Source organism: Aotus nancymaae, unplaced genomic scaffold (genome assembly GCF_030222135.1).
Source record: "Aotus nancymaae isolate 86718 unplaced genomic scaffold, 86718_ANA_hifiasm-v0.15.2.pri h1tg000065l, whole genome shotgun sequence".
NCBI lineage: Eukaryota > Metazoa > Chordata > Mammalia > Primates > Aotidae > Aotus > Aotus nancymaae.
Genome location: NW_026988480.1, coordinates 7351146 through 7927861, shown reverse-complemented (window position 1 = coordinate 7927861; position 576716 = coordinate 7351146). Strand labels below are relative to the sequence as shown.

At 46.8% G+C, this 576716-nt stretch overlaps 2 protein-coding genes, 1 long non-coding RNA gene, 1 other non-coding gene and 1 pseudogene across 8 annotated transcripts; 1 reads left to right on the top strand and 4 right to left on the bottom strand.

Annotated features, from left to right (window-relative positions):
• Positions 1–53802: 53802 nt before the first annotated feature.
• On the bottom strand, positions 53803–55241 carry LOC105721927 (prohibitin-2-like; annotated as a pseudogene).
• Positions 55242–102041: 46800 nt separating this feature from the next.
• LOC105722075 (uncharacterized) lies at positions 102042–129886 on the bottom strand. Its single transcript, XR_001108489.1, has 3 exons — positions 129804–129886; positions 106372–106498; positions 102042–102241 (listed from the first exon to the last, which is right to left on the bottom strand). It is a non-coding gene; the product is annotated as an uncharacterized LOC105722075 (long non-coding RNA).
• Positions 129887–160043: 30157 nt separating this feature from the next.
• Positions 160044–479354, bottom strand: TNS3 (tensin 3). 5 transcript variants are annotated; one of them, XM_064366692.1, is made up of 31 exons: positions 479204–479354; positions 418112–418226; positions 397174–397211; positions 368170–368208; positions 327256–327308; positions 324184–324355; positions 322404–322454; positions 320185–320307; positions 314046–314110; positions 309538–309621; positions 299418–299530; positions 298164–298224; positions 296255–296330; positions 283852–283981; positions 283475–283540; positions 279852–279956; positions 248297–249553; positions 229530–229699; positions 228295–228409; positions 228128–228211; positions 189688–189859; positions 187863–188497; positions 187097–187183; positions 182338–182469; positions 178871–178966; positions 177971–178048; positions 176798–176875; positions 168198–168366; positions 165202–165270; positions 165077–165103; positions 160044–163141 (listed from the first exon to the last, which is right to left on the bottom strand). In XM_064366692.1, exons 1-31 carry the CDS (start codon positions 479246–479248, stop codon positions 162997–162999), a joined length of 4650 nt encoding a protein of 1549 aa, XP_064222762.1. In that variant the 5' UTR covers positions 479249–479354; the 3' UTR covers positions 160044–162996. The 5 variants fall into 5 exon arrangements, with proteins under 5 accessions (XP_064222762.1, XP_064222765.1, XP_064222764.1 ...); XM_064366695.1 differs by lacking the exon at positions 479204–479354 and adding an exon at positions 478814–478836; XM_064366694.1 differs by lacking the exons at positions 228128–228211; positions 479204–479354.
• Positions 319615–319999, bottom strand: LOC110567959 (mitochondrial import inner membrane translocase subunit Tim10-like). Its single transcript, XM_064366644.1, has one exon. It carries the CDS (start codon positions 319905–319907, stop codon positions 319635–319637), a length of 273 nt encoding a protein of 90 aa, XP_064222714.1. The 5' UTR covers positions 319908–319999; the 3' UTR covers positions 319615–319634.
• Positions 471643–471746, top strand: LOC135270751 (U6 spliceosomal RNA). The gene has a single exon (XR_010338884.1). It is a non-coding gene; the product is annotated as a U6 spliceosomal RNA (small nuclear RNA).
• Positions 479355–576716: the final 97362 nt, after the last annotated feature.

The window sequence follows — 576716 nt, the reverse complement described above, 5'->3', positions numbered from 1 at the left end:
ATCTGATGCGGCCCAGGTCTATGACAAAAGGGAGGATATGAGGAGCACACTGGCCCGAACTCAGAGGCTGCCTCTAAGCTCTCAGGTCCATTGGGAGTGTTGTGGTGAGCCCCAGGCTGGGGAAGGATGCTCCCTAGAGCCAGTGCTGGGCTGCCACGTGCATAGGAGGACAAGCAGTCCTTAGCAAGGACATTCCTCAGCACCAGGAACCAGGTCTGTGGGCTCTTAGCACTTGAGGAGAGGAGGAAGTACAAAGGGGTTCTGGTTCTCCTGGTTCACACAGATGCAGGCCAGGTGAGGTGGAGCCCACAGAAGCAGGTAGTGAGCTGGCACAGGGTAGAGTTGGGGCACACCAAAGGAGGGCTGCTGGGGCTATGTGCCATGGGCGCATGTGTTATCAATCACATCGAATATGACTGTGGTGGTGACATTCACAGCAGGGCATAAACGTTCCACATAAGAGAAGTGCAACCCATTGTGTTACATATCACAATGTGCCACTGTTACATGGCAGGCAAAATATATTCTAGCAAATATTTTATAATAATACGAAAAGTTAATAATACCATATATTTGTAGAAAATTAGAATACAGATTATATATGTGATAAAACATATATAAATGTGTTCTACATAATTTTAACTAACTATATTATTCACATTTGTAGATATATGCAGAATAAAACTATATAGACATATACATAACTATTCCAAAATATTCATAGCAGAGATACTAGAAGGTTCGCCAAAAAATTCCTTATTTATGAGTTACCACTACAGTAATTTTTAGCTACGTGTTTTTTAAAAAGAAGAAGAAAGTGATAAATAATCAGCTTGCAAATTCCTCTTTTCCTTGGTAGAAATTAAGCCAGCAGCATTAAACACAAGCATTTTTTTTTTTTTTTTTTTTTTTTGAGACAGAGTTTTGCTCTTGTCACCCAGACTGGAGTCCAATAGCACAATCTCAGCTCACTGCAATTTCTGCCTCCTGAGTTCAAGCGATTCCCCTGCCTCAGCCTCCAGAGTAGCTGGGATTACAGGCGCGCGCCACCACACCTAGCTAATTTTTGTATTATTAGTAGAGACAGGATTTCACCATGTTGGCCAGGTTCGTCTCGAACTCCCAACCTCAGGTGATCCACCCACCTCAGCCTCCCAAAGTGCTGGGATTATAGGCGTGAGCCACCGAGCCTGGCAAACACAAGCAAATTTTTTTTTTTTTTTGAAACGGAGTTTCGCTCTTGTTACCCAGGCTGGAGTGCAATGGCGCGATCTCGGCTCACCGCAACCTCCGCCTCCTGGGTTCAGGCAATTCTCCTGCCTCAGCCTCCTATGTAGCTGGGATTACAGGCACTCGCCACCGTGCTCAGCTAATTTTTTGTATTAGTAGAGACGGGGTTTCACCATGTTGACCAGGATGGTTTCGATCTCTTGACCTCGTGATCCACCCGCCTCGGCCTTCCAAAGTGCTGGGATTACAGGCTTGAGCCACCGCGCCCGGCCACAAGCAAATTTTTAAAACCTCACCTGGCTCCACTCCAGCACTTGGCTCCTGTCCCATCTCCCACGGCTCCACGGCCTGGCTAGACCCACCTCAGCGGCCATTGGCTGCTCTTTTGCTCACGGTCTCTGTGCCCAGGCTCAGCTCTGTGTCCCATGCCTGACACCTCTTGGGCGCGAACCTGGCAGTCCCGAGTCTCTAGACAGGTCACTCACCTGCCTCCAACAACTCAGGTATGAGCCTCCTCCGGACTAACGAGTGTGTCTCTTATGAATAAAATTACCTATTTCTGGCTGGGTGCAGTGGCTTATGTCTGTAATCCCAGCACTTTGGGAAGCTGAGGCAGGTGGATTACCTGAGGTCAGGAGTTTGAAACCAGCTTGGCCAACATGGTGAAATCCCCCATCTCCACTAAAAATACAAAAATTAGCCAGGCATGGTGCTGCACACCTGTAGACCCAGCTATTTGGGAGGCTCAGGCAGGACAATCACTTGAACCTGGGAGGCAGAGACTGCAGTGAGCCAAGATTGCACCACTGCACTCCAGCCTGGGCAACAAAGCGAGACTCCATCTCAAAAAAAAAAAAAAGTTACCTATTTCTGCAGCATATAAATATAGGTATGTAATTCAAATTTTGGTGAGATACATTCTCACCAAATATTTAACAGATGTTAACCCTATTATATATTCTGAAGCAATTATAAAAATAATATTGTAAACTTACCATTTTAAAATTCAGCACATATTTTACATCCATTAAAATGCACAAGTATTGATAACAGCAATAACTACTGACGTGAACTGAGTACCTCACCTGTGCCCATACCAAGGGTTAGGGCAGGAATTTCCTCATCCTCATGCTCCCCATGGACTGCGCGCTGCCCACGACTGAGGCTCGGGGCTGCCGGCTTGGGTGCATTCACTCACACAACCTCCATGCAACCCCAGCAACTCGTGTCACGTCGCTGAGATGCAGGAGTGCTGGTCTTACATGGGTCACACCTCTGATGAGGGAGGACTAGGACTAAACACAAGCAGTCTGCCTCCCGAGCTTCACCAATGGGCCACACCACTCCGCAGAGCCCTCCAAGAAAGGAGTTTCTGCTCTTCTGCCTGCAGGGGTGTATGGTGGGTGGAGCGAGTGTCCATCTTTCTGATCTTGGTCACGCCCTTAGAGGAAGCAGATTGATGAGCCCGTGACACCCACAAGCCATGACCGCTGACTCACTGGACAGTGTCAGTCAGAGGCCGCTCCTTGACTGGGGTGCCCTGGCAATCAGGGTGTGCTTTCTCACCCTTGTCTCCCCACGTGGAGGGGCAGAGGGCAGCAGAAGGAAGCCTACCCTCTCCTCCATCTGCCCACAGCCGAGACCCTGCATCTAGGGGAAGGAGATGTAGGACTTTACTCTGCCTCTTGCTCACACCTCTGGTTGGAGGAGGGAGGCAGCCTAGATCCCTGGGACCCCACCCACAGCAGTAAGGAGCTCTGTCTCCCTCCCCGGCACTCTGCCGTGTGAACACTGCCAGCTCCACTGCCAGGATGAAGCAGTGGAGCCTGAGTGAAAAATCGTGCTGAGCACATGGCAGGTGAAATCTGGGTCCTCATGACTCCAATGCCTTTGATACACATTTACCCTCTGGAATAACAGAATTTTAAAACCTAACACAATTTACTATAAAAATATTAATTCCTCCCCTTTCCCCTGAAAGATAAGACTATTAATAATAAGTAATTTTTAAAACTAATAAAACTTTTTCTATCCTTAAAATGCATTCTAAAAATTGGATTTTTCTTAAAGATTCTAAAACAAATCTTTAAGAAAAATCAATCTTTTCTTTGCTGGAATCTACTGGCTACCCCCACATAGCACTTCCAATTGCACACACAGACTGTCTTTTTTTTTTTTTTTTTTTGAACCGGAGTCTCACCTCTATAGCCCAAGCTGGAGTGCAGTGGCATAATCATGACTCACTGTGGTCTCCGTTTCCTGGTCTCAGGTGATTCTCCCACCTCAGCCTCCTGAGTAGCTGGGACCACAGACACACACCAACACAGCCTGCTAATTTTTTTTTTTTTTTTTTTTTTTTTTTTGTAGACACAGGGTCCACTATGTTGCCCAGACTGGCCTTGAACTCCTGGTCTCAAGTGAACCACCCACATTGACCTCCAAAAATGCTAGGATTACAGGCCTGAGCCACAGCTTTTGGCCTCAGATTAATTTACGTGAAGCTCAGCTCAGAGACCTAAGGTAGAGCATATACTCCAGGAGCCCCACAGAACACATCCTCTTTCAATTTCAAACTAAGACTGTGCAGTTCACATTCGCCTGAACGGTTTACTTCACAGTGCTAAATTTCTATCTGGGTTACAAAACCTTGCAATTATTAAATCTCCTAATCTACTTTTGTTGAAGTAAAACAAATCCACATCATTTTTAGCCTGTGCTAGACTTTCAGTTGTTTTAAAATCCTGCATTTAAACTTTCATTTCTACTTTTCTCTAAAAGAAAACCATTGCAAATGTTTCTTTTATGAAGAATTAGGATCAATGTTTCAAGTAAAAATGTAATGTCTCCCCATTGAATTATTTTAGAAAGTGCATTGTGATAAAATAGCTAATGATTTGGGAAGAGATTTTAAAATTATAAGTAATGTTTATGCATGAATAGTGATGTGTGGTTTAAAAAATTATAAATCTAACAAGAAACATTTAACTTTGAAAATGCCTCATTTTCTCTTCTCATTCATATTCACTTACCAAACACATGCATTGAACACCTCCTACGTCGAGAGCAAATAAAAATGAACAAGACTTACTTCTAGACTCCAGAACATTCACTAACTAGTTCATCCTTTCTTAGGAGAATGTAGGAGCCTCATTCTACCAGGAGAAGGAGAGAGATGCTTGCATTGAAATAGAGAAATTTGCTGAGTCTTACAAACTGAATGAGGAAGCATTCCCGGCAGTTGTGTACAACGATGTGTGAGCATTGCTGGTCTGGAAACGTGAGTGTGCCACTTCTGCATAGTGGGTGGGTGCAGTGTGGCTGAAGTTGGAGCAAGGTGGAAAGGTGGTGGCTAAGGCTGTGAATCTCCTACGTAGGATGCGGCCAGACTATCAGCTCCCTCCCTCCAGCTCTCCTGCAAGGACCCTGGATGTTTTAGCACCCTGTGGCTGATGAGCAGTGCTCACACAGCTGGTACTGTGACTGCTGCCGAGTTTGCTCTTTGGCTCCCTGATCCATTTCCGTTGATACACAGCATCTCTTTGCTGAGGCTACTCTTCCAGGTTTACTGAATTCTAAGAAGTCTAAGAAGTGTTCTCATTCCAGAAATGCCCTACGAACTCATGACGCTCTAGTAGACATCAGTTGGTTACAACTCTATGACCTGATCTCCCTCCATGCTTCATGGTTCACCAACCACGAACCCTGTGGTTCATGCCTCCCATGAACCAGACACAGGCTCTTATGGACAGCCTCGTGGCTCCACCACTCCGATGGTAGGCGTTAGCAAGTTGCCTTGTGGTGTGTGAACCTTGCATGACTGAGTCATTTAAAGAATGGCCAGAGGAATATGAAAGTTCTCAGGGAAATTTCAGATCACATGAAGTACCGTGCTGCTCTTAGGGCCCTAAATATGGACCTATCTTTTTAGCCTATTAATTTAATTTAAATGTTTTGAAGAAAGTCATCTTTTTCTTCTTTATTGAAATATAACATGTAACAGAAAACAATAGACTTTCTAGACTATCAGCAGCACCCCAAAAGGCCTCTTCGCAGCCCCTCCCTGTCATTATCTCCACTTTCCCAAAGAGAACACCCATACTGATGTCTAGCACCACACATGGCCTTACTGGTTTTTTGAGCTTTCTACAAAATGAATCCGTATGTTTTCTTTGATGTCTGACTTATTTTCTCAGCATGACATGAGGTTCAATCATGTGGTTCAACCTTACGAGTAGACCAGAAGTTACTCATTCATCCTCCTTATCAAGATGGCTTGTTTCCAATTTTTGACTATAAACATTCTATCCATGTCTTTTGTTGAACATATGCGCTCATCTCTGCTGCATATATACCTGGCAGTGGAACTGCTGGCCCTTAGGTACACAAATGCCCCGTTTAAGTAGACGTTTCCAAGCAGTTTTCCAGTGTGTTCATGCTGGTTCACTCCCAGGAGCCACGCAGGAGAGTCCCAGGTGCTCCACGTCTCCATCAATGCTTAGGTTTTTTTCATCTTTTTTAATTTTGGGATTCTGGTTTCGTGAGTGGCTTCCAGGTTACACTTTAGTTATTAATTTTTTGATGAATTATAAAGGATGTATGTCATGTGCTTATTGAATATTTGAATATCCTCATGTCAAATGTATGCTTATCTATTCTTGTTTTCTAAATATTTATGTCTTCCTTACTAATTTGCAGATATACTTTATGTATTTTGAATATAAACCATTTATTGTATTTCTTCACTTATTTATAAATGTATTTTGGTACACAGACATTCTTGATTTTAGTCTACTCAATTTCTCTATTTTTATAATTTATGCTTAGCAAAATGTATTTATTAAGAAATTTTTCCTTGCCCAAAGAACATGAAGATACTTTGCTGTATTGCCTTCTGGAAGCCTTCATTTTTAAGCACTCATATAGAACTGCAGTCCATCTGGAATTTATTTTATTATAGAGTTTCTTTATTTTCCGTGTGGATATAAAACTGAATCTAGTTTAAAAAAAACAAACAGATGTTTCCTCCACTGCTCTTTAGGCTCACTTTTGGTTATAAACAACAAAAAGCATATGCAAAACAAAACACACACGCACATTCTTATGTGTGTGCATTTTGTCTTTTGTTCTTTCAGGAATGCAGCACTGCTGAAACTACTAGAACTGTATGTTGTAAATCTGCATGTTTATGAAGTGAATTCTCCCGATGCGCTGGCTCTTTTTAATATTCTCTTGACAGCTCTAGGCCTTGTGTATTTCTATTCAAATCATTCTGTCAGTTTATACCCCAAAAAGACCTACTGAGATATTGAGTCTGCATATCAACTTGTGGATAACTTCAAAATATTCCAATATTTCAATCTTCAGAATAATCCAGTTCATAAATATAGACCATCTCTATTTTATTTAGTATGCATTAGTTAATAGCAATGACATTTTACAGTTTTCTGTGTAAAGATATTTATATCACCGATTAGATTTCTTTCCTGGAAAAGTGGTATTTTATGGTATTATGTAGATTGTCTAAATTTTAATTTGTCTTTTTGTAGTTGATTTTCTTATATTGACTTCTATCCAGCGATACGAAGCAAATATTTCTAAATTCACTTATTAATCCTCATAATTTACTTGAAGATTCCTCTAGATTCTCTATATCTGTAATTGTGTTATCTCAGAATAAGAATTGCTTTGTTTCTTCCTTTTCAATGCCTGCACCTGTTCTTTCTTTTACTTGCCTTACTATAGTTGCTAGAGGCCCCAGTAAAATGTTGACAAGCTTAGTGCTAGAAGGCAGCCTTCTCTCCCTCCCAGAATCCAAGGGAAAGCTTTGAACATTTCACCAGTAACTATGATGGTTGCTGTAAAATTTTTGCAAGTTTCTTCTATCAAATAAAGTTTGCTTCTTTATCTAGTTTCTAAGATTTTTATCATAAACAATTATTGAATTTTATCAAAGTTTTTTCTCCATTGATCAAAATGGTGATACATAATTCCTCTTTTATTATGTTAATATGATGAATCTCTGATTTTCTTTTATTGTAATGAATCAAACTGGTATGGCATATTAACTACATCAGTAGTTATCAATGTTTTCTTTATGAAAACCTCCTCAAATTACCTAATTTGAACCTACAATCCATTTCCAAGTATTCAACAATACTGTAGCTTGTTTCATCTTTCTACTTTCAATCTGAGAAGAAAGCAGCATTTAGTTAGGTTTCATCTAAGCATAGATCAATATTTTAAAGATTTAGTGTCTTTATAATTATTGTGTTTGCTGATGTGGTTGATTTTCCATCTGCCATCTTACTATTTGCTCTATATTACTATATACCATCTGCTCTGTTTTACTTTCAGTTTCTCTTCTTGCCTTATTTTGAATTGATGGAGTGGTTTTTAATCCCATTTTCACCTCTACTATGTTTGTAATTAGATATTCTTTTCTATCTTTTTAGTCGTTACCCTAGAGATTGTAGCAGGTATTCTTGGCTTGGTAAAAATCTCATGGGAAATTATACTTTCACCACTTTCCAGACAGTGCAAGAGACTTTTGCACAATTTAAGGACATTTATCATCTCCTAGCATCTTTATTTTCCATAGGTTTTTGGGGAACAGGTGGTGTTTGATTCCATGAGTAAGTATTTTAGTGATGATGTGTGAGATTTTGGTGTGCCCATCACCGGAGCAGTATACACTACCCAGTTTGTAGCCTTTTATCCCTCACCACCCCCTACGCTTTCCCCCAAGTCAACAAAGTCCATTGTATCATTCTTATGCCTTTTCGTCCTCATAACTTAGCTCCCACTTATGAGTGACCACGGAATACTATTCAGCCACAAAAATGAACGCATTTGCAGCAACCTCTCCTGACTTCTATGTCATTGTAGAAGAGAAATTAACTTACTGTCTGTAACTTTTTAACTTTAAAAATAATTTTAAATTTACTAAAATGCTGCATACTAGTACAGAGAAATATTATATTCTTTTTACTTTAAATATTTTGCCACATTAGCTTTATCATTCTTCTCCTTGTCTTTGTAGATTCTTTTTTGCAAACAATTTAAAACTACTTGCATTCATTATGCCCCTTAACTCATCAATACCTCAGTATATATTTTTAATGAGAATGTTTTCTTACATAACTAAAATAAAGTTTCACAGATATACAATTTTAAATAATCTACATTTAATATTTTAATTTTGACAATTATCCTTTATAGCATATTTTCCCCCACTATGGTATTCAGTCTGCAATAGCATTTTCCATTTATCTTTTGTCTTTGACCTGCTTTAAACTAGAATAGTTTCTTGTCATAAGATTGACATTTTGAACAATACAGATATTTCATATCTTCTCAGGGCATCCTGACTCAAAGACGCATGACATCTGTCTGCCCTTGGCCAATTTTGACCAATTTGTAATGAGAACTCTGACTCTCAACAATATCAACACTTGTAATTGTTTGCTCTAATCTACATTAAAATAGTTTCAGAATTGCTATACACATGTCATGCAAAACACACCTGCTGCTGAGAGTGCCAGATTTGATTAAAGGTTTTATTCTGAAGAATACAGTTTTATAATCAAACTACCGTTTGTGATTGAGCTACTTCCCATAAATCTTACAAGTAGGTTGGGTAAAACTTGGAGAGAAACTGTAGAGCATGCTACATCTCAGCTGTTCTCCCAGCAGGTACAGCATGTAAGCTTGTGTTTTTTAAGGGAAAGTCTGTGATTACAGAGGTGGGCCAACATTACGGAAGCAGCTCTAACTACACCCATATAAACAGGACTGCAGGGAAGTTCACACGGCAGCTGGGTGGAGCCCACAGCAGCTTAGCGAAGCCTCTGCAGGTTGAGAGTGACTAGGCTGCCTCCTTGTGGGCAGGGCAGCCCTGAAGAAAAAAAAAGGCAGCAGCAAAGCGAAAACTCATAAAGCCCTAACTCCCTGGGACAGAACACCTAGCGAAAAAATAAAGGGGGTTTATGAGTTCTGCTGCTGCAGACTTAAATTTACTAGCCCAGCAGCACTGAATGAACAATGGGGCTCACAGCTCAGCACCTGAGCTAATATAAAGGACTGTTTCCTCAAGCAGCTCCCAACCCCTGTATATCCAAAGAGTCACCTCATAAAGGAGAGCTCAGACTGACATTTGGCAGGTATCCTTCTAGGACAAAGCAGAAGAAGAAACTGGTAGCAACCTTTACTGTTCGGCAGCTGCTGCAAGTGATCCCCAGGCAAGCAGGGCCTGGAGTGGACCTCAGCAGTCCTACAGCAGAGAGGCCAGACAGATAAAAGGAAAACTAAGAAACAGAAATAACTTCAGCAACAACAAACAGAACGTCCACTCAGAGACCCAATCAGAAAGTCAACAACTACAAAGCCGACAGGTGGATAAATCCATAAAGATGGGAAGAAACCAGTGCAAAAAGGATGAAAACACCCAAAACCAGAACACCTCTCCTCCTACAAGGGATCACAACTCCTCACCAGCAAGGGAACAAGACTGGATGGAGAATGAGTGTGATGAAATGACAGAATCAGCCTTCAGAAAGTGGATAATAAGATACTTCCATGAGCTAAAAGAACATGTTCTAACCCAATGCAAAGAAACTAAGAGCCTTGAAAAAGGATTTGATGAAATGCTAATGAGAATAGACAACTTAGAGAGGAATATAAGTGAATTAATGGAGCTGAAAAACACAACAGGAGAACTTCGTGAAGCATGAACAAGTTATCAGAGGTAGAAGATCAACTCAATGAAATAAAATGAGAAGGCAAGATTAGAGAAAACAGGGTAAAAAGGAATGAACAAAGTCAACAAGAAATATGGGACTATGTGAAAAGACCTAATCTATGTTTGATAGATGTACCTGAATGTGACGAAGAGAATGAATCCAAACTGGAAAATACTCTTCAGGATATTATCCAGGAAAACTTCCCCAACCTAGCAAAGCAGGCCAATATTCAAGTCCAGGAAATACAGAGAACACCACAAAGATATTCCTCTAGAAGAGCAACCCCAAGGCACATAATTGTCAGATTCACCAGGGTTGAAATGAAGGAGAAAATGCTAAGGGCAGCCAGAGAGAAAGGTCGAGTTACCCACAAAGGAAAGCCCATCAGACTCACAGCAGATCTCTCAGCAGAAACCCTACAAGCCAGAAGAGAGTGGGGGCCGATATTCAACATCCTTAAAGAAAAGAACTTTCAACCCAGAATTTCATATCCAGCCAAACTAAGCTTCATAAGTGAAGGAAAAATAAAATCCTTTGTGAACAAGCAAGTACTCGGAGATATCATCACCACCAGAGCAGCTTTGCAAGAGCTCCTGAAAGAGGCACTACACATAGAAAAGAACAACCAGTACCAGCCACTCCAAAAACACACGAAATGGTAAAGAGCATCAACACAATGAAGAATCTCATCAACCAACAGGCAAAACAGCTGGCTAGCATCAAAATGGCAGGATCAAATTCACACATAACAATATTAACCCTAAACGTAAATGGACTAAATGCCCCAATCAAAAGACACAGACTGGCAAATTGGATAAAAAGCCAAAACCCATCAGTGTTCTGTATCCAGGAAACCCATCTCACATGCAAGGATACACAAAGGCTCAAAATAAAGGGATGGAGGAAGATTTACCAAGCAAATGGAGAGCAAAAAAAAAAAAAAAACAGGAGTTGCAATTCTCAACTCTGATAAAATAGACTTTAAAGCAACAAAGATCAAAAGAGACAAAGAAGGACATTACATAATGGTAAAAGGATCAATGCAACAAGAAGAGCTAACGATCCTAAATATATATGCACCTAATACAGGAGCACCCAGATACATAATGAAAGTTCTTAATGACTTACAAAGAGACTTAGACTCCCACACAATAACAGTGGGAGACTTCAACAAACCATTGTCAATATTAGATCAATGAGACAGAAAATTAACAAGGATATCCAGGACTTGAACTCAGACCTGGACCAAGCAAACCTAATAGACATTTACAGAACTCTCCACTCCATATCCACAGAATATACATTCTTCTCAGCACCACATCACACCTACTCTAAAATTGACCACATAATTGGAAGTAAATCCCTCCTCAGCAAATGCAAAAGAACGGAAACCATAACAAACAGTCTCTCAGACCACAGTGCAATCAAGTTAGAACTCAGAATTCAGAAACCAACCCAGAACTGCACAGCCTCATGGAAACTGAACAACTTTCTCTTGAATGTTGACTGGATAAACAATGAAATGAAGGCAGAAATAAAGATGGTCTTTGAAACCAACGAGAACGAAGACACCACATACCAGAATCTCTGGGACACATTTAAAGCAGTCTCTAGGGGAAAATATATAGCAATAAGTGCCCACATGAGAAGCAAGGAGAGATCTAAAATTGACACCCTATCGTCAAAATTGAAAGAGCTAGAGGAGCAAGATCAAAAAAACTCAAAATCTAGCAGAAGACAAGAAATAACTAAGATCAAAGCAGAATTGAAGGAGATAGAAACACGAAAAACCCTTCAAAAAAATCAATAAATCCAGGAGCTGGTTTTTTGAAAAGATCAACAAAATAGACAGACCACTAGCCAGATTAATAAAAAAGAAAAGAGAGAATAACCAAATAGATGCAATAAAAAATGATAGAGGGGATATCACCACAGATTCCACAGAAATTCAAACCATCATCAGAGATTATTACAAACAACTCTATGCACATAAACTAGAAAACCTGGAAGAAATGGATAAATTCCTGGACAGTTGCCTCCTCCCAAGCCTAAACCAGGAAGAAGTCAAAACCCTGAACAGACCAATAACAAGGTCTGAAGTCGAGGCAGCAATTAAGAGCCTACTGCCCAAAAAAAGCCCAGGTCCAGATGGGTTCACAGCTGAATTCTACCAGTCATACAAAGAGGAGCTGGTACCATTCCTTCTGAAACTATTCCAAATAATCCAAAAAGAGGGAATCCTTCCCAAATCATTTTATGAGACCAACATAATCCTGATGCCAAAACCCGGCAGAGACTCAACAAAAAAAGAAAACTACAGGCCAATATCCATGATGAACATAGATGCAAAAATCTTCAATAAAATACTGGCAAGCCAATTACAACAGCACATCAAAAAGCTTATCCACCATGATTTATTGTACTTTAGGTTTTGGGGTACATGTGCAGACTATGGCATTTATCCCCATGTTATCTGTCCCCGACTTTGGCCCCCTCAACAGACCCCAGTGTGTGATGCTCCCCTCCCTGTGTCCATGTGTTGGCTGGGTATTAATTTCAATAACTAATGATAAGTGAAAAAAGACGGACAAGGAATTGAAGAATACTTTCTTCACTTTATGTTTTCATAGATCCAAGGCATGCCCTAGCCAAGACAGCAAATAAAGCAGGACATTGAGAATTTTGGTGCTCATGAGTGTTCCTGCATTCTGCTCTGTGGCCTGGTGGCTGGCAGGAGACTAGGAACTGCCTTTTCTGCCCCGAATAGCACACATACATCTATGGTGCATTTAGGAGGACAAGAGACAGGAGGAAGCTATAAGAGAGATAATCATAATGGAAGCTGTGAAGATCCAAAATAAACAGGAGAGAAATGGAGACTTCATTCTACAGGAAGGATCAGACTAAGACCATCCTTCAGCACAGCTGTCCCAGAAACCATGGGCTTGTGAAGCTAAACCCATCTGTCCTCACATTTGGTAATGACACCTGATCTGTGGTCAGATGAGTGAGATAGCAGGTGATAACCCAGGTTCTGTACAAAGTCCGATCAGTCATACAGAATGATGAACATTGCACTAAAGGTCAATAATATGTTAATTAATAATATACCTGTAGCATTTATTTATTGCATTCTTTTATATAAGAAGCACTTTCAGGCCAGGCACAGTGGCTCGCGCTTGTAATCCAAGCACTTTGGGAGGCTGAGGAGGGTGGATCATGAGGTCAGGAGTTCAAGGCAAGTGTGGACAAGATGATGAAACCCCATCTCTACTAAAAAATACAAAAAATTAGCTCAGCATGGTAGCAGACATGTGTAATCCTAGCTACTTGGGAAGCTGCAGCAGGAGAATTGCTTGAGCCCAGGAGGTGGAGATTGCACTGAGCCAAGATCATGCCACTGCACTTCAGCCTGGGCAACAGAGTGAGACTCTGTCTCAAAAAAATAAGGCACTTTATTGGTTCATTTAAAACATTTAATCACACTAAAAGTATTCTTAAATAATTTCACAGGTGAGAATTGTGAGTTTCAGATTGGGGAATCATTTGTCCATAGTCACAGTTAATAAGATGCATGACATGATTGCTCACATGTGGTTAGTTCACAGATTTAATTAAAATACCTGGGATTAGAGGTTATTAATAAATTTTTAAGTATTTTAGAATCATCAGTGAGTAGTCACATTTAGCATCTGATGGTAGAATGGTCAGGATATTTGCATCACACCTGTGTCATGTCCTCATGGTAAGGTTTATCATGTATTTAGAGTGTATGCATCTGTGTGGATAAGTCATATGTCAAGTCAGCCTGGAGAATATTTGACTGGGCCCCAAACAGATCTTGAACATTTAATATACAGAGCTACCTTTTCCCAGTGGAAAGAAAGATAGTCATTGACCATTGCCTGTGGGCATTGCCAGAGATGGTGCAGGCTAGACAAGAATGCCCACCGTATATCCAAGAACCAGTGTCCTTCAAGGGTGTTTCTGTGGACTTCAGGGAGAGTGTGTCCTGCAGAGGAAGTGGCACAGAGATATGATGCCAGAGAACCACAGTCATCTCTGTGTGGGGTGTCTGTGGGTGACACTTTCCACACTCACATATCTAATACAAAGTCATCTAGAACACTTTCTCCTTATTCCACCCTGCCTATACCCTGATTCCTAGACTTCCATGGCACTACTTATGTGTGAATGAAGGAAATTTGTTTATTCATGTGTTCACTTACTCATTCACTGACTGTGCAATGATGAGGGAGCACTGACTCTGGGAAAAAATCTTGGAGAAGGAGGGAGAATGTAGTTTGGGGTTAAGGCTCAGGAATGAAGAGAGACTGGGAAGTTGAGGACCAGGAGAAAGGAAAAGCTCTGCTCAGCCTCCCCTGGTGATGCTATACACAGCAGGGGCTGGCAGGACCTGTAGGTTTGTGACTGAAGGGGAGGGTTACTCCAGCCACATATGGAAGGCTGGCACCTAATGTGTGGGCTTCACCAGGATGGAGGGTGTCTGAGGGCAGCAATAGAAGCAGCACACCTGTTGTCTCACATTGGAGTTTCTTGTTCCCAAATTCTTCTGTCCCAGTGAACAGAATAGGACCACCCTTCTCACATGCTGAATTCCTCCCTCTTTGTAGGGAGGGCTCTTCTTGCAAATTGGTTCTTCTCCAGTTAACCACACAAGCCCCACTCTGGGCATAGAGTGTGTGAAACCTGCCCCTGGATCTGGTGCTAGGAAAGAGACCCCAGGAAAGAGTGTGACATGGACACTCAGAGACTCTGGGAGGGACAACAGCTGAGAGGGTGAGTGCCAGAAGATAGAGGACAGTGACCATGGTTGTCATGTGACCATCAGGGACAGGCAGAGGCTCTCTGTGACTCCAGGGCCCAGATCTTCCCAGGTCATCTTCTTGTCACTGATCTATGCCCTGGGTCTCCTCCTAGAGCCACAAAGGACAATCTCCTCTTACAGCTGTGTACTCATTATCACACCTGGCCCCATGCCTCTTCTTCAGACCAGGAGTGCCAGGGCTGAATCTTGGGGACCCAGCCACTTACTGCCCAGGTATAGGGCCAGCTTTTCAACATTGCTGCTGCCTTGACTTGCTCCCATGAGACCTGCATATCCTCATCATCACAAGACCCTTCTCTGCCTGCTCTGGGGTCCCCAAACCAAAGCCAGCAGAACCAGGCAATGGCTCACATGATCACCCCCTTTGTAAGAGCATTCCACTTGACCCTAATGGAGGATACCTTTAAAAATGACACATCTGTGAACTGGGATCGCCATTACAGAAATCTAGTTTGTGAACAAGTTTTTGGGGATAAAACATGTTACACCATAAGCTGCTTCCAACATGTGTGGCAGAGACGAGGTTCCCTGGACCCACATGCCCCAGAGAAAGGCCCAGGCACTCCCCCAACAGGTCTCACTCAGCAGCTGCCTGGTAGCTGGCCTGGGTCTCTGAGGAGGGGCCCCGAGGCTCAGTCCAGGGCCTTCTATATGACTTTGGGGTTTCTCCTGTGGGACTCGTGCACATCTGAGACCTTCTCAACAAAGAAGGTTGAGCCTTGCAAGGGGAGACAGAGTCATTCTTTAAGGGAGGGGTGCAAGATGGAGCTTGTTTGCTTGATGCTCCTCTCCTACTCACTGCAAAGGCTGGTTTTTCTCTTCAGGGGCCCTAAGGCACCCACTGAAGGCTTCCCAAAGGACCAGAGGTGCCTGTGCTTCTTGCTCATCCAGAAGATCCAGGAAAGGGTCCTGCTTCTGCCCTTCCTGTGGTAGGCAGATTCTGAAGAGTGGATGAGCAGCTGCAGCCAGGTGGGGAACCAGCAGGCATCCCCACCAGTGGCCTGAAGTGGCTGCCACAGGCACACAGCTGAGCACCTTAGAGTTTAGGCAAGGCTGAGCACAGGGGTCCTTCAGGATGTTTTCAACAGGTGCCAAGGTATCTGAGTTCCTCAGAGTTCATCCTGTCTGCATGTAGCCATGGGCCTTGAAGCTGCTGGAAAGCAGAAAAGAGGCTTTCTAGTTCTAAAGGGGAAACTAAGGCAGGACCCCAGACAACCCCCACACTGTCAAGATGAGAATTATGCTAGTCCAAGGCTGGAAGGGCATGTGTGACTCAGAGTCCAGCCTCTGAAGCACCTGGAGGGAGGGATGACCACCAAGACCTGCCTATACTCCTCCCAGGATGGAGCACTGCCCGCTTTGTCCACCCCATGGGCTGCTGGTGCTAAGGTTTCTACAGACCCTGTTCTTCCACTTACTGTCGATCACCCCAAGGGGTTTCTGTGTTTGCATGAGCCTGTATTTCATGCCCTCATTTCACTGTAGATGCGGAGTGTAAGGTTAAGTCATCAATGTACCCATTTATTTCTGATGGTCAAAGCTGCAGCCCACGGATGCCAAGGCAAACCACAGACATGTCATAATGGGGGAGTCACATGCCAGGGAGGAAGCCCAGCCTCCAACACCCCAGGCTGCAGGGAGAGGGATGATGGGGCAGAGTTTGAGGACACACCTGGGGCATGCTGTGTGCAGGTTGCAGGGAGAAGCAGTAACTGGCTCCTGTGGCAGAGAGCATGGCACAGCCTCATGTTCCCGGCCTGTGCGGCCCCTGTCTATTGCTGATGTGATATCAGAGTGTGGAAGTGCCACTGCAGGGAACCTTGAGGGGCCTCAGGGGTTGTCTATGGTCGGAACCAAAACTTGTCTCTGCTTTGCCATCTCAACCACAGTTTTCTACAATGTTCATAGATGCTGCTCAGAGGGTTGCTCCCGGCCCATGTTGAGCTGCAGCCCAAAGAAGAAAGAAAATAAGAATAGTTAGGAAGGAGAGGAGGGAATGAAAAGGAGAGAACTAAGAGCAAATCCAACAGCAGAGGGCAGTGTCCTGTAATCGAGGCTCTGGCTTCAGTGGTAAGGGCCATTCACTCCCTTGGAGCTCCACAGCATCTGGGGTCTGGGGGTTTTGGGAGGGATAGTCTGTGTCCTCTGTTAGCACTATGGCATTTGGGTGTCTGAGTATTTGAGGGGAATACTCAGAACGCCCCCCTTCAGCTTATTCCAGGGACAAGCCCCATATAATCTGTGAGCCTTGAGATGTTTGTACAGCATCTGGATGTCTGAGTCTTTAGGAGGTAGAGGGTCCCCAGGCATAAACTTCGGGTGTCCCAGTCTTTCCTCTGCCATCAGAGTCCTATCAGGCTGCAGCTTTCTCTTGTAGCACCCGGATCCTGGGCCATGTTTTGGGGCTTGTGAGACCCTGGGACTCTGGCCCTCAACTCTCCCTCAGCACACACACCACTGCCTGAGGAATGTCCAATATAACCATGGCCAGTCAGGCGCTAAGAGCGCCCCCTTCAGCTTCTTGCAGGGACAATCCCCAGAAAACCTACCCTTGCTCTCTCTCTCTCTCCATGAGCTTAGGAGAGAAGCTGGAGAAATGGCTTCCAAGAGTTGCCTGTTTTTCCTATCAACAACCTACATCTCTTCCCCGCCCCCCTCTCTCTCCCTCTCTCTCTCTCTCCCTCTTTACTCCAACCCTCTCATCCTTTTTCCTTTCCTCTCCTTTTCCCACCTCCCTCTCAACCTAAGCAGGTGGGCAACATGCCTGCTGTGTGCCTGGCAGTGGTCCCATACCATCAGGCACATTTCTAGTTAGCACTGGGTCACATCACCACCAGTCACATCATGACCATCAGGATGGGGGATTGATGAGCTCATCCAGGCTCTTGCCCCAGGCCAAGGTATTTCCAGAATGCCTCTCCCTCACCTCCTTCCATCACAAGAAGGACTTTCTGTTTTGACTTTTCATAGATGCTATAAATTATAACCAATGTGTGTGCATGTGTGTGTTTGTGTGTGCGTGCATGCGTTTGTGTGTGCGTGCATGTATCCATGGACATGGCTTCACAGCTGGGCCTTCTTGCTCTGAATCACCTCATGGATCCTTAAAGAAAGGCGTTAGGGTGGCTCTTCCCATGGCTCACCCTAGCTCCTTGCTATAAGAGGTGGACACCACACGGTGAGCTTCTTGGGAGCTGCATGGCAGTAGCAGGACACAGAACCAAGGGGGAAGTCTCCCAAGGCTCTACTCCTTCCTGCATGCTCAGAATCCATTAGGTGAACTGACATAGATGGCTCAGTGTTCCTGTCTGCAAACACACCCTGCACGGGGCTGGTGGCCACCATGCCCACTAAAGGGAGAGTACAAGGCCAGCAGAAGGCCCACAAATTACAAGTTCAGAAAACCTCAAATGATGTGCAAAAAAAAAATTGTCGAGGTTAAGAGAATTTTTCTATCACTTTCCTTCACGACTCAGGATTGATGGGGGTGATTTATGAGCTGAGGGAGCTGGCAGAGGGCTTGGGGGAGAGTGGGCAGGAGGGCAGTATGCTTTGGAGGTTCTAGAATTCCTGAGGCTCAGCACCAAACAGCCTCAGAACCAGGCTATCAAGCGGCAATCAGGCAGGGAGCCAAAGTTTAAATTTGGAGAGAGATGCATCCCTGAGGACACAGTGGCTTCCACGCAGAGACACCATGGCTGGACCATCTCCTTCTCTCTCTGGCTCTCTCCTGCATTCGCTAATTGTGTATGAATAGAAGTGAGCAATGCAGCCTGGGTCAGGCACTCTGCATTCATCCATGCATCTGTCTACCCACTTCTCATCTGTATTGGCCTCCTGTGTCACAGAGACCACACCAGGCCTCAGGCCCTGCCCCAAGAGGCTCAGATGGCCCCGACTGTGTCAGGGCTAAAAGACTTCACACCAGAGCAAGCCCAACTCCCAGATGTGGCTGGATGTAGCATGTACCAAGGTTAGAAAGGCCAGGTTTGCACCCTAGGAAAGGCAGAGACATTGCCTTTGGCATCAGATCCTGGGTGCTGGCCCCACCTGGCACAGCAAGAAGCACATGTTCAGCTGAATGTTGCTGTGATCTTTGACAACTCCCTCCCTATGAGGATTCTTCTTCTATGATTTCCTGATCTCCAGGAGCACCCAGAACCCAAGAGGGCCCCAGTCAGATGCAACTTGGGCAGCCTGAGGTCTACCAACCTGGGGAGGGGTGGCCTCTCTCTGTCTTTGTAGGTGTTACAGCATCTTTAGGGTACCATTTTTTTGGCCAGAAACCTCTGCAGCTGGTGGCACCTTTGCCCAAGTTCTTGTCCTGTGTCCATGAAGAATGAGATACACAGAGAAGTGGAAGGTGAGCAAAATGAAGATAAACTTTACTGAGTGTTAGGATAGCTCGGAGGAGGTCCCCAGGGGACCTTCCCAACCAAGGCCACTGAAGCTCGGTCACCGCTCTGCTTTCGTGTTTGGGGCCCGGACCCCGCCCTCTGAGCACAATCGCGGCACTGTTCTGGACCCAGCTCCACACTGGGGCCCCTCTGTGGCGGACCTTGCAGTTCCCCCGTTAGCCGGTGGCTGGGCCCTGCCAGGCCCCACACGGTAGTGGCTCTCAGGGCGGCAGGCCCCGGGAATGTTTGCCTCAGCGTCCGCAGCAGAGAACCCACAGCCCTCGCCGCCCTGCACTGCAGCAGGAGCCACGGCAGCTGCCGCTTTGGACAACTCGCCACCTACCTTCATGGATGCTGGCAAGTCTCACTCCAAAGGAATCACGGACAGACCAGGGCATGTCACTTCCCAGGCCTGCTTTGTGGAGTCCACAGCATGGGAAATCCTGTGGCTCCCAGAAAAGGGCACGAGCACCCTCCCTCCTGTCCTTGAGTCAGCTCCAGAGAGCAGGCATGGCAGCCCTGATGGCACAGCTCTGGAGTTCATGGCCTGGGCTGGTAGCTGATCCTGCTCCTGGGGCAGCTGTGTATCCAGGGGCTTCCACCTCTTCTGCAAAATAGGCAACACAGCACCCAGCGAATGAGGGTCCTTAATTGCACCCAGCATGTCCCTGAGTGCACAGAGACCCCGGGAAGGAAGGAGGCAGGAGGAAGCAGTGGTCTGTGCAGCCATCTGCCTTTTGTGGAATCAGAGACAGCACAGGCGAAAGAAGTGAGGCCTGCAGCCTCCCATCCACACAACCAGAACCACAGGGCCAGGGTCACATCAAGAGCATTTCTCTGGACTGAGACAGAAAAGCAGCAGCTTCTGAAGCTTTCTCCAAGCTCTGGGGCCAGCAGCCTAACTGTGCTAACAGGAGCAGGCCCTGCCCACTCCCAGCCCTTTCTGAGCACACTGCTCCCAATGCACCCCTCCCAGCGCACCACCTCCCAGACCCCTCCTAAAGAACCCCCAGCACAGTGCCTCCCAGCACAGTGCCTCCCAACTCACCCTTTAAGACCACCCCTCCCAGACCCCTTCCATCTCACTCCTCCTAACAAACCCCAACCAACCCCCTCCTGGCATGTCCCAGCTCACCCCTCACAGCACACCTCTCTCAACCCATCACTCCCAGCACATGCCACCCAGCCGTCTCCCAACATGGTCCCACACAGCACAACCCTTCCAGTACACCCCACCCAGCCACCTCCCAGCATGCCCCCTCCCAGTGCTCCCTTGCTGATTCAGGGCCCTGAGACCAGGGCTTCTCCTGGCTTTCCTGGAGGAAGTGTCACTGCTCACTGGGCTCCCCTCACAGGCTCCACTCTGTGGAAGGAAAGAGTTAACCAAGACCACTCAGTCACCCCAAGTGGACTACCGGGGAGAAGGGAAGCTTCTCACTTTAGGATCTACCAGGTGTAACTCTCAGCCTATCACCATCCAATTTGTCAAGGGTTGGGGACAAGCCTCTTCTGGGGATGAGGAGAAGTGGCCTAGGACACAGGAGTGACAAGGAAGGAGAGGCTGTCAGGCCAGAGAGGGGACCCCACCTGCAGGGCAGGGAAACATGGGCAGGTACTCCAGACCAGGACCCCTGGGGGATTTGTTGCCTCTGGTCTCTAAGCCTCTGCACCCCCAGAGGGATAGGGACACACCAGGGCTCCAGAACACTGTCCCATGAGGGTGAGAACCCAGCCATGTCCTTGTTCAGACACACTTGAGGGAGCTGCAGTATTTACCCCAGCAAGTAGAGGGCTAGGATTCAGGCTACATGCAGATACCTTCTGGGCTGTCACGTGCAAAAGAGAAGCTTATTCTGGAAGGTGGCAGGGGTTTTATGGGAATGGAGGGACTGTCCACCCAAAAACAATTCCCAAGGATGTGAGCAAGGTAGAAAGAGAGAGGGAGAGCACGCTGGGATATTTGGGCCCCCACCAACACAGGTGCCGTGAGTCCTCCACCCCATAGCAAGCTCCAGCCCCCACCAGTGGTGGAGTGGGCCAGGGACCCCTGGGTCTTGGCCAGCTCAACACCTCTCTTGGTCTTAGCCAGCTCAGCCTCTTTCCCTCCCTGTGGCAGAGAAAGACAGCCAGGACTGCCTCAAAACGTGGAGGGCTGCAGACTGCAACTCTGGCTTGGTGGGTCTTTTGAGAGGTTTCCTGCAACACATCAGCAGTTGGGGTGGCATCAGCAGTTGGGGTGGCAAGTGTGGGTGGCCCTAATAGGTCTTTGTGCTTGGGGAGGGTTATCACCCACATGGATCTGGTGGCCTTGGGTCTGCTCCCTTGAAGATGAGAGAAACTGCCTCCCCCAACAATGAATAGTCCCTGTGGCCTCCTTCCTCCCAGGCCATGCCCTGGCCACCCCTGTCTTGGCAAGAAGTGGGATGCAGTGGATCAGGCTTCCAGGTGTGTGCTTCTTGGGTTGGGCTGGCCCTGGATTTCAGCAGGGCAGGCAGTGACCTCCCTGGATGGTGTGAGGACCCTTCATACAACCCTTTTAGGGACCAGGACCTAGAATGTCATGGGGGATTTGCTGTCCTGCCTAGGGCAGAGCTGCCTCTGCATAAGTTGGTAACACAAAGGAGATCTCCCTAGGACACCTGACCTGAGCCCTAAGCACCAGGATAGTCACCAACCTCCAACAAGATGAGGCTCGAACCAGCCTGGTTATGCTTCTCAGACTCACCTCCCCTCTGGACCACAGGCCTATACACAGTTCCAAGTGGACAGGACTCAATGGCCACCTTGGGTGAAGAAGGGACCTGGCCATTCAATCACAGTATGTGACTTAGAGCACAGGGACCCCAGCAGTCCACTCCACTGCTCTGATCACCTCCCACTTTACACCCCAATCTCCTTTGCCCAGAACCTTTGGGCCCTCATTGCTCACCCTTATGAAAGATAGCATAAAGGTGCAATCTCATCCGCTTGATGGCAGATGGCAGCAAAGAGACTGACAGTAAGCTGAATGAAAAAGTCCCAAGACCCTCTCCCTGTCTCCACTGTGCTCAGGGTCCGGCTTTCCCCTGAAGCCTCAGAAGAGGAAACACCATGCATACAGCAGCACATGTGGACCGCGTGCTTCCCTATTGCTTGGTGTTGACATTGAAATTTTTAAAAGAACTCTTACATTAGCCCTGAGATGGCTAAGAACCCAGGAAAGTATATGCCGAGTGCTGAGGGTCAGGCACTAGGGTCATGGAGGCTTGTGCACATGGGCGTGGATGCCCTTGGCCTCAGCCTCCCGAGGTTCTGGATGCTGGCAGCTGAGGGCAGAGGCTGGACAAGAGCACACTCTTGTGCCCTGCCAGGCTCCTTCAGCCATCTCTCCCTGTCTCCCCACCCATGCCTCTCTCCATCTCTGTCTTACCCAGGCTCTACCCGGCTCTCTCTGGTCCATCTCCTCTCTTTCAGAATTAGACATTTTGTTTTGCACTTGGCACGAATAGCAAAGTCCCCAAACAGCAAAGAAATCTCATAATTGAGGCTCCTTGGTTCACAGACTCTTTCCAGATTAGCCCTTTGAGTTGTCTGGCAGAGCTGGGCCCTCAGACTTGTCACTTGTAGGATGGAGCTGCTGCAGCAGCTCCCCATGGGCTCCAAGAGGGGTGTAGTTTTGAAGGCGATGGGCACAGATGCACAGGTGAACGTCACAGCAGCTTCTGTGCATCCCTGAGCTAAGCAGCTGCTCCTGAAACCTCTGTTTCCTCATGGACTCTCAGGCCAGGTGGGCCCTTGGTCATTTAGAAAGCATCTGAGGATGTCTAGGGAACACCTGAACTGTTTACAAAGCACCTGACTCTCTATCCAGAAGTGGGCAGCTCCAGACCTCAGGTGGAAGGCTCTTTCCCCTCTGCCAGGTCCTATTGTTCACAACAGGAGAACTCCAGGGAATAAGAGGCCCATGGTGCTCGGAGTCAGCCTCCGCTATTTTTGCTTGGACACATAATCGCCCCCCATCCTGACATCACTGAGTCCTTCTGGCTCCCTGCTCCATCACCCCTGCCCACCCAGACACACCTGCACAAGGGCACAAGGACACATCTGCCCAACTGACTACAGCTGCTCAAGAACACACCTGCCCACCAGGACACACCCACCCACCCAGAAACACTTGCCCAAGGACACACCTGCCCACCCAGACACACCTGCACAATGACACACATGCCCAACTGACTACAGTCACTCAAGAACACACCTGCCCACCAGGACACACCCACCCACCCAGACACACCTGCCCAAGGACACACCTGTCCACCAGGACACATCTACCCACCCAGAAACACCTGCCCAAGGACACACATGCCCACCAGGACACATCCACTCACCCGGAAACAGCTGCCCAAGGACACACATGCCCACCAGGACACACCCACCCACCCGGAAACAGCTGCCCAAGGACACACATGCCCCCAGGACACACCCACCCACCCAGAAACACCTGCCCAAGGACACACATGCCCACTGGGACACACCCACTCACCAGAACATACCTATCCACCAGATCATATGTGATTAGGAACACACCTATCCAAGGTAACCCCTGCTCACCCAGACACACCTGCCCCAAAACACACCTGCCCACCTTGACATATCTGCTCACCAGGACACACCAGCCCACCAAGGGATACCTGCCCACCAGAACACATTTGCACACAGACACACCTGTCCACCCAGACATACCTGTCCAGCAGCACACCTGCCCACATGGACACATCTGTCCACCAGGGCACAGCCTTTCTACTTTCAGAACCTGAGTGTGGTGTGACTTCAGCAGCTGCCACCTGCCCTCCCTTCTGCCTCATCTGGGCAGTGCTGAGCTGCCCAGGAAGCTCACCCATGACACTGCTGGTTTGGATTCAGAACCAAGAATAGGCACTGGGCAGAGTGGAGAAGGCTGGGGACTGGGCTCCACCTGCAGCCATAACTCGTGGTCAGGCTGGTCTAGGGGATGCCCTCTCTCCACAGTGGGCAGCCAGGCAGGTAGTCTCCTAAATGGTCTTCTCGGAGGAGTGGGGTGATGGCAAATATGAAAAACAAGCCCTAGAAGCTGCTGCTCTGCCCATTCAGAAGCAACAGTTACAACAATGTAAAGCCAAGTCAGCATAACTACTGGGAAGAAAGAAAAGCAGGAGTCAGAGGTGTTCTGTGTGGCCTTTGGCACATTGCTCGGTGTCAAACTGAAACTCTCCAGCTTTAAAAAAGTGAAATACTTTCCTGACTCTCAGGGTGAAATGTAGGCTGCCATGAGCATGCACATGTGTGCGCACACACACACACACAGCAACACCTTTACCTTCAGACATTTTTTTCTCTGGCCTGGAGCCCCAGCTCCATAGCAGAGGGCTCTACTGCCAGGCACAGTGGCCCTGCCTTATCACATGTGAGGCAGCTTTACTGAGGGAGGTCGGGGTTGCAACCCTGGAGACTCCTTTTATCACCAGACCAGGGAAGTGATCTACTTCGCAAGAAAAGAAAAGGCCATCTCCTGCCTCCTGGGCATAGGTGAGCTGGGTGGGCCAGGAGCCTTGCTGATGCCCAGATGGTGGGCTGAGATCTGCAGATCTGGACGCTGACTTGCCTTTCCACTTGAGCCCAAACAGCCAGGTTTCTGGCTGGGTAGATGCCGTGTGCAGACTGTAGCACACAAGATACCTCTGTCTCCTGCTTTTCTTTCTTCCCAGCAGATCTCAGAAGACATGCACAGTGAGAAGTTCTGCACAGAGGCAATTCAGGCAGGGTCCAGCAGCTGACTCAAGTCCATCTTCATGGCATGCTCCTGTGATGATCAGAACCTCACCATATATCAGATTAGTGAGTGGATACGTCCAGGTTCATAAAAGGGGCTTCTGCCCCTCAGAATTATCTCCAAAGATGTGGCACTAATGTCGGTAAGGGTGCTGAGGTGAGGGCTGGCTGAGCTTCTTTGAGGACATCTGCTGTGTCACCCACAAGGATGGCCATATCCCCTTCATCCCCGGGAGCTTTTCCCTTTATGAGTCTAGATCAGTCCTGTTTTCTTGGAAAAGCCTCAGCCCCAGGTCTTGGAGAGGCAGGTGGATTTCCTGAGGCCTCTCTCCAGTCTAGCAGCCAGTTCACTCACCAGGTCTGCAAGGCCCCTGGAAACTACACAGTTAATGTCATCAGAAGAGAGTCTCAAGCACCCATCCACCCAGGGGTAGGCAGTGAATCCCCTGAGAGAAAGGCATCTTCAGACATTCCTAGATTGAAGATGCAGAATTCCTGGTGCTGGCTGCACTGCCCATTCCCTGGGCTCCACCTCAGATGGCCTGACCTCCCCTTTCTGAACTGCTAGATTTCTCCCACACCCCAAAGACAAGTTTCTCTTTTCAGGAGTCCCCTTGACAAGCTACAGTTGAAAGGGTTTCGAGCAGTGCTGCTGAGAGCTAGCATTCCAAATGGGGATCCCCTCAAACCCAGGGCTTGATCCAGGCTGCAGAACCTACATGAGCCCATTTCATTCTTAAGGGTAGACTTCATTGCACAGACTCCTTCCCAAGGGATCAGCCACAGGGTGTGAAGCTTACAGCAGAAACACAATTCTGTCCCACCACCACTCAGCCTTCCCAGCTCACAGACCAGTGCTCCTGGGACAACTGCAGCCCCATATCCTGACCCACTGGCCAGAGCTCAGCTCATGGCCACTTTCAGAAACAACCCAAATCACGCTGTCCCCCACCCCCACCAGCAAAGGGTTTTTCACTTACATACAGAAACTTGAACAACAGAAACTCGAGAATTGACCAGGTGGGCTCTTGATGGAAGAGTGGCTCTGCCATTTCCCCAGAACACCCCCGGAGGGGAATTTTGATGGAGATCCTGACCTATTTAGTTCACCACCCCCGGTATCAATATCCTAAAGCTGAATAAAGGAAATTAAAAAGGAACTCAATTCCTTCAGAGCATATTCTGCAAAAGTTCCAGAGGGGACTGTCTTGGTGGTAGTTAGAGGAAAGTCTAACACAAGGTCAGCTGTGTCCATGGTGTGAGGCCTCAGTGTGCACTGAGAGATTTTCCAGACACCAACAAACAGCATTCACCCTTTCTCACTGGTCTCTCCATCCTGGATTTACTATAAAGTCATTAAGGACATTGAGGCAGGTGAGGAACTGCTGGTGCATGTAAAGGAAGTCATCAATCCTGTGGGCACAGTGCCACCTGGTCAGGACAGGAAGACCCCTCCATACACTGTGCTGTGACACCTGGAAGCCCCCAGTCTGCCCAAAAGAAAAGCAGACACATTGGAGGACCCATGGCCTCTCGTCACCTCATGTCACCCAATGAGAGCCAGGCAACCTCCAGCAGATGGCCTCCTCAAGTTTCTGCAGACCCCAGGACAGCAGAAATTACCTCCCTGCACACAAAGTCTCAACTTAAAGGCTTCCTTGCTCCTTCACTGGAGCATAGGAGCTGCACCCAGAATTTTAAAAGGACTTTGGACAAGGGGTGAATTGGTACCAGGTGGATTATATCTTTGCAGTGTTAGACTGGCAGGTAAGTTTTTAACTGTTATTATTGTTGCTATTATTCTTATGTAGCAGCAGCAATGGCAGCCTTTACTTTCCTCAGTCCTTAAACAAAAACAAACACCAAGCCAGTTTTGTGGTTTCAACGCGTTTCTGGCTGCCCAGCGCTCTCTGTGATGTGAGATATTTTTATTTCACTTAAGAGAGCAGATGATGGCATATGTATCTTTAAAAGCAATGTGCATCTGTAGCTAAAAATCCAAGAGAAATATTAAGGGAAGTTACATTTGGCAAGAGGGAAAGCTGAGGATCTGAGGCAGTCTCCCAGTGGTGCAGTCACCCAGCTCTTCTGGACAGGGCTGTGGGAAGCCTTCTGAATTTCCCTTTCTCTCGATGTGTCAGTTCCTATCTGTCAAGTAGGGATGTGACAAGTGGTGTCTCATTTACCTTCCCCATACCCAAGTTCAGCTGAGGGGATTCTTGAGAAAACTCCAGTGCCACACAGAGGAAGTTTTCTGAAATACAGCCTTATTTTCCTGCCTCCTTATTTTTCTTTCTCATGAAGCAATGTTTCCATTCCCCTGTGGCTTCCTGGAATGGCTGACCAGAAATGGCTTTGTGGGCAGCAAGGCACTGATCTAAGTCCGTGCCTGTCCTTCTGTGCAAAGGGCTATAGTGTTCTCATCTAACTGCTTTTCTTTGGGTGAGAACCCACAAGTGAACAGGAAAGCAAGCTCCCCTTCTTGCCATTTCTGGAGCTGATGATTCCTGCTCATGCTGGAGCCTGGAGGGAGGTTGGGCTTTTCCTTCTTGCTTCTTTGACCTCATCTTCATAAACACCAAGGCTTAATAATTAATGCCATTCCCTGCAAGTTTCTCTAAGGAACCACTCTGATTTCACAGTGAAGGAATGGCCCTGGAATTAGTGAACTCCACCTTAATGTACCCTTACAGTCACTGAGCATGGCCCAGCTAACAGAGTCTTTCCTTGATGCAGTATCAGTTTATGTCCCTGAGTCGTCCAAAAGGAAATGACCACAGAAGGACAATTTCATAAGCCAGATTCTCTCTGCATACTCCTCTAAAGTATAATTTTAATTAGGCCATTCAGAAAAGAAAAATACATTGTGGAGATCTGTGTGGCACTGGAGTTCTCATTTTCCGTAAAACAATTGTTGAAAAGACCTATGAATCTTAGATAGCACACAATTTTCTACTGTGTACTGGAAGTTCTAGCCAGAGCAATCAGGCAAGAAAAAGAAATAAAGCGCATTCAATTAGGAAAAGAGGAAGTCAAATTGTCTCTATTTGCAGACGACATGATTGTATATCTAGAAGACCCTATCACCTCAGCCCAAAATCTCCTGAAACTGATAAGCAACTTCAGCAAAGTCTCAGGATACAAAATCAATGTGCAAAAATCACAAGCATTCCTATACACCAATAACAGACTTAAAGAGAGCCAAATTAAGAACGAACTGCCATTCACAATTGCTACAAAGAGAATAAAATACCTAGGAATACAACTAACAAGGAACGTAAAGGACCTCTTCAAGGAGAACTACAAACCACTGCTCAACAAAATAAGAGAGGACACAAACAGATGGAGAAACATTCCATGTTCATGGTTAGGAAGAATCAATATCGTGAAAATGGCCATACTGCCCAAAGTAATTTACAGATTCAACACTATCCCCAATCAAGCTACCAATGACCTTCTTCACAGAACTGGAAAAAACCACCTTAAACTTCATATGGAACCAAAAGAGAGCCCGCATAGCCAAGTCAATTCTAAGCAAAAAGAACAAAGCGGGAGGCATCACACTACTGGACATCAAACTATACTACAAGGCTACAGTAATCAAAACAGCATGGTACTGGTACCAAAACAGAGATATAGACCAATGGAACAGAACAGAGGCCTCGGAGGCAACACAACATATCTACAACTATCCGATCTTCGACAAACCTGACAAAAACAAGCAATGGGGAAAGGATTCCTGTTTAATAAGTGGTGTTGGGAAAATTGGCTAGCCATATGCAGAAAGCAGAAACTGGACCCCTTCCTGACACCTTACACTAAAATTAACTCCAGATGGATTAAAGACTTAAACATAAGACCTAACACCATAAAAAACCCTAGAAGAAAACCTAGGCAAAACCATTCAGGACATAGGCGTAGGCAAGGACTTCATGACCAAAACACCAAAAGCATTGGCAACAAAAGCCAAAATAGACAAATGGGACCTAATCAAACTCCACAGCTTCTGCACAGTGAAAGAAACAGTCAATAGAGTGAATTGGCAACCAATAGAATGGGAAAAAATTTTTGCAGCCTACCCATCTGACAAAGGGCTGATATCCAGAATTTACAATGAACTAAAACAGATTTACAAGAAAAAAAAAACAAGCCCATTCAAAAATGGGCGAAGGATATGAACAGATACTTTACAAAAGAAGACATACATGAGGCCAACAAGCATATGAAAAAATGCTCATCATCACTGGTCATTAGAGAAATGCAAATCAAAACTACATTGAGATACCATCTCACGCCAGTTAGAATGGCGATCATTAAAAAATCTGGAGACAACAGATGCTGGAGAGGATGTGGAGAAATAGGAACACTTTTACTCTGTTGGTGGGAGTGTAAATTAGTTCAACCATTGTGGAAGACAGTGTGGCAATTCCTCAAGGACCTAGAAATAGAAATTCCATTTGACCTAGCAATCCCATTACTGGGTATATATTCAAAGGATTATAAATCATTCTACTATAAGGACACATGCACACGAATGTCCATTGCAGCACAGTTTACAATAGCAAAGACCTGGAACCAACCCAAATGCCCATCGACGATAGACTGGACAGGAAAAATGTGGCACATATACACCATGGACTATTATGCAGCCATCAAAAACGATGAGTTTGCGTCCTTTGTAGGGACATGGATGAACCTGGAAATCATCATTCTCAGCAAACTGACACAAGAACACAAAATCAAACATCGCATGTTCTCACTCATAGACGGGTGTTGAACAAGGAGAACACATGGACACAGAGAGGGGAGTACTACACACTGGGGTCTGTTGAGGGGAGGAGGGACATCAGGGGGTGGGGAGTTGGGGAGAGATAACATGGGGAGAAATGCCACATATAGGTGAAGGGGAGGAAGGCAGCAAATCACACTGCCATGTATGCACCTATGCAACAATCTTGCATGTTTTTCACATGTACCCCAAAACCTAAAATGCAATTTAAACAAATGAATTCTTAATTAGTTAGTTGGTACCCCACTTGGTTATAACAACATGGAATAACTTTAGAATTTAGTTATTTGTGCAATGGTGAAAAATGTTGAATAGTTTGCTTTAATAGTAGAGATAATTTCTCATTCTTTTATGGTTAGACCTGGAAGACTTATGGTTTCTGTATGGGACCTGTTAAAAGAGTAGATAAAGCTTGGAAACAGTACTGTGTTGGAGGAGCTCTAGGCTGTACTCTAGGGAAGTACCCAAGGACTGACTATGTTGGAAGAACATTTATTTCAAGTTGTAAGCGTGAGGGTAGGGGACCCCAACTAGCGTTGTCCTGAGGAGTAAGATCATAGCTCATCATGAACCTCAGAATAAAGTCAAACTCCTTAATATGAAAAAAAAAAATCTTACAAGTAACCTCTTGGTATGCCTAATTTTATAGCAATAAATGCCATGTTACAGCCACTCTTCTCTGGAAATTATCTATTTGAGGATTAGAAAATATGTATTCAATTTAAAGGAGCCAAATTTTATTATACTCCCAAATCTGCTACCTAAATTTCTATTAAATGATTTTTAAGAGTGATAAAGAGAGAATGATTGTCATGACTGGCTTGTACACAACTTTGGCCTTGGAAAATCCCTAAAAGTCCCTAAAATAAGCAAACTGCAGTTTTTAACCCAAAATCCAAAGGAACAAAACAATTGTAGTGTTTATACACATTGTGACCCCACTAGCCAATTAAATTCCTGATCGCCAGTAAATCTGTTTGTTTTTCTTTCTGTATTTGAGTAGAATGTAAACTGTGAAATGGCTTTGCTTTTTCATCTGCATGAAAAAGGTAAAATGTCCCTTGAAGCACATGGCATGTGGTGGTTCACCCTTGATCCATCCTTGCCACATACGCCTATCAGAACCACCCACCCCATGTTAACTGAGGAATTGGGATCACCTCCCCAACTCCTGCCCACATTCTAGGGGAATTCAGTATCTGTGCTGGTGACAACAGCCAAGATCCCCAGGACATGTTCCTGGATTTTCTCACTTACAATGATCTTCATTCCCCTCCGTTAAGACTTTAGAAATCCCCATGCCTCAGGGCACAAATTACAATTTAAAGTATCCACAGCCCAAACAGATTGATTAGTCCCTCCCATTGGGTGAGGAGCACCATGCAGTTTGAACACAGTGCAGGAGGCAGAAACCGTGCCCTCCGGGGAGGGAACAGTTGGGAGCAAGGACCCGTCTGCGAACTGCTGTCCCATGGGAAGGAGCCCAACAGGACTGATCTTCTGGCTTACTAAAGTAGAGATATACAGACTTTTTTGTCCACAAAATCTGTTTATTTAAGGTTGGTTCCGTTAAAAGGCAAAACAACCTAGACATTAGCAAAAGTGTGCTGTGGTCCAAGCTAAATGGATGGTTCCTGATTCTCAATGTCCATCCTCTGCTTTTAGCTTCTTCCCATCTCAGGGCTGCCCCATTCATGAAATTCAGAACTCTGCCTTCCTTCTCGGGTGGACACTGCCTGTCCTTCTTGCCCCATTGCTCTGTTCTTGAACCTCATCCAGACCGCGAGGCTTTGGTTCTGCCCTCCTTCCCAGTCTCTCTGCCACCTGTCTCCACCTGCCCCATGCGCCCCACCCACCCCACCCCCACCGCCCAGGTCTTACACTGCAGGCATCACTTCAGTAGCTCCTGGGCCCTCCCTCTCTCCCAGATCTGTCCTAACCCGTGCACCTGTCCACTGACAGCAGCCTTCCAGGGGCCTTACTCTACTGTGCTCCTTGGCTGGAGCTCTCTCAAGAATAGATATGTTTGCCTGAGTGTCTGCTAGGTCCTGTAGAAGGAATGTGCTCTGTTCTAGATGTCTGTGTCTCCCAAGAATTCATATATTAACATCCCTACTCCCAAGGTGATAGTATTAGGAAGTAGGGCCTCTGGGGGATGATTAAGTCATGAGGATGGAGCCTCATGAATGGGTCAACATCCTTGTAAAAGAGACCCCAGAGAGCTTCCTCACACCTTCCACCATTTGAGAACACAGTGGGAAGGCACTGTCTATGAACCAGGAGTCCTCAATGGACACTAAATCTGCTGGTGTCTTGATCTTGAACTTCCCAGTCTTCAGAACCATCAGAAATATATTTCTGTTGTTTATAATCCATCCCATTTATGGTAATTTGTTATAGCAGCCTGAATGAACTAAAGGCATGAAGGAAGATATTTTTCGATTATTTTTAAAAATAAGATTTATGATCAGACCAACCACTCACTAACCTGTTAACCAATGACAAGTTACCTAATCTCTAAGCCTTAGTTTTCTCATCTATAAATGAGAGCAATATGAAATAACACAGAGTTGCTATGAAGAGCAAATGATCTATGGCAGGCCCTAGGCACAGCACATAAAGCATGGAAACATCCAGCCACATTTCACTATTATTACCATTGTTGTTGTTATCCTAAATTTAATCGATGAGGGACGTCTTGCTTTCCCACCCTGCGATTTCACATTGGCAACCTTCGGTTTGCTACGATCTCTTCTCTCAGTAATGGGCTGTGGATGTGGCAGCAGCAATACCAGCAGGAAGCAGCTTCCCTAGGGCTCTGCTATAAGGTTGGCACCAAGGGCACAGCTGGGATGTGGTACTCTTCCTCCCTCTGGTTTTCAGGCCAGTGGGGACCAGCTATCTCACACACAGCCAGTCAGAAAGATGCACAAAGTGGCCTGCCGGCCCATTCTCTTGCTGATCCTGCAAACAAGAGGCTGGAGAACCACTCAGAGAAGATTGGGAGTGGTTCTCTTGGCCCACACCATAAACTGAGAAGTCCTCACTGCGTGGACGTCAAAGCACACAGAGGCCAGAGGCTTCTCAAATGCACGATTCTCTGCGCTTCTCCATGTTTGAAAGAGGTACAGGAGTGAATCCAAGGATAGATCACCAGGGTCTTTATGAGAGAGATGAGGGGATGTGGATGCAAAGATGGGGAAGGCCTGAACCCGCCTTGGGTGCTGGGAGCACAGAGTCCTGGGAGCAGGCAGGATGGCAGGGAAGCATCGCACCTGTAGAGCCAGACTGCCTGGGTTTGTTTATTTTTCCCAGCCCGATTGACATGCAATTAACAGACGGAAACAGTATATATTGAAGGCATGCATATGATTATTTGATACATGTACACACTGTGAAATGATCACCACAATCAAGCTACTTAATATATCTGTCACCTCACACAGTTGTCTCTGTGTGGAGTGGGGGTTGGCAGGAACACTTCAGATCTACTCTGTTAGCAAATTCCAAGCATACAATACATTATTATTAACCATAGTCACCATGCTGTACACTAGCTCTTCAGAACTTAGTCATCTTATAACTGCAACTTGATACCCTTTGACCAAATCTCCCCAGCCCCAGCCCCAGTGCATGGCAACTACCATTCCACTCTCTGTCTGTGAGTTCCATTTATTTCCACTTCAAATATAAGTGACATCATTGACTGCTTGGGTTTAAATTCTGGCTCTGACCTTTTCGTATGTGTGACTCTTGGCAAGTGCGTACCTAGCTGTCAGTTCCTCCTCTGTCAAGCGGTGATCATGTGGAGAGCACTGCCTGAAAATATCGTTGTAAGAATTAGGTAAAACAGTACAAACAACATGCTTAGCACTGCGCCTGGTACATAGCAAGTTGATCGATGTTCTCTACTTTTATTAATAAAAATGTACATGAATGCAGAATTAGAGCACAAATGATGATGACCATGGGACTGCACCAAACTTTGTATTAATAGACTAAAAAGGGAGCAAGTGCATTGAGGATGAGGTGACTCAGTTGGAGATGCAGATGGCAGTGCATAAGAATGAGAATTTGTCAAGTGGCAAATAACAGAGAACGTTCCAGGGAGAGCAGGGAGCACACACAAAGTACAGAAATATGAACGGTTGTTCTTCTCCACCTCACCCTGTGAGTTTTACCAAAGAAAACAATCTGTTGACAGCTTGGCAGATGGAAAGCAGCAACTATCAGTCAAGATTAGGCAGGAATTGGTTACGAGGCCTCTATAAGACGTTAAGAGAGTGGTCCAAGCCTTGGCACTTGCACAGTTGAGCTATTTAAAAAAATAGCTGCTTTCACAATACGACATGTGGTGAGGTCACTTCCATTTTTCACTAGCTGAGTTAATGTGCTGTTGCTGGATGTTAGGCCCTGTCCTCCCCAGAGTCCCACAGAAAGGAAGGCTGAGTCCACACTCAGTCCACCCTCAAGGGGCCACTGGGTGGCTGTGAACACAGTCTGAGGCACAGCAGTCTCTCCTATGAGAGTCTATGTTGGCTCTGTCCAGTTGTGCCCCTGACTGATCAGGGTACATTCAGCTTCCTTGAAAACACCAGGACACAGAACAAAGCTTTGAGAAAACATATGACTTTTTAATTACCTTTCTTTTATTCTTAACTGAATTTAAACTCCATGTACCCTAATATTATTTTTGTCTTTTTTCTTTCCCTATTATTATGATTTCATAACCCATACTTATTAAACCAAACTATCCATTTCACATCAAACTAGATATGTTTTTTCTTTCCCAGAAGTTTTGTAATGAGTTACTGGAAAGTGCACCATTGTCAGGTGACATGGAAGGTGTGGGCGGGTGTAACCACAGACTCACACATGTGCCTGCCATGGGGGACGTCAGGCTCAGATGCTCTTCTCCCTGGGAGTCCTGGGCACACAGGAGTTGAGAATTTTTTCTCTCCAATGGTGAGACTGCAACATACCAACATTCAGTCCATGCCTAGGCAGGAGATGGGGAGCAGCAAATTTAAAGGTCTGAACACTGTATCCTTTGGCAATGTCCTCTGCATTCCTAATTCCTCCCAGCAGGTTTTCATCAAGGGTAGAGCCATTTCAGCCAACCAGTCAGGCCAGATGGACAGAAGTTTCCAGGGACTGTATCATAACTGCTCAACCCAAAGCTACTCTCTTATGACCAGGCTGCTCCTCTGTTCAGGCCACCTGCAGGTGTCTCTGACCTCTGTTGGGATTCAGGCAGGGTGGGGCAGCCCTCAGCAAAAGGTTTGAATTCACATTCCACCAATTCTTGGCTATGATTCCTAGAGACAGTTCATCACTTCTTCACTTGAAAGGGGAAATTTTCTGCGTCACAGGGTTTCTGTAAAACGCATGGGAAAATACACACCGAGTAAGTGGTACATTTTTATGATTTACAAAGTTTATCCAACTACCATATTCAATTAAACTGTGATTCTAGCGGTGTCTTAGTCAGCTCAGGTTGCTATAACAAAATACCACAGACTGAGTAACTTTAACGACAGAAATAAATTCCTTACAGTTCAGGAGGCTGAAAGTTCAAGATCGAGGTATTGGCCAACTTGGTTCCTAGTGAGGGCTCTCTGCCCAGTTTACAGAGGGCCACATTTTCATTGAGCCTTCACACAGGGGAGAGAGAGATCATGTATCTTGTGTATCTTTTTGTAAGGGCACTAATCTCATTCATGAGAACTCCACCTTCAAGAAATAATTACTTCCTGAAAGCCTCACCTCCTGATATCATCATATTGGTGGATAAGGCTTCAAATGTGAATTTTAGAAAGACATGAACATTTGGTCCATAGCAGTGGCCAGAAAGTAGAAGCAGTTGGAAGAGAAGGAGCCTCAAAAAGAAGCCAGACTCCTGCAAATCTATTCTTGACATTACTTCCTTCTCTCTTTTGGCAGTATTATACAACCCCACGACTTCTAAATTATTTGCCAGTCCAGATTTTCCTCCCAGTGATGAAAATCACATGCTAAAGGGACCCTCAAGCCTCTGGTGAGTGAAAACAGAAGCACAGACTATGCTTGGCACTGTTTCCATATGGCCAGCATGACCGTGACCAGAGCCCCCATCCCCTGGCAGTGAAACAAGTCAGGCAGACAAAGGACACCGCACGGCATGGGCAGGTTTCCTTTCATATGAGCACCTCAGGGTCAAGGTTAAGGCCTGCTTCACATGCACACTGTACACGGATCTGGGATATATTTGGTGCTCAGTATACTCAGATTTCCTATGTGAACAATTTAAATGAGTCCCTGCTGCAAGAGCGCACTGTTTACATGCTTGCTGGTCTTTTGGATGTTTACTTTCATATCTTTCTGGGTTGTCATTGTCTTAGGAGGCCTGCACTGGTCCCTGGCATAGAGAGACTCTCACTGTTAGGGTCCTGGAGCACTGGAACCTTCCTCTCGTAGGACCCATCATACTCTAGTGAAATGGCATGGGACCTTCATTTCCACCAGGACAGGAACACCATGGCAAGCTTCCCTTGCAGGATGATGGAGCTGTAGGCTGACAGAGTATTATACGAGGGAAGAAACGACTGATTCTGTTTGAGCTGATCAGGGAAATGTTTGTGGACATGTGCCTGAGGGGCTTATAGAATCAGAATGAGTTTTCCAAACAGACCAGAAAGAAAGGAAAGTCCCATGGAAGAAAGGGCAGGGGTAAAGAGCCAGCAGTGTGCCATGGTGCCTGCAGTTGTAGACCAGCCGGAAGTTTAATGTGGCTGGAGTAGCAGGCAAGTGTGCCAGAGCAGTTGTGCACAGGAGGCAGTACAGGACCAGTCACATTTGTCATGCCTAATGTGACTCTCACCCAGGGCCAATCCCAGCAGACACCTGGCAATGACCAGAGACATTCTTGGTCATCACAACTGCAGAAGTGCTACTGGCATCTAGGGGGTGTTTCTCAGGGATGCTGTTAACACCCTACTATGCACAGGGCAGCCTCTAACAACATAATTATCCTGCCCCAAATATCCATGGTGCTGAGGCTGAGAAACCCTCTACTGCCAGGGGGTATTAACACAGGACTGACATTGCCATGGCCACTGGAGGCCTTCATGACCCCAGCTGTGAGGGCCAGAGGAGAGGAGAAAAAATGCAATGTGAACCAGTAGAGCCAAAATGAAGCTAGTGCTTTCTGGGATCTGGCCCAGTGTTGAGCCACTGCATCCTCTGCCTCACTTGAAGGGGCTGCGCCAGGGGCAGAAAGCCTGGCCACAGCCTTCTGGTCAGGTCTTGGCTGTGGTTGCAGTCCATTTAAAATGTTTTGTGACCCTCAGTGATACTGACCTTCCTGTACCCCCCATGAAGCATAAACTCTGTGTCTGTGCTCTGCTGAGTTCAGTGATGGCCCTGCAGGCACAGGAGGGCCTATTATGGAGGCCCTGGGGGACAGGCACAGTGGGGAGGAGAGATGTGAGTGCAGGGCCCAGCTCACTCAGGGTGCTGACAGCTAACAGACTCTCCTGCAACCTAAGAGGCATCCATTCCCATTCAGAAGCTGAGGGCTTGACCGCACCAAAAGCTGGTTGAGAGTCCCACCTATGGTAGCAGATGAAGCCCGGAGTCTCAAACACCAGCACCAATTCAAAGGTGGTCTTTGAATCACCCAGGGCCATTCATGATGTTCTATAACAATATGAGCAAACTCATTCTTCATCTGGTTTGTGGAAAAGGATTCTGAACTGTAGAAGGAAAGAGAATCAGTCTCACACTTGATTAAAATACAATTGCTAGCTGAAATCTGCAGTAGTGTTTTCAAACTCTTATATGGACATGAGAAGAGAAAGAAAGGGCAACGGGATAGTAAAAAGACTCTGGGATGCATGGAAACAAGTTATAAACAGATTTAATTTTTATTAAATTTGATAAGCAATCCTCTAATTCTCGGAACTTTAGAAAATCGCTCCTAGGAGCAATCGTGTTTGCAGAATAGGGAGTAACTCACCTTTAGTTATTATTTCTTCTGACAACAAATCACATTTTTGAGTCACAAACCAATATGTGTTTCTATCTCATTAGTGTGTGTTATTTTGTCTTTAAAAGACCCAGAGATCTTCCCTGCATACCCAGCTGGAGTGTCTGCTCATTGATGAGAACATTGGTAATGACTTGGAGGAGTTCATTTTACCTTTGAAGGACTGGCCAATAGAAGCAAATTAAATGTGAGTCATTCTCATTCCATTTAGTTAACACTTGTTTCCTAAGGACTAAGATTACAAAGCTGACATTTATTTTATGTCAGATAACCACAGGAACCTATGCACTAATAGCTGCCTTCATGCTGCTACAGTTGAATGGTGGTGAAGAATGCCAGCAAAAAAATCTTTCTCAGAGATCATGTAGGGATGTAATCAATGCAAGAATAGGCCCCTGAAAAATAGAATAATTAAGTGTGTGGCTATTTATTGTGTTTTCATTCTGATTGTGGCCTGCACCAATGTCAAAAAATTACGGATGAGCATAATGCCTCGTACATAAAAGGTGTTTAATAAATACCTATGAATAAAGTATAAATCCGTGGGGTATTGCAAGTCATGCTTTTGGAGGTCCTGGATTTTTGACCTACCTAGCCCTGGGACTGGCTGACTAAGTCATTTTAGGGGACCTACTTCACTGTTCTGAGTCTCACTTGTGCAGATGTGTACCAAGGACTTCAGACTGGGTTAGACCACCATCGAGTTTATTGAGAGCCTCCTACGTGTATGGGCCTATGGTATCCCCTTTAAATACATATGAATATATCCACTTTAAATATATATAGGTCTCTTCACCTTTTCTAATTGTTTGCTACAAATATAAAAAATGTCTTGCTTCTTCCAATACAGTTATGAGTCTCAATGAAAGTAGAGATCAAGATACAGCTACTAACTGTGCCCAATGGAAAAATGTATTCAACATAAAATTTGGCCATAAGGGTTTTGTATCTTCACCTGAAGATGCAAAAATACAAAACTAGAAATAGTGGCATTTTAGCTGAGAAGTGAATGAACTGAAAGAATCAATAAATTAATCCCACCCTTCTACACACAGACACACACACACACACACACACACACACACACACCTCTGCAGGGGAAGTATAGTTGTCTCCACTCTCTTCCCACTGTTTTATGCCCTAGCCACTTTGCCATAGTAGTCTTTCTAAAATTATTTTTTTTAAACTGTAAAATTATTCCCTAACCACCCCCTAGCAAGAGGCTACGCTTTGCCTCTGCATTTTGGGGAGAGAGTTTTTTCCTCTTCTTGCCACCTATCAAAACCCCATTGGAAACTTTTTCTGCCCCTATGACTCCCTCTCTCATACTCCCATACACACAATTTCTGCTGCTCTTTATGAGAAAGCAGTCATTGCTTTGTAGGAGAGATTTGAGGAGATCTCAGTGGGAAGACTGCCACTATTCAGCTTTGTATTCCTTGAACCAAGCAGGAAGCTGGGCTCATGGCAAGTGCTCATGGAATGTACCCATTAAATAAAGTGTGTGGCAGTCCGCACTCATATTTCCCATGCCCTGTGATAGTTACAAGGTGATTGAAAGGTCTTAGGATTGCCTGTGTGTTCAGTGAGAGTCTGAGCCATTTCACAGAACAAAGAAAATATCCATTGTCTGTCCTCCCACCTTCCTCTCCGCAAGATTTTGGAAGGAGGACAGAGGTATAAAGAACGTAAATGTTTTAAAATGATGACTTTGAACAGGACAGTGAGAAGAGAGGCTTTTTAAGTCAGAAGCTTGTTAAATCATAGCCGCTAGTTCTCAGTACTGAGCTTTGGATTTCATTCATTCATTCAGCCATTTAGAAAGTTTATTAAGCACAATCTGGAACAGGGCTTATATTAGTTGTTGGGGTGAAGGGCTGACTAAAATATGGTTCGTCATCAACATATCTACCAGGAGACGATAAATGAGAATGACACAAATGTGCTGAGATTGAGCATGATTCCAGCATGAGAGGAAACAGTCAGCGCTGTAAGCAGAGCAACACAATGGACACATGACAACAAAGACCTAGCCTACCTGTGTTGTTTTTAAACTGTATGAATAGATTATTCTAACATTATCAGTTTACATCGCATTATTATCTAATATTAAGCAAATTAATTGGCTAAATCAAAAAAGAAAGCTTGGCATCATTGAAATTCAAAAATTGGTTAAAAGCTAATCAAGTCTATGTATTTATACATATGAATGACATGTTTCAGGCAACCCAGTTTAGACTAAGTTATGGTTCTCTCTCAGTATTCATGACTCCAGTCAGGCTCATGTTGAATGTGCCCCAGTTCAGTTTGATTGAAAGTAGCATGAATAGAAAGAATACAATTAGGGAGGGGGAGTGTTGAGTCTGGATTTTCTATTACAATTTGAAAAGTAAAAATTTGATTGTCTAGGATGCTTCTGAAAACTTCCCACCAAAATATATCTAAATAGAACTGGAGCGTGAATTTGTAACACAAAGTGTTACAAATTCATGTTTGTCCAAGTGCAAAATCTCCTTGAAGACCTTATTTTGAAATTCACCTTTTACACTCTATAACACATGCTTGGTTGAATGTGAAAACACTGTTATAGCACAAATACCGGTTAAAGCAATTTCTGTCTCATCCAGTCATTTAGAACAACCAACACTCAAGACTTGAGCCCCGGAACAGGAGAGAGGATGAGCTCCTGGATTGAACTACGTTTAAGAAAGAGGATTAGAGGCTGGTGAAAGGCAGTCAGAGATGTAAGGGGCAAAATTGAGAATGAATTACAAGAAGACAAGAGAAGAGACCAGTCAACAATATCAGATGAGTCAGAGAAAGTGAGGAAGGCGTGGACATGAGCTGACAGGAGGCCACTGAACTTGATGATGGAGATATCATTAGGGCTTGTAGAGACAAACAGCTGTTTCTGAAGAGTAATTTGGGAGAGAGAAATGTCAGTGGGTTACAGAGACTAGTGGGCCCCTTTCTAGTGAGGTTTGAAGATGAGAAGGAGGCACAGAGGAGTGAAAGAAGGAGAGATACAGCCAAGATAGGAGTGTTTAGCCAATTGTTCGCATTTTTATATTTGTAGCAAACAATTAGAAAAGGTGGGGCCGGGTGCGGTGGCTCATGCCTGTAATCCCAGCACTTTGGGAGGCCAAGGCAGGTGGATTTCGAGGTCCTGGTCGACAGCATCCTGGTCAACATGGTGAAACCCCATCTCTACTAAAAATACAAAAATTAGCTGGGCATGGTGGTGTGCGCCTGTAGTCCCAGCTACTCGGGAGGCTGAGGCAGGAGAATTGCTTGAACCCAGGAGGCAGAGGTTGCAGTGAGCCGAGATCGCGCCATTGCACTCCAGCCTGGGTAACAAGAGCAAAACTCTGTCTCAAAAAAAAGAAAAGGTGAAGATAAGTCATCACTGATAATAGTCTTGTATCATATCAAATACCAGGAAAACATCCAGCAAAAATATGCAGGATACTTACCAATATATCTCTGGGGAGATTCGTGTATCAGTATTCTTAGTGTTCTTTATTTAAATTGATAAGGTGATTCTAAAATTTATATAGAAGTTATATTCATAACGAATATAAAATAATGAGGAAAAGGAAGGCAAGACATTCTTTAATTACTTTAGTTTCTCCATAGAGAAAATGGCCATGTCACTGTTGAGAAGGTGGGGAGAGAATTTCCTATCGTTTCCCACCTGCAGTAGTAACCCACCTCCCTTACTGATATGTGTCAAGGACATCTTGAGACAATCCTCCAACTCTTCAGGTAGTTTCTCCAATGAATATAGTCACCACAAGACAGTGCACCAAAATAAATGAGAGGATAGTCTTGGGAGCCTGTTTCCTTGAGAAGGTGAGCCAGGAAGCTCCCAGTTCAGAAGACCTCCCGGGGAGAAGGCCCAGTATAATCCAGGGTCAATAGTCTCAGCTACTTGGGAATCACTGTCTGACGTGGCCAAGTGAGGCTTTTAGATAAAAGGGTAGTCATAAGTATTGAGAAAAATGCTTTAGAGCTTCATATGAAAAAAAACCCTTTCTCTAGTGTGGTTTGGATTTGGCAGCATAGTTATTAGAAATTCTGTCTGGGACTTCCATTCTTTCCTGCTCTAGGCCCTTCAGCATATGAAGCCAGCACACCAGATGACCACGTATGATCCAGTATCATCAAAGGAGAAGCTGAAGAGGCATTAGACTTCTTGGTTGCAAGTGGAGGCTGGAGTCCGCTACTATTGGAAGTGCTGAGTGCGGTTCAACACCATCTGCTGGTGTCATGATGATTCGGGAGGTGGGCAGGGAAGTGCTGGGACGAGAAGGGTGGGTCCCTGGTGAGGACTCCAGCTCCGGGCTTGTGCCCAATGATATAGGTAAGGACAGGCACTCCTGCCTTAGCGCCCAAATATTGCATTTCTCAAGACCACCCTGGCCCACATGCCCCATCCTGTGCCTATAAAAACCCTAAGGACTTAGCTGGCACAGACACAAGGAACTGGACACTGAGAGGAACACACCAGCGGAAGAAGACACAAGGGGCTGGATGTCGAGAGGAACGCACCGGCGTAAGAGCACACCGATGACCCAGCAGGTTGGCAGGACACCGACGACCCAGCAGGTTGGCAGGCCACCGACTGGTGGAATCTCACTAAGTTTGGCCAAGGTGGTCGGAGGCCTGACTGCAGGGGAAACCCATCTTCCCAATTCATCTCCTTTCTGGTTCTCCCATCTGCTGAAAGCTACTTCCACTGAATAAAACCACGCACTGATTCTCCAAGCCCATGTGTGATCTAATTCTTCCGGTACACCTACGCCAGAACTCCGGGATGCAGAAAGCTCTCTGTCCTTGCGATAAGGCAGAGGGTCTAATTGAGCTGGTTAACACAAGCCACCTACAGACAGAAAAACTAAAAGAGCACCCTGTAACACACACCCACTGGGGCTTCAGGAGTTGTAAACATCCGCCCCTAGACACTGCCATGGGATTGGAGCTCTGCAACCTGCCAGTCTGCATGCCCCCACTAAAGGTTTGAGCAAGGGGCACTGAAGAAGCGAGTCACTCCCCCTGTCGCACGCCCTGTGAGGGGAACAGGTAACCTTTCTCATTAAACTAAATGAAATGTCAAACAGCAAGGTCTTGCTATGAACTCTCATGGGGTGAAATAAGCATGAGGGAATCAAGCTAGGATAGAATTGGAGAGACACATTCAGTTAATTTTTAAATGGTTTCATTTGCCTATTATCCTCGTAAATAACATATTTAAACTCAGAATGCTTATGAGGAAAACTTGCCTCCTAATTAATAACTCACATTGGGATAATATTCATGCTTGGAATTTAAGATTTTCTCTTTTGGACTATTACCAAACATAAGAAATTGTATTCCAAGAGATAATTTTTACATAATGATGTATTTCAAAAGAAATACATGATACTCATTACATCTCTTCCAGATGCAATATGCCAGCACCAGCACTGTCATTTCAGAGTGTTACTGTCACATGCACACTCAAACAAAATAAAATTTCCATCTGGGCAGATAATTTGAGTAAAATAAGAACTTTACTGATGAGTGCTTGCTTTCTGTCTGCAAACTCTTTCCAGAAATCTGCAAAGGAGAATATTACGTTTTAGTGCTTATAAATAGAGAGAAACCATCATCTTTGATTTGTTGTCTGTTTTCAATGTTGTTATGTTTACTTGTTAGAAATGACAGGATTTACTGGACATGCAGGTAGTGCCTGTGCCAGCAATTTCACATCCATTAGTCAGGGCTAAAGAAACTATGAGATATATGGGAATGTCTTAATTGAATTCCAACACAATCATTATATTGCTGTTTCCATTTTAAGTTTTCCCTTACTCAAAAATATACTAGTGTTATAATTTATTACAAACAGATATGTTTCCATTTTATCTGTGATGAGGTCATAAAGGTTGGCTAGCTCTAATCTCATTTTCAACTGCAAATTCAATAATATTTTAGAAATTCTAAATTTTTAATTATTGAACTATAATTGAACCTTTAAAATATTTTCAACTTTTAAAATTTTAAACAATTTTCAGTAAATCGAAAGTCAAAAAAAATTGGCAGTGTGAGTTGCCAAAGCTGGAATTCCATCCAAACTGGCATAAACTAAAGTAACTAATGAACTTGAATCAGAACAGAACTGAAAAATGCACTGGTTCAACTCCATGGCACATCGCTTTTATTTTGTTTTGGGTTCTCTGTTATAAAATATAATAAAACGCTGCATTTGACTTCAGGGATGATCTTTATTTAGTATTTCACAACCTTACACACACACACACACACACACACTCTCTGTCTCTCTCTCTCGGGCTAGAAATAAAATCCTGCTCTGGTTTGATTTCATGTTGAGAAATCCTTACCCATTTATCCCCTAGTCTTTCCTTTATCAATCTGAAAGAGATATTTTCTCTGTCTCTGTCTCTTTCCCCACCTACTTCCGTCAGAATAATCAACACTCCAACCCCATGTTTATCAATTTTTGTCATTTTTATATTATTTTAATTTTATTTATATATTTCATATTATGTATAGAGTATATATTCCTAATTTATCATAATTTTTGAATTTCATAAAAATATAATTCATATTTAATATTTTAGCTTCTTTAACTTTCTATGATTTACCCATACTGTATATAGCTTAGTTTATCTTTTTCCTTTTTAAGATTCCATTGTGTGACTATACTACAGTTTATTCATTCATTCTTCTAGAAGAATATTTGAGTTATGCCCAACACTTCTCTATGAACTTTCTCATACATTGTATTGTGTTCAAGGCTTTCTCTTGGGTAGATGTGGAATTCCTGTGTGGTAGGATATGTGGATGTCCAGCCTTAGGAAGTGATGTTAACCTGTTTTCTAGAAAGTCTCCACGATGTACAAACCTAACAGCAGTGAATAATAGGTCCTCCCCATCCTTGATAAAGAAACACTTTCCAGCTTTGCCAGTCTAATGAATGTGAAATAAGGTCACATTGTACGTTTGACTTGCATTTTCTTTATCAACAACTATGTTGATTTTTTCTCGGATATCTACTAGAAATTGGTACATTCTCTTCTGTGTGTTGAATACTAATGGCTTTTTTGTGTGTGATTTGTACTTTCTCTAGTGATGTTCAGAACTTTTAAAATTTATTTTCAATACTGGCTTTTCACTAGTTGTATTTGCTGAGAACATCTTCTCCCAGCTTTTAATGTGTCTTCTCGTATTTTTTAATTTTAAAAAATTTTATTTTGAGACAGGTTATCACTATGTTGCCCAGGCTGGCCTTGAACTCCTGGGCTCAAGCATTCCTCCTGCCTCAGCCCCCATTGTAGCCAAGATTACAGAAATATAATGCCATGTCCAGCAGTCTTTTCATGTTTCGGGAGTGGCTCATGAAAGTTTTCATTTTCAGTACAGTCAGTTTTATTATGTATTATATAGCCTATATTTAAGTATTTTGTCTAAAATGACTTTTGCTACCTAAGGACTAAAATATGTATCCATATTTTCTTTATAAGAGTATGCACACATAAAAAATTGAAAAATTTAAGAGAAAATGATTCCATGTGATGTGACCATTTCTCATAATATTTTTGTCTGGTTTTGATATTAGGGTTCATTGACCTTAGAGGATTAGGTAGGTTTTCCGTCTTTTCCAGTTGTCTATAAAAATCTGTACAAAATTGAACTCTACCTTGAAAGCTTTGCAGGCCATACAATCTAATTTATGGAAAGGCTATTACTTCATAGTCTTAAATAGTTATATAAATATTCAAGTCTTTGATACTTCTCCAATAAATTCTGCTAAGTTACGTTATTTTAGAACTTCTTCCATTGCCTCGAAGTTTTTGACACTGGTAGCATATATTTCTTGTTGAATTGTTCTTATATGACCTTTAAAATCACTAAAGGTTCTGTAGTTCTGTGCCCCTGTTTCTTCATCTTTCCTTTTCTTCCCTTGGTCTACCTTGTCATAGGTGTTCTGTTTTACAAGTCTTTTTAAATAATCAACTTGTGGCTTCTTTCTCTGTTATAATCTTGGTTTCTATTTTAATGATTTTACTGTTTTATGATTGTCTTGTTCCTTCAAATTTTCTAAAGTTTTTTGTTCTTTCTTCTCTTAAGTTCAATTGCTTATTTATTTTTAGCTGCTATTTTTATATGTAAATATTATTTATGAATATAAATCACCTCAAAGTGCCATTTTTGCTTTCCCTAAAATATTTGGTTTGCAGTAACTATATTATTCAGTTATAGGTATCTTTAAATTTCTGATATGATTTGTTGTTTAATCCAAGCAGTTTTAGAAGATTTTTATTTAAATTTGTAAATGTAACTGCATTTTTTCACTCATAGAGTTAAATTCTTTTTTTTTTTTTTTTTTTTTGAGACGGAGTTTCGCTCTTGATACCCAGGCTGGAGTGCAATGGCGCGATCTCGGCTCACCGCAACCTCCGCCTCCTGGGTTCAGGCAATTCTCCTGCCTCAGCCTCCTGAGAAGCTGGGATTACAGGCACGCGCCACCGTGCCCAGCTAATTTTTTGTATTAGTAGAGACGGGGTTTCACCATGTTGACCAGGATGGTCTCGATCTCTTGACCTCGTGATCCACCCGCCTCGGCCTCCCAAAGTGCTGGGATTACAGGCGTGAGCCACCGCGCCCGGCCTAAATTCTTATTTAATTATGATTTGAAGACAGAGTGCAGGCAGTATAATCCTTTTTGTTTTTAAACTGAGACGTTTCTGTAATTATATCTGATGAACTTTCCAAATTATCTATATGCCCTACAGAAAAATTAGACATTTTGTAATTTTTGAATTTTTTACTTTAACTATAAAGCTATATTAATTCCTATGTTTTTATACATGCCAGTAATTTTTTTCAAATTGATGAACTTACCATCTATGAATAAAGAACACTTTTCTTTCTTCTTTTCCAATGTAAATACCTTTTATTTATTTTTCTTGCCTATTGCACTGGCTAGATCTCTCAATATGATGTTGAAGTGGTAAGAGATATTTATCTTGTTGCTAATCTTCTGATCATTGACCTGTAGTCTATAATGTTAGTGGCAGATTGTTTATAAATACGCTTTATCAAGTTGAGAAAGATTCACTTTATATTTATATTGATGAGAACTATTGTAAGGAACAGATGTTGCATTTCATAAAAGGCCTTTATAACAACTATTAAGATAATTGTGTTTTTCTTTTTTAGTGTGTTAGTATGCTAAATTATATTGATTTGCCTATGTCAATCCAATCTTCCAGTCCTTAGATAAATCCCACTTAGTTTACATACTATATATCATTGTATTCAATTTCCTAACATTTTTATTAAAATTTTTGCATCTATATTCATAAGAGATATTAATCTGCAATTTTTTTCTACAATGTCTTTGTTGGTCTTATTATCAGATTACTGCTGGACCTATAAACTGAGTTGTGACATTATCTTTTCTTTTTAATTTTCTGGAAGAATTTACATAAAATTTTTATTTTTTCTTCATTAAAATTTTGGTACAGTTCACCAGTAAAACCATATGGACCTGGTGTTGTATTTATGAGAAGATTTTTAACTATAAATGTAATGTCTTTAATAGACATGGCTTTCTAGAGTATCTGTTTATTCTCGAGTAAACTGAATCGTTAGTGTCTTTCAAGGGATTTGTTCATTTCATCAAAGCTGTTGAGTATATCTGCATAAAGTTGTTGATAATATTCCTTTGTTGTGCTTGTAGTATCTTTTGACTTTGTGTGATGCTGCCACTCTCATTCCTCACATTTTTATTTTGTGTCTTCTTTATTGCCTTCTTCATCAGCCTGGCTGCTTATTTATAAATGTGCTGGTCGTCTCATAGAACAAGATTTGTTGCATTGATTGTGTCTATTGTTTTCCTGTTTTCTATTTTGTTGATATCTATCCTTAGCCCCACTTTTTCTTTTCTTCTATTTATTTTAATGCCATTTTTCTTCTTTTTCTAGTTTTCTAAAATAAAAATTGAGAGCAATGATTTGAGGTATATTCTGCTTGCTTATAAAGGTGCTTAGTTTTACAAATTTTCCATTAAGTGCTGCTTTAGCAGCACTCTCCAAATTTTGATATATTGATTTTTCATTTTTATTTAATTGAAAATACATTCTGCTTTCACCTATGAATTATTTGTCAATGTGTTTTTCATTTCAAATACTTAGAGGATTTCCAGAGATCTTTTTTTTTCGATTTCCAAATTTATTCTATTTTAATTAGAAAAATATACCTTAAATGACGAATTATTTCAAAGTCATGAAGATTTATGTCACAGCCCAGAATATGGCCTATCTTTGAAAGCATTTTATGTGTTTGGGAAAAATGTGTATTACATTGTTTTAGGGTAAAATGTTTTATGAATGTCAAATAGATCAAGTTGATTGATGGTAAATTGTGATGATAAATTAAATTATCTCTATCCTCTCTTATTTTCTGTCTATTTGCTTCATCAGTTACTGAAAGGGTATATTGAAATATTCAAGTATGATTGTGGATATGTTTATTTCTCCTTTAAAATTTTTTTGCCTCGAGCATTTTGAAGCATTTTTCATCAATTTAAACTTGCTATATTCTCTTGACAAATCCACTCTTTCATTATTAAAAATGGCCTTCTTTGTTCCTGGCAATGTTCTTTGCTCTGAAATCTATTTAGTCATTTCAGTTTTCTCTTAATTAGTGTTACTTTAACTTTTTTGTATCTTTATATCGCAAGCATATTTTCTCTGTGCAGCATATGGTTAAGTCTAGCTTTTCACAACTAACCCAACAATCTCCATGTTTTAATTGAGGCTTACACAATTTACATTTGGTGTAATATTACCAAGGGTTAGGCTTAAGTCTATTGTCATTTCTTATCCCCTTTCTTGTTTTGCCTTCTTTGGGGTTAATTGAATACTTTTATGATTTTATTGTATCTTCTTTACTGAATTATTGGCTAAAGATCTTTGTTGTATATTTCAGTGGTTTCTTTAAGGCTTGTAGTATACATCTTTGACTACCACAGTCTATCATCATATATTATACCACATTGTGTATAGTATATAACTTTCCAGCAATATACTATTCTCCACTCTCAATCTTTGTGTTTTTAATACCAAACATTTTATTTTTATATATGTTATGAATCCCTCACTAAATTTTAGCTACTAATTCTGTTTAGACAATTATATATTTAATTATTTCTTTTTAATTGGAAAATAATAATTATGTGCATTTATGGAGTACAATGTGATATTTTGATCTATGTGTGCACTGTAGAAATATTAAGTCAAGTTCATTGACATATTCATCATATCACAAACACTTTTTGTGGCGAGAGTGTTAAAAATTAATTCTTTTAACTTTTTTGAAATACAAAATATATTATTATTAATTGGGGTCACCATGCAACACAATAGATCACTAAAACATATTCTTCCAGTCTAACTGAGTTTGTACCCTTTGATTAATATCTTCCCTTTTCCCATCCTCCTCCTCCTCTAGTGTCTGCTAGCCATCATTCTGTTCTGTTTCCATGAGATAAACTTTTTTAGATTCCACATGTAAGTGAGATCATATTTCTCTTTTTGTACCTGTCTTATTTCACTTAGCATGATGTTCTTCATTTTCACCAATGTTGCTGCAAATGACAGAATCTCCTCCTTTTTTTAATACTATAGAGTATTCCATTGAATATAAATACCATATTTTCTTTATACATTTATTCATTAACAAACACTTAGATTGCCTTTATATCTTGGCTATTGTAAGTAATGCTGAAATGAACATGAGCATGAAGATATCTCTTGGACACACTAATTTCAATTCCTTTGATTATATCTTTATATACTAAACAAACTATCTGAAACAAATTAAGATACCTATCTCATTATGATAGCATCAAGGAATAAAATAAAATACTTAAAAGTAAACTTAATCAAGAACTGCTTTTATTCTACAATAAAAATTATAAAACATTGATGAAAGAATTGAAGAAGACAGAAATACATGAAAGCATATTCCATGTTCATGGGTTGAAAACATTAATATTGTTAAAATGTCCATACTGTCCATAGCAAGCTACAGATTCAACACAATTCCTGTCAAAATTTCAAGGTTATTTTTACAGAAATAGATTTCAAATAGCCAAAGCAATCTTGAGCAAAATAAACAAACCTAAAGGTATCATACTCCCTGATTTCAAAGTATAAAGCTATTGTAATCAAAACAGCATAGTACTGCATAAAAACAGACACATCAACCAATAGAATAGAATAGAAAGAACAGAAGTATTTACAATCAATTGATTTTTTTGCATGGGTACCAAGAACACACAATGGAGAAAGAACAGCATTTTAACAAATTATGTTGGGAAACTGAGTATTCACAGTAGAAGAACAAAATTATCTCACACCATATACAAAAATCAATTCAAAATGGATAAAAGACTTAAACATAAGACCTGAAACTCTAAAACTACTAGAGGAAAACAGGAAAAAATCTCCGCAGCAATGATATTGGCAATAATTTCTTGGAAAGGACTGCAAAAGCACGGACAACAAAAGCAAAAGTAGAAAAATCAGATTGCATAAAACTAAAAAGCTGTTTCACAGCAAAGGAAACAACAGATTGAAGAGACAGGCCATGGAATGACAGAAAATATTTGTAAATCATACATCTAACAAGGGGCTAATATCCAAAATATGTGAGGAACTCAGCTCAGTGGCAAGAAAACAAAACCTCTTTTTAAAAAACAGACAAAGGATCTAAACAAACTCTTCTCAAAAGAAGAGATACAAATGACCAAAAGATTTATGAAAGAAACTCAACATCTCTAATCACCAGGGAAGTGCAAATTAAAACCACAAGGAAAAATCGCCCCATAGAATGGCTAGTATAATAAAGATACAAGATAAGAAGTGGTGATCAGGATGTGAGAAAAAGGAAGCTTGCACACTGTTTGTGGAAATATAAATTAGCCATTTTGGAAAATAGTATGGAAGTACTTCAAAAAAATAGAATTTCTCTAAAAATATAACTACTATATAACTCAGCAACTTTACTTCTGGAAAAATGTCTATTACATGTCAGAGAGACTTAAGTAATAAGTGGAAAATTCTATGTATTTATTCATGTAATTCCAATTTCAATAGTAGATCCATATTTCCATATAGTAGAATATTCCTCCTGCCTGAAGGACTTTCTTTAACATTTCTTATAGTATATGTCTGTTGGTAACGGATACTATCTGCTTTTGTATGTCTAAAAAAGTCTTTATTTAGCTTCCTTTTTGACATATTTTCACTGAGTATAAAATTCTCACTTGACAGGTTGGACTTTTGTTGTTGTCATACTTAAAAAATGTTACCATGCCATCTTCTTACTTACATGGTTTCCAATAAGAAATCTGCTGTCATCCTTATCACTGCTGGTCTGAACATAACGCAGCTTTTTTCCAAGTCGCTTTTCCTAGCTTTTACTAGCAGCTAGTGAAAAAGGGACATCATGTGTGTATTACTTTTCCTTTATCACTGGTTTTGAGCAGATTGGTTATGATATATTTTAGTTTTGTTTTCTTCATTTTTCTTATACTTGAAGTTATTTAGTTTCTTAAATATGTAGATTTATAGTTTCTATCAAACTTGGAAAATTTTTTTGACTATTCAATATTTTTAAGCTCCTCCTCTCTGCACTTTCTTTCAGGCACTCCAATCAAACAAATATGTGGCTTCCTGCAGCTGTCCAACAGTTCTGAGGCTCTGTTTATTTCCTCTCTACAGGTCATATGTTCTCCCTTATTTGCATCCCTCGTAATTTTTACTGAATTTCATACATGGTGAATTTTGCTTTGTTGGAAGCTGGATATTTCTGTATTCCTATAAATATTCTTGAGCTTTGATCAGTTAAATCATGTGGAAACAGTTTGAAACTCTGGGGTTTAATATTCATTAGTTGTGACCAGAATAGTGCCCAATCTAGGGCTAAATATTTCCCTGTACTGAGGCAAAGCCTTCTGGTGTACTCTACCTAACTCCTAATGAATCTCACGCCTTTCCAGGCTGTCTGATGGAATACATATTCTTTGCAGCCAAGTGTGAGTATTGGGTACTGTTGCTTTCATCCTTCCAGATGCTTCTTTCCTTGACCTTGGGTAGTTTTATGCAATCAGGGATTTATGTGAACACATTGTATACCATCTGCAAATTGCCAGAGTTCTTTCTGTGTGCCCCTTTCTCCTCTCAAGCACCCAGTTGTGCAAATTCTAGCCACCTTGTTACCATGGACTCTCAGCTTCATCTCTTCAACTCAGAACTCCACCAGGCCCTGTCTGGGTTCCCTCTTCCTGCCCTGATCCTGGAAACCCTCTCAAGGCAGTAAGCTAAAGAACTGATAGGGCTCACCTTGTTCTATTCCTGTCTCTCAGAGATGATGGTCCTTTACTGCCTGATATTCCGTGTCTTAAAACACATTGTTTTATATGTTTTGCTAATTTGTTTTGTTTCAAGCAAGAAGCAAACACACATTCTATTACTTTGCCCAGCCCCAAAACAAAATTCAATACATCCTCACTACCTTTTTAATCTTTTATTTTTAATAAGATTTAAAATATATATTAAATGCACTTTGCTTGTTGCCCTTTGTAAGAAAGTTATTTCCCAAAAATGTGATTGATTTTATCCACCATGTCAAATAATTGCTTTCAGTTCTACGTATAAAAGGTTAAAGAATCTCATTGGATTCAAACAAATTCCATAGCAGAACATACTTTATTGTATATCTTTTCTGCTAGATACTATTTCAAATATATAATAAGATATATATTACTAAATATAAGAAAAAGATATACATATGCACCAAAATGACATGGAAAACATAAACATAAAATATAACAAAGATGCAGAAAAAGAAAATTAAGGAGACAATAAGCAGTGATCGTGATGAGACCGGCAGAAATTTAAGGAAATATTGCTTAATAACATGAAGAACAATATCTTGTTTTGATAAAAGTATGACACAGATATACCAGCCATGAACTAGGTGCTTGGAATGAGAAGAACCAAAAATCTTGTTGAGCATCAGGAAAGCTCTAAAATTAGGAATCTGACAAAGTGGAATGAGGTTGTCATTACTAGACATTATAATGAGTCCAGATCAATCATGATGCATTGCCTGGGGGCTGGGCACATTTCTGTCCCTCACAGAATCAAGGTTCTTTAGTAAAGAATAGTGAGAAAATTAGAAGGCAACGAGCAGTGCCACAGGAGCTAAGCCCTCAGTGTCCAAACTGCATGGTGGATAGTGATAAGGAGGACTCCTCCCACCCTATGAAACACTGAGTTAGTGTTGTCATAAAAATACTTTTTGCCTCGAATGCACTACACAGATTTTTATTTATTTATTTATTTATTTATTTATTTATTTATTTATTTATTTTGAGACGGAGTTTCGCTCTTGTTACCCAGGCTGGAGTGCAATGGCGCGATCTCGGCTCGCCGCAACCTCTGCCTCCTGGGTTCAGGCAATTCTCCTGCCTCAGCCTCCCGAGTAGCTGGGATTACAGGCACGTGCCACCATGCCCAGCTAATTTTTTGTATGTTTAGTAGAGACGGGGTTTCACCGTGTTGACCAGGATGGTCTCGATCTCTTGACCTCGTGATCCACCCGCCTCGGCCTCCCAAAATGCTGGGATTACAGGCGTGAGCCACCGCGCCCGGCCCACGCTACACATTTTTTAAGTTAAAGTTTTTTGATGTTGTTCTTGTTTTTTTGTTTGTTTGTTTGTTTTTCTTTTTTGAGCTTATAAATTGAAATAACAATTTATTGGGAATTCCCGGGTTGGTGGTTATCCCCTCCCAGCCTTGAGGGAGTGAACAATACTGTAGGAAATCACTGAGAAATCACACACTGTCCCAACAGCCCCGGCCGACACAGGGAGGTGGAAAGTAATTTCCCAGAAAAGGAGCTGGTCTTTAGTCTTCCTTAATCCAAGAGGGGTTCCAGGTACTGGTGCAGGGGACCATCGCATGATACTGGGGCCAGGTAGGGCTGTGCTGGACCCCAAGCTGGCTCCTCAGAAACTGGAGAAGCAGATCCATTTCCTCTGGAGGTGGAGTTCTTGGTGACAAAGCTAAATTCTTACCCTTGATGAGGCTGTCACTTCCTCGGGTGAAACTTGCATCCTGTAGATTCAGCACAGGGTTGTCGGCAGTGAGATAGACAGGATTCTGTGATGTGACGATCGTCTTGGAGATATTCTGGGCTGCCCAAACCATGCGAAGTTTGATGCAGCCAGGGTTCTTGCTCAGTGCTTCTCCAAGCATCTTGGCAGCCTGGCCTCACCCTCAACCTGCACAGTCTTCTGCTGCTGTTCCTGCTTCACTTTTTCTGCCAAGAACTGCGCCTGCTGGGCCTCCTGCTGAGTCACTTGTTTCATCACTGTTAGTTCCATCACATAAAACTAAGATAAGATCTATCCTTTAGAAATGCCCGATACACAGGGGAAAAATGGGTAAGTGTTGGCCACGATTGTTAGAAAAATATCCTCTGGACTGCAGTGCCGGGGTTCTATCCACAACCTGCATTGTGCATCTTAAATTTTATAATGTTTGTTTCAGAACATAATCAAATTAGATGTTCTTTTAAGTATATGTATTTTGCCACAGAATGGGAGTGGAGAAGGCAAATAAAATTTTGAATAACATGAATAGAAAAAATTTGTCAAGAACTATTTCAAAATAATGGAATCACAATGTCTTTATAAAAAATTCGGTCAAAATAGCCAGCAGCTATGTACTCTTCTACAGCAACTGTGTACTCTTCTACAGCAACTGTGTACTGTCAGCTAAAACTCAGCTCTGTGATGGCTACGTCATCCAGGATGAGGCTGAAGTCCTTGGCCCTCTCTGTCAGCTCCTGGAGGATCAACAGGGCTACCTGGGCGTGCTGGGTGATCAGCTGTGAGGCGCTGAACTTGGCCACCACACTCTTCAGCACCTCCTTGACGATGGATGGCAACACTCGTTCTTCATAGTCTAGCCTCAGGCGCTGGCGCATGCTAGGAAGTTCCTGAGCATTGGGTCAAGACAGCACTCACAGGGAGATATTCACCATCTGCAGGTCTTTGGAGCCTGTGGGGGAGGAGATTTTTCGAGGTCTGGCCCGAACGTCATAGATAACAGGATACTGGAACCAGGGGATCCTGAAGTGAAGGCCCTCGGCCAGGATAGTGTCCTGCTGCAGTCCACCGATCCGACTGAAGAAGATGGCACTGTGCCCACCTTCCACAGTGATCACGGATTTCAGATATGGTAGGCCATGGCGCCGACCCCCAGCAACAGCTTCAGCGCAGTGCCCACACCCCAGGCCCAGCGGGCAGCCGTCCCGCCAAGTCCTTCAAGTTCTGGGCCATGTCCGATCTTCAGGCTGGCGGCATCAGCGGTGAGAAGGGGATGCCGGCCCGCCTCTACCCAACTCTAGCTTAGGTACTGCACCCTTCACACCAAGTTAAAGTGTTCTTATTACAGGTTTTTCTCATGTTGCTCCTCCCTGCACTCCACAGCACTCGAGTCGTGGAGTGTCACATGGCCGATCTGGCAGCTAGTCCTGCACTCATAATCACCTTCTCTCCAGAGACCAGTGCTACTTTATGCAGGACTGTGCTCATTTCAAAGCTTATTTTTCCTTCCAGAAGCTTCTAAGCCCCTCACACAGTTACTTCTAATCTACTAAGTGAATGTCAAGCTAGTTTAAGGAACATCAACCTCAGATTTAGCAAACTGGGTTTGAACCTTGCTTACATAATCTTCCAGCTGGTGAACTGGCACAAATAACCAATCAGACCATTAGTTTCATCACATAAAACTAAGATAATAAGATCTATCCTTTAGAAATGCCTGATACACAGGGGAAAAGTGGATGTGTTGGCCATGATTGTTAGAAAAATATCCTCTGGCTGCAGTGCCGGGGTTCTATCCACAACCTGCATTGTGCATCTTAAATTTCATAATGATTTGTTTCAGAACATAATCAAATCAGATGTTCTCTTAAGTATATGTGTTTTGCCACAGAATAGGAGTGGAGAAGGCAAATAAAATTTTGAATAATATGAACAGAAAAATTTGTCAAGAAGTATTTCAAAATAATGGAATCGTAATGTCTTCATAAAAAATTCAGTCAAAATAGCCAGTGGTAAGAATTAGAGTTGAAAAGCACCTACCGCTTACACACAGGAGTAGAACGCTCACTCGAGGAGGCAATGCAGAGACAAGTGGAATAAATGAATGCCAGTTATCACAGTCTCTAGAGTTTTTTAAAATCCTTCTTTTTTTCCAAATTGAAATGTTGTTTATTTCCTTGGTTATGAGTCAAACACACAACGCTGAGACAAGTATGAAGAATTCAGTGTTTTTTTCCCCACTGGTATGTGCTGAGTCGTTACTGGTGGTAAATGACCCTTTTGCATCAATTATCCATAAAAGATGTAGGAAAATTAAGGACTGACAAGGTTTCAATTACCAATCGTTAAATCAAGAAAAATTTTTCTGTTATTCCATTTCTTCTTCATTAACTCTATCATATCTGACTTAATGGTTCTCAACTATGTGCCTTCAAGATAACAAATAAGGGGATACTCTGTGCTCCTGATGAAGCTAAATGTTATTCTGTATACCCTAGTATTTTGTTCCTACTGATTTCTGAGATGTTATATTTAGAATTCATAAATGTCTGGTGTTAGAATTATTACTCCCGTATTACAAAGAACAAACTAAAGGTCTCCAATCTCAGCAGCATCACGGGACACATAGCTAACACGTGGAGAGTGGCATATGTATCCAGGTGGGCTTAATTACTCCACCTCACTATTCACAAGGTAGTGGTTCCCCTTATTATGAACAAAACATGAGTCTATTGCTTATTAGACTAGATGCTATGGGTTAAATTATGCTCCACGCCAAAAAAAGCATAAGTTAAATTTATATCAGCAGTACCTCAGTATACAATCTTATTTCGATATAGGCTTTTCCAAGAGGCAGTCAAGTTAAAATGAGGTCATTAGGCTTCACCTTAATATGACTAGTATGTTTATTAAAATAAGACTTTTAGGCACATTTGCATAGAGAGAAAAAGTGAAAAGAACTGGAAGATGGCCATCTACAAACCAAGGACAGAGGCTTTACAAGGAACCAACCCTGCCTGCTCCTTGATCATGAGCTTTCAGCCTCCAGAATTCCAGAATCAAAAGAGAATAAATTTCTGTTGCTGAAGTCACCCAGGCATGGTACTTTGTTAAGCACCTGGAAGGTTAATATAGTTCCTTCATATTTACTACAAGCTAATACACTTCCATCATATTTACTACAGCATCTTGATATGCATTTATTGAAGTCATTGATTTAAAAAACTGCATGCCACAGGTCCCAGGAGAGCCCCAAATCTCAGCACTAGAGACTCGGTAAGTAGACTGCTATGGGTGTACAAAGAGATGTCCTCTGAAAATGGCTCATTTCTCATCCTTGCTCTGCCATCTCAGCTGGCTCCTTTCTGGGTTTGTGTGTACCTAGTATATCACCAACCACAGTCTACCCTCTGTGAGGAAATATAGCATGTATGTACCATTCTCCCTCACTACAGGGTGGTTACTTGAAGGTAAAGGGCCCAAGATTCATTTATCTGTAAATCTCAGGTGGATATTAGTCCTGAGTGCATCTGTTACTAGAGACACAACTGCATTGAATTAATACTCGTGGTATGTTAAAGCTGAAATAGTCCTTAGAGATCTTCTAGTTTTGGGATAGCAAAACTGGGTCTGAGTGGGCTGAAACAGTGTATTTCTTTAGTAATTGACCAAGATAAATGTGACCCTCAGAATATCTGCTTCCAGTTTCCTCTTACTCTCTACATGCCTCTCTCTCAAACTTAGCATACTATGTTGCATTTAGGTTTAATTGACTTGTTACTACAAATTTGTTGGTTTTTACATTTGTTTATGGATTATAAACTTCTCCCTTTTCCCCTTTGCATGTTTCTATGAGTTATTTTTAAACCTGGATTATAGTAATGGAAATTCCTTGGGAAATAACTCTTAGGAAACCTGGCTCTAATTATTTCATTTAGAATTCTATTGACAACAGCAATCCCCATGACTGCTGAAAGATGCATTGTATAACAAAAGATACTCCATTTCACAGGGTCATGTTAAGGAACATTGGTTTTGTCATTATCTATAATTTTCCCTTCATTTTCACATCATTCAGTAGCGTTCCTTGCTCTCCCCCACTGAAACAGCTAACAAATATTATGAGATAGTTTTAATTAAGAAAGCAGTTTGCAATTCCAGGAATCGCTTAATGTCCTGAATCAGCATATTAAATACACTCAGACCTCATTCCCTGAGTGCCAGTATTTCTTTGGTCCCCAGTTGACTGCCTTAGGTCAAGAAGGATTGAATTAGATTAGAAGAAGCAGGAAAAGGAGGTAAAAGGAAATGGCATTTTAAGTAGAGGGAAGAACATGAGCAATGGGCTGACAAAGTTGCACAAAAGTGAAGGAGCAACACCGGAGGGTGGGGGGGCACCAGCATGAAGGGCTCCGAAGAAGGGCCCAGCTAGAGTTTATGCTATATATTACAGGTTACAGGGAGCCAGAAAGGTGCCTGGGAAGAGTGACATGATTGGGCCTTGTGTAAGAAATACATTGGAGGAATTGCACTTCTCATTTGAGGAGGGAGTACAGGGTAGGCAGAAAGATGAAACCAAAGGCTTTAGTAGTAATCCAGATGAAAACAGATAATGGTTAGAAATAGGGATTGGTAGTGAGCAAAGAAGCAGATCTTATCAGAAGTAAAATGAACCACAGTTACTGAAAAGATGGGGTTGTAAGAGGGAAGGCTGTGGGATGTTTTCAGCAGGAGGGATGCCTCAGGGTGAGGGTGCCATCGGCTGAGGTAGTGACTGCAGGCAAAGCAACACATTTCTAGGGAGGGTGACAGATCCATTCTGAGCTGTGGTGGAATGTCCTGGTAGAAATGTCATGCAGGCAGATGAAAGTTTTCACCTGGTGTCACAAGAAAGCTTGGGTGACAGGTGTATACTTGTCACTTATGAGATGAAGATGGAAGTTGAAGTCAAGAGAGAGGCCGAGCTAACCTGGAGAGACATACAATGCAGGAAGGAAAGAAGCTAGAGTCAGAAATCTAAGGACAGTGCCATTTAAAGGTGTATTGAAAGGAAGGACGGCGAAAGGGTAGAGGAGAAGAACTGAAAAAAATAAAACCAGAGTTTTATACATCAAAGTAAAGAGGGTTTCGTGAAGGAAAGTATGATCAGAGTTGTAAGCTGATATGGGAAAGCTGAATGTGAGAAAGAATGAAAAGAAGTGAAGTAATCAGAAAGTCATTAGTTACCTTCGAGGGAGCATTTTTAGTGCCATGGTTGTGTGAGAGGGTGTAGAGATCAGCCTCAGTTTTGTTGAGAATTTGAGAGGAAATCAGCAGAGGCAGCACATGTAGGGGATTCTTTCAGAAGTTTTGTATAAATTGAGATAAAAGCAAATTGCAACGAAATGCATTCAATGCAGGGAGATCAAAGCAAATGCAGAGGTCACCATACAAAGGAGTGAATGGCAGCACCACATGATGTACCTGCGTCAAACTTGGGAGAACTTTCTTCCTCTTCTTCTGTCTTTCAAACAAATCTTCAAAGATTATTACACTACTAAGTTTTGCTACGATCTTCCGGGATTCTTCAGCTAATCCATGGCATTTTCCTTTACCAGTCACGTGTTGGAAACTGTATGCTTTGTTAACACAAGTAATATTCTTCACTCGGGGATTACTTACTCTAGCTCCTCTCACTTGTCCCTTTGCCATCCCCAGAAATATCCAGTGATGAGTCTCTTTTTGCTCACCTGGTACTCCTGATAGGTTCAAGAGATTTTTCTACGTGACGTGGCTCTATGTATTGAGAGCCTGTGGCCAAATCTGCCTTTTCCTTACACATGACCAGCTCTAAATCGGAGCACCTGGTGTCTGTAGCAGGGCCCCAGGGGTGGGGGTGGGGCGGTGGCAGCAAGTGAGGACGAAGTCTGGCAAAGGCTAGCAGTAAACAGCCAACAGGTCCTACTATCTGAGTTCCTATGGCAAGTTCCCCACCTACACGATGAGGTGTTTTAGAGCTGTGGTCAAACGTCTTATATAAACAAGAGCTGAGACCACAAACTATTAAGTGCAACATGTCAGTTAATAATTATTTAGTGTCCAGTGTCAAGAAAGTGCTTCTCACACCAGATGTCCCTGAAAAGAGAACTATGATATTTACAATGCCAAGAGGACTTTTGCAAAACAAGGCTATGTGTGAAGCAAGTGTGCATGTGCAGACTGGGCTAGGCCAAGGTTGGCTCTGTTTAGAATGAAAACTTTGTCTTTCTCTGCTTCCACTACATGCAACAACTTTTATTTGGTTGTTTCATTAGCAAGTAAGTGGAGCTGCAGAAAGAGTAATGCCTTTTTTATGACTTTGTTTGATTGCAATTATTAAGAACAATTATTTTCTCATCTTTAGTGGTATTTGTATTTTTATATTACTTTTTTTATTTCAAAACTAAATAAATACATTAAGATTACTTAAAATGCCACCACTGGAGGAAAACACTTTTAACATTGTGTTCCAGTATTAATACATAGGAAAAACATCTAAAAATATAAACCAAAGAGATTTCCATGGAAATTATTTAGTGGCTACACAGCATTTCATTGTTTGGATGTGCCATATTTTATTTTAACAACTCTCTGTTGTTGGATATTTATTCTGAATTCAACTTATTACTATTTTTAGCAGTATTGAGAAAAATTTTACACATACATATTCATATATTGCACAAAAATTCCCTTGACATACCTTTGATAAATGAGATTGCTCAAATACATTAGCAATATTTCAAATCAGTTAATAAATGGTGTTTGTACACAAAATCAAACACCACATGTTCTCACTCATAGGCGGGTGTTGAACAAGGAGAACACATGGACACAGGGAGGGGAGCACTATACACGGGGGTCTGTTGGGGGGGAGGGGAGACAGTGGGGGGGTGGGGAGTTGGGGAGAGATAACATGGGGAGAAATGCCAGATATAGGTGAAGGGGAGGGAGGCAGCAAATCACACTGCCATGTATGCACCTATGCAACAACCTTGCATGTTTTTCACATGTACCCCAAAACCTAAAATGCAATAAAAAAATAAATAAATAAATAAATAAAATGGTGTTTGTAAAGCATTTACTGATAACATACAATTCCTAAATTGTATTTTCTTTTTTAATTTAAAAAAATGTTTAATGTTTTACCGATCATATTGAAGCACACACTGTGATCAAATACAAATATGTTTATTTTCTCTGCAAATGTTATTTTATCAATATTAATTGGTGAAGGTAACATTTAGTGAGAGATATTTGAACAACTTTTTAAAAGATACTTTCCTTTTTTGTTTGTTTTATTTATTTTTTAAAATAAAATACATATGCAGATCATGGATGAAGCTGGAAACCATCATTCTCAGCAAACTGACACAAGAACAGAAAACCGAACACCACATGTTCTCACTCATAAGTAGTGTTGAACAATGAGAACACATGGACACAGAGAGGGAAACATCACACACCGGGGCCTGGGCAGTGGGGGGACTAAGGGAGAAATAGCAAGGGGTGGGGTATTGGGGAGGGATAGCATTAGGAGAAATACCTAAGGTAGATGACAGAGCAATGGAGGCAGCAAACCACCACCATGGCACACGTATACCTATGTAACAATTCTAAATTGTATTTTCAGTCTCAAGGTAGAGATATATTTAACTAACCTCCATCTATGAAACAAAACAGAAAACGGAGTGGAAAATCCTGATAGGATTAAACATATTTCTTATTTATTGCCTTACCTAATTTGGTCAGTCACGCCTAGTTACCTTCAACAGTCTGGAGCCTGTGAGAGAGGCCTTTGACTTATGGTTCTTTCTTTAATGAAATGATTTCTTTCCCTTTTTAAATTGTAAGCCTTGTTTGATGATAGAGCCCAGATTTTTCTAGAGGAAGACATCTGCTCACCCACTCTCACTGAGCCTGGTTCTGTTTCCTAGCACGAGGGGCAGTTATCACAGAGAATTCACCAAAAAGAGTCTATTTTTCATATTAATTCACTTCCACAGGGTGGGGAAATAAAGATAAACTAAGGAAGAATCTATAAATTATTTGCATTTTTCTTCTTTATTAGGACAAAATCCATGACCAAATCATCTTGGAATCCGGCAGAGTTCCTGGTGCTTAACCCCATTTGGACCTTAATCACTTCATTTATCATTGCAGTCACCCTGTACTATTGGAAAAGGCAGATATCATTTTTCCCATTTCACCAATGAAAATGAAAGACTGACAGGGCAGAAATGCAATGAGCCTGGCCAGGCTAAGAAGGGAGGCACATTTTTCTGTAAGAAAGACAGAATTCTCTCAGGCCAGAAAAGAAGAGATGTATAAGTAAGAGCCAGGAAACTTGCTTATCAGATCTGCAAAGCCCAGAGGATTCGATTCAGGCCAGTGCTACTATTGCAGGTCAGATTACAAGGAAGAGTGTTAAGAGGGAAAAGATGTTGAGGTCTTTGCCCTAGCTATTTGCATAATGTCCACGTAAAGATGTGATTAAGCACTGTACGTGTGGCCCTAGCTGTTACTGTACAATCAAAACTTCAATCAGAGTTGTCATGAAGCATCTCTCTTGATGGTATAACTTTTAAGTCTAGGAGTAATGAGGTTGGAATAATCTATGGCAGGGGTTCCCAACCCCGATGCCACAATACTGGTCTATGGGCTGTTAGGATCCAGTCCATAAAACAGGAGGTGAGCAGAGGTGAGTGAGCATTACCGCCTGAGCTCCGCCACCTGTCAGACCAGCGCTGGCATCAGATTCTCATAGGAGCTGGAACCCTATTGTGAACTGCACATGGAAGGGATCTAGGCTGAGCCTTGCTTATGAGAATCTAACTAATGCCTGATGATCTAAGGTGGAACAGTTTCATCCCAAAACCAACCCCCCATCCCTGGTGCCAAGAAGGTTGGGGACCACTGCTCTATAGTGTCTGCTGTCACACACCTGGTGTGGTGGGCAGTATAGTGGGGTGTAGGGGACAGAAACCAAACCTGAGAAGTTCATGTTTATTTCAGTTAATATTTATTTCAGATGACACATTCTAGATGTAGCTTCCTCTTCCTCTTCCTCTGCCTTTTTTATTTTTTGTCTCTCACTCATCTTTCTCATTCTTTTCAGAGAGAACTTAAAAGGGCAATCACTTCAAACACATAGGCTGTGACCAGTTGACAAATATGGGTGCTATGGGAGCTGCACTCAAGTTTATCTTATTTCCTCCATGTTTTCTCATCCACCCTACCACTCTTTTAGTGGGCCCACATGAGCACCCATACCGCCTTCCCTGAGAGCACCATGGGACCCTTCTCCTGGGCTTCTCCTTTTCTGCTGTCTGCAGCCCGGGAGCAGGCACCACCAGTCAAGAGGCCAATGACTTACCTAAAACCACACAGTTAATGGCTAATTATTGTGCAACACAGATGTGTAACAACTAGATTACCCTAGCAGCATACAACAAGCCCTTCATTTCACTAGCTACCTGTGGCCCAGCTGGGCAGTTATGGTCTCAGCTCAGCAGTTCTCCTGGTCTTAGCTGGGATCACAGGATTCGCTTATGTGTTGTAAGGTTTTTTAAATAATAAAATGGAATTCCAAATAAAATTATATTTATGGAAAATATCATATTTACTCCAAACAAATTGATGCACACATGTTTTGGCAATAAGGCAAGATGTTACATTTGTTGTTTATGATAAAATTAAGAATATTATTTATTTTTTAAAGGTACACAAACCCATCACCCTTCTGCAGTTATTTCCATGTTTGTGTATTCTCTTGTATAAAAAACAAAAGGTTACTATAATATATATACCATTTTATATTCTGCTTTTTCATATTTTCAAATCTCCCTATTATCAGTCGTGAGTTGGCTAGAGATTGGCTGTGTGGCTTTGCTGGGCTGGGCTGGGCTGGGCTCTCACACATGTCCGGGCCCAGCGAAGACAGCTGGTGACAGCAGAGAAGCAAGGGATACCACAAACACGTGCACAGCCTCTTAATGCCTAGGGCTCAAGGGTTGCACAGCCTCATTTCCTCACATTCTATTTTCAGACTTTGAAAGCGAAGAAATTTGTTCAATCTCTTTATTAAAGGGCATCCGCAGTCACATTGCAAACAATTTGGATACAGGAAAGGCTGGAGAAAATAACCCATTTTTGCAATCAATCCATCACTCCATGAAACATACATGGTGTAGCTTGCTGGAGGAAGAGCCAATTGTCTACAATGGGGCCATATTAAATAAGCCAGTACTCAGCCAGCCACCAGGCATGCCTGAGAGTCACAAGAGCAGAAGAACCTCCCTGACAAGCCCAGCCCAGACTGCCACAACAGAGACATCGGACCTGTGAGGAATGTGTCAATCACTAATACACACAGCAAGTTATTTGATTCAGGGCAGAATTCTAAGTCTTTTGCCTGCCAATTAAATGTTTCTACCCTGAGCTATGTTATCCTTTGTAATATTTGTTGAATCAGTAAAGAAATGAAAAAACACATGAATCAGTGTGAATAGTCTAAAGTTAAGTTTCTAAAACAGTCTAAATTTAGTTGTCTAATGTGCCATCATTTTTATTAAGATGTAAGCTCTATATGGTCAGGGATTTTATTATTTTCTGCCTTCAACTCCTAGAACAGTGAAAGCCATCAGTAAATATTTGTGTTTATATTATAGGTTTCCAGCTGTCATGAATGAACTTCTCTCAAAACATATTTGCTTTAATTATTTTATTCAAAACAGATTCACATTAAGTTACTCTCTCATATAGATCATAGTGGAAGAGCATAGTGAGCTGTGCAGGGAACACACCCCAAGACCCTCCTGAATTCCCAGACCCGCCAGCACCATGCACCTCACAGGATCACCCCAAAAGTGAGCATGAGGTATGGAGACCAGGCCAGATAGAACTGACTTATTCCTAAAAACCCTTTTCAGAGAGAAAAACATGAATTTAGGGGCTTACCTACAAATGCTAACTGTGATTATGAAAAATACAGCAGCTACTACCTCTGTATAATAAATGATGAACTTATTTATTCCAACTTTTATGTACTAAGAAATGTTCCTTGAACCCATGTATTAAAAAGAAAAAAAAATCAGAAAGATATTTCAGGTATTCAGTACTATGACTCTATACTTTGTATTTATTTAAAGCTCATAAACATTTGATAAACGAAAACCCTATTATGGCATATGGACCATCTTAAAAATTAGCATCACATTACCCTTATTAATCTTGAGAGAGTAGGAACTCTTCATCAGTCTTACTTATTAGTCACACAGGGAAAAAAAAAGATCCATTTTTAGATGCCGAGAGTTTTACCAGATTCCGGTTTTAAGTAGAGCAATAAAAATTGTTTTGGACCCATGCCACAAAAATGTCCAATTTCTTTCATTGCCAAATACACACTCACACATGCATGCACACGCTCACACATACACCTGAGTATGCGTGAGTTAAAACACAGAGTTAAAATGTGTCGAATTATAGGAACTCAAATACTTAAAATTACGTGAACTACTAAAAGGAATAGTGTCATTCTTGTGTAAGAGACTCACATGATTGATGTAGAGTTTAAAATGAACAGGAGTTTACAGAAATACAAACAATATTATTAAGTAATAAACAGTAATTAATAAAATCAAAATTTAATAATAAACATTAATATTATAATTAAATCCCATGTCTCAAAAGTATTCCCTAATAAGAAATTCCATATCTGAGAAAAAGAAATGGTATATCCATAGAAGAATAGTATAGTTTTAGAATTTTAGCATCTAAAGGGTGCTCAACCCCTGCCCACTTTACTCTGCCACTTCCTTAATGTACTTTGAGGGCAGTCAAGTATATACCTCATCCAAAGCTACCCAGCCCAGAGATAAGAGGCCTGGTGCTCAAACCCAGGAGTCAAGCCTTTTCTACTTTCTCCCATTGTATTCCTTTACAGAAAATTGTAAGTCTCAAAACTAGGAGTTGATTATAGGTTGTCTAGTTAATCTTCATTTTTTAACTGAAAAGAGAATTAAAATGTCCAAAATGAAGACTGCATGGCTAGGCATTGACAGATCTTGAATCCAGGAACCCCGATGTTAAACCATTGTTTTTCCCACTTTACTAAACTCTCTCTTTTTAATTTTATTAGATTCTGGGTATAATTTTGCTTCGCATGCTCTGATATGTTTCCATTTTTAAAAAGCTTCAGGCCAGGCATGGTGGCTCACGCCTGTAATCCCAGCACTTTGGGAAGCCGAGGTGGGCAGATCACGTGGTCAAGAGATTGAGACCATCCTGGCCAACACGGTGAAACTCCATCTCTACTAAAAATACAAAAATTAGCTGGGCATGGTGGCATGTGCCTGTAGTCCCAGCGACTCGGGAGGCTGAGGCAGGAGAATCACTTGAACCCAGGAGGTGGAGGTTGCAGGGAGCTGACATTGCACCACTACACTCCAGCCTCATGACAGAGCGAGACTACATCACAAAAAAAAAAAAAATTATAATGTTCTAAGAATAAAAAGAAGGGAAAACATCTTTAAGCTTAGTAACAAAGTTATGAAAACATAAATTTGTTAACAATAGTATGACATTGACTTCAGCATCCGCAGATCTCATTCTTTACATGCGAACATCTATGAGCAAATGCACTTAGTATTTGGACATAGAAACCACATAACAGCTCTTAAAAGCAAGTGAAAAATATTTCAGACACTATCACCCCCACTCACATTTGAGTAGCAGTTAGTTCTTGGAACTCTGCCATTTTGATCTATCACATAACAGCTCATTGTAAACAGGAGGAAATACGGAAGTCAAAAGACTAATGGTCAGTGAAATCTACAACAGGAATGGAAAGAATTTTCCCCTTAAAAATCTAGAAATCCTTGCTCAGATTTCGTCAAATTATCAATTAAAAACAAAACTCACAAGGTCAAAGTGTAAAAACAGCCAATTTGCTCTCCTCTGGAGAACACATATCACAGGATGCTTTACTCAGCCCCATATTGTCTAAACATAGTTTTATAGTCTCTGCTGCCTGAAAACCCAGATATGCTCTTTGCAGATATGTTAAAACCCCACATACAGGTAAGCACGTGCCACATGAGAGGTAGCTCTGTTCCTGCACACAGGTCCCACATACAGGATAGCTCATCTGCATCACCATGACAACAGCCAGGAACGCAGCTCACGGGGCATTGCTACAGGCCTGGGAGCCAGGCAGACCTGTGGCTGAAGCCAGCTGCACCAGCTACCTGTGCTGTTTGGTTATTCATTTTACCTCTCTCAGGCTGTGAAAATATATAAATTAACCCACATGAAGCATTCAGCCAAGTGGCTGGCACATAGGAAAGGGGCAGCATGTGTTATTTTTGTAATAATTATATGAACAGCCAGCTCTAGCACCAGAAATGGAATCCACTATTATTTTAACGATTTTCCTGCTAGTTGCTAGTCCACATTACTTACAATTCAGAGTGAGTGGTTTTCCCTTGGTCTAAGCTTTCAGCTTCATTTTTATGGTTGTTTCATCATTTCTCAGAATTTCTGTTGCCCTCAATTTACAACTTTCAACACATGCTCACCCCATCTCAGGAATAAAAACAGTGATCCATTAAAAAAATTCGAAAACATCATTTCAATCTAAGTCGCCTTCTTCATGCATGGCTGCTTTGAACCTTCTATGTGCTTTGTTCTCATAATTGTATGTCACGCTGGGCATTTTAATGTTCTAATTATCCACAGGTCAAAACAGCAGCCACTAGTTTAGAGTTGTAGCAATCCACTTGACAAATCTGGAGGAATAATATTTTTCATTTTAACCAAAGCATATTTCTTTCCTGATATTTCCTTATTACCCTCTTTTGACATTCCAGTTTGAAGGTGATTGCCAAGAAAAGATTTTGATGGTAGAACACTGAACATAAAAGAGCCAGTTCTTGATTTTTGAATTTCAAAAGTCAACAAGTATGTGATAACTTTCCTCACACTTCAGAATAGAAAAATATCCCCCAAATCATGGGAGGAAGAAAGAAGTGCAGGAGGACAGGAAGCTTGAATATTCAGCAGCATCTCTGACTTGAAGTCTGAGCCCCAGGTCCACTCCAAGGCAGGTCTAGTGTGAGAAGAAAGCATTCTAGACAGGCCTGGGAACCTGAAGGCATAGTAGACCTTCACATGTCCCTCTTGTTGAAGCCCCAGGAAGCAGCGCAGCCTCAGGCCCAGCAGGGGAGCAGCAGGCTAGAACAGTATGGGACAACCTCCAACGATTTCCTATAGCCCAGATTGCTGCAGAAACATCAGTTTCCCATCTCCCCCAAATAGCATGAAAGCATAAAGAAGATTAGTCAGATGCAGAAATAATCAAAACTGAGGATGAGATCACTGAAGAACGTAGTTGTGAAGATGCATGCCAACGACTGAAGAATCGGCAGAATTAAGGATGTTTCAGTGGCTACACGCCCAGAGAAGCACTGCAAAAACCAAAAGTTATTAGACCTAGGGCATCCTCTGAGAAATAAAGGATAGAATGAGGACATCTTGAGTTGTCAAGCATTAGGTTTCAGAAATTAAGGAACTCAGCATAGAAATTGTGTTCAGGTACCAAAAAGTAAAGTTACATGTCTCGCACACCTAAATTCATAAATATGTCAATTCGTATATACAACATAAACAGACACTTTTTTAAAATATCAGGATATTTGAGTAGTTCTCTCAACTCACACTTATTTTATTATTTGAGTTCAGGAGTATGTCCCTTAGAAAAATCAAAGGGCAAAGCATAGCATTAGGACAGGAGGTACTGGGCAGATTTTGGCTCCCGATCCCCCATACAGACACTTGCCTGGTGCATCTTCATTTTTCCATTCAACATCACCATGCAGAGCTGGTCTTCTCTTTCTTATCTTCAGTTGCCATGGTTTTATCAAATTTAAAATGCCAGGGGCACATCTTAACACCACGCCAGAAAGGCTCTAGCAACATAACGGTGGGATTCAGCCTGTTGACCTCACTTCTGAGGACCTTCTGACAACAAAAATGACAAAGCATGAAAAAGGCAAGAAAAAAACACTCTTAGGAAACAAAGCAAACATTAGAACTAGACTTAAATAATACACAGCGTATTCGTCAGGGTTCTCTAGGGGAACAGAACTCATAGTATAGATGTGTATAGAAAGGGGAGTTTATTAAGGAGTATTGACTCATGTGATCACAAAATGAAGTCCCATAATAGGCCGTCTGCAAGCTTAGGAGTAAAGAAACCAGGCAGAGTTCCGAAACCCCAGAAGTAAGGAAGCCGACAGTGCAGCCTTCAGTCTGTGGGTGAAGGCCCAGGAGCCCCTGGCAAACCACTGGTGTAAGTCCAAGAGTCCAAAAGCTGAGGAAATTGGAGTCAGATGTTCGAGGGCAAGAAGCGTCCAGCATGGGAGAGAGGTGAAGGCTGGAAGACTCAGCAAGTTCATTCCTTCCATCTTCATCTGCCTGCTTTATTCTAGCCATGCTGGCAGCTTATTAGACAGTGCCCACCCAGATTGAGGGTGGGTCTGCCTCTCCCAGCCCACTGACTCAAACGTTAATCTCCTTTGGCAACACCCTCACAGACACACCCAGGAACGATACTTTGCCTCCTTCAATCTAATCAAGTTGATAATATTAACCATCACACATAGATTTAAAAACTATCAGACAGCGTATTTAAAATAACTATAACTAACATGTTAAGAACTCGTATGGACAAAGGAGACAATATGTAACGGATAACTAATGGAAGCAGAGATGGAAACTTGAAGAAAGAACTAGAAGGAAATGCTTCTTGTCACCAAAAGAGCACTACTGTATGATTTCATTTATGTGAGGTATCTAAAGTAGTCGAATTCATAAAAGCACCAAGTGGAGCAGCGGTCACCAGGGACTGGAGGAAAAGGAGAATGGCGTGCTGTTGTTTCGTGGGCACAGCATTTCAGTTTGGAATGATGAATAAGTTCTGGATACCCGTTGCACAACAATGTAAATATAATTAACGTTACCGAATTGTACACTTAAAAATGGTCAAGATGGAAATTTTACATGGAGTTTTTTTTCTAATCACAATTTTTTAAAATGTTGAGGCTGCAGAAAATCAAGACTCATCTGACATCCAACAGGTTGGGGTGGAAATTGGCATCCCCATGCTAGAATGAACTTAATAGTGTCTAGTCTAATTGAATTTTGTATGTGCATAACTCAACAAATCTACTTCTGTGTATGTACCCTAGAAAAACTCCTTTTTTTGCACAAGAGACTCAAAGCTGCTCATTAAAGCACTGTTTTTAATGAAGAAAATTTTTAAAAGAAAAATGTTTTTTGTGTTGGCAATGGATATGTAAAATGTTATAAGTTCATATGGCAGAACAGTATATATTGCAATGAAATATATTATTAAAATATTTAGCAGCTAGTCATTGAGCAGTTACTATATGTCAGATAGTGTGTGTCAATAAATCTTTTCTTATTTAATTAAAAGAAAAGAATCAGTGATTTTAAAGACAGCCAAATAGAAACTTCCTAAGCTGAAATGCAAAGAGAAAAAAAAAGAATTAAAAAACCCAGAATACTCAAGAATTGTAGGACAATTTCTACAGGTATAAATATGCATAACTGAAATACCAGAAGGAAAGATAAAAGAAAATGGATCAGAAGAAAATTTAAAGTAACAATAGCTGAGAATTTCCCAAAATTAATGACAGGGACCAAACTGCTGATCTAGGAAGCTCAGGAAACAATGAGCAAGGTAAATATCAAAAATCTTACATCTAAGCATCCCATATTTAAACTGTAGAAAACCAAAGACTAAGGAAAATCTTGAAATAAACTTGGGCGGGTGGCACAGAACACTTTACTTTTAGAGGAATAAACATTAGAATTCCAGAGGACTTCTTAGGAGCCATGAAAAGAAAAAGATGAAGTGAAACATTTAAAATGCAGAAAAGGGCTGGGCACAGTGACTCACGCCTGTAATCCTAGCACTTTGGGAGGCCGAGGTGGGTGGATCACCTGAGGTCAGGAGTTCAAGACCAACCTGGCCATCATGGTGAAACCCCATCTTAAAAATAATAATAATAAATAAATAAATAAATCACAGAAAAGGGCTGGGCACAGTGGCTCACGCCTGTAATCTCAGCACTTGGAAGGCTGAGGCAGGAAGAACACCTGAAGTCAGGAGTTCGAGACCAGCCTGACCAACATGGTGAAACCCCATCTCTACTAAAAATCCAAAAATTAGCCAGGCACAGTGGCACACGCTTGTAATCCCAGTTACTTGGGAGACTGAGACAGGAGAATCACTTGAACCCAGGAGGCAGAGGTTGCAGTGAGCCAAGATCACACCATTGCACTCCAGCCTAGGTGACAAGAGCAAAACTCCATCTCAAAACACAATATAATAAAATAAAATAAAATGATGAAAAAAATACCACCCTATAGAATTTTATGTTGGTGAAATTATCCTTCAAAAATGAAGGATAAATAAAGACTTTCTTAGACAAACCAGAACTGAGATAATTCACAGCCAGTAGACCTACCCTGCAAGAAGTGTTAAAAGAGGTTCTTTAGGCAGTGAGACAATGACACAGGCCAGAAACTAGAATCTGCCTAAGAAAGAAAGTTCATCATAGAAGGAATAAATGAGGAAAAAACAAAATACTTTATTTTTCTCATTCTTAATTGATCTAAAAAATAACTGTTTGTTACTGCATGTTCTCACTCATAAATGGGAGTTGAACGATGAGAACACATGGACCCAGGGAGGGGAACATCACACACCGGGGCCTGTAAGGGGTGGAGGGCAAGAGGGAGGGAGAGCATTAGGACAAATACCTAATGCATGCAGGGCTTAAAACCTAGATAACAGGTTGATGGGTGCAGCCAACCACCATGGCAGATATGTACCTGTGTAACAAACCTGCACATTCTGCACATATATCCCAGAACTCAAAGAAAAATAAATAAATAATAACTGTTTGTTTAAAGTAATCGTATTAACAATGTACTGGATTCTTAGAGTATATGGAAAAAATGAAATGCATGACAACAATGTTATAAGGAACAGGAGGGAGAAATTGGAAGAATTCTGTTACAAGACACCTGTGCTATGCCTGAATCAGTATGGTGTTATTTGAAGGGAGATTTAGGTTATGAAAAATGTGTATTATACACTTTTGAGCAACAACAACACAAAAATTTAAGTGTAATTGATATCCTAGTAGAGGAGATGGAGATAAAATGGAGTCATAGAAAATGTGCAATTAAAACCAGAGAAGGCAGAAAAAGAGAGTTTTTAAAAAGCACAATAAATAGAAAATAGTAACGAACGTGGTAGATATACTGTATCAATAATCACTTGATTGAGAATGATTTTAATACACCAATTAAAAGACTGAGATTTTCAGAGTGGATTGAAAACAAACCTAACTCCATATTGTTTACAATAAAACCCCCACACTTTAAATATAATCAGAAAGGTGAAAAGAAAAGGCAAGAGGAAAAATAAACCATGCTTACTCTAAGCAAAATGAATTTGAAGTGGCTATATTAGCTTCAGACAAATCAGACTTCAGACAAGGAAAATTCTCATGGGTCAAGAATGGTGTTACATGATGATAAAGAGGTCTATTCTCCAAGAAGACATAAAAAAATCCTAAACATCTATCCACTGAAAAACAAGCCATCAGAATCCATAAGGTACAACTGATGGAACTGAAAGGAGAAATGGGCAACTCTACCTATACAGTTGTGTACCTTAACACCCCTCATTCAGTAATTAGTAGGTCAAGCAGGCAGAATACCAGTAAAGACACAATTTACTGGCAAAGAAGTATCATCAACTTGATCTAACTGACATTCTAGACTACTCCATCCAACGACAGAAAACACATTCTTTTTAAGTTGTTATGGAACATTTACCATGATTAACCACATACTGGATTATAAAACACAATTTAGGAAATTAAAAAGAACAGACATTATACAAAGGGTATTTCCAGGCAACAATGAATTAAGCTAGAAAGATAAAAACACTCAGATATTTGGATACAAGACAGCATATTTCTAAATAACACAAGGGTCAAAAGAACTCAAGGGAAATTAAAAATATTTTGAACTAATTGCAAATGAAAATATAATTTATCAAAATGTTTGGGAAACAACAAAGTAATGCTTAGATGGAAATTTATAGCACGAAATGTGTACGTTAGAAAGTAAGAAAATCACTTTCACATTAAGAAACTAAAGAGAGAACAATATAAGTCTAAAGCAAGTAGAAGAAAACAACAACATTTAGAGTGGATGTAATTGAAATAAAAAGCAGAAAAAACAATCGAGAAAATCAATGAAACACAAAGCTGGTTCTTTGAAAAGATCGTTAAAATTTATAAAATTTTAGCCAGCCTAACCAAAAGAGAGGAAGAGGGAAAACACAAATTATCCCTATCAGAAATCCAGAAGAGGTCATCATTACTGATCTCGTGAGTATTAAAAGAATAATAAAGGAATATTATGAACAACTCTATTTTTCACTTGATAATGTTGATGAAATAGGCCAGTTCCCTGAAAGAAACAAACTACCAAAATTTGACAATATTCATCTAAATAGGCTTATATCTATTAAAGAAATTGAATTAATAATTAATAACCTTCCAAAAGAAAGCAAAGCAAATCAGGCCAAGATAATTTCAAGGGTAAATGTTACCAAGCATTTAGAGAAAAACACCCTACCAATTCTCTGCAATCACACCTGGAAAATTAGAAGCAGAGAAATTACTTCCTAACTTATTACATGATGCTAGCATTACCCTAATGCCAAAACCAGGTTAAGACATTCTAAGGAAGGGAATCTATAGACCCATATGTTTCATGTACATAGATGCAAATACATTTTAAACTATTAGCTTCAAAATATTAGTGAATTGAATCCAATAATGTACAGAAACAATTACATCCCACGACCAAGTGAAATTTTTTTTTAGATGTGGAATGCTCGTTTAACATTTGAAAATCAGTCAGTGTAATCCGCCACATTATTAGGTCATAGATGAAAATTGATATGATCCTATCAACTGTACAGAAAAAGCATTGGAAAAATTCAATTCCCAATCATGATAAAAATTCTTATCAAGGAACAGAAGGGAACTTTCTCAACTTGAGTTAAAGAAATTTAAAAAAAAAAACAACCCTACAGCTAATATTATGTGTAACAGTGAGAAACTAGACAATTTCCCCCTAGAATCAGGAGCAAAGCAAGGATATCCCCCGTTCCCCCTTCTATTCAACATCTTACTTAGTATGTCCTACATAACACAAATTAGATGAGAAAAGGAAATAAAAGTTCATAAATAAATAAAAGGTTATCAAAAACAAAAAAGTCTAAGAACTGTCACAGCCTATGGAAACATGATAACTAAATGTAATGTGGTATTCTGGATAATACCCTAGAATAGAAAAACTAAGGAAATCTGAATAAATTATGGGCTCTAGTTAATAATGCAACAATATTGGTTTACTAATTGTAACAGATGGACCATACTAATGTAAGGTGTTCCTACCGAGGAAGACCAGGTGTGGGATACATGTGAGCTCTCTGTACTATCTTCACATCTTTTCCGTAAAACTGTTCTAAAACACAAAGTTTATTTTCAAAATCCTAGAGGCAAAGGTCAGAAAGTTTTGAATAGAAGGCATCCATTCCCCACTGGCTCACATGATATTTTCCTGACGGAGAAGCCGAAGCTCAGCACTGGGAAGGAAGATCTAGAATACAGGTCTCCCAACTCCAGATCCAGTTCTTTTCCGAGATGCTCTCATAACCCTTCTGACTTTGCTTTACTCTTCTCCTGTTCACACTCATGTTTCTTACTGCTTTGTTTATATTTACATGTGTTTGTCATAAGACTTCTCCAACTCACTCAGAAGGAGTGTTTTGCACCATGTCCAGACCAGGTGTCAAAATGTCTTTGCCCACTAACTGCAGCCTGGTTCCCTGGGAGGCATAACCAAGACCGTATCTGAAGCAGGAAATGTACAAGATGAGCCTGGAACGCATTCTTCCTCTAGGTGGCAAGAGAGCTATCACAGCTACTGGGACTATGGCAGAAGTCAACTGGCAAAGGATAGGACAATTTAAGCATCAGATGAGTAATAACTTCAAAAATAGAGCAAATATATGAAAATCCATGCATTCATAATCAAACACACATACTTGCACACTCCACTGTTACCCCCCAGAGCTGGAGAAAGAAACACAATCTCATGATCTCAAAAACTGGTTGAAAAATAATAATAATCACACTTTAATCTTGCTGTCTTAAGAACTGTACCTCAATTGAAAAATTCAAACCAAGATGTACCAAAAAAGAATATAATTATAAATATAACTGCCTTGCAATTCCTGATGTAGCTAGGACAATCGTTGCTAGTGGCTGCTAAATCTTTTAGGCAAACAGCTGATGGGGAATTTTATAATGAGCAGATCAGATTGACCTTACCTACACCACTGATCCAACTTAACATTAGAAGACAATTCCATTCCTCCCCATGTGGTGCAAAAGGCAGAACATAATGACACCTTTTCCCAAAAATTCTTGCCTACTGAGAATGCCAACCTGACCAGGCCTTTCGGTAGAACTACCAGGTTACAGGAAACAGACAGGACACAGGAGCATATCAAACTTCACCACGGAAATAAAATCAGCAAGATTCCATATTCAGGAAAGACTGTAGAACAAATAATCTGGTTTCTTCAGTGAATAAGTCACAAGGCGAACATGCTAAGAAAACACTGAGTGCACTCCAAACAGGTGCACAGTATGGGTGTGTGAGTTGCATCTCAATACATTGACATAGAAAAAAGATTAGCATGTGACAAGTAGATTTCCTTCCATGCTTGTGAGGATAATTTGGTTAAGTGTCCCCAACTTTAATCCTTATGACAAATAACAAATGGAAAGCTATTTTATAGAGGAAACTACGTAAGTATAAGTATCCCTCTTATGCCAAGTATTCAGGGCATAATCTGAAATGCAAATGTTTTTCTCTTTGGCCATCAGAGATTATAAATGCCTGCTGTGCAAAGTTGAACATAGTGTCTGTGCTAAAAGTGTCTACTGACATTTTTCTTCCAGCATCACTTTGCAGCTCCAGTGAGCATGGCACAGGAGTGGAGTCGGAACTGGATGTGAGGGAGCAACGATGGTGCTGTTTCATTAAATAATTTACTAATTTTTAGCCATTGATGCAGAACCACCAAGTCAAGCACAGCAGCTGTTAGTGGCCTCGGTGTCTATGTGAATGGCCTCCACTCCAGGTGGTAGGTCTAGTGTGGGGTCTGCGTCCAGCATCTGAGACTGAAGACCTCACGCCAGAGATTGGGCTGACAAGGACATTCTTCCCAGTATGGTTAGGTGGGTCTTCATTAGAATCCAGGCCAGTGAGATAATGTGCTTTCCTCTTGCTTTGCTTAGAACTTGTAGTCTCTCACAGCTAAAAATCCAGAGGGCTTTGCTTCACTACAGAAGTGATAACAGTATTAAGCGTTAATGTCGGACAGGTAGGCTACCTGCCTGCACGAGGCATCCTCCTATCCATTTGCCTCCCCTGTGGGCATATGGAGGGTGTGGGCTTACCCCAGACACAAACCCCTGGCAGGTGTGATGACCGGACCTGGCTTTGGTCTCCTCTGAAGGTGTCCTTATTCATCTCTTCCCTCTTAAGAGTGATGACCTAATAGGTATAATTTTTCTTTTTTTTTTACTTTTTAGAATCCCACTTAAAGCATAAATGCAAGTATGCATGGAAACTTACCTGTAATTATGCCTATGTATCTAAGATATTTACAATATAAATAAGTAGGAATACTTAAGTGTCCATGAGAAAGGACAGTTTAAAACTGTGAGATAATAAAAATGGATTCATAAAACCACTTAAAGTTAACTTCCAAAGGAATACTTGATAACCTGGGAAACGTTGGCATCCCCGGACGGTGCAAGAAGTGCATCAGCCTATTCCACGTCCCAGGCATTTAACCACGAGGCTAGTGTTTTTCCAGTGCTTTTTCCAGTGTTCTTACAGCTGCCTCTTGGCAGACTCCTCCTGGCAGACTCCAACATCTCACTCAAGTCTTGGAGCCTTCCTAAATGTTCCTAGAAGATTTAGGCCACACTGTTTCTGTGCACCCAGATCTTTACAGGAAGCATCCTCGCAGTACTGACCAGCGTGAGCCGTGTTTGTATGTTCGTGCGTCTGTATTCCTCACAAACTATGGATTTCTCAAGGATGGAGGCAATCAACTGGAAGCATCTTTGCACCCCTATAGGCGATCAGTGCTGGGGAGAGAGAGGAAAAGAGACAGAAGACAGAGAATAAAGATGAAAGGAAGCAGCAAAGGAAGGTCCATGAGGATCAGAAGAAATAAAACGGAATGGTTTTCACCACCTTTAAGTCTCTGAGTGAGACTGAGCTATAACAAACACATATTATTAAAATACACAACATAGTTGCCTCCTCCCTGAACCATATTCTACACACGGAAATTCATGCCCCCTCTAAGGCAGAGGAAAGGTTAGCTATGATACCTGGAGCTGGAGGCAGCTCCATCATCCCAGCCTGACAACAGGTCATTTTCCCTACCCTACAGGGAGCCTTCCCAGGGCAAGCCCTCCCTGAAGCCAGCTTCCCATTGCATACAGAGATGGCCAGTCAGAAATAATAGGGCATATTCATTTTCTAGGGCTGCCTTGACAAAGGAACACAATTTATTGTCTCACCATTCTGGAAAGACCTGCCAAAATCTTTTTGCTAGGATCTTAAGAGGGGATGTGGCCCTGCCTCAATTTCAGACTTGAAATTTCCCTCTTGGACTTGAAATTGAGGCAGGGCCACACTCCCTCTTAAGATCCTAGCAAAAAAATTCACTCCTGGCTTCTCTCCTTGGTCTGCAGATGGTCGTATTCTCCCTGTCTCTTCACGTCTTCTTCCTCTTTTTAGAAGGATGCAGTCCTACTGGTAGGGCCCATCCAAATAACCTCATCTTAACTTGATCTTCTGCAAAGATCCTGCTTACAAATAAAGTCCTGTTCCCAGGTACTGTGGGTTAGGTCCTTTTTCAGGGACACAATTCAACATATAACATATAGCAAATGCCTGAAAGAAATAACTTTTAAAAAGTAATATAGGCCAAGGAATTAAAAGTAGGCATCATAAAATTGAACATCAAAAAAGGAAACTCGAAAAGTTTAACCTAAACTGAACACTTGTCAAAATCACAAGCCCCTGATACTTCTGCAAGTCCCAGAAAATCCAGAAACCAATACTTTTGACTTTGTCTCTGAAAGTCCCTTCCTCTTCAACACCTTTCAGTCATCCTGCTGCCAGGCGACATATTCCACTGGTTTGTGCACGCAGTTCCTAAGAAGGAAGCTGCGTGATGTGTTGGTATGGGAGCATCTCTGTACAAGGCTTAGACACCCCATTTTAATCCATTCTCAACTTTGTGAAATGAAAACCATTCTATTCATTTTACCTGGGGTCTGCCAGAGGAAGCAACTTTCCCAGAGCAGCATCCCAGGGGAGCCCAGGTGAGAAGCCCAGCTCTGTGTGCCAGCTGTGCAGACTTCCAGGTCCTGGTGGAAAGGATCATGGTCAGGTCTAGTCAGCTGGGACTTTGTAAGGACACAGCCTCGGCCTTTGTCTCAATTTGACTCTCTTGTTGTATCAGTTGGGGTTCTCTAGAGAAGCAGAACCGAGAGAATGGATATCTACTGAAACGTCTCATGAGGGACTCGCTCATGCAATTACGGAGTGATATGGTTTTGTGGTGTCCTCACCCAAATCTCATCCTGAATCCCCACGTGTTGTAGGAGGTACCTGGTGAGAGGTAATTAAATCATGGGGGTGGGTCCTTCCTGTGCTGTTCTTGTGATAGTGAATAAGTGTCATGAGATTCGATGGTTTTAAAAAGGGGAGTCTCCCTGCACAAGCTCTCTTCTTTTGTCTGCTGACATGTGAGATGTGCCTTTCACCTTCCAACGTGATTGTGAGGGCTCCCCAGCCATGTGGAACTGTAAGTTCATTAAACCTTTTTCTTTTGTAAGTTGCCCAGGCTGGGGTATGTCTTTATCAGCAGCATGAAAACAGATTAATACAGTAAATTGGTACTGCTGAAAAGATACTGGAAAATGTGGAAGCAACTTTGAAGCTGGGGAAAGGCAGAGGCTGGAACAGTGTGGGGGGCTCAGAAGAAGACAGGAAAATATGGGAAAGTTTGGAACTCCCTAGAGACTTGTTGAATGGCTTTGACCAAAATGCTGATAGCGATACAGACAATGAAGTCCAGGCTGAGGTGGTGTCAGATGGAGATGAGGAACTTTTTGGGAACTGGAATTAAAGGTGACTCTTGTTATGTTTTAGCAAAGAGACTGGTGGCATTTTGCGCCTGCCCTAGAGATTTGTGAAACTTTGAACCTCAGAGAGATGATTTAGGGTATCTGGTGGAGGAAATTTCTAAACATCAAACCACTCAAGCCGTGACTTGGATGCTGTTAAAGGCATTCACTTTTAAAAAGGAAATGGAGCATAAAAGTTTGGAAAATTTGCAGCCTGACAATGCAATAAAAAAGAAAATCCCATTTTCTAAGGAGAAATTCAAGCTGGCTACAGAAATTTGCATAAGTAACAAGGAGCTGAATGTTAATCACCAAGACAGTGGGGAAAATGTCTCCAGGGCATGTCAGAGACCTTTGCAGCAGTCCTTCCCATCACAGGCCTGGATGTTTAGGAGGAAAAAATTGTTTCATAGGCTGGGCCCAGGGTTCCTTGGCTGTGTGCAGTCTAGGGATTCGGTGCCCTGCATCCCAGCTGTGACTGAAAGTGGCCAAGGTACAGCTTGGGCTGTTGCTTCAGAGGGTGGGAGCCCCACATCTCGGCAGCTTCCACGTGATGTGGAGTCTGTGGGTGCACAGAGTCAAGAATTGAGGTTTGGGAATCTTCACCTAGATTTCAGAGAACATATGGAAATGCCTGGATGCCCAGGCAGAAGTTTGCTGCAGGGGTGAGGCCCTCATGGAGAACCTCTGCTAGGACAGTGCAGAAGGGAAATTTAGGGTCAGAGCTCTGACACAGAGTCCCTACTGGAGCACCACCTCATGGAGCTGTGAGAAGAGGGCCACCATTTTCCAGATCCCAGAATGGTTGATTTACCATGAGCTGGCATCATGCACCTGGAAAAGCCACAGACACTCAATGCCAGCCCATGAAAGCAGCCAGGAGAGGGGCTATACCCTGCAAAGCCACAGAGACAAAGCTGTCAAAGGCCATGGGAGCTTATCTCTTGCATCAGCATGACCTGGATGCGAGACATGGAGTCAAAAGAGATGATTTGGGAGCTTCAAGATTTGACTGCACTGCTAGATTTTAGACTTGCGTTGGGCCCGTAGCCCCTTTGTTTTGGCCAATTTCTCCCATTTGGAATGACCGTATTTACCCGATGTTTGTACCCCCATTGTATCTAGGAAGTAACTAACTTGCTTTTGATTTTACATGCTCATAGGTGGAAGGGATTTGCCCCGTCTTAGATAAGACTTTAGACTGTGGACTTTTGTGTTAATGCCGAAATGAGTTAAGACTCTGGGGGACTGTTGAGAAGGCATGATTGGTTTTGAAATGTGAAGACCTGAGATTTGGGAGGTTCTGGGGCAGAATGATATGGTTTGGTTGCATCCCTCCCAAATCTCATCTTCAATTCCCACGTGATGTGGGAGGACCTGTGGGAGGTAATTGAATCATGGTGGTAGGTCTTTCCTGTGCCGTTCTCACGATAGTGAATAAGTCTCATGAAATCTGATGGTTTTAAAAAGGGGACTTTCCCTGCACAAGCTCTCTTCTCATGTCTGCTGCCATGTGAAACATGCCTTTCACCTTCCAACATGATTGTGAGGCCTTCCTAGCTATATGGAACTCTAAGTCCATTAAATCTCTTTCTTTAAAAGAGTTGCCCAGTCTCAGGTATGTCTTAATCAGTAGCATGAAAACTGACTAATACATGAAGGCTGAGAAATCCCATATCTGCCATCTGCAAGCTGGAGACCCAGAAAAGCCAATGGAGTCACTCAGTCTGAGTACCAAGGCCTGAGAACCAGGGGAGCTGATGATGGAAATTCCAGTTCAAGTGCAGGAGCAGATGAGATGTCCCAGCTCAGCAATGAGGCAGAAAAAAGGGAGGCAGAATTCCTTTCTTCCACCTTTTGTTCTTCTCAGGCCCTCAATAGATTATATGACACCACGCTATATTGGGGAGGACAATTTACTCTCCTGAATCCAACAATTCAAACGCCAATCTCATTCACAAACACCTTCACAGACACACTCAGAAACAAAGGGCAACTTGGGCACGCCATGGGCAATCGAATTAACACATACAGTTTATCATTAGTATTATCTGGTGCTCACCCAAGCCCCAGAATCAGAGGACCCTAATGAATTCAGGGAGTGGGAAAGTCAGAGCTCACAGGACACCGATAAAGTGGAAAACAAAAAGACTTTGTTCTCATTTCCTTTTTCTAATTAAATCTTTCTCTACAGGGCTTTGTTTGGTGGAGAAAGCCTATGTGTTTTGCCGGTTTTCACTCACCAACTAGTGACAGAGAAGAAACATGAGAAAGAACTCTGACTGGAAGGACAGCCCTGTGGTCTCCCCTCTGCAGGAACCAAAGCACAGGTCCCGAGTTCTGCCATTCCCGTGCTGGGCACTGGGTGTGTCCAGCACGAGGCCTCTCTGCTCTGAGATTACAGATTATAATTATTCCTGCAGTGAGGAAGAATTTAATCTTGGTAGGAAAGTCATCTCAACGGCACATAACAAAGCACAAGCATGTGAGAGACAGGGAAGGCCGAGAATGTGAAGCATGAAGGTGGCTGGGAGGGCAGGAAGCTCCAAGACTCACCCAAGGGAAAGAGGGAAATGGGCAAGGCCAGAGCAGGAACTCAGTGGCTGCATCCTTGCAGGAGAAGCAAAAGGCAAGGGAGAAAATATCTGCATGTCTTGAAGCTGGATCAGAGATGCTTGGGCCTGTTGGGTGAAGACCACCTCTAAATATATTTCCCACGTGCTGTATAGGAAACACAAAAAAGAGAATGGATGAGTGAGTTAGGAGTAACTGCTAGCGAGTTCGTGCATTGCTTGGATTTAGACCATTTTAGTTAAGGGTGTGGAATTGGCATGAATGGCTAGGACCCAAGATGAGGTGTCTTGCTGTCTGTAGAGAATATTTGCTATTTCTTGAGTATGTGTTGTGGGTGGAGGCCTGCAGAGCTTCTTCACCTCTTTCTGGGGTTTGAGGAATCCCCATTAAACACACACACACATACACACACACACACACACACACACACCCCAGGAGTCCATCTCTCAGTGTGAAGCTAGACAAGCCCCTTGCAGGTTGGGATGTAAGCAGGCTACATGTGTACATTTCCTTCTGCCAGGCATGTGCCAGAAGCACCTGGCAAACCACCATCTGAAGGGTATCCCTCACTCTGCATAAACCACAGAGCATGTCACTTCCAACTGTGGGGGAAACAGATGATGTAACTGAGCATTCTATGCCTCAAAATCTTATTTCCCTCTAGATATTAGTTACAAATTTTGCCCGGACAAGGAAGCACTTGGCTGGCTACCCTTGCATTTGGATAGAAAGAGTGAAATACAGAATACACATGTGTGAGTGCAGAGGGAGAAAGAGAAGGGGACTGGAGGGTGAGGAGAGAAGGGGTTGAGTCCTGCACGTTCCTCTCAGCTTCAGCCTCTGTGTGAGCCAGCAGAATGCCTCACACCCCCACCCCAGCCCAGATTTTCCATAGCGGCTGAGGGAAGGTTCATCAGCACGTCAGCACCAGATGTTTTTTGTTTTATCTGTGGAAAGTAACCCAACCCATTTCCCACCTGGCGACCCCAATCACAGCTGTCTCAGTAACCAAAAACACAGTGCCTTTTTTGTTTGCTTGCTTTTCTAAGCAAATAGCAAAATGAAAATGAAGAAGAACAAGGGGAAGCCATCGCCTAGCTGTCATGGATCTCTTAGCGCATAGGTGTGCCTTGTAACCTGGCAATGCACCAGGAAAACAAAGTGTGCGACCTCAAGGGTTATCACCTGCATTTTGCAGAAACCTAAGAGAAATCCACATCAGCTGCTTGAGAGAAAGCGTTTCCTCTTCATTACACAAGTTCTCCGTAGAAAATAATATATAACATTTTTTTATTTGGGTTTTCTTGGGCAAATCCTCTCTAGGGCAGCAGTTTCCCATGGCAGCTATGCCAAGAGATTCCTGGTCAGAGACTGCCCCCTGCTGGATGAAGCGGGTATTTTGTTTTGTTCTTTTTGTTTTGAATTCTAAGGAACAAATTTCAGGGCAGGTGGTGTCTGATTAATACAGAAGGGAGTGGTCTTGGCTTTGACCACTCCCTTCGCAAGGATTGACAAGGAAATTGGCCACTCCCTTCACAAGGACTGACAAGGAAATTTGCTTTCCTGGTGCGACCATGATGGATTAGCCATGGTTCTGGCTTTCCCCTGAGTTAGCCCTCAGTAGGGTTATGTCTACCCGATTTGGCAGAAAGTTAAGCCTCAGCGAGGCTAAACCACAAATACAGAGTTTCCCAGGTAATAAACAGTAGAATTGGGACTGGGACCTTGGACTGTTAGATCCCAAAGATGCTTGATCATCCCAGAATGAGTCAGAGGCAGTTAAGAGGATGAGAACAGGCAGATTCTTAGGCAAGGAAGGAAGTGAGATGCTAGAAGTGGGGTCCTGGGGAAGAAAAGAGAGAGAAGGAAAGGGAGGGAGGTTGGCAGTAGGACCTAAGCTCAGAACACTCTTCGTCCTCACCAGGATGGCTCAGGATGAACCCAGAGCTCTCACACAGATAGACACACTCACAATGCCCAGGAAGGAAAAAAGAGGATGAAGACCACAAGTAGGGATAACCATGCACTTGCAGAGAAGCGGGGGCACATTGGGCTGTGAGATCATACAGCCATTGCATCAACGGGCACCGGATCAGTGGCAACGCTTCCTGAGTTGCAGTATAAAGGTTCGCTGGCCGCCTAAGGGGAAACACAGCAAGTCAAACAGAGGTCAGAGATTTCTCCCTGAGGTCTTCATAAAGAGATCATGGTGTAACATAGTCAAGGACAGCCTCATGGATGTCCTCATGGCGAGTAAAGTCATGCATTTTACAGGGCTCTGCAACGCACATCACATTTTAGGAGCAATCAGGAAACGTACTGCAAGAAAAGAAAGCCATGTGGTCCCCAGAGCACTCTGATGATGTTGCTTAAGGCTGGGACCAGATGAACAGTATTGAACACTAGCAAATGGAAGGAAGCATGCCCAGGTGTTTGTCGCCATGAGTTTTCTTTGTGACACATTTTGACAAGCGTGAGATAGCTCTGAGTTTGACGTTTTATCTTCTGAGAAGCTGGAGAGGAGCCAGTCCAGGCATCCCATGCTGCAGTGGCATTCAGGGGAGCTGAGGACAGCAGCCTTCCTGTGTCCAGGCCCCCCTACCAACCTCCTCCATGATGGGCAGAAGGATCTCGGTGAACTGAATTAAAATTGGACTTTACCCCTGAAAGATGGTGGTGGTACAGAAAGAGAACAAAGGGCCAAGCCTCAGTCTCCCCATCATCAAATTAGAAGGGTTGCCTAGATCCATGATTTCAAACTTCCCTCAATCCAGCTCCCTGCTCAGCCCTGTCCCCGTCAGACCCCAGAGTCCTTCTCTGAATGCTGCAGCTGCAGCGGGGCTGATAATTCCCACCCTGTGTGCTACAGCTGCTTCCCAAGTGTGGTATGCAGCTGAACATATGAATTTTCCCGCCAACTTGCTCACATATCTGACCTGACAGTGCACCTGTACCTGACCTCCTCCTGTATGCAGTCCTCCTAGGGCCCTCCCTGCTCCACTGAAGAGAAGCATTACCTGTCCTAGGAATAGCACACTGTTCCCTGCTCTCCCCCCACCACACCCCAGCAGCTTCCCAAGCTTGGTGTTCCTACTGATTCATGTGAGCCAATCCCAAAGGACCCTATTTATAGCTTTCAAATATTGGCACATGAGCTGCTTCCAGCTTGCCAGGTACTTTCTGAGAGGGAACACAGTACACTTCTCTCTTACTCGCTCTGCCTCTCTCCCTCCTCCCTCGCTCCTTCTGTCTCTCTCTCTCTCCCCAAATGCTGCTTCTAAGTCTATCAGCCCCTTCACCAAGGACTGTGACCCCAAAACCAATGCAAAACACACCTTCAACCAAAGCCATTCTAAATTGGAAGGGAGCCACCATCCATGGAGAGTCTGAGATGGTTTGGAAGAAAGCATTTTGCTATTGCCAAAGTTCTAACTCAGCATCCTTTAAAACCTTACATTCAAGAAATCGTCCTTATATAACACACATTTGGTGAGAACATTCCACTGCTCATTATTCAGGTATCAGGAAATGATCCAAAGAACAGAAAACTTAGAACTTAAATGAGTCCTTATTTTGTTTCCACTGGGGCACATATGGCATTCACATGTAAGACACACTGGTAAATGTGTGCCCAGTGTTACCCACGACTCACGGGAACCCCAGCCCAGGGGAGGGAGACCACAGATGCTGAGTGCTGGTACAGGAAGAGGCAAGGGATAGGCCTTGCCCACTGGGCAATGGTTTACTTCTGTGACAACAGGGGCCCCATAGCACAGCATGGTGCCCATCATGATGACGGGGTCCCCAGAACTGTTTGGGGTTCCATTGATGGGATGCAAGCAGAAATACGGAACAAAAGCTGGAGTGAGCTGAGGCTGCCTACACTGCCCCAAGGCAGGCATCAAAGGTTTCTTCCTGCCCAGGCTGGGTTGGAGCAGGGAAGCCCCTAAGCCTTTCCAGCACCTACCATATCGGCGGATCTGGGAATGGGAGTCCTCAGAGAGCATAACTTTGAACCCCATCACCGGATGCTGACATTAGACACAAGCAGAGAGCATTCCCTTCTCCGCGCCTTGGCCCACACCTGGGATTGGTGGAGCGTGCACATCTCTGTGAGCTCCAGCCTTCACCGTCACTCCAGCTGCCTGGCTTCTTCTGGTGCCAGAACACACAGAGCTCATGGCCATGGAGCATTTACAGGTATTCCTGCCTCTGCCTGGAAGACTCTCTCTCCTCTCCTTTTCATTGTGCTGCCTGGCTTGACTCTCCCTGTTGGAAGTGTCACTATCTGAAGTTATCTTATGTCTTCATATGTTTCATCTGTGCAGTTGTCTCCCCTGGTAGAGTGTAAGCTTCAGGGGACAAGGGACTGTTTTCATCACCACAGCCCCTGCATTTAGGATGTTAATTAGTCATAAGTATTTGCTCAATTAGACCTGGCTAATTGAGACTAGGTACTCTTTATTGAGTACCTCTCATGTTGTCAGAGAGCTCACATGCCTTCTGGGAAGTTCCCAGAACAATACCATGAGACATGAACCTCACAGCCAGCTTTAGTCAAGCTGGAATGCTATCATTAATATATGCAAATTCAGTAAAGGTGGCTTTATAAGAGGATAAGGTACCATTCCCTGAATCTTTTAGTGGGCCATCTGACCAGGGGAGCAGTGGGAGTAGAAAGAAGTGGGTGAGTCCCAGGGTCAGAGTGGAGGGCGAAGCAGGTTCACACATCTGTGCTCCTAGGAATGTGCACCTGCATCTGGGGTGATGCCTCAGTCTCACCCACAGACGCAGTGCCCTACACACCTCTCATGCACCATTTACTGGACTAGGTTGTTAGGAGAATGTTCTGCAGAGTTACAGGGTTTAACCTTCATCCTGTCGAAAAATCACAGCCCTTAAGCTTCAAAGATTCTTGCAGCAATTTTCTGGAATATAGAGATCGCTAGAATTACAAGTCAGAATTGATGTGATTCTTCTGAGACTGAACTTGGAACCAACACAGATGAGAAAAAAGCAGAAACAGTGTCTGCCCCCCCTCCACACACACACACACAACTGCAGCCTTCTCCTCCTCCCCGCCCTGTCCTACAGAATCCAGTTCTGACCACTGCTCTCACTCCGCGTCTCTCCAGTTATCCCCAAGGGGCTCATCAGTACCCAAGAAATGTAAACTAGAAATGTAAACTAGTGCTCTTTTGAACCGCCAAACTGGCAAAATATAAAAAATCTGAGGACACCAAGTGTTGGTGAGGATGTGGAGCAATGGAAACCCCCCTACACTGCCAACTGGAGGGTTACATGGTCCAACCACCTAGAAAATCAATTTGACAAAATCTAGTAAAACAGAGCACATACAGACTCTATAACGCAGTCATTCCACCCAAAAAAGACAAGTGCCCATGTGCTCAGGAGACTGCCAACCGTGAAGAATAGCTCTCTGCCCACTGGAAACCAAGGAAGGAAGGCAACAGCCCACACCCCCTCAGGAGTACAATTAATAAACAGGCTGTGGTGTCTTCTTTGCACATGAAATATCATAGAGCAATACCAGTAAATGAACTCACCGCATCCACAAGCTTAGGACAAATCATAAGACCAGATCAGAAAAATTAATAAACTACAGTTACATCAACAAGTTACAATGTATCAAACACATACTATTGCCTGAATACAAAGTCAGTTTCAGAATCGTGGACACATTGTAATTCCATGTACATAAAATTCACAGTAGGCTACACTTAGCAACTAAGCAATGCATCGTTTTGAGATTGGAAGTATGAGATTAGGCTACAAAGCAAAGGAATACGATTAACATGAAATCCCAAGCAGGAGTCCTCTGAGGTGGGAGAGGAGGAGGCATCAAGAATACCTGGGGAAAAGTGTGCAGAGATCTTTAAGGGTATTGTGTGGGGAATTCCATAGGAATTATTTGTGTTCATTATTATTATTAGTGTTCTTTAAAATGTATAATACGTTTATATAGTATTTACTATTTAGATGACATTTCACAATTTAAGGTATTAAAAACACAGAAGTAATGAGTCCTTCATGTTATAACTTTCTTGACATAAGCATAACACACTATAAATCGATCTGTAAGACTCAATGACTAATTTTCCTCTTCCACAAGAAGGAAATTAAGAATAAAGACTAAATGACAGGGATGGAAATTATACATGCTTATATATCTCTAATCCCAATCTTGCTCTGTTACACAGAGAGTATTTTATCTTTGAGCCCCATTTGCCATTTGTACTTAGTATTTGTGTTACTCTGTTCATGTTCATATTCTTGGCACTCAGATTGTTTTCTGGCATGAAATTAGGGGAAACTTGGGTAACCTTTCAGAGAGTCTCCTGAGCTTGACATACCAAACTTGACTGCCAGGATTTTTAAATTATCTGCTGTGATTTATGGAAGTCAGCTCCTATGGCTCACCACTGCCCATTTCATTGACGATTTACTCCTCTGGGCCAGGCTCTGGGAGGATGCTTGCTCCAGGAGAGGAGGGAAGCCCAGGACACAAAGCTTTTAAAAGCCAGTGTCGCTGGCCTGGCTGAGAGGAGTTCTGGGGTCTGAGGGGTCCAAGAGGCATGGCCACAGGCTCCTGGAGAAGGGGACATCTCCCCTTGTGGACTCCACTGAAAGTGGGCTTTGGAAGGTCCCGGGCTCTTACTGGTGGAAGCACATTCCAGTCTAAGAGAATCCCATCAGGACACACTTATCTCAACTTTTAAACAATGCACATTTTATTCCTACTCTATTGCATTATGAGGTGCATATAAAATTCCTCTTTTTTATGGACAGAATGGCCCATCTCAGGGCCTGCAGGGGGCTCAGAAGCTGGTGCTCTGCTGGAACCCACTATTCCTTGCTCTCTGTCACCATCAGCTCCTCACTCCAGGTAGGGTTCTCCTCATAACACCAGGTTTCAAGAGGCCACAGATCCACTTCCACCATCAGCCCCTTCCCTTCTCAGGGTCTCATCTGGCAGGTTCCTTGTCAGCCTGTGTGCACTGGGCATCTACTGTATAGTTCATTGCTGGAAGGTGCCCCTGAAGCACGGACATCACTTATAAAATGACCAGGCTTTCTGAGAGCCTGTCATAAACACAGAACTCGCAAAGAATTCTGAGGGGGCGATGAGTAAGGCATTTTGTCAGGGGCAATGCCTGGACCTGGAGGCGACAATGTGCAGACTCCCATTTACCTTCCTCCTTTTCTGCACCGTCCTCAGCCTGCTGCTTCCCTCAGGAGTCATCCACGAAGATGCACTACTCAGACCCATGAACAGAAGGACCTGTGGCCCAGCCAGCCGCAGGACTGTGGCCACCTGGCAGCCTCCTCTGCTGATCTTCTAAACTTCCCCTCTGTATTCAAGCCGTAAGCATGCTCTTCCTGAGCAGCCGCTGGCCTAGGACTGAGATACTCAGGGGCCCATGGCCTGACCCTCCTCACCCTCAGAGGCAGCTGAGATGGGCTAGCAGACAGGCTGGCAGTGAGGTCCAAGAGCTGCCTGGCAGCTCCTTTCGCCCAGTTTCACTTCCTCCCTTCCTCCATTCACTGAGGTTCCTCCCCGGTATGCCTTCTGCACTCTTAGCTCAGTGCCTGTGTCTACTTTTGGCAGGATGCCACCCACAATACTTCAGCTCCACTTAACCCTAAACCCATCAAATATTGCTTCAAAATAGGATCCCAGGGATGCATTATTCCAGAGATGTAAATGTGTGCATACCACATTCTTGATGTACTTGAACACAGGAAACAGCTTCAAACCAAAGGAATAAAAATCCAGCTGTGGACCTTCAAGCATCACCGTATACATGTGCATTTCCTGTCTTACCGCCGTCACGCTCCCTGACCTTCCATTGCTCCAGCCCCAGGGAATCACTTCCTGTCTCCACAAACCATCTCGAGAAATGTCTGAACTTTTAGCCAGGCTCTCTCTTCTCTTCCACAGCTTTCCTATCCAGCAAACCTCACGACTTCTTGTGAAAATCACGTCCAAATCATTGAAAGTGTGAGTTGCCTCTTCTCTATAAAACCTTAAGATTTCTTCCACAATCTACCTTAGACTGTCTCTCTCTCTGTTCTCCTTGGCCAGTTACATCTCCACTTGTTCCATTAGAGCCAGAGCCCTGCCTAAGGAATCACATTATATTCCATTCACCTTTGCATCCCCAGTATCTAGCACATAGAGGGTGTTGACAGTGAGATTTTGCACAGTGAATGAATGAATAAATGAACAAGTGAATAAACAAATGATACAGCATGGTGACTCTCCCAGCATCCCTTAAGCCATATAAACCATTAGCTACTCTTCCCACACACTATGTTCCCCTGGGTTTGAAAAACAAACCTGATAATGTGGGTAAAAAATTCCTAGATGAGAAATCAGAAGGCATAATTTATGGTTCAACCGCCTATACAAAGTATTTGACTTTGGGTGAACGAGTTTCCCTCTCTGGCCTTAGCTCTCCCACTTTCTGATCAAATTATGTGTCTGCCACACGCCAGGGCCCCTTACAGCAGTGTCCCCTGTGACTCTGTGAAGTCTTTCTGCCGTTTCAGGTACGTTTGCTTTCCTTCTCAATCTGCACCCGCCGTCCCTCCGCCAGCAAGCAGTGTCTGCAGGTACAGCATTCCGGGTGGGTGGGTTTATCTCCTGGGAAACCATCTGCTATTTGTTTGTCATTCGTTTCTCTACTGACTCCAGAAAAGGAATCATAAAAAGCTCATAAAGGGATTGGCAGAACTAGCAGAAAATTTAAACCAAAACATCTGTGAGTATATTGTAAAGTCCAATACTTTAAAATCCCTGAACCTTCTCTTCCAGCAGCAAGAAGAGCTGCCCAGTCTAAGACTGGGGTATAATCTACAAGAACCACATGGTCCAATAAAAATCTCCATAGCTTACAGTTAGAGGTAGGGACAGAGCTAGAAGAAAAGGTGGCTGTAAAGATAAAGATGACAGAACAGGAGAGAGACAGATGGAGTTGGGTGCAGAGCGCAGGAGGTCAACAAGGCGAAGGGATCATGTTTTAAAATGAAAATCCGTACAAATTCTTCTGTTCACTCAATCAAATTTCACTCTTTTGATTTGAAGCAGAAATGCAAATCAAAAGGGTGAGATCCCACACGGAGAGAGAGGTTGCCACTCTGGTAAACTGTACAACTCTCCACTCTTCCTCCCCCTCCTCCCAGGAATGGGCCAGAAGGGACGAGATGGTGCCGCCCGATGTGGTTTTGTGCTGTGCACTCATCATTATGAATTCCACCCTAGCCCAGTGATTGGGTTTTAATGGTTGACTAGGATCTAAGCTCATTTTTCAACCCCAGGGCTTCTGTTCTCCCCTCCCTCCCTGTGTGTACTCCAGGGCCTCAGTCCCATCTCTTCTGAATCCCTTAGGGAACCTGCCTGGTGATGAGCAGACCCCATGATCCGAGCCACTGGCCCCTGGGCTGCTGGCTGTCAGAATGCTGCAGCCATCACTCATAGGGAGGACACATCACTTCTATCGGGCACTGTCCCAAGTTTTACTCTCAGCAGAAGGTTTGTCTCCTAAATTTTAACACTGTGGGTCTAAATTATATCTTCTATGTTACATCCTGCACACAGAAGCAGCACAAATGTCTTTCATACCATGTATCTTAATCTTCAGTTCAGAGAGTATCATATGCACCATAGATATAAAGAAGCAGAAATTTATCTATCTATCTATCTATCTATCTATCTATCTATCTATCTATCTATCTTTCAGACAGAGTTTCACTCTTTTTGCTCAGGCTGGAGTGCAGTGTGATCTCAGCTCACTGCAACCTCCACCTCCTGGGCTCAAGCAATTCTCCCACCTCAGCCTCCCAAGTAGCAGGGATTATAGGCACCTGCCACCACCCCCAGCTAATTTTTTGTATTTTTAGTAGAGACAGGCTTTCACCATGTTGGCCAGGCTGGTCTCAAACTCCTGACCTCAGGTGATCCACGCGCCTCGGCCTCCTGAAGTGCTGGGATTACAGGCATGAGACATCACGTCCGGCCTTGGAAGCAGAAATTTAGTACTACTAAATTGAACTTGGTCTTTAAATCATCATCACTTTAATACTACTGCTATTAAATTTGGCAAGCAGGTTTTATATTGACCTCGCACAAAATCTTTTCTGGAATTTGGTACATTGCATATTGCTTGAGTCTGGGCTCAATAGCCAACAGATAAATCCTACCCTCCTGCGCTGTGAAACCTTGACCAGAAAAGCTCACTAGGGTTGTTAATAGTGTTTCTGTTATTATGACTATCATCTTACCATTATTTTAAAAATTTAAACTAGACTACAACGTCTTTGCATGGAATTCATCAGCAGGCTTCCAGAAGATTCTCCTACTTATAGATATGTGTCCCCTCAATTTTTGCAGGGGTCCTTGAAGCAAATTTAGTGACTACTAGGTTTAACAGACACTCACCCATTGCCCGCAACCCCCTCCAGCCTCTTAGCTTGGCTTCTCAGTGTGGTAGCCACTGGTAGCCGCCTCACAGGGTTTCAGCTTGGAACACAACCTCAACCCAGGTGGACACATCTGTAACTGATCCCTGGGTCACTCACACTCTTCCCAGAATAATTGGAAATGTAGCATTACATTAGCCACAAAAGCCATGAGCTGAAGGATTAGCTATACCATAACAGGTGCAAGTCACCAGCCCCAGCACAGCAGAGCCTCCCCAAACCTCTTCCCACCTAGACGTGAGGTGGGGGCGGTGTGGAAAGCAAAAGAAAAGAAGAAGAAAGAAAGGATCTAGGGTTTTGGTGGACAGAGACAACTGGCCCACCCCACAACATGACAGTCCAAGTGCTCTCTCAGCTCTGCTGGAACAGGTGTGCTCAAATGTTCCTTTGTCACATAGCGGGTCCCACTAATCCCATCATGGTGTCCCCACTCTCCACCTCTGTGCTGCTCTCAGGGCTTCTAGGTTCCAGGTGGAGTTGGCTTCCCATTGTCAGACTTAAGACCCTCTCCTTCCCTCCCTGCCTCCTCTCCTTATCTGATGTGACCCTGATCACACTGTTCCTCTATGCAGCCAACTCCCTACCACTGCCACAGCCATCTGCCATCTGCATCAGCAGCTTTGCCTCTTGCCAGAGTGGATATCTGGCTGTGTGAGCTGTCACCGTTAGGTGGCACAGCAAATGTGAGCTGCATGCTGGTCGAGGGGACATTTCACAGCGGGGAGGGCACCCCATTAAAAGCCTCTTGGAGACTGGATGGAGAAAGTGCCTCTGCCCCAAAAAAGTGGCCCGCTATGACCCAGTGACCTCTGTTCTGCAGCTCATCATAGCTGACAAAGGGCTGGACAGAGAGCCCGGGGCCCCGAGGTCTGTAACAGGCACCATGTCACCAAGCAAAGCCCTTGTCCTTGTCCTCTTCCACATAAAGGCAGGCTGGCCTAGAAGGTCAGTGTGGGGAGCAGTTCTCACTCTTGGACTGACTCATATGGTTAGGTGCTTGCTCCCTTGAGTGCTCGGCTTGTGAGAATTCTGAAGCCAGGTAAGTAGACTAAATCCCAAAGGTGCTCAGCCCTCAGAGGCACTGCCTAGACCCTATCCTCATGCCAGGGAGGCTGGTGCAGCAGAAGGCCAGAGACAAGAAGTTACTTGGTCCTTTTCTCCTCCACCAGCATCCTGCCCTCTCTCAAGTTGGAAAACTGCAGAGAATTAGATTATTTCTTATTCCAAAAAGCAACATTATGTAGAGTAGAGAAAAAAAATTTCTTCAACCAAAGTTTCAGGGTCAGTGGATTGCATTTAAACTTATACTCTAAGACTTTGTAGCCATGTATTTTTGGAAAAGGCTATGACCTGATTTCCTCTTCAGTGAAAGAGGGGTGATAAGTCCTGTTTTGGAGTTTGCGACAGGATTAAATGACACAACACATGTCAAACCCATAGCAGGCAGCTGGAGACCTGGATCGATGATTTTAAGTTACTGTTATTATTAAAAGCTCACACCGTGAGTGCATGTAACGCCACTGAATTTGTTCATGTTAAAATATCTGATTGTATGTAATCTGAATTTCAACTCCATACTTTTTTTAAATTTGAAAGAGCCCAAAATCTAGAAAATGCTGTTATTTTTTCTTCTTCCATATATGGAGCACTGGGTGCACAGGGAATTTTAGCCAGAGGGACATCGAAGAAGAAAGGCTACAGGGACTGGGAGAACAAACAGGCTGGAGGTCAGCTCCACCTCCAGGAGCCTCCAGCCGACCTGGAATAAATCCAGCTGATGTGCAGCACTTAGGCTGGACCGAACCCTAAGCATCTCTGTGTGCCATCTCCAATGGCCATTCCAGGGATTTCCTCAGCTGGTAGATCCTCTGACAGCTCAGAATGGCCCATTAGCCACAAGGCTCCCCCTACATGGTGGCCAAACCAGGCATGCTTCCTCCCAATGAGGGTGGCAGGAGAGCAGAGGAACCGAAATGCAGGCAGGCCCCTTTGCCACCATGTCCCTCTGCCTGGTGAGGGTGGGGCAGGGCTACGAGTCTGAGGAGCCGGCTGAGCCTCTGGTCACCTGCTGGGGCATTGCTGGACCTTCAGCAAATATTGTGTGATTTTCCTAGCTTGCTCTGAGCTATTCTGTGGGAAATGAAGGGAAGGGCCGTTTCCATGCCCAGCCGAAAGCCTTAAAATAGTTGCAAACATGCAGATATTTGTAATGGCTCCCAGTGGGCTCCTGAGAGAGGCTGAAGTCAGGAACCAGGGTCCACAGATCCAGGCCCACTCTCTTCCATGGAGAGTCTCCCATCCTGCCTCGCTGGACCTTGGGAGGAAGAGCACAGAGGCAGTTCCTTCTGATGGCTGTCAGGGTGGTCATTAGAAAGACCTCCTGCTTTGGTCCTCTTACCCACCCCTTGCTGACTGGTCCTAGATCTCCAATCTTAACCCCTTCATTTATTTACTATGTACTACAATATCTGACCCCTCAGACCCCAGACCTGGCACACAGTGCGGTCCCAACAGTAGCTGTAATGAAGCTGCTTCCAGTGGGGTGAAGAAATCCCTGGTCTGACCCACCCAAAACAGGTCAGTAGGCTCCAGTCTCCCTAACCCTGGGTCTAGGCTCTCTATAGTGGGACCTATCAGAAAGGGCCCCAGTGGGGAAGGGTCTCTTTATCAAAGAGGCTGGGCCAGTTACAGGAACCTCTAGGGCATATAGCTAGAGGGCTAGACACCAAGCCCTGTGGCTGGATTGTGTGAGGCTGCCCCAGACAAGCACAGTGGGGAGGGAAGGGTATGCAGAGACAAGTAGTGGGGGTCCTGGGAGCAGATCAGAAAGAAAAGAAGCAGGATGTGTGATCGCAGGTGTTGACTGCTGCTGCTCACCTGGGTTTAAACTCTGGGAGGAGGAGCTCGTATGCTGGGGTCTGACACCGTGTTGGATGTCTCAGCCCCACTCCCTGCTCCAGACCATGCCGTGCATGCTGCCTGGGAAGGAAGAATGCAGAGAAGCCACATGACAGGCAGAGAGTGCCAACACTCCACAGCTTTCCCAGGTTAACAGGTAAGGCAGACAACCTGAAATTAGCATAGAAAATAGGACAGAAGCAACATTTCTGACAGACAGCCACTTTTTCAATTATAACACTGAAGCTGTGCTTCTAATGGGTAAGAAAACACCAGGACTTAATTATAATGACCTTAAATCAGGAAATTCTAGTACCAAAGAACCTAAGGTGCACAGCAGATGCACGTGGAAAATAAGCCTCTGGTCTGCCATTCTGCTCTCTCCAGCCCAGTGGTCACAGGCCATTTTCAGGTCCTCGGTGATGGCTTGATCCTGGGACGCGTGATCACATTCTTGCCTTCAGTGTAGTTTGAATTAACACTTCCCAATATGTGCCATTATAAATAAAGACAGTTTTATTTCTTAGAAGTGTACTTTAGAGAATGCTATTCGAGCCAGACTCCATCTTTATGGGTCTGCTCCATGTTACGATAGCACTTATTACTCTGCATTGTAATCACTTGTTATCAAGAGTCTTTTCCTCACTTATAAAGGTAAGCACCACTCTATAATTCATTGCTGAGTTCCTAGTGGTCAAAAAAGGGCTTAACTTTGAACCCAGATGGGCACTGCCTAGCATGCACCCCACCACACCCTTCCCTACCCTGCTCCTTGGCACCTAAGGAGACATCACCCATCCCTCACAGAACTCCCAACCACTGAGTCTGGTTGGGACTTGGGTCTTTCTTGGGACAGGGATCCAGGCAGTAACTCCCATGAGATTAGACAAATGTGTCACCTCCACGTCAGGCTCCCACCCAAATGGTTCTGTCAAAAAATATACATTAAATGAAGTCTATCAGATGAAGCTAAACTTGTTTTTGAGTTACCAAGACATTTTGAATTACTGAAACTTGTTTTTGAGTTACCAAAAAGAAGCTATTTTAACTGGAATTGAAGTTTTCTTAATGGAAAAGTGAATGGCCACAAACAGAGGTGTTATAAGGTAATACCTGGAGCCATAAGAAAGGACAGGAGTTAAAACACAAAAAATACCAAAATAGGGGGAAATGCTTGGAAAATGAAAGACCAAAGGAGATATAGAAGGTGTTATGGGTTTTATCGTATCTTCCCAAAAGATATTGAAGTCTTAACCCCTACCACCTCAGAATGTGGCCTTATTTGGAAATAGGGGTTTTGGTGATGGTAAAGTTAAAATGAGGTCATTGGGGTGAGGCCCTAACCAGATAGAACTGATGTCCTTATATAAAGGAAACGTTTACATGCAGAGCCACACACAGTGGTAGGTGATGTGAAGGCATAACAGTAAGACGGTCCTCTGCAAGCCAAGAAGCACCCGGGGCTACCAGAAGATGGAAGAGCAAGGATGGACCTTTCCCCTACAGATTTCAAAGAGAGCTTGGTCCTGTCGAGACCTTGATCTAGTCTCCAGAACTGTGATACAATACACTTCTGTTGTTCCAAACCAACTGGTTTGGCAGTACTTTGTTCCTGCAGTCTTGGGAAATGAATACAGATGGTGGAGCACAGGACAGAGGCTGCAGACTCAGAATGCAGCTGCTGAGAGGTACGTGGCCAAGACCCTCAGTCTCAGCACTTGGGTGACAGAGGAGGGACAAACTGTCACTGTAGGGCCACGAAGGGGCTGAATGGGCAGTCACTGCTCAGGTAACATCAGCCAACAGTTGCTATTTGGCTATTTGGGAAGGAGCCTAAAAATGCATATTTCTATATGATATGATTCTTGTTAAAAAGTAGTAATAAATTCAAAAATTGTAAATCACAGAATGACATGGTTCAAGCCAGAAAGGAACGTATCTGTGGGTTTGGAGCAGTTTATGGTTTGGACTTTATCTTAAGGGTGAAAATACTTTCCATTTGGTTAGACACTGCATTCAGGTTTCTTTTATGTGCAGCCAAACCTAATCCTAACTGATGCTATCTGTTGGTCACAATGTGACTTACAAAGAGAATTAGACACCATTATCCTATTGGCTGGCTCTGATGTGGGAAAGAGCTCGTGGTTTTGAATCAGAAAGATGTGGCCTTCCTCATCTGACACATGGAAAAAATCACATTTCCATGAAGGTGGACAACATAAGAAAGAAATCTAAAACTCATTGGCACAGCATGTCGGGTGTGTACAAGGGTTTGCTAGTCTCTCAGGATGTATCCAGTATCCTTTCCCACACGTGCATTTCTAACATCAAAATGATACTTTCCTTTCCACGTATTTAAAACATTATTAGCTAGGGTGGTAAAGTGCTGTGCAAAACAGAGGTGAACTCTTGGACTTTACAAAGTCACAAAATTGACTGTCAAGGCATGTTACACTCAGAGTGGCTGAGCAGCCTAGAAGACTTTGCAAGTTCCAGCTAAACCAGAGGCTATGTCCCCTTTCTATAAGCATTACTGTCCTCAAAAGCTAACCTTCAATGTGTAGTTTCATTTTACTCATGTGCACAGAAAAATGGAAGCTGTGTTGGCAGACAGGGTCTCAGCTGTTGGATGAACAGACATAGCATGTCCCCGTAATCCTCACTTTGACCACTGGGGGAGCCTGGAAGCTTCCTGGGAAGGATGGGTGCAAGCAGATGTCCCATTGTGTCTAAAGGATTTCAGGCACTCAGCTGAGCAGCCCCAACAGCAGTGGCCATGCCTTCCATAGGCCTCGGACCAGTTCTGAGTTGACACAGGTCCAAGGACTCCCAGACCCCAGACCCCTTGCTGTCAGTGATGCCCAGGGGTCCTGACAGAAGAGCCCGCTTAATGTCAACTGTAGGAATTCACATTCTCCTTGCAATAGGAAGGGTTCACACTGAGCTGAAAGCAGAGATTTGGATTTAACCAGAACCCTACCATGAATGGCAACAAAACCAGAAAGGAGCTATTTAAAATGGCACCTGAGGTTCCCCTCACCTTAGCACTAAAGGAACCTTCCTCAAGCAAAGCTCTGGTGGTGGGGCAGAAATGAGATCTCAGAAAAAGGGTTGCATGAACACTCACTGTAGTACACTCACTGGGGAACAACTCAACTTAGCCACTGCTATCTAAGTTGGCCATCCCTCTTGCAAACAAGCAAGATGTATGGACACTTGGAAATATGCTGTTACATATGCCTAGATACTACCAAATTTCTTTCCCATTTTTCCAGTCATAAGCCTTCTACAATAAGATGCCCCCATGTTCTAAGTTGCACTTTTCCTGATATCTGAGAGGTTTGTGACTTCCATGACTGAACACCTGCCGCCTGTCAAGCCTCGAGTTAGAGATGTGTTACTTCTCATATTCACAACAGCTTTGAAAGAGGGTATTTAATTTTCTTGTTTTAGAGATGAGATATAACAGACTCAAATGTTAAGTAACATCCTTTGTCAGGGGTGTCTTGGGAAGAGGAATGAGCATCTTCAATCATAGAGAACCAAGAACACCACACCTCGGTTTCTGATTGCCATAGAGATGGGAAAGAATGAACCCACGCTTTCACTCATTCATTGATTTATCCACTCATTCATTCATTTATTATCCAAATAGTTGCTGTCATTTCCGGGGATGGGAAGACAAGTGAGACATGGTACCTGCCCCTGAAGAACTCAGAGTCAAGAGGGTGAAGAATCACAGGCTACTGTTAGAGAACAGCAGCTCTGGGATGGGGACCACTTTAGAGAAAACTTTATGTGATTAATTTTACAGACATGATTCTATGATCATCAATTATTTCTTGTTTCTTCATTTATCTTTTTAAGTCCTGATTTTTAAAAATGGTATTGTTAAGAAAAAGAAACTTAAAAAACAGGTCCCAGTTTATTTTAATTGATTGAGCCAAGCTGTCGTGGGCACACCAATTATAAAGAAACTTCAGAATAGGTGAATTCCTGAGTTGGCACTGGTCCAAGGACTCCTAGACCCCAGACCCCTTGCTGTCAGTGTCAATATTCCATAACATTTCAGTATGCCTCATAGGAATTTTATCACAGCAATGGACCTCAGGAAATGTAGTCCCATTTTTGCTGAGGTCAAGGTGCCAGAGAACATTTGACTTTAGATCTCAGCCTTAGTAAGGTACTCATGCTTCAAGACACAGTTGAAACGCACCCTTCCCTGGCAGTCTGCCATGCTTACCACCTTGTGTTCAGAGATCTCAGTCCCCCATGCCTCAGAATCCGTGATCATTGGGTGTGCTGGGCACCTTAAAATAAGCTTTCATGATCTTCAGAAATCTCACTAGCAGATGAAAGCCAAAAGCCTCTGTGAATTCAACAAGGCCCCTGAAATAAGTCTAATTTAAACTCTAAAGCTTTCCTGGAAGTTCTATGAGTTGCATCACTCCAGTTTCCACACAGGCATAAATGGTCAAACAGGAGGGAGAGGCAGTCTGAAAAGCTTTCTTTGTTTATTAGACCACATGTGTTAGACTTTGAACAACTATTTATAATAGTTCTCAAAGCATGCCTATATTACAGGGCCAGTTGCACCACACAATAATTTATTTTGCATGTCTAAGCCCCCTTTCAAAGAATCAGTGAAACTGTAACGGGAAGAAACCATGTCTGAGGCACATGTTCCTCCCCAAGCTTCAGTCACAGAACTTGGCATAAAATAGACCTTTCCAGTATAAATGATCTACTTCAATGGATGGATGAAAATAGAGCTGTGGAAAGAAAGCAAACTCAATTTTTAGGCAATTAATTTTTTAAAAGTCATGGAGCAGAGGAAGTCATTTGCGAGGTGTGCATCTGAGGGTCACTCCACATGAAAGCCCCTCACATCCCCTTCTGGCTGTTCTCATTCTTTGTCCCTGCTCTCATTCATGTTTTCTCTTCCCTCCTGTCTTGGGGAGTTCAGGACCTTTATGTTCAAGGTGAGTGTTTATGTCCCACTCACCTCTGCAGTTGATATTTCCTCCTATATCCCTTGGACAGTTCTTTTCACAAATCACTTGGTGAGACCATCTGCAAAAACTGAGTGAGCTGGGTGGTATTATGGACTACATTGTGTTCCCCCAAAATTCCTATGGTAAGGCCCTAACCCCATTGTGATTATATTTGGAGATAGGGTCTTTATAGAGGTAAATAAGGTTAAATGGGGTCCTAAGAGCGGGTCCCTAACCTGCTAGGACTGGTGGCCTTATAAGAATAGGAAGAAAGAAAAAGACCAGGGTGCTTCCCCCACCCCTACTGCATGCACAGAGAAGAGGTCACGTCAGGACACAGCAAGAAGGCAGCCGTCTACAAGCCAGGAAGAGAGCCCTCACCAGAAACCAACCATGACAACTTTATCTTGGTGTCTGAACTCCAGAACTGTGAAAAGGTAAATTTCTGTTGCTTAAGCCACCCAGCCCGTGATGCTATGTTATGGCAGCCCGAGCCAGCTAAGATGGATGGGGAGTGTGGGAAGTAAGTTAAGTGTCTGGAATACCTCCAGTGGAGGTCAAGAAGGAAATTCTATATCCACTGGAGAGAAGGTTTGCTTTGCAGCTCTTGAGAGCCCTGTTGGCCAGCATCACACACATCCTTCTGATTTCTCCCAAGTCCGTGACCACTTCCTTCAGTATCCTTAGCAAGCAACTCTCCTTCTGCTGTGAAATGTTATGCTTCCCCGTGTCCTTCCTGTCTCCCTTTACATAGTCTACACATGCTCCCGTAGTTGCCTTGTCACCTCCCTAGCATCAGCCACTACCACATGTTAATGACCAGCACCCTGTGCCTTACATACAACCTTCCTTCCCCAGCTTCCAAATAGTGTTTCCAATTCCTTACTAAGAGTCTCCCAGATATTGAAAATTCAACATGTCTAAAACAAAACAAATCATCTCTAACCCCTTAGACTGATTGCCCACTCAGCCCTCAGAACCTCCATGCCACTGGTTCACCAGGCAAAAAGCACTACATCAATCCCTGGGCATCCCCACCTTTGTCTATCATGTTTCTTTAACATCTTTGGTCCTGCCCGATTCACTCTCCTGATGTATCACAGTGACTGTATCACAGTCATCCTTTGTAGTCATATTCTTGGCTTCAATTCATTCCCCACATGACAGGGGCAATGCTCTTCTGATTACACTGCCCCACTGCTTGGTGCAGTTTAAGATCCCAGGTGAAGGTCCAAACTGCTGGCCAGGCCCTTCAGATCTGTCTGATTCACCTGCAGCCTCATCCCTCACCATTCCCCATTGCTCACCTCCCAGTGTGTGGCATAAACTCACTTTGCTCATGGCTTCTCATATTCTGCTCCTCTGCCTAACTGGTCCCCACCTTGACCCCACTTTCTATCGAACCAACCCATGTGGCCTTTCAAAAATCTCCTCCCGGGAACTTTTATCTAATTCTCTAGTCGCCTAAGTCATTTTAGCTGTCTAAGGTCAGCTCACTCTCAGTAAGACAGGGACACTGTTCCACCCTATAGAGAGAGCAGTGTGGTGGGATGGTGAAATTTACCTACTTACATAGGTAAATCCACAACAAAGTGTTCTTTCTAATGCCTAGTACCCACGTGGTCAACAAATGCTCATTGCTGATGTTTTTATTTTCATTTGTATTGTTACAATCATCTGTCTCTTTCAACTGGGGCTGCAATGACAGAATACTGTAGACTAAGCATCTAAAATAACAGACATTTATTTTCTCACATTTCCGGAGACTAGAGTCTGAGATCAGAAGCCAGCATGGTTGGGTTCTGGTGAAGGCCTTCTTCCTGACTTGCAAATGGTCACCTTCTCTCTGTGTCAGGGAAAGGGGAAGAGTGAGAGAAAAAGAGAGAGAGATGAAGACAAAAAATGAATGAACTCTGGTCTCTCTTGCCTCTTCTCACAAGGACATCTAATCCCATCATGGGCCCACCCATCACTTCATCTAAATCCAATCACCCCCAAAGACCCCACTTCCTAAAATCACCGCATTGGGGGTTAGGGCTTCAACATATGAATTCAAAGGGAAACATTTTGTCCATAACGTTGTCATTATGTGCTGCCTTTTAGAGTTTGCCATAATTACTGACTGTCTTAGTCTGTCTGTGCTGCTTTAAAAAAAATACCTGAAACTGGGTAATTTATAAAGAACAGAAATGTATTTCTCACAGTTATGGAGACAGGGAAGTCCAAAATCAACATGTCAGCAGCTTCAGGCTTCTGGTGGGGGTCAAGTCTCTACTTCCAAGAGGGAGCATTGAATGCTGCATCCTCCAGAGTGAAGAGACAATGTCCTCACATGGCAGAGACCTCAGAAGGGCAAAAAGGGATAAACTCGTTCCATCAAGTTTTTCATAAGGGCACCTAATCCTATCATGAGGACAGAGTCCTCATGACCCAGTCACCTCCTAAGGGCCTCACTTCCCAATATGGTTGCAGTGGGCATTAAGTTTCAACATAAATTTTGGAGGGACATGAACTTTCAAACAATACCACTTTGCTCCTGGCCCCCAAAATTCACTTCCTTCTCACATAGAAAATTGTAGTCATTCCATCCCACTAGCCCCAGTAGCCCCAAAGTCTTAATTTTTCTCAGCATTAGTTTTAAAGTTTAAATCCAAAGTCTCATGTAAACATCATGTGGGTGAGACTCGAGGAACTATTCATCCTAAGGCTGATTCCCTCCCAGCTGTGAATCTATAAAATCAAATCTGATATGTACTTCCAAAATAAAATAGTGGGACAGGCATAGAACAGACATTCCCATCCCAAAACAGAGAACTAAAAGAAGTAAGAAGCCCAAAACATTACAGAGCAAACATTCCATCTTAAGGCTAGAGAATCCTCTTCTTTGACTCCATGTCTCACCTCCCAGACATACTGGGGCAGAGATTGGCCCTCAAGATTCCTGGCAGCCCCACCCTCACGACTCTACTGGAGATTTTTGTTTTTGTTCACACCACAGTTCTGTCAGGTGGGAGTCCAGGTGGCTGCAGCCCTCCCAGGCTGGCGCTGCACACTGGTGTTTCTATAGCCTTGAGGTCTCTGGGGTGGCCCTGTCCCCACAACTTCACTAAGCATTGCCATAGTGTGGGCTCTCTGTAGCAGCCCCACCCCTGTGGCAGATCTGCCTTGGCCTCAAGGCATTCTTGAAAATCTAGGTGGAGGTAGCTATGCCTCCACAGCTCTTGCATTCTGCATGCCTGAAAACTCAGTCACGTGAATGACGTTAAATCTCACTCCCTGTGTCCTCTGCAGCACGTAGATCTTCCCTAAGCAGGGAAGGAGCAGCCGAGGAGCATTGCAACAGAATATGGAGAACAAAGACTTGGGACAGCCCTGGGCAGCAAACCCTGAGGTCCCATGGACATCCCGGTCCCTCCCCGGAAACTGTTCCTCTCTCAAGGCCCTAGAACTCTGGGCCTGAAATGGGTATGGCAGCCCCAAATATATCCAAAATGGCTTTGGGGACATCTTCCATTGTCTTGATGAATAGCACCTGGTTCCTTCTATCCATGTTAATTTCCTTATCAAATGTTCATTTGGCCATATCCCTGGTTTTCTCTTCTAAGCATACATTTTTATTCCTTCTTTTTTTACTTTTTTTTTTTTTTTGAGACAAAGTCTTGCCCAGGCTGGAGTGCAGTGGCACCATCTCAGCTCACTGCAACCTCTGCCTCCCAGGTTCAAGGGATTCTCCTGCCTCGGCCTCCTGTGGGATTACAGGCACACACCATCATGTCTGGCTAATTTTTGCATTTTTTTAGTAGAGATGGGGTTTCACCATGTTAGCCAGGCTGGTCTTGAACTCCTGACCTCATGATCTGCCTGACTTGGTCTCCCAAAGTGCTGGGATTACAGGCATGAGCCACCATACCTGACCACATTTTTACTCTTTGCATAGACAAGCTTAGAATTTTCAAAATCTTTATGTTGTGTTTTGTTTTTTAATTAAAAGTTCCATTTTTAAATCGTTTCTCTCTTCTTTCATTTTACTATAAGCAGTTAAGAAAAGTCGTACAGTATCCTGGACATTTAGCTTGAAGAAATTTCTTCCACCAACTATCCTAGTTTATCTCTTGTAAGTTCTTCATTCCACAAAGTCCCAGAACAAGGACAGAATTCAGCCAAGTTCTTTGTAACAAGAATAGCCTTTCCTCCAGTTTCTCATACCTGTTTCTCACTTCCATCTGAGACGTCAGCAGAATAGTCTTCACTATCCACGTTTCTATCAGCATTCTGGCCAAGCACTTAAGTAATCTCTAAGAAGCATGAAATTTGTCTACAGCTCTTTTATTCTGAGCCCTCACCACAATCACTGTGAATGCACCATTCCTGGCAATGGGCTTTTCCCAACTTTCCCTTCAAAACTGTTCCAGCTTCAACCAGTCCCAAAGCCATTTCCAAAGTTTTGGGTATTTATTATAGCAACATCCTAATTCCCTGATACCAATTTTTGTTTTAGTGAGTTTGTGCTGCTATAACAGAATACCTGAGAACAGGCAATTTATAAAGAACAGAAATTTATTTCTCACATTTCTAGTAGCTGGACAGTCCAAGATCAAGGTGCCAGCAGGTTTCTTATCTGCTCAAGATCCAGTCACTGCTTCCAACAGTTTTGGAGTGGATAAAAATATTTAAACCATAGCAGTGATCTATCAAATAATACTATCTAGCTAACTAACCAGCTACTTACCTACCCGAGGAGACTCTCCAGATGGTGAGGCAGGACCAAGGGGAAGGATGGCTAGAGTGTTAATTACTAGGCAGTGGTGATTTGATGCAAACGAGATCGTACTGATGCTTTGAGTTCCTATGGCAGACGCACAATTACAATCTCCCCGTAGTCACAGACCATCTTTAAAATTCATCTGTTTGGATCATTCCCCTCTCTCTTCTGCACCCTTTGGCTGGTTTGTTAGATGCTGCACATACATCCTTTGCTAAAGAGGATGGCACACTTTGATGCACTGGACTATGAAGAGAGGGATTCGTTATTTCCACACCTTTAGGAGGCATGTTTTTTCTCTTTGCTGTCTTGAGTTTGCCTTTTCATCAAAGTCACAGTGTTACTATCTAGAGTCCTAATATTGGGCAGTAGTCACAGCTCAGTGTGAATGCTCAGAAGGGCTGGCTTCAGCCGTGGAGGCTGCAGACCTCACTGTTGCCTGGCTTCGGGAGTGCCCACAGCTCCAGTGGTCCACAGAGTTAAAGCCAGATGGTTGTACGAGGATTTGAGACCAAGAACTAGTGAATAATGCCAGAGAATATTCGTGCCTGATCTTGTCTCCGTGGTGAGCATTGGCTTTGGAAAATGGAGTGGCAGTAGGTGGGAATTAAAAACACAAAGCCATCTCGAGTCACGACACAAAAATCTGGATGACTTTGGCTTGGAGGGTTGTAAATCAGCAAGATCAACAGCTCATCATCTGGCAGGGTTCAGGATGAGATTCCAGTGGTGGCTGCCACGTACCTGGAGCTGGCTGTGACACAGACAGCACACTCACAGGCCAGCAGCCTGCTGCTGCCACATCGCCCAGCTCTGTCCATGTGCTGTGGCGAGAGCTCTCAGAGTCCTCCGAGCTCTGCTGCTCAGTGCCATTAAGTGAGTTTTTCCATTTCCCTGCTTTTCGCTCAACCTATTCTGTTCTCATGGAACTGCTCTCTCTTTTCATTATGTTCAATGAACTCTTTTTGTTTCGGTGAGGGGACACATATTTCACATTTCATTCGGCCAAATAAAAAGTGACCAGGGGCAAAGCAAAATATTGCACTTACCTTGAAAACATTATTGAATTATTTTCACTGTGTAGTAAATTAATTTGTCTTGTGACTGACACTTTCTTAACTGTGCAGCAGGTGGGTCATCTGTGTGAGACGCCTGGCAAGTGAGCTTCATTCAGGCTAGAGTCTGGGGACTGGTGAGGACACAGGAGTGCCTACCTGGAAGTGCACCTGGTCATGCCCAAGCTGGCTCCGGGTCTGAACAGGTCATATCATATGACAGAAGGGATGCCAATATATGGAGAAATGGAAAACAGGAGTCCTGAGATCATTACTTCCTGGGTCCCTGTGAAAATACAGAATAAACGCTTCATGGAGCACAGTGTAAAGTGATTAGCAGTGAGGAACATCTCTACCCCACTCGGTGTTTCCATACATGAACTTGTCAAGTCCCCATTTTGTCTGGCATTTGCCATGGGAATGAGATAATTTGTCTAGATTCTTTCATTTAATATTGCTATTATTATTATTTTTGAGATGGATCTTGCTCTGTTACAAGGCTGGAGTGTGCAGTGGTGCGATCTTGGCTCACTGCAACCTCCGCCTCCCGGGTTCAAATAATTCTCCTGACTCAGCCTCCCAAGTAGCTAGGACGACAGGCACCCGCTACCATGCCCAGCTAATTTTTGTATTTTTAGTAGAGACAGGGTTTCACCATGTTGGCAGGATAGTCTCGCTTTCCTGACCTCGTGATCCACCGCCTCGGCCTTCCAGTGCTGGGATTACAGGCATGAGCTACCTTGCCCAGCTTCATTTAGTATTATTTTTAATATAGAAAAAATAGATAATAATGAAAAGGAAAAAACCATTATTCTTTTACTCTCATTTTTCTCTTCCCATTCTCTCTCCCTCCCTCCCTCCTTCCCCTTCCCTCTCACTTTCTCCCTCTCTCTCTACTTCTTTCACTCATCTTACTTTTTATGGAGATTTAGCACAATGTACATAAAGCAAACTAATTTTAGTAAAACTCAGTAAATTTCTACATATGTATGTGATTGTGTATATATCCACAAGATGAAAATTTAGATGGCACCCTAAAGGATTTTCACATGCCTCTTCCTAGTCAATAACCAATCCTTTCCAAGAGTAAGCAATATTGTGAAATTGATCATCATCAATTAGTTTTGCTTTTGTGAACTTCATATCAACAGAATCACACAGTATGAACATTTTTCTGTCATTTTCTTTTTGCCAACATAAAGACTGTAAGAGTCATCCACGTTGTTACATAGATAAAAAGTGCTTACCACAAGTATACCACAATTTACTTATTCATTCTCCTAGTGATAGACATTTGGGCTGTTTCCAGTTTGGGGCTATTATAAAAAAATGCATCTATGAACATTTTCATACAAAAGTTTTATAAGAAATATTTACTAATTTTTCTTAGTTATATACATAGGCATGAAATTTCTAACCCCTTCTAAAATAATAAATTGAAAATGATACCAGCAGAAGGCATTTCACCTCTCTGGGGATACCGTAGAGTTCATTACTAGACAGTGGTGATGTCACTATAAAATACTTCAAAGAAACAAGGGCAGGGATACCTATGACGCTGTCATTTAACTCACCAATTAGACCTGTGCAGAAGTCATATAGCATGACTGTTGATTATTATAAACTTAATCAGGTAGTGCTCCAATTGCAGCTACCCAGATGTATTATAGCTCTCTGCTATAACGTGATCTGCAGAGATCTTGATCTTCTTGACTTTCCACAAAACAACACACAGTTCCACCTTCAAGATGAAATGCAACTCATTGCCCCATACCCCCTACCACAAAAAAAGGCACTTTCTTAGGAAGTCATTTGGATTTGGAGTGGCCACACAAGTCATGTTTGAATATGATGCTTTGATTTCTCTACACACTTGTCCAAAAGGCTGTTAGCTTTCAGCAGGACTAGAAAATAAGAAGCATGTGTCACAGGCTCAGCCTATAGTACATGCTGTTTTGTAAGCCTTGTGACTGAGCAGATCCAAAGATAAATTATGTGTTTGTGGCTAAAAGAAACCAAAAGAACTATCAACCAGCTTGAGCTCAATACCGTTCATAGTGGGATACATACAACAATAGCAGAACATTTTTCCCAAATGTACATGGAACATTTACCAATATACGCTACAGCTTGGACAACGTAGGCTGTCCTCCTGTCCATGGAAAGCGTCCGACTCTGTAAAATAGTTAAAGAGGCTTATTCTGAGACAAATGGGAGTGACTATGGCCTGAGGCACAGTCTCAAGAGGTTTTGAGAGCACGCCCAGTGTGTCTGGGTTACAGCTTGGTTTTATATATTTTAGGGAGACATAAGACATCAATTAATATAATATATGTAAGGTCTACATCTAAAATAGGTCTCAGCATTTTTAAGTTGATTGAAATTATATAAAATATATTCTCTGGCTGCCATGAAATTAAGCTAGAAATGAATAAAAGAAAGAAATCTAGAATACTGGAAAATATTTGGCAATTCAGCAACAACCAACAGACTTTAAAAAAATTGTATCATCATTTCAGTAAATGCACTTGACAAAATTTAATACCAACACATGAGAGAAACTCCAGGTAAACTGAGAATAAAAGGAAGCTTCTAAATTTAGAAAATGGATGTACAAAAAACCTAGAGTTAACATCATACTAATAGACAACTGACTATGTCCCCTTAAGACAGGGAAGAAGCCACAGATTTCTACTTTTACCGTGTATTCAATGTTGCACAGAAGAACTTAGCCAGAACAACAGAGGGGAAAGTTACTAAGGTCAGTCAAATATTCACAAGGTGAATATACAAAAAAAAAAAAAAAAAAATCCACTATATTTCTATACACTAACAAAAACACTGGAAATGAAATTTAGCAAACAATATAATTTATAATAATATCAGAGAAATATTTACTCTTTAAAGATAAATGGAATAAAATATGTGCAGGACCTGTACACTGAAAATTACAAACACTGATGAAATTAAAGAAGTCCTGAATAAAGCAAGAGGCTGGTGCCGTGGCTCATGCCTGTAATCCCAGAACTTTGGGAGGCTGAGGCAGAAGGATCACTTAAGCCCAAGAGTTTGAGACCAGCCTGGGCAACACAGCAAACACCTGTCTCTACAAAAAATACAAAAAATTAGCTGGCTGTAGTGGCACACACCTGTAGTACCTGCTACTGGGAGGCTGAGGTGGTAGGATCACCTGAGCCCAGGAAGGTCAAGGCTGCAGTGAGCCATGATCATGCCACTGCACTCCAGCCTGGAAGACAAAGTGAGACCCTGTCTCAAGAAAATAAAATAAAATAAATCAAGATACTGGAAGACTATGTGTTGTTGATGTAAATTCTTCCAAATTGATCTCTAAATTTAAAGTAATCCCAAGAAATGAGGTAGTGTTTTAGAAATTACCAAGCTAATTCTAAAACATATACAGAAATACAAAAAACTCGAAATAGCCCAAGCAGATTTACTGAAAGAAGGATAAAGTTGAAGGATTCACACTCTCTGATTTTAAGACAATATAAAAGTAGAAGAATCAAAAAGTGTGACAATGGTAAAGTTGAATATAAAGATCAGTGGAGCCATGGCTACAAGGAATCAACTCGGCTTCCCCTGAGTTAAAGGCTGGTGGTGGAGTGGTGTTCACCTGAAAGGAATTGTGAAGCTGCTAATAGGGGCAAAACATAAACACTTGCTGGACAGGCAAACTGTCATGTTCCGGCCGCATGGGATAGCAGGAAATGACGACTTTTTTATGAAAAAATATATTGTGGGAAGGAAGCAGCAAATAGTGGCTATAAGACAAGGCATAAGGCAGAGAGGGTGTGTTAGGCAGGGAAAGGAGGTCTAAAACTAATGATAACAACCATGACTGTCATTTTTCTACAGCTTACCAAAAATTTAAGAAAAGAAAATCTTTAAACCTAACCTTCATTAAATGCTTCATGGGTCAGGTACAGGCTACACTTATTAGCATCCCTATTTTATTTACAATGAGCACTGTAGATTGAAAAAGAGAAATAGACCATTAACCAACTACCATGGAGTATGATCAATCCCAGAATGGGCTTATAACTCAACAGCTTGGAGAGCACTGAGAGTTGGGGACCCAATTCTGGGAGTGGTGGAGGTCTTCAAAGAAGAACAGATACTCAAACTTGGCTTTGAAGGTGAAATATTTTTTCTGTAAACAGTGTAGAGAATGTAGCGTGTACACACATTATAAAAACCAGGCACAGCAAGAGCAAAGGCATGGAGGGAAGGAAAAAAGCAGAGATGGTATCCAAAGAATGACAGGTAGAATGCATACATAGAGAGGAGGTGCATGGCGGAGTCAGTTAGGGAGTGTTAGTATTGGGAGTGACAAAACGTAAGTAGGTTGGGAACAAAGTGCAAAGTGCCCTGAATGTCTTGCTAAGGAGTCTATTCAATAAAGAAGAGGCAGCACATAAGGAATACAAACAGAATGACTTTCAATTAAGTAGTTAATGGTGGTGATGACACACACCCCTGACATTTCATCAAACTGCATTAGTCAGGGTACACTAATTTGTGCTTGATAACAAAGAAGCCCCAATATCCCTGTGGTTTGGACAACAGAAATTCACTTATCCACTTTCAATTGAAGCACAGGATTGTACTGATGGCACAGTGCTACCACTGTTCAAGCAGTACCTGGAAGACCCAGGCAACTTCCAAAGTATGTATCTTATCACCTTGTCCATGGAAAGAGTCCAACTCTGTAAGATAGTTAAAGAGGCTTATTCTGAGCCAAACAGGAGTGACTATGGCCTGAGGCACAGTCTCAAGACGTTTTGAGAGCACGCCCAGTGTGGCTGGGTTACAGCTTGGTTTTATATGTTTTAGGGAGGCATAAGACATCAGTTAATATATTTAAGGTATACATATATTATGTATATGTCTGACCACCCTTCCTATCATGGCCTGAACTAGTTTTTCAGGTTTATTTGAAAGTTATCCATTGGTTCAGTCTGGAAAGGCAGGAAAGCTCAAAGCAGAGACTTACAGGTCACAGGTGGATTCAAAGATTTTCTGATTGACAATTGGTTGAAAGAGTTAAGTTATTATCTAGAGATCCAGAACCAATAGAATGGGCCACCTGAGTTAAGATAAAGCCTGTGGAGACCAAGGTTCTTATTATGAAGATGAAGCTCCATAGGTGGCTGCCCTCAGAGACAGAGATGGCAAATGTTTTTTTTTTCAGACCCTTAAAGATGCTGGACTCTCAGCTAATCTCTTCAGGATCATAAAATGTAAATTTCCCCCACAAGACATAGCTTTGCAGGGCCATTTAAAAATATGTTGAAGAAACGTATTTTGGGATAAAATATTTTTATTTCTCTCAGGTCCTGCTATCTGTCATGTTGGTATCTTATAGCTACAAAGAGTCCCCTTTGTCAGTCTTAAGATCTCTGTTTCAATGTTCATGTTGGTCAGTTGTGTCTGAATTCCAAAAAGAGGAGAGTATAATGAGGCATGTCTGACTACCCTTCCTGTCATGGCCGGAACTAGTTTGTCAGGTTTATGTGAAATCCCCTTGGCCTAGAGAAGTGTGTCATTCTGTTGATTGGGGGACTTAGAATTCACTTTTGGTTTTCAATCCTAACATGCAGGCTCCAGGGCTGCCACAGCAGATAAGAGTCAGAAGCAACATCTGAGAACTCCACTCACAGCCTGGTGGCTGGAGGAGACTCTTCCATGTCTCAGCAAGGAGTGGAGAAGAGAACAAGTGAGGACGAGAGCTCTACCACAAACATGAGCGACTTACATTTTTATTTGGCTCAGTTACTGCTGACATGAGCATGCTGAGTGTCAAACATTTCTCTGACACTTCTTTTCTTATCGTTTGAATTTATGACTTTGGTTTCAGGACAAATTCTGCTTTTCATATGCTTTGCAACTTTATTTGGATTATAGAGTAACCTTCATGAAGTATTCCCTTGCAAGAAAAGGAATATTTTTATATAGCAATTCTACTGATTTAGTAACGGCACTGTAGCATGAAAAAAAAAGTTCTGAAAAAGATCTTGCCACATGGTTAGGGATTGCAGATTCCAGTCTCCTAAGTTCCAGTTGACATTGCACAGAGAACTTCAACTCAGATAATCCGATTTTTGCATTTCCAGCCTCCACCTTTAACTCTGCCTGACACACTCCTGACCACACTCTCACCTGTCCACAAGGGTGACCTGTAATCTCCCCTGTGCTTCCTTCTTCCTCCAGATGTCTTCACTGTTGTCTGGTGCCCAGCCCTTCTGGTGCTTTCTGTTTAGCTTGCTGCTGTAGAGTCCAGTCCAGTGTCTACGGCTGCCTCTCCAGGCATCTGGCTTGGGTTTACCTTCCCTACTCTCCTGCATTTTGTAAAGACTTGACAGTCACCCAAGATTCTACACCTAGCCTGGTCTCCTGATCTTCAAAGTGATAAATGCATTTAGAAGCCACTTCTACCCACATCCATTGACAAGCGTGAGGTCAGTGTGGGTGTTTATACTGACAATCACCACTACTGGGAAACTAGGGTAGGAGAACTTAAAGTCCAAGTTCAGTATCCAGGGTCAAAAGATGTCCACTCAGGTATGCCTCATCTCTGTTATTTGAAAAGAATCCAGTTCTGAGCTCCTCTTTTTCAAGGTTAGCAAGAGTACTCCATCACTCGTTAGGTCTCTCTTGTGATTTCCATGGGTGGCACGAATACTCCAGGGCTCACATGCTCCTGGATGGGTGTGGGGCTCTCTCTCATGATCACGGCACTTCTAGAGGCCAAGTGTCCTTGTTCAAGTGTCCTCCTCCATCCTAGGTCAAACACAGTTGCCCTGGGTAGACTGAGGGAAGACCCACTGGTCTCTTTCCAAATTGGATGCATTCCTTCTGCTCCCAAAGTCCCTCTGCTTGCGATAGACACCACAGGCATTCTCTGGGACCTACCCAGGAGTGTGAGGGCACCTTCTAGAAGGTGTGGAGCCCAACACCCCATTTCCTATCCTATCCCAGGGAACCCAACATCCACAAAGTGTCTGGCTACACCACATCTTACTTGAAAACCACCAAAGTTTCCCCTAAGTCCATTTTTCTTGACTCCACAAAGGGTCCTATAACCCTGGAAAATGGAGAGCTCCCCAATGGGATTATTCCTGAGGGCAAGAAATGCGATAGTAGGTCTCATATGTCACCAAGAATGGCCAATGGGCTTCTTTTCAAGGAACACACAATTAATATATACCTTGAGTTGGTGTGCCCTGCTACTTGAACTTTCTGTGATTTCATCTCATTCAATTGTAGTTGTAGCAGAAGAACCTACAACTACAAGGCACAGCACCTTCCATCGAGTGCCTTTTAGGCATCCAGCACATGTATCAGGCATAGTCTTGATCATCTTGACAAATTCCCTGGAAGCCAGGAATGCTGGCTTCCCCATTTTACAGATGAGAAAAAAGGGCAGCTCAGACAAGGAGCATTCTTAAGCTTGTAGGTTCTAAATCAGGACATATACTCAAGCCTCCATACTGGTCAGGAAGTGCTGGCCAGCACAGAGTCTCACTGCCTGGGACCGCAGACTCACCACCCAGCTGCACCCACCAGGAGTGATGGGGCCTGGGTACCTAAAGCTCTATGGCCACATTTCCAGATAAGACAGAGACAGACAGACAGACAGACACACACACACATACACACACACACACACACACACACACACACACACAGAGAGAGAGAGAGAGAGAGAGAGAGACAGAGACAGAGAGAAGTACACTTTAAAGAATTGGCTTACACAGTTTTGGCAGCCGGCAAGTCTGAAATCCTTAGGGCAGGCCAGCAGGTTAAAAATTCAGGCAAAAGCCTTGAGTTTGAAATCTGCAGAGGAGACCCAGCAAGCAGGGGTTTTATCTTGTAGCCTTGAAACCGAATTGCTTCTTCTTCGGAAAACCTCAGTTTTTGTTCTTCTCAAGGTCTTCATCTGATTGGATAAGACCCACCCACATTACAAAGGGTCACCTTCTTTACTCAAAGTCTACTGATGTAAATTTAATCAAAGAAAATCTGCATAGCAATATCTAGACTAGTACTTGAGCAAACAGCTGGGCACCATGACCTAGACAAGTTGGTTCAAAATTAACCATCATAGTCCCTAAGCTAAGAGGACAGAGAAAAACGAGATTGCAAGTTTTTCTATTCAAGGTTCCCTCTGACAGTCGCAGGCATGACTGGGAAGCCATCTAGTCTGCAGGTGACAGGTGGGGCTCGGAGCCCAGGCTGGCTCGGGCTCTGTCCTGGCTTGAGGATCCAGTTGAGGACACCTTCTAGTTGCAGGTTTTCAACATGGGGGCTTTTTCTTTCAATTTGTTTGTTTTTGTTTCCAGATCTTTGAGGACATATTTATTCTGCTTTAAAAACACTCAAACCATTGCAACACTGCCATGCTTTCGTGTATTCTGGGGCTCTGACTTAGGCTGTCTTTAATTGCTTTCCCTGTTTCCATCCTTCTTGCTAATCTCCAAGTTTACTGCTTTTATCTTTTTCATTTTTTAAACTATCTATTCATGACAAGCAGTATCTTCATAGTTATCAGCCTTTGTTTATAAGCCTTATATTCATTTAGCTCTTTCTCAGCTCCATGGATATTTTTCTCCTTCCTCTGCCCTAAAATTCTGTTTCTTTCATGATTTGTTTCTAGGCCAATTTTCTGTCTCACTGGCTTGAGTCATCTTTCCCTGCTTTTGTGGAAACATTTATTTAGTGCATTTGTTTTTAAATTTTGTATTTTAACTAATCCTCCTTTTCATCATTTGTTTTAGTCTTTCTGTTTTTTCTACTCAATTCTGATAGCACTTATGCTTTAATGATTACTTCCTTTATCATTTCTGTTAATGATTATTTCTCGTATTACTTTTTCAACATTTATTTTTATTATTTATTTTCATGTGTCTGTTGGTCTCTTTCATGTGAAAGCTATGGCGTGAATGTGGCTGGAGCCAAGGCAGGACAAGAATTTTGGCACATGCGCTAACACAAACTGTATTCTTATTCTCTTCTGTATTTTCTGATTTAAATTCAGTGTCTATTTCATACATGGTACCCTCTTTAAATCACAGAGATGTATCCTCAGCCAAAAAGGCAAAGAGTGGTTATGAAGCCCCTGCCTAGAGAATAGATTGTGCAAAAGAGGACTGGCTGAGGCAGTGTTTCTCAGGGGGGGTCCCCTAGGGAGGCTGCTAGACAGTGTTATTCCTGCGCCCACCGAGCCTCCTGCCCCAGGATCTTGAAATGTCCCCAGATGGCTCATGTGCACAGAAGGTCCGAAACCCCCCGTTATAAGCCTCTCTTGCCTCCCACTGGCCTCCCATCCCCTCCTTTTGTGTATCCCCACAAAAGACCCCCACCCGCACTGGGCACTGAATCTCCCAGAGCTCCTCGAGGTAGGCTTCTTTCCCATGACATTCCAGTTCTTTGCCAAGTGGAGGGAGCTGGTTCTGAGCCACTGAAACCATGTTGTTACTGACTAAGATGCCATGGGTCTGATCTTTGTACTCCCTGGAAGGAGCAGGGCACCCAAACACCCAACCACCCTTGCTTGCAGTCTGGGCTGCAGTCTGACCAGGAGCAGGACAGACGGCTGCAGTCTCGGACCGGGAGCATGAGAGAGATGCTTAGTCCCCAGTTACTCCCTAGGAACAGCACCGTGGTACCAAGCCCAGAGCGGGCAAGGTGGGAGAGTGAAGACATGCAGTCAAGAAGGGCCCAGAACTCCCTGAGACTGTGGACAGCTGAGGCCTGAGGAGTTTCTAGAACCTCAGCAGCTGCAGAGGCATCTGGATCGATTCCGCAGCCTGTCCCTGGAGCTTCCAAGCCCATGCTAGAATTAGGTCTAGAGAGGGATCCTCGTGAGAAGCTGAATGACATGAAGCATGCCAAGAGTGTACTATTTGATTAAAGGAGAGAGGAGTTAAGAAAATATCCAGGAAGTGAACTCTCTTACCCAGCTTCTCATCGCAATAAAAAACGTGAGATGAGGATTAACCCTCGATTACCTGGTTACCATTTCCCAGGCCCAGTCAAAGTTGATGGCTCTCAAGGATAATAAATGAATGTATATCATTGTCTTAGTCTGCCAGGGCTGCCATACATACACCACAGACTGGGAGCTTAAACCACAGACATTTATTCTTTCCCTGGGCAGACAGGGAGTTTTCTGCCAAGGCCTTGCTCCTAGGTTTGTAGATGCCGTCCTCTCCCTGTGTCCTCATGTGGTCTTCCCTCGTGCATTCCCGCGTCCTCATCTCTTCTTACAAGGGCACAGCCACAGGGGATTAGGGCCTGACATGTGACCTCATTTTCACTTAATCACCCATTTAAAGGCCCCATCTACAAACACACAGTCACATTCTGAGGTCCTGAGGGGTTGGGACTCCAACATATGAATTTGGCTTGGCAGGGAGACATAATTCAGCCCCTCACAAGTGTAAAATACAAAGTCATAGGATTTTTTCTCTTCCAACTCAGTCTGATCCCTATCCTCAAACTCATTGAGCAGGTCTGCTGAGCGTCACCATACTCAGTCTGTTCTGGGAGGTGAAACTCCGTCCCATCTCCCCCTCCCACAAGCACTTCCTGGTTCTTTGCCTCCTCCTGCGTCTCGGCCTTAGCCAGTTCCAAACTGCCAGCTTCCCCCGCGGGACTGGCCTCACCCCCGCTTTTTATCTCCTTCAGAATGATCTTTTAGAAGTGTCTGTTTTCTGTTTTCATTAGTATTCTATTATAAAACTCCAAGCTAAGAAAAAACGATCCCAAACCACAAACTCCAGCCAAAAGTCACCCATTGATAAAGCACCAGACGATAAAGCACCCATTACATCAAAGATGGTCTGCCAAGCGAAACTTCTCAATTTGAGCTTCTCAACAGTTGAACATCAACAGAAATAAAACAAAAATTACAAAGTCCTTTTTTCTCAAGTTGAGTATATTAACTTTGCCTCTGGAAAAGTCCTGGGGGAAGACTTTGAACACATGTTGACTGAAATTCACAGCCGTCTGGAAGACCAACATCAGGCCACAGAAGTTGCAGCCAGAAGTGTCCCATTCAGCCCATTATCCTAAGACATTTTTGCATACAGTATTTGGACATTTATTTCCTCTAGACTTTTCCTAAAGAGACCAAGAATAGTGTTGCCATTTTAAAAATTCAGCATCAGAGGTCCTTTCCAGAAGTTTTTCACTTCGGGACAGAGAGGCCAATGTCTTCCACTCTGTCCCTTTGCGACCTCATCCCACTGTGGCTCTGAAGAAGCCCCTGTGATTTCACAGATCTTCCATGCTTGTCCTAACCCATGAGCAAGTGTAGCCATGGGGTATCCCAATGGGCCCAATGGCCAGTAGGGGAGGGGAGGGCTTGGCCCTAGCAAGAGGGTTGAGGGTGCACCTTCCCTCAGGTTTTAGAGCCAGGCACCATTGCCTGGTTGACCCCTTCAGATCTGATTAGTGTCATCAAGAATAGCAAGAGCAGCAATGAGGATGCCTCCTGCTTAGAGACTCACACTTAGGGGTCACTCATTATGCTAACCCCTTCGGCTAGTCATTTCATCCTGACAATAAGTCTGCAAGGAATTGAGGTGTCTGTGGCAAAGAGAAGTGTTACCTGCTAAGATCGAACAGTAAAAGTAAGCATGGGTGGGGAAGAAGTAGAGGAGCATCTGGGATTGGAGAGGAGCCACACCTACCGAGGAGCCCACTGGTAAGGCGGCTTTCCAGCCCTGGAGACAGGCAGGATCGGCCTTCACTTCCCTCCCTCCTGTTGGCCTAGGTAGCTAACTTCTCTGAGCCTCAGTTTCCTCAACCATGATCTGTGCATTGTGACCCATGCCTCATGGGTGGAGGGAGGGGGTAAAGGGTGTGGGCAGTGTCCCGCTCAGGATCTTGCACACTGCAGTTGCTCAGTAATCCTCTTGTCCCACTCCTAAGTTCCAAAGAGAGACTGTTGTGTGTCTCCAAGCTCTGGGTTCACTTCACCCAGGGCTCACTCTCCAAAGACGTCAGACTCTTTCCTCTTTCCAGTTCCAGTCCTTCCTCCTTGGGTGTTGCCAGTGCCCTAGCAGACTTAATGACATGCCTGTCCTGATTACAGAATGCAAGCCACCAGGGTGAGAGCAAAGGAAACTTAACCCCTACTGTTCTCAGAGCCTTCCTTCACTCCCACAGCTTACCTAGAGGGAGCAGCCAGGCTTGGTCCCAGCCCTTCATCCCCTTTTGTGACAGCGTGAAGCTACTGCTCCTCTGTGCCCCTCACCCTATACCTGCCTCTCCACTCTAACATCCATGAGGCAACTGGGCCACAGGCAGCTGGAACCCATTACAGTTATTTGGAGCAAGAAAGAAGCCTGTCCCAAACCACTGATTTCTAGGAACCTCAGTCTTGATTCCAGGAATGCTGTTTGTGGTAGAAGCATGACAGTGCCATATCACTGGAGGCTGCATGTCCTTGCACAGGCTCCCAGCTCTAAACACAGCCCCAACGCCTCTGCGTGCTGTCTCTAATTTGATTCAGCCCCTTCTCACATTTAGTAGTAACTTATTTTTAGGGTAAGCATCAAAGCTAGATGTCTCTGGAAAGATGCTCCTTCTCTAATTTTGGCTTTCAGCATAAGCCTGGAGCTGGGGACGAGAGCTGAGCTGAGGACCTCTGGCCTCACCCTTCTTCTACAAACTACCTTAAGAAGAATGGATTGTGCAAGGGTAGAAAATTGAGACTGCATCTGTCAGTGCTGTGGTCATTTGCACAGGACTGGAGGGAAAGAGCGGCTCACGCAGCTCTCATACACAGGGTTTTTTTTAGAATCAGAGGGCAAGTTCCATTGTTTCAGCCTTCCTTGCGAAAAGGATTTAAAAGTAAACAAGAGGAAAGTCACGATGGCTCACACCTGCAATCCCAGCACTTTCGGAGGTCAAGGCAGGAGGGTCAACTGAGGTCAGGAGTTCGAGACCAGCCTGACCAACAATGGTGAAACCTCATCTCTACTAAAAATACAAAAATGAGCTGAGCATGGTGATGCATGCCTGTTATCTCAGCTACTCCGGAGGCAGAGGCAGGAGAATCGCTTGAACACAGAAGACAGAGGTTGCAGTGAACCGAGATCACACCGTTGCACTCCAGCCTGGGTGACAAGAGTGGACAAGAGTGAAACTTTGTCTCAAAAAAAAAAAAGGTAAACAAAAGAGAAGCCTCAGACCCTTCCTTCATTCTAGCAGAGTTTGAAAGAACAGGGTAATGGGCAGAGAGAACACCTAACTATATACATAAATTAATATACACTATAATATTATTGCATGTATTATGATATATTCTATACAATAAATGATTTATTAGAAAAAATGAGGCCTAGGACAAATTATGTTAAGAAAATGACTTGTAAGTTGTAACAACAAAAAAGGTAGTTTTATATATGATTTTCAAAGATAAATTTTCAGTAGGTTCAAGAATTCAATCTAGAATTTGCTATAGAAGTGACCATTTTCTGGCGGGTGAAGGACATGCTAAGTACAAAATAATAAAATTAACCAAAATTGGAACAAAATGACAGAGTGGATGTCATGAGAATTTTAAGCATCTTTTAATTACAAATAAAATACCAAAAAAATTTCAAAAAGACATTTGCTACTCAGATCACAAAAAAGAGCTAATTATGTAGCGAAATCTCAAACAAAATTTATTACACCTTAATATCTAAAAGAAACACACACACATGTGCACATACACAGATTAAATATGAACGGACAGTCAACAGAGGAGAAATTATGAAGGGTAATAAAAATATGGGGAAATTTGTATCATGGCTATCCCCTCCTCATGGGACATTATTCTCTCCTTACTCCATTTAACTTATCTTCAACTACAATGACTTTATGGAAGTTGTCTTTTCTGTGAGATACCTCAGTTTTCCATCTGGGCCGCCACAGATTCATACAGACTATTACTACTTTTTGTTACTTTGTTATGAGCAGAGTTTCATCTTGATGTCTTGTCCTTCCTGAATGATGCGAGAAGAACATGCAACTTATAGGGCTTGGGTAAAAGCTGTATTTCCCTCCACAGAAGTTGGGACAGGTCACAACCTCGGATGCTAACACATCTCTGGTGAAGATGTATAAATCTAGAGTCACTGCGACTCCAGCCTGTTCTCCAGCTGAGCCCACTGGTAGAATTTGTCTTCTAAGCTGATCCTTGACCCTGCAGCTTGACTTCCCTCTCCCCATTGAAGACTTAGAATTCATCCTCTCTCTTACAATTTGGCAGATGCCTATCTCAGCCCCCGGTGCGGGTGGCAGTGGAGGGACAGCTTTGTTCCTGTATCTGCTGGGTGGTTTTTTGCTGCATTCAGACTTTCCAGGGCCAACAACACCACAGATCATAGTAGAACTTGGGCTCTAACCCACTCATTCTCATGTCAAGAACCAAGCCCCCTCACTACGTCACTTCCTCTTGCGCTAGGCTATGTCCTCAGAACAGGAAGCCCAGCCTTCCTGGAGCCACCTGAGAACTAGACAGAGCAAATATCATGTGGGAAGGGGAAGTTGAAAGGGAAATTCCAAAGTTTAGAAAATATTTCCAGGATAATAGTGTAGAGGAAAGGACAAAGGATCCAAACACTGTTCAATATTTCTTTAGAGCAAGGTGATTTGATTTGTCATAGCTTTTCTCATTTAGTTAATACCAGGGAGGCACAGTTATATCCCTTTCATAGGCAAAGAAACTGAGACTGCTAAGTTGCTTGTTTGTCGTTATTTGTTTTTTAAGAGATGGGATCTCGCTCTGTCACCCAGGCTGGAGTGCAGTGGCACAGTCATAGCTCACTGCAGCCTGGAACTCCTGGGCTCAAATCACCCTCCTGCTTCGTTATCCCAAGTAGCTGGCACTACAGGTGCATGTCATTATGTCTGGCTCGAGATTGATAGTTTTTAAATAATGCTCAAAATCATAGATCTGGATTTAAAACTAAATTCTATTCCTATATTCACTTGATTCTAGAACCGAGGCTTCTCCCCACTGCACCCCAAGAAGTAACTTGCCCAAGTTAAGTAATAGCAACAAATGCATTTAAAAACATTAATTAGCAAGCTGCATAAAACAATAAAACAGAGAGCTAAGTAAAGTGCGTTTAGTATATCAAGGTGTTCCCTATTAAGTTTCATCCCTAACCTCTAGCCAAGGAATCAAATTGTGATATTCAGTTAACTGAGAATTGGGCCACCCCTTTCAGGTACCTACCAGTACACCTAATAAACACAAACAGGCTCTACTGAGTAGAACAACATGAACTCAGAGTGAACAGCTGTGAAGGCAAGCCCTAGCTCTGCCTCTGACCAGCCATGCACATCTGGGCAAGTCACGTCCCCTAGATTCCATTTCCCCATCTGCAAAGTGGGCATTGCAAGACCTACTTCACTGATTTGCTGAGAGAATAACGCAAGTTTCCCAGACCTCCATCCTGGGGATATTAAACAGGGCTACACCAGCAGCATTACCCGTACGTCCGTAACTCTTTGGGGAAACCATAGCCGCCACCTCCTCCAGGCACACCCACATCACAATACCCCTGGTAGGGTGTTTCAGTATTCTTCCTTACAAATTCACTAGCCACCAAACACCATCTCCCTTTTCTGCTTCTCTTGTGCTGGGACCTTTGGATGAAATTCACTGTAGGTACCCCACACCCTGTAATGGAACCCATAAATGAGTCCTCCCAATCTGTCCACAGCTGCTACTGGGCTGCCGCCTGCCACTGCTGCCCTGGTCCTGCTGGGCCTTCCCACCTCCTAGGGCATCTTCATGGGACACAGGGACCCACTGAAGCTGATGCCTGTGCCAAAATGGTGCTGGGGGACTCCACCCTACGCCCTAATCCCTGCAGAAGGGAGAACAAATACCCTCCTCCACAAAAGGTTGCATGTGGGTGCATGGTCCCCCACATCTTTCAAAGTGTTTATGAACACAGCATTCCCAGTTTCTCCTCATGACCCTCCCACTCCCACGATCCTGGCAGATGTCCTCAGGACCTCAGCTGGGGGCTCAATTCTAGAGAGATTCAGAATTGCCCTAGCTCCAGGCCAGTCCAGTCCTCCAGCTTCCTCTTTCCTTGCAGGGGAGGCTCCCCACTGTTGATGCTTCCACAGGGAGATGGAGGCACCTAGAAAAAGATGAGCTCTGCCCTCATCATCCTGAGAAGCCCTTCCCTGCCGCCCCACTGCAACTCAGAGTCCCATACCAACAAGGGCAGAAAGTTGGCAAGGCCATGGAGCCTCTGGCCTTCGCTAGCCAGGGGATGTCTCCTGGAGAATACACAGCCGCTACTCAACTGTCATGGCAATAAATAACCCAACCACAACTGTCCCCTGGCCTGCCTCCTGGTGACAGACACTCATTCCTGGCAGGGACACTCTGAGAGAGGCTCTGTCTCCCAGGAGACTGCTGAGGACGGTGTTTCCAGGGTCCTGAGGGTGGGTGACTCATCATCCACAGAGCTCCAGAGGCCAGCTGTTTGCAGCTGGAACTGGGTCTCCTGAGATCAGAGCAGTGGAGGGCAGCCCCCTCCGCCCTGTGTTAGTTCACAAAGGAGTCCTGGAGCCGGGAGGAGGTGATGGCTGCACGACAGTGGGAACGTCCTTAATACCACTGAACCGCACACTCAAAACGGGCTACCATGGTAACATTATGTGTCTGTTATCGCAATTATTTAACGTATTTGAATTCAGAGAGAAAAATACATAGTATATAAGAAATATTTATATACAATGTATATACACCAATATTAGTAAATAATCTCTGACTAGTAATTTTAAGAGATCTTTTTACTTTTCTATATTTTCTGAGTTATTCTTTTAGTTTACATGTAGCACCTTTGTAATAAAAGCAATTATAAGAATGGTTCATTAGAATTAACAGTTACAACAATAAGCCTTTTCAAAGAAGCACTTTCAGAAATCCTTCCTATGCATTTGTCCTGTCAATCACTTACTCAGCGGTTGGAACACAGACATGTCTGAGGGGCTCACTGCCCTCTCTAACCAACCATGGCTACCAGAGTGACCAATAAAGGGGCCTGGGCGACGGTTCTCTCAGGCCATCCTTCCCTGCTCTGAACCTTTCACCACCCTGCCCAGCGCCAAGATGTCTCCACCTGCAGCCTCGCCTCCCTCCACCTCCAACCCCACCTCCCTCAATCTCGCGCACCTCCACTTCCAGCTCCGCCTCCCTCCACCTGCTGCCCCGCCTCCCTTCAAACCCTCCTCCCTCCTCCTCCGGCCCCGCCTCCCTTTTCCTCCAGCCCCGCCTCCCTCCTCCTCAACTCATTAACTCATGATGAATCGGAAGCCTAAATGGAAAGTGCAAAGTGTAAAACCTTTAGAATCAAACACAAAAAAATATTTTGTGAACTTAGATTAGGCCAAGAGTCATCAGATATGACTCCAAAAGCAAGACCCACAAAAGAAAAATTAATAAATTGGACTTTATCAAAAATTTTACTTTTTATGCTTGAAAAGACGCTGTCAAGAACATAAAAATAATAAGCCAGAGACTTAAAGAAAATATTTGCAAGTCATATATCTGACAAAGGACTAGAATATAAAAAGAATATTCAAAGCTCTACAATATGAAAACAAACATTCCAATATTTTTTTAAAAAAGGGCAAAGGATTTGAACAGATATTTCACCAAAGACACAAAAAAGATCGTAAAACATTAAGAAAATGAAAACTAAAACCACAGTGATATAGAACTGCACATCTGTTAGAACTAGGGGAAAAGGCTGACAACACCACATGCTAGAGAGACTGCAGCAAAACAGGAGCTTGACTGGGCGCAGTGGCTCACACCTGCAATCCCAGCACTTTAGGAGGTCGAAGAGGGCGGGTCACCTAAGGTCAGGAGTTCAAGACCAGCCTGGCCAGTATGGTGAAACCCTGTCTCTACTAAAAATACAAAAGTTAGCCGGGTGTGGTTGTGGGCGCCTGTATTCTCAGCTACTTGGGAGGCCGAGGCAGAATCACTTGAACCCGGGAAGCGGAGGTTGAAGTGAGCTGAATTCGCACCACTGCACTCCAGGCAGGGTGACAGCGTGAGACTCCATCTCAAAAAAAAAAAAAAAAGAACGAAAAAGAAAAACGGGAGCCCTCATTCATAGCTGAAGGGAAAGCAAAATGGTGCAGCCACTTTGGCAAGTAGTTTCACACTTCATTACATTTTCCAGGCTCTTAGACGGAGCCTTGAATGGCCAGAGCAGGTGAGGTTTGAGAGGGCAGCTTCACAGTCTTCAGCATGTGCCTTCCATCCCTAGGTTTGCATATCTCTACTTCCCAGCCAATAGGAAGAAGGGAAAACAGAAAGTGAGGTAAAAACAGCTTCCTTAAAAAAACGAAAAGGTAAAAAGAAAAAGTCAAAAATGTCAATATTTGAAGACAATATGATCAAAACAGAAAACACAAGAGGAGCAATAAACTGTGGCAAATAACAAGATAACTTAGCAAGGTTTATGGAAATAAGAGCAAATTCAAAATTCACAGCATTTCTCCACACCTTCATTTTCTTTTTAAACTGAGAAAATAGAATAAAAAATAGACTACACATTTAAAATGCCAGATGTGGTGACTCACACCTGTAATACCAGCAGTTTGGGAAGCCAAGGCAGGAGGATCGCTTGAGCCCAGCAGTTTGAGACCAGCCTGGGCAACATAGTGGGACCTCATCTCCATTTTTTTAAAAGGAAGATAGAAAGAAAGAAAGAAAAAAGAAAGAAAGAAAGGAAGAAAGAAAGAAAGAAGGAAGAAAAGAAAAAGGCTGGTTGCAGTGGCTCACGCCTGCAATCCCAGCACTTTGGGAGGCCAACGTGGGTAAATCACCTGAGGTCAGGAGTTCGAGACCAGCCTGGCCAACATGGTGAAACCCCGTCTCTACTAAAAATACAAAAATTAGCCGTTTCTGGTTGTGCATGCCTGAAATCCCAGCTACATGGGTGGCTGAAAAAGGAGAATTGCTTGAACCTGGGAAGCAGAGGTTGCAGTGAGCCAAGATCTTACCATTGCACTCCAGCCTGAGCAACAGAGGGAGACACTGTCTCAAAAAAATAAATCGATAAATGAATAAGTAAAATAAAAATAAATAAATAAGTAAAATAAAATTTAAAAAAAGGAAAAAGAAAAGAACCTTAAAAATTTTAAAAACTACAATACCAACCAAAACTATAGAGAACCTCAGAATCCACTTAAAAATACGCAAGATAGTTACCAATGTATCCAACTACATTAAAGTTGAAAACATCTTTTCAAAAGCAAATTTAAAAATCAAATGGTCTCCTGGGTGATGGGTATTTTTAATGCCTACAGCAAACAGTATCTAGGTTCTGGGCATCCAGAACCTAGATTTTTACATACCTAAAATGCACAGATAATTCTTACAAATCAAAAAAGAGAGAGAAGAAATATATTAGAAAAGTGAACAGAAAATAAAAATGGACAATTGAGAGAAGAAGCAACCTGAATAACTAACAAGTTTATGAAGAGGACCCTGATTCATTAGTAATAACAAAAGCACACATTTAAATAATGACAACATGCTACTTGGTGTGAGTACCGCGAAGACATGAGTAGGCAGGGTCCCCGTGCTCTGCTGGTGTGAGTGTGGAGCGGCATGCCACTCTGCACCACAGTGGGGCTGCACGTGGTAGGTTTAGGGAGGCATCTGCCCCACAACTACCATCCCACTGCTGATTATAGGTCACACAGAAGCCCTCACACACACCCATGACAGCATGCATTGCAGCCCTCTGTGGTGACAAGGAACTGAGGGCCCCTTAGGCTGCCAGTGCAGCAAGGAGGAGGGAGAAAGGAGGGGCCATCAGTATGTCCCAAGATGGCTACATGGCCCTGGAAACACCGAGTCTGGGATGATGGGGCGGGGGATAAATAGGAGGAGGGTGATGGGTGGAGCCCATTCTCCCACACTCCCTTCAGATCACACTGATTTGGGAGCACCATGGAATAAGAACAATGTCAAATGATGAGTGAGGAAGGAGATTCACATAGGAAGAATATTTGCAGTCTTATGACCACAGCAGTTTAAATTTGTCTCACAGCCAAAAGGCTAGAGACAATTAACCGGGATAAGCGATTTTAAAGGAGACATACTACCATAAAGAAATATAAAGTCGTTTTATTATTTCTGTCTCTGCACACAGTAACAGTGAGGTATGGAGATGTATGTTTTAGCTCAGTATCAGAATGTGTTGTCTAAAATCAGCAACATCAAATGGACAAAGGAAAATCCAGCAGATCTCAGCAGGTTGCCAGAAACAGGCCATGCCATGAGGCCTGGGCAGAATCCTGAGACATAAAGAGATCACAGTCATGTCCATGGCAGCAGCAGCAGCACCTCTTGCATCGGTGAATGTCTGCTTGGACTCAAAATGGTGCTAGTCGCTTTATACATAGTAATCTCAGTCTACGAGTTGCTACACCTGCAAAACCCATTTTGCAGATGAGTAAACTGAGAGTTAGAAAATGCACTTGCAGACCTGGGATTTCACGTCACTCCTCAGACTGCAGTCTCCCTTCTTCCTGTATGGAAGACCTATCCAGATAGGTCTTAGCTTCAGCATCTCAAAGGCATTCAGAAAACAGCTCTCCAGGATCTCATGCAAGGAACAGGGGTTAAGGGGCAAAGTTTTAAGAGTACCAGCCAGGATCTGTATGACCCTGGCTGGATGGTGACAGACTTGAACATCAGCAGAGACAGGAGTGGCATACCCCTCACCCCTCCCTACTCCCGGAACTGGCATGGCAGATACAAGCTAAATGGAGGGCCAGGGAGTGGTCAGCTCTCTGGAAATCACAGACCAACCCTCCTTCAGATATAGATGTCTTGGCTGGGAGGAAGCAGGGAGGCGCATGGGGCCTGCATACCCACTGTTTACCCAGGTGGACAACATGATGAGCTCCAAATCACCCTAGGACTTCGGGAAGGGCCACCCCCAAATGCCAGAGAACACACAGAAAACCAATAGGAAGGGCTGGGGAGGAGCCAAAGTGGAAGGATGGGCTTCATCCCCCTAAAGCAGTGCTCCCATAGTAATGGATTACAGGGCAATTATTTATTTCATAATGATGAATGAAAAGAACAAAGGAGGAATGGGTGTTTAGGAGCAAACAGATGAGGCCATGGAGCCACCCGTATTAGGAACTGTTACCTTCCCTCACCTCAGGCAAAGACTCAGAACAGACACCTAAAGGGTCCATGAATAAATGGCTGCAGGAAACTATTGAAATGTAGTTGCTTAGTATGATTTTTAGTATAAAATGTAGATTTTACACACAATAATAAGAGTTAGGGGCTGAATTGCAGTCCTCCCCATGGATGTTGAAGTCCTAACACTAGTACCTGTAAATGTGACCTCATTTGAAAATGGGGTTTTTGCAGGTGATCAAGTTCAAAGGAGGTCCTCATGGTGGTCCTTAGCCCACCCTAATGGGCCTCAATCCAATATGACCAAGTTCTTATAAAAAGGAGAAATTTGGAAACACAGATAGAGACAAGAAAAATACCATATGAAGATCAGTTATGCCACCACAAGCCAAGAAATGCCAGAGATTGCCAGCAAACCACAGAAGCTAGGGCAGAGGCACAGAACTGATCCTCCCTCACGGTCTCAGAAGGAATCAGTGCTACTGCCAGGTTGACTTTAGACTTCTATTGGCCAGGATCCTAAGAAAATACATTTCTGCTGCTCTGTTAAGGCAGTCTCAGCAAACTAATACAAGTATGTGTTGAAATTCTGAAATGCAATATATGATACAATGTAAATTTAAAGCTTAATTAATAAATGTGGTGCCCAGACCAGTGTCTCATGTTCATATATTATCTTCCCTTCATGGGACACTACTGACATCTCCTGGTGCATGTCCTCCCACTGAAAATGGTTTGAAAAACATCCATGGCTCTACCCCAATAAACTCAGAAATGTGTCCATACAATACCCAGAAAAGACTTCCTTGTATTCTAGCGTACATACTTGAGGTTTGAAACCAGAAAAACTTGGTTTGAATTTTGCCTTTGCCACATACTATTTAGATAACTTTGGGCTGGGTCATACCCTCTGCCTGTCTGCTCACTTGTAAAATGGGGCTAATAACAACCACTCAACAGAACTCTTCCAAGAAACAATTACACGATCTACGTAAAGACTCTACACAACAATGGAGGCATTTGGAAAAGAGCTGCCACTCTTACGTGGCCTTCAGATTCTCTTGCTTTTTCTCAAATGTTTCTACTTAGAACCGGGTTCAGTAAACCTTTTTTGTAAAGTATCAGAGCTTTGCGGACCATACAGTCTCTGTGGTAACTATTTAACCCTGCCACTAAGGTGCAAAAGCAGTCACAGACAAGGTGTAAGTGAATGGGCGTGACTGTGCCCAGAAAACCTTATTTAACAAAATAGTCAGTGAACTGGATTTGGCCTGTTGCTGATACCTGAGTTAGAAGACATATTAAACATGTTTGGCTATGAAGACTTTAAATTCAACCAGGAATATAGATTATGCGTATTTTACTGAGACCTAGCAACAGCTACATTGATACTCTTGTGTGCTCGTTTTCAAGCACTTTCATTGTGGAACAGAAAGTTGAGTAGATTTAAAACACCAATTGGAGAAATCAAAGAAATATTCAAAATACAGCAAAGAATGCATCTTGATTTGAAAAGTAAAATAGGCTTACATGAGAAGTGAACAATTTAAAACATTCAAGTTCCCATTAACACAAATAATATTAGACCAGAAAATTCCCACCTTTCCATCTACCCTTGTAAACCAGCTTTGAATGGCTTCTGATCAGGGGATGTTGTGTTCAGCAAACTGAACCGGCCTTGCAAATGAAAAATATTGAAATGAATCACAGCATGAGCCCATTTTGTGCCAAAATAAGCCACAATTTAGATGATGTTTGTTTTTAACAATTTTTCTGTCCAGTTTCCTTTCTGTATTGAGTGCATTGATATTTAGTACTCTTTGTTACTTGGAGTCAAAGTGTTGACTATTTTCACTTGTTTATATATTTTTAATAAAGTAAAACAGACTAATATGGAAATACATTGGGAGGAAAGATTTGGGGGAATATTTTTGGAAATTTGTATGCTGACAAATATAATGAGAATTATGTGATAGAATTGGAGGGTAAAACGGAGAAGAAATGACGGCTGTATCTGCTAGAGTCAACTGAAATGCAATCTTTTTCCTCTAAGAACCATAGTGTGCAAAGGCAATGCGCTTCGAACTGTGCTACTTACTAGTGTATGGCTTTGTCCTCAGTTTCCTCATCAATACGCTAAAGAGAGAAGAAGATCTACCTCAAAAATACTCCAGCTGTGTTAGACCTAACTGCCTCTTATCTAAGTAATAGTGAAAGCTGCTCAAGTTCTGATGGCCTCTCAACTCCCCTCTTCCATTCTCATAGCCCTCCTTGCTAGACTATAAATCCATGTGTTTGTTAGTTTGGGCTACCGTAACAAAATACCAAGACTGGGCATCCTGAGCAACAGAAACATTTTTCTTACAGTTCTGAAGTCTGGAAGTCCAAGGTTTGAAGGCCAGTGCAGTCGGGTTCTGGTGAGAGCTCTCTTCCTGGCTTCCAAATCCTGCCTTTATCCTGTGTCCTCACATGACATTTCCTCTGTGCTCGTGTGGAGAGAGGAAGAGAGATGGAAAGCATTCTGGCATCTCTTTTTATAATGATATGAAACCTATCAGATCAGGGCCCCACCCTTAGGGCCTCATTTAACCTGGATTTCTTCCTTGGAGACCCCATATCCAAATACAATTAGTCCCTGAGCAAAATGGGTTTGACCTGTGTGAGTCCACTTACACGTGGGTTTTCTTTCATCTCTTCTGCCCTTAAGACAGCAAGACCAACCCTTCCTCTTCTTCTTCTTCTTCCTCCTCAGCCTACTCAACATGAAGATGATAGGGATGATGACTTTATAATGATCCAGTTCCATTTAATGAGTATATTTTCTCTTCCTTATGGTTTTCATAAGATTTTCTTTCATCTAGATAACTTTATTGTAAGAATGCAGTATGCAATGCATACAACCATACAAAAAGTGTCTTAACTCAACTATGTTGTCAGTAAGGCTTCTGGTCAGCAGTAAGCTTTTTGTAGTTATATTTTGAGGGAGTTAAAAGTTATATGCAAATTTTCAACTGCACAGTGGTTAGTATGCCTAACCCCATATTGTTCAAAGGTCAACTGTGCAGCCATGCTGCGGGTTAGGGCTTCAAGACATGAATTAGGGGTATGCAGGGAGGGACACAAACATTCAGCTCATAAGAGTCTATGAGGGTGTAAATAGTGTCTTGTCTTCTTTTGCTCACCATTTTGTCCCTAGTGCCTAGCAGAAAATACAGCACCAGATAATTAGTAAGCACGTTGAATAAATAAATGAAATAAGCAATAATTTTCTTTTATGACCTGCAGATACATAAATTTGATATTTGTCTGATCTGCTAAAACTGATATGGGAAGAAAACCTAAGAAATACCTTTTATGTTTAAAACTACTCTGAATTTAAAGCAAACTCTTAATGGCAGATTTGCAACTTCCTATAATACCTCTATGTTCTGTTATGAGCAAAGACATTGTATAGTCTTCAGTGGGAAAAGGGATTTTTCTCTTATAAAAGGCTTAGTCAAATACATCCTTTTGAGCTACTCTTATGACACACATAGTTTGCTCCAACTGTGCCAGCATACATTAGTCTATGAATAAAATTTCCCAAATTTTTTTCAAGAGGCAAATAAATCCCGCACTTACCTATATTATTACAATTACTACTACAATGACTACTGATTACTAGAGGCTTCAGAAGGCCAGAGGGCAGGCAGAATTGCTCCAATGGCAGTAAAGGTAAAAAATACCTAAAAATTTGAACCACATCCATGAAAAGCAAACTGTGTAACTTTGTGTAAGACACTTCACCTCTCCACTCAGCTTCAATATTGTATTAATGTTTTATTTTGTTTATAGTATTTGTATTGATGCATCACATCATTACATTTACTCTTCTAAGAAAGCTCCATATAGTGACACAATGACATTGCAAAGAGCAAGACCATCAAGATGATGAGAAATTACTAAAAATCATGCTCTAAGATGAGTGATGATTGAATTGCAGTAATTAAACTCTATCTCCTAACTTTGCTCAACCTATCCAATGAAATCAGAGGTCAGCTGTACCAGAGGAAATACTGAGAAGTCAAGACAAGATCAGTATGATCATTTGACTTTTGTTCTCAGCTTAAGGGATAAGCTCATCTGGGAGCCCAAAGAACAAAGTAAGAGGTATCAGGGGAGTTGAAGAAGTTTATTTTTCCACAAACCAAGTAATTACTGTATCCTGAAGTGTTGAAATTTCATAAGAGGCTATAATTGCAATATTTCCCTCCAGAATAACACGAGCCAGAACTCCAGAAAGAGAGAAGTCTGAACTGATTCCCAGCCTATTTCAATATATTCAAAGTTTGAATTATCTTCAGTAAATGAGAACTATTCTAGGTACAACATTCTTTTGTGGTCAGGCAGCTATTCATGCAATTTCTATCATAACATGTGGACAGAAATTTTCCTGGAAGGCTTTTGGTCATATCTCCAGATGGATTTATATCCAGGAGTCAATGACCTAAAAACAAGAACTGCATGTACTCATTACAACAGTGGGTCTACTTACTAGAAACAAATGAGGCTGTCAAATGCCTTGAAGAAAATGGCATTACATATATTTTTTTAAGCCTATATAATGTACCAAGCAAATGCCAGCTGCATCCACCATGTTATCTAATTCATGGGAAGACACACCGGGTCAGAGGACATCTCATTAGCTTAAATGTCACTTTCAATATTTACCCCACTGCACATGTGTGCCTTTAAACTCCAAGAAACTTTGATGAGATCAACTCAATCACAGTATTTGGACCTTCTATGGTACTTCTGCTATTCTACATTCCTAACAGTATATACGATGTTGAAAGATGACTCTGTAAAGTAAATAATAAAAGATGGATTCTAGAGGGAAGTCAAAACTTGAAGAATGATCAATATTGTAATGGTTTTCCTTTTAAATATTTTCCCTTTTGTGCCTCCCACACTGAACTTGATAATGGATTCAGCAGGAAACTATATAATGGGTGCAGTTAGTTAAAATTCCAAAAGTAGATCATCTTTCTGGCCAGAGGTCTAAGACAAAAAGTTCCTAAATTCCTGCAAGCTGGGAAGTATGGGGGAGAGTCCTTATTTCTCTCTCTCCACCACCCTCCTTTCTTTCTGCTGTGCCCCAAGACCAGCAGACTGTGAATCTGCACTCTCACTGGTAGCAACATCAAAATCATGTAAAGCTCTGATAGAAAAGCTCATGTCTCTGGATAGGGGAACAGAGAGAAGAGGACCTTGGTATATAAAGAATTGTGGGGTATCTCCATTTTTACTCTCTTTAATCTCTCCATTCAAGTATGAGCCTAATTGGGCAGAACTGAAAACAAAATAGAAACTAAAACTAAAATAAACCCATCTATCTGGAGTTCTTTCAGAGGAATGGGACAAGGGGCCACCTGGAAACCAGAGAGTGTAATGGAAACACCCAAGAACAGAGAGCTGGAAAACAGGAATCCTAATTCTGTGTATGAACCAACACAAACACCAGGTTCACCCTCACATGTGCAAAAGATACCCAAAGAAGCTGAGCAAAGGCTTTGGGAGCTGAACTGTGGTATAAACCATCACCCAAGTTCCAGACCAATCACTGAGTGGTGCATGAGACTGATAGTTCCAAACAATACAGAAGAGACTGAAATCTGAACTGCCATTGGAACCACCACTCACAGAGGCTGAGATAGAAGTGGCAGTCTGGACCTTATTAAGTTGATTTCCTGCTCAAACCAGAAACATCTGCATTCTCCAGAGGAATCTAACAGGACAAGTCCAATAACAATTCAATATATTAAGGGTACAATCCAAAATCACTTGATGTACCAAATTTGTGAAAATTTGGCCAACTTTCTAAGGCCAACTTTCTAGATCTAACTCCTAGATGACCTAGATATTGGAATTATCAGCCACTATATTCACACCATGAGATTAAAGGTAAACATTCTTGAGACAACCAGATAAATACAAACATGCAGCAGAGAATGTAAACTATATAAAAAGAACCAAGTGAAAATTTTAGAAATGAAAAACACAATATCTAAAATAAAATCTTCACTGAATGGTCAATTGCAGAATGAAGATAGCAGAGAAAAGAGCCAATAAAATAATCTAGAACAATAAAAATTAATTGATGTTAAGAACATAGAGGAATAAGATTAAAAAATATGTATATTTGAGGGCCAATAAGAAAATGTCAAGACATGTAGCATTCATGTCATTAGAGTCCCTGAAGGAGAGGGCAAAGAGATTAGGGTAGAAAAATCAATGAAAGAAATAATGACTGAAAACTTCACAAACTTGATGAAAGACATAAATGTACAGATTCAATATGTTCGGAAAGCTCCAAGGAGGATAAACTCCAAGAAAACCATCCCTAGCCTAGACATATGATCAAACTGACAGAAAATCAAAGATAAGAAGCATTTCTTGAAAGTAGTCAGAGGAAAAACTAGGCACATTATACGTAGGGTGACAACAATTGAGGTGACGATTCAGGTGACTACAGATTTCTCATCAGAAACTAAAGGGGCTGGAAGTCAGTGGAACACCATCTGGAAAGTACTGTCAGCAAAAGAAATGCCAACTCAAAATTCCTCATGCAGTAGAAATATCCTTCAGGAATGAAGGGAAAATAGACATTCTCCGATATGGAAGCGCTAAGAGAATTTGTTACCAGAGATCTGTTCAAATGAAATGCTAAAGAAAGCTCTTCATGCTGAATGGCAATGATACTAGAGGGAAACTTTTATAATTTTAGGATTTAAGAAAAAAATGCAAATCAAAATATCTGTGTATATGTCTTCTTAGACTCTTTAAAATGTATATAATCATTGACAGCAAGAATTGTAACATTTTATATGACAACTATAACATTAAGTGGGGAGGATAAAGGGACCTATATGGTTGTGAGACTTCTGAATGTGTTACTTTAAATGGTAAGTATTAACTCTAAGTAGACAGTGAGAAGTTAGGTATGTGTTGTATCTTTGGAGTAAACACTTTTTACAAAAAGGAAAAAAAGATAGCCCAAAAGTCAATAGATAAATTTAAAACGCATGCTAAAAATATTCAAATAACCTGCAAGACCAGCATGCAGAGCCTGCCTGGGCAGTGGCAGCATCATGAGATGCTGGGCATGATAGACAGCAGCGAATGCTCCTCTCTCTGTAAAATACTAGGTTAAATGTTGTAATTTGGCATACGTACACAGGGAAAATTGTGTGATTGCATTATTATATTTATTCATTCTTCACTTTTTTTTTTTTTTTGAGAAGGAGTTTCGCTCTTGTTACCCAGGCTGGAGTGCAATGGCGCGATCTCGGCTCACCACAACCTCCGCCTCCTGGGTTCAGGCAATTCTCCTGCCTCAGCCTCCCGAGTAGCTGGGACTACAGGCGTGCGCCACCACGCCCAGCTAATTTTTGTATCTTTAGTAGAGATGGGGTTTCACCATGTTGACCAGGATGGTCTCGATCTCTTGACCTCGTGATCCACCCACCTTGGCCTCCCAAAGTGCTGGGATTACAGGCGTGAGCCACTGCGCCCGGCCCATCCTTCACTTTTTTTAAAAAAATGATACTACTACAGATTATTGTATCCTCCTATCCATCAGCTCCAGATGTTTTTCTTTGTTTGGTTTCTAATGGTTATTCTGAAATTGTTATTACAATTGACCTCTTTTTGTTGATTTTCAGAGGATCCTTATTTAAAAAAAAAAAAAAGAAAAGAAAATCTAGGAAAGTTGGAGGTGTCCCAAACTAAGATACTCTGTTATTTCCAAATTTATTATTTGTAAATGTGTTTTCCCTCCCTAAGCTTTTCTCAAGGGGCTACATTGTTCCAGATCTTTCCAGCATTTGGAATAAAGCTGAGTTGCACACTTAACATTCTTCTTTAATTATGAAGTTGAAACAAACATTAGTAGATGCCAGATCTAATTGTTGACGGGGACAAAAGTGCATTGGACAATAGAGAAAGAAGTGTGGGTCTTTCTGTGATCGCTCACCACATGAAATAAAAATGATGGATACTCCACATTATCATTCTTTGAAAAAAGGGTAAGGGAGAGAGTTTCCACTTTGGCAATTTCTTTGTTTACAGAAGAGGAAAGGTGGGAGAGGCTGTGTTCCCACAAGCATACTTAGTGTTTTGCAACTTCTTTGAAAAGCTGCTAGGGAACCAAGGCCTTTGCTCCCAACTGAGGATTTCCAAGGATCAGAGTCCTGGTGCTGCAAAAAGGGTCAGAGCTGAGGTGGGGGTTTTTTTTTGCCAAGCTTGCAGCTGGCTCTGGGCCTATTGTAGGCTTGTGCTGAGGCGTTGCCTGGCAGAAGCTACCCAGAGAACACTCAGATGCATCCATACAGCCATCAGACTAATCATTTCCATTCATCTCTGGTTACTACACTCTGGGGCATCCCCATGCTCCACAGGTAGCATTCCAGGCCCTCCCAATTCCCCATTTTCACCCCATCTCAGCCATTCCCCTGCAGCCCAGCCTCCTTCCTTTGACTTTAGCACCCAAGCCTCCCCTGCTGAAATGATCTCCCTTCCTTTCCACTGGGAAGACACTGACCTTCCGTAGGTCACCCTCCCCTAGGCTCAGGGAAGCCCTGCACTCCCACCAACACAGCAGGTATCATATTGCTTGCTAACTGCTAGGGACAAAACTGTGTGCTCCCCAGAATTCACAGGCGGAAGCCCTAACCCCTAGTGTGACTATATCTGCAGATAGAATGTTTAAAGAGATAATTATGGTTACATGAGATCATAAGGGTAGAGTCCTAATCCAATAAGACTGGTGGCCTTAGAGGAAAAGAGAAAGACACCAGGGATGTGTGCACAGGAAAAAGACTACATGAGGACACAGGGAGAAGTTGGCATCTACAATCCAAGGACAGAGCCCTCAGGAGAAACCAACCCTGCTGATGTTGGACTTCCAGCCCCAAGGATGTGAGAAATGTCTATTGTTTGAGCTGCCCAGTCCACGGTACTTTATCAAGCAGCCCCAACCGACTAATACAGTAACTGCCTGCCCCTCTCCTCCACAGTGGCCTCCCCTTACAACCTGAAGAGACCATCATTTCAAGTCACTTTGCTAGCATTGGATCCTCAGTAAGTGCATCACCAACAGGAGCGGTATTGACAGAGCTGCAGCTGAAGCAGCTGTACTTGCTATCTTTCTTGTTATTGCCTTCAAGCAGAAAAATAAAATCTTCCTTATCTCTGTTAAGAAATGTGCTTCCTAAGACTCCCTTCCCACACTCCAGGCAGTTGCCTGGAAGTCTCCACTCAATGCAGCACGAGAAAAAAAGCAGCTCCAGGGGCACAGATGGGTCACAGGGAGCAGGGTTGTTATGAAGGCTAAAAAGCCATAATGATGTGTGCATCAGCCCTCTGATGCCTGCCATGGGCCAGGGATCACACAGGGCAGTGGACGAAGATGAACAGGTGAACTGGCCTCTCTCAGAGCAATGGCCATGGCGAAATAGGAAATCCCTGTTTTGTCTTGTCTTGTTTTGTCTTGTTTTGTCTTGCTTTGTCTTGTTTTGTTTTGTTTTGTTTTGTTTTCTGAGATGTGTTTCGCTCTTGTTGCCCAGGCTAGAGTGCAATGGCACAACTCAGCTCACTGCAACTTCCGCCTTCTGGGTTCAAATGATTCTCCTGCCTCAGACCCCTAAATAGCTGGCATGCACCACCATGCCTGGCTAATTTTTAGTAGAAATGGGATTTCACCATATTGGCCAGGCTGGTCTTGAACTCATGACCTCAGATGATCCACTCGCCTTGACCTCCCAAAGTGCTGGGATTACAGGCGTGAGACACTGTGCCTGGCCCGGAAATCCCTGTTCACCTGTTTTCCTTTCCAGAAATTCTGGACATGCCCACATACAAAGCTCTATCTAAGATTCATCTTGGTACTCACAAACTTTGGTTAAACTGACCACAATTTTGCATTCGATTATTTAAAATTTTTCCTTTCCCCTTTCTTCCTCCACAATTAAATGTTTTATTTATTTATTTACTGTTTCTTTTTTGAGACTGAGGCTCACTCTATTGCCCAGGCTGGAGTGCAATGATGCAATTTCGGCTCACTGCAATCTCTACCTCTCAGGTTCAAGCAATTCTCTGCCTCAGCTTCTCAGGTAGTTGGGATTACAGGCACCTGCCACCACACCAGGCTAATTTTTGTTTTTTTAGTAGAGACAGGGTTTCACCATGTTGGCCAGGTTAGTCTTGAACTCCTGACCTCAAATGATCCGCCCACTTCAGCTTCCCAAAGTGCTAGGATTACAGGCGCGAGCCACTGCACCCAGCCCACAATTAAATATTTTAAATTGAATGTCTTCATACCCCTGTTCTCCTCTGACAATATTCATAATGGAATATTCTGGAGAAGCAGAGACATGGAAGAAACCTCAATTTCGCCATGAGTTTTCAAAAGCAGGGAAATTAGATGTCCAACAAAGAATTCTATACACCCTAGCAGACATTTCTCTCTCTTTTATCTCTCCCTTAATTGTAGGGTTCAGAACTAACTCAAGAAAATGTTTCTTATTATGATCGAATTAAAAAAAGTAAGCATTTCAAAAGTGTTACCTCCCCTGCTGGCCTTTTGCCCCTTTGCCCATCTCTACCTGTAAGGAGGGTGTGATACCTGGAGGAACTCTGGTCTGAGACAGCTTTTCAGTCTTTTCTCGTTTTTCAGATGTTGACAGTCTGAGGTATACTGGTCAGATATTTTGTAGAATGTCTGCCAATCTGAATTTGTCTGATGTTTTTCTCATGATTAATATGGGGGTATGGATTCCAGTTTTCTTATAATTAGTGTCATTTATATCGTTGCATTTAAAATGGGTCTTACCAGGTTTATTAAGACATAATCCCAGCACTTTGGAAGGCCGAGGTAAAGTCCTGTCTCTACTAAAAATGTAAAAATTAGTTGGGTGTGGTGGCAGGCACCCATAATCCTGGCTACTCAGGAGGCTGAGATGGGAGGATTGCTTGAACCTGGGATGTAGAGGTTGCAGTGAGCCAAGATTGCACCACTGCACTCTAGCCTGGGTGACAGAGCGAGACTCTGTCTCAAAAAAAAAAATAAATATTTTTAAAAATGAAATAAAGCATGTAAGGAAATTGGACATCATCTCAAGTCTCCAAGTTTTTCATGATAGTTTTTCCTGGTTTTCTTTCTGAGCACTGCATAAAGTAGGCTACATACTTGCTTCCAAACAGAGAATGTCCTCAAGACATGCACACTCATCTGATAATAATGGTAACCATCTAGTGAGCAGAACCACCCCTGTGGAAATAGCTAGGAAAGCAGAACTGCTTACAAGCCACGGAAGAGGCTCTTGACCTAGGATGAAACAGCTGACCTGCTACAGGAGGGTGTCCAGAGGGTGTTCTGATCCCTGAACATCCGGGGCCACACCAGCACAGTCCTCTTCCTGAGTGATCTCTTCGATCTTGTCACTCCTCTGCTGCCTGCCTCCCACGGCTCCCCTTCCCTGCTGGCTTCAGGCTTCTAGCTTCCAAGGAAGACTGTGCACATTCCCAAATCCCCTCCTTCAAAATGAACCCCACTGTAAATTCATAGAAATGTGGGAGGAAGACTCTTTTTTGATATTAAAAGTACTACCTTAGTTTAGAATCAAGAAAGGGCAAACTGTGAGATAAACAAGAGAAAACCCCAACAGCTGGTGTAGCCAGTGCCTCCCAGCCCTTGGGGAGTGGGACAAGCCGGGATTCATGATGCAGGGATGAGTGCCCCAGCATAGGTATTGATGCACCCATCCTAAAGACATCCTCCCCAAGACCGAACTCATAGCCAGCTGGTACCTGGTGCAGGGCCCAGACTCTCACCTTTGCCATGGTGTATGAATACCAGAACACTAGGTAAAAACTGATTTGAAGCCAATGAGCATCACACCACCCGGATTGAGGGGCCCATGAAACTGTCCCACAGGGAGACCATCAAGGCCAGGCACATCTGGTAAGGAAGCCCACCAGGAGACAGACCCCCACACAAGTATGAGACAAAGGCTAAGGTCCTGGCATCTGGGCGAGACCGCACCTGCGGAGGTAGGTGACAGAGCAATGTGAAGGGAGAATGAAACAAGTGTATCCAACATTGGATTTATTAAAAAAAAAAAAAATTGTTCACCATCCCAGAAGCCATCATCACTTTGACATGCATGTTCCTTCCCTTTCTTCTTTATTATTGAAGAAGATCAGGCCAGGAACTGACATAGGCTTACATAATAATTCTAGCACTTTGTGGGCAGTATCTTGTTTATCATAACAATCTTAGAGTTAAGACAATGAAGTCTCACAGAAATTAAGTAACTTGTCCAAAGTAACACAGCTAGAGATGGAGATGATGGAGCGAGGCACGGCTGGACCAGATTCAAGTTGGCCACCAAGTCCTGTAATCACTGAGAACTCATGTCTTGCTGTTCGTATTCTACCACATGTATCGTGAAGCAGGTCCATTATTATTGGTTTCCAGCCTGAGTCCGATGAGACAGAACACCCATCTATGCACAAGTTACATCTAATGGATTTATCACTTACAGCTAGGCAGTAAGGGACAACAGAAACCTAGGATTCATTGCAAGCTACCCCCAGAGCTCAGGAAAGGTGCCCAGGGCAGTTGGAGTCTCTTTTGCTTGTGCCCCACTTGCAACAGAGCTGAGGGACTCCGGAAATCTGTGCTGGGCTAAAGCACTGAAGGGCATCTTGTTTCTAGGAAATTTCAGACTGGACAGAGCCTGGGCTAGTCCAGTCAATCCCCAGCATCTCAGAATGTTGCACTCTCAGCACAAGCTATACTCACTCTTGAAATCTACAAGCAAGAAAGTGGAAAGCACTGGGTCAGTCCAAGGTCACCCAAAGAACTGTCCTGCATTTTTGGCCCTTTTTTCTTTCTTCTCCAACTCAGATGACTACCCTTGGCCTCTTGAAATGTGCCAAGCATCTGTGCTGACACTTCGGTTATATATAGCCTGTCATTTAATCCTTGAAGTAACACCAATTGACCATGTGTTCCAGATACAGAATCCAGTTCCAAGAGGTTTTCTCAAGGTCACAGAGTGAGAAAACAGAAAATCAAATCTTACCACATCTGTAATCCATGGTATTTTCACTAAACTGTACCACCTCTCAAAAGACTTTATTTAAAACCTACCCATTTATGGTTTTATCACAGTAAAATATACCCAACACAAAATTAAGTTTTCACCATTTTTAGGTATTGTAATTAAGTTGCATTTAGTACATTCAGAATGTTGCTCAATCATCATCTCTGTCTCTAGTTTCAGAACTATTTCACTCAGACCTATCAAACAGTCACTCCCTATTTCCCCCTTCCTCCAGCCTTTAAAAGCCACTAGTCTCCTTTCAATCTCTGTGGATTTATGTATTCTGCATGTTTTATATAAATGAAATTATACAGTATGTAATCTTTTGGTGTCTGGCTTCATTTGCTAACATAATATGTTTGAGGATCGTCCACATTGTACCGTGTGTCAGTACCTTTTCCTTTTTATGGCTAAATAATGTTCCACTATATGGATGTAACGTGTTCTTTGTTTATTCATCAGTTGGTGAAACTTTGGGTTGTTTCCACCTTTTGGTGATTATAAATACTGCTGCTCAGGACGTTTATGTACACATTTTTATTTGAGCACCTGTTTTCAGTTCTCTGGGGGTGTGTATTTATGAGTGAAATTTATGAATCATTCAGTCACTCTGTTTAACTTTCTGAGGAGCCACCACACTGTTTTCCATAGGGGCTGCAACATGTTACACTCCCACCAGTGGTGTACAACCTTGTCAACACTTGTTATTCTCTGTTTACTTTTTTAGTAATAGCTGCTATCCCAACAGGTTTGAAGCAGTTTCTAATGGTGTTTTTGATTTACATTTCCCCAATGACTAAATGGCATTCAGCAACTTTCCATGTGGTTTTTGTCCATTTGTATATATTCTTTGGAGAAAAGCCTGTTCAAGTTTGTTGCCCATTTTGTTGCTGAGCTGTAGTCGTTCCTTATATATTTTGGATACTAGTCCCTTATCGGATACATGATGTGTAAAAATTGCCTTACATATTTCATTACATTGTCTTATGCATCTACAAAAAAATACAAATATTAGCCAGGTGTGGTGGTGCATACCTGTAATCCCAGCTACTCTGGAGGCTGAGGCAGGAGAATTGCTTGAAACCGGAAAACCGAAGTTGCAGTGAACCGGGATCGTGCCACTGCACTGCAGCCTGGCGATGGAGCGAGACGCTGTCTCAAAAAAAAAAAAGAAAGAAAAGAAAAGAAAAAGAAATAACATGTGAAAAGGTCTCAATCCATGAAGTAGGCGTGGGGTATGTGACTTAGGTGGGGGTCTGATCGTGTTTAAGCAAAAAACAATGCCTTCCGGAAAGATTCCTCCGGTATACCATGCCCGATTATCTATAGGGGTTCGATTAAGGATGGTGCCTGGTCTGCTAGGTTTTACCTCTCCTATTGAAATGCAATGCAGAAGGCTAGGGGAAGTGGTATTAGAAGCTTAAGAGGATTAGGGTGATTAAGGGTCTCCTTCCTCACTAGGAGCTGAAGAGGATGAAGCAAAAGTCCTCATAGGGAAGTGTCAGATCACACAGGTGTCCACGGTGGACTGGGACCTGGGCAGCACTGGGTCCCCTCACTGCGCCATCCAAGAGCTGAGCTTGCCTTCTGGGGAAGGAGGGGCATCTCCAGGAAGGGCAGCCAGGCCAGGTCAGAAGGCCTCCCTCCTGTGTCTCCGGGGCAGTGTGGCCTTCGTTCAGGAGACTGAGTCGTCACTGAAGGACAACAGAGAGAAGGCTGCGCAGTCAGCAGCTCTGGGCCCAAGCTGTCACCCCTTCCTGGCCCTGCCACGCTAAGATAGGATCATCTTCCTCGTGCATACAACAAACAACACGCAGCTGATGTGTGCTTGAGCACACGCGTGCCAGGCAACTGGCCAGCACCGGCTGCCTCTGCAACATGGAATTTACAAATGCCCTTCTCGTAAGGAAGGAAGAGAAATCCGACTGATCTCCGCTACCAAGTCACCACTTTACAGTGCAGTAACTGGTTACAATGACTCCCCTTCTCGGGAGTCGCTTTTCTAGCTCTTCCCTCTGCAGTCCGGGAGCTGAGCCCCCAGAAGCCAGCAGTCGCACTAGCGGGTCAGGGCAGAGCCCGCCCGGCCGCTTCCTTGGGAGGGGGCCCAGCGCCCGGGCGCGTTTTCTGCAGCGCTGGGATCCCGCTCACGCTTGCAGGACGCGGAGGAGCTGTGGAATAAGCGAGTGCACGCGGGAGACCCGCACCGCGCGCCTGGTAAGCGCCGTGGAGGCGCCCGCCCCGTCCTAACTCGCCCCTGGAGCCGGTGGCCCGCGGGGCAGCGGGGGCGGGACGACTGAGGGGTGGCGGCGACCCGGGAGGAGGCCTGCGGGGCACCCTGCGGGGTCTCGACAGTTCCTGTCTATTCCACTCTCCGTCCCCGGCTCCCTCAGCCCCGGCCCTGGGTCCCTGGCCGGAGCCGCCCACTCCCTCCCCGGCAGGCTTTGTGCCGGGCCCGCGGCGACTTCCCCAGAACGTCCGGCCACCCTGAGGGCAAGCACGCCTGGTGGAGGTGCTGGGCCAGGCTCAGGCCGCGGAGCAGGGCCGCTCCCCACCTACGGAACGCCGCGGCCTCGGCTCGGCCTCGGAAGCGGCCCAGCCTCGCCCCGCCCCGCTCCGGAATGGCGCGCGCGCGCCCCCTGCCGGCCACGCCTGGACCAGCGGGCCCGCGGAGGACGCGCGGGCAGGGCGTGGGGCTGCAGGCCCCTCTCTTCCTCCCGACCCTCGCAGGCTAAGAGCATCACAGGGGGGCTTCCTTATAGGTGTTTTCGTTGCAATTCAGCATTATGGCCAGTCTTGAAAGTTAAAAAAAAAAAAGGGCAAATGTGCTGCACCACTTTAACACAACTTCAGCGACCTGTGGTCTTCTCTCTGATCTTCGGTCTGCTGTATCTGCATTTCCGCATAACGCCAACAGTAATGAAAGCGTGACCCAGGAACCTGCTTTTTTTCTGGAAAAGGCCTGATAGTAAATGTTTCTGGCTTTGTGAGCCAGGTGGGAAATCGCCCACAGAAAATACGCTGGCCCGACTGAGCCTGTGCCAGTCTCTGGGAGTGGATGCGAACTGGAAACGGCCATGCCAGTTGTACAAAAGGCATTGCCCATTTGTTCATGAAATCGAGGCAGGTGTGACTTCAAGGTTACCACCTTCTGGTCCTTGTCAGGTGCAGGCTCTGTTAGCTGTTCCTGCCACATCTCTGCCCAGGCCACAGGGCTGTCCCTGGGTCCCCAAGTGTCCTTCCAGCCATAACCCCGCCTGGGCCCTGCCAGGTGGCTCGGGAGTCAGGAGGCCCCTGAAGGTCAGTGGCCCCTGCTGCTCTGGGCCCACAACCTGTCACTAGCCTGTTGGGGTTTAAGGGTGAAACGAAAGACCTCAGACACACATATGTGCACATGCATGCACAAACACACGCATGCACACATGAGCACACACGCACATGCACCAGCATGCAGACCCACTAACCCAGAACCACTGGGTTTCCGTGGCAGTGAGAGTAGAAGAAAGGCCTAGGGTGCAGCTTGCAGTGGATTCTTACAATTCCGTGTTGAGGGGAGGGGAGGGGAAGGGAGGAAAGAGGAGGGGGAGAGAAGAGAGGATGTCTCAAGCCACTCTGCTTTCAGCCCCACAGGCCCCGTGATATGGGAAGCACAGAGGATCTCTCCAAGAACAGAGAACAAAACAGGAGTTATCCTCTAGTTCTCCTTCCACAGCCTTACCCTAGGACACTTTTTTTTTTTTTTTTAGTTCTGTGAAATGGGGCAAATTATTTAACTTCTTTTACAGTTTCTTCATCTGAAAGAGGGTAAAAATAGGGCATAAATACAGTGTTGTCATGAGTATAAAATGAGATAAATCATATAAACTCATGGTAGAGTGCCTGGTATTTTAACACTGCTTTGGTTTTGATTGGCAGGAAAGCCAAGCTGAAGACAAGGACTTGGGGACAAATGGTTTATTTGGGAGGTGATCCCAGGAAGCAGGAGGAATGACACAGGGAAGGAAGAAAAGCCAGGATTTGGGAGCACTGTTTTTCCTTTTCTTTCTTTTTTTTTTTTTTACTTATTCCTCTTGAGCAAATAAAAGTATGTCATACTTGGCTTATGAATATTTCAGAATGAAAGCAATTGTCAGTGATTTTTTACAGAGGTTTTATCACTGTCACCAAGGTATATACCAAAAGTGAGAGAACATATATATCTTGAAAATGAAATAATCATTTACCCTTTTTTAAATGAATTTTTCTTAGTTCAAAATTGGTTTTTGCTACAAATAATATTTAAAATAATTTTTAATTAACAGTGGTGTGGGATTTTTTTTTTTTTCAACTGAGAAACATTTGTTTAATAGGTTTAAGGAGAAGAAGATAAAGCAAACTTCACTTGGAAACCTGAAAACTTGGAAGATACAATGACTCATGGAAAAGGATGTTAGGAAAAATACTACAAATGACAGACATTTTAGCATGCTTTCTATCTTGAGTAGGATCTCGCCTTCTTTGTTTTGTTTTGTTTTGTTTTTTTAGGAAAAAAGAAAAAAAAGAATGAAGGAGAGAAAGAAAAAGGAAGAGAAAGAGGGAGAGAGAATGGGAGTCTTGCTTTATTGCCCAGGCTAGAATGCAGTCTAAAAATGGGTATTGAAAACCTCTTTTATGCCAATAATTGTGCTTAACAATGGAGACAGGAAGGAATAAGGGAAGAAAATAGCAAACAAGCAGCCAACCAATATTTCATTTAAACCTATGAAATGCTATACAATTACTGAGGAGTGATTTACTTCCAATTATGTAGTCACTTTTGGAATACTTGTGATATGGTACTGATAAGAATGTATGTTTTGTGTATTTGAAGTGGAGAGTTCTATAAATGTTTATTAAGTTTACTTGTTTTGGGTCTGAGTTCAAGTCCTGGATATCCTTGTTAATTTTCTATCTTGTTGATCAGTCTAATATTGACAATGTGATGTTACAGTCTCCCACTATTATTTTGTGGGAGACTAAGTCTCTTTATAAGTCATTAAGAACTTGTCTTATGTGTCTGGGTACTCCTGTATTGGATGTGTATATATTTAGGATCGTTAGCTCTTCTTGTTGCATTGATCCTTTTACCATTATGTAATGTCCTTCTTTACCTCTTTTGATCTTTGTTGCTTTAAAGACTATTTTATCAGAGGCAAGAATTGCAACTCTTGCTTTTTATTTATTTATTTATTTATTTATTTATTTATTTATTTTTGGTCTCCGGTTGGTTGGTAAATCTTCCTCCATCCCTTTGTTTTGAGTCTTTGTGTATCGTTTCATGTGAGATGGGTCTGGATGCAGCATACCGATGGGTTTTGACTTTTTATCCGATTTGCCTGTCTGTATCTTTTGATTGGAGGATGTAGTCGATTTAAATTTAGGATTAATAATAATATATGTGAGTTTAATACTGCCATTTGATGCTAGCTGGCTGTTTTGCCCATTAGTTGATGTAAATTCTTCATTATGTTGATGCTCTTTACTTTTTGGTATCTTTTCAGAAAGGCTGATACTGGTTGTTCCTTTATATGTATAGTGCTTCTTTCAGAAGCTCTTGTAAAGCAGGCCTGGTGGTGGTGAAATCTCTAAGTACTTGCTTGTTCACAAAAGATTTTATTTTTCCTTCGCTTGTGAAGCTTAGTTTGGCTGGATATGAAATTCTGGGTTGAAAGTTCTTTTCTTTAAGGATGTTGAATATTTGACCCCACTCTTTCCTGGCTTGTAGGGTTTCTGCTGAGAAATCTGCTGTAAGTCTGATAGGCTTTCCTTTGTGGGTAACCTGACCTTTCTCTCTGGCTGCCCTTAGTATTTTCTCCTTCATTTCAACCCTAATGAATCTGAGGATTATGTGCCTTGGGGTTGGTCTTCTTGAGGAATATCTTTGTGGTGTTCTCTGTATTACCTGGAGTTGAATATTGTCCTGCCTTACTAGGTTGGAAAAGTTTTCCTGGATAATATCCTGAAGAGTATTTTCCAACTTGGATTCATTCTCTTCGTCACATTCAGGTATACCTATCAAACGTAGATTAGGTCTTTTCACATAGTCCCATACTTCTTGGCTACTTTGCTCATTCCTTTTTATCTTTTTTTATCTAATCTTGTCTTCTTGTTTTATTTCATTAAGTTGGTCTTCGACCTCTGATATCCTTTCTTCTGTTTGACCAATTCGACTGTTAAAACTTGTGCATACTTCACAAAGTTCTCGTGTTGTGTTTTTCAGCTCCATTAATTCACTTATATTCTTCTCTAAATTGTCTATTCTCATTAGCATTTCATCAAACCTTTTTTCAAAGTTCTTAGTTTCTTTGCATTGGGTTAGAAGAAGTTCTTTTAATTCACAGAAGTTTCTTATCATCCACCTTCTGAAGCCTACTTCTGTTAATGGAATACACTCGTTCTCCATCAGGCCTTGTTCCATTGCTGATGAGGAACTGTGATCCCCTGTAGAGAGAGAGGCGTTCTGATTTTGGGTATTCTCTGACTTTTTAGGCTGGTTTCTTCCCTTCATTATAAATTTATCCATCTGTCGTCTTTGTAATTACCGACTTTCTAATTAGGTCTCTCAGTGGACGTCCAACTTATTGATTCCCAGCGCCGAAATCTAAGCAATCCACTGCACTGACCAAAACAGCGGTGTTAAGATTGATGGTGCTTTTCTGCCCGGGAATCTCTGGTCTGGCTCCCTTCTTGAGTTCGTCCTTCAATCAGCTGAATAGGTGACTCTGCCTGCCCGGAGCTCCAAACGTCAACTGAAAGGGGACCCAGTCCCATTTACTCTGCACCAAGAACTGCCACGCCAAGGCACTGGCAAAACCGCCGCGCTGGCCACAAGAGTCACGCTGGCAACCCGTGGGGCTCCTCCGCTGGGAATCTCCTGATCCATGAGCAACAAAAATTCGTCTGAGAGTGTGGCGTCCTCTCGTTCTCTGCACTTTCACTGGGAGCTACAATCCCAAGCTGCTCGTGATCAGCCATCTTGGATCCCTCTCAACACTTTTGTTTATGCAGAGTGCACACTCCTTGTCTTGTACCTCACCTTCACTGCTTCCGTAGGTGAGGGTGCCTCCTAACATGCTGGCTTGTGGGTGTTTTCCTGGGTCGTCCCCAGCAGGTGCCTGAGCCTGGGCTCTGCAACCTGCTGCCTCCTCCTTGTAGGAGCCCCCTCTCCCAGCCGTAGGTCTCTTCCTCTCAAGGACTCAGCATCAGCCTCATGCAAGAAATGTCCCTGGGAGACAGTGGCCTGACAGGAAGGGTAAGGATGAAGGAAAGGCTAAGAATTGGGCAGCCAGGAGATGGCTGGAATTAGCTAAGAACTGAAATAGGCTAAGAATTGGGACGGACAGTGAGGGAGGAGGGCAAGGAGAAGTGGACCCACTTTGCTGATAAAGGAGCTTAGGTCAGAACAGCCTCCAGACACAGAGAGGAGCGGTCTCCAGATATGAGGGCAGCAGAGGGGCTCAAAATGGGAGAGCACAGGGTGTGGGGGAAGAAGGGGCAGCCACATCACGGTGCAGGAGACTCTCAGCATCCAAGGTGTGACATCATCTGGTTGCAAATTGATTTCAGGTGAGGAACAGAAATTTGATCAAAAGTCAGAAATACTTTCATGCCCTTGCCCAATCATCCTACTTACTCACTGGAATGTACATCAAAGTGATGTGAGTGAAAAAGGCTTTTCTGGAAAGAATGGGAGGGGCCAGGATTGGGAGGTCCTGGAAGGGGAAGCTTCCGGAACGAAAGAAAAGGGGAGGAGAGTGCAGCCTGCAGCCCCAGGGAGCCTTGCACAGGCCCTGCAGCCTCGCCCACCTGGGGCTGAGCTGGGCTCTGCTGGCAATCGCCTCTCTGAGCCTCCTTCATTTCTCTCTTGAGCTCTACCTCATAATATCCACCCCAGTGGCTAGTTTTGAAGACTTCACTTCAGTTGAAGACGTGCAGGTGCCTTTAAGAATTCTAGGGCTGGCCGGGCGAGGCGGCTGACGCCTGTAATCCCAGCACTTTGGGAGGCCGAGGCGGGTGGATCACGAGGTCAAGAGATCGAGACCGTCCTGGTCAACACGGTGAAACCCCGTCTCTACTAAAAATACAAAAATTAGCTGGGCGTGGTGGCGCATGCCTGTAATTCCAGCTACTCGGGAGGCTGAGGCAGGAGAATTGCCTGAACCCAGGAGGCAGAGGTTGTGGTGAGCCGAGATTGCGCCATTGCACTCCAGCCTGGGTAACAAGAGCGAAACTCCGTCTCAAAAAAAAAAAAAAAAGAATTCTAGGGTCCAGGCCAGGAGCAGTGGCTTACACCTGTAATCCCAGCACTTTGGTTGGCTGAGGTGGGGGGATGACAAGGTCAGGAGTTCAAGACCAGTCTGGCCAACATCGTGAAACTCCGTCTCTACTGAAAATATAAATACACACACACACACACACACACACACACACACACACACACACACACACACACATATATATATATATATATATATATATATATATATATATATATATTTTATCCAGGTGTGGTGGTGTGCGCCTGTAATCCCAGCTACTTGGGAAGCTGAGGCAGGAGAATCGCATGAACCCAGGAGACAAAGTTTGCAGAAAGCCAAGATTGCGCCACTGCACTCCAGCTTGGGTGATACTGCGAGACTCCATCTCAAAAAAAAAAAAAAAGATTTCTAGGGTCCAACTTGACTCAGAGCTGTGCACATCCCCTGTCCAGCTAGCTGCAATCCTGGGTTTTTAAGAGAAGCCTTGGAAAGGGAAAGGAAGAGGAGTAGAAAGGTGCTCAGACCTGCAGCTGTGAGCTCACCTGGCCTGTGGCGAAGAGGAACTTCTCTGGGTGCTTCCATTAGGTCTTCAGAGACTGCACCGCATTATTTTGCACCTCCTTGGACCAGGGAGAGGGTTTTGTCTTTTGGAAATCATTGTGCACCTCTTTAGCCCCTAAACATCCTGGCCCCCTATAGCTTCTCCTTGCTCAGACCTGTTTATCCTGCTGAGTGGCCATACAGGATAGCATCGAAGATTTAAGACATCCCCATCCGACTCTCCCTGTTTGGGGCACACGGCTATAGGTCTTCTCCTGCAAACCACACCCATAGCATGGGCCACATGGAGTTGATATTATTTATTTACAGGTTTGTCTTCCCCATAAGACTTTTGAGGGTGAGAAACAGAAAACATTTCTTTTTGTAACTCTCTCAGCATTTTCCATGATGCATGGCACTTCATAAAGTCTAGATGACTGGCTGAGAAAGTAATTAATAAATGAGTAAATGTGCACCACAGCACTAAAAGAAGTTTAAGTCCCAGACCAGCCCTGTAAGAAACTCAACCATTGTGGGATAAACCAGCCATGGGGCCCACAGGGCCGCGGGGATCCTTCTTTGCCCATGTCCTGGTGTCTCCACCAAGCAGCTCTCTACTGAGGCTGCAGTGCAGGCGTGAGCCCCACCTAACCATTTGGTCAAGCTCCAAGTCTATGCCAAGTTCTCAACAGTCCCCTCTTCTATGATCAAATTCTGTTGCTCCCCAGTTCCCAGACGATGACAGAATGACGACCAAAAATACTCTGTTCTTCTCCCTGACTGGCCTGGAGCAGCAATGCCCGTCACTGTGCATTCCTACCTGGTGGGTTAAATTTCTTAATCTAAGGTGAATTTGGAAAGCTAAGCCCAGATCTTTTGGAAAACTGGCCACTTTACTTAGAGCCCCCCATTGTGCCTGGGAAGTTTGCCTGTCCCCAAATTCTCCTCCTGTCTCTCAGTTCTCCTACGCCTACCACTCAGTTCTTTTTTGCATACTTTGCTGCTAAGGCTGCCAAGTAATACCATGTCACAGATGAAGGGATTGAGATGGGGCCATCACACAAACTCATCCACTGCAGGGTGTTTGTAGTTCTTGAAACCAGCACCAGCCAGAAGACTGTCTGATGGATAAAGTTTACTTTCTTTTTTGTTTTATTGTTTGTTTTTGTTTTGAGATGAAGTCTTGCTCTGCCGCCCAGGCTGCAGTGCAATGGTGCCCTCTCGGCTCACTGCAACTTCCACCTCCCAGGTTCAAACCATTTTCCTGCCTCAGCTTTCCAAGTAGCTGGAATTACAGGACACGCCACCACTCCAGGCTAATTGTGTGTGTGTGTGTGTGTGTGTGTGTGTGTGTGTATTTTTAGTAGTGATGGATTTTCACCATGTTGGCCAGGCTGGCCTCGAACTCCAGACCTCAGGTGATTTCCCCCCCCCCACCTCAGCCTCCCAAAGTGCTGGAATTACAGGCGTGAGCCACTGAGCCCAACCGATAAAGTTTATTTTCACATTGAATCCCAAGTCTGGGTTTCAAAAGTGGCATGTCTCAAGACCATAGCCATTTTGTCACTGTAAGACCACCATTCCCCCAGCAATCTGTGTGCAGAGATCTAAGGATGATGGCCCACATGCTGAGGACTCTTGAGTTTGTCTTTATAAAAACTTTTTACTTTTACTTTTATAAAAACTTTATTGAGACGTAATGCAATACCATATGATTCACACATTTGAAGTGTAAGAGTCAATGGTTTTTAGTATGTCCACCATCACCACAATCAATTTTAGAAGATGTTCATCGCCTCATCAAGGGAATTTCTTTTATCTCCTGGCACTTTTTTAAAATTTTATTGCGTTTTAGGTTTTGGGGTACATGTGAAGAAGAGTCAGATGGAAAAGATGACTGAACCGTGGGTGGGGAGCAGAAGGCGGGGTGAGGAAGTGGCACAGTAGGAAAGGGAGAATGGTCTGCTCTCTCCTGCCTGCGGGAACTTACCATACTGACGATGTCAGCTGCTATGTGTGCTGAGACCGGGAGACCCCCCGACCGATGCGCCAGTCACCTGAAGACGGGGACTGCCTTAGCCCCAGCAGAGTGAGGGGTTCATCTTCGCCCTGCCTGTCTAGTCTAAGCCAGCCCAGCACCCCCACCCTTAGAAAAGCTTACCAACCCCTGTCCTATGTGGTCACTATTGCAGAGGATAACTAGTCATGTGTGAATGGGTCTCAACGTTTCACAGTTTGAGATGCTGAACATCCACGAATCCTGTCAAATGACTTAATGGGGATTGTAGGAAATCCTATTCAATAATGTTAAAAGATAACTCCGTCTAGATATTATTAAGTAAGGAGTTCTTGCCAGGCATCATTTGAATCAACGTAGACTAACGCATCTGATTCTCGCCACCATCTCGGCATGTAAGTCTGATTACTTTTCCTATTTGACAAATGGGAGAAGCTAAATAACTTGTCATTGTACTAGAGTGAATACAGGGCAGAGCCAAGATTTGAAGCCAGGCAACGTGGCTTCAGCATTCACATTTCTGACCACTAAATTTTCCATTTCACTAGCTTTCCATTTTGAACGTAGCCAGTAACATATGCAGCCCTGATCTTTGCAAATAACGTTTTAAAATAAGGCCTGCTGTAGTAAGCGGTGCTGTCCACCAGGGGGCAGGACAGCACCACAATGCTCTCAGTCACTCCCTGGGAGGAATTTGCTACGGTCCCTAGTCCATTGAGAATGTAAACTGAGTTCAAATCTTTCTGTCAAAATGGAGGGCAAAGGGCAGAAAGAAAGAAACACAGGGGAAATGGGTCACTGGGTGTGTGTGTGTGCACAGAAGGCCTCTCCGTGCCATAGCAGAGGACACAGGCTCTGGAATCCCGTGGGCTGAGTTTTCGCAGCGTTCTGTGCTAGTTGGCTGGGTGCCTCTATACAAAGAAATTAAAGCAAAGAGAAAAGCAGGGCGTAAAGGGGACCACAGGAGAACAAACTCTTCATATTTTTCTATGCCTGTCTCCCGACCATAGCCAAATCACTAAACTTTTCCCACCCTGAGCTTCATGATCTGTGAAATAGGGATGGGCCAGCTGCCGTGTGAGCACTGGAGAAGAAACGTCCCCATCAGCAGGGCCTTGGGCCCCTCCTGTCGGGGAGAATCTCAGCCGCCTTCAACAGTTCATTTCCAGGCAGCTAAGGTCACCTCACTCTTCTCGAGCCCTTCAGCGTAGAGCTGCCATTGGAGCTCTAACAAGTTAATCATAAGCCAGCCCCCATGGCACCGGGGAGAGGCTGTTTATACACTTATCAACTCGTGATGCGCAGGGTGGTTCGTGTGACTTAAGCTTTGAGGCCCACATCCTGGCCCAGATGGCAGGAAGGATGCTTTGACCTGTGACCACTCTGGTTTGTTACTGGGTCGGACATTCCTTGGGTTCTCTTCAGTAGAGGGGAAGCTTGAATACATAAACCATAGCTAACCTGGTAAGTGCAGACATTGGGTTCTACAAACAGTAGGCACTCAACCGATGTCTGCTGTACTGTCCTAATCAGCTGGATGTGGTGCTGGAATCCAGGAGACTTGATATAGCCTGGGAAACCATGCAGAACCTCCCCAGGGAGGAGGCACTCTCCCCATATTCACCCTACTCTGACCCAAGCATGTGACGGCTTGCTTGCTCTGTTCTTTGCAACAGAGACAGTTTGACATTTTCCTCACCTCCATCTTTCCTGCTGTCAACCACAAGCCAGCCAGACAGACAGACAGCTCCATTATTTCAGTGCTGAGCCACTCTCTGCAAGGAGACAGGCTTAGGTTGACCAGGCAGTGGGCTGGTGGGTGAGTGATGAGTGACAGGTGTCAGGTGTGAACTCGCCGAGGTGCTCCTGGAGCCTGAACCTGGCCTTCTTACACATCTGTCTAGAGGACATTCCCAGTGAAAACTGGATGCCTGCAACTTCATCAGCCTTTAGGGGAAAAAATGAAGCCACATTAACTTAAAAAGTAATAATAAACTTGGAAGTTAGACACAGAGGAAAGTGCACAAATAATAAGGAAAAAGCTCCATTAATTTTTCACAATGAACACACCCAGATGAAAAAAAATAGAACAGCATCAGTGCCTCAGAAGACCCTCTAATGTTCCCTCCCAACCAGCACTGTCTCTTTCCTCCCCAAGAACTGCCATCCTACCATCTACTGCCACGAGTTAGTTTTGTCTGATTGCAAAATGAATTTAAATAATAAGTACTCTATGATAGGTCTGGCTTTTTTGGCCTGTGGTTATTTGTTTCATCCGTGTTGTTGAGTGTAGCCACTGATGGCACCTGGACCACCGGGTCTCAACTCAGTTCATTTAAAGTGGGCCCAAGCTGTTATTTCAGGGCCTCCTCAAGAGGTGCCTTATGTGTACTTAAGAATAGGGCTGCCTGAGGCACCATGCAGCACTGAAAAATCACGGTGATTCTAGTACCCTGGGCTGAATCAACTGGGCTGCAGAGGGCAGGGAGAGACAATGAAACTCACTGCTCCAAACCAACCCAAGCCACATCTGTTACGGATCTCAGACCTTTCCTCGTTTCTAGCGTAAGCATTTAGTGCTATAAATTTCCCTCTCAGCACTACAGTAGCTGCATCCTGTGGGTTTTGATATGTTTTATGTTCTATAGAATTCATTCTGTTCTATCTTTTTAAAAATGTTTGAGACTTCTTTGAACCATTTAGAAGAGTGTTGTTTAATTTCCAAGTACTGAGAAATTGTTATGTTATTATTAATTTTAACTTTTATTGCATTATGATCAGAGAACATGCTCTGGATAAATTTGTTGAGATTTTTTTCATGGCTGAGAACATGAAAAAAATCTCATGATTTTTTCACCAATATCTTGGTGAGTATTCCATGAGTGCTTAAAAAATGCATAGTTCTGCTATTCTGTGGAACATTCTACATACCAGTTAGATTTTCTACTGGTTGCTTGTATTGGTCAATTCTTCTGCATTCTTTCTTTCTGTCTAGTCATTTGTCTTAGTCTGTTTGGGCTGCTATAACAAGAATATCATAGAATTATAAAATACAAACATTGTTTTCTCACAGTTATGGAGGCTGAGAAATCCAAGATGAAGGTGCCAGCAGATTTACTGTCTGGTGAGGGCCCATTCCTCATAGATGGCTCCTTCTAGCTGTGTCTTCACATAGCAGAAGAGGCAAACAGGTTCCCTTGGGCCTCTTTTACGAGGCTGCTAATCCAAGTCATGAGGTCTCTGCCCTCAGGACCTAATTACCTCCCAAAGGCCCTCTTTTAATACCATCACATTGAATATTAGGTTTCAACACATAAATTTTAAAGAGACACAAAGATTCAAACCATGGCATTCCACTTCTGGCTCCTCCAGGTTAACATCCTTCTCACATGCAGAGTACATTCATCCCATTTCAGTTTCTCCAAAAGTCTTAAGTTATTCCAGCATCAACTACAAAGTCTAAAGTCCAGAGTCTCATCTATAAATATGATCTAAATCAGATAAGGGTGAGACTCCAGAGTGTATTTTATCCTGAGGCACATTGCTCTCCACGTGTGAACTATGAAACCAAAGAAGTTGTGTGCTTCCAAAATGCAGTGATGGAGCAGGCATGGGATAGACCTTCCCATTCCAAAGGGGAGAGACAGGAAAGAAGCGGGTAACAGAGCCTAAGTAAGTTCAAAACCCAACAGGGCAAACGGCACTTCGTCTTCAGGCTTGAGAATAATCTTCTTTGACTTAATGTCCACCTTCTGGACACACTGGGCCAGGAGCTGGACTTCTAAGGCCTCGGGCAGCCTTGCCCACATGGCTTTGCTGGGCACAGCTCACATGGCAGCTCTTATGGGTTGCAGCCACATGTCTGAGGCTCTCCCAGGCTGCTGTTGCAGCCTGTGGCTGTACCTGTCTGGCATCACTGGGGCCCCTCCTCCCATGGCTCCAGTGGGCATTGCCCTGGTGGAGTGGCTCTCTGCAGTGGCCCTGCTCCTGTGGCAGTTCTCTGCTTGGGCCCCTAGGTTCTCTTTTGAAATCTAGGTGGAGGCAGCTGCACATCCATAGCTCGTGTGCTCTGTGCACCTGTGGAGACATTGCCATGCTGATGCCACCAAGGTTTGCAACCTATATGGTATCCGGGGGGTAGCCTGGTTTCTACTGATCCCTACCAATCTCATCAAATGGTCATTTGGTCACACCCTTGGTGTTCACTACTGAACACGCTACCTCATTTGGTTGTAATGCCATACTGCCAGACTAAGAATGTTTCAAATCTTTTAAGTTCTGGTTCTCTTTTCATTATAAATTTTGCCTTTAAATCATTTTGTCTTCTTACATTTTTCTGTAAGTAATCAAGAGAAGTCATGCCACTCCAACATCTTGCTTAGATATTTCCTCAGCTGAACACCCAACTTCATTGCTCACAAGTTCTACCTTCCTCAAAACATCAGGGCATGGACACAATTCAGCCAAGTTCTTTGCCACTTTTTTCCTTCCGTTTCCGATACATGTTCCTCATTTCCATCTGAAACCTCATCAAAATGGCCTTTACTGTCCCTGTTTCTACTAACATCATGCTCATCACCACTTAGGTATTATCTAAGAAGATTGAGCCTTTCTCTACGGCTCTCCTCTCCTTCCGTGCCCCCAGCGGAATCACCTTTACCACTAACAGCAATGTAGGCTTTTTCTAGCACAGAACTCCAGACCTCCAAACCCCTCCAGCCTCTACACATGATCCAATTCCAAAGTCACGTCCACAGTTTTAGATAATTACTATACAACATCCCCACTCCTTGGTACAAATTTCTGTCTTAGTGCATTTGGGCTGCTATAACAAAAATACCATAAACTGGGGGGCTTATAAAAACAAACTTCAGCTCTGGGGGTTGGGAAGTTCAAGATCAAGGCGCGGGCATACTTGGTGTCTAGTGAGGGTCCATTCCTCACAGACGGCACCTTCTTGTCTTCCTGTGGGTTACCAGGACCCATCTTTTAAGATTCCATCTGGATTTTTAAACTGCTATCACATGTATCTTTTTTATGGTTTTTTCTTTCTTTTTTTTTCTTTTTTTTTTTTTTTTTTGAGACGGAGTTTCGCTCTCGTTACCCAGGCTGGAGTGCAGTGGCGCGATCTCGGCTCACCGCAACCTCCGCCTCCCGGGTTCAGGCAATTCTCCTGCCTCAGCCTCCTGAGTAGCTGGGATTACAGGCACGCGCCACCATGCCCAGCTAATTTTTTGTATTAGTAGAGACGGGGTTTCACCATGTTGACCAGGATGGTCTCGATCTCTTGACCTAGTGATCCACCCGCCTCGGCCTCCCAAAGTGCTTTTTTATAGTTTTTGTAGTGGTTGCACAATTCCTAACTTATCACTGTCTGTGGCTGTCAACCTTTTACTACTTGTGTTGAAGTCTCACCTCCATATAGGTTCCTTCATATGTCTTGCTTTTTCCTTTCATTACCTTGAGATCAGACAGTGGTGTCATCTTTTTTCCAATCATCAGATGTGATTGGTAACTCGTGAGGAGGAGGGTGTCATATGACTCACACTCTGCTCTTTTCATTCATCTTTCTTCCCTCCTGATGCTCCCAGGTGCTTTCTTTTACTGTTTCCTTTGTTTGAACAACTTCTTTTGCTAGTCTTTAAATGTAGGCTTGCTAGCAACGAATCCTTTTAGTTTCCTTCATCTGACAGTATCTTTATTTCCTCTTCATTTCTAAAGGAGAGTTTCACTGAATATAGAATGTGTGCTGATGTTTCTTTTCCTTCTGTTCTTAGAAAACGTTGCATCACTTCCTTCTGGCCTTTATGGTTTCGTAGGAGAAATCCACCATCATTCCAATCGATGTGCTCCTATTCAGAATTCGTCATTTCTGTGGCTGCTTGCAGGATTTTCCCTTTGTCTTTAGTTTTCAAAAGTGTAATTATGGTATTTCTTGGCATGGATTTTGGTTGTGGTTGTTCATCCTGTTTGGAGTTCACTTGGCTTCTTGAATCTATACATCTGTCTTTTTGCCATATTTGAGGAATTTTTATCCATTGATCTTCAAATACTCTTTAGCCCCTCTGTTCTCCTTTGGGCACACCAGTGATACAAATATTGGATCTTCTGTTACTGTCCTATAGGTGCCTGTGGCTGTTCTTCTTCCTTTTTTTTAGTTTATTTTCTGTTTTTCGGATTGAGTGAATTACATTGTCACCACAGTCACTGATTCTATCCTGCCATTTCCTCTACCATTGAACCCATCTAGTAAGATTCTTTCATTTCTGAAATTTGGTTCTTCTTCATGACTTCTGTTTCTTTACGGTGGCTTTCTGTTTTTCATTTCTTCAGCAGGATTTGTATTTTCCTGTTGAAACATTTTTGTAATGGCTGTTTTAAAATCCTTGCCAGGTAACTCGAGCACGTGGTTCACCTTGGCATTGGCAATCACTGTCTTTCTCATTCATGAAGCACGTTTCTTGGTACTTGGTGTGACAGGAATTTTCTATTATATCCCATTTTGCCTATAAGGAAATTCTGGGTCTTATTTATTTTATCAGGTCGTTGCCCTGATCCTGTTTAGGGAGCCTGATTTGTGGCCTGTGGTCCCGCTGACAGATGAATCATCAGAGCCTTTCAGTGCTATTTTGGTCTGCTTGGTTTATTGGGTGGCTCTGGGTTCCCTACTGATGCTTCCTGAGGAACAGAAGAGTGACTCTCAGTGGGAAAGGGAAGCTGCCAGCACACAGCTATGAAGCCTCCCTGGCCTGGCGTGTGTTCTAGGGGGTCCTCCGCCTGTGGGAGATGGAGTGTGTTTCCCAGGTGGGGCTGTGGGCCTGCTGAGGGGGATCCTGTTCTGGTTTCCCCAACCCCCTCACCTACCCTGGACTCTCTGAGAAGGGACGGAGAGGCTCCCTGGGTCAGATCAATCATTACGGTGGAATCCCTTTGGCTGCTTCCCCTTCCTGGTCATGTTTTGGTGACAGGCTCTTGGTGACCCCGCCTCTATCCGTCCTATTACCTCAGGCAGGCTTCACACTGACTTGATTTCTCAGGAACTTCAGGGCCACTTGTGGTTTTTCCACTTAACCTTGTTTGCCAGTTCAACGGCACTGCTGTCCATATGTCCAGATAGCACCAATCCCTGCATCACAAAATGTCCCTTCCCAGTCCAGGCCCAAGTCTACCTGGAAAACTCCAATTCATCCTCTGAAACCATGCCCAAATGCCCCTAGCCTGTGAAGTGTGATCCCCAAAGTGTGATGCCTACGCTACCTCCCTGAGGACAGGATGAGACACAGAAGCACAACTGAGCTGTGGACCTACTGTTCCCCAGCAGGCAGACCCAAGCTGTTCATTAGACAATAGATCCCCCCACCGAGTGGGCAGACCAAGGTGCCCATCACATGATAGAAGGGCGACCTCAGTAGGTAAGGTCCAGGTACGCACTGGGTAACAGATTGCAGAGAGATGAATGGAGAGCCCACAACGTCCTCCTGCAGCAAGTGGCAGGAGCCTGTCCAGCTGAGGTCTCATGGCTACTGGGTCTCTCCAACAGTCACCAGGGCTGGCTCTGGTCAGGGACCTAGGGACATGTGTTCATCCTACGGAGCCCAGTAACTGTGACAAGTACTGTGTGCTTGGAAAGCACAGTCCCTAAACTACAGTGAAATCAATGTCCACCTTTCCACCTTGTGACACTGGTCAAAAGTCTGGGCAACAACTGTCTTCAAAGACTCACTGGGAGCTTCCTGCCGGACAAGATAGAACCTGCCACCACCCGCTCTCCTTTTGCTCTAAAGCAGTAACACCAGGACCATTTCAAGTCAACTCTCCCAACATAGCTGGGGTGAAGTATTTCCTCTGTCTCCTCAGAGTGGAAAGTTAGAGCCTCCAGGGGCTGACCACGCAGGCAGAAAACTGCATGGGTGGCAGGGAATGGTGGCTAATTGAAATCTTCATCTGTCCATGACCAAGTAAGCCCAAAGTATTGCTTCTTTTCTGGTTTGGATCTGAGGGAATGAGGTTAGATGGGGTCCTGTGCCCTGTCACCTGACTCAGGAGGGAGGGGACAGGCCCAAGAGGGCAGAGTCAGCAGAAAGGGGCAGATTCCCTTAAGGAGCGGAGGGAGGGAGGAACCTTGGCTGAGGGAAGGGAGGAGGCGGGTGACACTGGCTGTCTCCAGCATGTGTTGATGTGGAAGTGAATCCACCAGAGTTTCAATATTCACTTTTAGTGCCCACTTTGAATAGACACCGGCAAGTCCCTCGGGCTGGCCCACTTCAGGGGTGTGTCCTGCAGCCGGGGTATTCCTAGCAACATCAAAAACATGTCAGGACCCATTACCAACACTGTGCATTGTGGTTAATCTTCAAAGATCTTTGAATATAACATTTCATTCCTGAAGGCAAAACATTTGTGAATTTATAACTGAATCCACTGATCTGTAAACACACAAACATACATTCATGCATGAGCACACACGCAGATGCACACAGACACATGTGGACAGACATACATCTGTACAAGCGCACGCACACATGTGCAGAGACAGTCACAAAACTGCACACATGCACACGCATACACACATGTGCAAACACACACAAACATACTTCAGGGTACTCAAATACCTGTCTCACGGAGGCTTACCAAGTTGATAATTTTATTATACTCTGAATAGAGATGATATTTAAAGAGCAGAGAAAATGACTATACAAAGGATTTATAGAACATTCATTTACATACTGGATATATTCTTTACAGTATCAGAAAAGTAAAAATATGCACTAACAAGTAAGGCAGAGAGGACATTACAAGGTATTTGATGCTGAGGATAAATGCACGGTGACTTTTAACACGGCTATAGCTTAACACTGGAGGAATACAATACGTTCTTCTTCTGAGTAGTTAGTAGGATCCTGGCCATAACATGCTGCACTGGGCACAGTTCGTGAACTCTGGGCATTTACTCCCCAGGGCGGTATGCGCCTGCCCAGTGGGAGCCCTAGAGGCAAAATGCCTGGAAATGTTCCTTTTCCTGTGGCCCTAGAGCCGGAGTCCATGGTGGGGGCTCTCTCACGGTTTCTGAGTCCACAGTACAATCTGTGATGACACACATCTTGTTCTGTTTAATGCACATGTAACACGAAAGGAAGAAGGAAATCTCCTATACCAGCTCTTCAGAAATTGTGGAAGCTTGCTTCCTTTGGTTCCTCAGAAGGAGCTATCTGCTTGGAGCAAATTCCCTGGTGCCCTTGACCACGTTTACCTTGTGTAAAAATCAGACCTGGCCAATGAGTTCAAAAAGCACATTTGCACGGCTTCCTGAATGTCATGGAGGCATGGCTTCACGAGGACCACCGTGGGCACCCCAATGTCTCTGTGATTCCCTGGCAGGCTGTGCTTCTCAATACTGCGACCCTAGTTTGCTCTGACTTCTAAACGAGCTCTCCCTTTGGCTCCCTTCATCCTTCGTCAGAAGGATAAAGGAACTGGCCTGCAAACTTTTGGTTAAACATGGGTAGACGCCATCTCGGGATGAGGCACCTCTTGAGGAAAGCACAAACCTCTGCACCCCATGGCCACATTCCTGCAGTGGATGAAAAACCAAGGTGCCAGAAGCCTCTGCCAAAGACATCAGGGCCAACACATGAGGCTCTGCCGAAAATGCCAGCACTTCCTGACAGTCACTCCACCGCACGTTAGGGAAGGAGGTCCACAAAGACCAAGGCAAACATTTGGCACAGAAATGAGGCACTTGGTTTGGTGCTTCAATAGGAGCTAAAAAGTGGAATGTCCACCTGCTTTCACACACACACACACGCATGCATGCGTGAGCGCACGCACACGCACACACATGCACACATACACACGTGCACACATGCACACAACACCCTGTGATTTGGCTGCTTCCAACTCTGCCTGTTGCTAAGTTTTGCTTGGCCCTTCACTTTAAAGCAGAGTTCACAAGCACATTCCCAAACCCCAGCTCCCTGACAGGAGTCTGTGACACCAGTGTGGCCTAAGAGTGGGGACTTGACTTTTGAAGGCAGAGGAGAGGGAATTTCAGGCTGGATTGCAATCGGGACAGTCAGTGTGCCTGCAGAGCACCTTGGCTGTGAGAGGAGCACGCCAAGGCCTTATTCCGACGTAGCCTAGTCTTCTCTGTCACTCTGGGGATGTTCCAGGGTCCCGAATTCTCCCAAACCATTGATCACGGACAGATTCAAACAAGAAAACCATGGCACTGGCAGGTTGAAATAAGCCCGAAATACAGCTGATTCGGTGGCATAGATGATGCCAAACAGTGGCACTCAAAAACAGCTTGCCAGTGCCGGGGTTTCTTCTCCTTCTCCTCATCCTCCCTTCTGCTCATGCATGCCACAAGCACACAGGGTCCCCAACAGGAAGCCCAGAGTGCCAAGGAGCAGCATGAGGAGGGCGGATAAAAAGACAGGAACTTCAGGTTGTGCAGCGTCAGGCTTGAAAATGGTCAAAAAGCCCGTGTGGGGGATGCTGAGTTTAAATCCAGGCATTTTCCATCCCTTCTAGACTCTCCCCATCAGAAAGGAAGTCATCCACAATCGAAGAAAGACATTCCAATGAGTAAAACGTCGGGGTGGGCTGCTTGAGGCAAAGCCACCTTTGGGTGGCACCGCACGTGGGGGACTTAACAGCAGTGCCTGAAGTCCACTGCACACTATTTCGGTGGCCAGGGGCCTGCGGTGTGTCCTATATGGGGACAAGCCTCGTAAAATCACAGCTTGGCAGGCTGCAGCATTTGATACTGGTACAGCATAGCAATGGCTAATTATCATAAATAATTTGGCATAAGTAAAATATAAATTATATAGAAATGGCATTTTTGATTCCTTCTTCTCGCTTCTCCTCTCAGGGTCCTCACAGGCTCTCCCCAGCCCAGCTCACCCAGCTCGCCATGGGTGAGCTGGAAGCATGGAGCACTCACCCTGGTGGAGTGGCCAATTCCTCCCACCACCCCCATCCTCACAGCCCATCATCGCAAAGGCCCCTCGTTGTAGGCCCCCCAGTGTTCCAGAAGGGCCTGACTTGCACAAACCTTCGTTAAACATACACACCCCCTTCTCAGTTTCATTAGCATCTCCATCTTGGAAAGACAAGGTGAGGAAGACCCCCGGCCTCAGGTGCAGCTGGGCAGGAGTGCCCATGCCAATGGGGAAGGAGGGCAGTCTCTCGGCACCTCTGCCTCAAGGGCTTGGGACTCCTCATCCCCCGGAATGCTGGTGTGCCAGGGACGTGGGGACCACCTCGTGTTCTGTGCTGTTTCCTTGCAGATACCTTTCCCACGGGGACCCTGGGGGGTGGTACACCCGTGCCAAGCTTCTTTTACCCAAAAAGCATGTGGCTACAGAGATGTGTCAGATAAGTCACTTTCAGGAAAGGCCAATTCACAGTGATGTTTGTTCTTGTTTTTGTAGAGCTGGAAGATCCTCTTTCCCCTCATGGGCCTGGAATGTCAGGTTCATCGGTTTGGTACAAAGTGGGGACCCCACTCTCACCCCACGGTTGTCTCCAGGGCTTCGAGAGGCATCAGTGGGTCTGGGGTGTGAGGGGGTGCTTTCAGACCTTCTTTGGGGAACCGATCATGACCTTTGATACGAAGTTGACGATGGCGCTGGCAGGTTGCTCAGGGTCGTGCTCTGCAAACAGGTGGCACACGTTGTCCGTGGCACTGCCCTGCTTCCGGGCCACAAATCCAAAGACTCTGCCAAAGGAAAGTCTGGTCAGAGTGGTCAGTGTCCCACAAGGTCCCAAGCTTCTACTTCCTCCAGCTACCAGCAGCACTGCCAGGAGGAATCTTAAATGCCACCTATCAAAAATCTACCATGTGCCTAGCACCCTGCTGGCTATCCATTCATGTACTTCACCGCCAGCCTTCACAGACCTGCAGATGAGATGTCTGACTCTAGCTCTGCAGTGAGGACCCTGAGGCTGAGAGGTGAGTGGCCTGCCCACAGCCCCAGGTTAGGACCTGAATCAAAGCTGAGGCTCAACTTCCTCTATAGATGCTTCCCCAGGCCAGGGCCAGAATCCCCGGACACCTGTCCCTGCAGATTCCCGAGCCCCAGCCCTGACATACGGGACCACAGTCTACAAGGTGAGCAGCAAGGGACTCAGGGGGTCCTGAGACGATGCCAGAATGCCAGTCCTGCCTGGACTTCGACACTCCCACCCACCGGGACCATAGGGGAAATACACCAGGCGCTCCTTTCAGGCCTTGGAAGCCTGCATTACAAACTACATAGAATTCAGGGGGCTTTTTATAAAGAACAGCCCATCGAATTATTTTTCTTAGAAGAATTAGAGTCATTATCTTAATAGGCTTTTATGAGTCCTGCACTTCACATAATAACAACCATTATCCCTATTCAAATCCTGGGGAAAGGACTCTTCTCTTAGAAAAATGAAGGATTTTTTTGTTTAAATTTAGCAGTTTCCACACCACAGAAGGGTGTGGAAATGATACTCGAGTAACCCCAATACAGTCACAAATTCCAAGCAGATGAAAGCCTGTGTTTCTGAGACCAGCCAGAGAGGGAGTGTGCCCAGAACACAGTCCCCATCTGGGAAGCCCAGCTCATCAGTACCAGGGTCTCTTCTCCTTATCCTCCCTTCTGCTAACACATACACTGAGCAAGCCCCTGGACAGGTGAGCTATTTGAAACCGGGATTCCAGGGAACGATGCCTGTGATCAGGCACTGTGGTCATTAAATCTGGGTTATGCTGAGAAAACCAGGCTGGGAGGATGTAGCCCATTGTGCCCCCGAGTGGGAGGTTAGGGCAAGGTCCCCCAGCTGGCCCTGATGGCAACACTGGGCCAGGAACAAGCACAGGTGAATGAAGCAAGGCCATGGTACTCAGGGAGCCAGGGAAAGTGTGCTCATAAAAGGGGACCTCTAAGCCAGGCACGGTGGCTCACGCCTTGAATCCCAGCACTTCAGGAGGGCGAGGCGGGTACATCGCCTGAGTCAGGAGTGAGACCAGCCTGACCAACATGGTAAAACTCCATCTCTACTAAATACAAATAATACCTGGGAGTGGTGATGGACGTCTGTGATCCCAGCTACTTGGGAGGCTGAGGCAGGAGAATTGCTTAAATCCCAGAGGCAGAAGTTGCAGTGAGCCGAGATCGTGCCACTGCACTCCAGCCTGGGCAACAAGAGCAAAACTCTGTCTCAAAAAAACAAAAAGAGGGACCTCTAACAGCTGCCTGGCTGGCTGTGGAGCAAGGGCATAATGAAGTCCCTCCTCCCTTGCATTTGGTAAATTTGGAACCCCCGCCTCAACCACACACCTGCACACAGGGAGCACTTCCTTCTAGCCGTGCAGACCTGAGCACTGCTGAGCCCATCCTCTCCCAAATGACCAAAAAGGCTGTGCCATCCATCTCCCTGTATCTGTGCCACAGTGTTACACGACACATGTCAATACTGCACATCCCCCCAGCAGCTGGGAGAAAAGTTAACAGCCTCCAGATCCTCGTCCATAACGAGAAAACTTTTACTTTCTTCTTTGTAAAGCAATTGGGATGGTGTCATCATTTTCTTATAAGGCACCCCTTATGGAAATCCAGAACAGAATCCAACTTTGGACTGTAACTGTAGACAGAGACAATGTAAAGAAATCCCAGCAACTTACTTTGAGGAAGGGCCATCTTTGATCCACCTTGCAAATTAGAGACAAAAAAAGGGTCAGGTTAATTTTTTACATTAAGGGACAGAATTAAGTAGATTCCTCGCTTAATAAAAATGCAAATTTCTTACTTCCTGTCTTGTGGGTCCAAGGCACAGAAAATCACACTGTTGACGGGGTAATGCCTCCGGAAGAAGAGCCTGTTGGGACACAGGGGAGAGAGGATGGCTCCTGTTACTGGGGCTTTTGGGAGACCGGGGATGCACTGGGCGGGCTCTACCATACAGGAAGATTCTTGTAGCAGAAAACATTTTATACTTTTACTCGTCACTTGGAGAGAAGAAAGTGTGTGTTCATTCAAAGTCAACAGATGTCATGAAGTTGGGCAGAACGGTTGTGTCACCAGTAGACAGAAGCACCACACGGGCCAAAACTGCCAGCTGTGTGGAAGGTGGGAATGAGGTCAAGAAGTCCTAACAGGCCAGGCATGGTTGCTCACACCTGTAATCCCAGCACTTTGGGAGGCCGAGGTGGGTGGATCACCTGAGGTCAGGGGTTCGAGACCAGCCTGGCCAACTTCGTGAAACCCTGTCTCTACTAAAAATACAAAAATTAGCTGGGCATGGTGGTATGTAGCTGTAATTCCAGCTACTCGGGGGACAGAGACAAGAGAATTGCTTGAACCCAGGAGGCGAAGGTTGCAGTGAGGCGAGATAGCGCCATTGTACTCCAGTCTGGGCAGCAGAGTGAGACTCCATCCCTCCCCGCAAAAAAGGAAGCCCTAACAAACTGGAAAAGCTGGTGGGTGTGAGATGGACACAAGAAAGCGCCTCCAGCCCTGCCAGACACTGCTGGCTGCAAGGTTGTGAGGAACCACTAACAGCCTCCAGGCTCTGAGCCTCGGTTTCCTCGCCTGTGAAAAGAGGATCACAATAGCAGCCCACTCTTTCCACAGGACAGACGCCCAAGTCAGATGCAGTCATAGATCTGGGAACACTGAGTGAGTGGTAAAGTGCTGTGCACGGTACGTTCCTTAGGGAAGGGCTCCACATTGTCACTGATACGACCCTCATGGAGACCTCCATCCAGGCTCACCTGCCAGCCCTCAGTCACTGACAAGACCACCTGGGGCATCCTCCTCCGGCTCACCTGCCTAGCCCTTCCTTCCAAGAGTGCTATCCACCCAGTTCACATGGACCCCAAAGGACACCATCTCAACACTCAGCTGTGTCCAGGCTGGGCCAATCTAGCTGGCTTTGGGGTCAACCCTCTCCTTCTGGGAGTGGCTCTGCACTGGCACAGGGTAAAGCTCATCTGGAGATGAAGGGAGAGGCCAAGAGACAGGCAAGGGCAGAGGCAGAGCCTGGGGGTGCTTCAGTGCAAGGTGACCCTGCAGCCACCAGCAGCCCCTCTCAAACAGGTGCCTTTTAAGGCTGATTGTTGGTGAGAAGATGCCCCTTTTGTCCAGAATAAGCCAGTCTGAACTCTGTCTCTTACAATATGAAAGATCTGTACTGATGTGGACATGACCCATCTCCAGGGAGCGTAAAGAATGCAGGGAAACTAAAGAGACACAGAAAAAAATACACCCCTGACAAGGGCACATAGAACAGATCCTATGAAGAAATAACAGCTCCTTCAAGGGCAGCGGTGGGGAGGGAACAGTCAACATTGTGAGGGTCCTTAAGGAGCCCAACCCTTACCCTGAGTCTACCATGTAGTCAAGCTATGCCTCCAGACCCTGAGTCCACCATGCAGCCTAGCCATGCCCCTGACCCTGACCCTCAGTCCACTAGGCAGCCTAGCCATACTCCTGACTGTGAGCCTGAGTCCACCAGGCAGCCTGGCCATGCCCTGAGCCTGACCCTGAGTCCACCAGGAAGCTGATTCACATCCCAGACCCTAAGTCCACCATGTAGCTCAGCTATGCCCCTAACACTGACTCGGAGTCCACCGTGCAGCTGAGCCACATCCAGCGGAAACCCTAGGAGGGCCGTGTAGCTAAGCCATGTCCCTGACCCCGAGTCCACTGTGTGACTGAGCTATGTCCGACACACCCTGAGTCCACCGTGCAGCTGGGCCATGCTTAACCTAGACCCTGGGTGAACCTTGCACCTGAGGCATGTTCCCAACCCTGATTCCACCAAGCAGATGAGCCATCCCTCTGACCCTGACCCTGACCCCGCCATACAGATGAGCCACGCCCCTGACTCTGACCCTGAGTCTGCCATGCAGATGAGCCACACCCCTGGCCCTGACCCTGAGTCTGCCATGCAGATGAGCCACGCCCCTGGCCCTGACCCTGAGTTTGCCATGCAGATGAGCCATGTCCCTGACCCCAAGTCTACCATAAAGCCAAGGCACAATCCTAACTCTGAGTCCACCAAACAGCAAAGCTATGCCCCCTGAACCTGACCATGAGTCCACCATACAGCCGAGCCATGTCCTGGACCCTGAGTCCACTGTGCAGCTGAGCTGTGCCCGTGACACTGACAGTGAAAACACAGTGGGGCTGAGCCACGCGCCTGACCCTGACCTTGACCTGAAAACAGGGATGGCACTCTGGAGGGAGGGAGAGAGGAACAGGCCTGTGGCTGCTCTGTCCATGCTCGTGCTGGGCGTTCAGTAAAGGTCTGCAGCAGGAACATCTGCTCCAGCACAACTGGCTCAGTAACAGCTCTGACGAAAGTCATTGGAAATTGGTCAAAGGAAATAGTACATATTGAAGTCATACTCTCACCTGAAAGGAGATGCCCCACTGTTAAAACAATAGGTTCCAAGATCAATGGATTCTGTTCATAATATCAGAGGGTTTTTAAGTAACTGAGTTAAAAAGGCTTTTAACATTTGCAAATTATGTGTATAATTTTAAAACACCAAATGTCTTTTTTTTTTTAAATTTTACTGATTTCTAAGAAAAATCACCTTCAGAACAAATGCTAATAGTTTCTATGTAGTTCCCAGGACCTGTCTAATGACAGAAAAAAGCCTAGACAGACGCTGGGTTACTGACGGTCTCAAGGACGGCTAACGATTTACTTGGATGACCACTCACTCTAGGGAAGAGCAAGAGGAAGGTGACAGCCCCACCCCTGCTGGCAGCTCCTGCCTCCCTCCAGGCACTCACTTCCTCTGATTGTCTGTCAGGGTGATGCCCTGGGCTGACACCTTGAAGTGCACAACCGTGGACACAGGGGGTGGCTCCTGGACCAGGGTGATGCTCAGGGCCTTCTGGATCGCCTGGTGGCCAGTGAGGGACTCCATCTCCACAGAGTTCAAGTACCACACGTTGCAGGCTGGAAGACACCAAGGGGGACACAGGTTAGTTGCAACTGTTGGGACAGGCATGTCCTGCTAACACACTGTCAGTTGCTGATGTGCAAACCTCGTGTTTACTAACAACTTGCACATGTGGCCTGTCCTGGGTGCATGTAGGGCAAATGGCCTTTGCTGCTCCTAATTCTGAAAGCATGAACGGTGAGTGCTCCAAGGGTGCACTTGCTCCCATGTCAAGGCAGAGAATAAGTGAGTTACTAGAGCAAAGCAGACACGTCTTGTGTGGCTTCGCCTTCCCCCCAGCCAGAAGGAGTTTTCCATTCGCCCTGCAGCAGTATTAAACCCTCATGTCCCAGGTGGAGCCCAAGGCATCTTCTCTGGTCTCAGGGTGGGTCTGGACAACAGTCACATTAGCATGATAGGTAAGGAGCCCTCGAGAAACATCTGTGAGGGAAGCATGTGTCCTGGAATCCTGGTTGCCAAGAGAAGAAATGGCTTGCAGTGAGCTCAGAGAATGGACTGGAAAGAGCCAGTAAGTGGCCCAGGCTTGCCTGTGTCCTGGCTCCTCGTGCTGCCAAGGGAGGGCTGTGGGTCTTGTCCCCACCCACCTCCTCTTGGGGGAAGGAAAACAATTGGGCTCCATAACAACCCTTCTCTCCCTTCTAGCCTGTGATCCTGCAGCTCAAACACAAGTACACATGCGACTTTGGGCCGTGGGTGAAACTGAGGTGTTCCGAGACATCCAGGCTCGGCCTGAAGCTCATTCACTGAAGGAAACCAGGCCCTCTCCTGCCCGAAGGCCGAGTAGGCGTCCTCCTGAGGAAAAGAACTGCTCTCACTCACTCGCCCTGTCTGCTGTATACAAGTCCCTCTATGTGAGCGTGCACATATCTTAATTCCATGGCAAAGACCTCTAAAGTTTCACTAACAGAAAAAGAGTGTTTCCTCATAGTCTACAGCAACACATCCCAGTACTCGGATGCACGGTCCGCACTGGGTGGTGTTGTCTCCCTCGGCCGTGTTTTCCTGGGGGAGGCAGGCCTATGGAGCAGCACCATCTTCTCTTTGCCTTGCAGTCTGACTTTCTAGAACCAGCAAGGCCCGTGCCTACCGGCAAGTGGTTTAGCAGGTGCACAGACAGATGTGCCGGCAGGTGGCTCGGCAGGTGTGTTGGCAGGTGCACAGACAGATGTGCTGGCGGGTGGTTCGGCAGGTGTGTTGGTAGATGTTCTGGCAGATGTGCTGGCAGGTGGTCTGACTGGTGTGCTGCAGGGTGCGCTGACACACAGTCCTACAGATGGGCTAGGATGTCCCTGGGTGTCAGAGTGCAGGGCCACTTCTGAGTTGCGGGACCATCCTTTCTCTCCACAGCAAAGGCCATTGTGTTTAGAGCTGAAGACACTCTGAGGACCTGAGCGCATTTTTGATGATAGCTTGGTGATATGGTTTGGTTGTGCTCCCACCCAAATCTCACCTTGAACTGTAGCTCCCATAATCCCCATGTGTGGTGGAAGTGACCCAGTGGGAAGTAAATGAATCATGGGGGTGGGTTTTTCCCACGCTGTTCTCGTGACAGTAAGTCTCACAAGATCTGACGGTTTTATAAAGGTCAGTTTCCCTGCACACGCTCTCACCTGGCACCATGTAAGATATGTCTTTGCCGTTCCTTCGTCTTCCACCGTGATCATGAGGTCTCCCCAACCATGTGAAACTGTGAGTCCATTAAACCTCATTTTCTTTATAAATTACTCAGTCTCGGATACGTTTGTATTAACATCATGAGAACAGACTAATACACTTGGTGATATTTATCAGGTGAATCTGAAACACCTAGAAGTAACCTAGAGGTCCCGCTTCTAAGGAGATTGAGAAAGGAAATATTCTATAACCACATGGGATAGCTAACCTGCAGAGAAAGACATTTGTGCCACATATTCATCATATTCCTATTATAGTGGGAAAGACCAGAAACACACTAGAAATGGGAGAGGGGTAAAATGAGCCCCCTCAGTGGAATACCACACAGCCAGCAAGCGGTAACCAGGAAAATCACACAGCAGCATGGAGAGACGTCATCAGCAATCAGCGGGGAAAGCAGAATAAAAGCCACGTCTGCTATGATCAGAACGGGAAAATAAAAAGCATGTGTGTATACAGACGGGAGCTGCGAGGGAGCCTGGAGAATTCAAAACAGACCTTGTGATGGGGACAGCCTGTCTAGGATTTTACTGGCATTACTGTAATGCTAATCACGCATTATGAAAGAGAGAAAAAAGGGGAAATTTTGACCTAACTTACTAGGAAAATTCCACAAAACTGGCACAATCTCAACCAGTTCACACAGAACCACGGTTGCCATAGCCCAGACCCATACACTCTTGAGAGAGTCACAAATGGCTTTCTGATGGGGAGCAGTCCTGCTGGCTAGAGTTTGGTAGGAATTTGCTGTTTGGGAAATCTCTCTCCCTAATGCAGGAGCTATGTCATCACTTCTCAAAGCAGAGAAGAAAATGCTGCCATTAGGGTGGCTGTTCTATGGAGGGGACACATCAGCCAATTAACACCAAGTGCTTCAAAGCCTCTCTCCAGCAGAGAATAAGTATGCCTGCGCCTGCCTGAGGGTCAACGCTGTGACTGTCCAACTGCATCTGGCCCAAGTGCTCATGCCAGAGATGAAGATTTGGTGCCCAGTGGGAGTTACCAGGAAGGCGTCCACCAGACCCATGGCATGGAGCTCTGTCAATTGCTGGCTACTCTGGGAAAGGGACTTGATAACACAGAACAAAGTCTGGGGCCCCCATGTGGGAATTTGTCCTAAGGCAGCAATCCAGAATTCAGAAAAGAGGACATAATGCAGAAAGATGGTCACCTAAGCATTGTCTGTGGTATTAAAAATCAGAAACATGCTGAATGAACAAGCATAAGGAGGTGAATTACGTGCAGGTCCAGATGGACTGTTGTGCAGCCATGAAAAATGAGACTTGCATTATGTTTGTAAAAAACATGGATAAACTTATTAATCTAAGAGATGAGAAAAGAATCATACATGCAGCATGACTCCAAGTACAAGGAAAAAGGCAGCCTATGATTGGATCTGGTTGACATCAGGAGTGGTCTTTGGACTGGAGAACACTGAACCTGCTGTCCACCCTTCCTCCCAATATTCAGGGACTTCTTAGGGGTAACAGATCTGTCATTTTTCCTTTACTTTTGTTTTCCATTTTTAAAATTTAAAGAACATATATGACTTTATTTAAAAAATACATAAGTACCATATGCTAAAAAATGCAACCATAACATTTCTGGGAATATTATAAGGCTAGTAAAAAGAAATGTCTTTCTTTTCAGGATTATATTATATTCCTCTGCTTCAACAAGAAACAATTAAGAACTGAGGCTTAAAACACAAATAGAAATTGTTTTAGAGATTGGAGCAAAGGCATAATGGTCTTACTATCAAATGAAAAGGGATTAAACTGGAGAAAATTAAAAGTCTATTTTCATCTTTGTAAGTTGTCTGACTGCTAATATATCTGAGTCTCGGCTTCCTCTGTCTTTATAATGTGGAAATTGGACGTGATCATCTCAAAGAACACTGTACATCCAGGAGTCTGGGACTCTAAGCAAATTAGGACACGAGATGAAGTTCAGTTTAGGAAAGAAAACTAAATTGCTGGAGGTCATCAGAGATTGCAGTAGTTCCATCATCTTGCTGCAATGGTTGTTCTGCGCTGATTCTTTTGGTTTTTTTTTTTTTTGAGATGGAGTTTCGCTTTTGTTACCCAGGCTGGAGTGCAATGGCACGATCTCGGCTCACCGCAACCTCCGCCTCCTGGATTCAGGCAATTCTCCTGCCTCAGCCTCCTGAGTAGCTGGGATTACAGGCACGCGCCACTATGCCCAGCTAATTTTTTGTATTTTTAGTAGAGACGGAGTTTCACCATGTTGACCAGGATGGTCTCGATCTCTTGACCTTGTGATCCACCCGCCTCGGCCTCCCAAAGTGCTGGGATTACAGTCTGTGCTGATTCTAAATACTTGCAGCCAATCCTCCAGGTGAAGACGGCACCAGCTGAGGGGTGGTCACTGTGACAGCCTCACTCCTCCAGTGACAGATCTGCTGTCCTGGTTCTGCGACTTGGAAACGGGGTTAATGTAATGGACAGCAAACATTCGCAGCTCTCAATGTGTTTTACAAATGACATTTTTAAAGAAAAAGCCCAATATATAAATGCCCAACTCAGATAATTAGATACAAACTCAAAGTTCTGAGTGAAGTCGTCTGACTCTAATAAAGACCCACCCTTAAAAAATTGGAGTGTTTGATACATTTCATATGTAGTTTTAAAAGATGGGAAAATGTACCTAAAAATGATAAGGCAGGATAGAAGAGAAAGTTTAAATATCTAAAAACAAGCACTACTGGGATACACTGTTACGATCGACTAAATTCACTCAATTCATCTATCAATTCCACACTTCCTGAGTGACTGTAGGATAACTAGGAAGCTTAAGGACAAAACTGAAACACTGCTCATGATGAGAAGGTACTAAATCAGAAGAGCAGAATGCACAGATGCGTGTGCCCTGGTGCTACCATATAGGGCTGAATGGGCAGGGTTGTGTCCCTGAGCGGATATGGGCATGGCTGGACGTGGGAGCTGAATGCCAGGCCTAGATCTGCCACTCAGGAGCCAGGGCTGTCACGATGGGTCCTCTGTCTATGACATGGGATGACAAGACACTACATGCACAGGCCCTGTGGGTGGAAGAGAGGAGTCAACAAGCTGGGCAGGACAAGTGCTTTGCGCCTGTTGCCATCACCAATCTTCAATGCTTTTCTGAACACTGCCAATGCATATGTTGTGATTTAAAAACCACTATCAAATGTTTTCAAAATTCCAAATACACTTTTAAAAGGTGTGACTGACACAAATAAATCCATCAGAGTGGATCTGGTTTTGGAGTCCCGTCTTTTCAGTTGAGAGTAAGTGAGCTGCTCATCAGAGAGGTCTGCAGTGAATTCTTGCATCCTGGACACTTCACTGGGACCCACAGACAGGGTCCACTGTTACTTTAACAGAGGAAAGCTAAGAACCATGATGGGCTCCAGGGACCCCCTGAAACAGATTTGGGGGCTGTGGTCCAGGACCAGTCCAGGCCCAAAGATGGGATCTAGAGCTCACAAGGGAAAAGGTGAGGCCAGCTTCCCAAGAAAGGCCATTCCTCTTGGGCCAGAAAAACGCTCCCAAGGCACTTTCAATGTCCTATTCATTTCATCTTTTCAACTGCTATGCATGGAAATATTATTACCCCCACTGACCAGATACAAACCTCAGGTCTGCGAGGCTAAGTGATTTGCCAGAGATCAAAATCCTGAGTAGCAGAATGTGCCCTGAAACCCATGACCACAGCTACACTTTTCATTTTGGAGCTTCAAGCTTTAGCATACTTGCAATTTGGGGCAAGCTATTTTCACCTTTACTTTGGCCACAGATAACTTATTGCATAAGGAGAGTCTAAATAATGACTTAGACACTATGAACATTCCATTCAAAACAAAGCAATTTTACTTTAGCTGGGTAACAGACACAGTGATGTATAATTTTACAGAGGAAAGCTACATAGAAGAATAATACAAATTGTAGAGAAAATAAGTGGTCCTGGGGCCACTAGGACTGCATCTAATGCTGCAAAAGCAACCTGGCCTGGAACTAACGAGTGATTACAGAAAGATTGCTGGATACAAGGTTAATATACAAATGGTCAATTCCTTTCCTAAATACCAGCAATAAACAAGTAAAATTTGAAATTAAAAACACTATACCATTTACATTAGCACCTCCCAAAAGCTACCTACATTTAAATCTAACAAACTATAGACAAGATCTGTATGAGGAACACTATAAAACTCTGATGAAAGATACAGAAAACTAAATACATGGAGAGAGATTCCATATTCATGGACAGGAGAACTCAACTTTTGTCAAGAAGACAGTTCTTCCTAATTTCATCTATAGATTCAACACAATCTCAATCAAAATTCCAGCAAGTTATTCTGTGGATATTGACAAAGTGATTCTACAGTTAGTACAGAAAGGCACAAGACCAAAAATAGCAAACACAATATTGAAAGAGAAGAGCAAAGTTAGAGGAATGATACTATTTGACTTCCAGGATTACTATAAAGCTAAAGCAATCAAGACAATGTGATATTGGTGAAATAACAAATAGGTGAATTAAAGAATTCAAAAGTAGACTCACATGAACATAGTTAACTAATCTTTGACAAAAGAGCAAAAGCAATACAACTGTGAAAAAACAGATTTTTCAACTAGTGGTACAGAAGCAACTGGACACCTGCAGGCAAAAAATAAAAAAATGAATCAAGACACAGACCTTACATCCTTCACAAAAATTAAATTAAAATGGACCCTAGACTTAACAATACCTTGAGGCTAACATTAGAAAAAAATCTAGCTGGTCTTGGGTTTGGTGATGACTTTTTTTTTTTTTTTTTTTTTGAGATGGAGTTTCGCTCGTTACCCAGGCTGGAGTGCAATGGCGCAATCTCGGCTCACCACAACCTCTGCCTCCTGGGTTCAGCCAATTCTCCTGCCTCAGCCTCCTGAGTAGCTGGGATTACAGGCACGCGCCACCATGCCCAGCTAATTTTTTGTATTTTTAGTAGAGACAGAGTTTCACCACATTGACCAGGATGGTCTCGATCTCTGGACCTCGTGATCCACCCGCCTTGGCCTCCCAAAGTGCTGGGATTACAGGCGTGAGTCACCGCGCCTGGCCTGGTGATGACTTTTAAGATACAATACCGAAATCACAATCCATAAAATAGGAAATTGATAAGCTGGATTTTATTAAAATCAAAAATTTCTGCTCTGTAAGAAAATGAAAAGGTGAGCCATGAAATGGAAGAAAATATTTTCAAAAGGCCTACTTACCAAGTAAAGGACTAGTTTCTAAAATACACAAAGAACTCCTAAAATTTAACAATAAGAAAACAAAATCCCAGTTAAAAAAACAGGCCACAGACCTCTACGAATACCTCACCAAAGAAGATATATAGATGGTAAATAAACATCCGAAAAGGCGCTCCACATCGTAAGTCATCAGAAACAATGAGATACTACCACACTACTATCAGAAAGGCCACAATCCAGAACACTGGCCACACCAAATTCTGGCAAGGATGTGGGGCAACAAGAACCTGCATTCATTGCTAATGGGAATGCAAAATGGGACAGCCACATTGATAGACAGTTTGCCAGTACCTTGTAAAACTAAACACACTCTTACCATACAATCCAGGAATGCACTCCTGGCATCCACCCACAGGAGTTGATAACTTACATCCATTTAAAAACCTGCACATGGGTGTTTACAGCAGCTTTATTCATTACTGCCAAAACTTGAAAGTACCCATGATATCTTTCAATAGGTGAATGAGTTATTGAATTGGTACACTGAGACAATGAAATATTTGCTGCTAAAAAAAATATGAGCTATTAAGACATAAAAACACATGGAGGAAACTTAAATGCATATTACCAAGTGAAAGAAGCCAACCTCAAAAGGTTATTAGCTATACGGTTTCAACTATGTGACAATTCTGGAAAAGTTGAAAATATGGAGGCAATAAAAACATGAGTGGTTGCCTGGGATTGGTGGGGGGGGAGGATGAACAGATGGGGCACAGAGGATTTTTAGGACAATAAAATAATTCACTATAATATTATAATGGTGATTACCTGTCATTATGCATTTGTCCAAACCCATAGAATGCAAGACATCAAGGTGAACCAAATATAAACAAACTAGGGACTTGGGTGATGAGGCTGTGTCAATGCAGGTTCATCAACTGTAACACATGCACTGCTTTGCTGGGGGATGTTGACAGCAGGGAGGCTATGCGTGCATTTGGTGTACCTTCTCCATTTTAATGTGAATCTGTCACTGCTCTAAAAAAAGAAACTCTAAGAATACATTTTTTTTTAAGTGATCTGCTCTTTCTGGCGAGCTGGTTCTTGGGTGTTTTGTGTCTCACTGGGATTGCTGGTAGTGTGGGTCAAATCGTTGACTCATGCCAAGTGACTTGTTGACTCACGTCTCTGGAACATTTCTACATTTACAGCTGCCAAGACAGGTCACCCACATCCTGTCTTACTAAATTTTCCCCCAAACTAAATCCGGGGCTTGACATTTATTCCACTGAATTTAGTCTTGCTCAAGTCAGACCAGCCCATGAAGCCCTGGTCGATGTCCCAACAATTGCACCCCACCCAGCTCTATGCAAGCTTCTATAAAAGGAAACCTTCTTCAAGGCTCACAGGAAAGAAAGGAAACCTGAATACTGAAAGTGCAAAAGGAAGTTGTGTCAGTGAATCCTTTTTCTCCCCAGTCACCAGATGTGGAAACAGAGCTGCATTTACTGACCTGCCCCCTGTTTCAACAGCTCAGCTGCTGAATTGGCTGCCGTTTGTGGAGAATTTTCTGCTATTTCCTCCAATGGATCTGTAGGAAGGGGCAAGAAAACACAGAAATGAGTCCTGCTCCTGACCAAGAATCCTCATAACAAAGTTAGACAACCTGACGACAGAATTCCCAGATGGTGACATGCAATGGTTTTGCAGAGTTGAAAGTTTCCCTTTGAGACAATAATCTGACCCAGAGAAACCATGATCACGTTCTGAACGAAAGTAGAGATGTGCTGGGTGCTTTGGCTCACGCCTGTAATCCCAGCACTTTGGGAAGTCAATGAGGGCAGATCATGAGGTCAAGAGATTGAGACCATCCAGGCCAACATGGTGAAACTCCATATCTACTAAAGAATACAAAAAATTTGCTGGATGTGGTGGTGCACACCTGTAGTCCCAGCTACTTGGGAAGCTGAGGCAGGAGAATTGCTTAAACCTGGGAGGCAGGATACAGTGAGCTGAGATCGTGCCACTGCACTCCAGCCTGGCACTTGGTGAGAGTGAGACTCTGTCTCAAAAAAAAAAAAAAAAAAAGTAGAGATGACAAGGCCTAATGAAATATTTTTCTAATCACTGAGTTAGTCATATGAATGACATTTTGAAAGATAAATCACATTTACCTATATATTGAGTTAGATCATTTTTATGTGAAGTCATGACTGCTTAGGAAAACTGGGACATATGGTCACATCGCCCTGACAGGCTGTGGGTGTTGTTTTTAATTTTATTACAGATATTGTCTAACAAACATAAAAGTAAAAAGAACATTGCATCCATCATCTAAGTTCAACAACATCAACATTTTGCCCACTTTGTAGAAACGTAAAAATCCAGCATCAATGACCCTGAAGACTTCTTTGTCTGAGCATTTTGTATTTTTAAGCTACATAATTTTTGCTCTATAGAAACCTTTCAACAAAATCTATGATGTAAAGCCATCTGGGAGTTGTCAGGTGAAGCAGAGTCTCCTCTTCTCTCCTTCATTTGGGTGAATTTGTTGGCCTTTTGTTGGGTTCCACCATGAGTACATGAAAAAGCCTCCAGTCTTATTACTTTTCTCAATGGATCTTTATGGATCTCTGAAACCAGTGGCCTTGACTACAGACAATCAACACAGAGCCAGACCCCTTACCTCTCTCTGGGATAAGCAGCTTGCATGGCAAGGCCAAGGGCGTGATGGAATGCTGGCACACCAAGGCCGTCAGGCTCCCTGCAAAGTGGACAGACAGCAAACAAGAGTCAACAACCGCTGTAGGTGTTGTGTGCTCAATTTATCAGCTGGAATGAAACTGATGCAAAGGCTGAGCCCTTATCTTTTTAGCAACTGATATGTCAGATTACTGTGCAGCTTTGTGCAAAAAACTTCAAAGAAGTTACAAGTTCCACAAGATGGTTGAGAGGTAAGGAAAGGGAACTGCTGATTCCTCTTATCACAGACACATCATTGCCAAGTTACAAAGACGAAAGCATACAGTTTGCTGGATCTTGAATCAGGAGGGCTGACATCCAGCCAACTCCAACTTACACATGTATATTGCCCCTGCACAATGCTTCCTAACAAAGCTCTAATAACGATGATGCCTAAGGCTGCACTGTGCTTTGTGTGGCTGGCTCAAGCCATCTTTCCAACAAGCTCATGAGGTAGGGAAGGTTCCCAATTGCAGGGAAGGCAGGGTGCTCTGTTGGGAGCTCTGTGCTGCTCCTTGTGCCTGTGGGAGAGGGTCACACTGGGGCTCCAACCTTCTCAGGACTTATCTGCCTGCCAACCAGGACAGAATCTTACTGAAGTCTGTAATTCCTACTTCTGGTATAGTGCTTTTCATATGTTTGGTTTTGACAAAGCTTTAAAGAACAATTTCAAATCTAGTTTATCTTAAAGATAATAATTCAGATCAGTGGGATTTCAGAACTGGGGATTGAACGACGAGTAAACCACCACAAGAGTGATGGTCCCAAACCTCAGGTTAGCGAGCAGAGGGAATACGGGCCTCATGAGTTCAGAACACTGATGGCAATCTCTCAAGCAACTTACCGAAATATGGTTCATTCGAGCACCCTTTCAACCGCACTCCCTTCGGGGTACACTCTATCAAAAAGTGCCGAACGAGTTCATTGGCCAAATCTCCAGCTGTGGCAAGAAATTTAAAGAAAGAAGAATTTTTTGAAAATGGGAGCACGGGAGAATTTGAAAGAGAGAGCACTAAAGCCAGAAGACAGTTGAAAAGGCTCTTCTCTGAAGAGTCCAGACACTGCGCAAGAGGCTGCCAAAATCCATCTTCATCCTAGGAATGGTAACTGGGCTGCAGGATGGCCGAATGAGCACAGGCTAGGTCAGATACAGGGCAGGAACCCCTGCAGTGACAGTGTGGGGGCTGGAGAGGTCCTTGGGAGTGGCCCTCAAACATTCTGCAAGAATCCCCAGTGAAGGGACTGAGCTTGCAGCTAAGAAAGAGGATCATGAATCTCCAGCTGAATTTCCTCTCAAAGAGGAGAGATGAGAAAGGCTCAGACATAAAATGATACCTAGAATGAATCGCCGAAAAGAGCTGGAAAAAGGTCAGTTTTCCAGGTGGAATTTAACAAGGAGCTTGGGTCTGCAAAACCTTCCAGAAAGCAAGCACTCAGGGGCACAGGAGTAGCACTCTACCACATTGCTATTAATAGTAAATAGTGCATCTGCTTCAGGCCAGCCCATGAGTCCAAAGAGAAAACACATCATAAAAGGTCACTGAATGGCAAAATTGTCTGAGAGTGGAGAAGTACAAACAGCATAACCAAAAGAACAAGAAGTCACTGCCCTCTGCTAATGAGTCCAACAGACCTTTACAATGTGCTGTATTTCTGTGTTCCGGGGCCTCCTTCATCACCCTCCATGGGAGCGTGTCTGCCTGAACTTCTAGTATTTTGGATGTTGGAAACCTCCTGGCAACATGACCCACTGGAGTTGGGAGTGGTCCCCAGTGCCTTGCCCACAGTAGGCTTCCAAAGGATGTTTATAAATGTGACAAAGGCTGGGCGTGGTGACTCATGCCTGTAATCCCAGCACTTTGGGAGGCCGAGGCAGGCAGATCACTTGAGGTTAGGAGTTCAAGACCAGCCTTGCCAACATGGTGAAACCCCATCTCTATTAAAAATACAAAAAAAAAAAAAAAAAAAGCCCATAAATAAACGTGACAAATATCACTGTGTCAGCATTTCACAAGGCCAGTAAAGCTTGCAGAAAAGGAAATGATCAGATTCTATAAAAGTCTGTGTTGAATTAAACTGGGATAAGAACGTATTGCCATTCAGTTGTGGGAGGAAAATGATGCCTGGCTTCCAAACTGAAAAGGACACCAAGCATGGGTCTGGATGCCACTTGTGAGAAATGGCTCGGTGGGAAGTCCTTCTGTCCAAGGCTTTCTGGAGAACAGCATCCAGAAAGTCCCTAGCTGTCCCATATCCAGGTTCCTGGAGGTGGTACGGTAAATGGCTGTGGCCCTTTATGAGCTGGTAAACTATTTGCTCAGATCTGTCCTTGGATTGTGAAATCTGAATGCCAAATCCAGGGCAGTGTGAAGACACAGCAGCCAGATAAGATTTCGCCCAGAGGCCACCAACAATGCTGGGTTTCCTGAAGTCTGCTATTCTAATATCCCCTATTTTGTTCCCTTCATCTTAAGATTTGAGTCCAAAGTCTGTCTGAGAGGCAGGATGCATGCACGGAGGTAGAATCAGTTATACACCATCATCTAGATTCTAAAAAGATAATGCATGCAGAAATGTTATTTGTCCTTGCCCTAAAACTTTACACGGAAACCAAGGAGCCAAGCAAAACCCAAGAGCTGCCATCCACCACTCCTGCTCTCGCAATAATCTCATCTCTGCAGACTCGCCAGATGCTCTTGGTCCTGAGACCCTTTTTCCTGCCATCATTATTCAGTTTAAGGTTTGAACAGTCCTGAACAATCAGGTCGAATTTGGCTCTCCAGCTACAAAGAGAGCTGAATTCCACTCAGAATTTCCACTTATTTCCACTCAGAAATTCCACATATTTCCACTCAGAAGGAGCATCTTGTTGGGCTTTTTATGCTGGAATTCTGGATGCTAGAAGATCCTACTTTTCGAGAATTATCTGTTCTTTCTCCCCTACACACCTTCTCTCCACTTCACTTCAAGACATTCAGTATCCACAGGTTTCAGGGCTGAGCTTTGACTGAGCCCCAGGTCCTTCCCAGCCTCACTCCTCACCCCGCTTCCACTCTCACACCATTACCTGTGCCAAAATGAACCCATAGATGTTTCTGGAAATGCTACAGCCCTGCCTGAGGCTAGACCGCCTGGCAGCCAAATCATGCATTCCACAGGGTGTAACTCCAAGGCGATTTTCTCCAGGAAGCATGAAGTAGAGGTTTTATCCAAGGATTTGGATAAATCCTCTCAAGTACTAGGCAAAGAGCACGAGTGAACCACGTGGGTGTCTCACTTTTCTGTAAACACAGGGAGTTTAAAATCTGAGCTGCTTCTGATTTCCCCACTTCCAGTGAGTCGAGTTGCCCTTACAAGGAACCAAGGACCTACAATGTCCCCTCAGTCCACAATTTCCATTTGGGGAGACAGAGAGAGTGAAAGAACAGCTTCCCTTTCCTTAGAATTTGTGGCATGGTAGCACACAAAGTTGACTATCATGGGGCAAAAAGGGCAAGGGGAGAAAAAAGGTAAAAAAAAAAAGAATAAAGTGAATATCTGTGGATGTTGGTAAGGTTGTGGAGAAAAAGGAACGCTTTTGCACTGTTCGTGAGAGTGTAAAATAGTTCAACCATTGTGGAAGATGGTGTGGCAATTCCTCAAAGACCTAGAGGCAGAAATACCGTTTGACCCAGCAATCCCATTACTGGGTATTATATCCCCAAAAATAGAAATCATTCTATTACAGGTTGGTGCAAAAGTCATTACAGTTTGCCATGACTTTTAATGCAAAAAGGATTCAGGCAGGCATAGTCCTTTACCTGCATTCGAGATCATCTCATGACGCTAGGCTTATTCTAGTATCACTTTTAATCCATCTAAAAATACCCTATTGAGTACAGATACAAGAAGAGTGCGTGTAGTGTGTTAGTCTTCATATAAAAATGTGTGTTTGCCTGCATTTGTACAGGTAATCAGTGAAAAGACACACATGAATCTACTCCAGATGGCTGCCCAAGGGAGGTGACAGGGTAATGAGGGAGGCGGAACCAAAATGGAAGCAAAACGGGCTCAGTGGATGCCGTTTCCTATGGTTCTAATTTTTGAACAATGAAATGAATTACCTATTCAAAACAAAAAAAAATAAAATTTACAAATTAATGTTCTTTCTTCAATCAGGTGAATACTTTGTAACATATACCTGAAAAAATAAATACTAAGAATAAACTTTGTGAGTATTGTTAAAGTCATCTATCTCATTAGCCTAACAATAAACGAACAGAGCTTCTCTGTGGATGTGCTGAACAGATCAATAGGAAGTGGTAACCTCACCTTTCTTGTTCAGCTGCAGGACTGAAGGTGGGGGCGTGGCCACCTTCATGGCCAGGCCATAGGCCCCTCGGAAGGAATGACTGTCTCGAACGATGAATGAGCCCGGCTCCTTGTCCTTCAACATGGCAATGGCTGGAGAAAAGGAGGAGAAAGACATGAACGTCTGCCAGGTAGACAAAGGTCCATGCCCACTCATAACCTTGGGATAGGTCCTCTTCCCCTTACTCTTTTTGAAAATTGAGTCAGTGGGGACCTGGCCGGGATCCCACTGCTTGGCTGGAAGAACAATGTGTCGCTGCAGTTGAGGGACCCTTCAGGGAGGTCTCTGTGGTGTCATGTATGTTTCATGGGTGGGCCTGCCTGTGAGGAGGCAGAAGAAACAGGAACATCCCTCTCTTTAGCTAGTCTGAGGTGCCAAGCACTGTCCTGGGGGCTGCCCATGGAAAAACACAGGATTTCTGTTAATCCCACAACACCTGTGACATCCAAAGGATGGTCCCCTCCTGACATTCCAGGACACCGAGGCGCATGCCGAGTAAGAAACAGAACCAGGTCCAAATATACACAAACGGGGGAAGCAGGCAGTGGGAGGGAGGCTGCCACAGCACACCCTGCCGCTATCTGGACGTTGCCCCCTGTGGCATTTTTCTTAAAGATTTTAGAACACGGACTCTTTCAACAGCATAAAAGGAAAGAAGTTTCCAGTTACACTTTCTGATGATAAAAAGGGCATACCCAAAATGTTATTGAAAATTTAATACAAATTCCGAGATTCAACAAGGAAATAACAAAATAGAGGTGGCCCTCTATCCCGTGGCTCCATGGCTGACGTGGCCAAATGAGCCCAGCCTGGATGGGGCTGAGGACACCTTCCCCATGTGCCTGCCAACCCAGGGCCCTGCACGGTGGGTCACCCAGCTTCCTTGGTGAGACTGGTAGGCATTCAGCTAATCAGAATCATTGCTTCAAAATACCTCTCCCCTTCTTGATCATAATCTGGCATTTCCAAGTCCCACCTCATGACATAGGAAGACGATGAAGTGGGTTAGGGTGATAGTAACTTCAACTTGATGCTGCCAAGACAGGCCAGAATGTTCCCTGATATCTAGACTATGGCTCAGAATTTCTTTTCTAGACATTTATTCTTTATTTTAAAAAAGGGGGAAAACTGAGGATTTAGAGTATAAAGTTAAACATAATTACAGCCGTGGAAATGCTGCCTTTCTGGAATGCCAAAGGCTCTGTCTGGAAGCGATCAGGGTGCAGAACATAAACCAGTAAGTGGTGGGATGCCTCCAGCATGCCTCAGTCAATACCTCCACAATGCACTTCCACAGAGGCCCCTCACGTGCCCCCAGGCCAGGCCGGACCCACAGCCAGGGCATCTGTCCGGCCTCAGGATGAAACGAATGGTTTCTTTTACACAATTTTCAATGCCCTGCCGTGGTCCTGTGTGCAGGATGAGGTCACAGGGGAGGAGCTCAATATGCCCCTGGGGATGAAGCAGGAGCTTCTGAACTGCACACAGGGGAACGATGGGCAGGAAAACACAGACAGGCTCACTGTGCATGCCCGAGACTGCTGGGAGCACCAGCCAGGCCTGCAGCCACCCATGCAAGGGACCCACAGGCTAAGAGAGGGCCCCTTCTGGGACAGGGCATGGACCCTGGGAATAAACCCTGAATCATGGTGCATGTTTTCTCACAGCATATTCTAGAAACTTGGGGGCTGAATATGTATTACTTTTTTTCAATTTTTAATTTTTATTTTTTTGAGATAGAGTCTCTCGCTCTGTCACTCATACTGAAGTGCAGTGGTGCAATCACAGTTCACTGCAGTCTCAACCTCCTGGGCTCAAGTGATCCTCCCACCTCAGCTTCTAAAGTAGCTAGGATTACACACATGCACCATCACACCCAGTTATTTTATTTTATTATTTTTGGTTGAGACTGGGTCTCACTATGTTGCCCAGGCTGGTCTTGAACTCCTGGGCTCAGGTGATCCTCCCATCTCAGCCTCCCTAAGTGCTGGGATTACAGGTGAGAGTCACTGTCCCTGGTCTTTTTTTTTTCTTTTTCCCAAAGTAAGACAAAAGATCACTTACATTTTTTTTTCAACTGTGATGTACCTCAGAGTTTGTTTTTTTTGGTCATGTTTTACTTCCCTGTGGTAAATAAAGCTTTGAAGCCTCACAGGACTCAGACTTTGGGCAAATATGGGTGGCAGTGGAGGGAACATGGGTTTGCTCCGCCCACTTCTCCCCAGGCCCGGAGGGAAGCCCCAGCACAGAGGCTGCCTGGGGGTACAGGGGCCCGCACTCTCCCGCACAGGCAATGGGAGTAAGAGGAGAATTTTAAACACATTGTTTTTCCAAACAGAAGTGGGCTGGGGAGCTGGCGTGCTGAAGTTGTAAAATCGAGCAGCCACACACTGCACACGGCAGCCACGCACTTCACCCTGGCACGGGCATCACATTCCTCGCCTGGAGATGGGCGTGGGGGGAGGGGAGGCAAGTGAGTCTCTTCTCACCATCTCATGCTGTCTCGCCCTTCAACGAGTGATTTCACAGCATCCAGAGAAGCAACAGCCCACAAGTACAGCTGGGACAGTAGTATTTAATTTCCATTTTACTTTAAGGTCCTCTTTTTCTCCTGAGGTATTTTTAGGTTAGCTTTAGGAAATCTCAGGAATTAAATATGTTACAAATTGCACTCCCAAAGAGGCTATCTGGATATTTGTTTGTTTTTTTCTCCTGTATCCTCCTGAAATGTCACTGTAGCTTTTCTAGTAAAAGGCACATCTGACAAGTTAAAACCCAAATAAATGACACCCATGGGCAGCCTTCTGTGTCAGACTGCACAGGTCTCTTCTATATAAAATAGGTAGAAAATGGAGGAGGTTACGCTTTTAGAGCTCAGCTGGAAAAACCAACACCCGACGCGCATGTTAGCCATCCTGAGATGGGGTCCTCCCAGCAAACCTTCTACAACGTATGCTGAAGACCAGGCACATGCCAACAGCAGCCTCTACACGTACTGCACGTCTACATCCACTTATCCTGCATCTACCAGTGCCAGCAAGGGCAGATGACTCCCACACGGCACCACGGCACCCCCCATGGCAGGCTTGAACCTCGCTACCCTGCTGAGGAAGCCAGCAGTGCGTTCCAACCCAAATCTGTCTGTTTCAGACGCCCCCTGCTTCAATGACATCACTCAAGGAGAGAAGGAGGCATCCGGCCCCACACATTGCCCTGTTCTAAAAGACGGCACCAACAGAGCGGAAGGGTCTGTGCAGAATCTTCTAGGACATGGTGCAGGATAAGCACCTCTCAGTCTGGTCAGCGGGAGGAGGTGCCGAGTCGCTGGAGGCCACAGTCATCGGGATTCTTGAGACACAAGCAGGGCCTGGGTGGTGGCAGCAGGCACACAGCATCCGGCCGCAGACGAGCCCTCGGCCATGGTGAGCAGCACTTCACAAAGGCCAATTCAGGGAGATGAAGGTCTTTCCAGGCCAAGGGCTTTTTTTCTCTCTCTTCCACTTAAAATGACAATCGCTTCTTTGAGATCATAAGAGACGCACATTCTTACAATTTCTATCATCTACATAACTGAATAGCAGAATTTCAGCAGAGAGCTGGACAGTGCTATTTTTCTGCCACTCAACTATTCATCTCTAGGCATTCCTGAGGCATCTTCTTAAGAAGAGAGCTTGATTTTCTTCTGAAGTGGAGATAAAGGGACACAGAGTAGTCAAGCGGGTCTCCTGCTGACTGCGGGCAGCTTGTCATTTCTCACCGCTTTAAACCACCCCGTTCCCTCTCTTACTCCAGCCTCCACCAGGCAGCCGCTAGGAGTCACTTCGGTTCCTGGGAATCCTGACTCCATCTTCCAGGCACTGGAGGCATGGCCCCGCCCTCCCTTGCCAGGCACACACTATCTCTTCAGAGATACATCCCAGGAGCAACAAGCTCTTTGCGCTGCCAAAATGGATCCAGAGGAAGGTACACTCAGCTGAGACACAGTCTCCAGGGAGGCAGGCGGTCCAGCAGCCAGGGAAGCATCTTGTGAATTCTGCTCATGGCCCAGGGGCTGCCTCCGGGCAGGGTTGCCCAGAAGAGCTTGCCAGCCCTCCTCTCCCATATCTCTTCTATTCATGCTCTGGTAAAAACTGATGCTACACTTCATTGCTCAAAAATATTAATAATTTTAAATTGTGGAAGACTGCCTGACACTCTACCAAGCAGAGAGATGCTCTGCCTGGTTTGTGTGTGAGGCAAGCGGTTAAGCCCACAACCAGTTCTCATTGTTAAGTGCTTATATAGGTGTTCACCAACACACAGTGTCCCTGACTTCTCAGAGCAGGGCGTCTCTCCTGCTTCCTCACGCCGTCCTCTGTGGCTTCATGGAGATGCAGGAGAGTATGTCTCCTCCTCACAGTCAGCAGTTGTGGGCTGGCATCACTGGCAAGCCACTGGCTGGTGCAAGCAACCAGAATTACACCCTACACGCTGGAATGCTCATGGCTCGGGCCCATTCCTCACCAACTCCCTCATTAGTAGTGAGTTTTCCCCTATAAAAACTTAAAGGTTGTAGCAATTCCCCAGGAGGCATGTAATAATATGTGGGCCCTGCTCTAACTCAATCCATATGAAGGCCGCGGTTGTCTGACGTTCCCACTGCAGTGCCCATCCTCACTCAAGGCAGCTATGTGGGCAGCAGAACAGATGCCCAAAGACGCCCACGTCCTCTCCACGTACCTTGTTCTCTTGAAATATCCGCCTTGTACCAGAACTTGGAAGTGTCTTGAACAAATTTCACGATCACAAGTTTATCACCTGGAATATCTGTAAAGCAAAATTTACAAACAGTGACTGTGAGGGGCACTTCTCTTCTTGCAACCAATCATCTGCTGTGATCCCAGAAGTCCAGGGGCATGCCAGGGGCAAGCAAGCAGAGGATGCTCTAAGGAAAGGGAATCCTGCCTTTGAAATGACTGAGCTGGAGGAGGCAGTGACTGTCTTACAACACAAAACAAAACAATAGGATACTTGGATCAGACCTTTGCAATACTTTTTAAGAATACATGGAAGGTAGGGAGGACAGAGAGCAAGCCTGGTGTTGTTTAATGCATAGACCACATTGCTTCCTATATACTTGAAATATTTCATAATTATCTTTCAGATGAATTCATTTAATTTGAAAAGGAATTTGTTATTTACAGAAAGCCATGTTCCCAAGTGAAATGGAAAATAGAGCCACTGCAAATATCTGCACTTTCTACAACTGGAAGGAATCTAAGGTGGTCAAACACAGAAGCCAAGAAGAGTGAACGAGAGGCCTGGGCCAGTGCTTGGCTTTGGGAGAGGAAAATGGAAAATACCCCAACGGCTCGGGATTTTCTCTCCAGGTGCCCAGTGCAGCACTAGAGATGTGCCTGCACCCCAGTTTGGCTGCAGGTCTCAATCCTTCCTTTCCTGAGTGAATGGACAGAGGGGCCCTTCCACCTGCTGGAAACACACCTACCTGGCAGAGGTGAGGCCGCTTCTGAAGTCTTGGAAAAGTCCGGAAGGACATTTGGGAAGGGGATACTGATGGTGCTCCCACTGTGGGGGCTGGAGAAGCCACTGGAGGAGGGGGAGACTGAGCCCAAAGAACGATCCCCCTCCGAGGCCCGCTTCTTCTCAGGGAGGGGCGGCTGCCCGGGCAGGGTCACGCTCTGGCCCTGCAGACCTGGACTGTGGCGGCCGCTGTGTCCAGGTGCCACTGTGAGAAAGTTGTGGGACAGGAAGCCATTGTCGGCAGCCCCTGTCGCTGTCAGCGGGATGCCAGGGGCCGGTGATGCTCCATGAGAATTGGCCAGCAAGGCCCCCAGGTCCTCCTCGGGGGGAAGGCCACTTCCCACTGGGGCGGTGCCGAAGCCCAGGAAGGCCTGGCCGCTGGGGGGCACCAGGGAGGCTGGCGGTTCTCCTAGGGACAGCTCATGGCTGTGGAAGGAGGCCTGGAGCTCTGCCGGCGGGAAGCAGGGCAGCACTGGGGAGTCCTTGCTGACACTGGAGAACTCAGCGTTGAGGGGACTTCCGGTGGGCCGGCAGCTCCCCAGAAGGGACACTGCGGGCTTGGGGCTGCTCTCCACCCACTGGCGTTCAGCAGAAGAGGAGCTGTTCAGAAGACAAGCCAACCAAAACGGCACGTAAGGCACAAAGAGACACCTGAAGACCAGCAAGCACCCCCACACGGGAGGACAGGGATGGGGAAGTGGGTGCCCGGGCCCTCCAGGCAGCACAGGAGGTATTTTCCAGACTATAAGCGCCCCCCCTTCATGCCAGGATGCTCCAGCCCGCAATAAGGGACCCCAGGGGAGCTGCCCCACAAACGCCTCCACCTGCGCAGATGCTGCTCCCTCGGCCCCTACTCCCTCCCTCCTGCCCCTTCACTGGGTCAAGGCCCTTTCATCCTTTAAGACGCAGCTCAGCTCTGTACCCACTGGGAAGCCTTTTCTCAGCCCTCACCCAGCAGCTGTGGCCACATACACGTGTGCCCTAGGGAGTAGAAATGCACTCCGGTCTGGTCCCTCAGCACTAGGCAGGGATGCCACCCACATTCACCCCCGCAACGGGGCCGTGGGTTCACTGCAGGTCCCCTCCTCACTGCAGCAAGATCCCTCTGCCCATTTCCTTCGTCTGTCAGACACACCATCAGCCCTCCATCCATGCTTGCTAGATGAACCAGCTGATTAACAGACACCACAAAGACTACTGGAGATTATCACACCCCTATGAACACAGAAAGACGGCTAAAACCACACCACATGACACACATGTATTCCACCAGCACTGGAACACTCATGGGTACAGGGTCTATGTGTAATGCCAAGTCCTCAGAGGAGGGCTCCTTCTTTATTTTAAGGAGAATGGAGGCAGAATTTAAAAAGTTAAATAGGGAGCTACATGTCCACAAAACAAAACATAAAGAAACTTATTCCTACTCTGGGCAAGAGGAATCATCTCACATATGGACTTCCTCAGGGACAGTAGCTCTGTGAAGCAGAAATAGGCCATTTTTCTCTGTTAATACCCACCCCCTCCCACCCCCAGGTCCTTCTGTTAACCAGAATCCCTGGAAGACTGACTTTCCTCTGTTTCCTGTATTGTCCCTATATTTTCCCACAATTTCACTACATACATCTGTCCCTGGGGAATAGCAGTGTCGTGCACACAGCCCTAGTCCCCTTCCCTGCCCCATCTTCAGGCGATCCCTGGCTGGTCCAACACCCCTTTTCCCACCCCCAGCTCAGCTTTCTGGGTCTTTAAGAGGAGTTTGTGCCAAGTTTAAAGACCTATCTTCTTACCTCTCTCTCCTCTGGCCAGGGCCATTGCTGGAAATGCTGCAGGAAGCGGCAAAAGCCTGCTGAAAGGAGGGTGTCGAGGGCGCGTCGGCCCGGAGCATGGTGGATTTGGGTCCGATGGGGCTCTCTGACATCCCCACGGCGTGACTGAGCGTCTCAGGGCAGCCTCGTGGTTCTGCAGCGAGAACACAGAAAGCAGAGAGACCTCAGTTGTAGGACTGGAGAAATCACCATCTCTGCCACTTTTGCATGTTACACAAGAAACAGTGTTGATTTTTGAGGCTTTCTGTCATCCATGGCCATACTGAACATGACATCACTACCCATAATAGGCTGGAGGAGGCGGCCAGCACCCCAAGCACGGGTTTATTCTCACGCATCACTGTTCCTAGAAACGAAGCCACTTAATTCAATCCCCATACAATGTCCAGCACATTACCATGAGCTGGTCAGCACCGGCATCCCTGTGGCCATGTGGGGAGATGCGCATTGGGCCCTCTGGGCTGGTCCTCCCAGCCCCATCACCAAAAAGGCTGATGTCCTATCATGTACTCTCTACCCCATGATCTAGGCTGCTCCTCACTTTAGAATTGGCATGGTCTTTCTTCTGCAAACCAGCAGGCGACTTCTCCCCAGAAAGATGGTAAGTGCAGGCCCTGCAGTGGCCGGGCGGCCTGGGTGTCCTCACTTTCCTTTGGCCCCACCCTCCCGAGCTGGTAACTGGGCTATTGATATCAAGCACTACCAGAGTGCAAACCCGTGCTGGAGCTTTCCAGGTCAACCCTGCTGCAACAAAGGTCACAGGGCAGGTGCAGGGGCCACCCTCACAGGCTGCACCAGAACGCAAACCTGCCTGTGTCCCATGCCTGAGCACAAGCACATTCCTCTGATGGAATTTCTGTTTTGCTTCTTGCCCAGTAGCTGCATTATTTCTGGATATTTAAAACACCTTGCCTTTTGTTTTTCTTTTTTTAAACCAGGCTTCAAGGAATGGACAAATCTACCATGGTCAACAAAATAATATTATTAGAAATACTGGTCATTTTGTTTTCTGTTTCAAAACAAGCGAAGATTGATAAGAGAATAATAACATTTTAAAAAGTCCATGTAATTCATTTCCTGGAGAGGGTGCTGAAATTTAGAGATTTCTAAATGATGCTGCTTTCCCTACAACTCACAGGTCTATCACCTCACATGCTTGAAATTTGTGTTATTTTAATTACACTGAAAAAAGGCTACCTTCTTTACCCTTCAAATGAAAACCAATACAACTTAATACCAGAATCACACTTTATAAAAATGATGTTTACTGAGAATATTCTGAAGGAAATTATCAGTGCCATATGTGATCTCTGAAGAATCAAATATCTAAGGGTTTGTATTAATCCAGATGTCAATGAGCACTGGTCTGTGGATTATTCAGACCAGTGAGGAAGGAAAACCCTGACCACTCAATACCCCACATACAGGATGTAGTATCCTGTTTCTTTTTTAATTGATCTCTACAGAATTTGCACTATCAATTCACAAATGAAATTATTAAAAAGAATGCACTTCACTCCAATGAGGTAAGTAAGCTCTATCTCTACCAAGACAGAACGAAAATTCTATTTTTTTGTTTTAATTAAATACTTCTGAGCCATTAAGTGATAAGAATGAAAATTCTAAAAATTATATTGCATTCCCACATATGTGAAATGAAGCACTTTTTCGATCACAAATGTTATTTCAATATGAATTAAAAATTACTGTTGTTATTTAGTGGCAATTCTTTTCCTAATGAAAAATTATAGATTTCTAAAATATATTAATCTGCACACAAAATGTCTGGAGTTATGCCTAAATTAACAACATTCCTAGCTATCTAATAGATCTTGGTAGAGAAAAAGTGAACTTCAAATGTTTAATTTTCTATGAAACCTTAAAACCATACCTTTATATACTGAGGTATAACTAACATACAAAAAACTGAATATGCTTAAAGTAAATAATTTGGTCAGTCTGTCATATGTAAACATCCATGAAACCACCATCACAACCAAGATAATTAACATTTAAATCATCACTCCAAGAGTTCCCTCCAGCTCCTTCTCCTGCTCATATGGTTTCTGTCACTTTGCTTTAGTTTGCATTTCCTAAAATTCTGCATGACTAAAATCATTCGTATAAAATCTTTTTTCCTCTGACTACTTTTACTTAACAAATTATTTTGCGATTCTGCCACATTGTAGAACACATACATAGCTCATTGCTCTTCAATGGTGAGTACTTCTCCACTGAATGGACAGAGCACTTTTTCTCAGTCCATTCACTTGTTGATGGATGCTTGGGTTGCGGCCATTATGGGGCTGCTGCATATATAAAGCTGCAATGAACACTCTTAGACATTTTTTTTGTACTGACATATACTTTCACCTCTTTTAGGTGACTACATAGGAGTGGAATGGCTGGACCACATGGTAGGTGTCTATGTAACTTTTTAAGAAAATGCAAAACTGCTTCCCAGAGTACTTGCAATATTTCACATCGCCACCATCATTCCTGTGCCTACTTGGTATGGCTGGCATTTTTAATTTTAGCCATTCTAGTGCTAGTGTAGTGGTATAACACTGTGGTTTTCATTAGCATTTTATTAATTACTAATGATGTTGAATATCTCTTTGTATACTTATTAATAGGCATTTTATGTGTTCTCTGGTAAAATGTTTGTTCAAATCCTTTTCCATTTTTTCACTAGGATGTTTGCTTTCTTACTACTCAGTTGTAACAGTTCTTTATATATTTTAGATGCAAGTCCATTATCAGAGATATGATTTGCAAATATTTCCTGAGTCCGTTGCCTGAGCTGCTAAATAAGATTCTCTTAAGAATCTTTTGAAGAGGCCGGGAGCGGTGGCTCACGCCTACAATCCCAGCACTTTGGGAGGCCAAGGCAGGTGGATCATGAGGTCAAGAAATCGAGATCATCCTGGTCAACATGATGAAACCCTGTCCCTAACAAAAATACAAAAATTAGCTGGGCATGGTGGCACACGCCTGTAGTCTCAGCTACTCGGGAGGCTGAGGCAGAAGAATTGCTTGAACCCAGGAGGAGGAGGTTGTGGTGAGCCGAGATCGCGCCATTGCACTCCAGCCTGGGTAACAACAGCGAAACTCCGTCTCAAATCTTTTGAAGAACAAAATTGTATAATTTAAACCCAGTTTATCAATTTTTTCTTTCAGGAATAGTGTGTTTGGTGTTGTATCTAAAATAGTATTTGCCTAATCCAGTCACAAAATATTTTTTTCTGTTTTCTCCTAAAAATTTTTATAGTTTTGGAAGAAACTATATGCATACGCCTATAATCAATTTTCAGTTGATTTCTTTACACATGGTGTGAGGCATACATATCAACAAAGTTTAGTTTTTAAAATATGGATATTTAATTGCACCACTACCATTTGTTGAGACTATCTATTCTTCATTTAATTGCTTTTGTAATTTTATCCAAAATCAGCCAAATATTAAATCCATCTAGGTTATTTTTCATCTCAGACATTGGAGTTTCTCTCTCCAGTGAAATCTGGTGTGCGTGTTTTTATATGTTCCATGACTCTACTTAACTTTCTGAACACATTAAACGTAGTCAGAATAAACGTCTTACTGTCCTTGCCTTAATGTCCCTAATCTTAACATCAGTGTTGTGTCCCCATTCGTTTTGATTGATTTGGTTTCTCTCCTAATCATATTGCCTATTTTCAGTCTTCTTTGATTGCCTGGTAATTTTTTATTGAACACCAGACATTGTAATTTTATGTTGTTGAGTGCTGGGTATTTTTGTGTTCTTATAAATATTCTTGAAATTTATTCTGGGATGCAGTTAAGTTGCTTAGAAACAATTTTATCTTTTTGGGTCTTGCTCTTCACATCTGTTAGGAAGGCCTGAGTCATGCTCCATCTAGTGCTAATTATATCCCACTACTGAGGCAAAACCCTTCTGCATATTACTTAATGCCCAGTGAGTCTTGATACTTTCCTCTCTTGCTTATAAGAACAGGCACTATTCCCAGCCCAGAGTTAGCACTGGGTTAGCCTCTCCTTCCAATGTTTTCCTTTGGTTCTTTCCCTGGCCTTGAATGCCTCTAACATGATCAATGCTCAGGTGAATACATACGGCAGATCCTCTGCAGGTCTCCACAGTTCTCTGTTCAGCCTTCTTTCCATCCTGCAAGCCATTGTGGTCTCCCCGGAGTTTCAACTCCAACTGCCCAACTCATTAGAGTCTCCCAGATTCTGCCTGAGTTTCCTCTCCCTGCCTTACACCTGGAAACTTTCTCAAGGTGGTAAACTGGGACAACTGTAGAGTCACCATGTTTGCTTCTTACTTTTCAGGGATCATTGTCTTTTACTGCCTGATGGCCATTGTCTTGGAAGCCATTATTTCATAAAGTTTGTCCATTTTTTGTTTGTTCAGGCAGGATGATCAACCTAGTCTCTGTTACTCCATCCTGACCTGAAGCATACATCTCTAATCTTTCATATTTAAAGATGAACAATTCACTGAAATTAAGGTTAACTTATCCATTATACAATAATTATTACAAATTATTGAACTTAACTCTATAAACTAATATTCCCAAGACTTATAGTATTTGAAATGAAAAAGAGCAAAAAAATACGCTATGAGAGTATGTCTAAAACATAATTGTGGAATAATAAAAATAACTCAAGATTTGGAGGCAGAGGCTCATGTTTGAATCTAGGGTCACTACATAGATTATATTAATATAGTAAATTTGTTTTACCTTTCTCGGTTTACCGCCTCACCTATAAATAGGACTAACACTGCTACCCGCACCACACAGGGTTCATTAGACTAAAAGGGAGGATGAATAATTTACACAGATGTTATGGCTAAATAGAATGAGGTTAAACAGATGTTTATCCAGTAAGGCAAAAGAAGCCAGAATGTTAGACTGTTCACAGCAGGTCCTCAAGAAAGGTGGAAAAGCATGCTTATCAACAATCCTGGAGACATTACAATCTGTAAGCCCTTATCTAAGATTGCCACATGAGCTGCATCAGCTCGAAGCCAGTACTAGAGAAAGAGAGTGCATGTTCATTTTCATCTACAATGCAGGAGTTAAACTTCCACTGAGGACAATTATGAAAGCTACACAAAATATACCACCAATAGTTTCAAGGCATTCAGATCTCCCAAGGCAGCCAGGGCTTACTGGGCCAAAACCTCTAGGGAAGGGAGCAGGAGCTCCATGGCCATTTCTCCTTCTCAGCCATGGACACATTTGGAAGCATGTGGCATACAGGCCACATACAAACCAGTAGTCAAGGAAGGCTATGGTAATCACACTGTTCTAGGGAGATAAAAATTGGAGTTCAGAGCTACAAAGGCAACCAGTTCTGGAAGTCCCAAGGTCTCAGAGAAATGAGTCTCAGAGAGAGAGTCAAATGATCTGAGCACATTTCCCCTCAAGGCATTTCTGAGTCCTAAGTGGCAGAGGTACAGAGCCCAATCCCGAGTAGCCAAGACAAAGCCAGCTGCTATGAAGCTAAAAAGATCAGCAGGGATTGTGGCAGTCTCTTAGTGGATGCTAAGTTACCAAAAACAGTAGTTCAAGATGTACCTAGGAAGAGGGACCTTTGCAAACACCACAGGTTTCAAGGTGAGACCCTTGAAGGGCTGTAAACTAGAAACAAGAGGACCATGACCGGATCTGACTAGGCACCTGTCAGAAAAATTACATTTTTTCTAAAGAGAACATGCCTCTCCTGCCCAGAGCCTGACTTTGTCTATATTTTTAAACTACAATATCAAGTAATCAATTTTTAAAAATTGATCATCAATGCCAAGAAACATGATAAATGAAAACCAAGACCCCCCACCACCCCACACACAGAAAAAACACCCACAGCTAGTTCAAAAATTGATGTTAAAAGCCACAGATACTAAAATAACTAAACAAATGTTTAAGAAAACAGAAGCAATGAGAATTTCACCAAAGAACTGGAGTCCATTAAGAATAATCAAATGGAAACTCTAGAACTTAAAAAAAAATGAAATTAAGCAGTCAGTTCATGATTTTATCAGCAGAATAAACAGCAGAAGAAATTGTGAGTGAACTGTGAGAAAAATAGGAAAGAAAATATGCAATCTAAAGCACAAAGAGGAACAAGAATGAAAAATACACAAAAGACGGTAAGACATGAGATATGAATCTTAAAAATTCTAACATAAGTATAATTGGAATTCAAGAAGTGGCGGAGAAATTGAATGAGGCAGAGGCAATACTGGAAAATATACATACTGAGAATTTCCCAAAAGACTCAAGAAATCAAGCCACAAGTTAAAAAACAAAATAAACAAACAAAAAAATTTAAGCAGGATATATAAAAAGAAAACTACACACAAACACTTAATAGTAAAACTTCTGAAAATCAAACGCAAAATCTGAAACATTGCCTTGTCCATTTGGGGGAAAGGATGGGACACCAATTTCCACGCTCATATTTTCAACATTTAATAATGTTTTCATGATAGAAAAGCCCAGTGCTAATGTTCTGTTTGTATGAACATACTGTTAAGACCCTTGGGAATGGTATTGTCTGCTGCACCCAACTGTAAATACCCCATGACTGTCTCAAGGCGAGGCCTGGCAAATGCTCAGTCTGTGTCATGAATGCACATGCATGTCTCCTGCTATGACTGACCTGTAAATCCCTAGAGCAGATGCAGTTTTGTGACTGACTGCCCCTCCTCCCAGTATGGCCCACAGGAAATGTTCTAAAATAAGTGTTTAGTGAATTAATTATTTCTTTCTACTGAAGCTGGGATAGAAAAACAAAGATGCATGGGCCTTAAAACCATCCCTTTGCACCCTCACTTCTATTCCCAGTGCTAAGATGACTTATCTCCATTTATGTTTGTCTGTATTTATTTTCCATTTAAACTATCTTTGCTGGGGCTGCATGCTGTGGCTCATGCCTATAATCCTGGCACTTTGGGAGGCCAAGGTGGGTGGGTCACTCGAGGATCAGAAGTTCAAGACCAGCCTAGCCAACATGGTGAAACCTCATATCTTCTAAAAATACAAAAATTAGCCAGGTGTGGTGGTGTGTGCCTGTAATCCTAGCTACTTGGGAAGCTAAGGTAGGAGAATTGCTTGAACCTGGGAGGCAGAGGTTGCAGTGAGTTGAGATCACGCTACTGTACTCCATTCCTGGGCCAAAGAGCAAAACTCCGTCCCAAAAAATAAAAATAAAAATAAAGTAAATAAAAATGCTAAGCACCAGATTTCCATTAACATGGCCTAGACCAGCTGGAGAACAGAAGAGAGAAAAAAAAGTGACACAGGGAGTGCCTGTGTGTCCTGCTTTAGTCAGCCAGATGAGAACATGTGCAAATTACTACTGCATGGAGGAGCATGTGAGGCACAGCTTTTGAGCTGCAGGAGGACCCACAGGGAGACTTGCTTCATCTGGAAGGAGCCCGAAGGCTTCCTGGAGGAAGTGGCATTTGATGGAAGCCTGGAAGGATGGGTGGGATTCTGACAAAACCAACTCATGGGTTCACTTGCTCATGGGGCAGGGGCTACTCCTGCCAGTCACAGCTGTGTTCTCAGCACTGGGCTGGCACCTGTAGCAGCTCCAGGTCATTCACATTATGAATTAATGAATGAGCTAGCAACAGCTTAGAGGTCAGATGGAGAAGTTCAGACCATGACATGGAAATACTGCTAAGGGCTCTGGTTCAGAGGAGTAGGTGGACGATTGTTCAGTTCCTAGGGTCCCATGCCAAAAAGGAGCACAGAATTTTGGAACAAAAAATATGTTTATTAATCAAGTCTAATATGTCCACCTTATGGTTGGTTGTTTGAGCTTTCAAAGGGTCATACAAGAGAGGAGCATGGGTTGGGTACAGTGGCTCACGCCTGTAATCCCAGCACTTTGGGAGGCTGAGGCAGGTGGATCACGAGGTTGGGAGTTTGAGACCAGCCTGGCCAGCATGGTGAAAAAAATTAGCCAGGCATGGTACCACACACCTGTCATCCCAGATACTCAGGAGACTGAGGCAGGAGAACTGCTTGAACCCGGCAGGCAGAGATTGCAGTGAACTGAAATCATGCCATTGCACTCCAGCCTGGGCAACAGAGCGCGACTCTGTCTCCAAAAACAAAAAGAAGACAGAGAGAGAGGAGCATGTACCCAGCACAGCACGCAGCCCCTGTTTGTATGACTGACAGTGCTCTCAGTGGTCTCCACACAGCCATGGGGGCAATCTCTGGTGCTTCACGTCCCTGTTTACAGAGTCCCTGTGTGTCAAAGCTCTAGAAGACCCCACACCGTGACTCAGAAGCCCTCAGTGCACTCCCATGGCGCCTGGGAATTTCACCAAATGAGAAGAGGCTGAAGGAAAATAAAATCCCACTTTGTTCCTGTTATCACAGTGCTTGTCCCAGAAAACAGCAAGCCCAGCACTTCCCATGAAAGTGGCTTTGTTTATCATTCAATTAGCACCAACTCTGGGGCACCCTGGCTGTGTAGTTCCCTCTGTCAGACCAGTTCCTGACTGGGTGATAGGACTTAACCCTTTATTTGGAGAAGGGGCTGCTCAAAGCATCAGATTCCATGTTTATCCCAAGGACCTGCGCACAGAGAGACTTGGGCTTCCTAGTCCATTTCTCCTGCAGGTCGTTGGTCCCTGCCGGTGCTCAGAGATGCAAGTCGGCTTACGGAGTGCCACACAGCTCAATGCCACAGCAATTAATCCACTTATTAAATGGGCCTTGGCATTCCGAGATAAGTTGGGTGAGGGTCACATCTTCAGGTCAGTGGAGTCACTACCAGTTCTAGTGACCGGGACTGCAGACAGCAAGGAGGATGCTGATGGCAGCTGCACTTTACACAAAACCTACACCCTGCAGGTGCCATGCTCAGCACCTACCATCTCCACTCCCCTCAGGTCTGCACGGCTCCTGGGGATGTGCCCATGCTGAACGAGTGCCATGCTCAGCACCTACCATCTCCACTCCCCTCAGGTCTGCATGGCTCCTGGGGATGTGCCCGTGCTGAACGAGTGCCATGCTCAGCACCTACCATCTCCACTCCCCTCAGGTCTGCACGGCTCCTGGGGATGTGCCCATGCTGAACGAGTGCCATGCTCAGCACCTACCATCTCCACTCCCCTCAGGTCTGCATGGCTCCTGGGGATGTGCCCATGCTGAACGAGTGCCATGCTCAGCACCTACCATCTCCACTCCCCTCAGGTCTGCATGGCTCCTGGGGATGTGCCCATGCTGAACGAGTGCCATGCTCAGCACCTACCATCTCCACTCCCCTCAGGTCTGCACGGCTCCTGGGGATGTGCCCATGCTGAACGAGTGAGGAGAGTGAGGCAGTGGGAGTCTGGGTCCCTTTCTAAGTGCTCCTCTGCACTGTCCCTGCTGGGCATCCAGGGAGCACAGAACAGGAGCCTGCAGGGCTGGGGGAAATGCACCAAAAATCTTAGTCAAAGGCAGCAGTGAAGTGAGGATGATCCACCTACTGCAAACCCTTCTGCACGAGTTCACTTCATTTCTAGAAATGTGCTCACCATAAGAACGTGCAGCATTGTTGTTGTTTAACTTGCACATTTGATGTTCACAATTAAACCACCATGAACATTTTTAGCAGCGTTAAAAATGAGGATGGGACCTAAGCTGAGCTCCTTGTTGTGGGTGGGTCAGGCGCCCGTATCCTCAGCTCTGCACCTAGAAGGGGCTCATGAAGTGGCCCGAGGTGGGGATGACAGGGTGGGGAGCAGATGGCATTTGCACCATCTTGCACACGGCCATCTGTGGAGGCACTGACCCCGCTGCTGCCTCCGGAGCAGGAATGTGGCAGAGAGGCCTTCCACAGCCCTGTGCCCCCGGCAGCCTGTCTCTGCTTCAGAGGTAAGGACACCACAGTGAGCATGATGGTCTCTCAAAGCAACTACGTTGAGGATCTTCTGGGGAAGGCCAACTTCTTCTAAGGCAAAGCTGCCTTCCTGAGGCCATGCACCCCTCCCCTAAGAAGATGTGTTTCCACAACGCGGGAGGCTCCAGAGGCCACACGGAGATGCTGTTTAGACCGTGTGCACCCCGCACAGCCCTGCCAGCCAGAGCCAGTCTGGGGCCCTGAACAGATGCTCCTTTTAGTTCTAGGCATCCCACTGGCTCGGCCTCCTTCTGCCCTTCATTCCCACAACATTCTCACATTTTCCCTTTGCTGCTGAGACCCAGAGCTGGAGACATAATACCGTTAGATTGTGGAAGCAATACTCATCTCACTTTCTGGTACTCTGCCTAAGCAGCTGGTGTTCCTGGTGCCCTGCAGGGGTGAGGGGAGGCCGCTGCTGCGAGGCAGACCCCCGGGACCCGGCTAGAACTCGGGAGGCACGTGCCAGTCCTTCTGGGACCTCAGGAATGTCTATGCTTTTCTCCTCTCAGCTTCCACTTCCTTCATTTCCTTCACCCAGAACAAGGGTGAGAGGGTCACGGGCCCTTTTCCAAACGATCTATTTTTATGCTCTCATCCAGGCTTCTGTGGGAAGCTGGATATCACTCATTCTCCAATGGCCACTATTTACATGACATATAAGTTAACAGGAAGAAAAGAAACCCACGGGGCTTAGGCAGGGCCACTGGCTCTCTCTTCCAGAGCCTTAGAGCCTGGCTGGAGATCTGCAGCCTAAATGTGGAAGAAGCTGCCAGACACATTAAAAACTCATGAAGGACCCAAACATCAAAGTTCATCCTTCGGATGTGACTCTTGTCACAGATGCAGGAACCATAACTTACTAAGCAAAAAATCAGGACATGTGACATTGCAAACAAAATCGACATTTTCCTGTGTTCCTTATTTCCCGTGTTCCTGATAAGGCATACAAATTATTCACTCATACATCAATTAGTTAATAACTACAAACCGCCTTTGAATGTTTTCTATTACCTTTAATGAAAAATAAAATGAATTTAGCTAAGGTCAGTATTATAGCCTCCTACTCAGGTGAAGAAACTTAAGTTTTGTTAACTACCTAAAAATGCAGTCTCAATCTTTGGCCCATAAATACACAGGCATATTCACAATAAACTTTCAGAAATGAGTGAACTATCGCTCTATCTATCTATCTCTAGGTAGAAATATCTATCTAGCCATCTAGCTAGCTATCTAGCTATCTGACTCCATTCTTTCTTCCCTCCTGGTCACATCCCAGGATTATTATGCAGTTAAATAGGAAGTACCCTTTTCAATTATTTGAGAGAGTTCTAAAAAAAAAAATGGAACATCGAATCTGTCGTATCCTTCTTCCCTTACAATTCTATGCAGGGAATCAGGACTGCTGCAGCGAGAAAGCTCAGATCTCCAAATTCTAGCCTGAGCTCTCCAGCCATAGACCATGGGGGGCGCTGGGCACATTATCAACTGCTGGGGCCTTCAGGATTTTCATTTACAGACTCACTTCAATTGGGATCAGATTAGATGATTTCTAGAGTTTATTTAGCCAGGAATTTTTAAATTCTAACTTAGAAAGGCAAGAGTTTCCACAGTTGTGGTTACTTTTTTTTTTTAAGAGTTCTTATCTTCCCTTTGGGAGGCTGAGGGAGGTGGATCACCTGAGGTCAGGAATTTGAGACCAGCTTTGCCAATACGGTGAAACACTGCCTCTACTAAAAATACAAAAATTAGCTGGAAATCACTTGAACCTGGGAGGCAGAGGTTGCTGTGAGCCAAGATCGTGCCATTGCACTCCAGCCTGGGCAACAGAGCAAGACTCCGTCTGAAAAAAAAAAAAAGGGGTCCTTATCTTATAATTCTTCTGTTATTTGTCTACGAACAATCAGGCCATTTAACCAACCTCCTTGAAAGCAAAGAGAAGATGGCAGGCAGCCAGATATAATGAGAATTAATTAGTGACAACCCCAACTACTGAAAAAGGATTTTCTTGGTTTCTGATGAGAATCCAAGTCCTACAGATACTCTATAAACAGACAAAAATGATGAAAAACCCGACAAATGGATAAATACATACTTTCTTGGTGTTGAATCTTTTCTTTTTAAAATCCTGATATCAAAATAATACGAATAATATGAAATTTGTTGTACAGCTTAAGGTCTACTGATTTCAGCAAATACGAGAAATGCTCTCATAAGGACAAATTGTTTCTGTCTTCTTAAAGCAAGCATGGTTCTTATTCTCCCAGTGGAGCCAGGATTGCTCCAGCCAGAGCTGAAGTGAGAATCCTGTCCACCAAAAGCCCAGTGACCCTTCTATGACATTCTCATCCCAACTGGAATTATCCCTTTCAAAAACGACCATGCCACAGACTTCCTTTTAAGCAATAACACAAAAGGAAGTAGAAAATGCAGATGCAATGGTTCATTATAACTGAAGCCCTATTTTCTCTTATTCTTTGAAGATGTCCCATTTATATTCAAGGTTTTGATCAACTGGAAAGGAAACACATTTCCCAATTTAGTTGGTGTTGTGTAGAGAATTCTAATGTTGAAACAGTGAAAACAGGTTTTTTCTTCATAGTGAATGTTTCCAAAGCAGTTTTTACACTTGGGATGCACTGAGGCCAGTTCCTCCAGGGACACAGACGGTCCCTTAGCAACCTACAAGGGATGAGAGTCGTAAAAAATGTGCTTTGGTTTGAGTTCTCAAGAAAACAAACAACTTCCTTCCTTCTAGACTTTAAGGAAAGATGATACTGAGGTGGAGCTACTGAGGCTGCCTAGAGACCGTATCAAGCCTGCAGACAGAGTCAACACAGAGCTGAGAAAATCAGGGGCTGGGGGCCGTTGGAAAGAAATGCATTACACAGAGAGAGCCACCCGCTGAGTGACCAAGGAGTCCTCATGAAACCAAATCTGAGGCCACAGCCACCCACAGCTGCTCAGTGAGTTTCGTTATTTTTTTCAAACTGTGGTAAGACATACATAACAAAATTTACCATCTTAACCATTTTTAAGTGTACAGAGCAGTGGCATCAAGTATATTCACTTTTTTATACAACAGTCACCACCAACTATCTCCAGAACTTTATAATCTTGCAAAACTGAAACTCTGCCCCCATTGAAACACTTTCCTATCCTCCTCCCCAGTCCCCATCATCCCACTCTCTGTACGTATGAACTCAACGACTCTAGGGACCTCATATAAGTGGAATCACACAGGAAGTGTCTTCTTGTGACTTACTTCACTGACCACAATGGCCCCCAAATTCCTCCATGTTGCAGTGCGTGTCAGAACGTCCTTCCTTTTGAAGGCTGAGTAATATTCCACTTCATGCGCAGATCACCTTTTGTTTATCCATTTACTTTTCCTTGGACACACAATAGCTTTCACCCTTTGACTTTTGCAAATAGTTACATTTTCTCCTTTCTTGTTCCTTTAGCCAGCTTGAGTTGTGACTCGTTACTTGCAACAGGAAACAGATTCAGTGACGAAAGATCCTTGCCTCAAAGCTGCTTCCAGTCCAACAGGAGTGGAGGTAGACAGGAATGCACCAGCACAGGGCAGTCAGGCCAAAGTGAGGGTGTGCAAAGCAGCACCAGAAAAGAAAAGAGCCATCTGAACTTCCTCAGGGAAGCCTTCCTTATGCTGAGCCATAAAAACAAAATCAAAAACCCACAGAGGAAGTACTGCCCTTCACGAGCAGAGAGACAACCACGTAAGTGGCTTTGAGAGCCCTGGGCTGATTATCATGATGGAGAGTGGAGGTTACCCGAAATGTGCACAGCACGATCCACACAGGAGTGGACAGCGGTCAGAGCAAGACTCAGGCTGCTCAAGATGATCCCGGCCAGGGTCTATGCCTATGAAGAGGCTGTACCTCTTGGTTCCAAGTCTTTAGTCCCCAGAATAATTCCAGTCTCATAGCTGGACTGGTCCACAGGACAGGAAGTCTTGATGCTTTCTGTTTTCAGGCAGAATTCCAGAGAATCTGGCTTTCCTTTAGAAATGGCACATGGGACACAGATGACACATGCTGAACTTTGCTACAGCGGAGTGTGATCCAGGATCATCATTTTCTCCTACAACCACTGTCTCAGTCCATGTGCACTGCCAGATAGGAGCAACCAAGGCTGGGCAATTTATTTTAAAGAGAGGTTTTTATTTGTCTCACGGTTCTGGAGGCTGTAGAACAAGCATCTGCACCTGGTGAGGGCCTCAGGAAGCTTCCACTGATGTGCGTTCTGCACACCCTCACCCTGGCCTGACCGCCCCGTGCTGGTGCCATTCCTGCCTACCTTCGTTCCCACTGGACTTGGGAAGGGAAGCTGGCATCACATGTCGAGAGGAAGACGAGAGAGAGAGAGAGAGAGAGAGAGAGAGAGAGAGAGAGAGAAGGTGCCAGGCTTTTTGACAATCAGTTCTCGTGTGAACTAACAGAACTCACTCATTACCATGAGGACAGCACAAAGCCCTCCATGAAAGATCTGCCCCCATGGAAGGGACAAATATCCAAACTATATCAATGACTACACCATGGAAGTTTAAATCACATTCAAGCCAAGAGCCCAAGGGGAAAACCTCCCGTGTCATCTCAGAAGTCTCTTATGATGACTTGAAAACCTTATTCAGTGTGGTAGATTTCAATGGACATGAATAGAACCAAAGACACCCTTAGGGGACCTGCATCTCTAAGAACCCATGTGGCACTCAGGGCATCTGCATCCCTCATGCCCCCCAGCCCATGTGCCAGGGACCACAGGCAGGTAATGGGGGGTTTCTCATGTGCTTTCAGTAACTGGAAGGCTGCTGCTTTTGAGAGAATATCACTGGTTAAACTCCAGCCAGGTCCCTAACCAGGCAGTGCTGTCTTTGCCCAGTATTTCTAAAGCATCCTGTGAGCAACGAGGAATGTAACATTGGGAATCCTATGTTAGGTAAGAATTTGAAATCTCAGCTTCAGTTAAACCCTTCACTCAGTTAACAAAGATATACTCTCATTGCAGTAAATAGAAACAGAGACTCAGAATGCATTTTATCTTTGTTCAGAAAACGTAAGCTATCTTCACAAATTATCAATATTTTACTAATAGTGACTATGCTCAGTGGGCTTAAAGGTGTGCACTCTCGTTAATCTACACCTGTGAGTAGCCCAGGGCTTCAGCACTTTCCCCCGCCTGCACCTGGAGGGAAACACACGCTTCACCCAGCTGGAGCAGGACTCAAACATGATTCTTGGGTTTCCCACCTCTAGCTCATTTGCGCAACCTCATCCCTTCTCACTCTGTCCACAGCTCTGCAGGTGAGAGGGATCCAGCTGCGGAGGCTGGGAGTGGGGTACATTTCAGCTTTCCAAATCCTTACTGCTTTTCTCTTTGCGTTTTTGTTTCACTAAGGTTTCCAACTCATACCACACCTAATGGGTAGGCTACTCACTTTGCTGATGCAAGAGTCTCATTTTCAACCCGCTGGTTTTTAATGGTGCCCTTCTCCTTCAGGCTGGCTCTAAGTTCTCTGGGGGCACCGTCTCCACAGTCACGCAGCATGCCACGGCCTCTGGGGCCCTGAAGGTGCTATGGAGCCCAGCTGCATTCCACTGGATCCAAACCTCATGAATACAGAGGTCGCCAGCACTGCTGAAATGCCAGCAGGGCGTGTCAGCGTTTGGAGGGCAGTCCAGCAAAGCTCTGATCATACTAAAATTGCTCCAGTATAACAAGTGATGTTCCAATTAAGATCATTTACAGCAATCCACAGTTTCTGTCACAGGTAGTTCTCTCTCCAAGAGCGCTGTCCTGGAACAGAACTGGGCAACGCTTGAAGCTCTCATCAGTCCCTTTGCCCACAATAACTCCTGTCCCATAAGAAATAAATTCAAGAAATAACTATTTTGCTCTGAGGGGAAGGAGGGAACAAACACTTGGGAGATCAGAAAGAAAAAAGACCAATTATTGTCCTGATTTTACTCTACATTATCTTCTTCCCACAAAGACCAGCCACTTAGAATGCACAGCACACTATAAAGACCTCTTTGGGTGTACAGCCCTAAGCCTCTCTCTAACCAGCAGTTCAGGGAGGGGGACGCACGGTAAAGGTTCCCCCCTGCCCATCACCCACCAAGGTTTTCTGATGACAAACATTCACTGAAGACTTCCTGACCCTCCTAGCTGTCCTGGAAGGAGGAGTCTCATTGGCATTTTATAAAGAGATTAAAGGCTAAAGAAGTGTGGAAGCACCAAGCATCCCTCTGAACCGGTCCCTCAGTCCCAGGACCAGGTTCTTGGTATATTACATGTCCTCGATCTATAGAAGGAAGCAAGCACCACAGCAAAACCACGAACCAATGGGAACAGTAAAACAGAATGGGCAAAAAAAAACCAGTGAAGGCTGGGCACGGTGGCTCACGCCTGTAATTCCAGCACTTTGGGAGGCTGAGGCAGATGGATCATGAAGTCAGGAGTTCCAGACCCACCTGACCAACATGGTGAAACGCCGTCCCTACTAAAAATACAAAAATTAGCCGGGCATGGTGGCGTGCACCTGTAGTTCCAGCTATTCAGGAGGCTGAGGCAGGAGAATCACTTGAACCTGGGAGGCAGAGGTTGCAGTGAGCCAAGATTGCACCACTGCACTCCAGCCTGGGTGACAGAGCAAGACTCCATCTCAAAAATAAAAGAAAAAAGAAAAAAAAAGTAAAATGAAAATTAACACACATACCCTAGGAATGGAATGTTGAAGACAAATGAAAATGGTTTGTGAAAGTCTGTATATGACAAACATAAAACTGAGGGGAGTGGCTAAAAATTCTAACTAAGTTGCTGATAATATTTACCATGAGTTGACTGCTCAAATTGGAAGGAGTGAAGAGCCCACAGAATCACAAAAGCCCTGCCCAGGACATGAAGCCCTCTAAAGCCCTCAAGAGCAGCCTGGCTCCGCTCCCTGATTCCCTCATACGTAGGACCTCAGTGGCCACAGACGCTGGTCGGCCTAGCACATGGCCGCTAGCACACTCTGCTGGAACCGTGTCTGGGTGCCTCAGAGGTGAGGCTGTGTCTCATTCGCTGTCACATCACCAGGGCTTCCTCCGTAGGAGGCCGGCAGAGAGGGATCACCTGCTGAGGACTCATCACATGGCAGCCACCCCGTCTCCAGCCCACCTGCAGCTCTGCACACTCTGAGCTGACCATGCAGCCAGTCTAGGGCTGGAGGTCCTGCTCCTCAAGGCCTCCTGTGCCCAGTCCCAAGTTGCTTTTTCTCACAGAGCCGTATTTCTGAAATCTGTGCATACCTTTTCACTCACAGTGCATCATGTTTTACGTGGCACTGTTTTCCCTATCTTAGTGTCATGTAAAATGACAGCTTTTCTGAGACTCCATCTATCTTCAATTCTTCAGAAGAGATCCAAACCAAAGAAGCCAGAAAGAAATGGCACGTGCTTCTGGTCCTGAAATAAAAAAACATCCCGCAGAAATACGCTTCAGGAACAAAGGAAAAATAAAGAAATCCAGAGATGAAGGAAAATGAAGAGATGTTCAAATGAGTCAAAGTAAAGGTAATAGTAAAGTCCATTCTTCTCATGAGTTTCTTAAGTCACTTTTGGTAGTTGGAGCAACAAGCAGACATCATCACATGTGGTAGTCACGGTAAACAGGTAAGACACTTACAACAACTGTACTTTAAAAATGGGGAGCGTACAGAAACGTAAATTGAAGTAAGATTTCTATGCTACACTCCAAGTGATAAAACAATACAAGCAGCCATAAATAATGACAAGTTATGTATATACCAGCCTTCCCGTCCTGATCCTGAATCAACTGGGCAGCTTCATTGCCTTGGATGTTATTTTTTAAAAGACAGGGAAGTGGAAACAGAAGGGTAGAGGAGAGAAGGGCAAAGTGAGCAGCAGTTAGAACTATGTTGATGCACTGACTTGACGGTGCAAACTGCTTGTTTAGAAACATACGGATCATCAGATCCCAGCTCCACCCATGGGAGCTTTCACTGTGCTTTCGGAGAAATGTTGCCTTCAGTACAGGTGCAGATCTGAACGTCAACAGCTTTTAAATCACACAGCTCTCAGTACTGTTGTAAAATCCTGTTTACATGACACATATCAACTTTCACATAAAGACAATAATAACAGAAATCAGAATCATAGCTCCCTTTCTCTGAGTGCCTGCCACACACCAGGCACTCTGCTAAGCCACACATAGGTGTTATCTGATTTAATACTCATACAAACACTTCCACATGCAAATCATCTTACGGATGAGGAAACAGATTCTGAAAAGTGAGGTTAAGAAGCTTATTCAAAGGAAGTCAACTCATCTCCGGGACTCAGAAAACTATATTCTTTCCACAAGACATCCCTGCCTCCCACCAGCAGGGTCTGAGTCAAAACACTGAATGTAATAGAATTACTCTGCCCCTACAGGAGGATAAGGAACCTGTGACACAGGTTTGCTTGGGGATGAGGAAGGCACAGGTACTCTGCGAGCAACTTAGAGCCCTGTCATTGAGGCTCCCGCTTAGAGCGCAGGAAGCCCCAGCAGAAGACAGCACCAGGCTCCCCACAAGCCACCACGGCTACAGGCTGGCCAGGGGAAAAAATCACCCCTCTCTCAAAACAGGTGGACCAAAATCCTTTTCATCTCACCTCAAAAATCATAAAAGTCTGTCCATCCTAATCAGACCATCTCTAATGTATTGACAGGCATATGGAATTCGTGAAAAATTACTGTATGTAAAATACATTGAAAGGACAGGAAACCTTTAGAAAGATAGCATCTTCCATCAACTGGAGAGTAATCCATCAATCCTGGAAGGGATACCAGGCCGGACTTCCAGCCTGGGAACAGGGAGCTGGACCCTGAGCCACTTGGGTTTGTCTCAGAGCAACTGCAGTGCTCATTTCACAATGGAGAGCTCTGGGTTTTCCCCTCTCCCCCTCTTAATCTTCCCCATCCTTCAGCTGGAACACACACACGCTGTGTCGGCTGCAGGGCCAGCAGAATCGCAGGCCAGCCACGCGGAGGAGGAAGCAGATGCCCAGGAGGCCCACCCTGCCCATGCCACCCCCAGTGCCTGGCTGACTCTCCCAGAGTCCCACACAGCCCCAGGCCTTGCCTAGACATTTTGGAGGAAAAGAGACAGTGAAGAAACAGACGCCCCTCGGTCTAGAAGTTCTGTTAACACAATCTGAGCAGGTTCTTTCAGTGAATGCATGGGATGTTTTTTCAATGACATGAACTCATTTAGAAATATCCTCTTTGCTTGCTCCAACCGCAGAAGAGACAGTAGTAAATCTCATTTTAAAACCCAGCGCGTAATCCTAACGCATGCTTTCAGCATTTAGTAGAAACAACTGTGCTGGATGCTCACTGCCCGCTGCCTGGGATCCCTCAAGGGCCCTGGAAAGGGTCGGGAGGGAGCAGTGACAGCCATGGAATGGGGCAGGCTCGCTTTATCAGTTTCAGTAAAGGAATGTGCTGTGCTAGGAAGCAGTCCTGTTCCAGAAGAGCTGCACATCTGTAAACCAGGCTTTTGTTAGCCCCAAGTGAATCTCAGCAAAGACAAAGCATGACTTTCTTCTGCAAGGACTAGCCCTCCAGGCTCAAGGGCTGGGGCATTTTGTCCCAAAGCCTTGGGGACTTGAGAACTGTCATCAAGTGACAAGGAGACTCTTGGAACAATCAGCTCTCCTCCCAAGTCCTGTCCAGAATTGCTGGCCTGGTGACCTCTACATCCCACCTCATCCTCCTCCCCAACCCCCTCCCCTGGAGCCCAGGAGATCAAGTTTCAGCAAGGGCAACTGGATCCTGCCAGAGACACCCCGAGCACAGAAGACAGCAGGGGTGCAGGGACTGAGCAGGAAGAAGCGACAAGTCCCAGTGTACAGCTTACCTGGCACCCAGGACCCTGGTCAGTCCATGGGAGGGCCTGGGAGGATGTGGGCCAGACGGAAGAACTCAGCGAGCTGTGTCCCCAGCAGCCCTTTGTGGTGAGCAGAGGCCTGAGTCCCTGTCCCAGTGGTGGTGTTCCCCCACCCACCCAGGCAGGCAGCCTCTGTGTTCCAGCTGGTCCCCAGGGAGTCGCGCGGGAGGCGGGGCAGCCACCTCCAAAGAGGCCCATTCAGAGGGCGGTCGGGAGAGCTCGGCCCGGGAAAGAATCCGGGATTGTTGGGCTGCCGCTGGCTGTCGCGGGCGGCCTGCCCAGTCAGTGCCTCCAGACAGCCCTGGCCCCGCCTCGCTCACTGCTGCGGTTTGCTTCCTTTTCATTTCTTTTCACTTTTTCCTCCCCCCACTTTAATTTCTTGCAACCTCCCTGCTGAAACCCAACAAGGGTTAGTTTCAGCCCCAGGCCGGCCATTACCCATGGCACAGGAGGCAGGACCTCCCCCCGACCATGCCTCCAAACCTGCACCCCCCAAAGTGAGACACCCATTCCCCTGGGACCCCACACTCACAGCAGAGAGAAGCTTCCAGCAACCAGAGAGGAAGTGGAAGCCTGAAGAATCTCCAACAACAAGGACATCTCTAGTCAGTGCTCTGCCCCCAACCCCGGCTAGAGCCTACACCCCTGTCCCTTTCCTCTGGATGGGGCCATTGGCCTCTCATCTGGCCTGGCCACCAACCTGGAGGCCCTTCACCTCACAAGGCAGCCCAGGGGATCTTCCACTGCAAATCCCACCCTGTCACTGCACGGCTCAAACCCTGCAGGTTTTTTTCTTGCGTCAATGGGCCATAACACCCTGCCCAGACCCTGTCCTAGAGCATGATTCTGGATCCCTCAGCCTGTTCCACCTGGCTGGCACCTACTGTACCAACAGGCTGTTGGCAGCCTGTACACACTGTGTCCCCTTTCTTCTGTGTTCTCTGCTCATATGCTTTCCTCATCTAAAAGGCCAAACTCCTAAGCCAACTGGTGAAAAACTCCTATACATTCTACAAATCCCTTTTCAAATGACCCCACATTTTTTTCAGCATTTGGAACACAATCTCCCTCAGTTAAGTCAAAGTGCTCTGTTCCTGTGGCCTGAAGTCTCACTATAACCCAGTCCACATACAGAGACCACAGGGGCCTGTCATGTGTCTTTGCCTTACAGTACATTACTCAGGGTTTTCACAAGGGGAAGCACAGAATAGACACTCACCCCTGGCTTCTTCTGTCTCATGTGTCTGGCAAAATCTCACTCCCTCTTCAAATGTTAGTGTGACGCCGCTTCCCCTAGAAGGCTCTCCCTGGAAGAGGAAGTCCTCCGTTCCTCCCGGCTGCCTCCTTTCTTACAGCCCCTGTGCACACCTGTGCTTCCAGCACAGCTTGCTGCGTAGCCTGAGCCGAGACACACCACCCTGCTCAGCCCCCGTACGACCCTGGCACACACATCAACCTGGTGAGAGCGAGCAGGTCAATGCCCTACCCTAAGAGAGACCAAGCTTGCCTGGGACCCTCGGGGCCACCTCTCCGCACAAGGGCCAGGAAGATCCCTGGGACCCTCCTCCCAAAGGCCTGAGTAGGCATTTCCTCCCTGATTGTTTATGTGTTGTAAGGCACCAGCTCCTGCAAACGATGCTGTCGGAAATGCCTGACCACGGACGGAGCAGGCTCAGCGGAAGCGGATGGACTGGCTTTTCCCGTGCCTGTCACTCCCTAAGCAGAGAGGAAGGCAGCACAGGGCGGCACCAGCATGGGGCAGCCAGGCCCAGGAAGGGTGACTCTGACCAGGACGGCACTCCCAAGGGTGGGTCCCGTTCCTTCTGTGGACGCTGTGGGCTCCGTGGCTCAGAGCAAAGCCACAGGGATGAGCAGCGGTAAGGAGGAGGCAGGGCACGCTGCTTCTGTACCAGCATCGCAGCCATAACCAGGGCAATCCTGAGTGTAAATCTACAGATTTAAGCATCTTCTGGAGATCTGTTTATCTTTCCTCTCTTGCTTCTTTCTGCTCAGCTGGAGTGCCAGGAACTAAAGTAATTTCAAAGTTGGGCTCCAGGTGGCAGCAAGACTGCTGAGGAAAAGACACATTTAAAAATCCTTCCAGTGAGCCGAGATCACGCTATCGCATTCCAGCCTGGGTAACAAGAGTGAAACTCCACCTCAAAAAAAAAAAAAAATCCTTCCGTGACACTCTGCTGCCCCTACCCAGAGTCCCAGAGATCCCCGGGGAGGACAGGACCCGGATGCTCCACACCTTGACTCTCCTCCAGCCAGGACCACCCACGGCACCTTAGCAAAATCCTGAGATCAAGCAGGGGTGCAAATCAGACACCCGGAAGAGGACAGCCGGCCCGACAAGCAGGCAACGCCAGATCTTCCCTCGGAAACACAGGTGCCGGTACCACATGGCTCCCACCACACACTCCATGGGCTCAGGCCCTTTGCAGGCATGGTACACTCAGCTCCCTGGAGCCGCAAGGCCATCTCTCGCCTTCCACTTACCCATAAGAAAACAAAACAAACTTTTATCCAGATCCTTCTCCGTGTTAGATGCCAGGAGTGTGATGAAGACTCTGCCCTGGAAATGTCCTGAGGTTGAGGGAGGGAGGCTGATGCCAAATCCCAACCCAGGTCCCACTGGGAAGTCACACCCTTCAAATGCAGGTGAAAGCAAGGCAGCAGAAACAAAAGGATGGAGGGAAGGTGAAGGGAGGAGGGAGAGGAGGAACAGAGGGAGAGAAGAGGCAACAGGAATTTCCCTTTCGGAGGAAGACACAAGCAGACTTGGTTGCCAGTGGGAGGTAAGAGAAGGGGCAGTAACCAAGGAGGAAGGAGGAGCCAGGGCACCCAGAGAGGTCACACAGGAAGGGATGAGCAAATTTAAAGGTCTTGCAGCCACTGGGCCCAGGGGCACGTGCCTATATTCCCAGCAACTCGGGAGGCAGAGATGGGAGGATCACTTGAGCCCAGGAGTTCTGAGCTGTAGTGCGCTATGCCGAATGGGTGTCCATACCTAAGTTTGGCATCAATATGGTGACCTCTCGGGATCGGAGGACCACCAGGTTAAGGAGGGGTGAACTGGACCAGGTCAGAAACGGAGCAGGTCAAAACTCCCGTGCTGATCAGTAGTGGGATCACGCCTGTGAATAGCCACTGCACTACGGCCTGGGCAACACAGTGAGACCCCCGTCTCTTTGAAAAAAAAAAAAAAAAAAAGTCTCGCAGCCTCAGCAGGGGGCATGCCCTTCCTGAGACATGACCTGATCAGCTGGATGGAATGCTGCCTGCCAGCCCGCAATGCCTGTCTACCAGCCTCACGGGTCCTACAGGGGCTGCATCCCATCACCTCCCACACCACTGCCACACCAGACTCTGGGGAAAACCATACATGTGCACACGATAAGTGGAACCCAGGACCAGTCCTACTCCCAGCGATCGGGTGATCCACAGGTACCTCTGAGGACTGGGCACATGACCTAGCAAAGGAATTTGGATGCTTTAAGTGAAAGCTGCTTCAAAGACAGTGCCACTCCTGCACACTGTGGGCCTCTCTACTAAACACAAGGCAGTTCTGGAAGGACTGGGAGGGACAGACGGGGTGACCAACAGGGTCTGTTTTCAGCAACAGGCTCTGCCCCAATAAAACAAAACCCACTGAGATACCATCTCACGCCAGTTAGAATGACAATCATTAAAAAATCTGGAGACAACAGATGCTGGAGAGGATGTGGAGAAATAGGAACACTTTTACACTGTTGGTAGGAGTGTAAACTAGTTCAACCATTGTGGAAGACAGTGTGGCGATTCCTCAAGGACCTAGAAATAGAAATTCCACTTGACCCAGCAATCGCATTACTGGGTATATATCCAAAGGATTATAAATCATTCTACTATAAGGACACATGCACATAAATGTTCATTGCAGCACTGTTTACAATAGCAAAGACCTGGAACCAACCCAAATGCCCATCGATGATAGACTGGACAGGGAAAATGTGGCACATATACACCATGGAATATTATGCAGCCATCAAAAATGATGAGTTCGTGTCCTTTGTAGGGACATGGAAGAATCTGGAAACCATCATTCTCAGCAAACTGACACAAGAACAGAAAATCAAACATCGCATGTTCTCACTCATAGGCGGGTGTTGAACAATGAGAACACATGGACACAGGGAGGGGAGCACTACACACTGGGGTCTGTTGGAGGGAAATAGGGGAGGGACAGCGGGGGGTGGGGAGTTGGGGAGAGATAGCATGGGGAGAAATGCCAGATATAGATGATGGGAAGGAAGGCAGCAAATCACACTGCCATGTGTGTACCTATGTGACAGTCCTGCATGTTCTTCACATGTACCCCAAAACCTAAAATGCAATTAAAAAAAAAAAAACCCAAGAGGGATACTAGAAGGACTCTGAGGGACCAGGCAATGCAGACTGAGATCCTCAGCTTTATTTGGATGTACTTGTTTGCTCCTGAAAATTACGTCCTGGCCAGCACCCCAGGGCGGGCTCTACTCTGGGGTTCTTGAGATTCGAGTGCTCACTTAGGCTTTGCACAAAACACAAACCCTCCACAACCTCAGCGACACTGGGACTTCACAGTAACCCAATCTCATGCTCTTCTGGAAAAACCAAATTCCAACGAGCTGCTCACACGGTCCCTCTGCCAGGTGACACATGGCGACCCGACTCCTGAGGCCCACTGCACACCTGGCTGGCCCTGAAGCGCCAGAAGAGTTTACCTTCATTCCAAACAACGCAGTTCTCACTTGCCTGGCTTTCAGGATTTTATGTAAACTTGTTAATTTGCCGTTTCTCCACATGCGTGCATATATAAGTGCAGGCCTGTAAGAAGTGCTCAAAAAGTGGCAAACGCCTCAATCTAGGCATATCCATGAATATCTGCACACATGACACACACACGCGCTATGTAACGTGTCTACATATGTGTGTCGCTAAAATGTGACAGAACTTAAACAGATGACAGGGTGGTTCCTGGCCTAAGTGCAATGGCCTGGCCAATGCCTCTCTGAGGAAGAAGACTAATCTGGGGGGCACCTTGGTAATGCCCTCACAGGTTCAGATGGGGCAGACCCCAGCCAGTAACCAATGTCGAGGGGCAGACTGCATGTTTCGTCTTCTGCCCTCCCTGCGACTCAAGACATCCACCCCTTCATGATCCATGACAGCCTGAGGGGACAGTGGCAACAGGTGCTTCAGAGAAAATACCCAGGCTTTTTGCCTCTCGACACCCAATGCTTGCTGATACCATCGTGGGGCAGGCTGCTGTCTAGAAGGGATGGAGCTGTGGATTACAAAGCAAGGGACGTCAGAGGAAAGCAAAAATGCAAGGGGTGCCAGGTAAATGCTTCCAACAGAGAAACATCCTTGCACGTTTCACATGCTGGCACTTCATAAGCATTTCTTCCAAGCCTTTCCCAGTGCTAAGACGCATCCTGCTGGCTGAACTGCCTTTTCCTGTTCAGAGTAGAGAGGAGGAGACAAGCCCAGGCCCAAGCCCGAGCAGTGGATTCCGGATTCCACACCAGCCACAGGCTGCTTCAGAAGGGACCCCAGCCTGACAGCTGCCCCAGCGCCAGGACCCCCTCCCTTCCCCAATCCCAGGATGGAGCACAAGTCTCACAGGCAATGAGGCTCTGAAAATGCTTCATAAAGAAGTGCAGTTTGAATTTAAAAACTACACTTTAAGACAAATGTTTGTCACACTACCATATTCATAGGCTGAAATCTTCATTTTAAGAGACTGGCCCCAACACCATGCACGGCACACACATTCTTATTTGGCTTAGATTTAAAAGATGCTTTCAGCGGTCATGCAAACTGTTCAAGATCACAGAGCTACAGAGGGGCAGGACCAGGGCCACATCTGTCACCAGGCCCCAGGGCCAGCGTCAGATCCTGTTGGCAGCACTTCAGAATAACTTCTACATGCTGAGGGTGAAGAGCAGTCCATCAGGAGAGGAGGGGGTAATGGAATGAGCTGATGGATAAATTTAGAAAGACAAAGATTCCTCTAAGCCCAAAGTGAGCGAACAAGAAAACATTCAGCATGGTCGAGAAGTCTGCAGGCTGACATGGGGACACTTCCAAGCTGGCCTGCTCCATGGATGAGGTACCAACATCTTTTATTTTTTTAGCTTCATTGCCTTCACATGGATTCCTTTTCTCATCTCAACAGACCCCCAAAGGCACATACAGACCCAGCACTGAGGTTTACCTTTCAATAAAATTTAGAAGCAGTCAACTATTCTTTCTCATGTTGTTCATCTGGGGCAGGGGTCAAGGAGGCTGAGATGTTTGCTAATCCATGCCAGTTATTTGGGGTCACCATGCACCAGTGTGCATTCTTTGGCACGAATCGGAATGCAAAGTATATCACAGGCATGTATCCAGGCATGTCTGCTCCTATGCACACATACATACGCCTGTACACTTGAATATAAATCCATGTAGAAATCCATATAGAAACACATGTGCTTGTGAGGTTCTAGAAAATCCAAAGTAAACAACGGCCTCTATAAATGTCACACGTATTCAAATTCAGTACATGCCTTTGTCCCTAGTATAAACATTCTCATTACAAGTTCACAAAAATTCAACAGAAGAGGGAGTTGAGTACAGGAAAGAAAGAAGACTGGTAGAAGCACTGTATTGTTTGTCAGGTTTTGAAGGATAACAGCTTTTTAAATAAAAATAAAGCATTGCATCAAAATAATCTGTCTCTGTCTCCCTTTTGCCCTCTTCTCACACTGTGTGTCTCTATCAGTAAAATATCCCTGGGACTCTGAAGATGTTTCAATAAGGAAGTGTATTTTGAACTAACAAACTACATTTTAAGACAAATGTTTGTTATGCTACCATTTTCATAGGCTGAAATCTTCATTTTTAAGAGACTGGCCCCAAACCATGCACGGCACACACATTCTTATTTGGCTTAGATTTAAATGATGCTTTCAGAGGCTATGCAAACCGTGCGAGATCACAGAGCTACAGAGGGGCAGGACCAGGGCCACCGGTACTGCCCTTTTCTTCCAGCCGTGGCAAATACCATGACCCTTTGAAACCTACCAAATCCAGGAAGTCTGCACACACCAATCAAACCCCCGTGTCCCCTCTTGTGAGCCAGTGAGGACCACTTCACATGCTCCCACTCCTTATCAGTCTCATGTACTTTCACTAGGATGGAGGCAGTCCTCCCAGCCCTTCACAAAGCCTCCAATTGACAGCAGGCTGCATGCCTGGAAGCCAGGTCCCTAAAATGCCTACACCCTACTCTCCAGAAGAACTGAACACAAAATAGAAGTTGAAAAATATATAAAAGCATCCTTTTGAAGTACACTAACATTAACTGCCAATCATTTTCACTGAAGGCGATAGTCCCCAAATACCCTCTGAATACCACTTGTAAAGCTGTTATAAGATGAGGATGCTCTGGAACTGCCTAGCGGCGACGGTCTCATGACTCTGTGAATGTACCGAATGCCGGTGCGATATTCACCTTCAAATGGCTGCTTTTATGTTTTGTGTTTATATTCCTACCTCAGCTTTAAAAAAAAAAGATTATGAAATAGTTCAGAAGCTGAGATGTATCAGAGTCATGAATTTTTTTTTTTTTAGATGGAGTCTTGCTCTGTCGCCCAGGCTGGAGTGCAGTGGCGCGATCTCGGCTCGCTGCAAACTCTGCCTCCCGGGTTCAAGTGATTCTCCTGCCTCAGCCTCCTGAGTAGCTGGGATTATAGGCACATGCCACCACACCCTGCTAATTTTTGTATTTTCAGTAGAGGCAGGGTTTCACCATGTTGGTCAAGCTGGTCTCGGACTCCTGACCTCATGATCCATCCGCCTCAGCCTCCCAAAGCGCTACGATTACAGGCATGAGCCACTTTGCCTGGCCCAAACCATGACTTTTTAAAGGAAACCTTTTCCCATGGCTTTTTCATTCATTTATTTTGAAAACATCATCGAGGTTAAGGATCAGCTAAGAGAATAATTTACATCTTACATTTATCTATTTTTGCTTATATGGGAGACTGAGATTAAATGACTCCTTTTGTTACAGTTTTACAAATATTTTTGTTTCCAAAAAAAGCATTTCCATTTGAGGCTCTCACATGGAATTCCTTTTTTTTTTTTTTTTGAGACGGAGTTTCACTCTTGCTGCCCAGGTTGGAGTTCAATGGCATGATCTCGGCACAGAGCAACTTCCGCCTCCCAGGTTCAAGCAATTCTCCTGCCTCAGACTCCTGAGCAGCTGGAATCACAGGCATGAGCCACCACGCAGGACTAATTTTTGTATTTTGTTTTTTAACAGAGACGGGATTTCTCCATGTTGATGAGGCTGGTCTGGAACTCCCGACCTCAGGTGATCTGCCTACCTCGGCCTCCCAAAGTGCTGGGATTACAGGTGTCAGCCACTGCTCCTGGCCTCATGTGGAATTTCTGAGAAGCCTGAGGATACTGTCCCACAAAATGTGGTTTCTGGGATGTAAAGTGACCATGTGGGCAATGCATTCAACAGACCACGGTGAGGGCTGCCACTGAGGCTCTTGCTTGAGGGCCCCAGATGGGTGAAGCCTGATTGGTCCCATCCTTAAGAAGCTGGGGCATTACATCAGTGCCTACAGCTGCTCTGCCATCTCCCACCCCTCCCCAGTCCTTCACGCTATCACAACCTCTTTTAAACTGTAACACATCCCTAGGAGAATTAAACAGTATTTAAATTCATATTTAAGTACGTATAATGTGAGTAAATATTGAAATAGCCATCATTTTCCTTGAGTAGATGCTGCCATTTAAAACATGAGTATGCTGGGCACAAGCACGTGCCACAGGAACGTGCACAGGCACGTGTCTGGGAGGAGCAGGGCCCCCGGGGCTCAGCCACCCAGGGCCAGGTGCCCAGGGTCCTGCTCTTCCTCTGACTCAAGCTCTGAACCCAGACTTGCAGTTGTCACTGGTCTCCCCAGCTCCGGAAACCGCCCTTCATGAGGATGCTCTGTTCTCCTAGCAGCACCGCTGTCCACTGTTTGCAGAGTGTTGCTCAGGTCTGGGCCGGGTGCCTGAGCTACATGTTCTGGTCCAATCTTCTCAGGAACCATGTGCAGTAGGAATGACTACTGTTGTATAGGAGATGAAACTAGGATCAGAGAGGTCCCTAGAACTGCCTGAGCTCATCCAGATAGGAAGCCTCAGAGCCAAAATGCGTGTGCATCCAGCATTTGACCAGAGATGAAACGTCAGGAAAGGAACTGCCAGACACCACTCTGACGTGTCCTTCTAGGCCTCCCTGTCTGCTGAGAGATGCTTTGGACAGCAGATTCCAACAGCTGGGTGTTGTTATCACAGAGCTTACTTGAGCCTGGCAATAGGACTAGACTCCAAATGCTGAATGCTGAACATCTCTGAAAATCTTTGAATATCAAAATGCGAAAAAGATCCGTTTGGTCACTTTAGGCTCTGTTCTTCATGACTAGTTAGCTAGCACCAAGCCGACTTAAAAAAAAAAAGGCAGTGAATTTCTACTGTTTGGGGTGACAGGGAAGCTTGGGGCCGATGAAGGGGTTGATTGGTAACATTTGCTAAATCCTGTGGTATAAACAATCCCGCCCTGGCAGATCCCAAGCTGCCAATGTGCTGTCAGCTGGCTCACAAAATTCCTCACACTTCAGCCATCAGCTCTCGGTACCAGCAGGCTCCAGCAAGCCCTGGCCTTGGGCATTCATCCCCCTTGGCTCTTGTTAGTCACATTATTCAGAAAAGGCTCCTTTGATTCACCCATCTATTAATAAATCTAGAGATGCTTTGGTTTGCTTTTTGTGTATTCTGTTTATTGTTTATTGAAGAATGGCTTGTTTGTGGGAAGGGTGGGTGCAGGATGCCTAGAGCAGAGGCTGGCCCCAGCCAGCTCCCAGGCCACTTGGCACGGAAGCCTTATGGCTAAACTAAGTGCCCACAATACCCTGTTTTCCATGATGTAATTATTACTCATTGCATGCCTCTATCAAAAGAGCTCGTGTACTCCACAAATATAAACACCTATACTATGTACCCACAAAAATAAAAAATTACAAACTAAGTGCTCAAAGGACCTGGAGGGAAACACAGAGAAATGTTTGTTCACCCTATCGGGTTAGCCTGGATACAGTGGGTCTACCTTGTGATAGACTCTCCTTGACCAAACCTTAGCCAGATTCCTCCAAGTCCTATGCTCCATCAGGCCTCAACTTTGACCTTCCATGTCCAACTTTGGCAAGCTCAGTTCTAGCAAGAATCCTGCTTTTCATTCCTCATGCTTGGTATCTAATCACCCTTGATATATCATCAAGCACCTCATCCCTTGCCTTCTGTGTCTAAGACCTTGGCCTGCCTGTTGCAGAAACCCTGTTAGGCCAGTTTAGCAAGAACCCCCCATCCTTGATGTTCCTTCTTAGTGATTTTCCATCCACCAGATCCTTTTGCTCTGATCCTTGGCCATAGATCTGCAGCTGTCTTTGCTGTATTTGGGGCCAAGCCCAGCACTTTCTCCTATTGCAATAGTCTTGAATAAAATCTGTCCATATAGCCTTTAACTAATTGGACTGTTTTTCTTGGACTCCTGTCCTGGTGGTTGTCTGGAAAAAAACCTAACACATGGGGGCTTATTCTGACTAAGACGGCATCAAATTACATTTTAGTAATGAGCTGCACAGAGGAATTTTATGGAGACAGTGTTATATTAACTGCATATTAACAAGAAGCTAGAATCTAATTTTAACAAGAAGCTAGAATCTAATTTAAACAATAATGACAAAAGCAATAAAATCAGAAAGAGCAGTCAGGCTCCAATTCCACTGTATTGAGGTCAGCTGATTGCACCACCTGAATCCTACACAAATGTTCTGATTTTCTCCTATCTCTTCGAAACCATTTGGTCTATTCCACCCCACTGTCCACTCCACTGTGTTCTTCATGCTGCAGCCACAGTGATGTGTGAAAACGCAAATCTGAGCAGTCACCTCCCCATCTCAAGGTTTGGTAATGACCTCACATTCCATGTGGCTGCCACACTACCACCTTCTGGGAACTAGAGAGATCGTGCCCTGGCCTGGCTCCGCCTTCCCAACTTCTTACTCCACCGTTCTGCCAATCGCTGGTCTCCAGTTTGTCCTGGGCTGCATGAGCCACCGGACTTTTGCACCTGCTCGTCTCCAGTCCAACGTGCTCTGACTTCAAGTAAATAACCAAAATCTACTGGCATAGTGCGTAGTCCTCTCCTGGAGTCTTCTCCCTGCTGTGGGCGCACCAGATCCCATCCCCATTCTGCCAGCTATACTTCCATGAGGGCAGGGCTGGGTCTCTCTGGGCTCTCATTGACCTAGCAGAGGACCTGGGAGCGAAGCGCTCAGTAAACAGGTGTGGGCAGCAGCCAGGTATTACTTGACTTTATATTCTAATTTTTTCTTACAGAAAATCCCTAACATACGAAAATGGGAAGAATCCTATAACGAACTTCCATGTTGACTTCATCCACTTCAACTATTCTCAACTCACAGCCAATACTGTTTCAACAACACCCACACCATTTCCCCCAATGATCTTTTTAAATTAAACTTTTACTTTTTGAAATCACTGTAGATTGACATACAGTTTTAAGAAACTACACAGAGATACCTTGACCTCTCCATCCAATGTCCCCCAGTAGCAGCATCTTGCAAATCATACCCAGATATTATCACTGATATAGTCCAGACAGAAGGTTCCATCCCCATGAGGACTTCTCCTGTTACCTCTTTGGCTACTCCATTCCCCTTCCACTCTTGCCCCTCCCAACCCTTAGCAGACATGAATCTGTTCTCTGTATCTATAATTTTGCCATGTAAAAAGCGTGACATATATGGAATCATACACCATATAGACTTCGGGTTTTGACTTTTCTCACTCAACCTAATTTCTAGAGACCCATCTGGGTTGCTGTGTGTATGAGTAATTCACTTCCTCTCGTTGCTGAGAAGCAATCCAGGGTATTGGTGTACTACAATTTGTTTAGCCACTAGCCTGTTGAAGGACATCTACATTGTTTCCAGTTTGGGGCTATTAAAAATAAAGAGTTTCTATACAGGTCTTTATGTGAACATATGTCTCCTCCTCTGGGATAAATGCCCAGGAATGCAATCACTGAGTCATATGGCAGATGTAGGTTTTTTTGTTGTTAAGAAATTGCCAAAATTGTTTTCCAAAGAAGCTGCACCACTCTAACAATCCCTCCAGCAACGTATAAGGGGTCCAGTTTTTCCACATGCTCACCAGTATTGGGTGTTGTCACTATTTTTAATTTTAGCCATTCTGATAGGGGTGTAGTAACATCAAAGTGTGACTTTAATTCACATACTGCTACTGGTTATTTATGTTGAGCATCTTTTCATGTGCTCATATGCCACCTCTATATCCTCTTCCTTTCTTTGGACCATTTTCTTTCATTTTTACTTTCAACTTTTATTTTAAATTCAGGGGATACTGAATTTGCTTAGGACAATGAATAGTGATAGGATACTGAATTTGCTTAGGATATTGAATTTGCTAAGCTGCAACCATGTTGTTACAAAGGACATGATTTCGTTCTTTTTTATGGCTGTGGAGTATTTCAATGGTGTCTATGTCCTACATTTTCTTTATCCAATCCACTGTTGATGGGCACCTAGGTTGAGTCCATGTCTTTGCTGTTGTGAATTGTATTGCGATAAAAATACAAGTGCATGTGTCTTTTTGTTAGAATGATTTGTCTTCTTTTGGATATATACCCAGTAATGGGATTGCTGGGTCAAATGGCAGTTCTGTTTTCAGTTCTTTGAGAAATCTTTAAACTGCTTTCCACAGTGGCTGAACTAATTCACACTCCCTCCGACAGTGTATACGTATTCCTTTTCTCCGCAGCCTTGCCAGTGTCTGTTGCTTTTTGACTTTTTAATAATAGTTTGGCTCATTTTCCAAGTGAATTGTTTGTTCTTTTTTTTTTTTTTTTTTTTTTATTGCATTTTAGGTTTTGGGGTACATGTGAAAAACATGCAAAGTTGTTGCATAGGTGCATTCATGGCAGTGTGATTTGCTGCCTCCCTCCCCCTCACCCATATCTGGCATTTCTCCCCATGCTATCCCTCCCCAACTCCCCCCCCCACTGTCCCCCCCCACTCCCCCGCAACAGACCCCCGTGTATAGTGCTCCCCTCCCTGTGTCCATGTGTTCTCCTTGTTCAACACCCTCCTATGAGTGAGAACATGTGGTGTTTGGTTTTGTGTTCTTGTGTCAGTTTGCTGAGAATGATGGTTTCCAGGTTCATCCATGTCCCTACAAAGGACGCGAACTCCTCATTTTTAATGGCTGCATAATATTCCATGGTGTATATGTGCCACATTTTTCCTGTCCAGTCTATCATCGATGGGCATTTGGGCTGGTTCCAGGTCTTTGCTATTGTAAACTGTGCTGCAATGAACATTCGTGTGCATGTGTCCTTATAGTAGAACGATTTATAATCCTTTGGATATATGCCCAGTAATGGGATTGCTGGGTCAAATGGAATTTCTATTTCTAGGTCCTTGACGAATCGCCACACTGTTTTCCACAGTGGTTGAACTAATTTACACTCCCACCAACAGTGTAAAAGTGTTCCTATTTCTCCACATCCTCTCCAGCATCTATTTTCTCCAGATTTTTTAATGATCGCCATTCTAACTGGCGTGAGATGGTATCTCAATGTAGTTTTGATTTGCATTTCTCTAATGACCAGTGATGATGAGCATTTTTTCATATGTTTGTTGGCCTCTTGTATGTCTTCTTTTGTAAAGTATCTGTTCATATCCTTCGCCCATTTTTGAATGGGTTTGTTTGTTTTTTTCTTGTAAATCTTTTTTAGCTCGTTGTAAATTCTGGATATCAGCCCTTTGTCAGATGGGTAGGCTGCAAAAATTTTTTCCCATTCTGTTGGTTGCCGATTCACTCTATTGACTGTTTCTTTTGCTGTGCAGAAGCTGTGGAGTTTGATTAGGTCCCATTTGTCTATTTTGGCTTTTGTTGCCAATGCTTTTGGTGTTTTGGTCATAAAGTCCTTGCCTACGCCTATGTCCTGAATGGTTTTGCCTAGGTTTCCTTCTAGTGTTTTTATGGTGTTAGGCCTTATGTTTAAGTCTTTAATCCATCTGGAGTCAATTTTAGTGTAAGGTGTCAGGAAGGGGTCGAGTTTCTGCTTTCTGCATATGGTTAGCCAGTTTTCCCAACACCACTTATTGAACAGGGAATCCTTTCCCCATTGCTTGTTTTTATCAGGTTTGTCAAAGATCGGGTGGTTGTAGATATGTTGTGACAAACCGACAGCCAATATCATACTGAATGGGCAAAAACTGGAAGCTTTCCCTTTGAAATCGGGCACTAGACAAGGATGCCCTCTCTCACCACTCCTATTCAATATAGTACTGGAAGTTCTAGCCAGAGCAATCAGACAAGAAAAAGAAATAAAGGGTATTCAATTAGGAAAGGAGGAAGTCAAATTGTCTCTATTTGCAGATGACATGATTGTATATCTAGAAGACCCTATCATCTCAGCCCAAAATCTCCTGAAACTGATAAGCAACTTCAGCAAAGTCTCAGGATACAAAATCAATGTGCAAAAATCACAAGCATTCCTATACACCAATAACAGACTTAAAGAGAGCCAAATCAAGAACGAACTGCCATTCACAATTGCTACAAAGAGAATAAAATACCTAGGAATACAACTAACAAGGAACGTAAAGGACCTCTTCAAGGAGAACTACAAATCACTGCTCAACGAAATAAGAGAGGACACAAACAGATGGAGAAACATTCCATGTTCATGGTTAGGAAGAATTAATATCGTGAAAATGGCCATACTGCCCAAAGTAATTTACAGATTCAACGCTATCCCCATCAAGCTACCAATGACCTTCTTCACAGAACTGGAAAAAACCACCTTAAACTTCATATGGAACCAAAAGAGAGCCCGCATAGCCAAGTCAATTCTAAGCAAAAAGAACAAAGCAGGAGGCATCACACTACCGGACTTCAAACTCTACTACAAGGCTATGGTAATCAAAACAGCATGGTACTGGTACCAAAACAGAGATATAGACCAATGGAACAGAACAGAGGTGTCGGAATTGTTTGTTCTTTACTGCTGAGTATTAAGAGATTATATACATTCTAGATGATACTCCTTTTTTTGGACATGTGGTTTGCAAATCTTTTCTCCTACTCTGCAGTTTGTCTTTTTTATCCTTTTCACAGGTTCTTTCCACAGAAAAATGTTTAATTTTTATAAAGTCTAATTTATCAACTTTTCCTTTTATGGTTCATGCTTTTGTTCTCCCTCATAACTCTTTGCCTAGTGGTCCCAAAGATTTTTCCCCATTTAAAAAAATACTGTATTTTACATTTTACATTTAAGTCCATCCTCCATTTTAAGTTAATTTTTGTATCAGGTGTGAGCCTTTGGTGGCTGTTCATTGTTTTGTCTGAGGGTTTGCTTTGCTCTCTTTCTTCTAGGTTATGGAGGTAAGAGCATAAACTATTCACTTTAGAATCTTCTTCCTTCCCAAGGTATGTATTTACCCTTATAAATTTTCCTCTCAGTGCTGCTGTACCCATGTCCCACGATTGTTGATATTTTATCCTCATTTTCATTCAGTTCAGTATGTTTTGGATTTCCCTCGAGACTTCCTCTTTGACCCATAGATTATTTATAAGTGTGCTGTTCAGTTTCCAAGTGTTGGAGATGTTCCTGTTACCCTTGTGTTACTGATTTCTATTTTGAGTCCACTGTGGTTGGAGAACATGTTCTGCGTGGTTCGGTTATTTGTAGTTTTCTGAAGTTTGTTTTCCAACCCATACATTCTATAAATAAGGCCTACTGGTCTCTTGGCCCTGAGGTCCATGGTTAACTGGCCTTCTTCTCCCCATCTTTCAGATCTTTCTTATATTTGTCTTATACTTATTGTCCAAGGCTTTTAACTTGTACTTAGCAGGAGAAATAGAGAGAATTATGTCTAAATCACCCTCTGGGAAGTGAAGGCTCTCCCTAATGGTATTTTAAAGCAAATATTGTCATTCATATGCACATCAGTATCTAGGCCTAAATGATACACAGTTAAGCATTCCCGCAGATGCCTAAAGTTTACTACTTCAAAACTGCACAGTGGCTGTGGATGGTAGATACTATATAGTCTGCATTTTTAGATAAGGAGGTGGAGGTTCATAGGGGTTACCTAAATGTACAAATCACATGGTTATTGCATAGCTCTGAGACTTTCAATGCGCTTTTTCAGTTGTGACATTAGGTCGCATCTAGTTCAGAAAGAAAAAAAAAAAGTGAAACATCAGCCCTGTGTCATCTGCCATGGCTGTGGAGTCCACTGATGGAGCTGAAACTCTGACTTTGCTACTTACTAGTGACTCAACTTCTTCATGTCAGTTTTCTCGACTGTAAAATGGGGGCCACATAAGAGTGACCCATAGAATGTGACTGTGAAATGGAAGGAAATCATTCTATAAAGATCAGGGACACATTCTGTACGGGCCAACTACCTCTGTTATTACTGGCCCTCAGAGCAGTCTCACGACTCCACCTGACTTTGCAGAGTAGGTGGGGCCTCCAGGCAAGGGCACAGGCTCACCACACTGTCAGATGAAAGCGTCCACTAAGTCAACACTGTGTGTCTCTGTGCTCCTTGTGGACGAAGGTAAAGTTGACCCTCCCTGGGGACTGCTGAAATTAAAATCTAGAAGGCTCACATTAACATTCTTATCATGTCTCCTTTACATATTTAAAGTCAAAGCCCCGACTTCTTCAATGTGAATGCTTACATGCAGATAGTACTCAGGGCAAGTTGGAGCCCCTGGAATCTAACACACGCTGGTGTGCAGGGCCATCCTCATGTACACACGGTCCGGTGCTGACTCACACACGGGAGCCAACTACTATCTCCAGGCTGGGACAATCGGGCCAGCATAAGACAGTCAGACCACTGGGTACCCCACACTGAGCACCCAGGCTTCCTGCAGCCTCCTAGACCCTTCTGGAGTTTAGACGGGGCTCAGCATTCTCTTATGCGCAATACGGTGATCTCAGAGGCCTCCCTCAGGAGCTGTTAATGTGTCTGCAGTCTGTTTCTAGTATTTTCTTTCCTCAGCCTTATTACTCACCTTCCACTGCTTGTCATCTACCTATTTCAAATGAACCCGGTTCTGGTGTTGCAGGAGAAGATGGGATTCCAAGCCAGAAGGTTAAGTGCCAGCCCAAATCCACTGAACACTTTCAAGCTAGGAGCCAAGTACAGTCACGTCCACGAGGAGGAGGGGCTACGGGGGTGGAAGGGACATCCCTCTATCTGCATCTATTGTAATGATAAAAAATATAGAACAGACACACAGCTACCTATGTGTGAGTCCATCATGCTAATGCATACGGGAACATATACCCTTCTCATGTAATGCTCATATTATGTATACATTAAAATGCAGCTCGTTTGAAATTTCAGTCACACTTACTGAGCAATAGGGGCAGTTTAACTGCTATATGCTACATATGAAAAGAGTCACTTATGCTCCTGAAACCATAAAGGGAATTTTAGGAGAAGGACATTTTTCTATTACCTGGTCCACAGGCTCAGTTTACTCTGGAGAAAGAGGGGAAAATGGAGCTAGCTGTCATGATCACAACACTCCTGGGTAAGGGGCGGATGAAAATGCAAGTTAGTGAAAATTTCTCACCCTCAGGTAACGTGCCTAATAACCGTTAACAGCATCCTTCACCAGGGCAGAAAAGCAGCAGCACAATGAACAAAAATCCCAGAGAAGAATGATTTTGAAATGTGCACAGGCTTTAAGTTTACATTCTCTCTCCACCTGCCCGAGCTCAGTCAGCCTTGTCCTGGACTCTCAAGCAAGTCTTCAAGTCCACCTGGAGGAAGTGTGCAGTAACTCACCCCAAACACCGCCCGCTAACACTCCCTCGCCTGAGCCAGCTGTGCAGACAGACCAATGAGATCAGACCATGGACAGAGCCCCTGAGCTCCTGCGGAGACCCAGGGACAATGATCAGGCACGCACAAATGACAGGCAGGAGGAGCCGCTAGGCATGCGTGAGAAGGCAGCTGGGATGGCAGAGGTAGGGACGTCGTGAGGCACCATCCCCACAGAGAACGTAAAGGGTGGAGTGGGCATTCTAGTTTCTTCAGAAGCACCAATGCTAAGCTGCCGACTGACACCACTGATAGTTCCATCAGCCGCAGATGAAGAGGCTGAACAGGAGGGGTCCCCCCAGGAGGCTAGGCAGCGATGCAAGGCCAGGATGCCACCACACAGTATTTCACGGCCACATGCCTGCATCTTCCCCAGCAAGGCTTCTGAGATATGACACAAATGGAAATATTTCTGCATAAGAGTTCTCTGTAAAAATGGCGACCGTGCCATGCGGTGCCTGAGCTGCCGCGCCTGTGACTCGCGGGTGGATTTCTTACCACGTCCTCCTTTGTGCTGACTGGCCGGGCTGCTCAGCAGGGGCTCAGGTGGGCTGATGGGAGGATAGCGCGGAGCTGTTTTCACTAGAAAAGAAAGCAGAGCGAGGGGCTGTTGTCACCCTCCTTAGGCACGGAGCAGCACGCAGCTACTGTTACTTCGTTCTTACCGTACGGTGTTTCTGGAGACACAGGAAATGCTGGAGTTGAACACATGGCCTCCTTGACACTTAAAATCCTGCCATCAATCATATCGTGGTCTAGGGGATAGCCAGGGGTCATCGTCTGAAATTGGCACAGGGAGGAGAATGTGAGAACGGGGAGTCAAGTGAAGGCTCCTCCAAGCTGGCCCACTGAGCAAACGCCTCCTCTGACAGCAGGATGAGGAGGCTGAGGTCTGGATCCATGCTACAAAACCAGCCTGCCTCTCCTAGCCATGGAAAACTGGAAAACACTTCCACATTCAACAGTAAAGGAAATGGAAAGTATCCTCTGGCCCATCCTTCTAATACAATATACAACTAATAAGTGAAGTAGACAGAGTTGGTAATGGTACGAGTAAATGAGTTTCTCAATATTAAGCCAAAAATCTGGATAAAACAGTCATTAACTGTGATATTAATACATTCACAGACGCATGAAAACACATAGCATTTTAAACACATAGCATAGAAAAAAGGCCGGGTGGAAATATTCTATATATTAACAGTAGTTTTGTTTGTGAGTCAAGACTGTGAATAACTTTCTTTCCTTATCTGTTCTGTAGTTTCCAACTTTTCCAGCTTGAAAAAAAATCCTACCCACGTGTAAAAAGATTCATCGTTTTGGATACACCAACCTGCTTTGCTTCCATTCTGATCAGAAGCCTCATCTAGGCCTCTTGGAAGAGCAAAAAGCTCTTGTCTGTGGCCCTCATCTGTGGGTCACCTCCTAGGAAGGTCTTGGAGGGAGGACTGAGGACCCTGTGTGATGACCCTGAAGAAAGGCTGGGTGTGCCACTGGCTGCTGCTGTCGGGTTATGGAGAACGGCTAAGGCGAGGCCTGTTAGAGTCCTGCCTCCAACCCATACAACCTACCCATGTGCTGTGCCCCTCCTACCCATTCTACAGATCAGAACACAGAGGCTCAGATGCTCTGAGTGAGGCGGCCACACCTGCATAGCTATCTCTGGGGCTCACCACCCAGGCCAGCTGACTGCACACTGTGCTCTCCCAACCATACCGCCTGCCGGGTAAGAGGAGCCACAACCACATTTGTGGAACCAGGATGGAAGGCAAATGCAGAGGGTAGTGCGGGCCGTCTGTATTCAGGGACAAGACCCGGTCACTGCCCGTTCACCCTGAGTTCCAGGACAAGAAAGCAAGTGGAACAGACCCAGAAGCCAGGACCTGGCGGTGGCACATACCTCTTTGACATCTGCTGGCGAGGGGAACGGTGGCAGGTTTGGGGCACGGTCCACGCCAGCCTTTCCCCATGCACATTTGGAGAAGGCCAGCTGTCCTCCAGCGTCATTGTCGTATTGCCCCAGGCTCAGCTTCCTGAGTCTCCCGCCCAGAGGCTGGTCAGCTGAGGAGCCTGTTAAAAGGGAGGCAAGCGGGTTGCAGGGCGCTTCCTCACGGTGAAGTGAGGCACCCTTTCCTTAAATTTTGCCTGCTGCTTCTCAAAGGTGCCATATCCTGCTTCCTGGTCACCATTGTTCCAGGAAGATGCTGTGGTTGCTGCAGGCAAGTGATGGGAAACCCAGGGTGTTCTCAGACTCTAGGGAGTGAACAAAGCCACAGCCCTGGAAACATGCAGCTTCCCCAGGCTGGCATGCTCCTTTCAGAACAGGCCGCCTGGGGACAGGACCAATCACCCAGACTCACGTGCAGTGCTGGGAAAGGACAGTGCCCGGATGGAGTGCTGAGTGGAACTGATGATGCCACCCCTGAGGCCCTGTCAGGACCAGAGTGCCCTGAGGACCACACACCTGCGGTGACCCTGGGCAGAATGTGGCCCGACTATGATAATCTGAATCTCAGCAATGGCAAATTCTGGAGGGCAAAAAAACCTATCATTTCAAGCATCAACAATAAACATTCACCATCCCAAACGTTCCTTGCCAGAAACACCACAGGTGGTCATTCCTGACACAGATCCCCAGAGTCCCCACTCCTGATCAAATTCTGTTCTCTCTGTGTTGGGGGAAAAATGGGAGTCAGTCTAGGATCTAATTTTCTACAACATCTTCCCAGGAATTCTTACGATTTGGCAGTTAGGAAAAACCCGCTGCCAGCTATTAAAAGAATGTTTCTATCGATGACAGAGTCTGAAAATTCAAACCCAACAAAACTGTCCCCTACAGTTTAAATTCAAACTACAAATACATACTCCCTGTAAGTGCAGAGTTCGGAGTAGCATTTCACTGAAAGATGGAGTTTCATTCACCAATGTGTGTGGCCCACATAAGGCTCCTCTTAGAATGACTTTGTTCCAAATTGGTTGATGGCCGCTCTCCAAAGGGAAATACATCATGGCAGTGACATACAGTCGTGCTGAGCTGATGATAAGCTGCTGACACCTCCCTGTCTCTCCTCCCACATCCAGAGACTTTCAGAAGCTCACAGGAATGCAAAGGTTGGCATGATAAAGGGACAGTCCCACAGAGAGGGACAGGATGTCGACCCACCACGCCTGCCTGAGAGGAGCACCAGGACTGCGGTGAGGGTTCTCGTTTCTGTCTGCAGCACGGAAGTGCTCCACTGCCTGACCCTCCCAGCTACCAGGTGCCACTCAGGTGGGGCTTAAGGAGGTTCCTGGGCTGAGCCAGGCTGGGTACCACCCTCCCTGTCCCATGAGACATCAGTGACCAAGCAAGGGAGAGCCAAACCCAGGTCCTTCCAAGCATCCTTCTGCCTCTTCCTTCTGTCCGCTCTCCAATTCCCGGCAGCTCCCTCCAGCAACCCAGGGAAAGAAGAAGGAAGAAGTGTGCATTAGGACCTGGGATTTGGGGTCTCACGTGTATCCTTCACCAGCTGCAAGACCTCCTCAGCCCCCATTTCTTAATGGGTAAAATGAGCATAATGCTCCCTCTTCTCCCTACCACACAGGAGTGAGGATGAAATGAAATGAAGCTGCATATCTGAGAGTCGTGCTCACACGGCAGCCCCTCACTGCAGCACCCCACCCCCACGGTGCAGTGGTCCTCGTCCTCCACTCACCATCCCTCCAAAGGACGCAAGTGCTGCAGGCCGGGGAGGGGCCACCTTCATCTCACTGCTCTTCAACACACACACACATTTGCAGCCATTCCAAGAGTGAGTTTAAAGAGGGCTGGGGGAGGTGTAAGATCCCAAAGTCAGGCTGGCTTCACACACCACCTGGTACTCAGCTCAGACTCAGATGTGGAGCTTGTCCCTGAAGCAGTCAAGGTGGCAGGTAGCAGCCCTGGGTGTTTGTGATGGAAAGGAAGTGCCATGGCCACAGGCAAGTGACTGAAAGCCTAGTCCTCCCCGCCCCCCAACCCCAGCAAAAGGAGCCACGCTGCTGGGCTCAAGGGAATCATTCCAGCTGGGAGGACCTATCTGTGGCAAGTGCCGGGAGCCCCCCTGCCCTTTACCGACATTATAGTCCACTCACAGCCTAGAACTTCCAAGGTCACTTCCAGAGATGTCATTTTCAAAGGGGAGAGAATATTACTTCTGTTCAACATGCAACATCATATGTGGTGTTTTTATCAAAAGTGACATGGCAATATCATGCCAACACACAATGCTTCACAAAGCACATAGAAAAAACAGCTATGCAAATCACCCTGGTTTGAGCATTGTACATTGTAAACATTCATCAGAATATCACACCGTACCCCACATGTACGTACAATTATTATGTCTCAACTAAAAATAGTCATAATAATAAAGAAACTGCGGACAGTGTGGTTAAGAGTTCTCTCTGATCTGAAGAGGGTGGCTGGGAAGCACGTGTGAATGTGCTCTCGCCTCAGGCCTGAGGTTGGAAACTCACCGGCTTCAGAGACGGAGGTCCCATTAGGGTTAGCTGATGACAGTCAGCACAGCCTTGCAGCTGCACTCAAAGACATATCCAGGTCGTAACAGGGTCCGAAAAGGAATTTCCAGGACTAAAGCATAAGTCTCAGCGCAGGAGGCTTAGACTTTTTCTAACCTTTCAACTTGGAGGTTTCCTTCAACATGACTCCTTCAGAGCAGCTAGGGAATACGATCTGTGAGTGAGCTGACATGAATCCAGCAGTGGCCTCCGTCCTGGGCCTCCCTGACGAGAGGAGGCTTTGAAACACGGGCATTCTGTGAGTTGGCCCCAGAAATGTCCCTGCTGAACACATGGATTTGAAACTGTTCCTCAATTCTCTCTCTCCCTGAAGAATTACAATGAAAAACAGAATGTTCTTCATTCAAAAAAAAATCTCCTAGAAAATGTCCTTTAGCCCACCTCCAGTGCTTGCGCTAAAATCTGGGCGGCGCCATGTCTGGTTAAGCAGAGCTACGTGCTTCTCCCTCTGGATGGATCAATACTTCTCAGTACCCTGCCACTGGGACCACCAGGAGGAAGATGGTTTCCACAACCGAGGGAGCTCGACAAAGGACAGTGGCTGTGGGTCTGAGGCCGGAAAGGGGCTCGGCAAGTGCAGGAAGAATGGGGGAGTCAAGGCCCCTGCAAAAGCGCCACCATGCCCCGGCTTCCAGAATGTGGCTGCACAGAAAGCGTGGCTTCAGCCCTGCTGGTCCTGCTTTACATTCCCAAAGGGGAAAAAACACCGGCATACAAGCTCAGCAAGGCGCAGGTCTCTCCGGGGTGTGCAGATAGACCCCTTCCTCTTGGACTGCAAACCTTGGAAACGGGAAGCTTGAAATGCCAGGAAAAACAGGGCAAAATCAGACAGGGTTTAAAATATTGGAACACCACTATGTGCTAGGATGCACCCACATCTGCCCAGGAGGTAGTTACAAAAGAAAGAAAAGCAGGAGACCAACGTTTATCCAGCAGCAGTGACATTCCAAGCCTGGGCAGGTGCTCTCATAGAGAAAAGCCCACAAGCTCTCCATTAAGGCAGACTACTACATCTTTTTTGCTGACAAGGAGAACGGAGGCTCAGGTCTGAGTACTCATCCTATACCACACAGCAGGTAAGCAGAGAGCAATGATTTGTCACCACACATATGTATCTGACTTTAAAACCCACAACTGCCGGCTGGGTGCAGTGGCTCACACCTGTAATCCCAGTACTTTGGGAGGCTGAGGCGGGTGGATCGCGAGGTCAAGAGATCAAGACCATCCTGGCCAACATGGTAAAACCCCATCTCTACCAAAAAAATACAAAAATTAGCTGGGCATGGTGGTGCTGACCTGTAGTCCCCCAGCTACTCGGGAGGCTGATGCTGAAGAAATGCTTGAATCCGGGAGGCGGAGGTTGCAGTGAGCCGAGATCGCGCCACTGCACTCCAGCCCGGCGCCTGGCAACAGAGCAAGACTCTGTCAAAAAAAAAAAACAACCCACAACTGCCAACTCTATTCCTCTGTGGTCACTCTTTCTAGCCCACTGGTGTCTTTCCTTGCCTTCTATCCCTTCCCACCTCAAAAAGCCTACACAGAGCAGACAGGGGCCCATGGGCCCTGGAAGACACTGCCCACTTCCACTGCCTGTGGTGACGGAAGGGCCCTGGGGTCAGGATGGCTACCCTCGTCCTGCTGAGGAAGGGGGACTCTTCCTTCTGGACATGTCCTGATGGGGCAGCCGACAAAGGCTTCTCAAACTCTTCTGTCTCTCATATGAATTTCAGATTTAACAATGGTTTATTCTTCCCAGTCCTAGGAAATCTGCCAAGTGTCTTAAGTAAAAACATAGGGTCCAGTAGAGAACCTGGTGGGGGTGCCTTTCCAAAGTGTCTGAGCACACAGCAGTCTAGAGAAGAGGAAGGAGGGACAGTTTTTCAAGTTCTTCCCATCTGAGAATCCTTGACTACAGGGAAGGTCCGAGAAGAAGAGAGAGCGTGGCTTGCTCACTGCTTTGCCACTGGACTGGCGGGAGCTGCCACAGAACCCACGCCCTGCCGCCAGCCACAGATGCTCGCTCAGAGGCCAGCCCAGGACCACCTGGCCAGGGTGGACTCTGCCTCTCTGCTCATGGGTGAGTCCCCAAAGCCATCTCCACGATGAAATGAGAACACAAAGCTGGCTTAGGGGATCCCACAGATAACGCAGCAGAGGCTGGAGCTTGGCACATAGTCGCAGGCAGGAAGTGTTACAATGGGCCACACTCAAAATGGACTGTTTATGTAGCCACTGAAAATCAAGTTTTATGGAACTTGAAGCGGGCAAACACGCTGAAACATCAAGTGACAAAAGGCAGTAGGCAAAGATGCATGTGTAGTGTGATTTCATTTTGATTTAAAAACTAAGAAAATGTCTCAAATGCTCTTAAGAACTTCCCTCAGGGTTGTGTGATTCTAGGCACGATTCATATTTTTTTGTAATGTTTTCACTAATGTATTACTTTTTAAAATTAGGGAAACAACACAGAAATTACCTTTGAGAGGAACAAAGCTTCTTTTATGTTGTAGTACTCTGTGCTGGTGTACTGAGTTTCCCTGAATCCCTTTCTAATTCTGCGTTAGTATTAGTTCCTATAGTCTCCCAAACTCATGTGTTTGATCCTTACGCTTTTCATTCTCTCTGATAAATCTCCCATGTCGGACAGCCATATGCAAATTAACATGAGAGGTGGATTTCTGCAACAATATGCTCAGAGGAGATGTGTAAGTGACATTCATTTATACAGAGCAGGGCTTATGCCTCCCAGAGGTTATAATGCAAGGCGCCTGGCAGCAGGGGTCTCTCTCTCCCTTTCTTAATTATTCAAATTATTCAACAAAGGCCCAAGGCAGGCCCATTAGCTGCCTGCTTCAGGCAAGAAAACTTGAACATGAGACTACTCCACGCTGGGTCCAAGGCAGATACCTAGGAAGCACAGTAGTGGAGTAGAATTCAATCAAGGCCCTGGTGCCACGTTCAGGCCCAGGACATTCCATCAGCGCTGCCTCCCTTTAACCTGTGCACAACATCTAGGGCAGAGATGCCGATGGCCGCTGGGCCACAGCACCCATGTCTATTGTGTGCCACAGGAAAGAAGCAAGGAAGGGCTGAGGGCACAGGTGCAACAGCGAGCAGGTAGTAAGCTCAGAGTGGGATTCCAAAACGGGCCCCTGTACCTGTCCATGAAGAAAGGACCACTCTAGGAATGCGCCCTGGAGGCTGGGGCTGCTCTCCCACACACACCACACCGCTCTCACGGGCACACACACACACGCACATGTACACAATCACACGCTCATGTGCTCCCAGTTTCCAGCACTTTTTCACATCCACACACTTGCAGACACATGTATAAACACACTCAGTTAAGAAGTCAAATCCAGGAAAAGAGAAGAAAAAGGAGACCTCATGAGAGCAGGAGAGCTGGCCACCACACAGTATGGCTGTCACCTCTGGGAGGGGCTGATAAAGGGAAAAGAGGGACCTTGCCAGCACTGGGAACACCTACAGGGCTCTGGGTGATCTGCTCTCCTACCCCCAGCTCCCCAAGTTATCTCTCTCTCATCAGAAAAACTGAGGAGAAAGGGAACAAAACCCAATCTCCCACAAAGGGATGTTCACAGACAGGCAAAAGGTACCTCCCAAAGCCCTTTGCTGGGGGGGCACCTGCATCTGCCTGCACCCAGGGCGCCCCACACCCTACTCTCTCAACCTGTGTCCACCCTGCTCCCAGCCTAAGGCCCAGGTGCCAGGGAAGAGCTGCCCCAGCTTCCCTGCTGGTCCCCAGCCAATAAAAAACACAAACAGAACAGAACAAAACGAATTCTACATCCTCCCCTTACAAAGGCCGTGAGTACTCAGTGCAGAAATCTCGGGCCCCTTGAGCTCCCAGTGAATATAGACCCCAGTGATCTGCAGGTGATGTGCAGCCTTTCATGCAGCTGGGGTCTCTGTGAAGGGAGGTACAGGCAGCGGCTTTTTCATTACACAGTCTTGTGACCCTCTTTTCTCCCTGATTGTCCACCAATGCATGGCAGGGCAGCATGGTCTCCAAAGGTCACGTGACTGGACGCCGCCCACCTCCTTGGCCAGTCCCTACACTGGGCATTCAGATGCCCGAGCCTCCTTTCCTCCAGAAACTGGGTGCTACCCACCCACGGCCTCGGGAACCACCTGACCTCGAGTGTAAAATGGGACACATGCCCCAGAGTCCCCCGCACTGCCACTCCCAAAGACCAGCACATTTCCTCATTTAGCAGCCTCACTGTTATTCATGGGTGGGGCTGGCATCACAGACAGATAAGGAAACGTGCTGAGGGCTGCCCAGCCAGCAGGCTGTGCTGGGTCACCTGAGACTCCACTACACCCAGCAGGAGCTGGCATTCACCACAGGGTGCAAAACGACACTGAGCCTGGGTCTGGGAGGCAGGAGGGTGCCCGGTCATTCTGGCCCCACAGTGGGAGCTGGAGATGGTGTGACCTCGGCCCCAGGTGTATCTAATGACATGCCTTAACCAAAGCCAACACGACAGGGTCGGGGATGGTCCTGACAGGGTATCCTCATGTGCTCTGAGGAAAGAGCAGGAAAGCCGGTCCTTGACTGGGGGTGCCCGGAGGCCTCGTGAGAAGGGGGTGCATCGCCGTCAGAGCCCTGGAGAATCAAGGATTCAGGCCAAGACATTGGGTGCTGTACTAAACACACGTGGGACTGAACTCAGCCCAGCCTGGGAGTCAGCACTGTTGCCACCAATTCACCCCTCAGCAGTCTGAAGTGCAGGAGGGGGCTTCTCAGATCACTTAGCCACAAAATGCTTTAAAAAACTTTTTAACACCCACAAAGCAACTTTCCACCTTGTCCAAATGCACTGAACTCCCCGTTATCTATACTAACTGAGAGTGTGAAATAACACATCCTGACTGATAAGGCCACAGTTATGCTGACCCTGAACTGTGATTCAGTTCTGTGATTCAGAATGTTTCTTGGAAACTGATCTTTGCCAGCGCATGGCAGATCTCAGGCCCTGAGCCTCTGCTGGGAAGTGGGAAGACAAAGGGGAAGGAAGAGGGTCAAGTGTACCGGAGCGGACACCCACCATGCTGCCCACTTAGACGCTTCATGTCACCACATTCTCTCCACTATGGGGTCACGTAGCCCACTCTATGCAGGTGAAATAAAGCCACCACCCAGGTGGGAGGCAGCCCGTGGGGTCTCCTGCCTCTGCCTCTGATAACTTGGCTGTCCTCTAAATTCCACAGCAGGGTCACAAATCCTGCTCTCGTCAGAACCACCCTGCGGCACGCTCCAGCCTCAATGAGCCAAGGGCCGGCTCTCCTGGAGGCTGGGACACGCACCTAAGGTGAGGCTGCAAATATACAACGGTGGTTCTCAAAGGCAGCTGCCCACATTTTATCACCAAAATCCTGAAGCTGGAGCCTCACCCATGAAGCCAGAACCTCCAGCGGTGAGACCTGGGTGGCAATATTTTTAAAAACTCCTTAGTATTTCCAACACACAACCAAGCTAAAGAATCACAGCAGGTCTCAACTCTGAATTCACACTGCGTTATTTAGGGAGCGTTTTTAAAACAAGTCTGACATCCAGGCCCCACCAGTGCCAATTCAATCTGCCACCCTCCCGAGGTAGAAATAGGCACTCACATATTTAGCATCTGCATGTTTAAAGCTCCCCAGGTGACTCCAACATGCAGCCAATATGTCCAACCCCGTTCTAAAAGAGATGGAATTCACTCCCTTAGTAAAGTTTCAGGATGCAATGTTGATTAAAGAGTAGATTGTAGGTACTCTTACACAAAAGTAACTAGGTAAAATGGTGGGTATGTCCATTTGTTTGACTGTACTGTTCCTCTCCCTATGTATAGATGTAACAAAATATCATGTTAAATACTTTAAATATATACAATGATAAATTAATTAATTAAATCATAGAAAAAACAGGGGCCAGGCACAGTGGCTCCCTGTAATCCCAGCACTTTGAGAGGCCAAGGCAGGGGGATCACTTGAGCCCAGGAGTTCCAGATCAGCCTGGGCAACATGATGAAACCCTGTCTCTACAAAAAAATTCAAAAAAATTTAGCTAGGCATGGTGGCACATACCTGTCATCCTAGCTACTCTGGAGGCTGAGGCGAGAGATCAATTGAGCCCAGGAGGTCAAGGATGCAGTGAGCTACGATCACACCACTGTACTCCAGCCTGTGTGACAGAATGAGATCCTGTCTCAAATAATAAATAAATTAATTTAAAAAATAAAAAGAACAGGCCAGGTGTGGTGGCTCACGCCTCTAATCCCAGCACTCTGGGAGGCTGAGGTGGGCGGATCGTGAAGTCAGGAAATCGAGATCATCCTGGCTAACATGGTGAAACCCCGTCTCTACTAAAAATACAAAAATTAGCTGGCCATGGTGGCACACACTCGTAATCCCAGCTACTCAGAAGGCTGAGGCAGGAGAATCGCTTGAACCCGGGAGGCAGAGGTTGCAGTGAGCTGAGATTGAACCACTGCACTCTAGCCTGGGAGACAGAACGAGACTCCATCTCAAAAAAAAAAAAAGAAAACTCATGACATGCTAGAATATTACCTAGTTTAAAACATGCCTTCTTTCATTTCTATCTGGGCACTAGCAGGTAAAGTCCCCATGAGCTACTGATTTATCTTGATGTGATCCTCTAGGAAGGAAGCGTGACGTCCCACAGGTGTGCTTCATAGGCTCTGGAAGTTCCCTTGCATTCCTAGGAGTGAAAACAAGTAGTGGGCAAAGACTGCTTCACGGTGAGCTTGAGGCCTCCAGACTTCAGCTCATTCACACACACCCACGAATCTTTTCAAGACAGTGTGTAAAAGGAGGCAGGGTGGCATGACAAGGATGCCCCCACACTCTTCCCAGCTGAAATGCTCCCAGAAATGGTTTGAGGAGCCTTCTCCCAAAACGGAAAGAGGACTGACTGACTAGCCCCTTCCACCTGGAGGGCGTAGCCTTAACAAGCTGGGTGACTTACGGTTTTGTTTTCTTTTTTTTTTTTTTTTACAACGTAACGTGTCAGGAAATCCTTAGGCAGGATTCTGACTGACATATCAAGACCAACCCAGGCAAGAGCCCTCCCCTCCCAGGCACGCCCTCTCTAGGTTGAGCTGTCTCCGTGTCTCACTCTGATTCTAAGAGAACATGTGGGCGCCCACAAAGCTGCAACAGAAGGCGGAGGGGGGAATCCCGTTTTTTAGATTGCAAAATTGAAAATTCTTTCCACTGGGAAACACTGAAGTCCATGCTAGGTGGTGGCATTTCTTCTAAAAAGACACATTTAAAAGGGAAATGATATGTCAAAAATACAAAGCACTCCTACACAAGAATGTCAGCAATAATCCCTGTGTTTTATAAGTCGACTGTAACCTAACGTGCAGATGCAAAAAGCTGCAAACCACCGAAAGGAGACCCCCTCTTCCTCACACACTCCCCAGCCCCGAAGGCCCCACCCACGGGGCTTCTGAACGGGCTTCAATTCCTGCCGTGGTGTTTACCACCCCATGCCTTCGGAGGGGCACAAGGGCTGTCCACCTTCAGGGCCACATGGGCTGCGCTGAACACAGGTGTGGCCATGGGTCCACCTGACTGATGAACCGTGACAAGGGCTGTAGCCGGTAACTTCCGGCAGCAGCTGTGGGAGCCGGGAGTGCTCTCGGCAGTGTGGACAGCCTTGGGTGTGCAGTGAGGGCTTCCCGCTCATCCCAGGTCCTGGCATGAGGCCCCCGTCAAGCCACAATGCAGTGGACATGTGACATGACTGGAAAAAACCATGTTGCTTTATGTTCCCGAGACAGTGGAGTTGTCATAACTGTTCCACCCTGACAGAGGGAGAGAATTCCACCACCACCTATCTAGGCCTCCAGAAATTAGCAGGTCCCCTGAGCCAGGACTCAGGTCGTTAGGGTCACATAGACCAGCCCATTCCAGTGCAGCTCGGGCAGAGCTTCTGGTGACAAATGGCACACCCAGAGGCCTGGTGATGCCAAGCGACTTTCAAGCATCAGTGGGGAATTTCCCCAACAACTTAGAGAGCTGCCACAGGACCCAACAAGTTAGAGAGCTGCCACAGGACCCAGCAACCCCTCTCCTGGGCAACACCCCAACAACTGAAAGCAGGCGTTCAGACAAACATGGCACACCCATGATCACATCATCACCATTCACCAAGGCCAAAGGTGGAAGCAACCCAAGTCTCCGTCGAGAGGGTAAACAAACAGTGGTCTATCCCTGCTGTGGAATATTACTCAGCCATGAACAGTACTAAAGTTCCCACATGGGCTATAACACATCCAGCTTGAAAAACATCACATACCACGTCACAGGAGCCAGCCACAAAAGGCACAAAATGTCCACAGTCAGCACATCCCCAGGGACAGGAGGAGATGAGTGAGTGCCAGGGGCTTGGGGAGAAGGTGTGGATGGGAAGGGACTTCAGGGGGTATGAGGTGTCCCTTTGGGATGATGAAAAATTTCTGAAACTAAATAGTAATAGTGGTTGCACAGCAATCTAAATGTCCTTACTGCCAATGAACTGTACACTTAAAAATGATTTAAAATACTAAATGTTATGTTATGTGTATTTTACCACAATAAAAAATATTTTTTAAAAAACTGGAAGGATGATTTCTGTTTTCTAGTGTGGGCCAGATCAAAGATTTTCATCTCAAAATGAAAATATGAGTTTATTATTAATTACTTTATTTTTACTTCTCCCTTGACATGTTTGGGTGTTAAATTTAGTTTTTAATATGTGCTTAAGGAGGTTATATTAGCTATAACTTTCACCTCAGGAGAGTAAAGATGGCATTACTCTCGCTCAGGAGATTAAAGATGTTATAGAAACGGTACTGAGCCAGTGAAGATCCCTTGCTGTGGCTGTCCCTCGCAGTGTAGACTGAGCAGGAAGTGGCCTGGAATCCACACCTTAAAGGCCCAGAAGGCCCAGACAGCACCTCCTCCTCTATGGCCCTGACTTCTCAGCAGTGTCTTCAGAGCACCCGTCAAGGTGGCAGGGTGGGACACCAAGTCCCTCTGCAAAGCAGAGGATGGGTCTCTGGGGCAAATGGAAATGATTCATCAACTCTAAAATTTCAAAGTTGGTTTTATGCAATAAAAAAAGTAATTGCAGCAGCAGTTTCCCAGAGCAGACTGGAGTTTCTTATCCTAAAATGTTTTCCAAATTGGAAACCCACAGAGCTCCCTGTAGTGCAGTGGGCTGACTTGGTTATTAAATATGCACTCACATACATATGGCCTGTCCATACCCACAGCCCTAAAGTCTCAGGGTCTGAAGGTAGAGAGGAGCTGTGTCTAGTCCTGACCCCTGGGCAGCAATCTCTTTCTAGAGCTCTCAAGGCACATAAATATCCCATCTCTCTCCACCACCTCGAGAGACCGAAGCTCACTGGTGGAGAAAAAGCCTCATTTTGCCTGTGGCAACAAAGAAAGAGCAAGAGTCCCTCATGGACACACGTTCAGTGCCCATGGCCCTGGCTCCTTAGCTCCCAGACCTCCTTTATCCCGATTCTCTGATGCAAGTACCAGGAAGTCCCTCTTATAAGACCTGGGTCCTAGGACCTCATCCAGCTTCCTGGAGGGGGCAGTGGCCAAGGGAAGCCTTTAAGAGAAAAAAATGACCCTGGGCTGACTGTGATCATCCAGAGACAGCCCCTAAAAGGCGGAGATGCTGGCATAAGCCCTGGTCTTGTGCTGACACCCGAGTCCTTGGAGGGCTCTGGGAGTGTCTATACTTGGTGCTGCGGTCAGTCCTCCATCCGCCACCTCAGATGTGCGTGCTGGTGTCTTCCCCCATGCACCAAGGACCCGGCACTGGCAGGGTGACAGCCATAACTGAGTACTGCTCAGTTATAACACACTGTAGAGAAATAATAACACCTGGACTTTTAGAAAGTACCGTGGGTTCCCTGTGTCCCTAGCATGGCTCTGAAATCCTCTTACCCAGATCACTAACAGCCAAATCCAAGGCCCCTTCATTCTCCCAGTGTCTAGCTGCTACAGGCCCAAGCACTGGGGCTCCCTCCCTTCCTCCCTTCCTCCCTCCCGAGACTCTTCCTCTGCAGAGTTGGAGGCCGGTGCCACCCCATGGCACCCCCATCCTGCCAAACACCATCCTCCATTGTCTCTGGGCCCCTAACGGAGTTGCCAGGCTCAGTGCACCTTCGAGCTGCCTTCTCTTCTGGTAAGACGGTGACCACGCAAAAAAAACAAGCAGGGGCCCAGCCCAAGACCCCGAGGCTTGCCTCTGCCCTTGAGGAAGAGCCATGCTCCCTGGCCCCCATCCGGGCCCTCCATGGTGCGGCCTGTCTGCATCTCCAGCCTCACTCCTCGGCACCGAACTTCCCCGGCACACCATGCTTTCTCCTAGTCCACCTCTCCTCCAGACTATCTGCCTGGTAAGGATCCCTCTGCCCTGCAAGGCCTGGATGAGAGACTCTGGCTGAGCACTCCCGACATGTCTCCCCAACTCTGGAGTTGAAATGAGGAGGGATGGTCTGCATGCCTCCACTTTGTGAGGGCTGTGAGCTTGCAGGTGAGCTGCTCTCTGAACCCTGAGGTGCTCCTCCAGCTTTCACATTTGGTTCCTTTGGTTGGGGTTTAGCACACAATTTAAATCAATGGGCTCTCCATGATCAATTATTAAAAGCTGACAATTTCCATTGCTCTGAACCTTCTTTACGATGCCCAGGTTATCAGCCACGGGTTAGCACTAACAGAGCAGATGCCGAGTCTGGGAGGGACATTAAATGCCTGGCGGGAATGCCACAGTGCTGTCTGCAAGCAGAACGGGGCCTGCCAGGTTCCTGTCATCGCAGGGTGGAGGTTGATGTAACACGAATAAAGTATTTTGACAACACGAAGCAAAGAGCCCTCAAGGTATGAAAAAAAAACAAAAACACAGAGCTGGCTTTTTGCCACCCATGGAATCATGAATTTCACAGGTTGAGTCATTTCTTTTGTTACTGGGATATCATCAGTTGAAATCTTCCCCCACTTAAAAGGGTATGATCCAAAAAACATACCACAGGCTGAAACCAAGTGAGACCCAGAGTTGGGTGGGGATGGTGAGCTCGGCAGCAGCAGAAGTCAGACCAGACTGAGGGAGCAAGGCCCCATGACTGGCGGGCACTTGTAGCGAGCAAAAGGCCCCCAAACCAACTCCCTGCACATCACCCATCCTACAAGAAGGACACAGAACTGTGCTCACTGGCACACAGAGCACCCAGGTCTCAGTGATACCCCACCTCTAGATGGCCTCTCTCTGGTCTTGTGAGTGGTGAAGGCTATTCTACACCGTCCAGTGATAAATCTCCCTTCAGTGCCCATTCAGCAGAGCAATCCGGGTCTTGAAAGGATCATTTGCAGTTCCGCCCGTATTTACAAACATTATGTAAATACAGTCCCAGGCCCCTGTATTTACAAACATATGTCGAGTTCTCCCTGCATGCCAGGGGGAAACAAAAAGTAATGGGTACTTCCCTCAAGGTTTGCTGGCGAGTGGAAGAGTGCGAGTTTAGTGAAATTAGGGCATAGCCATGGGGTGCAGAGTCAAAGAGATGAAAACCGTGTTACGTGTTCCAGTGGAGATGGAGGTACCTAAAACAGTGTAGGCATTCAGCGTAACAGCTCTTGCTATTACCAACATCATCAACATCACAATCACCAACACCACTATCAACAGCATCACCATCATCATCACCGTCACCAAACCATCACCACCATCAACATCATCAACATCATTACAGTCATCATTGCTATCACCACCATCAACATCACTGCAGTCATCACCATCATCGGGATCAATACCATCATCATCATCACCATCACCATCATCACCATCACCATTACTACCATCAACAGCATCACCACCGTCAACATCATCACCATCATCACAGTCATCATCGCCATCAACACAATCAACATCCCTGCAGTCATCGTCAACATCACTGCAGTCATCATCATCATCATCACCATCATCATCATCACCATCATCATCACCATCACCATCACCATTTCTACCATCAACAGCATCACCACCATCAACATCATCACCATCATCACAGTCATTACCATCACCACCAACATCATCATCACAGTCATCACCATCACCGTTACCATTACCACTATCAACATCGTTACCACCACCATTACTACCATCAACATCATCACCACCATCACAGTCATCGCCATCATCACTGTCACCATCACCACCATCACCATCATCACCGTGACCATCATCACCATGATCACAGTCCTCACCATCACCACCATCACCACCATCACCGTCATCACCATCATCACTGTCACCATCACCACCATCACAGTCATCACCATCATCACTGTCACCATCACCACCATCAACATCATCACCATCATCACCATGACTATCATCACCACCATCAACATTATCACCATCATCAGGGTCATCAACATCATCACCATGACCATCATTACCATCATCACAGTCATCACCATCATCACTGTCATCATCAACATCACCACCATCAACATCATCCCCATCACCATATCATTGCCATCATTACCATCACCATCATCAGGGTCATCACCATCATCAATGTCAACACTGAAATTTAATTTTAAAATCAAAAGAGTTCCACTTTTTCTACACCTGCCAGGGAGGGAAGAAATGATTCCTTCCTTGCTTAGCTGCAGTGCCTGAGAGCTACAGAAGTAAGCAAAAAAAAAAAAAAAAAATTTAAGCCAGAGTATTGCTCTGTCGCCAGGCTAGAGTGCAGTTGTGCAATCTCGTTCACTGCAACCTCTGCCTCCTGGGTTCAAGAGATTCTCCTGCCTCAGCCTCCCGAGTAACTAGGATTACATGAATGCACCACCACCCCCAGCTAATTTTTGTAATTTTAGTAGACACAGAGGTTTGCCATGTTGGCCAGGCTGGTCTTGAACCCCTGACCTCAGGTGATCTGCCTGCCTCACCCTAGTAAGCATTTTTAAAATGGGACTTCTATCAGGTCCGAAAATTCTGGACTGAGATCCAAAACCCTGCCGTGTAGGCTATTCAGAGACCACCTCCACACTGCACAGGCTTTTTACACTAAATGAAGTACAAGTCTCAAGGCTTGCTCCATCTCCCAGCCTGGTGCTTACCTAGCACAAAAGACACGTACTGGAAGAGGAAGTGGAGCTCCCAGGAAGGGCATGGCTCACTCTGCCCTGTTCCCGATGCTGTGGCTAACCCTTCAGTAGCCACTCATCACTGCTTACGAACAGCTGCTCATGTGTGGCAGGATTCCTACAAGAAGGCCACTGCCCAATTATAAAAAGCTCTGGGAAGACTGGTATCCAGTTTTGGTTATACCTAATCTTCTGACATCTTTTTAGTTCTAAAGCTATGAAAAAAATTGACAAATAGCCCAAATTGCGTGTCAAACATGAATAGATTAACAAATACTTTAAATTTGTACTGTTAATACCCAAATATGCACTAAATTATACTGGTCTATTGTTGAGATATGAAAGTCCTTAAACTTCAAAATGATAATTAAATAACTTTTATAATAAAAGGAATTAAAGAGGATCTAAAATCAAAATCAAAATATGTTATTAAAGTAACTAGTTTACCAAGTAATTTAAAAACAGCCAATCTGAGGGCGGATCATATGACGTGGCCTTCTAAAATTCCAGGCCTTACAATTGCTTTCTTGCAGCAAGAATGGGGAATCACTAAGGACTGAATTCAATCAACTGGAAGACGTGTTAACCTCAAGAGACTACTACATGTTAACCTAAGCCGTGGAGTCCTCTTCTCCACGTACACTCAGTGCCTCCAACCTCCCCTAAACCTTACACGAGATTGTTATCCAGGAGATAAGACTTCTGATTTTAATGTTTCCAAGTAATTTCTTTTAAGACCGTTTGGTGAAGTAAGTCCGGTGTAATACTGCACATAGTTTTGTTCCCATTGGAGCCTTTTTTGTAAACTCAGAACTTCCCATGTATTTGTTTAATGCATCGACCTGGACCTGTTACTCAGGAACTGCTACCCCTGCTGTGGTGCTGTGGTTGCTATACAGCTCTATCATAAAGGCCAACAATCTATACATGGGGGACTCTCCTGGCTCCTGCAAACTCCCAGTTCATGACATACAAAGTCAGAGTTATTCAGATAAGCTGGAATGCCAGTCGTTTGCTCAGTCACACCCCCAGTAAGTGAGAGGTGGATGCGGACCAGCATTTCTTCACACCCTCCCTGGGCCATGAGCTGGGATAGGGCTTCCTTCTCAAAGAAAGAGTGAAGAGAAATTCACAGAAACACTGCCCTTTACACGCCTGCGTCACTCAGGCAGCCCACGGCACACTCAGACCTGAAGCCAGGACCAACGTCTACAGAGTGTGTGCTCCTTCCCCCAGGCCACCCCAGACCTGAGGTGTGACTCCAAAGAGGATGGAGACACTGGGTCCACACCACGGGGCACTAACTTTTACTCTACTGTGCAGGTCCCATGTGAACCTGGGTGGGCCATTACTGACACCTCTGTCAATATGACTATAAGGCAGGGACTGGTGTGGTGCCTGCAGCCAGGGTGCTTAGGAAGATGACATGGGCCAGCACACCTAAACCAAGAACCACGCTGGCATAAATGGCAGCATCTCTCGTCGGTGTTACCAGCACACGGTGGGAATCACATGCACGGCGTCACCCAGTGATGTTCTCCCGTCCTTTACCTCTCTGATCTTCACTTTTAGAGGCAGGCCCCTCTAAGGAGCCAGCGGCCTCCAGAGACCAACACACCAAAACATGCCAATGTGGGAGGCCTGGCACCACACAGATGCCACATTCTCTGGCCCAAGGTCCTCCTTTGGTCCCTGCACATCATTACCGGGACTCCCAGAACACAGCTCTGTCTCTCCACCTCCTGCAGCTACAGCCTGGCTGTCCTCTCCTGGTGTGCACCTCTGTGCAGGAGCTTCCAGACCACACGATCTCCCCACAGCCCTCGCTCACACAGGCCCCTACCTGAGACACCTCCGCTCCATCCCAGCACCCTCTGCCTGCTGTCTTCCCTGGCCGACCTGACCACTTCTGGCTCTCTAGTCCTCTCAGCCTTCATGCCTCACCAACAGAAAGAACACTATATAGTAACCTGGTCCCAATAGGTAACATGTCCCATTACATCGACACAGTGCTGCTGTGAACCAGGCAGAGGTCACTGTCTGTCCATCACTGCCAGTCCTGGTTCTTCCCAGGCCTCAAAGCTAGGCACAAAGGCCCCGTGCCAGTTTCTAAACCACCAGCCTTAGGGGAAAAGGACACGTGCAGTCCTGGCCTCCCTGCAGTTAGTATAATCCCCACCTGGTTTTGGGACATCCCCAGGAGGTCCCCACATCTGGCTCCATTGCTCTGGGTGCAGCCACAGCTCTCAGCTCCCTCACCCAAGCCTGCTCCCCAAACCCCACCCATCACTGAGCTGCTCTCCATGGTAGAAACTCTTGTGGAGCCCAGGCCTCTGCCCAGCTGCTGCCTTCCATAAACAGTCTCCACACACCACCGTGGCCAGCACCGACACATTGTACACCATGACTGCTTAATCACTTCCATGTGCCAAAGCTGTCTGAGGACTCAGCAGTCCTCTTGATCCCCAACCTTCAGCCCCACTGAAGTAACTGGCATTCTTCCACAAAGCCCTGACCTACACCACAGGGGCAGAGGTAAGTATGCTTCCGTAATTAATCCACTAACTTTCACGAAGGGAGAATGGTTTCACTGTTAGGCCCATTCTGCAATGAAGGCATGGCCAGCCCTTTCCAGCAGAGTGCATGCTGTCCCTGTCCCTGTGCTGACATTAACATAACAGCAGGCTTTCTGCCTGGTTCTTCCCACCCTCCAATCTGCTACCAAGGGACCACGGCAGCATGACAGCATTTGGATCCTAGGCCAAAATTCACAAGAGTCGAAACTGCAAGGGAAATGTCCCTCCCTCTTCCCTGTGGGTTTTGCCAAAAGCTAACCTACTAGGCTGATTTCTCATCACACGTCAGCCTCCCGTGGAGCACCTCCCATGGAGCACCTCTCGTGGAGCACCAGCTCACCTTGATGCCCAGGGGTCCTGCTGGTGCCCTCTCCTGTGTCAGGTAGCCTGCTGCTTGCCCGGAGTCCGCCTCCCATGCTGTCTGGAGATGCAGAGCCATTGGCCTGGCTACCAAGAGCGTTTATGTGGGTAGGGATGGGCTCGAAGGTAGGATCCAGCTCCAGGATCAGCCTGTTGAGCTGCTCGATGGACTGGTCGATGTCCAGGGTGGGCGAGCCTGGGGAGGGGCCTGTGCTCAGCTCTGAGCCGGCTCCATTTACAACCTGGTCGCCTGGAAACCTGGGTTTGAACACTTTGCTGGGAGAGGGCTGCTGTGTGTCGGAGGGATGTGGCCCACTGCCCACACTCCTCTGGACAGCCACCCTGCTACTGGTCCCTCGGGTGGGGGTGAGTGGGATTCTTGGCTGGGCCTGGACGAGGCCAGGGTTGTCTGCAGGGCCTCGGCTCACCAGTCGGGCCTCCCCGTCAGGAGCGAAGCTATACTGGTGAGCCACGACCATCTGCTGCTGGCGCACCCAGGTCTGCGTGGAGTAGCTGCTCTGCCCATAGGCCTGCATCTGGGGGGACACCGAGGGCTTCCTCAGCATGGGCTGGGGCTGCTTGGGCTCTCGACTCCCGAAAGTCCGCTCCCGCTCATAGGGGGCGTCCATGCCAAGGCCCAGGTCCGGAACAAGGGTGCCCTGTGGATCTTCACCAACGTTGCTGCCAAAACCATCAGACAGGAGTGAGTTCTGGCTGCTCTTGTGGCAGGTGAAGGGGCCCAGGTGGGCCGACTGCGGCCCTTCCGAAGAGGACAGGGTCCCAAGGCTGTCCACACTGTGCAGGTCATGGTGGGGCATCTCGTCATCCAGAATGTCTGTCTCCCGGTCCTTCAGAGCAGCGTCTCCATTCACGTGGACCTGAGCCGGCACCACATGACGGGTCCCACTGTACTTGCTTCGAGCATCAGTCATTTCCTTCAGGGAGCTTCCAGAATCTTCCAGGCCAAAGCCACTGAGCAGCTGGTCCAACTCGGCCTTCTCCTGGGCGCTCAGGCCCCTCTTGGTTCCCGGAGCCAGGCGCTCTTCCGTCTTATCAGTCCTGGCAGAGGCTGTGGAGTGGCCAGAGTCGCTGCTGACAGACAAGGTGTGGTCACTGTGGTCTGGGCTGCTGGTGGCCGGGACGGCCTGGGGTCCCCCTGGGATGCCAGGATCTGAGGAGCTTTTCTTCCTCACCTTCGCGTAAAGGCTGCCATCAACAGGGCCCTGCGTGTGTAGCACTGCGGGGGAGAAAAGCAGAGAGAGGCTTTCAGTCAGGGATGAAAGCCAGCCTCACACCCTCGGAATGAGCGTGTGTGTGCGTTTGTCCAAGCAAATAAATGGATTCAAAAGATGACTAACGATAAACAGGGACAAAGACTCCTCTAAGATCACAAAGTTCTACACATACTCTGGAGCATACCAATGAAAAGGAATGCAAATAAACAAACATCTTCAGGCGCTAGAATCACTTCCACCTTTCCATGCAGAACAGTCATTCTGAGCTCTGGGATTCTTCACCTTCTGAATCATCTTGCCTTGAGGGCTCACTGTTAGTTTCATCACGATTATGAATGCTGAACCAGGCTCAGCTCATAAATCCCCGAGAATGGACTGTTCATCCTACACAAAGAGCTTCCATCTATAGACCTGTCTAACGTTTGTTGAGCATCAGTTAGGGGCCGGGTAGCAAATTCCTATTAAATTGAATGTCTTGGTGGAACCCAATCTCTATTAAAATACAAAAATTAGCTGGGTATGGTGGCACACGCCCGCAGTCCCAGCTACTCGGGAGGCTGAGGCAGGAGAATCACTTGAACCCGGGAGGCAGAGGTTGCAGTGAGCAGTGCACTCCAGCCTGGGCAACAGAGCAAGACTCTGTCTCAAACACACACACACACACACACACACACACACACACAACAACAACAACAAAACTGCACGTCTGCTCAAATGTCAACATGAAATTCAATGAAAACAGGAAGTGCAAGAATTGATTGCACTTCCCGTCTGGAGCAGCATCTTCGGGCCAAGTAGGTGCCTGGTGAATGTCTCAGGATCACAAACAGATGAGGCCGACTTGCATGCACTGATTTCCATACATGGAATGTTAGGAAAATAAAACTTTGAATTAAAATGTGGGCAGGAGGGACTCCATGTCTGGGTCCCCTTCCACGAACACTCTCTTCATGGAAGCTGTTTTCCTCTCTCCTGGATTTCCCCTCTGGGGTTCCCTTCCATACTCTCTCATGGAAGCCTGTCTTGTCTTCCCCTCCTAAACTCCATCTCTCTCTGTTACCTTCCACTCAGTGTGGAAGCTGCTTTCCTCTCCTGGATTCCATCTTTCTGGATTCTCTCACTCAGTGTGAGAGTTAGCTGTTTCTTTCTCTCTCCTCCTGTTACTCTCTCTCTAAATAAATCACTTTCTAAAAACAAAAAAATAAATAAATAAAGTGTGGGCAGGGAGGGCTGAAGCTTCGGCTGCTATTATTAATCATGGCCACGGCTCTGGCATTCGGGGACTCCCGAGCCTCAGTCTGCTGACTGGCCAACTGCCGTGACCACACATGGCGGGTCCTTGCCAAGAGCCTCCTAAAATAAGCTGGAGTTTGTAGTCAGCACATGCCTTACCCCGTGGGCCTCCCCGACCTTCTTCTACTTTCTCAACTATGAAATGGCAGGCATTCCACAGCCAGGGAGCTGCTGGTGGTGGGAAACCCACGATTTGTGGGCACCTGGAATTTGAGAGATGCGAGCCACTACCTGACAGTGGCCACCGAGCCTGGCCCCGGAGCCCTCTGGAGGGACCTCCTCTAAGCATGTGCCTCACGGCCCCAGGCCCCAGGGTGATGCACCGCCACGGTCAGCGGCTGCTGGCTTTTTTGAAAACACTGGGACAACGTGTTGGGACAGAGTCCCGAGAGGTACTTGGGTGTGGTGCTGAAAACGCGCCCACGCCAGGCTTTCTTCTCGTTTCAACCGTGCCCAGTGGAAAGCACACAGAGGAGCAGGAAGAGGGGAGTGTGGACACAGAGTATGGGCCCGTCTGCAGTGGCCCTGACTCCCATCCTAAAGTCAAGCCTAGGGGAGGGAGGGTCTGGGAGTAGAAATGCTACACAAAATGCTGAAAATAAACCAAGTCTTCAAGGCAGGGAGCGTGATGACAGGATATATGCCATGGGATTCATTCAAGGTATCGGCCTCAGGCTCTGCTGCTGTTTTCTGAGTACCTCTTATTGACAGGGCAGGTGCGTTGTGCATTTTCTCTAATTTTCACAGCATGATCTATGTTGTTATTCCTTGTTTATCTATAAGGAACTGAAGCTCAAACAGAATAAATAACGTGCCCAAGGTCAGGCAGCTGTTAGGAGGTGAAGGTGGGCCTAGAACCAGGTGCACTGGCCCTGTGTGCTCCTGCTGGCCCACTGCCCACCAGCTCAGAGAACACCAGGAGAGCACAACCCTGGAGGCTCTGTCAGTGGCCCTGCCCACAAGGAGGAGGCATTGAACTCACATTGCTCTGACCAGGCATCAGCAAGTGATAACTTTGAGAGAAAGATGGAAAGCATCTTTGTATCTTTCATTCCATTGAAAGATAGGACGCATTCCATTTAATAAATGAAAAACCAGGAAACTGAACAGCCTGAATGTCATGACTGATAACACACACACAGTAAATGGCGGAATGGGGATCCCATCTTCAAGGATAAAGGGAAACAGCCATCTCTGAAGCCCAGGTCAGGCTTCAGACCAGGCTGAGACTAAAACACCTCCGTCACCCAGCTCTGTGTAAATTAAACAAAAGAACACCTGGAAAGACTGGACTAAATTATAAGGCACGTGCAAATATGACCTCTACAATTTCAAAAATATAAACTGCAATCCATTTGTTTATGCAATCACTAGGTGACTGTGCAGTAGAGTGGTCCCTTGAAGAAGCTCGGGCATCATATGAACACCGGTTCAAATCCCAGCTCTATCCTGAGTCCACCCTTCAGGTTCCACCAACTGATGCATTCACCTTGACCTTCAGCTTCCCAGCTATAAAATGAGGGTGTGGTTAGATGGTATGTAAAGGTTGAGCTGAGAATTAAATGGCATAGCACATGGGTGAGTGTCTTTATAGACCCTGAGTAAACATCAATTTAATTTGGTTTCTGTTTAGATTCCCTGTTACCAGGAAAATTGAACAAATGTAAGACCTGGTAAACCCTTCTTGCGTGTTCTCAGAGTGTGAGAAGGAGAGAAGGAGGCGCTGATAAACGGCTTCTCCTCCGTGAGAGTGACAGAGACTACTCCCCCTCCCCACAATGGAGGGCGCTGCATGGCGGTCAGCCCGGTCCTGCCCACACTTGGCGGGCAGCCAGGACACATGGCAGGGTCACACAGTGCAGGGCATGAGCCTACCCATGACTGTCACAGATTTCACGCTGCTACATCTGTATATTTATGACTTCCTACACCCTTCTCCCTAAATCTAAGTTAAAATAAACCGGCACAATGACTTTTTTAAAAAGCCCAAGATTGAAGCCGGGAGGCAGAGGTTGCAGTGAGCCGAGATCGTGCCATTGCACTCCAGCCTGGGTGACAGAGCCAGACTCTGTCTCAAGAAAAAAAAAAAGGCCAAGAATGAGATGTAAAAAAATTCCTCTAATCTAAATTAAAATGCTGTCAAAAAGTGCTTATTAATCAGTCTGAGGTAGAATCCTCCAGCTAGCTCCCTGTCCCCCTGCTAAGAACAGTACATGATTAGAAGGCCCTGTACAAATGGTAGGGCACAGGATAGTCCCTCTCCCAGGGGGTATGAATAATCCTATTTTATTAGTAGTAGAAATCTTAAAATAATAATAGATGCATTAACAACAACACCATTTCCATTACCATTGACAAAACACTCGATCTATGCCAGGCTCATTCTGAGCACTCAGAGCAGGGTCTCGTCAAATCCTGACAACCCAGGTGGCATTCAATCACCTTCCTATTAATACACGGGAGCACGGCCATGGGACAGAGAGGATGCAATCCAGCCCTCGCCAGCGCCAAAGACCAGGCTGGACTCTTCCTAAACTTCCTGCTACATACATAGGTAGTTTCCTACGTCAGAAAATGCTCAACAAGTGTTAAATGTACAGGAAAAGAATACGAAACATATCAAGTGAATCCCACAACAGGACTGGTCAAGCTTCTGAATCACTTTGTAGGAGCACAGATCTTTCTAAAGGTGCAGAGCTCCGGGCAGGCTCTCCCAGGAGCTTCACCGGCAACCCCCTGCACCCATATCTTCGTGGTCTTGAGCGGAGGCAGGGGAGTCAGCCTCTGCGGGAGAGAAGGAGAAGGGGCCTCTGGAATGCATGGTTCCTATCCTCTTTTCTCGTAAAAGTCTATCACTTTGCAAAAGGAAGGACTTGAACCTCAGTTGGACAGAGGAGACAGCTGTTTCCCTTCATCCTTGAAGATGAGATTCCCATTCTGCCATTTACGCTATGTGTGTTCCTGGTCATGACATTCAGGCTGTTCAGTTTCCTGGTTTTTCATTCATAAAATGGAATGCTTCCTATCTGTCAATGGAATGAAAGATACAAAGATGCTTTCCATCTTTCTCTCAAAGTTACGAGAACTAGAGAATACAGGCATAAAGTATCCAGCTCATAGGCTCCAAATAAGGTAACCCATAATTACTATTAAAGGCTCTTCCCACATTGGACAGGGCCTGGCATCCGCTCCCTGGGCCTATCTCTTCTCTGCCTGCCCTGTTCCCAGCAGTCCACTGCAAGCACACACCTGCCCTGGGGCCCTGGCTCCTGTCCTTCTCTGCATCTCAGTTCCCTCACCTCCTCAACAGGTGCGGCCCTGACCACCCTTTCCTCACTGGGTTTTTATCCACAGCACATACCAGCATTCAGCAGAACTGCACCTTTACCCACTGGAACTCTGGCTCACTGAGGGCTGGGGTGTGCTTTATTTTGCTCTCCTTTGCACTTCTTTAGAGAACAGCCTCCGGCACCAGGTGGACATTGAGTGAGAGGCCAAAAGTTTGAGTTTTTTCACACATGACAAAACTTGGGGAGCTATTTTGGAAGGCTCAGCTGCTTTAGCAGGAAAAACAAACAAGCAAACAAAAAAGCACTACCAACAAAAACCAAACACACACACAGCCCACAAAGATCTGAAGGTAGAAGGGCCCCTGCAGCCCAGGTGTTCCCACTCTCTGGGCCTCTTCCAGCCGGCCCAGCCAGGTCCCGCCATCCGTGAGAGCCGGAAACAGGGCGGCCATGGCTGCTGACCTGGCTGGTCTCCAACTGATAATGAACACAATTGGAAAAGTACCTGATGTCACTCAATTTAAGGGTTCTAAATACAAAAAAAAAAAAAAAAAATTGTGAACCTAAAGGTTAGCCCATATGCTCATGAAGCAGGAAGCATGGGCCAGAGATCCAAGGGACATGTGAACATTATCTGGCCACAGTGTGCTCGGAACCAGGGGAACAAAGACAAATGGGATGAAGCTCTGGCAAACAGCAGGTGCAATCCAATGGCACTGTGCTACCTGCCGCTTCCAGTCTCCTTTATCCTCTTGCCACCTGTGCGGCTGGCGTTTCATTGCTCAAACCCACACAGTTCCAAATGGCAGGTCTGGGTACACATCTGTCTTCTGAGCTCTGCATCGTCTATCTTCTCACCTATGGAAAGAGCTTGATCTAAACACTTTCTGCCATTGTTATGCTTTCTAAGACTCAATGCAAAAGCTTCAGGATAAGAATAAAGAGAATCCTGACTAGAAGTGAAACCTATCAGGGGCGTGGAAGTAGGATCACTGCATGGCTGACTGCCAGTCTCGCCAATGAGAAACCAAACAGGAGCCCACACCCTGTTGTTTGCAGCCACCATAGGCGCAGGTCCATCATTAAAGGATACCCTCCTTAACTGATGGCAGAGTGCTACTGATAATATGGTTCTGGTTTGGAAAAGTGGTGTAGAAAGTAATTTTCTGCATCCAGACCACAGAAATGACACAGCTAACTAAACTTCCATCTGTGGTTCCTGGGCATGGGCTGTGGGTGAGGTTCCTGGTGCCCTGAGCTCCTAGGGGCAGGGAAGGTGAGGAGCCCCCACCAGCTGAGGGAGGCTGCAGGGCTTCAAGTATCTGCTCTGTCTCTGGCACCTGATGTGCTATCAGGGATGCCACTGCTATGAAGGAGGTAGTGGGGTAAGGGCAGAGTTCTAAAGATGGGATCCTGCCGCTCGTCTGCCCCTTCCATCTATATATATAATTAAGTAATATATTTTAACATTTTGCTTCCATCTCAAAGGAAGCATGGGGAAGTCCAAATCAACCCTCATTCTGCAAATTCAAAACCTGATCCCAGAGTATGAGGAAGTAACTCACGGGGATCCCATAGTTTTTTGGCTGCGGATGCAGGAGGAAAACCTTTCTGCATCTCAGTCCAGGGTACACCATCCCATTCGGTGTCCCCTTTCCTTCTGCGCTGCCCCCAGCCCCAGCCAACCAGCACCCAGGACCTCCCCTCCCAAGGGAGCCTGTCCACTGGCTGGCAACAATTTCCTCGTCCTAGTTAAAAATCCAACAAACATAAATACGGCCCTGAACGACTTCCGCTGCATGACATACCAGGGAGGTTTATCGCCTGGAAAAGAACCAGAAGGAAGAAAATATAGAGCATACGTTCTTGTCTTCTGGGAGGACCTGCAGCAACAGCCACTTCCTGACCCACCCTCCCTGCAGGAAATCCTTCTTTCTCCCTGCTTCTGAGACGTGGCTTTCCCACAAGGAGACAAGAGGGTAAGAGGCACTCAGTACTTCAAAAATCATCCAAAAAATGGAGAAAACCAAAAAAAATATGAAAACATCCCTTCCATTCTTGCTGAAAACAGGCCAGCCAATGCCCACTGTGCTCCCAGGCATGCTAGCCAAAGGGACAGCTGACCTCACACTTCAGCACCCTCCATCATCAATCACTCAGCAACCAAAAATATCAGTCGCTCATCTGTAATGCACTGAAGTGTCCACTGGCCCTGCTTCCCACAGAAATTTGGTTTGAAGCAAAGGAAGGAGAAATCTGATAGATTTATGAAGTGACATGGAACCTTTCCTTTTTCTGGGTACTGACACTAAGAATCCCATGTTCTATTTTGTGACAGGTGTGCTTAAAAAGTAACTTTTCATTTCAAAAGAACTAGCAGTATCCTCCCCGCGATATTTTAGTTTCAAAGGAGAAACTAGAAAAGTCTTCTCCATGAAAGATGGTAAGAGTTGACTAAGCACTTGCTATGATTGCTAGTCATAAATGGGGACTGAAAAGCAATATTCAGCCCAGTCCCTATGACATTCTGGAGAACGGACCAGCCCCCTTGAGGAACAGAGAGAGGAACAAGAGATGGAAAGGGTGGTGGGCACATTTTATGGCATCTGAACAGACAGATCAACAGAGGCAAGAGAAAGACGGGCGACGTGTGAGAAGGCATCCGCCGATGCTGAAGCGGCCACCCTCAGGTGAACCAGGTGAGGCTGTGGGAATTGCCGCCTTCATCACCAGAACAACAGAGAGCATTCTGGAAACACCTCTCCCACAACTCAACTGACCTCCTAAAGACAAGCCCACCACGCAAGCTCCTCCTGTGCGCCCAGCACACTGTCAGGCCCCAGGAATCCCACTCAGTTCCCAAAGCAATCCTGTGAAGCAGGAAACACAAAGTCCGTTTTACAGATGAGAAATCAGAGGCTGAGAGAGTCTGCACCAACACTTAAGATTTTTTTTTACAAGCCTACTGAATGGAACACCTGAAATTTAAACTGGCCTCTGTCCAACTCCAAAATCCACTTTTTCCGTTCCTTAAAAATGGTGAAATTCTAATCCTCATCAATCGCCTCTATATTTCACAGAGAAAATATCTAGAGCAAGACACACACACACACACACACACACACTCATATACACCTCACTCACTTTCCAGAGACTATTAAGCACTTTGTTCTTTCCTCCCTAGCTCCTAAAATGATTCATTATCAGAGACAGACCCCTGTGCTGTCATAGCCACTGCAGTGATGGTCAAAGTTTTATGTTCCGTTTTTTGAAGCAAGTGCATTTCTATCCTCATAGTTAAGGGATCAGGTGCTATTTTTAGCACGGACTCTTCAGTTCCCCCATACGCCCGTGGTACCAGCAGCCCTACTGGGGTCAGAAGCCCTGGATATGTGAGAGGTCCTGCCTGCACCTGGAGCACCATGGGGAACAGGTGGCTTCTCCAGACACAGCCAGAAACTGTCCGGTCTCTAGATCACCCTCAAATGACTCACTTGGGGCCACCCAGCTCAATCAATTCACCCCAAACAGTTCCAATAAGCAGAGGCAATGGATGATGTCCGCAGCCACAAGTCCCCATGGTGAGGCTCTGACAACCACAGCCCAGGGAAAGTGCTGAAGGTGGAGAAGCTTCACCTTCAAGAACAAGCGCTCATCTGCAGGCAGCCTCCTGGAGGGGTCTCAAGGACCACGCTGAGTGAACACTGCCAGACTCAAAGAACTCAACTGTACCGCTCCACGTAGGTGACATTCTGGGGTGGAGACACTGTGTCTGGACACAAATGGGTGTGGTCAGGGCCAGGAGAAGAGTGGAGGCTGCAAAGGGTGGAAGGAATGATTTGGGCAATAGAAATATTTGTGTCTTGATAGTGGTGGGAGTGTCATGGCATAATGTTCATCAAACTCAGACAACTGTACACTAAACAGAACAAATTTTACTGCATGTAAATTGCACCTGAATTAAAACAACCATCGTGAGGTCAAGACAGAAATGAGATGAACAGCAAACTAGGCCCCAACCTGAGGTGGCTCCTTTTGATCTCCTTCCTTCCTCCCCTCTTCCCCTCCTCCCTTTCCTCCTCTTCCCCCTCCTCCCTTTCCTTCTCTTCCCCCTCCTCCTTTCCCTTCTCTTCCTCCTCCTCCCTTTCCTCCTCTTCCCCTCCCTCCCCTCTTCCCCCTCCTCCCTTTCCTTCTCTTCTTCTTCCTCTTTCCTTCTCTTCCTCCTCCTTCCTTTCCTCCTCTTCCCCCTCCTCCCTTTCCTTCTCTTCCTCCTCCTCCCTTTCCTCCTCTTCCCCCACCTCCCTTTCCTTCTCTTCCCCCTCCTCCTTTTCCTTCTCTTCCTCCTCCTCCCTTTCCTCCTCTTTCCCTCCCTCCCCTCTTCCCCCTCCTCCCTTTCCTTCTCTTCTTCTTCCTCTTTCCTTCTCTTCCTCCTCCTCCCTTTCCTCCTCTTCCCCCTCCCCCCTTTCCTTCTCTTCCTCCTCCTCCTTTTCCTCTTCTCCCTCTTCCCTTTCCTTCTCTTCCTCCTTTTCCTCCTCTTCCTTCTTCTTCCTTTCTTCCTCTTACCCCTCCTTCCTTTATTCATCTTTCCTTTCCTCCTCTTCACCCACCCCTCGTTCCTCCTTCTCCCTCTCCCCCTTGCCCTCTTCTCCCTTCAAAGGCCTCCTCTCTTCTTCCTAACTCCCGTGAGGCAATGGAAACCCTCTCTCCCTGGGATAGTGATCACAGTCCCTTTGCGCCTCATTGTCGCATAAAGGAGATTTTGACATTTCCACTGGAGTGATTCATGTGCACACCTTCCCTCCCCTTCTAGACGTTCTGGCATCATCTAGGCTTGAGTCCTGGCTTGATCACAGCTGTGTGACTTCAGATGAATCACTCAGCCTCTCTGTGCCTCACTTTCCTTGTCTGTAGAGAAGCAACCTGTAGAAGGGGGTGTTCGCTGATATCAGTTCCAGGGATCACTAGGATTCAACAAGAAAGGCATGGCACACAGCAGGCATTGGTCAAACCCGCCTTTCTGTACTTTACCCCTCCCTGGTCAAGTGAAGAATTCCCAGAACTCACATGTGATTCATGTGTAGACCCTCTGGGTGCAGAGCTGAGAAACAGACAAGTGCTCCATGAACATCTAATCAGTGAGTACACAGAACACAGGTCCACTAACCTTCCGCCTCAGGAATTACACTGAGGCATTGTTCTCTAATATAAAGCTAAGGTAAAAGATGGTTTTAAAAAGCATATTCAAAAGTTCCGTAAGTCATTTTTTGATATGACTCAAATTGTCCCAGGCACCAATTTTGCTAACCGTCCACACCGTGCGACTTTATGGCTAAGCTGCCCGCTCAGGCTCTTACCAGCTGTAAAACTGTTTTCCTATCCCCCATTTTTTTTGCGTCTTTGGTGACTGACAGCGATGATGGTAAAAGCAGCACTATTAAGCTAAATGGGCAACCACTGTCTTCAGTGCACTTTGTAGTACCTATTGCCTCATTTGAGGCTCAAAGCAAACCCAGAAGGGGCATGGATTCTCTTCTGCTGAAGTCATGAGGCTAGGGGGCTGCAAGGGACCGGAGCACGCCCAGCTTTCCCAGGGGCAGGAGTAAGGGTGATCTGGCAGGTCCTGTCATGCACACCCAGGGCTCCCATCACTATATCACTTCACCTCCCCTCAGCAGTGAGAGAACACTTCTCCTGGATTTGCTTAGTCAACTGACGGATGAGCCATGGTGCCGGCGCTGGACTTGTGAGTTTTCCAGCAAACCATTTGGGTCTGGGGCTGCACAATTGGAACAGCCAGCGGGGGTTTCAGAGCTGGTGAGGAAGGATGCTGATAGAGTGCCTGGATTTCAGGCTCCCGAGCATGGAAGAGTCCATCACCAAGCCAGGAGGGCTGAAAACTAGGCTGTGGCCCAGAGCACGAGGCAGGGTTGAATGGGGTTAACAAGGAGGCAGGGAGCATTCTCGTTTCTTCGGCCAGGAGGGGAGGTACAAGTAGCCCTGCCGGTGCCCCAGGGGTACCTGCTCCCTAGAAGCCTGATAGGGGCTGCAGGCACAGAAAGACCTTCCCAAAGTCAGGAGGTGATGTCGGAGCCAAGAGGTTTCTTCTCAAGGGGACTTGTGTTATCTTACCCACATATGCAAAAATCACTCTTTTTCCATGTGGACATTTATAATTAGAGCGTGTATAACCTCTCACTAAAACAAGGTTTGCTTTAATTTTAATACAATAGAATTCTGACTCTCTGCTAATTAATGATTTTTGGAGTTTTATTAAATCATTTTCTATTCCAGAGAAAAGTCAAGAGCTAAGAAATGAGGACTACACTTGGGTCTTTGAGAACACTGCTTTTTGTCTACTAAGTCAGAGACTCCATGACTTTCATATATTTCAGGATGGAATGAAATGTGCCCTGTTCCTCTTTCTTTTTTTTAAATACAAAAAATAAAAGATGGTAATAAACTCTACTCTGTAGGGACAACTCTTTCTCTCCTTAGGCAGAATAACTACATTCTAAGGCATCCTTCCCTTGGTGCGTCAGTTTCACCTTGAAAGTGACTCCTTCCCCAACGAGCTCCTTCCCAGGCCCCAAACCCAAATCACCCTCTGAGCTGCCAGGAGGGGAGGCTGCGGGGGCAGCACCAGGATACCCTGCTGAGACTGCCCAAGGGCACTGGAAAACCCCTCCCTCTGGAATAAAGCTGAGCTCCTTGCTCAGACTTTCTAAAAACCAGGCAGACTGTAAATTCTTGGAGAAACACAGAGCAAGAAACAAGTAACAAAAGCAAGAACTGGAGCGGAATCTTCCACACAGAAACGCCTGCCCAGCCACAAACCGCCTCTCCGGGAAGGGAAAGCGTCCCACTGTGGAGCAGGAGCTACTCAGGAGCTGGGCCAGATTCCAAGCGCTCCCACGGTCTCCTGGGAGAGGTTCCGGAATGTGGCGATAAAGGAGCGCTGGGCTACGAGTGGGGTTGTGTCAGGCGTGTCCCAGACACCGCCAAGGTGCCCCCACAGCCGCACTGACAGCATGGCAGACCAGGGTGGCTCCCCAGGCAGACCTCTCACACCAGCACGCCGGTGCAGGCTCGGCATCCAGCAGGCACCTATCTCAGACCTCTGACCAGGCAGCCCAGTTCCGTTTTGGGCACTCCTAACTGTGAAAACACTGGGGCCCAAGCTCAGAGGAAAAGAGGAGGTCCTGTTGGCTATCTGAGGCCACCCAAGCCGGCCAGCCATGGAGGCAGCCAGAGAGCTTGCAGACACCGTGTCAGACCATCACTGAACTCTTCTCCACAAAGAAGTCAATAAGTTAAAACTCCTGCAGCTTGCAAACCAATAAAGGCATTCCTGGACGAGTCCTGAGCAACATTCCTTCTCGCCCGGTTAAAACATCCATTCTGCTGATTATTCCACTCCATGACGCCCTCTCCTCCTGGCTAGCACCAGCTCTTTCCCTCTGGAAGTCCTGGCGAGTAGTTAAGTCTCACCACACACGCAGCTCAGTTTCAGGTCTTTGTAGCCTTACGGAAGCCACACAGATGCACACATGCACACACACGCACCACACACACAGGAAACACGCATGCACATACACGCACGCGTGCGCGCGCACACACACACACATTCACATACAAATGCTCCCTGCTTACCTTCCTTCAAAACAGCCCAGCGGCTCTCTCGGTCTGCACCTCCGAGCCCAGTTTTCTTTGACACAGCCCTTCACAGCAGGACAGTGGCATGCCAGGGAGCGGGTGTGTGTGCCACCTCCTTCTCAGGCACCTGGCTTCCCGCTAGTGTAGAAGGTAAAAGATCTCCTTGCCTATGCAGGGACTTTGATTCCGCCAAAAAGGCCAGAGCAATGTAAACACGAGGGTGGGGCTTGGTGCACTCAGGTTGAGTGAAATTTGAACTCTGGAGGCTGAGGAGGTGGGGTAAGGAGCTCCTCCTGGGAGTCCCTCATCAGGCTTCTGCATTCACTGCTGAGCATTCTGAACTGATGTCCAGGAGCCAACACCAACCCACATGGCTTACAAAGCACAGTTTCAGCCTCCTTTTGCTTTCTTCAAACTAACCAGGCAGAAAATCTCTGCACACATGCTCCATCTCCTGGGAGCTGTCTCTGTCTTTTGTGCGGGATGTGGCTGAGAGTGCAGCGTGAGTGTTCACTGCACACAGCATATTTTGTGTGGTTAGCCCAGCCCTCCATGTTCTGCGTTCAGTGTAGCAGATCCTTTTCATCTCAGACCTCATTACATTCAACGTAGGTGGGCTTCAGCCAGTGGCTTACTCTCTGCTTTGGCTCAACATGGGCCACAGTACCAACCACACGCTTTTATTCTTTAAATGAACAGAGCATGCCACAGCAAACAAGCAACAGCCCATTTTGATGCCTTCAGGTTCCCACAGCACAATGAAAACCCTTTTAAAATCACCAATCAGCCATCCAGGGGAGACAGGATATACCTGGGCTGTAAGTGCAGGCAGAGGGTAACAAGTCTTCAATAAATCACCTGAGATGGCCACAACAGCATATGTCGCTTACAGGAGGTTAAGATAAAACTCAGCACACCCTTGGGAGAAAAAATCTCTTTTATGATGAGACATAATGCACTTATTGTGCAAGAAGTTCTATTAAATTTGGTATTGTTTAAAGGGTATTGGCTAACTCACCTTCCTATCAAGAGAACCGAAATTATTGTTACCACTCTACAAATGACAAGATCGCTGCAGTAAAGGCAGTGACTAATTTACCACAAAATAGTTTGCTTTAAAGAATACACATCAAAAAAAAAGAGATTAGGAGCAGTGAACACAATGCAATGAACGTCTGCGTCTCTCTCCTGAGCATCCAGGGTCTTGCCAAACTGTAGCTAACTCTATGTCTAGAAATGGCTAAGGGGTCCCAGCCTCTTACACGATACAAATCTTAAAATCAGACCATTGTATCACAACACTGTGCAAGAAAAGCAACAGCCAAGGTACCTTTATCCATTTCCAATAGAAGCAGGAGGATTAGTTACATGTTCAAAAGGAGTGTTTCCTTTCATGTTGCTCTGGGTTGGGTTTGATTTGGGTGGGGTTGGGGTTTTTTTGTTGTTTTGTTTTGTTTTTGGTGGCTGAGGGCGAATTTTCTTCATGTGGATGACAGCTTTGTAAACGGGCTGCCACAAAGCTTCATGAATATGTAGCAACGGGCACCCACTGGTTTTCACATCTTGTTTATGTAGCTGGCAGCCGCTGAGCAGGCAGGCTCACTCAGAACACTCGCATTTTCCACACGTTCCCTGCTAACGGGTCTTGATTACATGGAGCCTGTTCAGGCTGTTAGTATTAACTTCTTTTGAAACAACGGGGTCTTTGAAGCTTTGCTGATGTTTGGCCAGAAGGCAACTCTGTGGCTCAGAGTGTTTTGAAAGGCCCCAAGCCTTTTCACCCTGAAGGGTCGTAATTTTGTGCAGGAGGCTGGCCAGTGGCCCCTTAGTATATGTGGGTGATTGGTTCCAAGACACCAACACCCCCCAATACCCCTCCACCCCCCATGAGTGAACCAAATCTGTGCATACTCAAATCCTGCAGTCGGCCTTGAGGAACCTGAGTATAGGAAAAGTGGGCTCTCCATATACACAGGTTTCTCATCGTAAATACACTGCATTTTCAATCTGTGTGTTGGCTGAAAAAAATCTGCATATAATGGACTCGCACAGTTCAAACCCATATCTTTCAAGGAACCGCTGGGTAGCTAATGAAGAAATGACTTGCTGAGTTTCCCGAGTATCTCTGAAAATGGCAAGTGGGACAGGAGGCTGGCAGAATGTTTAGTGCCACTCCTATCTGGGACTCCCTAAAGGCAGAAGAAACTTCCAGAATGGGAAGCCAATTAGAAGGACGGGAAAAGACATGGAAATTTCCAAAAGTAGTGGGAAAGATCAGAGGTATAAGAATATCCTAAGGCCGGGCCAGGTGCGGTGGCTCACGCCTGTAATCCCAGCACTTTGGGAGGCCAAGGCGGGCAGATCACGAGGTCAAGAGATCGAGACCATCCTGGCCAACATAGTGAAACTCCATCTCTACTAAAAATACAAAAATTAACCAGGTGTGGTGGCGTGCGCCTGTAGTCTTAGCTACTCGGGAGGCTGAGGCAGGAGAATTGCTTGAACCTGGGAGGCGGAGGTTGCCATGAGCCGATATCACACCACTGCACTCCAGCCTGGAGCCTGGCGACACAGTGAGACTGTCTCAAAAAAAAAAAAAAAAAAGAATACCCTAAGGCCAAAACACAGACAAGAATGTTTACAAGCAGCATTATTCATACTAAACAAGAAGTGGGAGGAGCCCAAATGCACACCAGCTGATAAATGAACAAGCAGAGTGTGGCGTGTCCACACAGATGAAGCCTGAACACAGGCTGAGTGAAAGAAGCAAATCACAGAAGACCACGCACTGCACAGTACCATTGAGTGAGATGTCCAGAACAGGGAAACAGAGAGAGAAGGAAAGTAGCTTCGCAGTTGCCAGGGGCTCAGGAAGGGAGGAACTGGGAGCGATTGCTAATGAGCACAGGGCTTCTTTTGGGGTGATGAAGACGTTCTGGAACCAGATAACAGCGACAGCTGCACAACCTTGTGAACGTACTAAAAATCAATGCATTGTATACTTAAAAATGATTAGAGTGGTAAATTTATATGCTATGAATCTGATCTTAAAAAATAAAAAATAAGAATATTCTCAGGCTAGAAATGACATGGTAACAAGGGCATATTTAGAAAGCAATGGCGACCAGACCAAGGCTCACACATGCCCTCAGGTTTACTGCAAAGCGTCTGGGGACAGAGGCAGGCTCCAACGCCTGGGGCACACAGCATTCAAGGAGAGAGGAGACACTCTCTCTTCTGTGTGCTAGTCACTGGAATAAAACCGATGCTGTGATCAGACTATCCTCTAGTGCAGGGATCCAAGCCAAAAGAAAGCTGCCCACCTGGATCACAAGGTCAGGAGTTTGAGACCAGCCTGACCAACATGGTGAAATCTGTCTCTACTAAAAATACAAAAATCAGCCAGGCATGGTGGCACACATCTGTAGTCCCAGCTATTCAGGAGGCTGAGGCAGGAGAATCGTTTGAACTCAGAAGGCGGAGGTTGTAATGAGCTGAGATCGTGCCACTGCACTCCAGCCTGGGTGACAGAGCAAGACTCCATCTCAAAAAACGAAAGCTGCCCACCTAGACGGATTAGAGTGTGGCTTCCGAGAAGGCCATTACCTGCACTGCAGGTCAGAAGGTGACATGCAGGGCCTCCTGTGAAGTTCCTCCGCATGAGAAACACATGAAAGTGACATCTAAATTCACATAGCTTCCGGTAGAAAGTTCTGATTTGAACACATGACACCACCAACTTTCAACAAATACAGGTCCCTCCAGCCCCTGACCACCCATTCTCCCCACTGTCTCCACCGTTTGCTCCTCTCTGGATCTTCTTTCCAAGGACTTATCCTCCCGAGCTGACATCCCTACCCGTCCACCACACTGAGCCTGTGCAATCCCTGCTCCAATGCGGGCCCCTCCCCACCCACCTGGGCAGACAGGGCCGTCCCAGGGGCTCTCTGGAGGGGCAGCTGTGTGTCCAGAGGCCGGGAAGCAGCAGCCTGTGCTTCCTCCACTCCACATCAGGACACTTGCACCCAAAACTCATTTCTCTCTGGAAAGCAGTGCCCCTGGCTACAGTGTTCTCCAGCCCTGCCAGCTGCCACTGCCCCTCACTTCCCAGCCCACCCCCCATACACCCATGTCTCCCTTGGTCCAGGCTCTCACACTCTCAACACAGGCATTTCTATGCCTTCTCCTGGGAAACCATCAACATCTGATTGGGACCGAGACCTTCACTCTTTGGACTTTAAAGAACTTCCTTTGCTTTGACATCAGAATTTCTCACGACATACCCTCACCTACCACCAAACTTTGAAAGCCTTGAGCTCTTGAGGTGTGGCAGCCAGGCCTCTCCCTTCTCTCGAAGCCGCTCCAGCTCCCTGGCTCCTGCTCTTCTCTACATGTACCCAGCCCTTCCCTCAGCACAGTGGAGTCGGACCCAATGCATGTGTAACTCCAGCACCAAACTTAAAATATCAAGAGTAACACAGATCCACTGTGCTTCCTCTCCTAACCCATCTAGACGCACAGCACATGCTGTCTCCCTCGCCTGTGGCCCACGTCCATGCCCCCACTGATGTGCACGCCTCTGAAGTCACAGAGGCCCTACCGGAGTGGCATCCACACATCACTCAGCACACCACCCTGCCCACCCTAGCAACCATCCGTTGCTAGGGGAGGCTCCTCCAAGCTGTCCCAGCTCTCAACATTTCCACTCCCCAGAGTATTGCCTGCTCCCAGGAGACAACCTCGCCTGCCTTCCACAAATCAAGCAATGTCATAGCCAGTGAACTCACTCCCAGTCTGCTCTCCACCCTTCTCTGCATCCTGATTCCTGCACCAGGCACTCTGCCTTGGACACACCCATGGTGCTCTCAGCCTCCTGCCTCTGTCAGTCCAGTCCCTGCCGGCACTGAGCTCGGCACATCGGCAGAAGGAGCATCACAGCCAGCAACCACCCCCGACTCCTGGCTTAACCACCTAGCCCTCTGACCCCTCAGAGTGTGGTAAAGATGAAATACATTAATGCAAGCTGCATGCTCAGAAGGTTGTGAGGCTCGTGAGCCGCACTCAGCAAGGGTGAGCTCTGATAACAACAGCCATTAGCCATGCCAGCCCTGTCCTGGCCTTTGCATGGAGCTGTGCCGTCCCATTCAGCTCTGTATCGGCAGCGTCCAGCACTGCTGATGCTCAGTGAGGCAGGAAGGAGATGGAGACTGGGTCCTGAGTCCTATAGAAGCTGCCTGGCGAGCACACAGCCTCTTGTTTTCTTTGATGAGCTTCCCAGAAAGTGACACTCTGCCTTCACTCCCCAGGTGACCTACCAGAATCCTCGGACTTGTGATTAACAAGAGAGCAATATCTTACATGTACAGGAATTAAGAATGAACCTCCAATACTAAGAGAAAGATGGTTTCCCCGCAGCCTCTGCCCACCTTCAGGAAAGCGCCCAGAGTGCCCATCGCTCCGTGGCTCCCCTGCCGATTTTCCTTCTGCCTCACCCTAGTCAGGGGCCCAGCAGAATCCCAGACTTACGGGACCTGCTACGAGTTCAGAGGCAGTGTATGGGCACTGTTGCCACCAATGAAGGACAGCTGCTGATACATTGGCAGAATTCCCACAATCAATCAACTATTTTTCTAACCATTTGGCCTAATTTCAGTGAGAATATATCCCAGATCACAGATTAGCTCACATTCACACTGATAAAAATAAATACTACTGAATTTTCATAGTGTAATTTTCCACAGACTGTCACCACCATGAATCCTAAATTAATTCTATTTCCCATGGTGGAGTCTGAAAGTCCACAATGTCCAAGGGTACATTTTCCTTGTTAGGAAATCATCATTATGCACACATAAAACACTGAACACATCTCTGGCTCTTGGTATGTGGAAGAAGACTTCCTGGGGACAGCTGTCCACTCCACCTGGGACCCATCAACTGGAGGGGGTCCCCCTGCATTCACAACAGGCAGGTGCAGGCAGAATACACAGAGGACATTTGCTGGGGACACCTTCCATCTGTCCACAGAAACCTGCTTTCCCAGCTCCTGGGGTCAATGGTTTTCCCTGCACTTTGCATCAGTCTCTCGGCCCCTAAGGATTTAAATCTGGGCTCCCAATTCCAGCCAGAGCAACTGTCACTGGGTGTGCACCCTTTACCAGCCTTGACCTTGGCCCCGTTTCCGTGACATGCTCTTATCACACCCCTGGCTCACACAGCAGAGTGGCCACCCTGTCTCCTACCTTGGCCCACGGCCCTCCACACCAGGCCTCCCCGACAGAGAACCAGGCTCTACGAATATGGCTGCCGTGAGGCAACAAGCCGAGGCGGTCTCGGCTTCGCTCAGCCTGATGTGTGTCCCCATCCAGCACAGTGTCCGCAGGGGGAAAAGCGTGCTGTGGAAACCAGCTTTCATCCACAGTTAGAATTGCTCCGATCAGCAAGAAAAACTGAGCAAATCTGAAGACTTCTTAAAGCTCACTTTTCTTATGTAACAGCACAAGTTGCCATTATATGAATACTGTTTTTCAAGAAATAGTGGATGTTACCTAAAATATCCTCTGCAGTCTGTGCTACGTTGAAAAATTTCAGTAAGGAACACACCCACTAGTCTGACACCTGTGCCTTCTACCTCACATGCCCTGCCCTCCACGACATCTTAGATAACAGTAATGAAATACAACAACTGCATCCTGTCCTTGGACTTACAGAGAGACTAAGACACGATTCATATGCAACTGAATGCGTGTTTAACATCAAGTATCTTGTTTGTCAACATTTAAACACTATTTTAATGATGTAAAGTCCCAGAATCAACAGCACAGGGCTGGAGTACCCAACTTTCAATAGCAGAACTCGATCTTCATGAAAATCTTTATGCAGAAACCTAATATGAAAAACAGAAAAAGATCAGGGTGGGGCTGGGGCTGTGGAGGGTTCTGGCAGGAGTGGATAGAGAGAGGATGGGGCTTCTCCTTAAGAACCAACTTGGAATCCTGGAGCCAGAGGCATAGAGTTTGAAAGCTGTTGACCCCAAGAGTGTCATTACTCCCAACGTCAACGCCAGTGCCAAGAACATCACCGTAAAAGGCAGGAGAATCATTTGCTTAAAGGGAATGTGCATGTGGATGCTGGACTCCTAGCCCAAATGGCTAAAAGGGGCCAGAGACGCAGGCCATGAGGGTGCACCTCTGTGTAAGGGTCCTTGTCCCCACAGGGAAAAAAGAACCAAGTCAAAGACTGTCCCATCTGCCCCTTTTGTATGAATACCTCCCTTTTCCCCGAGTCATTCACAACCTTTCCCTCCCCTGGGAAGCCCTGGCAGCTCTGTCTTGCAGCACTTCCCAAAGAAAGGAGTAGATGACACAGTATTGCATGCGTAATCTAAAAGGCCTCTGCGGACATGCCTTCAAGCCTGAAAGGGAAGAGCGTGAGCACGCACAAGTCCTCCTCTTCCAGCCAAGGGCTGACGAAGGTAGTGAGAATGCCCAATGGGCCAGGCACACAGGAGCATGTGCATGTGAGGAAAAGATTGCCTTTCTTCAGTCCAGCCTCAATTCTCTCTCACAGTTTGGTTCTGTTTATCAAATACTTAAAAGTCAGCAGGTGCTCTCCCCAACTTGGCACAAGTGCAATTGCAGGCTCTACAGAGAGGCAAAATAAAGTTGCAGTCCTACCTCTTCCTGGCAATGGAGGGAAAGGTTCTGCCCAAGGAAGACACAGATAGAAACTCACCAGGTTTGACTGAGTGCCATTCAGGCAACCTACTCACATCAGGAGACAGGCAAAAGAACACATCAGGGAAGAGGGGCTTGACTGAGATGTAACTTGGAAAAGGGTGTCAGCAAGAACTTTGTAAGAAGAATAAGGACCAAACCCTCACTATAGCAAGGTACACACACACACACACACACACACACACACACACACACACACACACTGCTGCTCACGCTAAGCGTGTCAAGTTTGGTGACTCAGGGTCCCAGAGAGACTATGGGGTTAGAGCCCTCTTCTAGGTTCACATCTCAGGGAATGCACCAGCAGAAGAACAGCCAAGGTTGTAGTCCCCACAGGTGGGAATTGAAGTCCAAAGATCCACAGGTTTGGGGAAGGAATGCAGGGCAGGGGCATGAATCATTGCATGCATGTTGGTTAAGTGGGCGGATCACCAAAGAGGGGTGGAGATCCTGATCACAAATAGAGGAGAGTGAAAAGAGATTAAGACGCACAGCTCCGAGGCTGGGCATGGTGGTTCACGACTGTAACCTCAGCCCTTTGCAAGGTTAAGGCGGGCAGATCACAAGGTCAAGAGATCGAGACCATCCTGGCCAACATAGTGAAACCCCATTTTTACTAAAAATACAAAAATTAGCTGGGCGTGGTGGCGGTCACCTGCAGTCCCAGCTACTCGGGAGGCTGAGGCAGGGAGCTGCTTGAACCTTGGAGGCAGAGGTTGCAGAGAGCCAAGATTGGGCCACTGCACTCCAGCCTGGGCAACAGAGCAAGAATCCCTCTTAAAGAAATAAAGAAAAAAAAAAAAAAAGAAGATACAGTAACTGCAGTAATATAAACAAGTCACCCACCTTCCAGACCCATCTGCATGCACAGGACACCCCATCCAGTGGGATGTCAGGGGCACCCTTCCTCCTGGAAAGCAGAAGAGGCCCAAGGTTTGTGTGCCGAGTAGGGGCTGGGGAGCCCTGAGGACCTGGGACAAATACAGTCAACTCTCAGCACCAGTTTTCACTGTCCCAGGGGGTGACACTACCTAACTCTTAAGGCCATCATTGGGACACTCGTGGGCTGATTTCTGCAAACGTGTACGGGACAACATAAAACTTGAGCCAATTCCTCTGATTCCTGTCAAATTAGAAAAGTAACGAACACTTAACAAGATGGCAGTTCAGGGCCTGGAACAACTTTCTGACTGCCCCCAATGCCACCCTCACTCTTCTGATGGGCCGTATCAGTTTTTAGAAAGTAACACCCACATGACTTGATCCTGGTTTTAACAGAGGATGAGCCTCACACTTCAGACAGGAGGAAGCCGGCGCCCCCCAGGCCACTCTCTCAGGCGACATTCAGGAGGATTTGCTGTTTGGTCATGGGATCATGCCTGTAAGGGGGTCCTTTGGTGTCTGTGGGTCGGAGGCTTGCAGCCTCAATTCACAATCAAGAGATGCAGAGGGAGGAGAGCTGAGGCTCAGAGCAGGCCTACACGCCCATCTGCCCGTTTCTGTCTCATACAACTTCAGTTGCCTGATGACAGCTGCTTTTCACTGGAGCTACCTAAGCAAGCAATGATTACGAACACCTGGTTTGGGGGCAAGACCAAAAGAAATATTCTTCTGCCTGGTGCAGAGTCAAAGCATTCACAGGGTGGCGAACACCATGCAAAGCGCCCTGGAGCAGCTCTGGATGCCAGGGCAGCACCTCGTCTTGCCAAAGAGGACCCAGGCTGCAGACACAAGGCACCGTGTGTACCCAAGCACTCAGCAAAGAGCAGAGCCAGGACCGAAGGACTGATCAGGTGCCAGCAGCCCCATCCTCCACTAAGCTGTCAAAGCTTACTTCACTTTTCCAAATCCTAAAACTCAACGATGTTTTGGGGAGAAAGTTTTCAAATCCATTTTCAAAACGGCAACACTTGAATGGTCTCAGCTTGATCTGGCACTTCGGGGCCAGCTCTACACACTGTGGCCAGAGCTTCCTGACTCAGCCTATCCTCATGGTAGCCCATTCCTGGAGGTTGGTACAGCATTCCAAGGCCACAGTACGGCCACTTCAGGACTGTGTCTTATTGTGAAGCCTGCAGAGAAGTGTGAATCTCCTCCGTCTGCCTGCTCTAGCAGCCCCAAAGCATGGACTCTGGGAATGTTCATCAAGGTATCCACTTAAAGTGGCAGAGGCCAGGCCTGGCAATGCCATGACCCTCATCATGCTCACTCTTGGATTTCTAAAAGGTCCTAGGTCAAGGCAAAGTCAAGGACAAGAGTGACAGAGCAGGCCTTCATGTCCAACCCTCAGCCATGCTTGAAGCTTCCCTGCCGCTGACCCCTTCCTCTAAATCTACAGTAGAGTCTTACTCATCTATCTCCTAGATACCCAAAGACCCCTACTCTCCATCCCTAGAGTCACATCCAAGTCCAGACTTCCCTCATTTCTTAGCTGGGGAGTCCAGAAGCCCATTCTCTACCCTCCTTCCTCTCCAGACTCTGCCTCTCACAGGGCATCCTCCAGCCCTTTGTTATCTTTCTGTATCCTCCAATCATGTGGCTCCTGGGATGCTCACCGTCACCCAGCAAGGGAGCCAGGCTCAGGAAAGGAAGCTGACATTCCCCCATCTCATGACCCATCACACACAGCACCCGTGGCTTTCTCTTGCACACACTAGCCAGGAGGAACACACTTCCACCCCTTGAATAAGCCCTGCTCGCCCATGCCCCATACCCAGGGCATGGCATGCCCTGCCTGCATTCCATACCTGCAAAGGTCGTCCTCTTCGTGAATCTCCCCGGATCATACAGGCAAAGTGGTTGTTTCTCTTCAATTCTTTCCTAATTCCTGATATGCCTCAACTGTGGTACATAGTACGCCCTGTGGTGACAACTGATGTACATCTGTGTCTTCCCAATTAGGGGTCTGCTTTGTTTCTTTCTCCCTGTGCCCACCCCAGCATCTTGGCAATTCCCAAGAAAATATGAGATGCATGAATATGACAAATGGTATATAAGATAAAAAAAAACTCTCAGAGTTGGAGGGAGGTTATCTTTAGAGTCCTCCAATTACAACAGGCCACTTTACAGACTGGGAAAGTGAAAGAGAATGTGGTTTATGAGAGCAAGCAGAAAGTGTCCCAATGGGAGCAGAGGCTCACGCCTGTAATCTCAGCACTCTGGGAGGCCGAGGTGGGTAGATCACAAGGTCAGGAGTTCAAGGCCAGCCTAGCCAAGATGGTAAAACCCCGTCTCTACTAAAAACACAAAAATGAGCCAGGCACAGTGGCAGGCGCCTGTAATCCCAGCTACTCGGAGGCTGAAGCAGGAGAATCGCTTGAACCCGGGGGATTCAGAGGTTGCAGTGAGCCAAGATCGTGCCGCTCCATTATAGCCTGGGCGACAGAGTGAGACTCCATCTCAAAAAAAAAGAAAGAAAACATCCAGATGGGGAGTGTGGCCACTGACACGGATGCTCCAGAGATGTCCAGCGGGGAGAATGAAATGTTTGTTCTCCATGGGGCTCAGAAACATGGGGGTCCAGGGCTTTGCAGAGGCTCCCTGAAGAGTGCTGTAGGGAGAATCCTGTCTGGAGAGCTGAGGCCCAATAGTGGGGAGAAAAAGGAAGTGAGGCCATCCTTCATCACTCTGAGCCATGGAGAGGAGGGAGTAGTGGGCTCTGTCTACACACTGCCTTCTTGGTGGTGACATTACAAATCCAGAGGCACATATGCTGCTGTGGGTATTCCCTTAGACCATCCCAGCATGTCTGATTCTGAAAGGGCAGGTGTATCCTGCTAGGGTAAGAAATCCCCCACCCACAGCCCTCTTGTGTGATAAGGAGGTAGGACACCCAGTGAGACTCAGCCTAGTCGCAGTCTCAAAGACAAAAGTCAAGGGTATGAGCCCTGCCCTGCATGGTCTCAAACGCGAGACACCCTGTGAGCCACAGCTGCCATTGCCAACAGTGTGCAATGCCAGAAGGCTACCAAGGTCCCTGGCCAGTTCTAGTTTTTAATTTCTCTTTGGAACTGCTCCCTTTATCTCTAAAATGGGCTTGCAGGCTCTTTCGAGGATTAAGATACCATAGTGAGGCTTCCAGCAGGCTCCCACACTGTATGCCTCGGGACATTCTTCCCTCTCCTCGGGGACAGCAACCACCCCAGGGAACACCAACACGACCACCATCCCCTACAGCCACCACCTGCCAGGACCACAGACCCACGGGGAGACCAGGACCATGAGTGCCTCTCTGTGCTGAAGACAGGGCGTTTGTAATTGCTTGCCCACATTGGAACGGATTCAAGGCCGGCTCCTTTCTGAGTATAGAAAGCAGAATGTTGCGCTCACACATCAAAGCAGGCGCTCCCCTAACACGGGCCCAGACTGAAGGCAGCTGTGCAGGGCTCCATTCCAGGACAGCAACGACTTCTAGAGATAAATGCAGCTTAAGTCAACATTTCTGGGGTTTTTTAACCCGCAAGGGCGGGGGTAGAAAAGGCAGGGGTGGGGTGGAAAAGACAGTGCCGCAATACATCATTTTTCCAGCTAAAAGAGAACGTTTCAGAGGCTGCCAAACCTTCCTTAACTCCTCAAAGCGTTGGACAGACCTGAAGACTAAAGCCCTGGTGGGAATGCGGCTGGGACTCTGCCTTCCACCCCCCAGGAGGTGTCCAGTCCAGGGACCCGAGCCAGGCATTGCTGACTGCAGGAAAGAGCGAAGGCCGGCTGGAGCAAGGGCTCACACATGCAGCAGACCGGTCTTCCCGCCACAGAGGGGCTGAGGAGGGCTGCAGAGTGGGAGGGGGGAGGGAAATTCAGCAAGGATGAGTTTTCTATCCAAAAGTGACTGCTTTTTTTTTTTTTGAGACAGAGTCTCACTCTGTTGCCCAGGCTGGAGTACAGTGGCCCGATCTCAGCTCACTGCAACCTCTGCCTCCCGGGTTCAAGTGACTCTCCTGCCTCAGCCTCCCAAGTACCTGGGATTACAGGCGCACACCACCACACCCTGCTAATTTTTGTATTTTTAGTAGAGACCGAGTTTCACCATGTTGGCCAGGCTGGTCTCAAACTCCTGACCTCAAGTGATCCACCCACCTCAGCCTCCCAAGTGCTGGGGTTACAGGCATGAGCCACCATGCCCAGCTGTGACTGCTTTTTCTGGGAAACAGCTTCCCAAAAGGACCCACGCCTGGAGATTCTGCAGAGCTTTGGTGGCAGGGGTGGTGGTGGCAGCCTCGTGTCTCTCAGTGAGAACTTGGAATCCCTGCAGGTGTGCAACAACAAGATCAAATGCACTTTGGAAGCTCCTCTAAGGGAATGCAGGAGCTCAGTAAGAAGGGCATAGAAAGAAAAGTTTAAAGATGCGCACAGATGCTCAGGGACGTGGGTTAAGTGGAAAACTCAGGCTATAAAACAATGCACAGGCTGATCCTATTACGAGAAATTATGGCTGGGTGAGGTGTCTCACACCTGTAATCCCAGCACTTTGGGAGGCCGAGGTGGGCGGATCACCTGAGGTCAGGAGTTCGAGACCAGCCTGGCCAATAGGGCGAAACCCCATCTCTACTAAAATTATAAAAATTAGCTGGGTGTGGTGGTGGGCACCTGTAATCCCAGCTACTCAGGAGGCTGAGGCAGGAGAATCACTTGAACCCTGGAAGTGGAGGTTGCAGTGAACCAAGACAGCACCATTGCACTCCAGCCTGGGTGACAAGAATGAAACTTCGTCTCAAAAAAAAAAGAGAGAAATTACATGGTATTTAGAAATCATGCCTACAATACACCAATGACGAGTACTTTGTCTCTAGGTAGTAAGATGGGGGTAATTATTCCTTCTTTTTTTTCAATAATTTACATCTTCAAAAAATATTGATACAAGCGTAAATGTATGTATAAGAAAGGAAGAAAAGCATAAAACTCACTCCATTGAATCAGGTACCCTAGACATGCCAGACAGCACGTGGGGATGGAGGGGATGCAGGAAGAGGGGACACAGATCCGAGGAAGGGCTCCATGCTTGTCTGTAACTTGGGAGCTGGAATTCTCAGGAATGCTCAGGCAGCGGTTCAAGGGAAGGTTGCTGAGATCCAGTTCTGGGAGAGCTCGGATTTTATGTGTTGGGTTCTGGGCTAAGCATCCGGGATACCAGTTCTGAGCTCACTCTGAGTCCTCCCCCATCGCTCCACCTCCCTAGGGGTGCTCATGGGCTTCAGATATCATCGAGACTGCAAGGGATGAACGAGGCGCTGGGAGGAGGCTGCGCTCTCACTCACTGTATCCATGAGGCATCTGGGCGTGACTGCCTGTAAAGGGAGTCTCTACTGCTTTATGAAGCCTGGAATCCCTCAGAGAACATGATCCCCAGAGCCCCTTCCATGCCTCTTTTGTAACTGGTTATCTTGGTGTCCACTGGGTCCAGAGCAGACACAGCCACTGTCTCATGACAATGAGCACTGACTCCAAGCTCTCAGCCACTGACCCCTCAGGGGGCCAAGGGAAGCTGCGAGTCCCCCAAGTGGGTGTCTGTCACTGTCCAGGCTCAGCACCCATCTCCTCTTCCTCGGGGATGACTCTTGCATTTTCCCCTGGGAAACTGGCCTTCTTCCCTCCAGGCATGCAGCCTGCGGCGGGGGCATTCTGCCCACTTGACCCTAGTTCATCCCATGACCCAGGCAATGTTACGCATTCCTGTCTGTCTTCCAGGAATCTGAACATAAGCAGAGCAATGCAGGGCTGAGTGCTGGAGCCTGTTAGCCTTGTGCTGGTCCCCGCAGAGTCCCCTGGGGTGGCTGCCCAGACCACAGAGCAGCCAGCAGTGGCACTATCCCTTCCAAAACCTCCACCAGCTGGATGGCTCTGCTTTTGACTCTATATGCTATTCCATGTCCTCCCAACAAACGCCTTTATTCCCCCCAAATTTCCCGAAGTTAATTTAAAGATCATTTATCGGTGAAAAAAACAAACACAATTCCAAGGGTTCAGAGCAGTGTTCACCTGTGGATATGCAAAAGACAAGAACTGTGGACCCTGCAAACGTGCACTAGAAGCAGCAGCAGTGACAGAGCACGAAAGCAGGGGCAGCCCTGGCCCTGGGGAACCCGTGAGACAGCCAGGTAGGATGATTCTTCTACAACACACCTCATTCTTCCACAGCCCCGTAAGTGCCCTGTTTCCATGGAGCAAAGTCAGTCCGTGGAAAAGCGAAGATTTAAAGTGTAGAAGCACGAACTTTCTGACCCACTCCACTTATTGCACAGGAAAGCTGTGAATCTGGCTGCAAAGTATGCCTGGCTACCTTGGCACCCTATCCGACTGCTCGCCCCCTATCTGGGAACCACTCTCTCTGGGTGTCCTCTCCACTCCGCCCTGTTCCTTCTCAGTTTCTTTCCAAGATTCCTGTGCACCCATTCCCAACTAGCTCCATCCTTTGCATGGCTACGCCAGACCTTCTCTGATAGCCCCTAGACCAAACGCTCTATGACACAGATCCGGACTGGATCCGGAGTGGATGCCCAGACCATCACCTGCATGGCTCCAGTGCCTCCAATCGCACAATCCACAGCACAGTCTCCTAGCTGCTCATATCCCTGGCTCAAAAGACGCTTCATGAAAAATGCACCAGTGGGAATTGTGATTTGTCATGTCAGGGCCTCAGATATTTAAAGCTCAATTGCCTCTCTAATCATTCATTCAACAAACACGCATTTGAGTAGCTGCTATGGACTGAATATTTGTGCCCCCTAAGATTCATACATCAAAACCTAATCCCCAGTGTGATGGTACTAGGAAGCAGGACCTCTGGACAGTGCTCAGAGCATGGGGGTGGAGACTCCTTAAGTGGGATTGGTGCCCTCAGAAAGGGGGCCCCAAGGAGCTCCCTCTCCTCACAACCACACGGAGACACAAGAAGGCAGGAGTCGGCAACTAGATGACAGCCCTGCCAGCATCCGCCAGGCTGGCTCCCTCATCTTCGACTTCCCAGCCTCTCAAAGTAGGAGAGATAAATGTTGTTAAAGTCACCCAGGCTATGGTCATCTGTTAAGGCAGCGTGAACGGACTGAGAGGACCCTGAAGTCAAGTATCTCCCTCTGTATCTTCAGGAGACACTGCCGGTGGTTGAGAGTGTTTAAGACTGAATTCTGTCTATTTCACTCAGTGATAACGGCAAGTCCTCCACAACATAGGGATCTATACACACACCCTCACACACATACTTCCATACATTCTCTGTAAAGTTTCATGTAACCCCAAAGGGTGGAGAACGCTCAACTGATTTTCTTTCTGTTTATATTTTTTCTACATAAAATCAATGCAGGTCCTTCACCACCTGTGAGTGACATGGCCGCAGACACCCAGCTTTCACTTCCCTGATTGTGAGGTGGGAATAAAATCTGCCCTGCAAGTAAGTCACAGGCTCAGCTGGGAGCCAGCTTGGGGACAGGAGCAGGGCACTCACAGAGGGGCTGAGCACAGAGCTGTCCTCCAGAGTGCGCTCCTCACAGGAGCTGCGGTTCCTCCACACTGCCCACTGGGCTTCACTGCTCCCTTCTTATGGCATCAGCACAGAGACCACCCACCTGTGTTTTAGAATCCCTGCCTCCCTCATGGTCAATAACTCCCCAGGCGTGCCCCTCCCTTGGCAAGCAAGGAACCTCCCACCATCACGAGAATGTCCTTTCACAACACCCTCAATGGTGCCAGGCTCCCCAGCTGTGCTTCCCTGGTCTCCAGGAGACTTGGCATAGCTGCTGATTCATCACCTCACGACAGCCCTGCTCGCTGGCTCCCAAGCAGCACGGGACCTCTCTGGTCAAATCCACGCTCCTCAGCCTGGCATTTAGGAATCTAAGTCAGCTGTCCTCAGAGGCCGCGTCCAGCTCTCCAAATTAGCTCCTTTCCACATCTCGCCTTGCGCTGCTTATTCACACACTTCACCAGCCACAGCTTCACCCCTCTCTCCTCCAGAGGAAAACATCACCATGTGATGGACAGAATACAGCTCTGCAAATGCGAACAGACACTACTGGAAAAAGAGCTCTATGACCAAAAGTTTGACAACCCTTGTTTGAGAAAACTTAGTAATCATTCTCACAGCTTTAGGATTCCAATGTGCACTGTGATCTCTTGAGAGACAATGTATAGTTTTCTGAAAGCTTTCAGTTACGTTTCTTTTAACGTGCTGGTTATCTGGAAGGACTGGTGTGCTGAATAATTCACACCAGCGAAGAACGCTCTGCTTACAGGCCACAGCAAGGCTCTCCCCGTCCACAGCACTTTGCCCACTAACCCCAGACTTCACTTGTGTTTTAATGCCCTTACCATCAACATCCATCTGTAAGTCTCCACTTCTGGTCCAGGTGTATTTGGGTTGCTACAATTCCTTGAGTTGAAATTCCATCCCACGAGGTCTATGCAGGAGAAAGCTCCTCCCCAGCACAACAGAGAGGAGCCGTGTGCCGCCCTGGGACACACAATTGGTGTCCTTTCTCACTGACCACAGACACCACCTTCCTGGAGTCATGGGAAGCTCAGAGATCCACAAAGACAGGGCGCTACTGCGGTTCTTTCTACAACACTTGCTTTCAGCTAGTTTACATCTGGATGTAACTAATTCGACAAAAAGTATTTTAATTTCTGTCCCAAAGCAAGTCTGATTCTCAGCCAGTGGTTGAAAAAGGTAAGAGATCAGCATGATGTGCCAGGAAAAGCCTCAATTTCCCGCCTTTGACATCTACCTCCAGTTGTGTGTTGTGGGGATTCCAGCACACAGCTGCCCCTTCCTTCCTTTCCTCCTTCACGTGCCTAACTGTGCTCCAAAGTGCACATTCCACGGGTGAACAGAGGACGTGTTTGGGTGAGATGGTCTCATGAAAACAGAGATTTAAATGCTACAGCCATAAATCAGGAACACTAGACTAACAAGCAAACAGAAATACAAACAAAATGTCTGTTGCGTGTGGGGGCTGAACAACAGTAGCTAGGTTGGCTGTGGCCAGCGCTTGGCATCCCCATATGCAAACAGGAAGGGAGGGAAGAAGAGGGAACGATCCGTGGCATTATACATACACACAAGTTCAGGCCAAGGGGCTCCTGGATTTAACTTCACTGACAGCTCATCCACCCGTTACAGCTTCACAAAAAGCCCTGACCCAAACTCACCACACCTTATTCTCATGAAGACTCTCAAAACTCACAACTATGTCACACAAAGGTGTAATTCTGGACCTCTGAGAAAACAGGAGGATTTGCCTCTTCTGAGTAGACTGCAAAATATGTCAGCTCTTTGAGCAGGCTGTCTTCCCTGTGCCCTTCTCCTCCATAACTGACCACAAGATGACCACACGCACCTTCTCCATCTGCACTGAGGTTCTCGTATGAGTCCCAGCGTATCAGTGGGTCTGCCGTGTTGTAGTCCACAATCACTCCGTGGTCGTTGTACAAGTGTTCGGACCCTGCACAGGACACAGGCAGCAACGTTAGTCCCAGTGAAGCCCAGCACCTCTGTCCACCTGACTCCACCCTGAGGGCGGGCGGGCAGCCTGACCTGAGCGGGGAGAGAAGCCTCTCCATTCTCCACCCTCCTCCCATGAGCCACGGTGCTAATCGGAGACCATAGAGGATTTTCCACAAATAGAACCGTGGTTAAAACTACGAGGGGGAAGGGATATAAGTAAGCACTGATCTTTCGTCCACTGTGTACCAGACTTGGACACTGAGTGCCACTTCTGCAAAACAGGAGTCTTCAGACCACCTCACTGATAAGGACACAGAGGCCCAGTAAGCTCTGTCTGAGCCTCAGAGTCCACAGGTTTGGGCTCTAGGCTCCCAGATCCACACTCCTCCCTTCAAGTCTTTCTAAGAATACTAAGGAGATTTTTAACATACAAGCCATGCCTTTAAAGGTTTTTGCCTAAACCTATGACAATGAGCACAGAAAAAGCATGATTTATCTCCATAGCTATTAAAAAGGGAAACAAAACTCCCATGAATGTGGATCTTGGTGATGATCCGGACAATTTACCTTGATGATAAAGGCATTGGTTTCTTTAGAAATATATATTTTTAGGGGAAAATATACATTTTATACATAATACTTGCAGCCTACTATGCTTCTAAATCTCTTTTTAAAATGCTGGTTATTTTGGGGTTAATGATGAAATCAAGATGGAAATTTAAAAATTCCTTGAAATAAATGATAATAGTGACACAAGTTATCAAACCTCTGGAATACAGCAAAAGCAGTGTTAAGAGGAAAGTTTACAGCACTAAATGCCTACATCACAAAGTCTGAAAGATCACAAATTGACACACTAATGTCAAACCTCAAGGAACCAGAGAAGCAAGAACAAACTAAACCCAAAGCTAGTAGAAAAAAACAGAAAACAAAAATCAGCACAGAATGAAATGAAATTGAAACAAAATAAAATACAAGAGATCAATGAAACAAAAAGCTGATTTTTTAAAGAGATAAACAAAATTGATAGACCATTAGGTAGGTTAACCAAGAAGAGAGAAGTTTCAAATAAATTCAATTCGATATGAAACTGGAAACATTAAAACCAACACGAAAGATCATTTGAGACTATTATGAAATGTGTCTAATATTCTCAAATGATCTTTCATGTTGGTTGTAATGTTTTATGTATATAAATTAGAAAATTGAGAGAAAATTGGTCAATTCCTGGACACAGACAACCCTCCTCCTTGATTAAATCAGGAAGAAACAGACACCCTGAACAGACCAATAACAAGCAGTGAAAATGAATCAATAATTGTTTTTTATGCCAATAAAAAAGAGCCCAAGGCCAGACAGATTCACAGCTGAATTCTACCATCCATTCAAAGAAGAATTAGTGCCAATTCTTCTGAACAATTCCAAAAAACTGAGAAAGCGGAATCCTCCCTAACTAACTCATTCTATGAAGCCAGTATCACCCTGATACCAAATCCAGGAAAGAATATAACAAAAAAAAAAGAGCGGGGGGACACAGACTAATATCCCTGATAAACACAGATCTTCAACAAAATACTAGCCAACTGAATCTAACAGCACATTAAAAAGATAATACACCATGATCAAGTGGATTTCACCCCAGGAATGCAGGGATGATTTAACATAAGTCAATAAATGTGATACACCATATAAACACTATTAACAAAAACTATATGTCATTTCAAGAGATGCAAAAATAAAATCTAGCATCCTTTTCTGATAAAAACACTCAAGAAACTAGGCATAGAAGGGACTTACCTCAAAATAATAAAAAACTATGTATGACAAACCCACAGCCAATGTCATACTGAATGGGGAAGGGTTGAAAGCATTCCCCCTGAAAAGTGGAGCAAGACAAGGACACCCACTTTCACCACTTCGATTCAATATAGTACTGGAAGTCCTAGTCAGAGCAATCAGGCAAGAGAAAGCAATAAAGGGCACCCAAATTGGAAAAAAGAAAGTCAAACTGTTGCTGTTTACCAATGAATGAAATGATCATATACCTAGAAAACTTAACTGAAGACTCCTCCAAAAGACTTCCGTATTTGATAAACAAATTCGGTAAGTCTCAGGTTTCAAAATCAATGTACGCATATCAGTAGCACTGCTATACAGTAACAGTGACCAAACTGACAATCAGATTAAGAACTCAATCCTTTTTATGACAGCTGCAAAAAGAAAAAGAAAATACCTAGAAATATACTTAACTAAAAAGGTAAAAGATCTATACAAGGAGAACTACAAAACACTGCTGAAAGAAATCAGAAATGACACAAACAGATGAAAACACATCTCATGCTCATGGATTGGAAGAATCAATATATTTAAAATGACCATACTGTCCAAAGCAATCTACAGATGCAGTGCAATTCCTATCAAAATACTAATATCATTTTTTATAAAATTAGAAAAAAAAATCCTAAAATTCATATGAAACTAAAAAGGGGCCCAAATAGCCAAGGCTATCCCCCGAAAAAGGAAAAAAATCTAGAGGCATCACATTATTGGACTCAAACTATACTACAAGGCTAGAGTTACCAAAACAGCATGGTATAAAAGTAAACAGATCAATGGAACAGAAGAGAGAATCCAGAAATACAACTGACTGCAACTGACTGATCTTCAATAAAGCAAAAAAACATAAATTGGGCAAAATATACCCTATTTAACAAATGGCGCTGGGAAAACTGGCTAGCCACGTGTAGAAGAACAAAACTGGATCCCCATTTCTCACCTAATATTATAAAAATCCACTCAAGATGGATCAAAGATTTAAATCTAAGACCTGAAATCATAAAAAGTCTAGAAGATAACCTAAGAAAAACTCTTTTGGACATTTATATAAGCAAATAATTCATGACTAAGACCCCAAAAAGCAAATACGACAGAAACAAAAATAAGTAAATGGGACCTAATTAAACTAAAAAGTTTCTGAACCACAAAAGAAATAATCATCAAAGTAAATAGAACCCACAGAGTGAGAGAGAATATTTGCAAACTAGGCATCTGACAAAGGACTAATATCCACAATCTACAAGGAACTAGAACAAATCCTCAAGAAAAAAACAAATAATCCCATCAAAAAGTGGGCAAATGATACAAACAGACATTTTTCAAAAGATATACAAATGACCAACAAACATATGAAAAAGTGCTAAACATCACTAAGCATAAGGGAAATGCAAATCAAAACCACAATGCAATACCACCTTACTCCTGCAAGAATGGCCACTGTCATGCCCAAGGCTCTACTGGCTGAGTGGCTGGGGGCAAGTCACGCCACCTCTGGGGCTTACTGACACAAGTGGACCTTCTTGTTCCAGTATCCAATATCCTATGTTTAAATAAAATTAATTACAGGCATCTCCAAATATGTGCAAAGGCAGGAGACTAATACTGTAGCCCTAGCATAGCCATCATCCACCTTCCACCAGTGTCAACAGGGACCTCCCAGTGTTCCACCAAGCTACCTACCTTGAATCTTCTCAGGCGTGGCAGAGAAGACTAACTCAACCTTCCCATAGTCAGGAAAACGGTCATCTGAAAAAAACAATGTATTTTAACACATTTGTGATGATTAACCAGAAAAGTACAGATTGACTTTGTCCCTTATTCCAACCAGTATAGCACCACTCCCAAATCTGCAATAAAGAGGTCCCACGATACAGAAAGTATAGGCAGTTTCATTGGTTCTCCGTAATTTTTTTTTCCCACAGATCAATGACTGCTTTCTTCTAATTTGGGAACTATTTTTGTCAACAGGCTGAATTTTGGAAAGGGGGTAAAGAGGATAGTGAAAGACTCAACCAAGGAGCTGCCCAAAGCACAGGGCTGCCTGCTCCACACCTCACCTTTGCTGGCATTGTCCAGATCCTCCTTCCCAAACGCCAGCCCGTAGCCCTGCACAGCCCCAGTGTGAAACTGTAGGCGGAAAATGACGTCACGGGTGGCCGAGCGGTATTTCTTGTGGTAGCATTTCACCTGGGTTAGAGAGGGAAAACAAAACAAAGCCGCTGCGGCCAGGACACACGTTCCTGGCAAGGCACACACTCTGCAGAGGCCGGCACAGCAGGGACCCGCTCTGGACTCTGGCTGGGAGTTCACACTTCAGAGTGGAACTCTGACCCTGGGCATGGGTGCCTGCAGACAGCTGGGGTGCAGGCAGAGGCTGCTGCTGCGTGCGGGGCTCCATGGGGGGCTTCCATGTTTTCCCTGTGCTGCTCCTATGAAACCACAGCTCTGAACACCACCATCACTAGTCCTCAGAGAGGCCACACCTAAACCCCTTCAGACCGAGAGGATGTGCCCTGATTTGGACACATCTGAAAAATGGAATTCTGTGGTCTCCTTTTTTTAGACTTTAACGACTGATTGTGATAGCTTTTCTTTTCATCTCAATGCTCCATGTTGCAGCTTAAAGCCTTTTGTTTTCAAAAAAGAAGCAGCCGGTCATTACCGTGTGTACTATGCTAAAGGATTATGTGCATACTATAATTTAGAGACAGAGACACAAAGAGGGAGGAAGGGAGAGAGGGAGACACAGACGGCGTTGGCATTCAGCCTCCCATGCCTGGCTATCCAGAGGTCCTGTTGGTGATCATGTGAGACAAGTGTTCAGAATCACCCTGATGCGATTTGAACTCAAGCTGGAGTTCACGAGGTTTCCAGGGTGCAGCTCAAGCACCCTAGATGATTGTGCCAATAAGCCAAAGGGTAGAGCCCCCGCCTTGCAGATACTTGGCATGTGGGAAACAGTGGGCAGAGAGGGAGCCTGAGTGCCCCGCCCTGCCTTTATTTATTTATTTATTTATTTATTTATTTATTTATTTATTTATTTTTGAGATGGAGTCTCGCTCTGTAGCCCAGGCTGGAGTGCAGTGGTGCAATCTTGGCTCACTGCAACCTCTACTTCCCAGGTCCCAGTTCAAGCAATTCTGCCTCAGTCTCCCAAGTAGCTGGGATTACAGGCGCACATCACCATGCCCAGTTAATTTTTGTATTTTTAGTAGAGATGGGATTTCACCATGCTGGTCAGGCTGGTCTTGAACTCCTGACCTTGTGATCCGCCCACCTAGGCCTCCCAAAGTGCTGGGATTACAGGCGTGAGCCACCGCACCCGGTCTCTGCCCTGCCTTTATAACCGGTGACTCTTCTGCCTCTTGTGACCGTGCGCAGCACTGGCATCATTGGGAGGGTTATCAGGCCATAGATGGGGGAGCTGCAGGGACAGGGGCACCCCTCACTCAGAGAGCAGGGGCAGGACCATCAGGAAGTGGCACTTTCCCGAATTCCCACGGGGTGGAAGGCCCTGGACAGGCTGGATTCTGCTCTCAGACCAAACCATACACAGGCAGGGCCCTCCCCTACCACAAGGCTGTGGGGTAGTGACTACCAGAGACAGCCACGTTCCCGTAAAAGAGACTTTTCTTGGAGAAAGATGGCTTTAAAATATCACATGCCTCACAACGGCAAATGAGAAGCCACAGCAGCAGATGTGATCTGGACCAGCATGCAGAAGGCCATGGCAGGGAGGCCTCTGTCTTCCCTAACCAGAGGACTGTCCACTACAGGAACGCGAAGCCCAGAAGCCAGTCCCAGAGACAGGGAGCTGTGACTCCAGCCAGACCCACAAGATGTTTACCTTTGTGCTATCTACAAGGAAAGGGACTGATATATAAACCAAAAATTGTAAGTAACACTGTGGAAGGATGTTCCCTGTTGACAAACACGTGCTGACCTCCCTCCACAACCTGGTGCTGGCCAGGGGTGCTGTAAACATGGGGCGCAGACTTAGGCATGGCCTCCGGGGACTGAGGAACCAGGGCATTTGCAGCTAGAGAACTGGAATTGTAAAGAAATGTTGAGGCCTCAGCTTGCTTTTCCATTGGCCACAAATCTCCCACCTCTGTCTGAGACTGTCTGACTTCTCAGCAAGACTCAATACTGTCCTTGCAGGGATCCTTCCAGGATGTTCTGTGAGCATCCGGGACCCTCACTCACTATACCGACCACCCATCAAATGCTTCCGCCTGGAGCATGTTGTAGACACCCCAGGAGGGAGGGCCTTCTAGCACACACGCCCCCACATTGCTAAGGATGACTGCACCCGCCTCTCCCTGTCTGCCTTCTTCCCACTGGGTGCCTGGGAAATGGGGAGTGAAAGTGGTTATGGTAGAGAAAAGGAAAAGAGAGGGCTCAATTCAAGCCAGTCTTGCTCTCAAATTTTATAAATACTTAAGGAACCCAGAGATATAAAAAAATTAAAACAACACCATGATGTGAAGCAGCTGATGGCTCACAGAGTTAGAGCAGCCTGTGCTGCCAGGGGCCCCAACATCTGCCCACAGAAGTCAGGAAACTCCTCAGTAGGCAGCTGTGGGCTCAGACCCCTCAGGCAGGGAGTGTCCTGACTGAAAACAGAGGGAGCCACATAAGGGGCACAGTGGAATGTCCCCAACCACAGCTCACTGTGCCCCTCCCGTCAGTACCGCTCCACCCAGCGCAGGTCTTCCTTCCAGGCCAGGACCTGCCCTCCCTCTCCAGGAATCCAGGATGCTCCCCCAGGTCTCCCTACTGCCCCTCACAGCAGCTACACAGCAATCCCAGCTCAACTCCACACACCAGAAGGGAGGAGAAGGCAAGCCACTGTGCCCAGGAGGGACGGAGGGGCAGGAGATGAGAATCTGCCTGTCCCAAACAGGTTCCTCTCCAGGACCCGTGTGATTCTCCTGTAAGATTCCTATTTTTCATAGCACAAGCTTTCAAATACTCCTAAGGCTCCGCAGTGAAAGAGTGGTCTATCCCACCAGCAGGGAAAAACTGCTGCCTGAACTCATGTGGCCCTCTCTTCAGGGCTTTCTCTCGGTATTTCAACGCTATCCTTGTTTGCTGGCTTGAGATCCTAACAGCTTCATCATACACACTCCATTTCATATTAAACCTCTTCCCTCTTGATCAAGAGAGGTAAACACCACCCCTCCAGTCCTCCTGACCAACTCATGAACTGACTCCCACTTCTTCTGAAAGACACGGAAAACCACAGGATTTTCCCTAACTCGGGGCTCTCAGCAACCACCATCAATACAGCAGGTCAGATTGAGACAAAATCCACACACCAACCACGAGCCCTCCAGAGTGTACAATAATTATGTATTATCTACATCAACAGATCTTTTTAGGACCAATGGCAAGAGATCAGAATTACGCTCGTAACACGTAACAGAAAGAGCAATCAACACAGTACTTGGTACGAGGGCCCCTAAATGCCTCCCTTTAAGATACAAACATAATGCAAACATTTCATCAAGATTAGAGTGACTCGAGTCTGCAATTTTCCCTTCATCCCTCTAGTTTTAGTTTTGTTTACCTGGGTCTCCCCAGAGTGTTTCTAGAATATGTTGATCCTTTGCCTTCAGATTTTGGAATATCTGCATTTAAAACAACAATTCAAACATGTGCAGTCACAATTCTGTAGCATAGAAAAATGAAATGAGAAATAGCATGCACTGCACCAGAGGATGCGCACGGCCCGTCACTGTGCTATCTATCGTAGAGCCAACCACAAAAGCACATGGTGTGATGCTCACACCACAACTCGCTGGGAGCGCTCAGATCTTGGGAAAGTTACAGCCTCTTTAGACTTTACATTCTCTGACTACAAAATGAGTATTATGATATTGACCTGGCCATGTTGTTATAAAGATTAAATTAGCACTACATATTAATATGATTTGCAAATCCAATAATGATATGTTATATTTATATGAATATATTATTTAAAGGGCATAAGCCTCTGGAGAGAGGGAACTTGGTTCTCAAAAATGCATGGGGTGAATGATAATCTCAATGGGAAAGGCTGCAGGCACTCTTTGCTTTCTTTTAGTCTGATGAAGCAATTCAGAAACCACAGCCCAGATTTGTTTTCCAACAGTGGTATAAAATATGCCTGTGCCGTTGACTGGACTGGACAGGTTGTTGGTGACCAGGAAAGGAACCTGCCTTTATGCCGGTGTTTGCTCCTGGAGTACACCAAGTCGAAGGGAGGCACGTGGAATTCTCAAAAAAGTTATCCATCAATCCAGTGTCTAAAGACAGCTGATGACTTGCTTAGGGCCACATAAAATAAAAATAATTTCAAGCTCTCCATCAACAAGAGAAAAAGCACCTTGGATCAACAGAGTCAAGGTTTAAGGTCTCACTCCAGGAATGCCAGCGCCCAATCCAGAAGCCAGCCCTCAGGTTCCTATCCTCCCGCAATGCCAGCCGTTGTTAGGCAGCTCCCGTTCAGATCCGCTTTCCCCAAATTGACTAAGCAAAAGAGCAGAACCCTCAAAGCATCCCTAACAGAAAAGAGTAACATTCTCACTCAACGCTCTGCTGGTGGCACAGCCGACTGTCTACGCAGGCCTCAAGGAATCCGTGTCCTCAGAGAATGAACGACAACCACATATTTGGAGGGTAAAGAGTTTGCTGGCTAAGCCTCACAGGTCAAAGACGTAGGTCGGGCAGGGCCAACACTAACCATGATTTCACTTGGAGCTGAAAATGACTTCAGACGTTCGCAGTATCGTAATTCATGACCTAAAGCAATTGAAAGGTGGATAAATATTGGCTGCAAATGAAAACACAACCAAGTCCACTGTGCGGAGATGACAGCATGGATTAAGACCCAGCCAATCTAAAAGGGAGAGGGAAAGACAGTCACAAAATAATGCTGTAATGTGTCCAACAAAAATCTGTAGAAACCTCTCCTGGGGCAGAGTTTCAGGAGAACACTTTTTTTCCCTGGCCTTGCATAAGTGCCCTCACTAAGAAACAACCAGCGACAGCACTATTCGTTTGCGAAAACTTCTTGAGCAGGCAGGCATCATCTTTGTTTACAAGTTGGGTCACTGGAGTGAGGTTCTGAAGCTAGAAACCATGAACAGAAAATTCAAGTGGCCGTGGATTTGCCTGAGCAGGGCAGCAAGATGAAGCATGTGTTTGCAAGCCCTGGACCTGAAAGTTGAGACCAGGGAGGCAGCAAGCTGGATCAGGCCCCTGGAGCCCTGCCAGACTCCTGATGGGCCCGCTGCCTGTGTGAATTCCTGAGCAGGGTTACATAACACCTCGGCTACCCTCCCCATGGCACTGCCTGACTACGCCATATTTACTAAACCTCTTGAGGTCCTGCCCTTTGGAAAGGAGCAGGCTTAGGAATCTGACCTTTTGTGAAAAGCACATTGCAAAGACAGGACGGGTCAGGTGTGCAGCTGGGAGGGGTCGAGCAGAGATGGGCTGGCTGTGTCCAGGTGAAGGCAGACGGCGCGTTGAGGTCAGCTTTGCTGTTGCCCGCAGCAGCGCCCTCTGCTAGTAACTGAGTTCAAGGAATGGCAAGTGGGGCTCTGTTTTCCCAAGTCACTTTCCGCAGTTCAGCTTGACTCTGGCCCTTCCTTCTCTGTGAACTTGACCACTGTGATCTTCACCAGCAAGCCCCAGTGCAGAAGCCCTCAAGAGGAAAGCCGGGCAGATAGGCCTGCAGACAAGGGACACATCAGAACCAAGGAGGGGAAAACTCAAAGAGGACAAGAGGCCTTTTTGAAGGAGGAGGATGAAGCATGGCTAGCCCGCCTGGAAAGCCACTTCTCGCCTTCGAAAGTACACAGACAGCCTCAGAAAATGCCCAGACTGAGAGTGCAGTCTTCAGGGTGTCAATCTATACATGTGCTTTCTGCTCCTTAGGATCCTCTCCAAGCCTTCACTGTTGCCAAAAGAAATAAAACCACCTGTGTATCTGAACTTTGCACAGAAAAGGCCCTGTAACTTCTTCCCCCATTGGAGACTTCTCAACTTAAGGTTTGCTCAGTGAACCTGCAGTGGAGCATGTCAAGCAGTCACAGGGTAAAACTGAAGGAAGGGCAAAGTGAAGGCGGCGTGGGCGTCCTGTGCCGTGCTGAGCACGACAGAGTGGGTCAAGGGGAAATGGGGAGAGGCTGGAGAGGAGGAATCAGCCGCTACTCCTGCAGTGCACACCCTCAGGACACCCAGAAGCAGCCTGAACAGGAGAAGGGGTTGGCTCCCCATCCTCTCTAAGGATGCTTTGCTAAGAACAAGAAGCGTGCAACCGCATTCTTTTCTTCCTGTGTTGTTTCCTCAGATCATTTTCAGAGAGAGTCAATAGCACTCAGGTTTCTGGGCTTCGGCACAACATGCACTCCAGACTCTGATCGGGGCGCTGCCAGCGACACCCTGGGCCTCTACTCTCCAGGTCAACCATGAATGTCAGCTCTGCTGTGAAGCCACTCCTCTAACACGAGGCAAATCGTCTCTCCCACCTGAACCTTCAGCTCTTATCTCCGCGCACCCTCCCCCAAGCTCAGTTCCACCTGTCCTACCTATCTGCACGCTCGTCTCCCTGGAGGACCCAGACTCCCAGGAGCAGGAGCCCCGCACTGCCCACTCGCGTGTCCACCGCCTCCCCTCATTCAGGCTGCACAATGAATGTGCTCAGGATAAAGGCTGGGGACAAACCACAGCCACAAGGGTTGGGCCGTCGATGGCACCTGACTGCACTAGTAATCTTACTAAACTTTCCAGAAGAGGTTATTTAATAAACAGAGCTGTTACAGGCTAAATAGTATCCTTCCAAAATCCATAGGTTGAAGGTCTCAGCACCTCAGCATAGGGCCATATTTGGAGGTGGAGTCTTTACAAAGCTAACTTAAAATGAGGTCATTAGACTGGGCCCGAATGATTGATATAACTGGTGCCCTTGTAAGAAGAGATGAGGACACAGACACACAGAGGGAAGCCCAGGTGAGGACACAGGGAGAAGACAGCCACCTCCAAGCCAAGGAAAGGCCTCAGGAGAAACCACCTTGCCCACACCTGGATCTCAGGCTCCCAGCCTCCAGGACTGTGGGAGAATCACCTCTGTTGTTTAAGCTGAGACCAAGGCCCACTCTGCCATGCTTTGTGGTGGCAGCCCTGGCAAACTACAACAGGTGAAAAGTATGGTAGGCTTTGCAGAGATAGATAACCAAACGAAACCTCTTAGCTAATCACTTCTGTGAACACAGCAAGGCAAACGGACCCTCTGCCATGGAAAAGTACACTTTTCAGCCATCACCCACATCTTCCTCCACCCATCTGAAAACAGAAGCAAAAATAAGCACAGAGTGTACAAAAAAGGGATTGTAAACACAGGAAGCATAAATCAAATCATAATACAATCCTAGAAAAACCCCATGTGAGGAATGAGCAAAGGTACAGGAAGGAAATTATTTTATCAAACTATCTCCTGTGGAAAGATCTGGAACCTCCTACCTAACAGCATTTCTTAACTCATGGACTCATAAAACATGGAATGTTTCATGCCCCCGCACTGACCTCAAGAGACTCCCAGCTAAACCTGATGCCTGAATTCTAGAACTTTCACACTCTCGCATTCTTCAGGGATGTTTGGCTTCTGCTTGGATGCAGATGCACCAGAACATGACACGCTTCATCACAGCGTCATGCCCACGATGTGCCTCCTCCAGCCAGCCATCCTCACTCACATAGGAGCCAGCAGCAGACACGTGGTGCACTGTCTTAGTGGTTTTCAGAGACTCTGGCTCAGCTGACTCACTAGGGATGTGGCATCAGCCACTGATTCTCTGTCTGTAAGGTGGTGACCATGATAACACAGCAGGCCCCTGAGGGCCCTCAGCAGTCACAAGCCACTGCCACTCCTCGTGAGTTTCTGAGGTCTACTGAGCATCAGCCCCCTTCTGAGGAGCATGATGACAGACTTTGGAAGCTACGGCTAGAGAGAACTGCCACCCTTGGAGGTGCAGACGGGGTGTGGATACCAGAATATGGAGCCCAGCTTCAGGAAGGGTGCAGGACACGCCCAGGCGTCTCAAGCTCAGAGCCGGACCTCTGACATGGGTGGGTGACATTAGCAAGACAGGAGAGACACAAGAGAGTGATGCAGAGTGTGACCAACAACGCAGGGTCCCTGGGGATGAATGACAGGGGCAGGAGGATTAGGGACTCCTATGTCAGGCACAGACACTTGGACCTCCTCCCCAGCAGGGAAACTGTGGCCAGAGGGGTAGCTGCAGGCTGCACTGCGTGGTGAGCAGCTCAGAGGACAGGCAGCTTGGAGGACAGGCAGCTCAGAGGACAGGCAGTGGTGTCCTAGGGAAGGAGGGGCCTCTGTAGGGCCACGATCATGGTGGCTGGAGGCAGGACTCTGTGTCAAATCTGCACAGCTGATGAAATGGGGAGCAGGGGTCTGTCTAGGGTGAAGCCTGAGTTGAGAGGTCAGGGCCAAGGTGGTTGGGCAGTGCTAGATCAGGGCTTGGAGACAAAATGACAGGATTGGCTGGGGCAGCAAGAGGCGGCCAGTGGGTTCCAGTGGGCTGAGGGACACACAGTCTGAATGCCAAGCAGGTTAGAGCCAGCGAGGGGCAGAGGACCGGGAGGAGATGGAAGGCTGGAGAATGCCAGTCTAAGGTGACCTGGAGGCTGCTGGGGAAGACTCCCAAAGGATACAGGTGGGATGCCGAGGAAAGGATGCCACCACCTCCTTGACCCACTCACTGCCCCTCTCCGCCCTGCCCCACCCTGTTCCTGGGCCTGCCTCAGTTATCAAGTGCCAAACTGCCACTTCCACCACACCCCATCCAAGTCCCGTCCATGCGGCCTGCTCAAAGCCACATTCCAGCTGCTGCAACAGGGGTGCATGTGATGTCTACCCAGACCACACGCTGGGGCTGCGGTGCCCACTACAGGGTGGGACAGGCTGGAATGCAGCGCCGTAGGGAGAGGGCCTGTAGGGTGGGTGAGGTGCCAGGGGTTTGTCTAGAGGGAAGAGGCAGTGGCTGCCCCAAAGACTAAGCCACAGACTGGTCTCACAGACAACAGTGACCTGGCCACGCCTCGGGGTCACACTGATGCAGTTTCATCCCCTGCAAGGTGCTGTCCTGGGAGACTTAGGCGGCCAAGCACACTTAGTCCTCACAAACCCTAAGTGTGGTCTTCACTGGACAGAGGTCTACATTTCCCAAAACAAAATATGCAAATATGTGAGCCCTACAAAATCTGGCTTCAACCTTCCTAGACAACGACTTTCCTCGCAAGACAGACATCCTAACAACAGCATCTGCCTCATGGGTGCCTGGAGCCGGGGATGCTGCGCCCCCTGTTTGTATAGTAACACCCCTTCCAGCCTGGAGCCAACTCACAGATCACGCCCCTCTGAGTCCTCCGGTGACCTCTTCCGCCCGGTCTCATCACGGGCTACACAGTATCTGCAGGTTCCTTCCTGCCAGAAACCCCATGTCCCCACCAGGATCCTCCAAGGCAAAAACTGCACTCATGGGCCTAGAGCCAAGCACAGGGACTCAAAAAGCACAACGCATTCAAAAAAAAATAACTGGATGAATGACGATGATAGGAGGGAGGGGCCACAGAAAGTAATGAGGAGGAAGGAGGGAGGAGCAGAGAGGAGGAAAAGGAAGAAAGGCAAGAGGAGGAGAGAGAATAAAGGCGGGGTGGGAGAGAAGAGAGGGGAGAAGAGAAGGAAGGAGGAAGCAGCTGGAGGAGGAGGCAGCTGGGAAGAGAGGAGAGGAGCCAGGTAGTGCCCAGGGGACTCCCCTACCTGCCTGACTTTAGAAGACCCTGCAGCTACCAAGGCATAAACAGCCCAGGGGAGAGGGCCCTCCCATGGGGGGTAAAAAAAGTCACATGTTAGCCTGAGGGTCACCCTCCATGACTGAGTTGTTCAGCTGCCTCCCATAAGTCACCTCAAAGGCACTGGGCCATAACAACTCATCACTGAAGGCCTGATTCCGGGAGCACCCACCCTTGAGATGCCATCTCCCAGGGTAGGTAGAACACTATGCAAACAAGATAAGGGCAGGTGCAAATCCCACAGCATCACCCCAGCCTCTCTTGGCCTCCTCTTTAAAGCTGGAACACTGGACCCAATTCCAGCGTGGCTGGAGAAGTAAAGTGCTTCACACAGCCAGCGCTCAACGAAGGCTCAGGCCCTTTGTCCAATGAGCCCAGGAAGTGCCCCGGGAGAAGGAGCCTCCAGGGTGAAGTCTCCTAGGAAACAAGCCCACGGCTGCCTTCTGGGGCAGAGGATGTGAAGGAACACCAGAGCAGATGTCTCTCTACCCCCGAGTCCTCCCTCTCACTTCCAACCACAGGGCCACTGCACCGCCGCTGCTAAGGACAGACTTCCAGCCCAGGTCCTCCTTCTTAGGACAGTAGAATAGAGGAAAGAGGCCTATAAAAACGTATGACAGGCCGGGCGCAGTGTCTCATGCCTGTAATCCTAGCGCTTTGGGAGGTCCAAGTGGGCGGATCACAAGGTCAGGAGATGGAGACTAACCTGGCCAACATGGTGAAACCCCGTCTCTACTAAAAATACGAAAAAAATTGGCTGGGCATGGTGGCACCTGCCTGTAATCCCAGCTACTCAGGAGGCTGAGGCAGGAGAATCGCTTGAACCTAGGAGGTGGAGGTTGCAGTGAGCCAAGATTGTGTACTGCATTCCAGCCTGAGCAACAGAGCAAGACTCCATCTCAAAAAAAAATAAAAACAAACAAAAATATATGGCACACCCCACACTTCAGCTTTCTCGCCTATGAAACAGGAAGTAAAATGTTTATAAAGTGCTTAGCTCAATACCTTGAAAAGGGCTAAGCCCAGCTGTTGTTCCAGGCCTGCCTTCCAGGCCTGCAGAACCCCTCAGCCAGGTAGTGAGCATGTGAAGCAAGACAGACCCGGAAGTCCCAGAGGGACCCTATACTCCTGGATGGGTCTAGAGGATCTCTACCTTCACAATTCTTGCTGATTTGATTTCTGTAAGAATTGAGGACCAGCAAGGCAGGGAGTTTACCACCTACTAAGCAAAGATTTTAAAATCCAGGGGTTACAGGAAAATTAATGAGAATCCTCAAAAACTTTGCATAGGACATTTACAATACAATGAAAAGCTAACTCTCCATTCATCTTATTGCCTTATAGAGAAGTGGGTCTTCCCAGGCCACACATATGCCTTAAAAGCTTACCTTATTTCAGATAAGAAAAACTTTCTTAAAATTATTTTAAATGTGTGAATGTTTTGTATTCAAGAAAAATAAAAGGCAAAAATGTAATGGCTAATCTCCTCCAAAACCAACACACTCAAGAGTGTGACTCAAGAGTCAAAATTATCTGGAGAGGCCAGGCACGGTGGCTCAGCCTGTAATCCCAGAACTTTGGGAGGCCAAGGAAGGCAGATCATGGGGTCAAGAGATAGAGACCATCCTGGTCAACATGCTGAAACCCTATGTGTTCTAAAAAATACAAAAATTAGCTGGCTGTGGTGGCACGTGCTTTTAGTCCCAGCTACTTGAGAGGCCGAAGCAGGAGAATCTCTTGAACCGGGGAGGCAGAGATTGCAATGAGCCAAGACTGCACCACTGCACTCCAGCCTGGCGACAGAGCAAGACTGTCTCAAAAAAAAAAAAAAAAAAAAGATTATCTGGAGAAATAATTGTTTTGATCATTAATCAAGCTGTAATCACACCAGCTGTATTTCACACTTTGGCTATTAACGATACATAAATATTCTATTTCTGCACACACACTCTGGGAGGCCTGTGATCATGTGAAAGAATGCAAGTTATACTCAAAACACAGGGGTCCCAGAAGTGAGTGGCCGAGTTAGGACATTAATTTCCAGGTTAGATATCTCAAGGGGCTCTAGAATGAAAGAGAATCAAGAACGAAGATTTGTTCTGTCCCTTTCATTAAAATAGTTTTATTCAGAAAGTTAACGAAATGCCTTAAGGCAGTGGTCACCAATCTTTTTGGCACAAGGGACCGGTTTCATAGAAGACAATTTTTCCACAGACTGGTGGAGGATGGTTTCAGGATGAAACTGTTCCACCTCAGATCATCATTCTCCTAAGGAGTGTGTAACCTAGGTGGCTCACACACGCAGCTCACAATAGGGTTCGCACTCCTGTGAGAATCTCATGCCACTGCTGATCTGACGGGAGGCGGAGCTCAGGCAGTCATGCTCCCTTACTAGGCCCGGTTCCTAATAGGCCACGGACTGATAAGGTCCACAGCCCAGGGACTGGGGACCCCAGCATTAAGGCAAAGGCTCATTCTTCCTACAGGGCATTTTGTGGGGTTACTGTTTTAGCACAGAATCGGTTTTTCCTTTTGAGTCATCACCACTGGGAGAGCGGGGACACGGCCACGGCTGCGGCCACGGCGAGCACTCACCATGACATCCCCCTTCAGAAGCTGGGCCGGCTCAATGACAATGCAGATCCTGCTGGGGTTTTCCGGGCCAACGTTGCTTTGGGATGAAGAAGAAAGTAGAGCATTACGTAACTTCACGATTTCATGGGAAGAATACATGTAGAGAAAAGTAACCCTCCAACCAAAAACTCAGAAATTACACAGAACGCCCCATCAGCCCAGAATCTAATTCCTGAGAATCTAAGTGAATCTAAAAAGCTAAAGAAAGCTCCCAGGCCAAGGAGGGTACTCAAAGCGTCATCGGGGTCAGTGACTAATTTGAAGTGACTAAGGTCCAACCCCAGGGGCCTGAGCTTGGAGACGACCATGCAGCCTTAGAGGAAGGGGCCCAGGGTGTGCACAGCCACAAAATGCAGGTGCAATTCCAAAGTTAACGTCAGTGCACACAGGGCCTGGAGCAAACCCAGAAACGTGACAACAGCTCTTTGAGAAGTGAGAATATTTGTTACCTTTATTTACTTTTCATAAAATGCCTGTCCACATTAAAAAACAAACAAAAAGAAAGCTTAGAAATGTGTACAGATTTTGGGATGTGTGGCTACCTTCTGTTTAAAATGCAAAGGAGGCTGGGTACTGTGGCTCATACCTGTAATCCCAGTACTTTGGGGAGCCAAGGCAGGAGGATCACTTGAGGTCAGGAGTTTGAGACCAGCCTGGCTAACATTGTGAAACCTCATCTCTACAAAAATCCAAACATTAGCTGGGCATGATGGTGGGCACCTGTAATCCTAGCTACCCGGGAGGCTGAGGGGGGAGAATTGCTTGAATACAGGAAGTGGAGGTTGCAGTGAGCTGAGATCACACCACTGCACTCCAGCCTGGCCAAGACAGCGAGACTCCATCTCAAAAAAATAAATAAAAATAAAAAGCAAAATGGAAAGGAGAAAGAGAAACCAAGGTGAGACCCTATCATGGGACTCTCTCCAGTACGCTCACAGTAAACCCTCCCTACCCTCAGCTTCCACATTCATGGACTCAACTGACTGGGGATAAAAAATATTGTGGGAAATAAATAAAAAATAAAAATGCAACCATAAAAAAACAGAAATTAAAAAACAATACATCGTAACAACTCTTTTCACAGCCTTTACATTGAATTAGGTATTATATGTAATCTAGAGATGATTTAAAGCATACAAGAGGATGTTCATGGGTCATGTGAAAATACAGTGCCGTTTTTTTTGTTTTGTTTCGTTTTGTTGACTCTCACTCTGTCACCCAGGCTGGAGTGCAGTGGCGCGATCTCAGCTCACTGCAACCCCCGCCTCCCGGGTACAAGCGATTCTCCTGCTTCCACCTTGAGAAGCTGGGATTACAGGCATGCGCCACCACACCTGGCCAATTTTTGTATTTTTAGTAGAGACGGGGTTTCACTACAATGGCCAGGGGTGTAGTGGCTCACATGTAATCCCAGCACTTTGGGAGGCCGAGGTGGGTGGATCACTTGAGGTCAGGAGTTCGAGACAATGCTGTTTTAAAAAACACACCTGAACATCACGTATTTGGGTAATCAAAGGGGGTCCTGGAATCAATCCCCCTTGAAAACCGAGGGACCATAATACTCCAAAAAGCAAATGGCCCTCTCTCCCCTCGAGACTCCACCCACATGTCCCTTAATGGGGCCAATTGGCATTACAGCCCAAAGACACTTGTTCGGGGCAAGAGGGAGGGCCAAAGCAGGAGGGAGGGCTGAGGAGTGATGCCAGAGCACAGGCCACCCCAGGGTTTTCCCCTCTGGACTCTTCTTTGGCTCCTTGGCATTCTCTGACCTGAACCCTCCCACCCTCTTCCTGCGGGACAGGCAGCTGAGGCTCGGCTGCAATTCCCTGGGCCATCCAGATCCCACAGCAGAAGCAGCAGCAGCACTCACTAGATCCCGGAGGTGTACACGGGCTGCATGGCTTGGTAGAGCTTCAGAAAGGGCCGGCACACTGAAAGAGAGGTACAACCGTCTGTAGAGGCATGACCAGGACAGAACAATCCGGAATTTGACAAACAGAAAGAAAGGGACGAGGAGACCACGAGACCGCACCTGCGGCCTTTGAGGTTTGGGAAGGCAGCGCATGGAGCCACAGCGTTGCTGCAGGAAAAGGCCAAACCCAGTCCTAGAAGTCTGCAGAACAACATAGTTTGACCTTTATCCAAAGGGTTGGAAAGGCTCCTGAATCGTTGAGCCAGGCTGCTTCAAAACCAACCAGCAGCTTGGCAGGGTCACTCTGGCCATGATGACCAGGGGAACCTGAAGGCACAGATGTACTTCAGAGACAGAAGAAACCTGTGAGCAAGCACCTGCATGGGACTGGTGAGGAGGGGCAGGGTCCTGAGCCCCAGCCATGTGCTGTGTGTACTTGCACTGGGCTGGGAAAAAGACAACAGGACCCTGACCCTCAGCCATGTGCCGTGTGCTCCTGCATGGGACTGGTGAGGAGGGGCAGGGTCCTGAGCCCCAGCCATGTGCTGTGTGTACTTGCACTGGGCTGGGAAGAAGACAATAGGACCCTGACCCTCAGCCATGTGCCGTGTGCTCCTGCATGGGACTAGGGAGGAGGGATGGAATCCTGCTGACCCTGAGCCATATGCTCTGTGCAGGTGCAGGGGACTGGGGATGAGGAGACAGGGCCCTGATCCCCAGTTGTGTGCTGTGTTCATCTAAGTGGGACAAGAAGGAGAGCTCAGGGTCCTCACCCCCAGCTACGTGCTGTGTGCTTTCCTGTGGGGTCATTTTAAAGGAGGAGACGGGCTCATGAGATGCGTCGGGGGAGACTGGATCACATTCATGCCTCTCTTGCTGGGCTTCTTTCATGGCTGTGACCTCAAGGCCAACTGCACAGCTGACCCACCAGAGCTACGGCCCAGAACAATGCTTGTCTGCCTGAGTCACTGTGCATACACACAGGGGTATTTCTGATGCCCCTCGCTGGCCACCTTGTCTCTCCCCTGATTAAGTAATTTGGCCCAACCACATAAACATGGTGCTCTGTCCACAGAAGAGGGACACAGTCAATCACCGGGGAGGGGGAGGAGCAGATCCTGGGCCCCCTCGGGAGGAAAGCAGAGGCTTATCTAAATTGAGGGGCCCTGGACCAGCCCCAAGTCTGGGCAAGCCAATTGCAGGGACACTCACCTCCACCTGTGTCAAAGTTGGGGGTGCCATGAAGGATGACAAAATGCAGGAACAGGGGAGAGGCATTCATTTTCACAGATCCAGACAGGAGCCCACTGAGGAACTGAACGTACCTGCAAAAGAACACCTGGCTTGGACTTGCCAGAAGCATTCTCAGCCCCTGCTGAGGAGGAAATTCAGGAAGAAACACGTCCTGACTGGGTCTGGGGCTCTGGGACAGAATCGGTCCCCTGCGCACAGCCAGGGGTTCTCAGCGTGGTGCTGCACCCGCAGGTCTGAGGGCTTCCCACCAGCGCACCAGGCACCAGGGACACCGAGATACAACCAGCCTCTTGGCTTGAGCATCCCACACCCGAAAGGCCTTTGTGCCTGTCCACTGAACCCATCACCAGGCAATGCCAGGCCACCAGCCATCAAGGTTGCCACTGGTGAGCAGCGGAAAGCAGAGGCCTGGCACACCAGCGGGCATGTGCTCTGTCACTAGCATTGCACCTGCGTCAGGGTCACGTGACCCAGGCCTGGCGCCACTCACTGCACCTGCTACTTTCTGCTCACGCTCAGGAGCCCTAAGGAAAGACTGGAGTCCATTCTCCCCTCCTACCCCGAGGCCTTCCATGCCACATCTAATGATAAGAGGCTCTCCTTCCTGCTGTCCCTCTCTCTTCAGGGCCCAGCTCCAAAGGTGAAGGCCACGTAGGCCATCAGCCTCTCTCTTGAGTTCCAGGCATCAGCTTCATGCTTTCAACACTGACCTCGCACACCTTTCATGAGCATTCGGTGGTTAAGAGGGAAGCTTCCACACCAGGAGCATCTGACTGCCGGGGTCCTCATGAGGCATGACCGGGGGCATGACCGGAAGATAAGCTGGAGGATTGCCAAGCTCTCTGACGCTTCCCTGGTGTGTCCTGCCTGCTGGTGCCCTGCCTGGCCTGGCCCCTGCCCTGAGGCCCCTCACCATGGCCACTGCACCCACACAACCTCCACTGTAGCCTGCAACACCTTGCATGGAATCTGTGTTTCCATACCTATCTCCACCAAAGTGCTGTAATCTCTGCAAGAAAAACCCAAACAACCAAAAACCCCACAGTATTTAACCATCTATGCTTCTCTCTATTGCCACAGCAGACGGAGGCAGGAAGTGTCAGGTGACTGTATTGTCAGCACCTACAGCCATCCTGCCTCAGGCCAGAAACAGCCATCACGAAACTTACTTGCATTAAGAAAAAAAATATCTCATTACGCTGGCAGTTCTCACCCAGTCCCTTATTCAAGCAGCTAAATTTGTATATAAACAAACTGAACAAGAGAAGATTTCTGTTAAACATTACCGAAAAATAAATAAAAACCCTACTTATAGTCCACCCACTAGAAAAATGTTAGAAAAGCAAGACTGCTTCATTTTAGTTACAATTCATAGTGAGAAACAGGGCATGGCAGTGTTTCCATCCTCCTAGCACCAAATTTCTCTTCTGCTCTCTCAGAACAGGGCAAAACCTCACAAGAGTCGCAGAGGCTGGATGCTCAGCCTGGAGACGCGGGGACCTTGGGAGGCCGATGACCAGACCTCAGCGGACCTCCAGGCCGCTCCCACACACCTCCCTTGCAAGATACTTTCCACCCTGGCAACAAGACTTCCCACACTTGGTTGTATGTAAGCAGAGAAATGCGTGAATCACATATTTTTAATCATGTAAATTTCACGTGTTGTGGAAAATTTGGCTCCCTGGTTTTGAGTAAAAGTGAAAAATCACAAATGCCCGGATTAAGGGGCCTGAGTCACCTCCTCTGGGGCAGTTATGCCCTCCCTCCAGCACGGGGAAGCCCTGGACACTAGGAAATCAGCTTCCTCCGCTCGTCCTGTTTGTCAGTGACATGCTGAGTCCCTGACCGCCTGGCCATGTGCTCGGGCAGTTCTGCAGTGACCACGCGGGTGAGACAGTCCTCTTCCCTGTAGGTGTTCTCAGTGTCTGATGTGCACCTGGACCAAGCATCTGGGTGGAGTCCATGTTTGTTTTATGTCTTCGTGCAAACATGGAAGGCTTTGGAGTGCTGGGCCTCAGGGGCTCCTGTTCATGGCAGCATGAAAGGTCCAAGTGGCTGAGCCCAGAGTTAGCACCAGGGTCCTATGGGGGGCAAGCAGACACCCTCCGGGAAACCAAGGCCTCTCCCGGACCCAGGTCTTGTCCCATACAGTGGTCACAGAGCTTCATTTCTGCTGATGTGGCCTGCCGGAATTGCTGCCCCTGGCACCACACGAGTCATAAGAAGTATTTTCTTCAGGTGAGGAGGGCCAAGCTGACGACAGGAGAGCTCTGTTTCGCCACAAGCTCCCAAAGAAGGCCCAAGTCCAGGGCCACAAGCCCAGAGGTGGTCAGCTAGGAAGGGAAGGAGGCTGTCTCTGCCTGGGACCCGGGACTCCGGAGTCTTCTCCCCAAAACCAGCTCTCAACAGCCATCACCTCCCAGCTCAGTCTACAAAAAGCTGCTCAGTTGACAGCTTTGCCAATTAAAAAGCAGCCTCTTGGCATATAATTCTCACCTGTCCTTTATAGAAAACTACTTTTTATGTATCATTATTTTCAGGTAAATTAAAGACATAAAATGCTAAGGTAAATGCAATTTTTTCTTCCTTCACATGCTTTCTTAGTAAGGTAAGATTTAAAAAAAAAAATGTTGTTCTAAATCCTAAATAAAAGCATGCCTTTAAAAAACATTTTTAAAAAAACAGCAATGTCTTATAAAAACAACAAAGTTCATTGAAAATATAAGCCGTAGTGAATGCTGTGAGATTGCAGACAAATAGCCCGGCATAAGTAATAGCACTGAGTTTGTGAGTGACTTCCTACAGAATCACCATCAGTACCAAAGAAAAGAATATTCAGGCATAGATGAAAATAAGGGGAGGCCAGGCACAGTGGCTCACGCCTGTAATCCCAACACTTTGGGAGGCTGAGGTGGGTGCATCACCTGAGGTCAGGAGTTTGAGACTAGCCTGGCCAACATGCTGAAACCCCGTCTCTACCAAAGGAAAAAAAAAAAAAACTAGCTGGGCCTGGTGGTGCACATGCCTGTAATTCCTGCTACATAGGAGGCTGAGGCATGAGAATCACTTGAACCCAGGAGGTGGAGGCTACAGTGAGCCAAGATTGCATCACTGCAGTCAGCCTGAGTGACAGAGCAAGACCCTGTCTCAAGGAAAAAAAAAGAAAAGAAAAAAAGAGAGGAAGAGGGGAGGGGAGGGAAGTATAATAGTACAGAGTTGCACAATTAATTCATCCAGCTGACTGTGGAAAGGAGCAACCTGAACTATGTATACACGATAGGTATCTATGGCATTAAAGGTAGATATAAATGAGTCAATGTTAGGGTATCAGATGCCCTCTAAAGACCATCCCAACAGCCTTATTCAAAATAAAATGTTCCTACTTAGTCAACACTGTTTTCAGAGCCGGAAAGATTAGAAACCAGATACTTGATAAAAACAGCTCCATTATTTTCCCACTGCTATCTTTTCTTTCTTTTTAGGAAATAACTCCCTGAGGATGATGTTTTCCATGCTTCGTCTCAAACCAGTGAGTACATTTTAATAAACCAAAGGCAAACCATTTGCTTTTAACTTGTAAGCAAATGAACACAAAGCAGGTTGCAATTTTCAGTTGCCCCTCGCGTTATTTACAACCACTTCCAACAGCAAAAACTTCCATTTGGAATCTCCATAAATCTCCCTAAACATTTGAGTTGCACTAGATGTAAATCTCTCTGAAAATGTGGGTGCATAAAAATCAGCATTCAAAGGTTACTTTTCCAAGCAACAGGAGCCATCGTCACAGGACATCTTTCCCAGCAGCTTACTCACTCCACATTCCCGGCACTCACAGTCAGCCAGGGCTGCAGGGGCAGCACCAACCGGCCAGGAAACCTGAGCTGGGCCACCTGTTGGTGTGAGCCAAGCCTGGGCTGTTATTTAACATTCTGTTGAGCATTCCTGTCCCTCACCTGTAATGGGGAGAATAATGAGACCTACACATTGGAACTGCTGCAAAGATGAGTGAGTTGCATGGATGTAAGGGTCAGAGTAAACCCCAACACATCGGCCACAGCCTCTGCTCTCCTGGAAGATGCTGCCAGCTTGTAGGTGGCCTTGCCCACAGAGTTGGTAACTCAGATGGGATGGCTGGACCCAGGTGAAGTGTGTGGCTCCCTGAGGAATGGTCACCCTTCTTCTGCAGGCTGGGGGCAGCAAGGAGGACATGCAGGGAGGGGCCACGGGGACAGGAAGTAAAACTGCCTTTGCAGAAGTTTTAATAGTGAGAGAAGTATGGCAGTGAAAGCGATCTAATCTAACCAACCCCCATTTTGCCTTTACCTCCTAACTGCCCTAGGCTATTCTTGGGCTTGGACCGAACTAATTTTAGGAGAAAGTAAAGTTTATGGTATAAATAATAATAGCCCAAAACTAAACCACCTTTGTAAAATTAATGAAAGACCACCAGGTTGGGAGGATGAAAGCAGCTTGAATTCTGCGAAGGTGCAGACTTAAAAGATTACTCTGGGGAATACAAGATTTGCAACTTCCTCAGTTACTCCTAGAGATGACATCGCCATTGTTGAACCTAAGATTGGCCTTTTGAGATGTCTTTTAGGCTTTGCATTTCTGACAACTGACAGCTCTACCTGGCCTGCCAACTGTTATCTGGCCCCACCCAGAAGTGGACTCAGCGGCAGGAGGGCCATTTTCTACACCCCTGTGATTGCACCTCCAACAAATTAGCAGTACCCGTTCCCTAGCCACCCTTTCCCCCGCAAAATATCTTTTTTTTTTTTTTTTTGAGACGGAGTTTCGCTCTTGTTACCCAGGCTGGAGTGCAATGGCGCGATCTTGGCTCACCGCAACCTCCGCCTCCTGGGTTCAGGCAATTCTCCTCCCTCAGCCTCCTGAGTAACTGGGATTACAGGCACGCGCCACCATGCCCAGCTAATTTTTTGTATTTTTAGTAGAGACGGGGTTTCACCATGTTGACCAGGATGGTCTCGATCTCTTGACCTCGTGATCCACCCACCTCAGCCTCCCAAAGTGCTGGGATTACAGGCGTGAGCCACCGCGCCTGGCCTCCAAAATATCTTTTAAAGACCCTAGCCTCCAAATTTTCTAGGAGGCTGATTTGGGTAGTAATAGAACTCTGGTCTCCTGTTTAGCCAGCTCTGCCTCAATTAAACTCTTTCTCTATGGCAATTACCCTGTCTTGGTAAATCAGCTCTATCTGGGCATTGAATAATGGGCCCACTTGTGTGTTACAGAAGCATTTCAGAGACTATCTGAGGAGCCTCATTCTTTAGAGAATGTGGAAAACTACTCCCCTTGTATCTTTAAAGTATTCTTTCAGGCACCTGAGGTACTTCTGTCAAAAATGACAGAAATAACAAAAACCAAATAACTCCATTGTTACAGGTAGTTAGGCATGAGCAGGGCAGGAGAAGGCTCTTTCTGCACCCACTAGGAATGCTGGGTGACAGCTGGGCGATCATCACACTGCCTCTCTGAAAGTGATACACTGGCAACCGGTGCCAGGAGGCGGCCATTTCCTGATGGTCCATGACTATTGCACTATTAATTGAATGCAGGCTTCAGGGAGACACACCTTGGTAACGTGTATCAAAAGACACATGCACACGAATGTTCATTGCAGCACAGTTTACAATAGCAAAGACCTGGAACCAACCCAAATGCCCATCGATGATAGACTGGACAGGGAAAATGTGGCACATATATACCATGGAATATTATGCAGCCATCAAAAACGATGAGTTCGCGTCCTTTGTAGGGACATGGATGAACCTGGAAACCATCATTCTCAGCAAACTGACACAAGAACACAAAAGCAGACATCGCATGTTCTCACTCATAGACGGGTGTTGAACATTGGGATCACGTGGACACAGGGAGGGGAGCACTATACACTGGGGTCTGTTGCGGGGAGTAGGGGGGACGGGGGGGGTGGGGAGTTGGGGAGAGATAGCATAGGGAGAAATGCCACATATAGGTGAAGGGGAGGAAGGCAGCAAATCACACTGCCACGTATGCACCTATGCAACAATCTTGCATGTTTTTCACATGTACCCCAAAACCTAAAATGCAATTAAAAAAAAAAAAAGACAAAATGGCAGAGTATGACCCTCTGGGGGCACATCAGATAAGAGAAACCCTCAGATGGGCATGCGTACAACTTCCTAAATACGTGCGTGTGCTCACTTCTCAAGTAAAAGGAGGGCACTATGCATGCGGGCAGCCCGCCCTAAGGGAAGATTCATGGGAAAGGGGCACAAGACTATAAAGTCCTTTAACGGGGGAAGTGGGCCAGCCTATAAAATCCTAGGACCAAGGTAAAACACCGCACTTGACCTTCTTATGCCCACTTGGGTCTCTTCTAAGCATATTCTCCTTTCTTTCCTGCTCTAAAGCCTTTTTAAATAAACTTCCACTCCTGCTCTAAAACTTGCCTCTGTCTCTTTTTCTGCCTTATGCCCCTTGTCAAAATTCTTTCTTCTGAGCAGGCAAGAACTGAGGTTGCTACAGACCCTTATGGATTCACTGCTGATAACTCAGATAGCTTCCACCAGTAACACCATACAGGATAATGCCTGATTTCTGAATGCCAAGACGTTTGCTTTGTTTGTCTTCCCTTTACCTCAAAGGGACACCCAAACATGCATAGACAGCATGAGTAGTGGTCTTGGGTGAGTCCCACCTGGGACCTCCCAGGGTCACCTTGGCAGCCAACACTCAGGAGAGATCAGTTACCCAAAGAAACAACAGTCTGTCACTTTCCCCATTAACCCAGTGGCAGAGCCAAGAAATGTACGCTACTGTCTCAACTCTCTCAGAAAGAAAGAAAGGTGGAAAAGAGAAGAGAGACGTCAGAAACATTAATAATTTAATATTATTTACGTGATGCTGACAGTAAACCCAAACTATGCCAGGATTTTGTGGGGAGGTGAGAGGAGACAGGGTCTAGCTCTGTCATCCAGGCTGGCATGCAGTGAAACAATTACAGCTCACTGTAACCTCCTAGTCCTGGGCTCAAGGGATCCTCCCACCTCAGCTTCCAGCTGGGCCTACAGGTGTGTGCCACCACATCCGGCTAATTATATTTATTTATTTATTATTTATTTATTTATTTTGTAGAGACGGGGTCGTCCTGTGTTGCTAAGGAAGGTCTCAAACTCCTGGACTCAAGGGATTGTCCTGCCTCAGCCTCCCAAAGAAGTGGGATTACAGGCTAGAGCCACTATGCCACGCCCAGGATTTCTTTTTAACTACTTCTCAAAGAGGAAGTCTTCCAAGTTCAGGGACGGAAGTTCGGGGGTGCCTCAATAACACAATGGTGGTAATGAGCACCAACAGGAGGCCACACCGGGGTTCCACAAGCTACTGCTCAAGGTTCGCTGAAGGCAAGAAAGGTATGAAAACAGAAAACTTACACGGGCACACGGCTGACCCAGCTCCATGGGCCAACTGCTCCATGACTTTTTAATGTAACAAACAAGGTAACAAAGACTGACCCCTATCAGAGTTGCTGTTGAGACATCTGAGCTTCTCAGACACAAACTCCATGCTAATTAATTATTCTCAAGAGTGACTATTACAAGTTTGACTTTAAAATAATTTCTTCAGCTTAGTCCTAAAACAGTCTGCAAAGCACACACCCCCACTCCCCAGATCGTTCAGGACAACAGAGACGCTTCCCATCACAGAGCCTATTCCCATACAAGCTGTCATCACACGTTCTTCTGGTCTCAAACATTCCTCCAGATTTATCTTATGCATTCATTCAGTTGTTTACACACTCAATTACCATTTGGTGAGCATCTTTTCATGCAGGCTCTGGTCAAGATAAAAGGAAAACAGCAAGGAATAAGGGGCATTTCCCTAATCTCAGGAGCAGAGGGACTAACCTTGGAATGTAAAACCGAATCCAGCAAATATTTAAAAATGCAAATTTTCTAGCTGCAAATGTGCAATGACAGAAAGGATGCATGAAAACCTTGGGCATGGGAACATGAGGACAGCAGGGCACAGAGGCTCACACCTGCAATCCCAGCGTTTTGGGAAGCCATGGCAGAAGGACTATTCAAACTCAGGAGTTCAAGACCCGCCTGAGCTACATAGTCAGACACTGTCTCCATAAAAATTTTAAAATTAGCTGGGGGTGGTGATGTGCACCTATAGTCTCAGCTACTCAGGAGGCTGAGGTGGGAGGACTGCTTGAGCCCAGGAGGTAGAGGCTGCAGTGAGCCAAGATTGCGCCACTGCACTCCAGCCTGGGTGACAGAGCGAGACCTCATCTCAAAAAAATAAAAAGAAAAAAGAAAATGAGGAGATATTTTCCCCCTTTTTCCATATTCTTTTAATGTAACAAACAAGCTGCTGGTGCCGTAAGAAATAAAAAAAAAGAAAGAAAGAAAGAAAAGAAGAAGAGCCATCCTTCCTTCCTGCATGCCAAGCATTCTGCTTGGGTTACCCCCACTGATGGATGCCTCATTTTCCATGTGGGAGGTCATATGAATGGCACCATTTTGGAAACTGTTCAACAAAGAAATAACACTTAATGGTTCAAAAAAAGACCCCCAAGCAACTGTTTAACTAAAAAAAAACTTTTTTTTTTTGAGACAGAGTCTTGCTCTGTTGCCCAGGCTGGGGCACGGTGGCGCAATCTCAGCTCACTACAACCTCCGCCTCCAGGTTCAAGTGATTCTCTTACCTCAGCCTTCCAACTAGCTGGGATTACAGGCACATGCCACCATGCTCGGCTAATTTTTTTGTATTTTAATAGAGACAGGGTTTCCCACGTTGGCCAGGATGGTCTCCATCTCCTGACCTCGTGATCTGCCCGCCTCGAGCTCCCAAAGTGCTGGGATTACAGGCATGGGCCACCACACCCAGCCTCACTAAAATATTTTATAAAATGCTGAGTTTTCTGCATGCAACTTGCACTGCATTTGGTCCTGTTGCTGTCCACTATCCCACACCCCAGCCCACTTTCCTCCAACACACCTGGTCTCAAGAGAAACAGAGCCAGGCCGTTGGAAACAGCAACACAAAAGGAAAAGGTGTCTCTGGTGATGGCTGAAACCCCTTTCTGCCCGTCTACCCCCATGTCTGCTGACATAGCCCTCAGCTGCACTGAAGAAAACAGACATGAGGCATCAGGGTTTGCATACACGAGGTCGGGTGTGCAACTACCTGTCTCCAAAACAGAACACCATTTGCCAATCGGCTTGGCACTTCTCCTACAAATGCCCTGCTGTGGGGTTTGAAATATGCCATAGAGCTACCTGGTTGGCTCTAAGTGTCACCATCCATAGAGGAAGTGCACCTGGATGGGGAGCCAGCTGTGGGTCCTTCTCACTGCCTCTCAGCCAGCCCTGCTCAGGTTCTTGACCTCAGCCTGCTGGGCGGGTGACAAAAGGAGAAAGTTCTGCACGCCCCCTCACCCTCCGCCCCCTCGCCACCACGGCTATTCCCCATCACTTACTGGGCCTTCCTGAAGTCATGCCCAGGAGTAGAGAAGGGAGAGATGGGCAGCATGACGGAAAAATACTCCCTGGCCTCAGGGAACTGATGAGCCACAAGAATTGGCCAAATGCAACTGGTAAAGTGTTTGCATAAGTAAAGTTTTATTGGAATACAGCCACATTCCCTGATTTCCATATTGCCCAGGGCTGCTTTCATGTTAGAACAGTTGTGATAAAGATCCTGTGGCCTGCAAAGCCTAAAATATTCACTCTCTAGAGTTTACTGACCCCTGTCTAGCCATAGAACCAAGTTCCAACATAATAATGGAAATCAAAAGTCACTCACTGCAAGAGAGGAAGATGCCAACTGGGGCAAGTCCTCCCTCAACCTCTGTCAGTGCAGGCCAGCAGCATATGGGGTTCTCTCACCGCAGACACGCAGGATAGCTTAGCCCTTCACCTCTGGGAGGGACAAGCTCCCGCTTCATATATGGTCTTGGCATGACCCAAGGTGTTGGGACACAGAAGAGATGCCTCTTCTGTTTTCACATTTTTATATGTAAAATTTCATTCACCTCTTCACTCTGGCTTTGGGGATGTATACATACCGTTTCTGGGAAGGCTGCATTAAAGCCGAAACTTTGTCATCGTAAAACTTCTTCATTGCAAACCTGTCAAGGGCCTGGTCAGCGCTGGGGAAAGAGAGAGATAGAAAGAAAGAGAGTCAACTCAATGGAACTCACACCACGTACGTACGTGCATGACGGGGGACAAGTCCCATGGCTGTTGAAAGCAACCAGCTCACACAAGGGGCTTCACTCTTTTGCTGCACCTGTGCACACCCCGTTCCCCTGTCTCTTCTTAGACTTCATTTTCCCTGCAGTAATATGCTGTGCTCAAAGTGGGAGCCATAGTGCAGGGTCAGAACTCTCATCTGAAACAACAGCACCTTATCTAAAGGTACGATACTTAGATGTGCTGAATACCTGGTTTGCAGGAGAAGACCTGGCTGAGGCTTCTCAGCAGGCAGGTGTCAGGGCTGGTGTCCAAAACTGTCTTTTGGCCACCCTACCTCCCAAATAAAAGAGGCCATGTTAAGTGGGCTCTGCGAGAGACAAGAGGCAGACTCAAGTCTCAGGACCACGAGGATGCGGGGAGCAACCCAGAGCAGGAAAATGAACAGAGCCCCCACGAAGTCCCAAGAGAAGGCCGCAGGATACTGGGGTTGGAAAGGTGTGTGAGGCCTCAGGGCTGCATCATTGTTTTTGAAGTGACTGCCATAGAAAGTAACCCCACTTTCCAACAACGTATTTGACCTTTAATGCCAGCTCCACAATGCCCACAGGTAGTATCTGACAGACCTTCCAGAAACCTCACAGCAGGGCATTCGTGGGGCTTCCTGATCTGACTTCAGCACCCACCATGGAGTATGAGTTCTGTGTCTTAACAACTCAAACTCATTTGAGCCAAATGCTTCCTTAAAACCCTGATAGGCTGGGCACCGTGGCTCACGTCTGTAATCCCAGCACTTTGGGAGGCCAAAGCGGGCAGATCACCTGAAGTCAGGAGTTCAAGAGCAGCCTGGCCAACATGGTGAAACCCTGTCTCTACGAAAAATACAAAAATTACCCGGACATGATGATAGGTGCCTGTCTCCCAGCTACTCAGGAGGCTGAGGTGGGAGAATCACGTGAACCTGGGAGGCAGAGTTGTAGTCGGCAGAGATCACGCCATTGCACTCTAGCCTGGGTGACAGAGCGAGACTCCAACTCAAAAAAAAAAAAAAAATCCTTTCTTAGAAAAACATGTCTGCACACCTCCAGAAAAATGATGTACATAAGCACTGTGGACCTCATAAAGGCCTGGAAAACACTGGTAGAGAGATAGGCAGGAGGAAAAAGAAACATACTCAAAAGTAAGTTGAGTGTGACTTGACTTTTATAGAATGCTACGAAATGGACAGCTTGCTGCATGCATTTGCTAGGCAAGGGGTGGGCTGGTGGGGCAGTCACAAACAGAAGTGTCCACATTAGCACCGAATCCATCACATACTGAGCAGGAGAGCAAAGCTCCATCGCCTCCCAGAGACTTTTAAGCACTCCTTTTTTTGGAATTCACTTGTTTTATTAACTGCTGAGAATATATTTTGACCAATGTTTATTTTGCATAGTAATATTATTACTAGCAATAATATTAGTACTGCTTTTGTCTTTATAACTCTTATTTTATGGTGTTGATACAAGAATGTTCTTCTTTCCTGGTGACTTGAAGTTTCTGTTTCATTCTGTTTGTAGTTTGTGATAAAGACTTCAAACGTGTGCTCGTGCTATCTGTGATTACTCTATTTCTGGAATGTAATCTAAGAGGGAACATTGTAGAAATGATCAAAGATGTACATATAAGAATGTGTTCATCACCGGGCGCGGTGGCTCACGCCTATAATCCCAGCACCTTGGGAGGCCGAGGCGGGTGGATCACGAGGTCAAGAGATCGAGACCATCCTGGTCAACATGGTGAAACCCCGTCTCTACTAAAAATACAAAAAATTAGCTGGGCATGGTGGCGCGTGCCTGTAATCCCAGCTACTCGGGAGGCTGAGGCAGGAGAATTGCCTGAACCCAGGAGGCGGAAGTTGCGGTGAGCCGAGATCGCGCCATTGCACTCCAGCCTGGGTAACAAGAGCGAAACTCCGTCTCAAAAAAATAAATAAATAAATAAGAATGTGTTCATCGTGGCAAGCTTTGCCGTAGAAAATAGCTGGAAGCAACCTAAATTTACACACACCACATACATACACACACACACACAAACTGGAAGCAACTTGGATAGGCCAAATCAGCAAATGCTTAAATACATAACATATCCATTGAATAAAGTGCTATGCTGCCACTGAAATCATGTCAGGGAATGATGCGTATGAAATGATATTCACGGCTGGGCGCCATGGCTCACACCTGTAATCCCAGCACTTTGGGAGGCCGAGGCCGTCAGATCACAAGGTCAAGAGATTGAGACCATCTGGCCAACATGGTGAAACCCCATCTCTACTAAAAATACAAAAATTAGCTGGGCTTGGTGGCATGTGCCTGTAATCCCAGTTACTCAGGAGGCTGAAGCAGGAGAATTGCTTGAACCTGGGAGGTGGAGGTTGCAGTGAACCGAGATTGCACCACTGCACTCCAGCCTGATGAGAGAGCGAGACTCTGTCTCAAAAAAAAAAAAGATATTAATATAGAAAAGCAAGTCACAAAAGGCATGTGGTTTCAGCCCATATAATTGAAAGGCACTTCATACTATTACTCCTACTAATCACAGCAGCATTAATGACAGCCAATACCTGATTACTGATCTTGTTCTAAGTGCTTTTTGTGTAATGATAGGTTGAACTGTCACGACATTCTGGGAGGTAAGACTACCAACGTTTTCCAGGTAAGGATGGCTTAGAGAGATTCAGGTAAACTGCCTGACACGTGCAGCTGAAATACATATTGACAACTGAGAGAAAGCAGTTTGTGGGAAGAGTGTCAAGGATGTGTTTTTAGCCCTTAACCTACTACGCTTTCCAAAAAATACAGGATTATCCACAGTGCATGGAACTTCGGTTCAGGCAGCACTACTTTGCTGGGGTTAGAAATACTCAGGTGAGGCCAGGTGCAGTGTGTCACACCTGTAATCCCAGCACTTTGGGAGGCTAAGTCAACTGGATCACCTGAGGTCAGGAGTTCAAGATCAGCCTGGCCAACATGGCAAAACCCCGCCTTTACTAAAAAGAACAAAATAATTAGCCAGGCCTGGTAGCTCACGCCTATAATCCCAGCTACTGAGGAGGGTGAGGCAGGAGAATCGCTTGAACCTGGGAGGCGGAGGTTGCAGCGAGCAGAGATTGTACCACTGCACTGCAGCCTGGGCAACAGAGCGAGACTCTGTCTCAAAAAAAAATAAAGAAGTGCTCAGGTGGTCTCTGCCCAGAACCAGCCAGGCTATGTTTGGTGGCCAACCAAATGTCTGTGGCAACGCTGAGGGATGGATGTGACCAGGAATCTCGATTTTTCTGGCACACACGCATTGATGATTATTCTCACCAAGAGGGAATCTGATTTTCACTTGGGGCTTGGGTTTCCTGCCTGGCAGGCACCAGCTCCCCAATTTGTTTCCAGAGAAAACATTCAGAAAGTCAAATTTCACTCCTTGGTACTAGAAAGGAAAAGGTTTATTGGCTGATGTGAATAAGCTTCTATTTCCTCAGAATGGAAAGCTCAGGTTTTACAAAGAGGCCATTGAGAAGACAGGGCAGTTGCAAATGCAGACCCCATAAATAATGATATTTTCTGCACTGCATTTCAGCGTGAGTGAAGATCTGCACTGTGGGAAGGCTGCTGGGGAACACCACGGCTGCCCATGGCCAGGAGGGCCGCCACAGGGCTGGGGTCCTCATGGCCCGGCCGTGTTTGTGTCATGCCTGACTAAGGGCCCCAGTGGCACCTCCAAAGTCTCCACAATTACAGTTCCATCTCATGGAAACCAGCCCAGACCTGGCTCCCCACTCCCAGGCTGTGAGATCATGAGCAAGCTACCTGGCTCCTCTGAGCCTTGCTTCCCTCATCTGTGCAATGGGAATGACAGTAACAGCCTCGTGGATTAGTCAGAATTCAGGGAGAAAGGAAAATATTCAGTATACTTCCCAGAGGCCCAGTGCCTGTAAAAAAAAGAGGTGGCTGTCACCATTAATATACACAAGGTATGAACTGATTTAGTGAGACCACTCTGTTCTTAATTTTCGTAACGAACGGTGACTTTTACCTCTGTTGTTTTTTATTAGAGAATTCTCTATTAGAGAAAAAGGAACAGTGGGGCCACTTATTTTTTTAATGCCTCCATGGAAGTACTTAGAATCAATCATACATAGCCACCCAACCTGGAAAATGCCACTTTCACAAGATTAAACGCTTAACTGTAAGCTGGGTTTCCAGGCACTGACCACCCCAGCACTGAGGGATATGAAACACAGGTCAGCTGAGCCCTTGGTGTCCAGAACAGCTCCCCGCAGACAGCCTCCAGCCCCATGCAGGCTGAGCTTTTAGCACTGCAAGACAGCGGGCTGACATCTTCATCCTACCTGGCCGAGACGTTGGTGAAGTGCATGTAGGATGATATGACCACTCCTATGCGTCCTTTCCCGCCCTGTAGGAGACAAAAATGCGCTGATTTTCTCTGAAATCCCACAGCAGAGATGTAATTAGAACAAGAAAAGACTCACTCGTGGACAAAATAATAGAGAGCATGCTTTGGAGTTTAGGCCAGCATTACCTGCAGCCTTCCTGTCTGGGAGAGTCAGTACCCAGTGCAACTGGAGTCTCTGCAACAGGGAATCTGCACGCTGAGTGCCACCTTCTAGAACTTACTCTCACGACCTACAACAGCAGACAGCAAACCGCAGCCCAAGAGCTACTTCTGCCCATTACCTACTTTCCCACAACTTGTGAACTAAGAGTCGCTTTTACATTTTCAAACCATTGAGGAAAAATTTTGAAAAGATAAGATTCCACGCCATGTGAAATATGCTGAAGTTCAGATTTCAGGGTCCATACATAAAGTTTGATAGAACACGGCCACTCCCATCTGTTCACCTACATCCAGAGCTGCTTCTACCCTCACTGCAGGGTATCTCTATCAAGACCATGGCACCTGCAAAGTGTAATATACAATCTGGCTCTTTTTAAAAATATTTGCCAACCCCTGATCTGGAATCACGTAAAGCCAAAGTGGCAGGGCCTCTAATATGTAGCTCCCTAACTTCTTGAGAAAAAAACTACCGTTTAAATTCAAGTCACAATTATGATAAACCCAGTCATACATGAATGTCACCCAGGATAATCCTTCTCTCTGTCAGTCAAAGTCAAGAGCATGCCTTACAAAGATACTCAATGCGGGCACTTTGCAGTTGAATCCTGGAACATGCAGTTATTTACGGTAGGGATACTAGTATGTTTCTTGCATAAAGCTATAGTTGACAGCAATTCACCTACAAAGAACACCTCAGTCAAAACAGGCACACATGGTGGTGAGATTCACCCCATTATCAATCACTTTTGTGGCACTATTTATGGATATATAAAGCAAATATTAACAGATCTGAAAGGACAGACAAAAATACCACAAGTGTAGGGGACTTCAGTACCCCATTTTCTACAATGGACAGAAAACCGATAAGAAAACAGGGTACTCAGCATGCACTCCAGACCAAATAGACCTTACAGACATAGACAGAACATCGCACCAGAATACGCATTCTTCCTAATACGCACACAGAAAGTTTTCCAGGATAGATAGCATGTTAGGCCAAAAAACAAACCTTAGCAAATTTTAGGAGACTGAAATGATATCTAGTACCTTTCCTTTTTTTTTTAATTGAGACAGAGTCTCACTCTGTCGCCCAGGCTGGAGTACAGTGGCACGATCTCAGCTCACTGCAACCTCTGCCGCCATGGGTTCAAGCGATTCTCGTGCCTCAGCCTCCCAAGTAGCTGGGAATATAGGTGCATGCCACCACACCCAGCTAATTTTTTTGTATTTTTAGGAGAGATGGGGTTTCGCCATGTTGGCCGGGCTGGTCTCGAACTCCTGACCTCAGGTGATCTGCCCACGTTGGCCTCCCAGAGTGCTGGGATTAGAAGTGTGAGCCACCGTGCCTGGCCTCAAGTATCTTTTCTGCCCAGAGTGGTATAAAACTAGAAATCAATAACAAGAGGAATCTTGGAAAATTCACAAGTTTATGGAAATTAAACAATATGATCCTAAATAACTACTGGGTCAAAGAAAAAAAATCAGAAGAGAGATTTCGAAATATCTTGGGAAAAACAAAACTAGAAACACAAGACACCAAAACTTACAGATGCAGCAAAGGCAGTTCTAAAGGAAAGTTTATGGCAATAAATGTCTATGTTAGAAGAGAAGAAAATTCTCAAAAAAACCTAATGTTGCACCTGAAGGAACTAGAAAAAGATCAAACTAAATCCAAAATTAGCAGAGGAAGGGAATAGCAAAGATCAGAGCAGAAACAAATAAAATAGAGACTAGAAAAACAATAGAAAGGTAAACAAAACTAAGGGTTCTGAAGACAAACAAGATTGACAAACCTTTACCTAGACTACATAAAAAGAGAAGACTCAAAATCAGAAATCAAACAGTAGTCATGACCATAACTGATGCCATGTAAGACACAAAGAATCACAAAAAAAACTACGAACAATTACGTGGAGATAAATTGGATAACCTGGAATAAACTCATAAATTCCTAGACACATACAACCTACCAAGACTGAAACATGAAGAAACAGAAAATCTGAACAGAACCATACCAAGTAAGGGGATTGAATCAGTAATAAAAACTCTTCCATCAAAGAAAAGCCCAGGACCTGCTCACTTAACTGATTAATTCTATCAAACATTGGGAAATTAAAAAAAAAAAAAAAAAAGACTTTGCTATGGTTTAAATATTGGCCCCTGCCATAACTCATGTTGAAATTTAATCCCCAGTGTGGCAGTACTGACTGGTGATGAGGCCTTTAAAAGATGATTAGGTCATAAGAAACCTTGCCTTCATGTATGGGTTAATACATCTGTGGATGAATTAACTAATGGGTTAATGGGTTATCACAAGAGCATGACTGGTGGCTCTCTAAGAAGAGGAAGAGAGACCTGAGCTAGCACCCTCAGCCCCCTTGCCATGTGATGCCCCATGCAGCCTCAGGGCTCTGCACAGTCCCCAACAGCAAGAAGGTTCTTACCAGACACAGCCCTTTGAGCTTAGACATCTCAGCCCCTATAAATATTAATATAAGAAATAAATACCTTTTCTTTATAAATTACCCAGTTTCAGGTATTCTGTCGTAAGTAACAGAAAACAGACTAATGCAAACTCCACCAGAAAGGTGAAGAGATGCAAACACTTTCAAACTCATTTTACAAGGCCAGCAGTATCCTGATGTGAGGTCTTTCTCAACACAACAGTAAGCACTTAAGGCTTTGCAGGCTGCGAGGTCTTCTTGCAACTATTCAAACCTGCCCCTGCAGTGTGGGGGGAAGCAGCCATGGATGTACATGAGCCACGTCCCACTCAAACTTTATGTATGGAACTGAAGTAGGATACCTTCATATAATGTTGTAAATACAGCTCTTAGCTCACAGGTTGTAGAAAACAGAAGAGGGCATGATCAGCTCATGGGCTATTGTATTTTTGGGGAAGCAGCATTCTTTTGGACTTGGAACTGTTCTTAACAAAAATTATAGAATCACTAATTGCACAATTTGCGGTGGGTATTCATGGACTCAGAAACAGAAAGTTGGTGTGGATGAAATCTGCCAAAAGAACTGCAGACCATTTCTGGTCAATCAATAACCAGGGTGTGGAGGGGTGAGGAGACTGCACACACCCACACAAACACAAGCCTCTGCTTCACACAACAGAACGGGAAGCACAGCAGAACCGACCCTCACTCTGTTCCCGCCCAGGCTGAGACAGGCCCAGCTATGCTAGAAATTCCTGGCATGTGTGGAAGGAAACGTGCATTGTGCAAAGTAGGCGGATTTCGGCAAGTGTCAGCGATTTCACCCCCGCAGTGATGATGACGAACTTCTGTTAACATGGACATCAGCAATTTCAAATTAAAAGAGGGCTTATCTCTCAGGGCATAGTTTCTAAGCATTTCAAAAATGGTTTACAATGGCACCAGAAGAGGGCAAGCAATTAGCAAATCACTTCTGAGGAGTTTCAACATGTTCCCATGAATTCCACTAACAAGAGCTGTCCAGAAAGCCCAAAGTTGCTTAGGGAAAGGGTGCATTTTAGAAAGCTCTAGGCAGTCCCCACTGGGACCCACATGTTTTACGTCATCTCATCATTTATTTCTCATCATTTTTTTCAATTTCCTCAAAAAATGGAAGTGAACAACTGAAATGGAATAAATGGCCAAGGGTGGCCCTTTGCAAGTCCAGCAACTCCGAGAGTGTTCTGACGATGCAGCTGGCAGCAGGTCTGGGTGCGCCCTACAACCTGCACTTTCCACACGTGTCCAGGTGTGCTGCTGGGCCCAGGCCCACAGGTCAGGAATGCTGCTTAAGAGCAGCCTGCTGTGTAATCCTGGGCAATGATGACCCATCAATATCAGACTCACTGTACCCAAATCACCACACCAAGCCTGAAAAGCATAGCTTGTTTTAATTAACAAGAATCATAATTATTTAAAAGTCTTTCTGTCTGTCTGTCTCTCTCTTTCAGTTTGCACCAAAACACAATTTGGGTGGAGGATCCATAATTCTAACATAATACTTGAAAAGATCAGGTCAATACAGACAATTTGGTAAGAGTCCTAATGCGTGTACCTATCCATCTGGGGGGAAAATATGATCAAGTTAGATGTAAGGAAAGAGATAACACCTGAGAGAAGCAAAGAACATCTATGTGCCCTGATGGACGTGTCCTGCATATCGAATGGTCGTCAAATGCCCTGCAGCTGTAAACACCATCCACAAGGCAGCCGACATTAGTGCCTTTGTAGAAAACATTTACTAAGAGTCTAATGTAACTCAAAGGGAAGCTTCTTTCAAACTAAATTCCATAATACAATGAATTTCTGTGCAGTTCTTTTAGTGTGAAAGAGTCTGGAAGAAAAAAAACACTTCTATCTTGAACTGTCAACACCTCTTAGATACTTTTATGGTCCTAAGAATGCTTTGTCGAACAGATAACAGAGGGAGCTGCCCCTTAACGAACAGAGACCCCAGCCCACTGGAGACATCCTTTCCCAAAGGATTCCTCCCTCCCTCGAGGTGTAACTGGGATAAGAGCTTTTCTCTAATAGTAAGTTTCTGGCGGGAGGGTTAAGCTTCACACACTTATCCCTCAGTAAGTTTGCTTTCAGTTCAACCCTTTTCAACACCAATCACATTTCAGAAGCAGTACAAAGCAGCTGAGAAAACTGGGAATTAAGAGGAAAGATCCCAGGAGGTGGAAGGAGGAGGCATGGAAGGACCCCGCAGCAGCCAGGAGGAGGAGTGCCCGCCAGCACCCACCTGGGGTGCCGGCACCCACCGGGCCTGGCAGGGCTGACACACAGGCAGTCCCGGACACTCTGTGAAGATGGGCAGGCCACGTCTGCACTGCAATGGCTCTGCGTGGAAAGGACCATGTGTTCACTACAATGGCATCATGCCATCATCTAGTCCATCGACTGATTACCGTAACTCAGATGGCATGGAAAGTCTGGCACAGTCCATCTGAAAAGTGCACTGCTCTTCTGAAAAGGAGGCTTTTCCACAAAAAATACAATTCAATAAAAATGAAAGGACTTGCTCTCCTAATCGTGGTCAACAGTTCCAAATGTCCAGCTACACAGGGACCCCAATCCTATAAATTCTAAAGTCAAACCTGGGGAGGTGTGGTAACTCTTTGCTTCTTTTTTTTTTTTTTTGTAGGTGTCAGCAAAGTTGTTTTAATATATATATACACACATACATAGACACACAGTCACATTCCAGTGTGACAAATACTCCTTCACCAGGAGAAAGCACTACCACTCTGGGATCTTGAAGACTCTCTACCAAGAGCCTAGGCCTGGCAGTCTTCACAGATGACACCCAACTGGGGGCACTTCTATTCAAGAGGGGAGGGCTGGGGTGTAGCCCAGGGTGTATACTGGCTGGGACCTCATGCGGGCCCAGAGCTCTGCTGCACCCTCTTCATCAGCTCTTCATCCTGCATAGACAACTCTGTCAACTTTTTGCCCATCCACTCATGGATGTCCAGGTACTTAGCCACACATCGGTCCAGGCACACAGACTCGCCCTTGGACAGCTCTGCTTCCTTGTAGTGAGGAGGTACACACCTCCGGTGGCAGGCACTGATCATTCTGTTGTACATATCGGCCATCATCTCCACCTCCAGCTCTGCAGCCAGCTGTTGGGTCCTGAGCAGATCCATCTCAACCTAGCACCCTGGAAGGGATCTCCTTCTGGCCTCCTAATCCACTACCTGGATCACAATGCCCACGGAGACCCCAACTTCTCACAAATATTATAATGTTACCCCTTTGTTTGCTTCTTTATGAGCAAGTAAGAAAACCTAAAAACAAACCCATGAGGAGCACGTCACACAGGCTCAAAGCAGAAATGTGCTCAGAGGCAGCACTGGTCTCCATCTCAACTCCAAGGGCTGACACCCCGCCAGACCCCCGAGGGTGAGAGGTGGGCGCACTCACCCTGCAGTGAATGACAACCACGTGCTGGGGGTCGCTGTTCAGCCAGGACTCCTGCGCCTTGCATATGGTACACATCTTATCCAGGGGCGGTGCGTGGAGCTCCGGCCAGCCCACATCCATGATCTGCAACAAGAGAGGGGAGCTTCCTCAGTTTCCATTTCATGAAACCTCTGAGGCCATTTCACAATGACTTCTTTCGTCATCAGTATATTTCATTTGGGAGTAAAGAACATGCTGCGTGACCCTTTCCTAAAACTCAGTGAGCATCCTTCACTGGGAAGAAAAAAATAAAGCATTACGCTGCCCACGTGATGCCTCTTCTTCCAGGGGCTCATCTGCTCTTCCACAGCTGGGGCGACAATTCTAGAAAGGTCTTTGGGGAGCTGCTGATGGTGCCGGTTGTGTGAAGGGGGCCACAGTCCAGTGAGATTTCAAACAAGAGTCCTAGCCCCAAGCTGCAATCCCCCCACTCAAGTTAAAATACCAATTTGGAGAGTGCAGCCAGCCATCTCCCACATGCTGTGCGGAGGCAAACTCCTGGAAAGGCAGGACTGAAGGAGGAAGCACCTTCAAACCCATGATTAATTTTAGTGCATGGACAAAGAAAATCATGACCATGCACTAAGGACACAGCGGATCTGTGCAGAACTGCAGCTCTGAGCGTTCTGAGGCACACGCAACTCCACAGTGGCCCACAGCGGCCACACGGGGGCGTTGCTTTTCCTTTGATTTCCTTTTGCCAGTAGGGGGAGGACAAAGAGCTCTATCTTAGGATGAAAGTCGCAGAAACAGCGTAAAATCTTTGGAAATTTCAGAACACTGCCAAGAAGTAGGAAAAGTCACTACCCCTGCCACCAGTCAAAGATAACCAACCACTGTAACCTTTTCATGAATCCCTTTCTACGTACATTTAGCATAACTGAGATACTATTATTATAAATTCTATACTCTACTATTGTTAACTAGTATTGAAATGGGCAACTTATCATGATTCTGCTTTTTTATTCTAATGGCTGCAAAACATTTCAACACATAGAATATACATACATATATGTACCATAAGCTATGTTGACTCAGTCTTAAAATTATTCTCCCAAATTTTGCTATTGAAAATGATCATGGAGGGATGGGGGAAGGGGAGGGACAGAATTAGGACAAATACCTAACCCATGAGGGACTTAAAATCAAATGACAGGTTGACAGGTGCAGCAAACCACCATGGCACGTGTATACCTATGTAACAAACCTGCACGTTCTGCACATGTATCCCAGAACGTAAAGTAAAATTAAAAAAAAAAGAAAAGAAAATGATCATGGAAAGAGTGAATGACTATGACCATAAAGAGATACTAGGAGAAGAGACCCCTGTGCTGATGAAAATGTTTTCTCTCTTATCTGTGGTGGTTGAACAAATCCATACATATAATGCAGTTTAGATTTGTTCTGTTATAATAAGTCTATAGTATACATATACATATATATACGCACACAGAATATATATATGTACACACATAGGCCATATATATACACACACACTGGGATTACAGGAATGAGCCACCATGGCCAGCCGATACATTTATTTTTAAGGTTAATTTGTTCAAATCGGCATCCAAACAATTCCCAAGGATTTCTTTTTCCTCTATCTTATTCATCTGACATGAATTTAAGTCCAATTCAAATGTTTTCAACACTGTTCGAACAGAAATAAAGCACCACCCACGGTGAATCTCTATCTCAAACTTAAAAAAAGTACTTAAAAAAATATATAAATATGCATTACATATGAAAGATCCCAGGAGGTGGAGGAGGAAGCATCATGTGTATAGATTTGTTCTATACATACATATATGCAGTATATATCATCTATACACATGATGCCTAGAAACACACAAGTACACAAAAACCAGGGAAATGTGAGTGAGGTCCACAGACTGTACCAGCTCCAACTTCCTGGCCTAGGTATTTCATTATTAGTGTTGTAAGATTCTCCCACTGGAAAGACTGGGTGAGGAGTACAGGGGATCTGTATTTTCACAACTTCCTATGAATCTCTAACTATTTCAAACTAAAGAAAAAGCAATTAAAAAATTGATAAGAACAATTCCTAGTACCCCTTATCAAGTCACAGTCCACAAAGACTAGTAGCAAATTATTTTTGCACAAAATAAGCATTGTTTACATTTTACAAAATGCAGACTATAAAGGGATAAACTCCATACCTTTGGGTTAAGCTTCGTAAGGTCATATCTCTTTTCTGAAAGGTTTAATACCTATAAAAGAGAAAAATGCCTTGTATAAAATAGATTTTAATATTTTAAAAAATTAATACTTTAACTTTTAAAAAAATACTTAAAATCTTTACACTCAAGAATCGGGGGGAAAAAGCTTTTAGACAAATCACTGACATCACAGATGAAAGGAGAAGACACCATTGCATTTTGACATGACGTTTGCCTTCCAGGCACTGAGGATCAGAAAAGATTGAAAAGTACAAGCATGTGTGTTGTCACAGAATAGAAAGCAAATAAAATAAGTTAGGGATGGCATACAGAGCCCTTACACATAAAGTCTATATTCTGCTTCGTTAAACAGTATTAAACCAGGCAATTATCATGTTACTATTTTTTTATTCTCTTGGCTACAAAACATCCCAACATACAGGATATATACATATACACATATATATGTATACACACACACACACACACATATGTATACGTGTGTGTGTGTGTGTGTGTGTGTGTGTGTGTGTGTATAAAATAACTTCCCTGGTTTTGCTCCTGGCAACACAAACTGACCCAAACACAAACTGACCCAACAGAGAGATGGCACATGGTGAGGAGGGCAGTCCCTCCTCTGTGGCCTAGTGGGCTCAGGCCTGGAAAGGGCTGAGTTCATGCCCAGCCAAGAGCCACGTCCTAAGTTCACTGAAAAACCACAGCTGTTTGTGGAACCTTCCTAAATACTCAAGTAGAGCAAAATAGAAAATAATAATAATAATGTTCTAGCAGCACGGAGCCTTAAAAATTAACTAAACATCCCTCTCACTTCAGAGTCAGAGACGTGAGGACGGAGGCTTGTCCATGGCCAGGTCACAGTAAGACGGGCTTCAAGGGGAGAAAGAGCAGGAGCCTGAGTGCATGAAGGGTCAGGGTGTGAGGGGTCAGGACACAGGAAGCACCTGGCCAGAGCTGCTCTCGCATCAGATGGGGCCACATCCTACTCTGCCACTTGGGTAAACTTCTCCCAGCCAGTGGTGCCCCAGTCATTGGAGCAGACACACAAAGAAGACAATGACTGCCTTGTAGGCTTTCAGGGCAGATTAGCTTTACCATAGATAAGGAGGCCTCCTTACTACAGATAAGGAGGCAGGTAGAGAGAAGGTGCCAAGGAGCTGCCATTCAACCCCATCAGTGACCGCTGACAGCAGAAGCAGCCAGCCTCTGCTGGGGCTAGCAACCATGGGAACAGAAAACAAGGGGCCAATCAGAGGGCAAGAGATAGTGAGAGGTTGCTCTGTCTTCTTCCTCAGCTGTGGGCTCCACCATCAACTCAACACGTGTGTTTTGAAAATCGACCTGTCTCCTTGCCTGCAGGGCAGCCCCTGGTTTCTTGGGCACCCACCTAATGTGTCTTCCTAATTTCTTGCTGAAGAGGAGAGTCACAAGTTTGCCTTTTGATTTCAGGGAGGCAGCATGGGAGTGCAGGGGTGGCAGGCTGGGGACATGTCCCCAGGCACTGGGGAGCCAGCCTCACTGATAAATGCAGGACAAGGCGGCGGTCATCCCTGCAGTCAGCTGTCGTGTGTCCCTGAAAGCTACCTACAGAGATACATGAGGCTCCTCTCCAGGCATAGCAGCAGAGAGACAGAGGACCAGGGCGCCCTGGGCTGCTCCAGCTTCTCCCTCATGTGTAAACCAGGGCTCTGCAGGTGCCTGTCCCCTCAGAGTGCCTGCTGCACAGCCTGCCCAAAGGCTCCCGGAGCCGCCCACCGCTCACCAGGTAGTTATCCCCGTGCTTGGACTTGAGCATGCGCGTGACCTCCTGCAGGTTGTGCAGGTAGGACTCCTCGGAGCAGCCGGCGGGGAAGGACACGGCAATGATGCGCTCCGTGATGTAGGTGAGGTCCAGCCCGTGGCCCTCCTCCATGGTGGGGCTCAGGACGACGGGCCTGCGAGAGAGCAGTGGGCAGGTTAGAAACGGGGTAAGGAGGCAACAGACATTCATCCTCTGGAAAAGGGAGAGGACGACAGACACTCATCCTCCAGGTGTTCACACCAGCACCTGGGTGGCCGGTGGTGGGAATTTACAGTGTGTGCCGTCTCTGCGCTGTGTTCCCATAACGGTGGGCAGTGCAGGGAGGGGCATGAGATCGAATTTTCCTAGCAGGGCACAACTGGGTACTGCAAGCTGCGGGCAGGGAATACACAGCGAGAAAGCATCTTAGAGCAGTGACTCATGGGCTCAGATGCAAAAGCACGAAGGCAGGAGGGACTTTTTGTGATTTCACTGGGAGCAGGAGTATAGTCCCAGGCAGGACTCCAGGAAGGGGAGCCTCAACCCCATTCCGAGGTGTCAAGGTTGGCCTGAGGCAGCCGGGAGGAACTGGGGGTGGTGTGAGCAGAAGCCAAATGTCAGCAAGCAGCTCTTCGTGTCTGTGTGCAGCATCCTGGCGCAGGTGCGGCCAAAGATGAGGCTGGTGACCTGGCCAGCTATGGTCACAGAGGACCCTGCAGGCCCAAGGAGGAGGCAGGACCTCACCCAGGAGAGGGGACAAGCTGGGGAGGAATTCAGCAGCCTCATAATCAAAGCGGCCTTTCATCTACTGAGGAGCATCTCAGTGGGTTCCCATCAGAAGGCTAAGAGCTCGGTGGGGCACCGCTGGGGTCCTACCCACCTAACCCCAGGCCAGGTGGATGCAGGGTAGAAAGTGGGACTGTTCACCCGCCCACATGCACAGGTGGCCAGGGCAGGCACCCACATGTGAGATGAAGACTGTGGAGGAGGGAAGAGGGCAGAAATGGCCACGTCATGGCCAGCAGGCTGAGGACTTGGGGAGGACTGGCAGTGTGGGAGCCAGGCACCCAGGGTGACTCGGAGACAAGGGCCTCCCACAGACCACAGGTTCTCCACCAGCCCTGAGGGTCCCTGGGAGGCCTAAGCCCCTCCCAGGAGGGCTCCTAACATTAGGGTTGAGGGTGTATATAGGAGGAGGTGGAAATGGATCCAGGGAGAGGGGATGGGGTCGAACCCAATCGGTGGCCCCATGAGGTGAAGCCAGAGGTGCGGGTGCACAGGATGTGTGCTTCAGTTCCTCCACAGTGCTGCCACCAACCAGCTTTGGGGTTTTCATTTTTACTACTCCTATGTGTTTCTCTTCTTTTTTAAATTTTAGAAAAATTCAAAACCATACAAAACCATTTTGCAAACCTCCATGTGCCCATCACCCAACTTAAAAATTACCAACACACGGCCAACCTTTGTCCATCAATACCCCCAGCGATCTTCTCCACTACTCTGGTTGCTTTAAAGCAATCCCAGATATTATGTAATGTCATTTATAAATCCTGTAGTATTAATTTCCAAAAGGACACTTGTTAATTAAAACATCTACAATGCCATTATTACAATTCAAAAAGAAAGAGTAACATCAAACATCCAATACTATACTTTTTAAATTTATTATTATTTATTTATTGAGACAGAGTCTCTCTCTGTTACCAGGCTGGAGTGCAGTGGCGCAATCTCAGCTCACTGCAATCTCCGCCTCCCAGGTTCAAGCAATTCTCCTGCCTCAGCCTCCCAAGTAGCTGTTACAGGTGCATGCCACCACACCCGGCTAATTTTTGTATTTTTAATAGAGATGGGGTTTTACCATGTTAGCCAGGATGGTCTTAATCTCCTGACCTTGTGATCTGCCCACCTCAGCCTCCCAAAGTGCTGGGATTACAGGAGTGGGCCACCTGATACATTTATTTTTTTTTTTTTTTTTTTTTTTTTTTTTGAGACGGAGTTTCGCTCTTGTTACCCAGGCTAGAGTGCAATGGCGCGATCTCGGCTCACCGCAACCTCCGCCTCCTGGGTTCAGGCAATTCTCCTGCCTCAGCCTCCTGAGTAACTGGGATTACAGGCACGCGCCACCATGCCCAGCTAATTTTTTGTATTAGTAGAGACGGGGTTTCACCATGTTGACCAGGATGGTCTCGATCTCTTGACCTCGTGATCCACCCGCCTCGGCCTCCCAAAGTGCTGGGATTACAGGCGTGAGCCACCGCGCCCGGCCACATTTATTTTTTAAGGTTGATTTGTTCAATCAGCATCCAAACAATTCCCAATAATTTCTTTTTCCTCTATCTTATTCATCCAACATGAATTTAAGTCCAATTCAAATGTTTTCAACACTGTTAGAACAGAAATAAAGTTCCACCCACGGTCATGAGGCTCCACAGTGAGGGCCTCTCCAGAAGACACCGACTGGCTCAGGGCACTGGCTCAGGGCCCCCGTCATCTGCTCTAAGGGGCTCTTGCCAGTACATCCTGATCAAACCTGGAATCTCCCCCAAAGTGACACTTGCACAATCAAGCCTCAGCAGTGGAATTATTTACTCAAAGACAATCACAAGTGTTTCTACCAGCTGGGCTTCTGACCCTGACAGAGCATTTAGGAAAAGCCTGACCTGTGAAGTTCAAGACCAGCCTGTGCAAGACAGTGAAACGCCATCTCTACTAGAAATACAAAAATTAGCCGGCCATGGTGGTGTGTGCCTGTAATCCCCACTACTCGGGAAGCTGAGGCGGAGAACTGCTTGAATCCGGGAGGCAGAGGTTGCAGTGAGCTGAGATCACACCACTGCACTCCAGCCTAAGTGACAGAGCAAGATTCTGTCTCAAAAAAAAAAAAAGAAAGAAAAAATAAAATTTGACGTGTATCACCTTTGACTGGCAATGTTTACAACCAAAACAGAAATTATGATTTCTGCAGAATAAAATGATGCCATGCCCATGTTTTCTCTGTGGAGAGCTGGCCTACAGCCAGAGACACAGGGATGCACGACCCACACAGACACTCACCCCACAGGTTTATCACGGCAGAGAGAAGTGGACAGAGCGGAACTCCCTGGAACCTGAAAATAACAAAACAAGGGTCATTTTGAAGTTTCCTTCCACACCAGTCTCCACACCACAAACACCACTGAGAGGGAACAATGACAGCTGTCCCACAGGTTTAATCATAAACAGCAAGTCAATCATAACTATTGGCCCACCTTATCACCTCAGGCAGGTCTACACCGTATCGTGTGCTTCAGGTCACCAGAGGACGCAATGCCACTAACCAGCATCAGGATGAGCTTCCATAGGGGCCAATGAGGCCACCCTCCAGTCAGGGCAAGGTAGGCATCGCTCAGCCTACAAAGAGTGCCCTGCCCTCCAACACAGAGGTGCCCAATGATACCAGCTCTGTGACTATCATGGCTGCTATATTTACTTGAAAGAACCAATTAATGAGTGACTTTCAGGAATTCTCAATCATACCCACTCTTTTTTAAAGAGCCTATTCAACAGGGAGAAAAGACTCGGGTTATAATTATTTTATAGTTGCTATAACCCTTTCGTGTGTGTAAGGGTTACGTTATATAATACGGAGACAGGTGAGAGAGATCTGTTATTTCAGGAAAAATGGGCTGCAATTGTATGAGTAAGATAGCACTCCAATACTTCAGAAGTGAGCAAATTGGGGCTCAGAGAGGGGAGCGATCTCGTCAGATGGGAGGTGGGTGGGGAAACCCAGACACCCCACACAGGGCACCCTCAAAGGCTTTTTCTGCCATAAGCCAGGTAATGCTGCACACAGGAGCCCAGAGATGGCCGAGTGCAGGGAACGCAGAGCCTCCAGCACTCCTCCTGCTCCCCATCAATGTGGGCACACAGACACCCCCATCAGAGGCATCAATACCCCCGATCACACCTGGGGTCCCGCTCAGGCAGATGCAGCTGACCTGGACTCCTTTGGCAAGAAATGAACAGAAAACAAATTCTATGGATATCTCAGAGACCAACAAGACAGATGTTTTCCTGAAATCATACCAATAAAAAGCCTAGCGCCAATCCCAAAACCGCAGGGATCATTATCTCAGCCTCCCAAGATCTAGGGGCGTGCTGTTCCGTTCTACACCACAATGCCAGCGAGCTCGGCCTCAGGTCCACCTCCTCTTTGTCTCTCCTGGGCGAGCCCCTTGGCCACTCCACTTCTTTGTCCCTGGCCTTTTGAGGTGAGAATAGTAACAGACAGGGCCAATCCCATGGAGCTGTCCAGAAATTCACTGAGGTAATTCTGTCAATGGCTTGGAACCCAACCTGGCACCGGATGGCCACTGCCCATGCTGGGCAGACCTGGCCATGTGAAGTCCTGCGGTCTCCAGACCTTGCCCTCCCCTGAATTCTGAGCTGCACCCCCTGCCTGTTCCCATAAAGCTGTAGGAGGCTCTAAATTTGTTCCTCTGATTTTTCTCAAAGCCCTCACCCAAAGCTGTTCATAGCTCAGACTAGACAGCTACAAAGCTGGAGACTACTGTTTTGCTTAGTAAAACAGCAAAAATAAAATTTTTGAAAACATTTTTTAAAGTTTTGGTGAAATACAAACAGATGCAAGAGTTCCGAGGACAACTTGTCAGTGTGTATAAAAAGTATTTAGAATACAGCCAGGCACAGTGGCTCATATCTGTAATCCCAGCACTTTGAGAGGCTGAGGAGGGCGGATCACTTGAAGCCAGGAGTTCAAGACCAGCCTGGCCAACATGGTGAAACCCCATCTCTACTAAAAATACAAAAACTGGCTGGAGTGGTGACTCACAGCTGTAATCCTAGCTACTCGGGAGGCTGAGGCACAAGAATTGCTTGAACCCCGGGGGGCAGAGTGCGTTGCAGTGAGCCAAGATCGTGCCACTGTACTCCAGCCTGGGCAACAGAGCAAGACTCTGTCTCAAAATATATATATATATATTTAGAATACAATCTCAGAGGCAAACTGAATGCACTAAAATGTACTGCAGGTTAATTCACACAATCTGTACATGTAAGACTCAAATTAAAGCAGCACAGATGCAATCCTAATAGAATTCATGGGGAAACTCGGCTTAATTGGGGTCCCATTTACTTCAAAAAGTACTCAATAAGCCAACATCTCAGGGGAGAACAGCAAGGGGTTCGACCAACCATGGTCCTGGGTCTTCCACGAATCCACCGTGATCTGACTATATGTGTCCCACATCTTGACCAGACCACACATCCAAAATACAGGGACTCCCATCGCAATGTGATGCTGGAGTACACTGGCCCAGTTCCTACAAGTGTGCTGTCGCTTCAGACCCTACATCATGCTTAGCGTTTTACCGTGAAACATACAAACAAGCATTATGGTAACTCACTGGCAACACAATTTAACTCTCACACTGCACATCATTCCAAGATGACCATCACACAAATACGTGACTGTTCACTGCTGGCACCACCGTGATGGGGTAGGAGTGTCACTGTCTTTCCGGCAGGGGCCCTGACAGCAGGAGGGAAGCGGGGAAGGGTCTCGGAAGGCACAAGAACTATGCTGTCCCTGATGGAACCCAGGACCCATTTCCTCAGCTGCAGAGTAAGAAGGGCAGGTCAGACAAACCCACCAGCTCTTCTCAATCCAATAATCTCTGAATCCGATTCAGCATTATATGCCTTGATATAGTGACTCCAGTGTTCAAACCCCAAAACCACACAAATTGCAACCACTGACCAAAAAAAAAAAAACTTTTAAAACAATAGTTATATAATTTCTAAGGTCAAGGCCAATACAGGAAACTGTAATCTGTGCTATTACCACATGGAGGCCCCAGAACCTGAGTTGGTTAAAAGTCATGAAGAGTGTTAAATTGCACAAAGTTGCTTACATAAAGTGTTTGGAAATGCAACTTCCTGTAAAGTACCCCAGCATCACACAGAGAAACTCCTTCCTTAACCTCTGCATTGGGAAGAGGGGCAGGAAGGAGGAACTCAGCCCGTCCCCCAACATAGTCAATTTTCTATTAAGTCTACACCCTCTTAAAATCAAGGCGAGACCCCACACATGTCAGGGCCACCCTCTAGAAACACAGAGAGCTCGACACCCACTCACATCCCCAGCCCCAGACACGCATCTGTTCACCTCATGCCTCCAGCCCAGATGTGCAAACCCAGGCCTGGCCACCTCCAAGGCATGTGGTGCTCAGCAGCTTCCATAGCACGACCCTGGAGAGCACTGCATGAAGCCCAGCAGAAATCTCAGTAAGCAGACATCACCATCCCTACGTTACATGTTACAGGTTGGTAACATAGGGATGGTGACGAGGACATGAGGATTTGGTGGGCAGATGTGTTGGAATCCCACGGTTAAGCTGCAGTAGCACCTTGTGACACCAGAACTCTGCACTCCTTCCATCTCCTGGCTTTCAGTTGGTCCACACCCCTCCTGCCCAGGCTGCCCTTGAATCACATGAACATCAGTGAGGATAAAAGTGTGCTTGGGGGAGTTGTTCTAGCCCCGTGCCCAAGAGGAGAGAGAAACTATGGCCCTTACGTCACTTCCAAGTCAGTGTCTGAGATCAGATGTGCACTAAAAGTCCCCTGAATCATTCAAGGGTTAAATCTGGAACCAAGCAGAGGACATGCCTATGACAGGTCCCCCTGACACACTGGGATAGAACCCCCTCAGTTGCTTTGACTTGGACTAAAACGAGAGCCAAGCCCAATACCGAACTGGAAGGGCTGCCAAGAGTTTCCGAAATACCATGCTTGTCAAGAGGAGATTCAGGGATACAATGTCCCTATGAGTCTTTATTTGAAAGTAAAGAATATACCTACACTTGGGTTGCATAAATCTAAACCCGTGTGTGTGCACCACAATGCATTTCATGACTAAAGGATGACTGAGAAACTAGCTTTCTATAGGTTTATTAAACCTGGCTCCTGAGAAACCAGAAATGCTAACTTCATACAAGAGGTTTGGAAAACTCTCTCTGCTTGTAGCCACTAGTCCCGCAAATCTGTGTTGCAAACTCACTCTCTCTAGGTGTTTTGAAAAGAGAGCTGCCAGCTCACGTCCTCAGAAGCCTTCCCAAGCTATGCTTTCCTCATGGACCCATCGCCGATGGCAATCAAATCCAAGCCCTTCGAGATTAGAGTTCCCAGGAGATAGAAACACAAGCTGCTTCTTTTGTTCCGTCTGTTTTCCAGGGTGAGAAAAACCCAGGCAGCAAATCCTCCCACCCAGCCTCTGCCCAGCCCACGCCTCCCTCACCTGTGTCCCTGTTGGCATACACTTACCATAGCCTTCAATTCCCAAAGGTGCTAAGGGAAAGAAGGGAAAAGGGACAAGGCCCAGGCAGAATCTATGGTTAAGGTTAAACCTGAAAAAAGGAAACCTGAAAAGACCACCCCATTCCTGGCTGCCTTTTTTTTTTTTTAATCAAGCTCTCACTTTGTTGCCCAGGAGCCATGCAGTAGCATGACCACGGCTCCCTGCAGCCTCTTCTCAGTGACCTCTCAGGCTCAGATGATCCTCCCAACTCATCCTCCCAGGTAGCTGGGACTACATGTGTGTGCCACTACATCTGGCTAATTTTTTTTTTTTTTCTAGAGACAGGATCTCACCATGTTGCCCAGGCTGGTCTTCAACTCCTGGGCTCAAGTGACCCACCGGCCTCGGACTCCCAGAGTGCTAGGATCACAGGCCTGAGCCCCTGTGCCTGGTCAGGCTGCTCTTTTTTTTTTTTTTTTTTTTTTTTTTTGAGACAGAGTCTCTGGAGTGCAGTGGTGCGATCTTGGCTCATTGCAACCTCTGCCTCCCGGGTTCAAGCAATTCTCCTGTCTCAGCCTCCCAAGTAGCTGGGACTACAGGCACACGTCACCATGCCCAGCTAATTTTTGTGTTTTTTAGTAGAGATGGGGTTTCACCATGTTGGCCAGGATGGTCTCGATCTCTTGACCTCATGACCCACCCGCCTCGGCCTCCCTAAGTGCTGGGATTACAGGCGTGAGCCACCGCGCCCGTCCCAGGCTGCTCTTTAGAAGCATTTTCCTTCTACAGGTCTTGCAGCTCATCCTGGCCACGTGACAAAGTGGCCCTGTGGGCTCAATGAGGTCACTAACCTCCCTTTCTCTTCTGGTAAAATGACAGCTGCAGATCGAACACTTGGAGGCCATCCCAGCCTTGGACTCCCTGAGTTAGTGAGTGAAAAGTGAGAAGCATTCCTCGGATAAAGAATTAGATGCACTGTCTGGAGGGTCACTCTTGGTCCACATGTTTGTTTGGTTGGTTGGTTTTGAGATGGAGCCTTGCTCTGTCACCCAGGCTGGAGTGCGGTGGTGTGATCTCGGCTCACTGCAACCTCCAACTCCTGGGTTCAAGCGATTCTCCTGCCTCAGCCTCTGGAGTAGCTGGGATTATAGGCATGCACCATCACACCCAACTAATGTTTGCATTTTTAGTACAGACAGGGTTTCACCATGTTGGACAGGCTGGTCTCGAACTACCAACGGCAAGGGATCCGCCCACCTCGGCCTCCCAACCACATACTTTTTGAAATTATTAATGGTCATTTCTTTTGCTAAGAAGGCTATTGTTTTATTACTTAAAACAAACATACCAATAGCAATTTTGCAGCTGTGGGATAAGAAACCATATGACTACCAAGAGAGACAGACAGAGAGAGAGAGAGAGAGAGAGAGAGAGAGAGAGAGAGAGAGAGAGAGACAGAGGAGAGAGAGAAAGAGAAGAGAGGACAATGACTTCCTGTTGCCCAGGAGATTTTGGGTCAACATACACTTCGTAGTATTGATGCAGACTGCTATGCACTTCCTAGTGTGTTGCACGCAGCAGGTGAGAGCAGACTAAGTGGCAGAAAAGCAAACACAGCTATTCTGGGAGAAAGCAGATCAGTCTTATGGCAAAGCACACGGGCTCCACATCAGCCTGGCTGGGTCCAAGTTCAGGGTCCACAGCTTGGCACCTGCAGCCTTGGAAAAGGTTCTCCACTCATCTTGGCCTCGTCTTCCTCCCCTTTCCAGGACTGAGCTCCTGTCCCGACCTCACCTTGGGGTTAGCTATCCATGCATGGCACGCTAGGGCAAATCTGCTTTTCACAGTGACCCTACAGCACGTGGTCCCGCAGTGACCCGGTAGTCCTTTGTCACGCAGTGACCCTCCTGCAGGGTGCCATCCTGCAGTGCACTATCCTAGCACATCCTCTTATGCCTTCGCCCTAAAGACTCGACCCTAAAACACATCATCCCATCCCACAACACCCCACCCCCCCATGCGCCATTCGCCAAGAGCAGCAGGCAGCTCTAGAACATGTGGTGATGCTTGCTCTGGTATCTCTCTGAGAACTGCACTTTCCACTGTGAACTGAACTGCGGCTCCTTGCTCAGGAAGACAGGCATAATCAGAAGGAAGACCTGAGCTTCAGAGAGTCTCTCTGCACATCTGGGAGCAGACCTGGGGAAGAGCCAAACACATCCAGCTAATAAAGGCAGAGAGGACAGCAGGAGGCAGGGGCCCTGGCAGGAGGAGGGGAGGCCGGGGACTGCTGGGACTGAAAGGGCCACTGGAGATTCCCCAAGGCCACTGCCAAAGCACATTTCCAGAGCAGCCAGCCCTGGAGCTGCTCTCCAGGTTGTCACATCAGCACCATGGCCACCACCTGGGCAGGAGTAAGCACACTCACCAGCACAGCCAGCAGCCTCCTCTGCACTCACCCATCTGCAGGCGAGGGAAAGCAGTCGGGGGGGCATCCCAGCTTGTTGGATGTTCCTCTCCATAGGTGAGGATCTGGGAGCCCCTACCTGACAAGCAGCTTAATTTTGAGACAAGCTTGTAATCAATGAGAGCCAACTCGTGGGAATTTGGTTCTTTTTTTTTTTTTTGGAGACAAAGTCTCACTCTGCCACCCAGGCTGGAATGCAGTGGCATGATTTCAGCTCACTGCAACCACCACTTCCTGGGTTCAAGCGATTCTCCTGCCTCAGTCTCCCAAGTAGCTGGGATTACAGGCACCCGCCATCTCACCTAGCTAATTTTTATATTTTTAGTAGAGATGGGGTTTCACCATGTTGGCCAGGCTGGTCTCAAACTCCTGACCTCACCAGCCTCCCAGTGCTGGGATTACAGGCATGAGTCACCATGCCTAGCAGGAATTTGGTTCTTTTTTAACCTATGTCCTTTGACTGCTTGTTTTAACAAATCAAAAATTTCCAAACCTCACAGTATAGTAGTGAAATCTAGTATCAGGCAGACCTGGGTATGTGTCCCACCACCTGCCAGCTGCAGAACCTTGTGCAGGGCATTCATGAGCCTCAGTGAACCCATCTGCTGAATGGGGCAATGATGTCTCCCTTGTGAGGCTGTTCATAGAATAAAGACAAAAATGCCCAATGCCTGCCTGAGACTAACAATCCAGGCTTGCTCGCTGTAGATTGTCCCTGGGCCTTGCACTATATGCTGCCAACGCATCCAGAAACTCTCAGAATCCCCACTGCCCAGGGAATTCACTGCTCGGCGTTCAGCACTGTGCACCAGGCATGGGTGCATATCCTGCAGGTGGAAGGCAGTCTGAAGAGAAGAGCTCACCTGTAGCAAACCAAGCCTATGCTGTGCAATTGATGCTAATGCGGCATTTCACATGGAGCATCCTTCACTGATGTCCCATTGCCATGGGTGAAAGGCAGGTCCTCAGCCTGGTCCTCAGAGCCCTGCCCCTGCCTCCTCATGTCTCCCTCACTCCCTGTCCCTACCTTACCCGCTCTGCTTCCTCCTGCCCCAGGGTCTTTGCACATGCCACATACGGCCTAGAATGCTCCCCATTCATGTATCCCAGCTTTACCTGGTTAACTCCTGTGATTTCTCAAGAGCGTGGCTCAGATGGCAACTCCCCAGCAAAGCAGCATTTGATCCCCCTACCCCACCAGAGTCAGAGTCAGGGCATCATTAATATGTTCCTTTCAGCCTCGGTCTCTTTTTTTTTTTTTTGGAGACGGGGTCTCACTCTGTCACCCAAGCTTGCATGCAGTGGCATAATCTTGGCTCACTTCAACCTCCACATCCTAGGTTCAGGTGATTCTCCTGGCTCGGCCTCCTGAATAGGTGGGATTACAGGCGTCCACCACCACACCTGGCTAATTTTTGTATTTTTAGTAGAGAAGGGGTTTCAGGATATTGGCCAGGCTGGTCTTGAACTCCTGACCTCAGGTGACCCGTCCACCTCAGCCTCCCAAAGTGTTGGGATTACAGGTGGTGAGCCACCGTGCCCGGCCCTGGTCTTCTTTACTGTGCTGACAGCAACTGCAAGAAAACAACTAACTGTGAATTCTTGTCTGAGCTCCACAGCCCCCTCCCATGCAGACCCAGCAGAGGCTCTGGCGGTCCAGCTCCCAGAGGCATCTCTAGCCCCTCAGGCCGCACCCTGCACACAGCAGCAACCTAGCACAGCAGTCTGCAGAATGAAAAAAGGAAGAAATAAACCACTAACCCCAAAGTGGCTACAGAGTCATCTGGCCATCTGAAGAGGCAGGAGGATTCAACAGACAGCTAGTTAGCTTTAGTTTTGAGTTAACAAAAATAAACGTACCCCATCAACTTTCACAGACTTACCTAAAAGAAGAGTAAGACGAAAAGCAGTGACATCTGCTCCTTCGCAAGGTTATAACATGAAATAAATGGGGCCTATTTAGGAAGACGGTGCCCACAGAATAGCAATGTGGTTAAGTATCAGCTTGAGAGAGCTCGGTAAAGGCTCACAGTGTGGCTTGGATAGACGTGACTATAAACTATGGATTTTTCTCACCTACCGAGCTGAACTCAGTATCCTGTGCCCACTGAAGTACTGAAAACAGTAATACATATTCTTCAAGTCCTTTCTCATGTAATTCCCAAGACTATCCTTTAAGAAGCAGTCTCATTAGCATCTCTGCCTCCCAAGGAGCAGAGGTGGCCATCCCTCTTCCCAGGGGCGCCCTGTCCACCAGCAGAAAGCAGACCTCCACTCTCTGCCAGGCCTCTAGCTACAGCCCAGGTTGGCCAAAGAAGCAGTGACTAGCACCGACCCTTGCTGCTGCTTATCCAGGGGCTAAGAAAGGTGCAGGGCAGTGCGAGGATCCCTGAGCCAGGGTAGGTTAAACATGACACCCCGCTTCTTGCCTCTCCTTGTCCTCACTGGCTTTTGGTGAAAGGAAAGAAAGAGCCCTTCATGGATGTCGTGTTAGAAATCCCAGCAAGGGCCGGGTGCGGTGGCTCATGCCTGTAATCCCAGCACTTTGGGAGGCCAAGGCGAGTGGATCACCAGGAGACCGAGACCATCCTGGCCAACATGGTGAAAACCCATCTCTACTAAAAATATAAAAATTAGTCAGGCGTGGTGGCAGGCGCCTGTAATTCCAACTACTCGGGAGGCTGAGGCAGGAGAATTGCTTGGACCCGGGAGACGAAGGCTGCAGTGAGCCGAGATGACACCACTGCACTTCAGCCTGGGTGACAGAGTGAGACTCTGTCTCAAAAAAAAAAAAAAAAAAAATCCCAGCGAGGCCAAAGCCTGCAGTGAGAATACCAGCTTCCCTGGGTGTCCCCAGGGCCTGTGCACTGTTCCTAGCCTCCTGACCAGTCCTGAAAACTAGCACTGCAAACAGCTCTGTAAAAAGGAGCAAAAAGCCAGGAGCAGTGGCTCACGCCTGTAATCCCAACACTTTAGGAGGTGGAGGCAGGCGGATCACTTGAGACCAGGAGTTCAAGACCAGCCTGGCCAACATGGTGAAACCCCATCTCTACTAAAAACACAAAAAAATTAGCCTGGCGTGGTGGCATGTGCCTGTAGTCCCAGCTGCTGGAGAGGCTGAGGAAGGAGAATTGCTTGAACCCAGGAGGCAGAGGTTGCAGTGAGCTGAGATAGCGCCACTGCATTCCAGCCTGAGCAACAGAGTGAGACTCTGTCTCAAATAAATAAATAAATAAAAAGGAACAAAAGCCTTTTAAACGGAACTAATCTGCAAGGAGGCAGGACTATGCAGGGCCTGGTGACACAAGACACAGATCACAGCTGCCCGGCTATGTGTGGGGTAGGGACAATTAAATGCGTTGGCTGGGGAACCTCTGCACATTCTGTTTTTGTTTCACCAGGCAAATGGAGAAGAAGTAAACGTAAAATCGTTCTCAAAGGCAACAACCCGAGCAACATTCAGTTGGCAAATTTAAAGGTATTCATTTGTTCATCCTTCATTGATTCCTCCACCACCCAGCACATACGATTCGGGGCTTCGGTGCACACTCTTTGGAATATAAATGTCTGGGTAGGTGGTCGACTCTACTGTTCAAGTAAGCTGTCTGACCTCGGAAATGTACTTGCCCTCTGTGTGACTCGGTTACCTCATCTGGAATAGGGAGATAAAAACAGCATTCTTGGCAGGATTAAACATGGAAACATATACATAGGGCTTAGAACAGTGCCTGGGACCGGGTGCGGTGGCTCACGCCTGTAATCTCAGCACTTTGGGAAGCCAAGGCGGATCACCTGAGATCAGGAGTTTGAAACCAGCCTGGCCAACATGGTGAAACCCTGCCTCTACTAATTAGCTGGGCATGGTGGCGGGCACCTGTAATCCCAGCTACTAGAGAGGCTGAGGCAGGAAAATCCCTTGAACCCAGGAGGTGGAGTTTGCAGTGAGCCAAGAGATCACGCCACAGGAATCCAGCCTGGGTGACAGAGTGAGATTCTGTCTCCATAAAAAACGAGTGCCTGCCAGTAGTAAGTGCCAAATAAATATTAGCTACTTATTCTATCATCTTATTTCTGTGTCAGGCTTGTGTGAGGCCCTGGAAATACATTTTACCCACAAGTTATTGGGGTTCCCCATAGGCCCCAAAACCAGCTGTGACCAAAATGCCCATTTAACAGTAGGAAAAACAAGACTCAAAGAGGGTAAGTGATTTTCCCAAAGCCAAACACCATTAATGGACACTTTTTTCCCTTCCAGAACAAGAATACCAGGAACCAATTCATTATCAGGATTGCCCAACTTGATTTTCTGCTTAATGCTTAAGCAGCAATCATTAGGAACTGCCAGATAAAATATACCCCACGGAGGTTGGGAAACTAAAATAAAGTCATCTTGTCATTTTGCCTTCATGTCCAACTATGAGAAACAACAGACTAAGATTATATCTGTATTTATTTGTAACCAAATAGTCACAGGATCCTGCCTCCCAGGCCTGGAGCTCGGGCTGGTTTGGAACCATATGGAAGGGAGCAGCTCAGAAAGACCAGCTGCAGGGAGAGGTAAGCAATGGTCGGGGAGGACACAGCGACGAGAACATTGCCAGAGAGGTTGGAAGCTCCCCTCTGCTCTTCCCACAAATAAATTTCCCAAGAAAAAGCAGGTGGGGCGGACGGGTCCTCAGGACCCCAGGTCCCACCGAATATCTCCAGCACTGAGGTGAAAGGGGAAATACAACTTGGAATGCCCCTTCACTGCAAAGCAGCCAGTACTGGAGCCCACACAGGAGGACGGCCAGGGACAGAAAGTGCCCAGCGCCAGCCTGGCCGAGAGGTGGCACATGGGGAGTTGGAAACTTACTGCGCTGGGCCTGGGCAGGGGCCACCGGTCAGGGCTGCTTCTCCCTTCCATAGCTCCTCCTATGTTTGGCTCCTTCCCCTGCTTTGGTCAGGTACACCTTTCTTCATGCTAATGTCTCAGCAGCTCTGGGCATAAAGGAAGCCCAGCAGGTGGAAGAGCCCCTGTGAGCGTGGGAGTCCCCAGGACCACAGCCAGGAGCGGCAGGCAGGTGCACCCAGCCCCACGGTGAGCACGCAGGCACGGAGCTCACGGGACAATGTCTGCCCCGGGCTGAGGGCCAGCCTACCAAGGGCCTGTGGGACAGGAACAAGAACAGCGCTCTCCGGGAGAGCCTGCTGACCAGGAAGCTGAGCAGCTGTGCCTTCCTGGGGACCAGCCTCTAGGGAGAACCGCCCCCAAAGGGGTACAGACATGGAGGGCACAGAAGTGGCTTCTCAAAAGGTCCCCTAGGAAAAACAAAACCTACTTCGACTTGCTGGGAGGGCAGGCTCCTTACCTCCGTTTCCAAGATAAGTGATGCCTGATGCCCACCAGTCTTCCTCCCTCCCTCTTTCCTTCCTCTCCCCACCCCCACCCTCTCCTCTACCACTTCCTTCCTTAGTTCATTTTTGCTCCACTTCGTTCCAAATAGGATTTGAGATGACTCATCGAATGAATTCAACATATCAAATAAACTTTTTAAAATAAAAGTCAAACCAAGAAATGAGCACAAAAGCAGGGTTAAAGACAGGATGGCCAAGCCAGGGAGAAGGAAAGGTATGCAGTGAAACCTCTGTTCCGGTTCTGAGTTACAAAACGGGAGATGGAGGCTGGATACATGGCAGATCTTGGTGACACCGGGACTTCAAAGGTCCCCGACCCGCCTGAAGTGGGTTTCATTCTTCACTTAGCACTGAGAGCCGAGAGGAAGGGCAGCCAGCCCAGCTCCATCATGTCCCCAGCTGTCAGACCCACCCGGGCAGCTGTTTAAACTGATCTCACTGATCTCATGACTACAAGGTCAGTCACATCCCTTAAACTGACAGGGACATTGGTGTATGCTTTTTTATAATGACATTTTACATGCACTTACATTCTTTTATTTTTATCAATTATTTCATAATGAAAACATTTCTTCACATAGAAAAGTGGAGCACAGGGAGGGGAGGTGGGGAGGGGCTCACTGGGCCCCCAGCATAATGCTATCAGTGGGCAGGGTGGTCTGGGGGTGCCCGTTCCACTGGAAACCACGTGGTGTCTCCTTCCAGGCTGAACACAAAGTTGGGGAGACAGTTTATAACCAGCCGGGGGTGCATGCTCAGACCAGACGCAGCTCCACAGAGTGGTCTGTGCTTCCTGCCACCTGCCCACCATTTGGCAGGGGCAGACAGAGCAGTGACGGCAGGGGTTCAAAATAGGACCACCTGTCCCTGTACTGGCCACGGTCATCAGACCCGAAGACACTAAACAGGACTTGAACTTCTCTGAGCCTCAGTTCCCACCTCCACGAAATAAGCTGACAACACCACCAGCCTCCCAGGATCTCCATGGGGACTAAGAAGATGCTGAAAGGTACCCAGAGCAAGCCAGCAACACTCATCATCAGCCCTGGGGGAGAGAGGCGGTTGCATTTTTCATTTCCGGTCCAACTCATGCATTTTACAATGGAGGAAAGGCCACAGGGAAGGGCCTGCTCTGGGGGGCAATAGCTGGGCAGGGTGTGGTGCCCTGAGGACAGGCCAGTTTATTCCTTACTTCATGGTAACAGAAAACAGGCCGAGCCCTGAAGAGCCAGCTCTCCCAAAGCACCCTCAACGAGAGTGTCCTCAAATGCAGGCAGCGGCCACCCAGGCAGAGCCAGGGGCTCCCACCCATAGGTGAGCAAGTCAGCAAGGGCTGCCTGGGAGGGAACTGCCTTCTCTAGGAGGTGACAACATTGTTAATGAGCCCGTGTTAATGCTGATCATCTTGGGAGTCTGAAAGTGCTCTGCAGTAGGTGGGCGGTGAGGGGGTGGTGGTTCTATGTGCTGAGTCCACTCTGGAGGGTGCACTGTAGGGCCACGTTCTGTCCTGTTAGCTGTCCCACCCACACTCACACAGATCCCCCTGCAGAGAGCCTGGAAACCAGCCCCTCAGGGCAGAGCACAGGCATCCCACAGTCCTACCAAACTCCTAGCATACAGACACCTGGTCCTGTTCACATGGCATGTCGGGGCTGGGAGTGAGGGGGCCAGACCCACAGATGCTGGCCATCATGGGCCACAGAGATAGGTTCGTGGCCCTGCAGCCAGCTGGTTCCATAGCTCAGCGTTTGCAAGGCTGAGGGAAGGGTCTGAGGCACCCCAGCCTGGCCGGCTCTGATGGGCACAGGTGCTGTCCGGAGAATGCTAAGAGGATCACCCCAACTCAGGCCAGGACCACATCTGCCTCCACCCCCAGAGGGGCATGGCTTTTGCTTTAGAATGAAGAGTGAATGAACTGCGCCAACAGTGACAAGGCAGCCTTAACCTGGAACTTAGCATGGAATAATCAGATTCACATGGACGACCCGGGAAAGGACAAGGAGAAAGGGCTCCGAGCAGCCCTGCTTCCCTTTCATATCCAGGAATGCAAACAAGTATTTGCAGGAGGGCTAGCCCATTTCAGGCACGGCAGGGAGAATGCAAGTGTGACAGAGAGGAAAGACCAGGTTGGACTGAAAACTGGATGGATGAGAATCCTGTCCAGAGGTGCCGGCCAAGTACACATTTAAGACCTCATAAAGGAGAGAGAAGGCAGTGCCAGAGGTGGCAGTGATGGGTGGCAGCACCTGGGAGAGGAAAAGCTAGTCTCCAGCTCTAGAAACCGCGGCCGCTTTGCGGATCCACTGGGGCAGCTCTTGGGATAGGCCAGGAGGGCTGGAAAACATGTGATACAAAGTGGGCGCTTGGGGCAGAGGAGGGGCAGGAGGCGAGAATTCCTTCAGAGGACAGAGTCTGGGCAGAGCAATGAAGGAGGCAACTGTATGTGGTGAGTGGGCAGCCAGGAGTGATATATGCCACGCTCACAGGATGCATGAGAAAGAGGCGCAAGCCAGGGTTCATGGAGCCCAAACTCCAGGTGATGAATTCATGTTGGTGCAAGTCATCCTTCACAAGTTTCTGCATATGGGAGTGACACAATTCCAATTGTTTTTAACAGGGTTTAGTGGTAGCAGCAGCAAGATTAATTTAAGGGGCATTGGGCAGTGGACCAGGTAGGTAGAAATGTCAGGCCCAAGAGCAGGCACCTGCTGACCTGGACCTCATTGTCAGTGGCATCAGGAGTGGCTCCAGCAGGCTCCAGGAGCCCAGGGTGCAATTCCCAGACATCAGGTAGGAGGCTGAAATCAGCAATGGAAGGAGTATTTATACCAAGGAAATCAGCAAACACTGCCGACCAAGCTTTACCTGGAAAGCCTCTGTTAAGCATTGACCAGCATCCCCCGATACTGGTCCTCTAGAAGCCTCAGATGTTCCACCTGGGGAATGTGAGTGGAAATGGCACATAATGCAGAGTTCTGGGAAGATCAAGTGAGATAAGCAAGCAAAGTGCTTAATACTGTGCTGGAACACCACACACGCTCAATGCATGCCAGCTTGTACTAGTATGTTACATTATTACCATAGGGGCGGTCAACCGAGGCCAAGAGGGCATCCATTCAGAATGTGAGGAGTAAGGAGACAAACTCAACCGCCCTGAAGCTGACGAGGTAGACGATGCTGAGACAACAACAGGGAACGCACAAGGACCAGCACGTACGGTGCAAGCCTGGTAAGCACACACACAGCACAGCCCACGAGACATTCGCTGCCCCGCGCCTGCTGCTCCCCTCGGCCAACCCCTGCATCTGGAGCTCCAAGAGTAAGAACTATTTGGGCAACAATGGGTCCCAGTTCCTCAAGGATGCTTTCAGCTCTTCCTCCTCGGGTGTTTCTCAGCCCTCTCGAAGGTTATGAGTATCAGAGAATGACATTAATGAGACAGTCTTCCAAGGACTCCAATTGTGTCAGACAATTCAATATCATAGTAGCTTTCCCTCCCACTACCTTACCCCTTCCTTTTAAGGAAATGATAATCTCACTTTCTTTACAGATGTCTTTTAAAAGTGGGCCCAATTCTTCCCATATCATTCTCCCTGGAGATGCACAGGTAAATCTCTGGGAAAGAAAAGAAGAAGGGGAGGGGAGGAGAGGGGAGCAGGGATAGGGGAAAGGGGGAGGGGAGGGGGGAGGGGAGGAGGGAGGGGGAGAGGAGGGGAGGGGGAGGGGGAGGTGAAACATGAAGGAGAAGAGGAAGGGAAAAGAAAAGAAGAGGGAAGGGGAGGGGGGCATTTAGAGTTATTTTTATTCATTCAAATAATCGTAGAAATAAAGGTTGGAAAAAGAAGATATGATCACCAGTCAGCTCTAAACGGGAATCTGGATGGAGCTGTTTGGACGTGAAAAGCTGTCAGTTGAGCATTTTCCGCCATACTGAGTAGGAAAACATCGCCAATCCTTTTTTTGTGTTTAATAGGTAGAGTATGTGGCCTTTGAATCCATCCTGTTATTTCATTGCCTGTGAGATTAGTCTTTAAAAAGCGATGCTGGGAGTATTTGCATGATGTGGAAGCAGAACTTGGGGAGTATTGATGTATCCTCTACCCATTCCTGTGGCGTAAATACTGTCACCATGGTTCATTCTAAGCCAGCTGAGTGATTCCACTGAAGATGGAGTGGAGATGTGTGCGATCTTACTCAATTCCTCACTGAAATGTTCCCTTTCTACAGGTGTGGAAATAAATGTCCTTGGCATCTAACTGACCTGTCCAAGGTCATCTGGTTAGTCAGCAGAAGCTCCATATGCCCAGGATCAGTGCTCTAGGCCAGGGCCCAAAGCTCCTCCCCACTCCCACACGTGCTATGGATAGGAGCTAACCAGCAACCTGTCTCAGAGACAGGCCCTCTCACTCCAAGTAGCTTCAACAGCCTCCAAGAGGCCACTCCTCCTAATCACTCTCCCTTTCATCTTCCCACTTTCTCCACTAAATTAACTCTGTTACCACTTCTGAAACCCAAGCTATCAAAAACCCATCACCACCATGGTTTCCTGCCACTCAAGCACCTAGAATGCTCCCTATTTCTATAGAACTCCAAGTCAGTCCCCTCCCACCACTGCACACTGTGGTGTCCTCCACCCATCTGCCATCACTCGTCCTTTCTGCAGAGGCAGAGTGTATTACAGTTCAAGGACCATGGAAAAGGACTTGGAGGCAGGGAGCCCAGCTCAAATCCTAGCTCTGCCCTGCAGACTGGGTACTGTGGGCAGTCAGTGAGCCCTGTCCCCTCAGTATCCTCATCTGTAAAATTGGGACAATGACAGGGACCCAGAGCTGTCCTGAGGTGCCCGCTGCACTTGCTCCTAGCAGCCCACAAGCAGATGCTTGTCCCTTGAAACATCCTATTGGTTTTCCCAACTAGTACTTGCTTTTGTGCCTGGGGAGCCTGGAATGTGACTCTTGTCCTCTGAAAGAGCCTATCAGGAGACTCGGAGAAAAGGGCACAGTATGAGACACCAAAAAAAAGGAAGTAAGTCAGCTCAGACCAACCCTAAAACCTATTGGGACAATGTGTCTCATTCCAAAATCATGTCAAGATGCCACATACATGACGTTTACACTACACAGCAACACAGGCGATCTTACCCCATTCCTCACTGAAATGTTCCCCTTGTACAAGTGTGGAAATAATGTCCTTGGTATCTGACGTGTCCAAGGGTATCTGCTTAGTCAGCAGAAGCCACATGTGCCCAGGATCAGTGCTCTAGGCCAGGGCCCACGGCTCCTCCCCACTCCCACACACATGCCATGGGACGGTCACCTGGGGCTCTGCCAAAGGGCAGCTTCACTAGCTGAGCACAGGGCATCCACTTCCCTTTTAAGCACGGGGACAGATGTGTCCTCTAACCTCTGAGGCTTCCATCTGGAAGTGCCTCATGAGTCAGAGGCTCGTGTTTAGAACGGCTGTGCCTCCTGGATGCCCCAACCTTTTTTTCCCCTCCTTTTTATCTCAGGGAGATCAGATGTTCTGTACAAATTGGATTTGAAAATGATAATAAAATAGAATGTAATATAAAACGAGATGAAATAAAATCAGTCTGTGCTGGGACGAGCTGTGAAAAACGGGGCTGCTCAAGCCATCTCCTGTGAGCAGAAGCCGACCACAGACAAAGCCTTCTGCATGAGGAACAAGCAGTCCCCCGCTCCACCGTCCCCTCCCGCAGGTGCAGGCTTGCAGCTCAGGAGTTAAACCCCAGGCATGCAGGCTCCAGATGCCCGTGGCTGAAGACCAGGGCCCCACTGCCCTCGGGAAGCTAGCTCTGAGAACCTGCTTTTTAAATGAGTACCACTTACTTTCATTTTTATGATAAAAGTTACTTTGTTAGAGAAAATTCAGAAAGTAAATATATACAAAAAGAAGCAGACAGAATCCACCTCTCCCTCCCATACCCCAAGATAACCAAGGCTAGCCAAATAGGATGGACTCCTAATGACTTCTTCCACCCACACTTATTTAAATGCCAAATGGCGCTCTATGTCCACATCACTGTATTTTCTTCTGCACTGCAATTCTTAACAGTGGCATGGTACCCAGTTGTCAGGCTGGAACATAATCTCCCATTAACAGCATGTTTTTTGGTCTCCAATTTTCCACTCTCACAAATGATGCTATGAGAAACATTCTAAAGTTTAAAATGTTAAAATCCTCAGTGGCTGCCTCGGGATAAACACCCAGAGAGGCAATGTGCTTTGGGGTCCACATCGCTAGGACTTCCTCTAGAAAGTTCTGTGACTTACAGGACGACACGCATCACCCCAGAGGAGAGGAAACACACAAAACATGAAACCCATTTCATCTTTTTCTACTTATGCATATTTTATCCCCTTTCCAAAAAAGAAACTATCTTGTTAAGGGACTTGAAGTATCTGGATAGTTATGAAACCAATGTCCCAGAGGACAGAGCAGAGGAGAAGGTAGCACCTCCAACCCTCTCTGCAAGCACCCCCCGTCCCCTCCCCAGGTCAGTCTCAGGCCCCAGGTGGACTATGCCACTAGAGTGTCCTAGAATGTAAACTTCCCTGCAAAAGAACCACGGCAGGCCTCCACATCCCCACACAGGCCCAGTGCCTGGCGCATCAGAGGTCCCCAGGACATAAATATTTATAAACTGAATGATTAATGAGGGAGGGGCAGGGCAGTGGAAGGGAAGATTCATCTATTCAATAATCAAGACCATAACTTCAAGGTTATGATTTCTTACCCACCCTATCTGCCAAAGGCAGCGCCGTTCTCCTCCCCACTGGAGACTGACAGTGCCAGGTACCATCTGTTAGTGGCTGAGATGCATTCCCACAAACATCCATTTGTTGAAGTCCTTAGTGCCCAGGACCTCAGAGGGTGACAGTTTGAAAGCAGGGTCTTTAAATAAGTGATTACATTAAAATGACACCCATTAGAGTGGCCCTAATCCAATATGAGTGGTGTCTTTATAAAAAGAGGAGATTAGGACACAGACACACACAGAAGGATGGTCATGTGAGGAGGCAGGGAGAAAACAGCCATCTACAAGCCAATGAGAAAGGCCTCAGGAGAATCCAACCCTGCAGACACCCTGATCTCAGCCTTCCAGCCTCCAGGACCGAGGGTGATAACCACCCGCTGCTGTAGCCGCCCAGCGGTGGTGCCTTGTCTTGCAGCCTGAGCTGACTAAATGCCATCTCAAAGCTCTGAGATGCCTGGTGATGTCTGCGAAATACTGCTGTCAGGAGCACCCCTAGCTCCCAGGATGGGCAGATGGCCTAGGGATGCTCACCCGCTGCACGGCGCTCCCCTCACTTCACCCTCTCCTGGCAGGAAGCCAAGCTGAATGTGAACAGCGGTAACAGAGCAAGGAGTGGTATGAGGTGTGGGGCCAGAATGGCCCCCAGCGGCATGTGGAAAGGTTGCTTCCTCCTCCTGAATGTATGTTCAATAAAAGGGAGAGGCAGTGGGAGAAAAGTAAAACTGGTTAATGTAATTAGGAAGATTGGACAATTTGATGGGCGTGCCAAAATACTGAAGGAGGAGGAACAGCAGGAACATTGAGACACAAGATACCCAACGACTTTCAGCCCTTCCTCCACCTATTAACTTCCAATAAAGCTGAACAAGGATGTTCTCTAAACCAGAGAGGTTTTAGGTGCATCATATAACTTAATATCACAGCTCTACAGACACCTCCATGAGAAAATTAATTTACTGAACAATTAACTTCAAAATTTATTTTCCAGCTCTTAGTATGTGTCCAGTCTCACTGGAAATGCTGGAATTGAAAAAAATGGGAAAGAGCATATTCCCACCTTCGGGAAGCTTACGGTGAGATGAGGGGACACAGGTGGGCATTAAGTGCTGTATGTCGAGGAAGCTGAGCAGGCTGAGCAAAGCCACATTCACACGTGAGTCTTTTCTGCTTACTGGCTGGAATGAAGCTGCGTCTCCCCCTCCAAGAACCACATAAATGAAGTCACTCCAAAACCACCTCTACAGGCTTCCCACCAACCACAAATCTGCTGTCTCCCTGTTCATTCCGTGAGACAATATGGAATGCATGGCCTGAGCCAGCCAGCTGGGCTCCACAGTGCAACACTGGAGAACTGGCTGTCCCTGCTCCCACTGAGAGGCTTGGTCGGCCAAGACTCTAAGAGTGTAAAAGTGGGAACTAGATGAAGACTGAAGGGGCGCAGGCCCTTCCTCTCCACCCCTGTCCAGGAGCATCACTATAACCACTGAGGAGCCAGGCTCTGCATGTCCACTGCATGCCTGGAGCCATGAGGCTGGGCTCTGCAGTCCTGCACTGTGTTTCTTCTGTCAACTTAAAAGCTCACCAAACAACCACTGCGTCTGCTCCCAACCCTGCAAATGTCAGTTGTACTGGTTATTGTAATTGTGGTGTTTAATAAGATACTGCAGAAACCAATGAAATGTGAGCACAAAAAAAGGATTTGTTACTGCTGCGAACACCGAGGTTTTTGAGAGCCTTGTGCGAGGCAGTCACCAAAACTCATCAAGTTTCTGCGAGGCAGCTAGGGCAGAGTCCAGAGGCTTTCTATGCTCTGATTATTCATAAGTATGTTTAAGCTTTCTTACACTCTGAAGGACTCCAAATGGGAAATTTCAATGGCTCACTGTGGATGTACATTATGTAAAAACAGGACAGGGAACCCCAGACCCTGGAGAGAACCCAAAGACAGGCGGCTACTTTCAGCTGTTTTCAGACATAATGGAATGCTAAAGTGAAAAGTTCAGGGTTCCACAAGTTAACTGATATTTCAGTTCAATAATCACCTGTACATTCTGATCCCTTTAAATGACAGGTTCTGCCTGGATGTGAAGGAAAATGCATAGCAAGTGACACGCAAGCAGCAATCACCCTCCTCATTGGCCCTGTGTTAATACCAACAGCAATCATTGTTACAGCAGGTTATTCGGTTATTCCACATCCACTCTCTTCCCAACACAATGCAACATGATTTGCTTGTATTCTCTCTCCATCCTTATAGCAGCCTGCTGAGCAAGGACCCCTAATCATCACCACTTTCAAACAGGCATAAGCCACTGCACCCGGCCGAGGTTACGTGTTGATGAAAATGCTGTGACTAGAGCTTGAAGGACCCGAACCCTGTATTTCTCCTAGAGACAGAAGCTCAGTGTTGGCTAAATCAGTGTTGGCAGTGACTTTATTGAACGCAACTATCTCCAATAACGAGAATCAACCGTAATTGATTAGGTATTCACTAGGATCCACAGTAACACAGCCCCACTGTCAGGCTGTCACTTCATCTAGTTCAAACCCAGGACCAGGCTTAGCCACCTGAGGCCATGTGCAGTGAGGGGAGCGCTAGGACATAGGTCAGGTCTGCCTTGCTTTCACTCTACCATGAGGGACCATCGACTTTCCTACCTCCCAAGAACTCCAGAGCCAAGACTAGTTAGCCCTCTGCCCCGATTCCTCCCCGCTTGCCTCTCTTCTCCCTGCCTCTCCGGTATGTAGGAGAGTTGCCTGTCATAGGTTCACAGAAGGCAGCCAGAAAGTGGGCTGGGATCTGTTCTCTCAGACAGTGAAGTGAGGGAAAGAATCATTAAGTGACAACCTGACAATGGTGCTGACCTAATATGGACCCCTAATCAATACCTAATCAATTACAGTTGATTCTCATTATCAGAGGTAGTCATGTTCTATAAAGTCACTGAAAACACTGATTTGACCAACACTGAGCTTCTGTCTCTAGGAGAAATACAGGGTTCGGGTCCTTCAAGCTCTAGTCACAGCATTTTCAACAACCCATCAACACGTAACCTCGGCTGGGCACCCTGGCTCATACCTGTAATCTCAGCACTTTGGGAGGCCAAGGCGGGGGGAATCAACTGAGGTCAGGAATTTGAGACCAGCTTGGCCAACATGGTGAAACCCTGTCTCTAATAAAAATATAAAACTTAGCCAGGAGTGATGGTGCATGCCTGTAGTCCTAGCTACTCAGGAGGCTGAGGCATGAGAATCGCTTGAACCCGAGAGGCGGAGGTTGCAGTGAACCGAGATCATGCCACAGCACTCCAGCCTGGGTGACAGAGAGAGACCCTGTCTCAAAAAAATAAAATAAAATAAAATAAATAAATATATATTTAATATATATATGTAAGTAGGTAGGTATAATTTTGTATGTGTGTTTGTTTCAAGACACCTAATTTAATAAATACTGTGGATTCATTAACATGAAACTCTCAGCCTTTGGTGCTGTAACTCACACCTGAAGGAAGCCTGTCTAACACATGTGCTTTCTCCATCAGGCATGGCACAGCCTTCTTGTGCATAGAAACACTGGACATCACTTCAGCATTGTACTTGGATTTTAAACAGCAAAATCAACAGAAGCACAAATACGGGGGAAATGTAGCACTAAATAGACTGTGGAAAGGATGCCTGTCTGCAGTATGAACTGAAAGAAGGAAGAGCTGTGCTTTGTTCAGTCTCAGATGGGAACATGCAGGTGGGCAACCCGAATTTTAAGACATTCCACTCATGTCTTCAGATGGCCACAAAACGGTCCTTGGTAGTAATTTTGAGGTTACAAATAAACTGTATCCAGTAGGCTAATTTGCAAATATGGAAGCCACAAATAATGAAAATCAACTGTATTTTAATCTTTACATTTATAGATTTAAAATTGGTAGAAGCTTGCCAGTTTCTATTTCTAACCTCCCCACTTAATGCATGTGTCACTCTAACATTATTAAAAGGGCCATAATCACAGCCTAGTCCACCCATAATTTTTATCTACCTGACTCTAATTCTTTATTCCTAGGATGCCTCATGCTGCTGCAGACAGCAAAGCTTTGGAGGAATCCTTGCTCCTGATAGGGACACTCCATGGTGGCAAGTTCATGCTGCGGACGCCTTCTTCTAAGATATGCACTTCAGCCGGGCACAGTGGCTCACACCTGTAATCCCAGCACTTTGGGAGACCGAGGCAGGTGAATCACGAGGTCAGGAGTTCGAGACCATCCTGGTCAACATGGTGAAACCCCATATCTACTAAAAATACAAAAATAGCTGGGCGTCGTGGCACGTGCCTGTAATCCCAACTACTCGGGAGGCTGAGGCAAGAGAATCGCTTGAACCCGGGAGTCAGAGGTTGCAATGAGCCGAGATAGTGCCACTGCACTCTAGCCTGGCAACAGAGCAAGACTCTGTCTCAGAAAAAAAAAAAAAAAAAATGCACTTTTCTTCCAGATTTATGTTCCCTACCTGAGGATCTCTATTGATCTGGCAATGCCTTGCACTGAGAAGCTTAAAGCATTTTCTGGCAAACACATTGAGGAAACTGGCATTAGAATATTTTCTGGAGCACATACCACAGAAGCCAACAGTCATCTGCCCAGGACTGAAAGGAGAAAGGCACAGGGAATGAGTTTCTCAGGTGGAAGGAAATCAGAAACATCAGGTCACCCAAACCCCACAGGCTGCCAAGTTCTCAGTCACCCCATGCCCCCAGGACCCTCAGCACCCCCAGGACTGTTCCAGGTGGCCCCGGGCAGCAGCCCCACCTCAGCAAGTCCTCGCTTAGAACTGGCTGAACAAACTTCAAGCTTGCATCAGAGCCGGTACATTAGGAAAGAGATTTTGGCACCCTAAGCCAGAATTTCTGATTCAACAGATCTGAGTGGGGGCAAAGAGTTTGTATTTCTTTCGTTCTTTCTTTCACTTTTTTTGAGATGGAGTTTCTCTCTTGTTGCCCAGGCTGGAGTAATCTCGGATCACTGCAACCTCCACCTCTCGCTTTCAAGCGGTTCTCCTGCCTCAGCCTCCCGGGTAGCTGGGATTGCAGGTGCCCGCCACCACACCCGGCTAATTTTGTATTTTTAGTAGAGAGGGGGTTTCACCATGTTCGTCAGGCTGGTCTCGAACTCCCGACCTCAGGTGATTTGCCCACCTCAGCCTCCCAAAGTGTTGGGATTACAGGCATGAGCCACTGTGCCTGGCCAAGAGTTTGTATTTCTAAGTTCCCAGGTTTATACTGATGCTGCTGGTCTTAGATGACACTCTGAGATACACTGACCCAAAATATTTGTGCATCAGTGTGGTTTACACTACCAACCTGGTCACAACATACAACACGGACTTCATTACTACATCCTCTGCAGTCATTTGCACTCAGTCTCCCAATCACCCTAAGAATGAACACCACAACAAAACTTCCAGCCTCTATTTAAATGGCAGCCTCTATTTAAATGGGGAGCTCAGGACTTCACACAAGTCCAAGTCCATGTTTAACTCTCCTAATTTTCCAAACTGCTTCACTCTATTGAGTCACAATTTGTGCTCACTGACTGCCTGCGCCTTGAACCTATTTCCTTCCATGCACAAGTCCTACCAAGGCTGATCTCCCTGGAGAGAGTCGTATGATTTCCCCAGGGGAAAAAAAAAAGTAAAAATGCACCTGGCTAGTGTGAAACAACCCTTTACTCAGAATGATTTCTTTAAAGGCTTTATGAAGCAAATGTTGCTATTTTAGAAAGCGCCTGTGAACTCCGTGCCATGTGTTGACAAACTCAGTGGGTTTTCAGTGAAACATTTCATGAAATAAGACACATTGTAGCGCTGCTGAGGGGCTATCGCCCAGTTGCCAACAGCTCAATGCCACACTGAGACTTGTGGGAAAGTCTTAAGCCATTACGTTATGGAAAATACCTGTGCAAGAGGGGGGAAGGACAGTGGCTTGGGAAACATTGGTGTGTCATTTGATTAAAAATAATAACCAGCCAGCCTGAGCTCTGTGCCTGAACACATCATCTGCACCCTGCACAATACCCCTGTGAAGTAGAGACACATGGACGGGAGCCCCAGGTCCCATCACTTGGTTTCCAGTCACCAATTTGTCCCCAGATGAACTGCATCACTACACCGACAATCCCCAACTGTGCCATTTTAAAGCTAACCCTAGACATCACATCACTTCATCCATAAATGTCTTAGTACATATCTTTAAAAGTCAAAAACATTTTAAAACACAGACCAAACTACCAGTATTGTGAAGGATAATTCCATAAAATATCTAATTCATGTTCAGATTTCTCTGCCCCAAGTGTTTTGGGTTTTTTTTGGTTCTATTTTACAGCCTAAGTTACAGTTTGAATTGGAATCTGAATAAAGTCTTACGATGTTTATTTAATATGTCACTTCAGTTCCTGTTTCTTTTTTCTTTCTTCTTCTTTTTTTTTTTTTTTTTGAGACAGAGTCTCACTCTGTCGCCCAGAGTGGAGTGCAGTGGTGCAATCTTGGCTTACCGCAAGCTCTGCCTCCCAGGTTCAAGCGATTCTCCTCCTCAGCTTCCCAAGTAGTTGGGATTACAGGCGCCCACCACCACGGCTGGTTAATTTTGGTGTTTATTAGTAGAGATGGGTTTCACCATGTTGGCCAGGCTGGTCTCTAACTCCTGACCTCAAATGATCTGCCTGCCTCAGCCTCCCAAAGTGCTGGGATTACAGGCATGAGTCATGGTGCCTAGCCCAGTTCCTTTTTCTTTCTCCTCTTTTTGCAATTTATTGAAAAAGGCTGGGCTTGTTTCTACCTAGTAGAATTACCTCTGCTCTGGATTTTGCTGAGCCCTGTGGTATGGCTTCACAGATGTCCTGGCCCCTGGACTTCCTGTCAATTGCAGATGGCTCTGAGACTGGGTCTGATTCTGGTTTGATTCTGTTGAGGACTTGGCTGGGGGGCACCATGTACTTCCTGAGAGAAGGCTTACGACCCTATGACCCGTGGTCTAACTCCTCTTTTGTGATAGTGGAGGTTGCAGAGGACCAGAGCCTAGAGTCAGTCATTTATTAGGGGTTTAGAAAGGGCACCATGTTAACCCTATCACATTTTCAAGGTTTATTAGCTGGAATTCCTCTTTCAATAAAACTTCCCCTCTTCCTTTATTTGGAAACTCAGGGGAGCAGTTCCCAAAGGTTAAATGCTCCATTGCTTCTCTTTATTTACCAAATTTCCCAAATGTCCCCCCAAGGTAACAAGGAGTGCTGTGGCGGTGATGGTGGTGGTGATGGTGTAAATAGTACTTCTTAAAGTCTGATGCATACATTAGAAAATTACATCTGTGTCCAAAGTACAAAGCTAACAGCTATTACAACTTGGATGGAAGCACAGCCTGTCCCTCTGAAGCCCCTCATCTTTCAAGACCCCAAGTTCTCTTCAAATTCCATTATTTCTGGAAAGACAAGCCACGGGCTACCCCAGGACCTAAGGACCAGAGAGGACAAGGTGGAGAGTGCTGGCAGTCATCATGCTGGGAAATGAAGTATTAGTTAAGTGGAGAAAGCTTTCCACTAAAGTAGAAAATACGCATGCAATTAAACATGATTCTCCTTATCGTTCTGTACAATTGAGCCTCCAAATACAATAAGGTTTCTGGCAAGGACCTTTTTTTTTTTAAACAAAAATTGTTTCCTAATACTCTCAGGAAAGTGCACATTTTATACAAACCTGTTATAAATGCACCAGGAGAATGAGACAATTATCACAGCAGCTGTGAGGACCAGGAGGCCACGAAGCTTCGGATCTTGAGGGCACAGCTGCCCTGCTGCTAGCAGGCTGACACCCAGACCTGGGTCCCCAGCAACACACAGCATGAGTGAAGTTTCTGCCCAAAAAGCTCGAGATGCCTTCAGCGACCTGAGGAAACCGCCACGGCACCTGCTTGTCTAAACAAGGACTACTGAGCCACAGGAGACCAGATTCATCGCCAAGCAACCCCACATTTGAAGAGAAGAAAACAAGGTTAGACAGAAGGCCACGTGTAATGGGAGGGGCCTAAGCCTAGGCCCCAGCTCCCAGGCCAAGCCAGCTCCTCCCACGGGGTGCTCACTGTCGTCCAAGTGGATGTAGGCTGGGGATGTTGCTGCATGTGGTTTTCTAGATGAGTATCCCTCTTGCAGGTAAAACACACTCAGGTAATGTAAATTCTGAGCCAATCGGATGCCTCCCCTGACCTGGAATCTGCAATGCCTCCTCATCATATGCCAACTTCTCTCCAACTGTTGACATTTTTAAAAAATCAGCACTTCGGGAGGCTGAGGCAGGCAGATCACTTGAGGTCAGGAGTTAATGACCAGCCTGGCCACACAGTAAAACACCATCTCTACTAAAAATACAAAATTTAGGCCAGGTACAGAGGTTCACGCCTATAATCCCAGCACTTTGGGAGGCCGAGGCAGGCGGATCACCTGAGCTCCGAAGTTTGAGACTAGCCTAGTCAACATGGTCAAACTCTGTCTCTACTAAAAATTACCCAGGCGTGGTGGTGCACGCATATAATCCCAGCTACTCGGGAGGCTGATGCACAAGAATCACTTGAACCCGGGAGGCAGAGGATGCAGTAAACCGAGATCATGTCACTGCACTCCAGCCTGGGTGACAAAGCAAAACTCTGTCTCAAAGAAAAAAAAAATCAGTATTTAATGTTCCCCTTCAGTAGTTACTGCTATTTCCCATAGCAATCATGCATGATCACTGCATTCAAGGGCCCCTCCATATTTAAAATGCCTGACTACTGCTGAAAGAAATCAGAGAAAACACAAACAAATGGAAAAACATCCCATGATCATGAACTGGAAGAATCAATATCATTAAAATGACCATAACACCCAAACAAATTCACAGATTCAATACTATTCCTATCGAATTGTCAACATCATTCTTCACAGAATTAGAAAATTATTTTGAAATTCATATGGAACCAAAACAGAGCCAAAATAGCCAAAGCAATCCTAAGCAAAAACAACAAAGCCAAAGGCATCACATTATCTAACTTCAAACTATACTACAAGGCTACTGTAACCAGAACAGTATGGTACTGGTACAAAAACAGATACATATGCCAACTAAACAGAATAGAAAACTCAGAAATAAAGCTGCACACTTACAATCATCTGATCTTCGACAAGGCCAACAAAAACAATCAATGGGGAAAACACACCTTATTCAATAAACAGTGCTGGGATAACTGGCTAGCCATATGCAGAAGAATGAAACTAGACACTTTCCTTTCACCACATATAAAAACTAACCCAAGATAAATCACAAATTTAAATGTAAGACCTCAAACTATAAAAATCCTGGAAGAAAACATAAGAAATACTCTTATCAACATCAGCCTTGGCAAAGAATTTATGGCCAAGTCCTCAAAAGTAATTGCAACAAAAACAAAAATAGAGAAATGGGAACTAATTAAACTGAAGAACTTCTGCAAAACAAAAGAAACTATCAACAGAGTAAACAGACATCCTACAGAATGAGAGAAAATATTCACAAACTATGCATCCAACAAAGGTTGAATATCTCACACTAGGCAGAATGGCTATCATTAAAAAGTCAAAAAACAACAGATGCTGTCTAGGCTGCAGAGAAATGGAATGCTTATACGCTGCTGGTGGAAAAGTGAGTGAGTTCAGCCACTGTGGAAAGCAGTGTGCAGATTTCTCAAAGAACTTAAAACACAACTACAACTCAACCCAGCAATCCCCTTACTGGGTATACACCCGAAGAAATATAAATCATTGTACCAAAAAGACACATGCACTCAAATGTTCATCACCATGCTATTCACAATAGCAAAGACACAGAATCAACCTAAGTGCCATCAAGGGTGGACTGGATAAAGAAAATGTGGTACAGGCTGGGCACGGTGGCTCACGCCTATAATCCCATCACTTTGGGAGACCAAGGCAGACAGATCACCTGAGGTCAGGAGTTAAGACCAGTCTGGCCAACATGGTGAAACCCTGTCTCTAATAAAAATATAAAAATTAGCTAGGCATAATGGGAGGCGCCTGTAATCCTAGCTACTCGGGAGGCTAAGGAAGGAAAATTGCTTGAACCCAAGAGATGGAGGTTGCAGTGAGCCAAGATCATGCCACTGCACTCCAGCCTGGGTAACAGAGCAAAATTCTGTCTCAAAAAAAAAAAAAAGTGGTACATATACATCATGGAATACCACAAACCCATGAAAAAGAATGAAATCATGTCCTTTGAAGCAATATGGATGGACGCGGATGCCATAATCCTAAACAAATTAACACAGGAACAGAAAACCAAACACCACATGTTCTCACATGGGAACGTGGGAGGTCAACACTGAGCACACGTGGACGTAAAAGTGGGAACAGTAAACACTGGGGACTGCCCACGCAGGGAGAGTCAGAGAGGGACGTGGGTTGAAAAACTACCTAGTGGGTACCATGCTCCTTACCTGGGTCCAATACACCTCGGTAACAATCCTACACGTGTACACTCTATATCTAAAACAGAAGCTGAAATTTTTTTAAATCTTAAGTCGGTAAAATATGTGACTGCTCTAGAATCTGTGCCATAAAAAAAGAAATCCCACTCAACCTGATGTTTCTTGTCCATTGCAGACATCCAGCCATCAGACTTGGCGGCATTCATTCTTTTGAAACATTGCTTACAGGTGAGTCCAGGGACCACAGGTCAATATTTCAGCCGAAGGTGACTTTGGAGCATCCAGCCCTGACCCACTCCATCTGTCACTTTAGGAGGAGAGTCCCCGGCACAGAGAAACGCAGGAACCCTGAACCACAGGCGCAGGTAATGGTCAGGGCTGGTGGGAATCAGTGCCTGTGAGCCACACACCTGCAGCCCAGGCCTCCAGGCCGGGGTGGGTTTTTAATCATTAGCCAAGGCTTTGTGCTCCTGGGTGGATGTAAGCTGACACCGGGGTTAATATGTTCCCTGCTGTTGACTGTTCACAATTCCCTCCACCTGCAGAGGCGGGACAATAGCTTCAGGAACAGTATCCAATCCACCACTTTCAAATTCCAGCTACAAAGGGAGCGCTGTGCCTGCTTGTGTGAGGCTCAAATTGAGGGGTGTTTTTTTTTTAATGTGTCAAAGGTTTTCCCTCTTTCTCAGCAGGTCAGTGAACTGAGACCTGTGGGCTCCTGGCTGCAGATGAGGAGTCGCCTGAAGGGAAGGCCAAGGCTGCCGGGAAGCATCCTCACTGAGGAGCCATTCCCAGAAAGCCTTTGGAAATAGCCAAAGGCTTGGATGTTATTTTAGGCATGAGAGGAGATGGTGAAATCAAAGGAAAAGTATGGATCAAAGTTTAGCAGCCTGTGGAGAGAGGGGGTGAGGGTCAGGGTGCCACAACCCACAGGCCTCTGTCCCAGATGTCTGTGCACACAGGGTCATGATGGCCTCACCAGGCAATTGTGCAAATGCTGCAGGAAGCAGCTGGAAACAGAGGCTGGGGGTGAAGGGCAGGGCCCATCCTGGTAACCATCTTGCTATCTGTCTCTGGGAACTGGCCCAAGTCCTGAAAGTTCCCACTCACCCACAGAGTCGTCCAGGATGGAATGGAAGAGGGTCTTCCCTTCCAACCTGGGTTCCCAGTGACTTAGGGCCTGACCCCTGCAGGCAGCTCCAGGGCACCAGCAGGCCCTGCAGGCTTTCCCTTTAAGAGTCCTGGGGTGATGGAAACCTCATAATCATATCCAATTTGAATGACAGTTTATCACCAGAAACTCTTCTTTTAAACAATTCCCACTAACATCTTCTGCTGTTTCTCTGCCAGTTCTCAAAGGCTGTTCCATCTGAGCAGGATGTGGCAGTTTGGAGAAGGGGCCTCGGCCAGCCTTGCCCAGGGGCCGCCTCCACCTTGGGTGGCCTCTGGGTGACAGTTCCTCCGTGGCCCATCTCTCCACCCACATGAGAATGGAGCCACATGCGCCAAAAATGAGTTCCAGAAATGCCTGAGGAACAACTAAGCAATATGAAAGAAGTGAAGGGAGGCACCCCATCGTATTAATTTCCCAAGGTTGCTGTAAAGTACCACAAAGTGGGTGGCTTCAAACATGGCAGTGTGCTCTCTCGCAGATCCAGGGGCTGGAGGTCTGAAACCAAAGCGGCAGCATGGCTGTGCTCCCTCTGACAGCCCCGGAGAGGATCTGCCTCTGCCTCTTCCACATTCTCAGGCTGCCACAGTTGGTGGGCATCCTTGGTTCACAGACGCACAGCTCCGGCCGCTGCCTCTGTCATCACACGGCTTTCTCCCTGTGTCTGCATCTTCTTTTTTTTGTTGTTTGTTTGAGATGGAGTTTCGCTCTTGTTGTTCAGTCTGGAGTGAAATGGTGGGATCTCAGCTCACTGCAACCTCCGCCTCCCAGGTTCAAGCAATTCTCCTGCCTCAGCCTCCCTAATAGCTGGGATTACAGGCATGCACCACCATGCCTGGCTATTTTTTGTATTTTTAGTAGAGACAGGGTTTCACCATGTTGGTCAGGCTGGTCTGGAACTTCTGACCTCGTCATCCACCCTGCCTCGGCCTCTCAAAGTGCTGGGATTACAGGCATGAGCCACCACACCCGGCCATCTCCTCCTCTTCTCACAAGAACCCAGTCATGGAACTCAGGCCCACTCTAATCCAGCACAGCCTCATCTCCATCATCATTCCGAATAAGGTCATAATCAGGGGTTTCAGGTGGACATGAATTTTCCATACTCCCCTACAGATCGTCCTCTGGAGTCCGTGAGAAGGAGGGAGGCCCCATTGCGTGCTCCAAGTCAAATTTTCTTCTCATGGCACGTCATTTCCTTACTTGTAAGGCTAGGTGTGAGCGTCACTGGGAAAGGAGCCCATTGGCTTGCCCTTCTTCACTGGTGCTCAGTGTGTGTGCCCAGCAAGAGAAAGGTATGTGCACAGGGAAATGGGGAGAAACCTTCAAAGAGGTGAAATGCACAGAAACCTGAGCGCAGTCCAGAGCTGTGGCCCTAAACTTGCTCCCTGGCAGCTCCCTACACAGGCCTTATGGTTGATTCACTTAAGCCATTCTTGTTTTTTTTTCCCTTTTTTTTTTGAGACAGAGTCTCGATCTGTTGCCAGGCTAGAGTACAGTGGCGCGATCTCGGCTCACTGCAACCTCCACCTGTCAGATTCAAGCCATTCTTCTGCCTCAGCCTCCCAAGTAACTGGGACTACAGGCATGCACCACCATACCCAGCTAATTTTTGTATTTTTAGTAGAGGCGGGGCTTCACCATGTTGACCAGGATGGTCTCGATCTCTCGGCCTTATGATCCGCCCGCCTCGGCCTCCCAAAGTGCTGGGATTACAGGCATGCGCCACTATGCCCAACCTGCCTAAGCCACTCTCTAGGGGCAGGAGGCATCTGGACCAGACGATGCAGGTGAGCCATGGGAACAGAGAGCCCCAGTCCACATCTCAGCACATCTTCAGCCTGTCCTACTCTCTCCCACAGAGTAAATTCCAGACATGCCTGCTGGTCTGCACTTGCTACAAAGCAACAGAGAACCAGCCTGCACCACATCCACACCCTTCCAGCGCTGAGGCCACGTGGAGTGATGAGGCAGGACGCTAACCTGTTGCTGTTCAGGACACAGCAACTGAGAAATGGGGCTGAGGCTCATTCCCAACAACGATGCACCCTTCAGAGTATCACTGGGTAAGAAGGAGATGGACTCACAGTGCTGGCCCCACCCCACCTTCTGCTGAGCGACCTCACCCGCGTCCAGCCCTCCCAGTCTGTGATCACCCACGCAGCCCTCCTCCCACCCGACTGCTCAGCATCCGCACCCATCATTCCCATGTATCCCCATCCAACAGGAATCCTCCACTGTGCCCCGCCATGCCCGAATGCTGTGTGCACAGGCTAACTAAACACCACTCTACGATGACTGAGTGTCAAGGTAAGATCTGGGGAACGCAGTATCAGTTTATATTTTTGTTTCTCGGTCTCACCTGACCTTTGTCAAAGCCACGGATGTTGAGTTTGGCTCTTCTAACCAAATGGAACACCTGGACGCTGACCCAACAGGATCCTTGAAACTTTTCTCTCTGCTTCCTGGAGATCAGAGAGATTAGGGGGCAAGGACATTTGCATGTCTCCATTGACCTAACAGAACTCAATTCCACTGTGACCCTGGTCAAATATGTTTGCATGGAGACTCCTAATGAGACACACAGAATCTGACAGGGGCAGCGGTGGATCCAGACACCATGTACACGCACACATACACGTGGAGGTGATCTTCAGCTAAGACTCTGCTGTGGTGTATCTGTGTCTGTGTTGCTGAAGCTTACCACAGTGGTGGAAACAATCTATAAGCAGGAAATAACTGCTGTCCAATCAAATACCTTCACATATGGACCATGAGGACAAGAAACGCATACCAGGAGACTCGTGTGAAGCCTTCTGTGACAACATGCAGGCAGAGACCACTGCAGGCTGGGGCTGGCGGAACAGACCCACAGAGGTCACCTGGATCCACTGTCCCAGACCACTGGATGCTCTGCTCACTAAGCCCCCCACCCAGGTGGAAAGCTTGGGTGTTTTGTTTGAAATTTGCTTAAACTTTAAGTAAAATAAAATGGAAACCACTACAGTGATTTCATGTATCTGAAGCTCCTCATCATCCATTTGGTCAGCATGCTTTCTGAAAGAATCCAATAACTTCCTGAGACTCCATCACGGCCACTGGGGTAGACGTGGGGATGGCAGCATGTGACCTGCACAGAATTCCTGACAGTTACATCTGTCCTGTCCTTGTGTTGGTCTTGCTGCTTTGGTCACTGCCTCTGTCTGGCTTTCTGAGTTCAAGCAAAGCATACTAAGCAAGGTCTTGACAAACGCGTGCGTGCACACACACACACACAAACACACACAAAAAACACCTCACATAACACAGCACACACAAAACACCACACACACAACAGACATCACAAACACAAAACACCTCACACACAACATATAAAACACACAGCGCATACACCTCACACAACACACAAAACACTTCACACACAACACTTCACAACACATACACACTACGTACACCGCAAGACACACAAACCTTACACATAATACACAACACACACCAGACATGCAAGCACACACACATCTCACACACAACACACACATTGTAACACACACAACACTTCAGCACAACACACACACCTCACATGCAACACACACCTCACACAGCACACACGAGAAGACACACCTCACAATACAAAACACCTTGCACAACACACATAACACCTCACACACAAAACACACAACACAACACACACAAAACACCACATACACTGCAACACACACTCAAAACCTCACACAACACACGCAACATACAACACACACCTCACACACAATACACGACACACACAACACCTCACAAACAACACACAAAAAACCTCACACCACACACACCTCATATACAACACACACCATGCATCACAAAACACACAAACACAACATACACACACAAAACACCTCACACACACCACAGACCACAGACACACGCACCCTGCACACACAGCCATGCAAAGGTGGAGTGTGAGCTCCAGCCTCAGGCTGAAATGTGAGTCCTGCAGTCACCCTAGGGGGAACCAGCCTGCTGGCCGAGGGTTAGGTGAACCAGGAGAAGCACCGCCCTGATGACTCAGCCACTATTCTTACCCAGCCCTTCTTCCGGGGCACAGACCACAATGGCCAAGGCCAAGCCAGAACAATCCCAGCGTCAGTGCAGCAGCTGACGAGGGCTCGGCACCTGCCTGGAGCTGGATCAGGCACTGCCCTGAACCCTCTCACACCGGAGGCGGCCACCCACCAGAAGGCGGGGACACCAGCCTCCTTCAAGGACAGTGACCCTTCTGTAAACAGGTGGCACACTTCCCTGGACACAGGCGGCTGTGGGCTGCCCAGGAGGCTGGGTGGGGAAGTGGGTCCCACACATGGCCTCAGGGTGTCCTAGTGAAGACTGCCCCACACCTGAGGGCACCTTCTGGTATGAATCAGTGGCTGGCAAAATGTAGGAAGCTAAGGACAGGGGTGGACAAAAACAAGGACAATGCCCTTGAACTTCAATCAAAAGCTGTGGGGTCACCATTCGAAATACGGTTAGGCCGTGGTGCCGTGAAAAGATCCTGCAAACCTGCAGCTACCAAGGACAGACTCGCATACGCCCCCTGTTCTGACCCTGGTGGTGCCTCCAAGTCTGCAAATGCGGGATCACGGCACTCATCTACTGTAAGTGTCTGATGCCGGTGCCCTCACCCTCAGGAAGCAGGGGACACGCTCTGGAACTCATCAGACTGGTTCTCTCTGTCAGATGGCGGTAGAGCCAGATCAACAATGCACAGGACACAGCAAAGGGCACCAGAAGAACGGAGCTGCCAGCTCACCTTCACGGAACAATGAACCAGGATCCTCCTGACACAGCACGTGTTTTCCCTGTGTCACATGAGCACCGAAGATCCAAGCACATTACACGTTACTTCATTCGGTTCTGACAGTGACCCCAAGAGGAAGCTGCTGGCATCCTCATTTAACAGAAGAGGAAAGTGGAGCCCAGAAAAGTGAAACAACTCCATTCAAGGCCACACGGCTCGCTAGGTCATAGCCTGGATGGGACTCAACCCAACGCTAGTCCATGCTCACATCTACTATTATATTCTGTGCTTGTGTGCATGTGTAAGCACATGCGTGTATACATACATGTAGAGCTACAGAGCAGCTGGACCACAGGCTGTGACTCCACTGTGAGGAGCCCAGTCACCTCTCCCAGCCCAAGGGACAGTGGTTACCTGAATAATGGGGAGGCATCCTCTCTATGAGCCAGCAGACCACAGCAAATAGAAGGTGATGTAAGCAGGTGAGAAAGACACCAATGGTCCATTTATAGTTCTAAAAGCCAGAGGTCCCAATGAGGCTATGCTGCAATAGCTTCCCTCTGACATCCCTCTAAAATCATCATTCCACTTGACCCATAGACAGGTGGTGCATCCCCGATGCCTTCATCTACACCCTCCATAATTCCCCGCATAGCATGTTTTCTCTGCTCATTCTTGTTTCTTCCTACCTTCTAGAAAGGCACATGCCGTAATTGTGGGTTAATTTTTTGTTTGTTTGTTTTTGTTTTTTGAGACGGAGTCTTACTCTGTCACCAGGCTGGAGTGCAGTGGTGCAGTCTCGACTCACTGCAACCTCCACCTCCTGGATTCAAGAGATTCTTCCGCCTCAGCCTCCTGAGTAGCTGGGACCACAGGCGCGTGTGTGCCACCACGCCTGGCTAATTTTTTTATTTTTAGCAGAGACGAGGTTTCACCATGTTGGCCAGGATGGTCTCGATCTCTTGACCTCGTGATTTGCCCACCTCAGCCTCCCAAAATGCTGGGATTATAGGCGTGATCCACCACACCCGGCCAACTGTGGGGGTTGTTTTTTGAGATGGAGTTTCGCTCTGTTACCCAGGCTGGAGTGCAATGGCACGATCTTGGCTCACTGCAACCTCCGACTGGGTTCAAGTGATTCTTGTGCCTCAGCCTCCCGAGTAGCTGGAATTACAGGCGCACGCCACCACACCCAGCTAGTTTTTGTATTTTTAGTAGAAACGGGGTTTCATCATGTTGGTCAAGCTGGTCTCAAACTCCTGACCTCGTGATCCGCCCACCTTGACCTCCCAAAGTGCTGGGATTACAGGCATGAGCCACCATGACCGGCCTGGTTTCCTTTTTACACTGGCTCCCAAGAAGCTCTGACCCTGTCTCCATGTAACATTGCTAAGTTAACATTCACAAAGGGAGGTTGCTTCCCAGCTCCTTTCTCAACAACACTATGTGCTGCTTTTGAGTCCATGAATTAATCTAACCTCACATCCCACTTTTGCAGGGTGCTGCAATAAATAGAAGATTCTGCTACCAGGAAAACAACATCACAGGAAAACAGCCACAAGTTCAATGCACCACATACACAGAAAAGGTTCCTTCCTTACTGTGTCTTAAATGCCCGGGTGGCCACAAAGGCACCCTATGCCTGCAGACAAAGGACCCTCACACAGTGTAATGTCATGAAGGTGATAGACACTCTTACAGTTATGTCACGGGATGTCAGCAAGTACAGCTGGCAAGACTCATCACCACCTTCTTCCTGCCCCACCAGGGAATGAGGCCCAAGGGTTTCAAAACAATCACACCCCCAGCCAGCGCAACTTCAGGAATTTTGAAAGACCTGGTGGCTCACCTCAATATAAAACATGGTGGGGTGAAGCTATTCTAGAACCTCTCTAAAGGGGTCATGGCCCTCAGGTTAGCTGCAGAGCAAAGGCAGGGGTTGAGGGTGGGTACAGATGCCAGGTGAACTCCAGGTATGGGAGGGGCCTCCAGCACAGGACGGAGCAGAAGGGCAGTCAGGTCTGAGGGCAGGTCACAGAGGTGTGTGCAGGGGTGCTGACACCCCAGAGCACATAAGCCTATTAGTGTCTGGGTGACATGGGAGTTTCTTGAGTTTTCTGAGCTCCAGCAGATGAGGGAGGGCAGAGCATCTGAGACAGAATAGGTACTCAATGAATGGTAACAAAGAGAAAACCAGAAACAGCTATCAGGTGACCTGGCCAGGTCGCACAAGGCACAGTGACTCACCAGGTGATATCAGGGATGTCAGTATTATCTGAAAGCAGTTCCACGCCAATTCTAAATGCCAAGGATCACAGTGCCAGAAGGCTCTCAGCCCAGACAGGATCAGGAAAGAAAAGCAATATTCTGTGCTTTCTGCCCTGAGAAGCCGCACTGTGCAGGTGGAAACCCTCCCACCCAAGCTCCACTAAACAGGAGGGTTGGCTTCTACCAGGCCACCCAGCAGGGAGACAGAAGGGTGCTCAGGCCGGGCTGAGCTGCACATCCATCCTTCCATTTACTCTTCCAAGCCAGGAGGAAGACAGCGTGTTTAAGCTCCATGCAAAACAAAGACGTGAGGAAGCTGGGTGTCTTGGCATCAAAGGACCTCTCATGACCCCACACCACCACACAGGGAGAGCAACCAGAACGGCAGGCATTGCCAAGGCCACCCCCGACTGCATGCCCACAGGCTGATTCCTGCCCCAGCTCCAGCTCACAGCCAGGATTCCCACACTTCAGCTCATCAACCTTGCCGAGGTAGGTTGTCCCTGTAGGTCTGGGCTGGGGCCTAAGAACGTGCATTTCTAATAGGTCCCCAGCCAATGTTGAGGCTTCTGGTCCAGGAACCACACCTGGAGGTCAACTGGTTAAGGAAATTTGAAAAGGCCACAAAGAGCTTAGTACAGAGTGGACACATCCATGTTCATCTCAGGGAAATATATACACATATATTCACAGACATATAAACTCACATACACAACAGACTCACATCCATACATTCACACACAGGTAACAATTTACATGATCCACATGTATATACACTGAGATATGTAACAATTACATTCAAAACCAACACACAGACATTCATATACATATAACAATTACATACAAGATACATGTATTCACAGTATAACATTTATTTCATAATATACACATACAAACATTCATATAAACAATTACATGACATATATACTCACATGTAAAGACTACACACCTAATATACATATACACTCACATACTCAACACATGCATAGCACCTGTATGTGTTCATGTGTTGATATGTGTGTGATGTGTAGTCATTTGTGTATATATAATTACATGTATAATGTGCATGTGTGAGTTCTTATACCTACAGCAATTACATGCATAACATGCAAGTGTATTCATATATATATAACTACACACAAAGCATGTGTGTATGTATTTGTACACATATAACAATTACATACATAATATATACACACACACAGAGCAGCAGGGGAGTGGGCAGGAGCCAGGCTGGGCTAGAAGCGCCAGACCTCTTAGCGACCACACCTGTGAAGAGGTAACAGGGAGGTGTGTCCTGATGCAGGTGGAGTGCTGTGCTCTAGGAGACTGAAGACTCCTCTCTGGGACCCTGGGCTCCAGCAAGCACAGTGACATCTAAACAGCCATCATGGGCCCTTGGGGTTCCAGCCTGTCCCGGTTGTTGACAGCCCTGCAACCCGCGTCTTTAGACACAGCACACCGCTTTAGCCCTCTGGTGGCACTGATGTCCAGGGCTCACCAGAAAATCTGATGGCTAGGGACTGTCTGCGAGGTGGGAGAGTCTCAGCTGCCACTGGGAAAACAGACTTCAGCCAGGGCCTCGGGACAGGCACACAGCTCCAGGGCCACCTGGGCCTCGTCCCCTGGCTCCCTGGGGCCTGTGACAGGCCTGAGGAAATCAGTCACAAACCGCTGCCTGTCAAAACCGAGCGAGTACAAGGCACACCCCACCACCTTGTCCCCCAGCAGTGAGTGACACAGAAGAAAAGAGTGAGCATGGACATCAGGACTGGGGACACAGCTGAGGCCAGCAAGGACAGCCTGGGCAGGCACCAGCCCAAGATGGCCTCAGCTCTTGATGCTGCAACATGTTTTTCATAGTTTGTGAATATTTTAGGTTTCTGGGTGAGATTTTTAACCTTCCTATGACCTCAAATGCATACTTTGCTATTCCAGAAGCAAAGAGACACACCATGTGACAGCATTAAAAGGAGCATAATAAGGGCACCCTGCCTGTGGCAAGGCTTCTGTGACAGGCCTGACCCCGTAGTCCCTCTTCTCTCACTTCATCCACAGCCAGGTTAGAGAGCACCCCTATGGCCACAGCATAAAGGAGAAAAACAAGGCTCAGGTGACGGGGTGAGGGCAGGGCCCAGCCACTAAAGTCATGAGGTTAGAGAACCACCCTCATGCCCAATGGATAAAGGAGGAAACCCGAGACTAAGGTGGGCAGGGGGCAAGGGCAGGGCCCAGCCACTGGAGCCAGGATCAGAACTTGACTTCATCAGAGCAGGGATGCTTCCACATGGGTGCCGCTGGCCGAGCCTGGGGGAAGATGTTCTACTGCGTCACAAGAGAGAGCAAGTTCCCTGTCTGGAGGCCACCAGGATCACGGCCTAGAAAGACTGCCTAATCGCCGGCAGAACACCCAGATTCTGTGTATGGCGAAGCTCTGGGGCGCCAAGGGCAGGAAGCCCCGTCCTATTTGAGAAGTCCAGAGAACACCCTTGATGGACGCCCAGGAAGGACCACAGGGGGCACCTGTTTCCCTCCCCCACCAGGGAGGCCAGGACCTGCACACACTTCCCCAGCAGCAAGAGACAGCTTCCACTTTGCCTCCCAGGGAGTCGCTTCTGATTTGCATGGAGAGAAGAGGGTGCCATGTCCTACTGTCTAGGCACAGTGAACCCTTCAGGTATCTTGTAAGCTGCTAATAAGCCCTGAGAAACAAGGTTCCACCCCTCAACTCCAAAGGGTGGAGGCAAGGAAAACACCAGAAGCTACCACGACCTTCCAAGGAGCTGCATTTGAAAAGCAGACAGCAATTTAAATTTGCCTAATAACAGGCCAAAGGGAAAGTGCTATTATGTTTACCTTCAATCTGATTTGAACACACACACCCAGTATTTGTCAGAGCTGGATGTCAGTCAACAAACCACTGCATCACACTGTCCACAGCCACCCAGCGACCCAGACACCCTCACTGTTCAGGTTTTTATCACTAAGACAACAGACTTGTGCTGTCTTCACTTGAAAGCCAAGGAAACTCAGGCGGGGGAGATTCGCCCCGAAGGTAACCATTGTCGATAGAATGGCAGCTCCCACAAAGGCCAGGAGATCCTCTTCTCTAAAAAGCTATGCAAATGGTCAGTGCAGAATGGTCAAAGGTCCTCAGAGAGAGCCTTGTGAATGAAAGTTACAGGTCAAAGGGAGGGCGCGGATCCTAGAGGAAGCCAAAAAATCTCCAAAGAGGGAGCAGCTTCAAGAAAGAGACTTAGTCCCACAGGATGGATCAAGGGAGCCAAAGAAATGCAAAGGGCTTACCTGTTCCAGACAGACTTGTACACAGCAGGGAATCACCACCTTTCAAAGAGAGAAGAAACAGATAAGCAAACGGATTCTCCAGAAAATATTAGCATAATAATCAAGCCTGGCTTCCAAAGGCTGAATGAAACAGTCTCTAACCTCGCTGCTGACCACAAAGCTGTAGCAGTTCAAGACCCAGGAGACTTGGAGTTAAGAGAGTTCGGGGTTTTGTTTACTTTTGGAAAGTCCCTGTCCTTTTTGCTAATGTCATGGAAACCATGGGGCCTCCCCCTCAAGAAAAATGCAAATCACTCATAGATACGAAATGTAGCCTCTACTTTGACAAAGAGCTGGTAAAAGGATGGAAACTTCTGAGTCGGTCCGTGCTTGGGGAGCTTGGGAGTGGGGCCCAGAGAAGGCGGCAGAAGGCTCTGTCTGGTGATCTCCAAGCCCCCACTCCTCCCATCCTCACCTGGGGCATGTATTCTCTTCCACAAGGGGCCACTTTTTCTTCCCTTTTTTTTTTTTAGGTGGAGTTTAGCTCTTGTTGCCCAGGCTGGAGGGCAATGGCGCAATCTCGGCTCACTGCAACCTCTGCCTCCCAGGTTCAAGTGATTCTCCTGCCTCAGCCGCCCGAGTAGCTGGGATTACAGGCATGTAGCACCATACCCGGCTAATTTTTGTATTTTTAGTAGAGACGGGGTTTCCTCACGTTGATCAGGCTGGTCTCGAACTTCTGACCTCAGGAGATCTGCCCACCTCGGCCTCTCAAAGTGCTAGGATTATAGGAATGAGCTATCATGCCCGGCCACGGACCATCTTATCTTGAACTATTTCTACAAGTAGAACTAAAAACAGTCTGAGTATGGCAATGTTGACATGGTTATTCCATTCAGCACAGGAGACGGGAGAGGAGGCTTTGACTCTACCACAGTCTCTGAAGACCAAGAGCTCCCTGGGAAAGACACAGAAGGCGAGGTAGGTGAGGCAGCTCAAACATAGTCTGCAGAGCAGTAAGTTACATGCACAGGGAGCCACCGACCCCGCAGCGCAAAGACCCCACTGGGCAGGACCTCCACCACTTACTAGCCTCAGGACCTTGGCCTTTGATCTCTCTGGGCCTCAGTTTCCACATCTGAAAACTGCAGGTAACAATACTGCCTCCCAAGCAGGGTCACTGTGAGGAACAGGAGATGGTGCATGAGGAGCTCAGAAGAGTGGCCGGCCCAGGGCAGGGGCCCCACTCACAGGCACAGAGCTCTCCCTAAGGAGAGGAGCTAAGGGGACTCTGGGGGCCGCTCAGGAGCCAGGCGCCAGCAAACAGGATTCAGCTCCCTGAGACTGACCTCACTCCTTAGCTTCCTCCTGGAACCGCCCCCTCCAGATCCCGGGCACCTCCCTTCTCAAAGAGTTGTCTGAAAATGTGCAACGGAAGGAAAAATCTCAGAAATCTGACTAATTGTCCTTGTGGTTTGGGGTGGGCGGCGGCGTGGCCTTGGCTCTTGCCAGGACAACTATTTATAGCCTCTTGCTTATCTTAGGCAGTACGGTCCTCAGGGAGTATGTGACACATGGCCATTCCTGTGTCTGGGACACATCATTACTCCACCAGGGCTCTGACTCAGACGGATGTCTGGGGCAGGGGTCCTCTCTCAGGGCCCCTGGCCCCACCATGAACCGGTTGCTGCCTGAACACCCACAGCAGCCGGCCAGCAGGAATACGCCTTTTCCATTTGTGTGTCCTCAATGACATGCGTGTACATTGAAGTTTGATGAATGGATGAGAGAATAAGTAAGCAAATGTATGTAAAGCAAAAACAACAACAAAAAAAAATGGCTTTGGAAACAGAGAGTCACAGACAAAACCTTACAGGATGGTGGAGACCCTGTGGTTAACAGTGTGGCTTATCTCACCCCAAGAATGGTATCCACTCAATGCACACGTGCATCTTCTTGCCTCAACGTGCAGGCAAGAAATGTACAAAGAACCAGGGCCCCTGTCTTGAAAACTCACTATCCGCATCCCTGCAATGGCATATCATCCATGACAAAAATAAATGAGCTATGAAGGCAGGAAAACGCACAGAGGAAACGTAAATGCATATTACTAAGTGAAAGAAGCCACTCTGAAAGGACACATACTGTATGATTTCAACTCTGTGACATTCTGGAAAAGGCAAAACTGTGGGGCAGTGAAAAGGTCAGAGAAGGCCAGGGATTAGGAGGGAGAGAGGAACAGGCAGAGCACAGAGACTCTTCAGGGCCATGAAACTATTCTGCTTGATACTATAATGATGAGAACATGTAATTCTGCATTTGTCTAAACCTATAGGACATCAACACCTGGAGAGAATCCTAATGCAAATCAAGGGATCTGGTTACTAAGACTGTATCAATATTGGCTAATCAAGTATAACAATTGTACCACAAGAATGCAAGCTGTTTATATATGAGAGGGAAGAGTATGTACAATTTTTATATAAATCCAAAACGCTCTTAAAGTCTATGGTACATTTTTCAAATTTATTGTCTGGAAGCATGCGTTTGTCGAGAGAATGAAAGAAAAGCCCCATGCAATGTCAGAAACTTGAAGGGGGGGTGGTTATTATTATTTTTTATTTTTTTCATAGAGACAGGGTTTCTCCATATTGGTCAGGCTGGTCTCAAACTCCTGACCTCAGGTGATCCACCCATTTCGGCCTCCCAAAGTGCTGGGGTTACAGGCATGATCCACCACGCCCTGCCAGAAACTTGAGTTTTAAAGACAGCAGCCACTTTAAGATTTGGGCCAGAAGCCAGGTCTGTGTGTTCCCATATTCCTCTGTGACCAGATGGGTTGCAGTAACTGCCCGCCACCTGGCCTGGCCCCAGGGTATCCTACAGAAAAGGAGAGGTGAGCTCCATGGCTTACATGGCTAAGGGGCTCTGGAATTGTCACACCTAATGTTGTTGAACTGCATCCATCACTTGTCCTGCACATTTTCACTGACAGCCTTCTCCTGCCAGGACTTCACTCGGAAATGAAGCAGACGTCCCCAACCCCATAGAGCTTATGGCTCAAGTAATAGAAAAAGCATAAAATGAATAGTTTTTAAGAAAATGAGCTGGGGGAACAGTGGGGCGAGCAGCTCCCAGGTTCCACAGAGCACATGGCAGGCAGCCTTGCCCTGAGCCTCCACACCCACATCCTACCAGACTTGCTCCACTCTTCTGAGAGAACCAGTCACAACCCCTACTGTGTGTGCACATGTGCTGTTACAAAATGCAGACAAAAATGTCTCAGTAAAGACCTTTTATGAGAGTGAATTTGCAAATAAAAATGCACATGAAGCACCAATCAGATAAAAGGGGACATTCTAGGGGCAAAGAGGAGTCATCTGTTGATAAAGAGAAAAGCCATCGTTTCTCTAAGTGCAAACATCTAATTTAGTAAAAACCGTGACCAGTGAACACAGAGGGCATTTGTTCCTTCAGTGTGGCTAAAACCACATTCCAGGACGAGAAGTCCCTGAAAAGAGACTGTATTTCCATCACGCTTTTCCTCTCTTATACTAAGGCAGGTTGACCACAGACTTAACCATAGGACGAGGCGGCCGGGTTTGGGATGCTCACGCCGGCCTGCTGCTCAGCACCAAGGAACGTATAGGGGCTGTGCGGTGGTGAGATCAGCTGCATCTGCTGGACACTCAGGTCACCTGCTGTTCTTCAGCCTTAGCAGAAGCAGAAGCACACTGCTTCTGTGGGCAAGCTGCATCCCTGTCGGAGAGCACACAGTTCTCCGCTGTGCCTGCCCTGCTGATCTATCTACAGGCTGGCCTGCCTCCCACGCATCAGGAGGATATCTCCTGTAGAAGGAGCCAGGTAAGGGAGTGAGGCGCACTTGCTTGCTCTCCTCACCTCAAACTCCAGTTCTGATCACACATTCCCCAGCACTGTGGGGTTCTTTCACTCTTTTCGCTGGACAGGGAGAAGCATGTGGGTTGGGACCAACTCCAGGCTGGCTTGGCCTTCCTCGGCACGAAAAAGCTAACACTTCTTTAGTACTTAGGTGGCCGTAGTTTTAAAGGCAAGAATTTCTCAGTGCCATGCCCCGCTCCCAACTCTCTCCATCTGGGAGATTTAATAGTTTATGTTTAAATTTCACGGGCGCGGGTAGAAACTAGGAGTCAATCACCCCAGTGGAAGTTTAAAGGAACTCCTTTCATTGGCCAGAGGAGTTCCCACTTGGGAAGGTGGGAATTTCTCCCAGGATAAATTCCCCTGCTCCTTCACCCACACCGGATTTCCAGCTCTCTGGAATCCCTTCCCACATGGTGGGAGCTCCCTTTCCCCTCTGGAATCCCCTTCCATACTCTTCATGGAAGTCTTTCTCTTCTTCTCTTTTCTCTACCTAAATAACATCACCTTTCTGCAACACTTCTTTGGGTCCAATATTTACTTTTACAAGCATACAGCACACCTGCAGTGGTCCCATCACTTATTCTTTAAGACAGTGGAGACCAAGAACCCACAGCATTCTCTCGGGGGAGCTGTGCCTCACCAGCACCCAAGGAAAAAAATGGTTATATTAACATGCCAGTCTGACTCATTCACAGGGCTGAAGACAGAGAGAACAGCTACCCAACGCTGCAGGGCTGGAGGGTCCCGGCACACTGCATCCCCTGAGCCGGCCCTGCAGATGGCAACCAGGAGCCTCTGAGCTGCTCCTGGGCCCATCAGTGCACCATGAACATGGCTGGGATGTGTTCGGTGGCATGGCCAGGGTTCTAGGTGGGCACCCACTGACCCTGTGCTTCACCTGCTGTGTAACATGGTGCTGAGTGAGCTGCAGGGGCGTGGAGGATGAGAGAAGAGGGAGGATGAGACAAGAACCAGGCAGTGCTCCCCGTGCAAGGCGCACTGCACTCCTGGGGAGGCCCATGGCTCTTCCAATGTGTAGACTCAGCTGGATAAACGTGGAACAACAGTGCCACGTCTGCAGGTCTTTCTCTGTAGCCCTCACAGTAGGGCCAGTGAGCCCCTACTCTGTGTATAAGAAGTCGGGTCCCAGAGGGGGCCAGCCACCAGCCACGGGAACTCTCACAGAGACGACGCCAGCAGGGGCCCCAACTCCAGGCTCCTCTCCTGAGGAGATGAGGGGAGCTGCACCCTCTCTCATAATGAGCAGCTACCTCAGGGATTAGGGTGACAAGAGGTGACAACAGTGGGACACGGAAGGGGGCAGAGCGGCTCCCATTAGCAGCGACAGAAAGTTGCAGAGAAGGCAGTGGGCCATGGGCTGAGGGCCAAAAGCCATGGGCTGTGTGGCATCCCTGGGATCCGTCCCTCCCATGGTGGTGGCAAGGGCCCCTCTGAGAAGCCTCTTTATGGCCTTCTTTCGGCTGTACTGGGACCTAATCTACTGTTCCCAAGGAAACCACAAACAAACACTGCTGTGCCCGCCCCACCCCTGGCTACGTGGGCGCCGGGGTACACTGGCATCAATAAACTTGTCTCCAAACCAGCAGGTCCACAGGACAGAGAGGCAGAGGGGCGAGGGCTCGCCACCAAGTCCTGACTGTATCCTTGGGAATGTGAGTGTGTGGGTGAGCGTATGTGAGTGTGGGCGAGTATGTCTGTGGGTGTGGCTGAGTGTATACATTTGGTGGTGTCTGTGTTTGACTAGGTATATTTTACCGTGGATATCTGAAAATGTGTTTTTTTAGTGTGAGTGTGTGTGTAAGTTTGAGAGTGCTGTGAGTGCGTGTGACTGGGTGACTCAGTGGTTGTGTGCATGGGAGTGTGAAAGTGTAGGGGATGTGTGTGTGCTTGTGAGAATGTATGAGTGTGCGTGTGTGAAACTGTGAGTTTTGTAATATGTGTGTGCTTCTATGTATGCCTATGCCTCATGTGAGTGTGTCTGAGAGCGTGTCTGTGTGTGTCTCCATGTGTGAGTGTATCCTGTATCTATCTCTGTGTGTGTGCAACACACAACAGAGTTCGGCCCTGCAGTTCCATCCCCAAGGTGGATGACGGCACTTCAGCCAACAAGCACATTCTGCCTTAGTAATAAGTGCCTCACCCATGGTGCACTGGCCCCGCCACCATCATCCCCAGTGCTGACACAGACACAGGGCCCCAGGTGCCAGTCTTCCTCAGTAAGGAGTGAGACCAACTCTTCAAACCTGAACCAATCCCTCTCTGCTTACTTCTGGGAGATCCAAGTCCTGAGAGAAATAAAAGACAACGCAGTTCCCCTAGTGCTTGAAAGACATTGTTTTCCTTTGATGAACACAATAAAACTCTGAACTCAGCTTTTACTGCTGTTTCTTATTAAACTTCCCTTTGTAAACAGCCATACAGAAAGTGACATTTCAACCTCACAGTTTCTCTAAAACCGTGTGGGTATAACTGACGCATTACATATTCTGTATAAACAGAATAAAGGTAAATTTCAATTCTACCTTTTCCAATCATCGAAAATTCCAATCATGGTGGGTCACGTGAATCAGCTTCCTAGAACCTCACAGAAGCATGCAGTAAGGACTGAAGAGAGACCAGGCATGGTGGCTCACACCTGTAATCCCAGCGCTTTGGGAGGCCAAGGTGGGTGGATCACCTGAGGTCAGGAGCTCAAGACCAGCCTGGCCAACATGGTGAAACGCTGTCTCCACTAAAAATACAAAAATTTGCCAGGTGGGATGGTGGGTTCCTGTAATCCCAGCTACTTGAGAGGCTGAGTCAGAAGAATTGCTTGAACCCGGGAGGTTGCAGTGAGCTGGGATTTTGCCACTGCACTCCAGCCTGGGTGACAGAGCAAGACTCAGTCTCAAAAAAAAAAAAACAAGAACTGAGCCAGGCACTGTGGCTCATACCTGTAATCCCAGTACTTTGGAAGGCCGAGGTAGGTAGATCACCTGATGTCAGGAGTTTGAAACCAGACTGGCCAACGTGGCGAAACCCCGTCTCTACTAAAAATACAAAAATTAGCTGGGCATGATGGTGGGCACCTGTAATCCTAGCTACTTGGGAGGCTGAGGCAGGAGAATCGCTTGAACCCCGGGGGTGGAGGCTGCAGTGAGCAAGATCGCACCACTTCTCTCCAGCCTGGGAAAACAAGCAAGACTCTATCTCCAAAAAAGAAAGAAATGAAGTGACGATTACCCTCAAGTGTCAAGCATGCTTTTACACACATGGCCGCTACAGAGAAAGCCTGAAGGCTTGGGATCCTCTAACTGTTTCTTCCTGCTTGTTCTCCAGGTCATTCTGCCCACAGGTGAAGTCTCTACTTTGGCATCAAGCAGGCCTAGGCAAACCTTGTTCATGTCAGGATTCTGGAGAGAGGATCAGCTCAACAGTACCAACCCACAGCAAAGAAACGCATTCCACAAATGCACACACACCACGGAACGTGAATCCGCGGGCCAGCATTCAGGTGCAAAACAAGTGGAAAGTGAGTAGAGACGAAAGGGCCAGCCACTGACCTTGTCAAACCTTTCGGACAAGGGAGAAAGCAATTCACTGAGTCAAGCCAAGTACGGAGACATCACCTTATGCACAAGTTCTATCATGCATAAAATTAATCATAATAATTTCAACTCCAGGCCAGGCATGGTGGCTCACGCCTGTAATCCCAGCACTTTGGGAGGCCAAGGCATTTAGATCACGAGGTCAGGAATTCAAGACCAGCCTGGCCAAGATGGTGAAACCTTATCTCTACTAAAAACACAAAAATTAGCTGGGCGTGGCAGTGGGCACCTGTAATCCCAGCTACTCGAGAGGCTGAGGCACAGAATTGCGTGAACCCAGGAGGCAGAGGTTGCAGTGAGCCAAGATGGTGCCACGGCACTCCAGCCTGGGCAACAGAGACTCCATCCCAAAAAAAAAAAAAAACTGAACTCTAAGTTGCAAAGAATCAGAAATGAAGTTTACTTTTGTTTTAACGATTCTTTTTAAAGAAACTTCATGATGATGCCAAGATGGCAGTACCTTCTTTCCTAAGTCATAAAAACAGTCAGAGGTAACCTGCCTCGGAGACCCTGAACTAGCCAAGGAAAAACAGATACAGATGCCAAACATCTGCTGGCCATCAGGACCTTAGGATATAATTGGGGTATTGGGACTCTTCTCTAATCTCTACACTGAGTAGCAGCCTGGTTGCAAGGAGGGTGGGGCTTTTACAAAGGGGCATTTCTTCCTTTTTTTTTTTTTTTTTTTTTGAGATTAGTTTCACTTTCGTTGCCCAAGCTGGACTGCAATGGTGCAATCTCGGCTCACCACAACCTCCACCTCCCAGATTCAAGCGATTCTCCTGCCTCAGCCTCCCGAGTAGCTGGGATTATAGGCATGCACCACTACACCCAGCTAATTTTGTATTTTTGGTAGAGACACGGTTTCTCTGTGTTGGTCAAGTTGGTCTCAAACTCCTGACCTCAGGTGATCCATTCACCTCAGCCTCCCAAAGCTAGGATTACAGGCGTGAGCCACCTCACCCGTCCGAAGCACTTCTGTTATACCACAGCTTTGACTTTTTACATTGTATGTTACTGATCGATAAAACAGTAAGATCTTTAACTCACCATTACTTACGATCAAAAAAGGATACATTGTTCATTTGTTTATATTGCCATTATTATCATTTATTATAAGTGGCAGGGTGGGGGAGAATAATGACAAAAGAAAAGTCCCCTCATTCCCACTGCCGACACTGATGGAAGTGTATATCTGCTTAAATAACCAGCAGTCACCGGGCACTGCGGCTCATGCCTGTAATCTCAGCATTTTGGGAGGCCGAGGCAGGCGAATCATTAAGGTCAGGAGTTCGAGACCAGCTTGGCCAATATGGTGAAACCCCATCTCTACTAAAAACATAAAAAATTAGCCAGGTATGGTGGCACACGCCTGTAGTCTTAGCTACTCAGGAGGCTGAGGCAGGAGAATCGCTTGAACCTGGGAGGTGGAGGTTGCAGTGAGCCAAGTTCGCACCACTGCACTCCAGCCTGGGTGACAGAGTGAGACTCTGTCTCAAAAATAAAATAAAATAAAAAGTAACCAACCGTCTTAGCTCAGGTTAGGGGCAGCTGCTATAACAACATACCACAGAATGGGCTGCTGACACCACAGCTGTTCATCCTCCCACAGTCCTGGAGGCTGGGGTCTGAGATGAAGGTGTCGGCAGGGTGGTTTCTCCTGAGGCCTCTCTCCTGGGCCTACAGATGGCCGCCATCTCCCTGTGTCCTCACATAGCTATCCCTTGTGTGTATCTGAGTCCCAGTCTCTCTAAGGACACCAGTCATACTGGATTAGGCCCACCCTAATGACCCTCTTTTAACCCAATTACCTTTTTAAAGACCTTATCTCCAAATCAGGCCACATTCTGGGGTCCTCGAGATTTGGACTTCAACATTTACATTTGGGGAACAAAACACAACACCTAGCACTAAGCATCAAAGGTCTGATAGGTCAGGTGGAGACATCAGGTCGACACAGAACGTTCTTGGGCACACCAACAGGAGCTGGGTCCCCCAGGTGCAGCCGGGGGCTCCTGACTTGGCAAAGGTTTCCTTACTCATCATTCAAGGCTGCTCCTCCCAAGATGCCTGGGGACAGGGGGCTCCATGGAGGATTGAAGAGAGGCCCAGGGTCAGACTTTCAACACAAGCCTGCAAACAACAACAGACCTATACAAAGAACAGCAGTACAAAATGAGGACATTCGAGACTTTATTAACTTTCTTCGCTTCCTTCAAGAGCTTGCCCTAACTTTGCTTCTGTGTCCCCTTTGTCAGGCTTGACCCTGGAATCCCTAATTAGGTTCACATTCCTCAGGAAGCTCTGTTATCCCACTAAGCGTTAAAGCCCAATTTAGCCTGCTCTAATCCCCATGAGAAAACACCCGCCCGGCAGACGCAATTAAACTTCTTAGCCTGCGGGCTGAGAACGGACAGGAGCGGAAGAGAAAGAGAAGGAAAATTCCTGGAATCAGGTCATTATATTTTTCCGTACAGTTAACAAGCAGCTAGTGAAGATGATGTCTGTGCCATAGTTAAAAAAAAAAAAAAAAAAAAAGGCCCAGGCTTTCCCAGCCCTTGGTCTCGGCTCTTCTCGCTTCTGGGGGCCTCAGTTTCCCCCTTCAACCCAGCTCTATGAATCTAATAATGTTTAGAGAAAAAGAGTTGTGCCCCTATCCCAAATGGGCTTAGCTGAACCTACTGGAACCCTCTTTTTCATATATTTACTTAGGCTGTGCAGCTGTTTAACATTGGCTACCCTTGCCCAGTTGAGGCCCATGGCCCACAAGGCAGGACCGGGCCTTCCTTGTCTTCAGGCAAACAAGTTACCACCGGTAGGGAATATAATAGATTTAAAGCAAAAGCATAGAATCCTGCATCCATTATATCACCATTATTTGTCTCAAATCAGAAATCAAATGTGAACTTATTGTTGGAACGATGTCCGGGGGATTCTGAAAGTGGCTGAAAAGTACACTTTCAGGATCACGTGCATGCTCTGTATACAAGTCCCAGCAAAGGGCAAAGGACAGGACGGCTCGGGGGCCTGTACGCCTTTCTGCAGTGAGTCTGTCTTACAAGACCAGGGCCAGGCAGGGAGGCCGAGCGTCTAAGTGCCACCGAGGCCCACAGTGGCAGGACCAGGGTCTACAGATCCCCGAAGGCCGACACTTAACCAGAGTCCTACACCTTATCTTTTTAAAAACAGAAAGAGGACATCTTGTGATTGATAAAATGCTAATGGCTTGCAAAAGAACAAGAAGAAAAATTCATAAATCATAAATCCAACGTAATTGTAGAGTGATTAAAAGGCAGTATTGAATTGTTTAGCAATCTTTTTATTAGAGCATTATAATGCCAAGGATCAAGAATTCACTGCATCAACATTACTGGATCCATTTCCACAAGGAAAGTCCAGGTCCCAACTCACACACTCCTCACCAGCTACATCTCATCAGCCTACAGTTCTCACCAGCCACCTATAATTAATAATAAAGTACTGTCTGGGCATGGTGGCTCACGCCTATAATCCCAGCACTTTGGGAAGCCAACGTGGGCAGATCACCAAGTCAAGAGATAGAGACCATCCTGGCCAACAAGGTGAAACCCCATCTCTACTAAAAATACACAAATCAGCCGGGCATGTGGGTGGATGCCTGTAATCCTAGCTACTCAGGAGGCTGAGGCAGGAGAACTGCTTGAACCCCAGAGGCAGAGGTTGCAGTGAGCCAAGATCGCACCACTGCACACCAGCCTGGCAACAGAGCAAGACTCCGTCTCAAAAAAATAAATTAATAATAATAATAATAAAGTATTGATGCTGACATTTGTGAGTAATTTACATTTTAATTAATTAGAAGAGATTGATGATTATCTCTACAATAACATCTCTGCAGGCTATTGCCTGAATAAGTTTAGCAGGTTGTGTTTTCAAAGACGATGCTACCAAATCACACAGGGTCTTCTGCAAAGGAACTCTGCCATTCCCCCATCAAGAGGTAGAGTCTGTCCCTGTTCCTCCTGAATCTGGGCTGGTCCTGGGTTTGCCCAGTGGCCTGCTGTGAGCAGTGGAATATGGCAGAACTCCGAAGCCTGGCCTTAAAGAGCTGCAGTTGCCGCCTTCGCGTGGAGAATCCCATTCTTGAGCCCAGCCCCCATAGTGAAGGGAACCCTGAGCTGGCGCACAGAGACACCTACAAGGAAGCACAGACTACTTGATAGCCCAGTGCCAATCATTGGAAATGGGCACGAGGACATTTGTGACCTTCTGGCCACCCCTGCCCCTTGTCAGCACCACATGAAGCAAGCACTGCCCAGCCAGCTCACTAATCCATCACAACGCGTTGGCTTCAGCCACTAAGTGTACAGGGAATTTGTTAGGCAACAACAGGGAATGGAAATAGTGTGCCCTGGCATGCCCAGACCAGTGTGCCGGGCACCAGAAGGCCATCTTTCAGTGCTGTTGTGTCAGGAAGTGGAAGAAAGGGGCTCAAAATCAGCACTTGAAAAAGCAAACGGCAGCAATGAGGCCACGAGCTGTCACAGATGAGATTTCAGCCGCCGATGGAGAGGACAAGAGGCCAGCAGACAGAGGCCACGGCTTCAGCATGAGGCCAGCAGACGTGACCAAGGGCACCAGCCGGTGGGCAGAGAGGCCAAGAGGTAGCCTCTCGTCCATCTACACTGCCATTCACCAAAAAACGCATCAGGCTGAACATGAATGGTATGTGGTGTTCTTGAATGTAAGCTTCAGTTTTAAGCAAACATATATTTTAAACCATATATACTGTTTCAAGCCCCAGAGTGACTGGACAGAACCGAAAAAGCCCTGTCTTTGCATCCAGAGACTGAAATTAGGGAACGCCCCCTGCTTCTCCCAGCTGGCTTTGATGAATTCACGGAGACTGTCCTCTGTGAACTCAATTTCCTCCTCATCTGTGAAATAAGGATAATATACCTCACAGGGTGACTATGAACCTCAGGATCATAGGAAAGTCTTGACAGAGGTACTATATCAAATATACACTATTAGACTGGAGTACGGGTGAGAGGGGACCCCACGGCCTTTCACAGACAGCAGCATAGTGACCGAAAGCCATCTCGGCCAGTCATACAGACTCTTCCTCTCTCCTCCCTGATGCTCAAACTCCATGATATTGTTCAGACTAGGCATTTCCCAAGACAACTTTCTGACGATGGGGCTGCAGCACTGAGAATGATTCATGAAAATTCTTTACCAGGAGCAAAGCAGACACATCCCTCCCCATGCCCTGTTCACCTGGAGGAAGGCAGGGAGGAACCACGGCCTAAGACCACAGGCCTGAGCGGGACGGTGAAACCCGAGAGTCACATCCTACAGAGGTGGCCCCGGGTATATGCTGATGTGTGTGTGGCCTCATCAATCACCACAGCTGGTTCCCAAGAGTGATCCCACAGGCTCCTGGAAGGGCAGGTCCGGATGCCATGTCTGACACCGTGAACATTTGAAACCACTTAAAGGGCCGTCTAGGCAAATAAGGAACATGTTTTGCTTTTGCTTTGGTTTATTCATGTTTAACATACAAGTTAAAATACCTGATTCTGAATAAGTTGTATGGGGCCTACTGAATGCGGACCTTAATTATTGGTGCCAGAAATTGCCTGCTTTCCAATCATGGGCCAGCAACCCTGAATCCCACTCATGAATGACAGGGAGGCATCATCTCACCTCCACCCTACGCTGCCTTTCTGTCATAGCTCTGGCCAACCTCACCCATTGCATTCTCTGTATACAAGTCTGTATACAAACCAGTATCTGTAGGAGAAATCGAATGAGCCATTCTCAGGGCCTGCGCCTATCACTCCTTGGGAAGGTGGTGGGGTGGAAAAGGCACCCCAAAGTGGAGGCAGCCCCTCACCACAGCACTCTGTTTGGCCAGCAGCAGGAAGGCTGGGTTTTGGCCCCATGGTCCCAGTGCAGCCGCCCTGCCGGCCGCACTACAGACTCTAGGGCCTGCACTATCGGCTCCCCGCATCTGCTCTCCCCTTCTCCTCTGTCCACACCTGCAGCCAACAGGCTTGACTCCCTCGCCCACCCCTACCTCCCATCCATGAGCCTCGGCCCAGGCTGCTCCCTCTGCCTGGAAAGCCACCTGCCCACCTCCTACTGCGTAGGCGCCCATGCTTCAAGGCCCAGTGGAAAGGGCCCTGCTTCGGGAGACACACAAATAAGATGTGCTTTTCTTTCTGCTTCAAGAGAAGAACATAGAAATGTCATGACCCTCTGCTCCTGTGCTTTTGTAATATCCTCTTCTTATTTCAAAGGAAAGGTCCAAGGAGGCAGTGACAAGAAAACAAAGCACAGTTTTCAGAGGCTTTTAAAATGAGTGGTGGGCACCACACCCACCAGGGAGCAGGCAAGCAGATGTCTGTATTTTCAACCATGCTGGCCTCATGTTGAGAAAGGTGGGGTTCCGGTCACGGGGCTCCTGAGCAGGAGGGGGTCCCACTGCCAGTGAGAGTCGAGGCCCCAGCCTGTTCATCAGGACAGCACTAAGTTCACAGGGAGCAGAGCCTTGGGCAATGACATCAGCCAATGCCACCCCCCAGCTCCTGCTTCTTGGGGGTTCTGTGGCATCTGACATTTCCATCTGAAACCGACAACAGGCTCTTCACATCCAGCCCTGGCTTTCACTGAGCTGCTCCTAATGACAAGGCAGAGGAAGGGGTCACCCCTATGGAGGGGACCGCAGAATCTCAAATAAAACCACCCTCCAGAGTGAAGCGCGGGGCTCTGACGGTCAGTGTTCAGTGGTCATCCGTAAAGAAAAGGAGGAGCACAGATAAATGAGCTGCTCACGTCTCCAAACTGTGGGTCAGCTGTCTCAACCTCTTATCCATTCATTCACTGCAGAATGGCACATCAAATATCACATTTCAGGGCACTCGAAGATGAGAACAAATTGGTAATTGTCTTCGGAAATTCAGTTTAAAATGGAAGAAAAGATACAAACATACAAGTTATTCAGGGAAGAAAATGGCAATCCCACAAAGTGGGGCACCAGAGAAATTTTCGCTGAAATACATTTTGGAAAGAGTGTTGGGTTGCAAATGGCCAATCAGCTAACTCTAATGTCCACATAAACATATTCCATGAAACTCAAACTGGTTCCTGCTGGTCTGAAGCTAAATTTCCACCCCGTTCACAAAATCCTGCCAATGGCATTCCTCTCTGCCCAGTGTCTCAAATTCAAAACCCTAAGAATTATCGGGCCGGGATCGGTGGCTCACACCTGTAATCTCAGCACTTTGGGAGGCCAAGGCGGGTGGATTACCTGAGGTCAGTAGTTCAAGAGCAGCCTGGCCAACATGGTAAAACCCTGTCTCTACTAAAAATACAAAAATTAGCTGGCCATGGTGGTGCACGACTGTAATCCCAGCTACTCGGGAGGCTGAGGCAGAGAAATGCTTGAATCCGGGAGGCGGAGTTTGCAGTAAGCCGAGATTGCAGCACTGCACTCCAGCCTGGGTGACACAGCAATACTCTGTATCAAAAAAAAAAAAAGAAAGAATTACCCACGAGCCCTGTCTCTGACCTACCGGGTGGGTATGTGAGTCCTAACAGGTCTATCTTTAAAACACCCACAAGTCTACTTCCTACTGACCTCATCTGTCATTCAAGGTCGGGCCACCCCAGCTTTTGCTGGGCAGTGCTAAGCTTTCTAACCAACCTCCTAAGGTCCAATCAGCTCCCCTCCAAATGCTTCCTAGAAGTAAAGAAACCTCTGGAAAAACAAAAGGATTTAGATAAAGATTCTGAAAGCAGAATTTCCCATATCACAGTACTGCAACCATTCAGCCATTCTATCCACTCCGCCTCCCCAAAAGACGCAGTTGTGAGTTTATTATTCTAAAGACCCTCTGAACAGGGGCAGTTTCCAGTGATAAGGGAGGGTAACAGCCCAGATCCTTGCACACCACTTTATTAACAACAGAAGGGAGGCCTGCGGGCTTCGGAAAGGTCAAGCGTAATTTGGAGTTGAGGGTGCACAGTCACACACAGTGCGCAGAAAGACAGGAATTGAAGGTAGAAACTCACAAAAATGAACGCCACCAGCTGCTCCCAAGAGGTGGAGAGAGGGCGCCCCGAGAGCTATTTCTGTGCCTGACAGAAAATGAGGGTAGGCACTTCCTGAATCCTGCCTAAAATTAACAGCTTTACAAAAGGGGGGAAGGGGAAACACATGGTGAAAAGAGTTTTATTTTACAATTCAAAATCTGGAGGTGGGGACTCAAATGCTTCGTTATGGGTTTTGGCCCCGCTGATAAAAACGTGGCTGAAAAAAGAAAAAATGGGGGCTTTCCTAGGAAACCTACCCATCATAAGTAGCCTCACAAAAGCAAAGCCAGTGGTTTGATGAGAAACGATCTTCTCCTCAAGGAACATGAAGCCATGTCTCAATGAGAGGCAAGAAGGCACGTGTACAGCGACACTTGTACGGTGGCCAGAGGGCACAGGCTTAACGCTGCACATGAACTAAGCACCTGTCCTGTGTTCTAGAGGCCTGGACTCATGGACACACATGCTGACAACACGAAGGGGTAGCGTCTGGAGGGGAGGAGAGCAGCACAAGGCAGAGCGGGGTGTCTGGAAGTGTGGTGGGCACAGGGCTATGACCCCCACCCTGAGGACGAGGCCTGTAGAGGTCTCTCCTAGCCTGACAGGGACGGTTATGTCCCAGCAGGGGTGGGCTCCCAGTACCTCTCCCAGCCTGAACTCAGGCTCTGGAAGACAATGGAGGGAATGGGCCATACAGAGGAGTCTTCAGGAACAAGATCCCACTGGGAACTACACTCAGAGCCAGAACACAGTCTCCCAGCCAGAGCCGGGGGGCCCAGGACTGCCAGAATGCCCTAGAGAAAAGCTTCTGCAGAGATGACACTGCTAGATGCCAGGGCGGGTGGCATCCATGTGGAAGAATGACCACAGTAGTAATTTTAAAAAGATGCGCTGCATTTGGTGTCTAAACATTCAAAGAGAACAGGCAGCTCCGCAGTTCCCCGACTGCAGCACACCTTCCTCCTCTATCTCGGCCGAGGGAAGGGGAAGGACAGACCACTTGGGAGAGCAGTGGAGGAAACCACACACATTAAGACAAGTGGATTTCTTTTTTTTTTTTTTTTTTTTTGAGACGGAGTTTCGCTCTCGTTACCCAGGCTGGAGTGCAATGGCGCGATCTCGGCTCACCGCAACCTCCGCCTCCTGGGTTCAGGCAATTCTCCTGCCTCAGCCTCCTGAGTAGCTGGGATTACAGGCACGCGCCACCATGCCCAGCTAATTTTTTTTTTTTTGTATTAGTAGAGACGGGGTTTCACAATGTTGACCAGGATGGTCTCGATCTCTTGACCTCGTGATCCACCCGCCTCGGCCTCCCAAAGTGCTGGGATTACAGGCTTGAGCCACCGCGCCCAGCCGACAAGTGGATTTCTAACCCGAACAGAGCCAGGGTCAGGGTCAGAGACGAAGAGCTGTGATCCAGAAGGAGCACGCGGTGCCATAGAGTGGGGGAGAGGCCCCAATGCCGCCCAGCCCAGAAGCCCAGAGGTGAAGAGGCCCTGGATTGAGGAGCAGGCAGAACCCCAATGAGCCTGAAGGAGGGGGTGACAGGATAATGGGGGAAAGCATAGATGATAGACTTTGAGCAGTTCAAAAACTGAATGGTGGTCTGAAAAAAGAGGTAGTAAGAAAAGCATGTCAGAAAAAGGAAATCACTGAACAGGATGTGAGCTCACACAGGGGAATTTAATTCGGGGTCTTCTAGAAAGGGGCCAGGGGCTCCTGCAGATGGCTGCCAGAGTCAGTGGAAAGAGCATCTGGAGCCAGATGTGTGGAGGAGGGATGCTTCCCCTGTGACCAGAGCTGATGGGCAGGGGGTGCTGGAGCCCAGCGGGACATTTTCAGGAATGTTTCAAGCTGATTAATGGGCAGGGGGTGCTGGAGCCCAGCGGGACATTTTCAGGAATGTTTCAAGCTGATTAATGTGTCAGCCTGGTAGCTTGGAAGCAGCCAGGGGAGGGGAGGTATCTTCACCAGGGAAATCAGCAAAGGCTGCCAATCAAACCGCTACACCCCCCGCCGGGTATAAACCCTCATCCGCACACCGCCAGCCAGAACCTGTTTCAAGAGAAGCGTGAGTAAAAGCGATCGTGGCCACCGCAGAGAGGCTGAATGGGAGAGTCCACACACATGCAGTACAGAAGGCCAGGCACAGGTGAGAGAGAAGGCGGAGGCCGGGGAGGCATCTGTACCTTCTCATCAGGGGCTTGTGGGAAGTCACATCAGAAGCCCAAGACCACGCAGGTGGGGACACCTGTAGCACCCAGCTCTGCCCCAGGCCCAGACACCGCGGCTGCAGCAGTGTGACTCAGGACTACGGAAGTCCTCCGTGAGGTGAGCCAAGGCAGCCTGAGCCTGTACAAATGCAGGAGGCTGGGGGAAGTAAGGTAGGATGTGAGAGATGTAGAGAGAAGGGCAGCCGGTCAGGGGAGAGGTCAGGGGAGAGCTGGTCAGAACCAAGGCAGCATGGAGCAAGAGGCACTTGGATTCCAGTGTCAGAAAATATTAAGCCCACGGCTCTGCCATTAGCCATATGGAACCAGTTTCAGGTGGGTCCACGCTGAGTCTGAGGCACTAATTAAGCCCACTAAATGGAATTGGTTTGCTTAAAAGAGCAGATCACAGCCGGGTGCAGTGGCTCACGCCTGTAATCCCAGCACTGTGGGAGGCCGAGGCGGGTGGATCACGAGGTCAGGAGTTCGAGACCAGCCTGGCCAAGATGGTGAAAGCCCGTCTCTACTACAAATACAAAAATTAGCCGAGCGCGGTGGTGAGGGCCTGTACTCCCAGCTACCTGGGAAGCTGAGGCAAGAGAATCGCTTGAACCTGGGAGGTGGAGGTTGCAGTGAGCTGAGATCGCACCACTACACTCCAGCCTGAGTGACAGAGCAAGACTCCGTCTCAAAAAAAAAAAGAGAAGATCCCATTGTAAGAAAATTAAGAAAATATATCTACTTTCCTGTCATTTGACTGTTAATAAATAGAATGCATAGTGATTTATGCTAGCAGTAGGCAACATTTCATGAAATAAATCTACTAGTCAGTACCACAACTGCAGAAAGAGAGGTTTCCAGCAACTGACACTGTAGACATCTACAGTGATTTTTAATAAAATGATGCAAATTAAGGTATTAAAAAGGGAAAAGAGCTCTCCTGCAGAAGCCACCAGGCCCTGTGCTTGCAAGGCTGTTGAATTCAGTTCTCAGCAGTCCTCTGAGTAGGGTCTAATTCCTGTTTTGTAGAGGAAGAAACTGAAGCCCAAGGTCACATGGCTTAGACAAAGCAGAGTCAGGGTGCAGACCCAGGTCGGCTATTCATTCTTCTCTTTTATGAGCCCTCGGGAGCTGCTTCTGAGAGCCACACATGCAAATTTCCATTTTGTACTTCTGTTTCCCCAAAGAAGCCAGGCAAGAGAAAATAAGTAATCGTCTAGTGCAGCGTTTCAGGTATGGAATGGAACACACACTCTCTCTCTCTCTGTCTCTCTCTCTCACAAACACTCACACACATACACACATTCTCACACTCACACATTCACACACTCACACACACATTCTCACACACACAAACTCACACTCTCACACACACTCACACACATGGAGCAGGAAATGTTCACCAGCATGCTCTTTTGTTTTGCTTTTGTTTACATTTGTGTGACGTGTGCCCATGGACGCCTGGCCTTGCTGCTCTGTCCCTGCCCCTCGAGCTATATGGGGCTCCCTCCAGGACCGGGATCCCCACCCTAGTCTATCTGACCCAGTCAGGGCAGTGACTCAAACATTCATTACTGTCACCATGAAAGTGGCATCTGTTTTGAACTCAGGGGCCTCATCTCCTCTGGGTGTCCCACTCTGTCATCAGAGCCTGACTGCATGAGGTCAGCTGACCCCTTTTCTCCTCCGTGATCCCTGGCAGACACCCGACAACATCCTGTGGGATGGGGGTGGGGGGCGAGCCTTAACCAACAGCAGGCTTGGCCAAATTATTTCAAGCAGTGGAGGGTCTGCAGGGAGAGATTCTTTCTCAGGTTAGAACTGGTCTACAGACACAGAGGTGGGGTTCAGAAAAAGATCTCCAGGGCACCTCAAAAGCCCTAACTTAATCAATCAAACACACTTGCAGCCACGGTGTGCCCTTGCCAATAGCTTCCTACCCTCCCAGGCAACCGTGGTGCCACGGAAAGTTACCCTCATTTCACAGATGCTGGCCTGAGCCACGTGCAGGACGCAGGGGCCCACATTCTCCCTCCGGCTGCACCTTGTGGCCTCCTGCCCAGGAGACAGACACAGATGGTGGCTGCAAAGCTGCTAATTAGGTTACCAGCCTCGCAGGTAAACGATGTGGCAAACAGGAGCAGATTCATTCCAGGTATGTGTAGTTTTATCTGTTAGAACACAATGTGGAATGAAAACTGATGACTCAGAGAAAACACAGGATAGATTCTTAAATTATATTATTTATTTAAAACAAGTGTGTTGTTTCAAAAGATTATAATTCTCTTTGGGCCTCTTTTGGGGGCAGGGCTAGGACTTCCTACACAAATATAGCTTACACTTACACCACACTAAAAAACAAACCTGGCATCGCACAATGAGAACTACACTCATAACCAGACAGCCAACGTGGTCCCGTCAGCCTGGTCAAAGGTCATTACCAGCCCATTTCCTCTGGAGTAAAACGGTGAACCCAGTGACTTCTCAGCCTGTGGAATGCCAGGAGGGTCACCATAAAGCCCTGCCGACACCAAGACAGTGCAAGGAGCAGAGTCCCACAGAGCAAGGCCCCAAGCTGCTGGCTGCTGTCACCCGGCTGACGCGCTTCCTTATTTACAGTGACTTAGTCCCTGCTGGCCACCTTCAAGTCCAAGAAAGACCCAGAAGTCCAATCAATGTCCCTGATTGGGGCTCAGATTTTTTCGGGTTTAGAAACCTTAATTCTTTTTTTTTTTTTGAGAGGGAGTCTCGCTCTGTCATCCAGGTTGGAATGCAGTGACACGATCTCAGCTCACTGCAACCTCAGCCTCCCAGGTTCAAGCAATTCTGCCTCAGCCTCCCAAGTAGCTGGGACTACAGGTGCATGCCACTACACCTAGCTGATTTTTGTATTTTTAGTAGAGATGGGGTTTCACCATATTGGTCAGGTTGGTCTCAAACTCCTGAACTCAGGTGATCCACCCACCTCGGCCTCCCAAAGTGCTGGGATTACAGGCATAAGCCACCACGTCCAGCCTAGAAACCTTAATTCTTTTGTGCAAAGTATAACTGTGCAGACATGAAAAGCCACATGTGGCTTGCAGACTTAGAGAATGAGCCTAGAGCCCATGCTGTGGCTTTGGCTGACAGGATTCACACAGTGGGGCCACTCTCCAGGCTCTGGGAGTCAGGAATAATAGTTCCCAGTAGAAAAAGAGACACAGGTATAAACATGCCTCTATTAAGGTGTTATATGTAATGTGACTTTCTAATTAAAATGAGTCAAAAAAGATTGGTGAAGACAGCCTACCAGAAAAGGGATCTTACAGGAAAAGGAATAAGTGTCCTCAAAAAGAGCAGAATTTAAGGATGTTTCATGGTTCTTCTGATAGTGACGACTAGCAAAAAAGAAGAAAGACATGGAAGCCACCGATCAGCACCCACCTTCAGTAGGTGAATGGAGGGTAAATTGGCACATGTACACAACGGAGTCTTATTTAATGGAAAAGAAATGAGCTACCATGCCAAGAAAGGACAGGGAAGAAATTTAAATGCATATTACCAAGTGAAGGAAGCCTATCTGAAAAGGCTACATATGTATGATTCCAACCCTATGACATTCCGGAAAAGGCAACACTGTGAAGACAGTGAAAAGATCAGCGGCTGCCGGGGGGGCAGGAGAAAGAAGCGCAGCACACAGGATTTCCAGGGCAGCGAAACTACTCTGCACGATACTGTCATGGTGGATCCAAGTTATGATGCACCTGTCCAAACCCATGAAATGTACAACACCCAGAGTGAGCCCTAATGTAGACTGTGGACTCATCAGTACTGGCTCATCAATTCTAATAAGCGTGCTGTTCTGGTGCGGTAATGCTGACAGCAGGAGAGAGTCTATGTCTCTGTGCCTGAATATGTGTGCGTGTGTATGTGTAAGCACGTGTGTGTGAGCCCTCTGTTCTTTACCCTCAATTTTGCAGCAAACCTGAAACTGCTGTAAAAATAATGTCTACTAGTTTTAAAAACAATTTTAAAAGCTATTAAACATTAAAACACACATACACACACACACACACACACACACACTTGGCAAACATAGGTGGAAACCTGCAATCATCTGGCAGAATTGGACTCCCACTTGGTCCTGTGGGGCTGCAGGCAGAAGCTCCCTGCAGACAGCATGCTCCATCTGGGCCCAGCTCTGTGCATAGCTGAAAGCTACACTCAGGAAATGTCTAGTGAACTGGCCGGCTTAAAAATTAACTGCCTCCACCCTTAGAGCAAGAGGTGAGGAGGGAGGAGGAGGGACGCCCATGTAAACATTTACTGAGACGGCAGAGAGAGGCAGAGCCCGTGCTGGCGGCATGAGCTGGGGCAGGGCCACCGCAGGCTTGGGCAAGAGGTGCAACTGCTCAGTCCCAGCCCTGTCACCTGAAAGAGGGAGCAGAACAAGCCTCCTCAGGGAGAAGTGTGATGAGTAAACACAGAGCACATCTAAAGCTATCGGCAGGGTCCTGCAGATCCCTCAACAGTGCTGGCTGAGGGGCATTCCTTCCGTGCAGGCTGGACATGGAGAGATGTATCTCACGACACCCCTAAAAATCCCATGCTCCGATGAAGAAGCTGAGTTGAGTGGGAGTAACCATTCGGCCTGAAGCTATCGTAGAGGGTACAAATAGGGGCAGGAAAGAGATAAACCCACAAACAACAAAAGAGCTTTTATACACAGGGCCAGGGATTTTCCTTTTGGTTATGAAAAATGTATTGGTCCTGGCTAGGCTCAGTTGCTCACACCTGTAATCCCAGCACTCTGGGAGACCGAGGCAGGTGGATAACCTGAGGTCAGGAGGTCGAGACCAGCCTGGCCAACATGGTGAAGCCCCGTCTCTACTAAAAATAAAAATAAAAATAAAAAATTAGCCAGGTGTGGTGTCACATGCCTATAATCCCAGCTACTTGGGAGGCTGAGGCAGGAAAATCACTTGAACGCGGGAGGTGGAAGTTGCAGTGAGCCAAGATCGCACCACTGTATTCCAGCCTGAGTGACAGAGGGAGACACTGTCTAAAAATAAATAAGTAAATAAATAAATAAATAAATAAATAAAAATTTATTAGTCTTTTTTACTAACAAATTCAGATCATTCGTTCCTAGCAAAAGACCATATGAAAAGAGCCCACCACTTACACCTTTTGGGAAGTCAAAGCAGACACCCCAACCTTAAATGCTGTGGCAATGAGCTTCACCAGATTCAGTCCCTTCACCAAGAGCCCAGAGAGCACCAACCCTGCTGAAGGCGGGGACGAGTTTTCAACCTCCAGGCCCTGCCTCCAAGGCCATCCTGCTGGCAGGAAAGACAGGCCCCTGCCCTGAGCCGAGCGCAGCTGGCTGGTGGGACACTGGGGAGTGGAAGCTCTGGGGCCACAGACAGGGTAAGGTCTGGACAGGGAGATGAGACAGGCCCAGAGAATGCAGTAACCGAGAGCTCACGGTCAGCAAAGCCGCATCTCCCACAGCCTCCCTCCTTGTGTATGGGTGAGGAGGTCCAACACAGAAGCACACAGCTGTGACAGCTGAGGTTCCTGCAGGGTTGCACAGAGCTGTGTGAATTGGGGAGAGATACTGCCCCTGCTCAGCGTCTCTTGGGAGGGCTGGGAGTCTCAGACAAGATGCCACAAACGAAGGATGAGCAGAGCCTGCAGGGGGAAGAAGAGACCTGAGCCATGAGGGAGTCAGGGAATTCTCAGGCATCCTTCATGAGAGAGAAACGGAGACACAGCCCAGGAGAAGTGAACCCCAAGCCAAGCGAGAGAGATGCTTAACCCATGTTTTAGAGAAGCTGGTCCTGGAGCTGGAGTTCCCAAGAGGCACAGTAGGTTCCGTAGGCATACGAGCAAGGTGAGCTAGAGTCACCCATGCAAACCTCAGCTCCATTTCCGATAAGTGAAGATGGGAAAGCACCAAAAAGAACACGGGGAACAGCAAACATCAGAGTTTGAAATACAACACCAAGGAATTCTGGACCTCAGAACCTATAAGACAATAGGTAAGTTATTTCACATCCCCGGGTCTCAAGGTTTTTCATCAGACAATGGGGAGAGGGAGCTGTACGGGTCAGTCCCTGGGACCCAGCAGGCCTGTATCCCACTGCATGGCAGCAGCGGCTCTTACGCAGAGAAGAGAAGTGGTCTGAAATGAAGGTTAACTGCCAGATGGAAGTTAATGGTTAGCACTTATTAGTCAGGCCACTGAGCGTCTGTAGATACCCAGCATGAATGTCTAGAGACAGTTTCTGAAGAAGTCATAAACTTTAGGTCCCGTGTTTACCATGGCAGAGGACCAAGTCTTTACCCTAGGCCTGTCTGATGGAAGTGACAGGGTTCCCACATCAACTGCAGCCAGGACATGGGGATCCCCGACAGGAGACACCAGGAGAGGCTAGCAAAGGCCCCCAGGGTAGCAGAAGATGAGAGCAGCGGTGGGTTCCAATGACTTCCCCGGGACCTCCTGTAATCTCGGCTTAAAAAGAGCAGCAAGCCTGTCACACAGGTCTCTCCCTCAAGCGGCAAGCTGGAGAGTGAGAGAAGGCTCCTGGCTTGGCGCCTGCCCAGATGGAGCACCAGGACAGGGGAAGAAGAGGCCATCTGCAGGAGCCAAGAGGCTGGAGAGAGCCTGGGACCTCGCTCCTTTTGCTGCATTCCCCTTCTACAGACTCAAGAAGGGCAGACAGCACCAGCACTCCTGTACTTTATATCCAAGAACGGTGCGAACTGAGATGTGCCCAGAGACAGGAACGGCGAGCCGGATCTTCGCAGCCAGGCTGTGAAAGCTGATGAATGAGCCAGGGCGTCTGAGAGCATGGGAGCCCAGATGGCAGGAGGTTCTGTGTTTTTCCTGGATTAAAGGAGGCACTGCGCATTGGGACCCCCTGCAGGGCGTCTCCTCAACATTACTCCCATGCATGTTTCCCTTGCTAACTCTCGTGTGTGTTCCCTATGTGGGGTCTTAAGTTTACAAGAACATTATCTGAAGGTCCATTCCACCTCTGGTGATTCAAGATGACACTCGATACCCTACACAAAGTGCAACTCTTAAGGAGCAGACACGCCTGCAAGTGGGCAGAGGTAGAAGGGGCATCTCACCAGATGCAACGTTTGCAGGTTTCAGGGATGGTATTACCACGCCTCCACCTGCTCGCCCAAGCTCCACAGAACCTCCCCTTCATTTCCTTTAGGGGGACCCTACCTGCCACCCTTTCCTCCCCCTTCTCCCCTCACCCACATCTGCTTTCCTAAAACAGCTGCATTTCTCCTACTTCCTTTTTCACTCTTGCCATTAAGTCAAGTGATAGCCGGGAAAGAAGCAAGTCATGAATCCCACACAGCTCATGTGGCTCAAATGAATAAGCACAACATTCCAGGAAGCAAAATATTTGAAATCCCAAACTTTCAAGTGACTGTACATAAATTGTTTGACTTCCCTAAAACTTATATAATAAGTATTATCATTACCAACAGCTAAAAGAAAGTCATTTTTCTGTTTATTATGGAAAACTATTGGCTGGGCTTGGTGGCTCATGCCTGTAATCCCAGCACTTTGGGAGGCTGAGGCGGACAGATCATCTGAGGTCGGGAGTTCGAGACCAGCCTGATCAACATAGAGAAATCCCGTCTCTACCAAAAATAAAAAATTAGCCAGGCATGGTGGCACATGCCTGTAATGCCAGCTACTCGGGAGGCTGAGGCAGGAGAATCGCTTGAACCTGGGAGGCAGAGGTTGCAGTGAGCCAAGATCGCACCATTGCACTCCAGCCTGGGTAACAAGAACAAAAAGAAAGAAAACTATTATCCACGTTTTTTATGCAGGAAGAAAGTAAGGCTCAGGGCCTATCTAAGTCCACGTAGGCTGCTATAACAAAATACCGGCAAGGTTATAAACAATAGAAATGCATTTCTCATGGTTCTAGAGCTGGGAATTCTAGAACCAAGATCAAGGCACCAGCAGATTCAGTGTCTGGTGTGGGCCCTTTTCAGGGTTCATAGAGGGTGCCTTCTTACCATGTATGCACATGGCAGAAGGCATAAGGGATCTCTCTGGGGTCCCTTTCATAAAGGCACTAATCCCGTTTATGGGTATCCACCTCATTACCTGATCACCTCCCCAAGGGCTCCTACTCCCAACTACCATCACCTTGGGGGTCAGGTTTCAACACGGGAATTTGGGGGAGACATAAACATCACGACCATAGCAAGGGGGACTAGAAAGGCTTCAGGAGAGCAAAAGCCCTGCTGGGATCCAAGCCCAGGTCTCTACCTCCATCCACCCACTGAGCTTCATGGCCTGGCCTGAGAGGACATACTGTCTAACGGCTCAGGAAGAGAGTAACAGCACTCCTTTGGAGTTTCTCAAAACGTCCCAACGATGGCTCTGCCTCCCTGCCCGAGCCCCCAGCTGCTATCTCAGTCCCCATTTCTGCAGGATGGTTTACATCTTCAGTGCCACAGAAGGAGCTCCGAGGGCCTGGACCAGAGGAGCCTGTAACCATGTCACTGACAGAAGCAGATCAACAGCTGTGACCTTTAGCACCACACACACACCAGCCACATGCTCCAGGGCATGTGCAGAGCCTGTGGACACGGGAACAAGTGCTCCCACACAGAGGGGAGCACCGTCGGAGGGTTTAACACAGCACACGCTATCACCCAGTCTCAGGTCTGGCGTGAGACCCAACCCTATGTGCTGAACCAAGGCTTCGAACTCTCCCGAGCAATCTGAGCACAGTGTCTAAGGAGCCCATTGGGCAATATATGTAAACACGGTAATCAAAGACTCAAAACCCGAGTGCAATAACGTGGGAGAAGCCACAGCCACATTCAGTTCCTGGAAGACCGAGCCGCTCCCCTGGCCGCGTACCCTGCAGGAGCTGCTGAGGAGCTGTGGCCCTCATATCCCCAACAACGCCAGCATGATTTTTGGAATGAGAAGGTGCTTTGTTATTGCCAGAGGCTTTCTCTCCTGCGGTTCAAAGCTGAATTATCAAAAAAAAAAAAATGAACATGGATATATTTCTCTGCACGGTGATCTGATAGGAATAAGAGCTTATCCATCCCTCAGCAAACTGCCAATTGCTGCTGTTAGAAATTCCATATTCAGTGATACGTAAGGCTTTTGGAATACACTTCAAACCAAAGAATTCAATCCCTTGAGCAGCCAGCGACAGGCCCCATTTAAGACATGGAAGGAACAACAGCAGGCTCATCTCTGCAGCTACGGCTCAAAAGTGGCTGGGCCCACAACACAGTCAAGACAAGCAGCCCACCTCCTACTCCTACCCCGGAGCCCACACAAGGTGCAAGCCATGCGGACAACAGCCACCACACAACAGGGGTGAGGGACACATTCCAGTCCTCCTCGGGGAGGGGGAACCGCTCCAGGTCTGAAATACTCCCCCAGAGGGGTCATCTTCCCCACTCACCACGGCGTTCAGGAGCACCGTTCCCATGCCACTAAAGGGGCACAGCACCTCAGGAAAGGAGCCTATCTGTGCACAAAAAAACCTCAAATACACAGTCGGAAATCAGCTACGCCTAGGAGTGTGTGAACAAGAAACGCCTACCTCCTCTGGAAAAGGGGAAGCCCTCTCCAGAGCAGGCCAGGAAGCAAGAGCAGAAATGCTCCGGCTTCAGGAGGCCGGAGAAGTGCACCCCGCGTGACATCTGGCAGAGGCAGCCAGCAAAGAGGTGTGGCCAGGTCACAGAGGCCGCTGGTCTGGAGTTGAGGAAGGGGGCAGCAGGGCCCCCGTGCCCGCCTCTCTGCTCCTGCACGTGCTCAACATTCTCCATAATGAAGACTTTATAAAGAAAAGGCTCTTGGGAAAAAAGAAATAGAACTGTACTAGTCTAGTTCTTCAACTTTGGGTGTGTGTGTTTGTGTGTGTGTGTGTGTGTGTGCATTAGCATGTATTTGTGTGCACACATATGCATGTGTGTGTGTTTCTGTGTATGCATGCGTGTATATTTATGCACGTGTGTGTTTGTATATCCCTGAGATGGGGAGAGTCGAGGAAACCAGCCCCCCTAGTCCTCACATGGAAAACACTCACGTGCAGTGAGCTCATGGCAACATGAAGTCCGCTTCCAGCACAGCGGAGCCCAAGGCAGGGCTGGAAATGATCAAGACGCTGACCCATGAGGTCTGTAACAGTAGCAAAATCCCACGACTCTAAAACTCCTCCTCCCTGGACCTACAGCCATGCGGACAACCTGTCAGAACACCTACAGAGCTCCCATAGGCAAGGCCAAACAGTAGACGGGGCAAAACACTGCAGCCCCGACTGCAGACCCAAATCACGCCTGGGGATTCCGTGGGTACAGCCACCATCCCCAGGAGATCTGAAGGTGCAGGCACCAAGACAAGGTAGAAAACCATGTGCTTCTTCCTTGGGGTGTCTGTCACTTCCCACATGGCACTTCCAGGCCACCTCACTTTCCCACTCACTGAAACCATAAACCTAAAAGGACATAGCCAAGCCTCCTTCGGTCATGGAGGCCATCAGGGTATTTAACCTCTCCAGGGACTCACAAACTCAGCATCAGAGAGGCTGGGAGGGATAACATGGGGAGAGAAATGCCAGTTACAGGTGACGGGGGGATGGAGGATGTAAACCACCTTGCCAACTATGTACCTATGCAACAATCCTGCATGATCAGCACATGTACCCCAGAACCTAAAGTTCAATTAAAAAAAAAAAAAAAACTCAGCATCACTAAACCTTACTCCAGGGTTCCCAGGTTTCCCCGGTACCTGAAAACCCCAATCCATCTACACACAAGCATTTCCAAAATGAGGCCGGAAAAGTCTCAAGGCCAGGGGAATGCCCTGGACCTCCCCACTCCTGCATCTCCGCCCTGAGAGGCAGTAAGACAAGGCAGTGAGAAACCAGGGACCGGTACCACTGAAAAAGAGCTGTTGATGTAGCCAGGGGACAAATTATTGAATTCTTATCTGAAATCAAATTCTTAAGAATTATTTTCTATAACTGAAACCACGGATTTCAAAGCTCTTTGATTTATTCTTGAGATGAAAAGTATACACCGTATCGAAAAGCAGCTACCAGCCCCGGCTTTCCTCAAGAGTTTTCTTTACGTGGCCGAACTCCAAAGCGGCACCTCCCCCCGCAAACACATATCATTCAATGAAGGCCAACTCAGCTATAAAGAGTCCCACGGGAAGGCAACGGAATGCTTACCTTGGCTTCACATTTCTTGTGGCAGGAAAACTTGCAGGCTGGAAAAAAAAAAGAGAGAGAGAAAGAATGTGTGTGGAGCAGTCTCTCTTGCAAGGATTCTTACATTTCCAAACCCTCTCAATCCTTCATAGTCTCTGGCTTGAAGATCCCACAGGTGGCCTCTCTCTGGCACGAGGGAGGTTGTTACTTATGACGCATGGCAGTGTGGACAGAAGGCAGTGAGGACGTGGTGTGCAAGAGCTGAGTTACAACTGCTGCCTGTTAGCAACAGCTCGGACAGCTCAGGTGGGAATGTCTCAGGTGGGAATGTCTCGGGTGGGAATATCTCAGGTGGGAATGTCTCGGGAGCAGGGTCATGAGCAGATTGGTTTTTCAAGCGGTATGTGCATCCAGCCAAACTGGATTCCTAAAGAAGAATAGTGAACTTCAGCAGCAGAAAGCATTCCTGTGTGCCCAGAAATTACAGCTGATCCCTAAAAAGAGTAAAGAAACTGGAAAATGCCCCTTAAGAATCAGAATTTAAAGTACCCATGAAAGACAGGATTGGAGCCTTTTGTGAGAAAGTCGTGCATCTGATTTCGGAACTGCTTCCACTTCCGGCCAACCTGAGAATTGACTGTCAGAATAAATTCATGTCTAAATTCCTACAGGAGAATCCTTCCACAGGGGCCATTGTGTGAATGGATGAGTCCTGTGTCCCTTCGGGGGCCCTAACAATGCCACGCAGAGCTGGAACCAATGCGGATTTCACAGGCCCTCTCGCCCAGAGGCTGCAGCTGTGATGAGGAGGCATAAACCTCCCCACCACCACCAGCATGCTGCAGGCAGGCCTTGCAGGACAGGGAGAAAGAAATGAAGCCACAGCACCGAACAGTCCCAGCATGGTCTCCTGTGCCAGCTCCAAGGAAAGGTCCAGAACATTCCCCCTTTTCCCTCATGTTTGCCAGCCCACAAGGACAGCTGTGGGAGGAGGAAAGAGACCTGGATTGGGGGAACAGTGACTGGGGATGCCAATCCAGGCTCTGCCCCTCTAGCTGGGTCTCTTGTTTCCTCCCACAGAGCTATCATGGGTCAAAAGGAATCCTTCGAGGCACCCTGCTTTGAAACTGGAAAGCAACGTCCACATGCACAAGTGTGTGGGACCAGAGACCAAGGCCTCAGAAGTCAGGGAGAGGGACTGCACATCCCGGCTCTGCGTGTCAAGGCCCTGTGAATTCAACCAATGTCTCACTCCCCATCCTGCACTCTGTTTTCTATGACCTACCAAAGTCAAAAACGTTTGTGTAGGGTTGAATGAGGATAAAACAGATAAGGTCACTTGCCCACTTCCTGGCTGTTATTCGAACTCCAGTTACAGTTACGTTGTTAATCTATGTATGATCTATTCTTTGAATTGCTGAACTGTCTTTCTATAGCTCTGAGGTTTGTGAGATTATTCACAAAAACATGTATTTATCCTACACCATCTAATGGGCAAAACACACAAAGATGATCAATGATTTTCAAATCAAGAGAGACTCGCCATTGGGAAACAAGGGGCTTCCACACAGGATTAAGTCCAGACAGACACCATCCCCAGCAGAGGCCAGCAAGAAAAACTGAGATAAGGAAAAGGGTGGTGGGCAGGCCTTTGGCTTCTGGCTAAGAGAGAGTCAGGGGAAGAATTCTGCCCACACATGGCTAGCAGCATGTCACAGGACCATGCCTGTGTGCAGCCCCCTCCCACAGTGAATTAGCTGGGCTGTGTGACAATACAACTTGGCAGAAGGGACAGTGTGTGACTTTTGTGGCCATAAGGCATCATGCTTCTGCCCTGGTCTCCAGGATCACTCATTCTGAGGACAGCCAGACGCCATGTTGTGAGGACACTCAAGCAGCCCTGTGGAGAGGACCCCGTGGAGAGGAACTGAGGCTTCCCACCAACAGCCAGGAGTGTGCCACCTCAGAAGCTGGTCTCCAACCCCAGCCAAGCCTTCAGATGTTGCAGCCTCTCCAGAGACCCTGAGCCAGAACTGCCCAGTCACCTATGTCCCAAATTCCTGATCTAGTGACACAGTGAGAGAAAACAAATGCTTACTGTTACACTAAGGCACTAACTTTGGGGGTCATTTGTCATGCAACAGGAATATAACGTGCCAACTAAACACAAAAAAGGGCCCTGGTCAGTGCAAGGGCAGCACTGGTATGATATATCCTCCTTGGCCACCAGACAGCTTTCGGCACTGTAGAGAAAAATCATTATATTCAATAACCATAGTGAAATCATATCAATTGCCCATGAGCCAAGACTACAATCCTGAGAGGCAGAGCCATTGTTTCTGGTATGTAGGCAAGTAACCCTCAGAGTTTTACAAATGTTTGCACTAGGACTTTACACTCGACTGCCAGCAGCATGGGTGATCCTCAGAGTAGCAAGTCCACTGTCCACCTGTCCGTGGTCCAGCTGTGGTCAGCACTGCACCAGGCGGTGTATGAGATACTTCCCTGCATGTTACTGCACTTGCTCCTCATAAGCACCTCTCAGGGAGAAACTGTAAGAGTGACTCAGCCAAGCGGGCAGCCATGGTCTGTGAAGGTAGGACTCCAGCCTGTCTGTGCATCAAGTTCAGCGTTTTCAGCCAGTTGTACTCTCCCTGCCTTTCTGACATATTACAAAAAAAAAAAAAGAATCAGACAGTGCCCAGGCTCAGCTTCCTATCCTGCCACCCACAGAAAATGGCCCCCTGCCTGCCCTAACCCTGCCCATGCCAACCCCAGCTCCTCATTCACACCATCCTGCACCCACCTCCTGGGCCCGGCTCAGCTGCCTCTGTGCCTGAATTCTCCACACCCTTCTGTGCCACTGACCCATCAGGATGGGTCATCACGGCGGATCATCATAGCTTGTCATATCATGGTGATCTCCCTGTGTCCACCTCTCCTGATGGGCTGCAAGCTCAAGGGACGGCGTCTCTGTTGTACATGACCGAGGTCTCACAATAGCAGCACTAACAGGAGTGACAAGCAGCTGACGCACTCAACGCCTAAAAGCTTGAACTGCATGGGCATTACCAAATTTCCACCAGACCCCGGAAAGAAGCTACCTGTCTTTGCCTGTTTTATCAATGTGATACTGGGGTTTATGATGAGACTGAAGATTCATGTGCTGAGCAACCGTGTGCCAATCCTGACCTGTTCCAGGTCTGCTTTCAGAAGCCCATAGCCAGCAGGCCCATGTGCTGTGGAGACCTCATTACCTGATGAGGTAATGAGGGACTCCGGGCTGTGAAGGTGCTGGCCACAAGGGAGACTCCAAAACAGCCGAGGAACTTCTCACCAAAATTCATCTCCAAAGCACACAGGCCCAAAAGACAAAATGTATGTATTCACTTTGACCCTCAGCCACACAGACTTGCCTCCTTTTTGGAATACCACCTGTTTGAGCTGGCAGCTAAGCAGCCGCCTTCTCAGGGAAGATCATTTTTATTTGCAAGAACTCCTAGCAGACAAAATGTAGTTATTCAGACTCAAGTGCCTGTCATTTTCTCAAAAATTTAATGAGTCTGTAGTCATAAACCAATGTCAAAATTTGAGATTTCAAGTGAAAATAAGAATTTTAGAAGACTTGTACCCAGGCCTGGCATGGTGGCTCACACCTGTAATACCAACACTTTAGGAGGCTGAGGCGGGCAGATCACTGGAGGTCGGGAGTTTGAGACCAGCCTGGCCAACATGGTGAAATCCCATCACCATTAAAAATTCAAAAAATTAGCTGGGCATAGTGGTGCATGTCTGTAATCCCAGCGACTCAGGAGACTGAGGCACAAGAATTGCCTGAACCCAAAAGGCAGAGATTGCAGTGAGCCAAGATCATGCCACTGCACTCCAGCCTGGGTGACAGAGTGAGATTCTGTCTCAAAAAAAAAAAAAAAAAAAAGACTTGTACCCATCACCAGAGCCTAACAACCCCAGGACATTTCTGTTAAAATCAATGATCATATTAACAAATGTGGGGATTTTCCTGAGACTGTATAACAAACATGTCAGCATTTAGAAGTTCTGCATCATTGTCAGTGGACCAATAATTTCCAAATGGCCAGTGTGTGGTGTTCCACACTGGGTAAAAGATGCACTCAGAGTGCAAGACAGGTCAGTGGATTTTAATAAAACAGAGTAGGAAAAACTCCACCCATACAGTTTCAGATTCCACGGTGAAACTGAACTTTAAGCAACTGTCACTTGAGTTTTAGTGTAGAATCAAAATGTAATATTCACGATGGCCTGAAAAGCCTATTAAAATGCTTCCTTTTCCAAGTAGGTATGTTTATGGGGCTAGATAGTCTTCAACACTTCAAACCAAGCATTATGCAGAAAGACTGCATGCAGGAGGAGTCCACAGGAGGAGTCAGCCTATTGATTAAGGCTGCATAACAGCATCACAAAAAGAATGCCCCTCCTCTCATTTTGTTGATTTGACACGTACAGTCATTTTTTACTAAACATATGTTCACTTTAACATATAATGAGTTCATTACTGTTGCCTTTAGCTGGCTTAAATATTTTAAACATTCATTAGTTCCCCTTATCTAATAGGGTAAATCGTGATGAATATAAATCACACTGACAGGAACCCTTTAGGGTCTTCCAGCAGCCCGGCAGTGAGTGCCTGAGACCCGCAGTGCGAGGGCAACCCCGTTCATTCTCCTTGCCTGAGGCTCTCAGAAAGGGGTGAGGACCCAATTTTGACCAACAGAAAGGTAAGTGAACTCTCCCAGGGGCTTCTGGCGAAGGCCTCCCCACTCCTATGAATGAAGCAAGAGAAGGAAAATGCCTGCCTCTGGACCCTGCCCCTCTGAGCACAGAGCTGGACCCACAGGAGGAACCTGGAGAACTTGGGCTGCTGAACCAGGGCCCAGGCGCACTGAGGGAGCCCACCAGCCACCGCACCTGCCCTCAGCAGGAGAAGACCCATGCCCTGCTGGCTGAAAGAGGCTCCATCTGTGCAGCCCCGTGACTGGCTGCCATGGTGCCTCCCACGCAGCTCCATATGCTTTACATGGCTTGTTCCACCCGTTCCCACAGGGACCAGAGAGAAAGGCACATTCTTGTTCCATTGTACGAACAGCAAACTGAAGCACAGAGCGGAAGCTGCCTGCCCTGAGTGGCAGAGCAGGTTAAGTAGTGACATCAGCTGCCAGCCTGGCTCTACGTGGGCAGAGCCCACCTGCTAGAGCTGGACTGGAACACCCAGTGAGCTGGTGTGCAAAGGCACTCTGCCTGGTGCAAGAACTGGGGCTCCACATGCATGAGGCCACTAAAGCAAACAACTACCATCAGCTACACCAGGACCAGGATCCGGTGTCCACGGACTGGAGGAGCTGAAAGGACGATGCTCACCGCATCCTCTCACCAAGTATCCGTGCCAGTCATGTTCCCTCTGACACCCATTTCCCCTTTTGTACTTAGGAGTAGAACAGGGTGATAGCCAAGATTCCTTTCTGCCATGAAAAAAAAATTTTACCTAAGCAATAAAAAGATAAAATTATATATACTTCTACAAATAAAATATTAGATAGCTATTGAAAAATTATAATGTCAAGCTATTTCACATGGGAAAGTTCTCATAAAAGGTGAGGCTGACAGATACACAGCACTCTGTATTGTATGTGGTAAACTTTGGGAAAGACAGACACATGCGGTGGCCTCATCCGTAAGAGAGAACCAACACTGGAGAGAGACAGGGCAATGCAGACCAGAAAGGAGGAGCCAGACAATAAAACTGGGAAAACCGGTTATCCCATGAAAATAATAATAATAGCAGAAATAACATGAATTTTAGATGCATCAATCACAGAACTGAATTCGGAATCGGAAAAGCAGAAATGAATATTAGAATAAAATGTCAGAGAACTTCTTTGTGGTCTTGGAGAAGGGCAGGCGTTCTAAAACAAGGAGCAAGAACGGGAACTCAATGAAAAGATGGGTAGATCTGAACAAACCAAACATGACAACTTCTGCATGACAAACAGGCCACAAACAAACTTAGACAAGCAACTGACTAGAATGTCTGCAATGTGCAAAGTAGAAAGATAAGAAACTAACCTGTTCTGAGGACGAAAGTCATTAGAAATTGGCAAAAGTTCTGCCCAATATCACAGATCAGATTTAGCATACATCATATAGTGAATTCAAAGAAATTAAAAAACTTGATTTTTACATTTTTTAAATTTCAGTTATTTATTTATTTACAGATGAGGTCTCACTCTGTCACCCAGGCTGGAGTATAGTGGCATGATCATAGCTCACTGCAGCCTCGAATTTCCAAGCTCAAGCAATCCTCCTGCCTCAGTCTCTAGAGTAGCTGGGACCACTGGCACATGCCACTGTGCAGGTCAATTTTTAAATTTTTTGCAGAGATGGGGTCTTGCTTTATTGCCCAGGCTGGTCCCTAACTCCTGGCTTCAATCCATTCTCCCGCCTCAGCCTCCCAAAGTGCTGGGATTACAAGCATAAGCTACCTTTGCCATGCCCTAAAATAATCTAACTGTAAAATAAGCAATGAGCAAAGGATTTGAAAGGCTACTTTGTTAATTAAACAGAAATGCTACAGGCAGCTTTTGTGTATCTTTTTAGATGTTCAACCTCATGCAATCACCAGATGAATGAAAAACACAATAAAAAGGAGACATCACTTTTCATCCAACAACTTGCAAAACTGAAAAGCTGAAAAATCTCAAGTGAGAGAGTCGGTAACATTCCATGCAAGTAGGCTCCACCAAGAGCATCTCCCTGTGAGGAGCCTGTCCCTTCTGCTGCCCCACTTACTCTCCGGCGTCTGAGCAGGTATGTGGCAGGACCCTTCTGGTGGCTTTGCCTGAACACTCCGCTCCACAGCTGACGGTCTGCAAACTGCACATCAGTTCCCCTGTCAGACAAGGTTTCCAGACTCATGTTTAAGAATCCTGGCTCCCGTTGCAGCAGTTATAGCCCAGAGCTGTCTGGCTTGCAAACGCCGAACATTTTTATATGTTGTCTTGGAACTGCTATTCTTCACAACGTCTCCACGAGCCTTGGGAATCCAGGCCACTGTCTTACAGGGTTGTCAGAATCTTTTATACAACACTCCACATATTGACCAAGTTATCAACAAGCCTGTGAGTCACCCTGTGCTTCTCCTCACATCTACTGTCAAGTTTGCCAGCCTCTCTGTGTCCCAGTAACAAGCTCCACAAGGCAGGAGGGGAGTGACTGACCCACAGCGGGGGACCACCAGACAGGGCCTGCCCAATGCCCACATTCACTCCTTGGCCCCATGACCCCACTGTTGCCTTGTTAGTCTTAAATAACTATCATGTTCTTCTGGAATCCTAATACTGCACCCGGCTCAAAGCAAGTGCTAAAAAACACACACCTACCAACCTGTCTCTCAGTTCACCACAGTCAGCAGTACACTAAGTGATTGCAGATGAAGGTTTGGAGACAGGACACAACACTTTCTTCTTTCTCTCCCAGCAGGTGCTTAATAATGCTGGGTTAATTGAGTGGAATAGCCCATTACTAAATCTTCTTACAAAACTCCCTTCATCCCGTTTTCCCTCTGGTCTCCCTTCTCAGCTTTCTCCTTGCTTCCTTTCTCAACTCTCATCTCCTTTGGGCTCTTCCCTGCAGCTGTCTCTCTTGTGTGGTGCTTCTTTATTCTGTGCCATCCTATCCCATTCATTCCATGCTAGTCTCACTGATTCCACCATTAGATCCAGGAAAACCATCTCTCACAAAGGGAGCATTTCTGCATGGTCTGACTCTGGATCCTCCCTGCATCTACCTTCCTCCAGGGACCAAGTCCCACAAAACTTGTAACTCTTGGGGCTCAATCTACTCGATACCCGAATGCCAAGACTCACACTTACCAGTGCCTTCCTCTCTCCTCTGTGAAATACAGCCAGTTTGGGATATCAGTGGCAACTGAACCATGTTAGGCCACCCAAGGGAATTCAGTGACATGTAGTGAGAACAGGCTACCTCAGAGTCCTAAGTGATGGTACGGGCACACCAGCAAGGTTTTGAGCAGTATAAGAAAAACCACAACTGGACACTTAAGCCCATTGTTCAATGTCATTTCTAGCTTTTCCTTCCCTTACTTCAAGTTCCAACAGTAGAGATAGCAGGGCCCTTAACATATTAACATAACAGTTTTTTTTTTTTTTTTTTTTTTTTTTTGAGTCGGAGTTTCGCTCTTGTTACCCAGGCTGGAGTGCAATGGCGCGATCTCGGCTCACCGCAACCTCCGCCTCCTGGGTTCAGGCAATTCTCCTGCCTCAGCCTCCTGAGTAGCTGGGATTACAGGCACGCGCCACCGTGCCCAGCTAATTTTTTTGTATTAATAGAGACGGGGTTTCACAATGTTGACCAGGATGGTCTCGATCTCTCGACCTCGTGATCCACCCGCCTCGGCCTCCCAAAGTGCTGGGATTACAGGCTTGAGCCACCGCGCCCGGCCAACATAACAGTTTTTAAAACATGAAATATCTTCTTCCAACTTAGCCACATATGAAATTTGCATTTAAATAGGAGGTTAAAATGTGAAAAGTCAGGGGCCTGAAGGTCCAAGAATGAGCAGAAAAGGAAGGGTAAAAATACTGGCCTGCATCACAGAATATGCCCCTAACTCTTCTCCATCTATCACCAACATCAGTATCACCACAATCAACATCTTTGTCACAACCATTACCACTGCCATTGTTACCCTCACCATCGACTACACCATCACCAGTCACATCACCGTCATCACCATCATCACCACCACTGTCACCATTCCTCAACATTATCACCATCACCATCACCCCTGTCACCATAATCACCAGTGCCACTGTCACCATCAACCACACCATCACCATCATATTGTTACCATCATCACCATCAATTACACCATCACGATCATGATCACAGCCATCAGGATTTTCACCATCATACCGTCATCACCAACCCCATCAACACCATCATCACTGACATAGCATCACTGCGCCATCATCATCCCCATCATCGTTGTTACCACCATCACCGTCGGCTACAACATCATCATTGTGTCACCGCTGTCACCCTCATCACCATCACATCAGCGTTGTCATTAGTGACACCACTGAACACTTTCTTGAGCTCCTCAGTGTTCTCTGTGTTTCATGTGTATTTACCCTGCTCTTCCTCACAATGACTCTAAGCAGAAAGAGGCAGAGCAGAAATGCCGGCAGGTTGTCTTCACCATCCACCTCACTTCCACCATGCTCTGCTGCTTCCCCAGAAATAAGCCAAAGAAAGGATACATCTACCAAAATGTCACATCACTGTGATGCATGGTTACTTACATAATCTATGTAAGGCACATACCTTGTTGTCTCTAGGTAGCATGTACACAAAGGGTTCGAAATGCAAATGTATATGACATATGTTAATTATAAGTAGAGGACACTATGAAATCATCTATTTTGGGAGATGATTTCCCCAGAATCTCCCATGTAGATTTCTATGTAGTGTTTTGAGAAAGAGAAGATCCTGGAGATTAACTACTCTAACATACAAATTGTTAAAATTGCAGCACCGAGGAGCAGAAATACAGTGCAACTATCCAGGGCCACAGCTTCCTGTACAGCAGTCCATCCCAGACTCTGATAGGCTCCCATCTACACTTGCAGTGCCTGCCAGAACCCCATCTCAACTCCATGAGCAGCATCCTCACATCCAGCCTCTACCTCGTCTACACTTGCAGTGACTACCAGGACCCTATCTCAACTCAGTGAGCAGCAGCGTCCCCACATCCTGCCTCTACCCCATCTACACTCCTAGTGACTATGCCCCGCTCCAACTCAGTAAGCAGCATCCCCCACCCTGCTAATGCCCCATCTACACATGTGGCAGCATGGAAGGAAATGGGCAAGGTCCGTCCTCCTTCTAATACGCTGACAAGAGCAATGGCTAAAAATTTCCTGTGAAGATACACAGACATACACTAATAAAAATCTAGCTCACGTGTGCCAGGAGCAGTGGCTCACGCCTGTAATCTCAGCACTTTGGGAGGCCCAGGCGGGTGGATCACCTGAGGTCAGGAGTTCGCGACCAGCCTGGCCAACATGGGGAAACCCTGTCTCTATTAGTAATACAAAAATTAGCCAGGCGTGGTGGCACACACCTGTAATCCCAGCTACTCGGGAGGCTGAGGCAGGAGAATCACTTGAACCCGGGAGGTTGAGGTTGTAGTGAGCCAAGACCACACCACTGCACTCCAGCCTGGGCAACAAGAGCAAAACTTTATCTAAAAGAAAAAAATATATATAGTTCATGTGTTCTATACCAATTTAGCCTGGTACAGTTACACAGGCTCTTTTTCCTTCACAATGTCATGGGGTGTGCCAATTCTATGGTCCTACTGGAGCCTGGCCAATGTCACCTGAAGACAAGAATCCTCAACCTTGCAACAGAAGCCCTGCTGAGCTGTCTTCCTGGATGGTCTCCACAAGCCTCTCTTCAAATTACACTCATCTCACCATGGCCACAGCCGCAGCACCCTGCGTGCCCACTCTTGACAAAAGAAACCTACAGGAAACGTGTCATTACCAATCTTCACCAGTGAAAGCCACCCACGGGGCAAGCCTCAGATAAGTCTTGTCAGGGAGGGGCAGGGGAAAAGCTCACCCGAGGGGACCTTCACCACCTCCAACAAACCAGATGTCTGTAAAGATGCAAAGCTAACCACCAGTTAAAACTCACCACACTAAAAACTTCTACCCTTTATTCCGTCATTAATTCCACAGGTATTCATTAACATCCACAACGGAAACATTTTGTAAGCCTATAAATATGTCCTGGGTACCTACAGAAACTGGTCTGGAACTGGATACGACTGGGAACACAGAAAACGTTCATGTATCTACACTGCAGAGCAAGAGGAAAGGGAAATCAGTAGGAAACCTGGATTCGATCAGATTACCCGAGGACCAGGAAGTAATGCCAGGAAAGTGGAGCAGGAGCCTGAAGGCAGAGGGAGGGGTCAACACTCACGTTCTGTATCGGGTCAAGAAAACTGAAGGGACAAGAAGAAAAATGGCAGCAAATGGGTAAGAAGGTGACAGGGAGCTGGGTCACACAGCCTTAGGGAGGTAAGCACCCAAAAAGTGCTATAAAAATGAATTGTTGAGAGCATTAACCAATCAATAATCAATCAATCAAGAATCAGTCAACCAAGATGGTCACTCACAAACTCCAGTACTTGCACAGGCCTTTGTGGCAGGTTGACTGGCAGTGCAGAGACCCCAAGGTTCTTGCTACGCCCAGCCTGTTTCCCACAGCACCACTTCCTCAGCCAGGTGCCTCCCAAGAGGGAGGTTAAAGCCCCCAGACCACACTGTTGGACACCTGCTCAGGGATGGGGATAAGGCCCAAGATGCTCCCATTCCAGCCAGGGCAGCCCTTGCTGTGTGCCCGCTCTGCACCAGCAGCACTTGATGTCCACGGGGTCCCCTGCCCGATGTCACAGGGCGGCCGTCTCCACACTCTTATCTATTTGCTGTTCAAACTCTCTTCACAGATCCTCACCTCCCCACATCACATCTGCCGAAGAACACTGAGCTGCACTTCAAGATGACCACTCCTAAAACTCTTCAAGTTTTTATCCCCAGTATTCAGTTTTATTCTTTCTCTCTCATTCTTTCCACATTAACGCTTTTCTTTTCTCAAAAAAATCATCATTGGGGCTGGGCACAGTGGCCGACGTCTGTAATCCTAGCACTTTGGGAGGGGAAGTTGGCAGGATCATTTGAGGTTATGAGCTGGAAAACAGCCTGGGCAACATCAAGATCCCATCTCTACAAGAAAGACAATCAATCAATCAATAGTAATAATTGCTAACCCCCTCAAGGGGTTCTTAACGTATGATCATGGTTCACGTGCTCAGGCATGAATGTGATCCTCACACAATCCCTTGATGAGTTTCAGTTATTGTCCTCATGCGGCAGACAAGGAAACTGAGGCACAGAGAGGGAGTGGAGCTGAGGTCTGAACTCACATCTGTATGGCTCTGGAGACCACAGGCATAACCTTTGAGTCTCTCAAAGACCTATCAATCAACCAATAGAGGTGGCCTTAATCTTCACAAACAGGACACTGAATCAGCTGTGGCAATGAGTAGTATTGGTGAAGCACTCAAGGGCTGACAGAGTCCTTTTACATCCCTTGACTCACATGTTCCTCCTAACAGCTTGTGAGCAGGGCCGGCCAGGCTTCACTGACCACTTCACAGTCCAGAGAATCAAGCCCAGAGACAGTGAGACCCACTGGGGCCTGGCCTGCTGCTCTGCCCCAGGTGCCAGCTCCCATCCCTAACGTAATTACTTACATCATCTATGTAAGGGACGTACCTTGTTGTCTCTACCTTGTTGTCAACCTGCTCCCCATTTAAGATATCCTCCAACACAAGGCACGGGTGCAAAGGAGACCATCTCTGCATTTCCATCAGATATTCAAAGGGATCATATTATAGAACATGGCAAAATGAAAGGAGAGAAAGAAGATGGTACCAATCCCTCAAAAACATCTGATGTCTAACTCAGGAAATGCTGTCAGTACTTGTCTACTTCAAATATGTTTTTTGAAGGAAACAAGCCCCCACTGGACTCTGTGAGCAGACCCCGGCAGTGGGACCACTCATCGCCGTGTAAACCAGGAGCACCCTCCCGAGAACCCCAGTCCCCCCACACACATGCCTGTGACTGTCCAGGACTTGTCTGTTCCTCACTGGCCCAGCAGCCTGGTGACAGATGTCCACCTGTGTGTGGGTGCCCAGCACCTAACACAGCAGGCATCTGACCCATGCTAGCCACAGTGAGCCGGCTGGAGGGGCGAGGGTGATAGGGGAGCCTGCCCATCCACGCTCACCATAGGCCAGGGCACACCGGGCCGAGTCCCGCAAAGGCCAGGCTTCGACCCCATCCTCTGGAACAGAGCTCCTCACATGTCTTAACACTTCAGGCCTGCCAGGGTCCCAGGATTGCCAATACCCACGCAGGCTCAGTGAAGCACAGCACTGCCCCTTCCCCGGCTTCGAGGACATGGAATCAGAAGTTGCCACTTGTCCTCGCCCCCCGCCCCCCCGGCACGCTCACACAGACCGTGAGCACCCAGAGAGCAGCATTACATCCATCTGAATAAACCGACAGAGAACAACCCCACAACTTAACATAAAATTCCAGATCACAGTTACTGTAAAACAAATACTTGGATTTATGAGCTTGGCTACAGTACTCAGGGAGTTTTATAAATCAAAATCCGCCAGCACAATCAACTAACACAACCCAGACGTCCCTGGCATGCAGAAACCTCAAATCCTGACAACCTAGACAGTGGCGAAACATCTGGGAGGGGGCCAGGCCTTCTTCCCAGCCACAGAGTTAGAAAACAGGAAGGATTTCAGTTAAAATCCACGCGTAAATTCCACGTGGAGGCGGCTGAGAAAGGAGTTGTCTTGTGACATGGGAGCAGAATTTAGAGGCAGCGAAAGGCTGCTTCCCATCTGATAACCACCAACAACCAGAAATTATTCAGATGAAATTTGGCCTGGGCGCCTCTTCCCGCTTTGGGAGTTTCTGGAAGATTCTGTCATATTGCCACCTCTCTGGATGGGGCAAGTCCGACGGGAGGGCTGAGCTCAGTGCCCGGATGGGAGTCAGCCCCAGGGTAGGGCTGGGTTTGGCCTTAGGGTGGGGGACTCATCACCTCCAACTGCTCTGGAAAAAACTTTGGAAATAACAGCTGGAGCCATTTTACATGGATTTGCCAGAGAAGAACAGAACAGATCAATGAGCCAGGTCACAAATTCGTCTGGACTGTCATACAACTTACATTCCCTGTGCACCTACTGGACTCTAGGCCCTTTGCTGAGACTCAGGACGCCCAAGAGACAGCAGTGCATTGCATCCTAGTAGGGGCAGTCAGCCCAGGGGAGCAGAGAGATTCATAAACAAATGATCAGAACACAGTCCTTGAGTTCCTCGTCATCCTGACAATGTCTTCCTGACAATGTCCCCACTCCCTGCCCCACCCACCTCCCGAGAATTGCCTGTCCCTCCTCTGTGCCCCCAAGGAGCCTGTAAATACCTCTGATAAAGCACTTCTCACACAGGATCCTGTTACCGCTCACTACTCCACCCTACTAGACTCTGAGCCCTTTGAAGCCTTGGTCACCATGGGCATCGCAATGCACCAGCCACCACACCTGCTCAGTAAAAGCGTGCTGGTGAAGGTTCACCCTGCAAGACAAAAGAGCCCTCCACTTTAGGACAGGGGTGTCCGCCCTGTGTACAGGCACCTGGCAAACAACACAGAGCCAGCCCCTTGTGCCTCCTGGGCTCCAGCTGAGGGCGGAGAATCACTGCCCCAGTGGACGTCCAGATGGCTGGCTGGTCATTGGCAGTAGACAGTTCTGGAGGAAGAGCAGATGCTAGAGGACGTGGCGACAGGGCAGGGAGGTGCTTTCCTGAGAACCTGGTACTCGAGCTGAAACCTGAAGGATGAGGGAAACGGGCAGAGCAACACGGTCCAGCAAAAGGTCAAAAATGAGCTGTGTGCAGCCAGCCTCTCAAAGCACCTGGGGGAGTCAGGAGAGACCAAACAGGGTGGGCACAGCCTCAAAAGGGCCACCATGAGGATGCAGGCACAGGTTCTTCCCACTGGATGGTTTACGGCTTCCCAGAGCCATGCTCTGAGTCAAACAAGAGAGTGGATCTCAAGGACATCCCAGCCTGGGCAGGCAAACGGTCAGACCCAGGGAAGCTGGGTTAGGAAGGAGGAATGGGAAGTCTGCAGGGCAATGGAGACAGGGGCTCAGCCTCCGGGAAGAAGGCCAGCAAAGGTGGAGCGGCAGGCAGGGCAGGCAGCAGAGCCTGGCCAGGGGCTCTCCTATTCTGTGGATCTGGGTCCCAGGTATCAACAGGTATGGGTGCCTGCCCCCAAAAGTGAGGACACTATATCACACTGCCTCCTGGAAGACAAGCAGGATCATAGATTTGTTGCTTGCATTAAGTTAGAAAACGAAAGCCTCCGCGCTTCAGCAGTCTTTGAAGGCCAAGGGCTCTTGAAGGTGACATTCCCGGGTGTGTCTCCCTTACACATTTCAGATCTGCCCGCCTCTGAGCCGCAAGCCTCTGCACAGGTCGTCAGTCCCATCCATGTGCCCACACCAGCCTCACGGCCTCCCGTAACTTCCCATCCCCCAGAATCCCTGCTCTGATGATGGGAGCTTATCTCAGCTGCCTCAGCCTGCACCATGACACCTCCCGTCCACAGGGCGCCTTGACCTCAACAGACCACGGCACCTGAGGCTCGGGAGCATCTCCAAATACTCCTGGTCTCTAGCACACACATTGACTCAATGATTCTGAAAAAGCTAATGAAAACAATCACGTCTAAAAGACTCCTGAAACATGGAATCCCGTACGTTTTTTTAAAAGAGTTTCTATTGTTCATTAACATAATTCCTACAGCTATGCACATAAACATGGTGTCTCTGTCAGTTTGGGCTACTATTTAAAAACTACCCTAAACTGGGTGGCTTATAAACAGTTGCTTATTTCCCACAGTCCCAGAGGCTGCAAGCCCAAGGTCAAGGCACCATAGATGCGGTGTCTGGAGGGGACCCACTTCCCGGTTCGGAGATGGTGCCTCCTTACTGCATCCTCACATAGCCAAAGGGGCAAGTGAGCGTCCTAGGATCCCTTTCATAAGGGCCCTAATGCCCCTCATGGGGCTTCACCCACACAACATAATCACCTCCACAAGACCCCAGTCGTAATGCCACCATCCCATGGAGGGTTAGAATGTCAACATACGGATTTTGGGGAGATACAAACATCCTGACCATACACATGGCACACATGGGGCAGTTCCACAAAACCATCCTACAGAAAGAAGGCAGACAATTCTCTAACGAGAGAAATCCGCAGCCTCTCAGTACACACATGCCCGGGGCACAACCCCCACCACGTCCTAAAGCCAGCAGCGCCAGAAACCAGAGGTGGACCCATCCCTTGAGTCAGAATGTCTCTGTCTCCAACGGTGCCCATGGCTGCTTGCTTCCTCCCCTTGCCTCCACCAAACGCCTTGAGTGGGGGTCCCTCCTCAGGGATGGAGCCTGCAAGTGCTCCTTGAAGGGCGGTGGCCTTCCTTCCTCTAGAAGGTGGAGGTTTTCCTTCATCTGGGCCGGCTCCTGGTTCCTTCTTCTGACAGTGAGCCTCCTGCCATGAACTCAACAGGACATGCAGCCTCCCGAGCCTACCGCATCTGCAGCCTCTGCCAGTTCCCTCTGCAAAAGGCAGCTGTGTGCTGGCCACCACCCACCACAAAGAAAGGACCCAGGTCTCCATGGGGACAGTCCCTACTGAAGCCCACCAGCCCACAAGGCTCAAGAAAGAAGAGCTTCACCTTATGGGGCTAAGAGCGGAACAAGGAGTGAGGGAGGAATTCAGACACACACACACACAAGAACATGCATGCATGCACTGGCTGCGCACAGGCTGGAAAGGTGAGCACACTCACCACACCACCCCCAGGACTCACAGCCAGCACGCTCAGGGCAACTCTCTGGGGAGAAGCTGAACCAGCGCCCTCTGGAAGGGGGCACATCTAGGGTGCAGTGCAGCACTGCCTGCCAGCACGAAGCAGCCTTCCACTGAGGAGGCAGTGGTCCTTCTCTGCCTCCCTGGCCTGGCAGACCAGGCCCTTTCACATACGCCCCTCCCCAACTCCCAGCTCTGCATCACTGGATCTGCATTTTCATGCCTATTTTAGGGTTGAGAAAATGGGCTTCGTAAAGCTTTCCAGGGTGTAAGCGGCACAGCCAGAACTTGAACGCACCCACATTCTGATCTCTCTTTACACTGCCTCTAGACAAGATATCCCATCTTAGCTGAGGGGCCCAGAGCCACAGGAGGGGACACAAGGGGAGCAGGTGCCTGTGTGCCCATAACACCTGCACCCTGGGTGCCCCTGGACAGGAGCCAGCCGAAACAGGCAATGGCAGTAGCAACGTGTCCCTGCAGTGGAAAGTGAGTGGTGGGGTAGGAGGAGGTGAGGAAGAGGGGATACAGCAGCCATGAGAAGAGGGATGGTCACCTAACTGCATAGCTGTCCATGAGTGAGTTTCCTCAAGGGAAAAAAGTACGTGGCTCAAAAAAGTTACCTCCACTGGCCAGGAATCTATTTCACCGATGAGAAACACCAGTGATACACTGGGCTTCTTGGAGTAGAGGAGCGTTAGCCCAGCAGGACGGGAGATAACGCTGCACAAGGACCGCGCTGGCAGCCCCACTGCTTGTCCATGCTGAGTACGTGTGGGGTCTTACAGGCCAAGGTGGCCTTCGAATCCCGGGAGGCGACGCTCTAGGTGTCACACTGCCTCACACCGAAGCAGAACTCCAGAGAGTTCCAAGAGGAGGTGAGAAAGCATCTTTACCAACAGACACACCGATAGATGGGCCGCGGGGCCATCACACTGGGCCTTGTTCTCATGAGTGCCTGGATGTTGCCAGAAGCTGTGAAATTTAAACCGTTATCTGGAGCTAGCACAGCTTACTGCATTTTCCTTAACGACCAGATGACACACAGCAAGATAAGCCTGTTGAACATCTTGTCCAGATAGAGCACTGTTTATTCCCTCTCTTCTCTTTAAGAACAAAAGCAACTCCTGTGCGTATGCACGTTCTCTGTCTCTATCTCCCTCAAGATAAGATAACGGACGTCATAGAGTGCTGACCTCTACGAAGTGGCCTGAACAGGAGGGATCCTCTCACACGAGTCCTCACAACATGGAATGTCTGTGTGCTTGAGCAAATGCATTGACCCAGACACATACATGCAAACACAAGTGTGCACACCCGCATGTCCTCACACGCATGAACTCAGTCATGCATGCATGCACTGCAACACAGCCATGAGTACATGCACCCACATACTCATGCACACACACACACTCAAGCACATATGCACCACTCTGCCAGGCCTCCTCAACCCTCCCAAATATTCCACACACCACATACCTAAACTGCCACAAAAGAGAGTTTGTGTGGAACCGGGGGATCAATCTGGGGTCCCTCCCTTGTTCTTTTGAGTCTGTGCAACTGCAGGACAGAGGAAGAGACACAAGTCCCAACCCGGAGAAGGCACCAAGATGATGATCCTCCAGAGCAAGAAAGAAGACAGGCTCCCCGCCGTCCAAGACGGGCTTGCGCGTTTCACAGCTGGAGGCTGTGCTTTCTCCAAGCTCTTCTGTTTCATTGCTTCTGTTTACTTTGAAAATAATAAATACTACTTAAATGGCAGGAACAGAATATTGACATACTAAAAAGGATGTCTGAGATAGCTCCTCAGTAAACTCAGTTCTCATTTATACAAAGAAGGAAAAATGACTCCCCAGGCGGTATAACCAATGCAGCGCAGTCCAGGTCACTGTGGTTAAGTCATGCAAAAGGCCTCTGAGTCTACGGAGCTCCCCCGCTGGATTACAGCTCAAGGACGTGTGGTGCAGAGGCTAACCAAACGCACATGCGGCGTCTACCATGTGGAGCCACCTACAGTGGGTTCCCTGGGGAGCAATCCTAACACCAGCAAGAAAACTAAGTGCCACACACTGACTGTGTGCTTGACGCCTGTCTTCTGCCCTTGCAACAGCCTTACCCTAAGTCCTAGACCCTGAGCAAGAAGACTTTGCCCCTGTCAGGGGCAAGGCCAGGACCCAGCTCTGTCTGACCTCCGGCTTTGCTCCTAAATCAGACCTGCCCCCACACAGCACCTGACAGGCGGAAGTCAGTTCAAGGGGAACCCTGGTCTGTGCAACTTTGCCTGAGATGTCATCACAGGGTGAGAAAGCTGAGAACAAGCCCATGGTGTCCCTGCTGGTGCCACGCTGCTCATGACAGCTCTCCCCACACCCCCCGACAGCTCTGCTGGCACAAGACCAGGGCTCTGGGATCAACACCAGGCCTGACAGCTCTGATTCCCAGGCTCTCTGAGCTGCTGGTTTCATGGTTTCAATTCAACCATGACTTTTCTTTTCCTTCTTTTCACACTTGAGAGTCATAGTTAGTGACCAAAATTTTAAAATATGAGCATTTCTGTGAGGGTGACATTAAAAGACGGAGAGACTCCTTGGGCTTCTATTTTTGCTGTGTTCCTGGAAAGGCACAAAGCCCCTGCTGGACCCTGTAGGGTGGGACATGGAGGGGCTGCTGTATCTGCCCACAGACATTTTGGAACAAGCTTGATGGAGGACACCAGTCAGAGAGCATCGGTGCTATTTCTCATTACCTTACACCTGCAGGCCGCAAACAGAAGGGCCAACACACTTGGCTGACATGGCTCTCCTGATCTGAACAAGCTGTGCAGGGGAATGGTCAGTGACAGGCCATGGCATTCACAGATGACCATAATACCACCCAGTGCAGTGCCGTTTGCAGATAGGGGCTTAAAACACAGTGGCTCACGCCTGTGATCCCAGCACTTTGTGAAGCCAAGGCAAGAGGGATCACTTGAAGCCAGGAGTTTAAGACTAGCCTGGGCAACATAGCAAGACTATCTGCCTCAAAAAAAATAAGAAAATTAACCGGCATGTGGCGCATGCCTATAGTGCAGCTACTGGAGAGGCTGAGGTGGGAGGATGGCTTGGGCCCAGGAGGTCAAGGCTGCAGTGAGCCCTGATCATGCCACTGCACTCCCACCTGGATGACAGTGCAAGATCCTGTCTCAAAACAAAACAAAAAAAGAAGGTTCTGAATCACAGGGTGTCACATCAGTTTGCTCTGAGTACACTGTAGCCCCTGTTCTCTGCCTTGGATGCAGATCTAGATGAGTTACACAGACGGCTGCCTGGTCTCTGGCTTCTACTTAGAGACCAGGGTGGCCAGTACCCACCACTCATCCAACACATTCTTCAGCACTGACTTCTACAAGGGGCCGAGTCGGAGGAGGGGCACCCCAGCCTTCTCACCCAGGCTCAGGTCTCTGAACTGTAAAACAATCCCTAGAGCCCCTTAGAGGCCCCGGGTCACATTTGCAACCCATTAGGTTTGATGCGTGCATCTTTCCATCATAGGCACCCTACTCTAAAGCAGCCATGAGGGATCACTTGCGGGGTCTGCAGGGAGGAAGGCACTGAGGGGGAGGTCCCAACAGCACAGAAGCCCACAGGCTGAGATTCTGCACATTTTCTATAGGAAATCCCCAACCCCACAGATGAAAATAATGCCAAAGAGAAACCCCAGCACTCTCCAAGGGTCTAGTCAAGAATTAATTAGCAAACAGCACAGTTATGTTATGCGGAAGTCAACTGGCTTTCCTGGTTCAAAGATGCTCTGTGTGGTGTACCCCACTGGTCCGCCCAGCAGCCCTGCCCCCATCCATTCCCGCATTCATTAAAATCACACGTCTCATACTAGATTTATTAATGCACAGTCACAAAAGAATTAGCAAGTTCCATTCATTACTTGATGTCTAAACATCAAGCAGCCAAGCTGGTGGCTTAGTTTAGTGACAGGATCTGAAAGGAGGCCATACCAAAATGAACCCTAATTCTAAAGACGGAAAAATTTCATTTGCAAACTTGAGTAAGAGATCTGAAAGTCAAATTAAATAAACTGAGTTACTGACACTTCAGAGCAGACCAGAGAATAAATGATTAATTTACACATTGCTGCCTCCTCTCCCATCAAGGAAATCTGTTCTTTCTGTAAAAATGTCCTCATGAGCATGTATCTGTGTAAATACGGTTGGCCCCTGCTAAGTAAGGCGGGGTAAGGGGGACACATAAGTTAACAAGGGGATTTCCGTGATTTAACTTTCGGAAACTCCCAAAAAAAAGTTTTCTTTTTGTTTTTTTGTTTGTTTTGCTTTGGATTAATCAGTGAGAGAATCATAAACACGGACTTACCTCGGCATGAAATGCCTTGACCATCAATAATCTGTTTGCAAACTCCACACACTTTGGATTTTTTTTTGAAGACCTTGTTCTTAAAAGTGTGCAGACTTGAGGATAATTCTTCTGGCTGAAAAAGTAAAGGAAGAAACTGTCAACATTTCCTCTCATAGTTTGTTTCTTTTTTCTTTTCCTTTTCGGGAGATAATAAATCTAGTGGAATTTGTAAAGAGCAAAAACAGGAACTTTAGCAAACAAACAGAGAAAAAGAAACCATCCTGGTGATCTAAACTTCCCAAGACGAGCCACGGATACCCTGTCAGCATTCCCAATTCCAGAGTCCTAGATGGACGTTCACACCAACTCATCAATCCCCACATTACATCAACCAACATCATGATGTGAAAATGCACTCCCTTCCAGACTTGAGCCATAGAGCCACAAATTCTGTGACAAAGTAATCCCCATACCCTTCTAGACTCTCAATCCTTTTTCTTCTGGAAGAATTAATTAGCAAACAGCACAGTTATGTTATGAGAAAGTCAACTGGCTTTCTTGGCTGAAAGATGTTCCAGAATCACTACTAAGCCCTTGAGCCTCTCTAAGCTCTTCTGCAGAAGACACAGTCCAGCCTGTGATACCTGTGTGAATCTTCCTCAAATACAATTACAAGCATTAGCACTTGGAAAAATGAACCACTCAGCCACCTATTCATGTTTGCAGAGCCAAGGCTCACAGTTATATGATAACCTTATAAGAATTCAATTTGCGGAGATCCAAGATGGCTGATGATTAGCAGCTCGGGCACGTACCTCCCAGTGAAAGCGCAAAGAACGAGAGGACGCCACACTTTCAGACGAATATTAGTTGCTCACGGACCACGAGATTCCCAGTGGAGGAGCTCCACGGGTCGCCAGGGCGACTCTTGTGGCCGGCGTGGCGGTTTTGCTGGTGCCTTAGCACGCCAGTTCTTGGTGCAGAGTCCGGATATTCCCGGGCAGAAAAGCACCATCAATCTTAACACCGCTGTTTTGGCCGGCTCAGTGGATTGCTCAGATTTCGGCGCAGGGAATCAACAAGTTGGACGTCAGAGACCCAGTTAGAAAGTCGGTAATTATAAAGACGACAGACGGACAAATATATAATGAAGGGAAGAAACCAGCGTAAAAAGGTAGAGAATACTCAAAATCAGAATGCCTCTCCCTCTACAGGGGATTGCAATTCCTCATCAGTAACGGAACAAGGCTTAATAGATTACACAGGTGTTCCAATAACAGAAGCAGGTTTCCAAACGTGGGTGATAAGAAACTTCTGTGAATTAAAAGAACTTATTCTAACCCAATGCAAAGAAACTAAGAACCTTGAAAAAAGGTTTGACGAAATGTTAATGAGAATGGACAATTTAGAGAAGAATATAAGTGAATTGATGGAGCTGAAAAACACAACACGAGAACTTCGCGAAGCATGCACAAGTTTAAACAGTCGAATTGATCAAGCAGAAGGAAGGATATCAGAAGTCGAGGACCAGCTCAGTGAAATGAAACGAGAAGACAAGAATGCAGAAAAAAGGATGAAAAGGAATGAGCAAAGTCTCCAGGAAATATGGGACTATGTGAAAAGACCTAATTTACGTTTGATAGGTGTACCTGAATGTGATGAAGAGAATGAATCCAAGTTGGAAAATACTCTTCAGGATATCATTCAGGAAAATTTTCCCAACCTGGCAAGGCAGGGTAATATTCAACTCCAGGTAATACAGAGAACACCACAAAGATATTCTTCAAGAAGACCAACCCCAAGGCACATAATTGCCAGATTTATTAGGGTTGAAATGAAGGAGAAAATACTAAGGGCAGCTAGAGAGAAAGTTCAGGTTACCCATAAAGGGAAACCTATCAGACTTACAGCAGATCTCTCAGCAGAAACCCTACAAGCCAGAAAAGAGTGGGGACCAATATTTAACATCCTTAAAGAAAAGAACTTTCAACCCAGAATTTCCTATCCAGCCAAACTAAGCTTTATGTGCGAAGGAAAAATTAAATCTTTTGCGAACAAACAAGTACTTAGAGAGTTCACCACCACCAGGCCTGCTTTACAAGAGCTTCTGAAAGAAGCACTATACATATAAAGGAACAACCAATATCAGCCTTTCCAAAAATATATCAAAAAGCAAAGAACTTTAACACAATAAAAAATTCACATCAACTAATGGGCAAAACAGCCAGCTAGCATCAAATGCTGGTATTAAACTTATATATATTTTAATTGGATAAAAAGCCAAAACCCATCGGTATGCTGCATCCGGGCCCATCTTACATGAAACAATACACAAAGACTCAGAGAGAAGGAGGAAGATTTACCAATTGAACAGAGAGTAAAAATAAACTAATAAACAAAAAGCAGGAGATGCAATTCTCACCTCTGATAAAGTAGACTTTAAAGCAACAAAGATCAAAAGAGGCGAGGAATGACATTACATAATGGCAAAAGGATCAATGCAACAAGAAGAGCTAACGATTCTATAGATCAACAAGATAGAAAATTAACAAGGTTATTCAGATCTTGAACTCAGACCCGGAACAAGTAAACTTAATAAATATTTATAGTACTCTCCACTTCAAATACACAAAACATACATTACCACCTCACACCTATTCCAAAGGTGACTATATAATTGGAAGTAAATCACTCCTCAGTAATCGCATAGCATTTCATAGGTTTAAATGAAATATTGGTTGGCTGTTTGTTTGTTATCTTCTTCCCTTATTCCTTCCTGACTACATCATTAAGTATAATTATCAGTATAAAAGAGGTTTTCAATACCCATTACTAAATTGCATTCTAGCCTGGGCAAGAAAGCAATACTCCCATTCTCTCTCCCTCTTTCTTTTCCTTCTCCCTCCTCCCCATTCTCTCTCTCTCTCTCTTCCTTTTTTCTCCTTCCTATTCTCTCTCTCTCTTTAAAAAAAAAAAAAAAAAAAAAAAAAAGAATTCAATTTGCTTTGAGAGTCAAGCACCAATCATACCTATGTGATGATACGTGACCGTGTATTCTATCAGTACCTAATATCCATATGGATTCACTGAAGCCATTACTCACCCACTGGAATAATTAAATTTATTTGAAAAGATGAAATAGTATCTAGAATGTGGAATAAATGGTACAACTACTTTAGAAAATGGTTTGACAATGTCTTATAAACTTAAACATACACCTATCCTCTGACTCAGCAATTCCATTCTTATTTACACTAAAAAAAAATAAAATTCTATGTCCACAAGAGCCAGAATGGTCCTAACAGTTTTATATAACCCAAGTGTCCATCATAAGGAGAACAGATAAAAATAACTATGGTATATCCATATAGTGGAATACTGTTCAGGAATATACAAGCACAAACCACATGTAACAACATGCATGAATATCTAAAAACATTATTTTAACTGAGAGATGCCAGATGCAGGAGTACACAGTGAGTGACCCTACTTACAGACTGTTCACAAGCAGGCAGTCTACCTTCAGAGAAGTAATAACGGTTACCTCGAGGGGTGTGTGTAGTGCCTACAAAGGGCATGAGGAGGGTTTCTGGGTGAAGAAAGTGTTTGACGTCCCACTCTGGGTGATGGTTATACAGCGATACCCATATTTAAAGTCATTAAGCTGCATGCCTAAGAGTCTCACATTTTACTGTCTAAAGACCTATAAGAAAGTTGAATATATATATATGTTAATAAAGAAACAATCCTGGCTGGATGCAGTGGCTCATGCCTGTAATCCCAGCACTTTGGGAGGCTGAGGCGGGTAAATCACAAGGTCAGGAGTTCAAGATCAGCCTGGCCAATATGGTGAAACCCTGTCTCTACTAAAAATACAAAATTAGCTGGGTGTAGTGGTGCATGCTTGTAGTCCCAGCTGCTTTGGAGGCTGAGGCAAGAGAATCGCTTTAGCTCAGGAAGTGGAGGTTGCTGTAAGCCAGTATTGCGCCACTGCACTCCAGCCTGGGTGACAGAGCAAGACTCCATCTAAAAAAAAAAAAGACATAATCCTGGAAAGATGTTAGTAATATAGTGTTAAAGATATGGTAAAACAATGTTAAGCTATGTAATAGTATTTTTATTTAAAAAAAAAAAAAAACCTATAGGGCTGGGCACGGTGGCTCATGCCTGTAATCCCAGTACTTTGGGAGGCCATGGCAGGTGGATCACCTGAGGTCAAGGGTTCAAGACCAGCCTGATCAATATGGTGAAATCCTGTCTCTGCTAAAAACACAAAAATTAACTGGGCATGGTGGCATGCCCCTGTAGTCCCAGCCACTATATATGAACTTCCACTTCTGATTTGATGTAGGACCAGAACTGGATTTATCCTCACCTGAAGTAACCAAAAAATTGCACAAAGTATATGAAAACAAGGCACTACACAGGAAATGAAGAATGGTGATATCTCAGGACAAGAAAGAATGAGGCAAACTCCACAACTGCCCCTAGACTGCTGCCCTGCCTGAGCTTCCAGACTGCAGCTAAGGAAGAAGGATCCCAGGCTGAGCCCAGAGTACCACCTGGGCTTGAGAGAAGGCGCTCAGAGTCCAGGGAGAAGAAGGCAACAAGGGTTTGCTAGACAGAGTACCACAGAACAGAGAGCTGCAAGGAGCTCTGAAGACCTGCCTGCCTGCAGAAGGTCCCTTCAAGCCTTCAGCTGAGTACTGATGAGCCCATGCACGGCCGTGTGTGTGTGTGTGTGTGTGTGTGTGTGTGTGGTGTGTGTGTGGTGTGTGTGTGTGTGTGTGAGAATACAAAAAATATCCAGCACGAAAATATCTAGCACCAAAGTAAACTTCTCAGTGTCTACTACCTAGTCTAAATTTTTTTTTCTTTTTATATATATATATATATATTTTAAATAAAGACGGGGTTTCATTTCACCATGTTGGTCAGGCTGGTCTTGAACTCCCGACCTCAGGTGATCCGCCCACCTTGGCCTCCAAAGTGCTTGGATTACAGGTGTGAGCCACCGCACCCAGCTATCTAGTCTAAAATTATCAGGCACTCAGAGACAGGAAAATACGGCCTATAATGAGAAAAAATAATCAGTCAACTGAAACTGCCCCAGAACTGACAGAGATGTTAGAATTAGCGGGCAACGATATTAAAAGGGTTATTTTAACTATGCTACATGCTACAAAGTAGAGACCTGAAAGACATAAAAAGATCCAAATCAAACATCCATAGAAGGAAATGTAAAAATATGAGATGCAAGATACACTTGATGAGATTATTGGCAGATTAGATCCTTCAGAAAAACAGGTAAATGAACTTGAAGACATCACAGTACAAACCTCCCAATATAAATTACAGAGAGATGAGGCAACCTAAACAAACAAATAAATGAGTATCAGTAAGCTGTGGGAGAACCTTAAACAACATAGCATACATGTAATGGAGACTTTGAAGGAGAAGGGAGGGAACGGGTGATATTTGAAAAAATAAATAATGGCTAAAACTTTTCAAACCAGGAGGAAAATTATAAACTCATAAATCCAAGAAACTCAAGAAATTCCCAGGCACAGTTGCTCACGCCTGTAATCCAAGCACTTTGGGAGGCCAAGGCGGGTGGATCACCTGAGGTCAGGAGTTCGCAGCCTGGCCAACACGGCAAAACCCTGTCTCTACCAAAAATACAAAAAATTAGCTGGGCAGGGGTGACAGCCCCTGTAATCCTAGCTACTTGAGGGGCTAAGGCAGGAGAATCGCTTGAATCCAGGAGGTAGAGGTTGCAGTGAGCCGAGATCACGCCATTGCACTCCAGCCTAGGCAACAGGAGCAAAACTCCATCTCAAAAATAAAATATGTATTTCTAGCACAAGACATGTGACAGGAATACTCCAAAGCACAAATAATTTAATTGCTTAAAGCCAGTAATAAAGAGAAAAATCTTAAAAACAACCACAGGGCCAAAAGACACATTACACACAGGGGACCAACCATTTGGATACAGGTTTCTCGTTGTTTTAAAAAACGTAAGTGAGAAGACAGCAGTGTAATAGAAAACACCAAAAGATAGACACAAAGAAGGGAACAGACACAAGGACCTGCTAGAGGGTGGAGGGTGGGAAGAGGGTGCAGACTGAAAAACTACCTGTCGAGTACTATGCTTATTACCTGGGGGAGGAAATAATCCATACACCAAACCCCCATGACACACAATTTACCTATATAATAAACCCGCACATGTACCCTTGAACCTAAAAGGTAAAAAAATAAATGAAATAAAATAAAACAAAATGCTGAAAGAAATCCTGTCAATCTAGAATTCTGTACCCAACAAAAATAGGTCTTAAGAATAAAAGCAAAAACCTCTTAAAATATGCAAAAAATATATACAAATGAAGCCAAAAAATTCATCACCAGCTTACATATATGACCTTAAAGACAGTGCTTGGGCAAAAAGGACACAGCAGATGGAAATATGGCTTTACACCAACAAATGAAGAGCACCAGAAATGCTAATTCCACCGGTGAATTTATGAGTTTTTCTTATTATTTAAAGCTCACCAAAAGATAACTGTTTAAACAATAGTGTAATGTGACACATGTAAAAGTCAATGTTCTAATAAAAGAGCACAAAGTTCAGGAAAGGAGAAAAGGAAACATACTATTGACAGCAGCGGCTGCCACCATCACACTGCCTGCAGCAGGGAGGCACCGCTGGGGCTGCACTCTCCATGGAGCCTGTGAGTTGGGGTGGGAACTCCCTGGGTGCCACTGCAGCTGCCCAAATTGTAGCTCTGAATCCAAGCCTCCCTCTGCTCTTGGCTGGGGCCAGGAGCAGGCAGGATCTGCCCTACAGGCTACAGCTGCAGCTGCCATCCACAGCTGCAGACCTGGGCCTTTCACTCCACCAAGCAGGCAGGAGCTCCCTGAGTGCAGGCAGCTGCATCACCCTTCCAGGCATAGGACCCAGGCATCTCTGCAGCCTGCACCCTCAGGGGCATGGGAAGGTCCCCTAATCCCTGCTGGCTCAAGGGTGTCTGTTCCTGCTGCCTGGCCTGTCTCCTCTCTCGGCCCCCCGCTTCTGATCTCAGAGCAGGGTTAGGGATGAGTTCCAGGGCCTTGAATGGCAGCGGGAGGCAAAGTCCTGGGCAGAAGGGGGTGGGTTCTCAGTAAGGTCCCACCTTTAGGCCTGGGAGGGCCTGTAGGCTGGGAGTGAACTGCCAGTCCCACAGACTGGAGTGGGTACTCATGGTGCCCCTTCCAGCTCACCCATGGCCTCCCATGGACCAATGAGCAGGCACCTCCTCCCCACCGAAGGCTTTTCTAGGTTCAAGAGAGAGGACAGAGAGAATGGAGAGACCACAAGAGGGCAAGACCAGCTGCAGAGAGAACTACCCTCTCCAGGGCCTCCTCTCTGCTGAGAGCAGCAGAGGTCAGGATGACCTGCCTGCAGAGATGAGCTACCCACTGTGGGTCTCCTCTGGGTGTTTAACACTTAATAAAGCTCACCTTCATCTTCTTCATCCTTCGCCTGTTTGCGTACCTCATTCTTCCTGGACACAGGACAAGAACTCAGGCAAAGGCGCCACTGGCCACAGGGTTTCCAGTCAGAAAATGAACACCCCAAGGAGCCTTATAACATTATTATATGAAGTAGATATAATATCACTTGAAGGTAGCCTGTGATGTTATAGAGGTATAGTAAAAACCCTAGAGCAACCACTAAAATCACAAAGTATAGGTAATAAGCAAACAAGAGAGATAAAATGAAATAATAAAAATTATTCAATTCATCTAAATGGCAAAAGGAAATAAAAGAAAAGCAGAACAAAAAATAGGTATGAGAAATAGAAAACAAGCAGCAGGATGACAGATTCAAACCTCACCATATTAATAATCATATTTATGTAAATAGTCTAAATAGCTCAATTAAAAGTCAACAAGAATTGTCATATTATATATTTTTTTAAAAAGACAAAGGGTAGAAAAAAAGGTACCATGCTGATGTTAATCAAAGGAAAGTTGGAGTGGCTATATTAGACTAAGTAGGCTACAGATCAAAGAATGTTACCAAGGATATAGAAAGTCCTCTCATAATAATAAAAGGACTGATTCCTCAAGAACACATAACAATCCTAAACATTTAATCACTGATATGTCCCCACCCAAATCTCATCTTGAATTCCCATGTGGTGTGGGAGGGACCCAGTGAGAGGTAACTGAATCATGGGGGCATGTCTTTCCTGTGCTGTTCTTGTGTTAATGAGTAATTCTCATGAGATCTGATGGTTTTATAAGGGGGAGTTCCCTTGCACAAGCTCTCTCTCTTTGCCTGCTGCCATGTGAGGTGTGCCTTTCACCTTCCACAATGATTGTGAGGTCTCCCCCAGCACATGGAACTGTAAGTCCATTAAACCCTTTCTCCTGTATAAATTGTCCAGTCTCGGGTATGTCTTCATCAGTGGCATGAAAATGGACTAATACAATCGCCCAATAAACTTCATGGCCAGGCCCAGTGGCTCATGCCTGTAATCCCAGAACTTTGGGAGGCCAAGGCAGGTGGATCACCTGAGGTCAGAGGTTCAAGACTAGCCTGGCCAACATGGTGAAACCCCGCCTCTACTAAAAATGCAAAAATATTAGCCAGGCATGGTGGCAGGCACTTGTAATCCCAGCTACTCAGGAGGCTGAGGTGGAAGAACTGCTTGAACCTGCGAGGCAGAAGTTGCAGTAAGCCAAGATCGCGCAACTTTTCTCCAGCCTGGGTGTCAGAGTAAGGCCCCGTCTCAAAACAAAAAAAGACACTTCAAAATACATGAAACAAAAACTGATAGAACTGCAAAGAGAAACAGACCAATGTATAAACACAGTCAGAAATCCATTACTCCTTGTTATGAACTAAATTGTGTCCTCTTAAAAATTCCTATGTTAAAGCCCTAACCTTCAGAATGACTTTATTTGGAGATAGGGCCTTTAAACAGGTAATTAAGGTTAAATGAGGTCATCAGGGTAAGCCCTAATCCAACATGACCGGTGTTGTTATAAGAAAAGGAAAAGACAGCAGGGATGCATGCCACAAAGGAAAGACCATCTGAGAGATTAGGCAGCCACCCCACAAGCCAGGGAAAGCCGCCTCAGAAGAAACCAACCCTGCCAACATCTTGATCTTGGACTTCCAGACTTCTGAACTGTGCAACAATAAATTTCTGTTGTGTAGGCCACACTGTCCAAGGTATTTTCTTATGGCACCCTTATAAAACTAATACAATCTCATTAATAAGCAATGAAAAACACAGTCAGAATATAAGCAAAAATACAGAAGATCTGAACATTATCAAATAGCTTCACCTAACTAACATGTATAGAACACTTGACCCAACAGCAACAGAAAGCACATTCTTTCCAAATCCCTATGGAAGGTTAACAAAGTAGACCATATTCTGGGAGAAACAAGTCTAAATAAACAACACATTCTAGTCAAACTAAAAATGATTTCTGCCCACAATAGGAATAAATTAGAAAACAGAAACAGAAATATCTCTGGAAAATCCTCAAATATTTGGAAATTAAATGACATACTTCTAAGTAACTCATGGGATGATACACCAAGACAAGCTGGGCTTGATTAATCTAGGAATGCAAAGTTCATTTATTATAACATTCAAAAACCAATCAATAAACTTAAGAAAAACACTGAATGGCCTTCTCCATTGATGCCAAAACACCACTGACAAAATCCAACTTTCATTTCCTTATACAAACTCTCAGTCAAGTAAGAATAGAATGGAATTTTCTCAACTTGATAAAATGTATCTATGTGAAACTGAGAGCAACCATCATGTGTAATTACTGATGAAAGACTAAATGCATTCTCTTTAAGTTCGGGAACAAGGCAAAGATGTCTGCAATCAACACCTCTACTTAATATTGTGCTAGAGATTCTAGCCAGGGCAATCAGGCAAGAAAAGGAAATAAAAAGCATCCAGTTTGGAAAGGATGATGTAAACTTGCCTTTTGTCACTGATGACAGTCTGTCTATGCAGAAAAAGATCTGATGAAATCTACAGAAAGCTTCTAGAACTGACAAGTGAATTTAGCAAAGCTAAAAGATACAAGATTAATATACAAACTCATCATATTTCTATATACCAGCAATGAATGTTCAGAAATTGGAATAAAAAATAATTACCACTTAAAATAGCACCAAAAATATTAGATACTCTAGGATAACCCTGGCAAAGGCTATGAAAGACATATGAACTAAAAACCACAAAACACTGCTGAAGGAAATTAAAGAAGCCCTAAATAATTGAAGAGCTATATCATATTCAGAGGTTGGAAGATGCAATATAATTAAGGTGCAATTCTTCCAAATTAGTCTATAGATTCAACACAATCTCAATCAAAATCCCAGCAGGCTTTTTTTTATTAAAAAACAATTGGCAAACTGACTCTAAAATGAATGTGTAAATGCAAATCATTTAGTCGCACAAAAACAACTGTGAAGACTGCACACAGTGAAGTGTACAATTTGATAAGTTTTCTAACATACTTTGAAAATGTCTCTTCAGTGTAAAAACACTAAACTGAATGTCAATTAAAATGTGCTCTTGGGGCCGGGACATGGTGGCTCATGCCTGTAATCCCAGCATTTTGGGAGGCCGAGGCAGGTGAATCACCTGAGGTCAGGAGTTCGAGACAAGCCTGGTCAACGTGGCGAAATCTCATCTCAACTAAAAACGCAAAAAATTAGCCAGGCATTGTGGTGGATACCTGTAGTCCCAGCTACTCAGGAGGCTGAGGCAGGAGAATCGCTTGAGCCCAGGAGGCGAAGGTTGCAGTGAGCCGAGATCGCACCACTGCACTCCAGCCTAGGCAACAAGAGCAAAATTCAGTCTCAAAAAAAAAAAAACAGTGTGTTCTTGGGCAAGAAGCCATGGCTCACGCCTGTAATCCTAGCACTTTGGGAGGCTGAAGAGGACAGATCACCTGAGGTCAGAGTTCAAGACCAGCCTTGCCAACATGGCGAAACCCCATCTCTACTAAAAATATATATATATACAAAAATTAGCTGGGCATGGTTGTGCATGGCTGTAGCTGTAACCCCAGCTACTTTGGAGGCTGAGGCAGGAGAATTGCTTGAGCCCAAGAGACACAGGTTGCAGTGAGCTGAGATCCCGCTGTTCCACTCCAGCCTGGGGGACAGAGTGAGACTCTGTCTCAAAAATAAAATTAAATTAAAATTTTTTTTTTAATGTGCTCTTGAAGTCCTACAAAACTGAAGAATACAGGGTTTTAAATGAACACTATGAATTCTGATGTTCAAAGAAGATAATTCTCTTCTGAGCTCTGATTACCGTCTCTTTCAAAGGAAAAGCATATGTTCAGTACACAGACCACAAATCCTTACTCCTTCACCAATAGCAGACATAACTAATCACTGGCCTTAGAATCCTTCATAATTGAGAACTCCATGAGCACCACCAAAGAACTGGGATTGGAAGAGGTCTGATTCCAATAACACCACTCCAACTTTAAAACAAGCTTCAGGACCATCCCCATTCTTTGCCCTGCTATTCAGGCTGTCTGGAATGCTGGTAACTTGTCGTTTTCTCTGGTGTCTATTTCTAGCTTCACCCTGCCAGTCCTCCCTGCTCACTTCGGGTTCCTCTGTAGTCCTGTAGCAGCCTTGTCACTTAAGCATCTCCTTGTCTTTTTGTTGATCTGGTCATGACTGTCAAGTAAGGAACAGTGTCCCGAACCAAGCAGAAGCCAAGTTCTGATACCTACACTGCAAGCTCTGTGGCCTAAGACAAATCACAATTTTTTCTTTTAAATAGAAAAAATACTCTCCTCCTCCTGTTTCTTAACAGCTCTTGTAAATGACCAAATGCCATCCCATCTATCAGTTCATAGGAATCACTGGGACAGTTTTTTAAAACAACCGACCCAGGCTCCACCCCAGACCAATTAAATCAGATTACCTGGAGGTGGAATCAGAACACTGGAATGTTGTCAACCCCCTCACCCCAACTCCATCCCGTGATTCTAATTTGCAGCCAAGACAGAACCACTACTGTATTTAACAGACTATACTATAAGGCTCTATATACATTTAAGGCACTGTTATTATGTAGTTGTTCCTATGTTGGTATCTGTTTTTTTCAAAGAGATTGCATTCTTTCTGATAACAGAGGTTGTGTGTTCAATGCCCTGCAAAAGAAGGATAATGATGCTGCTAATTATGCAGTTGGTAACATTAGCCAAGTGCTTCTGTGTCATTACTGTAATCACCACTAGTCTACAAACCGCGATGGTGAGATGCAAAACCAAGATGCAAGACCACACAGCCAAAGGATGAGGCATATGAGACTCAGGCCCCATATGCCTCAAGCCCCAGATTCACACTCAGACAAGAATACCATTCAAACACCTAACAAACACATTTCTCTATTGCAATGCAGCAGCTGGCACATACTTTTCACTTTTATTGCAGTTATTTGTTTATATGCCTTCTCTCCTGTGCTAGATTGCAATTTCCTAGATGCAGGACACCAGGCTCTTTCCCCTTTGTCCTCTTAGGGCCCTGCCCAGCGCCTGGCAGACAGTGGACCATGGACCCTCAATTAATATTTGTTGACCAAATGAATTAGCCACAGTCTGTGGGCCAAGGAAAGATACTGTGACCTTTTATTCCTTACAAACACCTTTATTCCAACCAAGGAGAAAGAGGCACTGTTTTCCTGCAGCTTTCTTGCCCACTGGTCCACAGCTAGAAAACTTAAAGAGGGAAACAGCAGAAGCACTGTTGCGAGGGTTCAGCCACTTGAATTGCTGGATCCCTGAGGAGTTCATTTAAGATAGTGTAATAACATCTGCTCACGCTTCATCTGTACACAACATCTCTATTGTGAAATGAGACCAGACGGGATTAGACTGCCCTTGTTTTCACCTGATACTGTGCTTTCATTTCTCCCGAAGGGGGAGAGAAGGCAGCAATGCTGAAGCATTTAGCAGGCTCAGTTCAGGAATCTAAATTGCACTTAATTGTTAGGAGCAAAATGTTGGAAGGGTAGAGAGAGCAGGCCGCTGGTTCCACAAGGACTCCCTGAGGGGGACACAGTAATTAGTGCTGGTCTTGATTGTGAGGTCTCTTCTGAGAAAGAAAAATCTCTGCAAAATTGAACAGGGAGGTGCTCCACATGAATGCTCCACTCTGCCGAAATGCAAAACCGCAGGGACCTCTCGGATAGGTTCTCCCAGCTAAAGGTCGCCCTGGCAAAATGGTTACACACGCAAAAGTGCAAAGCTGCATCAGCACAATCCCTCCCAGCTATGTTTTCCTTTCAGGAAATACTCAGCTCCACCATATGTAAGAGGTGGGCATTCAGGTACCTGGAAACCTTCAGACCCATTCTGGGGAGGCAGACACTGATCAAAAACACATTCCCAGCCCAACTTCACGCTGATATTAAACAGCCAGAAACACTTCTGGACCTCAGAGACATTTCCCAGCCCACAGGGGGCCGGTATCTGGGACAAGCGGGACACTCTCCACATCCAGCACACATTGTTCCCACACTTCCAGGCAGCAGCGTCTGACCGCTAGACTTTGAAACGCAATGCAGCACACCTCAAGTAAACTGGCTGACATTTTGACAGTTTTTTACTCCACAGAACCTTACAAAAGTTTCAGAAAAACAAATGCAATAAATGCCTGATTGTTAAACTTGGGGAAAGGGCGGCTGAACCTAGCGGGGAGCCAACCAGCAGCGCTCCGTTTAATTCAAACTCCGTGAAGGACCGTCCTGTGGACCACAGGGCGCCACAGGAAGCCATACGGTCCCCAAGGAAACTGTAAGGATTCCTAAACCCCAGAGCATCCCCCACATCTTTGCAGAGCTAAAATGCCCTTTACCTTTGCAAGAAACACGCGCGGGACAGCAGGTGTGCGCAATGGCCAGTGCCCCACTTCCACTGCAGGGAAAGGAACCCAAGAAGCCTTTTCAAGAGGCAGTTGGGTTAGAAAGAGCTAAGCCCGAACTCTCTTCCGCTCTTACCAGAAGCCGCCCCCACTAGGCAAAGCTCCGCTGGCCCTCCCGCTCCTTGTCCTGCGCGCGCGCACACAAGGGTACACACGCACCCACCAGGACTCTGTCACGGGCCAGTGTACACACGCGTGCACACACGGACGTGCGCTCACAAGCACACACGCGTGGACGTGCAGACGAGGATGCACACACACACACCGACCTACGCGCACGGACAAGGGCACACACGGGCACAGGCGGGTACACACGGACACAGCGTCCACGGGCACGAGCGCATACCCGGCGGAGCCCACGTGCGTGCAGCCCCGAAGGCTCCCATGCCTCGCGTCCCTGGCCCCGCACCCCAGCTCCGAGCCGCACTTACCTGGCGCCGGCGCCGGCGCGCCCGAGTCCCGCGCGCGAACCCTCCCGGTGGCCCGGGGTTCAGGGCGCGCAGCCGCATGGCTGCCCCTGCCGCCCGCGGGGAGCCCGGCCCGGCCAGGCGAGGACGGCTGCTGACCCCTCCCCAGCGGCGGTCAGGGCAGAGGATGCCTCCCGAGTCCCCTACGCACACAAGTCCCAGGAAATGGTCAACCCGGGAGGACCGAAGGGCTCTCCGTGACCGCCGGCCCAGGTCCCAGTCGCGCACCGCCGCCTCCACGGCCACTCCTGCCCTTCAGAAGTCAGACGCCGGGAACAAAAGCCAGGCGCGAGCGCACGGTCCCACGCGGCGTCCCTCCATCTGACACGAATTATCCCTCCCTCCCCCGCCCGCCCCGACCACGGCTCCGAGCGAGCGCCGAGGCACAGGCTGCGCCGCCAAACACTGGGAAAGTGGGTGAGGAAACGCCTTCCAGGCGGGAGGAGCAGGGCCTTGCAGCCGCCATCTGACTGAAATTACCGACGCGCCGCGCTTGGCGCGGGGTTCACTTTACTAGGATTTCAAACCTCTCTGAGAACCCTGGCGAGGGGTTTAAAAGAATCGAAACCCGGCAGGCTCTTTGGCTTTAGGAATGTCTAAATCTTGACTATTATCCAGTCAACTCTGCATCTATAATGGGCAGTAATCTACACTACACTGGTAATGTACACTAGCAAACAGGACATTTGGAGTGGAAAGCAGGGAAACACCAGGCAGAAAGACTTTTTTTACACTTTGTCTCTTCAACTAAGAAAAACTAGGAGGCCGGCCTCACAAAGAAGGACACGCCTAACCAGGTGAGGATTTCAAGTAAAGCTCTAAGCACATGACCACGGGGATCTTGCACACCTGGGGGTTGGGCTGACCCTCCCCTCCCCGTGCCATCCTGCTCCTGGCAAATCAGGACAATTCACAGCACATCCCAAGCCCCGGCTTCCTTTCTGGGTCTGCGATTTTAGAAGGAAATTAGAAACTCGAAGTTCAGGAGGTGAAGCTGACAGGGTGATAGGAGAAGACCGACAAGCCAGGATCCTGAAGAAAGGGTCACTTAGAAACGCCAGGTAACAAGAGCGAAACTCCGTCTCAAAAAAAAAGAAAAGAAACGCCAGGAGAAAGGGTCACTTAGAAACGCCAGTAGGAACGGCCGGGCGCGGTGGCTCACGCCTGTAGTCCTAGCACTTTGGGAAGCCGAGACGGGCGGATCACGAGGTCAGGAGATCGAGACCATCCCGACTAACACTGTGAAACTCCGTCTCTACTAAAAATACAAAAAATTAGCCGGGTGTGGTGGCACACACCTGTAGTCCCCTGCTAAGGGAGGAGAATCGCTTGAACCCGGGAGGTGGGTTCAAGAGATCAGGGCACTGTACTCCAGCCTGGGCGACAGAGCAAGAGAAAGGAAGGGAGGGAGGAAGGGAGGGAGGAAGGGAGGGGAGAAAGAGAGAAATGCCAGGAGAAGAGAGGGGCAAGATCCACAGGCAGAACTCTACTTTCAATGCCTGTCGGACTTCACCAACTTTCAAGGGGCAGCGGACATCTAAAAATGAAAGAACATGTCCAAGACGAAGCCACTGCCTGCGGTCTATGCGGGCAGTGGAAGAGACCCCTGCTTCGGAGAAAGATAGGGGTATGCTAGCCTCGGGCCAGCTAACCCTGTACTCCTCCCACTGGCCTTCACTCCAGGCCCAGCCTATGAGCCGTATCCCAGAGCTCAGCCTTTGTGGCTCCAATACTCCCTAGCTTCAGATCTACAACTCCACTTGCAACTCCAGATGCCTTGGATGTGGGGAGCAGTCTGGGTGGGCTAAGTCATGGCCTTTATGGCTGACATATGGGCAAATTCCAGCCATCAATTCAACTGGCCAATGTTAACCTCTCAAGTTCTGGAACTAAATATCCTTATTTCCGTTTCTGTGGTGGAAGAGCAAAGCAGCTCTTCAACTTCTACAAAGGAAAAAACCTCCTCGCCTAGAACACACCATTCTGGGTCCCGACTCCTCACTAAATCACCACCTGGCAAACAAGCAGGCATTCTCATTTCCCCCTGTCCTTCAAATGACACCATTCTTCACCTTTTTCCATATTCATTCCTTCATTCATTTTTCTGTAATCATTCATCATTATTTTTTTCTATAGCTTATTCTAACTTTAGTTTTTTTCAAACATCTTTCCCTGAGAACACATCTGTATCATATTCATTCCAGATTCCTTCACATCTGAAACAAGACCAGGTACATAGCAGTGTCTACAAACACCTAAGAACAGGACACACCGCTGGATCTACCACCACCCTTACCACGGTGCCCACAGGAACCAGCTGAAGAAATCTGAATTCCACAATGAACAGCTAGCCCCTGGCAGGATAAAACTCCTCCAATGTGAGTACCAGAATTCACACTCTCTGAGGTCCACCCAGGAACAATGGTCAACAGCACAGGCCACCCCACTGCCCATGCAAGCCAGAGCAGAAGGCAAATGGTTGAAGGTGGCTGTTTATTACAAGGATACCTGAATCTGCTCTTCCTTATTTAAAAGGGTAGCCATTCAGAAAACTGCCACACTTCATTACTAGTAACAAATAACATGCATGTGATAAATCTCCACGGTGAGGACAAGGGACTGATTTTTCACTGGCAAGAAACAGTGCTCAATCCTAAAGCAAATCTGCATACACCAGCAGGCTCCCTCTCCAGACCCTCTTCCTGCCCCCCACTCTGACCTCCTCCTGTCAGGAATTGCAATCTAGGCTCTTACACACCAGGGTCCTTCCACTCTGTGGCCTTGGGCTCACTTGGGGCTTGTCCCAAGGCAGTTTCCCATTCTCCTTTCTGGCTGAAAACCGCTGTCCTGGGCTCAGTTGAAGATCCACTTCCCATCTGACCTCCCAGACTGGTTAATCATCCCCCATGGCTGAGCCACCCAAGGATGGTTGGGGCCCTGACCTTCTAGTGTGGTCATATGTCTTGTGCCTCCAATAGGAAGTCCTAACCTTGTCTGGGATTTTCCACACACAGCACCAAGCAGGAGCAATAAACGCTGGTGCAGGAATGAAAACACTCTGCTTTGCTATATTCCCACCACATCACCACCTGTCTCAGACCACACCCTTCTAAGTCCTTGCTGAAGGAAGCTGAAGCTGAGGGTCTGGGGGTACGAAGGGACCCAGAAGCCAAGGCAGATGTGGGGCCACCTCCTCCAGGCACAGACCCCCTCACTCCAAAACTTGAGTGGCAGACTGGCCTTATTCCATCTTAAGGCCACAATAAGCTCTGTGCTGCTGCCGGCTTCTGATTTTCTTCGTGCTTTGCCACAATCCTCTGTGTTTTTTACTGGCCAAGTTGTCTCACCCTAGCTTCTGATTGCACCTGGTTCCCAGGAACAAAGTGAGGTTCTTCCCAGGGAGGAGGGAGTCCAGACAGCTAAGGCAGGTATCAGCAAGCTGGGCATCAGCTTCCTAGCCTGATTCCTAGCCCCAGCGCTCTGCAGTTGGGGCCACCAGACACTCTGAGCAGATGACTCCCAGCTCACCTCTACCCGCTACATCCCATCAACACGAAATCTGACACAGCCAGTCCCACTGCTCCATGGCTTGAGGATGCGTGAGTGTGAGAGAGTTCCTATGTCCCACCTAAAGCACATTTAAAAGCACTTTGCCTCTGATATTGAAAAAAACTGCCTTCAGTTTAAGGAATTTCTGACATCAGCAAGTTATTGCCAGCTCTAATCTGCAGAAACTGAGCCTGGTCTTCTCTCCTCGTCCAAAGGCAGGGGCGCTAGTCACTGGGCAGCAGGAGGCCCAGGCACTGTCTCTAGGGACCGGTCTTGTATCTGGGCTCTGCCCAAGCAGACTTGGGGAAAATCCTCCCTCTCAAGACCTCCCTTCTGTCTCTTTCCCGGTGCAGCCAGCTTGTGCCCCATCCACATCCAGAAGGGACAGTGTGCTTCCCAGGGCACTCACCACATTTTAGTATGTCCTGACCCTCTAGGACACTCAGGAAGTGTTCAGGCACACATGCATCTCACCTATCCAGCAAACATCTTCCCACGTGTTCCCTAGGGCCATGCTGGATAGGGAAGACTGGCAGAAGAGGACATTCAGGTAGATGAGGTCCCAGGGGCTCAGGATATGCATGGGGCACCTGAAAAGATCGGAGAGCTGGGGAGCTGGCTTCTAGTCCCTGCGGTGGAGGGTGGGGGGCTTTTGCCCAGGCTCTTAAGGACCCAGTGACATCCTAGGGGATAAGGAGTCCACCTCCCAGAGTGATAGTAATGATCAAAGATGCCATTTGTGAAGTGCCTGACCCTCAGGATGGTCCAAAGCTGGAGTTATCCACTCAGATGGAAGCAGGACTCGAAAGCAGTACTGCTTTGTGCTTTGCACGATGCTGTTTCTCATGATAATCACACAGACACTCGGTAGATACATGATGAATGAGAGTCCACTGGCCACAGAGGAGAGTGCATTTATTGCACTAGTTTAACCAACATGTCTCCACTGGCTACAAAGTTCCCGGGCCGCAAAGGGTCCACCTGTCTCCACCCCTCACAAGCAAAGAGCACACCTTTCTCACAGTAAAATGGACCCCCTCTGCTACGGGCTGTCTGTGTCTCCAAAATCCATATGTTGAAATCCTCACCCCCAAAGTGATGATATTAGGAGGGGAGGCCTTTGGGAGGTGCTTAGGTCATGAGTGGGGACTCTGCATGAATGGGGTTAATGCCTTTAAAAAAGGGACCCCACAAGACCCTTTTCCCATTCTGCCATGGGAGGACACAGATAGAAGGTGGTTTTGATAGTCCGGACGCAATAGCTCACACCTATAATCCCAGCACTTTGGGAGGCCGAGGCAGGCAGATCACGAGGTCAAGAGATCGAGACCATCCTGGCCAACATGGTGAAACCCAGTCTCCACTAAAAATACAAAAATTAGCTGGGCGTGGTGGTGCTTGCCTGTAGTCCCAGCTACTTGGGAGGCTGAGGCAGGAGAATCACTTGAACCTGGGACACAGAGATTGCAGTAAGCTGAGATCATGCCACTGCATTCCAGCCTGGCAACAGAGCCAGACTCCATCTCAAGGAAAAAAAAAAAAAAAGAAAGAAAAAAAAAAAGGTACCTTTGATGAACCAAGAGCCAGCCCTCACCAGACAATCTACCAGAGCCTTGATCTTGGACTTGCAGCCTCCACCTGCGAGAGGTTCCAGAACTGCCTGAGGTCACGGAGTTAAATAACCCAAAGCCCAAGTCCCCAGGTCCAGCTCACAGACCTACTGCTACCAATGAGTGTCCCAGGACCCAAGCACGGGTCAGCACAGCATCCCTTTACTTCCAACAAGCCAGCTTCCTCCTGTCAAATGAGCTGCCCCACCTATTCTAACCGAAAATGAGAACACAGGAAACTCTCTAGTTCACAGGGGCCCTGTGTTGAGGATGTCACAATTTACTTTTCCACTCCTTGCCAAGGATTTCTTCACCATCAAGTTGACTCCAAGCAGAAGCACCCTGCAGAGTTAGTTTGTACGGAAAGCCTGGAGACCCACGGCGTCAGGATATGCTCTGCTGCTTTGAGCACCTCAAACGCTAAAAACGGAGAGAGGTACATTTACTTACTCCGGGGATGGAGTAAAAGGACACGGTTGTGGGTGCTGTGTCTGAGGGGAACATTCACTTCCTCTGGTGGTAGACGAAAAGGATACGGTTATTGGTGCTGTGTCTGGCCTTTTAAACTATTTTTGCAATAATACATTGAGGTGCATAAGAGGGCATTTTCTAGAACACGGAGGAAGAGCTAGATGGTAGTTCATGCCACTGGTCACAAAAGGGGTGGACTTTCCACACTCCCCTCCCATAGAAATCTCTGTTACCCTGTTTAATGTGGCACCCAAGACTTCAGGAAGTTTTACAACCTGCTCAGCTTCAAAACCTGTGCCAGATCCTTACAGGGTACTGAGGGCAAGGTGGCCCGGCCTGGTCTCCCCTACCCTGGGGGGTTCCCATGGGGAGGCTGGGGCAGTGGGAGGCAGGTCACCCACAGAGGGCCATCTCAGTTATTAGCATCCTCTCCTCTTGGAAACCTCGCCAATCGGCCCTTGTCCTTTCACACCTCCCCGGTTTCCTCCTGACCAAAAATGCCCCAGCATTCCCTGGCTTAGATCAGAAAATGACCACTGGACCACATCTGGAACTGTGGGCAGTTCTCAGCCAACGCTCCTCCTCAGATTCTCTGCAGGAGCCGGTTAAAAACATACTGATGTCACAAGAACTCCACCCCTACCACTTAACAGCACAATCGGGGCACCACAGTCTTAGGGGAACCCTAGGCAGTGATATTTCTTCACAATCTCCCCAGGGGCTCTGATCTGTATCTGGGTTAAGCACAGAGCTACAGGATTTGGGGGCAGAGGCAGGTGCCCTGCTCTCCTGTAAAGTGGAGCCTCCCCCAGGAGGCCTGGACTGAGGCGGGCCAAAGAGCTGAGGTGGGCCAAAGAGCTGCAGCGGACCCTGACCCCACTCCTCTACTCACTGTCTGTGGGTTTATTATTATTTATTCTGGGCCACAGTTTCTTCATCTGCTAATGCGGATGATCAAATTGCAAACGACCTCAAAGGCTTATGAGGATTATGCCGGACAGTGCACACCTCGCCCACTGACCATCCCTTCTCTTCCCTCTGTGATGAGGAATGCCTACAACCCTTAATACTTTAAGGGCGGCTGGGCGTGGTGGCTCACCCCTGTAATCCAAGCACTTTGGAGGCCAAGGCGGGCGGATCACCTGAGGTCGGGAATTCAAAAGTAGCCTGACCAACATGGTGAAACCCCGTCTTAAAAAAAAAAAAAAAAATACTTTAAGGGCAAGGAGGGAGACTGTTCCCAGACAGTGTAAAACTGGTATATGGTTTCTGAAGAAGTTGAGCTCTTTTTATTAATATTAACAAAAGTTAGCTACTTACTACGGAATTTTTCTAAAAACCAAAAGTAATTTGTTATTATTGTGACTACAAGTCAGTATTTTTATTTTTATGCCCCAATTGGAGTGAGGCAGGCAGAGATGGAGAGTCAGAGCCTGCTCTGGAGAAGCTCAACAGAGGGCAAGGTCAAAGGGGCCATCCCCTACTGGTACGGAGTCAACCTTGACACTCAATCTTCCCTTATAGATGGAAAATGTGCCCTCGTAAAAGCTCCAGGCTGGCTGGGTGCAGTGGCTCACGCCTTTAATCCCAGCACTTTGGGAGGCTGAGGCGGGCGGATTACCCGAGGTCGAGAGTTCGAAACCAGCCTGACCACCAACATGGAGAAACCACGTCTCTACTAAAAATACAAAACATTAGCCAGGCATGGTAGGGCATGTCTGCAATCCCAGCTACTCGGGAGGCTGAGGCAGGAGAATCGCCTGAACCCGGGAGGTGGAGGTTGCAGTGAGCCAAGATCACACCACTGCACTCCAGCCTGGCAACAGAGTGAGACTCTATCTCAATCAATCGATCAAGTTCAGTAGATGGTATCCCTGTCCTCCCACACAGAGGCAACTCCCAGGTCCCCAACTGAGTGGGATACTCTTGCCTTAAAGTAATCCCTACTTTACCCAAATCTAACCCCTAAGAAGTTTCCAGTACATTAAAGGCATGCCTCCAGTAGATAACACCACAATGCTCTGACCCAGAGAAAAAAAAAGAAAAACCAAAATCACCATCCACACTCAGAGAGTAGAAACAGAACAGAAATGAAGCAGTAGAGGCCCTGTCTATCCTCACCCTCAGCCATGTGTCTGGCCAGGGCCCAGCCTCCGGAGCCTCGGTCTCCCACCAGTGGCACTGCCAGGAGAATGAAGCAGAAGGGGCTGGGGGAAGCCCTGGGCTGGGGCAGCTGGACACACACACTCCAAGGACCCCCAAGCCACTCCAGACCAGGGCTGAAACCACCGGCTACCTGGGACCCTGCCCCAGCCATACCAGAAGGCCGGCACAAGGTGCAGTGGGCATCCAAGGTGGGCAGGACAGCAAGGAGGCTCCCACATTAGTTTGTACCATTCTTCTACCCACTCATAATTTAGTCTCAAACCCAGTTCAATACCCAGGGTGTTCCTGGCACATCCACATACACAGGTCACCAAACCCCAGAATCAACGAAGATGTGGTTCTCGTTTCACGGCCGCGGGGCTGAGGGTCAGACCTTAAGTGTCATACCTGACCCGTCTCACACGGCGTCCACATCAGGTGCCTCCTGACCTTGCACGCAGTCACTGCACAGCAGCACGGCTGTTCTGGAGCTGGACTGAGCGCCCAGGACCTGCTGTCACTGGAGGAAAGCTCCTTCCTCACAGTCTTCCTGCGTCCCAGCCCGGTGCACACCCACTGCATAAGGGCCTAGGAATGCCCCTGCCCAGGCAGCCCAGGAGGGTGAGGTGGTGAGGCTGGAAGCCTGGGGAAATTTCTACACATCTGTTTCTAGCTTCCTGAAAGGTTCAATGTATTGCTCTTAAAATTTTTTTCTTAAGTATCACTAAAGTATACTTATAGCATAGTACTCAGAATCCTCTTACCCTCCTTATTTAAGAAATAAAATTTTAAAAAAGTTATTCAAGCAAAGAAAAAGGCAATTCAAGTCCCACCTCACCACTGATGCTTCTCATCCCGTGTCTGCAGTGACAGTCATCATTGTCCACCCAGGCTAGCAGGGAACAGACACAGGCCTGGGGCATACACCACTCATACTACAAACTGCGTGTGTGCCAAGACCGTGGGTCCCTCACTGTGTGCGCTCAGCACCTGCCTGGTCAGACACGCCAGTGCTAGACAGGCGCTGTGGATGGGACAAAGATAGACGCCAGGTTTTAAGGTCACTATCTTGACTACCACGCCCCTCGGTCACGCCCTGGGCTGGGCCTTTGGAACTCCCTGGGCTGTGGCCTCCTATCTGCTGCCCTTTGAATTTCTGATTAGCTGGTTTACAATTATAGCTGGCAGGGTTCATCTGTCCATTCATTCATTCCTGAGTTTACAGCCTGTGAGGGAGCAGAGAGAAGATAAAGCCTAGGGGGCTGTAGTCCCACCAGGGTGAGGAGGGAGGGAGGCAGTGTGTATTGGACTCCAATGTAGACTGGGCCTGGCCCGAAACAGGTAGGCAAAGGCTCAGGAGCAAAGGGTGGGAGTGGTGCGGAGGGCAAAGCAAAGAATTGAGGGTGATTCCTCAATTCCTGGACATACATGTTGACTTCAGCTGGGCTCAGAAGTAGGAGAGATAAGGGGGCCTATCAGGGAGTGGAGAGTAAGCATGGGTGGGGACCTCCAGGAGTAACCAGCACTCAGTGGAGAGCTGGGGACATTAGATTTGCAGGCATGCTTTTGCTGAAATTGCAGGGGGCAGCTGCACTGGACACAAAGGCACCCGTATTAATGGGGTCTCAGGAGCTGCTCCTCCCAGCCCTCTAGGTGTCCACTGTTAGTCACCGGACAGGGACCACCCTACAGTTCCATCAGCTGGCCAGGTCCACATTGGGCATCTTCCCTGCATGAGGTCAGGAAGAACGCGGTGACCACTGCAGCTCACCAGCTCATGTGCGGCGAGGCCAGGTGCTAACCCCAGATGCACGTGCACTGCGGGCTCGAGTCTTGTCCGCAGCCATCCTGGCTCTTGCTTTCCAACTCCTGACGGTGTCTCACTGTTGTCCAGGCTGGAGTGCAGTGGTGGGATCCCAGCTCACTGCAACTTCTGCCTCCCAGGTTCAGGTGATTCTCCTGCCTCAGCCTCCCGAGTAGCTGGGACTACAGGCGTGCACCACCACATCTGGCTAATTTTGTATTTTTAGTAGAGCTGGGCTCTACTCATGTTGGTCAGGCTGGTCTTGAACTCCTGACCTGAGATGATCCACCCACCTTGGCCTCCCAAAGTGCTGGGATTACAGGGGTGAGTCACCGTGCACCCCCCTAGCTCCTAATCTTCATGTCTTTCTTGACTGCACCAACTTTCCCAGTGGCATAGAGCCTGCTGTAACACATCCCGTCTTTGAAAACACACCCCTCCTTGGATGCCCACCCAGCCTTCCCATACCTGGACTATTTCTCTGCTGCTCCCCTTACAGGAAGCTTTCCTCGAAGGGCTGACTATAGTCACTGCCCCTTTACCCCAAGGCTCATGGGCTCCAGAATCGATGCTCAACCCATCTCACTGGAACTTTCCATAAGTCACCACCTAGACACAGCCTGTCAAACCCAGTAAAAGACACTTGCCCTTCCTTTATTCCAATCCCAGCCGCATTTGAACACAGCATCTCCTGACACATTCTCTTCCCTGGTCTTTGTGACCTCCATGCCCTACCTCACTGGTCCTGCCCTTGTCTCTTTCGGAGGGTCTTATCACCTTGGGTACTTCTAAGTTTCAGGGTCCTTGGGCTCCAAGCTCTGTGTGCATGCACCTCCCAAGTCGGCATCCAGCCAAGGAGCATGACAGTACTGGCTGTCACCCTTCCCACCACCTGTCTGCTGGCTGATGGTCCTGAGCTTCAAGAAGCTTCTTCTCCCCTGGCCTGCTGAGTCCTGAGCCCCACTTGCTCCCACCTTCACTGGGCCATCCCTGAAGCACCGTTCACTTCAACCCTCCAAATCAGAACTCCCAGTTTTCTCCCCAACATGCTCCTCCCTGCTGCCCTGTCTGCAAAAGTAGCACCCACTTCCCTACACAGTCAAGTGTCAACCCTAGGGCTCTTTCTACTTCTCTTACGGCACACAGCCCATCTGTCAGCAAGTCCCACAAAACAACCCCCAAAGGCCCAGTTCCTTGGTCTCCACCCCCACCATCCTGATCCACCCACCATTGAACTGACCATCTCTGCATCCACAGGCCAACCAAATGGAGCTTCTTAAGACAGGAATCAGGACATGACAACATTCTAGCACAAAACCCTCTCCAGCTTTTAGAATCTACACCCTTAAAAAAAGTTCTGGCTGGGCTCGGTGTTTCACGCCTGTAATCCCAGCACTTTGGGAGGCCGAGGTGGGCAGATCATGAGGTCAGGAGTTCAAGATCAGCCTGACCAACATGGTGAAACCCTATCTCTACTAAAAATACAAAATTAGCTGGATGTGGTGGTACATGCCTATAGTCCCAGCTACTGGGGAGGCTGAGATGGGAGAATCACCTGAACCTAGGAGGCAGAGGTTGCAGTGAGCTGGGATTCCTCCACTGCTCTCCAGCCTGGCAACAGAGCTAGACTTCATCTCAAAAAAAAAAAAAAAGTTATTTTTATGAGCCCACAGACCAAGGTGATCTAGCCCCTGCCTATCTCTGGTCTACTCTGTAACTTGCTCAGCCAGGTGCTACCTCAGGACATTTGACCTGCTCTTCCTTGCACATAGACTCACTTCCCCCAGATCCCTGCCCAATGTATGCCTCTCCTGCATGAGGCCCTAAGAAAAAGTCTGTCCACCTCAGTCTTATAGTCATTGGGTATGAAAAACTCACTTCCAGCAGGGCATGGACTCTGGTCCATCTAGTTCACAGAGATTCTTGTGCCTAAGGATTTGCTGAATCAATTAATGAATGAATGATACTCTTGATGGGCCCTGACACACAGACGGCCTCCTGGCCCACTCTGGAGTTTTCATGCTCTGACCAGAACACTGCAGTATCAACTCTACCCACGTCCCTGCCCTCCCACCTGCATCCCCACGACCTAGTTAGTTCATTTGGTTCTTGACGGGAGTGCCGCCCCATACCTTGGTCTCCTCTCCCCTCTTCCATCCCTCTCATCCATCCCCTCTCAGCTGAGCATTCATCCCCAAATGCAACACTGAGGTCTCCCCTGTGAGGCCTTCTCAGGAAAGAACAGGCGAGGTCTTCTGGCCCCAGGCCTTAAGGCCCCACAAAAGTTCTTACGTAACAGAGAAGCCCTGCAGCCTCACCCTGCCCTTCACTTATCCAAGGGACAGACGTCAGAAGGGGCCCAGGCCTATTTGCCGAATTAATGAAGGAAGGAAGAAAGGAAATGGGAATAGAAACACGGCCCCATGGTTCCATGGCCAGCAATGTCCACAGTAATCCTTGATATATGGAGAGGGCTTGGTGAACTGCACAGCCCTTTGCAAAAGATAAACATGTAGAACAAATGTGTGAACAGCCACACTGTAGGATCTGTCCTGGAAGGCAGTAACCTTGGCTTGCTGTCCCTCTGACCCTCACCTTCCCAACCTCATATAGGGAGGACGCTGTCCCTGGTTGTCCCACGGCAAGACGGCTAGGACCGGGAGAGAGAAGCATAAAGACGCTTTTGCAGCAGGGTTTCAGTGGGCAAAACACATGCAAACCAAATTGCTATGTTCTCATTTAAAACACTTGTCACTATGGTCAACTCTGCTTCAAGGAATGTGTTCTGAGGCAGGGACCACACCTGGAAAGATCTACGTGGAAGGGCAGCTACAGAATCATGCACAACAAGAAAAGCTGGAAGCAGTTTTAATAGCCAGCATCTGGGCTCTGGTCATTTTATGGTACTAACATAGAATGGAATTTGAATACTATGAAGTCACTAAAACTAATAATCACATCCATATTCACTGACATGGAAAACACCCAAGGTATATCAAGAAAGTTACAAAACCAAACAGACCGAAGTTTTGGTCACTCCCAAACAATCTTACCCAACTCCTGAGGACTCACACCACCCTAAGGAGGAGGAGATTTACTGTGGGGTGATTGAACACATCTCCCAAGTCTGCACCCAGCCAAGGAGCATGAGCTCACTCAGAAAAGGGGTGAGGAGGGGCTCTGCCTCTTGGAAGCCTGTGTGAATACCCTTCACCAGACCTGCAGGAAGCACCAGGAAGATCTTCCTAGAACACCCAGTTCCTTCAGGAAGCATCACCTTGGAGGGCGCCTGCTCCTTTCTCAAATGGGCAAGGTGGGCTCCCTGCCACGCAGAGGGCAGACAAGCTTTAGCACCCAAGCTCCCAGGCAGAAGGCTTGCCCGTTGTCCACTTCCTGCCGCTGGACTCAGGAACCTAGCAAGAGCACGTGGCGAGACCCTAGGCACGTCCTGAAGGTGGAGGCCCAGTGGGGCCCAGGCATGGACTGGATGGTTCCACCTCACTCCAGGTGTTTCCCTAAGCAAATGGGGAGACCACGGAGGAGGTGGGTTGGGGTACAAAAAGCCATGTGGCTGGAACCCTGGCTGTGGCCACCTCAGACCAGAGGGAAGGAGCTGGAGTTCCAGCATAGCCGCCAGGAGCAGGGGAGCCTTTGGCTTCAGGGTTCAAAAGTACAGTCAAGGAGACCCCCAGTGGAACAATTCAGGCCTGTGGAGCACTTTTTTTTTTTTTTCTGAGACAGAGTTTCTCTCTTTTCACCCAGACTGGAGTGCAATGGCACAATCTCGGCTCACTGTCACCTCTGCCTCCTGGGTTAAAGTGATTCTCCTGCCTCAGCCTCCTAAGTAGCTGGGATTACAGGCATGTACCACCACGTCCGGCTAATTTTGTATTTTTAGTAGAGATGGGGTTCCTCCATGTTGGTCAGGCTGGTCTTGAACTCTTGACCTCAAGCGATCCGCCTGCCTCGGCCTCCCAAAGAGCTGGGATTATAGGCGTGAGCCATCTCGCCCAGCCTGCCTTGTGGAGCACTTTGAAAAATCATCGGACAGTCTATAATGAGACCTACAAAAACATTTGCACTGCAGTCCCCGCTCATTCCACACCTGTGAATCTCAACTGAACAAGGGTCCATGGACAGGAGAGAAACAACATCCCACACAGGCAAGGTCAAGTCAACAGACTAAGGTTCACACTGTACACATGTGTGCTATTTGAGTAGAGAGTGAGAAATGAGCAAATCCATGGAATGGAAGTATGACTATATTACCCTAAATTCTTGCACTTGTGGAGACTGAAATAACAGGGGATGATGTCTGCTAAGGCACGGCTGGAGTGGGGCCGGGGGAAGGGTGGGGAGGGTGGCTACAAAACCATGTGTCCACAGTCAAGTAAAGGAAATCTACAGTGTGACTTAACAATGAGTCTTGTGAAGAAAAACTGAGGAGCCCAGCAACGACCAAGGAGGCTGCCTTTCTGGTTGGGCTGGGGAGCCATCCTTGGCCTCTCTGCAAATGTGCTTCATGTGTTAGAGTGCTTTTACAAGGAAAATGGAAACATTTAAACAGACATTGAAAAGGGGTGACATTGTTACCCACACACATATTTATCTGCATAAACCTCCCCACACCCATCACATTCTTCTGACACACCTAATTCATTTCTTTTTTTCATTATTTTTCTCCTGAGGCTATTTTGGCTGCAAGACAGATTCTAACAGAATAACAGGGATTTGACAAATAAAAGGAATGCTTAGGGATGCGTTAACAGTAATCTTGCCAAGCCAGGAAGCCGTCTAGAGCTTGGCACTTGAGCGAAGGCGAGAAACAATTTGCCTGGAGAAACAAGAAAAAAAAGTAACAACAAAAAATCACTTTTTGCCTCCGTTTCAGAAATCAACAAGACACACACAGACAGTCACACCTCGTTTTATTGTGCTTTGCTTTACTGAACTTTGCAGATGCTGACTTGTTTTTTTTTTTTACAAACTGACAGTGCCATTTTCCCAAAAACAGGAGCTCACTTCAGGTCTCTGTGTCACTTTTTTGTAAACTCTCACTATATTTCAAAATTTTTCATTATGATTATATTTTTTACGGTTATTTATGATCTGTAATCTTTGATGTTACTATTGTAATTGTTTTGGGGTGCCATGAACCAAACCCATATAAGACAGTTAACGTAATGGATACATGTTCTGTGTTCTGATGCTCTGGACTGCTAGTTCCCTCTCCTCGGGCCTCCCTAATCCCGGACACACAATACTGAAATCAGGCCAATTAATAACCAGTAAGTGTTCAAGTGAAAGAAAGAGTCACAACTCTTAAAAGCTAGAAATGGGTAAGCTTAGTGGGGAAGACATGTGCTCAAACAGGCTGAAAGCCAGGCCTCTCCTGCCGGTTAGCCAAGGTGCAAATGCAAAGGCAAAGTTCTTGAAGGAAATTAGAAGTGCTACTCCAGTAAACACACGAATGATAAGAAAGCAAAACAGCCTTTTTGCTGATACTAACAAAGTTTGAGTGGTCTGGATTAGAAGATCAAGGCCGGGCGCGGTGCCTCATGCCTGTAATCCCAGCACTTTGGGAGTCTGAGGCGGGTGGATCACGAGGTCAAGAGATCGAGACCATCCTGGTCAAAATGGTGAAACCCCGTCTCTACTGAAAATACAAAAAATTAGCTGGGCACGGTGGCGCATGCCTGTAATCCCAGGTACTCAGGAGGCTGAGGCAGGAGAATTGCCTGAACCCAGGAGGCGGAGGTTGCGGTGAGCCGAGATCGCACCATTGCACTCCAGCCTGGGTAACAAGAGCGAAACTCCGTCTCAAAAAAAAAAAAAAAAGAAGATCAAACCAGCCACCACATTCCCTTAAGCCAAAGTCTAATCTAGACCAAGTCCCTAACTCTCTTCAATTCTATGCAGACTCAGAGAGGTGAGGAAGCTGCAGGAGAAAAGTATGAAGCTAGCAGAGGTTGGTTCAAGAGTTTTAAGTAAAGATGCCAGCTCCATAACATCACAGAGTAAGGTGAAGCAGCAAATACTAATGTAGAAGCTGCCGCAAGTTATCCAAAAGATCTAGCTAAGACCTCTGATGAAGGTAGCTACATTAGCACCAGAGATTTCAATGCAGACAAAATCAGCCTTCTGTTGGGAGAAGATGCCGCCTACGACTTTCATAGCTAGAGAGGAGAAGTCGATGCCTGGCTTCAAAGCTTCCAAGCACTGGCTGTCTTGTTAGGGGCTAAGGCTACGGATGACTTTAAGTTGAAGGAAATGCTCATTTACCGTTCTGAAAATCCTAGAGTCCTTAAGAATTATGCTAAATCTCCCCTCCCTGCACTCTGTAAATAGAATAGTAAAGCCTGGATGACAGAACCGTTTATAGCATGGTTTATTGACTATTTTAAGCTCACTGTTGAGACCTACTGCTCAGAAAAAAAAAGATTCCTTTCAAAATCTTACTACTTGTTGACCATGCATCTGGTCACCCAGCAGTTCTGACAGAGGTATACAAAGAAATGAATGTTGTTCTAACTGGATACAATGAGTTCTAAATTTCTCTTCAGAGAATTAGTATGTCAGCATGTTCAGCTTTCTTATTCTTTAATTCTCTATTTTAAAGTTTAACTTCCTTGTAATTCCTTCTCCACCAGTTCTAATCAGTAGTTCCCATCTGCTCCCCCTGCCCCCAATCCTGACTCATCCCGGTCATCTGATCAACCCCCTGGCTACCTGCTCTGACACACCCAAAACCGTCCTTCCTGCCAAACCCCCCCCCTGCCACTCCAGCTTGGACCCCTACTCTTTTTAAAACAGCCAATCGTTGATTCAAGGAGCTTTACAAAGGAGACGAAAAAACAAAAAAAATAAAATAGCCAATCTGGATTAGTCTAGCTTGTGCGGTCTAACCCTAGCCAATAGGGAGCGACATAGCAGTAGGGACGACACCTCCCCCCGCCAGCAAAAGTACCCCTTACCCCCTTGTCCAAGCCTGCAGCTGCCATCGTTATTCCATCCGTGCACCCTGCACGCTTATATACAAGTAAACTGCCCTGCTGGGAGGATTCATCTTCTAGTGTTATTTCTTTTGCGGCATCAAAATTTTACTTATAGCATTCTCATGCCTACTAACACAACCTCCATTCTACAGCCCGTGAATCAAAGAGTAATTTTGACTTTCAAGTCCTTTTTTTTTTTGAGACAAAGTCTCACTCTTGTCCAGGCTGGAGTGCAATAGCGCGATATCGGCTCACTGCAACCTCTGCCTCCGAAGTTCAGGCGATTCTCCTATCTCAGCCTCTCGAGCAGCTGGGATTACAGGCACCCGCCACCACGCCCAGCTCAGGTCTTGTTTGTTTGTTTTTTTTGAGACGCAATCTTGCTCTGTCGCCAGGCTGGGGTGCAGTGGCGAGGTCTCAGCTCACTGCACCCTTCGGCTTTCTGCAACCTCCGCCTCCTGGATTCAAGCCATTCTTCCACTTCAGCCTCCTGAGTAGCTGGGATTACAGGGGCGCACCACCACGCCCGGCTAATTTTTGTATTTTTAGTAGAGACGGGGTTTCACCGTCTTGGCCGGGATGGTCTTGATCTCTTGACCTCGTGATCCGCCCGCCTCGGCCTCCCAAAGTGCTGGGCTTACAGGGGTTAGCCACCGCGCCCGGCCAAGTCTTTCTTTTTAAGAATACATTTTGAGCTGGGTGCGGTGGCTCACGCCTGTAAGCCCAGCACTTTGGGAGGCTGAAGCAGGCAGATCACCTGAGGTCAAGAGTTAGAGACCAGCCTGACTAACATGGTGAAACCCCATCTCTACCAAAAATACAAATTAGCCAAGTGGCGGCAGTTGCCTGTAATCCCAGCTGCTAGGGAGGCTGAGGCAGGAGAATCACTTGAACCCAGGAGGCGGAGGTTGCAGTGAGCCGAGATCGTGCCATTGCACTCCAGCCTGGGCGATAGGGAAAGACTCCGTCTCAAAAAAAAAAAAAAAAAAAAAAAATACATTTTGGGCCAGGCACGGTGGCTCACGCCTGTAATCCCAGCACTTTAAGAGGCCAAAGGGGGTGGATCACCTTAGGTCAGGAGTTGGAGCCTGACCAACATGGGGAAACCCCATCTCTACTAAAAATACAAAAATTAGCTAGGCATGGTGGCAGGTGCTGTGATCCCAGCTACTCAAGAGGCTGAGACAGGAGAACTGCTTGAACCCCAGAGGCGGATGTTGCAGTGAGCTGAGATCACACCACTGCACTCCAGGCTGGTTGACAGAGCAAGACTCCGTCTCAAAAAAAGAAAAGAAATAACACTTTTTAAGCTATAGCTGTGATAGATGGTGATTTCTCTGATGAATCTGGGCAAAGTTGACTGAAACCCTTGTGTAAAAGATTCAGCAGTCCAGATGGGTTTAAGAACATTTGTGATTCATGAGAGGAAATCAAAATGCCAGTATTAACAGGAGTTTGGAAGAAGCCGATTTCAACCCTTATGGATGACCTTGAGGGTTCAGGACTGCAGTGAAGAAAGGAGATATGCTAGTAACAGCAAGAGCACTAGAACTAGAAGTGGAGCCTGAAGATATGACTGAAATGCTGCAATCTCATTTAAGTCTTTAATGGATGAGGAGTTGATTCTTATGCATAAGCAAAGAATGTGGTCTCTTATGGAAACTACCCCAAAGAAGATGCTGTAAATATTGTTGAAATGACAACAAAGTATTTAGAAAGTCACATAAATGTAACTGATAAAGCAGCAACAGAGTTTGAAAGGATTGCTTCCAATTTTGAAAAAAGTTCTAATGTGGATAAAATGCTATTAAACACCATCACGTGCTACAGAGAAGTCTTTCATGAGTCAACTGATGTGGCAAACTGTATCGCCGTCTTATTTTTAAGGAATTGCCACAGCCACCCCAACCTTCCGTAACCACTGATCAGTTCAAAGCCATGAACTCATAGGCAAGACTTTCCATCAGCAAAAAGATTTTAACTTGCTGAAGGCTTAGATGATTGTCAGCATTTTTTAGCAATAAGGCATTTTTAAATTAAGACCTGTGTGTTGTTTTTCTAGACATACTGCCATTTTCACACTTAATGAACTACAGCTTAGTATAAACAACTTTTATATGCACTGGGAAACCAAAAGATATGTGCAACTTACTTTATCTCAACATTCATTTTATTGCTGTGGTCTGGCACCAAACTGCAATATCTCCAAAGTAAGCTTGCACACACAGAATACACACATGCACATTAGATGCACATACATACACATACATGTAGGTATGTGTGCCGTTCAGTATACATGTATATATGCATGTACACACACATGCATGTGTATACATATACATATAAGTACGTGCACTTACATACACACATACACATACAAACAGACACAAAAGCAGAGGCAACCAGGTAGAGTTCAGTGTGTGAATCTCATGTTCAGATTCTCCTTGAACCACATGCCCTCTTTTATAGAATAAACCTATTGACAGTTGAGCAGTGAGAGGTTCTAGTCAAAATGATACCAACTGCAGAAGATCCTAGAGACACTTTAAAATCAAAAGGTGATTTTTTTTTTTTTTTGAGACAGAGTTTCGCTCTTGTTGCCCAGGCTGGAGTACAGTGGCTCGATCTCAGCTCATCACAACCTCTGCCTCCAGGGTACAAGCGATGTTCCTGCCTCAGCCTCCTGTAGCTGGGATTACAGGCATGTGCACCACCACACCCGGCTAATTTTGTATTTTTAGTAGAGATGGGGTTTCTCCATGTTGGTCAGGCTGATCTCGAACTCCTGACCTCAGATGATCTGCCTGCTTTGGCCTCCCAAAGTGCTGGGATTACAGGCATGAACCACCATGCCAGGCCCAAAAACGTGATTTTTAAAAAATTATCTTTAATAAAAGTCAGCTAGCTACTCTAAGGAAGTTCCCAGATAGATTTTAGAATCCCCATTCAGAGACACACTAAGGGCCAAGACCCCCTGAGAAGGGGTCTCTCCAGGCCAACTGGGGACCACTCTGCACCTCCATGAATGTGGGTGTTCTGCCCATCCTGGGGTCCTAGGGACCCTCTGGCCTGAGTCTGGGCATCTGAAGCTCTAAGACGGGTAACTAAGGACGACAGAGGGCCCCACATCCCTTATTCCCAATCCACAAGAGAGCATGATGATTATTTTGTTGGCTGTTTGACTTTTCTTTCTCTAACCCCATAATTGCGACTTCCTCCCAACAAGTTCCTCTGGTCATTGGGTGCATCTGAGTCACACTCTGGGGACAGGGGTAAGTGAAGTTTCCCGAGCCGAGAGAAGCAAAGCAGCAGCATGATGGCTGAGATCTCCAGGGGTGCAGTGCAGGCCCCAGGCCCGACCCTGCCCACTCCCCCTGGCTGGCCTGGGGTGAATGCAACCTGCCATAAACCCAAATGGCAAAACTCCACAAGCCTTTGATGCAGTGGGCACAGCATGCAAGGAAGGAATGACAACTGGCGATTCTCAGTGCAAGGGTGCTAGGCAGGGCGGCAGGTCGCAGCCAAGAGGCCCTACTCCCAGCCCTCTGTCCTCCAGTCCCTGCCACCAAGCCATGTCTCCCACAGACAATCACCAGGAGCAGCAGGGGCGGGGAGCAATAGAACCTGACCTGTGCCGGGCGTGCAGAGTGCCTAGTCCCCATCTTCTGCCTAATCCCCATCTTCTGCCAGCTGGTGATGCACCCGGATCCTGGTCTCAGCCTGGAGCACACGAGGAGGCTCAGATCCACCTTGGATAAGTCCTACAAATGGCCAGGGTCAGAACAATCTTTGAGGTCAAGAGTGTGTCTGGGTAAGTTCGTAAGCGTCCTACGTAAGGGAGAGGCTTACTTTTCCTTCCTTCCTCAGCCACACTTAGAAGCTTTGAAATGGCTACCTCCACCAGGACCATCACCCCTGCCTGTACTGAGCTCACTAATGGACCTTTCAGTCCCAACACTGTTTTTTAACCCAACCCTTGCCCGTCCAGGGGATGCTATCTTTTCATCTTTCACATACAGGAAAGGAAGAGTCACAATGTAGAATGACAAAAATGCCCCTGTCGGTTTCTGCAATGCCTCTCCTTGCAACACATACAGAAATCTCTCTTAAGTAACAACCAGGTAACACACCCATATGGGTAAATAACTTGAAGGTTTTTCAGGAATATTATGTGGCAACTGGGAGAATACCCTCTGGGATTTTTCATCCTAGTTTGTTTTTTTAAGTGCCAACTGATTTCTCTGCCTACTAATAATTGGAGGTGCTGGGGACATTTGGAAATGTGAGGACATTTTAACCATCACCACCACTGAGGTGGCCACTAGCATCTAGTGAGAGGAGGTAGGAAGGCCACACCATTCCTGGAGCAAACTGTCCAGCAAGGAATTATTCCACCCCACATGCCATCAACTGCACCTTACTCAATCATATCCACAGTTCAAGAACGTGGGTCATGGAATTCTCTAGAGGAACGCTCCAAACTGGAAGCACGGCCGCTTTTCCAGAGGGCTGGCTAGAAGGCAGGCAGTGAGTAAGCCTCTGGACATCACTGCCTGCCCATTGTCCCTCTGACGAATGACAAATGACGAGAACCTCCAGACCACTCCCACCCCACCCCCACCAAGGAGGCCTGAGCACACGGGACTGGCCCAGGCTGGCCCTCCACTGTCCACCCCCATGTGGGTGCTGACGCCTGTGTACGGGACACTGCTTCCTGCAGGCAAGAATGAGGCACCCCGCTTCCAGCATCAGAGCCTCTTGTAGGTTCCCAACATAAAAGGAAACAGGGAATTTGCGGTCCTGATAAGAGCAAGCTACAGCAAGCCGTGTGGAGGAGGATCAAAGAGGCTGCGCCACCTCCCAGGTAATCCCCGCCAGGAATGCTTCCTCGGCCTGCATTGTTTTCTTTTTTTCTTACCCCAGGGCAAAAAGCAAAGCCCCCGGTCTGCGTCTCCTTTCAGGCTAACTTGACACTTGGCAGAGGGTCCCACACCCTCCTCCATGCAAGCGTTGGTGCCTCCACCAGCCCCAAATGTGTCCATCAGCCCGACTTCAAAGAGGCCGACCAGCACCTCCCCGCCCTGCAATGGAGCACATCTGCAGAGACCAAGAAAGGCCCAGGTTTTCAGCCTAAGGACTTGGGGTTCAGGCCCACCTCTCCCATCACCTACTTGCAAATTTCGACTGACTCCTGTTTCGTCTATGGAAAAACCGCGACGAAATAACCACAGCCTACCTTGGCAGGTTTCCCACACGTGAGGAACAAACGGGGTCCACTGCCTCCATGCTCAGCAGAGGGGCCCAGCTCTGCCTCCCCAGGGCCCACTCTCCCACACAGCCACTCTATGGGACATTCCTCTGCGTACACCCACAGGAAAACCCCACTTAGGGTCCCAGGCCAAGCCCTCCTTGGTTGTGTCCAAGGCCATGAGCAGGAGGGAGCTTTGCATATCCCCCTCGACCCCTTCCACTCAGCTGGGCATGACAAAACCGGCGGAGAATCTCCCAGAGCCCGTATCTCCCCAGAGGGAGCCCAAGGGAAAGCACTGGAAGGCAGAAGCAAATCCCAGACCGTCCATGTATATGGACCTCCCATGTCACTCTTCCAATCCCATGTTTAATGCATATTGAAATATACAGATATCGAGACACATGTTCAGATTTTTAAAGTGGGAGCAGGAGACTTCTCCAAAGGACAGCAGAGGCGGCCTCACAACATTCCATCTTAGGAATGTGACTGTGGCGAGTTCCAAGAACTTTCTGGCACAGGGTGGTGCCTCAGCCTCCTCACATCATCTTTATGCACCTCAGGGGCATGTAGAGAATGGAGACCAAGAGGCAGGGATGGGGGCTGGAAGGGGCTAAAACAAGAGGCACAGGGGCCAGTCTTATGAGAGGCCAGCCCTCCTGCTCTACCATCTCTGAGGCCTCCATCAAAGTCCACGGCACCCCATGGATCTGGCCTCCCTGGGGCTCCTGTCCATCTCTGCGCTCACCTCCTTCCACTCCCCTCATTCCAGGTTCAAGCTCCATCATCCATCTTCATCAGGGCGATGGGGCAGCCTGGGGACCAGGACATGCAGAGAGAGCTGCTGTAGCACAGGGCGAGGGCCCTTTTACAAAATCCCTGACCTTCACATTTAGGGGGCCGAGCAGCCCTGATAATTTGATGAAGCTACAAACCAGAGAACAAGCCACACACACTACACCTGGCTTGAAGGGATTCACAATGTCATGAGGGCCACTGAGGCCCCAGAGCAGGAAGCTGGGTCTACCCTACCTGCTCCACCCCCACAGGACTGCCAGAGCCAGCCTTGGCTGCCCATCTCAAACTGGGCTTTTATGTATCACTGCCAGGGTCGGAATGTCTGTGCCCCACCCCTGTCCAGTTCCTATGTTGAAGCCCTAACCCCCAGGTGATGGTATGAGGAGGTGGGGCCTCAGGAAGGTGGTTTGTTCATGTGGCTACAGCCTCAGCCTGGGCTTAGGCCCTCATAATAAAAGCCCCAGGGAGCTCCCTCATACCTGTAGCATGTGAGCGCACAAAGAAAGCACCATCTATGAACCAGGAAACAGGCCCTCACCAGAAACCGAGGGCCTTGATCTTAGACTTCCAGTCTCCAGAACTGTGAGAAATAAATTCCTGTCATCTATAAATTGCCCACTCTACGGTGTCTGATTATAGCAGCACAAACCAATTAAGACATCGCTCTGTCCAAAACATGATTTCCACCATGAAATGCTGGTGTTCTCATGTCTTCCATAAATCTGCCCAACCAAAGCCCTACACCTAATTTCTCACCCGGTGGCCTTCTCTCCAGACTCCCTCGTCCCCCTCTCTGCTGCTGTCAGGGGCACCCAGTCCTTGGCCGACTCTGCCTGTGGCCCTGCTGGCTGCTCCTGCAACCCTTCAACTGGAATCCCAGCACAGACATCAGCCCACTTACTAACAGCCCAAGGCTGGCAAGGAACTGAAGCACAGTTGCAATACAGTTTGATAGGTAAACATTTCTCCATTGCAGTGATGATGGCAAAAATCCCCTGTGCACCCTGACCATCCAGGGGAGGAGCGGCCTCCCCTCCCCGGACTGACCCAGTGTATGTCTCTGACCTGGTGGTTATTCTGGAAATGGAAAGGCCAGCTCATTTTTCCTCAACAGAGTTCTGCAAAAAATATCTTCATCATTGACAGTTATTTTAAGTAGACTCAAAGAGACAGAATTAGATTTATTTGGTCAAAGGTGGATAAACACTTAAAAGGCCACACCCTTCAGCCTGGTCTGCTGCCTCTTTTTTTTTTTTTTTTTTTGAGATGGAGTTTCACTCTTGTTGCCCAGGCTGGAGTGCAATGGCGTGATCTCAGTTCAGCGCAACCTCTGCCTCCCAGGTTCAAGCAATTCTCCTGTCTCAGCCTCCCAAGTAGCTGGGATTACAGGCACATGCCACCATGCCAGGCTAATTTTTGTATTTTTAGTAGAGACAGGGTTTCATCATACGGGTCTGGCTGGTCTCAAACTCCTGACCTCAGGTGATCCACCCACTTCAGCCTCTCAAAGTGCTGGGATTATAGGCGTGAGCCACTGCGCCCGGCCTGGTCTGCTGCCGCCTACCGGAGTGAGTGCAGCATTTCACAAAACTCTACAACTGAGGTTAGGAAACATTCTTGGAGATGCTGGTATGGTGGTGAAATTCTTTTTGGTGGAATTCTTAACTACATACAAAACAGGTAAAGTCAGTTTCTTGACTGTGCATGGGGAAAAGACTTTTCTCTCCGAAGATGACATGGATAAGAACACCATAGATAAATTCAAGGCACAGGGAAGATGAGTTTCAGGACTGGCCAACTCCATCGGTGCCTGGGGACAATTCAACTCAATAAACAGTTGGGAGCCAAGATGCGGCCCCACCTCCCGCTCCAGGCCCAGCCCTCTCTGGCCATACCCTTCTTTAGCCATGCTCATTCTTGTTCGTGTCCCTAACAGCAAAGCTAGGCAAAACTCCCTGGGCATCCCCAGGCCAGGCCCTCTGCCTGGGCACAGGAGGATCACCCAGAGTGACTGAGGCAGATGGAATAGTCACAGCTTGGAGCTACATGGGGGTCTGCCAGGAACACAGAACCCCTCCTGCCTGGAGCCCCCCTTCGAAGACTCTCAAAGCTATACCAATGACAAAGGTCTAAAGTCCACAGCCCGACCAGCTGGACGGTGAGATAAATACGTAAGAACCTTCCTAAGCTGAGGGGTGCTCACACTTTCACGAACATCTCCAGGGGTGCTCACTCTGAAAGGTGCCCTTGAAGAAGGACTTTGCACCAGTTTCAGTAGAAAAGCTTCAGGATGATCTCCTGGGTCCTGGGCCAGTCACCTTTGGGGCAGGACTCATTAGCAAAACCTAGTGCCCAACTTCTGATGCCAGGACGCTCATTCCCTCTGCCTCCAGACAGCAACCCTATCCTGGGGAGATCCAACCTCAAAGTTGACTTACAGAAGCCCTGCCCTGCTTCTCCAGAAAGTGGCTCGCCTTTGTGTCCCACAAGCCTAGTGATGGGCAGTGTATTATCTCATGACAGCCCTGGTTGAGGCCACCGAGCAACGAGGACACTGTTGGTGGCTTTTCCCACACCCACTTGCCAACCAGCATAAATCCTCGCACTCCCCCCACCACAGTCAGTCACAGTCCCGATTCCTTACAGTGATCATTAATTTTATGCATCCTCTTGGCTAGGCCATGGTATCCAATTGCTTAGTCAAACATCAGTCTAGATGTTGCATGAAGGTATTTTTTTTCTTTTGAGACAGAGTCTTGTTCGGTCTCCAGGCACCAGGCTGGAGTGCAGTGGCACAATCTTGGCTCACTGCAACCTCTGCCTCCCAGGATCAAGCAATTCTCCTGCCTCAGCCTCCCGAGTAGCTAGGACTACAGGCGCGTGCCACCACACCCAGCTAATTTTTGTATTTTTAGTAGAGACGGGATTTTACCATGTTGGCCAGGATGGTTTCGATCTCTTGACCTCGTGATCCACCTGCCTCCACCTCTCAAAGTGCTGGGATTACAGGCATGGGCCACCGCGCCTGGCCAGGTTGTTTTTTTTTTTTTTTAATTAACATTTAAATCAGTGGACTTTTAATAAAGCAAATGACCCTCCATAATGTCAGTGGACCTCATCCAATCAGTTGAAGGAAGGCCTTAGGAAAAAAGACTGAGATTCCCAATTCTGCTCCAAATTGCCTTCAGACTCAAGACTGCAACCTCAAGACTTGCTAAGATTTCCAGCCTGTCCTGCAGATTTCAGACTTGCCAGCCCCTAAATTCACTCATATATATATGCATATACATGAACATGCCCTTTTGCTTGTGTCTCCCTGGAACACCTGACTGATGAATACCACTAAGCTCTTGGCTGCCTCCTCCACCCTACCCCCATTCACCTCTCAGTTTCCACAGCACCTTCTTTTCTTCTGCAGACACGCCCCCTTCTCACAGCTTGGTCCAGATGCACATGTGGCTACCTACTGCTCCTGAGCCCATAGGAACTCACCTCCTCATTACAGGAAAAGTACACTGTCTTGCACACAAAAGCAGCTCAGTCTGCATCTCTTTGGTGAAGAATCAAAATCCTCAACCAGTAGAGTAGGCTATAAAGACACTGGCCTCTAGAAATGTTGATGTTTTTATTTATTTTATTTATTTATTTTTTTGAGACGGGGTCTCACTTTGTCGCCCAGGCTGGAGTGCAGTGGCATGATCTCGGCTCACTGCAACCTCTGCCTCCTGGGTTCAAGCAATTCTCCTTCCTCAGCCTCCTGAGTAGCTGGGATTACAGGTGTACACCACCACGCCCGGCTAATTTTTTGTATTTTTAGTAGAGATGGGGTTTCACCATCTTAGCCAGGCTGGCCTTAAACTCCTGATCTCAGGTGATCAGCCTGCCTCGGCCTCCCAAAGTGCTCAGATTACAGGTGTGAGCCACCACACCTCGCTGATTTTTGATTTCTTAAGGTAATAAGCCAGTAGGTGGGGAACAAAGTTAAATATAAACAAATGCTGAAAATATGCACAAATTTACACTTGTTAACACCAATCTCACTTTCCAATTTCATAGTCTGCTGGATTTCCTAATCTTAGGCAAAAATTCACATTGGGGGTTCAGGGAGCTAAAAGGAGTTCCCCTAAGGATGAGAACTGTAAATGCAGCTTATTCTTCACACAGGATCTGAGATGCTTTGGAAGAGCAACCAGCCACAGTCTGACAGCACGATATGCATAGATTATTGCAAAGCCACATGGAACTTTAAAGACATCTGAATTAACAGCTTCCCTGGGGTTTCAGACTAGTACTACACATTGGAAAAAAAGATTAATCCAGATGAGTGGTTCTAAACCCTGTCGAGCCCCAACCCAGTCTGATGCAGGAGGTCTGTCTGGGGTGGAGCCCAGGACTGTATTCCTAACAGTTTCCAGGGGATGCTAATGCTGGTTTCAGGACCTCACTGTGAGAACTGCTGACTTAAGATCGCAGTTGTCCAAAAACATGGACTCCTCATCAGAGCCACCCAAGCAGCTTGGCTGGTGGGTGAGCCTGGGCAGGCATCTGTCATATGGCAGTGATTGCAGCTACATTCACATCTCCACTGCAGCTACATAGAGTGCTGCCCAAAGGCACTCAGGGTGCTCTTACAGAGTCAGGGTTTGAGAAAAGGCACACATCTTTGTTTTGTCAGATTTGCAAACCACCTATGGAATCAACACCTTAAATACAATTCTCTCTGACTCTACTATCCCTTTTACTATGAAGAGCTTGCTCCCCAGGCAAAAGAGATTACTAAGTAACAATCGGATTATATGCAAGACAATAAGTGTTTCTGAAGTGCTGAAGAACAGTTAAGAACTACTATTGCTTAACTCCTTAGGCAAAAAACAAAACAAAACAACAACAACAACAAACCTTCAGTCAGAGAATAACTGATTCAGGCAAAGGCTATCCTTGGATGTTAAAACCACTGAGTGAAAGTTGTTAGGAGGCGGTCTCAAAGGTAAGAAGGGAATCTGGGGGTCTCAACCAAGTGATCTGACTTAGCCAACAGAAGGACAAAAAGACATTCCAAATCATGGCCAGGAAAGGTGGCTCATGCCTGTAATCCCAGCGCTTAAGGAGGCCGAGGTGGGCAGATCACTTGAGGTCAGCAGTTCGAGACCAGCCTGGTCAACATGGTGAAACCCTGTCTCTACTAAAAATACAAAAAAATCAGCCAGGCATGGTGGTATGCACCTGTAGTCCCAGCTACTGAGGAAGCTGAGGAAGGAAAATCACTTGAATCCGGGAGGGAAGTTACAGTGAGCTGAGATGGTGTTACTGTACTCCAGCTTGGGTAACAGAGAGGACTCCTGAAAAAAAAAAAGGCCGGGCGCTGTGGCTTACGCCTGTAATCCTAGCACTTTGGGAGGCCGAGGTGGGTGGATCACCTGAGGTCAGGAGTTCAAGACCAGCCTAGCCATCATGGTGAAACCCCATCTTTTATTATTAAAAAAAATAAAAAAGAAGTAGGTTTGTTTTTTTATTAAAAAAAAAAAAAAAAAAAAAACAGGAAACTAGCCTGAGCCCTTTAAAAAGGCAAAGTCCAGGAAAGAAATAACATTGTCCCTGTTTTCAGATGGCATGATTATCTACATGGGAAATCCCCAGGAATATACAAAACAGAACTTTACAAGGTCACAGATATAAGGTAAACAGACAGAAGTCAATTGCATTTATATGCACAAGCAATGAACACATAGACACAAAATTAAAAATACAAGGCCATTCACAATCACTTTAACAAGTGAAACTTGCCGGGCACGGTGGCTTACGCCTGTAATCCCAGCACTTTGGGAGGCTGAGGCGGGTGGATTGCTTGAGGTCAGGAGTTTGAGCCCAGTCTGGCCAACATGGTAAAACCCTGTCTTAAAAAAAAAAAAAGAAGTGAAACTTAAGACACATACAGGACTTGTATGCCAGAAGTACACAGATGCCAATGAAAGAAATGAAAGATAATCTAAATAACTGAAAAGATATATCATGTTTGTGAACTGGAAGTCCTTCAGCAGGTGAGTGATTAAGTAAACTGTGATATATCCCTCGCAGGTAACATGCTCAGTAATAAGGAGCAAGCTACTAATACACACAACCTGGGTGAATCTCCAGAGAATTACGCTGAGTAAAAACCATGAATTTCGGGAGGTTGCATACTATATAATTCCATTTATACGACATTTTTTTTTTTTTTTTTTTTTTTTTTTTGGTGAGGGGACAGAGTCTTACTCTATTGCTCAGGCTGAAGTGCAGTGAGATCTTGGCTCACTGAAAACTCTGCCTCCCGGGTTCAAGCGATTCTCCTGCCTCAGCCTCCTGAGTTGCTGGGACTACAGGCACACACCACCATGCTGAGCTAATTTTTGTATTTTTAGCAGAGATAGGGTTTCACCACGTTGGCCAGGCTGGTCTCGATCTTTTCACCTTGCGATCCACTCGCCTCGGCCTACCAAAGTGCTGGGATTACAGGCATAAACCACCGTGCCCAGCCTCATGTGATATTCTCGAAATGACAAAACTACAGAAGTGAAGAACAGATTAATGGTTGTCAGGGGTCACAGAGGGCGGGGACAGGAGAAAGTGGAAGTGGCCATAAAAGAGCAATGTGAGGGATACTTGTGGTGAGGGAATGCCCTGTATCTTGACTATATCAATGTCAGTATCCTGTTGTGATAATGTTCTAGAGTTTTTCAAAGTGTTTCCACTACAGGAGAATGGGTAAAGGACACGCGAGATCTCGATATATGATTTCTTAAAACTGCCTGCAAACGGTCCCAAGACAAAACATTTAATTTTAAAAAGTCTTTGGAAATAAAACAAATGTTGACATCATGAAAAAATACTAATAAGATTAAAATAAAGAAAGCAGGAGTCTGCTTCAGATTTCAGAGCACAGATACGGAGTTAGCCCAACTTATAAACCATGATGGGATTCTGAGTAGATTAAGGCACATCTGTAAACAACTTTGGGGGATGATTGGGAAAATTCAAATATGGACTGGATGTCAGCTGATGTCATGCAATCAGTATTCAATGTCTCAGGTTATCATGGCTTTAAGGATGAGGGGTATGTATAGGGACATGTTCTTGTCCTTAGGAAATGCAGGATAAAGTACTAATGGCTGCCATTCATGATGCGTACTTGTTTTCCCATCAGATAAGAAGAGATAAACTAAATATGGCAAAATGGCAAAAAAAAAAAAAAATATGTCAAATTGAAATGAAAGGTACATAATTCAGGCCAGACACAGTGGCTCACGCCTGTAATCCCAGCACTTCGGGAGGTGGAAATGAGCGAATCATGAGGTCAGTAGGTCGAGCCAGCCTGGCCAACATGGTGAAACCCCATCTCTACTAAAAATATTAAAAATTAGCTGGGCGTGGTGTCATGCGCCTGTAGTCCCAGCTACTTGGGAGGCTGAGGCAGAGAACCGCTTAAACCCAGGAGGTGAAGGTTGTAGTGAGCCAAGATGGTGCTACTGCACTCTAGCCTAGGCAACAGAGCAAGACTCCATCTCAAAAAAAAAAAGAAAAGGGCAGGGCATGGTGGCTCATGTCTGTAATCTCAGCACTTTGGGAGGCCAAGGCAGGCAGATCACAAGGTCAAGAGTTCAAGACCAGCCTGGCCAATATGGTGAAACCCCGTCTTTACTAAAAATACAAAAATTAGCTGGGCATGGTGGCGCACGTCTATCATCCCAGCTACTCAGGAGTCCGAGACAGGAGAATCGCTTGAGCCCAGGAGGCGGAGGTTGCAGTGAAATGAGATTGTGCCATTGCACTCCAGCCTGGGTGACAGAGCAAGACTTCATCTCAAAAAAACAAAAAAGAAATTCATATGATGACATTGGTGATTGATGGAGGGACCTTCCATCCCACCTCATCAGGTTTCAGGGTGCCCCCAGCACTAGGGTGCCTTCAGCCCTAGGTGTTGAAGGGCCCCCCAGCCTCTTGGGCCTTAAGATGTCAATAGAGAGATTTCCTGAGCCCTCAGAAATGGAGGAAACTCCTGATCCTTGGGGATAGAGGGACCACCCCCAACCCCTCAAGCCTCAGATCTCCCAACCCCTTGGTGATGGATGAACCCCCTACATTGCCCACCCTTGCCACCCTGGCTGCACTGCTCTGGGCACACCCTTCCATCACTGACATCAGAAAGGCAGGTTCATGGACAGTGCTGCACAGCTGCCACAGTGACAGATCCTGGAGGGAGACCTAGGCCACTAGCTGGAATCTAACCCTGGTGGTCCTACTGCCACCTTCGTTCTCATTGAAGAAATCAAGATTTGGGACCAGGGCAAAGCAGCAACCAAGTCAGTCCTTACCCATGTCTATCGAAAGCCCTGAGCCAGGCCTCAGATCCCACTGATACTTGAGAGCACCATCAGAAGACAGTAGACCCTGACCCTCATGAATGCAGGGCCTTTGCTGGGGGCAGGACCCACTGAGAAGAGTAACAAAGGTCAGGATTCGCCAGCCGGCCAGGTCTGGGGCACTCTGCTATCTAAAATTTCGCTCTAGGGCTAACATGAATTATTCTGCCAGCTGCCCCCTAAAACAAGAGAAGCCCGGGCACCTGGCTGATTCTCTAGCCCAGTGCTATGACATGCTGATTTCTAAGCTGCCTCCACTCTGCTGTCTATACCCACAGGCACCCCAGCAAAACTCCATTCTGGGGACTCCCCCAAGACCCTCTAAGAGGCTGCCCTGCCATCAAGTCCTTGCAAAATTGGCACAGGCAATGCAATCTCTCTCAAAGAAAAGACCGGTGATTCAAAACACTAAGCCTCAGACTCCAGAGGGCCCTGGGGCCTGCAGGAGAAGGTAGGGAGAGGTGAGCCAGGTCACAGCAGCCAGAAGGCAACAGGGTCGTCTTCCTTCACCTGCGAGATGTGGCTGGCAGAACTGGGGGCTCCGGAGCAGGCAGAATGGAGACAAGCAAACTCCAGGTCTGAGGGGCATGACCGGAAGCCTTTTGCCCTACCATGTCCAAGCTGAGATGGTAGGCAAGCTGCCTTGCTCTGCATTTGCCTTCTGAGCCTCCGTTTCTACAGAGTTAGTGAGGGTTAAATGTATCTGAGACACAGCAGGCACACTGAACATTAGCTGCATTAAAGGAATGAGTGAGTGAATGATCAAATGAACAAAGGAGGGAAAAAGAGAATCTCCCTGCACGGGGCCTCACACACAGTCAATAATTCATGCCAGCCACTTCCCTGCCCAAGGCCTCTACTCTGGGGTGTGCACCTTGTATGCATGGCAACAAGCCCGAGGTCTATGAACGGCCGCTGTGCCATATCACATTCGTGCAGCTGCAAACAGAACAGTGCGTTATGGAAACCCTGGCAGATGTGGGGGAGACGTGAGCGGCACCCACGTGACAGCCTGCCATGTGTTTTACCCAGAGCCAAGGCCAAATGCCAACTGTTTGACACAATGGCCCTGAAGTGGGCTGCAGCCTCTTTGAGGAAGGACAGATGGATCTGCTGATAGAGCGATCACTTGTACCGGGACACACTATCTCCTCCTCACTGTGGCTGTGAACAAAGCCCACAGTATTCTCAGCATGCCGCTGTCACCACACCCATTCCTCTGAGCAGGGATCTGAGCAGTTGCTCATCTGAGAACTGATGTGCTTCAGCCACGAAGTCTATGTATTATACGGACCCAAACATCTCTCCAAAATTTGGCCAGTGTCTTACGTGCACTCAGTCCCCAATGCAGAATTTGTGAACATAATCTGGGGGTCTCAGCAGAAAGCAGAAAGCGGGAGAGGAGACATTTTCCCAGGACGGGTCTGTTGGATGCTCAACATCTTTATAAGAGCAAAACTTGCATTTAAATGTTACAGAAGAAACCGGGCACAGTGGCTCACGCCTGTAATCCCTGCACTTTGGGAGGCTGAGGCGGGTGGATCACCTGAGGTCAGAAGTTTGAGACCAGTCTGACCAATATGAGGAAACTCTGTCTCTACTAAAAATACAAAAAATTAGCAGGGTGTGGTGGCGGGCACCCTGTAATCCCAGCTACTTGGGAGGCTGAGGCAGGAGAACTGCTTGAACCCGGAAGGTGGAGGTTGCAGTGAGCCGACACTGCACCACTGCACTCCAGTCTGGGCAACAGAGTGAGACTCCATCTCAAACATACATACATACATACATACATACATACATACATACAGGCCGGGCGCGGTGGCTCAAGCCTGTAATTCCAGCACTTTGGGCGGCAGAGGCGAGTGGATCACAAGGTCAGGAGTTCAAGACCAGTCTCACCAATATGGTGAAACTTCATCTCCACTAAAAATACAAAAAAATTAGCCAGATGTGGTGGCACATATCTGTAATCCCAGCTACTCGGGAGGCTGAGACAGGAGAACTGCTTGAACCTGAGGGGCGGAGGTTGCAGTGAGCCGAGATGGTGCCACTGCACTATAGCCTGGGCGACAGAGAGAGACTCCATCTCAGAAAAATAAATAAATAAATGAATAAATAAAACACAAAGATCTGGCATGGTAGCTCACGTCTGTAATCCCAGCACTTTGGGAGACCAAGGCAGGAGGATCACCTGAGGTCAGGATCTCAAACACCTGAGGTCAGGAGTTTGAGACCAGCTTGGCCAACATATGATACCCTATCTCTACCAAAAAGACAAAAATTAGCTGGGTGTGGTGGTGGGCACCTATAATCCCAGCTACTTGGGTGGCTAAGGCAGGAGAATCACTTGAACCTGGGAGGCGGAGGCTGCAGCAAGCCGAGATCATGCCACTGCACTCCAGCCTGGGTGACAGAGCAAGATTCTGTCTCAGAAAAAAAAAAAAGAAAGAGAAAATAAATAAATAAATAAATAAATGTTAACACAAGGGATTACACAGTGCTGTTGGGTCTGCATCAAGACTGGAATCCATTTTGAGACCAAAACAAAGGAAATAATTCTTGCCATTTGGCAATACGGATTTGAAGGAAGAAAACCCCACCACACACTCTGTCCAGAAAGAGTATTCTTTTGTGCTGAAGTCACAGCCTTGTAGGCGCACCTCTTCTCAAGGACCCTGCATGGACTCCTGGCAGGCATTTGTCATCAACTTTCAATAACACAGTTTGCAATGTGGCTATTTTCCAAGGAAGTAACAGCAGGCTAGATTCTCAAGTCTGTAAGATGAGGTGTAAATGGTTCTCTTCTGAAAGTTAAAGGAATAGGTTACAAAGCAAAACTCCAAGAACGAAAGTTGAGGCCCTAATAAAAACATGAACGAAGGCCTGGGAAAGTGTGCCAGCATTTCCCTCTCTCCTCGTAAGCAATCACTCCTAGAATATTTCCATCTAGCTATGTAACTGTCCCCTCCCATTGTGAAGTGTACCGTGTGGGCACCAGATTGGGAGGCCAGCCCCAGCTGTCCAGAGGATGGAATAGAGGCTCTGAGTGATGTCACACCTTGGCAAGGACATGTAGCTAACTCTAAGTTCCTTCCAATGCTCTTATCATTTTTTTTTAAAGCAACAGCAGCTTTGATTCTTGTCCTTGGAGGAGTTAAGATTTAATGAGGACAGAGAGATACAAACAAAAATTACACAATCCAATCCCACAGAATGTGAGTGGATAAAGGCCGCAACTAACTGGGCCTTGGGACAGGGGGCTGGGCCTCTGGTGGTCAGTGTCCCACCTGGACCACCCTGGAGGGTACATGGCCTGGGAAGGGCTCAGGAGGCCCACAAGCCCACCCCTTTCTCAGTCTGTCTTCGTGGAGGAACCTGGGCCAATCTGAAAAACACTTTTTCTGGGGTCAGAGCTCTCAAAAGGGTAATCAACCACAGGTGAAAGAAAAGGACTCGAAGGCTACCTGGTTTCCATTCAAGAGGACCTCGGGTACCCAGTGTCGACAGCTACTCCTAACAGCTCAGTGAGGTCCATGCTATCAACCCAGTTTTCAGCATCACTTCAGAGAAGTTTGGGGACCATCCCAGGTCACACAGAGAGCAAGTGGCAGGGACGAGAAGGAGTGCCACCTGGGTTCCTGCAAAGCCTGCTCCCTTTCCACTTCACCCACAGGGCAAACAGATAAGACAATGTGGCCACAGGCAGCGCCCACGCTGGGACCTTCCTCTTGTTTGCTCAAAGTCATCTGGCAGTATGGGAAACGGAAAAGTTGGTGTCCCCAGAGCTCACAGAGCTGACAACAGGCAGAACTGCGCAGAAAAACCAGTGTGTACAAATGAAAGGAGAGGCAGTACCTCCAGAGGGTCAAGGGAACTCCGGACAATAGCGATCACAGTCGTCAAAAGTCTCTGTCAGCTCCCGCTCATTCACCCATTTCATCTTGGCACTGAAAACGGAAGCCGGGTCTGTCTGGAACTCAGCTGGAACGTTACTGGCTGCAGAGCTGAACTCAGCACCAACAGCCCCCAGCTGGCCACTCACCAAGAGTTACAGACCCACAGGCCAAGGTCGTCATTAGGCAGCCCATGTGTGTCTAGCCCTGTTAACGTGCCGTTGGCCACACAGCTGTGCTTGCCCCATGTGTGGTGTCCCGGGGAGCCACGCTTCAGAAGAACTCACCCAGTCTGTGAAGACTGAGCTTGGCAGGAGCCACGGCACCTCCCACCCTTCTCGCCGGGGCCCACAGGTCCTGGCAGCCGGCCATCAGGGAGAGGAATGCAACTCCGCAGGGCATGACCACGCAGAGAGGCCACCTCCCTGCGAGTTGTGAGGCTGCAGAGACCTCCCCACGGGTTCCACACAGACAGACAACCAGACACCTGACAAGCTGAAGCTGATGAGCATATTCTAAAAGAAGCAGGGCCGGGCGCGGTGACTCACGCCTGTAGTCCTAGCACTTTGGGAGGCCGAGGTGGGTGGATCACCTGAGGTCAGGAGTTCAAGACCAGCCTGGCCATCAGGGTGAAACCCTATCTTAAAAAAAAAGAAGCAGCATTGACCAAAATGGTTTACTCACAAATAGCCAGCCCAGCAGCTGAGGGACCACTTGGAGTAAGGTCATCCCTCCAGGGCATTCTGAGACATCACTGCAGTCACAAGTGGGGGGATGACACCCAGAGACTGGCAACACCTACGTCGGGATCCAGGTTTGGGAGAACCATCAGTGAGACAGTCACACAACACGCCATGCTTCTCACACCCACTGCTGCAAACACCTCCATGGGAAGAGGAAAATGAACGATCGTGCGTTCTGTTATCCTATGAGAAATGGATAAGCACAATTCTGGTGGTCGCGTTATCCCTAATATCAAGCAAAATGCCTTAAAAGCACAGTATGCGCTCAGTGATGACCTATGTTTTGGATTATTCCTATTTACATGGAAGTGGGGGTGGGGAGTTAAAGAGCAACACATCCCAACTCCATTGAGCATTGCGGGTTACCTGTCTCACTCAAATTTTTCATCAGAATAGTCTGGTTACACCCAAATCCTAGCCCGTGGAAAGGGGAAAATGAGAAAGGTCCCGGGGACACAGGGGGAGCTGCTGTCAGTGCTTCCCTCAGAAATAAAGGGGCACATGTGGCCAACATTTCTCAAACCGTGTGGTCCCAGAGCAGGCTGGACCTCCAGAAGTGGCGCCCACCCACCAGCCCTTCCTTCGGAAACAGGCCCGGGCTCCAAGTATTGGAGCCACTCCGCCTTCTTCCCAGGACCCAACCAAATGACTTTACTATTCATTATGCTAATATGCCCTTTGTTTCGGGCCCAGGAGCCAACACCTTGATACAAGCCAGCAGGGCAATGCCTTCACCCACCTCATGGACCCCATGCTTCCTTTGTGGGCTGTGCTCTTGGAAATTTCAGTTGTAGACTGTCTCCACCTCCCAGCCTGGGGACACCCTGCCACTCTCCACACTGGCTCCTACCAGCCCACTAGGTCGGCCAGGCATCGGTCTCCAATCTGCAAGCCCCTGGAAAGTTGTCCAGGGCCTTGCCATGTTTCTCCTAAAGAGCGGAACATCCTACCTTGTGTCTTTGTATTCTTCTTTGCCTTCTGCAAATCCCTTTTGCTACTCCAGAACACAGTGGGCGGCTCTGCCCGGGGCCTCTGCCCAGGCTGTCCCTCCATCCCAATGGTTCCTCAAAGCCACCCAGGATTTATTCCCTCACCTCCCCCAACCAGCATCCCCTGGGAAAGAAGCACCTGCTGACCCCAGATAGAGCAACCCACCACCCCATCTCTGGGCCTGCAGTCCTGCCCGGCCAGGGACCTCAAGTAATCTGGAGGAGGAACATCAGGATGAGTCTTCGTCCTCCTTGAGCCCCCAAATCTCACAATTCTGCAATGCCCACGTTGGAAAAGATGCCAGTAAATTTGGTTCAGCGTGTTGAAGGAGGGGAAACGACAGCATGCTGTTGACATTCCTGACTTGGAATTGTGAGCACATTCTTAGAGGGTAAAAATTAACCACCATCAGTCGGGGAAGGCATGATGGGGAGGGCATGATGGCTGCACTTCAACAAGTGATCACAAAAACCGCCTCACTCCAAGCGCCCGGGGGCCTTGCCCCAATGCTTAACAGAGCCAAACCAGAGCGAGTCCTGTTCTGGACTGTTCCCTCAGAAAAGCAGCCGAGGAAACCCTGAGTAATTGCACTCATAGATCATAGGTTCTGGCATGCGGTTCCCAGACTGAACCATTTATCCAAATTAAAACCATTCTCCAGAAACAAAATCAGACCCTTTTAATTGAAAATAAAACCACGCAACCCTGAAGGCTCTTTTTTTTTTTTAAATGAAAGACATTCTTCCTGCTTTCTCATCCCATTAATCACAGAGTTTACACAATCTGTCAAAATAGCTCAGTAAGAAGTCTCCCTCTTCCTTTTCCTGCAGGCCTAGTTTTTACCCTGGGGGTGACAACCTAGCCATCTTTAGGGACATTGGGTGGACACCATGAGAATCCAGACAGCACCCTATGTCTCAATTGCAATTTAATCATATATACTAAGGAGTTCCATAAAGCTCATGTTCACTTCTGGGTATATACCCAAAAAAATGGAAAGCAAGGACTTATACACCCATATCCATAGCAGCACTATTCACAGCAGCCAAAGGATAGAAGCAACCCAAGTGTGTCAACGGAAGAATGGATAAACAAAATGTGCTATAGACACACACACACACACACACACACACACAATATTATTCAGCCTTAAAAAGGAGGGAAATTGTGACAATGTTGCAACACGGATGAAACCCTGAGGACATTATGCCAAGTGAAACAAATCACAGGCGGGGGTGGTGGCTCACGCCTGTAATCCCAACACTTTGGGAGGCCAAAGCAGGCTGATCATGAGGTCAAGAGATCGAGACCATCCTGGCCAACACAGTGAAACCTCATCTCTACTAAAAATACAAAAATTAGCTGTGCGTGGTGGCGCACACCTGTAGTCCCAGCTACTTGGGAAGCTGAGACAGGAGAATCACTTGAACCCAGGAGGCAGAGGTTGCAGTGAGCCAAGATCATACCACTGCACTCCAGCCTGGCGAGAGAGCAAGACTCCGTCTCAAAAAATTATATACATAAAATAAATCACAAAAAATACAAATAGTGTGTGATTCCACTTATATGAAGCACCCTATGTAGTCCGTTTCTTTTTTTTATTCTTATTATTATTTTTATTTTTTTGAGACGGTGTCTTGCTCTGTCCCCATGCTGGAGCACAGTGGCGAAGTCTTGGCTCACTGCAATCTTTGCCACCCGGGTTCAAGCGATTCTTCTGCCTCAGCCTCCCAAGTAGCTGGGACTACACGCGTGTGCCAAACACCCAGCTAATTTTTGTATTTTTAGTAGAGACGGGGTTTCGCCATGTTGGCCAGGATAGTCTCGATCTCCTGACTTCGTGATCCGCCCACCTCGGCCTCCCAAAGTGCTGGGATTACAGGCGTGAGCCACCGCGCCCAGCCTTTTTTTTTCCTAATTTTTTTTTTTTTTTTTACCCTTCCCAAGCCATACCATGTTCAGATGTAGTCTGTTTCATAGGGACATAAAGTAGAATGGTGGTTGCCAGGGGCTGGGGGAGGAGAATGTGGGAGTTAGTATTTAAGAGACACAGAGTTTCAGTTCTGCAAAATGGGAAAGAGTTCTGGAGCTGGAGGGTGGTGACGGCTGCACAACAATGTAAAGGTACTTAATGTCACATTACTGTACACTTACATGATTAAAACGACAAAGTGGCTGGGCGCAGCAGTTTATGACTGTAATCCCAGCATTTTGGGAGGCCGAGGCAGGAGGATCATGAGATCAGGAGATCGAGACCATCCTGGCCATAGTGAAATCCCGTCTCTACTAAAATACAAAAAATTAGCTGGGCATGGTGGCACACACATGTAGTCCCAACTACTCAGGACGCTGAGGCAGGGGAATCTCTTGAACCCAGAAGATGGAGGTTGCAGTGAGCCGAGATGGAGCCACTGCACTCCAGCCTGGTGACAGCAAGAATCCATCTCAAAAAAAGAAAAGACGTGCTCGCTTCGGCAGCACATATACTAAAATTGAAACGACACAGAGATTAGCACGGCCCCTGCGCAAGGATGACACGCAAATTCATGAAGCATTCCATATTAAAAAAAAAAAAAAAGACAAAGTTCATGTTATACATGTTTCACCACAGTTTGACCTCAAAAGAGGCTGCTACAAATTCTTCCAAGAACATGACTAGCTACCATCTGCCCAAAGACCTATGTGCAAGCATAACACAGGATGTAAATCATCAATGAACAAACAGTGAGGTCCAAATATCATGGTACATCCACACACTGGAGTACAAACCGAAGTATAGTATCCACATACTGGAGTACTGTCATCAGCAGTCACATTTATGCAGAGCTCTTTCTAGATTGGGAAATGCTTATACTGCTACATTGATTTTAAAATGCAGGATATAAAATAATACATATGGTATGATCTCAGCTTGGTAAATTTAAAAAGCACAGAAAACATATGGCACACAAACAGGCTAAAATAAGAACCTTTGTGGAGGTGATGTTTGAAGAAAATTTTTCCTGTTTCCTTAGCATTTTTTAACTTTTCCAAGTCTACAATGAACACATATTACAAGAAAACTATTTCGTAGAAAAATAGTCAAAAAGCAAGTTAAGAAGCAAAGATTTGTTCATTACTTGAGAGTCTTCTGCTACTCTCCAACTAATACAGATAACAAATGTGCCTCCTTCCCTCTCATTATTAGGCTGAGAGCTGGCCGGCTATTTGCAGAGGGCTCCCCGTGCAAGATGAGAGAAATGCATTTTTTTTTTTTTTTGAGACAGAGTCTCACACTGTCACCCAGGCTGGAGTGCAGTGGTGCAATCTCAGCTCATTGCAATCTCTGCCTCCTGGGTTCAAGCAATTCTCCTACCTCAGCGTCCCGAGTAGCTAGGACTACAGGCATGCGCCACCACACCCAGCTAATATTTTTGCATTTTTAGTAGAGACAGGGTTTCACCACGTTGGCCCGGATGGTCTTGATCTCCTGACCTCATGATCCACCCACCTCGGCCTCCCAAAGTGCTGAGATTACAGGCATGAGCCACTGCGCCTGGCCGAGAAATGCATTCTTAACCCAGGTAGAGCCCTCCTACCTCCCTTAGCACCCAGCCAAGACCTGCACACAGGCCCCCTTTCACTAGCCCTGTCCACCTGTCCCCGATCTTTTGGGAAAAACTCATCTATCACACTGGTCTCCCCTGTGTTAACCAGTTAGCACACAGCTCCCTTCCAGGGGATCAGGTTAGCACTTCCAAGAATGAGGAAGTTGTTCTCCAAAAGGACCACAAGGTGCTTTTCAGGCCCCTGGGGCCATGGAAATTCAGCAGCACCAAAGTACACTGGGCCTGGAGCCCAGAAGAAGGAAACAACAGCCCACATGGCTCCCACCCGAGACCTGGAACCTGTGAGGAACGACAACATCAGGCTGCAAGCGAGGAATGGCAAACACAGTCACAGTAACCCCCAGGATCTCCCAGGACAAAGGGCACTTCTGCCCTAGGTTTGTGGGATGCCAGAACCTGGTCTATGTCACTCTCTCCTGTGCGTACCTTTGATCTAACTCCCAAATGGCCAGTGATGAAAGGGGTAGGCGCCCAGGGACACCTCTAAGAAAGGTGATGGATTACAGGTGGAGAAGAATGCCAGGACCAGGCTCCTTTGTTTGCAGAGCCAGCCCGGCGCTCCAGGGAGGAATGTGCACAGGCCTAGACGCAGATGCCCCTGCTAATGGCCCAGTGTGCCCCAGGGCCCACTTGCCTGCCCGCCTGCCCTGCACAGCCAGATGTGGGCCTGTGCCTTTTATTGTAGGGCTTCAAGTGAGTGAAATGCTACACACTGCAGCTGTGTTCAGGGTGATGGGGAGAGCGCAGATTCCTGAACCCTCCAGTGAGAAATAATCCCAGTGCCTGGAGCAGAGCCCGGACTCTCCTGTTAAAAAAAAAAAAAAAAAAAAAAAAAGCAACGGCAAACGGCTCTGAACAGCCTTGGCCTGCCACTTCCTGAGCATTTGCTTTCTTTCAGTATCGCATCAAAAGTATTCCGGTGTATTCAAAGCCTCAAAGAATTGATCTCTACTTTTCAGGAGCCGTTTCATAACCTGCACCACATCCACCACATCACACTGTGGCTGCCAAGACACAATGAAAGGAGGGGACACACTTTAGTCCACCTGGAGGTGTCCCCCGGTGTCCCCCGGTGTCCCCCGGGGCATGGCCTGGCTAGGAGAGGCAATTGTAATCATTACCAGGGCACCCATGTTCATCCTTCCCGGGTGCCAACACGTTGCCGCTCGCTTGGGAGGCTGGAAGAAAGATTCCTAAAGATTCTTCTGATACCTTAGAAACAAAGCCAGGCCTGCAAAGAGCGTATTAAGTGCTATTATCTTTCCCCAAAAGAGAAGAGGAAGAGGAAGGGCAGACAATCTAACATACACCATAATTAGAGCTGAGGGAGGAAGGAAGAGTAAAGAAAGGCCCAGCCTTGGGGTCCGAGGAAGCAGCTGGGCCTGGCGCACTGGCCGCAGTGGACAGCAGGCACGCCACAGCTCCTGAGCCTTGGCCTGGCCATTCCAGCAGGGGCTGGTTCGTGGGTGGGGACTGCCCAAACCCCTCATCTTAGTAAGAACTCCTCCTGTGCGTACCTTTAGCCTCCAAACATTGCTGACGGGCCTGGATTCAGATCCAAGGCTTGGTATCCTCTCAACACACACAAGTTACTTAAGCTAGCCAAGTCTCAGCGCTCTGTTCCAGAAAAGGGGACATCAGGATGGCATACATGAACGGTTCCGCAACAATCAGACTAGGGACAGAAAGCGCCAGAGTCAGCTTGGGTACTTGAGTAGTGAAAAGGAAGGGGGTCTCCTTAGCCGCATTATTAGGCTGAGAGATGGCGGGCTGTTTACAGAGGGCTCCCAGGGCTTCCTGCCCAGCGCTGGGGTGGAGATAGGGACAGAGAGGTCTCTCCCCTGAGGGGTGCCTCTGAGGAGCACTTCCCTACCTATGGAAGCACCTCACTCTGCCGGAGGGAATTCTCTAGATCACTGACATAGAATCCTTCAGCATAATCTTTCATTCATTTTGCCCGGGAGACAAAAAGAGTACTAGATTAGTGTCTTCATTAAAAAAAAAATCAGCCTGGCGTGGTGGCTCATGCCTGTAATCCCAGCACTTTGGGAGGCCGAGGCGGGAGGATCACCTGAGGTCAGGAGTTCAAGACCTGCCTAGCCAACAAGGTGAAAGTCCATCTCTACTAAAAATATGAAAATTAGCCAGGCGTGGTGGTGTGCGCCTGTAATCCCAGCTACTCGTGAGACTGAGGCAGAATTGCTTGAACCCAGAAAGTGGAGGTTGCAGTGAGCTGAGATCGCCCCATTGTACTCCAGCCTGGGCAACAGAACAAGACTCCGTCTCAAAAAAAAAAAATCAGCATATAAGAATCCTCCCCTTACCTGACAAAATGAGGCATTCGGAGGGACCCTAAATTGTGTGCAGAGCTTCATCCCCAAACTGATGGCCCCCATGCTCGATCACCCTCATTTTCACTGGCTTCCTCCCTCCCATTTGGCAGAGGCAGCTCCCAGCGAGGGTGGATGGCAACAGGTGAGGGATACCAGGTAGCTGCACTAGGTGCACAGGGCGGATTTGTGGGGGGGGGCCTTGAGGTGTGCCTAGAGGGCCACGGTGCTCCTAGAGTACACAGAACAGAGTAGGAGATGCCACCACACAGACACTGCAGACACCCAAGGGACCCCAAGCTCAGCACTACATCCTACACTACAGTGGTGCACGTGCACCAAACACATTCCTGAATCACAGAGTACAAACAGAAAGCTCAAAAAACTTGAAGAGTCTAGTTTTCTGCTTTTACAAGAAACGGACAGACATCAAGGAAACCACTGTTCCCTGCCCTGGAGCTGCACCCAAAAAGCCCTGCAGCAGGACACGGGCCTGCATCAAACTCAGCATACACTAAGATTCCAAACGCTCTCTCAATCCAAGAGAATTCAGCCCTGCTCTGCAGCATTTTGGTGGCAGCGATTTTTCTTGTCTCAGTGTTTTAGAAGCAGTGAGGCAGCGTGGAAACGACACGCCACTGAAAGCGGTCAATCAGGTGCTGAAACAGCAGCTCCACACACCAATCCCTGTGAAGATGAAGCCACGCAACACGCCCTTCATCGTAGGGGCAGAAAGAAAGAACTGTGTTCCCTGTTGTGATGGTTTTTAACACTCTTGCTAACTGTGAGGAAGAGAGTAACTAAGTTAACCAAACACCTACTTAACCCACTGACCAGCATCCCTTATTCTAGACCAGCAAGGATAGCAGCAGAGGATTCTAGGTAGATGGGATTGGCTCTAGGTCACTCCAGGCACAGCTTGCAGGAGTTAGCTGATGCCCCAGTGCTTACTGGGGTCCTACAGGAAGGATCCGGGGGTCCCAGGGTCAGCGCACCTCCTGAAGAGCTTCAGACGCCCAGACCCACCATTCCATGGGTCTACATGGAGGAAACCCACCAGACCCACCGGCAAGACAGGAGGCCGCTCCCTGGGAAATCTATGGGGGGCGCTGTACGGAAGCCGGGAAGCCTCAATTCTAAGTGTCCTGCTGAGGCACTCAGCAAATTTCTCGTCTGCCTAGTAGGTGGCAGGGATCTAAACAATGCTTTCTGTCCTCAGGAAGGCGGAAAGTTCCTCCCCCTCACAAGTTCATACACAAGGACACAGGGAGGGAACAAGAGGCTTCCCCTGGACAGGGGTGGTTTACAACGGGCTGATCTTAGGAAAGGAATGGGGCACCTAGAGCCAGAGGACTGGGCTCATTCAGATCCCTAACTGTTCTCTGACTTCAGGAATTTACTTGGCATTTTACTCATCTGTAAAATGGGTCTTTGTGTGGATCCTAGGCAGATATAAACTGCAACTTCCAGATGGTAAGTCAGCCCTTCCACTCACTGTTCTTGCCTTTCGGCCTCCTCCTCAGGTCTCTGCTCTCCCCTTCACCTCCTGCAGTGGAGGAATATACTTTGACTTGACACCCCCTCCACCCCCCACCCCCGACCCTTTAGCTCCAGAGTCACATTTGTAAACAGCTGGCTTTCAAAACATTAGGTACCAAAGAGATACTTTGCTTAAAATAAAATAAAATAAGTCAATTTGCATTCAGGAAGAAGTCATGCCCCCAGGCTACTAGTTTTTCTATCTTAGTGGTTTTTTAAGAAATAATTCAACTGAGCTGCTGATAGCTATGGCAGCCTCAGCTGAGGAATTGCTGTCTGGACACGCATTAGAATTCAGTCGGCAGTCAGACTTGCAGCAGCAGCCAGGAGCAGGGCTCTGGGACCCCACAGTCCTGTCCCAGAATCCCAGGCTTCACCACCCCACTGCCATGTTTCATTTCCTCTCAGGCAAGTTACTTAGCCTTCCTTTGCCTCAGTTTACTCGTCTGTAAAATGGAGTAATCATAATCCCAAGTCCCTCCAAGGATTGCAATTTGGGTGAAATGAAATGAACGCATGCAAAGCATTTAGCACAAGCAAACACTCAATCAGTCTGACTGTTACTTTGCCTTTGAGGTCACTATTACTATACCTAAGGTCAGGAGTCTGGCTTGCTGCCAGTTCCTCCAGTCAGCTCCCTGTGCACACACACCCCACCCCCACCCCCTGTGCTGCCACACCCCCACCAGGACCCAGTGCACCTCTGTCTCTGGGTAATGGCCTTGCACCTCCACCCTCCAGCTGCAGCGACTCCCCACCCCCTCCCTGGCCCTCAAGGCCTTAACACAGAAAAGCCTTTCTTAATACTTGTTGATTGATTTGCAAATATAACCTCACAGGCCCCAAAGAGGAAAGAACCAGAATCACCAGAACAGGCAAACCTCATTCAAAAGTGAAAGCATGAAAGCACTTTAAAAAATTAATATGAACAGACCAAAGCCTCAAGAAAATCTACCAAAATGTCAAAGGGTTAGTGAGTTCTGAAGGGCTATGCAATATGAGTTCTGCATACATACTTTCCAGTATAGTTTCAGAATCCTCCATGATCATGCGTTTAAGTAGTGAAAAAAATGGGTGGCAAGCCATCTCCGAAGATCAAAGTGTGTGAATGGGCCCCAAGGAAGCCTGGGGGCTTCTCAGGGGGTTGTGACCACCCTCAATAATACTCTCTGCTGGCCCCACACCCTGATGGCCTTTGAGTTTTTCAACCACGTTGGAGTCCGGGTCACCTGCTGGCACTGTCTGTAGAATGCCAGAGGAGAGCCTGAGTCTCTTCCCGCCACAGATACTCAAATCACTCCAAGCAAAGGACCCCGGACTCACATGTCATGCCGCTGCGCAGCACCAGCACAGAGACCCCTGGGACGTCCGCCACCCTCCCTCCTCCTGCTTGTCAGAGACAGCGCCTGCGTGTCAGCAGGCACATGTTACACAGCTGGCCCCCAACCTGGGACACCTCCCCACAAGACTGCCCCCCGAGGTCCCGTCCTTCAGGAAAAAAAAAAAAGAAGCGCGAAATACCCCCTGCCTCCCACCCACCAAAGGGAAAGGGATGCACTGGAGAGCTTGCCTAGAAAAAGTGGGAGAAGGGTCTTGAGCCTGTCCACTGAAGCCCCTGGCTGCGCTCTCCACCTGGAGTCTCGAGACGGAGTCCTAGGGAGCAAAGTCTGCTCAGTCCCCACAGCGACCGCGACAGAGCTGCTCCGATCCCTGCCCGGAGTCCAGAGCGTCCGGGCGCCACCGGTCCCGCTCGAGCGGTCCTGCGCCCCAGCCCTGTTCCCAAACCCAGCAAGTCAGCGACCCCGTTCCCGGACCCCGGCGGAGCTGGCCCGCACCCTAGCCCCTGTCCTGGGACTCCAGCCGAGTCCCCGACCCCCACGCGCGCCAAGCCCCGTACCCGCGCGCCCCAAACCCCTTGCCCGTGCGCTCCCAGCCGGGTCTCCGCTCTCCCTAACCTGGGTTCCCCAGTGACCCCATCCCCACGCCCCAAGCTCCCGTCCCCCGCACGCCCCGAACTCCTTCCCCACGTCCCAGCTCCAGATCCCTGCGCTTCCCAAGCCTAGTTTCTGTGCCCTGGCCGCGGAAGCCCGCGCCCGGGCCCAAACAAAGAGGGCGGCGGCGCGTGGCCGCGTTTTCTCCTTCCCCAGCCCCAGTACCTGGGAGAGCCAGCGGCGCGGTCCGGCGGGGCGATGGCCGCAGCGAGGCTGGGCTCGGAGTAGCGCGCAGGCGGGCCCGTCCTCCTAGCTGGCGGCCGGCGCCCGCGGCAGGGCCCCCTCGAGGCGGCGCGGGCAATCGCCACAGCCGGCGCCCGCGCCCGCGCCCGGAGCCAGGCGGGTCACCTGGCCTCATCACCCTAACAATGCGGCGCGCCTCCAGGCGCCGGTCGCCTGGGCGCCCCCCCCCCCCGCCCCAGCCCTGCCAAGGTGCGCCCTGGGACCTCCCTTCGCTGGGCGCAGAGGGGACCCGGAATTATCAGACCCATTGAGCAGCACAGGCTCCAAGCGATCTGGAGCCTTGCAGGTTCCGCCGGACCGGTGTTAGAGTACCTGGGGAGGCGGGTTCGGGTCCTGGTTCCTGCACAACCAGTTCATTCTTTCATTCAGCGCCTGTAATTAAGGTGCTCTCCGGGTGCAAGACCTACCCTCCCTCCTGTAGCTCACAGTCTAGTGGGGATCCCGCATACATAAAGGAGCATAGCCGGTCCGGAAAGCCCAGGGTGCCTACGTAGAAGCCCGTGAAAGACCCAGCTAATGAAGGGAGGAGGTCAGGGAAGGCTTTAGAAGTCACATGACTTCTTACAATGCGCCGGGACAAATGAGCAGAATTTAGGCAACCTGGGACAAAACAGAACGATCCCGAGCAGAGATTCTCCGAGAAGGAAAGGCCTATAGGTTGTCCACCCTGACTGTCCATCCCTGAGATTCCGATGGTCCTGAGCTAAGTCGTTTAGCCTCAGTTTCCCCATTTGTGAGATGGGGAAATGGACAAATTCTGCAGAAATCTGAAGTGCTCTTCACCCAGGGAGGTCACAAGAGAAGTTTCATCAGCGGCTCATCCTGTGGCCGTTTCCAGGAAAACATCCTTCCCACCCCCCACCCTCCCAACCCCCCCCACCTCACCTCCCACAAAAGAGAGACAGATTTCATCTGCAACATGGAGCAGGTGGTCTCAGAATCCCACCCGGAGCAGGGCCCAGGGCAAGTCTCGGAGGACAGTCACCAAGAACTGCTTTGGATGCTGGAACAGAACTGCCTGACCCATCTGCAGCCCTGGGGTCCTGCCCTGCTCCTCTGGCACCTGCAGGGCAGCGGGGGAGAGTGGGGGGAGTGGAAGCAGGGAAAACAGCTTATTAGAGATGGCAGAGAAACTGAGCAAGAATAGTCATCCTGGAAAAGACTGTTTCAGAAGCAGCCAATAGAAACTTCGAGGCTCCAGTTCCAAAGTCAGCCAGCCCCAGGGTGGGACACACAGCCCATTCCACATTTCATCACTGAGAATGCGGAGCCTGAGCTGCACTCCGACTCCACTCTCATCACACAAGGCGGGACAAGAGCTGCTTTTCTGGAAAACTTGAACAACCTCGCTATGCTCTGTAAGGTAGTGTTGTTTCTCAATCCCAGACTGACCTGGGTATTTGTTCCCAAGCAAAGTCTTCGTGAGCACCAAACCCCAGCCCTCAGAGATGAGGCAGGCAATTTTCCTGCCCTCTGGGAGACACCAGGCCAGGAAGCAATGCGATGAGTCAGGGGGTGCCAGGGAAGATGCCACAGGGGAAGGTGGGAAGGAGGTCACAGCCAGCTGAGCTAGGAATGGGGGTGAGGCTGGTACTGTTATGATCCCCTTTGTCCTGATAAGAAACCAGGATCCGACATTCTAGGCAACTTGTCCAAGGTAACCCACCTGGTCAGGGGAAGAACATGGGAAGAACCCAGGACTATCTGACTTTGAAGCTACTCTTAACTTCTCCCCAGCTGCCTGCTCATAACATCCACTCTGTGCAATTGGACCAAATCATCTCTTTGCTCAACCCTCTCTTGTATTAGACTGTGGTGACCTTCACACCCAGAGCCAATCAGGTACTATTTAGTGCATCACAGAAACCATCATAATACCAAAAACCATGTTGGCTAAATGACAGATGACATGTATTTGAGCTTCATGTGGTGTTAGGGCACCCATTTACAGGAGCTGACACTGTTGCTTGCCTGAGAGCTCACAGTCAGGAAAACTCAGCGCAGTGCGAGGGTTCTCTGGCCCTTTGTCAGGCAGTCTCTCCTAAAATCTCTCTAAACTGCTACCCACACCCCAGCCAGGTGGCCCCACCAGCCACACTGCCCTTGTTGGGGTAGCAATGGAATGGGATGCTCTGACCACACCTTTGTTTCTGGAAAAACTGTGACTTGGGTGCTCATTTATGCAGTGTCTGTGGTTATATTCCCTGGCAGTGTCCCAAGAAAGCAGAGGAAAAGCCAGGATCCAGTATCCCCATGCGCTCTGTGTTAGCGGGGACAGGTGTTCCCTGGGTTCCCCACACCTCGTCCAGAGGCACACGCAGGGAAGCCTCTCTGGATCCCCAGCCAGGACCTGGGCCCTTTCTGGAGCTTCGTTTCCCCAGCCCAGGGCCTCCCTACTTCCCAGGCTGCAACTTCAAGTTTCCAAGAAATTAAACAAAAACAAGGCATGGGAAAGTATCTGAAAAAGGGAATGTACATTTTTTCCATCTTTAGCCATCCCCCCAAAAAAAAATCTCAAATTTGAAAGCCAAAGCCTCCAACATTTAGCTGAAAAATAAAGAAAAGCAGCAATATGCCAAGAGTGTCCTCTCCTTCCCAGGATGCCAGGCAGAGGGCAGAGGAGTCTGGGCAGAAACCTCCCACCAATCTCCTTCCCTGAGCCCTTCTCTGCACTCATTCTTGCTCCTCCCCTGTAGGAGTTCTAGAAGATTTGTTGGAAGCTTGTTATTGCCATGAAGATCATCTTTGCCACTGCAAAAATCTGATAATTTGTATCCCTAGATCAAGGGAAGTATATGAGCAACAACTTGGATATTTTTCCTTATTTTCTGTCACTGAAGTTAATAATTTCCCAAAGACCAACTGAAAGAGGCAGCAGGAAACATAACACAGGATGGAGTTACATGGCTCTACAGTGCAGTCAGAGAACTGTGGAGTTGCAGCATGAGCAAATGTCTGTATTTTGCCTTCAGATACTGAGTCCCCTGAGACTCTTACTGGGACACCTGGCCCTTTCCTCTCTTCCCTTTTCTCTTCCTAAACACACAAATCCATACCTACAACTCAAAAAAGTGGGTTTTACACTTGCCAGGCCAGGCTAGAGGCACCTCAGCTTTTCTGTGTCTCAGAACCTTTTCTGAATTTACGTAACCTTGGTGTTTGTGACGGTTCATGTCATGTGTCAACTTGACTGGGCTAAGGGTTGCCCAGATAGCTGGTAAAATGTGATTTCTGGGTGTGTCAGTGGGGTGTTTCTGGGAGAGTTTAGTGTTTGAATGGGTAAACTGAGTAAAGTAAATCCATCCTCACCAATGTGGGTGGGCACCATCCAGACCTTCAAGGGCCCAAATAAAACAAAAAGGCAGAAAAAGAGTGAATTCTTCCACTTCATTCTTAAGCTGGAACATTCATTTTCTCTTGCCCTCAAATATCAGTGCTCCTGATTTTCAGGCCTTTGGACTCAGACTGGCAATTACACTACCTGGGTCTCTAGCCTGCAGATGTAGGACTTTTCAGCCTCCATAACGGTGTGAGCGTGAGCCAATTCCTGTAATAAATGTCTTCTATGTATCTACATATGCCCTATTAGTTCTGTTTCTCTGGAGAACCCTAATACAGCACCCTGTTTCCAAAAACTGCACACCAACTTCTACAAACATGGGCCCTGGGAGCTCACTGCGTGGATGCAGATTCAGGCCCTTCTTCCTAACATACCTATAGGCAGTCCTTGCCCTGTGCCAGCCCCAAGGCCCTCTGCTCCTAGGATCACTACAGTAAAAAACCAGAGCCTGAATGAAGTCAACATTGGTTACTTGGTTGGATCTGAGATTTCAGATTTTTCCAACTGCCAGAGCCTTCAGTCAATGGCCCCTTCACTACCTCTGATGCAGGCTTGACTGACTCCCATGATGGGGATCATCCAGCTTTGTAGAAATCAGCCCATTCTTTGCCTGGTAGGAAAACCTTTCTTGGAAGGCTGTGATACTCTGATGAGATTATGACAGATGTCGCCCAATGGCTGTAAGGGAACAGGAAAGGGAGCCTGGGGAGGGCTCGTCAGGGGCTGCTTGAGAATCAGGAGTCTGCAGGGCAGGGCTTTCTGGATCCATGTGGGTAGAGGAAAGGCAGGTTGCAGGTGCAAAGCAGGAAGCCCTGTAAGATCTTGGTGTCGGTTGGAGGGGCAGTGTCTCAGCCTGTTCCAGATCCAAGGAGATGGCCAGAGGGGACGAAGACAGGCGGTGAGCGGGAGCCCGCAGGAAACTACCGAGAGCCTAGGCTGGAGAAACGTGCAGGAGGGGGCCAGATGGTGGAATGGCTCAACTCCATACTTTAACTTCAAGTTGGTTGTACTAAGAATCCTGAAAGAGAGATCCAAGATGGCTGATCACTAGCAGCTCGGGCACGTAGCTCCCAGTGAAAGCACAGAGAACGAGAGGACGCCACACTTTCAGACGAGTATTTGTAGCTCACGGACCAGGAGATTCCCAGCGGAGGAGCTCCACGGGTCGCCAGAGCGACTCTTGTGGCCAGCGCGGCGGTTTTGCTGGTGCCTTAAAGCGGCAGTTCTTGGTGCAGAGTCCAGAGATTCCTGGGCAGAAAGGCACCATCAACCTTAACACCACTGTCTTTTTTTTTTTTTTTTTTTTTTTGAGACGGAGTTTCTCTCGTTACCCAGGCTGGAGTGCAATGGCGCGATCTCGGCTCACCGCAACCTCCGCCTCCTGGGTTCAGGCAATTCTCCTGCCTCAGCCTCCTGAGTAGCTGGGATTACAGGCACGCGCCACCGTGCCCAGCTAATTTTTTGTATTTTTAGTAGAGGCGGCGTTTCACCATGTTGACCAGGATGGTCTCAATCTCATGACCTCGTGATCCACCAGCCTCGGCCTCCCAAAGTGCTGGGATTACAACACCGCTGTCTTGGCTGGCGCAGTGGATTGCTCAGATTTCGGCGCTGGGAATCAAAAAGTTGGACGTCCGCTGAGACACCTAGTTAGAAAGTCGGTAATTACAAAGACGACAGATGGATAAATATATAATCAAGGGAAGAAAGCAGCCTAAAAAGGCAGAGAATACTCACAATCAGAATGCCTCTCCCTCTACAGGGGATCGCAATTCCTCATCAGTAACGGAACAAGGCTTAATGGAGAACGAGTGTGTTCCAATAACAGAAGCAGGTTTCAAAATGTGGGTGATGAGAAACTTCTGTGAATTAAAAGAACTTGTTCTAACCCCATGCAAAGAAACTAAGAACCTTAAAAAAAGGTTTGACGAAATGCTAACGAGAATGGACAATTTAGAGAGGAATATAAGTGAATTGATGGAGCTGAAAAGCACAACACAAGAACTTCGCGAAGCATGCACAAGCTTAAACAGTCGAATTGATCAAGCAGAAGAAAGGATATCAGAAGTCGAGGACCAGCTCAGTGAAATGAAACGAGAAGACAAGATTGGAGAAAAAAGGATGAAAAGGAATGAGCAAAGTCTCCAGGAAATATGGGACTATGTGAAAAGACCTAATCTACGTTTGATAGGTGTACCTGAATGTGATGAAGAGAATGAATCCAAGTTGGAAAATACTCTTCAGGATATCATTCAGGAAAACTTTCCCAACTTAGCAAGGCAAGGTAATATTCAACTTCAGGTAATACAGAGAACACCACAAAGATATTCTTCAAGAAGACCAACCCCAAGGCACATAATTGCCAGATTTATTAGGGTTGAAATGAAGGAGAAAATACTAAGGGCAGCCAGAGAGAAAGGTCAGGTTACCCACAAAGGGAAATCTATCAGACTCACAGCAGATCTCTCAGCAGAAACCCTACAAGCCAGAAAAGAGTGGGGACCAATATTTAACATCCTTAAAGAAAAGAACTTTCAACCCAGAATTTCCTATCCAGTCAAACTAAGCTTTATGAGCGAAGGAAAAATTAAATCTTTTGCGAACAAACAAGTACTTAGAGAGTTCACCACCACCAGGCCTGCTTTACAAGAGCTTCTGAAAGAAGCACTATACATATAAAGGAACAACCAATATCAGCCTTTCCAAAAATATATCAAAAAGCAAAGAACATTAATACAATGAAAAATTTACATCAACTAATGGGCAAAACAGCCAGCTAGCATCAAACGCCAGTATTAAACTTATATATATTTCAATTGGATAAAAAGCCAAAACCCATCGGTATGCTGCATCCAGACCCATCTTACATGCAACAATACACAAAGACTCAAAGAGAAGGAGGAAGATTTACCAACCAGAGAGTAAAAATAAACTAATAAACAAAAAGCAGGAGATGCAATTCTCGCCTCTGATAAAGTAGACTTTAAAGCAACAAAGATCAAAAGAGGCAAAGAAGGACATTACATAATGGCAAAAGGATCAATGTAACAAGAAGAGCTAACGATTCTATAGATCAACGAGATAGAAAATTAACAAGGATATTCAGGACTTGAACTCAGACCCGGAACAAGTAAACTTAATAAACATTCATAGAACTCTCCACTTCAAATTCACAAAACATACATTACCACCTCACATCTATTCCAAAAGTGACTATATAATTGGAAGTAAATCACTCCTCAGTAATCGCATAGCATTTCATAGGTTTAAATGAAATATTGGTTGGCTGTTTGTTTGTTATCTTCTTCCCTTATTCCTTCCTGACTACATCATTAAGTATAATTATCAGTATACAAGAGGTTTTCAATACCCATTACTAAATTGCATTCTAGCCTGGGCAAGAAAGCAATACTCCCATTCTCTCTCCCTCTTTCTCTTCCTTTTTCCTCCTCCCCATTATCTCTCTAAAAAAAAAACAAAAAAAAAAAAGAAAAAAAGAGTGTGACAGAGCAGTTGAATCACCTTCTCAACCCAACCCACATGTAGTAAGTGGAAATAAGTAGAAAAGTAGTGACTATCTCTGTGGACTTTAGGGTAAACCCTGGAATTGGCCTTGCACTGCTGTATCTCCTGTTCTCCAAACAGGCTGGAATCCATAGAATCCTTTAAAAAAAAAAAAAAAAAAGAAGCCTGGAGCCGCACCACAACCACCTCTGCAAGCCTCAGGGTTTTTTGTTTTTGTTTTTTGTTTGTTTGTTTTGAGACGGAGTCACACTGTTGCCTGGGCTGAAGTGCAATGGTGCAATCTCGGCTCACTGCAACCTCCGTCTCCTGGGTTCAAGTGATTCTCCTGTCTCAGCCTCTCAAGTAGCTGGGATTAAAGGTCTGCCGCCACGCCTTGCTAATTGTTTGTAATTTTAGTAGAGATGGGGTTTCACCATGTTGGTCAGGCTGGTCTCAAACTCCTGACCTCAGAAGTTTTACCCACCTGAGCCTCCCAAAATGCTGGGATTACAGGCGCGAGCCACCGTGCCTGGCCAAGCCTCAGTTTTCTAACCTGTAAAATGAGAGTATTAAAACTAAAGCCACAGCCGGGCACGCCGTCTTAAAAAAAAGCTAACGCCACATGATCTTTATGAGAACTGGATGAGATTGCCCTCCTGAAGCTCTTAGCACAGTGCCTGAGGCACAGGGAGAACTTGGTAAACTGGGGCCACAGCTGTTTGGGAGGTGCTGTTGATCCGGGCGGGCCTTGGAGATTGGCTGGAGAGGGGAATGAGTGCAACCACCCTTGAGAGACGCCCTGGCCTGAGAGTGACCACTGGCCCCACAGGTGTCTTGGGAGTACTCACAGAAATATAGACCAAAGCAGCTAGATCATTGGCTTGGGGCTTTGTGGTTTTGCTGTGTTGGCCATGCGCGGCTGGCTCATGCCTGTAATCCCAGCACTCTGGGAAGCTGAGGCAGGAGGATCACTTGAGATCAGGAGTTCCAGCCTGGCCATGATAAAACTCCGTCTCTACAATTAACTGGGCATGGTGGCACACACCCGTAATCCCAGCTACTCAGGAGGCTGAGGCAGGAGAATCACTTGAACCTGGGAGGCAGAGGTTGCAGTGAGCTGAGATCTCACCACTACACTCCAGCCTGGGGGGACGAAGCAAAACTCCATCTCAAATAAAATAATAATAATAATAATAAATAAATAAAAACAATTATGAATTAGAGAAGGAAATGTCTATTCAGATGTTTTATGTCCACTTGGCTGCAGTCCACTGGGAACCCAGAAGCACTTTGCAGCTAGGACCCCCACTTAAGGGAAAAGCCGGTTCTGCTGGCTCCCTATGTTGCTTTGCCTGGAAGGGCCTCTTTCCGCTTATTCTAGAAAACCTCCACCAACTTGGCCAGGTGCTGTGGCTCATGCCTGTAATCCCAGCCCTTTGGGAGGCCGAGGTGGGCGGATCACCTGAGGTCAGGAGTTCAAGACTAGCCTGGCCAACATGGTGAAACCCCGTCTCAACTAAAAATACAAAAAATTAGCTGGGCATGGTGGCAGATGCCTATAATCCCAGCTACTCAGAAGGCTGAAATAGGAGAATTGCTTGAACCCGGGAGGCAGAGGTTGCAGTGAGCCGAGATCACGCCATTGCACTCCAGCCTGGACAACAAGAGCAAAACTCCGTCTCAAAAAAAAAAAAAAAAAGGAAGAAAAATAAAACTTCCAACTTGTCCACCAGGTTTCAGCTAGGAGCCTGCTTGGCTGCCCCCAACACTTCATTGGAATGTAATCTCTTGGTCTAGGCTGTCTCTGACTCGGAGCTGCACACATTTTGGGAATGGTTTTCATCTCCACAACACCCCTACATACCTTTCATGCTGTATGTTCTTTGCTGTATGTTCTAGTTTCTAAAAATTAGACTACAGGCCAGGCGCAGTGGCTCACGCCTGTAATCCCAGTACTTTGGGAGGCCAAGGCAGGCAGATCACAAGGTCAGGATTTCAAGAGCAGCCTGGCCAATATGGTGAAATCCTGTCTCCACTAAAAACACAAAATTAGCCGGGTGTGGTGGCGGATGCCTATAATCCCAGCTACTGGGTAGGCTGAGACAAGAGAATTGCTTGAACCTGGGAGGCAGACGTTTCAGGAGCCTAAGATCATGCCACTGCACTCCGGCCTGGGCGACTGGACGACAGAGCGAGACTCTGTCTCAAAAAATAAATAAATAATCCGAGTCATGTTGCCAAAATATATAAATACATAATAAAAAATAAAAACTAGCTGGGCTTGGTGGCTCATGCCTGTAATCCAGCACTTTGGGAGGCTGAGTCATGTGGATCACCTGAAGTTGGGAGTTCGAGACCACCCTGACCAACATGGAGAAACCCTGTCTTTTAAAAAATAAATAAATAAAATAAATAAAAATTAGACTGCAGTGTCCTAGTTTTCTGAAAAATAATGTCATTTTCTCCAAGGAAATGAACCTAGGAGTGAGGAACCCAGCAACTGGCCACCCGTCCCGGTGCACAAGCCTCCACAGTGCCCGACCCCATATGCTCAGCTCTTCTGATGCCACTGCAGGCAACACGGTCATTAACCAAACTTCCCTCAGTGCTGCTGCTGTGTCCGTTTTCCTCATACTCACCAGGAACTAAAAAACACTCCTTGAATCATAGTAAACACTATCGCTTGCATTTACCCAGATTTTGTTCCCCAAGTGCCATCAAAAGAAACTAGCAGCTGGGCATGGTGACTCACACTTGTAATCCCAACACTTTGGGAGGTTGAGGTGGGCAGATCTCCTGAGGTTGGGAGTTCAAGACCAGCCTGGCCAACATGGTGAAAACCTGTGTCTACTAAAAATACAAACTAGGCATGGTGGTGCGCGCCTGTAATCCCAGCTACTTGTGAGGCTGAGGCAGGAGAATGGCTTGAACCTGAGAGATGGAGGTTGCAGTGTGCAAAGATAGAGTCACTGCAGTCTAGCCTGGGTGACAGAGCAAGACTCTGTCTCAAAAAAAAACAAAAAGAAACTAGCAAGACCCAGGATGGGTGCGGCGGCTCATGCCTGTAATCCCAACACTTTGGAAGGCTGAGGCAGGTAGGTCACCTGAGGTCAGGAGTTCGAGATCAGCCCGGCCAACATGGCAAAACCCCATCTCTACTAAAAGTACAAAAAATTAGCCAGGCATGACTATGCACACCTATAGTCCCAGCTATTTGGGAGGCTGAGGCAGGAGAATCACTTTAACCCAGCAGGTGGAGGTTGCAGTGAGCCAAAGTCTGCACTCCAGCTTGGAGTGACAGAGCAAGACTCCATCTAAAAAAAAAAAAAAGAATTATTTCTCAGAGGACACAGTTAGCCATCATGCTTGGGGTCTTAAGGGGTGCCACCCTTCCTTGGTCTCTCTCACCAGTGGAGAGATTCACATTCGAGCCCCAGCTTGTCACTGGCAGTGAGATGGAGACCTCCTTCCCCTCTAGCCAATGGCCTCAGTCACAATATTAAGAAAATAATCCCTGCCTCCCTCACTGTAAAGGGTTGCAATGAACAAGAAGATAATATGAACAAAGCAATCTATGCAACAAAGAGAAACTAGCTATGATGACATTGATATGTGACTTGGGTATTGCACATCAACAATAATTAATATGTGAATAGGCAAAATAGCCAGGCATGGTGGTGCTCACATGTGGTCCCAGCTATTCAGGAGGCTGAGGCGGGAGGATAGCTTCAGCCCAGGGGTTCAAGGCTGCGGTGAGCTATGATCACCATTATCCTCCAGCCTGGGCAACACAGTGAGACCCTATCTCTAAATTAAATAAATAAATAAAAATAATCTAAAATGCCAGCGTGCACATTTACTGTGTGGCTTTCACAAGTCCATTAATTTCTCTATGCCTGAGTTTCTTCTTCTGAGAAAAATGGAGTTGATAGCAGAACCAATCCCAGCAGGCCGCTGTGAACATCCATTTAGAGCTGTGTCCAGCCCTTTCTGCAGATGTAGCCACTATGACTATCTCACCCTCAGTGCTACCCCAGGGCCAGCTTATCCCCTAAACATAATGACCACTGTATTAGGGACTGTTAAGAGAAGACGGCGGCAAAGAAAGCTACCTAGCTGAAGCAGTTGGCTTTATCTCCTCCCTAGCTCCCCCCGAAGCCAAAAAAATCTGCCTGAGGTGTTGATTCCAAACCTGGCTGATCATGAAGATCACGTTGGAGAAGGAGGCGGTTCATAATTCAGATTCCTGAGCCCAGATCCTCTGAATTCCAGGGCTGGGTCCAGGAATGTGCTAAAAGAAGAAAGAAAAAAAAAAACCCTCCACGTTTGGTAGTTACTGCATGAGAAAGGAGAATGTACGTATCTAACAGGAGTGCCTTGCTCTCTTGCAGCATTATTAACCTGAGCCTCTTTTCTAGTTAAAGACGGTCTTTCATTGGGGACCAAGAATCTGCAGATTTTAAACTAGTTCAAAAATTTAGCTGGGCATGTTCCCAAGGGTCTGAAGGAAAGTGCTCTGATCTGCGGAATTCTTCGGCTGCACTGCGTGCTCTGAGATCGCAGCTCTGGCTGCACTAACCAGCCTGGGCACCCGCTCCTCATGACTCACCCACATGGCTCTCAGGAGGAGTTTGGGAGCAAACCTGCAGCCATCAAATAGATTCTTACAATCAGAGAGGTGACCAGAAGCATTGAACCCAGGACAATGTGTTGGTTTTCACAGAAGATATTTTGAAGGAGCTCCACTGAAAATCCACTTTTTTTTTTTTGAAATGGAATTTTGCTTTTGTTGCCCAGGCTGGAGTGCAATGCCTCGATCTCAGCTCTCCATAAACTCTGCCTTCCGGGTTCAGGCAATTCTCCTGCCTCAGCTCCCTCAATAGCTGGGATTACAGGCATGAGCCACCACGCCTGGCTAATTTTGTATTTTTAGTAGAGACAGGGTTTCTCCATGTTGATCAGGCTGGTCTTGAACTTCTCACCTCAAGTGATCCGCCCGCCTTGTCCTCCCAAAGTGCTTGGATTACAGGCATGAGCCACTATGCCCGGCCTGAAAAATCCACTTTCTATGCAGAGGGCAGAAGAGTTTCTTCAACGGGTGGTCCAGATTATAAAGTCCCAAGGAAGGAGCACCCTCCTTGCTGGACCACACTCACATGTGTCTTATCCACATTACCCCCTCATACCTGCCTCAGTAGCTCTCGGGGCCCTCTGGCCAGAACGAGCAAAGTCACCTTGCTCAGAGGCTGCCAAATAGCACTCCGAGAAAACCTCAGCTTCCCCCAGCACTGACACAGATTATTTTCTGAATTTGTATCTTTTTTTTTTTTCGAGATGGAGTCTCGCTCTGTCACCCAGGCTGGACTGCAGTGGTGCGATCTCAGCTCACTGCAACCTCTGCCTCTTAGGGTCAAGCAATTCTCCTGTCTTGGCCTCCTGAGTAGCTGAGATTACAGGTGCACACCACCATGCCTGGCTAATTTTTGTATTTTTAATAGAGACAGGGTTTTACCATGTTGGTCAAGCTGTTCTCGAAGTCCTGACCTCAGGTGATCCACCCACCTCGGCCTCCCAAAGTGCTGGGATTACAGACATGAGCCAATGCACCCAACTGGGAATTTATATCTTTACATGATGACAAAACAGAGCATCATACTGTAATGTGTCTGTTGCCAACTTTTACACACTGCAGATCCCAAATGAAAGTCCCCCTCACCCTCTTTCTGCATGCCTCTGAACTCCCTGGAAGTGTGTCATTGATTAGGAGGCTGGAGCTCCACCCTGGCCTTTCTGATGCCAGGCTAGTCCTCAGGGGCTGGTGTGTTGCTACTGTTGGGGTGGTTTTTTTTTTCAGTGGCATTACTTTTTATTTCTAAATAAGTAAATAAATAAAGACCCAGCCATGTCACTATTTTCCTTCCACTCTGGAAATCTTCAGAGTCCAGCATGATGAAGCACAGCAGTTACTGGTCCCCCATCTCTGTCCCGCCTTCCCCTCTCCAGTCCAAAGCCCTAGCCAAGAAGAGCAGTCAATAATTTCTCAGAATCAGGCGCCTACCCAACGTCCATCACAACGGACAAAAGATGAAGCCTTACCTTGCCCTTGCTTGGCTCCAGAGAGCAACCTGAGCGATAGCAAAGGAATCTGAACACAGTAGGTCATGGCCATGCACCTCTGTAGCCCCTGAGCTTTCTGTGAGCCATTTGGCTGCTGCTACGGGACCTTAAAAGTCAAATTTGGTCAGGCACAGTGGCTCCTGCCTGTAATCCCAGCACTTTGGAAGGCTGAGGCAGGTGGATCATGAGGTTAAGAGATCGAGACCATCCTGGCCAACATGGTGAAACTCGGTCTCTACTAAAAATACAAAAATTGTCTGGGCATGGTGGCACGTGCCTGTAGTCCCAGATACTTGGGAGGCTGAGGCAGGAGAATCACTTGAACCTGGGAGGCAGAGGCTGCAGTGAGCTAGATTGTGCCACTGCACTCCAGCCTGGCAACATAGCGAGATTCTGTCTCAAAAAAAAAAAGTCAAATTTTTTGATAAGAGATCAAGCCACTTGGGGATGCTGAGGCAGGAGGATTGCTTGAGGCCAGGAGTTCAAGACCAGCCTGGGTAATGTAATGAAACCTCATCTTTACAAAAAACAAAATAAATAAATAAATAACTAGCAGGGCATGGTGGCACACACCTGTGGTCCTAGCTACTTAGGAGGCTGAGGCAGGAGGATGGCTTGAGCTCAGGAGTTCAAGGCTGCAGTGAGCCACGATCATGCCACTGTACCCCCGTGTGACAGAGCAAGACCCTGTGGCTACAAAATAATAAAGTTAAATGAAATTCAAGCCATTAGGTAGTCTCAGCAATTAATATAAAACCTTCTTCCTAGCCTTGCAGACTTAAGGGCTCGTTTTAGGCAGAGAATCCTCATTCTGCAAAGGAAAACCACAGAAAGTGATAACAATAAACCACAAACTTACAGGTTGCCTGAGTCAAGGCTTTCTTCATCTTACCTACCAGGAACAAACCGAGGAGTACATTAGCCACAGCAGCTGCCTGCAGCTCTCTGCCTCCCCAGGCCAGCAGTGTGTGTGTCTGACCCAGCACCCTCACCCTGCTTCATGGGCTCGGTGTAAGAAGAAATGCTTTGAATTGAACAGACATGTTTATATATGAGAAGGACAGATTTGTCTTTCCAATATTGAGGTTCCTATATGTTTTAGTTTGGTTGATTAAAAGGTTCTTTTTTTTTCTTTTGAGACCAAGTCTTGCTCTCTTGCCCAGGCTGGAGTGCAGTGGTGCCATCTTGGTTCACTGCAACCTCCACGTCCCAGTTCAAGCGATTCTCCTGCCTCAGCCTCCCAAGTAACTGGGATTACAGGCATGTGCCACCATTCCTGGCTAATTTTTGTGTTTTTAGGAGAACGGGGTTTTGCCATGTTGCGCAGGCTTGTCTTGAACCCCTGGGCTCAAGTGATCCACCTGCCTTGACCTCCTAAAGTGCTGGAATTACAGAGTAATTCCATACTCAGCCTAAAACTTTCTATTTGTTTATTTATTTATTTATGTATTTAGAGATGAAGTCTCGCTCTGTCACCAGGCTGGAGTGCGGTGGCTTGATTTTGGCTCACTGTAGCCTCCGCTTACAGGGTAATTTTTTGTATTTTTTAGTAGAGACGGGGTTTCACAATGTTGGCCAGGATGGTCTCGATCTCTTGACCTCGTGAGCCATCTGCCTCAGCCTCCCGAAGTGCTGGGATTACAGGCATGAGCCATCGTGCCTGGCCAAGTTTCTGTTTTTTTAAAAGCCTCGTCCAGGTGTGGTGGCTGACACTTGTAATCTCAACCCTTTGGGAGGCTAAGGTAAGAGGATTGCCTGAGGCTAGGAGATTAAGAATAGTCCGAGCAACATAGCAAGACCCAGTCTCTGCAAAAAATTTTTTAAAAAATGACTCTGGCAGCTGGACATGGTGGCTCACGCCTGTAATCCAAGTACTTTGGAGGCCAAGGTGGGCGGATCACCTGAGGTCGGGAGTTCAAGACCAGCCTGACCAACATGGTGAAACCCTATCTTTTTTTAAAAAAAAATAAATAAATAAAAATAAAAATGAGTCTGACATGATGGCACCTATAGTCCTGGCTACTGGGGAGGCTGAGGCAGGAGGATCATTTGAGCCCAGGGTTTGAGGTTGCAGTGAGCCTTGATTGTGTCACTGATACGGGAGTGCTGGAAAGGGAAGAGTGTGGTCCCTTTAAATAATATGAAAGTGAGGAAGGGAAGTGCTTGGTGCTGAGAGGAATCTGAACACAGCAGGTCATGGCCACGTGCCTCTGCGTCACCTCAGCTTTTTGTGGACCATTTGGCTGCTGCTGTGGGACTCTTAAATTCTTTTTATAAGAGATCCAGCCACTTGAGGATGCTGAGGCAGGAGGATCACTTGGGGCCAAGAGTTCAAGACCAGCCTGGGCAACATAGTGAGACCTTGTCTTTAAAAAAAAAAAAAAAAACCAGCAGGGCATGGTTGAATGCACCTATGGTACTAACTACTTGAAACGGTGTGGTCCCTGGGTATGGCTCCACCCCCACGGACCTAGGTGAGGACAGGCACGTCTGCCTTCACACCCAAATGTTGCATTTTCCAAGACCACCCTGGCCCACCATGCCCCCATCCTGGGCCTATGCAAACCTGAGGCCCTAGCAAGGCAGAGACACATAAGCAGCTGGACATCATGAGGAATACATCTGTGGAACAAGACACAAGCAGCTGGTCATCAAGAGCGAGCCAGTGGAAGAGCGTGCCAACAGGCACCAGCAGGCCAGCATGCCAGCAGGCCGTTGACTGGTGGAGTAACATGGAGTTTGGCTGGGGCAGTCAGAGGATACCCTGACCTGCCAAGTGGCCCAACTCCAGGGGAATACCATCTCTCTTCTGGCTCCCCCATCTGGTAAGAGCTACTTCCACTAAATGAAACCTCCTACTCATTCTTCAAGCCCACGTGTGATCTGATTTTTCCAGTATACCAGGACAAGAAACCCCAGGATACAGAAAGCCCTCTGTCCTTGTGACAAGGTAGAGGGTATAATTGAGCTGACTAACACAAGCCGCCTACAGATGGTACACTAAAAGAGCACCCTGTAACACACACCCACTGGGGCTTAAGGAGCTGTAAACATTCATCCCTAGACGTTGCCATGGGTCAGAGCCCCACGGCCTGCCTGTATGTATGCTCCCCTAGAGGTTTGAGGAGCACTAAAGAAGCTAGCCACACCCCCATCACATACCCTGTGAGGGGAGCAAGGGAACTTTTCCCATTTCAACTGGGGGCTCCTCCAGGATCCTGGAAGGTGAGTATAAACAAATGCAAAACTATTGGGTCTGTCTCTTCCAAAACCTTGTCATCTCTCCTGCAGGTAAGAGGCTGTTTCCCTTCGGAACTCTGCCCTAACTGGCCAGTCAAAACCCCGTCTTTGTCGTTGTTTTTTCCCTCTTTCTGGGTAACAAAGCTTGAAATGGCTCTTATCTCTTCCTTTATAAGGGGAAGAGTTTTGCTACAGGCTGTGACAATGTTGCTAAGTAAAATGAGCATCAGGCTCAGCCACCAAAGGTGCAAATCAGACCAATTGTTCCTAGAGGTACCGCATATGCCTCCACTTCAACAGTCACAGGCACACAGCGCTAAGGGCACCTCTCCTTATCCTTTTTCCTCCCAGCTTGGGATGGAATGCCCACAGGCAAAGACCAAGCCCGACAGCCATGAGTGGGTGCAGGAGAAACCTGGGACAGTAGCCACGACCCCACAGTAGCTGCAATCCCACGGATGCGGCATTTTCTTCCTTTCCCTGGCCGAGGAATTCAACCTGGTCTGAATGGCAGGGAAGATGTAAGGATTAGAAAGGCTCGGCCAGGCGCGGTGGCTCACGCCTGTAATCCAAGCACTTTGGGAGGCCGAGGCGGGTGGATCTCGAGGTCAAGAGATCGAGACCATCCTGGTCAACATGGTGAATCCCTGTCTCTACTAAAAATACAAAAAAATTAGCTGGGCACGGTGGCACATGCCTGTAATCCCAGCTACTCGGGAGGCTGAGGCAGAAGAATTGCCTGAACCCAGGAGGCAGAGGTTGCAGTGAGCCGAGATCATGCCATTGCACTCCAGCCTGGGTAACAAGAGCGAAACTCCGTCTCAAAAAGAAAAGAAAAGAAAAGAAAGGCCCAGTTGTACTAGGCAGGAGATTCTTCCCCCAGAATCTTCCCCCTTTTCCCCTTAAACTGTTTTTCTCTTTTTTCTTTTTCTAAGTGAGAGCTCCCACCCCAACCCCTACTCTGTTTCTGATAGGGAAGTTAACAGAGGAACAAGTCCTACTGGCTGAGAACTGCACATTTGGCACATTTGAGACATTCTCAACAGATACAAACAGCTTCTAAAATATCTTTTCAGTCCCAAACTGGATTCCAAGCTTCAGGCAGAGGCCCTAGAAAGAAAACCAGGTCTGAGGGATCCAAAGCCAGGCAACAGGCACAATGTAAATGGGCAGGACCAATTCCTGCTAACTAAACCCCCACACCCCATGGAAGGAGGCCATGCTTCATGGCATAAACTCAGGGAACTCAGTTTGCCAACAGCAGGGAGAAAGGGAGGCGCAGGGGAGGGCATTTAATTCCCATAGAATAGGGTTTTCTCTGCTTCATGGATACATGCCACATCAGTACCCATGGCTGGCACCTGCCAAGATTGTCGGCTCAGGGATAAAAGGAGGAGAGTGAAGGGAGGATGCTTGTTTTCTGTCTCCATCACACCCTGAGTTTTCGCTGGCAGAAGGAAGGGAATAAGGGATGGATCCATTCCCTGTCTTTCAGAATGGGCAACCAGTTCTCTTCACCATTCCCAGCTTACACTCCTCTGGAGTGTATCCTGAACCATTGGAACTGCTATGACTCTCAGAATCTGGAGGAAAAGTGCCTCATAGCCCTCTGCACAAAGGTTTGGCCAGATTATGATTTACAGGAAAAAATGGCTTGGCCTCAGGAAGAAACCATTCATTTTAATACAATCTAGCAATTGGAACTTTCTGTAGATGTGATGGCAGATGGCCCAAGGCCCCATATGTTCAGGCTTTCTATACCTTGCAAGGACCTTTCCGACACTGTAGTATTGATCCACTCTTCCTGTTTGCCATCTCAGGGAAGGCTGCCAGGGGCAAGCACAGAAAAGTAAAGACAGAATCCCAGAGGCACCCCCAGCAGAGGCTACAGCTCCCTCAAACCCTGCTCCTCCAAGTCCACCCCTACCTCCTTCTACAGTTGCAGCCTCTCACTTGCTGCCTCCTAAAAATCCTCACCCTAAACAAGCCCCAGTCTCACTCTTGCCCCTCCAACAAATGCCCAGTGAATTTGGGCCCTATAAGGTCCAGGTCCTCTTCTGCCTACAGGACTTAAAGCAAATTAATGGAGATCTTGGCAACTTTTCAGATGACCCTGATAGATAGAGGCTTTCCAGAATTTTGCCCAAATATTTGAATTCTCCTGGAGAGACGTTATGTTACTTTTGAATGAAACTCTGACAGACACTGAGAAGCAGTTTGCTGTGCAAGCAGCAGAGAGATTTGGGGATGAGCTTTGCATCATATACAGCATCAGGGAAGGGGGCGAACATTATCCAACGCAAAGAGAAGCAGTACCAGTGAATGACCCTAAATGGGATCCCAATGGCAAAAGGGAAGATGCGAAGAGGAGACACTTTCAGGTGTGCATAATGGAGAGCTTAGGTAGGACAAGGACCAAGCCTCTCAAATATACCTGATCGACCAGGGATTGGATGAAAATCTCACTGCCTTCCTGGAGAGGCTAAGAGAGGCCTTGGTAAAGCACACCTCTCTGTCTCCTGATTCAGTCAAGGGACAGCTAATCCTAAAGGATATATTTATCACTCAGGCTGCCCCGACATCAGGAAGAAGCTGCAAAAATAGGCCTCGGGACCAGATAGTATATTAGAGGACCTACTGAAAGTGGCTACCTCGGTCTTTATAATAGAGATAGGGAGGCCTAGGAAAGAGAGAGGGGATACAGGTATTCCCAGGGTACACCTATACATTACTAAGGATATGACAAGAACAGTCATCTCTCTTTCTGAAGTTTATCTACTCCCATACCAGGTTTAATTTCATTCACCAGGGTGAAACAGCTTGGGATACAACGTTGTTGTTAGTATATTTTATTTCTTGTCTCTGTAATCTTTGGCACTCAATTCTTGCCTTGTAAGAATTGTTAAACACATGTTTAACCCATACGTACTTAACCTTATAAAACTTTTTATTTCCTCTCACGCGTAGAAGCCCTCAAACTCCAGTCAGGCAACCAGAGCCTTGAAAGATGGCTCCCCTTTGCTAGGAAGCCTTAGATAGACCTCTGGGAGGAGTCTCACTGCCGTTTTCCCCAAAACAAAGCCCCTGTCAGCAGGAAGCAGCTAAGACCTGTCATGGTCCATATTCTAGCCGCAGTTAGATGTACCTCTTCAGAGGGGAGGAAATGATAAGGGAATGCTGGGAAGGAAGGGCATGGTCCCTTTAAATAATACATAAGGGACGAAGGGAAGCGCTGGGAAGAGGAAGGCGGGTCCCTGGCTAGGGCTCCACCCCCAAGGACCTAGGTGAGAACAGGCACTTCTGTCTTCACACCCAAATGCTGCATTTTCCAAGACCACCCTGGCCCGCCACGCCCCCATCCTGGGCCTATAAAAACCGGAGACACTAGCAAGGCAGAGACACACAAGTAGCTGGACGTTGTGAGGAAGACATCAGTGAAGAAAACACAAGCAGCTAGTCGTGGAGAGCATGCCAAGCACGCTGACAGGCACTGGCAGGCCGGCATGCCATCAACCCATCAACCGGTGGAACAACGGGAGAGCCTGGGCTGCTGAGCGGCCCAACTCCAGGGGAAAACCATCTCCATTCTGGCTCCCTCATCTGCTGAGAGCTACTTCCATTCAATAAAACCTGCACTCAATCTCCCAGCCCACGTGTGATCCAATTCTTCTGGTACACCAAGGCAAGAATCTTTGTCACCAAAAGCCATCTGTCCTTGTGACAAGGTAGAGGATCTGACTGAGCTGACTAACACAAGCTCTCTATATGGATGGCAAACTAAAAGAGCACCCTGTAACACACACCCCCTGGGGCTTTGCAAACTGTAGACATTCGCCCCAGACACTGCCATGGGGTCAGAGCCACACAGCTTGCCCATCTGTATGCTGCCCTAGAGGTTTTAGACGTGGGGCACTGAAAAAGTGAGCCACATCCCCATCACAGCCCTGCGAGAGGGACAAGGGAAACTTTCCCGTTTCAACTGCACTCCAGCAACAAAATGAGGTGCTGTCTCTTTAAAAAATTCTAAAAACTATTAATCTATGGTTCTATTGGCGTGATTCACAGGTGAGAAAACTGGGGCTGCAGGACAGGGTACTGAGCCAAGACAGGCACTGGGTTCCTTCTCTGGGTCAGAGCAAGCTTCTTCCTCCTTCACCAATGTCTGTCTTGGCTTCTTTTGCGACCATTCACCCCAGGCTCAGCTTGGAGCAGGGCCTGTATATTTGCTGCTGAGGCCACATTAACTCTTACCAGTGATTAAACACTGACGTCTCAAAACCACACTTCGGAATGTCCCCCTCTGAGGGATGCAATGGTAACTCCTGCAGACCTTCAGCAAAGGGATATTACTTTTGTGCCCCCTTGGTCGCAGCCTAAAAGTGTTCACTGAAATTATAAAGGGGAAAGCATGGTGGTTCACGCCTGTAATCCCAGCACTTTGGAAGGCCAAGGCAGGCAGATCATGAAGTCAAGAGATCGAGACCATCCTGGCCAACATGGTGAAACCCTGTCTCTACTAAAATTACAAAAATTAGTTGGGCGTGGTGGCACACCTCATAGTTCCAGCTATTCAAGAGGCTAGGGAATCACTTGAACCCAGAAGGGGGAGGTTGCAGTGAGCTGCGATTGCGCCGCTGTACTCCAGCCTGGTGACAGAGCAAGACTCTGTCTCAAAAAAAAAAAAAAAAAAAGGGACGTGGTTGTAATTCACCAGGCCCTTTCCTCTTGAATAGGTCTTGATTTTAACACCCACCCTGAAGGTGAAGGGCAGAAAATTTCTCTGCAATTTCATATTAGTTTAACAAATAGTTTAATAAGCACTAAAATCAGCATCACCCTATGTTGCCCAACCCCAGGAAGCGTGATTCACATAGAATAGAACATGGATTGCTGGGTGCGGTGGCTCACGCCTGTAATCCCAGCACTTTGGGAGGCTGAGGCAGGCGGATCACCTGAGGTCAGGAGTTTGAGACCAACCTGACCAATATGGTGAAACCCTGTCTTTAAAAAAATTAAAAATTAAAAATTAAAAATTAAAAAATTAAAAAATAAAAGAACATGGATGCTGCCTGTCCCTGGGATGGTGGGGTTCACAGCCTTGCCTAAGAAATCTGTTCAGTTTAACACAATACATGTAGGGAAGGTGATTCACACCAATGCATGGGGAAGGCGATTCACACTAATGCATGGGGGAAGGTGATTCACACCTATGCAGCGGGGCGGTGCGGGGAGGGAAGTGATTCACACCAATGCGTGGGAGAAGACATTAGCCAGGGGAAAAGACAGTCCCATAAGGAAAGAAGCATATTGTGGTATGGGAAGTAAAACACAGGTGCAGGGTGGCCTGGAGGAGGTAATGACTGACACTGAGAGGGGTTTAGGATGTTCCCATGGAGATGGTGACATCTGACCTGCATTTTGAGACCTCTGCCAAAATCAGTCATGTTACCACCTGTGTGATTCAGAACCAGCGGGTGGAAAACGCCGTGAAGCTTCCCACCATGGAGAGCTGGGCCAAACCCCTGCCCAACCAATGGCAGATCCTGCCCAGCACGCATTAGACAAGGCAAAATTCACCTTGTTAGGAGTTGACGGCCCCTACCTGCTTCTGTGTGGAGGTCCTGCATTCTTACACCCTGCTCAGAAGAGGTGTCAAAGCAGGGCATGGACTCTGAGCTGCAAAAGTAGTTGCTTGGGAGGAGTCAAGCTGGAGGTTGGTTTCCACTTCGAATTCTCTATTTGACCTCTGGTAAAACTGCAGCCAGGATTCAATTCCAAGGGGGTTATCAGAGAGACAATCTGAGATTTAGGTGCAAAGATGTTCATGGCAGCATTGTTTATAATTATGAGAAATAAAACAATCAGAAAACATTTCCTGAGGGCACACTATGGTCAGGGAGCAGTTTCTGTGTTTTAAAGGAGTAACTTGCTGTGGTTTTGAGTAGCTGTGTCCCCTCTAAAACTCATGTTGAAACATAATCCCCAATGCAACAGTGTTAAGAGGCGTGGCCTCGGCCAGGCGGGGTGGCTCATGCCTGTAATCCCAGCACTTTGGGAGGCTGAAGCGAGCAGATCACAAGGTCAAAAAATTGAGACCATCCTGGGCAACATGGCGAAAACTCGTCTCTACTAAAAATACAAAAAAAAATTAGCCGGGAGTGGTAGCGCGCGCCTGTAGTCCCAGCTACTCGGGAGGCTGAGGCAGGAGAATCACTTGAACCCAGGAGGCGGAGATTGCAGTGAGCTGAGATTGCGCCACTGCACTCCAGCCTGGGACAGAGTAAGACTCCATCTCCAAAAAAACAAATACAAAAATTACCTGGGCATGGTGGTGCATGCCTGTAGTCCCAGATACTCAGGAGACTGAGGTGGGAGAATCGCTTGGACACGGGAGGTGGAGGTTGCAGTGAGTAGAGATTGCGCCACTGCATTCCAGCCTGGGAGACAGAGCAATACGCAGTCTCAGGATAAAATAAAATAAAATAAAACAATGGCTTCAAATAATTTTGTTAAAAGATTTTGCTCAAATGATCCAAAGTTATGCAGAAAAGACATGCTTACACAGATAAAAACATGCTTAGAAGGAACCTTGGAGGGAGGAAACATGCTAATGGTGACAGCCAGGGTTGTCTCTGGGGGGTAGGATCAGTGGCAATTGTTAACACATCTTAGACGCTTCCTCAATTTTCTACTTTCCCACTGTGGGGTTACATTACTTTCATGATGTGAAAAATCCATGCTACTTGCCAATGACTTAAATGATATATTTGACTGGGCACCTCTAATCCTAACACTTTGGGAGGCTGTGGTGGGCAGATCACTTGGGCCCAGGAGTTCAAGACCAGCCTGGGCAATATAGTGAGACCCTGTCTCTACAAAAAAATGTAGAAACATCTTCCACAAAAAAATGTAGAGACATCCTCATGCCTGTAGCCCAAGCTACTCGGGAGGCTGAGAGAGGAGGAGATCACCTGAGCCTGGGAGGCAAAGGTTACTGTGAGTCAAGATCACACCACTGCTCTCCAGCCTAAGTGATAGAGCAAGACCCTGTCTCAAATAAATGAATGAATGATATGTTCTTGCAGTATGGGACCTGTTGGCATCTAAGCATCTCACCTCGAAGATTACAGAAGTGCTGCTCTGGATGTTGCTATCCCTCTGAAACCTCTAAACTACGCCCTCCCTCTTTGACTTAAATGTGGATACTGTTTCCAAGTACAGCAAATTTCGTCTCTCCAAATTAAAATGACACGAAGCAGGTTTTTCACCCTGGTCAGCCCTTGCCACATAGTTGAGATGCCAGAATTCTTTCAAATAGCATGGAAAGTCCCAAAGACCAAGCTAGAGTTCAACCTCTCAGTAAATAACTTCTCTTGCCAACATTCCTTTCTGGGGTGAGCCTTCCAACGTTTTCATGCTGGTCAGTCCGTAAACTCCGCACAGAGTCAGCCTGGTGAGGCTTTGCCGTAAACAGCACACCTCCACTCCATATCCGTGACTAAGGAGCTGGGGTACAGACCTCCTCAAAGTGTCCTCAATATGCGTTCAGGAAGAACCATTTGTTACATATGATAGACTGCTGAAACTGATGGTGATTTAGAAAGTAATGAAACAGCAGAGGCAGCCAGGCGCAGTGGCTCCCGCCTGCAATTCCACCAGTTTGGGAGGCCGAGGCAGGTAGATCACGAGGTCAAGAGATCAAGACCATCTTGGCCAACATGGTGAAACTCCATCTCTACCAAAAATACAAAAATTAGCTGGACATGGTGGCGGGAGCCTGTAATCCTAGCTACTCTGGAGGCTGAGGCAGGAGAATCACTTGAACCCAGGAGGTGGAGGTTGCAGTGAGCTGAGATCGCGGCATGGCACTCCAGCCTGGTGACAGAGATTCCATCTCAAAAATAAATAAATAAATAAATAAAATACAAAAGAAACAACAGAGGCAAAGCTATGTCTCCAGCAACAGGGTTCTCACTCTTGATGCCTGTACTCTGGTAGAAGTTAAAGGTAAACTCGGCCAGTCACAGTGGCTCCCGCCTGTGATCCCAGCACTTTGGGAGGCTGAGGCAGGCGGATTACAAGGTCAGGAGATCGAGACCATCCTGCCAACATGGTGAAACCCTGTCTCTACTAAAAATATAAAAATTAGCCAGGCGTGGTGGTGCACGTCTGTAATCCCAGCTACTTGGGAGGCTGAGGCAGGAGAACTGCTTGAACCGGGAGGCGGAGGTTGCAGTGAGCCGAGATCACATCACTGTGCTCCAGCCTGTCAAGACCCCATCTCAAAAAAAAAAAAGAAAAAGAAAAAAGGGTAAACTCACAATCCTGGGCCCTCCATCCTGTGTGCCACAGTGTAAGAAATTAAACATTGAGCAAGGAGCCTGCTTTCTCTAGTGTTAGATGTAAAGTCAAATGGCACTAGGGCTGAGGGCCTGGTATGGCATCTTTGCCTGGATGGACTGGCTGGTGCAGTGAGTTCAGGGTACTCCAGGAAGACACAGAGGAGCTGATGCAATCTGGGGTCTGGGGGCAGTAGGATAGGGCTTGTCAAAAGTGCAAAAATGGGTCGGGGGTGGTGGCTCACGCATGTAATCCCAGCACTTTGGGAGGCTGAGGTGGGTGGATCACGAGGTCAGGAGATTGAGACCATTCTGACCAACATGGTAAAACCCCGTCTCTACTAAGACACAAAAAACTAGTCGGGTGCGGTGGCGCACCCCTGTAATCCCAGCTACTCGGGAGACTGAGGCAGGGGAATCGCTTGAACCTAGGAGGCAGAGGTTGCAGTGAGCTGAGATTGCACCACTGCACTCCAGCCTGGCGACAGAGCAAGACTCCATCTCAAAAAACAAACAAACAAAAAAAGCAAAAATGAAGAGGGCTCTGTGGCAGTGGTGGGGTGAAGGAAGATCCTGAAGGCTAGAGCGGAAGCATCAGCAGCAGCTCTGTGACCGGGGCGGTCAGCTTCCTTCTCTGCTGGCTGTTGGTCCTCTGGCTGAATATGGACAAGCTTGGGCCACTTGCACTAACTGTTCACAGTTGTGATGGTCAGACAGTCAACACCTGTGGATAAAGCGTGTCACTGATTAAGATGGAGACTGCTAGGCTAGGATTCCTCCCCAGGCTCCTCTTGTCTGTCACATGCTTATGAACTTTTGTGTGTCTGTGTGCCCTCCCCCTACTTATGAACTTTCTAAATTTGGCTGGTCATGACTGTAATCTCAGCATTTTAGGAGGCCAAGGCAGGTGGATCATGAAGTCAGGAGTTTGGGACCAGCCTGGCCAACATGGAGAAACCCCATATTTGGTTTCTACTAAAAATACAAAATACATCTTTACTAAAAATACAAAAATTAGCTTGCCATGGTGGTGCGCACCTGTAATCCCAGCAACTCCGGAGGCTGAGGCAGGAGGATCGCTTGAACCCAGGAGGTAGAGGTCGTATGAACCGAGATTGCACCACTGCACTCCAGCCTGGGTGACAGAGCAAGACTCTGTCAGAAAAATAAAAATAAAAAAAAAAAAAAACTTTCTGAATTTATAAACAGTGTTTTATAAAGAAAAAGAAACCTGGAACATTGCTAGGTGCTGAGTTGCGTTCCCTAAAATCCCGAGGTTGAAGTCCCAACCGCAGTGCCTTAGTGTGTGACTGAATGTGAGATAGGATCTTTAAAGAGGTAATTAAGGCCGGGCGTGGTGGCTCACACCCATAATCCCAGCACTTTGGGAGGCCAAGGCAGGCAGATCACGAGGTCAGGAGATGGAGACCATCCTGACCAACATGGTGAAATCCCGTCTCTACTAAAAAACAGAAAAATTAGCCGGGTGTGGTGGTGCATGCCTGTAATCCCAGCTACTTGGGAGGCTGAGGCAGAAGAATTGCTTGAACCTGGGAGGTGGAGGTTGCAAGGAGCTGAGATTATGCCACTGCACTCCAGCCTGGCAATAGAGCGAGACTCCATCTCAAAAAATAAAATAAAATAAAGAGGTAATTAAAGTTGAGTGAAGTCATTAGGGTGTGCCATGATCTAATCTGACTGGTGTCTTTAAAACAAACGGAGATTAGGACACAGATACACACAGAGGGACACCACCTGGGGAAGGTAGGATCGACAAGCCCAGGAGACAGGCCCCAGAAGAAACCTGCTCAGCTCACACCTGGATCTCAGACTTTCAGCTTCCAAAACTGAGCATAAACTTCTAATATTCAAGCTTCCCACTCTGTAGACTCCATCAGTGTGATGGAGTCCCACTCTGTCACCCAGGTTGGAGTACAGCGGCGTCATCTAGGCTCACCACAACCTCTGCCTCCTGGGTTCAAGCGATTCTCCTGCCTCAGCCTCCCGAGCAGCTGGGACTACAGGTGTGCGCTACCACACCCAGCTAATTTTTGCATTTTTAGTAGAGAAAGAATTTCACCATGTTGGCCAGGATGGTCTCAATCTCTTGACCTCGTGATCCACCTGCCTCGGCCTCGCAAAGTGCTGGGATTACAGGTGTAAGCCGCTGCACCTGGCCATAACTATTATTATTTTGAGACAGGCTGGAGTGTAATGGCATAACCTTGGCTTACTGCAACCTCTATCTCCTGGGTTCGAGTGATTCTCCTGCCTCAGCCTCCCGAGTAGCTGAGACAATAGGCACTCGCTACCACGCGTGGCTAATCATTGTATTTTTTGGCCATGTTGACCAGGCTGGTCTCTAACTCCTGGATTCAAATGATCCCCCACCCCAGCCTCCCAAAGTGTTGGGATTGCAGGTATGAGCCATGGTTCCCAGCCACATGGAACATGCCATGCCACACAGCATGGCAGGTGCGTGTGCATCAGCTGCTCCAGTCTTCATAACCACCCCTGTGGAGAACAAAGGGCCTCCCACTGTGACCCCACATTGTCTACGGAGAAACAGATGTGCTGAGACCAAGAACCTCACCAGAGGCCCTGGAATGGACAGTGGCAGAACTGGGGCATGATGCTGGAGATTGACCCTGAATGACAAGTCAGCACATCCCCCAGCTATGCAGCTACCACCCCTCCACAAATTTCCTAAGTTGCCCCAGTTCAAAGAGTTACCAGTAACTAACTACGCCACAGTTGTTTTGATGATTGCCAGTCAAAGAGCAAGAACGGGAATAAATCCCTTCTCCGTGTCTCAGCTCTGATGTGGATTTGGCGGAGGCCCAGAGCTGGCTTCATCAGCTTCTGTTTATGAGCAGAGCTTCCATGGCCTGTTTGTGCAGAGGGAGCTTGAATATATCCCAGGAAAGACCACGAGTGAGGCGCTCGTTCAGCAGAAGGGTTTTACAGAATGGCTTGGAATATGTGAAGGCCCATGGGGCTGGGGGTGGGGGCAGGCATCTGTTGCCCTGTCTGAACCCTCAAGAAGGCTGAGGACTCTGCCTTCCTCATTCATCTGACTCTGCAAGTTTTGGGGACAGGGAAAAAGTGTTACCATTTCCACAATTGAGCCTGTTCTTACAAACCCTCGAGCTTGGGAAGGGAAAACCTTCAGCCCCATCACTGATTTCACAGTGCTGAGCGGGCTGCCAGGGGCCCTCCAGACAAAGGCGGCAGCAGTGGTCTCCCCACAGCCCTCCTGGGCACAGGCCCATCCCTTACCATCCCCCCTCTTCTTATTTCTACCCCCAGGAACTCTGTTAGTTGCTGCTGGCTCGTTTCTATTTACACAACTGGAAAAGTAATGTGTGGTCTCTCCCAAACAGTTGGGCGATCTGTGTAATTATGCGACAGTAGAAAACAGCAGCTCTGTTTGGAAAGCAGGGTTATGATCTCCTAGCTGGGGATTGTTTATGGAGATGAATCTCATGGCAGGCTCAATTTCCTTAAGCAGCTCCTCTCCCTGCCAGGTCAGTTCCTTCCCGGGCCACAGCCTGCATTGTCTTTCTGGAGTCTTGGCTGTCCTGGACATAAGCCATTTCTAGTTACTGGTATGCACCACCTTCTGTTTTGCAGTTCTAAGGAGGCATTCACAGCCCATCTGGAAGCATTCACAGCCCATCATCTCTATGGGTGCCCCCACTACCACACCCTGCTGCCCCAGGGACGCACAGCTATTGCCACCTGCGTCACACCAGCCCTCTTCCAGTTCCAAAACATTCAGAGTGATTGCTCGACTGGAGAAAGGTTGCCAATCCTGCCCTAGGCACTGTGTTTCTCTATAATGTACCGGTGGTTTACAATGTCACCATCAGGAACAATTTTCGGCAGAGAGTAATCAGCCGATTGGACAAGCCAAATCAACAAAGGCACACAGCCGAGCCCAGGTGACAAGATCTGTCTGCAAAGGAGGCTGAACATTTATATGGAGGCCTGAAGGTTTGTCCTTGAAAAGGCAGATTCTTTAGATCTCAGGTTAGTGTCTGATGGATGTGTTGAAGAATTACAAGCTCGCAATTGCTTTTCCTTGAGACAAAAATGGCCTAACCACTTAGATGGAAAGAGCAAGGGAAATAATAGAATGATGAGCCCAGGAAAGACACAAATTTGGCCCAGCCCAGTGGCTCACACCTGTAATCCCAGCACTTTGGGAGGCTGAGTTGGGTGGATCACCAAGTCAGGAGACTGAGACCATCCTGGCCAACATGGCGAAACCCCATCTCTACAAAAAAAATTAGCTGGGTGTGGTGGCACGCACCTGTAGTCCCAGCTACTTGGGAGGCTGAGGCAGGAGAATCATTTCAACCCAGGAAGCAAAGATCGCAGTGAGCCAAGATCAAGCCACTGCACTCCAGCCTGGCGACAGAGCAAGACTTCATCTCAAAAAAAAAAAAAAAAGACAGATTTGGGGACTGGCAGTCGTGACACTGGTGATGACGGACTCTGAGGGAGGCCAGTTCCTGCCACTCTCTGCTTAGTTCGCACTCACTCTAACTCTGTTTCCTTCCTTGTCTGTGAGCTCAGTATTATTCTAGTAAACTTTTTTTTTTTTTTTTTGAGACAGAGTCTTGCTCTATTGCCCAGGCTGGAGTGTAGTGGCGCAATCTCAACTCACTGCAACCTCCGCCTCCTGGGTTCAAGCGATTCTCCTGCCTCAGCCTCCTGAGTAGCTGAGATTATAGGCACACACCACCATGCCTGGCTAATTTTTGTTTTGTTTTGTTTTGTTTTGTTTTGTAGAGACAGGGTCTCACCATGTTGTTCAGGCTGGTCTCCAACTCCTGACCTCAGGTGATCTACTTGCTTTGGCCTCCCAAAGTGTTGGCAGTGCAGGTGTGAGGCACCACGCCTGGCCTAACTATTGTTGAATAACAAAAACAACCCAAAACTTCATGGCTGTAAACAATAACAGTCATTTATTACTTTTTTTTTTTTTTGAGATAGGATCTCCCTTTGTCACCCAGGCTGCAGTGCAGTGGTGTGATCTCAGTTCACTGCAATCTCAACACCTGGGCTCAAGTGATTCTTCCACTTCAGCCTTCTGAGTAGCTGGGACTAAGGCACATGCCATCATGCCTGGCTAATTAAAAAAAAAGAAATTTGTAGTGATTCATGCCTGTAATCCCAGCACTTTGGCAGGCCAAGGTCAGGAGTTCAAGACCAGCCTGACCAACATGGTGAAACCTTGTCTCTACTAAATATACAAAAGTTAGCTGGGAATGGTGGCTGGTGTCTGTAATCCATCTCATGCCCTGTTAGGGGGAAAAGGGAACTTTTATCGTTTCACAATCATCTGAACGTTTGTGCCTTCCCAGCACTCAAATTCATATGTTGAAATCCTAACTCCCAAAGTAGTGATATTAAGAAGTGAGACCTCTGGGAGGTAATTAGGTCTTGAGGATGAAGCCTCATGAATGGGATTACTGCCCTTAGAAAAGAGCCAGGCATGGTGGCTCAAGCCTGTAATCCCAGCACTTTGGGAGGCCGAGACAGGCAGATCACGAGGTCAAGAGATCGAGACCATCCTGGTCAACATGGTGAAACCCTGTCTCTACTAAAAATACAAAAATTAGCTGGACATGGTTGCACGCGCCTGTAGTCCCAGTTACTTCGGAGGCTGAGGCAGGAGAATGGCTTGAACCTGGGAGGCGGAGGTTGCAGTGAGTCGAGATTGCGCCACTGCACTCCAGCCTGGCGCCTGGCGAAAGAACAAGACTCTGTCTCAAAAAAAAAAAAAAAGAAAAGAGAACCTAAAGAGCTCCCTTGTCCCTTCCACTGAGGATGCCTTGAGAAAGTACCATCTATGAACCAGAAAGCAGGCCCTCACCAGATACCAAATCTGCTGGTACCTTGATCTTGGACTTCCAGCCTCCAGAACTGTAATACATTTCTGTTGTCTATAAGCCACCCAGGCTGTGGTTTGTTGCTAAAACAGCCTAAAGGGACAAAGGCAATAAACCACTGGAAGAAAAAGTCTGCAACTTAGTTATTCATTTGTACCCACAAAGCCTAGCATACAAGCTATGTACAATAAATTTCTGTTGAATGAGAAGTTTTCTGTACGTCTCAAAGCTCATCTGAAGTAGCCGATAAAGGTCTCAGGTTGTTGACAAAGCTGGAGATATTAGGACACACCAAGCTACAATAATTCCAGCTGCAGACGTCTCCAGGATTATCTTATGGGCATTCCACCCATCTGTGTGAAGGTATCACCTTGGCCAGATCTGCAGGTGGAAAATGCTTTTCCTGAGCTCGCATCTGTGTTTGTAAACAAAAGCAAATAATAAAGCCTAAAGTAAATGTCTTTAAAAAAAAAACACGATTTTTTTTTTCCTGATCCAAGGAAGCTTAAGTAAATGTCTTTTAAAGACTTAAATATGCATGCTTTTGGATAATTGACCAACTTTTCTGGTCTCCCATGGCCAAGTTGGGGGATAAGGATGCTAAGGACCCTCCTCACATATCCCATCTACTTCCTGGGCCTCCTCTCTCCATGCTCCCACATTGGCTTCAGCCCTGACAACACTGCACAGTCCCCTGTCTCCCCTTATGTCCTTACCTGCCAGCACATCCTTCTCCAGCTCGGAATGTGCTTCCTCCCACTCCAGTGTGTCTCCCATTGACTTTTTTTTTTTGAGGCAGAGTCTCGCTCTGTTGTTGCCCAGGCTGGAGTGCAATGGTACAATCTCCTGCCCACTGCAACCTCTGCCTCCCAGATTCAAGCAATTCTCCTGGCTCAGCCTCTCGAGTAGCTGGGATTCCAGATGTGTACCGACCCACCCAGCTAATTTTTGTATTTTAAGTAGAGACAGGGTTTCACCATATTGACCAGGCTGGTCTGGAACTCCTGACCTTAAGTGATCTACCCACCTTGGCCTCCCAAAATGCTGGGATTACAGGTGTGAGCCATGTGCCCAGTCCCTCCCCCAGGCTGATTGCATGGCCACCTCCCGGGCTTCCACTGACTTGCACTGAGCCACAGATTCACCTGCATTGCGGTTTACAGACTCACCTGCACGCCGCAGGACATCAGGCAACTTGCTGGCTGCATGGGAAGAATCACACAGAAGCCTGGGAGGGCAGCAGCTCCAGGGCCTGGCATCCCTCCTGTGGTTCTGGTTGAACATCTTGGGCTGGCCTCTCATGGACATGGAGAAGCCTGTAGCAGCTCTGGCCTTCCCACCCTCACAACAATGGCCAGGAGCCATACAAAATGTGTCCTGTCCCTGATCACACCATCAAGATGAGGAAAATATCCCCAGAGGCCACTACAGCAGACTGACCTCTGTTGTATCGTTCAATCTAGCACACGAGGGGCTAAGTGAGCCCCTCCTACCCTGAGCCACAGGACCACGTGTTCCTGAACAAAACTGGGTTGTCTTAGCAAGGAAGGAAGCGATGGCTGTGGGACAGGTAACACCGGTGGGCACTCCACAGAGCCTTGGGGACAGTGGAGCTAACCAGGGTTGGGGCCAGACAGTAACGGTAGGAGAGCTTGTCTCAGGCCTCAGTGCAGCCCAGCCAGTTACCCAAATGAGGCCCAGGGCAGGCAAGAAGCAGGACTTGAAAGACGGTCCTACAGGGTGTCGTCAGAGCTCCTTAAATCCCACTGGGGAATGACAGATTTATTTTCTACTGGCCCAGCACGTTGGGGTATCAAGAAGATTCCCCTTTGCAGGGCATGCGATGGGGGTATGGCTCGCTTCTTCAGTGTATAACACATACCCACTGGTGCTTCAGGAGCTGTAAACATTCACCCGTAGACGCTGCAGTGGAGTTGGGGCCCAACAACCTGCCCACCCATATGCTCCCCTAAGATTTGAGCAGTGGGACATACGCAGCTTGTTAGCTCAATTAGACATTCTTCCTTATCACAAGGACAGAGGACTTTCTGTATCCCAGGGTTACTCGCCTTGGTGTACCCAAAGAATTGGATCTCATGTGGGCTTGGAGAATGAGTGCAAGGCTTTTTTTTTTTTCCTTTTCACTGTCACCCAGGCTGGAGTGCAATAATGCGATCTCGGCTCACTGCAACCTCTGCCTCCCGGGTTCAAGAGATTCTTCTGCGTCAGCCTCCTGAGTAGCTGAGATTACAGGCACATGCCATCACGCTTGGCTAATTTTTTTGTATTTTTTAGAGACAGGGGTTTCACCATGTTGGTCAGGCTGGTGTCGAACTCCTGATCTCGTGATCCGCCCACCTCGGCTTCCCAAAGTGCTGGGATTACAGGTGTGAGCCACCACGCCCAGCTGAGTGCAAGGTTTTATTGAGTAGAAGTAGCCCTTAGCAGATGGGGGAGCCAGATGGGAGATGGTTTTTCCCTGGAGTCAGGCCACTTGGCCACCCTGGCTCTCCTCCAACTGCCACAGCCAAACTCCGCCGCATTCAGCCAGTCCATGGCTGGCACATTGGCATCTGTTGATGTGCTCTTCTGCTGGCATGCTCCCTCAACGTCCTCTCAACGTCCAGCTGCCTACGTCTTCTACTGATCTGCTCCTCTCCATGTCCGGCGGCTTGTGCGTCTGCCTGCCAGGGTCTTGGGGTTTTTTTTATAGGCACAAGACAGGGCCATGGTGGGCCAGGGTAGTCTTGGGAAATGCAACATTTGGGTGCAAAGGCAGGAGTGGCTGTCCTCAACTAGGCCCGTGGGGGTGAAGCCCTAACCAGGGACCCTGCCCTCCTCTACCTAGCACTTTGCTTCTCCCCTTCTGTATCATTTAAAGGGACCATACTCTGCTGGGTGCTGTGGCTCATGCCTGTAATCCCAGCACTTTGGGAGGCCAAGGCGGCAGATCATGAGGTCAGGAGACTGAGACCATCTTGGCCAACAAGGTAAAATCCCATCTCTACCAAAAATACAAAAAGTTAGCCGAGTGTGGTGGTACACACCTGTAATCCCAGCTACTCGGGAGGCTGAGGCAGGAGAATCTCTTGTATCTGGGAGGTGGAGGTTGCAGTGAGCCGAGATCATGCCATTGCACTACAGCCTGGGCAACAAGAGTGAAACTCTTGTCTCAGAAAAACAAGAACACGAAATTGGAGCAGAGGGCTCCATAGGCAAGGCCTTGCCTCAGAAAGTGCTGGTGCCTGAAGAGTTCATCTTGAGTTGAACTGGAGAGATGGTGTCTTCCTTTGTTCTGTTGTCCCTCTCTAACTTCTCTTCTTCCACCTCTCTCTCTCTCCACGTTTCTCCTTCCCTCTCTCTCCCTCTCTCCTGCTTCCTCTCTCTCTTCCTCCCTTCTTCCCCTCCTGCCTCCCTCCCTCTCTGTCTCTCCAGCTTTCTCTTTCTCCCTCCCTCCCCGCCTTCCTCTACCGTCCTGTCTCTCCCTACCCCCAACACTTTCCTCTCTTCTTCCTTCCCTCTCTCTCTTTCTACTTTATCTTCCAGTCCAAACACTGCACAGGCTGCCAGCTATTAACATGGAAGGAATGTTACACTAACTCTTTTCAGAGTTGGGATTTCATTAATCTCAGACCCTTTTAGATCTTTCTCTCAAACTTGGAGAGTTTTTAAAAACATCTTGTGTTTTCCCCCCTCCCCCCACAAATGAGGTCAGGAAGTGGCTAAGAAGAGATCCGTGAGGATTAACATTCAGTTCTCAATTCCTGAAGGAAACAGGGAGTGAAGGGCCGTGGAAGAAAACGGAGCTGCCACGAACGTGCTCCTGGCTGTTTGAAAAGATCCAGCGCAGCTTCAACTTCAAAAATAACTCCATTCACCATGGTTGCAGTTGGGCCTGGGGAATTTCCTACAATCAAAAGCAGCTGCTTCACCTCATGTAGCCATTAGGCTGAGCTCCGCAGGCTCGCTGCGGGATCTTAGAGCCTGCAAGGCCCTGCTTAGAGTGGCCACGTTTTCCAGCCTGCAGTAGATCAGCAAGTGTTTACCTTTGTGTTTGGAATGCTCATGAGTCCTTTGGGGCAAAGACTGAGTCATTAATCAGAGCTTTCTATGAACGTATTGCTGCCCAAGTGTCTGTGAATGTGAGCATGGCTGTGTCCCCCCAACTGATGCTGAAAGAGAGTGAAGCACGTGTGCTCCATGAGACTGCCACGGCCACCCCTCTCATTCACGTTCCATTCAGCTCCAAGACTAAGTTTAAATAGTTTTTATTTGTTGTGAAAAGAGCATGCACATGGCCGGGCGTGGTGACTCACGCCTGTAGTCTCAGCACTTTGGGAGGCTGAGGCCGGCGGATCACCTGAGGTTGGCGGATCACCTGAGGTCGGGAGTTCGAGACGAGCCTGACCAACATGGAGAAACCCTGTCTCTACTGAAAATACAGAATTAGCCAGGTGTGGTGGCTTGCACCTGTAATCCCAGCTACTTGGGAGGCCGACGCAGGAGACTTGCTTGAACCTGGGAGGTGGAGGTTGCAGTGAGCTGAGATTGTGCCATTGCACTCCAGCCTGGGCAACAAGATCGAAATTCCATCTCGAACAAAAAAAAAGAGCATGCACACAAAATTTCAAATGTTACCAAATGGATATCAGGTGAGAGACAAAAGTTTCCCTCTCTCATACTCACATTCCCTGGGCATCCTCTCTGAGGTTACACCCTTTGATTGTGCCAGGCATCGTTCTAGAATGTCTGAGCACATGCAAATGAGTATGCATGATGTAAATTATGTATATATTTAATATGTGTGTGTGCATGTATGTAAATGTGAGCATTTACATATATCTATCCATACATACAGATATGCATTCAGAAATAGACATATATATATAAATAATCTAGTGCAGCTTTGAGCAAGCTGAGCCCTGAGGCTCTTCTGAGGGGGAGGCCTTCCCACTGTTTCTGACTTTCTCTCTGTTTCTCGGCATTTAGACTAATTGGAGCCTCCTCGGTATCTAGAGAAGATATAATGCTCTTCTGAAGCACAGGAGGAAAAGGGTGATCCCAAAGTCATGTTTGTGACATGGGCTGGCCCCCGCCTGATGGTCTCATGCCTCCCCCGCTGAGCTCCTCCAGACTTTGGAGGCATGGTGGTGTGACCCCAGAGTGAGACTCTGTGAGGCAGAATGGGCAAGGGAGTCGGGGAAGCCCACAGGTAGAGGTGTTCCTCATAAACCTAGGACTATCCCAATAGCTTGGTCCCTTGGCCACTGCCAGCTGGTTCCTTCTAGGGATGCAGACACAATTGTCCAAAATTCTCTAGGAAATGAACTTCTCTCTGCCTTTGGAATTTGCAGCTGCTGTACCCAGAAGCCAGCCAGGTGTACGCAGAGTGAGAAAGTGGGGCTGGGGCTGGATAGGAGGAAAGGAAGTGCATCTCCCAGCACTCGCCTTCTCCTGGCACTGAGCTAGAGTTCCCACATAAGGAACTGATGCTTTTCCCTGGAACCCAAATTCTGATGATAAAGCAAAACTCTTTATAAATGCTTCAGGGGGCTTTTTATTGCACTCATTTTCAATAAGTTGCTGCTTTTTCCCAATTTAAAAACACACATGCTTATGAAAGAATATTTGGAATACTCAAAGAGAAGGAAGAAAGAAAAGATTTCTCCCTTGTCTCACCACCCAGAGACAAGCATGTAGATTCGGGGAGATTTTCTTTGCTCAGGTTTTAGATTGTGGCGCTTAGGTTTTTTTTGTTTTTGTTTTTGTTTTTTGAGACAGAGTCTCTGTCGCCCAGGCTGGGGTGCAGTGACACAACTTTGGCTTACTGCAACCTCTACCTCCTGGGTTCAAGTGATTCTCCTGCCTCAGCCTCTCGAGTAGCTGGGACTATAGGCGTGCACCACCACGCCTGGCTAATTTTTGTATTTTTTAGTAGAGACGGAGTTTCACCATGTTGGACATGCTGGTCTCGAACCCCTGACTTCGTGATCCACCCTGCTCAGCCTCCCAAAGTGCTGGGATTACAGGCATGAGCCGCCGTGCCCAGTCCAGCCCTTAGGTATTTTTGAGGTCCACTTGAATATGCACTTACAGGAACCCATGCGAGATGATACAATTCTCACTCTTCTCCTTCACTGGTATTTGCAATCATCATCATAAAGTTCAAACAGGCAAGTTTGTGCTAATCTTACTAGCTTGAGAGTTTTCATTGACAATTTACACAGACCTTCACAGTCTACATTTGAAAGAAGGACACAGCTGCAGATATTAAATTGTGGCATTTAATTTCCCATGACCCCTGCAGCCTAGCAGCCTTTGTCTTTCTAGGCTGAGCTAGGAGACCCCGGTCAGGAGCAAGAGGCTTGGTGCAGAGAGAGACCTCCCTGACCCTTTTTACTTGGAGATAGTGGTCCTTTCTTCTGTTCCAAATCTCTAATGGTTTCTGCTCTGGTGAGAGAAGGATCTGACTCAAAGGAAGGAGGGGAGGCCACCCCTTCTGCTCCTCAGGAGAGAAGAATGAGAGAGGAGCAGGGTGGGAGTGGGAGGTGTGGGCTGAAAGACACTTGCCCACTCCCGTCTGGGTTCACTACTGAGGCCCTACTGAGCAAGGGCCCTGTACTAGGCAACCCAGTGGGGCCAGAGATACACAGCACTGGGACTCCTGCACACACAGAATCAACTGCCAGGCGTGTTGCCCAGGGATGCAGTGAGAGCAGAAAGGGAAAGGATTTCCACACACTCAGGAATGTGAAGAAGTGATGTTTGCCCTCTTCCATCCTTCTTGGTAGAGCTGGACCCAGAACATAGGTGGGGAGGAGGGGTTTCAGAAGCACAGCCAGCCCCTGTGCCCCCAAGTCCAAGGTCCGTAGGCAAGCACAGGGCCAAAGTCCCTCCCCTTACCCTGCCCCCTCACCATTCTTCAAGTCACTGGTCATCTGCATGGAGACAGGAGAGATTTCACTGAGTTTGAGATCAACATTTGAATAGCTGACAGTGGCCAGAAATCTCATGGAATACTCGTAAACATTGCCAAGAGGTGCACAAGGGAGTGTGGAAAAGCAAGATAGGAAGCAGTGATTGAAAGGAAGGCTTCAGGGCCGGGCGTGGTGGCTCACACCTATAATCCCAGCACATTGAGAGGGAGGCAGGCGGATCACAAGGTCAGGAGTTTGAGACCAGCCTGGCCAATATGGTGAAACCCCATCTCTACTAAAAATACAGAAGTTAACAGGGCGTGGTCGTGGGTGCCTGTAGTCCCAGCTACTTGGGAGACTGAGGCAGGAAAATCGCTTGAACCTGGGAGGTGGAGGTTGCAGTGAGCAGAGATCACACCATTGCCCTCCAAACTGGGCAACAGAGCGAGACTCCATCTCAAAAAAAAAGAAAGGAAGTCTTCAAAATACAATTCCGCTTTTCACTCCACTGAGTCATGACAGCACAGTGTTAAGACTGAGGGGCCCTTGGGTTTGAATCCTTGCTCCATCCTGCTCCAGGCAACGGACACGGGCAAATTACCCAATCTCTCCAGTGAACACCCAGGGCCCCACATTCAATATAGCCATGCTAATATCCACATTTTACGATTGCTGTAATAGTTAAATGCAATAATGCAGGGCAGAGGGCCCACATACAATACTGCGTTTCACTGAAACTAGGCTGTGCTATTGGAAAAACACCTCCTAATTTTAGAGGTGTTCAAATATGAAAAAATAGTGTCTTTGAAACCCATGAAATATAGCAAGAGCTTGCTAAGTTTAAAGTATGAGGTCATTATTTCACTCCACACACAGTCTCTCTTTTTTCTAAAGAACGAGTTGTGGTGGATTTAAATGTAGGCCCATGCCTTCTTTTTTATTCCCTCTGAAAGGTGGAAGCCGATTCCCCTTGCCTGAGTCCGGGCTATGTTTGGCGACACTTGTAAAGAAGGGACTCTGGCTGAGGTGGAGGTGTGTGACTTTGAGGACTAGGTCCTAAGAAGGCATTGTGCAGTGGTTTGTAGTTCTCCTTGAAGAAGTCCTTTACATCCTTTGTTAGTTGTATTCTAGGTATTTTATTCTCTTTGTAGCGATTGTGAATGGGAGTTTGCTCATGATTTGGCTCTCTGTTTGTCTGTTACTGGTGTATAGGAATGCTGTGATTTTTGCACATTGATTTTGTATTCTGAGACTTTGCTGATGGTTTCCATCTTGACTGCTCTTTCTCTCCGAGAGCTGACTCAAGGCAGCCAGCTGCCACACTACGAGCGGCTCCGCAGGGACACGCATGCGGCAAGGAACTGAGGCCTCCAGCCAAGAGCTGTGTGACTGAGTGAACTTGTTACCAAAACACCAGGTCCTACTGCTTACCACACAAAAAGCTCATCACTGAGATGACAAGTATTGCCATGGAAGGATTTAATCGGGTGCTGCGGCGGAGGAGAGGGGAGCTCTGTCTCAAATCCATCTCCCTGACCTATTTGAAACAATGTGTAGGAAAACAGGAACTAGGGAGAGGCCGGAAGCAATCACTGTGAATGAGGGGCCTGGTACCTCCTTGTCTGGATGTGGTGGTCTGGTGACTTTCAGTTCTTTGGTACTTTTCTTCAGGGGCCTGAAGTTAGTTTCCTGAGGCAGGAACTCAAGTAAAACAAATGTAAATTTCAAGCCAGAGGGTCAATTTCTATGTTTATCCCCCCAAAAAAACTGTCTGTGGGACCATTGGGTCAGTTTCAAACTTGGAAGCAATTCTCCAGCTCCAGTTGCGGCTTTAGAGGAAGTCAGTGCCAGCCCACAACTTGACTGCAACCTCTGGAGAGAATTGGCCTCCTGCATGGCCAGTTGCATAAGAGTATAAGTATAGCACACACGATTATGTAAATACTTGATAGTGATAATAAATGACTATTACTGGTTTATGTATTTATTATACATTTTCGTTTGATTCTTGTCCTGACTGGAGTGCAGTGGTGAGCTGGAACCACCCAGCTAAGCGTGGTGTGAGTTTCTGCCCCACAGAAACAGTGAGATAATACATTTTGTTTCTTTAGGCTCCTAAATGACAGAGGCACTTAATTGTCATGAGGCAATCTATAACTGATACACTAGTCTACATGAAAAATCCCATAAATCCATTCATGCTCTGCATAGTGACTCTTCAGTCAATGATGGACTGCAACTATAATGGTGGTCCCATAGTGGGGACCATTATTGGGATCATTATGATGGAGCTGAATTATTGTGGAGCTTATAACGGAGCTGAAAAAATTCCTATCACCCAGTAAAGAGTAGCTATTGTAACATTGCAGCACACTGCATTACTCAGGTGCTTCTGGGGATGCTGGTGTGAGCAAACCAACTGCACGGTCAGTTGCATAAAAGTATAGCACACAAGATTATGTACAGTACCTAGTACTTGATAGTGATGATAAATGACTATGTTACCAGTTTATGTATGTATCATACCTTTTGTTTACTTTTTTTTTTTTTTGGAGATAAAGTTTGACTCTGTCACCCTGGCTGGAGTGCAGTGGTGCGATCTCTGCTCACCGTAACCTCTGCCTCCCAGGTTCAAGACATCCTCCCACTTCAGCCTCCTGAGTGGCTGCAATCACAGGTGCATGCCGTGGCTAATTTTTGTGTTTTGTGTAGAGATGGGGTTTTGCCATGTTGCACAGGCTGGTCTTGAACTTGTAAGCTTAAGTGATCTGCCTGCTTCAGCCTCCCAAAGTGCTGGGATTACAGGCATGAGCCACTGCACCCAGCCTATATTATACTTTTTATTATTTTAGAGTTTACTGCTTATAAAAAAGAAGTTAACCCATCTGGACCTGGACTTTTTTTGGTTGGTAGGCTATTAATTGCTGCCTCAACTTCAGCCCTTGTTATTGGCCTATTAAGGGTTTCAACTTCTTCCTGGTTTTGTCTTGGGAGGGTGCAAGTGTCCAGCAATTTATCTGTTTCTTCCAGATTTACTGGTTTATATGCATAGAGTTGTTTGTAGTAATCTCTGATGGTAGTTTGTATTTCTGTGGAATCAGTGGTGATATCCCCAATTCCAGCAAATGCAAAAGAACGGAAATTGGAAACAATGCAATAAATATTGTTTTTTATTGCATCTATTTGATTCTTCTCTTTTCTTTTTCATTAGTCTGGCTAGTGGTCTATTTTGTTGATCTTTTCAAAAAACAACCTCCTGGATTTATTGATTTTCTGAAGGGTTTTTTGTGTCTCTGTCTCCTTCAGTTCTGCTCTGATCTTAGTTATTTCTTGTCTTCTGCTAGCTTTTGAGTTTTTTTGATCTTGCTCCTCTGGCTCTTTCAATTTTGATGATAGGGTGTCGATTTTAGATCTTTCCTCGCTTCTCATGTGCACACTTATTGCTATAAATTTCCCTCTAGACACTGCTTTAAATGTGTCCCAGAGATTCTGGTATGTTGTGTCTTTGTTCTCGTTGGTTTCAAAGAACATCTTTATTTCTGCCTTCATTTCATTGTTTATCCAGTCATTATTGAGGAGCAAGTTGCTCAGTTTCCATGTAGTTGTGCGGTTTTGAGTGAGTTTCTTAGTCCCAAGTTCTAATTTGATTGCACTGTGGTCTAAGAGACTGTTTGTTATGATTTCTGTTCTTTTGCATTTGCTGAGGAGTGATTTACTTCCAATTATGTGGTCAGTTTTAGAGTAAGTGCGATGTGGTGCTGAGAAGAATGGATATTCTGTGGATTTGGGGTGGAGAATTCTGTAGATGTCGGTTAGGTCTGCTTGGTCCAGATCTGTGTTCAAGTCCTGGATATCCTTATTGATTTTCTGTTTCATTGATCTGTCTAATATTGACAGTGGAGTGTTAAAGTCTCCCACTATTATTGTGTGGGAGTCTAAGTCTCTTTGTAGGTCATAAAGAACTTGCTTTATGTATCTGGGTGCTCCTGTATTGGGTGCGTATATATTTAGAATAGTTAGCTCTTCTTGTTGCATTGATCCTTTTACCATTATGTGATGCCTTCTTTGTCTCTTTTTATCTTTGTTGGTTTAAAGTCTATTTTATCAGAGACTAGGATTGCAACCCCTGCCTTTTTTTGCTCTCCGTTTGCTCAGGGCCGAATTCTACCAGATGTACAAAGAGGAGCTGGTACCATTCCTTCTGAAACTATTCCAAACAATACAAAAAGGGAATCCCCCCAACTCATTTTATGAGACCAACATCATCCTGATACCAAAACCTGGCAGAGACTCAACTAAAAAAGAAAACTTCAGGCCAATATCCATGATGAACATAGATGCAGAAATCTTCAATAAAATATTGGCAGAACCGAATGCAACAGCACATCAAAAAGCTTATCCATCATGATCAAGTAGGTTTCATCCTGGGGTTGCAAGGCTGGTTCAACATACACAAGTCTATAAACGTAATTCACCACATAAACAGAACCAAAGACAAAAACCACATGATTATCTCAAAAGATGCAGAGGCCTTCAACAAAATTCAACAACCCTTTATGCTAAAAACCCTCAATAAACTAGGTATCAATGGAATGTATCTCAAAATAATAAAAGCTATTTACAACAAACCCACACCCAATATCATACTGAACAGGCAAAAACTGGGAGCATTCCCTTTGAAATCTAGCACTAGACAAGGATGCCCTCTCTCACCACTCCTATTCAATATAGTATTGGAAGTTCTAGTCAGAGCAATTATACAAGAAAAAGAAATAAAATATATTCAATTAGGAAAGGAGGAAGTCAAATTGTCTCTCTTTGCAGATGACATGATTGTATATTTAGAAGACCCCATTGTCTCAGCCCAAAATCTCCTCAAATTGATAAGCAACTTCAGCAAATTCTCAGGATACAAAATCAACATGTAGAAATCACAAGCATTCCTGTACACCAATAACAGACAGAGAGCCAAATAAGAATGAACTGCCATTCACAACTGCTACAAAGAGAATAAAATACCTAGGAATACAACTAACAAAGGATGTAAAGGGCCTCTTCAAGGAGAACTATATACCACTGCTCAAGGAAATAAGAGAGGACACAAACAGATGGAAAAACATTCCATACTTATAGGAAGAATCAACATTGTGAAAATGGCCATACTACCCAAAGTAATTTATAGATTCAACACTATCCCCATCAAGTTACCATTGACGTTCTTCACAGAACTGGGAAAAAAACCACTGTAAACTTCATATGGAAACAAAAGAGTTCCTGCATAGCCAAGACAATCCTAAGCAAAAAGAACAAAGCTGGAGGCATCATGCAACCTGACTTCAAACTATACTACAAGGCTACAGTAATCAAAACAGCTTGGTACTGGTACCAAAACAGAGATATACACCAATGGAACAGAGTAGAGACCTCAGAAGCAACACCACGTATCTAAAACCATCTGATCTTTTACAAACCTGACAAAAACAAACAAGGAGGAAAGGATTCCCTGTTTAATAAATGGTGTTGGGAATACTGGCTAGCCATGTGCAGAAAGCAGAAACTGGACCCCTTCCTTACAGCTTACACTAAAATTAACTCCAGATGGATTAAAGATTTAAACATAAGACCTGACACCATAAAAACCCTAAAAGTAAACCTAGGCAAACCGTTCAGGACATAGGCAGAGGCAAGGACTTCATGATTAAAATGCCAAAAGGATTGGCAACAAAAGCCAAAATAGACAAATGGGATCTAATTAAACTTAGGAGTTTCTATACAGCAAAAGAAACAATCATTAAAGTGAACTTGCAACCAACAGAATGGGAAAAAAATTTTGCAATGACAAAGGGCTAATATCCAGAATCTACAAAGAACTAAAACAGATTTACAAGAAAAAAAAAACAAACAAAGCCATTCAAAAGTGGGCAAAGGATATGAACACTTTTCAAAAGAAGACATATGAGGTCAACAAACATGAAAAATACTCATCATCACTGGTCATTAGAGAAATGCAAATCAAAACCACATTGAGATACCGTTTCACCCCAGTTAGAATAGTGATCATCAAAAAATCACTTGACAGCAGATGCTGGCAAGGATGTGGAGAAATAGGAACACTTTTACACTGTTGGGAGTGTAAATTAGTTCAACCATTGTGGAAGACAGTGTGGCAATTCCTCAAGGACCTAGAAATAGAAATTCCATTTGACCCAGCAATCCCATTACTGGGTATATGCCCAAAGGATTATAAATCGTTCTATTATAAAGACACATGCACACGTATGTTTATTGCAGCACCATTTACAATAGCAAAGACCTGGAACCAACCCAAATACCCATCAATAATAGACTGGACAAGAAAAATGTGGCACATTTATACAACGGAATATTATACAGCCATAAAAAACGATGAGTTCACGTCCTTTGTAGGGACATGAATGAATCTGGAAACCATCATTCTCAGCAAACTGACACAAGAGCAGAAAACAAAACACCGCATGTTCTTACTCATAGGCAGGTGTTGCACAATGAGAACACATGGACTCAGGGAGAGGAGCATCACACACTAGGGTATTTTGGGGTGTGAGGGGCTATGGGAGGGATGGGAGGACAGGGAGGTTGGAGAGGGATAACACTGGGAGAAATGCCTGATGTAGGTGATGGGGGGATGGAGACAGCAAACCGATATGGCATGTGTGTACCTATGCAACAATCTTGCAAGATCTGCACATGTACCCCAGAACTTAAAGTACAATAAAAAAATTTTTAAAAATAAAACGAGAAAAAAAAAAGGAAGTTAACTGTAAAACAGCCCCAGGCAGGCCCTTCAGGAAGCATCCAGAAGAAGGCATTGTTATCACAGGTAAGAGCTCCATGCATATTATTGCCCCTGAAGACCTCCTGATGGGATGAGATGTGGAGGTGGAAGACAGTGATATTGATGAGCCCCACCCTGTGTAGGCCTAGGCTCTTGTGTCTGTTTGTGTCTTAATTTTTAACAAAAAAAAGTAAAAAATAAAAATAAAATTTTAAAAATAAAAAAAAGCTTATTTAATAAGGGTATTAAAAAGGAAATATTTTTGTACAGCTATAAATTGTGTTTGCATTTTAAGCCAGGTGTTGTTATTTTAAAAAGTCAAAAAGCTAAAAAATGTAAAAGTTTATAAAATAAAAAAGTTACAGGAAGCTAAGTTTAATTTATAACTGAAGAAAGAAAATTAAAAAAAAACAAATTTAGGACAGGTGTGGTGGCTCATGCCTATAATCCCCGCACTTTAGGAGGCCAAGGCAGCTGGACCACCAGCAGTCAGGAATTCAAGACCAGCCTGGCCAATATGACGAAAACCCATCTCTACTAAAAATACAAAAATTAGCCTGGCATGGTGGCACACGCCTATAATCCCAGCTACTTCGGAGGCTGAGGTGGGAAAATTGCTTGAACCAGGGAGGCAGAGGTTGCAGTGAGATGAGATTGTGCCACTGCTAAGTCCAGCTTGGGTGTTATTTTTATTTATTTATTTATCCATCTCTAAATAGATAGATAAAAATGAATTTAGTGTAGACTAAGTAGTGTTTATAGCGTCTACAAAGGTGTACAGTAATGTCTTAGGCCTTCGCAGTCCCTCACCACTCATACACTGCCTCACCTAGAGCAGCTGTCAGGCCTGCAAGCTCCATTCCTGACAGTGCCCTATCCAGGTGCACCGGTTTTCATCTTTTGTATACTGTCTTTACTGCACTTTTTCTATGTTTAGACAGGTTCAGATACACAAATACATTGTGTTACAACTGCTTATAGTGTACAGTACTGGAACACTCTGGACAGGCTTGTAGCCCAGGAGCAATCTGCTGTCCCGTGCAGCCTGGGTGAGTAGGAGGCTCCACCACCTCGGTCTGTGTAAGTGCACTCCATGACTGCACAATGACAGAATCTCAGAACGTATCCCCACAGTGAAGCGGTGCATCCCTGCATACACCAGCCACATACACGCCCGGGCTGGCCTTTCTGTAAGCACCTGCTCCCTTGTGCTAATGCCTGAGGAGACTCAGCACGCTGAAATGTCCCGCAGTGAAGGGGAAACATGGAGTGAGGGACACCAGTATGTGCAGTGGGCAGCAACTAGCTTGAAGCCTGGCTCGGCCACTAGGCACTGGCTCAGAGCAGCTGAGCAGACCCGTAACTAGCTCGCCTTCCTGCAGGCATCTTTTGCACAACTGCTGTCTGCCGGGTCCTGGTTGAAGACACAATCTCTGACCTTTAGGGATTGCAAGCTCGAGCTTGGTGGGGACACAGATGATAGATAAATAACACAGTGTGATAACCTCTTGGTCAGGGATGGAACCTGATGAGGAGGAAGTGACTGGAATCCTCGTGGGCTAGGAGGTGGGGGAGACTTTATATCCACAGTCTCTTTGGGTAGGGAAGAAAATGAGGCAGGGGAGGTCTTCCTGGAAGGGGAGTCAGTGCGGGGTGTCAGGGGATGGGTGGGAGAGGAAACTGGGAAGCCTGCAGGGCTGTACACGGTGCATGGGGCATTGGAGGCTCAGAATTTGGCACCCTGGGCAATGTGCAGCCAGAATTTGGCACCCTTGGCAATAAGGAAGAACAGGCTGAAGGCATCCATGCGGGGCTGGGGCAGGATGGGGGCCCAGGAGGAGACATGAGGTTGTGGATGAAAGGCCCTCTGATGGGGGCTGGGAAGGGAAGGAAACAGAGTAGGAAGTGATGGTGAAATGAGGTTCTATAGGAACTTTGGGTTCATATAGAAGTCCCCACTTTTGGCCGGGCACGATGGCTCACGTCTATAATCCCAGCAGTTTGGGAGACCGAGGCAGGCAGATCATGAGGTCAGGAGATCAAAACCATCTTGGCCACGGTGAAACCCAGTCTCTACTAAAATAAAAAAATTAGGCCGGGTGCAGGGGCTCACAACTGTAATTCCAGCACTTTGGGAGGCCGAGGTGGGTGGATCACCTGAGATCAGGAGTTCGAGACTAGCCTGAGCAACATAATGAAACCCCGTCTCTACTAAAAATACAAAATATTAGCTGGGTATGGTGGTGGACACCCGTAATCCCTGCTATTTGGGAGGCTGAGGCAGAAGAATCACTTGAACTCGGGAGACGGAGGTTGCAGTGAGCCGAGATTGTGCCACCGTACTCAAGCCTGGCGACAGAGCAAGACTCCATCTCAAAAAAAAAAGAAGAAGAAGAAATCTCCACTTTAATCTATGTCAAAATACTCTCCTAAAAATACATGTCTCCCCACATCCTCTGACCTTCCCCACTAAACTATAAAGGCATCAATTCAATCTTAGTAGACAGAGAAGGGGAGAAGTAAGCAGGCATCTTTCAAAGGCTTCTTATGTGCTAGACACTGTGGTGGTGGATTCCAGCCTTCCTTTAATTCAGCTTTACAACAAACCTATGCAGTGTGGGGGCCTGTATGCCCACTTCACAGATGAGGACATAAGGTTAGGTTAAGAGAGGTGCAGGGGCAGAGTGGGAGAGGGGGCATTTAAGCCAGTTCTCATGCTCCAACATTGGAGTCTCTGGGCTTAGCAGTCACTACATGACAAGGGGACCGTGGACCAATGGGGCAGGAGCCCCCAGCCTCTGAACAACAGCAGAATATACTGAGGTGACAAGATCTGAATGTCACATGTTCTTACATGGTGAAACTCACAGTGAGGTGAGCAGGGAGGCTTCCCACTGCTGGGGTCTGCTTTCTCTGCTCAGCACCCTGGCCTCCTCTTGAGCTTCCAACCTTCCATCCCAGGCTTGATCTCTCCAAGATGGTAAAATGGAGCATCCTGTTTGTGTTTTGGGTTTTTTTCTGAGACAGTCTCGCTCTGTCACCCAGGCTGGAGTGCAGTGACGCGATCTTGGCTCACAGCAACCTCCGCCTCCTGAGTTCAGGCAATCCTCCTGCCTCAGCCCCCTGAGTAGCTGGGACTATAGGTTCCCGCCACCATGCTCGGCTAATTTTTTTTTTTTTTTTTTTTTAGTAGAGATGGGATTACACCATTTTGGCCAGGCTGGTTTCAAGCTACTGACTTCATGATCTGCCCACCTTGGCCTCCCCAAGTTCTGGGATTACAGGCATGAGCCACTGTGCCCAGCCCTGTCTGTTTGTTTTTGAGACAGAGTCTCACTTTATCTCCGAGGCTGGAGTGCAGTGGCACGATCTTGGCTCACCTCAACCTCCATCTCCCAGATTCAAGTGATTCTCCTGCCTCAGCCTCCCAAGTAGCTGAGATTACAAGCATGCACCACCACGCACAGCTAATTTTATATTTTTAGTAGAGACAGGATTTCACCATGTTGTCCAGGCTGGTCTTGAACTCCTGACCTCAGATGATCCACACTCCTTGGCCTCATGAAGTGCTGAGATTACAGGCGTCAGCCACCGTGCCCGGCCTGTTTTTTTGTTGTTGTTGTTGTTGAGACGGACTTTTGCTCTTGTTACCCAGGCTGTAGTGCAATGGCGCGATCTCAACTCACCGCAACTTCTACCTCCTGGGGTTCAAGCAATTCTCCTGCTTCAGCCTCCTGAGTAGCTGGGACTACAGGCAAGCGCCACCATGCCCAGCTAATTTTTTGTATTTTTAGTAGAGACGGGGTTTCACCATGTTCATTAGGATGGTCTCGATCTCTTGACTTCGTGATCCACCCTCCTCGGCCTCCCAAAGTGCTGGGATTACAGGTGTGAGCCACCACACCCAGCCCTGTTTGTTTTTAATAGACATCTTTGCCTCCTCTTTTTTCAAAAAAGTAACACTACCCCCAACCCAAACTAAATCTCAAGAAAGAAAGAATAAGACCTTGATCAATACTCTTCTTCTAATTTTAATGGAATGTATAAGGCTTAAAGTCAGAGAGAGGAGGGTTGGAAGCTTGGTCCATCTGGTGCTTGCAGTGTAAACTTGGACAAGGAATTTCATCTCTAGTTTCCTCTTCCTCTGTGAAATAGAGATAATCCTACCTTCTTCACAAGGTAACAACAGAGATTACACAAGATGATGAATGTAAAGTGGTTGGTCCTGGCCCTGGCTCTTTGTACACAGCTGCCCCATATAAAGTACTGAAGTTATTGTCATTACTATTTTTTTTTTAAGACAGGGTTTCAACCATGTTGGCCAGGCTGGTCTTGAACTCCTGACCTCAGGTGATCCGCCCGCCTCAGCCTCCCAAAGTGCTGAGATTACAGTCACGAGCCACCGTGCCCAGCCCTCCTCATTACTATTAACTCTGACTCTCGCTGGCCCTGCCAGTGCTCCTCAAGGAAGCTCCTTTAGGATGACAGGGACTGTGTCCAGGGCCGATGCTCTGCCTGTCCAAGGCTGGGCTAAGTCACCCATCTGGTCAGTTCAGTGGCTTGGTTACAGGGTGAAGGGCTTTGCCAGGATGAGTAGTCGTATACCTAAGTGTGCAATCAGTTCATCTTGGCAGGTCAGACATGCCAGCTACTGCTGAAAGTATGTGTGTTTAAAGATTGTCCGCGTGTACTCTGGCTGCCGTAGCAAAATACCACAGATGGCTTCCACAACTGAAATTTATTTCTCACAGTTCTGGAGGCCAGAAGTCCAGGACCAGGGTGCCACCATGGTCGGGTCCTGGTGAGGACTCTCTTCCTGGCTTACAGATGGCCACCTTTTTACTGTGTCCTCACATGGCCTTTGTTCTGTGCTGGTGGGGAGAGGGGGAGAAAGAGAGAGGGCGGGGAGATCTGGTTCCTCTTTTTCTTCTTGTAATCCTGTCATGGGTAGTCCCACCCTCTTGACCTCATCTAACCCCAATCACCCCCAAAGGCCTAATCTCCAGACACCATCTCATTCAGGGTTAGGGCTTCAGCATGTGAGTTGCGAGGGGACCACAAACCTTCAATGTTTGGCATCCTATTTCCGAAGAATGAATAAAGTCTTAGGAGAGTGAGTGTTCAGATAGAATGGCTTGCTCGGAGGCTCTCTGCCCCCTCTTCTGGGGCTACATGGATTCTCTGTGGGTGCTCTTGCCCACGCATCTTCTCTGTGCAGCTTCCTGTGCCTGACTGTTTAGACTGTGTTGCACTCTCGGGTGATGGCACGGAGGAGAGCAGCTCAGGGAGAACTGGCATGCCCAGACAACACAGCTGGGACGGGCTGGGGGCTGAATGGAGCCCACAGCTCTGCGTGCAAGTCCCGGCTCATCCCCACCTGCTCCTCCACTCCTAGAGAGCCCCAGCCTTGCGTGGTGCGCTGGATGAACCTGTGCTGCTGCGGGTGGTGGCGGGTGTACTTCTGGACGGGAACTTCACGCTCACTGGGAGCAGCCCCTGCACCGGCCCCCAGGTGTGCCCAGGTTTCAGGCACCCCCAGGAAAGAGGGGAAGGCAGCTGTCTCAGCGCTGCTCCTGAGCCTGGTGCCTGTTTGGAATCCTGCTGATGAACTGTGAGGACCAAACTGGCAGCAGACATCTCATTAGGTTTTGTCCTCTGGGAAAAACCTGGCAGAGGGCGGGGGAGCCCGCCAGGAGCAGCGCTGGGAGGAGGGTGTTTGCTTTTGACACAGAGGAGCTGGAGTGCACTGCCATTCATGAGCTGACCTGGAAATGCTGGCGGCCCCTTGACAAGGGAGCTGATAAGGGCAGCCCCCTCCGTAGAAGGTGGTCAAGGGGTGGCGCTGGGTTGTCTGAGAAGACATGGACTGCGCCTAGGGGAGGCTGAGCAGAGCATGGGAGTCCAGGAAATGTTCAGGGCTGGGACAGGAAAGGAGGGAGGGGAAGAGGGAAAGAAGGCAGGAGGGAGAGGCGAGGGAAGCAGGGGGGAAAGAAGAGATGAGGGAGAAGAGAGGGGAGGAGGAAAAGAGAAGAGGAGGAGGGAGGAAGGAAAGGAGACAGAGGGGAAGAGGAAGTGAGGGAAGGAGAGGGGAGTAGGGAGAAGAGAGGGGAGGAGGGAGGGAGGAAATGGATGATGGAGGGGAAAAGAGGAAGGGAGGAAGCAGCAGCACCCCAGAAAGGGCCAGGCACTTTCTAAAGTTACAGCATCTTCACAGCATACCCCCGGGGAAGGCAGCATTTGTGCCATTTTGTTTAAGTGAAGAAACAGGAATGAGTGCCAGAAATGGGACCTGGACCCAGTTGGTCACAGCCAAACAGAGAGCAACTGGGTGGCCTGTGGGTGCATCCAGCCTGTGGCCGTGGTCTGGCCCTGTGGTGTTTTTGCATTTGTTTTCAGTTGAGTTAGTTGGCAGCCTTTAAACATGAGGAAACTTTACATGAAAACTAGGACTGCTGGCTTCTTTTTCTGAATCCGTGAACCGACGGAGTCCACATTCCCCAAGGTGAAAGCTGCCTGGCCTCTGGGGGTGCACTGGGTCCCACACCCGAAGCTGAAAGTGAAGTCAGCCAGTGCCCTGTCCTGGAAGCCGCTGGATTAGCTGAGCAGACTGGTCAAGGTCTCAGGGACTTTCCCCATTGCTGGGGGCGGGAATCCCCTTCCAAACACCTTCGGGCCAGGCACTTGGCTATAAGACAGGGATGCCTTTCTATGCCTTCGCTCCCAGGCTGGGGACAGACAGGCAGCCTGGAAGGCAGTTGGCTGGAGTCGCCCTTGACTGTCATCCTCGGGCTGCATCTGAAGGGAAATGGGGCTTTTAATAAAGTCAGTCATCCAAGAAAAACAACGCCAGATGATTTTGAGGCTAAAAAGCAGCCCTCTGCTCCCATCCCCGCCTGATTCCTTCTAGGGCAAGACATTCGCTTTATTTTTTCATGGCGATGTCAAACAGAAACATTTTCCAAGTCCCTGGCAGCCCAGTGGCATGGAAGGCATCTTCCTCCCCGCCCTGGCATTAGCTATGCTGTCACTTAAGCAAAATGAGCCACTCTGCGTCTGTCTGACTGCCTCCAGGCACTGGCAGCATTTATGCAGGATTTGGGGCCTGGGCAGGCTCAGCCGACTCAGCAGAGCCTGTTTAAAAATGAACTCTTTTATGTTCGAAAGTTTCAAAAATAGAAGGAGCCAGTTTAGAGATGGAGATGCCATTTAAATGTCTATGGTTACCAGTGCTGTGGGTGGTGGCCTCCTGGCCTCCCTGGACTGTGCCTGTTCCCACGGGGCCAGCAACGCCACCTCCCCTCCTCCAGCCACTGAATTTTCTTCCATTCTCAAAGAACTTTAAAAATTATTCACAAAGGAAACCTCATCGTAACAAACGCATTTCAGAAACTAAACCCAGTGCGGGAAAGCAAATGGCCAACATTTATTGAATTTTATATCCTTACAAGCATGGTACTATATTCTTCAATCATTTCTCCTCTATTTTCTAAATGATGAGAACCTCTCAACACACAGAAAATGTTTAATAATAGCGCAGCCTGTACCATGATACGTCCTACCTAGATTCTGTAATTAGTAATATTTTGCCATATTTTCTTTGTTTGCTATTTTCTTTCTTTCATTTTTTTTTTCTGAACCAGTTGAAACTAAACTACTGAATTATGACACTACAGACCTAAATATTTCAACACACCTCTCTTGAAAATAAAGACATTCTGTTGCCCTCTATTGCTCGGCTCATTGCAGCATCTGCTTCTGGGGTGCAAGCAATCCTCTCACTTCAGCCTCCTGAGTAGCTGGTTCTACGTGTGTGCTCCACCATGCCTAGTTAATTTTTGTTCATTTTTTGTAAAGACAAAGTCTTACTATGTTGCCCAGGCTGGTCTTGAACTCTTGGACTCAAGGGACCCTCTCGCTTCAGCCTCCCAAAATGCTAGGATTCCAGGCAGGAGCCACTGTACCAGGACAAGGCATCCTTTCACATAGCCAAAATAACATCATCCTACGTAAACAATTAACCGTACTTCCCTAATATTATCTACCATCCTGCCATATTCACATTTCCCCAGTGGCCCCCCAAATGTCCATTACAGTTGGTTTTTCTCCCTGAAGCAGCATCTAACAACACCCGTGCCTTCCTTGGTTATTTTGCTTTTTTCAGATACTCCAAATGTGGCAGCCTCCCCCTTGTTCTTTTCTTTTCTTTTCTTTTCTTTTGAGACAGAGTTTTGCTCTTGTTGCCCAGGTTGGAGTGCAGTGGTACGATCTTGGCTCACTGCAACCTCCAGCTCCCAGGTTCAAGCGATTCTCCTGCTTCAGCCTCCCAAGTAGCTAGGATGACAGGCATGTGCCACCACACCTGGCTAATTTTGTATTTTTTATAGAGACGGGGTTTTGCCATGTTGGCCAGGCTGGTTTCGAACTCCTGACTTCAGGTGATCCACCCGCCTCAGCCTCCCAAAGTGCTGGGATAACAGGTGCAAGCCACCGCACCCGGCAGCCCCTTGTTCCTTTCTATGGTCCTGGTTTTTCAGTGACATCAGGTGTTACTGGCATTTACTTACCCCAGGAAGAAGTTCGAGGCACAGCCACTGTGCTTCCAAGTGCCCAGATGTCCCTGCTCTCTACTCTCAAGTCCTCTGCCGACCGCAGGCCCCAGCAGCTCCACCTGTTGCCCTCTGTTGCTCGACTCATTGAAGCCTCTGCCTCGGGCATAAGCAATCCTCTCACCTCAGCCTCCTGAGTAGCTGGGTCTACACATGTGCGCCACCATGTCTCGCTCTGCTGTGTCCACACCACTCCCAGAATGATTTTCCTTTAACAGCAGTCTGAGGGTTTGGCGTTGACACCTGGGAGAGGCTGCAGGGTAAGGCTTGGCCTCCTCAGCTGGCATCCAAGCTGTCACCCCTCTCCTGCCATCCCCCTCTGTCTCGTCTCATTCCCTAAACGCCCCCTTCATTTCCAGGTAACTCAGCCACATGGAGCTTCCCTGACACAAGCTCTTTCATGCCTCCATATGTTGACATAATGCAGCTCCCTTTTCTGGGACACTCTTCCTGTCCTGTCTTCTCACCAGCTGCATCTGCTCTTTGTAACCCACTCATCAATCAGGCCTCTTTCTCCTGTACCATGTGGTCTATCTCCCTATTATAGGACATTGCATTACACTGAATTTGTTCTTTACAAGTGCCTCTCCCTGAGGATGGAACTCCATGGGTATTTGTTCAGATGTTCTTACAGGCAGGGCTGCAGTCGCCGTTCTCCCATAGCCTACCCTCCCTGGACTGACTCCCAGGATTCCAGTGCTGGAATCTGGCTACACAAAGGAGTGGAGGAACTGGACACCTGCCCACCTGCTTCCTGTTCCAACATGATGCCAGGGGGATCTGGCTCTGGGATCTACTGTGCATCTCACCACTGTGTGAGGGTGCCCATTTCTCCATTTGGGCTTTTAGTACTGCCCACTTTTGTTCTTTGAAATGAAGTTTTGCTCTTGCTGCCCAGGCTGGAGTGCAATGGCATGATCTCAGTTCACCACAACCTCCTCCTCCCAAGTTCAAGTGATTCTCCTGCTTCAGTCTCCCGAGTAGCTGGGATTACAGGCATGTGCCACCACGCCCGGCTAATTTTGTATTTTTAGTAGGGACTAGGTTTCTCCATATTGGTCAGGCTGGTCTCCAACTCCCGATCTCAGGTGATCCACCCACCTTGGCCTCCCAAAGTGCTGGGATTACAGGCGTGAGCCACCGCACCCGGCAGTACTGCCCACTTTTAATGTTTGCCAAGCTGGTGGATGTAAAGGGTATCACACTGTGATTTCCATGCACATTTTCCTGAATTAAAGGGTGGCTGAGCATCTTTTATTATTTTCTTGGCAATTCAGACTTCTCATTTAAAAAATCCCCTGTTCATTTCTGACTCGGGCAGTTTTCCTTCTTCAAAAGGTGGCCAATGTGGGGTTTCTATTAGAATCCTTGTTCCTCACCAGGGATGCGATATGGCAGCTGCTCAAGAAACTGTGCTCAGTGAGTGTGCAATAGAGGAGGGCAGAGAGTGTGTGATAAAAATCCACGGGGTGTGTAATCAGTGTGATGGTGGTCAGGGGGTGTGTGGGGGTGTGATGGCAGAGGTTAGAGTGTGTGATGGTGGAGGTCAGGGAGTATGGGATGGTAGCTGAAGGTCTACCATGAACGTCTAGGAGTTCAAAGCTATCCAGTAAGTAGATGGTTGTGGTTTAATTTTTTAAATACTAATTTGGACTTTTTCCATGTACAGATCCAGACTCACTGTTTCTGAATCGTTTCGGGCGAGTAATAGTGTTTTTGGAGAGGGAGAGGCCCCTTCTCACGGGGGGCATGAGTGCTGCTAGCCCCTGTGTGGGAGGCTAACTTGGAAGCACTTGAAAGAGCTATAGATGCTGAATGAAGGTTCTCCTTGTCTCTCTACCTCTCTGTGTCCTTCTGTCTCAGCACTTCGTGCAAATGAAAAAAGCTAGAGCCGTGGTAAGGCTGAAAATTGCTTGGGCAGCAAGTAATACTTCTGTTCAGCTGGACCTGAAGGGCAGGTTGGGAGATCAGTGAAACCACAGCTCACAGAGCCAGCTGAGGTGGGGCTGCAGAGGGCCCGAACACTCAGCCAGGGGGAAACCCAGCCTTCTGAGCTGTATGCTCAGGTGTGGCAGCTTGTCCCCCAACCCCGGGGAGATAATGATGCCCTGATTCTGCCTTTTGCCCAGTGAGGGAAGCCTGTTTCTGAGTAAACACGATTGTTCTTTATAAGCTGCACAAACCTTAGTTCTCTAATGAGCTGGAACCAGCGCCAGTCCAATGAACTTGACATAAAGGATCTACTCCATGAAAATGGGCAGCTCACCTCTGCACAACTGGCAGAGCCCGAGGTACTGGCAAAATATATCCTCTGTGTAGCACAGGACCTTGGAGCTGTTGTTAAAGCAAGAGAGAGCTGCGTGAGAGCTGGCTCAAGCCCCAGAGCTGGGATTCACTGTTTGGGACCTGGAGCCTGTGCCTCTACTGCTTCAACTGCAAAATAGGCAGGAATAACATGTCTAGAAGGACTGCCAGAAAAATGAAACGACAACATTTGCAGGACACGCAGTGGAGTCTGGCACAGAGGAAAAGCCTAATAAACCTGCTAAATCCCGCTTTCCCCTGATGTGTGTGTGTGAGAATGTGTGTGTGTGAGTGTGCACTCCCTGTTCCTTTTGAGTCCCACTGTCCCTGGCTCATGGCCTGGTTTTGGTGTCCCCACTCCACAGCTCAGGCTTCCAGACCAGTGGGCTCACTGGCTCGGTTTGGCCTTGGATAAAGCCCCTGCCTCCAGCTGTAACCTGAGCATTGTCTGGAATGCAGGACAATACATCAGGGCCATGTGAATGGAACTAATCCTTTTTAGGCTGGCAGCATCTCATTGGAAAAAAATAGTGGGAGTGGGTGGGGAAAATCAGGAGACCCCACCCCCTGCTGTCTCTCAGCAGCTTCTATATGAAGCCATCAGAACCATGGGCTGCTCATAAGGGAAAGACATTTTCCTGTTGGATTCTTAAGGACGGAAAGTAACAGGGCCTTCCAATAGATTATGTTTGAAAACTCCCTGGCACATGAAGCCAGGCGTGCAGGCTCAGGGAGCGATCATTTTGTTGATCAGTCAACTGTTTACTGAGCCCGTATTATGTATCACGTCCCTTATTAGCTCAAGGGGTGCAGAAGTAAAATTTGTGACTGTGGAGAAGCTGGACCCTCACAGTGGACATCACAGCTGTCATAAAAGAGGCTACCAAAAGAGCTGCCCTGGAGCCCAAATGCCTCAGCCATGTACAGTATGATTCAGTGTGAGAACAGTTTATTTGCATGCAGCTTCTTCAGAAATTCATCTACACAGACTGATAATTAAGTCTTAGAAATATATAACAAAGTAGCCAACAGAATCATTTCATTTCATACCCACTGGACCTGGGTTGAGCCCTCTGTCAGTCACTCCTGTTCTAGAGGAATATCAATGGCCCCTCATGTCTGTACTCCTAAAGGGAAAGGTTGATCATGAGCTGTGCTGGATGTCAGTCTTTTTTTCTGAGATGGAGTCTTGCTCTGTTGCCCAGGCTGGAGTGCATGGCATGATCTTGGCTCACTGCAATCTCTGCCTCCCAGGTTCAAGCGATTCTCCTGCCTCAAACTCCCGAGTAGCTGGGATTACAGGCGTGTGCCATTATGCCCAGCTAATTATTGCATTTTTAGTAGAGACGAGGTTTCACCATGTTGGCCAGGCTGGTCTTGAACTCCTGGCTTCAAGTGGTCCACTTGCCTTGGCCTCCCTAAGTGCTGAGATTACAGGCATGAGCCACCTGGCTGGATGTGAATCTTACATCCATACAGCACTTGCTCCTTTCTTCCTGTGTACTTGCTCCCTCACTATTTGTATGCATGTCAATCCTCCTTCACTACCGGATGATGAGGGCAAAGGCAGCTTTTGATACACTCTTGTAACACCCAGAGTAAATAGCAAAGGTGCTACACATCTCACTAAATTTCCAATTGATTAAAAAGATATGGGTCAGGTGTGGTGGCTCAAGCCTGTAATCCCAGAACTTTGGGAGGCTGAGGCAGGTGGATCACCAGAAGGCAGGAGTTCGAGACCAACCCAGCCAACATAGTGAAACCCCATCTCTACCAAAAACACAAAAATTAGTCGGGTGTGTTGGCACATGCCTGTAATCCCAGCTACTTGGAAAGCTGAGGCGTGAGAATCACTTGAACCCAGGAGGTGGAGGTTGTAGTGAGCTGAGATAGTGCCACTGCACTATAGCCTGTGCAACAGAGCAAGACTCCGTCTCAAAAAATAAAATTAAATTTAAAAAATAAGTAAAAAGTTATATAAACCAAGTGCTAAAAAGTAAAGTTACATCCCTTTGAGGTGAAAACAAAGATGAAACAGTAAAGGCAGAGCTTCAAGAGAAAGCTGACCCCGTGGCTGCCCAGGAAAGGGTGATGGGCGTGAGAAGGCTCATGTGAGAAGAGTGGACACCACCATCCCTGGACAGACCAGAGGGTCAACAACCACCTCGCATGAAGCCTGGAGACTTGAGGTGTCCCATCCTCACAGACAACAAAGAGATGGAGAAGAAATTGGGAGTCTTTCTGTAAATTTTAGTCAGAAAATAATTACTCATGAGAATTTACCACTTTGGTCTACGCGGCAGGCACCAGGTACAAGGTCTGAATTTATATTCCTGAATAGTACAGAAACCTCTAACCTGAAACACAAACACAAAAACATGCAGAACAATGAAGTCTCCTGGGGCTCTGGACAGAAGTTAACCCCAAACTGCTATGTAGAGACAATTTGACCACTCTAGGTACACAGAACTCTTGAGGAATACTAACCCACTGAATATGAGCTCAAAGTAAAATGTATTTAAACCACTGTATTAGTCAGAATTCTTTAGAGAAACAGAACCAATAGGATCTGTGATAGATAGATAGATAGATAGATAGATAGATAGATAGATAGATAGACAGACAGATAGATAGATAGATAGATGGATGAGAGAGGATTTATTAGGGGAATTGGCTTACACAGTTATGGAGGCTGAGAAGTCCCATGACAGGCCGTCTATAAGCTAGAGACCCTGGAAAGCTGGTGGTGTGGGTCATTCTAAGTCTGAAAGCCTCAGAGCTAGGAAAGTCAATGATGTAACTCTCAGTCTGAGGCCAAAGGGCTGAGAACTGGAGTTAGAGGGGGCTGGGGGAACACTGGCACCACTTCCCAATTCCAAAGGCCAGAGAACCTGGAGTTCTGATGTCCAAGCGCAGGAGAAGAAAGGTCTCCCAGCCCCAGGAGAGAGAGAACAAATTTATCTTTCCCTCATCTTTTTGCTCTCCCTGGGCTCCCAGACAATTTGATGGTGCCCACTCACATTGAGGGCAGCTCTTCTCCACTCAGTCCACCAACCCCCAATGCCAATCTCCTCCACAAATACCTTCACAGACACACCCAGGAATAATGCTGTACCAGCTATCAAGGTATCCCTTAATGTAGTTGAGTCAACACCTAAATGTAACCATCACAACTACCCTAGGAATTTAATCACCACAAGGGAAAATCTGCAGCAGAATTAGCATCTCAGTAACTGTAAATAATAGAATAATCTGGAAGTGAAGATAAAAATTGGTGTTCTTGCAGTTATAAAAAAGAGATAATGAAAGTAAGAGAGAACATACTGAAAGAACAGGGAAGTATAACAAAGGTGTAACAGACATACCGTTTGAGAAAGAACCATGTAAACCTCTGGAAACTAGAAATGTAGCCCTTGATTAAAAATCCAATGAGAGGAATAAATGGCAGTTTAAACATAGCTGACAAGAGAATTAGCAAAACGAAGAATATGTCTGACAAAAATCACACAGAACATAGCAAAGAGGAAGAGAAAGACATGGAAATTATGAAAGAATCATTAAAAGTCATGAAAGACTTTTAAAGGTTGCAGTGAGCCGAGATCGTGCCACTTCACTCTAGCCTGGCCACAGAGCAAGACTCTGTCTCAAAATAATAAAATAAAATAAAGCAAAATAAAATAATAGCCATTCTAAGCCTGGTGTGGTGGTGCATGCCTATAGTCCCAGCTACTTGGGAGGCTGAGGTGGGATGATTGCTTGAGCCTGGGAGGTGGAGGTTCCAGTGAGCCAAGACTGTGCTCCAAGCCTGGGTGACAGAGTTAAGTAAGATCCTGTCTCAATGATAATAATAATAATAATAATAATGGCAATTTAAATGAGTGTGAGGAGGTATCTTACTGTAATTTTGATTTGTATTTTCCTAAAAATTAGTGATATTGAATATCTTTTTCTTTTTGAGACAGAGTTTCACTCTTGTTACCCAGGCTGGAGTGCAATGACACTATCTCTGCTTACTGCAACCTCTGCCTCCCTGGTTCAAGTGATTCTCCTACCTCAGCCTCCCGAAGTAGCTGAGATTACAGGTGCCTGTCACCACACCCAGCTATTTTCTTTGTATTTTTAGTTGAGACAGGGTTTCATCATGTTGGCCAGGCTGGTCTTGAACTTCTGACCTCAGGTGATCCACCCACCTCAGCCTCCCAAAATGCTGGGATTACAGGCGTGAGCCACCTGGCCTGTCCTTTTATTAGTTCCTGAAGGTATACAGTTAGGTTGTTGAGTTGATATTTTTCTTTTTTGTTTATTGTAAGCCTTTATAGCCATGAATTTCTCTCTCACCACTACTTTCTCTGCATACCCTAAGTTTTGGTATATTATATTTTCATCTGTCTCAAAATGCTTGACAATTTCCCTTTTGATTTCTTCTTTGACCCACTGGTTGTTTAAGAGTGTGTTGTTTAATTTTCACATATGTATGAATTCTCCTGGTTTCCTTCAGATACTTTAAATCTTTTTTGGAGAAGGAGTTTTGTTCTTGTTGCCCAGGCTGGAGTGCAATGGTACAATCTTTGCTCACTGCAACCTCCACCTCCCAGGTTCAAGCGATTCTCCTGCCTCAGTCTTCCAAGTGCTGGGATTATAGGTATGTGCTATCATGCCCAGTTAATTTTTGTATTTTTAGTGGAGACAGGGTTTTTCCATGTTGGTCAGGTTGGTCTCGAACTCTCAACCTCAGGTGATCTGCCCGCCTTGGCCTCCTAAAGTGTTGGGATTGCAGGCTTGAGTCACTCCACCTGGCCTTGTTATGTATGTACGTATGTATGTATTTATTTATTTGAGATGGTGTCTTGCTCTGTCACCCAGGCTGGAGTGCAGTGGTGTGATCTTGGCTCACCGCAACCTCCACCTCCCAGGTTCAAGCAATTCTCCTGCCTCAGCCTCCCGAGTAGCTAGATTACAGGCACCCACCACCATTCCTGGCTAATTTATGTATTTTTAGTAGAGACAATGTTTCATCATGTTGGCCAGGCTGGTCTCAAACTCCTGACATCAAGTGATCCACCCACCTCGGCCTCCCAAAGTGCTGGGATTACAGGCATCAGCCACTGCACTGGGCCCCTTTATTGTCTCTTGCAACAGTTTTTGACTATGAGTCTATCTTGTCTAATATTAGTATAGCCACCCTTGTTCTCTTTTGGTTACTGCTTGTATGGAATATTTTTTTCCATTCTCCTACACTGAACTTACACATTTCCTTAGATCTAAAGTAAGTCTCTTTTACACAACATGTAGGCTTTTTTTCTGTTTTTAAAAAATCCACTCTGCCAATCTATGTCTTTTGGCTAGGGAATTTAATCTATTTATATTAAAGTATTTGTTGAGAGGGAAGGCCTTAGTACTGCTATTTTGTAATAAGGATTCTGTAAATTTTGTAGATTTCTTGTCCCTCATTTTCTCCATTACTACCTTACTTTGAGTTCAATTAATTTTTTTGTAGTGATGTATTTTAATACTTTTCTAATTTTCTTTTGTGTATATTCTCTCTCTCTATTTTTTATGGTTATCCCATGGGATCAGATATAACATGCTAAAGTTACAATAATTGATTTTAAATTAGTGTCAATTTAACTTGAATTATATACAAAAATGACTCCTTACAGCTCTGCCCTCCCCCATTTTATCTTATTGATTACACATATTGCATCTTTATTTATTGTGTACCATTAACATAAATTTTAAATTATTTTTATGCTTTTGTTTCTTAAATCCTGTAAAAGAATGAAAAGTAGAGTTATGAACTGAAAGTACAATCATACAAGCTTTTATAATTGTTTCCATAATCACCTTTCCCAAAGAACTTTACTTTTTCTATGGTTTTGAGTTACTGTGCTTTTATTTCAACTTGAAGGACTTCCTCTAACATTTTTTGTAAAACAGGTTTAGTGATAATAAACTGCCTCAGCTTTTGTTAACGTGAAAATTTCTTAATTTCTGTGTCATTTTTGAAGGCCGGTTTGTTTGGATATACAACTTTGATTCACAGTTTTTTCATTTTATATTTTTCTTTTAGCATTTTAAATATATATTACACTGTCTTCTGCCTTTTAAGTTTTTTTGCTGACAAATCCCTTGGCAATCTTCTTAAGGATCCCTGCTTTATGATGAAGTCACTTTTCTCTTGCTTTCAAGATTCTCTTGTATTTGCCTTTACAGTTTAATTATAATGTGTTTCAGTGTGAGTTTCTTTGGGTATATCCTACTTTGAGTTCTCTGAGGTTTTTTGTTTTTATTTTTGTATTTGTATATCTACATATTTCCTCAAATGTAGGACATTTTTGGCCAGTATTTCTTCAAATAATTTCTCTGCCTCTTTCTTGCTATCTTTCTTCCTGGGACTTCCATAGCATGTGTATTGATTTGCTTGATATCTCATAGGTTCTCTAGGCTCTATTCACTTTTCTTCATTCTTTTTTCTCCTCAGACTTAATAATTTCAAATGACCTGTTTTCAAATTTTTGGATTCTTTCTTCTTCCTGTTAGAGTCTGCAGTTGAACACCTCTAGTAAATTTTTCTATTCAGGCATTATATTTTTCAGCTCCTGAAATTTTATTTGGTTTCTTTTTATAATTTCTAATATTCTCATTTTGTTCCTGTATTATTTACTTGATTTCTTCAGCTCATTTGTCTGTGTTTTCTATTAACTCTTTCAGCACATTTAAGACAATTGTTTTAAGTCTTTTTACCTAGAAAATATAATGCTAGACCAGGCGTGATGGCTCACGCCTGTAATCCCACTTTGGGAGGCCAAAGCAGGCAGATTGCCTGAGGTCAGGAGTTCCAGGCCAGTCTGGCCAACATGGTAAAACCTTGTTTCTACTAAAAATACAAAAAAAATAGCTGGGTGTGGTGGCATGCGCTTGTAATGCCAGTTACTCAGGAGGCTGAGGCAGGGGAACTGCTTGAACCAGGGAGGTGGAAGTTGCAGTGAGCTGAGATAGCGCCACTGCACTCCAGCCTGGGTAACAGAGAGAGACTCCATCTCAAAAAAAAAAAAGAAAAAAGAAAGAAAGAAAATATAATGCTAGTGTTTCTTCAGGGGTGATTTTTTGACACCTTATTTTCTTCTATTGAACAGATGTTTCCCTGTTTCTTTGTATGCCTTTTCATTTTTTAAATTGGGCATTCTTAAAATGTGCCATTTCTCCCAGTCTTTGCAGACTTATAAGGCCTTCACTAATCAACAAAGCAAGTTCTGTTTTGTTTTGTTTTATTTTTTCTCTTTTTTATTTTGCCCACCTGCAACTATCTTTTTGTATAACTGCAAGTTCTAAACTTTGGAATCCTTCCAGGGTGAAGTCCCTGGAGGTCTTCTCAGGCCTTTTATGGGCATGCATCTGCCCTGGACATGTGTGTACTTTTTTCCCCCCAATTCCCCCCATTTACCAGCTGCTTTTGAAAGTCTTAATTTCTCAAAGAGTCTCACCCCAGCTTCTTTCCAGGACCTTAGCTATCCTATTGTTTTCCTCTATCCATAACTACCCCATTCCCATGCATCTACCAGTGTGTAGACCCATTCCAGCTTTCATGAGCAGTGCCTGCTTCTTCCTGTGGCTCTTCCCAGCCTAGTATCTAAGTGATTCCACTCTCTGTCTGAGCTCTGATTTAGGTGAAACACAGACCAGTCCTTCAGGCAACATCCGGATATGTTAGATTATTGCAAATACCATTTTCTCTGCTCCCTCCAGGTTGAAAGATAGAATTGGGAGCTGGTCTGTGGCTCTCTTCAATCATGCCATGTGGGAGAGGGGATAGAGTAAGGGGGCATGTAAAAATGACACAAGATTTTCTACCATTTTGAATGTGGCTTTTTCTTGACTGGGCATTTGCTTGGTTGCTGAAGACCTTTGAATGTTTCCCAGAGCTCCTATAAAGTCATTTAAATCAGTCTCTAGACATTTTTTTCATATTTCAACATGAGAACAGGGCCTGTAGTTACCTCGTCTGCCGTCTTGCTGATCTCACTCTCTGATTACGGTTGTTTGAAGTTTTGTTTCTACTGTTGCAACCTTAAAGAGCCTCCATGAATACTTTCATTATTTAGGTGTTAAAACTCAAGCTCAGAGAGGTTGTAGTGTTTAACATGCACAGCTAAAAGTGGATAACTCAGGGACTCAAGTCCAACACGTTTACTAAGTCTTCCTTTCTGTGTCCTCTAAAGCAGTGTTTCCAAACTGGACATTCACACAAATTCCCTAGAGATCTCATTAAAATGCAGATTCTGATTCACAAGGCCTGGGGTGAGACGAGAGGTGCCGAATTTCTCACAAAGCAAAGCTTTGACTGCTGGTCTGTAGCCCACAACTTGAGTGCTGGAGCTAATGACAGCCTCAAGACAGGGAAGCAACCAGCTTAAAATGGTCTTCTGGATGTGTAGTTGCATACATGTTTTCCTGTCTTATAAGATTTAGATGTAGAAAAAACTTGATCTAACATGGAAGATAAAAAGACTCACAGTGACGCAGGATTTCTGGACTTTCTTTCCTTACTAATGAAGGTGGCCTGAGTTCAAATCCAAATTCTAGACTTTCCAAAGCATTCCAAAATCCCAGGCCAAGCTTTGGAATCCCAGAGAGATTTAAGTGGCCTGTACTTTGAAAAGCAAACATTGGAGCCTCTACTCCACACTTGCCTTGCTCAGCTCCCTGAAGGCAACTGATCTAAAGTGACTATTGTAGAAGGGTCTCTAACCAGCGATAAGCTCATAGGAGAAAGACGAGGCCTCCCAGAGGAATCTATATATCCATCTGTAAGTCAATCAGTCAAGTGAGACTAAATAAGTACCATGGGGTGAAAGCTGCTATAGTCAGTATTGGGAGCCCTCTGCTCCCCTCTGGGGCCATCACTGTACTTCTGAGCCAGTGAGCCCAGGATGGTGTATCTGGGCTGCGTTTGTGACAGGAGTGTGAGAGAATGAGAATGGAGCAGGGGCCAGGTGAGGCTGGGGCAGGGCTGCCAGCTGCCTGCTGAGTCCAATGCTGCTTTTCTTCTGTGTGGCCACAGGCCTGCTGATGCAGCGGCACAGCCCTCGTACGCCTACAGAGCAGGAAGTCACCAAACACAGAACGAGGTGCCCGTGGGCTGGAGGGTCTGTCAACGAGGTTTCAATTTGGTCAAATGTTAAAATATTCTTCCTCTTGATCAGCTACGTCTGTGGGATGTGCAAAAGGACTTAGTAACCAGGGAAAGGGATACCAGGAAGTCAGTTGTCATTTCTGCCTTTCTTTCCTGGTTTAGGACCAGGGAACAAGAGCAAACAGAAGGGAGTGGCCCCGTAGTGGCCTGCTGCTTCCTGCTGCAGGGCCCTGGGAGGGTTCTCCACTCGCCTGGCTCTGCTTTTCCTCATCAGACGCTGCACTCATCAGCAGTGCTCTGCCTAAGTAGACGTGCCTTTATCTGGAGGACTTTGGAAATAGGGTGTTAATGACAGTTTTGTTAAAGACAAACACCATGTGAAATATAAGATTCCAGGTCATGTGAGTGTCCATGACTAGCTTGAGTTAACATTAGCCTATGAGAGGGTCTCAGGGCCAGATTCATCTACTGACTTAATAACAGTGGAAGTGAAGGGCCATTTATTCAATTATTAATTACTTCACCCTTGACTTAGCATGTGCTATGTTGCCTGCTCTCTGCAAGACATGCAGAGCCCAGAAAAACCAAGTGAAACAAACAAAAAACAACCTCCATCCCTGCCCTGGAGGAGCTCCTAGCCTGGACTATCTATAAACCTGTCTTCATTTCCAGAGACACCCTTCCTTTCAGGGCCTATGTTTGGTTGATTTTTTTTATTCCTGCCTTCTGTGTTTCATGATAAATAAAACCCTGAAGAATTGTCATTTTTCTCACGATCAGGAGAGAAGCTGTTCCCTGTCAAGCGATATCATTCCTTCCTCTGACTCCAGGGAATGTGTTCTAAGGAGTGGAGAGGAGGGGACATCCTGTTCAGGTTAATGTCCATTGGCCAGCCTATTTGAGTCTCTAAAATCTTGTTCATTCCACTGAAGTTTCATAATTAGAGTCCCAGTAGGCCCTGTGCACATCCTTGAGACAATACCAAAGAAAGAGTAGCTGGTGGCCGGGCACGGTGGCTCACGCCTGTAATCCCATCACTTTCGGAGGCCAAGGCGGGCAGATCACAAGGTCAAGAAATTGAGACCATCCTGGCCAACATGATGGTAAAAGCCCGTCTCTACTAAAAATACAAAAAATAGCTGGGTGTGGTGGTGCGTGCCTGTAGTCCAGGCTACTCAGGGAGCTGAGGCAGGAGAATCCTTTGAACCTGCAAGGCAGAGGTTGCAGTGAGCCAAGATTAGGCCACTGCACTCCAGCCTGGGTGACAGAGCAAGACACAGTCTCAAAAAAAAAAAAAAAAAAGAAAGAAAAGAAAAGAAAGAGTAGCTGGTGTGTTTCTGGATTATGAAACAGCAAAATACAAAACCAAAAAAACCCTCTGAAAACAGATATGACTACAAATCCATAGTTTCCCAGGCAGATCTGTGGAGACCAGAGTTATGGGAAAGCTTCCCAGACATGCTGGGAGGGAGTCTCAGTCCCATCCTTCCCTTTACCCAAGACGGATGTGTGGGTTTAATGTTTCAGTGAGATTTCATCAAACCAAACCACAGGAGATAGATGGGTTTCATTCCAAGATTTCTCCTTTATTTTTGTTGAGAAAGTTTTACAGAAGTTTAAAAAATATATGTGTCTGTATCTGAAGATTGTCACCCAATTTAGAAATACAATCTAGGTGGCTTGAGATGATGAGACATTTCAGTTTGGAAAGAAACTGATAAAATTATCCACTTCTTTTACCACCCAGGAAAATAGAAACATAAAATTATCCAGGTAGGAGGGAGAAAACTTTTTGAAATGCTGACTTAAGGGTCCAGCATAAAATATTCTATGTACTGACTGCTGTTAATTTCTCGGGTTTTTGCTCTTCTAAAAGGTCAAAAGAAAAGCCCCCATGCACTCCCTTACCAACAGCCTTCAGTGGTTCCCAAGGGTCACTCCTGCTGAAAGCCCATAATAGCCTTTGAGAATTATTGAGGAGCATGTTAAAAAAAGAATCTGGGGTGGGGCACAGTGACTCATACCTGTAAGTCCAGCACTTTAGGAGGCTGAGGCAAGAGGATCACTTGGGACAAGCCTGGGCAACATGATGAAACCTAATCTCCACAAAAAATGCAAAATTCGCCTAGCATGGTGGCATATCTGTAGTCCCAGCTACTCGGGAGGCTGAGGTGAGAGGATCCCTCGAACCTGGGAGGTCCAGGCTGGAGTGAGCCGTGATCACATTGGAGAGGAATGGGGTGTCACACCACTCACTCCAGCCTGGGCCACAGAACAAACAAACAAAAAAACCCCAAAACAGATTCTGGGCATTGACCCTGGACCCTCTGAATTACAGTTGCTGAGAGTGGAGCACAGTAATGTGTATTTTTAAGTGGTTCTCCCAAGGCAACTGTCTCAGCCTAAAACCCTTTAGAACTGCAGGTGAGAACAGTCTCCAGGTGAGTCCCGGTGGGTTTGGTGAGGTGGCTGGGCTGCATGCACCCAGACTGTGCTCTTGAGCCACCAAAGCACCACGACACCATGGAGAGCCCCTAATTCCTGGCCTGGGTGGGGCCTGGAACATCTTATACTATCATTAAAGAAGAACACTCTCTGAGGCTCACGTTGGCAATGCCAAATGACTGAAAACCCAACTTAAACAGGCTTCCAACGGCCACAGAGGGAATATTTTGAGCAGCAGCAAAGGAAAAAGACTGCTCTGGACTGGGGCACATCAATCACTTTAAAATTAATGAGCTCATCATCACAACAGAGAGTGCAACTCGTTGGCCTCCTGGAAGGATGCTGGGAACCAGTCAACTCATAATGACTGTGAATCATGCAGGGATCCTGCCTTCCCCTCTGTGACCAAATAGCTGGCCTTTGGTTCTTCCAAGGAAGGCCCTGAACCCCACCGGTCTGTGCAGTCCCGACAGCAGCCTCTCCCAGACTTGCAAGTGCTCAGTGAGCATTAAATCAGGAGGATGAGGCATTTCTCCACCAGCAAAGATGTCCCTCGTATCTGTAATTACCTCAGCCCATTGAAGGAAGTATCTGCTCCAAATTTTTAGTACGGTGGCCCAGCTAGTTCGCCTCCTTACAAACTGTTGGGATAGCTGAGGTGATTGTACCCTTACCCTGAGGCTAGAGTCCCTCATTTCTCATCCAGGCGACTGGATGTTACCAGTTTTCTCAGGTCTTGAGCAGCCCTTACAAGCTGCAATCGAGACCGCAACTACCCCATCCTTTGCAGGCAACTCTCTCCCTCTGGTTTTGCTAAATTGGTCTAGTCCCAAGAGATCTGCAGTTACACGTTGCTCCTTGGAGCAAGGGGCTGTGTCTGAGCCTAGAGTGACCTCAGAATCATGGTTGGGAACCAGGTTCACCTTCCAAGTGCCAGTCTCACTCTGCAGAGGAATGGGCTGCAGTGTGAGGGGTGGTAGCCTTTCAGTCTCCTGGTGGTGGAGGCCTCAGGGGAGCACAGAGGACATCTCCTCCCTTTGGATCCTGGCACCTGAGCCAGACACCAGCTTGCCCAAGAGGCAGTACGCATTTCCAAACTGAGCTGTACACAGAGCTGAGACCCACATTGGCCACAGGCCAGCTGGTAAACTTGGGTAAGTAATGGCTGCCCTGAATCTCTGTATTTTCTTTTTCTTCTTTTTCTTTTTTTTTTTCTTTTGAGACAGAGTCTCACTCCGTCATCGGGTGCCAGGCTGGAGTGCAGTGGGGAAACCTCAGCTCACCACAACCTCTGCCTCCCAGGTTCAAACAATTCTCCTGTCTCAGCCTCCCGAGTAGCTGGGACTACAGGCGCGTGCCACCATGCCCAGCTAATTTTTGTGTTTTTAGTAGAGATGGGGTTTCACCATGTTGGCCAGGATGGTCTTGATCTCTTGACCTCGTGATCCACCCACCTTGGCCTCCCAAAGTGCTGGGATTACAGGCGTGAGCCACCATGCCCTGCCTAATCTCTATATTTTCAACTTTAAAAGATGAAAAAGGTGCTTTTCTCTGGCGTGCTGTGCCAATTAGGAAGAGGCTTGTGTAGAGTGGGTACTTATTGGCACTGCCTTCCACCTGTGCAGGGTACTCTGGACCTTCCCTCCTTCCTCTGGGCTCCTTAGAAATGAGGATTAGCTCCTCTGGGCTTATGATCTCAGGCTGCTCCTTCACTCACCCTGTTTGCTGTCTGCTCCTGGGCAGGGGCCCTCTTTGAGGCAACAGTGACAAGGGATGGCCCAGGCCCTGGAGCCAACCCTGGAGGCATCACTTCTTGCCTTTTGCCCCTATTTTAAGTCTCAGTGGCAATGCCCGTGGCCAGCTCCACAGCAGGACAGATGGCCCTGTCACTGGCCTTGAGTAACAGGAGGCTCCTCTAACCCCACTGGGCAAAAATCAAAGATTTCTACCATCTTCGTGAGGCAGTTTTACATGCATTAATCTCATTTGGACCCACTCAAAAACTCAAGATGTGGGCAGGACAGGGACAGGGTAATTAGCCATTTTTAACAGGATCAGAAAGTAAGATTCAGAAAGCCACTCAGCCAGTGTCTTGCAGCTCCCAGGGGCTGGGCCACACATCATGCAGCCTTGATGCCCCTCCTCCTCCCATTGGCCAATTTTACTGGAACCCACGGGTACCCGAGGCCTTAGGACACCTCTGCTACTCTTAGCGGCCCCACTAAAATACCCCTAAGGACAGCAGGCTCCAGGATATGATTCTAAATGTTTGCAGCTTTTCTCAGGGGAACTCCAGTTGTTATCATTTCAACATAAAACCTCAAAATAAACCCACATGAATTATGGACTAAATGCCCAATTCACAAGAATTTTGTAAAATAAATGATGAATCATCTAAAATATTTCATGTATGTAGTGGACAAATCTGAATTGTGTATCCAGGTCTATCCCCAGAGCCTTGGTAAGTAGATGTTCTCTAGGGAAAGAGCTTGAGAGCAAACTTAGGCTTAGGAGAAGCAATAGGGTTGAGGCTGAGCATGAGATTTGATCCTAGAGTGTCTGAAGTCAAATCCCAGCTCTGTCACTCATTTTTCTGGCCTCAAGGAAGCCATTTAGAATACCGAGGCTCAATTTTCTCATTTATAAAATAAGGTAATGGCCAGGTGTGGTGGCTTACGCCTGTAACCCCAGCACTTTGGGAGGCCAAGGCGGGCAGATCACCTGAGGTTGAGTTCAAGACCAGCCTGGCCAACACGTCAAAAATCCATTTCTACAAAAATACAAAAATTAGCTGGGCATGGTGGTGGACTCCTGTAATCCCAGATACTTGAAAGTCTGAGGAGGGAAAATCACTTGAACCTGGGAAATGGAAGTTGCGATGAGCCGAGATCACACCCTTGCACTCCGGCCTGGGTGACAGTGTGAGACTCCGTTTCAAAATAAATAAATAAACAAATACATAATAAATAAAATGAGGTAAGAAGGCTTTTTTTTCAAAGGGTACTTTTGAAGTTTCTAACTTTTTTCGAAATGCAATATTGATCCTCCCTCCCTCCCTCTCTTCCTCCCTTCCTTCCTGCCTTCCTTCTTTTGATGGAGTCTCATTCTGTCACCCAGGCTGTAATGCAGTGGTGGGATCTCAACTCACTGCAACCTCCACCTTTCAAGCTCAAGTGATTCTCCTGCCTCAGCCTCCTGAGTAGTTGGGACTACAGGCATGCACCACCATACCCGGCTAATTTTTGTATTTTTAGTAGAGATGGAGATTCATCATTTTGGCCAGACTGGAGTCGAACTCCTGACCTCAAGTGATTTGCGTGCTTTGCCTCCCAAAGTGTTAGGATTACAGGCGAGAGCCACATCATCTGGCCTGATTCTTCTTTCTTTTCCTAAAAAAGACAACTTCATAGTTTTCTTTCTTGTCCCTTGCCTTGTTGCCAAGCTTGGAGATGATGAAATTAAGACTTAAACTAAAACATTATGATCACCTTTCCTTGGATGTGGTTGCAGTGAGTCCTATGAGGCAGAAGGGGGATACTCTGGAATTCTAAGTCCTTAGGAGTGGCTTGGGTTTGCAGTTTCACCTAAAAAAAAAAAAAAACAACCAGTTCCATGGAGACTCAGAAGCGTAGGGGGAAGATGAGAAATTGTTTAATAGATACAATGTACATTATTTGGGTGCTGGATACACTAAAATACCTCTACACAATAGACAGAGTTTGGCTCTGCGTCCCAGCCAAATCTCATCTGGAACTGTAATCTCCATTGTGTTGAGGGAGGGACCTGGTGGAGGGTGAGTGGGTCATGGGGATGGTTTTTCCCATGCTGTTCTAGTGCTCATGAGAGAGTTCTCATAAGATCTGGTGTGTTTATAAGTGTTGGACACTCACTTCTTTGCTTGCACTCTCTCTCCTGCCGCCTTCTCAAGGTGCCTGCTTCCCCTTCTGCCATGATTGTAAGTTTCATGAGGTCTCCCCAACTATGTGAAACTGAGTAAGCCTCTTTCTGTTTTTTTTTACCCAGCCTCAGGTGACATCTTTATAGCAGTGTGAAAACAGACTAATACAACAATGTATCTATCTATGTAACAAAGTTATACTTGTACTCCATACATTTGTAGAAATAAAATGATAAAATCGAACCAGTTCTAAATCAGTTTAAATTGAACAAGAATATCAGGCATAGTCCAGGGAAAACTACTCATACTTCTCTCTGATTCCATAATTTATTTTCTATTTCCAACTTTATGCCTTTCAGCCATGTGCTAGCCATCTCCATCATGTGCCTTGGACCCTCTGGCCTCGGGGCCCAAGTGATGGCTTTGGCTCCTCTGACCAGCATGTCTTTCTGCTGCCTCTACTGGACACATGTACTGCCTAAATCTGGGGACTTTCTTATCTGGTCCAGACCTCCACTGCCTCTAACACACTCATTCCACAAACAGAACCTCCAGGCCCATGGCTATAGAGCCTTTCCTCTCCTAGAGCTTCTCTCCTCCTAGACTCACAAGCCCTCTGCTTACCTGAAAAATGACAGCCTCACTTGAGGAGGACGAGCTGAGGCTCATGAGGTGGGAGCTGCTCCAAGTCAGTTTAGCTCAGAGGTCAGGGATCTTTGTAAGATGCAGCATGAAAATGAAGTGTTATGACCTCAACCCCCTCCCCCATCACCCACTGGGCAAATGGCAATGTCACATCCTTTAAATTGACTTCCTCCCTCCTAGATCTCTGCCCTGCATGGTATAGATTGCACTGATTAACCATCTCCCGGGAGCTTGGGGAGGGAAGTCTGGATGAGCCCTCTTGCTCATCAGCTCTGCTGTCCTGCTCTAACCGGGTGCATATTTGACAAGTTTATGGATTTCAAGCAAAATGTATCTAAAACACATTGTCTTACCATATGAACTAGAGGAAGCAGTGTTTGAATGATATCTGTATCTTTTGGAACCAAATCATTGGGTTGGATGATCTATTAAGATGTGAGTCGACCAGGAGTGGTGGCTCATGCCTGTAATCCCAGCACTTTGGGAGGCTGAGGCAGGCAGACAACTTGAGGTCAGGAGTTCGAGACCAGGCTGGCCAACATGGTGAAACTCTGTCTCTACTAAAAATACCAAAAACTTAGCTGGATGTCATGGCATACACCTGTAATCCCAGCTACTCTGGAAGCTGAGGCATGAGACTCACTTGAACCTGGGAGGCAGAGGTTGCAGTGAGGCGAGATCATGCCACTGAACTCCAGCCTGGGTGACAGAGGGAGACTCCTCCATTTCAACAAAACAAAACGAAACAAAAATAACCATAAAAAAGTAACATATTAAAATGTCCCAATTTGTGGGGAGGAGCAAGGTCACTGCTATGAGAAAGCTAGAGATGGCCTGAAGCCCTTTCTCAAATTTCCTGTGATATTCCTCACACTTTTGAATGATTTCTCCTTTCTTCCCACTCCAGCCACAGACTGCTAGGAAGTACAGTATGCTTTCTTTTGGAAGAAAAAATAAATGGGAAGACACCGGATTTTTATTAATGCTGTTACTGATTTTAAAATAAGCTAAAAATGTGCCGTCAATCCAGTGGGCTGTTCCCCACCGCCCATGGGGCCGTAATCACTGCCTTAAAATTCACAGGAGCAATTCACAAAAAATACAGGCAAACTACATCTGCGTTTCCGCATTCTGAGCAGCAGGTCCCTGAAATAGAGGCAGGGCACGGAAAATTATAGGACTTGAGTGAAACTGTAGGATTACTGGGATTCCCACAGGCGCCCAGCCCTGGCTTGGAGAATGTTTGAGTGTGGGAACTACCCCAGCATCTCCTCACTTACAGGAGGACCAGGGGATTCACCCTTCATGAGAACAGAAGTACCTCTCACCTGTCACCTGGGGCAGAGCTCCTGTGCCCTGGCATCCTGTGCCCCAGGCAGAGCACCCGCGGGATCCTGGGAAAACACAAAGCTATGTGGCTGAAGCCCCTGCTTTGGGGCTCGGGGTTCAGGTGGGGTACACTAGACTACTGTCCCCATTCGATTCTTGCATTTGGCAGACGGGTCACCCTGGCAGTGGGATGAGAAGGGCACCAACAGAATCAACAGCAGGAAGGCGGCCCTCGCCGGGCCCCAGAGAGGGAGGCAGCGGTCAGGACAGTGGTCATTTGTGGGGTCTGGGAGGAGTGGAAGTTGGGAGGGATGTGGGGGTGGTCCTGGATGACTGTTGTTCTTTCTGGATCTGGGAGGTGGTTACATGGGCGTGTCCACTTCATGATAATTTGATTTTTTTTTTTTTGTCCTTTTTAAAAAATATGTTTGTTATCCATCAAAATCTGAAAAAGCTCCCAGGGCTTTGGTTACTCCCTGTGGGGCAGAGAGAGCCCGCAGAATGTCAAGGCTGGATTTCCCACCAGGCTGGAAGGAGGAGGGCTCAGGGTTGTATTTGATTTGTTTAGGAGAGGGAAGAAAACTGGGCATGTCTTACACAAGGGAAAATAATTGTTTTCCCAACATCTGGGGTCTCGAAGGTGCTTGGGAAGTGATGATTTTGGGGGTTTCTGCTTCCCCTGGCAGGCTGAGCTGTTCTGGCTAGGAGACCTCACTTGTCTCCCTGTCCACACTGCTATCCGTGGAGTCTCATGACCACTGATGCTGATGTGTGGAAAAGCCACACGCTCCAAGGGGCTCCATCCTCCCAGAAAGCACTCCATGGAGGAAGGAGAGAGGGAATAATCGATAAACTGGAGTTACTATTATTAGTTGTATTGAACATTTATCACATGGCAAGCAGGGGTGCTGAGGGAGAATGACTAAAACCTGGGAGGAAGGTGTTTTTATTGGCCACAGTTAACAGATGAGGAGCTGAGAATCTGGGTGTGTTTGGAGCTTGGCCCAGGTTAGGGAGCTACAGAAGCTGAAGAACTGCCTTTCCCTTGTTTCTTTTCTTTTTTTCTTTTTTCTTTTTTTTTTTTTTGAGATGGAGTCTTGCTCTGTTGCACAGACTTGACTCACTGCATCCTCCAACTCCCTGGTTCAAGCGATTCTCCTGCCTCAGCCTCCCGAGTAGCTGGGATTATAGGCATGTGCCACCACGCCTGGCTAATTTTTGTATTTGTAGTAGAGACAGGGTTTCATCATGTTGGCCAGGTTGGTCTCGATCTCCTGACCTTGTGATCTACTCGCCTCTGCCTCCCAAAGTGCTGGGATTACAGGCATGAGCCACCGCACCTGGCCCTGCCTTTCCCTTGTTGAGATTAGGTCAAGACCAGAACAAAGAGAAGTAAGGAGGTGTCTGTCCAGGAGCGGGCCTTCAGGGACTGCCATGCATGGCTTCTCAGAGCTCTGCCTGCGTGATGGAATGAGTGCCTTAGTGCTCATTTGCCCCTTCTGCCATGTGAGGACACAGGGAGATGGCATCATCAGTGAACTAGAAAGTGGGCCCTCCCCAGGCACTGAATCTGCTGGCACCTTGATCTTGGACTTTTAGCCACTACAACTGCAAAAATTAAATTTCTATTGTGTATGAGCCACCCAGTCCATGGCACTTTGTTATAGCAGCCTGACTGGACTAGCAGGCCTTAAGAAAAGGGTCAGAAAATGGTCAGCCTGTCTCAAGAGCCTCAAGATATTTTTGCTAAGGTGGTTTAGTTTAGTTTAGTTTAGTTTAGTTTAGTTTAGTTTAGTTTAGTTTAGTTTTGAGATGGAATCTCACTCTGTCACTAGGCTGGAGTGCAGTGGTGCGATCTCAGCTCACTGCAACCTCCAACTCATGGGTTCAAGTGATTCTCCTGCCTCAGCCTCCCAAGTAGCTGGGACTACAGGTGCACGCCACCACGCCCGGCTAATTTTTGTATTTTTAGTAAAGACGGGGTTTCGTCATGTTGGCCAGGATGGTCTTGATCTCTAGACCTCATGATCCGGCTGCCTTGGCCTCCCAAAGTGCTGGATTACAGGCGTGAGCCACCGCGCCTGGCCAAGGTGTTGTTGATACCCTCGGACGTCTCTTTCTGTACATACGCACACTTCAGCACATGTGTCTTTCCACAACAGCCCACTGTGCACACTGCTTACCACACACCTGACAATATCAGTCTTGGTAGGTGGTATTGGGGATATGTCAAGGGGTCCCCTTGACCTCCAAGATAAAGCCACTTCTGACCCTCACCCACTGCCCTTCCAGATGCTTCTCCCAGCTCGCCCTGCACCCCGCACCCTGAGCGCCTCATCTTGAAGACATGGACACCTTTCCCTTGATCTCCTTTGTTCCTTCGGCCCTACTGCTTTGCTGCCTGTTGCCTTTTTCCATCTCTGAATTGTGATAAATTCTACTTTTCTTTAAGGGCTAAGCTCAAATACAGCTTCTTTCAATCCCTATGGAGGGGAGAGGGTGGTCTTGAATGTTTGAGCCCCTGCAGTTCACTGTACACTCCTCTCACAAACTGGGAATTAGGTGAGTGGTCACCACATTTCCTAGTCTATCCATTCTTAGGGGACCGCCACCACGCCTGGCTAATTTTTTTTTCTTTTTTTTTTGTATTTTTAGTAGAGACAGGATTTCACTATATTGGCCAGGCTGGTCTTGAACTCCTGATCTCGTGATTTATCTGCCTTGGCCTCCCAAAGTGCTGGGATTACAAGCGTGAGGCACCGTGCCTGGCCTAGGATAGCATTTAAAATTCTTTCTTTTTAAGGAGAATAAAGTGGGAGGAATCAGCCTATTCAATTTCAAGACTTATTACCTAACTACTGCAATGGTAGTTGGTGAAGATACAGACACATAGATTAATTGGGGAAATGGGTCTTGGGTAACTGGCTTCAGGCCATCTGGCATGGTGAGGGGTGTGCTATGGAGGGGAATGGAAAGAAATGCATCTGGCAGGCTGGGGTGATTTAGGGAGTCCTAGAAATCCCCTTGCACTCCAGCAGGCTGCTCATGTAATGCCAGGGCTTCATCTCTCTCAAGAGTAGATTATACACTCCTTTAGGAGAGGCAGACTGGTGTCCCAGGCAGAGTCTGGGCTGTGGAATCCACCAGCCCTGCCTTCTAATTCTTGCTCAGCTGCTATGAGTGAGCAGCCTTAGCCAGGTGACTTAGCCACCCACAGCTCTGATCACTTCATCAGGAGCACCTTAATGATGTCTACTGCGTAGCGTTTCTGTGGGTGTTAAAAGCAAAGTCCTCCTAGCTGCGTGCGGTGGTTCACACCTGTAATCCCAGCACTTTGGGAGGCCAAGGCAGGCGGATCATGAGGTCAAGAGATCGAGACCATCCTGGCCAACATGGTGAAACCTCGTCTCTACTAAAAAAAAAAATACAAAAATTAGCAGGGCGTGGTGGCATGTGCCTGTAGTCCCAGCTACTTGGGAGGCTGAGGCAGGAGAATTGCTTGAACCCAGGAGGAGGAGATTGCAGTGAGCCGAGATTGCGCCACTGCACTCCAGCCTGGTGCCTGGTGACAGAGAAAGACCTGCCTAAAAAAATAAAAATAAATAAGAAGCAAAGTCCTCCTAAACCTCCAGCTCCATCAATCTGCCCTGCAAGGCTCATTCTCTGCAATGCAAGTGTGTAGACACCAAGAGGTTCACTGGTCACAACTACTCACGTTGGTCGCTTTTTAATTTTTATTTACTTTGAGACAGAGTTTCTCTCTGTTGCCCAGACTGGAGTGCAGTGGTGTCGTCTTGGCTCATTGCAACCTCCACCTCCAGATTCAGGTGATCCTCTCACCTCAGCCTCCCAAGTAGCTAGGATTCTAAGTGTGCATCACCACACCCGGCTAATTTTTGTGTTTTTAGTACAGACAAGGTTTCACCATGTTGGCCAGGCTGGTCTCCTACTCCTGACCTCAGGTGATTCATTCGCTTGGGCCTCCCAAAGTGCTAGGATTACAGAGATGAGCCACTGCACCTGGCCAATTTTTGATGGTTTTACCTACTGTCAAAATTATACGAACCTGAAATGTTTGAACAAAAATTATACTAACATTTCCAGTGCTTCCTCTGCTCACAGGTCCAAACTATTGCTTGGAAGGCATGCGGAGGAGTTCTGTGTCACCCCTAACTTTCTATGTGACCTTGAGTAAATTACTTTCCTTCTCTGAGTTTTCACACATCTGACTGGTTGAACTGTAATTTCAGCTGCAGACATCAAACTGAATCCAGTAAACTCAGTTAATGAGTACTGAGGTAAGTCTAAGGAAAAGAGAACTCTCGGCAGGCTGTTGGCTTTGCTGCTAGACAGAGAGCTTGGGAGTTGGGAGGATGGGCCTGTAATAGGAATTGAATTTCAAATTGGGATTCTGGTTCCAGAGAGAAGTGGCTTCTCAGAAACAGCATTTCCAAGTGTATGTCTTCTGCTTTTCCTGTAATGAAGTGAAGGAGACTCTGGAGGCCTTCATTCTCATTTTGTCCCTGACCTGACTTCCTCACACCCCCTCCAGAGCTGTCCCTCTATGTGGCCTTTGGCTTTCAAGCTTCTTGCCACTGCACCTTCTCTCATGCCTCTCTCTGGAATGCCTCTCTCACCACCTCTGTGCTTCAAAGCCTTATTCACTCCCGAACTCAGCCTGCAGGATTCCACATAGAATTAAACTTCCCTCCTCTGGAGGCCTGTGGACTTGCTCATTGAATCAGTCAAGTGTCTTTGGTACAAGTGGTCAAGGGCATGAACTGGGTAAGGGATGGCCTGGGTCTGTATCTGACTGCCGCTCAGTGGCTGTCAAACTTGGAACATCTCTGCGCTCACTCTTCTTATTCATGAAATGGGGTCAATAACTGTGAGTTCCTCGTAGGGATGTGTGATCATTCATTTAGTGCATGGATGCATGGGAAGTATCTAACACTTGACACGGGGCAAGCACTAGGGGACTATGGTGGTTACTGCATTCATCTCCTTGTGCTCTAGTTGGTTTTTACCCTTTTGTACCCCAACCCCAGACCCCCACATTGTCAGCTACCTGAGAGCAGAAGCCATATTCATGTTAACCTTTCCAGTACCTTATCTACGGCTTGGTATGGGGGAGGTTCCCCCAAATGTGGCTGGTGAATGGGTGGCTTTGTTCCAGGCCATTGATGCACTCTGTCCACGGCTGAATGGAAGTTAAAATCACCACCTGAGTTACCTCTGATATTTCCATTTGCAGATTATGGGAAAGGCTCCTGTGCTTTTAGGAAAAGGAAGCTTGCAATCACCTGGCACTATACCTGGTACTTTCACGGATGCTATTCGGTTTAACCTTCTCCTAAATGCCCTGCTCTTATTGTGCAGATAAGGAAGCAACTTCAGAGAAGTTAAGCAGCTTGCCGAAGGCCACACAGCTATTCAGCAAAGAGGTAATTTGACTCCAGGGATGGGTGTCCCCAAGCCAGCACACCTTCTTACTTGTTACTCATTTGTAAATTCTGTGGTTGGTGGTGGAGGACATATCCTGGAGAGGGTATTAAATGGTTTGGGATTTCCTAAGACACCTCTTGCTTCACATATAGCTGATGCTGAGTCCTTCAGAGGAATGCCTGCAGCATTTATGCCTGTAATCCCAGCACTTTGGGAGGCTGAGGTGGGCAGATCACGAGGTCAGAAGATCGAGACCATCCTGGCTAACACAGTGAAACCCCGTCTCTACTAAAAAAATTAGCCAGGCGTGGTGGCACGCACCTAGTTCCAGCTGCTTGGGAGGCTGAGGCAGGAGAATTGCTTGAACCCAGAAGACAGAGGTTGCAGTGAGCCAAGATGGCGCCTCTACACTTCAGCCTGGGAGACAGAGTGAGACTCCATCTCAAAAAAAAAAAAAAAAAATTGAGAGCCTGCTGGGGAAGCAGGGAGCAGCTATTTCTGTTCAAGGCAGTCACTGAGGCTGGGCCTGCCCAGAATTCGTGAGGAAGCACCCTAGAGAAGGCTGGTGGCTTGGGAGACACTGGATCTTGCTGGCTCAGCTGGGCACAGTGCAAGGTGCTGTACATAAGTGGCTTCACTGACTCCTGGAAGGATGCCCAGGTCGGGACACTCACTGTGAGTTGCAAAAAAGGAAAGGGGAACCCTGAGAAGGAAGGCAGGAACAAGGGCTCATGGCCAGAGGTGTGGAGCTGCATGGAAATCTTCTTGAGTGGGATGCCCAGGCTTCCCTACCAAATCCCAGAAGCTCCAGCTGAGTGGCTCTGCAAAAGGCTAGGTGTCACTGGGTCAGTGGGCTCGCATCCTACACACTCTTCATCCTCCAGGCACTCTGGGCATCCCCCATCCTCTGGGTGGTGACAACTTTCTGGCTGTGCTGGGTGAGAGTGATCATAGCCAGCAATCCCGGCTGGGCCTTCAGTTCTTGATCCCAGTAAAGGCAGGGGCTACGGGGTGCCCTGGTGCACAGAGGCTCACTGGCGGCTCGAGGTCTCCTCCCACATCCATCCACATCCTGGCTCAGCACTGATTGTGACATTCTGGAGGACAAGGCTGGCGCTTCCACAGTGTGCACCTGCCTTCTGGAGGCCAGGCTGCCAAGAACTGGCTCTTAGCCATTGCGTCTTCCAGGTCCTTAGAACTCCAGCCAGAGGGCTGCCTGTAGGGCCTGCTTCTGTGCAGCTGCTCAGAGCAGTGACAGCACCCCTCATCCCCTCCCTGTCTACCCCACAAATGCCTCTTGCTTACCTGGGTCGTGTCCATGCTGGTCTCTGCTCTTGGAGCCTGGAGAGCCAGAGCCACCAAGCACAGACAGGCCAGGCTCAGGGAGCAGCCTGTGGTGGGGCAGCCCACCTGTACTCACCACTTCCTTGCACCTTCCCACTCCGCAGCATCCTCGATGGATGCAGGTTCCCTCCATGCCTCCATCCAGGGGCATCCCCACCCCTCACTGCAACTCTCTGCAGAGCCCTCCACCCTCCTCCCTGCTCCTTCCTCTTCTGCCCTTTGCCTGCCCTACCTGTCGCCTCATTGTGCTCCGACTTCGTCCTGCAGGTGCTCACGTGGGCACAGTTTGGCCTCCCTCCTGAGGGCCCTGCCCAGGCTAGCCACAGGAAGGCACCCTTGGGTGGCACCAGGTGGTGACCGGGTAGTGGGGACAAGGACCATGATGCCCATGGCAGTGGGCATCATGGGTGGAGGAGGGGTGTGGGTTCCTGGACCTTTGCCCTGGTACTGGGCTGGGCAGGAGAAGGTCAGGAGATCAAGACCATCCTGGCATCGAGACCAACCAGGGGTTCCTGGGTGACCCTGCACACAGTCTCCGGGGTGGTCGCCAGAGGACTGTGCAGGGGAGGCATCCAGCGGCAGCACAAAGAGCGCAGGATGGGCGGAGGTGTCACTGAAACAAACGCTCGGGAGCAGCTGGTTATGGCAGGGCTTTCAATATATATTCCTGTATGTCTTTTCAAACATATACAAAGTAACTCACATTTTCGTATACAGGAAAGGCAGACCAACTTCATTAACTTTCCTGCAATATGTGCATAGTATTAAAAAGTTCTGTAGCCTTCTAGTTTCTCCCTCCAATTAAATATAATAAAAATCTAACAAGTGCACTTTAAGTTAATATAATTGAGAAAATTTCATCCAGAATCCCATCACCCACATGTTACCAAGGGAGAAATTTTGTTACCTCTCTTTTCAGGCCAGTTCAGGCCGGTGTACATTGTGTCAGAAGGGAGATACTTCTTTCTGGTACTGGAGAATCACCAGAAAACAGGACAGGCCGCTCATCTCGCCCACAGGCTAGGTTCTCCGGATGCCACTAGGTTTGCCGGACACCAACTCTTGTCAGAGTTACTCCATTTGCCTGTTCGGAAAAGGCAGCCTTCGCCTCTACATTCCTACCTCCTGGGCTAGAGGCCTGCCTGAGGTCTGGGGGGCGAGGAGGAGTGAGATTGCACTTGCCCTGTGCTGATAGTGGATGGGAGATAATGGTTTACATGGGAAAGTACAGCCCCTCCAGCTTCAGGGATCAGCTCACAGCGCAGTGGGGAACAGCCTGAGAGGAAGATTAGGGCACCTGTTAATAAACTAAAAACTTTTTTTTAGTTGTTAGAGTTTATTTTATTTATGGAGATAATTCAAATCCAGAGCAACACATACCTAATGACAATTCTGAAAACATTTTAGGAAGAGCAACACATTGGTTTTTCCTTTTTGAGACGTGTAAAGGTGTTCATCACCGCAGTGCCTCGTTTACGCCTCAAGGCTTGCTCAGTGCTGCCCTCCAAGAACACCGCTCTGTCCCCTTCAGGATGGACAGGGCCCCATGTCCTTCCCCTCGTACATCCTTCATAAAACCTGTCACGTAATGCTTTTACATGGCTCTCGCCCTCCCGGATATGAGCAGGAACTCATCTGCTGAGCTCACATCCAGGCACAAAGATAACATTTTAAAAAATAGGCTGGATGCGGTGGCTCACACCTGTAATTCCAGCACTTTGGGAGGCCAAGGCGGTCAGATCACCTTAGGTCAGGCGTTCAAGACCAGCCTGGCCAACATGGTGAAACCTCATATCTACTAAAAATACAAAAATTGGTCAGTATGGTGGCGCATGCCTGTAATCCCAGTACTCAGGAGGCTGAGGCACAAGAATTGCTTGAGCCCGGGAGGCAGAAGTTACAGTGAGCCAAGATTGTACCACTGCACTCCAGCCTGGGCGACAGAGCAAGACTCTGCCTCAAAAAAAAAGAAAAGAAAAAAGAAAGAATATTTGTGTGCAGTCAGACATTAAATTTAGGAGCTGCATAATCATGAAAACTGTATCCCAAGAAAATTAAATGGCTGGCCAATTTGATGAACCATTTCCTGAGTTTGGTCAATTGACTATAAACAGTGGTGCTTTCTCAGCATAAACATTCTAAATGTGGATAGGAAGTGTGCTGTGCAGAACAGACAGATTATTCTTTTAACTGCATGCATCTGGAAGGTCCCTTGGTCATTCCGTGAATTTGTAGGGGAAAAAAACCTTCCTGACCAGGAGACCGATTCTTTTTGGCTAAACTGGGAATGATGCCAGCCTGTAACATCGTCAGTTAAACACAGCAGAAGATTCAGAGGGAGGCAAATTAAAAGTGACAAGGAGCTATCCATTTTTGCCCTGTATTTTAAACAAAAATTTTAAGTTACCAGATAACCTCCAGGGAGAGAGAACACTGACTGGCCTTGTCTTTCTGGAAAACCACAGGACAACTGGTATCTAAAGCTTTAGGTCTGACTGAATAATATGCTTCATACAGGTCTGAAAATAATAAGTATGGCCAGGCGCGGTGGCTCATGCCTGTAATCCCAGCACTTTGGGAGGCTGAGGTGGGCGGATCACGAGTTCAAGAGATCAAGACCATCCTGGCCAACATGGTGAAACTGTCTCTACTAAAAAATACAAAAAATTAGCTGGGCTTGGCGGCATGTGCCTTTAGTCCCAGCTACTCGGGAAGCTGAGGCAGAATTGCTTGAGCCCAGGAGGCGGAGGTTGCAGTGAGCCAAGATTGCACCACTGCATTCTAGCCTGGTGACAGAGCAAGACTCCATCTCAAAAAAAAAAAAAATAATAATAATAAGTATGAACAGAGATTTATTTACAAAAAATTTCTTATAGAGTTATTCATAAAAGCCAAGATTTTTTTTTTTTTTTTTTTGAGATGGAGCCTTGCTCTGTCACCAGGTTGGAGTGCAATGGCGTGATCTCGGCTCACTGCAACCTCTGCCTCCTGGGTTCAAGTGTTTCTCCTGCCTCAGCCTCCTGAGTAGCTGGGACTACAGGCACGCGCCACCACACCTGGATAACTTTTGTATTTTTAGTTGAGATAAGGTTTTACCATGTTGGCCAGGATCGTCTTGATCTCCTGACCTTGTGATCTGCCCACCTCAGCCTCCCAAAGTGCTGGGATTACAGGCGTGAGCCTTTTGCATCTGGCCAAGCCAAGAGTTTTAAAATGTGAAAATGAAAGGTTCAACAATAGGAGAATGATCACATCGATGATGATACATTCGTATGATGGGCTGAGACGTAGTCGGTTGACAGAAATGCTCATACATGGTCTCAGTAATACGGACAAATATTCCTCATGAGATATGAAGGGGAAAAAATTGTTCATATAGCTCAATTCAAAGTATTAAAAAAATCTATGCTAAGGCTGAAAACATATGAACTGAATATTAACATTGTTAGACTACAGATGCCAACATTATAGTAATTACCATTTACTTATTTACTACTTATTTATCTTTATTTTTTTCATAATGACAATGAATTCATTTTTTGTGTTTTTTTTTTTTTTTTTTTTTTTTTTACTGAGTTTCACTCTTGTTGCTGAGGCTGGAGTGCAATGGCGCAATCTCGGCTCACCTGAACCTTCGCCTCCCAGGTTCAAGCAATTCTCCTGCCTCAGCTTCCCGAGTAGCTGGGATTACAGACATGTGCCACCATGCCCGGCTAATTTTTCGATTTTTAGTAGAGACAGGGTTTCTCCTGTTGGTCAGGCTGGAAACTCCTGACCTCAGGTGATCCGCCTGGCTTGGCCTCCCAAGTGCTGGGATTACAGGTGTCAGCCACCTCATCCGGGCCTTGTTTTTTTTTTTTTTTTTTTCTTGAGATGGAGTCTTGTTCTGTCGCCCAGGCTGGAGTGCAGTGGCACGATGATAGCTCGCCGCAGCCTCTGCTTCCTGGGTTCAAGCAATCCCTGCCTTAGCCTCCTGAGTAGCTGGGATTATAGGCACACGCCACAACGCCTGTAATTTTAGTACAGACAGGGTTTCTCCATGTTGGCCAGGCTGGTCTCGAACTCCTGACCTCAAGTGATCTGCCCGCCTCAGCCTCCTAAAGTGCTTACAGGTGTGAGCCACTGTGCCCAGCCCACAATGAATCATTTTATGATCAGAGAACAGCAGAGTGATAGGCAGCAGAGCTAGCAGTTCTGTTCCAGAGCTAGGCGTGAGGCTCAGTGTTTGGCTTGTCTTACTTCCAATACGGCATCCTACAGGTGCATTCTATAAGATCTGTTTCCACTATGAAGAAACCGACACTTAAGTAACAAATTAGGAGGAGAAGGAACGAACATTTGAACATGGAGCTTTTCTTCCCATTTCAAGTTTCATTCTTTCCATCATGCCACATGCCTTGCAGAGTTGTGAACTACTAGGGGATAAGTAGCTAACCCTTATGTCTCGGGGTTCATAAAAGTAACAAAGAAGGGTCTCTTAAACTCCTTAAGAAATTCTTTTTCAGGCATATCAGAATTCATAAATGTGATAATATCCCATTAAAATGTCAAGCATCTGCTTTTGGTTGAAACTGTATCTAACTTTTTAAATATCAATTTGACACCAGCAATTAGTTTTTGGTGAATTGTGTTGCCTCTGGAGACATAGTTTCCAGAGCCACAGCTCAGGTATCAAAGTTTCCGAAATGAATTTGATCTAGCTGGGGATCAGGCCAAGCATATTACAATAGGGTGGGCATGAAGACAGCAAGGTTGGGGGAAGAAGAGGGCAGAGATGGGCAGGAATATAACTTAGGCCTGACCTTGACTCCCCAAGGCCCCCTATCTGATGTTCTGGAGACCCTCCTCATATCCCTGTGTTGCGAGACTGCCCCAAAACACACCTCAAGCTAATTTTTAGAAAATTAGCAGATGTTGAGCTGGAATAACCATTAGCAACCATCTGGTCCAAACGTATTCTTTGAATTTGGAAGAGACTGAGATGCAGGGGAAGAATGGCATTTCTGCTGTTCCTGTTGCTGGCTGTGCAGAAGACAATGTTTCTTGCATGGACAATAGCAGGAATTATTTTACAAGGAAAGAAACTGAAGCTCAGAGAGGTTCGCTTATTTTCTCAAGATACTCAACATGTTCATTTTTTATAGGACAACCTCTCTGGGTCTCTTCCAACCTCTCTCTGTCCAACTCTGAGCTGGGGGTTAAGTCTAATAATGGGACTAAATTCTCTACATAGAAGTGATATTTTAACCCAGGTCTTTTTGGTTTTAGGGTTTATTCTCTTTTCATTGCCTTTAAAGGACTACCATAACTGAACAACTTCAACAATAAAATTTAATTCATTTTTAAGGTGTCGAAAGATGTTTCTCTGAGGAATGCATTTATTCGCCATTTACTGAAGAACAACTCTAGGTGCTAACAGTATCAAGATGATTGAGAGACAGTTCTTAGATCCATGAAGATTGTAGACCTTTATCCTCCTCACTGCACAATCCAGCAAATAGACATTCATCCTATCACTTACTGGTTACTTATTAAATCCTCACTGCATAGCAGACACTGTGTGAACACACAAGGCTGTCAGATGGAGACTTCCAAGAAGTTTAGGGGGAGCAAGCGCTGGGGCACGAGTTACTGTTGCAATGCAGAGAGCTCGTGGTGGGCGGCGTGGGGATACTGGGGCCTCTCTGACTATGGACTGGGCAATGGGAGAGGTCTCAGCAGTCCAGGGCCTTCTCAAGAGACATTATCCAGCAACATATGTGTCAATTCTTCCCGCCTCATTTCTCTCTGCATGTTCCTTTAGAGAAAAAAGAGATGGAATTACATGTACAAAAGGGTTGCAACAAACAGGTTAATTCACCAAAAAAGACTTTTCTAGGACTTTTCCCCATCACTTATGCCAGCTCCGAGCAGGAGACAGACCCATATATGGGGCCAGGCTGCGTAAATCCGATCACCACCTATGGCTCAAGTTCTGCTCTTTGCTGGTCTGAACAGGTGCTAAAAAGGACTGAAAAGTAGAATTTGATAGCACTGGGGAAACTAGGTTTTCCAATTCATTCTTTCATCAGTGCATTCATTCATCAACACTATGAGCAGTTTCCAAGGGCCAGGCATGGACGGATGCCTGGGGGTGCAGATACAGATGAAAGCACACCACGGCCTGGAGGAATGCTTACTCTAGTGGGACCAGTGGAAGGGCTGAGAGGCGATGGTAGTCAAGTGCTGCTCTATTTTTTAAGGAGCCACCTCTGCCTGCTGCTCCTCTCCAGGTCTTCTCCAAAGATCTGCCCACTAAAGGGTGAAAACAACAAAAAGAAAAACTTTCCCACAAAATCAATTTCTTACATCAAATTTAATGAGCATGATTGTATCTTGACTGATGGAAAATAAGTGAGAAAAGTTTTCTACCATAATTCATTAGCTAAAGCATGTTACGCATACATGTATATGTGTGCCCACTTTGTTCCAGACAGGATTAAAAATCACTTACAAAGGAAAATAGGATATCTTTAGTTAATTGATTCTCTGGCTTTTCTTAGAAATTGGCATACTTCTTTAGAATGTAAAGTGCTGGATTGGCAGCAGAAAGAAACCAGAACAGACCCCTGCCCTTACCTGCTGCAGGGCTCGCACTGGCTACTAGGCCTGAGGTTCTCCTGCTGAATGAACCCTTTGTATCATCTGTGCATAACTGACTGGGGCCAGGAGGAACTGTGGAAATGCTGCCTCAGCCTGAAGGTCAGTTCTCCATTCCAGCAGAATGTCTCCAACATCACATGTACTTTAAGGGAATTCAGTCTCCAACCAGCTCCTACATGACATTCAGATACAATGAAGGTACGGTTCATGAGAAAAAAAAAGAAGATGTTTTTCTTTTCATGTTCATTTTTTTTTTCCATTGGCATAACAAATTTCAGAATGACCTAAACCTTCAAGAATCACACTTTTAAAAGTCTGTGAAAAATCTGAGCCATTCCTGGAATAGTAAGAGTTCAGTTTGTGGCAGCAGCTGTGATTATTATTCAGACAGTGCGGTTATGAACTCTACAGTGCTGTAATCAAATATGGTTAACTGCAAAGGCAGACCTAGTCCCGCTGCAGTCCTCTGGATCGCTTACTCCAAGGGACCGGTTCTTCAGGTTTCCCTATGTGGAGACCGGTGGCCTTGGGCCAGCTTGGCTGAAGGTGGGACATTGATCCCAGCCTTGCAGCACAGCCCTTCCCTGACTGGCCTACAAGGACACAAGCCATGTTGGTTATTCCCAACCATGAGTCTCTTTTTGATGAGTACCGGGGCCAATGGCTGAGGGCCATGACACTTCCTAGTGAGCAGGACTTCAGCAGCATATACTGGTTCTATAAAGCTGAACTGCTGGCTCTGTCCTGCAGTAGCCCTACCGTGTACCGTGCAAGAAAGCTCACTCGGCTGGGCGTGGTGGCTCATGCCTATAATCCCAGCACTTTGGGAGGCTGAGGCGGATGGATCACCGGAGGTCTGAGGTCAGGAGTTTGAGACCAGCCTGGTCAACATGGTGAAACCCTGTCTCTACTAAAAATACAAAAAAATTAGCTGGGCGTGATGGTGCATGTCTGTAATCCCAGCTATTTGGGAGGCTGAGGCAGGAGAATCCTTGAACCTGGGAGGCGGAGATTGCAGTGAACTGAGATCACGCCACTGCACTCCAGCCTGGGTGACAGAGTGAGACTTTGTCTCAAAAAAAAAAAGAAGGCTCACTCAAGGAGGTTGCAGCATTGTGGTGGCAGATGAGCTAACCTAGTTACAGCTGAGGTCAGCCTCCCCTGTTGCAGGTACACAAGCCCTGTAGGACCCCTGACCCCTCCATGGTGGCAGCCTCACCTGATCCTTCTCTGTTTCTATAAGGGTTGGAGGTGCCTGACCATGTCCCCAGCCCCTGGGGACATGATGCAGTCCTCTGGAACAGTATCATCACATTACCAGTGGAAAAATATTTCTGACATGCAAATTAACAGACTCTCTAGAGTAAATAGGAAGGACAGTGGCTGAAAAGGGTTTGTAGAGGTGTCTCTGAGGAGGATTCTGTTCAGGGTGTTCTAAATGCCAGCTCACCAGCCACCCAGGAAGGTGGACGCCTTGATTAGAGTCCTTCAAATGCCAGCCAACTTTCCTAGGGTGTAAAGATTTAGTCGATTAAAGATTAATCTACAAGGTTGGGCACGGTGGCTCATGCCTGTAATCACAGTGCTTTGGGAGGCCGAAGCAGCCAGATCACCTGAGGTCAGGAGTTTGAGACCAGCCTGACCAACATGAAGAAACCCTGTCTCTACTGAAAATACAAAATTAGCCAGGCGTGGTGGCGCATGCCTGCAATACCAGCTACTCAGAAGGCCGAGGCAGGAGAATCACTTGAACCCAGGAGGCAGAATTTGCGGTGAGCCCAGATCGTGCCATTGCACTCCAGCCTGGGCAACAAGAGCGAAACTCCATCTCAAAAAAAAAAAAAAAAGATTAATCTACACACACTTGCCTCCCAGGTTTGATCAGATTCGAGATCCCAGACAGTACCACCCGCAGACCCAGCAGACACAGCCACCACAACTCCTGCAGACCTGGCTCATTCAATCTCCCTCTCCAACCCCCTGCAAGAACACACGGCTTTCTCAGACTTCCCTGGCCTTGAGTCCTTCTCTATCGTCAAACTCAGATACCCTCTTCAAAGCCCAAGTCAAATATTACCTTGAGGGGAAGGGGCACAGATCTTCCTAATACCTTAGTGTGAGGCAGACCCTCCCCATCTTTGCTTCCACCGGGCTTTGCACTGCCCTCAGGAGCATTCAGCCCTGGAGTCTGCAGGGCTGCTGTGCATGTGGCCTCACTCCATGGGTTCATGCAGGCATGTAGCCAACCCTCAGCTGAAGCACAGAGCCCATTTTCCCCATAAAGAAAAAGTGAGTCAAATGGATGAATGGATGTAGCAAACCAGGAGTGGGCTGTGGGAACTGCGGCTGCCTTTCAGGATCTTTGTGTGAGGAAGAGGACATCTGCGAGTGGGCTCCAGGGACCACTGAACCTGGGGACGAAGGAAGGGGCAGGGGTGGCAGAGAAGTGAGAGCAGCCCTGGCCCTGCCCAGCTCTGCAAGAGGGAGGCTCCAGACTCTGTCTGAACGGTAGCAAGGAAAAGGCTGGACTGAGCCAATGGGGATCAATCTTCTGTCTTCCTTTCACTATGCAGGTGTTGAGTGCCTAACGTACACCAGCAACCGTCCAAGTCCTTGGGGTGCAGCAGTAAGAGGTGCTCCTGGAGCCGGGAGGATGCTGATGGGCTCCCTCCAGGTCACGTGGTACCTGCGGCTAGGTCCATTCAACTAAACCTGAGGAGTGTCTTCTAAGTCTGTTTGTCTCTATGGCATAGCAGATGCTCAATAAATGCTTGCTTAATGAATAAAAGTCTCCTACTGAAAATAATAATAGTAGCCAACATCATTATTGAGTGCTTCTCTGTGTCAGGCATTGTTCTAAACTTCAGATAATCTTCATCACAGCTCTCATGAGGAACGTGGTAGCATCCCAGATTTACCGGTGAGAAAACGGAGGCACGGAAAGCTGGAGGAATGCAGCAAAGGTTACATAGTAACTACCTGATAAGGAGTGTGGGAGTGAATTCCAAACCCAGCCTGCTTTATCCGCGGCTTGGGTCTGCCCCCAGACCACTGGAGGTGGAGAAAAGGCACACAGTCTGTTTTCGGAGGCTTCCACAGCAGGTGCCGCAGGCTGGTTGGCCAAACTCTCAGAAATTCATTTCCTCACTGTCCTGGAAGTGGCAAGGCAGAGACCAAGGTGTTGGCAGGTTTGGGTTTCTCCTGAAGCCTCTCTCGTTGGATGGTAGATGGGTGTCTTCTCCCTCTTCCCCAGGGGTTTGTGTGTGAGCCTGTGTCCCAATCTCCTGTTGTTATAAGGACACCAATCATTGGATTAAGGCCCACCGTAATGCCTCATTTTATTTACCTTAATTACCTGTGTAAAGGCCCTATCTCCGAAAAAGGTCACATCTTGAGATCCTGGTTAAGACTTCAGTCTTGGAATTTTGGGGAACACAATTCAGCCCATGACACTGACACAGCCTCGGGCTGTCCAGGAGGTTTCCCCAGATGGGGCAGCAGGAACGAGTCGAAAACCCATCACTCATCAAGAAAAACCAGTTCATGTGACGAGGCACCGTCTTGTCTGCCGACCTTCGGAACGAGTGCACAGCTGTTTTGCTGTTTTCCCGGGAACCAGCTGTGGACTGCTGTGCTTCCCTTTTCTTTCTTTTCACGGACCTTGGTGCCTACCTGGCCTCCTGGAGGACATCTGTGTGCAGAGACTGCTAGAGCAGGAAAAAAGAAAATGGGCAAGAACAAGGGTGGTATTTCTCTTACAGAAAGGGCTCGCTGAGTTAGGCTTCATGTGGCATTGTGTTGTTTTGAATGTCCCTTAAGTCATACATGAAGTGCGTGCACATCACACAGCCCAGTGGAGCCAGAGAATGACTCAGCCTGCTGCCCAACACCCACTCCGAGTTGTTCCTGTGGCTGTCTCTAGCTGCTCCCCCACCTGAAACTTGTTTTTCATTTTCCTTCACTTAAAATGGATTTGTTGGGCAGGCTCAGTGGCTTGCACCTGTCATCTCAGCACTTCGGAAGGCCAATGGGGGAGGACTGATTGAGCCCAGGAGTTTGAGACCAGCCTGGGTAACATAGTGAGACACTGTCTCTACAAAAAGATAAAACAATTAGCTGGCCATGGTGGTGCATGCCTGTGGTCCTGGCTACTAGGAGGCTGAGGTAGGAAGATGGCTTAAGCCCTGGAGGTTGAGGTTACAGTGAGTCATGATCTCACCACTGTACACCATCCTGGGCAACAAAGTGAGACCTTTCCTCAAAAAAAAAAAAAAAAAAAAAAGTTGTAACATGTATGTATCCCCAAACAATAAATTACTTAGGCCTATGTGGAACATTCTAGAAATGCTGTCACACTGTGTGTTGACTTCTGAGCCTTGCTTTTTCCCTTCAAGTTTCTGATCCCTTCCCAAGGCTCTCCCAGGCTAAAGAGTTCATCATGCTCTATAAAACCTGTGCTCGAAGCTTCTCCCCTGAAGCTCTGTACAGAGGTCTGGGTGATACTGAAGTGATACAAGTTCCCAGGAAAGGTCCTTTATGAAAAATTGAGAGCATATGCCATCAAAGTGAACTGCTTAGTGGATTTATTCCATCCTTTAGATTCTGGAGAGCTTCACTGCAGTGATTTCTGCTGTCCTTTCAACTCCTGTGTCTGAAAGCATCTCTTATATTTGCTTCCAATGCCCATATTAAGACGATGTCTCACGGAAGGTGGTCACACTCTCATTTGCATATTATCCGTGGACATTTTTTATGGATTGAGTTGAGTATTTGCAACAGAGACTGTCTGGTTCATGAAGTATAAAATATTTACCACCTGCCTTTCATGGAAAGTTTGTGGACTCCTAATTGGATGCTATTTCTCATTTCTTATCCATAAAACCCTTAACTTGCGTCTATTTTAGCCAATAACATTCTCAATACTTCTTTTCTTTTCTGTCTTTCCCCCCAGAAACAGGTTGGGTATTTTTAATACGTAAAAACAAGGCTGGGGGCAGCGGCTCACACCTGTAATACCAGAACTTTGGGAGGCTGAGGCAGGCAGATTGCCTGAGGTCAGGAGTTTGAGACCAGCCTAGCCAACATGGTGAAACCCCGTCTCTACTAAAAATACAAAAAAATTAGCTGGGCCTGTAATCCCAGCTACTCTGGAGGTAGAGGCAGGGGTATCACTTGAACCCGGGAGGCGGAGGTTACAGTGAGTCAAGATCGTACCACTGCACTCCAGCTTGGGCGACAGAGCAAGACTCTGCCTCAAAACAAAAACAAAACAAACAAAACAAATATGTAAAAACGGGAAGGGCCCCAGTGTGCTTGTTAAGGTGCAGATGAGAGTGCCAGTTTGCAGAGCAGGTACAGCCGAGGCGGGCACTGAGCAGGAGTCACAGCTGGGTCCAGACGCCTTCCCTCCTCTCAGATGATACCTGCAGCCAGGCTCTGCTGACCTTGAACCTCAAGCCTTGTGTTTCCGCTTTCACATTCATTTGTTTCTTAGCCTAAACTTGACACTTCCTCTTAGCAATATGCAAATTCGAGGCTGTCACAGCAGAGCATCTGGAAAGTCACAGCAGCAGTCCCTGGATGGTAATGGTGGGATTGTGTGGGACTTACGTGTTTTAATTTCCTTGAGTATATTTTTGAGTGTTCCAAACAGGCATGCATTGTCTGGGAATGAGGAAAATCCAGTGTGTTCCCCAGGAACCCAGGCTTCACACCTCTGAGTGCCCTCTCTTGTACAAAATGTGCTAACATGAGCACGCTCCTCACCAGGCTTGCTAAGGGCTTAGCTTACAGACATTACGGAGCACCTTCTGTGTACCAGAGGTGGGGGGCACAGGAGGAATGAGATGTGTACCCTGCCCTTTAGGGTCGAGTGCAGAAGAGAGGTTTCCATAGGCAACTACAGTTCAAACGGGCACGCATGGTGGTGGAGTGAAGGGGGGGCTCTGGGGGGCTACGAAGGGGTAGATAGGCCTTGTAAGTATCAGAACACATGGGCAAGCACGGAACATTGAGCCATAGCATTTGGGAAGACACAGAGTCCAGGGAGCACACGGCCTGGGGGTCAGGGAGAGAACAAAGGGACAGCACTTGGTCGCTGAGGGTCTTGTGCATCAAGCTCAGCTGCTGGGATCTGTGGATCGCAGGTTTGGCTGCACTTGATTTATTTATTTATTTGAGATGGAATCTTGCTCTGTCACCCAGGCTGTTGTGCAGTGGCATGATCTCGGCTCATGGCATTCTCCGCCACCCAGGTTCAAGAGATTCCCCTGCCTCAGGCTCCTGAGTGCATGCCACCGCACCCAGCTAATTTTTTTAAATATTTTTTGTATTTTTAGTAGAGACAGGGTTTCACCATGTTGGCCAGGATGGTCTCGATCTCCTGATCTCGTGATCCACCCGCCTTGGCCTCCCAAAATGCTGGGATTACAGGTGTGAGCCACTGTGCCCAGCCCTATTTGTATTTATTTGTTTATTTAATTTAATTAATTAATTAATTTATTTTGAGATGGAGTCTTACTCTGTCGCCCAGGCTGGAGTGCAGTGGTGCCATATCTGCTCACTGCAACCTCTGTATCCTGGGTTCAAGCAGTTCACTTGCCTCAGCCTCCCAAGTAGCTGGGATTACAGGCAACTGTCACCACACCTGGCTATTTTTTTTTTTTTTTTTGTAATTTTAGTAGAGACGGGGTTTCACTGGGTTGGCCTGGCTGAGATTGAACTCCTGACCTCAAGTGATCCACGCACCTCAGCCTCCCAAAGTATTAGGATTACAGGCTTGAGCCACCGCGCCCGACCTGGCTGTTCTTTAGAGTCCCCTGCAGGGTTGGTTGTGAGCCCAGTGCTCAGATTCATCAAACCACACTGTTAGAGCAAGACCAGACTGGATGGTATGGGAATTTTTTTTTTTTTTGAGACAGAGTTTTGCTCTTTTTGCCCAGGCTAGAGTGCAATGGCACGATCTCAGCTCACCACAACCTCCGCCAACTGGGTTCAAGCAATTATCCTGCCTCAGCCTCCCGAGTAGCTGGGATTACAGGCATGCACCACCATGCCCAGCTAATTTTTGTATATTTAGTGGAGATGGGGTTTCCCCATGTTGGTCAGGCTGGTCTCAAACTCCCAACCTCAAGTGATCCGCTCACCTCAGCCTCCCAAAGTGCTGGGATTACAAGCGTGAGCCACCACGCCTGGCCTGGGAATTTTTTTGTTAATGTTCTTGAGTCTCCAAAAGCTCTGGTTATAGGCAAGTCTGAATTACCTGCTATTTGGGGAGCTTTGTGTAATAAAATGAAAGCTAAAAAGATTCACGTTGATAAAAAGAAAATCTCGGAGGGGCTGCCCCACGTTCCAGCCATGTTTGAGGGAGCCAGTGTCTCCGCAGCCTCACAAGCATGTGGTGCGGTCCCTGTTTTTCATGTCAGCCATGCTGATTGGTGAGCGGCAGTATCTCATGTGGTCCGATCTTGCACTTCCCTGAAGGCCCCAGTGATGTCTTTTCATTTGCTTATTTGGCACCTGTGTGTCCTCTTTGGTGAGACGCATCTTCATGCCTTTTGGCCACACTGAGAGTTCCTTTTCCTTGCCTCTCACAGTGATACTCGGAAAACAAACGAGCAGTTGCCAGAGGTTAGGGCTGGGAGGGAGGAGAGGTGCATACCGCTGAAGAGGTAGCAGGAGGGAGAGCCATGTGGCCGTGGGACAGTTGTGTGCCTGGGCTGCAGTGGTTACACAAATCTTCACGGGTGAGAAGATGACACAGATCACACACACACATTGAAGCAGCACCCATATTCTAGCTTTGAGATTGTGCTATAGTTATGGAAGACTGGGGGAACTGGGTGAGGCATGCATGGGCACTCTCTGTGCTATCTTTGCAAGTTCCTAGGGATCTACAATTATCTCCAGATAAAAAAGTTAAAAAGAAAAGTCATTATGGCTCAGTCTGAGAGAAGAAGGTTCATAAACCTATAATCGCTCTTTTACCTTATCCTCCCAATTGATTAGTTGTTTGTTCTCACACAGCAGATCACATCGTTTAACATTTAGGTTCTGACTATGTTCCTTGAAGAAAATACACACTCATCATGTGGGGAAACAAAGGTGACATTTCATCTAAGGAATGTGAAGATGGAAATCAAAGTTTTCTCCCAGTCAGGTAACTGAGAAAGGCAGGAGGCCAGGGAAGCAGCCGCCCCAGCCCTGTGGGCCACATCTGCGCTGAGTGACAATCTGCGTCTTAATGAGAAGCAATAAAGACTAATTATCCCCAGAGTTTGACAGGTCTTTCTCAACACTTCTGCATAAAAAAGCAAGGCCACCCAGCTGGTCTCTGGGTTGCAGCCTGCAAGAATCCCATGGTGGTGTTTAAATAAACGAGAAAGAACACATCAAAGGGGCGTCTTACAAAGGCCCAGGAGAAACCAAAGGGACCTGGTGGCCCGTGTCCCCAGCTAGAAAGACAGATTGAAGAGTGGCCATTGCAAAGGGCAGGCATGAAGGGGATAATGTGTGGCCGTATGGAATAAAAGGAACCTCATCTCATCGGCCATCCATCACTCCACTCCAACAGGAACAGGGGGTGATGGACAAAGGCTGTAGATACAGGTGCGTTTCTACCACCTCAAACTAGCTTAAGGAAAAGCACGGTAGGAATGAAATTAGGCATTGCACCATTTATCTAATTTACATTTAGCGCCTTAAGAGCCTGTGGATGAACAGGTTTATGCCATCTGTTCACTCTGTTTTCAGCAGATTGCTGCAGAAGTAGCCTCTGATGTTATGGGGCCTGCACACGATGGCTCCTGCAGTCTTAGGGCCTGGTCTGAGAGGGGCCTAGAGAGTGTGGGAGGATGAAAAATGAGCAACCAGGGCCAGGCACGGTGGCTCATGCCTGTAATCCTAGCACTTTGGGAAGCCAAGGCAGGTGGGTCACAAGGTCAGCAGATTGAGACAGTCCTGGCTAACATGGTGAAATCCCATCTCTACTAAAAATACAAAACATTAGCCAGGCGTGGTGGCACCCGCCTGTAATCCCAGCTACTGGGCAGGCTGAGGCAGGAGAATCGCTTGAACCAGGGAGGTGGAGGTTCCAGTGAGCTGAGATCGTGCCACTGCACTCCAGCCTAGCGATAGAGTGAGACTCCATCTCAAAAAAAGAAAAAGAAGAAGGAAAAGATAAAGAAAAATGGAGCAACCAAGGCTCAGAGGGTCTAAGATGCTGGATGAAGGCAACTTCCCAGGGGAGGCTTGGATTCCCAGCCCAGGACACCTACCACTGGCCTTCATAGAAATTCTTGGGGGTCTCCTGGGGCCTGCTGTATGCTGAGCCCTGGAGGTATGGCCAGGAACAGGATCCACTAGGCTCTGCCTCATGAGCTCACATTCTAGAAGTGGGAGATGGAGGTAATCAGTCCGTGCAGATGGGGTCAAAGGCCTCTCTGAAGATGTGGGCTTTCCTAACACACTGGCCAGATGACAAGGCATTCTGAGGGTCTGGGCTGGGAGGACATACAAACCCCTTACAGTGCCAGAGAGCTTGGTCCCTCCCAGGCTGGACAAAAGCTCATGTGGTTGGGGCAAGCAGGAGGAGAAAGAGGCAGAACCCGGCTCTGAGCAGCAGGCGGGTGCTCCACCTCACTGAGCTAGGGCCTATAGGGCACGGTGAGGAGCTGGGTCTTAGTTAGAACTCAGAGGGAAGCTGCTAGAAGATTTTAGGCAGGGGAATCATAGGATATTATCAGCTCTGCAAATAGAGAGCTCAGGTGTTGTGTGGAGAAGGGATTCTGGGGGGGCAGATGTGGAGGAAGAGAGGCCAGGTAGAAAAGCAATCAGAGTAGAGCAGAAAACACACCTGCGTTCACATGCTCATGACACACACACACGCACACACACTCTCACAATGCTCTCACACACACATGCACACATACTCTAACAATGCTCTCACACACATGCACACATACACTCACAATGCTCTCTCACACACATGCACACATGCACTCACAATGCTCTCACACACACATGCACACATACACACACATGCACACATACACACACATTCACACATACTCTCACAATGCTCTCACACACATGCACACATACACTCACAATGCTTACACACATGCACAGATACACACACATGCACACATACTCTCACAATGCTCTCACACACATGCACACACATTCACAATGCTCTCACACACATGCACACACACACATGCACACATACTCTCACAATGCTCTCACACACACATACTCTCACAATGCTCTCACACACATACACACACACACATACTCTCACAATGCTCTCTCACACACACGCACACATACTCTCACACACACATGCACACTCACAATGCTCTCATACAATCATGCACATGTACACATACTCTCACAATGCTCTCACACACACTCTCACAATGCTCTCTCACACACACATACACACACTCTCACAATGCTCTCACACACACATACACACACTCACACACACATGCACACACAATGCTCTCATACAATCACACACGTACACATACTCTCACAATGCTCTCACACACATGCACACATACTCTCACACACACACGCACACTCACAATGCTCTCATATAATCATGCACATGTACACATACTCTCACAATGCTCTCACACACACATGCACACATACTCTCACAATGCTCTCTCTCACACACACATACTCTCACAATGCTCTCACACACATGCACACATACTCTCACACACACATGCACACTCACAATGCTCTCATACAATCACGCACATGTACACATACTCTCACAATGCTCTCACATGCCCCACAGACACACACTCTCTTACAGACTCACGCACTCACACACATTCTCATGTACTCACACGCACACACACATATACACAAACTTTTATACATATCAGCATACACTCTCAGACAAACATACACATTCAAGCACATCCCATTGGTGACTGATCAGGGCAATCACTGTGCACAGTGTGACACAAGAGAGAAATGGCACCTTTAAGGGTTTGTGAGCTAAAAGCTCTGCCACAGGACGAGGTCTTTATACTCCATAAGTGTGAAAAGGCAGGACTAGAGAGAATAGAATAGAATAGAGCAGAGCAGAGGAGAGGAGAGGAAAGGAGAATAGAATAGAAGATAGAGATAGAATAGAGATAGAGAATAGAATAGAATAGAATGACAAGAGAATGCACAACCTTTCAGTGCAATTCCTTTTTTTTTTTTTTAATTTTTGGGACAGATCTTGTTATGTTGCTCAGGTTGGAGGTCAGAGGCACAATAAAGGCTCACTGCATCCTTGACTTCAGGTTCAAGCTATCCTCTAGCTTCAGCCCACCAAATGGCTGGGACTACAGGTGTGTGCCACCACACTGGGCTAATTACTTTTTGTTTTGTTTTGATGCAAAGTCTCATTGTCTTGTCCAGGCTGGAGTGCAGTGGTGCGATCTCAGTTTACTGCAACCTCTGCCTCCTGGACTCAAGCAATTCTCCTGTCTCGGCCTTCCAAGTAGCTGGGATTACAAGTGGGCACCACCACTTTTAGCTAATTTTTGTATTTTTAGTAAAGATAGGGTTTCACCATGTTGGCCAGGCTGGTCTCGAACTCCTGATCTCAGGTGATCCGCCCACCTTGGCCTCCCAAAGTGTTGGGATTATAGGAGTGAGCCACTGTGCCCGGCTGGGCTAACTATTTTGAATTTTAGTAGAGAATAGATCTCACTATGTTGCCCAAGCTGGTATCAAACTCCTGAGCTCAAGTAATCCCCTTGCCTTGGCCTCCCAAAGTGCTGAGATTGCAAGCATGAGCTGCCATGCTTGGCCTCAGTGCAATTCTTTTTTTTTTTTTGAGACAGAGTCTCAC

What these genes read in the sequence shown, in the direction of transcription:
- LOC110567959 (XM_064366644.1), bottom strand. Translation starts at nt 319,907, where the DNA reads ATGGATCTGCTCAGGACCCAACAGCTGGCTGCAGAGCTGGAGGTGGAG.
- TNS3 (XM_064366692.1), bottom strand. Translation starts at nt 479,248, where the DNA reads ATGAACTGGTTGTGCAGGAACCAGGACCCGAACCCGCCTCCCCAG. An exon ending in GCTGCTTATCCCAGAGAGAG is followed by an intron (nt 176,876 to 177,970) that starts GTAAGGGGTCTG and finishes CCCTTCCTACAG; the next exon opens with ATCCATTGGAGGAAATAGCA. An exon ending in GCTGTTGAAACAGGGGGCAG is followed by an intron (nt 168,367 to 176,797) that starts GTCAGTAAATGC and finishes GGTGTCTTCCAG; the next exon opens with CCTGCAACGTGTGGTACTTG.